General features: G+C 45.1%; 5 protein-coding genes and 1 long non-coding RNA gene across 19 annotated transcripts; 3 read left to right on the forward strand and 3 right to left on the reverse strand.

Annotated features, from left to right (window-relative positions):
• Positions 1-15,283: 15,283 nt before the first annotated feature.
• Positions 15,284-410,248, forward strand: Myo3b (myosin IIIB). Of its 2 annotated transcripts, XM_076569620.1 has the most exons (35): positions 15,284-15,576; positions 16,274-16,430; positions 62,866-63,049; positions 64,139-64,273; positions 73,227-73,331; positions 73,508-73,607; positions 76,552-76,628; positions 96,250-96,395; positions 159,581-159,646; positions 190,166-190,321; positions 205,502-205,598; positions 206,554-206,670; positions 207,296-207,400; positions 211,261-211,344; positions 212,226-212,428; positions 218,007-218,105; positions 218,436-218,550; positions 224,992-225,118; positions 226,561-226,771; positions 227,792-227,939; positions 229,142-229,295; positions 232,258-232,346; positions 234,187-234,316; positions 252,657-252,736; positions 259,026-259,103; positions 262,028-262,233; positions 281,574-281,685; positions 282,552-282,714; positions 284,046-284,126; positions 301,430-301,538; positions 320,149-320,233; positions 321,098-321,194; positions 406,938-407,047; positions 407,422-407,468; positions 408,235-410,248. In XM_076569620.1, exons 3-35 carry the CDS (start codon positions 62,900-62,902, stop codon positions 408,371-408,373), a joined length of 3,921 nt encoding a protein of 1,306 aa, XP_076425735.1. In that variant the 5' UTR covers positions 15,284-15,576; positions 16,274-16,430; positions 62,866-62,899; the 3' UTR covers positions 408,374-410,248. The 2 variants fall into 2 exon arrangements, with proteins under 2 accessions (XP_076425735.1, XP_006972464.1); XM_006972402.4 differs by lacking the exons at positions 15,284-15,576; positions 16,274-16,430 and adding an exon at positions 58,304-58,950.
• Positions 410,249-460,303: 50,055 nt separating this feature from the next.
• Positions 460,304-463,460, forward strand: Sp5 (Sp5 transcription factor). The gene is made up of 2 exons (XM_006972403.4): positions 460,304-461,013; positions 461,727-463,460. Exons 1-2 carry the CDS (start codon positions 460,963-460,965, stop codon positions 462,870-462,872), a joined length of 1,197 nt encoding a protein of 398 aa, XP_006972465.1. The 5' UTR covers positions 460,304-460,962; the 3' UTR covers positions 462,873-463,460.
• A 6,729-nt stretch (positions 463,461-470,189) lies between these two features.
• LOC143272881 (uncharacterized) lies at positions 470,190-494,564 on the reverse strand. The gene is made up of 2 exons (XR_013050504.1): positions 494,454-494,564; positions 470,190-470,314 (listed from the first exon to the last, which is right to left on the reverse strand). It is a non-coding gene; the product is annotated as an uncharacterized LOC143272881 (long non-coding RNA).
• On the forward strand, positions 491,666-521,499 carry Erich2 (glutamate rich 2). 13 transcript variants are annotated; one of them, XM_042275445.2, is made up of 12 exons: positions 491,666-495,463; positions 495,575-495,620; positions 500,651-500,686; positions 501,932-501,962; positions 502,497-502,545; positions 502,762-502,798; positions 505,745-505,840; positions 509,521-509,669; positions 511,856-512,037; positions 515,500-515,557; positions 520,265-520,336; positions 521,303-521,499. In XM_042275445.2, exons 1-12 carry the CDS (start codon positions 495,025-495,027, stop codon positions 521,425-521,427), a joined length of 1,320 nt encoding a protein of 439 aa, XP_042131379.2. In that variant the 5' UTR covers positions 491,666-495,024; the 3' UTR covers positions 521,428-521,499. The 13 variants fall into 13 exon arrangements, with proteins under 13 accessions (XP_042131379.2, XP_076425737.1, XP_076425736.1 ...); XM_076569629.1 differs by having other exon boundaries at positions 494,769-495,022; XM_076569622.1 differs by lacking the exon at positions 505,745-505,840.
• A 5,558-nt stretch (positions 521,500-527,057) lies between these two features.
• LOC143272883 (uncharacterized) lies at positions 527,058-529,982 on the reverse strand. The gene is made up of 2 exons (XM_076569634.1): positions 529,785-529,982; positions 527,058-528,969 (listed from the first exon to the last, which is right to left on the reverse strand). Exons 1-2 carry the CDS (start codon positions 529,955-529,957, stop codon positions 528,714-528,716), a joined length of 429 nt encoding a protein of 142 aa, XP_076425749.1. The 5' UTR covers positions 529,958-529,982; the 3' UTR covers positions 527,058-528,713.
• On the reverse strand, positions 527,058-532,083 carry LOC143272882 (uncharacterized). The gene is made up of 2 exons (XM_076569633.1): positions 529,981-532,083; positions 527,058-528,264 (listed from the first exon to the last, which is right to left on the reverse strand). The coding sequence occupies exon 1, from the start codon at positions 530,658-530,660 to the stop codon at positions 529,986-529,988; it is 675 nt and encodes a 224-aa protein (XP_076425748.1). The 5' UTR covers positions 530,661-532,083; the 3' UTR covers positions 527,058-528,264; positions 529,981-529,985.
• Positions 532,084-533,256: the final 1,173 nt, after the last annotated feature.

Genomic DNA, 533,256 nt, shown 5'->3' on the forward strand with positions numbered 1-533,256 from the left:
GCATAAGCTCCAGGTTTCAAACAGCCAACTCATGCAATGAGCACAGGACTCGGTCCCACTGCCTAGTTGCCTCCCAAACTGATCAAGCCAATCAACTGTCTTACCTATTCAGAGGGCCTGATCCAGCTGGGGGCCCCTCAGCCTTTGGTTCATAGTTCATGTGTTTTTATTCATTTGGCTATTTTTTTTTCAATAATTGAGTAAAACCGAAATTTATTATAAGCCACAGTCGTCCTAGGGACCTCCATGCTATATATATAGCCTCCATGGTTCTATGGGTTGTGGTCTGATTGTTCTTTATTTTATATCTAGAATTCACTTATGAGTGAGTACATACCATGACTGTCTTTCTGGGTTTGGGTTACCTCACTCAGGATGATTTTTTCATTTCATGCTTTCATTGTTTTTCTCTGCTGAGTAGTACTCCATTGTGTATATGTACCACATTTTTTCCATCATAGTAAAAATTGTCCAGACCTTGATTGGTGGATAAACAAAGGATCTATGAGTAGAATAATATTCAGTCATAGAGGAAGTACCAACCCATGTTATGATATGGGTGAACCTTGAAGATATGCTAATTGAAATAAATCAGACATATGAGTTATTTAAAAATCCATTTCTATGACATGTCTAGTATAGACAAGTCCATATGGAAACACGAGGTTAGTGGTTGCCAAGGAGCTGGGAAGGAAGAAATGAGAGTGACTGCCAGTGGTGACAATGCTTTCTTCAGGGGAGATGAAAATTTTCTAGACTTAGTGATGACGGTTGTGAAAGTCCTGTGAACCTCAGAAAAACCACTTAATTTTATACTTTTAAGATGAGGAATTTTGTGCTGTGTGAGTTACATCTAAAAAGCCATATATTCTTAAAGTACTCATATGTTTTACAGTTTTTCTATCATGCATTTTTGACAGATTCTGCCAGTGTTATGGTGAGAAAAATCTAAGTACTAGAAACAGGACCTGGGTTCAAGTCCAGCCTGCCACTTCACTGGCTGTGTGGTCTTGGGAACACTGGATAATGTCACAGAACTCCATTTCCTCATCTACATGATGAGATAGATGATGCGTTGCCTCAAGGCTGCTGTGAGAATGGGCTGAATGTGTGTAAGATGCTGTTAGGTCCAGAGAAGCTGGATCCTTTGTTTGAAATATTGAACACACACACACACACATACACACACACAGAGAGAACAAACACACGGTGTGTGTGTGTGTGTGTGTGTGTGTGTGTGTGTGTGTGAAAAAGATTGATGCGACAGCTGACATTCTCTACATTAAGGTGATAAAATATTATTATGAACAAATTTGCATAATGAAAAAATAGTAGTGGTTTGAACCTGGAAGACGGGCAATTCTTAAGTTCTTCAGTGCTGGAGTTAGTAGTTGTAATCTTAGCTCTGTGACTTCGGACTTCAGCGCATGTGTGGGGTACTCCATTCATGCAAAGTGAAAAATGCATTATACCTTGGAGACTTGGTTTCTGGAGAACAAAACAAAACAAAAACTCTTTTAGAAACAGAATAGAAAAAAATGTAAACCTTCCAAACCAGTGGGAAATGGAATAATAGATACAAAATATATAAGGGAGTTAAAAAGCAATATAGGTAGTAGAGAAAAATGAAAATATGTAAGAAGGTATGGATTTACAGTAATCCTGAGAGTGATTACATCAGTTGCACACAGTCTGAATCCTAATGAAAGGCCAAAGGTCGTCAGGTTAAATAGATAAAAGAGAAAGCTGGTGTGTGTTGGTTATCTATCTATCTATCTATCTATCTATCTATCTATCTATCTATCTATCTATCTATCTATCTATCTATGCCAAATTGATTCAAGCTAGAGTCTATTGAGAAGTGGAACCTCAATGAGAAAGTAAATGCCTGGTAGACTGGCCTGTAGGCAAGCCTGTGTGGCCTTATCTTTTTTTTTTTTTTTTAAGATTTATTTATTTATTATGTATGCCTGCAGGCCAGAAGAGGGCACCAGACCTCATTACAGATGGTCGTAAGCCACCATGTGGTTGCTGGGAATTGAACTCAGGCCCTCTGGAAGAGCAGTCAGTGCTCTTAACCTCTGAGCCATCTCTCCAACCCCAGTGAGTGTCCTTATCTTGATTGACGACTGATATGGAAGGGACCACCAGTTCACCGTGGGTCACGGTGCCATCCCTGGACAGATAGTCCTGGAGTGTATAAAAAAGTAAATTAAGCCGGGCGGTGGTGGCGCACACCTTCAATCCCAGCACTCGGGAGGCAGAGCCAGGCGGATCTCTGTGAGTTCGAGGCCAGCCTGGGCTACCAAGTGAGTCCCAGGAAAGGCGCAAAGCTACGCAGAGAAACCCTGTCTCAAAAAACCAAAAAAGAAGTAAATTCAGCCAGCCAAGAGTAAGCCAGTAAGCAGTGTTCCTCTCTGACAATGGCTGAATGACTCCTTCACAGGGGTCACACATCAGACATCCTGCACATCACATATTTACATTATGAGTCATAAGAGTAGCAAAATGACAGTTATGAAGTAGCAATGAAAATAATCTTATGGTTGGGGGTCACCACAACGTGAGGAACTGTACTAAAGGGTCACGGCTTTAGGAAGGTTGAGAATCACTGCTCTATGGTCTCTGCGTCAGTTTCTGCTTCTAGGTTTCTGCCTTAGTTTCCCTTAATGACAAATTGATCTGGATAAGTAAGACAACTAAACCCTTTCCCCCTCCTCCACAACCAAGCTAAGACATAGTATAAACAGTTTCCAAGAAACTCATCTGAAATAATGATGGCTATATCGTTGTGTGTGGTGTATGTATTTGTACATGTCTCTGTGTTCATACTGTGTGTTGCACATGAAGGCCAGAGATTGATGTGGACATCTTCTTTGATCTTCACCTTATTTTTAAGACATGGTCTTTCACTGAACATGGAGATCACTAGACTGGCCAGCAAACTCTCAGGCTCCTCCTTGTCTCTGCTTTCCTAGTGTCAGGGTTAGTGGTTGCATGTGGGGCATTTTAGATTCTGTGAAAATTTATGTACTGGAGATCTTCTGTAATACATTATGATGAAGTTGGATTTATACCCCAAATAATATGATCATGGTAGAATGTTAAAATCAAAATGTGATTTGTCATCTTAATATATAAGGAACAAAGATCTGAGACTCCAAGGCTATTCTGGAAAGCATGTCACAGTAGCATGAATGTTTCACAATTGGAGCATCCAACCATGTTAATGACAATCACACAGGTATAAAAGTTATAAGCAGATCTCTCAGTTACGTTTCTATTGCTGTGATGAGACACCATGACCAAGGCAACTTACAAAAGAAAGCATTTCATTTGCAGTTCATGGGTCCAGAGGATTTGAGTCTATGATAATTGACTCATAATGGCAGAGAGCATGGCATGTGCAGATTGGTAGTATTGGTACTGGAACAATAGCAGAGAACCTACATTTTGATCCATAAGCATGAGAGAGAGAGAGAGAGAGAGAGAGAGAGAGAGAGAGAGAGAGAGAGAGAGAGAGAGAGAACAAGCTGGGAGTGGTGTGGGATTTTAAAATCTCAAACCTGCCCCCAGGAACACACCTCCTCCAACAAGTTCAGGCCTCCTGATCCTTCCCAAACAGTTCCACTAACTGAGCACCAAGTATCAACTCCGTGAGCCTATGAGAGCATTCTCACTCATACCACCACAGCAGAAGAACTATTTCACAAGTTAAGTAAAAAGTGAAATGTGTACAGGGATATGTCATTGTGGTTAGCAATTACATTTACACAACTTTAAAACCATAGTCGCAAGAAATATTGTGTTGGACAATTCACATCTTTGGACTACCATGGGTCATCCCAGCATATGTAATGGCCACAGGGTCAAGATCTAGAAAAATCTTAACTTTGACAAGTACAGATGTTCCAAAAAGAAAAACGGACATTTTTTTTTCATTTGTGAGGAAGTGTCAACGTGTTTTTAGTGGTGCTGGGAACTGAATACAGAGCCTTTGGCAAGCTGGGCTAACATCCTACCAATGAGCTAACATCCCCAGACAGGTCCAACATTTTTATAGACATCCACAATGATATGGTACCTCTGTGTAGTCAACTTTGAAAAAAAGTGAATTAGAACTCTCTAAAAGTCTTTATATAATTTATGCCTCCAGTATCATAACGATTCAAAGATGAAAAACAACATCGAGAGTTATTTTTATTAAGATGCTAATTTAAGTAGGAATAAAATGGTACGAAGGAAGATACAAAAACAAATTATTTGACAGATGAAAGGTACATTATAGGGACAGGTGAACAGCAGCAGCACAGGTCTAGACCCTGAGAGCAGACTAAAACTTCCACAGCCGCCGGCTGTAATTTAAAGCCTTGCTTGGAGATGAACAGCTCCTGTCTTCTTTTAGGTCATGGCTCCCCTCCAAGAATACATCCATTTTCTTTGAGGCGCCGCTCATTTGAAAGCTCTTCTGATTTGACATGGGCTCTGTTGTTAGGGGTGTGTGTACCCCATCCCGTAATGCTTGCACGTAGGTTTGGTGCAAACAGTGCAGGTATCGGAACAGCACACTTTCTCATGAATGTCTTCTTGTCTGACAAGGGACAGACGTATTTGGAACCAGTCAGTAACTCCTCTCTCTGTTCCAGGCAAATGCTGCTTGGATTCATTAAGAGGTCCTAGGATTCTTCTGGAAGGAGTCCAGGAAATGCCAGTGGAGATTTCCAGCATTGGTGTGTCACATGTCACTTGCTCAGAACTGATATCTTTGCTCCTCTGATGTTGCCATTTGTGAAAACAGCAATAGCGGCTGGAGGGGTTTTGCTTCCAGGCATTAATTCCACATTTAGGATTTGAATCTTTCAAGATTGTGGCCTGGGGGATTTCAGGGCTTAGGGAACTTGTCCATTCAGGCTTTTAGCATTCATTCTTGCGTCTTGGGGTTGTGACCCTAGTGTTTTACAACGGTGCCATCTCCACCGAGGGAATGTACTCCGGAGACACTTTCTGCATGTTCTCCAAGGTGTTCCCTTGCTACTCATCATAAGAGGGAAATGTTTATAGATCAAGCAGTAACTGCACACTGAGAAGGCCCATGCAGCTGTCAAAAACCGTGAGGGGAACGTGCACAGGGCAAGGGGTAACCTCAAAACATGCAGGGTGAGAGGAGAAAATGGGTAAGATCTACAGTAGATACCATTTATGGACATTTAAAATTTGTGTCTAACAAAAACTACACAGTTTAGAAGACTAGGTTCATATCCGAGGGTAATCTTGAGGAAATTCTCTAAGTACCTATGTTGATGGACAGGGAGGACGGGGTGGGATGGAGAAGGAAACCAATGACAGACTCTGTGTGGATATGGTTTGGTTATCCTGTTCTCTGACCCTAAGGCCACCACTCTCCAAATGGAAGCCCCTGTCATGAGAATAATTGATGTCACTCACGGTGCCTTTGGTGGGTAAGGATAGGAAAAGGCAGGGCCAGATGACCCAGTCTCTGTGAAACAGGCTTTTCTAGAGGGCTGATGATTTTTCTAAGTTAGGTGAGGTGAGATAAACACATTACTCAGCTCATTCTGCTAGCAGAGAAGGCTAGGAGGATGCTTCCAGGCACACCTTCCAGTTGTGGAGACACAGTAGCGTGGAAAATGCACACGCAGGAGGCTACTAAAACCAACTGCCTCCTGCTGTCTCTCCAGTGTTTTGCCGGCAGTGGACACTAAAGCCCATTGAGTACAGGCGCATCTCTGGGCAAGCATCCTCCTGGGTGGAATATAATGACAAGTAATAATAATATCTGCCACCTCTTTTGACTCCAACACTGTGAGTCAATGAAGGGTTCAAAATTTCGCACTAACTTGTTTTTCCATCTCCACGGAGAATAGAACAGGAGTTGATGAGTCTTGCAATGAGAGAGTTGATTAAATTTAAGGAAGAGCCTTCCTAAACTGAAGGGCTATTAACCACTGAAATGGCTTCACATGGAAGCTGGGACTCTTGCTCCCTTGTGATCATTTGGGAGAGGCAGCAGCTGCTGTGGGCAGCATGCACTTGCTGAGAGCTGTCCCACACAGTGTAGAGCTAGGAGCTCTGAGGGTCCAGATCCTGGGGTGACTGCTATTTGGTGTACAGAAATGGAAGGAAATGTCTGGGAATCAAGTGTCTTTTGTCTCAGAGGACTCTTGCCTCCTCATCCGCTTGCCTTCTCTCAGGTAGATGCAGGGCGGGCAATTGGCCCCCAGCGCCGTTGACTCCCCTCCCCAGTCATGAGGATCAGGCTCTGCCTGACCCTGTCTCTAAGTGTGCCATTCAATTTGGGGGGCAGGCAGTGGTCCTCGTCACCACTGAGGTCACTCAATAAGATACTTCTGCCGAAATGGGCTAACACACCACACCGCATGTTCAGGCTCACAGACAGAGTTTGCCGAGCTCTTAGTTTGTGGCCATTCCAAACTGATTCTAAGAGTTTCTCCGGTAGATTCCCACAACATACCTTGTTCCCCTCCTATAGAAGATCTTGCTTTGATTTGGATTATTTGACTACAGAAGCCCAAAGGCCAGCATTTATTTAGAAATATTAAGAATCTGCAGCAAAATGAGATTGAGATTTTGTAGAAAGTTCAAGATTTCCCATTTAGGGAGAGAGTTCACAAAAGATCCCACTAGCCAAGCCACGCCAGTTAATCTGATTTTTCAGGCCAAAGGCAAAAAGCCATCCAAAATGTCCAGAGACTCTTTAAACTGACCACCCTGTGAGAAATGTCTATGAAGAACTCCTGCTGTGTCTGAAGTATTTTCTATTAACTGAATGTTCACACTGAGATCAACAGATGAACTTGTGAACAGAATGACTGGTTATAAATGTGTTGTTGTTTTTCAAATGGCAAGTCTTAGGTCTGTTACTTATGACCCTTGAAGGCAGATAGATGGAAAGGGGTTGATACTAACACCATGAGATATGAATTATGATCCAAACATAACAGATAAAGCCACAGGGGCCCAAAGAAGGGCAATAGCTTTTTCCCAACACACAGTGATTTGGTGGCAGAGCTGGGATTCACTGGGCTGAAGCAAATGTGGATCTTGGAAAGGAAACGGGATTGTACTGGGAGTGATGGAGGCAGGCTGGCTGTCAAGAGAACTGCAGGATGATGTTGTGTCCGGTGTCCCCTCAGGCTGGAATTCACTAACCAGCTGCTAAATCTGAACCCAGAGATTTGGATTTGGTGGGCCTGGTGTTTGGAATTGGATGCTTCATTTGTAAGGAGCTGCTCTTCTGGCATGGATTGAGAAGCACAGTATAGGGCCTTCGAGCCCTGACTGCCTGTGAGGTCTTATGGAGCAGGGCAAAGTTTCTGTCTCCTCACTTTATGTTCTAGACAAGTACCTGGAACAGGGAGACATCAGCAAACACTCCTCACAGAACTGCTATTTTGTTTGAATAGCATGTTCCCCCTGTGTTAACTGTTGTCCTTTCACGGCTGGTGATTGGTATTTTATCTAGGGCATCACATCTGGAGCCACAAGATAGCATCTGCCCCATAGAAATGTAGTTAATTTTGATTACTTAGTTAAGGTGTCCTACAGTGTCTCCATTGTCTAGTGAGTGCTCTGGGTGCTTTTTCCCCTTGAAAATAATAATAATAATAATAATAATAATAATAATAATAAAAATAACAGCGTGTGGTGATTCAGTTTAAAATGATCCCACAGAACCCCCCACAGCCTCATGATGGAGAGCAATCACCAGCTTTCTTTCTGAACCCCAAGGGAGCCATGTGACCTTCTGTACAGACTCCAAACTGTGCACAGCCATTTCAGAACCTAGCAGAAGGCAAGGAGTCTGACAGAACCGAGCTGTGCTGGGAACGAACCCGTCCAACCAGTCACTGAGAAGTTCTGCCCAGGTCACCAGGGTTTCCTCCAGCGCTTTTTTTTTTTTTTTTTTTTTTTTTTTTTTTTTTTTTTTTTTTTTTGGTTTTTTGAGACAGGGTTTCTCTGTGTAGCTTTGCACCTTTCCTGGAATTCACTTGGTAGCCCAGGCTGGCCTCGAACTCACAGAGATCCGCTTGCCTCTGCCTCCCGAGTGCTGGGATTAAAGGCATGTGCCACCACTGCCCGGCCTCCTCCAGTGCTTTGGTGAAACCAAAAAGCAAATAACAGAATCTTCATTAATTTATTCTGTTGTGCTTAAGCTAGGCTTAAGATATGTCCTTTGATTGACAGGTCCTGAATAAATGCCAGAAAACATTGAAAGGATTCTATACATTGTTGAGGAGGCGCCTGGAAGATAGTGACATAGACATGTTTCCATCTGTCTGTCTATCTGGCAGTCCATCCACCCTTTGGACAAGTGGCTACTTCTTGAGTAGCTGCCTCTGTGTCTAGAGACCCAGACACAGAGCCAGGGAGGAAGAGAGGAAGAAACGCTCCAGTAATAAAAGGAAATGTAGTTCTGTCCTGATGGTGAATAAGGAAAATGCTTAATATCCTGGTATATATATATATATATATAACAGTGGTATTTACAAATACAGAATCTACTGGGAAAAGGTAGTTTAATTTTGTTATAGGGAAAGGAAAACAAAGAAATATAAGTTGGTCATTTATTAGACATGAGCACAAGCTTGGGAAGTGAGGGCTGCTCAAGGTGGTGTTTCATAACGACAGTGGGATTTGTAGCTGACGTAGCACACAGACCATGCAGTGGCTGGATACTGTCCTCTGCCCTGAGCTTGCGGAATTAGGTCAGATGAGCCCGAGGGACCCAGTGAGAAAGACTAGAGAGCTGCTCACAGACCAGCCTGTCCAAGGACGGGGTCTGCAGACAGGAGTCCACCCTGTGCCCGCAGGAGCAAGTCCCTGCTACCAGGGGAAGCCAGGGTCTGGGCAGTTCGATGCCAGGGGCTGGGAAGGGACTGAAGCAGCAGGACTCTTTCTGACTCAGTGCTCAGGCTCCTGGGAACAGTTGGGATTTCTGCTGTTTAAGGAACTAAATTGCTGGAATCTCACTCACCCTTTGATAATGCTCCCCAAGACGGTACTGAATGTTGATCAGGGGAGTTTCTCCTGGTGTAGAGAAATGGGCGGCTGCGGGGAGAGGACACGGAGGAAGGAGCTCATCTTTTGAGCCCTTTCTTCAGGGGTGGGGAGCACAGAGTCTGACAGCTGGCACCCCGGAGTCTCATGGGCAATGAGCCCACTTCAAACCAAACCTGTGGAGCAGGGTTTTCTCTGGGGTGGGGAAAAGTTTCGTGTTCCATATTTTTTGTAAGGAAGAAAAACATTTAAAATTTTTTATCTATCTATCTATCTATCTATCTATCTATCTATCTATCTACCTACCTACCTATCTATCTATCTATCTATCTATCATCTATCTATCTATCTATCTATCTATCTATCTATCTATCTATCTATTTATCTATCTATCCATCCATCCATCCATCCATCCATCTATCATCTCTCTTCATCATCATCATCATCATCATCATCATCATCATCATCTATCTATCTAGTTTTGTGAGGGAATCTTTCTCCAAGGCCTTTCTGCCTTCTGTTACCGTCACCCAGGAATCTTTCTTTTTCTAAACTAGGTCAGCTGATCCAAGTGACTAGCAGCAGCGTATGCGTTCACGTGATGCTGGATGAAAGAGTGAAGCACAGGGTGGGGTGGGGGGAGTGGGGGGGGTGGGGAGAGCGCCTAACTGGTGTCGAATATGGCGAGAGTCACCAAGTCACAGAAACATGGAGAAAAACAAAGCAAGAACAGTAAAACATCCAAGAAGCCAGTGCGGATGCGACAGGATCCTCTCCCTCTCCCTCACAGCCGGCTCATCACCAGAACAGAACAGCTGCGGCTTACCGCATGTGAAACACACCACACCCAGAACTCATTCATATGGACTTCACATGAAACTAAGAAAGAGTCTAAACTCGCAGATACACAGGACAGCAAATAGATAGGTGGGGAGGAGAAAAAAAAGGATAGAAACTGTTGCGTTTTAAACCCGGGACAGATGGCTAAGGTGCCTATTTAACCTGTCAAAGCGGACCTGCAGCCTCCAGGTTCTCCCAGCATCCCTCAGTCCCTACCTGTTACAGGCTATGGCTGGAATACCCTGCCCTCTACCCCCGAACTCTCCAGCCCAGGGGCTGGGCTGCCCTTCCTCTAGAGGCTCTTTTCCTGTATAACCCAGACATTTTGGTTACCCGCCCCTTTTGTACCATTGGCCTCCTGCTGGCTGCTGCACCTGGGGTGCCCCCCACCCCCCTTCCCCCCATGGCACAGCTCAGTCTGGTCATGTCCACTCTGGACTCTTCCAGATGCCCCTGCCTCTACCTATGATCTCCTTTTTATCTACAATAACCCTTCTCCTCCACTCTACCTAGGAGCAGTCATGTCCTTTTCTTTCCTTTTTATTTCTTTTTTTCATTCAAAACAATAATTGCAATGGTCCCAAGGACTCCCAAACAACTTTCTGGCCTATTTAATATAGAGTTAAATGATCCCTGTGGACTTAAGTCTGCTCTAGATGGGACAAGTTGTATATATATTTTAACTCTGAATTCCTAGACTAGAAGTTATGGTCTGTTGTTGTTGTTGTTGTTGTTTTTTTTTTTTTTTTGGTTTTTCGAGACAGGGTTTCTCTGTGTAGCTTTGCGCCTTTCCTGGAACTCACTTGGTAGCCCAGGCTGGCCTCGAACTCACAGAGATCCACCTGCCTCTGCCTCCTGAGTGCTGGGATTAAAGGCGTGCGCCACCACCACCCAGCCACATGTTGTTGGTTGTTTTTGCTCTTTTGGGGGGCCTGCCACCCAGCTCCCAAATAAATCACACAAGGAGGCTTATTCTTACTTATAAATGCCCAGCCTTAGCTTGGCTTGCTTTTTGCCAACTTTCCTTAACTTAAATTATCCTGTCTACCTTTTGCCTCTGGGCTTTTCCTGTTCTCTTACTTCTGTAAATCTTACTCTTACTCTGTGGCTTACTGTGTAGCTGGGTGGCTGGACCCTGGAGTCCTCCTTCTTTTCTGGCCACTTCTTTTTACCTCTTCTCCCAGATTTCTCCTTCTATTAATTCTCTCTGTCTGCCAGCCCCACCTATCTCTTTCTCCTGCCTTACCACTCAGATCCTTATTAGACCATCAGGTGTTTTAGACAGGCACAGTAACACAGCTTCACAGAGTTAAACAAATGCAACATAAACAAAAGTAACACACCTTAAAATAATATTCCCCAACAAAAGTCATTTTACTTTGTTGTGGAACTTGGAATATATTTGTTCAGAAAACCTTTAGCCTCATAGAACTGCAACTAATTCTAAAGTTTCAAGATAAAGCTTGCAAGTACCCCGAGACTTACTTATCTAACGTGCATGACTCGGGGGACAGACTTCAGCTGGAGCACAGGTGTGTTTGGGTTTAAATCAGTCTATTCTTGTTACAAATTATGTTTCCTGTCTTGAGAGCTATAATCTGAGATTTCACACAGACCTTTGAAAATAGCATCAATGTGATTCATGTAGAAATTATCCAGAGCCACAAGGGCCAACTTGCCACCTGGAATCCATGCAGGTTACAAACAGGTGACTGAATGCATTTGGTCCTTTTCAAATGAGAAAGAAAACTCTAGAAATAGAATTTGAAGCATTTGAGCCAATCCCAAGGCTGCTAGACAGATTATGGTTTTGTTCTGATTGGTATGTTAGACTTTTTGTTAGTGTGACCACACACCTGCTGGAAGCAACTTAAGAAGAGAAGGATCTGTTGGGGTTCACAGTCTCAGAGGTTTCGGGCCACCACAGCACAGGGCTGTGGCAGAGTCAAGCAGTTTACTCACATCATGGCAGCCGGAGAGAGATGCCGCACTGCTCAGCTTCCTCCTTTCAGTCCACCCAGAACCCGTCCACCAGATGGCGCTGTCCACATTCAGGGCAGGTCTTTCCCCCAAGTTCACCTTTGAGAACACAAACAAAACGGAACTCTGCTTCTCTACCTAACCAAGTCGGTGGTCAAGATTAACAGTGATGATTGCGCCCTCCGTTTCCTGGACTTCCTCCGGTACAGTGAGCACTGGTTTGGGCTTAGGGTGGAACCCCATGGAGATGTCACAGAAGACAAGAGGGAAAGAACAGGCCACAAAGGAAATAGAGCGGCAGCCCCAGCATGGGGACCAAAAGAACACCAGGTCCTGGAAAACGAAACAGGCAAAATTACAAAGAAAGATGAGGCTGGGCGGCTCTGTGCCACTAAGGATCAAGACTGAGAATATAGTGATCATGACTTCTACGGCAAAACGGGATATGAGTAGGCCTCATAGTATATGCTAATAAAGCATGTTAACGAGATAATGTCAGCCACACTGCTGGCTCCAGCTCTCTCCGTACTTCCAGGACCTGCCTAGAAGGGCACCTAAAGGGCCAGCACCTGCTGGCTGTAGTTATCCTCAGAGCTCAGTCCAGGTCTCTGGTACCTGCCTTAAGTATATTGGATTAAAATAATAGTAATATTGGACTTGCCAGGCATAGCGGCTTATTCCTGTAATCCCAGCCCTTGGGAGGCTAAGCAGGAGGATTAGCCACAAATTCAAGGTCATCCTGGGCCACATAGTGCCAGCCTGGGTTGGAGAGCAAGCCCCTGTCCTTGGTTCACCCAGCCCTGAACAGAAGCTACCTTTTCCAGTGGACACCTCTATGATCACCTTGGAGTCCCCCCATTTGTCTTCCAGACAGCCTATGCTTTGTAAGGAATAGGAAACTCCCTCTGTTGGAATCACTGTATGAGTTCTGTTTCCAAAAAGACTCTTAACACACAAGCACGATTTCAAGAAAGAACTGAACCCGTGAAACCCAGAGTTGCCCTTAGTCGAGACACACAGGGCCACAGGGAACAGGCTTGGAATCTGGCTTTGGACATAAAAGATGAAGGATGGACATGAACTACTGGGGTGGGTTTGTGCTCACAGGCAAAACCTGGGCTGACAAGGCACGGGTAGGCCCCAGATACAGGGCCTTAGCCACCCCGGACTCACTGTCTGGAGACATTCTGGGCCTCCCCCCCCCCCCCTTAGTCCTGACGACAGCTCAGAGAAGGACTTCATAAATATGTTACGTGAAGGACGCATGGTCAACCTCAGGGTTTGATGAATTATTGTGCTTACAACAGTAAACGGCTTTGAACACAACCTTTGCCAGGAACTAAGCCGTAGGTCAGGGATGACAATGATGGAAACCTCCACACCCCCTAGCAGGTCAAGCAGGTCCAAGCGGTCCCTTGGAATGTTTGGGGGCTCTGAGGCCTGGTCCCCACCCAGAGTTGGTGTGGGGATGCAGAGCTACAGTTTCAGCACAGAGCATGGGCCCCCTCTCTCTGAGCCCCCCAGGAAGAAAGGACGGTTTTCCCACCTAGCATTCTTTCCCGTTCCCACCGGGGCCTCCTGCTTCCCAGCCGCTCCAAGTTCTGGTGACTTATTCATTATTCATCTCTCATCTTTGTTCTTAGGAGCGGGGCTCCCTGAGGCTAGTCCCGTCTCTGGGCTGCTTGGACAATGGCAGGTAAGGCCCTTCCTGCTTTGGTCAGGAACTGAGTGAAAACTAATGCCCCGACCCTGGTGTCCCAGGTGACCCCGGTGGGGTGACACCCGTCAAGGGCCTCTGGTGTCAGGTGTCTGTCACGATTCTGCTTTTGCTTGTCCCCTACAGCAGCCTTGGAGGTGAACAGTGAACACACCGAAGACAAAACAGGGTAAGGAAGGATTTCTCACGCTCCTTTTTCTACTTGGGATAACCAGGCTGAGGCCAGTGGGACATGCAGAGGGCACAGGAGGCTTTTTACTATGCTTTACTTGTTTTTGTCCTGAAGAATTTACACACACACACACACACACACACACACACACACACACCCCACACGTGCACATGCACTAGTCTGTGACCAAAATCATGTCAGCTGTGGTACAGAGTTGAAATTAGTGAGGTTCAGTAGATTTGGTTTAAATATGATTGAAAAATTTTTACTGTGTATCCCACCTTTTTTTGAGGTGTTCTTGTAAAAAAAAACACAGCTGAGAATTTTAGTGCAATTCCAAGTGAGTACTAAGCATGTAAAATTATTTGCCATCTAACTAGATCCCTGGGCAAGAGAGTTGGTTAAGTTCTTTCTCTTCCTCCCTCTTTCTGTCTCTGTCTCTGTCTCTGTCTCTGTCTCTGTCTCTGTCTCTCTCTGTCTCTCTCTGTCTCTCTCTGTCTCTGTCTCTCTCTCTCTCTCTCTCTCTCTCTCTCTCTGTGTGTGTGTGTGTGTGTGTGTGTGTGTGTGTGTGTGTGTGTGTGTGTTAGTGGGGAAGAGTGAGACGTTGGGGATCGAACCCAGGGCCTTGTGGTTGCTAGGCAGGTACTTTTCATGACACTAACATTCCCATCCCTTTTCTATTGGATCTTGTTGAGACAGGATCTTGCTATGAGGCTCAGGCTAGCAAGGAACCCACTACATAGCCCAGGCTAGTCTCAAATTTCTCATCCTTTGGCTTCTGTCTCATAAATGCTGGGACGATAGATGTGTCCCCTAGTGGCTCAGCCCCTCCATGTGCCTTCTGCTGCTGTGGGACTCGGGAATTTCAAAGTTTCTCTTCTCCAAGGCTGTTTGTGACCTTCCTGCCTGTAAGTAGTGTGCTGGGACCCTGGGTGCACAAATTCTTCTTTGGGGGCTCAGACGAGATAACGCAGAGTTTTTCTCTGTAGCCCAAAGTTTTGGCCTGCAATCAGTCCCACGACATATCTCACGTGGTGGGAAGGCGAGGAAAGGAAGGCGGTCTTATCTCTTTTCTGGGGACCCATCCCTCCTCCCCCACTTCCTCAATACCGAGGGACAACAAGCTTATGGAAGGTCACATGGGTTGCTAGGGTGGTGATGGTGAGATCACTAGGTTAGGACAGTGGAGGAGAAGAGAGGCCGGTGGGTCTCATTCTTATTATAATCGCTCCTCTAGCATGGCATTACGTCATTATGCTTGGCTACAGAGCTGGCCAAGTCTGCCTTTACTTGTCTGTCAATTCCCAGAAGAAATGAGGTGAGCAAGAGCAGTCTCCATGCCATGAAGTCAGGAAGGTTTTTAAAAGATAATGCTTTTTAGTCTTTGAAAGTTACGTACCGTTATACAATGTATGTTTACCACGTCCATCAACTGCTACCTCCCTCTCATATGTCCCCCATCTCTCTTCCAGCGCCACGGCCCCTTTCTTTGTTGTTATAAATAACTCCCTGGGTCCCATTAATGCTGCCCTTATGCACATGGCCGCGTGGCCATCAGAGTGACCGTGCCTCCCTCAGCAGCCACCAACTGCCATCAGCTCCTTTGATAGCCGTGGGGTCTCAGGTCTTCTTCCTCCAGCCATGCTGGAATTTCGACTGGCTTGATCTTGGGCCGGTAACCACTGCTGCTGTGAGTTGATGTGGATGATAACCATGTCTTGTGCAGACATCAGCATTTCCCAGCTCTCCTCCCCGTCTGCCGGCTCTTCCAATTCTTTTCCCGTCCTCTTGTGCCAAGTTCCCTGAGACTTGGAAGTGGTTGATATAGGTGAGCACTGAGAGTTATTTCTATTTAGTACTTTGACCGGTTATGAGTCTCTATGTTAACCACTACTCACTTAAAAAGGAAGCTTTCTGTCCAACGTTGAGAGCAGCCCAAATCCATGGGTATAAATGTGTGTATTTAGAACGCAGTCTGAGAGCATGGCCATTTAGCATAACAGTGGTAAGGTCTGCCCTCAGGACTGTGGTCTGCCTAGCTACAGGCTTTTGGCCAGGTTTATAATCCCGGGCGCAGAATCCCTTCTGTGGCTCAGGCCTCATGTTTAATCAGAAGGCGATTGGTTACCCCCATAACCTTCACACCACCCTTGCACCAGTGGGTATATCTTGTTAGCAGGCCAGTGTTGAGGCATGCAGGGACCAGCACTGGGTCAGACCATAAAAATTCAGTTAGAGGGGGAAGTAAAACCAGTAATGTGGAATAAGGGGGGGGGGGGCTTTACTTGGGGCTAAAGGTTTAAGTGGTGTCAGAGGAATTGTGGAGATGATGAGGTAGAGGTTGGGTTAATCAAATCTAAGGAAATATGAAAAGACACTTTATGGAAGAAATCCACTAGTTGGTAAAATAATTAAAATATGTAAACAACAGCCGAACTACCCATGAGTGGCCGAGAACCTGCTGGTTGCTTGGTCCTTGAGGCTGGGTGTCTCAACAGTTTACATCTGATTCTAAAATCCTGAAGGATGCTTGGAGAGCTGCTGATTCTTAGTGATAGAGGCCTGATGTCAGTGAAGGAATCATCATCATCATCATCAGCAGCAGCAGCAGCAGCAGCAATCCGGTAGATCAGCTCCTCAGCAGAAGGGAAGGCCAAGCAGGCAAGAGACAATCTTCCTTCTGTGAGTGTCCTTTAAAAAAACCATCTGGGCTGCTATGGGGAGCTGCCACCCACATTTGGGGCGGGTCTTCCCACGTCAGTTAAGGGGAACAGGACAGTCCCATAGTGAAGGTTCCCCATGCCAGCATTTCTAATTTGTGCTTAGATGACATTTAACCAATCATCCAACTGGGTATCACTGAAGACTTTGCTCTGCCCTTTTGACTGGAATGAAACACACTGATTGTCCACTGATGCAAAAGCCACCGTGGTTTTGTGGGGACAAGTCCTTGCCTGTGGGCATTTCTCTGACTTATTACTCACTAGTGCTTCCCAGCCAAAAACTCTTGCCCTGAACATTTGAACGCCCCCAGTCTATTTTCCCACAGCTCTGGTCATGGGCTTGGCCAGAATCTTTCGACAGATCGCGAATAGGCATCTTCTTTGTCTTTTTGCCAAATACACTTTTATGTAAAAAAGACAGATGCTATGAGAAGGTAATCCCAGACCGAGGAAAAGGGAATACACAGATACATCAACTGTGGCGCTAAAATTCCACAATAGACGTGATTCTGGTGTTCCTAACCCTTTATTTTGAAACCGGAAAACAATGATGCCTTTTCCAGTTCTCTCCCGCCTCCCCTGGCCCTCTCTTTCTTCCTTTTACTGTTAGTAGATCCGATGTCATGTTCAGTGGCCTTGTGCCAATGGGCAAGAGGTTACCGCAGGCTCAGGTGCATCTAGGACAGTGTACTGAAGAGCCATAGAACGGGGGTCCTTAAACAGGTGTCGACCGAGCGGCCATCAGTGGGGAAGGAGCCCTTGAGATGATGTAAGGACACCCCACCGACTTGTCCCCAACCATGTTACTCTCCTCTCTGTTTCTTCCATCTTCTTTTTCCCTCCAACAGTGAACTTTGCATCCTAGAATGTTAACTGTGTGGACATTCATTGAGAAGGTTCTGGAAGGATGTGTTCCTTGCTCTCCACACCACTCTGTTTTAACTGCAGTGAGGAGACTACACAGGAGTTTTTCCTCCTTCATCAATGTCAATACTTTTGAATTTTTTAAAGTGAATACATATTTCATACATATATGTATATATAATTCTTAAAAATGGAAACAAAAACGTGGTCTTAGTCATCTTACAGGGAAAGGTACAAGCTCGTGCAGTGTGGACTGAATTCCCTGGGGGATGGAGGCTTGTTCTCTGTGGTTTGTCAGGACAGTGGCACAGACAAGGAGGGATTTTCTATGTGCTTCTGGAGCGAGCAGTTAATCAGACAAGGTTCTGTGTGGAAGGGAAGGCAATTCTGAAGGAGACAATGTCCCATTTTCCAAATGACTTCCATTAAAATTCATTCCACTTGACATTAAATAAAACGTTATAACTAAAAGGATACGATTTAGACCGGACCTAATATATATGTCTCTTGTTTTAAGCTCTAAGAATCTTTTATTAGAAATAACGTTAAGAAGAAAGGTCCAGAAGTGGTTGTCTCCACACAAAAATAAATCTGATTTTTTTTTTTTAAAAGCAAACGTGTATTCTGTGGGAATACTAAATATTAACATCTGGTCTCGTGTTAAACGCGTCTGTAACAGCCAGTGTGGAGTGTACGGAAAGTTCCCTTCTCTCTGACACCCTGTTTCTTTCTAGGAGAAAGGCTAATGGATCTCTCTGGAGGTGGTGGCTGCCTGTGGAGAGTGGGGGTGGGGGCGGGGGGTGATGGGATGGGGATTGTGGGGGGGTGGGTAGGGTGACCTCCTTGTCTCCCCACTCCACACAATCTTGGTGTTCAGCCAGGCGAAGCAGAGGGGCCAGCGGTGAGGCAGCCAGTCACCGGCGAGTTAGCCAGCTAGTAAAACGCTGGGCTGCTTCTAGCAGGAAGAGTCAAGTCAGCTGTGGCTCCCCTGGATAAAGGAGTTTCCCGAAATTCTCTCCGTGGCTCGGCACTCTGCGACATTAGTGACGAGAATCCACATCCATACACTTTCCCCAAATCTCTTGTCTAGCTGTCAAGTCTATTATAGCCCGCTGATGTCCGTAGAGGATTTTTTGCTGAATGAATCTTCTCTTCTTCTTTTATTTTATTCTGGATAAGAAATCATCAGTAGTTAAGGGCTGCAGTAGTGACGGTTGCTTGAGGGGCCGAGGCATGGCTTTTGCTTACAGAGTAGTGACTTGACTCACTGGACAGCTTGAGAATAATCTCGGGAGGGAGTAACCTTTATTTTGGTCCAGTGAAAGGACTTTTTTTTTTTTTTTTTTTTTTTTTTTTTTTTTTAAGAGAAGCTCTTAAATGGATTTTTGAAAAATGTTAAAATAAATAGTTCAAAAGTCTGAAATTTCCAACTCGGGAACTCCTCAAACAGCTGATGCACCAGCTAGAACATGCCCTCAAGTGTGAGCAGTCTGCTGACTTCTCTACGTATGTACGCTGCTCCATCTATGATCCTGTTACCGTTCCTGGAACAGCACTGTTTGTGGATGGCTTGCCCCGTGGAGACAGTGGGTTAATAGTGATGGGTGACCCTGTGTGTCCCTGCTTCCGTCCCTGTGTGCCCATGGTGCTCACATCAGCCTCTTGGGCTCATTTGAGGAACTAGAGCCCCAGACAGCGAATTCAGAAATGGCTGACCTTTGGATGCTTTGGGGGCCACTGTTACCTCTCCAGCCTTCCTTCCTACTTGGTCCTTCCTTCATCTCATTCAATATAGATTTGATAAAACGGGTAAGGAGTAAGTGAGGTCTGTACTGCCCCCCGTGCAGAGATTGCATGCCGGTGTTGATGACGGCCATTTGTTTATTAGACGGTTGGCTGCATATTAGATTGTCTCTGCAGTCTGCTGGCCACCTTGATTGGATACTAGCAGGAACTTATTTCTTAATGTAATTTTATGCTTAATTTATAGATTTGATGCCTATGCTTTCTATCATTATTTCTGCTAGCTGTGAAAACTCTATTAATGCTTTAATTGTGATTTTTTTCTTTGTTTTTTCTAGCCTAAGGCTATCTGATGGGTAGACAGAGTTTTGTAGATTAAATAAGTAGATGTGGTTCAGTCACAGAGAAAAAGAAAATGAGAGAAAGAAAACTGTGTTTTGGGGGGTGGTTATAATCAGCTTCCTAATTTAAACAAAGATCCATGCACAGCATGGAGCTTTGGGCTCTAGACTGTACCATCGCTTTTGGAAATGATGGAGTCTTATCCCTCTAGCTTCCACTATGCTGACCTTGGACATCGGAGACTTTTCACCCTCATGTGAAAAAAGGAGTGAAATAGTTCAGAAACCCGAAGGCATGTAGACGCTGCTCTTGCCGCTTCTCAACCAGTTATAGGAACCCGGGCAAGTGATCGGCCTTCTCTGGGCGTCCGTTTCGATAGCCCTAGGAGCGTCAGTGATGCTATCTATTTTCCCCGCCTTTCCGAGATCTTCATAAGAAATGGCAAAAAGGCTGCAAAGCTGTTTGCTAAACTGTAGGGCAAAGAGAAGGAACAGGCCTTATGGTGGCACTCCCCTGTTCACATGCTGCGCACATGTTATATTGACCTTTATGTGTCTACATATGTTGAGACAGGATCTCACTATGTGGTCCTAGCTGGTCTGGAGCTCTCTACATAGCTCAGGCTATCACTGAACTTTCAGATATCAGTCTGCCTCTGTCTGCTGAGTGGTGAGATTAGAGGCATGTGCAACCATGTGCTGCCCTGACTATTGGGATTATATCGCCAGCAATCCACGGAGCCTGCTTAATGATCAAAGGAATTTATTTGGGGATTAACTCACAAGACAGAAAGGAATTTGTTGCAGGATCCTGGAAGGGTGAGGCACAGTCCAACCCTGTTCTCTGGCAAGCTCTGCTCTGGTTCGTCCCAGCATACAAAACCGCGAGGTAGTGAAGGGAGAGCCATGTACATGCATCCCAGGTCTTAAAAAAATTGCTTCATACAATATATTCTGATCATGCTTTCCTCTTGCTCTGATCCCTCCCAGATCCTCCCTACCTCCCCACCTACTCAATTCCTTGACTTTTTTCTTTAAAACAAAAACAAGTAAAAAACAAAAAACACACACAACTCCCACCTCAAACAAACAAACAAACAACAAACAAAACCACAGAAACCAAAATATACAAGCAAAAGACCAATAAGAAAAAAAATGCCCAAACAAAGCAAAATGAGATAAAATGTCTACAAAAATACCATTGTTTGTTCTGTGTTGCCCTTTGAATTCATGATACTTGGTCAAGATTTTCGATGGATATTAAACTTTTGAAGCAAAGCACACTGAAGGGTAGGGGTCAAAACTAAAGCTTTTGTTCTGGCTGAAACAGGGAAAAGCAATATGGGAACATGGAACACAATCTCCCTTAACACTTAGGGTCAGAATTGTGGCTATCAACACTCTGGACAGTGGGAGAACATGCCCGCCCTGGCCCCTGACCACCTGTAGGTGCATCTGAATGGACCCGACTAAGGTTCCCGTGACCACAGCCTGTAAAGCAGTTCTCCAGGGCAGTCTGCAGGATGCGGCATGTGTGTGGCTAAGGAAGAGTGGAGGGGTCACTGCTCTGGCTGCACACATGGCACATCTCTGCTCACCTACCTTCGCTGTTTCAGTGACTGTTCATGTTGAGATTGCAAGCCATCCTGGCATCTTTATAAAGAGAATAGTACCAAGGGCCCAGGATGGGGAGAGAGCCTTAGCCAGAGTGGGGGCAGAAGCTGGAGGTCATGGCTGCTACCCTACTTAATCTAGAAGAGAATGGGGAGAGGAATAGAGAGGTGGCCTGCTGTCTGCTTTGTGGGCCTGTAGTACTAGTTCAGCTCTGGTGCACTCAGCTGACTGGGACCCGAGTTACCATGTTAACCTTGCTCCGAGTGACTTCCAGTGGTATGGTGCGGTCAGCTACAAACGGTGAGCTGTACATCTCCCTCAGCTACACACGGTGAGCTGTACGTCTCCCTCAGTTACACACGGTGAGCTGTACGTCTCCCTCAGCTACAAACGGTGAGCTGTACATCTCCCTCAGCTACACACGGTGAGCTGTACATCTCCCTCGCAGGACTGCTTTCAATGTGTCACAGAGGTTGTGCTGCGTCGTGTTTCATTTTCACTGGGTTCCAGGAGATGTTTTCTTTCTTGATTTCTTCTTTGACCCATTCATCATTCAGCGATGAGTGAATCTCCACGGGTTTGTGTGTTTTACCAGAGATTTGTTTGCCGTAAATTTAGACTTTAAAGGCATTGTGTTCAGTTAGGACAAACGAAGTGATTTCAGTCTTCTGAATTGTTAAAGCTTTGTTTTGTGACCCAGGATGTGATCTGTTGTAGACAAGCTTTCATGTACTGCCAAGTAGAATGTACACTCTTTGGTGTTTGGGTAGAATATTCTGTTGATATTTACTAAGTCCATTTGATGTGTGATGTCATTTAATTCTGATGTTTCTCTGTTTATTTTTGGCCCTGTTTATTGAAAAAAGTGGGGTAGCAAAATCACCCATTCTTAATGGGCTGGTGTTAGTCTGTGTCTTTAAAACCAGTAGTAGTACATTTAGATATTTAAAAAGATTTATTCAGGGCACTGGAGAGGTGGCTCACTTGTTGAGAGCACTGGCTGCTCTTCTAGAAGACACAGGTTCAGTTCCCAGGACCTACATGGCAGCTCACAATTGTCTTTAACTCCATGTCCAGGGGATCTAACATCTTCACACAGGCAAAACACCAATATACATAAAATAAAAATAAATCACTTTAAATTTAAAAAAAAGATTAATTTATTTTTATTTTATGTGATTGGGTGTTTTGCCTGCATGTATTTTTGTGTACCACTTGCATGCAGTGCTTACAGAAACCAGAAGAGGGCATCAGATCCCCTGGAACCAGAGTCACAGAGGTAGCAGTCCATGTGCATGCTGGGAACCAAAGCCAGGTCCTCTGGAAGAGCAACCAGTGCTCTTAATCACTGAGACATCTTTCCAGCCCGTATTGATTCAGGAATATTGGTTCAGTGTATTCCCTAGGGCAGTTACTAAAAACTCTATATGAACAGCTACAACAAGAACACAAAGTAAAGAAATTTAAGAAAAATAATGAAAAACGTGAAAATCCAAAAGGAGGTAGGAAAAGAAAACTAACTCCAGGTAATATTAACAAAAAAATTTAGATCTTCCAATGGATTAAACAAAAAGTTCTAACCCAGAACAATAATAACGACAAAACAGAACAAAAGAAAACAAAACAAACCCTAGCTGGACCAACGGAAACTTACCAGTGATTATGAAGGGTTGAGTGGCTGGTGGCATGTACTGTCTCTGAGACACTCAGTTTTTGTCATGACATGAAGGTGGGAAAAGAGTGTTCCTTTCCTATGTCCCAGAGTAGATTATCACACAAGCTGGCTCAGGACAGCATGTGCTCACAGTCTTGGAGTTCTATATGTTAGGAACCTGGCATGGCTTAGCTATGTTTTCTACCTTTGGGTCTCACAGGTTGCATTTGGGACATTGTCTGGGATTGTGACCTAACCAAAAATTCAACAGAAAAAAAATGTAAATTTTCTGGCTGAATTCATTTCTTTGAGGCATTGGTTTCTTTACTTTTTAAATTATTTGAATTTCATACATCCAAACAATGTATTTTGGTCATATCCACTCCCCACTCCTCCTCTTAACTCCTCTGAGATCCACCTGCCATCCCTCCCAACCCCAACTCTGTGGTTTTTTGTTTTTTTTAATCACCCACTGAGTTAAATTTGTGCTGTCCATATATTTATGGGTGTGGTGCCATCCACTGGAGTGGTCGACCAGGGTCCACACCCTTAGAGAAACTGATTATGGTAGTTTGAATATAACTATAACCCCCATAACCTCATAGGAAGAGGCACTATTAGGAGGTGTGGCCTTGTTGGAGGAAGTGCGTCACTGTGGGGGTGGGCTTTGAGGTCTCTTTTGCTCAAGCTTCCCTCAGTGTGGCTGTCAGTTGACTTCCTGCTGCCTGCAACATGCAGAACTCTCAGCTACTCCAGCACCATGTCTGCCATGCTCCCTGTCATGATGATAATGGACTGAACCTCTGAAACAGTAAGCAAGCCACCCCAATTATATGTTTTCTTTATAAGGGATGCCATGGTCATGGTGTCTCTTCACAGCAATGAAACCCTAACTAAGATATTGTCCCTTCCCCAGAAGCCATCAACTGTTAGTGATTCCTCAGCTAGGAGTAAGCTCATATGCCCTCCCTCTCCAGAAGCATTGATTTCTTATGGACAGACATTTGTTATCCTAGATGAAACAGACCAGTTCCTCAAAAAACTGGGGATGACTAAAACTAATCCAAGGTTAATCAGAGAAACAGAATAGTCTTGTAACTGTCAAAGTAGGCACTGGAGAGGTGGCTCAGTGGTTAAGACCATTGGTTGCTCTTCCAGAGGAGCCGGGTTTGATTCCCAGCACCCACATGGTGGCTCACAACTGTCCTTCACTCCAGTTCTGGGGAATCCAATTCTTTCTTCTGGCCTCCTCAGGCACCAGGCATCCACCATGATTTATAGACATACACTCAGAGAAAACAGGAATGCACATGAAAATAATGATAACAAATGTCAAAAGGAATAGAAACCAAAATAAAAATTCTTCCAAAACTTTTATTTCATTAAACACATCGAATATTAGAGAAACCAATCCTATACAGGGTCTTTCAGAAAACAGAAATGAAACTCATTTTATGAGGCCAGCTTTACCTAGGAACCCAAACTGGACAAAGATATCATAAAAAAAAAAAAATCCTACAGACAATGTTCTCATGTCCATGAACACAGAATTCCCAGCAGAAGACCCAGCATGTCCCATCAGGCAGTCTTCTAGCTGGCAGCATGGGGAACTTGGGAATGTAGCAGGACTCGTTCAGTGTGTGAAGCTCAGCTGCTGTATTCTGCCTGGTGAACGGCCCAAAGAAGAGCACCTGGCCATCTGTCAATGCAGAAGAATTGCTTGGAAAAAACTCCACAATATCCATTCATAATTAAAACAAAACAGACAGAAAACTAGAAATAGAAGGGAAATTCCCTGACAAAGACATCGGCAGCAACCTTGGGTAACACCAGCAGACTCCTCATGTTGCAGGTCACTTTACACGGGACGGCTGCTTTTTTTGTTGCTGTGGCTGTTCTACCATGTCCCGGCGACAACGTTCCAAGGCACACTATTCCCCAAACTGCGCTTAATCATCCCTGACCCAGAGACCAGCAGTTGTTTCGAGGACAAGTGAGCTTGGGTTCTTGGGACACATGGCCCTGGCAGGGTCTATCTCCACGACATCGGGCGGAAGTGAGTCTGTGAAAGGCACATCACGCTGGTGGAGCACAGGTTTGCTGAACAAGGATCCAGGCTCTGATAAGGCTGTGCAGCCGGAAGCTGGCGGAGAACTGGAGCTTGGAAACCTCTTGGGAAAGAAAGCAGCAGGAACCTGAAATGAGATTTCTGACAGCCAGGAAGCTGGCAAGTGGATCCAGGCTGAGAACTACGACCATCAGCACTGGGCAACAAAGCACCAAGGAATGAGTGGCTAAGGAGGCCAGGAAGGCTTTCGTATTTATATTTTTAGTGAGGGGACTCAGAAATAAAGGCTTTGGTTTAATCAGCATTACAGCCTGCTGGAGCTATAAAGAAACGTTTCATGAAGATTATTCTCTCCTGCAGATGGCAGTAGTTGAAGCTGTGGACAGAGGTTTTGTTTTTTGAAATTACTCCTATCGACTTGACATCCTCCCCCCCCCCCCCCTCATTTCTTCCTAACGATCTGGAACTTCTGGTTTCCCGAAACTCATATCCAAATCAGTTCAAAAAGAGAAAACTCGAAAGTTCAGCAATGAGGCGAACAGGGAGTGTAGTGCTGGGATCGCCCATGTCCACGGCCCATTCAGTTACTGGTATATGGTGTCGATTTCCTTGTCTCCCCCAAATTGCTAGTAAAAGCATCATTGTGCCAGGTGGTGGTGGTGGTGGCGGCGGCGGCGGCGGCGGCGGCGGCGGCGGCGGCGGCGGCGGCGGCGGCGGCGGCGCACGCCTTTAATCCCAGCACTCGGGAGGCAGAGGCAGGTGGATCTCTGTGAGTTCGAGGCCAGCCTGGGCTACCAAGTGAGTTCCAGGAAAGGCGCAAAGCTACACAGAGAAACCCTGTCTCAAAAAAACAAACAAACAAACAAACAAGCAAACAAAAGCATCATTGTAATCCCTCAAAGGATGTGTGGTCTAAAGCTAAGCCTAATCGCGGTGCTGAGGTGGGGCTTCTCTCTCACGGTGTCCTAAGCAAAGTGGAGAGTTCAGTTAAGAAGAAGTAGTGCCGGGGAAGTCTGAAATATGCTAGCTCTTTCCGGAAAGATCACTCAGGTTCCCCAGAAACAGCAGAGGGCCCCCCAGTTCTGACTGGAGAGTTACAGCCTTCAACACAGCATTCTTTGGGAAGAACCGTTGTTTGGGTAGCAATCACCTGGGTTCAGATGCACACGTGACGCTGTGAGGTAGTAACTATGGTGGGCACTAGTCTCAAGAAGTCTGAGTTCAAGGTCAGTGCGTGACCTTGAGAAACTTAGTTCAGGTCCTCAGGTATAAAACAAGACAACAGTCACATCCACTTTTGAGAGGACTGAACGGATCACACCTGTTTGCATGTGTCCATCATCTGGAAGTGTACTTGGCTTTTAACAAGCGTCACGTAAGTGTTTGCTGTCCTTACCCACTGCCCAGGTTCTGGGGAAACTATTCTGCCTTTCAGTGTCCCCAGCTGTGAGGTTGGAAACATTGGGCTGTATTTCTCCAGATGTGGTCTGGAGAGCCCTAGTGTCAAAATGGTATCAGGGATACTTTAGACAAAAATCTCTTAGAGTGGAGTCTGGGTTAATTATTATTGTTGTTTTTGTTATTATATTTTTTGGTTATATTGCCCAGACTAGTCTTATCCTCCGTGGCTAAGGTGATCCCCCTTGTCTCAGCTCCTGAATGACTGGGACTACTAGTGTGCCACTCTACCTGGCTCAGAGCAGGGCCTGGAGAAGGGCTTTTAAAACGTTTTCAAAGTGCTTCTGATGTGTGTTTAACAAGAGCAGGACCCACGAGTGTGAGTGACAGCTGGGGAAGAGAGAAGTGGTGTGAGAGACCACATTACTCTCTGTGACTCTGGACTCCCTTCCTCTCTCTGAGCTGGCATGGGAGCCCTCATCCCTGGTTGAACTGTCTTCTTCACACAGGTCCCCAGGCTGCTCACGGAATTCCAGGACAAAAGTGTGGTCTCATGAAGACCTGCTGAATGGTTGTGACAGTCAACATAAAAAAGTCAGCAAGAACCACCCCATCTTGTGCTCTGGTTGACGTTATGTCTATCCCATGGTCACTCCTACCGTAGTGTAGCACAGGGATGTATCTGCACCTCCCTTTCAGCCTGGACTTCCCAACTTCAGGGTACACACATTATTATCTAAGCATTCCTCTCCTCCTTCCTCTGGTCCTTCCACTTGGCTCAATGATCTGCGTGAAGTGGTCCTTTAACACAAGTCGGTGGAAGGAATCCACAGAAGAACCTCTCCCAGCTGCCTCCCTGGATGTTTATAACGGAACCTAGACAGGAAATGAAATAATCAGAAACAAAGGCGGCGGCGGCGGCGGCGGCAGCGGGAAAACCTGTCTCCACCACAAAGGCCTTTGCAGTGTTAATATGGTGGAAGATACAAATCTTAATTAGTGTCTGGAAAAAGTGATGGTGTATCAAGGTTCTCCAAATGTCAGCTGGTGGGTGCTCAGTCCATTCATTCCTAGCTGCAAACCAAGACCCGGTGCTCCCGAAGCCAATACTGCTAATTAAAGGTGTAATGACAATCAGCCAGCTCACTGTTAATTGATTCTTAATACTCCAATTACTTGTTTTTATGCCAGTTGGATTCAATCAGAAGGGGTCAGAAAAGTCCTCCAAAGCTTACAATTTTAAAATGATTCACATATATTAACATGCACATGCGTCATTGCCCCAGTCCAAGCAGAAGCAGCTCATTCATACATACCTCACTTACTCATTAAAGCTTTTGAAAAGTGAAGTCAATGCATATAAATATTTCATCAATGAGAGAAAAATGATATTGTACCTTAGACCTTGGCTCCCTGATCGGTGTCTTTATCCTTTGATGGAAAACGACTCTGAAGTTTTGTAATTTCAGTTGGTCATATAACTCATTCTCCAGCATCTTATTTTTCCCTTTTTGTCTTTGACAAGATGTGTGTGTGTGTGTGTGTGTGTGTGTGTGTGCGCGTGCGTGCGTGCGTGCGTGCGTGCGTGTGTGTGTGTGTGTGTGTGTGTGTGTTTTCTATTTATCATCTCTACAGGCTGGCTTCTGCGTCAGTCACTGTCAGGCCTTACCAGCAAGGTCAATGGCCTTTTTATGGTTCCCAGCCTTCTTCGAGCCTTTAATTCTACTTATAGCTCTTTGAAAATTTGCTCTCTTGGCTGGGATCCCTGCTAGGCGATTTGCTAGGAGTGTTTTCTAGAAGCCGATTAACATAGCCTGCCCAACAGCAAGCCTAGAGGCCTCGTGGGCAGAAGGAGGTAACACCACTTCAACAGAAGTGATGGGTTCTGGTGGATTAGCCATCCCACACGAGCACCCAGACCAAAGGGAAGAGGAAATCCCAGTCCAGTTCTGAGCCCTGGCGGGCTGTAAAGGAGTGGGTCAGGAGCAGGTGCCTGGGAGGGTGGTGTGCACACACGGGGTGGAGGGTGGTGTGCACACACATGGGGTACAGGTGGTGTACACATGGGGTACTGGGTGGTGTGCACACTGACCGGGTACAGGATGGTGTGCACACACGGGGTGGAGGGTGGTGTGCACACACATGGGGTACAGGTGGTGTACACATGGGGTACAGGGTGGTGTGCACACACGGGGTACAGGGTGGTGTGCACACCGACCGGGTACAGGATGGTGTGCACACACATGGGTACAGGGTGGTATGCACACACATGGGGTACAGGATGGTGTGCACACACATGGGGTACCGGGTGGTGTGCACACATGGGGTACTGGGTGGTGTGCACACATGGGGTACAGGGTGGTGTGCACACATGGGGTACAGTGTGGTGTGCACACATGGGGTATAGGGTGGTGAGCACACATGGGGTACTGGGTGGTGTGCACACAGGGTGGAGGGTGGTGTGCACTCAGGGTGGAGGGTGGTGTGCACACACAGGGTACAGGGTGGTGTGCACACACGGGGTACAGGGTGGTGTGCACACGTAGGTGGCAGATGCCCTGTTTGGTTAAGTCCGTATCCAGGCAAGGAGAGGACCTTCAGGAGAGCAGCCAGCCTGGGAAACAACAGGACAAGGAGAAAGCAGTCTGAGTGGCTGGAGCAAAGGCCTCTGTGTGGGGCTGACAGCGTGAATTAGACCCCCATGGTCTCCCCCAACTACTGCTGGGCTCTACATTTGACTTGCATATTAGATTTTTAAGTGCTTCAAACTTAGGGGGGAAGAAGTATAAAGTTTAACTGCAACACAAGAAGAGCCTAACCAGAAATTCTGTCCCTGGGCTTTTACCTACAAAACAGGAAAGCGTTCCCTCCTACACACGACATAGCTTTGTACAAGACTCGGGGCAGCCATCATAGTTCCTAATGGGAAGCAACGGAGGGTGAGCAAGCTACAGCAGATCTGCTTATAAAATGTGCTGAGTGAGACACTCACACACATACACTTTCACACACGCATAGACTCACACACATAGACTCACACATATACTCCCACACACACAGTCACACACATTCTCTCTCCTCTTTACACACACACACACACACACACACACACACACACACACACACACACGCAACAGTGAGAATCAATACCAAAATATACTAAATGAAAGAAATCTATTTCTTTTCCACTGTTTTATCAGGTTGCCATTTAAACTGCTGAAGTCTTTCGAACGTTTAAAGGTGTTGTCCAACAAACGCACCGATCTACTGTTCAACTATATTTTCTTCATTTACTTTAACAGTAACCAATCTCGTGTCAATACAGTAACAATCATAATGTAGTTGGTTAGTTACAGGCTGCTGTACCTTTAAATGTGCAGGCAGAGCGGGCGGGGCACTCACGTGCCTTCGAAATCTACAGTGGACTGGGAGCCAGGTGTCTTATGCTCACCCTTTCTCTCATCTTTATAACCATGGGCTCCAATTTACAGACTAAAAACTCAGGGAGTTTGCGTCTTTGGATCAGCTTCCCGCAGCCAGCAAGTGGCCAAAGCCAAGACTCAAGTAGTGGTCTCCCTCACTCCCCAAATAAGTTTCTCCACAGCGCCTCCTGGATAAGGGTCAACACTACATGCCAACCGTAGATTTGAAATGTGTGGTGGAGAGAATGATGACTACCAAATGCCTCTATCCTTTCTGTAAATATACCACCAGACATGGCAAACAGCGATGCTGGTGTGGTTAGGTGAAGGACAAGAGCGCTACTCTGGAGGGTTGACTGTCATCTCACGGTGTGAGGAAGAGGAGGGAGCCACAGTTAAAGGCGCGCCAGAGAACCTGCTGGCTTTGAGGATGGAGGGCCATGAGCTGAGGAAGGCTGGAATGTAGCAGGAATCTTAAAAAGTTCTTATTAATAAGATCAAACCTCAGCCAGGTATTGGGGTGAACCGGAAGATCAGAGAACCAGAACAAGCCACAGCTACCTCACCTTGCCTGATCCTCAGCTGGTCTTGTTTTCCCAGACCGGAGGCCTCTGAGTTCTCATCCAGAATGGGTCTCAGCTGAACTGCTGCTAGAAACCTGAAAGCTTAACCAGCTAAATGCTTAACCAGCCAAATGCCTCTAGTTTCTGGCTCTTACGCCTTATATACCTTTCTGCTTTCTACCACCACTCCCTGGGATTAAAGGTGTGAGTCACCATGCTTGACTGTATCCTTGAACACATGGATTTCTGCCTCTGGAATGCTAGGATTAAAGGCGTGAGCTACCACTGCCTATCCTCTGTGTTTAATATTGTGGCTGTTCTGTCTCTGACCCCAGATAAGTTTATTATGGTCCATAATATTTTGAGGAACACAATACCACCTCACTGGAAAGGCAGACAGATTCTCACCTGAACCTCCAGGAGGAACATGGCCCACTCAGATCCACTGCCCTTCAGACCCATATGGGAGTGAGTTGGCATTGTTTTAAGGTGTGAAATTTGTTTTGATGTGCAGCAGCAATAGAAACCAATGGAAGAGATCATCATTAACCGATCTAAAGCAAACTTCATTTTCTTTTTTGATAGCTGTGTCTTAATTGGGAGTCCTTATGGCCAGTGCCAAGTTAAGATAATATTTGTAGATGGGAGGAATGTGAGGGAAGTACATGATGTGCTTGTGTGAAAACGTCACAATGCAACCCATTGTTAGAAGGAGTACATGGTAGTTAATGTGTATTTGTACCACAAGAACCTTTAGCAGGGTAGGAGAAATCAAACTCTACGCAGATTTTTCTAGAGAAATGGCACTAACAAGGTCGGTTATATTAAAATTCATAGACTAACCAAATAATTGGATAATTTATTGCTCTCTCTACCACAGTGGACATTATCTGATTTGTCATCTTAAGCCACAAAATTTATTACACATATTCATCATTCAATAGCCACCATTATTCATTTTCCCTTTATGGTTATTTTGATTCACAACGTGTCACATGACCACGCAGACACCATCATTTTAGTGAGCAAGCGTATATGCAGGTAGACAAAGAGACACAAATTCTGCAGGGCCCCCAAGATTGCCAGTATTGGTTTACTTACCATCTTTGAGTTAAGTTGATGCATAAATATTTAAAAGTTTATCAGGTATCTTATTACAAGAGACTATAAATAATTCAATACAGAGAATTACCCCTTTGGAGTTGGTATGCATGGTGCACAATATAAATTTAATATAAATGAGGAGTTTCAATCTTAGACTAAGTTGCTTTGATCATTAATCTTTTCTCCAAAAAAGGATTAGAACTTCTGCTGGGGAAAGAACACCCGGACATCTATTAGATCTTATAAAAGCTTGATTTATTTCTTTTCTATTAGAGTTAATTTTGAAAGTTAGGGGGAAATCTTGATACTAACATATGTAAAATCCTCTGGTGCAGTGTAAGGGTCCTGCAGGAATTCAAGTCTCAATTAAATTGCAAAGCTGCTCATTTATCATTAGACTTTTTTTTTGGTGGGGGCTTTTGAGACAGCGTTTCTTTGTGTAGCCCTGGCTGTCCTGGAACTCATTCTATAGACCAGACTGGCCTGGAACTCACAGAGATCTGTCTGCCTCTGCCTCCAAGTGCTGGGGTTAAAGGTGTGCTCCACCACTGTCCAGCTAGACTTTCTCATTGGAGACCTAACAGCTGGTCCTATAGGATGCTGAAGTGTTATTTGGGGTCTACGCTAACACAAAACTAAATTTACCCCTGACTTGGCCAAGAGTACTCTTCTTGTTCTAGAAGTTTATGCGACCTATTTGAACTTCTTTTTCCTAGTAAACAAGGAAGGATCATTATCTGAATTCTCCTGAAATGCTAAAGTGATATTTGATCCCAAATGAGTGAATCACAATTCTACGGAAACTTTCCCTCCCTTCAAATCATTTCTTAATACCTATTAGCCGCATCTTCATGCAGTCGGGCTATTGTGTATTGATGTAGCACCTGCCATCTTTAAGGGTGTTGCTACATTTGGTTTCGAGGGACTATAAGACACAAAGGATGTGCCTTGTCCAGTGCTTTCATGGGAATTAGGAAAGACTGCCCAATGTGGTGTGCAGCTACACCTGTATGATGGTTTGAAAGAGAGATCCTCTTCTCTAGGCAGATGAGGCCCAGGTGAACTGGGGCTCACACACATGCAGTGAGCAGAGCCTTTGGCTGAATTTCCTAGCTTCTGTTATTTAATTTTATTTTTTTGGCTGGGCGACTTTGGGCAGTACATAACCTTTTCAATTGTCGCTCGAAAACCGGTGTGAGACAGTATTCGGTTCTTAGGCATCCCTCCCAACGACACTGCTGAGTCTTTAAATGGAATCAGAGGAAGTAGAATGTTCACAGAATGCTCACATTTTTCACATCTCTTCTGAGGTAACCACCATATGGCTGTTTGCAAACTGTTTTGTCAAGTTTGTTTTTTAAATACCCGAAGTGCTTATGAGTCTTGCTAAAAGGAGCTTGCTAAAACCCATCCATTCACCCAGCAAACATGTTTTGGGAACTCTTGCCAGGCGCTGGGTTAGGAACAGTTGGTGCTTAGGCGCAATCCCCAGTCTGCACGGAGAAATATTCCGGCAAGGGGGTGGGCCTTGTAAAATGGAACGTTCCAGATCCCAGATCCTGATAAAGAGGTCTTGTTCTTTGCTAACACCAGGGCTTACTGAGCAGGAGGGGTGCAGGCAGTGATGTGGATGGTTGCCAAGGAAACCTCTCTGGGTTGAAAAGTAGCAGGTGTGGGCTGTGCAAACGTGCGTGTCCTCATGCTTAGCCTTTTCTGACTGGAAAGGACTGGGAGATGGAAGCCTCCCTGTGGTGGGACTGGAGGGGCAGTTAGAGAAGGCCAGAGGTGCTTAGGAGAATTAAGAAGCTAATTAGCCTATCCTCCCTAGATGACGGGTCTTTGAATGGGTGCTGATGGGAGCCCCTGGCGAGGTGTCTGAGGTGCTTAGCGCCCATGTGAGAAAGAGAAGGATAGCTGAGCCGGTGGCTGAAGACGGCTCATCCACGAGAAACAGTCTTCAGATATTTAAACGTTTTTATTTCTTTTGATCATCGTCTAGCCATTCCGTGTCTTTTTCCAAATGAGTTTCAGAACCCTTCCGCATGTTCAATTCACGTTTCTAGCAGTCGGGCTTTACTTGAAATCACTAGGTAGGGGAATGTGAACGTAAAGGGTTGCTGTCCTGCAAACTGTTCATAGGGGTTAGCTGACTGGACTTGGGTCAGAGCACACAGTGGAGGCACATGGACTTCCTTCCTTCCTCCCTCCCTCCCTCCCTCCCTCCCTCCCTCCCTCCCTCCCTCCCTCCCTCCCTTCCTTCCTCCTTCCTTCTTCTCTTCCTTCCTCTCTCCTTCCTTCCCTCCTATCCTCCCTTTCTCTTTTTTCTTTTATTTCCTCTTCCCCCTTCCTCCTTCCCTCTTTCTTTTTTTCTCTTCCATCACAGTGGTGGTCTGGACCCACACAGTGACACTCTCAGCTCTCACTCCAGGAGCTGTATAAGAACCGGAAGAGGTGGAATTTGCAAATGGATCATGAAATGTAGTGTGTTACCTGTCTTTCAAAAATAAACCAGCTCAAATTTTGAAAAATCAGAGAGTTAAGGGTCAACTGATGGGGCATCATTGCTGTGTGGATTCCTCTGGAAAGATGTTTTCAACCACACCTGCAATCCCAGCTACTTGGGAGATTGAGGCAGGAAGGTTGTGTGTTCAAGGCACCCCTAGACCATAGAGTGAGTTCAAGGACAGCCTGGGCAGTTTAGTGAAGCCTATTGCAAAGTAAAAAGTAAGACAGGCAAGAAGGGCAGGAAGGGTCGGCCTCTTTCCCTGGAGGGGCCATTTGTCCGGTCACTGAGAACTACAGAGGTCAGAACCAGGTAGACGCTCACCTCCATTATACAGCTAAACTGGCCCTACAGGAAGTCTTTTGGCTCCAGGAAGTTGTTTGCCCATATACTGTCTCCTCTCTGGGCCTTTCAATGGTGTTCCCCTCCACAGAGCACAGATCATGCTCCCTTCCTCCCCCATCCCTGGAGCACTGTTTCTCATGGTGTGGTCCAGCATCTCCTGATAGCTCCTTATAGATGCACAGTATGAGGGGATGTCATCCTCAGGGAATGTCAGGGCTATGTAGCCTAAAGTCTGTTTAACAATCCCTGCAGGGACCTCTCCTGCTGGCCAGGGCTGAGGAACACATCGGAATGGATCCTCAGACTTTGTCCTTTAGCTAGGAGGCTTTAAAACCCAAAGGTGCAGCTGGGTGGTGGTGGTGCATGCAATCACAGCACTCTGGAGGCAGAGGCAGGGGGATCTCTGTGAGTCTGAGGCCAGCCTGGTCTACAGAGCTAGTACTAGGATAGCCGAGGCTGTCTTGAAACCCTGTCTCAAAAAACAAGACAAAACAAAAAACCCTAAACAAACAAAAAACCTGAAGGTACTCAGTGTTATAACCCAGACTACACTTGAGTCACCAAGGGTGGGACCTGGGGATCAGGATGCTAAAATCTGCCCCAGAAGGCTTCAGTGTGTACCCCAATGGGATAACCACCAGGGGGGCTTTTGTCCCAGATGCTCACAATACCCTGTATGTCTTTGTGAAACACTTATGTCATGAGCCAGGTGATGTCGCTTCCTAGACACCACCGTGCGTTTGTTGACAGACTAAGTCACAATGTACTTCGATTAGAGGGTGTGTTAGAAGGATTCATTTAAAAACGCTAATTTTAAAAGTATTTTGACATGGTCTCATTCAAAGTATGATTAAGGAACTGGTATGACAATATCACATCGTTTTAAGTATTCAAGATGATGGGAGCTGTTCTTCCTTGTAGCAAGAGGTATAGAAGCTACCTTAGGGGGACATGAACCACAGCAAAGCCACAGCCTTCAGCTTGTCTCGCCCCCTCCAGCCATTCTTTCTCTAGGTCCTTTTGAGCACGGGGGTGGGGGGGTGGGGGGGTGGTGGTGTTTCATGTGCCTAGTATGTGCATACACACATGTGGGCATAATGTGTCTGATTCATACAGTTTTTAATCTCTCACTGGATACAGTGCCTGGATGGTTTCCATTCAGGACAGATTTAATACCCAGTGGTCCTCTTTTCACCACCAAGATTTATTTATTTGTTTGTTTTTTAAACGATTAGTTGGTGACTTTGGTTAAATTCTCATTTGACTTAGAAAGTCATTTGGAATTGAGGGATAACATCCATGAAATGAAAATGTGGGTATAAAAAAATAGAGCAGAAAATGGATGATTTGGTTCTGTCTGAAATGCATCTGTTTAGAGCAAAATGTAATAGGATGTTCTGGAGGGAAAATTACCCAGAGGAAGAAAGCCAAATGTTAACGCTTTTGTTTACCGTTACAGATTTTTTTAGCCACTAAGTAGCTGGTATCTCATAAGTGGATGTGGATGTTCGTTTAAAAATGTTCTTCCCTTTCCATTTGTGTGTGTGTGGGGGGGATGCTCTTGTGCATACATGTGGGCATATGTGATTGTGAATCAGTGTGATGAAAAAAGTCTATCTTGTCTACTAGGAGAACAATGACTCTCATGCACACTTTTTTTCAGGTCATTAATTATCTGTTTTGTGGAATAAAACCACACCCACTCATTCATGTATTTCATCATTGATTTATTTTAATTTAATGCGGTCCCATACCTAGCACAGGGTCTGGTTGGGTGTGGGGGGCATGTGACGGGCATGACAGGTCTCTGTTGGTAGGATGCTTTTGTTTTTAGCTCCATCAGAGTTAGTAGCCCAAGTAAATCTAAGATTAATAGACTCTATCTGGCTTGGTCTTAGAGAAGAGAAACTAGGGATATGGCTGCCAGGCTGCTGCTGCTCTCACACTGGGAATGTGACATAACTCAGTTCTCAACTTAGTGTGGAGCAGAACAGACTGCTAGCCTCTTTCAGGATTATGCCCCCGTCCAAAGGCCCCTCTGAGCTAAGCAGTATTGTCAAGATTAAGGTGAGGGGTGAGGAGAAAGGATGTACTGCCAGGCCCACACCCTCGGGGAGGGCAGGGACAAGTCCTGGTACAGTCAGTTTGGCCACTTCTTTGCAGGGGCACCTGGTGTTTTGCCCTCAGCCTGAGAAGGCTTTCCGTGACCCTCTGTGCCGTTTCACAGGCTGTAACTCCCCGCTGAAGTGGGGCCCTGTGCTCTTCTGTTCTGCCCTCCCCCCAATAACTGCTAGAACAATTATTCTCAAGGCAAATTTCCAGCATCCATCCACTGGTATCACTCTCCATCACTTCTGAGAGATCTCCCTACACGCCGTTGGAAAGTTCTGTCCTAACTGAGACTGTTGTACACTAATTCAGCACCATCCTTCAGAGCCCTTATGATCCTTCTTCTGGAACCAGACTGGTCTGTTTAACATCCTGCTCATATTCATTAGCTCATCCACCCATCAAGTAGGTGGGATGGCGAGTATGTTCATCCCACTGATGAGAGTCTGAGTCTGTGAGTGACGATTGTGTGTATGGTAGTCACGACAGAGATGGGGAACACATCTCTTTCTTTTGACACTTTTTATTTTATGTGTATGGGTGTTTTGACTGCATGTGTGTCTATAGTGTGTGTATGTGTGTGTGTGTGTGTGTGTGTGTGTGTGTGTGTGTGTGTGTGTGTGTGTGCCTAGTGTCCGTGCACTGAGTCCCCTGGAACTGAAGTTGCCTCGTGGGTGCTGGGACTCAAGCCTGGGTCTTCTAGTAGAGCAGCAAGTGTTCTTAACCACTGAGCCATCCCTCCAGCTCCGACATTCCCTGTAAGATCCCCAAGGCAGTTTATGGAAAGGCAAAAGCTCATTCCTGACCAACAGCAGCAAGATGTGTGCTCTCATAACCACGGCCTGGTTTCTGCATCCTCATGTGCTGTTGCTGGAACCCGACTTTCCCTCCTACTGTGGGAGCACTAACCTTTCCCTCACTTCCTCCAGAACCGCATCTAGATTCACCTGCTCCAGGAAGTTCTCTAATTGGAGTCTTGATCCTGGGCTGATCTGATGCTTCCTGTCAATCTGTGGGTTCAGCGGACACAGCATTGTTTGGCTTCTTCTGCTCCGCCGTCTTCAGCGACTGCCCACAGATCTTACGGGTCTTACGTGCTGTGCTGACCGAATGGGAAGATTCCTTGACTTTCTTTTCCTGGCTTCCCTTCTCTTTCCTTACCTCAGTCCTCAGCACACAACCCAGGGTGTGGCCCTGAAGGCTACAGCATGCTTCTCCAGCTTCAGAAACTAACCCCAGGAAACCATGGTGTCTGTCCTGTCCTCTAAAGGGTGAGCCTGGCTACTGTACCTGAAGCGACTAAGGCGAGCACTCAGAGAGATGATTTGTTTTGGTTGGGCAGGGTTTGGAAGGAAGGGCCTTTGCAGCCTGAAGTCAGGCCATAAAGAATCATAGTTATCAAAGGACATGGACAGGGAGTCCTCAAGAGTGGCTGTCATTGTGCCTGGTGTGCTGATAGGAGACACATATAGATCAAGTTCACTGGATACTAGTCAGGATCAAGTTAGTCTTGAATAAGAGTAGAGTGAAGTCAGCCAGGATTTGAGGGATTTGTCAGCCCCTCCCATAATAGTTATCCTAGGCTAACCCACTTGAAACCTGGATGGGAAGAAAGCGCTTTCCTCTGGGGCGGGAGAGATGGCCCAGCACTTCCTGCACTTCCGGAGGACTGGAGCTCTGGCAGGTGGCTCTCGTCAAGGGGTCTGATGCTCTCTTCTGGTCTCCATAAGCACCTGCACACGGATGGCGTAACATTTACACAGAACGCAAAGTGTCTTTAAGGAAAGCCTGTTGTGACGTGCGCCACACATTCCCATCAACGCAGCCCGCTGTGCTTTGTGAAAAGGTCTGCGGTTCTCGGAAGAAATGAAAGCCGCACAAAAGCTGGATTCAGGAAACAGGTCATCCGTGTGAGCCGCTGGTATTTTCCTTCCAGCTTTCTTCTGGGCTTGCTTGAGATTGCTTTTCTGCAAAGGGCAGATGTGGCCGCCCTGGCTGAAAGGCAATTGAGGGGGGTGACAGGCTTTGGCCTTGGGCCCCTGGCAGCCACCACTGATTTTGGGTCCTCAGAACTAGCTCTGCTCCTGTCTGGGCTGTTGGACTCCCATCAAATAGAGGAAACACCCTCTTTGAGTACTGATTCTCACACGGACATACACACACACCCTCACATGCACACACTGTAAGGTTCATGATCCCCACCTACATCACGGACACAGCACACACAGAGCACACGTGTGCACCACACACACACACACACACACACACACACACACACACACACAGGCAGCCCAGTTCACAGCCACTTGATTTGTCTCCTGCAGTCTATAATAGAGCAGGCCTGTGGGATTATAAACCACTTTATTTCTGCACACAATCTCTCAGCTTGAGGCCAAATTGAAGGGCATTAGTCATCAGTAATTTGCAGTTGCTTTTAAATGTATTTTGCTCAGAGAGGTTCAAGGCAGCCACAGCTCAGATTTCCCCAGGCTTTGGTAAGGAAGTGAAAAATCTGATCATTTAGTTAATCATTGTCATGGCTGTGGCTACGTATTGTTCCTTAGTGACTGCAGCATCGTGACTGGCCTGTGAATTAGGTAGCAATTGGAACAATATTAAGTAAATTCCATTATGCCACAAATCTTTCTTTCTCTCAATATTTGTTGATGTTTAATATCTAAAATTCATTGACCATCAGACAAGGAAACTCAGGTCAGTCACCCCAGGCCTCAGTGGCTCTAACCCTGGGTGTCTCCCTAGGAGGTTCAAGGTCAACAGCCCCAGGCTTGATCAACTCAGCAAGGATTGCCAGCCACAAACTTTGAGAGGCCAGTTCACAGCCAGCTCACCCTTCATAGGTGGGGGGAGGGTGGTCAAGGGGGAGAGACCTTAGAGAGTTGCCAGGCTCTAGATGCCTGCTGCTCCTGGCTGTCCTGGTCTCAGTGCTCCCTAGGGAAGGAAAGGTTCATTTCCCCGCTCTAGAGACAGTCTGCGTGGTCATTAGCCCTCCAGAAGCAGTGTGGACATGGAACCATGCGGTTGAGACTGTGGCCTCTTCTAGCCTCATTGCCTCCTTGTCAGAGGGAGTCAGGCATGCCATCCCCTGTCCCCTCCTCCCAAAAGTTTGGCCTTCTGTCCAACCAGAGGCCTAGGTTAGGAGTCAACTATTGAAAAGACAAGACAAGCCCACACTGTTGAGGTCCTGGGCGGCTCAGCCCTGCAGGAAGCTCTGCCGTTCGTTTAGGGACCTCTCCACCCTCTCCTGCCACGTAGGCGGCCTTCCTCCTCCTCACGTCTGTGCTAACCTTGTATTTCTGAGGAGGCATTGAGACAGGACTGCAGCGCCAGCCCACACCTGCAGTCTCACACCTCAGAATCCACACTAAATACAACGGTTCTGGAAGCTTCCTCTGAAGACGGGTTAAACGGGGCTGCCAGGAGGCCCTGACCAGAAGGGGGAGGAACAGAGATTGGGGCCAAAGGGATTGCAAGAGGGTGTATTGGCTGCAGGCTGTAGCACTCCGCCTGGTGAACCGGACACAAGAGAGGCTGAAGAAGGGTCAAGGGCACGAGGGGTTCAGAGGGAGAGAGCAGCAGATCGGAAGGGCCTGTGTGGGTGGTGGGAGATGGTTGGGCCCTGTTGTAAAAGCAGAAGTAATTTTATGGACTGTTCGCAAACACCCTGTTATAGCTGTGTGAAAATGAGATGGGGGGGAGGCAGGGGCAGGAAGAGAAGCTGACAGAGGGGCATCTGAGGTGATGAGGTCTAGAGTCAGCCAGGCTCGGCTTACCAAGCCATGCACCTTGCAAAGGGTTACATTCCTTTGCCTCAGGGTCATCTTTTTCTGATGCGACCTACGGTGGCCTAAGTGGCAGTGATGACAGGTGCCTGAATTTGGGATGTATCTTCATTCTTCTGATGGTTTCCTTCTGTCTGTCTTGATGTCTTCCTTCTAACTTTCCTTCTACCTCTTTCCTGGTTGTTTCTGTCTCTCGTGTCTTTATTTTTCCCTTACAGCTTATGTACCCCAGTAGACTCTTTCAAGCAATATAAAAATTAACAATGTGGCTACACAGTATTTTTCAAGTGAATGATTACAATGAATACAAGTAAAAAAAAGCATGTTTTTCATATCCCTTACGTGATCAAACATTTTACATATTACAGATGAAAAACAAGTTGTCCCAATAACCCACGTACATTCATACCCAAGCAACTTGTTATAGATTAACAGAGTGTAAGCAGGGAATTTTTCTCAGCCAGTTCTTTTACTGGCAGCCTGAATTTTGAGGCTATAAAAAAAGGATCAATTATTGTATTACTTCTCTCAAAAGGTAATCTTATAAGAAGTCTTAAAAGAATCACACATCCAAACTTCTATATATATGAAAAAATAATCAGTCAGCTAGCTCTACTTTAAATCTTCAGGTACACACCCACTCATCTACAGTTCTTTTTTTTTTTTTATATCAGGAAGCTGAGGGCAGAAATGGGTAAAAGGAATTAATAATCACCCTTGATCACCAACCCATCCTAGTAAGAAAGGTACATCAGCCAGCAATTGCCAGGCTACAATTGTTCTTGTTTCCTGACCTTAACGAGTCCCTCACTCAACTATGTGCCTTTCTAAACTTTAAATTGTTTCTCAAGTTCTGTTTTCTTAAATCTCAAAGCTATTAATAAAAATGTCTTAAGCCATTATTTAAAGCTTTGTTTTAGTTATGATGCACACTGAAACCTGTGAACACATCTCCCAACATTAAAAGAACTTAAGCTAGCTGGGCTTCTGGGACTCAGTTGTTTTCCTTGATCATTAACCTAAGCCACGGTCTATGTGGCTCCTCAAGAGAAACTAGCTGTGTGACATCTCCTTGTTCTTATTTTCTATCCTCTGCTGCCCTGGCTTTATCAGGGGTGGGGGCAACACTCTATCTTGCTTTTACCTATATTAGTTTTCTCACTAAGCTAACCTCTATCATAATCCCTTATTACATTTATTAAAGACCCTCAATCATCAAAATCTTATTTAAACTAAGACTATTATTGTATAAAATCATTGCTTTAGTTAAACAGTACAGCTTTAGAGGAAATCATCTTCATAAAAATCCACAGGTAAAAATGCCCAGTAGAACGGGATATTTCCATGAGATAATCACACCACATTAGAGGCAGTGGGGATCTCCCCACCTCCATTCACACCATGCCAGATACCAGAGAATTTATAATGAATAATAAGTCTCTGTGTGGTTATTTGGGAACTGACTGACAGCACAGAAAAGTCCACCTACAGTGCACCATCAACTTCACAGGTTTTTATTCCAGTATGGAACATCTATTCAGCACTAGTTGAATGGGTATTTATTTGCCTATAGGTCAGAAAAGCGTACTAAGGGATGGCCTCTATGTTCAGGAAACTCGCTGGTGAAGACCAATGTGTGGACAATTAAATGTCAGACCATGTAGTAAGTACTGGAAAAGAATATCTAACCAGTGGGGCCATCATGAGGTCATTGCCAGCGGGAAAAGGAGGGCAGAAGTGAAGGCATTTGAGCAGTACTCAAATTGGTCCTGGCCACCTGTGTGCAGACAAGCTGTGATAGCAGCTCCTTCTCTGACAGTATGATCATGTAGCGCTAGCTTGTGTTGGCCAGGAATTCCCTCCTGTGTTCATGGTTGCCAGGGATGTGTGTTCTTACTGTGTATATCTCTGGATGTTCGCTATATTTAATATATATTATTATAGATGTGATATATGATTATATATGGTAATATATAATGTATAGGCTCCCTCTGGCTTTTACAACTTTCCTCTTCCTAAAAACTCTGCAGGTTTGGAAGCATTCTTTCATTTGTGGCTTATGTATATCCAGCTCTACCATCTGGAAGAGGCTTCTGAATTGCATATTCAGAAACGGTATCTTCCTCCAGAGTACAGAACGTTGCTGGACAGGTTTCTATTTATATCCCCCTGGATATGCTTGACCAACCCTAGGAGGTCCAGGGCACAGGCTGCAAGTTGCTTTGGGTTGATGCTGGCACAGGTAAGGCTGCACTTCCATTAGGGACTAAATGAAGGTATTTTTGCAAGGGTTGAGGCCAGGCTACTACCTGGGATAGTAAGGAAAAAACCAGCTTGTGAGAATCTCACGTTGGTTTGTGTGTGTGTTGGGAGTGGGGGGTGCTTCCGAGAAGATTGCCCTAGGAGGTGTCCTGGGGTCTAGAGACCGAGCCTATGGGATCTAAGGGTCTAAGGTGGGAGGCCCTGAGAAGCCTGATTCGGAATTCCTAAAGAACTTGCCTGTCCCCTCTGTCTCAGGTGGGGTCTGTTCGGGTTCCTGCTTCTCTGTCCCTTCTCTTCTCAGGGAGGCCTTCTATTGAGTCCTGTGGTTTCTGATCCTCCCAGATCTCACCACACACCTGGGGCAGGAAAACACTAGATGAAGGAATTAAGATAGCACTTAGAGGGAACAGCAGAAAAATGTAGAGAGAAATCAGGCGAGAAAGGAGCTAAATAAGAGAGCAGAAAAGCTGTGTAGAGAGAGAACTGACTCAGAAGAATAAAGTGTATGGACTAAAGAGTTTCATGTATGTAGATTTATTTCATATCATCTAAGATTAGATTATCAGCTGGTTGTAGATTCTTCCATGGACACTGGGAGAGGACTATCCAGGGACGGACCCCAATAGTCTTTGTTACCTTTGGCTGTCCTTTCCTTCATATCTAAAAAAAACCCCAAAATCCAATACCCCCCAAAAAACCCTTCTTCTCCACCATACCTTGGAGTGGTCATCTCCTCACTTTATACACCTGGTGCCAAAACCTCTACTTTATCCAGTGGACATGGCTTTGGTAATGTTCCTTGGTTAGACTGGGACCTACTCATCTCCTTAGGAGCCTCAGATTGGGCCATACAGGTGAAGGGGTTTTAATAAACTCCTGTCCTTGCTCCTTTATCTGGGCCTCTCAAAGGTCTGGGAGCTAACCCCCCCCACACTAGGTGAAGAGAGTAGATGAGCCCATCCCGTTCCAGGTCCCACTGAGTACTTAACAGACTCAGATAAGTGGTGATTCTTCCGTGCACTGGTTTCCTGACTCATTTCCCCACTACTAACTCATTCTCTCTCTCTCTGTCTCTCTAACAAGGGAGACTTGTCCCTTCACTGTCTCAAAACCCCACCCCACTCTGGAAGAAGAGGCAGTGGGTGGATCTACTTTACAAGAGGACGTCCTCTTCTGTGTGGTAACTGCGGCTGCCTCTTGTGCTGTCGAGGTTTGTGTTGTTAGTGCACATTGGTCTGGTTCCAGGGAAAGGAGAGCCCGAGCTCTTATTTGTCAGCTTGCTCCAGGAGTCATGAAAGTATGCTAAACAAACAGACTCATTCCTCTTCTTCTCCTTCTCCTCCCCCTCCCACCTCTCTCTCTCCTTCCCCCTCCTGCCCCTCCTTCCTCTCCCCCTCCCCCTCCTCGGCCTTTTCCTCTTCCTCTTCTCCTCCTCCTCCGTAAGTTTCTTGTAGAGCATTTTATAACTGAATACAACTGGTAATTAATACCTACTCACTGAATGCATAAGTGATATTTTAGCTAACCTGTTGTTGAAAGATGGGGAGATGGAATATTATCTATGAGTAACTTAGTTTTATCTTTAAGGATTTATTTGTTTTTATTTTATGTATCTGAATGTTTCGCCTGCAAGTGTGCCTGTGTACCACATGCATGTCTGGTGTCCACTGAGGCCAAAAGAGGGCATCAGATCCCTTGGAGTTAGAGATGTTGAGCTATCATGTGGGTGCTGGGAACTGAGCCTGGGTCCTCTGCAAGAGCAGCAGGTGCTCTTAACTGCTGAGCCATCTCTCCAACCATCTCTCAAGTTTTGGTTTTTGATTAACCTGAGAGGTGACAGGAAGGATGCAGCAGCATGTGGAGGAATTGGTCACACATCAGAATGAGTCTGTTAAGCACTCACTACGATCTGGTAAGCATCAGGACTCTTTTGCTGCTTTTGATCCAGCATGGGAGAGTAGTGTCAGGTCTTTGAGAGGGTCTAGGTAAATGAGCGGGGCCTCCATCAGGGGCACCTTTTCCTCTGGGTTAGTTTTCTTCTTCTTCTTCTTCTTCTTCTTCTTCTTCTTCTTCTTCTTCTTCTTCTTCTTCTTCTTCTTCTTCTTCTTCTTCTAACACATCAGTTTTAAGGGCACTGTATGGAATTTGTTTCTTGGACTCCTTTACTGCTAAAATCAAGGCTTCCTTTGGACTATTTATCTTCCTCTGCACCCCTCCTTGGCTGCTGAGGGGCATCTACTAGTGAGGTGATATGTAGTTCTGCTCTTTTCTGTGACGTGTCTGGCTGTGGGTGGACCCACCTGCATGACAATGGGAAGTTACTTCTTAGGGACAAGAGGAAAGTGATGATATTGCTCTGTGGTGATGTCATTCACCACAGTATAGACATTTGTTCTTCTGCTTCCTTTGGGAAGAAAGGACAGGAGCCCACAGGCAGAAGAAGGTCACTCCATTCTTCTGACTATTGATTTTCCATGGGCCATTCAACCGTTAATGAGTTTTTCCTAACTACACTTCTGCATTTAGCTGGGACAGCAGCCGCATTGGGAGAGGGCTGTGTCCCAGTGATACTGGAGGAGGAAGGACACTTTTGATAATACGACTGTAGATGCCATGACACTCTTTCTTCTCACTCAATTCCTTGCTACAGAGTGAGGGTAAGAAAGGCTCTGTTGGTCTTCTAAGAGTAACTTAACTTTCTCCTTTGTAAGTAGAGCATTCATCTACACTTTAAACTTTGAGCTGTCCCACGGTGCTGGTAAGAAATACTGCAGGAGATGGGGGTTTTCAACATGTGTGAATACCAGAATCTGCACTCATATATACTAATTACACAGATTAATTTTTTATGACAAATGAAAAGCCTGTAGTATCCTCGGGAGGCAAGATAGAAATAGAAAGAGAAAAGACACCTGGGAAGGAAAGAGCCTTGTCCTCTTGAGACATCATTTACAGTCTGACTGCCTGAAAGTCCGGAATCTTTGAGACAACGAATAAAGCCAAGATCATCTATGGAACAGTATTCATTCTCTTAAGGATGGTTCAACAGGGATGTTAGAAATTGATAGCATACATGCTTGCTTAGGGCCAGAAGGTCTGGGCTGTGACTTCAAGTTCAAATGGGTTAGCAGTCTCCTCTCATTCCTGAATCTAAAAAACAGGCACTAATAAAACCCCTATGATTCATTTACAAAAGAAAGTTTGTCAAGAGAGGAGAAATGAGCAAATACTCCTCATGTGTGTCTAACTCTAAAAACTCTTTTTTTAAAAAAAAATTTATTTATTTTATTTTACAATACCATTCAGTTCTACATATCAGCCACGGGTTCCCCTATTCTCCCCCCTCCCACCCCCTCCCCTTATCCCCAGCTTACCCCCCATTCCCACCTCCTCCAGGGCAAATCCTCCCCCGAGGACTGTGATCAACCTGGTAGACTCAGTCCAGGCAGGTCCAGTCCCTTCCTCCCAGACTGAGCCAAGCGTCCCTGCATAAGCTCCAGGTTTCAAACAGCCAACTCATGCAATGAGCACAGGACTCGGTCCCACTGCCTAGTTGCCTCCCAAACTGATCAAGCCAATCAACTGTCTCACCTATTCAGAGGGCCTGATCCAGCTGGGGGCCCCTCAGCCTTTGGTTCATAGTTCATGTGTTTCTATTCATTTGGCTATTTTTTTTCAATAATTGAGTAAACCCAAAATTTATTATAAGCCACAGTCGTCCTAGGGACCTCCATGCTATATATATAGCCTCCATGGTTCTATGGGTTGTGGTCTGATTGTTCTTTATTTTATATCTAGAACCCACTTATGAGTGAGTACATACCATGACTGTCTTTCTGGGTTTGGGTTACCTCACTCAGGATGATTTTTTCTAGTTCCATCCATTTGCCTGCAAATTTCATGCTTTCATTGTTTTTCTCTTCTGAGTAGTATTCCATTGTGTATATGTACCATGTTTTCTTTATCCATTCTTCCGTTGATGGGCATCTAGGTTGTTTCCAGGTTCTGGCTATTAGCAATAGTGCTGCTATGAACATAGCTGAGCATGTATCTTTATGGTATGAATCAGCATTCCTTGGTATATGCCCAAGAGTGGGATGGTTGGGTCTTGAGGTAGTTCGATTCCTAATTTTCTGAGAAACCGCCATACTGATTTCCACAGTGGTTGTACAAGTTTACATTCCCACCAACAGTGGAGGAGTGTTCCCTTTGCTCCACATCCTCTCCAACATTGACTGTCATTGGTGTTTTTGATTGTAGCCATTCTGACAGGTGTAAGGTGGTATCTCAGAGTCGTTTTGATTTGCATTTCTCTGATGATTAAGGATGTTGAGCATTTCTTTAAATGTCTTTCAGCCATTTGTGATTCTTGTTTTGTGAATTCTCTGTTTAGCACTTTAGACCATTTTTTAATTGGACTGTTCAGTATTTTGATGTCTAGTTTCTTGAGTTCTTTATATACTGTGGAGATCAATCCTCTGTCAGATGTAGGGTTGGTGAAGATCTTTTCCCATTCTGTTGGCTGTCTTTTTGTCTTATTGACTGTGTCTTTTGCCCTGCAAAAGCTTCTCAGTTTCAAGAGGTCCCATTTATTAATTGTTGTGCTCAGGGTCTGTGCTGTTGGTGTTTTATTTAGGAAATGGTCTCCAGTGCCAATGCGTTCAAGAGTGCTTCCTACTTTCTTTTCTATTAAGTTTAGTGTAACTGGATTTATGTTCAGGTCTTTGATCCACTTGGACTTGAGTTTTGTGCATGGTGACAGATATGGATCTATTTGTAATCTTTTATATATTGACATCCAGTTAAGCCAGCACCATTTGTTGAAGATACTTTCTTTTTTCCATTGTATAGTTTTGGCTCCTTTGTCAAAAACCAGGTGTTCATATGTGCATGGATTAATGTCAGGGTCTTCAATTCGATTCCATTGGTCCATATGTCGGTTTTCATACCAGTACCAAGCTGTTTTTATTACTATAGCTCTATAGTAGAGTTTGAGGTCAGGGATGGTGATGCCTCCAAAGGTTGCTTTATCATATAGGATTCTTTTAGCTATCCTGGGTCTTTTTTTTTCTCCATATGAAGTTGAGTATTTTTCTTTCCAAGTCAGTGAAGAATTGTGTTGGGATTTTGATGGGGATTGCATTGAATCTGTAGATTGCTTTTGGTAAGATTGCCATTTTTACTATGTTAATCCTACCTATCCATGTTAGCATGGGAGATCCTTCCATTTTCTGATATCTTCTTCAATTTCTTTCTTTAGAGATTTAAAGTTCTTATCAAAAAAGTCCTTCACTTGTTTAGTTAGTGTTATCCCAAGGTATTTTATATTATTTGTGGCTATTGTAAAGGGTGATGTTTCTCTGACTTCTTTCTCAGCCCTTTTATCATTTGTGTATAGGAGGGCTACTGATTTTTTTGAGTTGATCTTGTATCCTGCCACTTTACTGAAGGAGTTTATCAGCTGTAGGAGTTCCCTGGTAGAGTTTTTGGGGTCACTTATGTATACTATCATATCATCTGCAAATAGTGAAAGTTTGACTTCTTCCTTGCCAATTTATATCCTTTTGATCTCCTTTTGTTGTCTTATTGCTCTAGCTAGAACTTCTAGTACTATATTGAATAAATATGGGGAGAGTGGACAGCCTTGTCTTGTTCCTGAATTTAGTGGTATCACTTTGAGTTTCTCTCCATTTAATTTGATGTTTGCTGTTGGCTTGCTATAAATTGCTTCTATTATGTTTAGAAATGTTCCTTGTATTCCTGATCTTTCTAAGACCTTTATCATGAAGGGGTGTTGGATTTTGTCAAAGGCTTTTTCAGCATCTAAGGAGATGATCATGTGGTTTTTTTTTTCTTTCAGTTTGTTTATATGGTGTATTACATTGACTGATTTTCATATGTTGAACCATCCTTGCATCCCTGGGATGAATCCTACTTGGTCGTGATGGATGATTGTTTTGATGTATTCTTGGATTCGGTTTGCCAATATTTTGTTGAGTATTTTTGCATCAATGTTCATGAGGGAGATTGGTCTGTAGTTCTCTTTCTTTGTTGCATCTTTGTGTGGTTTGGGTATCAGGGTAATTGTAGCCTCATAAAAAGAGTTTGGTAGTGTTCCTTCTGTTTCTATTGTGTGGAACACTTTGAAGAGTATTGGTATTAGTTCTTCTTTGAAAGTCTGGTAGAATTCTGCACTGAAAACATCTGGTCCTGGGCTTTTTTTGCTTGGGAGACTTTTTGATGACTGTTTCTATTTCTTTAGGGGTTATTGGTCTATTTAAATGGTTTGTCTGGTCTTGATTTAATTTTGGTATGTGGTATTTATCCAGAAAAATTGTACATTTCTTCCTGGTTTTCCATTTTTGTGGAGTACAGGTTTTTGAAGTATGATCTGATGATTCTCTGGATTTCCTCATTGTCTGTTGTTATGTCTCCCTTTTCATTTCTGATTTTGTGAATTTGGGTGCTCTCTCTTTGCCTTTTGGTTAATTTGGCTAGGGGTTTGTCTATCTTGTTGATTTTTTCAAAGAACCAACTCTTTGTTTCATTGATTTTTTGTATTGTTCTCTTGTTTTCTATTTCGTTGGTTTCAGCCCTCAATTTGATTATTTCCTGGCGTCTATTTCTCCTGGGTGAGTTTGTTTCTTTTTGTTCTAGAGCTTTCAGTTGTGCTGTTAATTCATTGGTATGGGATTGCTCCATCTTCTCTATGTGTGCATTTAGAGCTATGAATTTTCCTCTTAGCATTGCTTTCATAGTGTCCCATAAGTTTGGGTATATTGTACTTTCATTTTCATTGAATTCTATGAAATCTTTAATTTCTTTCTTTATTTCTTCCTTGACCCATTGATGTTTCAGGTGGGCATTATTCAGTTTCCATTAGTTTGTGGGTTTTCTATAATTTTTGTTGTTGTTGAGGTCTAACTTTAAGGCATGGTGGTCTGATAAGTTACAGGAGGTTATTCCAATTTTTTTGTATCTGTTGAGATTTGTTTTGTGGCCAAGCATGTGGTCAATTTTTGAGAAGGTTCCATGGGGTGCTGAGAAGAAGGTATATTCTTTTGTGTTAGGGTGGAATGTTCTGTAGATATCTATTAAGTCCATTTGAGTCATAACATCTGTTAGGTCCTTTATTTCTTTGTTAAGTTTCAGTCTGGTAGATCTGTCTTTTGGTGAGAGTGGTGTGTTGAAATCTCCCACTACTAATGTGTGGGGTTTGATGTGCGTTTTAAACTTTAGTAGTGTTTCTTTTATGAATGTGGGTACTTTTGTATTTGGAGCATAAATGTTTAGAATTGAGATTTCATCTTGGTGGATTTTTCCCGTGATAAATATGTAATGTCCATCCTGATCTCTTTTGATTGAGTTTAGTTTGAAGTCTATTTTATTAGATATTAGGATAGCTACACTAGCTTGTTTCTTAGGTCCATTTGCTTGGAAAGCCTTTTCCCAGCCCTTTACTCTGAGGTAGTGTCTGTCTTTGAAGTTAAGGTGTGTTTCTTGTATACAGCAGATGGATGGGTCCTGTTTTCTTATCCATTCTGTTAGCCTGTGTCTTTTTATAGGTGAGTTGAGACCATTGATATTGATGGATATTAATGACCAGTGATTGTTAATTCCTGTAATTTTTTGTGGTTGTGTTGTGTTGTCCTTCTTTGGTGTATATTGGTGTGGGATTATCTATTGCTTGATTTTTCATGGATGTGTTTAGCTTCTTTGGGTTGGATTTTCCCTTCTAGTGCTTTCTGTAGGGCTGGGTTTGTGGACAGGTATTGATTAAATCTGGTTTTATCCTGGAATATTTTGTTTACTCCACCTATGGTGATTGAGAGTTTTGCTGGGTATAATAGTCTGGGTTGACATCCATGGTTTCTTAGTGTCTGCATGAGATTTGTCCATGATCTTCTAGCTTTCATAGTCTCTATTGAGAAGTCTGGTGTTATTCTGATGGGTTTGCCTTTATATGTTACTTGGTCTTTTTCCTTTGTGGCTCTTAATATTTTTTCTTTGTTCTGTGTGTTTAGTGTTTTGATTATTATGTGGCGAGGGGATTTTTTTTTTTTTTTTGGATCCAGCCTATTTGGTGTTCTGTAAGCTTCTTGTATCTTCATAGGTATTTCTTTCTTTAGGTTAGGAAAGTTTTCTTCTATGATTTTGTTGAATATATTTTCTGTGCCTTTGAGTTGGTATTCTCCTTCTTCTATCCCTATTATTCTTAGGTTTGGTCTTTTCATGGTGTCCCAAATTTCCTGGATGTTTTGTGTTATGACTTTTTTGTCTTTAGTGTTTTCTTTGACTGATGAATCTATTTTCTCTATTGTGTCTTCAGTGTCAGAGATTCTCTGTTCCATCTCTTGCAATTGGTTGGTTATGCTTGTTTCTGTAGTTCTTGTTCATTTAGTCAGGCTTTCTATTTCCAGCATTCCCTCAGCATGTGTTTTCTTTATTGTCTCAAATTCATTTTTCCGATCTTGGAATGTTTCATCTGTTTAATTGCTTTTCCTTGGCTTTCTTTGATTTCTTCCCATTTTTTGTTCGTTTTTTCTTCCATTTCTTTAAGGGACTTTTTTTATTTCCTCTTTAATGGAGTTTTTCATTTCCTCTTTAAGGGAATTTTTTATTTCCTCTTTAAGGGAATGTTTTATTTTTTCTTTAAGGGCTTCTATCATCTTCTTCAAGTCGTTTTTAGGGTTGATTTCTTCTGTTTCTTCTGTCTTGTTATATTCAGGTCTTGCAGGTGTAGAATCACTAGGTTCTGATGTTGCCATATAGGTCTTTATGTTGTTGCCTGTATTTTTGCACTGGCGTCTACTCATCTCTTCCTCTGCTCGGTGCAGGTGGTGTCTGTGTCTGAGAGTGCCTTCCTTGTTCTAATTTTTAGTCTTGGTTCAGTAGGAGTTCTTGGTTAAATTGGTGCTATTGGGCTGTTTCTTCAGGGGCAGCTGATCTCAGTCGGTGAAGTGTATACTTATGATTCTGGTGATCTGGTTTGGTGGCTGGGCAGCGCCTTCTGTGATCCCAGGTCACGTTTTGTTCATTCGTCAACTCCTCAGCTGATCTTGTTTCTTCAGACTTCAAACTGTAGGGATCTGAATCCTCTCCCGGATGGATTTCAGCTGAGCGGGGTAGTCTCACCAACACCTCCAAGTTGTTGGGTTTTGCAGCATCAGCAGCTGGGCCCTGGGCTGTCCTCAGACGGAGTGTTCAGATTCGTTCTGGTTCCGTCCCACAAAGATAGCTTCTTCCCTGGGTGTTGGGGTTAGAGGCGTCCCTGCCTCTGCTTGTCGCTGCTGCCAGGCTCGTCTACCTCTGCAGGCTGCTGCTGGGCCTGTATGTCCCTGTTGGCCGCCGCCGCTGCCGGGCCTGTCTACCTCTGCGGGCCGCCGCTGGGCCTGTATCTCTAAAAACTCTTAATCTTCAAACATTGCTACAAATTCACATCCTCCAAGCATTGTCAGGTAGCGAGCTACGAAGTCACACACATAGGTAATCTGACTCTCTTGCGTAGCTCACTCCTGTGTCTTGGCTGTGCACTGGTCATCTCTAAAGCTCCCTCTTGGTCTTCGGATGCCTGCACTGCAAGCCGAGGTGGGTGCGACTTGTATCCCTTCTTACTCAACCCGTAAGCTTTGCTGCACTTGGACTCATCCTGAAATTCTCCCCGTGGTGTGATGGAGGATACAGTTTTGCTTCAGCAAGATCCTAGAGGAGCAAATCCTCAGGCTGTGGCCACAGTGCTGGGCTCTGTCTCCCCACTGCTGCTGAGAACTGTGTAACCCTCATGCACCCAGCTTTATCAATGATCCCTTGTGGTCAATATTGTTTTACATATGCCCACTTTTATTTTCCCTCTTATACTCTTTCTGATATTGTGCTATTCATTTCATGCACAGGTATTTCAGTGTGTACTCCTAATGGATAAGGACCATTTTTATGAACGAAAGCACAATGGCAGTGATCACAACTACTAGTTAATTAACAGTACTTCCCTAGACCATCCGGTTTTATAAGGTTTTTACCTTTTTGTGTCAACCCACACTGGATTTTACATTATTTGAATGTATTTCAAAGTTAAGCATGCTGGTACACACCTGTAATACCAGCACATGGCCAATGGAGGCAGGAGAGTCACAAGTTTGAGGCTAGCTTGGGTTAGACTGGGTAAACTCTGTTTCAGAAATGTTTGGGAGGGAGATAAAGACAGGATGTGTGTGTGTGATGGGGGGAGGGTAATCAGGATATATTATATTCATGTATGAAATTATCAAATAACAAAATTCATACCAATTACTTTAAGCCTTTTATTTTTTTAACTTTGCATTTACTCTTTAATTTTTTTTTAATTTGCAGTGTATTTGCTGAAAGCATTGGGATAGGGATTTCTCACAGCATGGAACTTGCTGATTGTACCTGCTGAGAGTTGCTTGGCAGGGTCCTGTTCTTTGTTGGTGCTGTACTTGGTCGTCTGGAGCTCGGCAGGCTCAGGGTGAACATTTCTGGCCATCTGCTTCTTAGGGAGTAGGGTGATCTCTGTCAGGAGGCTTTAAAACATATGGCTTGCTTATTGTGGTGCTCCCAATGTAAGGAACTGGAACAAATCTCTATGGTAGGATGTTTGCCAAACCATACCACGTTTCATTGCTGATTCTTCAAAAGCGCATCATCTGCTGCTCATTGAAACCATCACTTCTGGGGAGTCTTTAGATGCTCAGTCTTGATGAGATCAATTGTGGCTGTATGCTCCATTTACAGTCAGGAGCCAGTGTGCAGCTTGCTCACAGAGCCCTCTGGATATGAGTTCCTCTGGAAGGGTAAGGCTTCTTGTTGGGGGCAGTAGACTTCCCTCTTCCTGAGACTGGTGAGGCTCTTAGCCTGGAGAAGGTTGGGATATTTCTCCCCAGTGGCATGCTCAGATGTGGGCTAGTCACTGCTCTTGTGAGCTGAGCTATTCTCTCAAGATCTCTCCTTGTCACTCATCTCAGAGAGCAATGGTGTCAGTGTGCTTGTTCTTGTCAACAGAATTTTATTGGAAGGCTGCTGTCCTCATCAAAGGGTCTTTATCTAAAACAGATCGTACAATAGGACACACATCAAACCTTAACTAACAGGAAAATTGAAATAGTTTCTTATATTCTAGCTGATCACAGTAGAATAATACTAAAAATCAACAGCCAGAGAAATGGCAGGATAAACACAAAAACATAGAGATTAAACAATGTGCTATTGAATGATGAATGTATCATTTAAGATATTAAGGAGGAATTTAAAAAAAAATTCCTGGAACAGAATGAAAAAAGAAAACACAACATTCTAAAACCTTTGTGATACAGAGAAACCAGCGGGGAAAAGTACAGCTGCATCTCCCTACACTATAATATCAGAGGAATCTCAAGCTAACAACAATTTAATGGTGCACCTTCGGGACTTTGTAAACAAGCCAAAACCCGAATCAGCAGCCAGAAAGAATAAAGATCAAGGCAGAAATCAAAGAAATAGAAATAGACAATAGAATACGCTACAAAGAATCAATGAAATAAAGGAAGACTTGGTTCTTTGAGAAGGAAACTAAGATTGATAAACCCTTAGCCAAACTAAAGGAACGAAAGAGAAGACTCGTTAATAAAATCAGAGATGAAGGGGAGACACTGGAGCTGGGGAGACGGCTCTGGAGATAACAGCACTTACGGTGCACATATGAAGACCTATATTTGAACCCCCAGCATCATGTCAAAAGCCAGGCATGGCTGCATGTGTTTGCAACCCCAGCATTGAGGGACAGAGATGAGCAGACCCTCAGATTTCACTGGCCGGCCAACCTAGCTGAACCAGCCAGCTTCTGGCTCAGTGAGAGAGCCTGTCTGGAGGGAATAATGTGGGAAGTGCTGGAGTGAGACACCTATCTTCCCCCTCCCCCGGCCTTCACGTATGTGTGCACACTCTTGTACATGCCCTCACCACACACACACAAAGGTAGACGTTACAATGGGTAATGATAAAATTTAGAAAAGCCACCAGGACATACTTTTTTTTTTTTTTTTTTTTTAAAGATTTATTTATTTATTATTTATACAGCATGTATGACTGCAGGCCAGAAGAGGGAGCCAGATCTCATTACAGATAGTTGTGAGCCACCATGTAGTTGCTGGGAATTGAACTCAGGACCTCTGGAAGATCAGTCAGTGCTCTTAACCTCTGAGCCATCTCTCCAACCCTCCACCAGGACATACTTTAAAAACTTATACCCACTATAGTAGAAAATACTTTAAAAAATGAATTTGCATACAATCTACCAAAATTAAAATAAATAGTTTAAACAGATTCCTAACAACCAATGAGACTGAAACAGTAATTAAAAAAAAAAATCTACCGACTGAAAATATCCCAGGATAAGACAGGTTCACTGCTGAATGCCACCAGGACTTTAAAGGAGAACTAATCCCAAACTGTTTCACACATGTAAAAAAAAGGAGCAATGCTACAAATTATTTTTATGAAGCCAGTATTACTCTGATACCAAAACCAAACAAATGAGAAAAACAATCCGTCAATCTCCCTTATGAGCATAGATGCAAAAATTCTCAGTAAAATATTTGTACACAAAATTTAAGAATGTGTCTAAAATATAATAAACTGACCAAATTGGCTTCATTTCAGAAACTCAAGGATAGTTCAACATACACAAATCTATAAGTAATATGATATGTAATTGGACTCAAGGACAGAAATCACATGATCATCTCAACAAATTAAAAAAAGTTTTTAAAAACATTTACTTCACTGCTTTCTGTGTTGTAGGTGTTTTGCCTGCCTGTATGTCTGTGTACCGCTTGAGTGCCTGGTGCCTGCAGAGACCAGAAGAGGGCACCAGATCCCCTCGGACTAGAGTTAGTTGTGAGCTGCCAAGTGGGTGCTGGGAATTGAACCTGGGTCCTCTGGAAGAGCAGCCAGTGCTCTTAACGGCTGAGTCATCTCTTCAGCCTCCCCAAAAACGTTTTCGAGAAAATTCATGTTAAAATAATGATAAAAGCACTGAAGCTACAAGGACTTAAAAGGTATTTTAAAATATAAAGGCGATATATGACAGACCTATGGTCAATATGATACTAAATGAGGAAAACAGTATTTTCACTAAAATCAGGAAGGAGGCAAGGGTGTCCACTCCTTTTCAAATAATGTTTGACATCTTACCTAGAGCAATAACAGGAGAGAAGGAAATAAAAAGAAAATAAGTAGAAAAGAAGTCAAATTATCCCTATTTGCAGATCATGTCATCCTCTATATAAGCTCTCCAAACACTACTGGACACTATTGGATCTGATACACATGTTCAGCAAAGTTGCAGCATATAAAATAACATGAAACCAGTCACTTTCCTGTATACTCGTAACAGACACGCCGAGAACTGAATCAAGGATTCACACTTGCAATGGCCCCCAAAGCAAAACAAAACAAAGAACTACTGCGGAATAAACCCAACCAAGGAAGTGAAAGACTTCTGTAATGAAAACTTGAAAACACTGAAGAACAAGATTGAAGAGCACACTAGAAAGTGGAATGGCCTCCCATGCTCATAAACTGAAAAGACTCAATGAGAAAATGGCTGTATTACCAAAAGCAATCTATAGAGCGATGTCTTTATCAAAGTTCCAAGGCAACCCTTCACCAAAGTAGGAAAAAAAAATCTTAAAATTCATATGGAAACACAAAAGTGTCTGAATAGCCAAAGAAATTCTGAGCAAGAGTACTGCTGGAGATATCACCACACCGGATTTCAAGTTATGCTACAGAGCCAAATTACCAAAAACAGCATGGGACCAGCACAGAAGCAGACATTTAGATCAATGGACTAGAATAAAGGACTCAAATATAAATCCAGACAACTATAGCCACCTGATTTTTGAGAAAGATACTAAAAACACATGTTTGAGAAAAGACAGCTTCTTCAGTAAGTGGTGCTGGGAAAGCCTAGTATCCACATGGAGAGAAACAAAACTAGGTCCCTGTCTCTCACTCTGCACAAAAATTGACTCCAAATGGATCGATGACCTTGTAAGACCTGAAACTCTGAAATATTGGGGGGACAAGGGGGGACACTTCAGGATACAGGAAGAGAGAAAAGCTTTCTATATAGGGTTCCAGTTGCTCAGGAAGTAAGACCAACAGTCAACAAACGGGACCTCGTGAAATGGAAGAGCCTCCGCCCAGTGGAGGGAACAATGAATTGAATAAAGAGCCTACAGAATGGAAGAAAATCCTTTGCTGGCTGTACATTCGACAGAGCATTCATATCTAGACTATACCGGAACTAAGAAAACTAAAGTCCTCCAAAGAAGAAGGACAAATGGCCAATGAACATGAAAAAGAAATCATTCAACCTCACCAGTCATCAGACAAATGCAAAACTACGCTGAAATTCCATCTCCCCCAGCCGGGATGACAGCCATGAAGAAAACAAATAACATGGCAGGGCATGATGGCTCTGTGGTCCAGAGCACTGTCTGCTCCTGCAGAGGACCCCCGGTCAGTGCCCAGCCCCTGTGTCAGGTGACTCCCAACCATCTGTAACTCCAGTTCCAGGGCATCCGATGCTCTCTGCTCTCACATTCCCATGCCTACACCCACCCACACCCACCCACCCATTGAAAAAGAAAATGAATGTTTATAGGTCCACTGTGAAGCTCCATTGTTTCAGATTGGCTGTTATAGCTGTAGAGAGCTTCACAAAGATGTATAAACATTGGGCCTGGTTAATTTCACTTCTGTGTGTGTCAGTTATTTTTTTATTTGCTTTTAGCCTTTTTATTTTTATTTATCCTTGTGATAAAGTTGTAATAGATTTTTTTAAAAGGGAAACAATAAAGGATGGCAAGGATGTGGACAAAAGGGAATTCATATACTACCGGGAAGAGTGTAAACTCATCCAGCTTCTATGGAAATATGTATAAAATTAAAAAACAAAACTGAAACTAGATCTACCCTGGGAGCCAGCTACACCAGTCCTGGGTACTTACCCATGGACTCTAAGTCAACATGTCACAGAGATACTTACTCAGGCATGGTTTTTGCAGCATTGTTCAGTAGCTAAGTTATGAGACCAATCTTCATGTCCCAAAACAAAGGAATGAATAAAGAAAATGTGTATATACACAGTAAAAATTTTCACTTACAAAGAATAAAGGAATGTGGTTTGCATAAAGAAAATGGATGCAACTGGAGATAACCATACAAAGTGAAGCAACTAAAAAAAAGACCAATATCTTGATTTTTCTCATTTACTGCATGCTCTAGTTTGACTTCTGGCTGTGGTGAGAAAAACTGAGCAAAAACAGCTTGGAGAGGGAAAGGCTTTGTTTCATATTACAGGCTAATGATTCATCACCAAGAAGAGCCAAGACAGGAAATCAAGGCAGGAGCTCGAAGCAGAAACCACCGTGGAGAAATGCTGCTTATTGGCTTGCTCCAGGCTCCTATTCAGCTGTCTTTTGTATACAGTCCAGGCCCAGCTGCCTAGGGGCTGGATGCCCACAGTAGTGGGCCGGGCCCTGCTACACCAACTATAAATTAGCAATCCAAAAAATGTGATCACAGGCTAACCTGATGGAGACGATTCTCCAGTTGACCCAGTGTGTCCAGCTGATGACCAAGATTAACTGTCACGCTGGATTTTATGTGGATAAATAAAATGACGTGTGTACATAGGACATGAAAATGGAAGTATAATTGTCTGTGAGGAAAATGGGACTAAGCAGAGTGGAGAAGAGGGGATCTGCTCGAAGCACAATACATATTTGTATGAAAATGCCCTTCTCTTACATAGTGCTTGGTACAATACCACAATGAAAATCTTACAAAATAGTAAGCCATAATTGTGTGTGTGTGGGGGGGAGGGGGGTGTTGTCTCAAATGCCAGATATACAGTTCTGCCTTTCAGGAGTTTGTTTTATAGAGGGAAAAAAAGGAAGCTGGTGCAGTGTGTGTGTGTGTGTGGGGGGGGAGCATTATTTTGAATTTCCAAGGTTAGGGAAGTATTTTGTTAGTGAAGTCTTTTACTAAGTGATGTCTGTCTGTCTAGACAGGGGCTTAGGTAATGAGAAGTCTGTGTTTCTTAGACGTTAGGTTGATGATCTGTGGGCAGGTAGGAGAGTGTTCATTCTGAGTTACTCTCTTCATTACTCTTACTTTCTGAACAGAAATGCCTCTCTGAGGGAAGATCCTTTGCCTTGCTACTGACTTGGCTATTCCTGGTAGAGGAAGGGGTCAGATACCACAGGGATATGGGGGAGGATGAGAATTTTGTTCCCAGAATGTGGTATAGATGAGAATTTAACTGTGTACTGGTATTCTGGAAACTGGGTGGAGATTGTATCTGATCCTTAATCTACTGGTCTTGTACAGATGCGAGTCATAATGCATTCGTCACACCCCACTATGATCTCATTCCCCCTTAATTATCTGTGTAAAACCTCTGCCTCCCCATAGAGTCACGTCTTGGGGTACTGAGGGTTGAGATTTCAAAATATTAGAGAGGGTGCCACAGTTCAGCTGTGGTGGGGGTGAGGTGATGAGTTCAATAGGTGGTTTTCTGCCGATGCTCTGGTTATTAATGCCCATGTCCTTGGAAGGCTCCAGAAGCTGGTGTGACAACTGAGCTTGCTCTGAGATCATTCCCAAACTGCAGAACTTCCGGTGGTAAGACGGAGGCAGTCCCACAGGGTGGCTGGTCACCCCACAGGGCTCCAGAGGATGGCTCTCTGCATCTTCTCCCTCCTCTTCTGCCCGAGCTGCAGAGCTTCTTTTCGGTGTCCACCTCAGCATCCCCCACAGAGCTGATGGTCTCCACAGTCCTCTCCTGTTGGGAGGAAAGCCCACCCAAGACCACTACATGGACATTCTTGAAGCCAAAAAGAAACTCTTTATTGCTGTGTGAGGAATTTGCCTGAATCATGCAGCCCTGAGCCTTACAGCTCTTCATCTTTAAAGCACAAAAACCACATCCTGGTTGTCAACATTTCAGTTAGCAAGAGGCAGAGCTACAGAAGCCAACGGGTGAGCTTAGGACATTTAGGGACCTTCCTGGAACTATGGACTAGGTCGTTGATGGGTTAGGTCTTTGTTCCCATTTTGACAGGTGTTGGGGCCCTCGTGCTGGGTCTTAAGGTCAGAACGCTGCCTCTATCGTGGCATCGGCTGTGCTAAGTTCTGGGGACCTGTTACACTCTCTCTGCCACAGTCTCTGATGGCATCATCCAGACCTGGAATTCTACTCAGGTCTGAGATTAATAACCGGTCAGAGCAAAACTCACTTGGTTCGTGGCCCAAAGTGAAGTACAAAGTGGGAAGTGTTTTCTAAGCCCTGTTGGGTCTGAGGTGGATCCCGCTGCGCTCTGGCGACGCTTCCCCATGCTCCCTGCACCCTGTCATCCTCCACACCAAGCAGCCGTCCTGTGAATGAAGTGGGAACAGGACATGGGGCAGCTGCGGCCACTCTGTGGGGCAGGTGGAGAGACTGAGGCTTAAGAGCTATGGCTCTAGCAGAGTCTCCCACTGGCCGGGGGTGTGGCAGGATAGTTCTAGCAGTTTGTTCAGAGTGCTGACGAGTCCAGAGCTCAGCCCAGCACAGGCGTTTCTGCCAATGGGGGACAGAGGTCGTTGTCACAATGGTAAGGCCAGGTACTAGTTACTTGTCTTCTGCTGTGAAAAACACTTGACAAAGCCATGTAAGGAAGGGCTTATTTTGGTCAGAGTGGGTGGGTACAGTGCACCCTGGCATGGCAGCCACAGCAGCAGGAGAGTGAGGCAGCCGGTCACATTATACTTGCAGTCAGGCAACAGACAGAGCTGAGCGCTGGTGCTCAGCCCACGGTCTCCTTTGTATTCAGCGCAGGACCCGGTACATGGAATCAGTTATCTATGATCTTCACACTGATTGACAACTTATCAGGGTCCTGACTCACCTAGGAGACAAATCCCTGCTCATGTCTTTGAGAGGTCCTAGATTAGGTTAATTGGAGTGGGAAAAGAATGCTCTAAATGTGGAAGACAAATGGCTGATGGGCTGTGGTCTAGGCATCTCCTCAGGCTGTCTGGCCAAGCCCAGCTTGTCTCATTTCTTGCTCATGTGGAAGCCTAGCTGGAGAGTGCTGTCAGGGGCAGGGGGCTTGGGAGCTGTTGGAGTGGCTTGAATGTGGAACATCCCCCTACTTGGTCCCCAGCCCGTGGTGCTGTTTGGAGGAACATGTGGGGCTTTAGCAGATGGGCCTAGGTGGAGGGAGTGGATCACAGGCAGGGTCACAGCCCACTGTGTTCCTAGCCCCAGTCATCTGGTTCCTGTCTACTGCTTGCCTTGTGACCCAGTGCCTTATACTCGTGCCGACCGAGCTGGTCCTGTCCCTACCATCATACCTTCTCTGCCATAACGGACTGTGTCACCTCTCTTGTGTCACAGTGACAAGAACAGTAACACAAGAGTCTCAAAGCAAAGGACAGCGAGTCATATCACAGCAAAGTTACTCCTTTGATAGCTAATTCTCCTTCAGTTCTTCTGATGGTAGCAAAGAAATTCTGCTCCAGTCTTGAACTCCCATCTATCCCTGGATGATTGCCAGATCACGAAAGATCACTGTTATCCCGGAGCCCAGAGCAGCAGCAGTACCTGACTGGGCTTGAATAATTCTCTTTTGCTTCTACTATAATTGGTTCACTTTGATATGCGCTGAGTGGTACTGTTTCCTGCATTTGGGGAATGGCTACTAAGTATCTTTTAAAAATGTCCAAGAGGGAAATGCGAGTAATTTAGAGATATTTAGTAACTAGCAACACAAAAGGTGTGGAGGTACCCCAAATGAGGTGAACAGATAGTGAAGAAGAGTGACTTTTGAAGTGCTGGGCGGGAGGAGAGGTTGTGACTCCTCTGGACCTGGGTGGGACTTGCTCAACCGGCTGGACTTGTGGCTTGGGGGCAGGGGGTGGAGTGGGGGGCGTGGGGGGGGGCTCATAGCACCGGCTGCAGGCACACGGCAGAACAGGACTTGGATTTGGTGGTTTCGTGTGGGGTTTTGGTCATGGTTTTTGCTTTAGTTACTCTCCTCAGTGATATGACAAAATACCTGAAGGACAAAAGGAAGAGTTGGTTTTGTCTAAGGTTTAAGCTGGAATTCAATCCTTCATGATGGGTGAAGGGACTCTGTCTGTCCCGAGCATGGCAGGCATGGCTGTGGCAGGCCTTGCCCTTCTCCCCCATTCCCTCTGCCTGCTAAAAACTGTCAGATGACATTCCTAAAACTAGTCACCAAGGTCTATTCCCTTATTTGGTCACTTCCTCCTCCTGAGGCTGACTATCAAAGTCCAGCTATCAAAGTATTGAAGTCCAGCAATCAGAAGCCCCCTTTGGCTCACCTAATTAATGTGCCCAATTAAAATTAGGCACCTTATCCTAACACAGGGGTTTCCTCATTTACCTTTATAAACCACCATTTACCTATGGGCCACATCTGTCTCCTCTCAATCCAGAGACAGTTCTTTGTCCTGCACACACACACACACACACACACACACACACACACACACACACACCTACCTGAGGGTAGGGGACACTGGCCTGGAACTCACTATGTAGCTCAGGATTGAACTCAATATGGTGGTTCTTCTCCCTTTGCCTCCTGAGTTCTGGAATATAGGAATATATTCCATAATGTCACCTAGCTCAGCTTTAATATTTTTGAAATGTTCCTAGTTAGGCAGGGCAAAAGGAAAAAAATAATTCTTGTGCCAAGTCACAGGGCTTTCCTTTGGGAGAATTATCTAGAAAAGAGAAGTGCAAAGTGAAACGCTCACCACAAGGCTAAAGTCTGGGGGCGGGGATTTGGTGCCATGGCTCTTGCTGGTGGAACCTGGGTCACTTTTGTGGGGTCTAGAAGCAAACCTAGGTTAAGACACTCCTCCCAGCCCGAGGGCCCCTGATCCAGAGTGGACTTTCTCACAGCATCAGGTGTGGAGTTTGCCTTACTGAACTTGAACTCGGAACATCTGCGTCCTTGAACCAAGGCAGTGAGCCGCAGCTCCAGTCAGCAGCAGCTTGGTGGGATTTGCATGTGAGGTGATTGCTGTGTGGATGGGGCATGGGCTTGGCTCCTCTTTAAAGGACCCTACGACTGGTCAGTGGGTCCTGTGCACAGACCAGCATCTGGCATGTGCACCTTGGCCTTGCACACAGAGTGTGTGGACTCATTTCCAGCGACTGCCCGGGAACCCTGGTCAAGTTTTCTGTAAGTGGGGACACACATTTGGACTTGCTGTCTTTCAGCTGCTTTCCTCGACAGCAGCCACCTCTGGACACTAGCAGGTCAGATGCTCAAACATGGCGGCGCCTCCCTTCTAACCTCTTCTTTCTCTCACAGTGCCTAAATCGTCTTTTACACTGGTGTTTTTAGCACATGTCGGAGTCCTGCTACTTCTCCACTCCGGCGTCTACTACCATTTCCTATGGATACTTTGATTCTTTTCCTTCCTTGAAAACACAGGAGGAAACAAAAAAGAAGTAACAAGGCTACTGATTCAGACCCTTTGATCCTGTGATCCACTGCTCCTGATACAGTTTCTCCACAGGAAACACCTGTATGGATTATTTCGCTATAACCCCATGATGCTTGGACTGGAATCCCTCCCAGACCCCATGGACACCTGGGAGATCATAGAGACCATTGGCAAAGGTACTTATGGCAAGGTCTACAAGGTATCCAACAAGAGAGATGGGAGTCTGGCAGCTGTGAAGATCCTGGACCCCGTCAGTGTGAGTAATGGAGGGACTTGTAACTGCCATCTGGTCTTTTGGGCACATTGAGTTTGTGATTTCTTTTTCCGAGTTAGGGATAATTTTCATGAACGCTGTCAGGAAATCTCAAAATGAATCCTGGGTTGTTAGCGCCTATGAAAGATAAGACATGGTTTGGAATTAAATTTTTTCCTGGCCTTGCTGGGCGTGGTGGAGGATGCCTTTAATCCCAGCACATGAGGGGGTGAGAGAATAGGGGGCAGGGAGGGTGGGTTGAGGGTTGGGGGCGCACAGAGGCAGGCAGAGAGGCCAGCCTGGTCTACAAAGCAAGTTCCAGGTCAGCCAGGGCTACATAGAGATACTCTGTCTCAAAAAACAGAAAACAAGCTAACAAAACAAAACAAAAACAAAGCTTCCCTGGACTTTGGTTTCTTGCGTGTTTTTTTTTTTTTTTTTTTGCTGTTTTGGCTTTAGTGTCTTGGGCTGTTAAACATTGTTCTTTTGGGGGAAAATGCTATATTTCACTTCCTGTTCTTCCTGTAAGTCACAAAATGAACCTGCCTCATGATATTCAATCATCTGAGGTGACATTTTCTTTCAAAGCGCCGAGGTCACCACGCTCTGAGCTGGGCTGCACAGGGAAGTTGTATCTTGTGTGGGCCCCTTCAATCTTTGAAAATTCTTCATTTTTCAATAAAAAGCTATTTAGAATAATAAAATTCATGAAAAATATTATAAAGAAATTTTATTGTTTATAATAACCGAAAGGTTGGAATTGGGGTCAGTATAGCTCTTGGGTATTTTTAATATCTGACAATGGTGACGTTAATATATAGTAGTCTAGTATGGTGGTACACACTTGTAACTCCAGCCCTTGGGAGGTACAGGCCTTGGGGGGGCGGTTTGAATTGGAGGTCAACATGGGATGCACAGTGAGTTTGAAGTCATCTTGGGCTACATAGTGAGATCATGTTTCAAAAAGACTCAAACCCATAATCAACATGCTTTGTTACTTGATGACTTGAGTACAAAGTCCTTTCTGCATCTTTCCTTACATACCAGTCTAAACCAAGTACATTCCTTTTTTTTTTTTTTAAACCCCTTTAGGATATGGATGAGGAGATCGAGGCTGAATACAAAATTCTGCAGTTTCTTCCTAATCATCCCAATGTTGTGAAGTTTTATGGGATGTTTTACAAAGTGGATCATTGTGTGGGAGGACAGCTGTGGCTGGTCCTGGAGGTAAGAGGCTTCTGTTGCATAAGCCGAATGCTGGGGGCGAGTAGGTGCCTTGTTGACCAGCGTGTTTACAGGTGTGCATTGGAGGGGTAGGTCTCTCCTGTGCACCAGACACCGGAACAGATGTAAGACATTGTAGTACCCGAACGGATGTGAGACATCACAATATGAACAGCAAGGAGTGTGGGTGAGGTTTCTTCTTTTTCTGGTTTTAAAAACGCAATCCTCAGCGGGGCAGTGGTGGTGCACACCTTTAATCCCAGCACTTGGGAGATAGAGGCAGGTGAATCTCTGTGAGTTCGAGGCCAGCCTGCTCTACAAAGCGAGTTCCAGGAAAGGCTCCAAAGCTACACAGAGAAACCCTGTCTCAAAAACAAAACAAAACAAAACAAAACAAAAAACAAACAAAAAGCCCAGAAAACAAAAAACCGTAATCCTCTTTTCTTCTAACACAGAGTGAATCTAGGAATCCAGTTGGAAAACGCTATTGTGTTCTATAAAGTGGAAACATTTCACAGAAATTCGTGTTCTAACAGTATAGCCCCGTGGAAGGTTTGTTAGTGAGTCCTCATAAAAGATTAGCTGAGAGAGAAAGGAGGAAGTGAGGAAGGGCCACAGGGCAAGGAGACGTTAAACAGCAGTGAGATTGTGATCACAGCCTTAGCTAGTTCTCAGGGAAATGGAGAACCAGAAGCCTGTCCATAGTTGTCCTCAGCTGTATCTCTGCCCTCCGAGGAGAGTGAGTCCAGGAAGGCAGTCTCCTGCAGTGTGTGTATGTGGGGGGGGGGGGGCAATTCCTAGTGAAAGGTGCCAGGGAGGAGGGGACAGTAGACATTCCTAGGGACATCAGAGGGGACCCAAAGAGAACATAATGTATGCACAACTGTCCTTCTTCCCCCCTTTATTAATGGCAATGAATGTCACCTGGTGCAGAACACCGAGTGCCTACATCATACTCCCCACGAGACTGAAGAGAACAAGGAGAACAGGACAGGTCCCTTCCTTCATTCTCCCAGGGCCCACCCTGATTTGTTGTGGACCCTGCCCATCTGAACTAGCTCACACCTCCGTGCCTGTGGTCATCAGAATGATGATACAGGATAATGAGGTCACATGTGGACCCCTTAAAGAAGCCCAGGAGCCACTTTCCCTTCACCTCAGTCTTCTTGGACCCGGGAAAGCCTGAGAATGGGACAATGTGTACTGGTTGTCATGGCAACCGTGGATGGAGAATTCATTATTATACCCAAGCGTGATAATCTGCAGGAAGCTGGTCTCAATATTTCTGTCACATCAGCTGCCTTCCTCACAATCTAGCAGTGCAAGGGGTCTTGATGTTTATGAACCAGCTTGGAGACGTTAGTTGGTATATTAAATCATATGTACATTCTCCCATCATCTTTTGGGTTTCATTAACCACCTATCGTTCACCCCCACCCCGAGAAGATTAGGGTTTTTATCTTGCCACAAAGCTGCATAACACTGATGCTTTGTTCGGGAACGCCATTGTTTCCCGAGTCTCTGTATTCATCTTCAGCTCTGTAAGAGCTCTGTTGCTCGCTATAACTTCATCGTGGAAACACAGTGACCAAGAGGTCTCTCCTTTCACTCATCCCCTTTTCTGTACACCCCACCCCACTCCAAACATCTCTGTGTTCAGACAAAGAGAACTGAAACCTTCAGGACTTCTTCAAGGCTCATCAAGGGTCTGTTGTGCTACTGGGCAAGCAGGAGGCTGCTTATGAGTCACTGTTCTTCCTGATGAGGTGGGATGGGGGCCTCAGGTGCACCCAAGGCAGCCAGGGAAGCTGTGAATAATAAGGAGGAGCCAGGCTGTGACCTGAGCCATGTGCTAATGCTCCCAGGCCAAGTATCTTCTTGCTTTTTCCCATTGAGCAGGGGCAGGTAATGAGGCCACTCAGAGACACTGAGAGACTTATCCCTCAGCATGCAATATGCTTGCATTTATCATTTTGCTGATGGTTTTGCCCAAACTGGTGGCATTGGATGCTACCTTCTGTGTCCCAGCATGGGCTGTCTATAGCGGGCCGCTGGATAGCGGGATGTGCCCGGTGCCTCCACAAGTCTCAGAAACACATGGATGGCTAGATTTCGGACAGTGGCAGAAATCCCTGTTTTGTTTAGTTTCAGCCTCTTGGCATTCCACGGACGTCGAGAGGGCCGGAGAGGGGAATAGCATGACTATGACCATGACGAGTTACATGACAGGCTTGAACTATGTGTGTCAGTCAGATTTTCTTTACTATAACGAAAGCTCTGATAAAAATCAACCTAAAAAAGGAAAGGCCAGTTTTGGCTCCTGATTAGAGAAGTTTCTAGCCTATGGCTTTTGGGCCTGTGAAGAATTAGTCCATCATGATGGGCACAAACTGAAGAAGAAATGGTTTTCCTCATGGTGTCTTGGAAGCAAATCAGGAAGGAAAAAAGAGAGGCCAGCATCCTGACATCCCCATCAAAGGCAGAGCTCCAAAGACTTAACTTCCTCCCACTGAGCCTTACCCGCTAAAAGCACACTGCCTCCCAACAGCATCATGTGCTGGTGGGCAGCCTGTTAGCACACAGTCTTTGAGGACACTGACTGGGAAGGCAGTCCTCCTGCCCAGTCACAGAGCTGGATGATGGCAGGCCACAGTGTGCCCCTGTGAGCCTGCCCCACCTGTGACTTGTAAAGGTCTGCTTCAGGAGACTTACCATAGAATGATGATGTGTTTAGAATTGTCCTCCTCATCCATTACACTGAGATTAAGTTGGTATTACCTTTGCTCTTCGCCTGCTGGATGTGGTGAGAGGGTCAGGGAGCAGACATTTCATGGGCCAGTTTTAGAGGGTAGAAAAAGGTTATCAATAAGCTCCTCAAATCAGCACCACTCTGAAAAGAAAAGCAAATGAAAATGTCAGCTCTACAATTCATTTCCAGTTTGTTAGTTGAAAGCAAAGAAGATTCCCTTCTTGGTAGACACCTGCAGCATTAGAACGATGTGCAGAGGAAATGTCTGTGCATGGTGTGTTGGACAGTGTGCGTTTATTTTAAGTAAGCATTAAATTAAAAAAAAATCCATGCCTCATTTTCTCTAACCCAAATAAGATGTAATACAGAATTAGACCTTTGAGAGCACCCCAGTACTTGGAAATGGTATCTAATATGTACTAAGGCACACTGTCGTCTTCTCCTTTTAGAGCAAAACCTGGACAGGTAGAAATAATCATTTCAGCATGAATCAATTGCTCAACTTCTGAAAATAGTATAGAGTGCCAGAAAAAAGCTATTAAAAAAATCAAACCGGGATGTGGTGGCACACACCTTTAACCTCAGCACTCAGGAGGCAGAGGCAGGCGGATCTCTGTGAGTTCGAGGCCAGCCTGGGCTACAGAGTGAGTTCCAGGACAGGCTCCAAAGCTATACAGAGAAACCCTGTCTCAAAAAACCACCACCAACAACAACAAAACAAAAGAAAGCAAAAAACTTTGATTTTTAAATTAAGTAAAATAATTGTCTTTAATAATAACCTCTTCTCCTACATTACTAGAGATCAAAGTGTAAATTCAGAGTCTGCAGAGCTAACTCAAAAGAGAGGAAGAAGAAAGGGAGGGGGGAGGAGAGAAGGAAGGCTGAGGGAACATATACTCTATTGAGCTCTCGCTTTTCCTCAGGCCCTGGAAGTCCAGTCTAGTCCCAAATGTCACAGGAAGCATCAAACAGCAAGCTGCCTTCACCCACTGACACTGTGGCATGAATTAAGTCTATCATGTTGAGGATGGGGGTCTGGGCAGGATGCTGATGGAGGAGAAGGGTTAACAGGATGGCATTGGCCCTAAACGCTGACTGCAGTTGCTGCTCTGGAGAGTCTAGAGTGCAATGAGGGAACGCTTCGGTCAGATGAAGGGCAGCAAACCTCTGACAGGAGAAGGGAAGAGCTTTGGAAGGCAGAGCAGCATCTACAGGCTCTTGCTATCTGTGTTCAGAGTAAGCGAATTAAGAAACAGCTGGTGGGAGGGACCCTGCTCACCCACCACCACACTTAGACCCCCAGGAAAGACCGAGATGGGTGCTGGAAACCTCCAGTCCAAACACCTCTCAAGGAGTGAACAGCTCCCTGTTGGAAATGGAGCTCCTGAGTCCCAAGGGGTGTGGTTTTTCATTTGTGTAGTTGCAAGCTGGAGACTTGACCTAGTATTCAGGAAAATAAAGATGATCTGTCCCAACTGGAGTGGAAAACTGAACTGGACTGCCTACCGAGAGGCAGACAGAAAGGCAGACAGGATGCTTCCTACGGTACCTCCTCAAGTAATTTTGACTGTTTTTTTAGTCTTCGTAGAACCTCACACCCTTGAAAGACCTTGGCAGTCTACTGATCACAAGGCACTGAAAGAAATTCTCAACTGCCACCTCACTGAGTCAAATCCACACACTGGTAGAGGAGGTACTTGATGATTGGAGCTGAGGCTAGAACAGAAGTCTGGAGACTGTGCTGCCTGGACCACTCCTTAATAACACAGAGGAAAGCTGATGGCTTATTGAGCAAGGAACATTTTATTGCTTGACGTTATAACTGTCCTGATGAATGCACACACTGTGATTGAGTCAATATTCAGCGATGTTTCGAAAGTGAGACGTGGAATGTAAATTCTTTCTTCTATCTTTCTTAGTTTGGAGCAAAATGCTCATTAAATTCTAGGTGCATCCAGCTGCCTCATTTCCCCAATGCTGAGGGCATAGGGCGGGACTGTGGAGAGCAGACACACCTCTGTATTTGAATCTGATGGCTGACAGAGAGGGCGGGAAGGATGGGCGGGCTTACGTGCCAACCCTCAGGCCTGGGGCAGGAGGCTTGTGTGCCTTTCAACAACTCTAAGGAGATTATTTTATTTGATGCATTTGAATATAATTTCTCATTTTGCCTTTCTTTAAAAAGCCTCGGCCTGTTTTGCTCTAGACAATTATCAGTGTGTAAACTGCTCTCTCTCCTTTTATATCTAAGTCACCACAGTTTTTCCTTTTAAAACCTTGCTCAGGGACTTATCAACTTCACGGGGCAACTTCCTTGAATGTATCGTAAACAGTTTAATTACATTTCTGTGAATTCTGGAGAGTCAGACCACTCTTAACTCTGACATTTACTGAACAAAAGGCCCTGGCTGAGTAAGATCTCTTTTGTGTTTTGTTTTGTTTTTCTTAGTTCACAGCTGAATTTTGATCTAGCTGACAAACAGCTACTTTTAACCCCTTCCTAAGTCTGGAAGTGATGAAGAAAGGTTCCAAGTTTGCTCCCCAAGTAACACATGCTGAAGAGGCCCTTGTCACACAGTTGGTCATATGCAGAAAGAGACTGCCAGGAGTCTCCAGGGGGGAATTTCCAGCATCGCATTAGCTTGGGTCAACACTCAGCACTTAAATGCTCTCTCAGTAGGATTTCAGCATCCCCTTCACCAGGAGAAAGCTCATGTCCCCCGGAGATGGGAGTCCAGCTGGGGCATAGTCCAGATGGAGCCCTTTCATGCTTTGCATCCAGAGGACCAGAGAACCTCACCAGCACTTTCTTTCCTCTCCTTGAATCTGCAGACTGTGCCTCCACTTTCCACATCAAGGTACTCAGAAACTCCCTTTGATTCTGTTTCATAAGCACCTCATGACTTGACTTTGGGCCCTGCCTCCCTTCTCGATTGTTGTTTGTGTGTGTGGTGTATATGTGGGCATCAGTGCATGTGTGTGCACATAGGTTTGGAAGTTAGAAGTCAATATCTTTCTCAATTAGCTCTCCATCTTATTCTTTGAGACAGGATCTCTCGATGAACCCAGAGCTCACCAGTTCAGGAAGATTATCTGGCCAGAAAGCTCTAGGGAATCCACCTGCCTCTGATTTCCCCATATCTGCTGGGGTCACAGATATGCACTGCCTCCCTGGTTTTGCATATGGGTGATGGGAACCTGGACCTAAGCCCTCATGCTTGCTTGACCAGAACTTTACCAGCTGTGCTGGCTGGTTTTATGTCAACTTGACACAAGCTAGAGTCCAGAGAGAGGAGGGAGCCTTAACTGAGAAAAATACCTCTATGAGATTAGGCTGTAGGCAAGCCTGCAGGGCATTTTCTTAATCAGTGATTGGTGGCGGAGGGCCCAGCCTATTGTGGGTGATACCACCCCTGCCTGGGCTGGTGGTCCTGGGTTCTATAAGAAAGCAGGCTGAGCAAGCCAGGGGAAGCAAACCAGTAAGCAGCACCCCTCCATGGCCTCTGCATCAGCTACCGCCTCCGGGATCCTGCCTTGTTTGAGTTCCTGCCCTGACTTCCTTAGATGATGAACAGTGATGCGGAAGCATGAGCCAAATAAACCCTTTTGTTCCCAACTTGATTTGGTCATGGTGTTTTATCACAGCAATGGTAACGCTGACTAAGGCCCCTCCCCCACGGATGTTTCCTGCTGATAGCCCATGTTTGATGCTGATGTCCTCAGTTCATCTGCCAATCTGCTGCCAACATGATCTTTCCAGAATGTAAACCCGAACACTGAGACCTCCTGCCTAAAGCTTCTCTCTAGCCACACACGTTCCTTACGTATTGAACTAGAGACAGTAGAGAATGGCAATGCCCATTCTCTGTTTCCCTCCCACCTCCCTTTGTCCCGAGAGCAGAGTATTTAGACTTCAAATGCGCGAAGGCCACTTCTCTAATTTCATGCCCCGGTTCTTTGCACAGGATGTCCCCAGCTCCTCTGCCCCTAGATGCTCTTCCATGCCCTACCCCAACCCCGTGTGTCTTTCAGACTCACGTCTGACATGCTGTCTCCTATGGAAGGACTTCTCAGGCTATCCCCTCTCATCCTCCCTCAACAGAGTTCTCCCTCCTCCCTGGACACACCCTCCCTCCTTAGTGCATACCCAGTTACTTGTGTGCCCATTTCTGGGCAAAGAGCGCTTGGAGGCTGGGGACTGTGTCATCTCATGATGGAGCAGGAGGTGGTGAACAGTCTCCTGGCAGCCACTGGGAGCAGAAAGGTGAACACTGAATGTTCCTTGTCCTTTTAGGGTCCTGGACCACACAGCTAGAAACAAAAGAACAAGCAGCTAGTTTTTCCATCACTGTGACAAAATAACTCTGTAATGAACTTGTAAAGAGGACGTGCTGGCTCAGTTCAGAGGGTCCAGTCCATGGCTGGGAAGCCTGTGGTTTGGGGTGCTGATGGCAATGGAATTCTGGTAGAACAAACTGCTCCTTTAATGGCCAGGAAACATGTATGGGAGTATGCCCCAATGACCTAAGACCTCCCACAAGGCCTTTCACCCAAAAGGCCCATAGCATCTCCTAATAATGCCATCCTGGAGGCCAATGTTTTAATGGATAAGCTTTGGTGGTCATTCAACATCTGAACTATAGGAAGACAGACTCAGAATACAACATCTGGGATGTGAGAACCAATGAGGTTGAGTGGTCAATTCAACTTGATATTGACAGACTGTTGACCTCCACGTCACTTGATATAGTATCAAACCCAAGAGTCATCATAGTCTTCAAACATTTCATTGTTTTAGGGGCCCCTGCAAAGTAATTCCTGATAGTAATTTTGTCTTAATTTTAAGGGTTTCCTATTAGAATTTTAGTTATATACTTAGAAGCAACTGGAAGGCTAGAAGCATGGGTATTTCATTCCAGGCTATTTGATTGTTCCGATATAAGAATCTCACAACTGTATAGCAGGGATGGTACCATATCAAACAGAAGCATATGCTCAGCCTTTATTAAATGCTGCAGTTGTTCAGATCGAGAGCTGAATAGATCCTAACACGTCCTTGCCTCTTTTCATCTAGCTGCTGATCTGCCCTTCTCCGGCTTCATTATGTAAGAGAGCCAGTCCACTCAAGCAAGGGAGCACCCCCCACCCACTAGTTTACTTATTTCAGACAAAGCTCCAGGGAGCCCAAGTCTCTAAAGTGGGGTTTTTACATAAGCTCAAGATGGCTGCTGGCACTGGATGAGGGCTCTGGGTTTGCTCCCCAGAAAAGGGCAGGATGCATGTACATCACGCTGCCTGCTATTCCAGGGTGTTCACGTGCCCCGTTTCTAACGGTTACAGATGTGTTGATTTAACTCTACAGTTAGTACAGTTTCTCCCTGAAAACCTTTTCATTGCTGGGAGAGGAAGACTGTGTCTGCTCTCTGTACCCATACTTTGGTGATACACACTACATAATAAAGGACAGCGTGCAGGTGGAGTCTTAGGCTGCTTTAAATTATAGGCAGAGAGAGGAAGGGTGGGAGGGAGAGGGAGAGAGAGAGAGAGAGAGAGAGAGAGAGAGAGAGAGAGAGAGAGAGAGAGAGAGAGGGAGAGAGAGAGAGAGAGGTTTAAAGCCCCCTAAAATCTCAAGTTGAACCCGAGAAAGCCAAGCGTACCGCAGGCCTGACAAACACTGACACTTTTGGAAGAGTTACTGGTCAAGCCTTAGATGCCCGCAGTGCCAAGCAAGGCATTGAAATCATTGAGATTTGTCTCTTGTTTGGTATCAAGGGCATTCATCTTGCCTCTTCAATTTTTTTTTCATTTCCAAAATGCATGTTTAAAAAAGAAAAACAAAAAACAGACAATAGTCACATAAAGTGAAAAGTAGCCAGTAAGTTACCATGGTTACAGATATGCTTTCTCTTTCAAATTTCTAAGTAATAACTTGTGCTTTTATATTTGGCTTGGCAATTAGAAAGTCAGCCTTTGGTATCAGCATGTTCACTCATAAACCATTATTTTGAATAAAGACTACTTACATACAAAGAACCGGATTTGGTGTCTCATAGAAATTTGCAATCTAATTATTTTAGTCTGGAGTTTTGTGATCTGCAAATTTACCACATTGTCCACAGTCAGTAGACTTTTCTTCTAAATATATTTGTCCTTTCTTTTTGTTTGGGTTCTCTGGCTCCCTCTCTGTCCCCCCCACTCCTCTCTCAGCTATGTAACGGGGGCTCTGTCACCGAACTTGTCAAGGGCCTCCTGAGACGTGGCGAGCGCCTGGACGAAGCTGTGATCTCCTACATCCTGTATGGAGCCCTCTTGGTAAGAATGTCCGTGGTGTAGAGGGGACAGTTTGTGCCACATTAACAATGGGAACTCCATCTGGGGCTGGTGTGACCCATGTGGACTTTGATGAGACTGTTGGATTGATTTGCGGACGGCTCCAATTTCTCTCTTCCTCTCTCTCTGTCCTGCGGTGATGCTGGGACACCGGACAGGGCCTTCAGCATCTGCACCTCCATCGAATCATCCACCGAGATGTGAAGGGGAACAACATCCTCCTGACAGCCGAAGGAGGAGTCAAGCTCGTTGACTTTGGTAATGACTGTGGCATTTGTTTTTCTTGACGCAAGCAGCTTTAGCTGAAGGGGACAATTTATTGCAGTCTCTGAGGACTGGGGCCTTTCTGCTGCTCACAGGCTCAGGGACTTTCCAGGCAAATGGGCTGGAGAGTAGGGGGTTCTCCAGATGGATCGCCCTCAGAGATGCGCTTTCCTAATTATTTTCAGCTTTCGAAGCAGTTTTATTAAAAAAAGAAAATAAAAGTATTGCAAAAGAAAAACTTCACGGAGAATGGTATTTTGGTTTTGTTTGTTTTTTGTTTTCCGTGAAAGTTTCCCACCTCAGGGCAACTGTCTGTAATTTACATTTTTCATCTCTCTTTTGCATATGAAAAGAGAAAGCTGTTTGGTTTTTGAAATGACTTTCTCTAGCCTTAGGCATACTTATTTGCAGCGCACAGAAGGTAAACCGGTCCTCTGGGCCTGGGAGATGTGAAATTCTGACTATTGCCTCAACACGTGAGGCATGCTGACCTGAAAACATTAACAGGAAATGTAGACAGTATCATCTGAGGCCAGAGAATATTGACTCTTCTCCAACATTCTGTTTTGATAGTCCTAAACCAACAAGCCATTTAGTTTTCCTTTGTGTTTGGCATATGGAATGGTTTGCTCTTCTAAATAAGTTCAAGGTTAGCTACAAATAGTGAGAAACCATTTAGAACACTTCAAAACGTCACCAATATCACCATAGTAAAAATAAGATGGTGGTTTTTAATATTCATTGTTTTGCCGATAAGAAATAATTTGGTCTAACGATGTGTCTGCAAATGATTTGTGTGGAAGAAGTGATATAAGAATAAATGAAGTTGGAGCTGGAGAGATGGTCAGTTGTTTAGAGCATCTGCTGCTCTCGAAACCTATCTGGAGGCTCACAGCTGTCTGCCGTTCCAGTTCCAGAGGACATGGCACTGTCTTCCAGCCTAATCAGTCTCCTGCATGCGTGTGGTGCACATACATACAGACAGACAGATAGACAGAGAAAACACTGACACACATAAAATATAAATAAATTTTAAAAATGAAGTTGCTTTAGGTGTATTGGCCTGTGTTTTAAGAGGCAAACCAAGAAAAAGGGTAGAGGAGGTGGGTTGTCTGAGGCTGTGATCCTCTCAATAGGAGAAATGACCGGACTGTAGCCATGTGCTGTAGTACAATGTGTTTTCTACATGGCCCTGAGGGCATTTAATATTCCAGAAGAGGGATAACTTAGAAGGATGAGGATAGATTTTAAAACCAATTTATCCACATAGCAGCTTTGCAAGCTTTGAGAGAGAAAATGTTCTTAATCTTCCCAGTAAAAAGTTCCTGAACCTCCGGTTGCTCTAAAAGAAATTTCTAGAAATTAAAACCAGAAAGGTGTAATTGTTTGTTTACTGCATTGTTATGGAGGACTTAGCACAGTGGGGATTAGCTGGGGCACTGGGACATGTGTATAGTCCCAGCTACTGGGAAGGCTGAGGTGGGAGACTCACTTGAGTCTGGGAGTTTGAGGCCAGCCTGGACAACACAGTAGAGTCCTTGTCTCAAGTGTAGGGGCTGGGAGATGGCAGCCCTTCCAGGCTCTTTAATAAGGAAAATGCAAATGGCGAACGTGGAAACCAGCCTCATCATCCAGGGCCTGGGGTGTGTGTGTGTGTGTGTCCGTCCATTGAGAAGCAGCAGACAGTATTTAGACATGAGTTCGTATCTTCAGTTGCAGTAGTTCCAACATTTCTCATTTTCTTCAGGGCTGTGCTAGACTTCTGCTTAGTATAAAAAAATACATTTATAAAGTACACATGACACGATTATTCTCATATTTGGTATTAGGAGAACCTATAAATTAGGTGTGATTGTTACCCTTATCCTAGTTTGAAGATGGGAAAACTGAGGCTCAAAGATGAGGCAGTCACACCACCAGTGAAAGGCATAGTTGACTTGGGAGGTGGGTCTCGGGACTTCCAATCCAGTCTACATTTGCTTCCACTGTATTTGATGGTACAAAGAAGAGAGGTCATCAAAGGACATTGGAATAATATTAAAATTCAGGTCTTCCACAGTGAGCTTTAGATAACAATGCTGTCAATTTCTTTTTCCATTTGAGAAGCATTGCTTTCTTGCCAAGTTTCTAGTCTTGTAGGCTAGATAAGGCCTGGAATCTTTTTGTGTCTACACTGATGCTCTATTATAGATAATGCTTGCCAATCTTCCTCCTCCATAAAATGAAGCACTTATTGAAGAAATTGTCTGAAATAATTGGGAAACATAATAGGGAGATATTTTGGGTTGATCATAGTTGTTGATATTTTTCTTTATGTTCCAGATTTGCAGCTATATGGACAGGAACCTTATTCATTAGGAAACACAGGTTCTGATGCTTTAGATAGAATTTAGATTAAAACTCCATTCATGGGTTGGCAAAGCACATGGGACAAATATGCCCCACCTTCTATTTCTATGTAGCCCATGACCTAAGAATTATGTGTATATGCGTATCCAGTCATTGTAGTTTGAGACCAGATCTTGTTATATAGCTCATACTAGCCTCAAACTCACTATGTAGCCCAGTCTGGGCTTGAACTCTTGATACTCTTACTTCATTCAGCAGGATCCTAAGTCCAGAGATTGCAGACATGTGCTACCATACTTAGATTTTTATATTTTTAATGACTGCTAAAAACTCAAAAGAATAGATTATGACATGTGAAAACTGTACTCGATTCAGATTTCAGCATCCATAAATAAAGTTTTATTTAGGTATGGCCACACTTCCTCATTGCTGTGTTTTCTGTGGCTGCCTTAGCACACTATAGCAGCAGTTAATTATGACAGGGACCATGACACCTAAAATAGTTACTATCTAGACTTTTATGGAAAACAGCCAACCTCTATCTAGTATCTTCTGCTCACTGCTGAACTCTGATCCCCTTTTCCCGCAGGTGTCTCTGCTCAGCTTACAAGCACACGCCTACGGAGAAACACATCAGTTGGGACCCCATTCTGGATGGCCCCTGAGGTAAGCAGGAACTATCTAGTTCTTTGCGCTTGTTGAGTGCCTTGGTGTTGTGCCTTTTTTTTTTTTTTTTTTGGCAAGACTCATGCTCTCTACAATTTTCAGGAAGAAAATCCTTTATCCTTAGAAGACTCTAAAATCCTTGTGGGTGAGAGATACTGATAAGATGGTCTCAGAAGCAGGATTATGTCACAGCCAGCCCACAAGGAGCCTTCATGCCATTAGGAAAAGAGAGGCAGTTCCTACAAGGGTCTTGGCTTGGCACGTTCATCTAGCCTTCACCTACATTAGAAACAGCCACCTTTCCTAGATACATGCACTCCACAATCCGTGGCTTGGTGGAGAGTCTCCTTTTAGCTCCAAGCAGCCTACAGAGCTGCATGCACTGCTCCCTGGCTGTTTCTACCATGTACATGGCAACTTCTCTTGTGTACGTCGTTAGCTTTCTGCGACAGAGCAGGATTTGGTCCTAATTTATTTCTGGCCTCAGTACAGAGATGAGGCAGGCAGAAGTGGGGGAGCTTTCCAGCTGGGGAGAGCGTGTGTGAGTCACCCGGGCAGGCAGCGTGCTTGATAGGTCAGCATTCTCTCCCCAGCACTCCGACTTTCACCTGAAAGACCTCTCTGGGAGAAAGCAAATGGATTCCTTAAGTCAGAGGACAAAGGCGGTCACTGTCCCCCCTCCGCCTCCCAGATAGCTTTCTGTCTCCAATCTGTCTGCATGGTCAGTCTTCTGTATGATAGCCCATGTGGTCTCCTAAGACAGCAGGTAACTCACACCAATCTCTGCTCAGTTTTCTTCAGTGTGCTCTACCGTATATAGCCTTCCATTTTTTATTTGGGTAATGAACAGACCCACTTTAAACAAAAAGAAAAAGCTGGCAGATTACAGTATTTACTTATTGTACATGTTTTTTAAATAGGTTCAAACATATGAAGCTGGATGTAAACGTTTTATCTGTAAAAAAATATTTAAAAATCACAAAGCCACCAACGGTCAAATCAGCAGTTTAATGAAGCAGATGCCATTGTTTGAGGTGTGATTTGTGTTTTGCCATGGGATTGTGTCTCGGCACACAATTGTGGGTTCTTTGAATCTGGCATGTAATCTATTACCACATACCCTGTGTTGACCTAGTCTCCTTCCTCTCCCCCACCTTAGCTGTGTTTCAGTCCACGTGATCTCTCTTTGCAAACAGTATCTCCTCTGACTTTCAACTGTTGCTTTCTGTAAGCTGGGCACAGTTTCACAGTAAAGGAATGCGAGCACTAAAGCTGTATGGCAAATGATCTGAGATATTTGCATTTGTGGCAATACACTCACTGAAATAAAGATGAAGAAATACATTTTCATTTGTGAACCCCATGGGGAGGATGAGATCATAATTTCTTTGGATGGTATCATATTCTTACCTCTTTTTATCTGTCCAGGTTCATTTTCAATTCCTTTCCCCTAGCTCACTTCTTATTCTCCAACAGTAGTGAGCAACAGATTTCCCTCCCTCGTCCCTGGCCCACATTGAGGCTCTTACTGATGTCTAGGTCGGAGATTGTCACTGCAGCTGCTACACCCTCAGCCTGCCATTAGCCACTGTCGTCTCTGCACAGTGATGGGCAGGACTCCAGGACTCGGAGCTTTGGTGGGGATGCGGATGCTGACTAAAGTCTCCACCCCCTGCTGGTCCAGGGTAGGTGCTCAAAGGACGTTTGCTGGATAAATGAATGTGTTGGCGGTGGGGGTTAAGATAAATGGAGTGGAGTTCAGAGGAGGCTCCAAAGCTGTCGGAATTGGCGAATTCCTCTTTAGATTTCATTCCATCTGTCCTGAAAGGGAAGCCTAACCGAAGTCACTCAGCTCATTGGATGACCTAATGTGGAAGATGGCATTCCGGTTCTAATCTCAGCAAACTGGTTCTCAGAACCGCAGGATAAGATGGAAAGAGCCCTTCCCTGGCTTTGTGCATTTGTTAGATTGTAGCTGGAGTTTTCCTGCCTGGCCCACAGTCAGGACAAATCTTTGTCACCCGCCAGTCCCACAGCTGCTCAGACCCAACCAAGTAAACACAGAGACTTATATTGCTTACAAACTGTATGGCCGTGGCAAGCTTCTTGCTAACTGTTCTTATAGCTTAAATTAATCCATTTCCATAAATCTATACCTTGCCACGTGGCTGGTGGCTTACCGGCATCTTCACATGCTGCTGGTCATGGCGGCAGCTGCAGTGTCTCTCCGCCTCAGCCTTCCGCTTCCCAGAATTCTCCTCTCTCCTTGTCCCACCTACTTCCTGCCTGGCCACTGGCCAACCAGTGTTTTATTTATTGACCAATCAGAGCAATTTGACATACAGACCGTCCCACAGCATTAGATGGTGGTGGCTTCCCAGCTTCAGTTGGGTTGAGGAAAGCGTGTGGAGTCTTTCTGCAAGGGACAATGAGGAGGCCCATGGTGAGCTTCTGCTCCCCAGACTGCCTGGCCATGGCTCCCTTCTCAGCAGGGAAATCCAGTGTCTCCCCTATCTACTGCAGTGGATGAACTGAAAAGCGGGAATTCCCAGAAGTGGGACCTTGACAACATCATCAGGAGCAGGTTTCTGATGGCCCCATTCAGGGTTCTCTTAGGATGAGTGCTGGGTCCCAGCCTGCAGTTTTTAGCTCGTATCATCCTCACACTCCAGTCTTTGAAATGGAGTATCACTTTTTCCAGCCAAGCTTCACTGTGCTCGGTGGCCCTTCATGTATACCCACAGGAACAACCTCCCATTTGACAGATCAGGCAGTATTTATGCTTTCCACTGTGAACAGTGCTTTGGATCAAACGCAGTGTTTGAAAAATAGAATCAGAAATGGTTCAAATTAGCATTGTCTTCATGTGGAGCCTGAATATGATATCGCTTGTATATGCTTTCCCTTCAGTTTGTGTGAGGAAGTGGATTTAGATTAAATGCAACAGCACCTGTCCTAACAAGGCCAGTGGATAAGACTTGCAGATGGCCTATACTTTATTTTTTAAATGCAATGGAAAGATCCTTGATCTTATTTTATTTCTGAGAAACCAAACCATTATTCCCTTCCATTTCTACGACACCAGCTTGAGTAACTGTGATATTTAATTTAAATAGGCTACCCTACAAACCAGGTAGCTAACGGAATGTGACCATACCACCATCAAATGCTGACGAGCTGTCAAGACTCACAATTCACTCGGGCTGCTAAAAGCTGGTCAACATTCTCCATCCCTTCTTCACGGCCATCGGCGGGCACTACCCACATAGAAGAATGTTGGTGAAGCTGTATCGACCCAGCAATGTGTGTGTGTGGGGGGAATCTACAAGATGCTCACACTTGGAAACAATACTGCTGGGAAAATAAATTCCGAGCATAGGAAAAGGGACCGTCTGAACGTCAAGATCAGTACAAATCCTTATGAACTAAATACATAAGTAGCATACTGTAGCTACAGGGAAGATAATCCTAAGAGGTAAAAAAACAAAAACAAAAAAACAAAACAAAACAAAAAAACCTCAGCATGAAAGATATATTTTAGATTGCCATGAGAAAAATAATTTAGACAATAAAAACCTGTTTTCATATGAAGGGAACAGAGGCTGGTGAGTCTAGAGTTTGTGATTTGGCAGCACAATGATGTCACCAAAGTCCAAGATCCCCCCTTCTCCCCCCCCCAATACTGGGGCTTGAGCCCAGGATTTTATGGGGGCCAGACAAGTGTTCTATCACTGAGTTGTACTCCCAGTCCTGAGACCTGTAGCATGAATCTTAAAAGGTCTTATTAATAAAAACAAACTCAGAGCCAGGTATTGGGGTGAACGCTGAAAGATCAGAGAAGCAGAACAAGCCACAGCCATCTCGCCTCACCAATTCCTCAGCTGATCCTGTTTCCTTAGACTGGAAGTCTCTGAGTCCTTATCTAAATGGGTATCAGCTGAACTGCTGCTCAAAAGCCTAAAAGCTTAACCAAGTTCTAGTTCCTTGTCCTCACACCTTAAATACCTTTCTGCTTCCTGCCATTACTTCCTGGGATTAAAGGCGTGAGTCACCATGCCTGGATGTTTCCAATGTGGCTTTGAACTCACAGAGATCCAGACGGATCTCTGCCTCTGGAATGCTAGGATTAAAGGCGTGTGTGCCGCTATTTTCTGGCCTCTATATCTAATGGGTGTTCTGTTCTCTGACCCCAGATAAGTTTATTAGGTTGCACAATATTTTGGGGAACACAATATCACTACAGAGACCCCAGTTCTCAAAACCTCCCTGGCTAGGTTTGCTACAAGCTGTATGCCTTCGTTATCCAGGGGCTGCCTTGGTGATGGGTGTATAGGCATGTCCGTGATGGTCAGTGAGGCAGGGGTGGCTCTGGTGCTTCAGTAGCCACAGAGAAAGGACTGGGTGTGGTAAGACCCCATGGAAGCCTGCCCTGACTCCAGCTGTGAACATCTGTCACAGGTCTGCTGTAACACAGCAGCATGGAGTGGGTAACTCAACACAGCCCCACAGAGATGGATCTGCTCTTAGTCTGGAGGTTAGAAAGTGGGAATGAGATGTAGAAAGTCTTGTTCTCTCTGAAGCATGCCCCCCCTCCTCCGCCTTTATGTCTTCTGCTGGAGATTAGCTGGCAGTCCTCAGTGTTTCTTGGCTTGCAGTAGCATGGCAGTAGTCTCTACCTTCGTGGTACCATGGTATTCCTCCAGCATGTCTCTGCCTTCATGTGACTGTCTTCTCATGTGGGCCCTGGTCTCATGGGTGAGGGGACCACCTCATTCCAGCATGACTGCATCTTAACTAGTTGCACCCAAGTAGCCCTGCTTTCAGTTAAGTTCATCTTTGTGGTTCCTGGGAGTTAGAACTTCAACATTTTTCATTTGGAGGATACAGTCCATCCTCTAACAACTCCCCAGGTACTCAATGCTTTGTAGAACAGTGTTCAAGTTCCTAAGGCTCTTGGGTGACTGCTTGGGTGCCCCCAAGTGCTGAATGTCACAGGTGTTAGTTTAAAGTGACTGCGCGCGCGCGCGCGCACACACACACACACACACACACACACCCCACAGACACACATGCACACTCAGACACACACACAACACAGACACACATGCACACACAGACACACACACATACACAGACACAGATACACAGACACACACACAGAGACACACACACACACACACCCCACAGACACACATGCACACTCAGACACACACACAACACAGACACACATGCACACACAGACACACACACATACACAGACACAGATACACAGACACACACACACACACACACACACACACACACACACATGTAGATGTAACTAACCGTCTTATTAAATAAGAAACACAGAAACAATGTAAAAGAGAAAGCCGAAAGGTCAGAGCTCAGAGCTAAAATCTTACCCTTCTTCCTGCGGTGTCCCAGCTTCCTGAAAAGATTCCTGCTACACACACACACACACACACACACACACACACACACACACACCCCATGAATGCCTCTCTGGTGTCTGGCCTGTGATTTTAGCCTGTATCTAAGGCACCTTTGTGTGTGTGTGCTGTGCACTTGGGTATTGAACACAGACAATTGCTTCATTGTTTCTTTTCTCCTCTGCTGCCTCCTGATGATGATTTCTCTTAATCCGTTACATTTTCATGGTGTTTGCATGTTATTTTGTAGCTACTCGGGTTCACCTGTGAGGATGCCAGTTAGTGTGACTGCCTCAGTGAAAGAACGAGGAACCCAGTTCTCTGCCTGGCCAAGTGCCCATGGATTCAGGGTGGGTAGTGAGCAGGGGTGACTGGAATCTATCTTTTGCAATTCACTGCATTAAGAAATGTCCAGTATAACCCATGCTAGTTATCTGCAGTAGTGTTATGTACCCCATATTATACAGCCCATCTCCCACACACTGTAATGTCCTGTGGGTAGCAGAAGGGGATGGAACCTACTCTGTGTTAGCAAAGGTGAGGAGGTTGACCGTCTACCAGACCTGCTATCTCATATTGGGAAGAACTGAATGGAAGTAACAGGAAGAGTGGAAAGAGACAATAAACGGTTGTGTCTAATGCTAAAACCAATGCCTCAGATAAAGGCTAAAACCAGAAGACCAGAGGGGTGTGTGTGTGTGTGTGTGTGTGTGTGTGTGTGTGTGTGTGTGTGTGTGTGTGTTTGTGTGTGTGTGTGTGTGTGTGTGTGTGTGTGTGTGTGTGTGTGTTGTTACAAATGACAATAGTCCAGGAAAAGGAATCCACATTGTCATTAATATTTTCGTTGCGGTTATCCGTAGACCATGCTAAAGTAACACCTTATACTTGGCTGGTGTGTGCAGGTATGGCCATGCCAGCTATTAAAATATTAACGTATTTCCATTCCGAGTGGTAAGTAAGAGCTCTTGGGTTTTCCTCAGTCTTAGAGACCCGGTGTCTCTGCTCAGGCTATCCCTGATCTCTGAACCGGCTACAGGGACAAAGCCTTGGCAGGAGGGAGCCTTAGGCCAGCACCAGCAGCTCCTTCCTTCTCTAGCCTCTGCCACACGCCAGCAGAGTGTCCGGCTGTCCGAGTGTCCGAGTGTCCGGCTGAGTGTCTGAGTCTTGGGCATAGGGAGCTTGCTAAGCATGGACACAGCAGAAGGGAAACCTTCAGTCAGTCACCGAGACTGACTCACACCCCAGGACTCTGATAGGTGCTTTTTCATTATAGATGTTTAGTTCATTCTTGGTGGTGGATATTATTTTTCCCCCATTTTACCACTGAGAAAAGCGAAGCTTGGACAAGTGCAGGAGACTCCACGTCCCAGTCTGCTCACCTAAGAAGGGCTGAAGCAGTTTGGGTTTCCAGGCAGGGTGAGAATGTAAGTCCCACTTTATAGATGACCGACTAATGCATGGGAAGAATTCTCATACTTGCTTGGTTTTACGGGTGTTCATAGGAGATGCTGGGTGTGGAGATGCGTGCTTGGTGAGTGGAACAGTTCGCCCAACAAGACTCAAAAGTGTGGCAGAAGGATGCTCTGAAATCAGAGTTTAGGATACATCGTTTTAAAAGAGGCCACATGCAATGTACAGCCTGGCTTCATGGTGCGATTCTGCCCATCTTAAGAAGCATCCTGTGTCACGGGGACCCAGTATACTCAGCGTCCTTCTAAAGCAGCTATCGGCCGGTCTCTGTATTGGAAAACAGATTCATGGGTAAAATAAACATTTGCTTCTTTTCTGAAAAAAATAATTTCTCCTCCTTTATGCCTCCATCTGTGTGTTGTTGCAAACAAGAGCTAATCAGCAGAGGAGAAACAGATGTGCTGTGACGACGCTCTTTGCCCTGCCCAGGGTCCTTGACAGGGATGGTTGCCATAACAACCATCTTACACCAAGGCAGAAATAGCGCACGTTTTGCAACCACTCTTGACTTCATTAATTATGCCATTCCTAGCCAAATGATATGACAACGCTATTTCCTTTGGCCCTGCCAGGATTAGAAATGACAAATGAGATATTTTTGTGTTGAAAGGCTGAAGAAGCCATAAAACGTCACAGTTCTGGGAGAATTTCACCATTATTGCCATTTATATTCAATAAGCTCTTGCTAGTAGATTCGGTTCCCAAACAAGAGTCGGCATTTGCTTGCCATGTATGAGGCACTGTGTGCTACATATACATTAACTGATCTAGGATTCCGGGAACAAACCAAGAAAGGCAGGGCTCTTTCCACCCTAATGTTTCTCACTGGTGAGGTAAATAAGTCACAGGAAGTAACCATCTTTGTCCTTGGACAGTTGCTAGAATTTGAACTGAGATATTCAGTTCCAAAGTCTTCATCACCACCACACACATTTGTGTGTGTGTGTGTGTGTGTGTGTGTGGTGCACACATGTGGGTACCTGTGGAGGTCAGAGGTTGAAGTTGGGTGAGGGTCTTTCTCAGTTGTTTCTGCCTATTTTTTGAGACAAAGTCTCTCACTGAGCTCAGAGCACATCAGTTTGGGTAGACTGGCTGGCTAGTGAGATCCAAAGATCTGCCGGTCTCCGCTCTCCCAGTTTTAAGGTCACAGATGCATGTCACCTCAGCAGCTTTCTTATGTGGTGCTAGGATCTGAATTCAGTCCCCACGCTTTCCCAGCTATTACCTCACTCACTGAGCCACTGAGTCCCCAAAGTCCTCATCCTTCATACTGCAGAAACTGTTAATTATGAGCACTGGTGCGCCCAATAAAATGTGTATCTTGATGAATATTTTTATCAAGAAGTATCTTTCTTGGTGTCAACCTAAAATGAGCAATAGAGAAACCAACTTTCTAAATAAAGAGTTTATCCAGAAATTCAAGGCACAAAACATCATTTGTGAATGTGACAACCATCCACAGAGGTTTCAGTCCGGGGGGGGGGGGGGGGACTTAAAACGTTTTCATATCATTATTATTGTGTGTAGGGGTGCATGTGTCTTGGCACACATGTGGCAAGCAGAGGACAGCTTTGTGGAGTCAGTTCTCTCCTTCTGCCTTTTTGTGAGTTCTGGGGAATAAACAGAGAGACGTGCGCGCACACGTGCGTGCGTGCGTGCGTGTGCATGTGCACGCGTGTGTGCATGTGTGTGTGTGTGCGCGCGCATGTGTGTATGAGTGTGAGGTGTGTGTGTACTAACTCGGGCATGTGTGGAAAGAGAGCAATCTTCTCTGATTACTCTCCACCTTGACCTTGGCAAGAGGTCTCTCCCTGAGCCTGGGTGGCTGTTCCTCAAGGCTATGAGCCCTAGGGATCTGCTGGCCTCCAGCCCAGGCACTGGGATTACAGGCACTTCCCACTACACCTAACTTTTCTGGGAGTGCTGGGGATCGAACCTGGGGCCCTCATACTTGAGCAGCAAACACTCTAGTCAGTAATGCATCTCAGCCGAGAACTTACTGAATATTTTTGACCAGAAAAGTGGGAGAAGATGGAAAGGACAGTGAGGAGGGAGAAGAGGCTGCGTACAAAGACAAACTGAAAGAGCATAATGGAAGAGTGTGTGTGTGGGGTCTCTGCCGCAGGAGTGCCTTCAAAATGGTGTCACATGGGAGGGGACGGGAAGAAGACACCACCCGTGAGGACCTGACTCTTGCCAGGCACTGAATGTGCTGGCACTTGGTCTCGAACTTTCATCTTCAGACTTGTAAATTTCTGCTCTTTATAAATGAAGCAACAATAAGCCACATGTGGTGGTGCACACCTTTAATCCCAGCACTTGGGAGGCAGAGACAGGTGGATCCCTGAGTTCGAGGCCAGCCTGGTCTACAGAGTGAGTTCCAGGACAGCCAGGATGACACAGAAAAACCTTTTCTTGAAAAACCAAAATAAATAAAATCAGCAGCAACAACAAAATCCTTGTGCTCATATATGAGAAGAGACTGACACGGGTAGTCCCTGCCTCCACTGCCTCCTCCATTTCATAGAGAAATTGTAGGTTTTAGGGGGAAAAATTCCTCTCTGCTTTTACAGTACATGGCTTTTGTTATGTTCCTTGGATAATGGGGGTGGAGCCTCACCACAGTCTTGGTGAGGGGAAGTGATGTTGGTGGCCTGTCTGTTTTGGTCTATGTCACTTAGATCTCCTTTGAAATATTGGGAGGGTTATGGTGGGGTGCATGGCTCAGTAGTAGAGCACCCGCCAGGCAGGCACAAGGCCTTGATACCACACCCTTGTACACACACACACACACACACACACACACACACACACACACACGCACTCGGAGCCTGGGGATCCTTGAGGACCCCATTTGTCAGTACAATCACCATGAGAATGCAAGCTTGGAGAGCTTGGGGGTCCCTTAGAGACTTCCGTTTCTTCCCCAGTGGACTCATCCCTAAGATTGCCTTTGCTGTTTCCTGGTTTCCCAAGCATTTATTTCCTCTCCTCTTATTTGGGAAACAGAGCAGAAATCTCTGTCCTTCCCTACACTCTGAGAAGTGCCTCTGCCTCCTAAGGCCTGACATACGCATGAAGAGCTTGGGTGGGTGAAGGGCAAGTTGATGGCTGGGTCCAGACATAACTTCCCTGGGTTCCTGGGTGGAGACGTTGAGTCATGTGTCGATGTGGAGGTGTGGGGCGGCCCTGTAGGCGGTAGTGAGATGTCACCACTCTTCTTGGTGGGTCTAAGTATAGGACCCCATCTGCAAGCTTCAAGTCCAGATGTGCAGAGCCCATGTGTCTAAGGGTGGATGCCTCTGATCTCTCCACCCCACTAAGTAGAAAGTGTCAAAGCAGCAGCCTCCAGTTAGCATTTGGAATCATCCAGGCTGTCCTCCCCACCTCTGTGGGGAGGTGGGAAGGGTCAAGGCCTGCATTCTCTCTCCCTCCGGTGTCCTCAGAAGCAGAGGTATGTGCTGAGGGACATCAGAGACATACAACTCTCTTGAGCCCAGAGTCTCAACTCCCAGGTGGCTCCGTGTCCTGGGAGCCCGTGTCCCAAGGGTGGAAGGAAAATACGTCAGAGCTGAACTCTGCACTGCTTCCTTGCTGGGCTGTCACTGGGCCATCAGAAGTGAGCCACAGGAGAGGCAGTTGGCGGTAGGAGGGGCTCCCGCTGAGCCTTCCCGCGAGATGATACCGAAGCAGGCAGACAGGGCAACGACTGCACCATACTCTCCTCTGTCCCCGAGGACTTCCATATTTTCTTTCCAGTTTTAGAAAGTCAAGGAGAGTCACTCTCATAGGAACAGTGACCTTTCCAAGGGTGTCATGATGCCTATGGTGCCCGTAGCCTGGGTGAGGAGCCAAACCAGAGGCGGCAGCACTGGACAGGGGTACGCCCCAGCAGGAACATCCTGCTCCTTCCTCTGATTTGCTTTTCTTCTTAATTTCCAAATGCATCCTGGAAGAGGAAGGCATGCTTTTCCTCACCATCTTCCTGTTGTGTCCACTGTGACCTTGGGCAAGTTGCTTCACTGTTCTGAATCTGTTTCTTCCCCCAGGGTAATGATACTGACCTGGAGAACCCTCCACAGTTCGCTCTTTGTAGGAGGGGCTGTAACTGGCAGAGGAAAGGGAGGGCTACTTTCTCTTCTGCTCTACTCAAAGAAAATGCACTGTCAATGGTGGCGGCCCAGCATTCTCCATATTATAAGAATCCCCAGAATGTACCTGACTCGGGTGATACTGGGAGCCATGGAGTTTTGCACCCACCTTGGCTTTGAACCAATGGTGTGACTTTGAATAAGTCAGCTAACTGCCTACAGGAGACTCACTCCAGTTTCCTCTTCTGATGAATCCCAAGGTCTTCCTGTGTCTGTCTGCATGGAGGAGGCTGCTGGATCAGGGTGTCCAGGGAAAGCACTAGGCCTTCAGGATGACTGGGTCCCTGAGGTCCAGAGGACACAGATGCAATTTAGCATGCTGGTTCGCCTTTCACAGGGGAGCATGTGGGTGCCAACCCTGACTCTGGGAAGGGGATTTACCAGACCAGGAAGGAAGGGTGCATGCTCCCAGGGTCTCGGAGAATGTGGGTGCAAATGTCAGTTGTGTGATAGCCCCAAACCTAGAATGAGCCTCCACTCCACCAGCTGTGGTGGGAAGTTGACGTTATATATGGGGTGTGTATCTTAAATTTGAACCTGAGTTGATTTCTCTAAAGACTTTGGTTGAATATTACAAGTTTAAGGGAAAAAAAAAAGACTTGTTGAATAACACATTTAAATTAGATACTGTTCCGAAGTTCAAAGAACAATGTTGAGTTATTTCTAGCAATTTTTCTTGATGCATAAAATATAGATTCAGTCCGGTTCCTGAGCTTTGTGAAAGAATAACAGGGGTATCTATTCCTGTTCATCTGGTCCACAAAACGAAACTCAAACAACCCAACCGAAAACACTCCTAAAATCTCTAGTGCACGCTCCCTCTGAGTAATATTTCCTTCTAGGGAGGAGGGGCCTTCATTTATTTACTCACCACCTAAGCATGTAACCGTGGAAGATGTTTGTATCTCAAACCGGTGAACAATGTTTACCGGTGAACAATGTTTACCGCTGGAACACTTACCGCTGGGATTTCTGATTGCAGAGATGATTAAAAGGCTTTCTAATCAATAACCCTTGCCAATTGTGCTGCATGGATTGTGTAAGCAAAGTGAAGGATCCTATTCACCTTCCTGCCTCTCAGCCCATCGTATTTGCCAGTCTGTTGCCCGCACTTTGGGGCTCAAGGTCAGCCAGGGAGCAATCGCTTTAGGTCTATTTGCCTTGCCTCTTATTTAGCTGAATTTAGCTCTTGAGATAACAGCATTTTGCCTGTGTACTTGAATGAAAATTTAATCTCGACCTCTGGTTATAATTTTGGACTGCATGATTGATTCTAGCAAGGTGAGAAATCAGGATACAGAAAGCAAACCTAATTAAATCTTTAATGACGACATTCAGAAATATTAGTGGAGAAATACAATCTGAAGAAGACCGATTGGATTTTAACATTTGCAAGCTTTTAGGAGAGACAAACACCAGATAATACTGTCTACCTGAAGGCATTATTGAGGAGAGTTTAGGCCAGCAGCTCTTGATATTATTTGATAAGAGTTTAAGCTAAATATCTTACTGGAGAAATCTAGGTTCCTGGGCTCTGGAGCTCTTGTGCGGACAGTTTCTTGCCTTTGGACATCCAGTGTGGTCCAGGTGTTCTCTGCAGATAGAAAGACCTATGATAAACAGAGCTATTCCCTCAGGCTCTGAGAAGAAGGTCCCAGGTCTTTCTAGAAGAAACTCTCGCTCCTCTCTTGGGAGCCTCATCAGTGAGCCCCACTGTTTGTCTGGACTGAAACGGCAGCGGCAGCCATGGGGCCCTGCACAGGGCCTGGCGTCCCCAAGGAAGTGAGAGAGGAACTCTTTCAGCCCTGCACCCACCGTAGACTTGGGGGCAGACGGGAATCCGCGCATCCCTCTTTGATTACTCTCTTGGGAATCTGGTTTTGTAATCAAGACACCACCTTTGACCTGGTGGTTCCTCGATGAAGAACCCTGAGGTAGATATTCCAGAAGAAGGAAACACAGACCAACGCGTTCATCTTTGTGCTTGCAGGACAAAGGTCAAATGAAGGACTTGCTGTTTTTAGAATAAAAATAATTCATACTTCCTATAGTCATTTGACAAAATGCAAGAGATGTCAATGGAGTAAGTAAATAGGTCACTCAGCACCAATGGCCCTCTTAGGGGCTGGTAAGCTTTCAGTACCAATGAAAAGGTGGGATGATCAGCATTTTCCTCAACAATACTTTGGAGAATGCCCTTGAGAAATGGGCTGCCCAGTCTGTGCGGAAAGAAGAGCAGAGAGAGATTAAACATGTTGTCAGATGCCCTCACTGAGGGGTTTTAAAAACCAAGATGGAGATGTTGGCATTGCATTTTCCTCTCTGTCAGAGGCCAGAGTCTCTGTGACCCAAGAGCGCCGTTCCACCCCAAAGCTGGCCACAGAGGAAATCGTCAGCTGTCTTTTCTAGAACTCAGCTGACCACTCTGAGGACAAGGAGACAGTGAGGCCCAGTGGCGGTGGCATCAAGTCAGGGAACACCCCCCCCCCCCATGCCCTGGAAGTTCCTGAAGGCAGAGGGAGGGCACTCATTCATCACAGGGTGGGAGGAGGTCATTAGGAGGCCTTAAGGAGTCTGCAACCTGATCCCAGTTCCCACTAGGAAGACTCCGGAGCTGTCTCCACAGGCTGGACAGCTAGCCTGTGCTAACCTAAACCATTGCAAAGACCTCCTGCTCATTCCCAGTCTCCCCTTGAAAGAAAAGTTTGGGAGGCCAAAGTGGTTACAACTGTCATTTGGAAAACTCAAGGCCACCTCTGTGTAGGGTAGCGATTGGCGCTGGGCACTAAGGCTGCAGTGCATAGATAGCCCTGGGAATCCTGCTCATAACATAGCCCTGTTAGTGCTCTCCCTCATCCTAAAATAAGCAACAGTGCAATCCAAGTACCACTAGCGGAGCCCCAAGTTTGCATTTCGAGGTAAGAACCTGGACACGCTCCATTAGCCAGCAGCCAAACAATGGCTCTGTGGCTCAAGTTCATCTTCCTTAACGGAGGGCTTAGCACAGCGACTGGTCTCTTTTCATGGACCTTAATTCCTTCTACAAAATATCAGCAATAACATCCCTTCAAGGTTCCAGCCATCGAGTGAGTGCCTGACCCAGAATAACCCACACTGCTCTCTAGCTAATTTGCATGGGGATGTTGACCCCTCCTTTTCAAGTGCTATCCCGAGGTCACTTACTTAGAAATCATGAAGTCAAAGACTGTTAGAGCTGGAAGGGATGGTAGAAATGACTCTTCTCCCAATCCTATCACTTTATACATCAAGAGAGGTCCTGGATTATGAGTTCAGGACCAGTCAGGGCTGCATAGTGAGACATGCATGGAGAGAGAGAGAGAGAGAGAGAGAGAGAGAGAGAGAGAGAGAGAGAGAAAGGGAAAGGGAAAGGGAAAAAAGAAACAAGGGCTGGGCACTGGGGAGATGGCTCAGTGGTTAACAGCACTTGCCATTCTTGCAGAGGACCTGGGTTCAGTTCCCAGCACCAGAGTGGGCCGCTCACAACTGCCTGTGACTGCTGTCCCAGGGCATCTGGTGCTCTCTTCTGTCCTCCATGGCCACTGTACTCACATGCACAAGTCCACACACAGACATACACATGTAAATAAAAAAAAATAATAGCCATAATAAACCAAGGGCTAGGGACACAGCTCAGGGATGGAACACAGTTTGCCTGAGTCCTTGGCTCCATCCACATATGGAAGAAGAAAAACTAAGAAAGATCTTGAAGATGTAAGTGACTACTTACACCTGAGTAGGAGTAAACACAGACTCACTTTCAACTAGCAAAAGGATTTCTTCAATGTTGTGTATGAAACTGTCATTCTTCGGGCCACCCGGGGTCCATTGTGTCACTGTTCATTGACATGTCCCTCCTGGTCTCCACAGTAAATGAAAGTCCTTCAGTTTGCCCTTGGGCTCTTTCACGGGTCTGTTCTCTCCTTCCTCCACCTCTCTGTCATTTGTGTTCCTTACATGGACACCATGTCTCTACTAGAGGTGACAGAGAAACACACGCATTCATCACCGTGGGGCGGTGAGGTGATAATGGAGGTGTGCGAGAGGATGGGGTTTGTGGGACTCTGGACCTCTGTCAGCTTCATCTCCACCTGTCCGTCTCCACACTTCTAGTATGACTGCCAGACGTTGGTCAACTTAGTTTATGACCGTGCTTTGCCCGCCACAGCTGCTCTCTCTGCTTAGCAGAGCTTCCTAGCCAAGATTCAATTCTGGAAGTCCTTTTCCGGAAGTTCCTTTCTCCTGAGGCAAGGGGATCAAAGACAAGAGACAGTCACAGCGTGACTAACCCAGCTTTGCTCTGAGACAAAGGGAACGCTAGGAACTGTCCTGCATTTTCTCCTCTTCGTAGAGATGCTCTGGCTAGGTTTATAGGACATTAATTTACAAGATGTGCTGACCTTCAGGTGGGAGACATCCTTAGAACATTTTTTAAAAAAATCCATCAGGTCTCCAAAAGCCTAAATGAATAAATATTCTTTTATGAATTAAAAATCATTCTCACAGTTCTGCCCACAATTTACTCTTGTTGAGTAAACAGCTACAAAAGGAGCTAAGAACACCCCTTCACTTCTTTGTGAAGACTAAGCTGTACTGTTGGACTTCCCCTCTTTGGGGCCTAGCACTTTGTGTGGCTCATGGCTACAAAGTAATGGTTTGTGAATTGTTTTATCAGTGCAATTTTCTATAAATTTCCTTGGAAGAGTTTCTTTGGTTAAAAAGAGCTGAGTTCTAGGAGAGATGGCTCAGAGGTTAGAGCACCGGCTGCTCTTCCAGAGGTCCTGAGTTCAATTCCCAGCACCCACATGGTGGCTCACAACCATTTGTGATGAGATCTCACGCTCTCTCCTGTATACATAATAAATAAATAAATATTTAGCCGGGCGGTGGTGGCGCACGCCTTTAATCCCAGCACTTGGGAGGCAGAGCCAGGTGGATCTCTGTGAGTTCGAGGCCAGCCTGGGCTACCAAGTGAGTTCCAGGAAAGGCGCAAAGCTACACAGAGAAACCCTGTCTCGAAAAATCAAATCAAAAAAAAAAAAAAAAAAAAAAAAAAGAGCTGAGTTCTGATGAAGAATTTGGCCGAGAGGTGTTTTTTTTCTGTTTATGAAGACAGTGTCTGTCTGCAAAGACAGGTTGAAACCAGTTTTAAATATTTGATGACAGCTCTGGGGAAGTGTCAGCATGCCCCAGTCCCCTACTTGGATGTGGTTCTGGAATTGCATTTTGTGTTCGGATTGAGAGGGTTGGGAGTTGAGTGTCTTCCTGGAAGCTGCAGACGCCTAGTGCAAGACACTTCCCATCATATCCCTCAGCAGTCTCTCCCTAGTATCCTGAGATGTTAGAGCACACGTCCCTTACCAGACAAGTTAGTGCACACTGAGGACATTGATGATTGCCATGACTTGCCATTTAACTATTAGAGGTCCATTTTATGTTACAACTGGCCCAGATCCTGCTAGGGGGAGGGTAGAGCTTATTTTTCTTTCTCTCAAAAGACCCATCCCAGTGTCATGAATAGTCTGGCAAGCTGTCTGCTGGTTGATAGGTCTAAAATTATGTTTGTCCCACACTTCAAAAAGTCCTTCCAGAGAGGTGCTGAGGAGCCTTCTCTGGGGCCCCTCATAATGCTCCAGGCTCTCACTTGATTGGGGCGAGGAGAGTGGGTGTCTAGGGACATGGAAATGGCCTCTGGCTCCAGATTCAGAGCAATCCGAACTTTAGTTTGAACACATGATAGGATAGCCTGCAAGAAGACATTCTGTTCAGACAGAGGGCTGGCAGCCAGCCGCGTGGTACAGGTCCGTGGGAGAACGTTCTCCAGTTCAGAGACCAGTAGAGAGAGACAGAATGCATCAGAGAGTAAGAGCTGAGGCTGAGGAGGGGAAGCTCACAACATTTTCCCAGTGACCTGCTATGGAAGACAGTAGATTCCTTAGTTTTCTATCACTGCTATAGCAATATAAAGATCGCAGGGGTAGTGTTGTTTTGGCTATTTTGGCTCTTTGTTCTTTGGGGGGCCAGCCACCCAGCTTCCAAATAGATCACACATGGAGGCTTATTCTTACTTATAAATGTCCAGCCTTAGCTTGGCTTGTTTCTTGCCAGCTTTTCTTAACTTAAAATTATCCCATCTGCCTTTTGCCTCTGGGCTTTTTCTTTTTCTTACTTCTGTGTAATCTTACTTTCATTCTTACTCCATGGCTGGCTGTGTGGCTGAGTGGCTGGCCCCTAGCATCCCCCTCTCCTTGTTCTCTGGCTCTTTCTTCTCTCCCTCCCAGATTTCTCCTTCTATTTATTCTCTCTGCCTGCCAGCCCCACCTATCCTTTCTCCTGCCTTGCTATTGGCCAGCTCTTTATTAGACCAATCAGGTGTTTTAGACAGGCAAAGTAACACAGCTTCATGGAGTTAAACAAATGCAACATAAAAGAATGCAGCACATCTTTGCATCATTAAACAAATGTTCCATAGCACAAAAAAATGTAACATATCTTAAAATAATATTCTACAACACAGGGACTCAAAGTAACATATTTTTAAAAATATACACTTTGTATTATTCTATCTTTTGTTTGTTTTATTTTTATTTTATGTACATTGATGTTCTGCCTGCTTGTGTGTCTGTGTGAGATCCAGGGGAACTGGATGTTACAGACAGTTGTGAGCTGTCATGTGGGTGCTGGGAATTGAACCTGGGGCCTCTGGCAGAGCAGCCAGTGCTCTTAACTGCTGAGCCATCTCTCCAGCCCCACAACATACATTTTTTTTATTACACTGATTTACTTTGTGCTAAATAGCCAAGGCAGGGCAATCTACAGAGAACAAAAATCTATTCCCTCACAGTTCTAAGGTCTGAGAATATGAAGATGAAGGTGCCAAGGTTCCATGAGGGTCTCTGACTCTCTTCATATGGTGAAAGGTGAGAGAACCTTCCATTCTCATGGGCTTGTATTGCCATGAATCCATTCAAGAGGGTCAAGCTTCATAACTGAACATCTCCCCAAAGGTCACATTTCCTGACACTGTTGTACTGGGAATTACATTTCTAACATGTGCCTGGGGAGGCAGGCCACATACAGACCATAGTACTTTTCTTATGATTATCTAGGCCAGAAGTCCAGTAGGGAGTCTTGGGGGTCTTAGGGTTTAAAATCAATATCTCCTTTTGGAGACTTCCCTGACACCTGAGATTTGGAAGCTTCAGTTCTGAGACCTGAACCTCAGTAAATCCCTGTTCTCTGGTACATGCTCAGGTCAAATGCTTCAGTGTTATCCACAAGTCTTTTTTCTTATAAGTTCACTCACAATTCTAGTTGGTTCAACCTTCAGAATTACATTCAGAATCTGATTATTTCCCACCCCTCATGGCTGGATGCTACATTAGCACTATAACTGTGTGTCCTCTCCTGGATTCTGCCCTCAGCTCGCACTCAGGGGATCTACTAGAGCGTAGGCCAGACCTCTCCCTTGTCCTACTCCCAGGTAGTTGTTTCAATCAGAGTAAAAGCCAAGACAACACGATGGCCTGAGGGGAGCAAGCAGCCTGGCCAGCCTGTGCTTACCAATGTGGTCCTTGGCCGCCACACATCAGCTTCCTGCCTGCTCCGGGAGGCAGAATCAAGGTCAACGGAGAGTCCTGGGTCCCTCTTCACCATCTGCATGGTCCTTTCTCCTACTCTCGGGTGACAGTCACCAGTCTGTGTATGGGGCTCTTTCCTGTCAGACACAGAACACCGATAGAAAATGAATCCTCTGAGGGTTTGTGATCGCCAACTCGAGGGCAAGCCTGCAGTCATTTCTGATCGGCTGCTGTTAAACCAGGAAAACCAGGAAACGCAGGGCACCTGCAAACAGTTGCTGAGGTCTGAGGAGGGCACAGATGTTGTTAGAAAAAGGGAAACCACAGAGCAGAGTGGATCTTACTTTTAGTTAGTCATAGGGGCCTTCCAACACACCCCTGCTCAGTGGGTTACACTCCCGAGGACTCTGCAGTCTTTAGAGCAGCTGCTCTTAAGAATTTAGCAGCAGATAGGGAGGCACAGTTTGCATAACAAAACAAGTCTTTTTTTTTTTTTTAAGAGAAAAGCTGGCCATACAGAGACAGAGTGGCCCCTTTCCCATACACTCCCTCTATTGGTACCGAGAGGGTTCAATACAACCCTGAGAGGGTTTTTGAATGGAACTAACACATTTTTAAAAGTTAACAAATCCTTCTGCAATCCTGTCAGTCATGTCTGTCACATGAGCATGGGAGGAAGGGGCATGCAGAGGTATGCCTTGTGAATCTGAGAGCATGAGAGCAGCCTCAGCAACATAGCGAGACCCTGGTTCAAAAAGCAAGGAAAAAGAAAAAAGTTAGTAACTATATCAGATGATGAATCAGTTACGCACAAACAAGGTCTAGAATACAAACATTTTATTGCTACCATTCAGTATTAACACAGTCAATGGAACAGACAAGGGGGGCAGAATCCAAAGGTTTTTTTTTTTTTTTTTTACAGCATCTGGGGTGACAGCGGGATGATGCATTGTGTCTCGTTTTTGTCTGATAGGTCATTGCTTGTGAGCAGCAGTATGACTCGTCCTATGACGCTCGTTGTGACGTCTGGTCTTTGGGCATCACAGCCATTGAGCTGGGAGATGGAGACCCTCCCCTCTTTGAAATGCACCCTGTGAAGATGCTCTTTAAGATCCCAAGGTAGGACACCAGATGGCGCTCTTGACTCACCAGTGCTTCACGGAACCCGTCTTGGAGGGGAAGCTGGGTGGTATGCAATTTCTCTCCAAATTTGAGAGAGCCTGATTGTGAAATATGTTTCCTTTTCAAAAAGAAGAGAAAGAACAACAGGGTTAGAGGGGCACAAGCAGAGGATGTTTCTGCAAGATCACACCCCTGAGAAATGACGGGAGCGTGGAGCAATTGTCAGTTTTCCAGCACTAAATTCAACCCCCACCCCCACCCCACGGTCATTTTTGTGCTTTGCACAAGCGGAACACAGATGCGATTTAAGACTCCATAGTTGGTATAGACACTGGTATTTTCTTTTCAAGTATACTTCCTCTGATATTTGGGAAATTTGGGGCCCCTCAAAACACATATTATTGTATCCACTCAGCTCAGCAGTGACTTCTGTTTGAAAAGCATCATATTATCCATACACCTAACTTCACCCCTAACTTCTAACTCAGTGGGACAGTCCTCTCAGAGGAGTCTTTGGAGGTGATTTAGATGCAAGTATATTTTCTCCTCTCTATGTTCATTTGGGTCTGTACAAGGAGTATGGTTCTTCCACAGGAACTGAACTGATCTGTGTTAGGAAGGTCAAACAATGGAAAGCCCAGCCCAGCCTGGGTGCAGATTGATAGGTAATCTGTATTTTCCAAATGGCTCTTTCAAAGGAAGACTCTGGGCCATTGAACTGATGTAACAATACACGTGTTGACCTTTCCTTACCCACACAAAAAGCGCAGCTATCTGCAGCCTTTAGAAATTTCTGGAGATTGCAATTTGCATTACTGATTAGGTCTATTTATATGCAGATGGAGCTCTCCAGCGTTCATCATCATAATATTATCGCTTTATACCTAATCCAGATGTGAACAAACCAACAACTAACATTCCCAAAACAGATTCTCACTCAGGTCAGGCTGGTCTTCTTGCCATTCCCAAAACACAAAAACAAGCGATGATGACCGGTGGAGCCGATGAGGCTTCTGGCTTTTTAATTAATAGTCTGGTGAGCATCCAAGGGGATGTAAGGATGCAGGAGCCAATGGCAGTACAGGGAGCAGTAACATGTCAGGAAATGAGAAAGCGGGTCTGGAAGGATTTCTCTTTGCTGCTCGGTATGTTACAACGGCTTGCTCACTGTAGCAGCCTAGTTTCCCAAATAGCAGCGTGTTTAGTGAAGAGATCATCTACTTGGGTATATTTAGTCTTTTCTTTTTCTTTAAAGTATGCACTCATGTACATACCAAAAGTTCAAAAATCACCCAAGCTGATAAATTCAAGTCAGCTAAGAAGGTGTGTGTGTGTGTGTGTGTGTGTGTGTGTGTCAGTATGTACACAAGGGTCCATGCATTTGATTCAAGAGACCCTTCATCTCTGGTGACGGCTTCTAGCTAACTTCTGTGTCCACAGCCTCCGATCACCCCTCTCCTAGCACCTCAGTCCCCTCTTGTGTCTTGGGAGAAGCCTTCAGATCTGGAGTGGAATGACTAAATGCCCTCTCCCTACCTTGATGCAGAATGGCTACGGGAACAAGGGCAACTGGAAGAAGTTGGTCTCTACCCCGGTGTAGGCTGAGGCTGTTTCTCTCTCTCTCTGAGACTTCCTGCCCCTCTCCTTTCTTCTTCCTGTTCAGATGTTGGATCAGGTATTGTCAGATCTAGTTCTGCAGATCTCAACATCCACTATTGTCACAGCTCTAATGGGCTGGCTTGGCGTGCTTAGGCAGGGAGAAGAGAAAAGAACAAAATACAGCCTCTTTGCTTAAACTGGGTAGCTGTTTTTTTCCTAAACCCTGGGAGAACTCTATGGGTTTGTATTCACCATGTTATTTAAGAATTTTCCTGTTAGAATCGCAGAGTTCTCTTTGAAGGTTTATGGATTGACTGTGTGAAGGCTGTGTGAACGTGCACACTCATTCTGAGTGCTAAAATGTACCATTTCCTCAGAAGAGCTCTTAGATGGAGGAGGAAATTAAGCATTTACATTTTAAAAATTCTTAAATTGCATGCATTTATTTATTTATTTATTTATTTATTGGGAGGGTATGGGAGAGTGTGTATGTGTGAAGATCCTGGGGACTGAACTCAGATTGTCAACCTTGATAGCAAGCATCTCTAGCCACCTCACCCAGTTCCCATTTGCATATTTTAAAAATCCGGTTGAATTGTTGACTTTTTTTCATGAGGGTAGGTTCCCCCTTCCCTTCCCTTCCTCTCCCTTCCCTGCAAATAGCATTGATGACAAAAATTCTTGACTCTATTTGGCTTCAGTCCCCCCCACCCCCATTTGAATATATTTTTGGTGTACTGGAACTTTCTTCAATTGAACAATTATCCATTTCATGATACCCTGGGATCTAGAAAACGCATGGCTTCCTTCCTTGGATTTCCCTACTGGCCTCTTCCTTGCAATTACTTTATTCCTGGAAATAAACTGAGTAAAGGACCCAGTGGGGGAAGAAAAGCAAAGCTTGGCTGAGTCACAGAAGAAGTAACTTTCAGAAGTCATAAAGGACTTAGGAGGTAATGACCTTCTGGATACCGGTGCGAGCCTCAGATGTCAGTGATTACACAGATCCCGGCACAGTCAAAACCATGCAGCAGGACCTGCCTTCATGTGCTTGATCTGCTCCCATGCAGCCCCCACCTGTCTTCTCCTCTCTCTCGACCTTCACGTTACAAGATGACAAATAGCAATCGTGACCTGTCTTTGAAATACCGTGACTCACAGTTCTTCCCACGCTGCAAACACACAGAAATTATCTGCTGATTGGCACAGCATCCACTATTTGCTGAACCTGTCAGCATGTGTCATCTTGTCTAATGCCTTTGCTCCAAAAAATAGTCACCCCTGACTGCTGGTGCTGTCCGTGGCTATTTATTTTTCCCGGAGTTAGAAGAGAGGAAGAGAATGAAACCATTTCTCTGAGCATCTGTGAATTCCATTCTTACATGTCTCTTTCTTGAAGATGCCGTTAAATTTCCAAGACTTAGAAGGATCCCCCCTTCTCTCTCTCTCTCTCTCTCTCTCTCTCTCTCTCTCTCACACACACACACATACACACACACACACACAATATGAATATTTTACATATATAAAATATATATTTCACTTTAGAGGGGATCTGTTTTATAGTTATAATTTCATGAATCAGTAGGGTTAAGAGAAATGTACAACTATGTTGGTCTCTTGGTAACCATGTTTCTTTCTTTAGCTCAGAGTCTTCAGTTAATGATCCCCTTTGTCCACTACGGATGGGTCCAGAAAGGCAAAATAGAGACCTGTGTGGGTTACCACAACCAGCGTTGAGAAGCACATTGTGCATTTATTTACTCATGGCCCAATGAAGGACGGCTTTGCTCAGTGTCTCATGATTTCATGCTTCCACTTTATTCTCTGTAGAAAGAAGGAAAAAGAAAAGAAAACAACTCCCCCCCCCCCCTCACGAGTCCCACTAGAAACTGGCCTGATCATTCCGATCTCTGGAGCTGGTGATTGCGTTCCCCAAAGAGAGCTTTTCCTGAAATGCACAGTCTCTTAAAAGGGGAGAACTTGTGACAATCTTTGCTTCATGCTCCCATCACTAAAGCTAGGTGTTCCAGAACTGCCTGACCCCAATCGACTGAGGGTGCCGGGGCTGCCACACTAGGTTACCAGAAATTCGATGGGTTTGAAAAATCGAAACATTTTCTCATAGTCCTTGAGGCCACAAGGCCAAGGAGCACAGTCATCAGAGCCGTGCTCCCTCTGGAGCCTCCTGAGAAGGGTTTCTGGTGGCTTTTGGAGGACCTGGGGCCTCCCATCTTCTCCTTGATAGCCCTCTGCCCTGTGTCTTCTTCTCCATCTCTTCCAGGGACATGGGATCCCAATCCAATAAGAACACGTCTCCAGGGCAACAGCTATGCTGCCCTTGTCATAGCTGCAGAGACCCTGATTCCAAATGAGGTCATGGTCTCAAGTCACAATCCAACGCAGTACATTAACCAGCTTTCCCGGTCACTGAATTCCCTGGGAACCTAATTGAGAGGCAAAAATTCCAAACATTTAGCTAATGGGTGAGAAGAAACGAATATGAGTGACAAATGATGAGGAACTTGCAGCTGAGACTGTGCGGCAGGCCTAGCATTCTGTGTTTCACCACCTTGCATGTGAGCCCCACAGCGACCCCGGGAGGTGGGTGATGTCACCAGTCCTTTTCTGGGTCAGGTGACTGAAAGCCCACAGAGATTTTTGCAGTGGGTCCCTGGACTGCACATAGGGAGGCAAAATGATGTGAATATGAGGAGCCTGACTCTACAGCTCACATATTTGCTAGCATACTGAAATGTCAAACCCTCCTTGGTCTCACATCAGGCAGTGATGGCCCCAGAGTGCACAGAGACAGAGAGGGCACAGGTCTAGTGTTTAAGATGCTTAAGCGCAGCTTCCCGCCCCCATTCCAGATTTTAAGATGATGTTAGCAACCTAAAAGTCAGAAATGGCATCAGCACCAGTGATTGTGCCAGTCAAGGAACTGAGAACTAGACAGAGGTCATCATAGATGCACACAGGACATCTCTAAGGACTCATCAATTTCTGACCCCTCACCCAGAAATCCATCCCCTCTTCAAGCTCCTCTTCAAGCAACTGCCTTTTATTTCCTAATTCAGAGCACTTAAATACTTGAACTGAAAATCTGTAGAGCAGGTTATATAAGAGCAGAGAGAAGCTTCAGAATAGCATCTCTGTATCCAGAAGTTTCTGTCCATGGCGCACTCACAGCAAGCTGGTATATGCCAGGCCAGGGCTATTTCTGGAGTAGCCAGCATCGTTCCTCTGCCACCCTTCTTTGTTTTTCCGATTATTTCTTCAGTCAGAAAGCTTGCTCTGAGTGCTGGGGAAAATCAAAGCCTGTTTCTGGCATCCTGAGCTGGAATGCATTTTCTCATGAAAACAGTACTTTTAAGCATCTATTGGGGAAGAAGCCATACAATAACAGGCACTCTCTACTTTGGGTGTGTTATTAGATTTTTATGGCTAAATAAAGTTTGACAGCCAGGCTGAGGACTTAGTCTCTGCTAGAACATTATGCTTATGGGGAGCGGGGCGGGGATATTCTCTACCTTCTAAGCTGCTATTACAGAAAGGCTTTAGAGTTCAGCCCACTGGGAACCTCGCAATGTCTACATCCGCTGCCTTTCGGCATCTTTAACTTTATTCTTGCAAAATCAGTTAGATGAGGTGCAGAAATGAATGTGTCTGGGTTTGACTTTGAGGAGTGCCTGTTTCTTCTGCCCCTCACCCATTCACTGGTAAAAAGTAAAACATGCAGAGTCTGGGTAGAAAGAAAAAAAAGGAAGAGAGATTAGACATTGAGAATCCAGTGTCTGGATCCTCTTGGATTGCCCGAATACTGTGGGTGGTGGGGTTTAGTTTGAGCAGGTCACCCTTGGAATCAGTTGTGAGACTATCTGAAGGTTTTCCTCAGGGTCTTGGGGCCTATAATTGACTCCTGTCTCAAAAGAGAGTCCTGAGGCTGGCTTTTCATTTTGCTAAAGGACTTTATAAAGTCCTTTAGATTCTGACTTTCTAAACTCATAAATCAGATCATTCTGATATGGGACACAGTGGTCCTCTCCCACTGCACAGCTGTGAGAGGATGCAGAGGCAGTGGTCCTCACCCACTGCACAGCTGTGAGAGGATGCAGAGGCAGAGGTCTTCATCCACTGCACAGCTGTGAGAGGATGCAGAGGCAGAGATCTTCATCCACTGCACAGCTGTGAGAGGATGCAGAGGCAGTGGTCCTTACCCACTGCACAGCTGTGAGAGGATGCAGAGGCAGTGGTCCTAGCCACTGCACAGCTGTGAGAGGATGCAGAGGCAGTGGTCCTATCCACTGCACAGCTGTGCAGGATGCAGAGGCAGTGGGGATCCCTGGGTCACCAGTAATCGCCTTACTATTACAGAATCATCACAAGACATTTTCTCTTAAGGCTGTAAAATACAAGGGAAAGAAATTAAAACTAAACACTTATTCTCGAAATGTAATGAGTAGGGGTAGTGGGTGTTTAATGGCACAGTGAGGATGGGTTTGCCCCGGAGAGATTCGGTTTCTCTTCAGCAGCCAAAGTCACTTCATTATTGGCCCTTCAAGCAATGAACCTTCACAATCCCAACTTCACTCATGAAGCAAGAAGTACCGGGAGAATTACCATCATTTAGCATTTATAAACCACCTAATGGCATAAAGTTTTGATATACTCCAATAGAAAACAATTTTTTATGAGTCTTTCTTTTGGATGATATTTCACATTCCATTTTCAGTTAGCATCCTTCAGGATGCCTTGGGTGCATGCCCCTCCTCTGCCTCTGGAACATCCCTGGTACCCAGGATTTAACACTCCATTTCCTTGGGAACCCAGTGGCTGGAGGCCCTGGCAGGCATGCCCCGGAAGACTTCCACCCTATGAAACAGTTTCCAAATTCTATTCTAATTTGAACTGAGCATCTGGGACTATTAGTTCCTGTGGAGGTACAGCTTGCTGCTCCTCTGAGTTCTGGCAGGCAGGGAGAATGCTGTTTCGCAACATTTCTTTTGGGGATCAGGTGGCAGAGCCTGAGCATGTCTTCAGGGACTGCCAGTCCCCACCCAGGCTGAGCAAGAAGCTTACCCTGGGAAAAAGGAGAGGCCAGAGCCGCAGAGCATTGACGTACAGTGTTATCTGTGTTTTCTCCCTCATTAACGCTGCCTTCATTATGTTGGCACCGTTCACTTAGGCTAAATCGGACTTAGCTCCTAAATGATGGAGATGAGCAAAGAGGATCAGCAAGGAAACAGAGCTCAAAATAGTACTAAAGGGACCATGAACCCCGGCTTCTTTTCAACTCTAGAAAAAGCAGGGACTCATGGGAAGGAATAGTTGCAAATGTCTTCATGGATTGGCATAGTGGCAGGATGGGCAAGGCAGAGATGAAGAGTGATGAACTGGTCGCCTGGAGGATCTTCACAGCAGAAGCTGTCCATTTACAGAGAGTTCTAGAGTCAGATAAAGCCTATTAGGAAGGCACTACTGCTTGTATCAGTTTTCTAGGGCTGTGTAACAAACGCCCCCTAATTATTTGCTCGATACAACAATAATGTGTTTCCCAGGAATCTGTGGTTCTTTCAGGGGTTCTACAGATCACGGCTAGACTTCCTCATACATCTGGGATCTGCTGGGAGTTGGGCTGGAGCTGGCTACTCTAGGATGCCTGTGGGTATAATGACTTAGTTGTATTCTGTGTGGTTTCTCATCCTCTAGAAGGCTACTCGGGGTTGTTTTCACATTGGTGACAGGATTCTGAGCAAAGATTCAGGAAAGGGTAGAAAACTGGTACATTTTCCTAATTAAGTCACTGCTGTGTCCCACAGCCAGTCTGTCCCAGCAGCTCCACTGTCCTCCAGCTGCGTGATTTGATCAAGTTTCTTCACGTCTCATGGTCCAGCTTTCTCCCCTGTCAAATGAGGATAGAAATAGTACCAGCCTCATAGAGTCCTGAAGGGTGTAAGAGTGTGAAGTGCTCGGAATGATAAATGTTTGGTAAATGTTCTTTCAGTTGGTGCTGGGTGTTACTAAAGCAAAGACCTCAAGGGAATACTCACCCTGAAAGGAATTTTCTTTCATGGTAGCTGAGGAATTGAAAGCTCTCATTCATGGAGCGCAACCCATGAGATCAATCATTTTCAAGTTCAGCTAATTGATTGATGATTACATTAGGAATTAAGAGAGAACAAAGGCAGATCCTTAATAAATTTTTACTTCTTACATAGCACTTCAGTATCAAGGTCTTTGCTATTGATATCCACCATCACTATCCCTTTGGAGTTAACAGACACACTGCGGGAGACAGGCCAGCCCTTGTCTCTGTGCCCACACTTGGATGCCGTGGCAGGAGCTACCCATCAGGAAGCAGATGTGGTCTAGGACCCAACTCCCGCCATGTCTCCTCAGAAAGGAAATGCTGTCATCTTTAGAAGGGGCTTGCTTGTCAAGTGTACAGTGGCCTTATGTTTAATTGATGAGTTATACCTTCTGCCTTGGCTGACTTTCCTGACCCCTGGAAGGTTCAGCTTACCCCGGGATTCTAGAATTATTTTTTGCATCCTCAGTGAAGGGGACAGTATCAGAAGCCCCAGATCCAAGGTCAAGGACTCAAAATTGAGTCATTTTGTACCCATTTTTTTTCTCCAAGAGGGAGTTATTTCTCTCTCCCTTAGCCTAGAAGGTAAAAAAAACATTGGGAAGAGGAAGCAGAAACCCAAGCTGGGTAAGAGCGCTGTGAGGACAGCCTGGTTGTTCCTGACGAGTTCAGGTTTCTTGGCTGGGAAGAAGGACAGCTAGGCCCAGGAGAACACACAGACGAACCCGCTGCCCACTGTCGGGGGTCTTGGAGGAGCACAGGAGAGCAGGACCAGGGATAGAGGGGTGCTGAAAGAGAAGTGTGCCCCTGGTCTTCTCAACAAGGAAGAAGGCAGAGGCTTCAAACTACCATCTGGTAAGCGGACCTTCACACTCAGCTAGTGACTAAGATCCCCGCTCCCCCACCCCCATGAAGAGCTTGTGAATTCTAAAAAGGAAAACCGGTGCTCACTAAGACTAGTGTGGGTTAGCATGAGCAAGCCTCATCAGACTCATGTCCCCATCTGGTGTGACTGGAGGACTGGTATGAATGAGAAGCGTTCTTGATCTAATGCGTCTGTGTTTTGGCCCCAGGGAAAGTCTACTGTGATATCTTTGTGGCCAAATGGGAAAAACACGGGCTAAAGGCAGGTGGCAGTGGTGGCTTCTCACCCCCAGAAAGAGTGTACTGAGAACTACTGGTAATGATGTCAGCATACTGGACAGAGCATGACGAGGAGGCCTGGGGAGGACTTTATTGGTGGTCTTGCCCGCTGAACCATTTGCAAATGTCTCATCGGTTGGAGCACATCGATGGCCTGTCCGACGCTCTTAAAGGAGGTTGGTATGCCATTTGACAGATAGGAATTCTGAAGATCTTAGTTGTCTGTCCTCACGCTGGCTGTCCTAGCCAGCTGGAATGGTGTTTCATTCTGGGTCACCACGCTCCTTCCCACTGCCACATGGGAGACGAACTCCAGCAGAGCTCCAGCAGATTTCCCACTGGAATCCAGCTGCCTGGGGCTGGTTCTCTTCCTGCCTTACCGCCCATTCCATGGTCACCACTCCAAGGGGCCAAACCAGGCACCATTCACGGGCAAGAACGTTGTGCCCTGAGACAGAGGGGCCTGCACAAACAATTTTCTTCAGTGACCTTGATAGAACTTGCAAGTGCTCACTAGAGAAGAATGCCAGGAGCTACCAACTGCAGGATAGGACCGTTCACTGCAATGGCGAACCACCCAGAACAGGGTCCTCAGTCATGTGAGCTTTAAAAAAACACCACTGCCTGGGCATCACTCCCAGAAAATTAAATTTAATTGTTCTGGGGGTCAAGTGCAGCATCACATAAATATATAATTGATTTTACAAATGTATTTATAATCATATATTCTATTTTCATATTCCCCAGACAATTCTAAAGTATAGATCCTTACCTCCAACTACTATCAGACCACTGTTGGTATTTTAAAGCCAGGGTCCACCCTGCAAATACTTGTGCCTGCTTTTCCCATGCCCACCCTACACTGCCAACTGAGAAAAGAGAGGTGGGGAATGTTCAGTGGCATGAGTTGGCCCTGTGCAAGTAGAAAAAGAGTTCTGGTGAATGGTCAGTGGCGGCGGCTATGGACTTAGCTGGGGTACGTAAACCCGAACTAGATAGGTTGAAGTTCTAGCCTCCTGTACTTTAGAATGTGAACTTATTTGGAAATAAGCTCTTGATAGAAGTAATTAAGCTGGAATGAGGTGATTAGGCTGGGCTCTCACTCAATGGGACTCGTGTCCTTATGCAAAGGGGTTGATTTGGATGTGGTCACGGACACATGCAGAAGGAAGAAGGTCACTCTGAAGCCAAGGAACACAGGCCATCAGAAGCTGGAAGAAGCACAGGAAGGCGGTTTTCTCAAAGGCTTCAGGAGGCAAACGGCTTTGCGGATACTCGACTTTGGGCCTCTGGCCTCCTCCAGATCAGTGAGACATGTTTCTGTTTTTTCTAAGCCATTGTATTTTTTACTGCTTAGTTATGGCAGCTGTAGAGAGCAAAGCCCATAATTCTGAAAGAGTCTGTGACCTGAAAAGACTCAGAACCTCTGCTGTGGATGCTGAGGAGGAAGCTAGACATTGGGAGGGAGGAGTTGATTATTCTCATGCATTTTGACTCCTGGTACCAACCCCCAGGCTAGGAAAAGAATATCGGGGAGCTAGCTCTTTCCCTCCAGCTCGGCTTGGTGTTGAGCCTGCTTTGGTGGCCCATGTGATCTGGCAGAGTCCTCCACTTCCGGTCACTTCAGTGTCTTTGCTTTGCTGACAGAGCATGGGCCTGGGTCCTCTTGGCTCTACCTTTTGCTTCCTTCCTTCCAAAGTTTGGAAATTATCACTTCAGTGTTTATTGAAAAAGAAAAGAAAAATACCCTACTGGAACTAAATACATCTCTCAGCAAAGAAATAGTTCATTGGCTTGGTAATCCTATGTTCTCTAACTGGAAAGGAATTTTTTTTTTAAAAAAAATCAATGTTCCGGCAAAAAAAATTGCAAGTAAGGAAAGAATGACCCCAGGGGAATAAAGTTTGCCAAATGAGTTTGGCAAAATGCAAGCATTTCCTAATTAAAACTCTATAGTTCTCCAAGAGTATGTGTGTGAATGGTGACCTACTTACAAATGGACTGTAAACTGGTGCCAGGACTAATTTATTCAATCATTTGATAAGTATTTGTTGGGCATTTACTATGGTCATGATACTACTGTATCAGGCGCACAGTGAGCAACACGAAGTCCTTGCTCTCCTGGAGCTAAAATTCTAGAGGAGGAGAGAACCAATCAGCACCTACACAAGTCTATTATGACATGTGAAGTGTTGGTAAGTGTCCGTTGTGGCTCAGATACGAATGCCCCCCAAGGCTGGTGTGTTGAAGGCTAGATTCCACGGATGGAGGTACTCTGAGGAGAAGGGATTGCTCGCATCAGACCAAAGGGCTCTGACTTCACCAACGGGCTTGAAGTCGGGGCCTGGTTGGAGGAAGCAGGTGACTAGGGGCATGCCTTTGAGGGAGTTCTTTTCTTTGCTCTGCCACATGCTTCTGCTGTGAGGGTCTGCCTCACTACAGGTCTGCAAGCAATGGCGCTAGGAAGCCATGGACTGTGACACCTCTGGTCACGTGAGCCAAAAATAAATCTTTCCTTGGTTAAGTTGCTTTTCTTGGGGGTTTGTTGCAGTGATACAGAGACGTGGCAAGAGACTCTTCATGATGGGGCGGAGGGAAGAACAGCTTGAGGGGTAGAGAGGGCGAGATAGAGTTGAATCATGGCTGAAATTCGAAGGTGGAGCTGATGACTCTATTGCTTACCGTTGAGTCGCCGGACATCAGGGACGCCCAGTGAGGTGGTTGTGGGCAGAGAGGGGTGGTAGCAAGAGGCAGCAGGAGATGCAGCAGGTGCCATCTCAGCCAGGGAGGTGAAGATCCGTCAGCTGCATGGAAACGCTGAGTAGGCGGCTGACGCAGGAGTCTAGAGTTCGGTGGAGGCCTCTAGACTGGAGACCCAAATGCGGGAGAACATAGACGGCACTTAGTATCACAGCTGCAGGACTCCTGGAAACCAGGAACGGAGTTGGAGAAAGAGTGACCCCTGGGGTGAGGCAAGAACTAGAAGATATGCTATTCTCAAAGTCAAGGAAGCAAGGGGCAGGGAGAGCCCTGTGCCTCTGAACCAAGTAAGACGAAGACGATCTAGTCTGTGGATCTGATAAAGGTGGTTGTTGGAGAATGTCTCCTAGAGCCAATCAATGCCTCTGGTTCTAACATGCTCTTAAACCAGAGTTTCTGGCTCATTGGTTTTCTCCAGCTTGTGACAGCAAGACCAGTGCTCTACATGGTGATGCGTCCTGTTCATCCTTGTCTGTCAGGCAGGGGTGGGGTTTGGGGGTGGGCTGGATGTCCCTGGTACAGTGAGAGGAGGTCTTAGGTTCTGTTCTAATGTCATAAATAGCCATCTAGAGGGGACTGAAGACCTCTAGGATCATGACATGCCTCATCCACAAGTCATAGGTTGATGGAAAGCCACTAAAAGCTATGTTCAATCCTACGTCATTCCTCATAGGTATTTTTTGGTGAGAATGGGGTCTAACAGTGAACAGTGGAGGAAGAACTAGCTGGGATAAAGGATGTGTTACTGTGCAGGAGTCTCTTAAAGTTTTTAACCACGGGGATATATTTATATGTGGTTTGTGTTAAGAAAAAGAATTACACAAAAAAGTAAACAAGCACACGCATTTTGCTCAGCCTTGAGTCCATCTGTTCAGTAGATGCAAGTGAGTCAGAGCTAGTCTGGTGAATACTGGTAGTGATGAGACACAGGACAACAGAATTCAGAGTTTTTACTTGGAAATCTGCTCATCTGTCAAATCTGGAGCCCATAGTGAGCTTAAGTATGACACACAGTTCCAACTCCTGTCTGTGACGCCCTCCTGCATGGATGAGTCACATCAAAGGACACCCTTTGCTGCTTCCTCTAGCTACTGCAGAGTATTGGAAGAGAGATCTAGGATAGGAGTCAGAGAGAAGGAATTGTGGCCCCAGGAAATGGGAGCATTCACCACGAAGCTACACCTCCCAGGTAGCCATTGCATTAACCTAGACCTTTGGTAAGTACTGTAGTTACATTTCTCTTGCTGTGCTAGGTACCACGGCCAAGACATCTTATGGAAGAAAGAGTGTATTGGGGGTGGATTTCCAGTTTCAGAGGGTTAGAGTCCATGGTCATCACATTGGGGAGCATGGCAGCAGGCAGGCAGGCATGGTGCTGCAGCAGAACTGGAAATGATTAGGCTTTTGAAACCTCAAAGCCGACCCCCAGGGACACACCTCTTCCAACAAGGCCACACCTCCTCATCCTTTCCAAACAGTTCCCTCAACTGGGGACCAAGCATTCCAATCTGTGAGCCTAGAGGGGCCATTCTCATTCAAACCACCATAGAAAGTTCGGTTGCTTTGTTCTGCTCATTGGCCTTCCTTTAGCTTTGTAAAGGTGGGTTTGTAAATGTGAGGGGAGAGAAAGAAAAGAACTTACATGGAGTATTATCTCAGCTAATTCTTAGGCCCAGAAAAGCAATGCTATACCCATTTCCCAGACAGAGAGAGACCAAGGCCACAGAGAGTGACAAGTCAGCAGCGCCACAGTCCTGGCCAGGCACTGTTCTCTCTGGTTGTATTACTAACAGTTCAGAAGTGGGGATGGCTCCACCCACCTTCCTTCTGGTATTGCTTCTATGATTGTAAACAGGCTGAGGGAATGGCTGGGGCTCAGGCAACGCAAAGGTGGTAAATATGTTTGAGTGCTAAGGCCTCTAATTGGAAAGTGGCATAATCTTAAAATAAATGTTATTACTTTGTTTCTCAACAATGCACACATTTCCTTTCGACAAAATGGAATCATATAGGTAGGCCATAAATCTCTTGAATAGGGCCCTCGGGTGCCTACCGATATAGATAAATCACACTGAGAGGACGGTGAACCATGAAATGATTCTGTTAGCATGTCATCTGTCTAGAATATATTTTCAAATCTCCAGCAGAAGGGTCCAAACCATGGAGGGAGGCGGCCTAACAAAGTTAGCGCCTGTCCACAGACCCTTCTAACCTCCTCCATCTGCTGCCTGTGTCTAAGAGTGGCACCCTGCTGGGGACAGACCACATCAGAAGAGTCTAACAGGTGACAGAGAGAATGTTCTTAAGTATACTACCCTAAAACACAATACATCATTTCTACTTGTCTAGTCTTCCAAAGGAACTTAACAATTTCTAATAGTCATAATGAGAATTAAAATCACCAGTTTTTTTGCTCTGTACCCAGTGGGATTTATAAACTTTATTCAAATGGCTTTGTCTTCAAGTTGCTTTGAGTGGACTCTTAGAATGTGAGGTAGGTGGGGCCTTAGTGACTTAGCAGCCTGGGTGTCCAGCTTCAGTACAGAGCAACGTGAAAATAGCTTTCTGTGCCTGGAAACCATGCAGGTGCCAGCTGCCTGGACTGGTAGTTTTGTTTCCTACATTTATCTCTTGTCCCAGGTATGTATGACGTCACTGTTTCTAAGTGAAGGCAGAAGAAAAACTTCATTTGGGGCTTTCCCAATAGTTCACAGGCTGTTCCAATGGCTTCCAGAGGTTGGCCTCTGCACCAAGAGAGTCTGCACCACTTGAATCTAGGCTAGAAGTCAAATGTGTCAGCCTAGTCCAGCGGCACACTGCTGTAATCCCTGCCCTGGGAGGCAGAGGCGGGAGGATAAAGAATATTAGGCCAACCTGGGCTACCTAGTGAGCTCCAGACCAACCTGGGCTATGGTGTGAGACCCTGACTTAACCAACCAACAAAACCAGACAAACACAGCTCAAAGACCAACAACAAAAGAACTGAAAACCCTACTGATGTGCTGAACCAGAACTCTGGGAGTAGGACCCAGTGTTCTGGGCTCTAACAAGCCCTGTGGGCGTCTTCTTCCCTCGTGATTGAGACGACTGTGCAGTGCAGTCCACCATCAGCCCCAACTGCATCACCAGTGTCCCCCACAACCCTTTCCCTCAAGAGACAATCTCCCCCATCCATTCTCCGTCAGTCTCGGTCTCCTTAATGAAGCTCCAACTTTATCTCATCTCCAGTAGAACATTGGGATGTGCTAGGGAGCCCACGGTCCTCCCCCCCCCCCCCCCCCCCCCCCCCCCCCCCGCAGTCATCCGCAGAGCAGGCTGGCAGAGGGGATGCAGAGGACCACCGTACTGATGGACATAGATGGGAACCGGTAGGGGCAGGGGTAGGAAGCAGATGCCCCCTTCTCTTTCTTTTGTTATAAATGGGGGTAGGGTGGCGTATACAGGTTCCTTTTGAGATCCACTGTACTCGCCACCTGAGATGTGAGATCAGGAGGACCAGGACTGAAAACTGGCCTCCCTCTGAAGGCCTGGAGGCTGCTTGGAGCCGCGTCAAATGGGTCCCTCTAAAGCATGGCCCATCCTGCTCAAGAACCATGCAAGGGGTTGAGTTCAAAGCCTCAGCTGATAACTAAGAGTTACTGAGCCAGGAACAACCCTTCTGCGTGTTTCTTCTTAGGAACTAGAAGCAAAGATGGCAACTGAGAACTCTGGAACTCAGATCCCTGCTGTACTTTATCCTAGCAAGTGAAGTGTCTTAGTTAGGGTTTCTATTGCTGCGACAAAACACTGTTCAGAGGAAAGGATTTATGTGGCTTACACTTCCACACTGCTGTTCATCACCAAAGGAAGTCAGGCCAGGATCTCAAACAAGGCAAGATCCTGGAGGCAGGAGCTGATGCAGAGGATGTGGAGGGGAGCTGCTTACTGGCTTGCTCCACATGGCTTGCTCAGCCTGCTTTCTTATAGAACCCAGGACTGCTAGCTCAGGGATGGCCCCACACACAATGTGCTGGGCCCTCCTGCATCTATAACTAATTAAGAAAAATGCCCTACAGCCTTTCCTGTTGCCTGATCTTACAGAGACATTTTCTCAACTAAGGCTTCTTCTGTTCTAATGATTCTAGCTTGTATCAAGTTGACATAAAACCCAGGACCACTAGCCCAGGATGGCACCACCCACCATGGGCTGGGCCCTCCTCCATTGATTGCTAAATGAGAAAATGCCTTATGACTGCATCTCCACGGAGGCTCCCTCCCCTCTGATGACCCCAGCTTGTGTTAAGTTGACATAAAACTAGGCAGTACAGGAAGCATCCTCTTCCTCAAATCCCAGGGTGGCCCATGGTTGTCTGTAGGAGGAAACCCAGGTGTCTTTCTAGAGCCTCTAGGCCATCACACTCCACATCTGTTCTTTGATTCTGCCCAGATGTCCTTGAGTCTCCAGCCATGCCAAATAAGCCCCCTACACAAGACACATCCCTCTTGGTTCTTCCTGTATAAAATGTCTCCTCAGCCTGGGATATATAGCTCTTCTTGCTGTCAGCGACTACATCTCTCACATCCCCCCTGGACCCCTGCTACTGTCGCCTTGGTGACTATTCTTCAAAACCCGGTTCCTAGGCCACCTCCTCTGTGAAATCAATCCCTGAAACAGGATAAAACACTTAGGTGTACGCAATCCTTTCTGCAACAATTGTCTTGCCCATTGACCCCAATTTTCTAGGCCTGCTTTAAACGGGGGGGTGGGGGGGATAGGGATGGGAGTGGCAGCTGGGGAGAGCACAGATCTTGGTGCTAAGCCAATCCGAATGCTTCCTTTGGAGATTTTTGAACTGAAACTGTCAGCCAATGTGAGCTGAGAAGCCTGACTTGGGTGGTCATATGAGATGTCAATCAAGATGGCTAAGTAGAGAAAGGAGGAGAGAGACTGGATGATGAGGGAGGGAGGGTAGCTTGGCTTTAGCAATCGGTGAGACAGTAATGATCAGGGACACAACCCTGCTTCCCTGGCTGTCCCTTTCTCCCCGCAGCCTGGTTTACTTGAGGCCTCCTTGAATGTGATTTTGTCTTGTATCTCAGAGTTCATAAGTAAAATGCTTTAAAACCATTTTTTGGCAGTACCGGGAATTGAACCTGTGGTCTCATGTGTGCTAGGCAGGGGCTGTGCCATTGATCTTCATCCCCAGCTTGCTTTTTATTTTCTACTTTATTATTTCATGAAGTTGCCCAGGATGGTTTTGAACTTACTCCATAGCCCTGAGAGTCTCTGAATTTAAAATTTGCCTGCCTCAGCCTCCCCAACAGCTGGACTCACAGGCCTGGGCTACTAGACCCTGTTCAATAAAACTCCTTTGCTTAGGCTATTTGAAGCAGGTTTCTTTTCAACACAACTAGGAGAGTGTTGCCCAACACACCCCTTGGGGCTTTCTGAGGGAAGACACAGACACCTGGTATCCTCAGTTGGGTCAGTAGGCACTCAGGTGATTAGCGGACACAAAGGGTGGTGTCTCTAGAACAACCAGGATTACTCTGTAGAATCAAAACCTGAAAGGCAAACTTTGTGGCTTGGTGTACATGGGTAGTTCCTGTACTGGGGGTGTGGTGGGGGCTTGGTACCTGGGTAATCCCTGTACTGGGGGTGGGGTAGGTACTTGGTACCTGGGTAATCCCTGTACTGGGGGTAGGGTGGGAGCTTGGTACCTGGGTAATCCCTGTACTGGGGGAGGGGGTCGGAGCTGAAGCAACAGAGTTAAAGTTCGAGGCCAGCCTGGCTATGTAGTATGTTCAAAGCCAGTTTGGGTTATGTTGCAAGACCCTATCTAAAAACAAACAAAAAGCCAAATTATCTCCGAAAGGCGTGTGTGCCTGGGAGGTGACTGCAATGAGGCAGGGGAATGACTGAAGCGATGGGCATGTTCTAGGTCTTGATTCTGATGCAGTCACATGACTGTATGTGTTTGTCAAAATTCACAGAACTCTGTATCTAAAAAGGGTTTAAAAAGGTGATTTTTACTGTTTTAAATTATGACTCAATAAACTTACCTCAAAAAAGAAATCAATTAAAAAGAAAACAGAGTAAAATAGGATTTTTTCTTTATGGTATTGTCTTAGTCAGGTTTCTATTGCTGTAATAAATGCCATGACTAAATTCAGCTTGGGGAGGAAAGGGTTTATTTGGCTCACATATCCTGATCCTAGCCCTGTCCTTGAGGGAAGTCAGGGCAGGAACTCAAGCAGGGCAGGAACCTGGAGGCAGAATTGAAGCAGAGACCGTGGAGGAGTGCAGCTCACTGGCTTGCTCCTCATGGCTTGCTCCATTTGCTTTTTTATATACCCCAAGACCATCTGCCCAGGTGTGGAACCGCCCACTGTGGGCTGAGCCTCCCCACATCAATCATTAATCATGAAAATGCCCCACAGATTGTCCACAGGCCAATCTGATCAGGCATTTTCTCAGTTGAAGTGCCCTCCTCCTAGATGTCTCTGGCTTTTGCTCAAGTTGACAAAAAAACAAAACAAAGCAAAAAAAAAACAAAGCAAAACTAACCTGCCCCGGCCAGCAGGGTCTTCAACAGGGACCTGAAGGGAGGGCTGGCGAATGAGAGGGACAAGAGACTCAAAGAATGAGAGCAAGACAGGACGTCTGATCAAGCTCCAAAATTTTATTTTCCTCTTAAGGCATATATAGGCGGGGGCAAAGGGGGGTGCAAGCAGGGAGGGGACTTTAATCGTGGGTTGTTCAGCCAGCAGGGAATGTTGCTATGAGGATTATCTATTCTTGCCTAACTGCAGCGCGGTCACCTGATTTCTGAGAAGAGGTTCTGGTGCTATGGAGACTTAAACAAGGCCTAGATCTAGAAAAAAGAGGAGAGAAGCCCAAATATGGCGGCATGTGTGTCAAGGGTCACTTAGGCTTATGGCTCCGTCACTAACCAGCACAAACAAACATTCATTTCATAAAAGAATCTCAACACTTTCAAATACAAAGCTTTCGCTAGTATCCCCTTTCTATCCTTCTGACTGGTACAGTATGGACGCTGACCATAGGACGTGGTATGCTTTTTGCTATGATTGACATCGTTCAGAATGTTGCCAATTATTCTCTTCTTTCTAGTTCTGAGTAGATAAAAGATGGTGCTCAAAGAGAAATCTGAACCCTTAAGCTTCATTTTCTGCAGGGCCAGCACTGAACATTGTCGCCTAACCATGAGCTGTTTGACTTTAAACAGTATTGACTATGCTCTGCTAAGGGGGCATTTCCCAGACTTGAGTGCTGGTTTGCGGGATGTGGAAACAGCCGGAAACCAATAACAGGCAGCTTAGGAAGGCTGCTAGGATCAAACACCTTCGGGACACACAGGCTTGACTAATAGAAACAGGCCTCGCTGACTTCCTGAGGCCCGAGGACGTTGAGTGTCATCCACCATTTCCAGGTGCCGCTTCTTCCCACACCTTCACATCGGAACTTGGCTTAATGGAGCCATTTCTGCCACAATGACATATGGCATTTTAACTGTGTCCTAAACACCGTGTAGTTGGGTTCATTCTTTTAAAATTTATTTTAGAAAGACACAAAACTAGAGTCCTTTGAACACCTTTTTATGCCAATTAATACATACATTGGTGTCCTGGTTAGTTTTTCATCAACTTGACACAATGTAGAGTCATTTGGAAAGAGGGAACCCCAATTGAGAAAATGCTCCCCTCAGAGTGGCCTGTGGGCAAAGCCTGTCTGGCATTTTCTTGTTTAATTATTGATACGGGAGGGCACAGTCTTCTGTGGGCAGCGCCACTCCCGGGCTGGTGGTCCTGGGTGGTATAAGCAGGCAAGCCAGGAGGAGCAAGCCAGTCCACAGTGCTCCTCCTCGGCAGCTTCTTCCTCCGGGTTCCTGCCCTGACTTCCTTAGGTGAGGGACTGTGATGCGCCTGCGTCCACGGGAGTAAGCCCCCTCCTCTTCAAGTCCCTTTGGTCATGGTAATTGATCACCGCCATAGAAACCCCAAGCAAGACAATTAGCTACATTCCCACTCAACTTGCCACTGAGGGGCAGCAGCCCCAGTGCGTACCTACTTACCTTAAAGGCGAATCTCTGGAACGTACAGACGTGTTATCAGGGCGCAGGTGGCTTTCCTGCTCTTTTGGGTTGACCCCGAAGCGTGTTTCTTTACTAAGGAACTGTCTTTGCATTGCAGAGGATACATAGACAATGTTTTCATGTTCAATAATAGTGTTTCTGCTTTGGTAGCCCAGGGAAAAAATGGACCAGAAGTAAGGCCCCCGAGTGCCTCTGCATACAGTTACAGTGCGTGCAATCCCAGGGAGTGTGGATCTTGAAATGCTCGCCATCCGTCATGCTTTTCGTTTTCCCGGTGGAAGTAAGTGCCACTCAATCCGAGCCGCCGTCCTCTGCAGTGACCGACCGAGTGGCTTGCCTCTCTGCAGCTCTGTACTTTTCCATGCTGCCCGTGTATGTCTCAGAAGGGATCACTCCTAGCTCACTCGTGAGTTTTCTTCTACGAAATGATACTCATGCTGGACAAATTGAATCCTACAGAGTACCAGCGTGGATTTCCCACCAATCTGTACCGCCACCCAGAGGGCTTACAGCCACATCTGCAATGGGTTGTCTGGGAACCAACACGGGGTCAAGCCACACGGGAATTATTTCCGACATGGCCCGTGGAAGTGGCACATAAATTGGTCAGTTTAGAGAACTTTGGAGCAATGTGATTGATCTTGTTATTTATAGGCCACTTCTTCATCAAACCCAAACTGTATTAAGTCAGGTGTCATGGCGCCCTAGAGAGCTATTTGGCAAAAGCTGTATGTTTACTGACTACCCAAGAGCTTCCAATCTCCACTTCGGCAAGACAAAGAAACATCAAATATAATATGTCAAACCCTGGGGCTTAACAGTCCTGCCATCTTAATTATGCAGTTAGCTGTTAGAATTAGATTGTACGTTTGTGGTCAGGCACATCTGACCAATTATCAGAAGCACGAAAATGAATCATTAAATCATTATTAGAGCCTGGAATGACGGCCATCATAGAGGCAGGTGGGAACACTTCGGATTCAATCCTTCACTGTAAGACAGGAAGCCTGGCCAGTGTGACCAGTTACCTTGCTTGTAAACAGAATTCTTAGATCTCTGTTCCCACTGGGAGCTGTAATTTTCTACATAAATGTTACCAGCAGCCAAGGCATCAGGACTCCGTGGGGCTGGGGGGCTGTTTTCTCTTTGCAGTTTATTCCCAAGTTTTGATTGCTATTCTCACTTCTGGTTTCAGTATCGTCCATGCTAAAAGGTGAGATTATTCAATAGGACTCCTCCCCACGTGTGGGCTGTTGTGTGGATTAGATGGTGAACGCAACCCAAACCCGAAAGGTTATTATTCAGATCCAATTGGTCAGGCAGACGAATCAGCGGAGACACAGTGCACCAGCTCTGTTTTGCCTTAGTGGAAAAATGACAAGGTCAGTGCTGGGAGCCTTGTCATCAGATGGCTGCGGCATCAGGGCTTCGGGACACCTCCCCCATCCCCTCACCAAGTGAGCGTGAGAAAGGTGAAATGTGAGCTACCAGGCGGCTCCTCCAAGCCTGTTCTAGAGACGATGAAGACTATTAAATGAATCATCATGGCCCTGTCCTTAGAGTGGGTTCTGCTGGGAGACAGCTTCCCCAAGAAGCTGGGATGTCATGGTGCCTTTCACTGACCACAGAAGTCATGTGGCAGTCTCATAGGCAGTACGGAAAATCACTAGATTCAAACACATCAATTTCTGCTTTTTCTAGAATCTTGATTTTTGCATGCTGTAAAATGGCTGGCAGCGGCCAGTCTCCACAGAGACCACACTGGGTGCTCCTTTTGCAGAAGAAAGGAGGTCGGAGGGAAACCTACCCTTTATGAGAGGCTTTATACAAGCAGTCTATTTTAGAAAACCGTTTCTTTTAGGCTGACCGTTTACTGATAGTGGTTTGGGGGACTGGGAATTTCTTCCCTACACTGTACATCCAATCACAAAAGCAATATATAAACTGAAAAAATAAAATAAAGTGAAGTAAATATTGCCCCAATGTATTCTTCAGAAAATAAAAGCTGTGGGATCCCCCTGTCAACAGTTAGTTGTAGTTACGAGCTGCTTTCTACGCAGGATACACATGCAAACATTCTACAATTTGCTGCCTACCCCCAGCATTCTAGGTGAAATGTATCCTAGAAGGAAATTTTCTGATATGTCATGATACAAACTAACTTTTCCATATATTAGCTTTTCCAAATTATGTTTGTGTGTCTAGAATAGGTTAAGATAGAGGCATTTTCGATGCCCATTTATCTCTGTAATTATCCCAAGTCCCCGGGAGGCCATGGCTGGTTTATCAGCTAGATTTAGAAAGAATAACTGCAGTATTAAGCTTTTTTTTTTTTCCCTGCATAGTGGGCTTCCAGTACACAGAGCATTACAATTATTGGGAGACAATCTGTAGTCTTGGAGACAATATGGCAGTAGTGATGTCAGCAGCAATTATGTGTAATTTTTACCCGCAGTTTATCACCAAGGTAACCAGAGTAGGTTTCCCTGCTTGCAATTTTAAAGACTGTCATCGTCCTAAATGCAGCCAGGATGTAGGAGCGGATTATGCTCAGAATCCCTTCTTTCTATTCCATTTCCCTTACGCAACAGCCCTTTGGAATTCAGATAGCACGGATCTATTTTTGGCAACAGCGTTGGGTTTTTGAAGCTATTAAGAATGATTTCAAATACCCTCCATATGAAAAAGCGTTTGTCAGGGTGTTTAAACTGTACGATGCTCCTTCTTGGTAGAATATCTCCTTTTGCTTTGGACAGCAGCCATGGGGCAGAGCCCTAGTAAATGGAAGGGGGACAGGGGAAAAGCCATTTGGTCCTTCCTAAGTCACACTGCCTGGCTCACTCCTCAAATTAACTTCCCTAAGGCTATGAGGCAGTCTTGTTATTTCATTTTGTTTATTTGTTTGTTTTTGCAGCACTGGACCTTGAGCGTGGTAGGCAAGCTCTCTACCATTGAGTTACATCCCCACCCCTCACTGGCAATAATTTTATAGAAGATTTCTTATTACCTGTACATGTTCCTGGTGCCCATGGAGGACAGAGGAGGATATTGGGTCCTCTAGAATTGGAGTTACAAGCTTTTGTGAGGTACTGGGGATTGAATCTGGGTCTTCTGCAAGAGCAGCAAGTACTTTTTACCACCCAGCATCTTTCCAGCCCTTCTAGCAGTGATCATGTTGACTGAAAATTTCAGGACAGTATTCTGTGCAGAGACCAATGTCAGAGGGCTAGTGATGGCCAATGGTGGTCCTACATGAAGGAAGTATCACAAGCATGATGGTATGGTGTGTTTAGATTCTTGGGTTGCCCTGGTTCGGTTGTGCTGACAGGGCAGATGAAGAAGCCAGTAAGTGACTGCAGAGATGCTCAAAGATTCAGCACTGTGGGTCTGGGCGATGCTGTAGCAGTATCCCAGTCCCTCCGTTTTCCCAAGAACCCACTTTGACCCACAGCTGAGCTGTTTCTTGTGAACTCTTTGCCTGCATATGGTGCTTTTAGTCTCTAATGTGAGAAGAATCCCATGAAACAAAGACCACAGTGATGACTATACCTCAGTTCCTTGCTGGTCCTGAGTGGAAAAAGTTCTGTGCCGTCTATCTATCCTTTAAGTCCATGAGGGAAGAAATAATTGAACAATTGTCCTAACCTAGAAATAAACAACAGTCTTCTAGGAGTGAGTGGAGAGTGTGTCATGGTGACAGCTATGATGTATGCATGTCTACTGTGAGTATCTATACTGTGTGTGTGTGTGTTTAGTGGGAATATATACTGTGTGTATGTTTCTACTGGGAGGACATATACTTTGTGTATGTGTCCACTGGAAGTACAGAGAACTAAAGCCAGCCTGCCTCAAGCCCTTTCCTTATTTTTATTTTGAGACATGGTCATACTAAGTTGCCCAGGCCAGCCTTGAACTCACTGTGTAGTCCTGTGAGGCCTTAGAGTTGTGATCCTTCTGTCTTAACCTCCTGACACACCCAAGGACTCCCTGGAGAGTGCACTCTGAAGTATGGCTGCCGTACCATAACTTATCAGTTATCATCAACTGCATACCCAAGAGGTTTGGGGTGGGGGCTTTATTAATGTACAGGGACAGCTTCTGAACTCTGGACTTCACTTTTTGCTGTGTTGCAAACATCTCCTCTTAGTCTGTATCCTGTCTTCTAATGTGTTTATGCAAAAACACTTAAGTTTTATACAGTCAAGTTCCTCAAAGTTTTTGTCTTTGATTTTGCTTTTCCTATTGTAGAAGTCATTATCTACATCAAAGCTAACATTTTTTTTGCAAGCATTAAGGTTTTGATTTTCTTACTGAAGGTCTAGTTCATTTAGAATAATACATACATACATACATACATACATATGTATATATGATACATGGAAGAAGTCTAAGTCTTTTAAATATGCAAAGCCAATTGTAATATTTTTTGACTACTGAAAACTGGAACCCACTGATCTATAATGTCATATCTTCTATATGATTTGGGTCTTGTCTATATGTAAATCTATTTCTGGACCTTGTATTTAGTCTTATTGTCTTTACAGTCTCAGTGTGAATACTATATAATTTGAATTATTATGCTTAGATAATAATCCCTGGAAATAGAAAGCAAGTTCTTTTTAATCAGCCATATTATGGCGTGTGAACATTTGAGGACAGGAGAGCAGAGCTTCCAGAGTGGAGGGTAAGTGACACTGAGGACAGGCTGTGTCTCTCTGCCGCTCTCTTATTTAGTTGCCTCAGAAGGTCAGAGTTCTTGGTAGCTCTGCAGAGGAAGAGCCTTCTAGAACTGATGATCCTAAGCCCTGAGGCATGAACACATGCATGCTAATGGTTTTTCTACGCTGGCCATGGATCTTGCTGGGTAAGTCCTGGGACAAGTGGCCGTCACTGCCTACACTCTACCGCTATCTGGGTTGTTTCTCATTTGTGTCTACCTCAGGGCTTTCCAGACAGATCTAGGCAAAGTCAATACTCTTCCTCTTTCTTCTCCTCCTGTAGCATGAATCTTAAAGAGTCTTATTAATAAAATCAAACCTGAGGCCAGTTATTGGGTTGAATGCTGGAAGATCAGAGAAGCAGAACAATCCACAGCCACCTCACCTCACCAGTTCCTCAGCTGACCCTGTTTCCTCAGACTGGAAGCCTCTGTGTCCTCATCCAAATGGGTCTCAGCTGAACTGTGCTGCTCAAAAGCTTAAACACTAACCAGCCAAATGCTACTAGTTTCTGGTCCTCATGCCTTATATACCTTTCTGCTTTCTGCCATTACTCCCTGGGATTAAAGGCTCACTTTCTGGGATTAAAGGCATGACTCACCATGCTTGGCTATATCTTTGAACACACAGAGATCCAGGTAGATCTCTGCCTCTGGAATGCTAGGATTAAAGGCGTGTGCTACCACTGCCTAACCTCTATGTTTAATATTGTGGCTGTTCTGTCTCTGACCCCAGATAAGTTTATTATAGTGCACAATATTTCGGGAAACACAACACCACCACATCCTCCTATTACAAATTATGGCTGTTCTTGTCTATTTACTTTTTCACATGAAATTTAAGAACAGTGTGTAAAATTCTATCTTATTGTGAGTCTGTTTGGAATTGCATACAGGGTAACTAGGTAATTAAACTTCTTTATTATATGAGCCTTTTCACATATCAGAATGTCACAGCCTTCCTTTAGTTTTGCTCTATTTATATCCTTCAGTTTAGATTTTTGCCTTTTTTCATTAAAAATTTGCACGTTAGAAGACTATTAATTTGATAGATAATTTTTATTGCTGCTGTTGTAAATGGTGTTTCTGCTCATTAGTTCTAATGCTTATTAGTGCTGATGCTCATATCTTGTGTTATGCTGAAAAGGCCATGGTATCGGGCCTCTGCCTCAATTGTTATCTTATGAGAATGCTTTTCTGGTGTCTTGATGGCAATGCTGTTTGAGGTTATGAATCTCTGGGGGACTGGTCTCACAGGTTCATCTCTCTGTAACCTCTATGGTGCTCTTTGGTTTCACGAAGCCCCCACTTTCCAGTTGTCCAGTCTGCGCTTTGGGAGTTCATTTACTCTGCTTTGTCACACACTTGCTGTGACTGCCCCAGAGCAGTCTAGGTAGAGAGGTAGAGAGGAAAAGCAATGGGGGGTTGTCTCACCTTTCAGATGTAGCTCTTCTGAGCGGTCCCTTGAGAGTTCAGGTGCCGATGGCAGTCTGGAAGCCTGTTTCTTGCTTCTCCCTCTGAACTGCGGATTCCTTCTAGAACTTCCTCTGTTCACGAAAATATCCATTTCTGGGTTCAGGCTCTTTGACACCAGGATGAGGTTGTGTATGGAAAGAAATAAACACATCATTGTTTAGGTTCTACCTAGGATTTTATTCTTTTTTTTTTCCAATGCCAAATATTTTCGAAGTCCTCAAATAATTGTTCTATACAACCATCCAAAATTTGTAGCTATGTTGATGAGGGGAGATAAGGCAGAATGTATTGCCTTCATTTTGCCTAGAAATAGAGCCCACTGGCCTTTTCAAATAAACAGTTTTTGCTTCAATCAATCCTGTTATTTCTTTGTTTCTTCTTCATTAACTTTTATGCCTAATAAAATTTCCTACATGCCCCTTTCCTTAAGCAACTTGTGATTCTTCTAACCGTTGACTTCAACCTTAAGCTGAAGAGAGCCCAATCGTTCTCCTTTGCCCTATATATCCATAGAAATAACATATTATCAAATTTCTGCAAAAACTGATTTTGAAAATGTTCATTTTTATTGCAAGTCTGTTCTCTAATGTTCCTGGTTTCCAGTATCATACTCATCCTTGACTGATAGTGCTAACCTTGTTCTTCAAACAAGTGGTTTGCTGTATTTCCTTTTGAAAATTGAATTCTAGTTGTATTTTGTTGTGGTCACTCACTGTAGTTTATACTAATTCAGTTTCATATTGTGTATTGAGAAGTTGTGGCCTAGTCCATGTTCAGTTTTTGGATTTATGGGTGCTTGAGAGAGATATGGCTCCTTTAATTATGAATGACAAGATTCTGCACATCACTCGTGGCTCCACATTAACAACACTTGTAAGAGGGCTTCTGAGGTGGAAGGTCTTGGCCAGAGGGATTTCTTTCACATGGAATTTTGGCCCTAAAGCTCTTAACCCTGAGAAGCAGAGTGCTGGATCCTGTGTGGGTGAAGACTGTCAGTCTATAGTTTAGTCAAAGACATGGTAATGATAAAAAGATGTTGTTTCAAGAGGAACAGATTGTCAAAGCCTGTCCATGTAGAAGCTGGAGATGCGATCCAATTTTTTTTGATGCTACTCATCTATCTGCGCTGGCCGTTAGGGGTACAGACCCACCCAGCGATCTAACTTAAGAGTGTTCGGATGGACTCTCCGGGAGGAATTGCTTAGATGTCTCCACATGAAAGCAGTCTGTGGGAATTCTTTTTATCTAGGGATTGGAAACCACAAAATGACATGCTGTGACCTTAAAGGGTGGCTGCTGACCTGATCAAAAATGCCACACGACATACCCTGTGACAGAGAGGTCTGAGAGTCTTGTGGGCCACGAATTCATCTCCACCATATATTCAGCATGATCACTAATAGAAAGTAGCCTTGGAGGATGGTCACAAGAAGACGCACAGCTTCATTTTCATCAGACTGCCATTTAATACCCTCTGTGGCTGAGGCATTTCAATAGGTGTGGGACCAAAAAACTTCACCTTAGAAAAAGATCTTTTCCTACTTCTCCTGCCATATTTTATAGACATGAGACACAGAGTTTTTACACACACACACACACACACACACACACACACACACACACACACACACACACGCACCAGGTTGCTGCCACAGACGATGAGAATGTGTGGGAGTTCTCCCTATACCTTTTTAAAATGAATTGAGCTAAATTATAGCTTCCCGTTTGTAAAACAGTGGTAGTCTAAAGCTGTAGAGTGCAAAATTCAGACATTGCCATAGTAACTCTGTTTTTCCCAGGAAGTAATTGAAAAAGGCACTTTTACAAAAATAGAATATTGATGTTCATATCTATAAAGGAATTAATTTACTGACTTATAGAGGGGAAAGAAGAAAGATGGGCTGCTGGCTGCATTTTAATGTGGTTGCGATTATCCCCAGGGTGGCAAGCAGTCTGCACTAAGTCTTTTATTTTTGCAGCAAGGAGCACTTTTCTTTTCTGCTTGGTTTATGTATAGAAATCGTTTCCAGAAATATCGAGAGTAATAAGGAATTAGCAAGCACATTTAAGTAAAACACTGAAAAGCTCCAATTTGTTTCTTGCCATTATCAATTTGATGAATGTTAAAATTGCTTGCAGGCGAGTTAATCGCCATTCTTGATGGGCACAGCGGCATGAGTAGCTGAGAAGGGCCTTCGCTCTTAGGGGACACTGGCCTGTCACAGGTGCCATTGTGAAACTGAAGAACAAGTGGAGAGGGGAAGATCTTTGGGACAGGCAATAGTGTTAACTGTGCCCTTCCGGTACTCTTCAGAGGGTGTTACAGTTTCAGTGAAGGCTTATGTGTGTGTATATTTATATACCTACTTATATGTATATCATCTTACACTTCAGGGATGTTTTGCTGGAAATGTTCTTCAAGGTAACTAGAATTTTTCCCATTTAATTCATTAATTAGCAAATTAATTAAGAATTAATTAATTAAGCATTAGATCCCAGCTGGCCGAAGGACGATCCTAACAATGCGTCTCCGATGGAGAACTATTAGGACTCGTGGCAGGACCAGGGAGGAGAGCTTGAGGGTGGCTTAGTCTGATGCTCTCCAGAGCACATCTCTGGGAGGAAGTGAAAATAATGGGGTTCTTCCCTCAGGGCTATTTCCATCTTAACAAGACAGATAAATTCTCCAGCAAGTGTAGAGCTAGAATCGGAAGCATAGAGAACCTGGCACAGGGGCTGTGGATAGGTGCTGAGGAGGGCACACCTTGGGCCCCCCTGATGTGTGCCTGGGATAATGTTCTCAGGCTTGGACCCACTCTACTGTTATTCATTGATGTCTGTGTTGTCCTACCTGGATGTGAGTTCACAGGGGAAGGGAAGGATGGTACCATGACTATATCTGGAGCCAGAGGTTTGGGGGAGTTCTGAGAGAGGGAGAGAGTGGTAAGTACATGCCTGTTGAGGAAGCAACAGATCTTTGGTGGAAGACCCACACTCTGCCATTGATGGGGATGCTCACTCCCACTGCGGTCTCTTTGACTGGGGCCTTTGAAAGAACCTGCCAGTAAACGTCTTTTTCCAGCAGAAAGAAAGGACAAGGAAGAATCAGTATTTAGTGGATACTTGCCATGTGCTTGTTGCAGTCCAGGTACTTTATAGGATACTATGTAGTCAGTGTCTTCAAACACCCCGAGGAGGGTGGGATCAATATTCTCAGTTGTCAGAGAAGAAAACTGAGGCCAAAGAGTAACTTAGTTTGTTTTTTCTTTTGTGTGTATGATGTACATGTATGTGCACAAGTGTGGGGTGCTCTTGCCTACCAGGGTGCGTGAGGGCACATGTGGAGGTGAGATGTTGATTTTGGATGTCTTTCTGAATCACTTCTCCATCTTATACAGTGTTTCCCACTGAATCTAGAACTTGCCATTTTGGCTAGACTGGCTGACCAGCAAGTTTTCTAGATGTTCTTGGCATCCTTCCTGCCTCTCCCAGGCTGTGGTTACAGGTGTGTGTGGACAGGTGTGTGTAGCCATGTCTGGCTTTTACGTGGTGCTGGGGTTCCTAAGTCAGGTCCTCATGCTTGTATAAACTCTGCTCATGAGAGAAATCTCTCTATCCCCTTGCTTCTATTTCTTGAGACAAATCCTAAGCTGGCCTTGAACCCCCAGTGATCATGGCTTATCCTGCTTAGTTTGGGTTATAAGGTGAGCCACCATGCCTGGTTTAGAAATTAACTTGACTAAGATTTTAGAACTAGAACATGAGAGAGCCAAAGTTGGAAATCAAGCAGTCTAGCTTCCATTTTCCTCTGTTTCCCCAGATGAGCATGGGCATCAAGGGGGCAAGTTCGGTCCTAGATCGCATGGACATTTATGTAGACTCTTTGATGGGGTCAAAAGCCTTAAGCAGCTTTTGCTGATCATCAGATGTTCATGCTTATGATGCTGGTGGGTACAGCTTCTCCTCGAGGGAAGTGACTTGAATTGCCCCAGTGCTGTGTGGTATTTGATACTCTATGTTGTTGTCTAGGGTTTTGAAGAAGATGGTCATGTCTTGTTTTATCTGAGGTACTCAGCATGGATATGATAGTGAGTAGAGCTGGCTCATATTCTGGTTCCTTACTGTGGGCAAAGGGTAGATTGCTTTTCCACAATACTTGACAAGACACTCTCCCTATGAGCTGCTCTGGCCAGGAGATGTAAGTAGAAACAGCATGTGACTTTCCTGGGTAGACACCATGGTCTCTCCTCTGCTTTGAAATCTTCATGTAAACCTCTCTTACCTCCGATGATGCCAGAGAAGGTTTACTTTTAGCCTTCCATTTACAGAAGGGCTTTTTTTCCAGATCCTTATCCTTTTCTGTTTTATTATTCCCACAGCAGTCTTTCTGAGGAGTGATGTGTACCACTGGTCTCTTTGAGGGCATTTGGTGGCTAGAGCAAGGTGTTAAAACAAAAGACTTACTTATAAAGATGTAAGAAAACATACTTCCCTTTCAGTTCTTATTTGGGCTTTTGAGGAGGGGGCTATCCCAGGAAACAGAGACCACACGCAACTGAGAATTCCTGTTAGTCACTTTCTTCTAGACGCCTCCAATGTGTCAATGCCTTCACCTACTGCTGGCGAAGCAGACATCAGGACATCTGTCTGCCCTTGGAAGCCTCCATATTACACCTTAAGTGACTCACTCAGTAAGACTTATAGTTGCAGCTTTTACATTTGCCTCCTCCCATCTCAAAAGTAGCTAAGCACGAAGATGAAACTGATTTCCAAGTACCAGATCTCATGGATGTTAAAAGCAAATCTCAGGAAGAGGTGCTAGATTACAGAGACGGTTTGCCTAGTTGGCTGTTGAAGTATGGGGGTGCCTGTCCGTAGCACATCTGATTTCACAGGCTACATCTGTACCTGCTGCCTGTGGAAAAGGCAGCCCAGCTTGGGAGAGATCCTTTAGCAGGAAAGAATACCAAACTCTAGCTGGCTGGCAATGAAACAATTTCCTTGAATGTTAAGCCAATCTTCTTGTCAGTGTGTGGCCATCACTCGGTGGAACTGGAAAAGTCATAGGCCCCTTAGTTATCTGTACCAATGACTCAGGCAAGTTATATTTTGGTGGTTGAAATGGGAAGACTGAGATCAGTAAGTGAATCCTAGCACCATATTCAGAGGTCAAAATTGGGAGTGTTGATATTTCATGGTGTTTTTTTATTTTCTTTTTACAACAAATGATTTATCTGAAATTAGGAAGACAGTTCTAGCCATAAATTACAAATTATTAATTAATTGCTGTGATGTTAGCCATTTCTGGGAACCAAAGAAGGTGGGAATGTGCTCTAAAGAAATTTCTCTGAATTCCAAGTCTCCTGCTCCACTCAATTTATGTTTCAAATGGCTGGAAGTGGGAAGAGGCAGACTCCTTTAAGGGAGAATGCCTTAGTCAGAATGCCAGCATCCATCAGTTGAAGCAAACAACAGGCCCTTTAATGACTAATCTTCAATAGTAAATGTGCAATAGCAAATGATAGTTATCATGAGTAATAGTTTCCTGAGTGTATGGTGTGCAGTCACTTGGAGAGGGGGAGTGGGGACACACTGGCCCAAAAACAAGGGCCTTTTTGTTCACAGGGTCCATGCAAGATGAGCAAGCCCCTAAGACACAGGCATCCCAGAGCTGCCGCAGAGCAAAGCGGAGGCAGGAGGCTGGAATTTCCCTCTCAGGCACTGGTTAGGTAATTAGAGCCAGCAGCGGGAGGCAAATGAGAGCCTTCCTGGGAGGTTCTAGATAGATTGGGGTTTGTGGGGTTTGGAGACTTTTCCAAAGCCCTCAAGCAAGACTCGAGTGCTGGGGCAGGCACCAGCCAGTCTCTCCAAGCTGGATGTGCCCCTTGGTAGCTTTCAAAGTCCTCCAAAGCCAAAAGACTGCCATAGGGAATGGGATCCACGTGACCTCTGATTTAAAAAAATAAATGGGCACAGTGCTTAAGGACAACGGAAGGAGAAGTTCCATGATGAAGACTCGTATCTTGCATGTACTCATGTATTTCTTCAAATCTTGCATGCAGAGCACTTGCTTTTAGAGTCACATCTAAATCTATACAATATTTACTCAGTATGATTACCAAAAGTTTGAAAACAGAAACAGTTCACAGTGTCTCCTGCATGGCTGGAATGCCTTAGCTGAGGCTGGCACTGTGCAAGCTAGATTGCATAGATTAAACATTGATGACAGCGACAGTGGCCTTAACGGCAACCCAGAGTTCTGAAGGGTCTGAGTAAGACGTACCTTACCCGAGTAAGCACGCCTTAGCTTGCTGCCCCCTGGCTCCTGGAAGGGCTATACCATATGCTTGTGAGTAAGACGACTTCATGAACTGTGAAGTTCATTCTCGTTTGTTCTATGATGCCTTGTGAACCGCTGCCCCAGAGTGCCCTGGGAGTTCGCACGCATGAGCTGATCCTTCAGACCTTGAGCATCTACCAGAAGAAAGCCGAAACATGGAGGTTGTGCTCATGAGGCGAGGGTGCAGGTGGCTTTGATGTTATGATGCAGCTGCAAAGAGAAGATGGTGCTCACTCATCACTAATCCTCTTATCCCGTTTCATGCTTTGATTGGGTTTCCTATTCTGGGACAACTGTGATAGATCCTTGGTGGGAAGAGATGGCTCAACCCAGAATACTGTTAATTTCTCTGTTAGATGAAGCCTCTAATTACAGTTTGGTCAATGTTTCCCTTCTTCAATTCTTGCGTATATATGAATTTGTGTGATCGTGTACATTTATGTCTTTCTTATGCACATGCTAATATATATTAAGGTATATAGAAAGTCGTTTATAAATGTAACTCATTTGCCCCTTGCCGAATTGGTGCTTTTATTACAGTGCTTATCGCTCTGCCTCTAAGGTGGGTAGGAACCGTGACTTCTCATTGCTGAATTGTGTTTTTGTTTTGCTTGTTTTCTTTTCTTTTCTTCTTTTTTTTAGATTTACTTATTTTTTATGGATATGAGTTTTTGCCTATGTGAATGTCTGTGCATCACATCAGTGTTCCTGGAGGCCAGAAGAGGGCTTTAGATCCCCTAGAACGGGGCCTATAGATAGTTGTGGGCTACCATGTAGCTGCTGTAAATGGAACTCAGGCCTAGCAGTCAGTGCTCTTAGCCACTAAGTTGTCTCAACAGCTCCTTGCCTAGTAACTTAAATATCCACCATGCACACTGAAATCTCAGGTAGACATGAGTCTGATCCTGCACTTTTTATTACATTGTCTCCATATTGCATTTTCTTACCTGGGAGTGTGAAATCTCATTTCAAACAGGCAGACATAAGAACAAACTTTCTCTGCTGGTTTTCCCCTAGTCATTGCCTGAGAACTGTTGGTTTTAGGATACGCAGTGACAATCACAGTGTGGCTCTTTAGGAGTGCAATTGAAAATGATCTACTCCTGGTACAATACTCATGCCTCTAGTTTCCTATCCTATTCCTAAACAGTACCAAGTCTTGGATAATAAGGAGGAAATGATGCAGAATTTTCTCTATCTGCTATTAATGACTTCTCAGGAGTCCTTTCCCTGTGTCTGTCACTGAACTGGCCCTAATCTGAAGTGCTTATAAATTTGGTTCCATATGCCAATTGCTGCGTGACAACTTCAGTCAGAACCAGGCTGAATTAGAACAATAAGGATTTTACATTTCATCGATTTACATTCATGATTTGGGGGTTGGGAATTTAGGCACAGCTCAGCTGGATAATTCTGTTATCTTACCTGATATGACCTGGGGTCACTCTGTGCCACCGGCTGTAACTGGCTGCTTCACCACATGTTTGGTGCCCTGGTTCAAATGGCTAGAACTGTAAACTCACTGGACCTCTCTATATAAACATGGTCTCTCTAGCAGGAGAACTGGATTAAACAAACCCAAGGATAGACATTTCAAGAGACAGGAAGTAGAGGCTGCCATTCTCTACATACTATGGCAAGATCCTATTGGCCAAAACAGTGGCAGACTCAGCCAGATTCCAGGGGTGAGTGGAGACCCAGCTCTCAGTTGGAAGAGTGTCAAATCATTTGCACGAGGCAGTGTGTAGTAACTATTTTGGTATGCTCCATAGCAGACAGAGCTTAGTTAGAGCAATGGCGCTCACTGTTCTGTGGACTCCATAAACATGTATACACCACTTCTGAGAGTGTGTACAGGTATGGATGTGGGGAGATTTGCATTCAGACAGCCCAGCTCTTGAAAGTGATTGGTTACCAGGCAGTAGCTGTTGAGTGGCTATTATTTTGACTTGTGGTTTTCAAAATGTCTTTGTGGAGTGTAGTTCAGATGACTGAGCCTAAAGTCGGGGTGTTAATTTCCCCATGAGACAAGATGACTTCTGTCATTCTAGCCCTGAGTTAGCCTGTCTGCCATTCCATGTGTGGGTACAAACTGACAACGTGGACAGACGGCCATTGGGGGGAGAAACAGATGCAAGTCCGTTTGTGTGAGAGGGGCTTGAGATCTTCTGTTAGTGCATGGTTGGTACTGAATGCTTGCACATGGACATTATGTATGTTCGAATATGCTTATAGAAAACTGTTTTTTTATTAACATTATTTTCAAATACCTTGTGTGTTTCCTTGCAAACTCAAATGAAGGAAATACTTCTTTTACCTTTTTTTTTCATGTTTACCCCAAATACAATCTTTCTTCCATTTCAAAATTCATCAGGCCTCTTATTTTAGTTTGATCATACTATGCTCTGTTTTCTTTTTGACCATTAGCTTAAAATGTCTTACGTACTTTCACCATAGTCTTGGTTCCCTGGAGTGAGCAGTATTTTGAATTAAGAAAATCGAGATGCTCTATTCAGTGAGACAAAGGTGTTTCCAGAGTTGCTTTTCTCACAGTTACAGTGTGACAGAGAATCTGCAGTTCATGGGTCATATATGTGACCCTGTTAAATTGGGGAATTGCATTTCAGCCCGGGTTCTCCCACCCTGCCAAAGGCAAATCCTTCCTGTCATCCGTGCATGGAAGGAATGATTGATTTCAGCTGAGAGGAGAAAATCATTCTTTTCTGCACGCCCCATGTCTAGCCTGCTCTAACTCACAGGAAAGACACAATCCCTATATATTAAGTGCATAACCAGGCCAATGGTCTGAAAGCACTGACCTCCTATCCTGGTCTTATTTGCTCTATTGATCTCCATTGTCTCAGATCACACTGCTATAATAACCTACTGAGCAAATGTAAACACCCAGCACTAGCAACCTTGCAAGCAGAGGTTGTAATTGCTGTAGCAGTGCCCTTTGGAAGCCTTTTTCACGTGCATACACACACACACACACACACACACACACACACACACACACACACCCTGGAGCACAAATTGAACCATGGCTCCTGTGATTATTTCTGTAGCTATGTTGCTGAGAGTGTGACAGTTGCCCTCTTTCCCTTCTCTGCACAAAGGCACCCCTCCCCCACCCCTGGCTCCCTACACTTGGAAGCTTAGATTGCAGCATTTCCCACCGAGGACTGTATTTATTCATGTATGAACATGCTGGACTTTGTAGAAGGGCGGTGTTACCCCTTCCTTGACCCTAGGTGGTATCTTCAACTGTGACTACATTTGGAGAGTAGGTGAGTCAACATGCTTTGAAGTCTGAGGGCTGGTTTCATGCTCATGAAGATTTAACTTCTCATTCTTCTCCCAGGACTGCTTTTATTTCTTCATCTGATAGAAATAACATCTTTATTTTATACTGTAGTAAAGGTTCCTTCTCATCTTCTGTCTGTTATTTTTCTATCGCTGTGACAAAATACCATGATCAAGGCAGCTTATAAAAGAAAACATTGAATTGGGGTTGCAGTTTCAGAGGGCTAGAGTCCGTGATGGTGGAGCAAAGTTATGGTGGCAGGAACAGCTGAGAAATCACATCTTGATCCACAAGCAGAAGGCAGAGAGGGAATGTCATGGGTCAAGACTGCCCGCCCCCAGTGACACACCTCCAACAAGGTCACACCTCCTAATCCTTCCCAAACCGTTCCACCAACTGGACACCAGGCATTCAAACATATGAGCCTATGGGGACCATTCTCATTCAGACCACCACACTTTCCTAAGGCTTTCCTGGTTGGACTCTCCCACTTTCCAGGTTGGACTCTCCACAACCCAAAGCCAAGCAGCCCTCTAGAAGGGGGCACACAGTCGATGTAGTGAGGGTGGGTTCCTCTGACAAGAACACTATGTGCTTTATGTGAAGAACTAGTCCTTCACGAGGCTGGTTATTACCCATATGCTGGCATGCAGATGCCATCTCACCATCTGTCTTAGTGTTCTATTGCTGTGAAGAGACGCCATGACCACAGCAACTCTTATAAAGGAAAACATTTAATTGGGGCTGGTTTCAGAGGGTTAATCCATTACCACCATGGCAGGAAGCACAGCAACAGGTATGGTGCTGGAAGAATAGTTAAGAGCTATATCCTGATCTGGAGAGAGAGAGAGAGAGAGAGAGAGACAGACAGACAGACAGACAGACAGACACTGTGCTTAGCATGGGCTTTTGAAACCTCAAAGCCCATGCCCAGTGACACACTTCCTCCAACAAGGCCATACCTCCTAATCCTTTCAAATATTGCCACTCTCTGGTGCCTAAGCATTCAAATATACAAGACTATGGGGCCATTTGTATTCAAACCACCGCGGCACGCATCCTCATAACAGTACCTGATCCATTGTATTAACTCTCCGCTTGACCATTCCCCATTATGGAATGAATATATTTTCTAAAGACATCTTTTTTTCTTTTAATTCGCAGCTATCATGCATTTTGATATGCTTTTTAGAAAACATAAAAGAAGCCCCTTTAAAATGAGTAAATCTGTGGCGTTCAGTACATTCAGTGGGGTGCAGCCATTGTTTCCATCTAGTTCCAAAACATTTTTTTCTAGTCACCTTAAAAGGCACCTTCTGCCAGTTGAGAAGTTGCTCCCATTTCTCACCACTCCCCACACCTCCCACTCCAGTCTGCACTCTGTCCCCATGAATGCATCCACTCTGGAGATTTCCATTTACTTCCTATAAGTGGAAGTATGTGATACATGGCTGTTTGTTCCTGGCCTCCTTCACTTACCACGTTTTTGAGGTACAGCCATATCGTAACGGTAGGTTAATCATTTTATGACTGAAAAATATTTCCCATATTTATGAACTGTAAAATCCATTCATCCATTGATAGATATTCAGAATGTTTCCATCTGTTCTCACTATTTTTCTGCTGCTGTGATAAAATGCCATGACCTAAAACAACTTGTTTGGGCTTATGATTCTAGAGGGATCGAGTCCATCATGGCAGAGAAGACATGATATCAGGTAGAGAAAGCATGGTAACAGGAGCAGCAAGCTGGCTAATTATGTTTTCATCTGCATTCAGGAAGGAGAGAGGTAGAGATAGACAGACAGACAGACAACAGGAAGTGGGTAAAGCTATACAACCTCAAAGCCCTCCCATAGTGACATACTTCCTCCAGCAAGGTTCTACCTCCTCACAATTCTGTAACCTCCCCAAACGGTGCCATCGATGGGAACCAAGTGTTCAAATCCATGAGCCCACGAGGGACATTTCCTACCCAATCCGCCACCCCATCTTTTGACTGTTGTGACTAGTGCCGATGAGAACACGTGAGTATATGTATTCATTAGGAACAGTTTTCAGTCTTTTGATCGTAAACCTAGGAGGAGTGAAACCACTGGAGAATTCTGGGTAGCTTTTGAGGAATCACCAAACCAGATTTCACTACGCTGTACCCCCTCACACCCCCGCCAGCACTGTACAAAAGTTTCAGTTCCTCTACAGTAGTTGCTGTTTTCCATTTTCAAGAGAAATTTCCACCATGCTACGGCTGGAAGTGGCCCCCTCACTGTGGTTTTGATGTGCACTTCTTTAATAACTAATGGTGTTGAATTTTCTCTTAGACAGTCTCATTATAGAGCACTGTGGACTTGTCATGTATGTCAAGCTGGCCTCTAATTGCAGGTCCATGCACCTCTGCTTCCCCGGTCCTTACATCATAGTCAGGAACCATCATGTCCAGCCTCCTTTGTTCATTTTAAACGCTTGCTTTCTGTTGAACTATAAGATATTCAGGACACTAACCCTTTATCAGAGATATGATTTATGAATAGTTTAATGATTTATCCCATGCTGTGGGTTGTCTTGTTATTTTCTCCATAGCATCCTTCTGGATTAAAAAAAAAAAACAAAAACCTTCACTTTTGGTGATGTCTAGTTATTTTTTCTTATATCGTTTGTAGTTTTGGTTCATTCAGTTTTATCCTTATGCCCTGTTTGTCTAAGAGTTTTCTGGGGTTTGGCTCTTATACTTAAGATGCTGATCAGTTTTGAATTAATTTTATATATGGTGCAGGAAATGAGTGTCTCTTTATCCTTGGTGTGCATGTGCACTGGGTTTTCCCAGCACCACTTGAGGAGACTGTTCTTTCTCAATTGAATTGTCTTGGTGCTCTTGTTGGAAACCAGTCAGACCTAGATAAACGGGATTGTTTCTCGACTCGGTTCCCTTCACTGATCTATATGTCTGTCCCTGTGGCAGCTCCATAGCCACTTTCAGTGCTATTGTTTTTTCTGTTTTAGAATCAGGACGTGCGAGTCTTTGTCCTTATTTTCCAGTACTGCTTCGGCAGTTGGAAGGTTTTTCTTTGTAACCAACACTGTCTTATTCCTTTGCACACATTCTTCTCTGTGTCTCAACCAAGTGTCCTAAGATACATATTTCTTTGTTTTATCCTAGTCATAAAGGTTTAAAGCGACGGCAGTGTTCAGGTTTGCTGTGTTTCCCACGAATCCCTTAAGCTTCTCTGATACAACCTCATGCTCTGCCTTTTAAATGCCCCCCCCCTACTCATGTCTTAAATGCTTGATCCTGAGCTGTGGTGCCTTGGGAGGTGGTGTGCCGCTGGAGGATGTATGTCATAGGAGGCAGTGTGCCCTCTGCTTCTTCTCTACCACGAAGTGAAGAGCCTGTTCTTTATGCTCTTGCTACCATCTTCTGCCACGCGCATGAACTCAAGCGACTGTGGGTGGAATTCTTTGACGTCATGGGCCGAAATAAACCTTCCTTCCTTGAACGTGTGTCTGGTGAGTGTGTCTCACACAGCAGTAAGACTTCTAACACAGGTACCACGGAACGGCGGTAGGAAGATAACTTGTGACGGACGTCCTTCTTGGTCTTGCCCAGCTGGGACCCCCTAGATGGTTCATTGGTGAGCACTCAGAGTACAGAGGTGGAACTCCAGGTATTTAGTACAGGCCCCGGCTTTCAGTCAGGTCTTACTCTGTATGTTTAGCATTTACTGAGCAAACAAATCCCTGGCCAAATGTGAGTAAACACTGTCTTAAGCCTAGGAAAAGATCCCAACCCTGTTGATGAAGGAGGTATTGCTGCTTAGTGATTAATAAGAAAGTATTTAAATTGTGATCTAAGCTATACACTTGCTCTAAATCGACAGGCAAGTGCCACTTCAGCAAACCTTGATTGGAACTGTTTGGGGAAGTAGAAATGTTAATTTCACAGTGAGCTAAGATAAGAGGGACTTACCTGACTGTTTACTTGGCACCTAGACAGAAGCCATGTTAGCCCATTTCCTGAGAGACGTGAGGTCTGTTTACACGATTGTCCCCTGTTTGCTAGGGAGACCACACCTATCTGCAGTTTGGGGAGTATTCTGACCTGTGATTGCTTGAGTTCTGGTTGCACTCACACATCTTGAGTGATTTGTGTAGCGTGAGGATTTTCCTCCTACATACCTGCAAATGTGTGTTTCAGCACACAAACAGGTATCTATCTGTATTAGATAAGAGTAATAAACATGTGACTATTTCCCCTCCTCTATGGCTAGTAATTGGTATTCGTGCTTTCCAAATTTGTAGAGGCTTTTGGTGATAGGAAGCAAGATATTCCAGAATATTTTATAAATTAAAAGTGAATCTCTTATTGAACTTCAGCACCTTTGTTCCTATTTTGCTTTCTTCTTCTTGCTTTGATGAGTCATTTCAAACAGGAATGAGCGGATAAGACATCACAGCACACTGTATTTAGTTTAGAATTGCCTGGCTTCCTCTAAAATAAAGGTCTGGACTCCCTGTACACGTAAATGGCTGACACGGGATGTCTTGATCCTGTGTATGACAAGAGTGCTCGCGCAGTGCTCAGTAAGTACACAAGAGGACAGCCGTCATCAGTCAGGAAGGGGGTGGGAGGATCTCAAGATCCTCTCCCCTAAAAGCATTGAGAAAAGTGCTAGTTTTAGCCTGGAAACACGATTGCCTATGAGAGAGGCAGAGACTGCATCTGAGTCCTTTGACTGGAAGCTGCAGCTGCAGCTGTTCTCAGGGCAGCCTCTCTCCACGTATGAGCTGTCTGCTGTGGAAGCCACTGACCACGTCTTCGCACCCCGAATGTCCGTAAAAAGAAGCTCCTACACAGAGCTGCCTGGACCCCAGATTCCGTTTTAATGTCAGTAGCTCTGGTCTTTTAAAAATATTCCTTGGGGATGACACTGAAGCCATTTTGATGATTTCCCCCCCCAGGACCTCTTTTCTTTCCTCTCTCCATGCCCACCCCTTGGCTACCCTCTCATCCTGGCAGCTGCAGGCAGATTTTTTTCCCCCAGCTGTCTATCAAGTCTTCAAAAGACAGCCAGAATGTAATTGTGATCCATTTTCCACACTTCAATAGCTGTGGATAACACACACACACACACACACACACACACACACACACACACACACACGGCTCAAAATTGCAAGGAGAGGGAGCCAGAACTGCCTCGTGACTCACACAGAGCCCACATGGGTAATTACTGCCATTCATTATTGGCCCAGGAAAGAGAACAAGGGTCTGGTTGGGGTTTAGGCAACTGGAAACCTACTGAGTAAGGGGAGGGGGATGTGCTCCCTTCCCCCAGTTCCAGAAAAATAGCAGGCTACTGGCCACTCTCCTCCCAGTGTTTATCTTTGGCTGTCCTTATTTAGTGTGCAGCTTCGAATCCTGCAGGGTGACCACATTCTGCCAAGCACCTCTCCCCAGAAGTCCTCCGTAACCTTGAGCGGCGCCTGACCTTCCTATTTGCCCGGATGGGGGTTAAAGAGACTCAGTTTCATTAACTCCTGAGTGCATTCAACCAGCAGCTGTCAGGAAGTCCCAGCTGAGCCAACATCTGTGGGAAATGTTCAAGTTGCATTCCTCTTGGGATGTGTGTGCCTTCCCCTCTTCACCCAGACCCCTGTCCTGGACCCCCTCTGCAGCCAAGCCAGGGGCCGTCTTTCCGGCTGGACTCTAGGCATTCTCTCTGCATTCCCTTCCGTGGGCTGTTCTATCACAGCCCATTAGATCTCTAACTTATTGGAGACAGCGGAACCGTGGGTAGGAAGGAGAATGCCTACAAAACCACACCCCCCCCCCCCCCCCCCCCCCCCGTCTGCTCCCGGCACAGAGTTTCCTCTCCTGCTACAGGCAACTCAACTAGGTATTAGGGAGCTCGTGAGCATCCAAGCAAGGAACTATGCATTTGAAGCTCACCGTCTAGAGATGGCTAGGAGGTGGGACAGGCCCTAACAGGGAACTGAGATTTGGGAGAGTTCTCACAGATGGGGACTTGCCGCATTAGCTTTTTGGAAGCGATGTGAACAAACACCTATTCACTCCAGGTCGGATCCAAGAACGGATTCCCAAATGTCACTTGTGAACCAATAAGTTTATTGGGTTTACTTACAGGAGCATGGTTGACTGCCCAAATAGTTAAAGCTGAAACATCCTACCTCAGTCAAGGGTGGTGGGTCCCCAAAACTTCATAGGTATAATACCCCCTTAAGCTAATATTTCTCCTCCCATAATCCCTGGTGCCTCCTAATGCCAGTGGGATGGAAATACATACAGCAGAAGGGAAGCTGGGGGTGGGGGGTGGGGGTGGGGGCATGGCGTGGCTGGAATCTCAGGCGATAGTCAGATGATTCCCCCCATCTTCTTTCTGAGGAACTACCAACAGGTCCTGTCTGTGACTGTCTCCTGTGGGTCGTTAAACTGCTCTGACTAAGATGGTAATGGCCACATTAAGCCCGAGGACAGAACTCCACCACAGGCGTCCTAGAATGAGTTGACAAGAAAGGCATCCGCTGCTGATGCCTGGGCCGACACCCTGGAATCAGATGCCAATAAAAGACACGTTAATGCTGTTGACATTGTGTGACTCAGCATCACCCAACTTTGTCCCCATTGTGTGCTTCATGGCGGCGTCCCATCCACACAGACTCACTTGATATGGCCAGCCATTCTCTGCAGGGCCTCATCAGTGTTAGGATTAAGGCCCTGACTCCTACTTTGGGGACTGTCAACTTTTACCTTGGCTCACTTGCATCTGACAGTTCTTGCTGTCTTATTCTGTTACTGTTTTTTTTCTCCCAAAATAGCATGCAATTCGCCTTTTCTCTTGCTTCTGAAGACTGAAGCCTCCGGAATAAGAAGCAGTATTTAACCTGTAATTCCTAGGAACCCGCTTATTTTGCAGACTGATTCCTCACTCATTCTTTACACAATGTCAGGAAAAACCTGGAGATGTAATGAAGGGAAAGAGTCTCTTGATTTAGTTTTCAACAATGGGAACAGTTGTTCTTACCACCCCTTACAAAACACTTCCTTCATGGCTGACCTTGTGTTTAATGTTTCACCTGAGTCGTGTTTTAACGCTCATTGGATTTCTATAGTGAAGGCACCATTACTATTTAACGAAGCCAAGGCTTAGAGGAGGGGTCAGAAGCATGCAGTGGATCTGGGAACTGACTTCAGAGCTGACACACCCAGGCTCTCCCAGTCATGGCCTCTGTGACTGAACCCTGCTCCAGACACAAAGGTGGAAGTGTACATTCTTTATCTCTCAGGAGCTAAGTAGATCAATGCAAGTGTGACCTCTCAATGACAGGTGCCTGGGCTCATTCAGACTGATTCCAAAGCTGACTCAGGTTCTGATGGACAGGGTTGCTGTTGATTGTCAGTGTAGTCATAGGGGAAATGATTTGGTAAGGGTCCTAGCTTCGCTTCTGTTCCTGGGATGATAAAGTTCCCGACAAAGAGCAACGCAGGGAGAAGGGGGTTTGTTTGGCTTACGGTTCCAGGTCACAGGCAGGGAACTCAAGCAGCAATCACATCACACCCACAGTCAAGAGCAGAGAAAAATGAAGGTACCCCGGCTGCCCGCTTGCTCAAGATCCAGCTAGCCTGTTCTACTCATATATGATCCGTATGGTCCAGGGCCTAAACCAGAGAATGGTGCCTCCCACAATGGCCCTGTGCTCCCACATCAATTAACAATCAAGATAATCTCTCCCAGACATGCTCATAAACCAATATGATCTAAACAAATTCTTTACAGTTCTTCCCCTGCAATTTTAGGTTGAGTCAAATTGACAATCAAAACTAGCCAGGCAGTGATGGTTCTCACCTTTAATCCCAGATAGGTGGATCTCTGTGAGTTCAAGGCCAGCCTGGTCTACAGAGCAAGGATAGTCAGGGTTACACAGAGAAACCCTGTCTTGAAAAACCAACCCCCCGCCCACAAAAAAAAACCCTAACCAGCACACCATTCCACATTCATTATTCCTTCAATGTCATGATCTTCAGAACTTCAGCTAGATATGCAGATGCCAATACTCAAGCGTATAATCACATGCATACGCATAATGTATTGACCGAAGTGCCAAATATTTTTATTATTTTAAGCATGACAATCTATTGAACTCTGTCCAAGGTACTTGGAAAATCAACTGGAATTCTTCAAGTGATCTCTGAATGGATCATTTATTCTTCCAAAGAGTTTGTTCTCAAAAAATAGTCTTCCCGGTTGGGGATTTAGCTCAGTGGTAGAGCGCTTGCCTAGCAAGCACAAAGCCCTGGGTTCAATCCTCAGCTCTAAAAAAAAAAAAAAAAAAAAAAAAAAAAAAATAGTCTTCCCTACTTATATCTTCTGAATATTCAAAGAACATTCCTTTTTAAAATCTGAGGTTGTCATCTTGTCTACCCACCCACTCCTGGGAAGGGAATCTTAATAAGATTGTATTTGTGTTTTTAATGACCTATCAAGGATGTTGGCCACCCAAGTTGGCAGCTTCTTGCAATTTCTAATACTCTTAATAGTCATCAGAAACTCTCCCACGTGCACCCCCACACCTCTCCCATTGTCTTGCCTTGTTCCATTTGATCGTCATAACACTGGTGTGATCTTGTTCATGGTCTTTGCCCCAAAGCCAGGAAATCACAGCATTTATAATGGATTCTAATTATGGTCACATTCTTATTGCCTTAAGTGCCTCCATCTTGAACAGCCCTCTGAGTCCTGAAGTTTGTAATGTAGTCGAAGAGCTGTGAGAATGCCATATGTTTGAGAGAACTAGTGGATTCCTTCTTGACTCTGAAGATGGAACTCCTTGTCCAAATCAAGATTTGAGACTTGAAATAGCTGGCCTTGGAGACATGGCTTGACTTTGCTTTGTAGAGAGATGGGGCCATTTGAGGGTAATTATATAGAAACATGAGCCTTGAGTGGCATTTATATAGATAGCATTTTTGCTTATTGAGTCTAACTGCTGTACTCAACTTTGTATAAAGCATGGAAGTAATAGGATCAAATTAAGAAAAGCTACTTAGATGGAAGAGCAGGGAAGTTTCCTAATGAAGAGATCTGATAGACCATGGAATAGCCTTCCCAGGAAGGCTGGTCTCATTGAGAAGTGGTTATTTACCAAGGAATCAAATAGTCCCCTGTTGGATGCATCTTGGGCCATTTCCATTTCAGTTTATGACTTGGATTTCATTGGAAAAGTATCTCACATCTGTTGTTGGCTACCTTAAGTTGTGCCTCTCAAATGTGAGTTGTGTCAGATCACTTAGTGAGCTTGTTAAAATGCAGATTCTCTGTCCCTGTCCTTAGATTTAGCCCTAGTCTGGGAATGTTTATGTTCTCCACACCTCCTGGATGGTTTGGATGTAGATGTGCTGTAAACTGTGCTTTGAAAACCCTGACTCAGAACTGTGTCAGGAAGGGTCCACATTTTATGGTGAGTATGTCCATGCATTTTTATTTGTTCCTTATCCTTGTCCCAATAGTCTACCAGCCATCCTCACCAGAGACCCGCTCTCTTTATAGACAGGACACAATATTTAGTGAGAGGCTAGAGACTCCTAAGAGAAAATGGTTCCTCCAAGAAGCAACATCTTTATTCAATTGGCCTTCTCTGTGCTTCTTGGGAAATGGAGTGGTATATGGTAATGCTACTCAAAATTCTATGGTACATTAACAGTTATTGGATAAAAGGTGATCAGACATGCGTGGGGAACCCTGTAAGAAACAAAAGGAAGCAGATTTCTCTGCTCTTGACCATGATAAAAGTCTTCACCACTTCTTAAATTGTTTGGCCATTGAATTTCTCATGGGATGACTAATCATGGAATTTTCCGAAAAACTCAGTGAAGTAAAAGTAAAGAAAACTAGTTTGCAAGCAAAGCTCCTTACTTGATAACTAAGTGGCACTGGGTGTGACGTTTATGTCCTTTAGCCTTGCTCCCTCATCTCTGAAATGGAAGTCATCATTATCACCTTGTCTATTATGGTGATATTTTATTTGTACTGAAATGTAATTTTAATTTTATGTTAATAAAGTTGCCCTGGGGTCAGAGCTATTAGAGCCATAGCAAGAGCGTGGTGGTTAGAAGAGCTAGGTAGATTTCTGTGTGTTCAGGGATACAGCCAGTATTGGAGACATATGCCTTTAAGACCTGGAGGGCGGTACTTACAGGCAGTGATGAGGCAGTCATGTGGTTGGGTTTACAACCAATGAGAAGGCAGAACAGAAAGACTATTTAAACACAGACAAACAGGAAGTAGCTCTCTCGGGAAAGCTAGGAGCACTGCAGGAGGTAAGATTTTATCTCTGAGCTCTGACCTCTCGGCTTTCTCTTTTACATTGGCTCTGTGTTTCTTATTTTAATAAGACGATTGGTTACATCTACAGTCTATTAATAGATCACCTGGTCATTTTGAGGATAGAACCAAACACATTTGTGATCATGCTTTGTAAAGGAAAAAGTGTAGTTTATTGTCACTGGGAAACTTTTGAGTTGCATTCATTTTGGAGACTGGACAGTTTATCTTCATCTTTGCTCAGACTTTCTGTAGATTGATTAAATGGGACTGAAAACTCCTCTCTGCTGGGTTCACCAGGGTTTGTTTTAATCTTAACAGTTAACTAGCAATTATCAGAGCACTGCTTGCTGGAACCCTCTACTGATACATACTGATTTGACTATATATTCTAGTCCTAGACACTTTGACATTGGTTAATACATGAAGAGATGGCTCACAGTGATGGGGATGTTATAGGCATTAGCTCATAGGAAGAGAACCAGGACTGGGAAATTGAAATTGAAATCAGAGATGCTGGGGGGTTGGTTATTGGTCTTGACCTATAGAATGAGTGTTTTCAGACAAAATTATATCATTGCAAGGTGCTTGAACAAGTCTGAGTTTGAATAGGTTAGGGCCATGGATAAGAGGTCCAGACTAGTGGGCTTCAAGGCAGAGCAGCGCTGCTTAAATGCAGAGGAAATGCTTATTGTTCAATAGGCAGAGTGTGGCAGTTGAATTGTTGCTGTGGGTTGGGGCTTAATGACAACTTGTGCCTGTAGGTGTTGAGACTCAGGCTCCATGTCTTCTGGAGAAGAGCTGCATTAGCCAACTTCCTGTCACTTTAACAAGTACTTAACACAAACCACATTATAAGAAGAAAAGGTCCACTTTGGCTTGGAGTTTTGGTCTTCAGTTCATGTCTGATTGGCCCCGCAGCTTTGGATCAATGGTGTCACATGGTAGTGGGAACACATGGTAGATCAAATTCCTTATTTCTTGGTCAGAAGCTGAGAGAGAGACAGAGACAGAGAGAGAGAGAGAGAGAGAGAGAGAGAGAGAGAGAGAGAGAGAGAGAGAGAGAGGAGAGAGAGAGAGAGAGAACAGGAGAGGCTGGGGTCTTAGGTCTCACTGTCCCCTGTTAAGGGTATATCACCAGTCATTGGAAGACCTCCTTAGACTCCCACCTCCTAAAGTTTCCACCACCTCCCCACACAGGCTGGGGACTAAGCCTCTAACATATGAGTCATTGTGGTGGTATTTTTGATTAAATTACAGCAGGAGGATAAAAATATCATGTGTCAAGGCTCTTATCTAATGATCCTACTGCTGTAGCAGAGCATCATTTAGAGAAACAATCGATAGACACAAATATACTGAAGAAGCAAACATATTGAAACTTGAGAGAAATGCTGAAAGGGTCAACTATGTGTGGGGTTCATTTCTCATCCCTGGGTTCAAGTTTGTAATACAAAACTCACTTTAGAGTATACTTGCTTACAATCACCAGTGTCCTCTATCAACAGTTATAATATAGCCAAGTGCTACTAAAGCCTTACGTTACAGCAAACTTTATATTGAATAGTTATATATATATATATATATATATATATATATATATATATATTATTGGTATGTATTATATGAAGAATAATGGGTTAAAACAACCCAAAATTGGTGAAAACAGTAATCTATACAAACAAAAGCTCAATAAAAGTAAAAGGGTCTTAGTCAGTGTTCTATTGGTGTGAAAAGACACACTGACTGTGGCAACTCTTATAAAGAAAAACACTAAATTGGAAAACACTAATTGGCTTACAGTTTCAAAGGTTTAGTCCATTATCATCTAATATAGATGAAATGCATGGTGGCATGCAGGCAGACATGGTGCTGGAGAGGCAGCTACCAGAGCTACCAGAGAGTTCTACATCCAGATAGGCAGGCAGCAGGAAGAGAGAGACATTGGACCTGACTTGAGCATTTTGAAATCACAAAGCCCACCTCCAATGACATGCTTCCTCCAACAGGGCCACACCTCCTAATAGTGCCACTCCTTGGTGTCCAAGCATTCAAATCTATGATCCTATGAGGGGATATTCTTATTCAAACCACCATATTAATACAAAACTAGAGGATATCTTGACATTGACAAGAGAAAACATCTGGTCATGTACAGGGGAACACTAATATAATTAATGGGTGAGTTTTCATATGAAAAATCAACCAAAAAAAAAAAAAAAAAAAAAAAAAAAAAAAAAAAAAAAAAAAAAGCCGGGCGTTGGTGGCGCACGCCTTTAATCCCAGCACTCGGGAGGCAGAGGCAGGCGGATCTTTGTGAGTTCGAGGCCAGCCTGGGCTACCAAGTGAGTTCCAGGAAAGGCGCAAAGCTACACAGAGAAACCCTGTCTCGAAAAACCAAAAAAAAAAAAAAAAAAAAAAAAAAAAAAAAAAAAAGAAAAATCAGAGTCAGAAGGCAGTATGATGATGTCATCAAAGTGTTGAAAATATTTGACCACCAAGAATTTTATACCTAGCAAAACTATCCTTTAAACAATGAGTAAGAGAAAGATAATCTCAGTCTCAAATAAGCAAGGCTTGAAAAATTTTGTTACTTGACCTGCCTTGCGAGAAATGTTGAAGATTATCTTTCAGGCCAAAGGGAAATGATGACAAATGGCCACTGAAATTCACAATGAGGGCCAAGGACACAGAAAATAGAAGACATGTGGGCTAGAATAAAAGATCCCTTAAATATTTTCTTTTTTTTATTAATTTCTTTAAAATACTACACTTTATAAAGCAAAATTGTGCTGGGTATACACACACACAAACACACACACACACACACACACACACACACTCTACCCCTCCCCCACATATACACGCATCATATGCACCCCACACACCACATGCAACACATACAAACACACACTATAAAACTACAGAAGGTGTAAAACTACATTCAGATTTCAAACATATTGCTAATATAGGCAATACTCTCTGACTACAATGCAATAAAACTAAAAACAAATAACAGAAAAGCAAGGTCTCACCACTTGGGTACAAAATATTTGCACTGGCTTTAACAGTTCAAGCTGAAAAGAAAGTCTTGATGGAAATCAAATAGATAGTAAAAGGTAATTATTAAAATGCTGCATAACAAAAAATAGTTAAAGCCGAGATCAGAGGCAAATTCATAGCCTCAAAACTTTTATTAATGTTGAAGAAAGACAGTTAATTAACCCAAGCAATTAGATTTTCAAAAGGGGAAGACATAAGAAGATAGACATGAAGACTAATGAAGCAGAATATTATAAAAACAGAAGAGCCAAGGTACAGATCATGAGTTTTTATAGATAAAAATTAAAAATAGATGAATTACCAACCACTTTAAGAAAAACAAAAGTAAGTTTAAATTTCCAAGTGAAAAAAGAGGACAAACCACAAATGTGGATGGGGAAATTTAAAGAATTATATAGGAATACTTAGCTACATACATCACAAATGAACATGAACACCAGAATGAACTGAGTACTTCTTGCAGAGCAATATAATTTAGCAAAAGGAAGGCCACCAGATGGACAAGAACGAAGCATAGTCCACATGTCCCTCAACCAGGATTCAGTGAAAGGCAGGCTCCCCTCAGGGCTGCTCAGGTCTCTAAGTGGGCACTCTATGTACTCAGTGTCTTTCTGAGGACCTGAGGCTCTGTTGTGCATTTTTATTAATAAACAGGATGTCTTCCTCTGTTTGCTGAATACGGTTGTGAAATTTGCTCTCTGACCTCCTGTGTTCCTGGTAGGAGAGTAACAGGACTATGATAGTTTAGCACTGACCCTCCATGCTACCTTACCCCTGCCACAGGAGAACACAACAGATTGATTTTTAAAAAGGAATCTGTGAAATAATACAAATTCATCTGTATGTCTCCGGCATCCCTCTCCAATATGTCTGTCCCGTGAAAGGGTTGCTAGGCAACCAGGTAGAAAAATGGCTGAAGCCTTTGTAAAGGGAAGACATATTTATAGTGTCAGAAAAATAAATGTGCCTTTCCTCACTTGGACCTCCTTTACAAAGTACAAGGACTTGTGGCATAATCTATTTAGCTGGGATGATTGCAACTGACCTCGAGGCCTGTGAGAACAATAGGCCATAATCTGGCTCAGGGAGGTTACAACACCAGCCACTGGGTGTGTGCCTGGTGTCTTTTGCCTCTGAAAAGGAAGTGCATAGTGTGTTCTGCTAGATTGGTGTCTCTCTCTGAGTCTACATAGTGCTAGAGTGCCACATTCCTTAGAAAGCCGTCTTCAGAGCCCACTGTTAATGCCCACTCTCCCTAAAGAATGCTGTTTGATCTCCTCTGGTGTTTGCCACAGCCAGCTGATTTTCAATGGAGCCTTTCTGCACTTTGGTGGGCTTTGGCATGTGTGTTGTCTCTGGTGACCTGAGCTCAGATAGCTGCAAGGCAGTGCACAGCCTTCCTACCTGGTGTGTGTGCCAGGGTCCGCTCACCGTGACAGGTGTTAGCATTCAGCTGCTAATTTTCCCCATTAGAGACAATGTGGCCGGATCTGATGGTACAATCTGTTCATCTGAGGTTTGCCCTGGTTTTTCCTGTCTACGATGTATTGCTAACTTTATGGCAATAAGAAAGAAAGACTAGACATGCAATCTGCCATCTGAATGGTTTTGCTTTGCTGGGGAGGAAAAGCCAGAGCAGTCAGCTTCTTTCTGTCTATTACAAATGTATTAACAGTGAGTTGTAATTAGATGTGCGGCTTTGCCTTAGAGAACAAATTGTGCTTGGTGATCCTTGACGCTGGTCTGATTGTGGTAAAATGACCATTTGGTTTCACCAGCTGTGACTTTGGAGGGATCAGAATGACAGAAAAAAATATACAACAACAACAACAACAGATGAGCACATGTTCAGCTCATACTCCCCATTTCTGATCATCCTGCATCCCAAAACATTCTTTGGGTTTACAGGCTGATGTCTTGGTGATCTGAACACTACTAAGCTTAAGTAACTGGGATGACAGGTCACCCGACTTCCTGTGTCCTGTCCACCATACCGATTAATATGACACGAACTGCTGGTGGTGTCTTGTTGGAGGGACTCAGCTGGCCCTGGGCTGTAAGTGTTCCGTTCAGTTGAGTCACCCGTGTTTGAAACTGGCCACACTGTCAACCAGCTTCTGGACTTTGTAAAGCCTCCATTTCCTTATCTGTAAAACTGAGGACCTATTTCTTTGCCCTGTGGGGTTTGTGTGAAGACTAGATTCTCGGCACAATGCTTATGCATAGTAAGCTCTCAAGGAATGTTAGTTAATATTGCCGTTGTTCAGAATCCAGAAATAGTATTAAAACTGCAGGGATAAAAATAGACAGTTTTCAGGGAAACCTTGGGGTTGGCTAAGAGGACACGGAGCCACTGTCCATCCTCATCAGCTTCTTCCCAACAACAAACAACATTCACAGTGGCAGTGACAGGAAACGAGGCCCCAGGGGGAAAGGGTGCCCCTTCTGTGGCCAGAATCCTGGTGCTAGGATTCTGACACACTTTGATTTTCATTGATTCCGTTCCCTTCCTGTGATGGAAGAAATCTTAGAGGCCAAGGGACAGGAGAGAGACAGAGAGAGAGAGAGGGAGACAGAGACACAGAAACACACACACACACACACACACACACACACACACACGCACACGCACACGCACACGCACACGCACATGCACACATGCACGCAGAGAAAGACAGAAAATATCTGTGGTTCTCTCTGCTGGTCCCCAAGCTTTTTTATTCCTCACTGACATCCACCTTTAGGACAGTTTGACCACTAAAGGTTTCTGATAGGACGCCTCCCAGAAAGACCTCATTCTGATAAGGAGCTTCCAGGACAGACAACAAAAAGCCTTAATGCCCCATGACAAGACAGGTTTTTAAGGTTTTTTACAAGGGAGAAGATTGGTCTCCATGATCTCTTCATTACATCTTACACATGAAATGTCAGGAGTTAGAGGAGGCCGATTCACTCTGCAGCTTGAAGCTGCCTAAAACATTACCCGGAAGTTGAAATTCCTTAAATCCGGTGCCAGTGCCATAGCACCCCTGCGTCTGTCTGATCTCCTCCACTTGTTCCTGAAGCAGCAATCAAGCTGTTCTGCCAGCTCTGTCAGCTCAGGGCTCCACTCTGTGAGCATTGCTGGGCTGTGGGGCAGATGCACAGCTTCGTCAGTAGAGGGCATTGGAAGGCCACCGCATGAGAAAAGGCCACTGGGCTCATCGTCCCCTTGACACCCTTTGCCTCCCTGTGACATTTGAACACCATGTGGCACTCACCTCCAATAAGGCCGCTGCCTGGGGGGGTCTCAAGACACTCCATCAGGCAGCAGCCTCTCCTGCTTGCCAGCCGACATGTGTGTGCTCGAAAGAGAACTTTCCATTACCAAGGGCCGCTGTCACATCCTTCCCAGTGGGGTCTGAATCTCAGCTGCGGTGTGGATGGGTGCTCTGAGCAATTGCTAGAGGCAGCAGCTGCTCCTGGCACTTATTCATTTTGAATTCTTTAGAGTTCTTGATAGTCTTGTGTGTTTGATCCTGTTCCACCAATATCTCTCTGTTCAAACCGCTGGTGTGGTTTCTGACTTTTGAGTGGACCCAAGCCAATGGATTCAAGGGCTCTCAGAGTGGTTTCTGCTCATGGTAAGTTTGGGGAGTAGTAGACAGGCAGAGAATCCTGCTGCATGTTAAGTTTCAGAGTCCAGCGTTCTGCATCAAGGGGGTGCCTGTAGCGGTCCAGATCAGCTCCATAGCTGTTGATCTTTGCCTTGCGATCTGAGAAAACCCCTCTAAGTAAAGTTGCATCCTCCAAGATCAATTGTGTTCTAACAAATAATGCTTGCTTGGAGATCAGAGTGTAGAGCTGGCCACTAGAGGCCAGGCAGTGGTGGCACACACCTTTAATACCAGCACTTGGGAGGAGGAAACAGGAAGTGATGTGGCTGGGTGGAGAGAGGAAGTGATGAGGCGGGGTGGAGAGAAGAGCCCGGTCCTTTCAGGCTGAGGATTTGGTAGAGGTAAGAAGTCTCTCTAGTGGCCAGCTCCTTTGAGGATCTTCAGCATTTACCCCCATATCTGGCTCCAGGTTTTCATTATTAAGATCAATTAGGGTTGTCACACAATCAGTACCATCAGCAACAACAGTAAGGAGTGAGACACGACTGGCTGGCTGCTTCATCTCGTTCCACAGCTGTTTCTCAGCCCAGGCAAGGGCTCAGTGATTTTCACATGAAGCAACTTAAATGTCTTCTGACGACGACGAGAGGAAGGCCCCCACGCTCCAGGAAATCACAGCGCACTGAAGCCCTGGCCTTCATCCTCTGCTGTATCACAGGGCCTTCGGCTTACTTCATAGAAAGCTAATTTTTCATAAGATGCTAATCTAACTGGGGAGTGATACTTAGTGATGCTTATCTCCAGAACGCTTAGATGTGACAGAACAATTCACCGTCACAGTGTATAATCACAAGGAACCCATATAAACAATCAAGGATTTCATCATGAGGAAATACCTAGAGAGCATGATTTGAACCACACTTCTTCAAAGTCATGAATGTGTGTGTGCGTGTGTGAGCATGTCTGTGTGGGTGTATGCATGTGTGTGATCATGTGCATGGAGGTCACAGGTTGGTGGTCGGTGTCTTCCTCAATCACTTTCCACCTTATTTTTTGAGGCACTTCTCTCATGTTAATTGCAGTTAAGGTGGACTGGCTGGTCGGTGAGTCCTAGTGGTCTGCCAGTCTCCAGCCCCTGGAGCACTGAGGGTGTAGACAAGGGCTACTAAGGGTCTAGACATGGGCTATTGAGGGTCTAGACACAGGCTACTGAAGGTGTAGACATGTGCTACTGAGGGTGTAGACACGGGCTACTGAGGGTGTAGACATGAGCTACTGAGGGTGTAGACATGCGCTACTGAGGGTGTAGACATGGGCTACTGAGGGTGTAGACACGGGCTACTGAGGGTGTAGACAAGGGCTACTGAGGGTCTAGACATGGGCTACTGAGGGTGTAGACATGGGCTACTGAGGGTGTAGACACGGGCTACTGAGGGTGTAGACGTGGGGTACTGAGGGTGTAGACATGGGGTACTGAGGGTGTAGACATGGGCTACTGAGGGTGTAGACATGGGCTACTGAGGGTGTAGACGTGGGGTACTGAGGGTGTAGACATGGGCTACTGAGGGTGTAGACATGGGGTACTGAGGGTCTAGACATGGGCTACTGAGGGTGTAGACATGTGCTACTGAGGGTGTAGACATGGGGTACTGAGGGTCTAGACATGGGCTACTGAGGGTGTAGACATGGGCTACTGAGGGTCTAGACATGGGCTACTGAGGGTCTAGACATGGGCTACTGAGAGTGTAGACATGGGCTACTGAGGGTGTAGACATGGGCTACTGAGGGTGTAGACACGGGCTACTGAGGGTATAGACACGGGCTACTGAGGGTATAGACACGGGCTACTGAGGGTGTAGACACGGGCTACTGAGGGTGTAGACACGGGCTACTGAGGGTGTAGACATGGGCTACTGTGCCTGGCGTTCACATAGGTATGGGAATCCGAATTCAGATCCTCATTCTTGAGTGGCAGGCACTTTATTGAGACTAAGCCTTGTCCTCAGCCCCAAAGTCATCCATTCTTAAAGAATTGTGGATTTTTACGATGTGTGAGGAGGGCTGGCGCGAGGGCTCTGTGGTGCTCTTACCTCATCGCCAAGCCTCGTGACCCAGGTTTGATCCCTGGACCCTACACAGTGGAGGAGAAACACTGACTCCTGCAGGCCATCTTCCGACCTCCACACAAGTGTCACGGCACACACACACACACACACACACACACACACACACACACACACACACATCACATCACATATACACATCAACACATGTACACAAACATACACATGGGCTGGAGAGATGGCTCAGGGGTTAAGAGCACTGGCTGTTCTTCCAGAGGACCTGGGTTCAATTCCCAGCACCCACATGGCAGCTCACAACTGTCTAACTCCAGTTCCAGGGGATCTGACACCTTCACACCAATGCACATAAAATAAAGTTAAATAAATAAAAAAAATACACACAAACACACATCATACACATAAACACATGCATCACACACATACACACACACACAAACACACATCACATGCCTACACATACACATGCACAAAAACACATCACACACATACATAAACACACACAAAACACATAAACACACACATATCATATACATACACAAACACACATACACTCTTTAATTTTAATATTTCAATTAAACAAAAACCATGTGTGGAAAAGAGCAGGTTTTTGGTTCTCAGTCTGTGTGAAGCAGACCACGTAGGAGAGAGGTCATTGGCCAGCCCTGGGGCAAGGTCTAGTTCTCTGTCACATTGGACAGTAACAGTTGGATATGATGGTGTTGCTGAGTTCTTGTTGAAGGAGGACATTAAGGAACAGATGCCAGCAAATGGCCACATTGGCTCAGACAGCAAACCACACGTCAACCTGTCCCTCTGTCATGTCTATGGATGCAGCATTTACTTTTAAAAGCATCAACTTTGCCTGCAGAGTGCACGCGTGGCCGAACTGCTCCTGTGTCCTGTGTACGTGCATGCTGTGTAGGCAGAGTACAGTGGTGGTAGAGGATGAGAAATGGGGTTCGTGTGTTTTAGGGAGAATGTCACTTGTGGCTTTTGTGAATTGAAATGTTGGGGTCGTGGTCAAGGATTAATGAAGTTTGATGACCCTCTTAACCCACATCCTCACCCTCACACCCTGTCTTTAGCATAGACCTGGGGTAACATTGGCTGCTATAAGCTTGAGATTCTGAGATGACTTGAAGCTGACTCACACAGAGCTCAAAGCTCGAGGAAATGAAGTCTGTGTCACTTCCTGACTATGAGTGGCTGTGAAGGGCTCATTGCAAGCCATTCGCATTGATGGAGTAACTTGACATTTTAATGACGCTAGCCTAACACTGCAGATGACATTGCTTAAGGAATAGGGTGAAATGTATTATTAAGAACTAGAAACTGGGTGTGGTGTCTCATGCCAGTTTCAATTCCAGCAGGAGGTGGAAGCAGGAAGATCAAAATCCCAAGGACATCCTTGGCTACCCAGGAGCTTGAGGTCAGCCTGGGCTACATGAGAACCTGTAAAGATAATAACAATTACTAGACTCAAGGCAGCACAGAGACACATGCCTGAAGTCCCAGCATTTAGAAGATGACTATGAGTTCCAGGCCAGCATAGGCAAGAGAGCAAGACCTCGTCTCAACTCCTGTCCTCTCCCCGGCAGAAGAGAGAAAAGTGAAAGAACAAACAAGCTTGAAACTTTAGCATGCTCTCTTGTTTTTTCTCTTTATCGCTTTCCTCAGTTTCAAAAGCTGTTAACCGTAAAACTTGTACTTCCTATGGCAGTGGTGGCCTATAGGTGATGTGACTCTGGTGCCGCTGGTCTCTGCAAACATCCTCCTCCCCTGCTTTCCTCTACATAAGAGGAGTGATGATTAAGAGTCTAGTGGCTGCAGGGTGTAGCCCAGGCATCTTTCCATCCTGGAGCGATCGCTCACTCTTGATGAGGCTGTAGTTTACTGTGAGACAAAGTGTTTGCATCATCTAGTCTTGATTTTGAAAAATGCCTTCAACCATTTCTTTGAAATTTGGACCTTATTCTCCTCTGGCATAATTACAGCACATGGAAGTTCTCAACAGATCTTGGCCTGTGCCATGTGGGTTGGGGTGTTGAGATCGTTGGGCCGGTTCTTGCAAGGGGCAAGAGCCCAGTAGTAGGGTTCAAAGCCTGACGCTGGTGGACTTGAGCAAGTCGAGATTACCATTCCCAGCGTATTCTCTGGTGTTCCAGGGGTCTGTGGTTCCTCCACTTCCTGAGTCATCTCCAGGAGACCAGGCAGTGAGGGCCAGCTCAGGAGACCAGGCAGTGAAGGCCAGCTCAGGAGATCAGGCAGTGAGGGCCAGCTCAGGAGGCCAGGCAGTGAGGGCCAGCTCAGGAGACCAGGCAGTGAGGGCCAGCTCTCTTGGCATTTAAGTTTCTTTGTAGGATGGAAGGGTTTCCCAGTGAGAAATGTTGACCACCAAAAACAATTTATTTTAAAAATGAATATATTAGTGTGTGTGTGTGTGTGTGTGTGTGTGTGTGTGTGTGTGCACGTTTGCATGACAGCACATGTGTGGAGATCAGAGGACAACTTTATGGCATTGGTTCTCTCTTTCTACCTTTGTGTGGGTTCCAAGGATCAAACCCAGGTCATCAGGCTGGTACAGCAAGCGCCTTTACCAACTAAGCCATCTGCCAGCCCAAAGAAACCTTTACAAGTTAGAAATCACAGGTGACATGGCACTGTAAACTACTCAACTGTCTCTCTCACAGACAGAAAACTAGAATCAATCTACATGTTCACAACAGATGAATGGCTAAATAAAACACGATATGCCCACACTGTAGACCATCATTTAGGTACGGTGTTGACATGAGATGATGTCAATTTGTATTCCAGGATGGAAAAAAAAATAAGAGCCAGGACACTTACATGTAGCATATAGTCTCATTTCTACTGCCCCAAACTACAAATATGAAGATTAATATACCATAAAATGTATATTGTACTTACAGCGCAAACATAAGTACATATATATTAGGAACAAGTGTAATAAATGCATATAAAAAGTCCGAAGGAGGAACACTCACAATACAGTTGTAGGGTGGAGACTAGATTAAGCACTGGAATGGGGGAATCTTGTTTTTCACTCTATTATTCCTGTCTTGGGGGACTTTTTTTTTTTAATATAGTGAAATGGAATCATGTAATACAAATAAATAGAAACATTTAAAAATAACTGTTTTAGTGTGTAAGATGCAATTTCGGGCAATAAGCCATGTTGCCTAGGATTGGAGTGTGATACTGAGCGGCCAGATACAGGCGCATGCCTAACTACTGAGCTCCATTAATGGGTTCTACTAATTGCAATCAGAATGGCATCTCCAAGGCTGTAGTTAATACTTTCCCAACAGTTTGATTGCCTGCGAATGTCTTGCTTTATTGCTTTTATGAGTAAATAAGAAGAGTCCCTTCTGAACACACTCTGAGGTATTTAAAACTGATGTTAACCACAACTAGGGGCCATACTTTTTATCTTCCTCCCTACGCCCCCTTCCTTCCCTAACACCCTCCTCCTCTGCAACTGTTGTATGCCCCCTCTGTTCAGTACCTGTCTCAAAATTCACAGACCCCAGAGACCCAGCTTGGCCTCGTGGAGAGACCTCTCTTCACACCCTTGCTGAATGTGCTCCCTGTGTTTGATAATTTTATTTTGTTCCTTCATGAGGGTTGCTTGCTAATTGATTTTTGGCATTTTTTGCATACGTGTTCACCTAATTTGTCTCCCAAAGTAATAGACTTTTCATGAATAGAAAACTGTAGAGTATGTAAACGTTGAAGAAAGAAATGTCTTAACTTAAAACTGGACTCTTCCACTTTTCCTGGATACTTTTGAGGGAGAAAAAGGGTTATGTTTTGTCGGTTTTTATTTTATTTCCATGTGGTATTTGCTTGTTTTTGTTTTTGTTTGTTTTGGATATTTTTTTGGAGAAAGAGAGAACTAATATGTGTTGGGTAGATTGGGAGGTTGGGAAGTCCTAGGAGGAATTGGGCAGGGAAAACATGATCAAAGTATAATGTATAAATATTTTTCAATAAAAAATAACTAATAAAATACAACCCAATTAAAAAGTGAAGCGTGGAAGTGAACAGACAGGGTCTCACTGTAGCTAAGGTTGGTCTCAAACTCAACATCCTAAGCGCTAGGATTATAGGAACGCACCACCATCCCAGCTGAAAAGTTTTTGGAAGCTATATTTTCCTCACTTCTGATATTATAAGATTAGGGAGCTGGTGAGGTGACCTGTAAAGTGAAGCATTCAGCTGGAGCTTTGGGGACCAAGAATTCAGTATGACTCATATTAGCCTTCATCTTCTGTCTTCAGGCCACCACAGGAATGTATATAATGTGCTGACATCAGCTATATCTACAGTGAAACTTACGTCATTGTTGGTTTATAACTGTTGGATACTGTGATAGTGTATACTGATTGCCAGTTGACTGGGTATAAAGTCACGTTGGAGGCAAATCTCTAGGCATGTCTTTGAGGGATTATCTTGGTCAAGTTAATTGAACTAGGAAGACACTCCCACGCCTCTGCCACCACCACCACATGAGGGCAGCATCATTCCCTAGGCTGGTGTCCTGGATAGAAGGGAGAAAGCAAGCTTCCTGACTGGGGACAGCTGCTTCTCACTCCTGCCACCGTGATTTCCCCGTCACAATAGACGGTCCCTGGAGCTGTGAGCCCCAATAAGCCCTCCCCTCCTGAAGTCGCTTTTGTCAGGTGGTTTGGGGCAGCAATAAGACAAGTAGCAAACACAGATGTGTTCAAGTATGTGGGGATATGTGGACTTCAGAAGTGGAGACTGCGGATCATATCGTCAAGCTCAGCACAAGTTGGCATTCTTTCATTCACTATCACCCTGCTTACTGTGAATAATGTATTTGGAATCTGCTTTCATCCAAGAGGGCTATTCATGCTTTTCTATGTACTGTGCCACTTTGGGGGCCAAGTTGTATTTATTCCTGGAACTATTACTTACTTACAATATATATGTATTTGGGGTCCAAGTTGCATTTATTACTTACAACATATATGTATTTATTCATGTAGTAACTTATTCATCAAAAATTTACAGATGTAAATGTAATGTTGATGTAACCAACAATCTTATTAAATAAGAAATACAGAAACAATGTAAAAGAGAAAGCCGAGAGGTCAGAGCTCAGAGCTAAAATCTCACCCTTCCACCTGCGGTGTCCCAGCTTCCCGAAAGAGAACTATATCCTGTCTGTTCGTCTATTTATAGTATTTTGTTCTGCCTTCTCATTGGTTGTAAACCCAAACACGTGACTGCCTCGTCACTGTCTGAATGTACAGCCCCCTAGGTCTTAAAGGCATATGTCTCCAATGCTGGCTGTATCCCTGAACACACAGAGATCTATGGGATTAAAGGCGTGTGCCACCACCGCCACACTCTTGCTATGGCTCTAATAGCTCTGACCCCCGGGCAACTTTATTTATTAACATACAATCAAAATCACATTTCAGTACAATTAGATTACCACCACAGAATAATGGGTCTGAAGAGACAGCTTAGTGGTTAAGAATATGGGCTGCTCTTCCAGAGGGCCTGGGTCCTATTCCCAGTACCCACACTGGTTGTAACTCTCGTCTTGAGGGATCTGGTACCCTCTTCTAGCCTCTGAGGCAGCAGCATACATGTGGTACATAGACATATAGGCAGGCAACACATCCATAAACATAAAAACAAATGTTTTAACTATAGAATATTGTATTAAGCATGATAGCTAGGCATGAAGAATGAACAAGAGCCCACCAGGTGACCAGTTGGGTCAATCCACCATGTACAATGGTCCTGAGGCAGTAAAGGAAAGAACTTGTTGGGAGGCACAGGTTCTGAGTGGAGGACATGGTTTGAAATGGTATTGGTAGGAAAGATAACCTATATATATATATATATTTTTTTTTTTTGGTTTTTCGAGACAGGGTTTCTCTTGTGTAGCTTTGCGCCTTTCCTGGAACTCACTTGGTAGCCCAGGCTGGCCTCGAACTCACAGAGATTCGCCTGCCTCTGCCTCCCGAGTGCTGGGATTAAAGGCGTGCGCCACCACCACCCAGCTGGAAAGATAACCTATGTATTATGTAAAGGGGTTGAGATTTGGTCATGCTGGCAGTGAGGATCTGCAAGGAAATTTGAGCAAGGTCATACAAGGTCAAATGTGTATGTTATGAGGCAATTTTAGCCACTGGATACCAGTTGGACTGCAGAGGATGAAATGGAGGACACAGGTTTCTGGGGAAGTATGGGCTGAGATGATGTATGGCTGGTTTGGAATGGGAAAGAGGGACTCCAAAGTAGAGTAGAGAGGATGTGATGCTTGATTGATGTATTAGGTCTCTGCTATTGTCATAGCAAATTACCCTGAACTTCGTGACTTAAAACAATCCAAATTTATTATCTCACAGTTCTGTAGCCTGGAAGTCCGATGTGACTCCACTGTGCTAAGACCAAGCATTCAGCAGGGCTGCGTTCTTTTCCAAGGCTTGGGGGAGAATTTGCTTTCTCATCACTCAGGTTACAAGCATAATTCAGTCCCAAGTGTGTATAGAACTGAGGGTCTCTGGTTTTTCTGAGTAACAATTGATGCTCAGCCCCATGTCACAAGGGTCTGCCTGCATTCCTGGCGTCACAGCCCACCCACTCCATTTTCAAAGGAAGCAGGAATGAGCTGTGTTTCTTTCACACTGACTCTCTACCTCTTGCTTCGTGTGTGTATGTGTTTATGTGTGAAGATGTCTCTGTGTGTGTGCATGAGTGCATACATGAGTGTGCATATAGAGGTCAGAGGTCAACCTCACATAGCTTTAGTGCTGTCTGTGACCATGGGGCTATCTTTACAGGAGTTCAGTTTTAGGTTCAGACCTCAGGCATTGAGGCAGGTAAACTCCAAACTGTCATTTTCCATCAGATTTATCTTCTTACATTACATTGAAATGCCTATACATTTTATCCAAAGGAGAGCTGGTTATTCTGCATCATGGACTGCTAGACCCCAAATTCCTACACCAGCAGGCCCCAGCACATAGGATGTACAAGCAGAGAAGAAAGAGGGTAGCATGTCTGTTCTCTCTGAGTAGACTCTTTGGAAACACCATAGAACAATTTGACTTGTACATCATCAGTCAGAATTCAGTCATGCAGCCACATCCAGGATCAAGATGCCCAGGAAATTGTAGCCTTTGATATGGTAGCAATGTCAGAATAAAAACTGTGATATAAGAAATGGGAAGAGAATAGATCCTGAGAGATGCATTGCAATCACATTATCTGAAATTTTTTTTTTCTAATCTCTAGCTGTTCTTACGGCTTTCCATTCCTCTGTCCCTTGAAGCTGAGCAGTATTCTGCCTTAGAAAACAGTCAGTACTCAAGCAAAATGTACAGTCATGACTTGAGTGTGTGGAAGTGTTCTTTTATTTACTGAACTCAATTTACCCACCAGCCCCTGTTCCCACTAATGGCAAGGAGTACAGTCAGTTCACTTCGGCTTTGTGCATGTGACTGTGACTGTGTGTCCAAGGAGGGGTGCGTGTGCCCACGCACACTCATGTAGACATCAAAGAAAGATGTCTGGTGTTTTCCTCTATTGTCTTCCCCTTTGTATTTTGAGACAAGGTCTTTCACTGAACCTGAAGTTCACCGTTTCAGCTAAGCTCACTGCTCAGTGAGCTCCCAGGATGTGCCTGACTCCACCCTGTCCCTTCCAATGCCGGGATTATAGGCATGTGTAGGCATGCCTGGCTTTTCTGGGGTGCTGGGGATTCAAATGCAGACCCCCTTGCTTGCATAGCAAGCATCCTTACCCACTGAGTCACCCCTGAGCCCCACTTTTGTTGTGTAGACGAATCTCTTTTCGGAACTAGTAGATAAATTCAAGGCTCTGCCTTTTCTCCTTTGCTGATTTCTCACTGGGGGTGGTCTAGTGAGCCGCTTACCTAGGAACTTTCCTGTTATGCCCTGTTCTCATGGACCTCCGGTGATCAGGCATGGAACATGTCTGCCTCCCTTTGGGAAGCTCGTAGAAGCTGGGGCACTGTTTGGAGGCTTTCAATTTCTCCTCTGCCTATTGCAGAGGTTGGCACATAGGAAACAGTTAAAATGTGACTGATGCAATCATGAGTATGCTTTAGATGTGTCATATAATTAATTCAAATGGCACCATAATGATCTGAAAACCCTGCATAATTAAAAGTCGATTTCTCTAGGCCCCCTGGCATCATGCTTATAGCTTTCTTACAGCACCCATAATCCTCTGCTCTCAGATACAATGGTTTGTGTGTTTGTCTGGCTGCTCATTAGCGGGTCTGTTCTTGAAGAATGCCCCTGCTCTTTGTGCCTCACACTAGTGCTGAGGTCAGGACAAAGTCCCCTTCAATCTGGGAAAATGAGTGACCACAGGAGGAGGGGCTGGCTCTGTGGGTTTCCACAAGTGAATGCTCCCCACCTGGGAAAGAGCAATCCCCCCCCCTCCGCTGCTTAGAAGGGCATCAACAAACACTAACTGATATTTTGCCCTTTACCAAACCTCAGTTTATTTTAATGCAAAGCCTTGCTTTTGTTTTTCAGAAATCCTCCACCCACTTTGCTGCACCCAGAAGCATGGTGTGAGGAATTTAACCACTTCATTTCACAGTGAGTATTTCTTCCTCTGGGAACTACCTATGTATGCAGCAAGGTCTTGATCTATGGTTTCTGAAACCCAAGCTATGGAACGTGCTTGGTCCTAGCTGGGCCCACTAGCGTGTTATAACCCAGGGGTTGTCCCAGTAAATGGCCTCAGGAGCTCCCACAGAATCTGAAGACTAAGGGATCCCAGCTGATTCAGCTGTTATCGGTCCTCATTATCACATGACCTGCAAACCAGCTCTGTAGACGATGCACATCTGTAGCTGATGTCTACGCTGGGGGCAGAGAGACACGGAAAACTGCCGGGTTTGCAGGTATGGCAGCTAGATCACTGGGCTTTGTTCTAGGATTTTCAATGCAGGACTCAAGCATCAGTTTCCAAGATGATGGGGGGCAAAGTAGGATCTTTGGCCTAAGGCATCAAGATGAAGTGTCCTAGCCATCACACAAGGTCTGGAGAACAAGAGCAAAACCCTACGGCATGGCATGAGGCCCCTGATGGCCCCACCAGGCCAGATTTACTGAGACTAAGACAGTAGAACCAACATAGAGACCAAAGGGTGACTCAGAGCTGAGATCTTAGGTTTGGGGCCTAGTCCTAGGAGAGGGCCACACTGGTACCAAATACATCTAAGATGCTCATTCAGCTTGAGGAGGCCCCAAATCCCCAAGTGAAGACTCAGTAATAGAGTAAGAACCAATCATTAGAAGCCACTACCAGGTAGAACTGGGAATAGATGCCCCAACACCTGGTATTCCAAACAAGAGCTTCAGAGACTGTGGGAGGAGAAAGTAGATGACCCAAAGTGCTGATAAATAGGGAAGGAAAAGACACATTTTTTTTCTCATTTATGCCTATGTGTGGTCTTATCTTCCACAAAGAGTCATGGTAACAAACCAAACAGGATCACCCTCCTTAATATCTGTCTAGCTCGACAATCTTCATCCACAGTCATTAAACCCAAAGAGCACTGAAAATAGAAGTTATTTTGTAGTTGAGTCATCCAGCAGCAAAACTTGACCTTATGTGAACTGATGTGGGGGCAATGTGTGCCCTGAACTGATGAGGGGCTATTTATAGTCATTATCTTTCTTAATGTGAATATTCATGTGTTTCAATGCAGATATATTCCTATTTGATGGTAGTGTCCTGCCCCAGATCCTTCTGCCTTGTTACATAATGTGCAGCCAATGCGCCAGTCTAGCTGTCTGAAATTTGATCAAATTTAGAATTCTAAACATGTTTGACCCCAAAGGAGTTGGTATGAGAGCTTGAGTTTGTATTTCATTTCCATTTCAAATGCAACAGAGCTCAGGGTCCCGAAAATTGTTTGTTTACCTAATCCCTCCTGGACCCGTGCCATGCCCCTCGGGATAGAAAACTCAGAGAACACTACCAAGAGACATGGCGTCGGAAGGTGACTGTGAGGTTTAGGGCCAAGGGAAAACTCAGAGAGCAGCATTGGAGGGTGAGGTACAGGGCCAAGGCTAGAGGGCATATCCTTGCTCCTCCGCCCAACTTCGTCATTTTTGCCCTAACTGCAGAATGCATGGGGACTGCCACAAGTCAGAACGACTGGCTACCGGCACTTGCTAGGCGGGCAGCACTCACATGGGAGCCAAGAAAGGACCACTTTCTGAAATCTGGGAACCACAGGAGGAGGTGGAGGAAACGGAAGAGCCAAAGACACTCCAGTGGCTTGTGACCACATTTCAGAGCACCCCACACACAGAGAGAAATCTCTCTGGATCCAAAGAATTTCCCTTTCATTCCATTGCTGTGCCGATAACCTTGACCAACCTTCTCTGAAGCTGGCCTAGAAAACTCCATTACATATTCACAGATACACCTTCCCACTCCACCATGCCGCAAAGCTGTGATTTGACTCACAAGTTCTACTTAAGTGTGTTTATCTCAAGAGCATGGTTGTAGTCTTAAACAGCACAGTACTCTTCCTGTGGATTTAAGGATAAGGTACATAGTTGATGGTAAGTGAAAACTTTTAGAGTCATGCTTGCTATAGAATATCTCCTCCTCCTCCTCCTCCTCCTCCTCCTTACCCGTTTCCTTCTGACAAATCCCATGGGAGGCCAATTCCAATCTGATTACGTTTTCTAACTTTGATATTTTCAGGAGTACTCATCCCAAGCTACTTTAGACCTTGAAAGCTCTGGAACACTGGAAAGGTGGGGATAGGTGGGGCAGGGGAGCAAACACAGAAGACAGTATTTTTGAGAATACATGTATTAAGAGCAAAGAAAAAAGTACATCTTAATGAGAGCACAGGAAAATCCTGACAGGTTCTAATGAGGCAGGAAGACGAATGGAAATCGGGTGATTACATGCTTTATTGTTGATTTGAGATATGGAAATGCTTCATCACCTCCCGCCCGCGCCGCGGGGGGGCCCCCCCGCCATATACACACAACACACACACACACCTTCCTCTCTCCACTTCTCTCCATCTTTAGTTATTGAGGATTAAACCGAAGACTTCAGGTATACTAGAAAAGTTCTCTACCCGTGAGCTATCAGTCATCAAGTTACTCAAGCTGGCTGGAACTCACTCTGAAACCTAGGCAGATCTTGAATTTGTAATCCTCCTGTCTCCGTTTCCCATGTAGCTGGCATTATAGGCCTGTGTCACCAGGCCCAGCAATCCTCTCTTTCTTTAATGTATTGTCTTATTTTCTTATTAGCAAAAATATTCCATGTGGTCCCAAGGTTTTTCTTGATCACACACCTCCAATCCTATTTTCTCCATAGCACTTAGAATCTTTAACCATGGATTCTCCTTCTACATTCCTTTTTAGTATGGACACTGATCATAACATTTCACATCTTAGGATAGTGTGATGGTTATCTTTGACTGCCAACTTTACACAACCTGGAGTCATCTGGGAAGGTGGTCTCAATGATGGGTTGTCTACATTTGATTGGCCTGTGGGGGATTGTCTTAACTAAGTTAATTGATGTGGAAAGACCTAGCCTACTGTATGCAGTACCATTCCCTAGGCAGGGGGTCCTGAACTGTGTAAACGCGGAAATCAAAGTGAGCACAAATAAGCAAGCAAGTGATCGTGCATGTATCCATTTTCTCTCTGCTCTTAGTTGTGGATAGGATGGGACTGCATGATTTAAGCTCCTGCTGGCATGAACTTCCCACAATGATGGACTGTCTCCTGGAATTGCTAGCTAAAATAAATCCCTTCTCCCCTATATTGCTTAGCAACAGAAATAAAAGAGATAGAAACCATATTTCCAAATACTGCCCCCCCATAGGGTTTCACCTGTCTCAGGCTGTCCTCAGACTTGATATATAGCTAGTGTTGGCCTTGAATTTCTTATCCTTCTGCTTCTACCTACTGAGTACTGAGATTACAGCCATGAACTACCATGCCTGGTTTATGTAAGTGTAGGACATACTGGGCAAGTACATTTAAAAACTGTGCTACATCCCTAGTTCCACCCTTTGAATTTGTAGATAAGAATGACTGCTCTAGTCTGCCATTACTCAGCTACCAAATATACTATGACCAAATGTGATTTCATTAGACCTGTTCAAATCTGCAGTTAACTGTAAACAACGACACACTTTGCATTTGAAATGTCTATTTAGAGAGCTTTGGTTTGCTTTTATACTTATTGTCTCATACTGGGAAAAATTAATGAGGAATTAACACCTTCCAACTATAAGCTTTTCATCTTTGCAGGTACTAGTTGGGAAAGAAAATATCTGAGAGTTTTAGTGAAATTGTTTTAAAGGGGAATCATTCAGATTATTGATTCAGTTCCCTTTATAGAACAAGCCACAGGGTACTGTATGAAAGTAAACTGCCTATTCTCTAAAAATAAACAAGGCTAGAAATATCTTCTTTAAAGAGTTTTATTTTTTTTTTTATTATGTGTGTGTGCGCGCTTTGTGCACATGAGTACAGATGCCCTTGGAGACCAGAAGAGAGCATCAGATCCCCTGGAGCTGGAGTTACAGGCAGTTGTGACCTGCCAGATGTGGGTTCTGGTAGCTAAACTTTGGTCCTTTGCAAGAGCTGTGTGCATTCTCATCCTCTGAGCCCTCTCTTTCATCTGACTGGAAATACCTTCTTGTTTTTGTTTTGTTTTGTTGTTGCTGTTTTTTTTTTTTTTTGAGATAGGGTTTCTCTGTGTAGTTTTGTGCCTTTCCTGGACCTCACTCTGTAGACCAGGCTGGCCTTGAACTCAGGTCTGCCTGCCTCTGCCTCCTGAGTGATAGGATTAAAGGTGTGTGCCTCCACTGCCTGACTTCACTTTCTTTTCTCTCTCTCTCTCTCTCTCTCTCTCTCTCTCTCTCTCTCTCTCTCTCTCTCTCTCTCTCTCTCTCATTTATTTGTGTATTTTATGTATGTGGATGTTTTGTCTTCACATCAGAAGAGGGAATCAGATTCGATAGGACTGCAGACAGTTATAGATGGCTGTGAGCCACTATACATGCTCTTGGAATTGAATTCAGGATCTCTGGAGGAGCAGCCATTGCTCCTAACCACTGAGCCATAGCTTTAACACCTTTTGGTACCCTATTGCTGTGTGACCTCTGAACCAAAGTGGATTCATCATTGAAGGTCTTAATATAAATAATAGGTTTTCTCTATTGTGATAATAGGCTTCTCCATGGATTCTGTAAGCCAGATCAAGCCAAATTTAAAAAGTAAAAGAACAGGTTTGTTTGAGCAAAGCAACTCCTGGGTGAGTCCTTCAGTCCCAGAGATAGGAGAAGTCAGGTGGCCGAACTAAAGCAGGGAGCTTATATAGCCTGTAGGCGAGGGGTGATGATGTGTCCGTGACAAGCTGGGTTTCTGCCCAAGTATGGTCAAAAGCTGACCACTTCAGGCGGGGTCTTGGGCTGCTGGCAGCTTCAGGGAGGAGCTGCTGCAGCCGCCAAGAATGTGGAACTGAGCTTTTTGGTGCCTTTTCTTTGTTGGAGATTCTCTGAGAGGGTGGGGTTTGGAGAGAGAGGAATGGGGCTTTTCAGATCAAGCAGGAGTGAGCTGGAGGTTCCAGCCGAACAATAAAATACCTGCCTGAAGCAACTTAAAGGAGGAAGGTTTGTTTGGGTTCATGGTTTGGAGAGGGGTGTGTGTCTGGTCCATCGTGGAGGCAAACACCTGGTAGGGGGCGCCGTATGTGATGGGAGCTCACCGCAGTTTCTCACTACATGGTTCTCACTGTGAGGCTGCTCAGGCAGAGGTGGGACTGGCTAACACCCTTGAGGTCCACACACCTGTGACCCAGTTCCTTCAGGCAGGCCCCACCTTCAAAAGGCTCCACAGCCTCCTCACAAAGTGCCATTGGCTGCAGACAGAGAATTCAAAACGCAGGAGTCTGTGGGACACACTTAATATATAAACCATAAGAGCTGCTGGTACCGCTCACTAGAAGACCCGGATGACACACCACTGATTGCCGAGGTATCTGGCTGCTGCCTGTAGCAGCGTAGAGGGCAGGGCTGCTGAGATATGGGTTAGTGCTTTTTAGGTTTGTTTCCAGCCACCTTATTTGGAGACAGCAGAGAGAGAAAAAAAAGCACATTTTTTTAAAGGCCTAAAATCCTATTAGCAAACCTGTCTTGCAGTTAAAAAGAGAAAAAAGGAAGCCCCCATCACCCTGGTTGGTTCTGAACCTTGGTTGTTGGTGATAATTGACTCATTCATATGAGTTAGTTACACATTTGTCAAAGCATGCCTCCTGACAGCTTAGTTATAATAAATTAAACACGGTACTCACATAAATTCTGCACTGCTCTTTATCCATATGCTGGGACCCTGCCTGAATTTTTTTTTTTTTATTTTGTCACTGCAGTAATATGCGACTGGCTTTGCAGCGATTTCATTATCAGCCTTTTCCCTTATAGCTAAAGCTATTTGCATAACAAGTCTATCAGGTTCAAGTACCTGCCAGCCTTCTCCTGTGTTAAGAGGCTCCCTGCAGAAATAGCCTTTTGATAAGATAACAATAATTTTCATTTGCTAACTCTACCTTGGCCCCCGGGGATGCCTCCTTCCCCCCCTAAGTTCAACCTAATTTAAGGCCTTTGGTCTAAGAAGTAAAAAGCACCTTTCTGACCGAAAGGTCTTAGTGAGCTATGCTCTTCCGATTTGTCTCTCAAACTCGTGAGGTTTTTATTGGGAGTTAGTTTCAGGACGTCAGTGGCTCTGGGCTGATTAGTGAGACAATAGAGATGGATTTGCTTTTGTTCAGGGCAAATCCACCAAGAGCATCCTGACTGCTCAGCCCAGTAAGGATGCTGTGTGATCACCCCCATGAAATGCTGTTTTGGGGTGGCTGCTCTGGCAGCGTAGGGAAGAAAAGTATTGTCTCTTTCTCACTCCCTCCAAGATGCAAGGTGGACACTCACCTGACAGATGTCTTTAATGCAAACGTCATGTGACTTTCAGAAAGCATGTGACTTTCAGAAATGAAGTTCTAAAGACACAGGGAGCCTGGGTGTCCCTTGGTTTCACCAAGAACGCAAAAGCAGGGTTGAGCAAAAGGGGAATGGACCTATTGGTGACAGACTGGGGGACTCGGGGAAGGGTCTCCTTAGCCTCTCCTTATAACCTTCGTCTTGGGTTTTTTAATAGGGAAACTCAGAAGGGTCCTCCTCAATTCGTAAACAGTTCCTGTTTGGGGGAGTGTTTCTGGTCCTCCAGTCAGTGGCTAACATGCAAGAATGTCTCCCTCCTTGACTGAGCACCATGCCTGAGCCCTCCCAGCCAGTCACAGAATATTGAGGTATTTTTCCAGTAGCTTTCAGAAGACACTCAGATAGATAGAAGCAGCTGCTCCGAATATTATTAGAATGTTATTACTGACCTGGGGAAAGGGTGTTTAAACATATTTAACCTTTTAAGACTGTGGCCCAGATTTACAGCTCCTGCTTCCTCTGCAGGTCCCCCTGTTGACTGGCTGTTTCCTCTGCTTGAACTGAATTTCTCTCAAGCCAGCAGTTCTCAGCTCTGTCTTTCTCCACTCCGCATTTCAAACTGCTTAATTCTACCCGGCTTTACAACATCAGCGAACTACGCACAACAATACATACCCTAACCTGGTGACTTATTACAGTCCGCAGAATTCTCAGGCTTTTGCGTCTCCTTAGCATCCCAGGAACCATACAAACGGTTAGTCCCTCCAGAAGCGGAGTGAGTCCACCATCACCTTTATTTACGTCACTTCTCACGTTGGTAACTTTAATTAAAAGGAGCAGCAGTGTCTCCTGTGACACACTCTCCATTTTGGATTCACTGAGCCACTGATTAGCAATTGTGGCTTCTTGACTTAATTAGCATCACTTGAGCTACAGGGAATTAGTAGATTAGTAAAAACTCATAGAAAAGGTCGGAATACTCTAAATTAAAACCTGATAAACTCTCCTTTGCCCTCTTCATGGGTGTTGATCTGTAGACTTATAATTGAAAACTGACTCCTGGTTTTGAAAAATTGGGATTTTTTTTCCCCTCCTTCATGAGAAGAATAAAGTTATGATTTCAAGGTTATACTTCCAAGAGTTGTCTAATTTAGATTACATGATGGGTCTTGTAACTTTCTGGAATTTTTGCATCATTAATGCTGTGACTGTGGGCTGGAGAGATGGCTCAGCGGTTAAGAGCACTGCTTGTTCTTCCAAAGGTCCTGAGTTCAATTCCCAGCAACCACATGGTGGCTCACAACCATTTATAATGAGAGCTGATGCCCTCTTCTGGCCTGCAGGCAAAATATGCAGACAGAATACTGTATACATAATAAATAAATCTTTTAAAAAAATGCTGTGACTATATCCTATGGCCACATTTTACTGCAAAGGAAGATAAGAAATAGTCCCTGGGTTGAGTTGCAGTGGGTCCAGATCATGACCACTATCCCTAAATGAAGGGATGAGCATATGAAGAGACAGCCATTGGTATCAAGTCGCTGGGTAGGGAGGGTGCATGATTCCAGAGAGCCAGCAGCCAGCAAGTGGTAAGGCTCAGTATTCTTACTAACAGCCGCTAGGGGTCTGGAGGGAGAATGGGTGGAATCCACAAGGCGGTGTCATAACAGAAGGGGGCGTCTGGAGCTGAGGAAAGCTTCTTGTCATAACTCCACCCAGGCTGGTCTGGAAGAGATGGAAAACGGGTCACTGGTAGGGATAATGGAGTGGCTGTGTGGCTAGCTCAATAGTCGTTAACACACAGAACTTTCACCCCTCAAGACTGCACAATGCTGTTCCTATGTCCCCAACACTCTTCCCTCTACCCCTCACCTGGAGCCCGCCTGCTCAGATAGCACCGTCTCCGAGACAGGAGTCACCGACATCCCCCTAGTGCCTGTCACTGTCTGATCATACTGGATGGTAGGGTTCAAAGCCAGTGTCCTGCCCCTCTGGAACAGCACCACCCAGAAAATGCTCAACAGAGCCCTGGGATGAACACATGAGCAGTTAAGAGAACCGAGAACTGAGAGCCAGACCCCGGCCTTGCCCTGCAGACAAGCGTGGGACATGTCCCTGTTATGTGAACGTTAGGTTTGACAGGACCTGGACTTGAAGCCCAGCTCCACAGAGTGAAGCAGGGAAGAGCAGCTGAATTTTCAGTGTCACAGATGGCAAAGAGGGGGAAAGACAAATTGTAAGTTTGTTTTTGCTGGAGGCACAGGCCTCTGGGAAATGGAATTCATTATAAGTCCCCGTATTCTACAAGAAAGGAAACTGGAGGGCTGGGAGGTGGTTCAGTAGGTCAAAGTGCCTGCTGCCCAAGCCTGCCAACCAGAGTTCAAGCCTAGAATCCATGTAAAAAGCTGGATGTGGTGGTGTGCACTTGTGATCTCAACACTTCTGCCAGGAGATGGAGATGGAGAGACAGGAATTCCTTGGAAGATCTCTGGACAGGCAGCCTAAAGTACACACCACAGAGGCAGAAACAAGAGACCCTGCCTCAAAGCAGAGTGGAAGACTCTCAAAAATTGTTCCGTGATCTCCGTTTATCCTCTGGACTCCACATACACAGGCATGTATATGACTGACTGCATTCATACACGTGGACAGAATGAGGAAGGAAGGGAGGATGTTCCTCCTGGGGCTTTCAAGAGCTGTGACATTCTCCTGTGTCTACATAGCATCCAGCTACCTCCTTTCTCCTCTGTTCCCTGGCTGCTCCTGTTCCCAAGGCTCCTTCCACAGTGGGGCTTCCACAGACGGTGGGGGAAGCAGGTCAGAAGAAAAGCTGGCTCTGGGTCACTTAGAAATGTAATTAGAAAAGGAAATGCAGGCCCATGTGACCAATCATTTTTCCAGCCTGCTGGTGACTTTTAGATGGGATAAAAATAGCAGACATAGCCCTTTGGCTGGAAGAAAGGGCTGCATGTGTGTGTGTGCATGTGCGTGCGTGTGTGTGTGTGTGTGTGTGTGTGTGTGTGTGTGTGTGTGTGTGCGTGCGTGCGTGCGTGTGTGTGTGTGTGTGTGTGTGTGTTGTGGATTTATAATTTACAAGAGTAGCATTAAATACAATCAGTTGCCAGGCCTCCTATTCCATTTTATGTGTTTTCTATCACCTTCTTGGTATTTTAACTCAGAATTTCCTAACATTATCAAATGCATGATACTTAGCTGCCATACTGGGTTAATGAGTGAGGAAAAATCATAGTTGGAATTTTTTGTTATTGTTGTGATTGAGACAGGTCTTGTTATATAGCACAGGTAACATGGAAATCAAATTCCTTCTGCCTCAGCTGTAGCTGTAGTTTTCTCCAGTCCTGCCTGGCCCACCGTCAGGACAAATCTCTCTCACCCACCGGTCCTGCAGCCGCTCAGACTCAACCGAGTAAACACACAGAGACTTATATTACTTATAAACTGTATGGCCATGGCAGGCTTCCTGTTATCTAGTTCTTCTATCTTAAATTAATCCATTTCTATAAATCTATACCTTGCCACATGGCTCATGGCTTACCAGTATCTTTCATGTTGGTACTCATGGCAGTGGCTGGCAGCATCTCCTGGCTCAGCCTTCCTGTTTCCAGAATTCTCTTCTCTGCTTGTCCCGCCTATACTTCCTGCATGGCTACTGGCCAATCAGCATTTTATTTATACAGAGCGATATCCACAGCACTCAGCCTCCTAAATTCTAGGATTACAATGTGTGCCATTATGACCAGCATGATTTGATTTTTGGATTGAAAGGGTATTTATTGAATTCAAAAATAATTTTATTTAAAAATAGATATTTTGATGAAATAATAGGAATTCTGCCTTTAAGAAAGTATGGAAGCTTACATCACCAGGCAGGAACAGTGCTCTGAATACTGGCTTTCACCTCTCAGGCTGTGGTTTGAATGGTATCCCTCAAAATCCACATGATTTAACCCTCAGTATCTCAAATGTGACTTTATATGGAAATAGGCCTTTGTAGATGAAATTACTTAAGATGAATGCATACTGAGGCAGGATGGGTCCTAACTCATTATAATAGGTGTCTATATAAAATAGAGAGATTTAGGTGTTGCATTAGTCAGGGTACTCTAGAATAACAGAACTTACATATCTTGGCCAGTGGTTTTTTTTTAAGATTTATTTATTTATTATGTATACAGTGTTCTGCCTGCATGTATGCCTGCATGCCAAAAGAAGGCACCAGATCTCATTACAGATGGCTGTGAGCTACCATGTGGTTGCTGGGAATTGAACCCAGGATCTCTGGAAGAGCAGCCATCTCTTCCAACCCCTGAGCCATCTCTCCAACCCTTGGACAGTGTTCTATTGCTGTGAAGAGACACTAAGACCATGGCAACTCTTCTAAAAGAAAGTATTTGATTGAGGCTGGCTTACAGTTTCAGAGATTTGGTCCATTTTATCATCATGGCGGGGAGCATGGTGGCTTTCAGGCAAACCTGGTGCTGGAGCAGTTGAGAGTTCTACATCAGATCTGCAGGCAGCAGGAAAAGAGAGAGACTGTGCTTGGCATGGGTTTCTGAAAACCCACCCCAGTGACAGATTTCGTACAACATGAAAGGATGAAATGGTGCTGGTGGGTCAGCGGAAGAGTCACGGCCACGGCAGAACCCAGTATTAGTTTTCAGAGCTTTAATGGAGGGAAGGGGGGGTGGGGGAGCCAGGCCTGGGAGGGGAGGGAAGGGGGGCAGAGAAGACAGCAAAGAGGACACAGACAGAGAGGGTGGGGGTCTGTGTGTGGCTTTTTAAGGCGGAGATTGCATGACCACGTGACAGTATGCAGTACGCCCCTTGATGATGTAAGACGTTAGACCCGGAAGAGTGAGAGCAGGATCCTAACACAACAAGACCACACCTCTTAATCCTTTCAAATAGTGACACTCCCTGGTGAGCAAGCGTTCAAATCTGTGATCCCATGTAGGCCATGCTTATCCAAACCATCACAGAAGCAGACTCAGAGAGAGCATGTGCAGCCTGGGCTCAGGCCGTCTCTCACTAATAGGCTATCAGAAGCGAGGATAGAGGCCCGTGAGACAAGGAATGTCTGCTGTTGAAGTCACCCAGCTTGGGATACTTCCTATAGCAGCGCCAGGAAATGAATACACCCCGTGACTAGTGATAGGACTGTAGGTGGTTTGATATTCCAAGAAAGGATAGCAGTGTTTCCCTACCTGCCTCGAGGAGTCAAAGTCAAGGCTTAGCCTTGTGCCACATAGAATCTTTGCCTTTCTTTTTCATTTCTTCCCTTCCTTCCTTTCACTTTCTTTTCTTTTTTTGTTTAAGTATATATACATTATTAAGGTTCATGGTAAATCCTCTGTCTCAAGCACACTGCACAATAGTGAAAATGGAGAATTTCTATAATTGTTAATGATTTGTGGACCTTGACGGAGGCCTGGGCATGAAGATGTCTTGGTCACAAAAACCTCAAGAGGAACACACGATCATAGGGAGATATGGCAAACTGACGTCACCTTATACCCACTGCTGACCAAGAGGTCACCATCAAGCTGCGTTGAGAAGGATCCCATAAATCACTCTGGTCCCTAGGGATGCAGGCATGGACTAGTGTCATTTAGTGATAGCTGTTACAGGCTTATTGTTGTTCAATCTTTGCAGTCATAAAGTTTACTTTTTTTTTTTTTTTGAGACAGAGTTTCTCTGTGTAGCTCTGGCTGTCTGGAACTCTCTTTGTAGACCAAGCTGGGCTCAAATTCATAGGGATTCACCTGTCTCTGCCTCCTGAGTGCTGGGATTAAAGGCATGCACCACCACTGCCTGGCTACATTTCTTTTTAATTATGACTAAATTTTCTGCTATTTGAAAATCCTTTGTGGCATATATATATATACTTAATTTAGCCAAAGAAAACCAATTTGCTTATGTTTAGTAAATCCTAAAAGATGTGTGCGAACTAAAACAAATTGTTAGACAAACTTGAAGAGGTACAAATAATCATTTTTTTCAATAAGCTTTTCCCTGCATGGTGCCAAAGATTGGACCCAGGGTCTCACACATACAACTGTTCTAATCACCGAGCAACACCCCAGACCTTACACTAAGCTACACTTACAGGTACCATGTGTCTGGCAAGGTGGAACACACTTTGCCTGTGTGATTTCACCGGATCCTAACTGCTGCTAAACAGGTGGTTGACCACTCACATGGGAAGCTGAGCTTCTTGAGAGATGCGATTCAAATCCAGGTTTCTGTGGTGTTCCAATATCTTCTCTGGGGATTAAGATGCTAGTGTGTGTTTGTGTGTCTAACATTAACCCTTTAAAAACTATTCTGTGTGTGCCTGTGTACATGCTCATGCTGTACATGTGTGGAGGCGCCGGGTGGATGTCAGCTGGTTTCTTCTTTTGCTCCACATCATGTACAAGCCAGTGCACATCCTTGACAACTGAACCATAGTCATCACCTCGCCCAGCTCAGTCAAGTGTGGAGCTCTTCTATCAATGGATGCTAAATGATGGAGTGCCAGTTTATCATTGACCACGTGAAAAGAGATGCCTTATCATTGAGTTTTAAGGCAAACTACCTGAAAATGGTTTTCTTTCTCACAACAACAAAACAAAGACCAACCAACCAAACAACAAAATCAAACCTCTCTTTTCTGGAAAAACTCCTTCCTGAGAGAAAAGAGGCTGATAAAATGGGGCTGGAGAAATTGGGGGCGCTGGTCCAAATCAGGAAGGATGGCACCATTATAATGAAGCAGCGCATGAGGGGGACACTCATCATGGCTGAGGGGTGGTCTGTGTCCAGCCTCTGAGTAACTCACTGCTGACACTTTACATGCAGAAGTGAGTAACTTTACTTTACATGGGTGAAGGCCTGGGATCATACTATGCCTGTGACTTGCTATTGTTTTGGTTTTAATAGTCACCCGGAGGAGAGTTTTGCAAGCTAAGTGAAAAATAAACACAAATATGAAACTCTGACTTTGCCCTGTATGTATAATGAGTTCTGTGCACAAGGTGAATTTAGAGTAGCCTGTAAAAATGACTTGAAGAAGTTCTCCCTAATGACAATTACCTCCTAAGATTTGGCGGTGTATACAGACAGGCTTAGGCTGAAATGTTAAGTGTACTTGTTGACTCTGTTGTTGGCTGTAGAATCAAAACTCTGTATTAAACCGGTAATTAGGAAAAGAAAGAAAATGTAGAGGATCGTTGGTCTGTCCAGTTGCTTGTGTTGAGTGGATGCACTGTGGAGCTTCTATGTTTTAAGTTCTAAATTTCTGCCATTCTTGAGAGTTGTAAAACTCAAACACCATTCTTAAGGAAATTTATTGTGCTGGGCAATGGTGACACATGTCTTTAATTCCAGCACTCAGGAGGCAGAGGCAGGTGGATCTCTGTGAGTTCGAGGCCAGCCTGGTCTACAGAGTGGATTCAAGATAACCAGAGCTATACAGAAAAACCCTTTCTTGAAAAACAAAACAAAACAACAACAAAAAAAAAAGAAAAGAAAAGGAAAGAAAGAAAAGAAAAGAAAATAGAAACTTATCACAAGAGCTGCTAATTAAGGGCATTACTTATAGAACTGCATTTCTGGCTGCACCATCTTAAGATGCATGTGTGTGTCCATGCATGCAAGTGTTTGCATGTGTGTGCTTGTGTGTGCAAGTGTTTGAGTGTGTGTGCATATGTGCGCACACATGTGAGTTTGTGTATCTGTGTGTGTGTGTGTATCCATGTGTGTGTGTGTGTGTGTGTGTGTATCTGTGTGTGTGTGTGTGTGTGTGTGTGTGTGTGTGTGTGTGTGTGTATACTGTATGTATAAGCACTATGTTAGCCAGTTTTGCTTATATTCCTCCCCTTCTCTTTGGAGCATGAGCGGTGCTTTCCAGAATTTAGAAATTAAGGGAAGAGACCTGGACACAGAGAAGTAATTTTCATGTATAATCCAGGAGGGTGTTACAAGCTTCCTTTAAGCCATTTGACTTAGGTACCAAAGTAACTGTAATTTAATGCAGAGAATGTAGCAAATTATAATGAACAGCTTTCTAACTGCATCCTATGTTCATATGCTAAAATCTGGATACCGGAATTTCAGCAATTGCTGAAATGGATGAAAGTCTCCTTAATATAATGCTTATAAAGCAGAAAGACCCCTTGAACCTCTGCAGTGGCACCATGCTAGTAAATAAGCCTCGTTGTAACTGTCCAGCAGTAGAATGCATGGCACCAGGAGTGAACTCTAAGGCAAACTGTGGGCTTTCGGTGATGATGATGTGTCCACTCAGGTTTATCAACTGTAATAAAGTACAGTTCCTGTCAGGGATGGTGTCAATGGGGCTCTAAGTAGATGGTAGAGAGCAAGAGGGACCCTGTGCCTTCCTTTCAAACTTGTTGGGAACCCGAAAGTGATCTAATAATGAAGCCTTTAGTAAGATAAAAAGGCCTTTACCAGAGTAAGCCTTTAGTAAGATTAATAAAGGTAGCAGAAAAAAAGCCCTGTGCATGTTTCTTCTCTAACTGAAACCATATGGGAATTTATTGGGAAAACGGGAGTTGGTGGCATTCTGTTATTACAATATTTATCATACAGTTATGGAAGGGAGTAATTTATGATCCTTGCTTGCAAAGCCAGATCGATACAGAGATAAATGTCCTTGCCACAATAGAATTTATATCATCCACGTGATAACTGACCACTGTGTCATCTGTCCAATCATTCATTTCATTATCTGATGGGACTAATGGAAGGCTGATATGGATGTGATTTATTAGTGCACACCAGTGGGAAGCCATCGGTCCAGCTTACCTGTTACCTGTCCTTGGCAGCACAGAGCACGGTTGTCTACCTCCAGCTGCAGGCAGCCGCAGAAAAAGTCACCCACCTTGTCCCACACTGGGCATCTCTTGTTGAATTAGAAGCGATCTTCCGTTTCTTACACTTGTGGAGTCTATTCCATTTCTGCCCCCTGAGCACAGCAGTCTGCCTAGAGCAGAAAGGCTCAGGTAGCTGCTCTAAAGAGAGCCTTGTCACTAATTTCAGGTATGTTTTGTGACATTATCATTCCATATCGCCTGTTTATGCTTGGCATCACGACACACGGCTTAAAACTCAGAGCATACTCCAGGACAGGTAAAGGGAATAGACAGGATCTATGGGGACCAAAAGTTGGGCACATGGGAAAGAAGACCAGAGAGCTCACTGAACAACCCATGCAGGGTTTGTTCCCCAACAGGGGGGATGGGGAAAAAAAGAACCGATTCCAGCAGCCCCTTCAGTTTGGTTCTCTCAGCCCCCTGGGAACACTCACTGCCTGCAGTATCTGTGATTCGCCTTGTGAGGGTTAATCAGTGGGCCTATTATTCAGCAAATTAAAGGCTTGGCTGCCAGAGAGTTCCTTTCAGAAAGGATTAGGGTCTCTGATGAGGCTTTGAAGTAATGGATGGAGCTGTTCTGCTAATGGAGGAGGGCTAAGGACTCCCCGGACTCCCCTGGCAGCCAGTGTGGTGTCTTTATTCAGTCCCTTGCCTAAAAAAAGAAAAAAATATTTTCTCTTGCAAAAATGTGATGCTCACACAAGGCGCTGGATTGACATCCCAGCGGGTGGGGGTCGGGGGGCACTTCTTTCTGTTGTAAGAGTACACACAGAAGTGCTTCCTGGCTGCTGTGGGTGGCAGCGTCCAGAGGAAGAACCATTTCTCCAAAGAGCAGCAACAGGAACCAGTGGGGTCTTAGAGTTTATTGTCCTTTTAAAAGGTTTTGGCTCGGAAGTTGAGCTGAAGGGCTAGCAGGTGACAGGCACGGTGGTGGTGGTCTGTGTTCTCAGGACCACTGAGCAAGGCAGCCAATCGCTTTGCAAAGTGTCGATTTGCATAAAACATTGACAACTACCTATTATCTGACGAGACCGCCGGCCCTCCCCCCGCCCCAGGCTGTTATGGAAACCAGGCTGGTTTATTTCCCCCAGTTTCACGTCTGCGCCATCCATAAGAGCCATGGAGTTGGCAAGTGGCCAGAGAAGTGTTTAGTCCACGTTCGTCTTCACCAAAAGAGCAAGCATTCAAAGAGAAGCACGGAGTGTGGGTGTCGGTGTTACCAGGATCATCGAAGCTGTGGGCCATTATTGCTCTTTACCAAGCTCCCTGCCCCCGTTAGGCGTTAAATTCTGAGATGCTGGCGGGAGCCTCTGGTGGCCGGAGCCTCTGCTGGCTGCGTTTGTCATACTGTTCTCTGACCACTTTTCAGTGGTGTCGTGCTCTGGTCACCCCACCCTCCCCCGCCCCCACAGCCCCAGCTCTCTCCTTTGGGACTTAGTCGTTCCGTTCCTTTCTTTGAGTTGCTGTCTACCCATGGGCCAAACTCTGGAATCTTCCTTTGGCCCTTTGCAGCGATCAGGATAAGTCTTGGCATCCGCCTTTCCTTGACTCCATTGATGATGTCCACGGAGCATTGCACTGTACAGATTGGGAACATGGGGGCCCAAGCCTGGAATGGCTCACCGACTCTCTAGTAGAGTTAGGCCCAGATTAAGATGGGGAGCTCTGTATTGGCCACCCAGGAGAATGTTTTTACTGGATGGTTTCAGGCATGCCCCAGGATTGGAGAGTGCTGTAAGAAACAGCTTTATGAGCTGTGTGGCCGTGCTCAGTGCACAGCTGTTGTATCCACTACCCTGCAGGCTCATTACACATTCCTGTGGCAAGCTGAAAGAGATTTTCTTCAGTCTCACCACCAATGTCCATGTCTTTCTGAAGTCACGGGAGGAGCTGGGCTGTTCGCAAATCACAGATTACAAGATACATGGAAGAGACATTTCCCCTTTTACATTGTCTACTAGGAAGCTTCGAGTCAAATTTGTGTCCACCCTCAATAAAGTCATTTATTTGGTATTTTTGTTCCTATTTTCCTTACAGAATTTCTCCATTGCTTTATCAATTTTTCCCTTGGCTTACATTATTTTTATGTTGCCTTATTGCACGTATCTTAGTATGTTTAAGCATATATTTTGTCCTTACATTATTTCTGGAACAAGATAAAGTTTTAAAAATCAACTGTGTGCCCAGCTAGGGAGAAGGCGAGGTGAAGGGACTGCTTTGAAACACAGTCTGGGGGTTTCCCCAAAGATAACTCAAAAGTTACCATCATCCGATTTAGCAATTCCACCCCTACGTACGTTCCCAGGAGAAGAAGACCTGTAACCACACACAAACCACATAAGTAAATACTTCTAATAAGCTGCAGATGGTAGCACATGATTGTACTCCCGCTACTAGGGAGGTAGAGGTAGGAGGATCACAAATGAAGGCTAGCCTAGGCTATACAGTGAATTAGATGCCAGCCTAGGCTTCATAGTGGGATCTCTATCTCAAAAGCCAACCAAGCAACCAACCAAATAGACAACAACAAATATTCCTTACACCATTAGTTTATAATTGTTTAAAAGTGAAAATTACCCAAAGCTTATCAATTGATAAATGAAGAAAATGTGATGCATTCACACAATGGAAGATGATTTTTAATAAAAGGAATGAAATATTAATGTATGCTGAAGAATCCTGAAACTATGATAAGTGGAAGAAGCCAGTCCCACATGTTATATAAATGCTCAGATCTGGCAAATTCATGGAGATGGAAAATAAATTAGTTATTGCCTGGGATGGAGGCATTTGAGGGAAACAGGAAGAGACTGAGAATGGATGCAGAGTTTCTTTGTGAGGTGATGAAGTCAAACATTGATTATAGTAATGACTGCCCAACTATGAAAATACTAAAGATCTTTGGGTGGCACATTTTAATGGCTAAACTGTATGGTTGGTGGGTTATACCTCATTAAAGTTGCTATGAAGTCATTTTTAGTGTGTCCTGGCATGGAGGCAGAAGCAAGGGGATCACTAGAGTTCAAGGCCAGCCTGGTCTACATAGGAATTCCAGGTTAGGTGGGATTGCACAGTAAGAACTTCTCAAACAAATAAATAAGAAAGAAAATTATAGACAATGACTAGCAGTTGTTCATTTTATAGAGTAGTTTTTGCTGTTTTTTTTTTCACTTAAAGTTTTTTTTTTTTTCCAAGACAGGGTATCTCTGTGTAGCTTTGTGCCGTTCCTGGAACTCACTCTGTAGCCCAGGCTGGCCTTGAACTCACAGAGATCCATGTGCCTCTGCCTCCCGAGTGCTAGGATTAAAGGTGTGTGCCACCACCACCTGACTTTTTCACTTAATTTTTATTTAGTGCTTAGTGTGCATTTGACAGTACTGGCTTTTAACAGGATCTGCTGCTGGGTTTGGGATTATGAGTCTTTGTAGCTAAGTTGGGTGGCAAGTTCCCTGTACGTTATTTGGTCTGGTGTCCTTGACCTACTAGTCAAGCTTTGAGATGGCTCAGAAGCAGGTGCCTTGCCTCAGATATAAGGCTGGCCATCCTGTGGTCGAGGCTGGCCATCCTGTGGTTGAGGCTGGCCATCCTGTGGTCGAGGCTGGTCATCCTGTGGTCGCTGTTTCGTCTTTCAGTCTCCTCCACCCTTGCCACCTTGAATTCTGTGAATGAGAGTAAACAAGGAGGTCAAGAGACCCAGAGAACTGTAAGGAGAGAGAATGATCTAGAAGGAAGGTGGCAGTGGTCCAGAGCAGCATCAGCTGTGGCTGGGACAGATCCCTTGGGAAGAGTGAGCTGAAATGAGACTAGGGAACTGGTAATGGCCAGGCCTTGGTGGTCCTTTGGGAGGGGTTTTAGTGGATGGTGAAGGTAGAAGATAGATTTTTATGTTCACAGAGATCTAGCTGCTGGTCCTGCTGTCAAATCGAAGTTTGCTTAAAAGTCCACTAGTGGCTGCTTCTACATTGTCAACCGGTCCTCACGCTCCATAGCAACAACCATCATCTTTCTCCTCCTGCATCCTCCATTCAAACTATGTCCTTCCTAAAGAGAGTCCTGTTCTCACCAACTGATTCTCTACCATGTTGTCAGTCTGTTTCCTAAAGCAAAGACATCCCTGGGCCTCCACAGGGGACTCCTGAGCCCTCCATCTGACTGTCTCTCCCTTGCACTTCCTCCCAGTGTCCACTCTGTCCTTTAAGAACGTCACCTGTCATGTGAAACACTTGTCCTTACAGCTAGAGCTGTTTACTTCTTCGGGGTTATGACAGGTCCTAGACTTGAACTACCATTGCTAATCCATCTATTCTGCCACTTGTTTCCACATCCCACGAAAGCAAACGTCTGACCCTAGACACCTCTGTCCTCAGCACTTGGTGTAATGCCTTTCATGGTAAATGTGCATGCATGTTTATGAAGGAACCATGATGTTGGTCTCACCTAGCCCTTTGGCTACTCATGTGTGTGAGTTGGTATTACCACAGATACATAAGTTTCTGAGTGTTCCTAGGCAAGTGCTTGCCATTGGGGTGGAGCTGGTTGTTCAGTTGTCTTAGGGACTGCCTAAGTGTTATCTATTCCTTGCCCTCGGAGGTAAAATGCATACAAATGAGAATTATGGATTGAAGTCAGAGCAGGGTGGCCAGCAGGATCAAGAGAAAGAAAACAATTCAGATATCCCCGGGCACGGAAGCCTGTGCTAAGAAGCCGACCATGACTGTTTGTCAAAATGGAAATTGATTTTTAAATCAAAGAAATGACCCAGACATTCAAAAACAAGAGTACCCAAAAGCTTGACCTTAAAAACACCAAGGGTTTTTCTTTTGCTGAGTTGTCAGACCCCAAAAGTCCCCTCTCCCCCAAATGCCACAAATTCTGCTTAAGGATATTTCCTATCAAACAGAAAATTTGTCCTCAATAGTAGGAATCACATGGAAAGCCATGGATTAATTACCCATCTGACTGAACTCCTCAAGTTAGATTTGTAGAATATTGGACCCAGTTTAGTTAGGTGGGTAATTAAGGAGACAGCAGACCTTAACAACAAAGAAAAGCTAGTGTTATGGTCCAATGGTCAACTCTGAAACTCAGGTGCTGCAAATGTGGTCATGTGGAGATGTAGGGCCTCTCGGGGGGTTCAGGTCATGAGGGCTCCTCTCCCATGAGTGAATCACCTTCTGCTTTGTGAGCATGACACAGCCTTCCTTTGGGGAAGCCATGTTGGGAGCAGAGAACATTTGTCTCTGACGTGAACCTTCCTGTGTCTAGATCTTGGATTTAACAGTCTTTAGGACTGTGAGAAATAAATTTCTTTTCATCTCCATCTGCTTTCTTTAAATATTGTCACAGCAGTGCAAGGTGCAGTACAGACTAAGACATATCTGTGGCACTCCTGCTGGTCGGGTGTGCCATAACTGCCTTCCTCCCCAATCGCTTGGTACAGTGGCTGACCACAGAACTAGCATTTATGGAGTGTTTATCATATAGAGAGCAATGTGTAACCATTGCCTTGCTTATGCTCCACAACAATCCTGTGTCCAATAAATAAATAAAAACAGGAACTCAGTGAACCTAAGTAAAACTTATACATCACTGCATAGCTCTGCGAGTGCTAGATTTGTCCTCGGTACCTGACTTAATGCATGTCATTGCCCCAGTGTTTTTAAAAATATGCCATGCTCGGGAGAAGAATGGGTTTTGTCATTGAATGAATCATTTAAATGTATCAACAGACTATTTAGAAAGTGCTGTGTCGATGTGGGCAAATGTTCCCAGAAGGCTTTGACTAGAAAGGCTGATTGATTAGTTCATCAGTGACTGTGGAGAGGTGGGAATGTTGCCAGTCTAGGACCCAGTTACAAATTATCTTGTCTGGCTATCCTGAAGTTCACTCTGTAGACCAGACTGGCCTTGCACTCAGAGATCCGCCTGCCTCTGCCTCCTGAGTCCTGGGCCACCACCGCCCAGCTGTTTTGGGTTCTTTAACAGCCACCATCTCCTTCTGAGTGTGACCTAACATCCTTGTGGCCAGCAGTGAAACCTTTTGAGATGCATTAACTTAATAGACCACTAGGTGCCCTCAACCCCAAGGCTAATGCCACTGGATAGCATCTGAGGCCTAAGGAAGATGGCCTCTACCACCACTTCGTTGAGACTTACCTACATGGTACTTCCCAAAATATATTTGAACAGCACCTTGATTTATGATTTTTCTGTGTTTTGTTATTATAAAGCTTGATGAAACTATTACCACATTGGAACACGGTATTTAGAAAAATGTGAATCTGTGTTCTGGACCATGGTCACTCCCATTTGGCTCCAGGACAAACCATAGTTTTCTTTCCTTTGAGGTGAGGGCTGTGTCTCTTAAACACAGATTTGGCAGCTCCTGGATTATCTTGTTCGACTCACGTGACTTCTGGGGTCAGCTCCCACCTCTCCAGTGCTCCCAGTCTCCCTGGGCTGCTTTAAGCAAATCTCACTTTAATTTTCACCTTAAGTGAAGACCTCCAAAGATAGCCATGGTTGACATCTGATTTTCTGGTCAAGTCTGAAGGATCTCTAGCCAATCCCTGCCACTGCAAAGACCCAAGAGGCAACCTTAGCTGTGCTGAACAGTGGTGATGACAGCTGCTATACTGCCCCCTGAGAGAGAAGTCCCAGGATCCAGTGCTCCACTGCCCGGTGGCTTGGGATTTTTGATGCCTTGTCACATGAGATGGCTCAGACAGTAAGAGCTTGCTGTGTAAGCAAGAGGGCTTAAATTCCTACTCTCGGCAGCTACATAAATTTGGGACACAGTGGTGCACTCCCATAATCCCAGTGCTGGGGAAATGGAGACAAGAGGACCTCTAGGCCTTGTTGAACAGAGGAGTTCCAGGTTAAGTGAGATAACTAGTCCCCCCCAAAATAAGTTTACAACAACTGAGTAAGACACTCGACACTGACTTCTGGCCCCCACATGCATGCACAGGCACGTACCTTTGCACATGCACATGCACATCATAGACACACACACATATCTGCAGACACACGAGAAGAAAATCGTCAGTTTCATTGCAAAGTGCTTTACGTCAGAACCCAACTGAGACGGTAAGAAGCATGGTAGTAGTGAAGGACCACCAGCTACTGCCCTCAAAATGCCCTTAGTCCTAGGGCACCAAAATTGAGACATTTGGGTTAGGGAGATAGACCAGTGGGTAAAGATACTTGCTGGGCGAGCCTGGAAGTCTGAGTTTAATCCTTGGAACCCAAATAAATATTTCAAGAGAGAAGCAAGTCCACAAAGCTGTCTCTGAATTCCATGCATGTGCTGTGGCACATGCTTCAAGGCATGCATTGCATGCATGCACATACACACAATAATAACAATACATTAAATTTATAAACATTTCTGCGATTTTCCTTGGCTGCCGCTATATCCAGCAGAGGGCACGCTTGCAATATATCCATTACAGAAGGTGGCACTACCATCAGCAGAATAAAGCTGCCACCTCCCTCAGCTAACTTTTCTGTGGCCTTTTCTTGGACACACTTCTGCTTCCCCTTCATCATGCCCTCTCCTGCCGCTTGGCTGGCCTGATGTTAGTGACCATTCATTTAACATTTCTGGGTTGTTCCTCAGAAACCTGCCCCCCCCCAGCCCCCCACAGCAATTCTGCCTATTCTCTCCTGTCGGGGAGGGAGCAGCCTATCCTTACACAAGCAGTGCTTGGGAATCTAAAATTTTTGTTAGCACGTCTCCTGAACTAAGAACACAGCCAACTCTTAGTCTGGGTTTTTCTAATTATTTAAATTTCCAAGGGATCAGAAAGAGGAAGATGAAGGGGTCTCTGTATTGGCGGGCTTCACTCCAGCCACATCTGGGGGTGGTATGTGTCGACGTGCCACAGCTCTGCCTTTGGAAGGTCTCTACTCCTGTGAATGGATTGTCTCCAACCCAGTGTGTATTCTTTCTCTGGAGGTAGATCCTGCCCTGTGTACTGCAGATGCGATGGTTTTGCTTCAGACTGCCCTGCGTGTTTTCTCTCCTTACTTCTTTGCCTTGTTTGGGTCATCTGTAGAGGAGGAGAGTAGCTCTTCATACCCCAGGCTGGGGGTTGAGGCAATACAGTGTTCTGTCTTTTCTCTTCCATGACCGCACCTTGGTCTCTTGGTGCTAACAGCTTTGCCTGCCAGTCAGACTCACTTGTTTCTCTTTCTACCTCTTTGCCTCCCAGGGCCTCAGGAAAGTTGGCAACTGCCCAAAGTCCTCTGCTTTCTTAGTCAGTGTTCTATTGCGGTGAAGAGACACATGACCAAGGCAACTCTTATAAGAGAAAGCATCTAGGGGTTGGGGATTTAGCTCAGTGGTAGAGTACTTGCCTAGCAAGCAAAAGACCCTGGGTTCGGTCCTCAGCTCTGAAAAAAAAAAAAAAGAGAGAGAGAGAAAGCATCTAACTGGGGACTTGCTTACAGTTTCAGGGAATTAGTTCATTATCACCATGGTGGGAAGCATGGCGGCATGCAGGCAGACATGGTGCTGGAGAAGGAGCTGAGAGTTCTACATCTGGATCCTCGGGCAGCAGTAAGAAAGAGAAATCTTTTGAAATCTCAAAGCCCACCCCCAGTAAGACACTTCCTCCAACAAGACCACACCTCCTAATCCTTCTCAAGTAGTGCCACTTTCCAATGACTAAGCATTCAGATATATAAGCCTGTGAGGCCATTTCTATTCAAACCACCACATCTGGCCTTCTGGCCTCCTGATGGCGCAGACTCTGTTCTCATTACAGATTTGCTTCAGAGGGAGATTGCTCCCTCTCCTCCCTGATGGGGAGTACTCTGAAGTACCCCTCCTGCCTTCTCAGAGCTTTCACACTTAGCACATATAAGCCATCCCAGTCAGACTGTTTTCTGTACAGCTGCCTGGCTGAGTTTGCAGCCGTGCATCTCATTTACAAGACTCACCTCCCCCTGCCCCCAAGCATGAAGTTAGCATGTAATTCCAGGTCTCAACAGTAAGACCCCAACACATCATTGAAAGCCTGTGCATAAGTTTTGGGAAATGAAATGTGGCTAAATACTTCAGCACACAGAAAGGAGGTTGTTCGTTAAAATCATATAAGCAATGTCACCCTCCCCCCCATCCCCCACCCCCTGCCTCTTGGAGACATTAGTCACTTTGGGAAAATGCCTATGTTTGTCAGTCTTGTTTTTCGGAATGGAAATTTTCTTCCCAGGCAGAGCACCACGGGCGGGCGCTGCAGCTCAGCCTATAATTACCATATCCTCGGGAGGATTTTTCTCCTCCTGCCAGTCAGGCTTCTGTGTGACGATGATAGGAACCTCTCGGCAGCAAAGTGAGTCACAGGCCAGGGAAGTGTTTGCTCGGATCAACAGTATTTGGGTGTCCTGTACCAAGGGGGACACTTAATCTAAGCGGCAAGCCTTAAGAAGGCAGCGGACAGTAGGAAAGACGAAATATAGACAAAGAAACGAGAGGGGATGGATGAAAATCGTGGGTTTTGATGTAGCGCGGCCCCACTGTGTGGGAGCAGATTGCTCTCCTCCTGTTTGGTTTTTGTTTTTTTTTTCTTTCAAGCTCATTTAGTATTTTTAGTATTTGCTTTTTCAGCGGCTCTATATCAAGTGGGTTTATTTATGGGTAAATCTTGATTCTTGGTAAATAGCTCCCCTGCACAGGCATCTGGGGTTTCAGTCATGAAATGTCAGGTTTCAGGGACGATGCAGCTGCATCTCCAGGGCATCACCCACACCCCACCCCACACCCCAGCCCCCCAGCCCCCCACACTCCCAGTCCCCCACATTCTCACACCTCGGCTCCCCAACCCCCAGCCCCCCACAATCCCACACCCCAGTCCCCCATACCCCCAGTCACCCACACTCCCATACCCCAGCCCCCCAAGCCCCCAACTTCCACACCCCTCTCCCCCCACACCCTCAGGCCCCCACACCTCCCACACTCTCAAGCCCCCACCCCCTGGCTTCCTGGTGTCAGATCCCAGCATTGCTTCTTGCTTTTTTGTCTGTTTTGGCTTACTGCAAATAGCAGCAACAACCTGTGTTTAATGTGGGAACACAAATGAATTCAGGGAATTAATCTTAAGCCAAGAAAATATGATGGAAAGTACTAGAATTTCAAATCAGGTACTGAATGGATTTCCTTCAAGGCTGAAGCTTGCTCTATTTTTCTTCTCATGGGTTTTTCTATCATAATCAAACTGTCTACTGTGGCCTTGTAAATTCAGGGTCTCTTATTGTTCAGGATATAAATATGATTTTATCACATTTTACTTTGGGTCCCTCATCACAGAAAAACCACATCTAAATCTAACTTTTAAAAAAGAAAAAATAAAATAAAGAGATTAAAAGAACACATCAGTGAAAGATTTTACCTAGGATTTAGTTTCCTTAAAGCCAGTCTGTGTTCAATTTTATTTTTCCTTAAGTGAAAGACTCTGAGAAGAACTGACCAGGGCCAACCACACCCCCAGTTTGATGGATTTCCTCCTGTGGAAATAATAGCTTATGGACACCCCAGGTACAGTGGCAGTTAGGGACTCACGGGTCCTGCCTTGGTCTTCGAAGGGGAGAACTCATCCCTGTCCCTCATTCTAAAACTACAGCACTAATCAGGGCTTACAACAGAACTTCCAAGGTGGAATCTGTGGAATATGGTCCACTAACAGCAAGAAAATGAAAAAGAGAAAAAGAAAACATGTCTATGGAGCTGGAGAGATGGCTCAGTGGATAAGAGCACTGGCTACTCTTCCAGAGGATCCTGGTTCGATTCCCAGCACCCACATGGCAGCTCACAATTATCTATAACTCCAGCTCCAGGGCTTCTGACACCCTCACACAGATGTACATGTAGGCAAAACACCAATGAACATAAAATAAAAACAAATTTAAAAAATGTCTATGGCCAAGTAAGCTTGGAAATATTAACTCAAAATTATTTTCAAAAAAACCCCCAATGCTTATTAAAAAAAACAAACAAACCAAAAAACCTTTAATGTACTCAAACATTTTTAATTAAAAACAAAAACAAAAACAAAAACAAAACCCCTCAAACTTACTTGGTTTAGAGGATCACCAGTGTTCTCCAAACATTGTTTACCAGAAAACTTTCTTTTCTTCTTGCTGTGAAAAGTACATGGAGGCTGTCCGGGTTCCTACCCCTATGAGAGTCAGTTTCATCTTCATCTATTAACTCTCTGCTTGGAAATGATGAGCTGAAAACCCTGAGCAAGCAGAGTAGGACATCACTCTTCAAAGTCTTAAGCAATAATGAATATTCCTTAGATTTGGTAAAAGGACAAAAGACAATAACTGCCCTTAGGCATTCAAACGTGGTAGCTTGAACAGTGAAGGTGGGTGATCTGATGGTTTCCTAGTTACTGATTACACTCCTTAACTGGTGCTGCGTGCTACACTGATTGATGTTTCCGCATTTAGGAATGCCTCCTGCCTCTCCCCCATCAATCTAATTCCTTTTAGTTCCCCCTAACCTGGCTCAGGTCTTGCCAGCTCCAGGAAGTCTTCCATGAATGGAGGTCTCTCACAATACACCCGCTCCCCGTGACTGTATTGTTGGGCACACTGTAGCTTGTTGAACATTACAGAGTAGAAAGAGCCCTCCTTTGGGAGTTGGCCCAGGGCCTCATCACTAACAAGATAACCTTAGGTTCTTCACATTCTAAAATGAGATGAGAGTAGAAAAATCTCGGCCAGGTGTCATGGTACATGCCTGTAGTCCTTGTAGTCTGGAAGCCGAGGCAGGAGGATTGAGAGCTTTGAGGTCAGCTTGGGTTACATAAAGGACTCTTGTTTAAAAACAAGCAAGCAAACCCAAAGAAAAGAAGATTGAGGCTTGAGGAGGTGGTTCATTTGGTAAAGTTCCTGCCTCAAAAGACACAAGGACCCAAGTTTGAATCCCCAGCACCCACATAAGCGTGGACACATAGCAAACACCCAGTGCTGGAGCGGCAGTAGGGTGAGAAAGATGAATACCTAGCTTTCACTGGCCAGCCTGTCTACTCAGTCAGTGAGCTCCGGGTTCACTGAGAGACCTGTCTCAAAAAATAAGATGGAGAACAATTGTGGAAGGCAATAAGGTTGACCTCTGGCTGCCATACACATGTGCACACACACCCATGTGCACACATGAACACACACACATGAATATGTACATATGCCCGCCCCCCACATAGAAAATCTTGATCCTTATGGCTTGGAAACCCTGTATTTCTGTTTTTGGTTGCTTTGTTCTTTTGGGACAGGATCGCATGGAGTCCAGGCTGACCTGGAAGTCACTAACATTCTGAAAATGACCTTGAACTGCTCATCTTCTTTCCTGCTCCTCCCAAGTGCTGAGATGACAAGCACACACTGCCTTGCCCAGGGTTTTTCTGTTGTTTGTTTTTTTCCTAAGTACAAAAGCAAACACCAGATTTTACCGTTTCCTGTGGTTCTCTGGTCCTCCCATCTTTCCAATTAAATTTATTGTAGGTGCTTTGAGGATAAACATCATAACTGTTCATGCATTAGTTTATTTCATCTAATTCTGGTGCGGCGTAATAAATGTTTGCTGAGTAAATGGAATGAGATGACGCCCTGTTATCTAGTAGACAGGGCCTTGGCCTCTGTCTGTCAATATAGTAATAATTCCCTTTCAGACTTGGGCTTTGCCCCCGTGCGAACAAGGTATGCAGGGCTGTTTGTGAATTGAGGCAATGCTCTCAAGGTCTTCTTGTCCTTCCCCTAAAAAGGCTCCCTGTGCAGCTGCATGTGTCTCCGTGCTGTTTAGCATTCCTCCCAGGCACACTCAGCTTCTCTCTGTGGATGCCGTGGCGTGGTGTTCCACCCACTCCAGTCTTACTGAGAAGACTAACTCATCGTCTTCCGGGGCGTCGTGCCCACCATCTCTTAGATGGCCTTGCTGCCGTCTCCCTCACCCGAGTCCCCCTCTCTTCGCCAGCCCTGCCCTTCTCGAACCCACTCTGGAATCTAAAGCGAGACCTTCTCCAGGACAGCAAGCAGATGCTCTTGCCTCTTGCTGGAAGCCCTGCTTCCACGGGTAGATGCGAACATTGTGGGGCAGGACAGATGTCCTACTGTTAACTGGAAGGGACAGACTCTCCAAGGCTGCCCCCAAACTCTGTCTGCAGGCCTCTCCTGATGGCCTCACTGAGCCTCTGTCCCAGGGAGGCAGGTGGAGGTGCATTCTGCCCACTGCCCATTTCATGTGCCATGAGCTATTTTATGTTGTCCCTTAGTCCGTGTTTGGCTTTGCCTACAAGTGTCTGTGTGTGAAGCATTGGTAATAGTTACCTGGGAAGGAAGGCTTCCCTATTTTACCTTTTCTTCCTCATAAGAAATATTTGTGTGTGTGTGTGTGTGTGTGTGTGTGTGTGTGTGTGTGTGTGTGTGTGTGTGTGTGTGTGTATGTATGTATGTGAGGTGCCTGATGAGGCCAGAAGAGGGTGTTAGATCTCTGGGAGCTGGAGTTATAGACAGTGGTGAACCACTTGACATGGGTGCTGGAGTCAGAACTTGGGTCCTCTCTCCAAGAGCAGTAACTGTTGAGCCATTGGGTAGATCCGGGATACCCTCCTACCCCATTCTGAGGATCCAGGTCTGTCTTCATGAGCCCTCAGGAGACACATGGCTGTTCTATTTTAGGGGGTTTTACATTCCACACTTAATCCAGGAGGGAAGACCATCGCCTGGATTGCCAACCAGACAGCCCTCTTGAGTTCCTTCTTTTCTCTTCAGTGACTCAGAAGTGTTTTCCTTTGACGGTCACAGACCCATGAATATACATGGAATTCAGTGGCGACTGCTCATGAGAAGACAAGAGCCGTCTTTTGTGAAATGTGCACTGGTTTTGTATTGTCGCTAGGAAAAACAATAGGCTATACAAACCACCCTGGACCGATAAAAGGTCAAATGATTGATTTCTCCCTCTGGCAAGGTGGAGGTGGTATTTATAGTCTCGTGGGCATCCTTCTGGAGATGTTCTGCGTGCGGTTGGCTTTCCTAACTGCCAGCTCTGGCTCTCACAGCCCCCGAGCCATTCTGAAATGGACTGACCGAGGGAAGTCACCAAGTCCTTCGGGACTAGAAGGTGAGGGATGGATGGGAAAGTGTTTTGAAGTGAAAATTGCCAAGCTTAAAGCTCGTGTAAATCTGACAACCGGGGATTGCTATGGAGGATTCTGCTTCAATGCTCTGTCAAAGATGCTCCGAGGGTCCTGAACTCCTTACTGCTTGTGAGGACTTTGGGCTGCTGCTGGCATGCCTCTGTGGGGAAAAGCAGAGCTGTTGGTGACACTGAGTGGGCAGAAGGGCCTGTTGTATGTATCCCTAGTCTCCAGAGTTAGCTCGAGATGGAAAGATGTTGAAACTTCCTCCTCTGACTTAAGGCAGCTACTCAGAACAGAAGGACGAAGGTAATTGGAGGGGTGTTCATCAGATTCCATTTCACTAGCGATTTCTGTGTGTCAAAACCATCATAGCCCAGAGCACACAGCAACAGGTATTGTCACTGTTTTCTTTAGATAGGTCATTGAGTCCAAAAGATAAAGCCGTTCCTCAGGCGTGGTTCTAACCAGTCTGCTGCAGAGGTGTTTAAATGGAACCTGGTATTTACCATTTTGAATGGACTTTTTGTTCCCACTTTGCCTAATTCCATCAAAATTCTTCAGAACTATGTGCTAGTCACTTCTTGTTCTGGGGCTTCTCTGTTCTCTGAAAACATTAGGAGTCAACGGCTGGGCTTTTCTCATCCTTGCAGGTTCCCCCGCCCCCAAGCTCCGCACACCTCCAAGTAAGAACATCTCTATGAGATTAGTTGAAGTGATAGATCTTAATCCTATATGCTCCTAAGATAAACTTCCTTCTCTTGAAAATGCTTTTCTGTAATGAAAAATAAGATGGAAATTTTTCTAAGCAGTCTGTTTTTCCAATGTTTTAAATACTTCATGATAAATAGAAGGTAAAATTGATTGAGCTTTTATTATTTACATATGACAATCTAAAGTAGATTGCTGATGTTTTAACTAATTCAATTAATAGAATTTTTCCACTTTCTGGTATATATTTCAAAGGAAAGAGCTGTATGGGGTTAATGATCAAGTGTATCATCAAGCTTCCTCTCTCCTACATTCCCAGGGAATGTCAAATGCTACACATTTGTATTATTTGTTGATTTTTGCAAACAGGTGTCTTATTAAAGATTTTGAAAAGCGGCCTTCAGTGACCCATCTCCTGGACCACCCATTCATTAAAGGAGCTCAAGGCAAGGTTTTGTTTCTGCAAAAACAGCTGGCCAAGGTGCTCCAAGACCAGAAGCATCTGAATCCTGTTGCTAAAACCAGGTACAGTTCTGGTGCCAGTCTGGCGTCCTCCTCTGGGGATTTAGGAGGAGGTGTGGCTGCACTTTGATTCACCCCACATCTTAATTGGTAACAAGCACATCCTTGCAGTTTTTCAGAGTTTCATTTGTGTATCTTGAAGCATGTTCTGTGGATGAGTAGGCAGGATTCAAAAACTACCGATCTGGATTCCCGTGACTAATTTCTCAAATGGCTGAAATCTCGTTGTCCTCATGTTCAGTTAGCACTCATTAAAAATGTAGTTACATTTAATGCAAATGTAACTGCAAACCAGCCGTGGCTGAAATTATGTGAGAAGTCTTGACCTGGATATTGGAGAGCAGGGAACAAACAGACTCTACGAACAGGCTGTGGAAAGAGCATGTTAAATGTCAGAGACTTTTCCTTGGATGGGCTCTGAGCCCATTTTCTCTTTAGTTTAAAAAAATCTGTAGAGTTATTCTAGTTTGCTTTTTCATATATTTTGTCTGTGCTATCTAAAGCAACCAGCGCTCCTTCTACATGGTTCTATCCATGCCCCCTGGCCCCCACTCTTAAAGGGCAGATTTTTTTTTAATGTTTATTTTTAGGGAACTCTATTCTGTGTGTATCTCTAAGAAACAGATCTTTGATTTCTGTCCAGAGGGTGGCAGAATTTCTCTTTAAGAAAAAAAAAAATTTAATTGCAAGCAAACCTCCTCTGCCCAGCAATTACTTGTTTTTTTTTTTTTTTATATATATCTGGTCAGAATGGAGATAAGCACCAGTCCAGTATTATTAAAAGAACATTCAAAGTAGTGGATGTAAAGACAATAAAACAGCGCAAATCAGTTCTGGAGGTATCCCTGCATTCTGCAGAAACCTGTTTACAAACCAAAGCCAAAGCCAGGCTTGCCAGAGATGGAATTTCAAGGTGACTGTGTTGTGCTGATTTTCTCTGTTGTCACAAGTTTGGGCTTAGGATAATGCAAAGCAAACATTTTCTTATGGGTTCCCCCCTCCCATGGCCATTTCTGTGTCTGTGGCTAGGGACAGGGCAGAGAGATGCAGGCATTTTTGTGACTTGGTTCCTTTTGAGGCAGTAGGAACTTGTGCTTAAGGCCAGAGGAACCAAAGGCCGCCTTTCCTTTAGTTTCTGTACATGAGCCTCCTCCAAAATGAAGACAAAATACAAACACCCGTGAACCAAGCCCAAGGAAAGCCAGCCTTTCAGTGTTGAGGTCAGACCCAGCTTCTTATCCAATGGCTTCTAAGACGGCTCCCAGACTTACCAAGCACAGTACTACTGCCTGATCTTGCCTGTCCAGTTCTACATTCTCATTTTAAACACTTTCACCCCATCAGAAAATAGTGATTCCGTGCATGCTCAGGCCCTTGCTCTAATTCCTCTTTCTCTTTGCCAACTCTTTTGATGTCAGAAGCCTGGTAGGTGGCAAAGGCTTTTCAGTCTTTATAATCTCCAGTTTCATTCCTCCAGAGTTTGTGTTCCTTTGAACAGCCGTTTAAAAAGATACAGCTTCACAAATGCGTATCAGAACATTGCACAGCCCCTTCGTTGGGAGGTAGGGAAGTGAATTCCAAAGGGAACACCAAGTAATTGACACTCACTCTGCCATGACCCTTAGCCACTGGCTAAGGTGTTGACTGTATGGATGTTTTCTGAACCCACCAGGAAAAGCTCTCCGCTGTCATTTACCACTGGCGAGCCAAACTCTCTAAAGCTGTGGGTTTTCAGTAAAGGTGGAGGGAAAAAAGGCTAACAGAGGTGAGAGCAGGGGTGACTGAGAAAATAGCCCCTTATTTCTCTGCAGTGATGTTCACACAGCAGGCAGGACAAGCTGGTGACTAAAACCGCCAGCTCTGCCAGATTTGGGCAGGAGCCCGGCGGCTGGCTGGAAACGTTCTTCAACTTTTTCTTCTTCTGAAGTTCCTTCTATAGGGCGGGGCTTATTTTGATGGTGGATTGAATCGACACATAAAAGGTTAAGATGGTTCTAGCTACAGTGTTAAATGTCAATAAATGTTAGTTGTAGAAAAAAGAAATCTGTGCATAGTCTGTTTGGGGTCCCCCACTTCTTCATAACACTGCAGTCCTAGTCGAGATTTTTATTGCTCGGATAAAACACTACTACCCAAGGCAACTTGGGGAGGAAAGGGTTTATTTTACTTATTCCTCATTATCCCTGTTCGTCATCAGAGGCACTAAAGACAGGAACTCAAACAGGGCAGGAACCTGGAGGCTGGAGCTGATGCAGAGGCCATGGAGGAGTGCTGCTTACTGGATTGCTCCTCATGGCTTGCTCAGCCTGCTTCCTCATAGCACCCAAAACCACCACCTCAGGGGTGGCACCACTCACACCAGGCTGGGCCCTCCCACACCGGTTACTAACTGAGAAAATGCCTTCCATGCTTGCCTACAGTCCAATCCTATGGAAGCCTCTTCTCAGCCGAGGTTCCCTCTTCTCAGATGAGTCTAGCTTGTGTCCAGTTGACATGAACCTAGCCAGTACAACTACCTTTCCCTTGCCCTTCATCTGTGAAAATCCATCTCTTTAACTTGTCAGAGAAGATCACGAAAGTAAATAGTAAGACAGCACTGAAGGTTAAAAATACTGATTTCTATCTCTTACTCAGAATCAAATTTACTCATTTATTCTTTGTAGAGACATTTACGTGTGTAGGTGTCAGGCCCTAAGCTGAGCAGAGGAACTACAAAGGCAGAGCAGATCTGGTTCCTGATAAAGTGCTAACAGCCTTTGTGCCACACAGACAAGAATCAGATAAAACAGTGGTTCTCAATCTGTGGGCCGTGACCCCCTTTGGCAAACTTCAATCTCCAAAAACATTTACATTACGATTCATAACAGTAGCAAAATTATGGTTATAAAGAAGCAGCGAAAATAATTTTATGGGGGGAGGTCACCACGGCATGAGGAACTGAACTAGAAGATTGCAGCATTAGGAAGGCTGATCACCACTGAGATAAGAGCCGAAGTATCAGGAGAAAGAAACCCCGCAGTCCCCCACCCCATCCCTGGGAAAGAGCATCTAGGCCAGTCTGGGCTTGGGATGCCTGGAGAGAGGAAATTAGAGAGAAAAATCAAGGAGCTTCTCCAGGAAGTGGCTGAGCTAGGATGTAAACGTGGCCGAGCGAAGGTTTCACACGTCCCTGACAGCCACATGCCCATCACTGCAGAAAAATGAGTGGGTGCTTATCATCTCGGCTCCATCGTTCTGGTTTCCTCTGCCTTGTTTGGAAATCATAACTGGTAGGATGATGGACCTTGAACAGGATCCTGAAGGTCAAAGAGAAGCTGGACAGGAAGGAAGATATCGCGAGAGGGGGCAAAGAGTGGAGGGTGGCAAGGGCTCCTGGGCGGGAGGATGGGGAATCCTGTGGTTCTCCTGCAGCCTTGGAGCTTTGTGTGGGCCTGCGAGGGAGGGAGAAAGTAAGGGGAGATCAGGTCCATAGATCCAAGGACCTCAGACTTGTGCCTTAGCTAGGGGAGCCACTGAAGAGCTCCAGGCAGGTATGTGTTCTAGATTGTTCTGATAGTAGACAACAGAATGGAGTAGGGACAAGACCGGAGACACATATTGACCAGTCTCAATAGCATAGTACCACTTCTGCATAGGTACCGCTACAGGACGATGGAGACTGGGTCCAAAGCTAAATCTAGATATGGATCTGGGTGCATATGTAGAGATCCCATCCAGCTCTGGCTTTCCATAAAGCTGCTGCATGCAGAAGAGCTGCTGCCTGGATCCACAAGAGCTAAGATGGGCCTTGTAACTCACGCCTTTCTCCATGCATGGTTCACTTTCTGCTGCATTGTGACCAACCCCCCATGATGCCTAGCTTTGCTCCCATGCTCTTGAGTGCCCATCCTATCTGCTCATCATAACTGGGATGACCACTTATGCACGTGTTGTTGCCCAGCACCACCTTCCACCTCTCACTGTGAGGCGGAGGGATTACGTATCCTTCTGCTCCCTTCTGCCTTCCTAGCCTTTGTTCTCCCCCAGTCTCCCCAATGTAACAGTCACATCCCCTTCTTACACCTTCTCAGCACCTGTTTTCTCTTTACCTCTTACCCAGTTACCAGTCAATGATTGTCCCATCTTCCATCAATCACTTTGTTAATTCTTCTATTCTTACCTCGAGGCTTCTCAACTACCCAACACTTTAAAAAACCTTCACTCTGGGGCTGGTGAGATAGTTCAGAGGTTAAGAGCACCGGCTGCTCTTCCAGAGGTTCAATTCCCAGCAACCACATGGTGGCTCATAACCATTTATAATGGGATCTGATGCCCTCTTCTGTCATGTAGGCATACATGGAAACAGAGCACTCTAAAATACATGAATAAAATCTTAAAAAAATAAAAAACTCTTTCTATTGCACTGAAGTTGTCCATAAGCAAGAACAGTGGTAACAAATACAAATGGTGGAAGATGCTAAGGTCATGGTATTGTCAGGACTTAGTGATGGGTTGGTTGGCTAGGGAAAGAGAGAAGGGTGTCATAACCTATCCAGATTGAGCTGCCTCCCAGCCCTGGTTCACAATGGAATCAAATAGAAATGACAGGACACTAAGAGACATATAGCAGTCAAAGAACCACTTCCTTTCCCTGTCCTATCAAGTACAGTGCCAAGCACATACAGGCATTGTTCACAGCTTCCGGGTGCCTTAAGTTGCATCTTCCATGGTCCAAACAGTCCAAGGCCCACTGTCAGGGTGTGTTGCTTGGTTTTGAGACCTGATCCAAAGAATAAGTCTCAAAGCCCAAGGATCACTGCCCATCACCTGTAGAAGCCAGAAAGTTTTTTCTAATTTCGTCCCTTCTCCAGGGAAGAGGAGAACATGTAGTTGGAGGACCACCACAGAGGATGGTGTTTTCTTAAAAGATGGGAAAGGCTTGTAAAGGATTATGTATAGAGGAGACACTCAAGATAGAAGAGAGGGTTATAGAGGAGTAAGAGAAATGAACCAAGGTCTAAGGGAAGGTTGTCTTGCCTTAGAGAGAATGAACCTCAATGTTAGAAAGACACATAAAGTGAGATGAAAATACTCTGAAAAGCTGAAGGGGCAAAGGAGGTAATAGGAGGAAACTCATGCTGAATGGCCTTTAGCTTTCCAAAAACTCTGCAAGATGATATCAGGGTTGGCAGTGGCATTGGGCTCTGAGGAGATGCTAAGCCTTTGTAAGCTTCACTATGAGCAATGTGACAAGGTCATTCAAATACAGCCATGAGTTTTCAGAAGCACAAAAGACCTGGGTGCAGGGTGACTGAATGCTAGTCCAGTGCTGTCAAGCTTGTCCGTGGTTCAGAGAGGCACGAAGAACCACCAGGACAACATGGCACTAAAGGCGGCCAGCAAATGGGCCGACTCCACCAATGCCTTCCCCATCTAGAGTCTACAGTTACTCTTGACCATGAGGTGTAGGGCAGGGAAAGCAGATTTGGAGGTCTGCTCCAGGCTGGAACCAGGCTTCAGTGCGTGTGAACAAGGGGAAGGCCTGAAGGTCCTGTAGGAGAGTGAAGACCGTGGCTTAGCAGCTCAGAGGCTGAGTCTAGCCAGTCGTGGGCACGAAGAGGAAGAGCTGGTTCAGCGGATTGTGGCGAACAAATGGGATGGAGGGATTGAGCTCCTGGGCGCTTTGGAGAGGAACACAGAAACGTGACAGAACTGTGCTCATGGAAAACTTCAGTTTGAGAGAAATACACAATTTTTAAAATGCTGGCACATTGAGGACCCCCCAGGCAAGATGAAGTGTACGACGAAGTGATAACAGAAGCAGAAAGCAAAAGGAGTCAGGTGCCAAGGAGGAGGATGTAGGAGGTGTGTGTGAATGCTCCACAGAGGAGACTGGTTAGGGAGAACACGGTTGGGAAGGCAGAGGGGTGCAGAAGGATCTGCAGTCCCTGGCATGGTGCTCAGGGGGTGTTAAGTTGGGCTTAGGGCTGCCACAGCTTACGCTCACCTGCAGCAGCCTCGTTCTCTCCCAGTTGACTCTGTCATTCCTACTGCTACATGGAAATGGCAGACACTCTACTGAGAGGCTGCCTGGGAACCTAGACTCCTCCCTTCCCCATCCCAGAGACCGCAAGCAATCAGGGACCAGCGATAACACATTCCGCATGATGGACGCTCATTAATTAAAGGACCAAACCTTTGCCCCTCCCCTACTGCCCAGGACTCAACCTGACTGTGAGCGGGTACTATGGGGTACACTTCAGTTACATGATATGGGACCTTCTTCTCTGAAATCTATAAGAAGGGACCCCAACTTTGCCTTTCGGGTGCCTGATTTCTTCTCAGAGCCCCTATCATGTGTCTACAGGAGGTGTTATCAGCTCTCCTAATACATCTCTTACTCAAAAGGACAGTCTGCCTCAGTATCCCTCTTGAATACCATCAATCCCAAGGACTCTTAGCAGCTAGAAGGTAGTGCTATGTCAAGATTTCATAGTGAAGTGATCATCTTGGTTATAATGGGCAGATAAGACCAGCATTCAAGCGCACAGGAGCACAGGAGGCATCATGGAGCTTGGTTACAATGCTGTAGAAGGTATACCATGTGTGGAGGAGGGCTTGAGAGGTGGAGCCCATCTTCGCTCTCGTGGTATAAACAGGAGTTCTTCTAACTATAGCAGCATTATGGAAAGCCAGAGCTTGAGGCAACCCTGATTCACGATCTATAAACCCAGATCTCTATCCACATCTAGCTTTAGGATTTTACCTATACAGTCCTATGGGGGTATGAAGGCAGGAGCAATACTGTATCATTGAGATTTGATCAGTGTCAATCCATGATGCTGATGATCATGTATAATACATAGCACTTCAAGGGAATTTAAATTTTCCCCATAACTTACAGTTTTGCCATGGCATATATCTGATTTATGTACAACAGGTAAGAATCCAAGATGTCCACTCTCTTAAAGGAGGTAAGACTTTCTCAGCATCTATAGACAACAGTCAAGGCTCTTGTGTCTCTTAATTTGTCAGAGATGGTTTTAAACAATTGTATTTTTGGATGACACTAGTCCCTATTTCCTTGACCTTCAAAATGTCTTCTTTCCCAAACCCATTTTGCAAATCCATGAATTTATTAGTCATCCATTATGTGACCTCTTTGTTAAAGACCAGAGTGGTAGACTTGAAAACGTAAGTGGTAGACTTGAAAACCCTTCACAAGAGTCAGTAGGAGAGAAAAAAAATCACTGTCTGGAATGTGAGGGAGGCAGGGTAGGCCCTGGGTGACTGCACTGTGACCATGAACTCAGCTGTGAGCCTCAGAAAAATGACAAGTTCTGGTGTGTCCTGCCCTTGCAGGTGGCTAGGGGCTTGCTGGGATGACAGCTGTTAAGCCATCAAATGCCAAAGGTCTGCTCTAAGTACCATTTGCTGGGAGAATGTAGTAACAGTTATTTTTTCCCTGTTATGCTTAATGGCTTTTGGGTTCTGCTCTTGTAATTTGCCTGAGGCTCGTGAGAACAACGGCTCCGGTTGTTCTCATTTCTTTTCAACCTGCCATGGTGACCTTTAAAAACAGGCTTCTCACCTCCTACCTCCCAGCCAGCCTTGCTTTCCCCTTCTTCTACCTGCAAACATGTATGTGCACACACACACATAGATGCACACTGCATATCCCATATGTCCATGGGCTCCTGGCGCTCATGTAAATGAAAACCTCCTGAATGACCACATACAGTGCTAAGATGTTCCCCACATAGAAGCTAAATATTTTTCTATCTCCCCGACAGAGAGGAAAGAAATCTGTACCTTGACATAATTAGTATCACTCCCCGCCTCTGGCCCCGCTGTGAGAATGAACTAGAGTTAATTTTCTGCTTTTGACACTTACTCTTGCTGCTGTCTGGAGCAGGTAGGAACAGTATCAAACACTGTTTAATAGGAGTGATAATCCAATGCCAGTTCATTAGAATTATCGTCAAAACTGCATAGGTGACGAACGGGCAGTACCTATAACGGTTTCTGCTCAGTTTTCTATTTTTAAGTCTCTATGTTTGCTTGGGAGCTATAACCTTAAGTTGTTGGGTCAACATCTTGATCCTGGAGCCGTGGGCTCTGAACTCAGTTGGTACCTAGTCTGTATTTGACTTACAATGGAAGCGATAGAGTAGAGTCACATGGGTGAGCTGCGGTGGTTTGTTCCTACTAATTGTGTGATTGTGTAGTTACAGTCAGATAAGATGGTCCCTTCTCTTTGGCCCTGAATCAGAGGGTCTACTGAAATGGAAGTGATTTGGATGTACGACTCGATGGCTCAGACTGGTGGTGTAACTCTCTCCTCAGTCTTGAGTGATGCTTTCCTTACTGTTTGGAACCACTGACTGAGGTGATAAGGGAGTGATCTCTGGGCTCTGTCCATGACTATAGAGGCCTTGGACCACGGTCTTTGAGCCTGGGGCCTGTTCCTCATCTCCTCTCTTCTTTATCCCTGGTCCTGCTTGCCCTCTATCCCTAACTGATATCATCACCTCCTTTAAACATGGAACCCAACAGACATGTTAGTCTTTCTTTCATCCTTCCATTTCTACCTCAGGAGGAAAGGAAGGACTGTGGTCTGTAAATGGAGGAACAGGGCCAGAAATGATCTTCGTGACAGGGTTGCCAGAGGGCAGATGTCTAAAGCAGTGGTTCTCAACCTTCCTAATGTTTCAACCCTTTAATACAGTTCCTCATGTGGTGACCCCCAACCATAAAATTATTTTCATTGCTACTTCATATCTGCAATTTTGCTACTATTATGAATCGGAATGTAAATATCTGATACTCGACCCTTGTGAAAGGGCTGGTAGACGCCCTGAGGGGGTCATGACCCACAGGTTGAGAACTCCTGGTCCTAATGACTATAGTGCTCAGTGGTGAATGGCGTGTGAGTAGGTCTCAGGTGAGAGAGTCTGTTCCCTTCCCATTCTTGGGTCATGATTTAAAGTGCTTCCTTCTATCCCTTACATCTACCTCCCCTGCGTGGTGCTCCTGAACCCATTTGTACCCTCCAAGTGGAGTCTCTGTTGAAGACAGGAAGCTAAGGGATTAAGGATGAGCTCTGGGGGAAAATCACACACAGGAACAGCTTCTCAAAGAGATGGGGCCGTTAAAGAGCATCGCCCCAAAATTGCTTCACTATGACGCAGGCACAGAGTGTAAACCGTAGTCTTAGCCACGTGTCTTTTTTCCCAAACCCAAAAGCCCTCCTACATGTGACCTGGGCTAAAGACAGCCCATTAGAGCCCGCCATCTGCTCCATGCATGCCCACAGTTGTTTAGGGATCTCAGCCCCTGTCTCTGGCTCCGTTTACTCCTCAGGTCCTGGATTTAATGGTTCAGACTTACCCACATTTCTACTTAAGGTACAAATTTCATCCCTGATTCCTGAATCCTGAAGTCAGCCCAACTCTGCATCCTACTGCCTCTGCCATAGCCAGCCCAAACTCAGACCACACAGCGTTCCCTCTTAGCTTCAAACCCCAGACTCCATAGACCTCAGAAAATACAAAAAAAAGGTAGCATAGACTTTGATGGAATTCCAGAATGTCTCCTGAGCCCTTCAAACCACACTTTACTCCAGAACACTCCTCTTAGAAGACACTTCACTTATAGCTATCGCTGTGCGCACAGCTTACTCAGCACAGCAGGACACATGGTCCATGAACTTAAGTACTCATCTGGAACATGCACTGTTTCTCGATGTTTATGTGTATACCAAGTGTGTTAAAAGTAGTGGACAGCATGCTTTGTATGATAAAAAAAACAAATCTATACATTACTATATACCTTTATTTAATAAAATGTCTTTTGTTATTACCCAGTCATTTATATGTATCTATTTATCTATGCTTTGGGATACTCAAGTGGTTGGGGATCCTATAAGCATCACGGCTGGCAGGGATGCAGGGAAACAATCTTCATGAGGTGAAGTATGAAACTGGAGTCCCTTTAGCAGGCGCTGGGTCAAAACTTCCAGCGTCTGACCTCACGGTTTATTTCTCTTACACAATTAAGCACAGCAAAACTTTGGGGGGAGGGGAGGAGTCTGCACATGACAGTTATCACAGCAAAGCTTTAGGCATAACTACATAGGAACTCCCTAGAAAGCAGCAAAGCACCCGTGACCTTTACGACGAGAATTGGTTCTATTGACTAATAATAGGCAGTGCTCAGGGGAAGGGCCTAAGGAGGAAGGATTTTCATAAGCATAAGGATGGAGTCTGTTGGTCGATGATGCAAAGTACATGGGACCTTCTTCATAAGGATGGGTTCTATTTACTTAAAGACTAAGCTCAGGATAAGGGCCTAAACAGTACTCGGGTTATTGGGGGATTCCAGAAGGCTGGCTTCATGGAACAGCAAAGGATGACCAGGTTGACCGACAACATTCACTCCAGCTTTCTGGGTGACCAGGTGTCGGTCATTTTCTTCCTAGGGAGAAAATAGGCCTGTGTGTTTAACAAGCCTGGTTCCTCCAGTGCTTTCTCTAAGCTGTGCCTCCTACAAAACACAAGCATTTTGTTTGTTTGTTATGTTGTTCATTGTTTTTTCTTCAAGACAGGGTTTCTCTGTGTAGCCCTGGTTGTCCTGGGACTCACTCTGTAGATCAGACTGTCCTTGAATTCACAGAGATCCCCCTGCCTCTGCCTCCCGAGTGCTGGGATTGAAGACGTGCACCACCATCTCCAGACTGAACCCAAGTATTTTTAAGTTGAAGATCTGTAATTTTTTTTTGTTAAATGAGGAATTATTTGGCAAAAATTGTTAGCAGATGCTGTTCTTAAGTTATGGCGCTAGGTGGAGCATGGGAGTCTTAGAAAATCTGAGTTTGTAGTTACTGGTGAGAACACACCATTAAAGAAAACAGAAAAATAAAATTAATCCAGATTTTATTTTGTTGATTTTAACTAAAAGTAGAGAATCATAACACTTTTTATAGGTTTATCTAAAGACTAAGATTTTTTAAAAAAGAAATAAGCATTGGGATCGGTGTTTTTAACTCTCCACACCTCTCAGGAGGAAAACAAAGCAGGCATCCTTTTCAGAGGAACATTAGCTGGAGATGGCAAATAGAGCTACTGGAGTGTGTTGTGTGTGTGTGTGTGTGTGTGTGTGTGTATGCATATGTGTGTGCATGTGTGTATGTATATATATGTATATATACATGTGACTATGCATGTGTGTACATGTGTATATGTGGGTGTGCATGTGTGTATGTGTGTGTGCATGTATATGTATGAGTGTGCATATGTGTATGCATGTATGTATGCATGTGCTTATGTGTGTGTGCATGTGTGTGTGTGTGCATATGTATATGTGAGTGTGCATGTGTAGGTGGGTGTGTCTTGTTGAACAAGTGAACTGGTCTGATAGAGTCGGAATATCTTGCATCAGCACCAACTTCTAGATTGCCAACTACAATCTTGAACAAATCTAACTCTGAGGATTAAATTGCCCATCAGCAGGAGAGGAGGTCACACAGTGCTAATAATAGTAATTAAAATATCTTTTTCAAGTTGTTTGTCTAAATCCTCGTGGGGAGATTTTGATGAGATTCAAGCTTATCGGCATGATTCTTGGAGGTTAGGTGTATGAGACAGACAGACAGATACACTATCGTAGCTGTAGACAATCTGCTGGTGGGCTTGGAAAAGTACCAGTTTGGATCCTGGTGGTGTCTACCTGTGTCTGTGCACACTGAGAACCAACTTTATGCTAGAATCTATTTATCTGTGAGATTGTAGCTGAGGTTTACAAGCGCCTTCATCTTTGGCTGCCTGCAGAACCATCATCTAGCATGAAGGACATCCCTCGTGCAGTCCAGGCTATCCGTGGTGGAGGAAAATACCCCTAGGAAGCACATTGGTTGACTGGGATCTCAAATTCTGATTTCTTTACCCATCTGCCTGTGAGCATTCACTTCCCAGAATTCTTAGACAGCTGCTCAAGCATTGCACCCTGAGTAGTTAGTTGCCTTTAACTGGAGACACAGGTGGAGGATGTTTACTCCATCTTCATCAGCTCTGTGGACAATGTCTGTATACCACTCACATGCCTCATGCCCTTGGAGGCCAAAGAAGGCATCAGATCCCCTGGGACTGGAGTTACAGACAGTTGTGAGCTGCCATGTAGGTGCTAGGAATGGAACCAGGGCCCTCTGCAAAGGCAGCCAGTGATCTTAACCACTGAGCTGTCTCTCAAGACTCTTGCTAACTTCCTTGTCAAATAGTTTATTTAACGCAATTATCAGTTGTAAGTAAGGATAGAGGTAAACTGGCTGAAGTTAATATAATGAGAATTCAGTTATTTTATCAAAAAGTTGAGTTTTTTTTTCTTTATGTTGAACTTTAAGGGGGAAAAACTTAGGCTTATATAGCAGGGATTTGGGGCAGAAGTGTGCACCCTCCTGTATTTTATTTAATAAAGTGGGAATCAAGAATGCAGATAGCAACAGTGAAAATCAGCATTCTCTCCCCTGTTCCCTTTTTGTGAGACAAGGTCTCTTTGTAACCCAGACTGGCTGGGAGCTCCTCAGGTAGCCCAGAATAGTCTTGAACTCCCGATCCTCATGTTTTAGCCTCCTAACTGCTGGGTTTATGCCTGTTCATCGCCACACCTGACTCGAAGAATATACTTTCAGCCAGTTTGATTTCTTTATCTTAAAAAAAAAAATCTCATCTTATTTATTTTTGAGACAGGATCTCTCTCTGTCACCCTGGCTGGCCTGGAACTCACTACGTAGATTCTGCTTGCCTCCAACAGAGGTTTGCCTGCCTCTGCCTGCTGAGTGCTAGGATTAAAAGCATGCACCACACGTTTTATTATTTCAAATCATGTGTAGGCATGAGTCTGTGCTCATGATGGCTGCTGCCTGCAGAGGCCGGAAGGGTCAGAGCTCCTGGAGCTGGAGTTGGCAGGACTGTTTGAGCTGCCTGTTGTGGGCATGCGTGCTGGGGCTCAAACTCAGGTTTCCTGGGAAAGCAGCACCCACTCAATCACTGAGTCCACTGGACGGCTCCCAGTGTGACTTCTCATTGATATCGAGTACATGTAAAGACACAAAGGAAAGGTTCTGGTCAACCACTGAAGAATGCTTAGGTTACTGATGTGGTTAGATTAAATAAAATGAAGCCTCGGTTTTATTTTAGATTTTTGCAACCAAACTGACTCCAGTACTGCAGATGACTAATATACTTCACGTGAACTTTTTAATCTGAAACCACCAATGATGGGCACTGGGAAAGGAGGACACGGGGTAGCCGATTCAAAGGTGTCTTACTGCCTACTTCCTATGTGTGTGTAGCAAGGGGGAAATTACACATGGAGAGTCCATGATTTTTGTGCAGTACTGTATAGCAAACAGGAGGGAAAACCAGCTGTGGGACCCAGGGACACAGAACTGCATCAGAGGGTGACACCTATAACTGTGATGATATTGGGTATGTGCCACCACCCAGGGAAGCAGCGATGCCACCCTACTGGTGAACTTACAGGATGTAGGAGGGCATTTTACATGTGTGATTTAACGGTATTCTGAGTATTGAAAGGAGTTGATTCCAAATTTCGATAAGGGCCTAAGAATAGTACTTGATGCATTTTAAAATCTCATTTGAATTTTTATACCCAAGATTGTATGTGCTTTCACAGCCAGCTGTGGGACAGATAGACTAGTCACGAGCGATTCCATTTATAGGTGAAGAGGACTGAGTTGCTGCTGTTAAGGGATTTTCTGAGTGTCTCAGTCATGATTCACAACTCTGAGACAGGGACCAGAGCTATAGGCCCATGTTCCCTGTCCCCTTTGACACTCATGAGTATCATAGTTTCACAAAGGGAATTATGGGAGTGCCTACTTAAATTAATTGTATTACCTAAAGACTTACATTTGGGGCTGGGATGTGACTCAGTTGGTAGAATGCTTATGTGATGTATTCAAAGTCCTGGGTTTGATTGCCAGCACCAGGCAGACTGGGTGGGGTGATGCACACCTGTAGTTCCAGCACTCGGGAGGTGGAGGCAGGAGGATCAGGAATGCAAAGTCCTCCTCTATTAACACAGTGAGTTCTAAGAGGTCAGCCCGGGATCCATGAGATCTTGTTAGCAAACAAATAAGCAAAAACCAAAGCAAACTGTACTTTGGAATACCAAGGGAGATTTTTCTTTATTGTAGCTCAAGCTTTTGAAATATCTGGTGAGCACTGTCCCACAATAGGAAAGTATAGTTCAGGTCTGACAGATGGCTCAGCAGGTGAGAGCATTTGCTGCAGAAGCCTGGTGACGTGTGTTCAATCCCTCAGACCTAGGTAGAAGAAGAAAACCGACTCCTGAAGATTGCCTTCTGGCTTCCACGAGGGCTTGTGGACACACACATGTGAATACACAAGTGCACATGTACGTAAATACATGTTAACAAAACAAAACAGATGCTAACTAAAACTCCCAGAGTATCAATTTTTATAATTAAACATGCATACCCCACCTGTTGCCCATAGATGCATGGATGCATTTGACCAACATTTAGGAACAGGCTGGGAGAAAGTCTCCAGATAACAGTCACCTCATGAGAGGAGTCCTTCTGGGGAAAAGTCACAAGGGAATTTTGAAACAAGGTAAAATGCAAAATACAATTAACTCTTTGGTACTTACAACATTATTCTTTGAAAAGTTCTGTAGTTGAAAAATATATATCAAAAAGTTTGGGTGCTTGGCAGTCAGGGCAAGGGGATATTAAGAGAAGGAAGTTACCACAGCTGTCACTTAGAGGAAAATCTATGCTTCAGCCAGATGTAGAATGGTCTAGTTTCAGGATTTCTGTTCCTTTTATGTGAAGCATCACACTCAGACAGACCTTGTGCCACACTGAGCAGGGAAAAAAAATGTAGATGATACCTCCTGCAAGCGCTGGAATTTAGGAAACAAAAAGAATGTTTGGTGGGTCCACTTGGTAAAGCGTTTCACTGTGTGGAATGGAGACTTCCCGGGATGGCGCCACAGGCGGAGTGTGGCGTCTGGACAGGCTTCACTCGACGGGCTTTGCTGTCACTGGTGCTGAGGTTGCTGGAACTGTCACGTACTGAGTTCCCGGGTGAGCTGCCCTCGTCACCTGCTTCTTCTGCAGCGTGCACCATCTGGAGGTTGTTACTCTCTTCTCATTTCCAGGCATGAAAGGATGCATACCAGAAGGCCCTATCGAGTGGAGGATGCTGACAAGTACTGCCTTGAGGATGACTTGGTCAATCTCGAGGTCCTGGATGAGGTACTGAAGGCTTGGTACACAACTCTCATGGGTAGCTTGTGTGTCACACAGGTGACTTGTCCCTTCTCTGGACATTTTTCTGTCATTCAAAAATTTAATTGTTTGGTTAGCTACAGAGGGAAGCTCAAAGAACATTCCATTCTGTGACTGTGATTCTCTGTGTGCTCATTTATAGTTTTGGAATGATGAAGAAAAACATTTCTAGTAAAGCCTGCTATACCACAGGCCTGACCAATGATGCCCACCAACTTAAATTTATTTTCTATTTAATTAAAAAATATTGCCCTCCACCCTGAAGACAGTTGTTTGTTCTTCACAAGGAGACGTTTCCTTCACAGCAGTGGAGGTATTATAGTTCGCATTTGAAATCTGAAAACTATGACCGTTCCTCACTCAGGACACTTACATTTGGGTGGGCTGCTAGTTAAGTTGAACTTCTGCAGAGTCTACTGCTGAGGACCCTCAGCGCCAACACCTCAGTCACTGACGGGTAACACCACAGTTCAACTCCATATTCCCACAATCAGGTCTTTAAGTGTAACTTTTGAGAAATGAAATTACTAGGGCTGGCAAGACAGCTCAACTGTTAATAGCATGAGCAATTGCTGCTCACCCAGGGACCCTGAGTTCGGTTCTCAGAACCTGGGGGATCTGTCGCATATGGTTAAATCTAATTATAAACAGAACCTCCTGATTGGACAAAGTCTGCCCCCAGCCCAGTAACAACTGAAATCTTCGTTGGCTATCTCGATGCCTGTCAGCAATTCTTAATTCTTTCAGCACATTCTTATTATTGCATCTTTTCAAGGCCTCTGTCATCATTTTAGAGACTTAAAGTCATTAAGAATGTTAAGATTTGAATGGGTTGCTTTAATCTTTTTAAACTAAAATGTGTACTCTTAGCATCTCTGCCTCGACCGATTGTGTTTCTCAAAGCTGCTTCTCCTCTTCCTAGGAAACACTTATCTATTGGCTGCAGAAGCGGTATGAAGACGCGCTGATCTACACCTATGTTGGAGATATACTAATTGCCTTAAACCCCTTCCAGAATCTAAGCATATACTCTCCACAGGTGAGGACTGCTTTAAAAGTATTTTGTTCCTTCATGGGTGATTAAAAATCACAAGGCTGGGTGGGGCTGGGGATGTAGCTCAGTGGAACTGCTTACTTAACATGTACGTGTACATGACCCTGGGTTCAAACCTCGGCAATGGAAAAAGAAAATCAAACATACAAATAAAATGAAGTAGTATTAAAACCAGTAACCCATCTCCCACCATGGGACTGATATCCCAAACTGTAGACAATAGCTTAACACAAATGGGATTTTATCTTTGGGAGAAACTTCTTAAACAAGCAACAATAAAAGTTAACAAATACTGATTGCTTGCTACATGCCAAGCACTGAGTTGGGTCACTTCTTATCACCCTATGACACGGGGAAAGCTGTAAATACTATGTCCCTTCAGTAGAGGAAGAGCCAGAGTAAGGCCGTTAGTGCCCCTTACCCGAGCTTGGGCAGCCAGTAATGGAGAACAGGAGTCAGAACATCGGCCTGCAGATCCCTGAGCCTCCCAGAAGCAGCGAGTGCCCTCAAGCGAAAAGCCTTGTTTTTCTGGGTGATAGATGGTGAAAGCATTAGATGGTCCAGTGGAGCACTTGAAGGGTCCTGTAAATGAGTTGCATCTTTCCTCCAGTTTTCCAGGCTTTATCATGGGGTGAGACGTGCCTCGAATCCTCCCCACATATTTGCATCCGCTGATAACGCTTACCAGTGTTTGGTTACTTTCAGCAAAGACCAGGTAAGGACTAGCTTTCCTCTTCTGCCAGCTCACAAGGTAGAACATGGCTCATCTGCCATTTTTGTTTGGACCTGTAGCTGCTGAGGCTAGCCTGAGGAAATGGGGAATGAAATTGCAGTATGGGGGAACTGGAAGCCTGAGAAGGAGAACACCCTTTTGAGATTCACTACACACCGGGAGCACTCATTTTCTCTCATGAAACACAATAAAGACATTTCTAATATGGACATAATGAGAACATAGAGCAGCCACAACCTGATTACATGCAATGGCTGTAATAAAAATGGGGTGTGTGATGGCATAAATGAAATCCCCTCCTATTAATATTTCAGAATCCTCATGACTAGGCCCCATGTATGTGAAATACTGCACTCCCTACACCTGGCCCTGATCATCTAGCTGATGGGAAATTTGATGGGCTAGGGTTAAGACTGACAAACTTTAAGTTCAATGTTAGTTAAACACAAATGTAACTCATAAATTTTAATTGCCTAGACTTCCAATTCACTGCACGGCTTATCCTACCTCTTATCCCTCCTCCGTTTTGCTAGATTTATTTTCCTTTATTTCTGCATTCTGTAAACAAACAGAGGTAACCTAATTTGGCAAGAGATTTTTATGAGAGCTTACTATGTACATATTTCCAGAGACCCAGGAAGTCTAAACTTTTGGGTCTGTTGAGGGTAGACAAAATTATAACTGTAGCTAGAGTTTTCCTGCCTTGCCCACAGTCAGGACAAATCTTTGTCACCCACCAGTCCCACAGCCGCTCAGACCCAACCAAGTAAACACAGAGACTTATATTGCATACAAACTGTATGGCCGTGGCAGGCTTCTTGCTAACTGTTCTTATAGCTTAAATTAATCCATTTCTATAAATCTATACCTTGCCACATGGCTGGTGGCTTACCGGCGTCTTCACATGCTGCTGGTCATGGTGGCGGCTCGCAGTGTCTCTCTGCCTCAGCCTTCTGCTTCCCAGAATTCTCCTCTCTCCTTGTCCCACCTACTTCCTGCCTGGCCACTGGCCAATCAGTATTTTATTTATTGACCAATCAGAGCAATTTGACATACAGACCATCCCACAGCATATAACAGTGTGTATTAGTGGCTTTTCTGTTGCTGTGATAAAACACCATGGCCAAGGCAACTTCCAGGAGGAAGGGTTTAGTTAGCTTCCGGCTCCAGAGGTATAAGAGTCTGTCCTGGTGGAAAAGTGGGGCAGCGAGCAGGCGTGGCTGCTGGAGTAGCCACTGAGAGTGCTCATCTGGAACTGCAAACACAAAGCAAAGAGAGACAAGGAGAAGCAGGTGAAACGTTTTTACTCCCAAAGCCCCCCAGTGACACACCCCTCCAGCAAGGCCACACCTCCTAAACCTCCCCAAACAGCACCACCAACTAGGGACCCAGTGTTCAAATGACCGATACTATGAGGGACATTTCTCACTCAAACCACTGCACAGTAAAATTCACAGAACAGAGGCTTACTGGTGTTAGAGATGAACATCTTTGCATTACTATGAAGATTTGCAAACCGTCCGCAGATTTCCCGGAGAGGAAAGAAGTCGACAGAGAGAACGTGACTTTCAGGCTACAAAGCTTGCCTGCTGTAGGTTTTTTTTTTTCCCTCCCTACCCCCATTTTGTTTCTGACACCAAATTGTGTCTTTTCCAATACTAAACAGTTTTTCCAGGGTGTCCTACAATTCAGTGTAATCCTGACACACTCTGGAGACAGACCCTACAGGTTATAGGTTATCTGTGGAGGCCCACAGAAGTTTCCTAGTGAGATCTGAGCTTGCTTTACCCAGCAGGGCTGCAGAGGGAAATGATTGGACCACGGGCGTGGTTACCAGGTGTTTGGAAGGGTCTGCACTTGGCTGTGCAGCATGCTTTGATCTAGCAAGGGGCAGATCTTTTGCTCTGCCCCTTGCATTGTTATAAAAAGCCCCTTTGAGCCAGGAGGGGCCGGTGGATTTTGATCCAGGTCCTCCCGAAGCTATCCTGTGTCTCTGTCTGTCTCCTCTCTGCTGTCTTTCTATCTATAAGTTTCTTATTTTTCTCTCCTCCTCATAGGAACCCTTTAAAAAGTAGAAGCAGGCATTCCATAGTTAACTTCAATAAAAATGCCCACATATCAGATGCCAGTCACAAAAGGAGTACCCAGGATCCCCACACTCCTGCCAAGCCAAGTTCATGGGTTCCAACAATCCTCTTTCAGGCTGACTAATTCACCAGAACAACTCAAAGAACTAAGGAGAAGACTAAATTTGTCTGTACTGGCATATTAGGGTACAACCCAGGGCAGCTGTATGGGAGACATACGTGGAACAGATGGAGGGAGAAAGTGGGAGCACACAGGATCCTGCCTTTCACCTGAGCACTGTATCCCAGGACCTTCAATTCTTCAGCTTCTAAACTCATTGAATCTCATTTGTTTAAGAGTTTTCATAACTCAGAGGCTCAGTGATTAAGAGCACTGGCTGCTCTTTCAGAGGACCCAATTTCAAATTCCAGCACCCACATGGCAGCTCACAACTGTCTGTAACTGCAGTTCAAGGGGATCTGATGCTCTCACACAGACACACATGCAGGCAAAACACCAATGCACATATGATAAAAAAAATAAACAAACCATTTAAAAGATTTTATAACTCAGGGAATAAAACTGGGATGAATATAGTCAAGGTACATGATGGACTTGAAAAAAATTATCTTTGTGAAATCCAACACTGTGCAAGGAATATATGCTAATAGAATATTTTGAATAATTAAATAAATTAGTTATTTTCAGTAAAGGTTTTTATTGAACTCAATTTGCAACCTCTTTGCCTTCCTGGAAGATGGGAGGGGGTCTGAAAGTTCCCATTTCTAACCATCTATCTGTTCTTTCTCATTGCCCATCCCCATCTGAGGCCGTCTGGCTCCACTTGGAACCACCTGATGCACAGGCACAGATGTGGGTAGAGGCATTCCTCCTGAGCAGAAGACACTCCTATCACTCCATCAGTCGGGAAACGCCAAAAGCTGTTTTCTGGGAACCAAGGACAAAGGCCGAATACGTGGTTTTTATTCTACCTTCTCACTGATTTCCTGTGTGCACAAAGAGCTCCAGGAAGTGTAAAAAGAACATGGTCAACAATACAATAAAAACAGGCAAAGGATAGAGATAAGGCCAAAAAAGAAAATATGGTTGACCTTAAGCACATGGCAGGCCTTTGACCTCCCTCATAATAAAAGAGGCACAGATTCAAAGTGTATTGAAAACCTGCTTTTAATCTATCAGATTGGCACAAATCAAGGCACTGTGTGGTGAGGATGCAGGAGAGCGGACTGCTTTCCATGTGCCACCACGTCAACTCCACATGCTCTGTTCATGTCTCCCACGTATGGCCCTGGATTCTGTACCCTTTCTAACATGCCAGTGAACACAAGTTGTTACTCTAGTGAATTAGCCCGCTGCTGTGGTCCCTGGCCAAGCAACACAGTAATAGCTATTTCACAAAGACCTTTACTTTTTGATGGAATGTTGCCCACTTAGCATTTATTCAGCAGATGAATCTGAATGTAGATACAATGACCTGCATGTAGGATTATTCATTGCAATATAGTTTATAACAAGAATAGACAAGGATCAATTAACAATGGCACCACCAGACGATGTTACATCTGTCCTTTGCAATGGCAAGCAGCTGTCCCAGCTCTTCATAGACTGGAAAGAGTCCCCGGATAGAATGATTGTTGAGTGAGAAATGGAGGAATGTAGCGGAGGGCGTTATGTGGAAAAGCCACCACCAAATGCACAGGTTGTTTCTGTGGGTAATTTGTTGGGTTCCTCCCTGACTCTCTTTTCTATGTCAGTGCATAGTCATCAGTGGAGAAAGCGGGTCAGGGAAGACGGAGAGCGCCCATCTCATCGTTCAGCATCTGACTTTCTTGGGAAAGGTATGGGCCAACCGGAGTCTGTGTCTGGCTTGAAATCCCTGCAGAACCAACTGTGCATTTCATAGCAGATAAGATTTTCTATTTTCTTTTCTTTTTTTTAAATCGGGGGTTACATAAGAACATTTCATCTTTGTTGTGTTGCCTCCTGATAGCTAAGCTCTTAAGATGCCAGCATGCTGTCCTTACTTCACGTAGTGAGAAAAACAATACCAACACAGATTTACTAGATTGTGGGCAAATTAATTTATCTTGTGTGTTTTCAATGTAATGGAAACATTGAGCCATTAAGTGGGGGAAGTGACTAGAAACTGAGTCAGATCCGCTGTGGTGCTTAGGAAAACGGCAAATGGAATCCACTGAGCAGCAGTTAAGGAAAAGGAAAGTTGCAGCCTGGACACAGACGTGGAGGGAAGGATTGCAGGATGAGTCCGGGCATTGCCTAGTCTTAGCATTTGTGCATCACATGCCTAAGAGCGGTTTGAGGAGTCCTCCTTTATTAGAAGTGAGGTTTATTGAAGAGCGCGGTGGAAAAGTTAGAGAATGTCTGGTTTTGGAAACCTTTGTAAACTGTTAAGCGGTACACATCCATCGAAGATTTTCTATGCAGTGCAGTCAGACTTTAAAACTGCCGCCAAATCTGGTGTTGTGACTCACGGCACTTGGTGACTCCTTCATTGACACTAACTTTCCTAAAGTGGAGAGAGAGAGAGAGAGTGTGTGTGTGTGTGTGTGTGTGCCTTAGAAAAGGAGCACGGGCCGTGTGTGTGTGTGTGTGTGTGTGTGTGTGTGTGTGTGTGTGTGTGTGTGTGGTGCCTGGAGACATGATCGGAATGCCTGCTTCTGCAGGCTTCTCCCAACTGCCTGCCGTCTGTTCCTCCCAGGCCAACAATCAGACCTTACGTCAGAAAATTCTCCAAGTGAACTCCTTGGTGGAGGCCTTCGGGAACGCCTGCACTGCCATCAATGATAACTCCAGCCGGTTTGGGAAGTATCTGGAAATGATGTTCACCCCCACCGGAGCTGTGATGGGAGCAAGAATCTCCGAGTATCTCCTTGAGAAGTCCAGAGTCATCAAGCAGGCAGCGTGGGTGCACTTTATAGTTGATCACTCTTTTTGCTCTGCCAAATGGAGGATGGGGAACTCTAAAGGTTCCGTCTCCTCTTGTTCTTTAGTCTCCCTTGATTTTTTAAAGCAAAAGATCAGTGGTGGTTAATCTGTTTGTTTTCCAGGGTTTAGTTTTGCCTTATGTTCATGAGTGTTTTACTTACATGTATGTCTGTGCGCTGTGTGAATGCCTGTCACCCTAAGAGACCAGAGGATGAAGTCAGAGCCTCGAAGCAGAAGTTACAGATGGCTGTAAGCTGCTGTGTGCGGTCTGGGAACCGAACTCAAAGCCTCTGCAAGGGCAGCAAGTGCTCTTAACAGCTGAGCCATCTCTCCAGCCCTCGGTGGTAGTTGTTTTTGTTTGCTTTGTTTTTGTTTTTAATGCCAAAAGGCATTAAGGGGAGATTGGAAAGGACTTGGGGGACGCTTTATGAATGGTATATCTGTTTCTCTTGAGTTGGTTGTGTAAGGTAGAATTTAACAATGATTAATTTGCACACACCTTAAAAATCCACTTTATCAGCCGGGTGGTGGTGGTACATGCCTTTAATCTCAGGACTCAGGAGGCAGAGGCAGGTGGATCTCCGAATTCAAGACCAGCCTGGTCTACAGAGCAAGTTTCAGGACAGCCAGGGCTACACAGAGAAACCTTCTCTGGGAAACAAACAAACAAAACCCAAAAAATCCACTTTATCCCTAAATGTGAAATTGTGTATATATATTTTTAAAAAGGCACTGAGAATATTCCACAAATTTTTCTTTCAACTGGGAAAGAATGCAGTTACACTATGCCTTAATTACTTTTCTGTTGCTGTGATAGAATGATAAAAGGCTTGGGAGAGGGAGGGTTGGCTTACAGTCCCAGTGGGGACACAGTCCATCACGGCTAGGAAAGACGGTAGCCAGGAGCACGAAGCTGGCCGATCACATTCCATCGACACACAGGAAGCCGAGAGTGAGGACAGGAAGTCTGGTCAGGTGCTCAAACCTCAGAGCCTGCCCCAGTGATGTGCTTCCTCTAGCAAGGCTCCACTGCCTGAAGGTTCCATAACCTTGTCAGCCAGTGTCACCAACTGGGGACCCAGTGCTCAAATACACAGGCCTATTAGGGACATTAGTCAAGCTACAACACTGTTTTGAGAAAGGCATTATAATAATCGGTAACAGTCTTCAACAGCATGGTGCTCTGGGCTTGAATGCTGGTTTTGACGCTCTGACATTGGGCCGGTCACTGAACGGTCCAGAGCCTCGTTTGTGAAATGGAAATGCTACCGGTAATGGCCTTGTGGGTTTGTTGGGAAGACTGAGAAGTCCATCTGTATAAAATTACTCAAAAGCATGTGCGATGTGGTGCATGTTAACAGGGTTAGCCACTCTTCTTCTTGGTTTTGATTACTGCAGGATACCAGTGTTTTTCAGGAGTAGGGGGCTCCATGCACACAAGTAAGTGCGAGGAAGGTAAAATGGCCAAAAAGGAGAACACATAACCTGATTTAGGAAAAGGAATTTGTTGTTTTATCTCTGACACAGTGGCTGCACCTTAATCTACTGCTGTTTCAGCCAGCAACTGCAACTCCACGGTTAGTGGCCTGCTTCTCTGGAAGTGGCCCGGCCACTCAGGCTGCAGCCTGGTGGGAATTCTGTACTCTCAGGCACAGGCCCTGTTGCTGCCGCTAAAGGGAGCTTTAACTAAATCTCTATTGTTCTATTTATGAATAAGACTTGAGATTCAAAGGCTGGGGTGAAAACCTGCTAGCTCAGAGAGGCTGAGTAGCAACTAGCTAACCTTCTCTCCTTGCTGGCATCTCCCCCAAAACTCCTCTTTCTGCTGTGCCAAGACAAAAAAACAAAAAACAAAAAACAAAAAACAAAAAAACCCTGCACCACTCAAAACCCCTCCCTATCACTTCTTGTGTGTCTCTCCATCTCTTCTAGATGCCCTGTGATGCTCTGTGATTACTTTCTGTCAGCTAGTTGCTAACTCAGTCTCCTGACCCAAAGTTAATTTTATTTAATTAAAACAAATGCTAACTTGGGGTTTACAATGTGATCAAATATCCCCCAACAGGAGTTGTGTGGGTTCATGAGGAAAGAGGGGTTCCATTTGTGCTAAGACACCACGACCGAAAGTAACTTGGGGAGAAAAGGATTTCTTGTGTTTATACTTTGACATCACAGTGCGACATCCAAGGAAGTCGGGATGGGAACGCAAACAGGACAGACCCCTGGAGGCAGGGGCTGATGCAGAGGCCATGGAGGAGGAGTATTGCTGGCTAGTTTGTACCCATGGTTTGCTCAGCCTGCTTTCTTACACCAAATGCCCCACAAAACAATCTGACAGGAGCATTCTTTCCATTGAGGTTCTCTTTTCCTAAGCGACTCTGTCTTGTGTCAAGTTGATGTGAAGCTAGCCAGCACACCTGGGATTCGGAAGGAAAGATGCGTTCCCCGGGTTTAAGACATTTGATCTGAGATCTGTGGATCACTTCGGAGTCAGACAACTCCTAAAATGGAGACAGGAGTGGGGAGAAAGGGGTGGGGAGGAGACAGAGAATGGATCATGCAGGGCTTTGGAGCCAGGCTGAGGATTTTGAACCTTTTCTAGAAAGACTAGGAAACTGGAGAACTCTCTCGGGCAGGGGTGTGGCTGCTTTGAAATGCTAACTCTAGCATCCGTGGGCCGATGGAGATGAGAGGGGGCTGTCGCCAAATGTGTGTGTGAGAACATACGCTGGATAAAGGTGGTAGAGTGGAGAGCAAGAAAGACTGAGTAGTTGGACACTGGGCCAACGGAAACCACAGGCCGGGGACTAGCTGAAGAAGCTGAACGTTTGTGGGTGTGGCTGGTGGGGTATGGTGTGCCAGGCTTGATCTCCAGCACAAAACAAACACACACAACTGTTAAACAGAAGCACCAAACACCTTCCTCTATCAGACAGTTTCCTGTTTCCTCACACAGTAGAAGCTGGTATGAACAATGAAAAGATGGAGCTACAGGTGTGTGAAGCTGCCCTGTGTGAGTCTCTCTCTCCCCCGTCACCCCATATTAGTATGGTTTTAAAGTGGAGAGCTGTCTCTGACCGAGTGATGGTGCTGTGACCTGTGCTCCATGCTCTTCCTATGGCATGTTGCTCGGTGGCATAAACATTGTCTCATCTTGTTGTCTTCATGTGTCACACAGGCCTAATAACACCAACCTCCCAAGGTTGTTAAGAGATTTGAATGAGATGAAGAGATGTTAAGGCCTTTCAGGTCCCGCCTCCCTAACTGTGGTGACTCTGCCCTTGTGGGCGCACTCCAGTATCCTATTTCCTGGTCCCCCATCTCTGGATGAGGTCATCTGAAGGTCTCACTGTTGCTAGAGTTTTCCGCCTTGCCCACAGTCAGGACAAATCTTTGTCACCCGCCAGTCCCACAGCCGCTCAGACCCAACCAAGTAAACACAGAGACTTATATTGCTTACAAACTGTATGGCCGTGGCAGGCTTCTTGCTAACTGTGCTTATAGCTTAAATTAGTCCATTTCCATAAATCTATACCTTGCCACGTGGCTGGTGGCCCACCGGCATCTTCACATGCTGCTGGTCATGGCGGCATCTGGCAGTCAGTCCTTCTGCCTTCCTGTCCTTTTATTTCTCCTCTCTGTTAGTCCCGCCTATCCTTCCTGCCTAGCCACAGCCGATCAGGTTTTATTTATTGATCAATCAGAACAACTTGACATACAGACCATCCCCCAGCACAGCCAAGTGCAGACCATCTCAGACACCTGCACTCAGGCCCATGGTCCTAATCATCCTCTATGCGGACCTGCTGGGTAACGCCACAAAGAACTCAAGAAGGGCTCCCACAGGACATACAGAACATCCCACAGCATCTCACAAATGGACATTGAATAAAGAGCCTTTCAGAGGCTGGCCAAGCATAAGACAGTTCTCTGCGCCCTTGTGTGCAGACTTCTGTCTGTTTCCTTTCTGTCGACAACTCCTTGAAACACCTGCTCAGGCTTCGGGGCTTCCCTATAGGGTTAGTTCTCCTGACTTGGCACAAGTGTTTTCCATTCCAAGCATTATTCTTTATCATCGCCCCATGATTGTTGATTTTAAAGCCCTGACCTCAAGCCCCCCCTCTTGTTTCATCTAACTCTATCTAGAAGGAATGCTCCAAAAGAGTATGAATCCTCTTCGTCCTGTTTCTCCGGCATCCAGAGTAGTTCCTGCCATAACTGGCATTCAGGACATTTATACGTTGAAATAATAATCTTTTCAAATCATCTCTGTACATTCAGTGTCATACTGCATACCTTAAACACACACAATTTATTTTAAACAATGAAGGGAGCTTGGCGTGGTGTCATGGACCTTGCGATCCCAGCCTTGGGGACGTGGAGGCAGGAGGATCACAACAAGGGACACCTTGCTCAGCCTTGATGTAGCGGGGAGGGGCTTGGTCCTGCCTCAACTTGATATGCCAGGCTTTACCGACTCTCCGTGGGAGGCCTTACCCTCTCTGAGGAGTGGATGGGGAGGGTGGAGTTTGAGGAGGGGAGAGAGGAGGAACTGTGGCTTGTATGTAAAATGAAAAAAAAAATTAAAAAAGAAAAGACCCGATCATGCTTTTGAGGTCATGACGCCTCCCCTTGCTGTGCAGTGTCTGGGCATGTACATACGTCTTGCTTCCTTCTGTATCATCTGCGGACGCTATGAAAACCCTGGGCAGCCTGTCCAGGGCAGCTCCGAAGATGTGGGCAAGGAATGGAAAGATGGGAGTTAAAAGCAACTGCTGCTCTTGCAGACAATCTAGGGTCGGTTCTGAGCACCCATGGAGTACCTAGCAATTTCGTGTAACTCCATTTCCAGAAGATACAACACCCTCTTCTGGCCCGAATGAGTACTGCATGCACGTGATGCACATGATAATGTGAAGGTGAAACACCCCTTCCCATTAAAAATAAAAATAAAAAACCCAAAACTTTTAAAACAGACAAAAGAAAAGACGTGGATGCAGGAGGCACTGGGGACTGAGGAATGGCATTTTTAGGGGTGTCTGAAAGCATTACACCTTGGGAGAGTGCAATCCTCGGCTCTGAAACTAATGCTTTCTTGACTGCTGTGGGATTTCCAAGCATTTTCTGTTTGGGGCTCCAGCAGAGCGGGGTGTGGGGGGGGTTGGCTGGTCACTGTGGGCTGGGCTTCCCACTCCCTGAAGTTACAGGGGCTGGTGACACAGGTGCACAGGACCAGGAGCTGCATGGAGAGAGTGTTGCAGGCAGCCTGAGCCGCTGCCTGAATTAGTTCTAGAATTTACCGTGAGTTTATAATGAAGGTACATGTGTTTGGTAAAGCGCCGCTGTCCTTATGACTGTAGGAATATTACCGCTATTGATGTTTTGTAATTAGGATGATACATATTTAATTGCCTGCATATGTAAATTTGTTGCAAAATAATATTTTGTACAAAAGAGGAAATAGAATCAATTATTTAGGTCAGGGAAGCCTGGAATATGGAGGAAGCCTGGAATATGGTATAAATGAAACCTCTTCCTCATTTTTTTTTTCCAGGGGAGAGAAAAATTTTCACATATTTTACTATATTTATGCTGGTCTTTATCACCAAAAGAAACTCTCTGAGTTCAGACTTCCTGAGGAAAAGCCCCCTAGGTAAGTGTTACTGCAAGACCCCTTGCTGCTGGCGGTGAGGAGGCTGCTGGTTAATTTTGAGTGTTCAGTTAAGCCGTTGACAAATCTAGAAGTAAATGGAGCTGTTTCCTTAACTGGAAACTCATTCTGTTAAGTTAAATATGCAAGAGGAGAGGAGGGGGGCAAGCACTACGTCTCAGCACTCACCTTGTTTAAAAGCTCCCAGCCACAGGATTAGCCTGCGAAGGACACACCCTTGCAAAGAAGCCCAGGTCTCGCCTGGCCTTGTTCAGTGCTGCTTGCTAAGTGAACGAACTCTGACTGTGTTGGTTCATGTCCCACTTTGTTCAGATACATAGCGGCTGAGACTGGAAGAGTCATGCAGGACATCACTTCCAAGGAGTCTTACCGGAGACAGTTTGAAGCAATTCAGCACTGCTTCAGGATTATTGGATTCACTAACAAGGTACATGCTGGCCAAGAGAGAGACAAACTCAATGTGAAATGTCTGCAGATGGGTGTTCTAACTTGCTGGACACACATCAACTGCATGTCACTTGTGAGATAACATGTGATCTACTCAACACGTGGTCTAAGGATCCAAAACTTTGTCATTCCCTGAAAGCTTGTTTGGAGTGCAGACTCTCTGGTCCATCCAAGAATGACCAAATCAGAATCTGAATTGAAACAAGATGCCCAAATGAACATACATGATGAGAGGCATGCCTGTAAGGACCAAACACCTATCAATTATTACCATTGCTATAAATTCAACCTGGTTGTAGCAACAGATGCCAAAAGAATACTGCCCTGAAAAGAGGGGTTCGGGGATGTATAGGTTATGCCTAAACCCTAGGACATGCTTTTGCAAGTAGCTCTTTGTGCCTATAACAGACGAATTAAAACTCTCCTAATGTCTCTGCGGTCACTTTCTCCTCCACACTTGCCCGTTGTTAACTGTGGCTGCAGGTGTGATGCCACTTCCGTCATTCTACATATAGACTTCCTCTATTAAATATACGCTGGGGTCGACACACAGTATTTATAGCTCTAGGACCAAATATTGCTCCATGATACATTCTTTCATAGTTTCTGGGCTTCGTGCCATTGATTTCGTAAGAACATACAGGCTCTTTCGCTTTGCTGGCACAGGGGGTGAATGATTAGGAGGAAGGCTGGAGTGTTAAATCTTAGATTACAAAACACTCTGTTTACCTTGGGACAGCTACTCCGGGTAAAGCATTGCTTCTGTAATCCAAAGAGTTTGACCTGTTCTTTCCTCCCCAGGATAGCTGATCTTAGTCCTAATAATACGTTTCTTTCTTCTTCTTTTTTTTTCTACGTAGCTGTTCATTTTGTTGTTGTTGGCCTCTCACATACCATAAATGGACAGGGAAATATTCCATATGTGAGGATAAAAATAGAAACACATTTCTCTCTGCTCCTTTGAGGATAGTTTAACAGGTCCCTGCCTTGGTAAGGGATTTTTGTGGTGGCTCACGTACAGAGCTCGTGGTTATCAATTACATATCATCTGAAGAGTTGATGGCAGAGGTAGAAACTTGTTTGAAGTACAAGCCCATGCCTGAGGTCATGCCAAAGGGTGGGGCACATGTCCTCCAAAGGGGACAGGATCCATGAAGGGAGCCTGTAAGGGAGATGACAGTTTGCTTTCGATGAATAAAAGATGGTGATAGAAGGCTGTGCTGTGATTGGCCTTGGCTCCAGAAGAGAACACACGTGATGTTATTCTGATAGAAATAGGCTTCTGTCTTACTTAGGGCTTCTGTTGCTATAATAAAACACCATGACCAAAAGCAACTAGGGGGAAGGCTTTATTTCATTTGAAAGCTTGTCTGGGAAACTCAGGGCAGGGGTTTGAAGGCAGGAACTGATGCAGAGGCCATGCAAGAGTGATACCTACCGGCTTGTTCCTCATGGCTTGCTCAGCCTGCTTTCTTACAGCACCAACCCGGGGTTAACACTGCCCACAGTGAACTGGGTCCCTCTACATTAGTCATTGATCCAGAAAACACACCATTGGCTTGGCCACAGCCAACCTCGTGGCTGCATTTTCTCAGTTGAGGTTCCCTCTTCTGAAATGACTCCAGCCTGTGTGGGGTTGATGTCAAAGCTAGCCAGCATGGCCGCTGCTAATAAAACAGATGTTGATGGTTTAAGGGTAAATTTAACAGAAGCAGTTAAGCATTTCAGTATACGCCGTTGAGGCAGGCCATTCCTGAGCACAGGGTGGTGGGTACAATAAAAGGAAAGAATGGCAGTGTAAATGAATATAAAGAAGAAAAAAATGAGAGGGTGAAACTTCTTAATTTGTGTGTGGTCAATGAGTAATAGGAGTATAATGGCCTGTTACTGTGTATTCTCACCTCAGTGTGCAGCAGGAGTGTGGTAGTATGTCACGATGGATGTGTCCCTGGGTGGATCTCCCCAGATTATACAGTGTGCATCAGGAGTGTGGTAGTATGTCACGATGGATATGTCCCTGGGTGGATCTCCCCAGATTATACAGTGTGTATCAGGAGTGTGGTAGTACGTCACCATGGATGTGTCCCTGGGTGGATCTCCCCAGTACAGGACAGGAGTATGATGGTATGTCACTGTGTATACCTTCCCTGTTGATAACAGGAAGGCGACAATATGTTGTATGTTTCTCTCTGGTGCATAACAGGGAAGTGACAGTGAGTCACTGTGTGTCTCTTCCCTGTGTCCCACACTAGTTCATTTGGGAATAAACCAACCTAATTTGGTCAGTAGCTTCGGAAATGCAAGGCAGATGATGGATTTTATCTCTCTGACCCTGTATCTCTGCAGACAACCTGCTCTGCTGGATTATCTGACTTCAGGCCGTGTTTATAAAGTCACGGTACCAGGCCTAAACTCAGGAAGACTAAGTCGTATAGAATCAGGCAGCAGAATGCCAAGTAACTGATGGGACAGAATTTCTCTAATGATTTTCTGCCAGTCATTCTCAACGGAGCTTAAATGAACTGACCAATTCAATTAAAATTGTATTTCCTGTCCTTTCTTAGAAGGTCCCTCATTCCCTGTGGGAACTCTTCAAGTTTGTTTTTTGTTTGTTTGCTCTGTACCCGCCGCCCCCCCCCCAAAAAAAAAAAAACTCATGACAAAATTAGGCAGGCAAACCTTAGTGCGGACTTGGGAGGATGGATTTTAATTCCAGGCACCATCCGAAAGCATTCTAAAGAACACCTGCCCCTAGCAGTTCCATGAAGAAACTTCCAGGGCGGAAGGAGCCCTCCAGTAATGATGGCGGCTCTGTGCAAAGGACAAAGGGATTTGACCTTACACCCAGCTGAGATGTCTTGAGCCAAACCCACTGTTTCTGTTTAATATTAAATAATGCTGGCCCTGCTGGTACCAGCAGTATCCTAACATACTATGTAAGTTGAGCTGCAGTGTTTAAAAGTGCGTGAACACCTGGATGCTGAATATGATGGTAGAGAGTGGGCGTGTACTGCAGGTCCTTGGACACAGAGGCCACAACGAAACCTAAGTTCAGGGCAAAATTTCTTCTCCTTCTTCAAATTATATCACCAATCAAAATGATACTTCTAAAGAGAGATTCCAAAGAGATATGTTAAAATAGACGTTGAAAAGCTTAAGGGTGGGGTACACTGACCTTTAAGTCACTAAATATCATAAGCCATGCCAAGAAGGTAAGTAATATGTTACAGTCTTCAGCAGCCCCTGATACAGTGTTTAGGGCAGAACTGACAAAAGTGAGAGATTTTGAGAAAAGAAAGAGGTCAAGTAAATTTTGGGGGGGGGGTGCGGGGGGAAGACAGACAGTGGCCTGGGGTGCCTGGGAGCCAGAGTGGTTTCAGCCAATTGACAGCCAGCCCTTCTTAACTTTGGACTCGGCCTCAACACCGGCTAGGCAACACTTGCCTGGGAAGTGTCTGAGAAGAGGGCTTTGCTGGAAAAGCGCGCTCCTCCTCCTCCTGTTGCTCGTCAGAGGGAGGCTGACCTGCTCAGAAGCAGTCTGTTGAGATGACCCGGTTGGAGGAACTTGTTAAACCTTGATAAAACTGAGTGAGGTTTTGTCATTGTGTCATAAAGAAAGTTAGAGACTAGAAATAAATAAAAATAGGGCCATAAGACTCCACAGGAAAGGCCGAGGTTCCAGAAGAGTCTCCATAGCTACAAACCAGCAAGAGAAAACAGATTAAGGATAGTGAAAAAGATTTCCCCTTTGATCAAGCAGTTTTGGGGAAGGTGGAGCCATTCCATGACGGGCGCAGCATTGGGAGCTCTGGCATGGCTGGTTTAGTGTTTGAACTGAACTCTGTGATAGGGGGAGGTTCCTAGGTCTGAAAGGGGGGTGTGGTTAGCCCCCAGGCCAGGCTTATGGAGTAGAGTGGGAGAAAATCCCAGAGATGCCACACAGGGAGCACCCTCAGAGGGAGAGCCCCATCCCTGCTCTGTCATTGGTCCAAGGAAGGACCCGGAAGGAAAGCAGCTCTAGCGGTCCACGTGCTTTGAATCTAAATGTTCTCCCTGGAGGTCTGAGGTAGATTTCCACTCTTGTTGACCCCCGGGCATAGCACCGAAGAAAATGTGGCCAGGGAAGCAACCTGGTAAGTTGTTCATCTCAAGAGCATGGTCTCGGGTGGCCATTTTCTTTGGCGCTCATAATCACCGTGCTGAAGTGCTTGAGGCCTGTTGGGGGGAGATGCCTTGGCTTCTATGGTAGGGACTGTGTGCGTTCGTTAGAACTATACTTTCCCTTAGAGTGAGGAGAGATTTAGATAAAACCTGGAGGAGGCTGGATACAGACATGGGAGATGCAGAACTCATCGCTATGGTCTTGGCTTTAAACTCTCAGATCTGCCTCCGTCGGGAGTCGCTTGATGCATGCAGCAGGACTCATCCTGTATTGATCACAGTAATGAGGGGCTGTCATGTTAAATCCAGGCAAGTTCTGAAAAAAACCCATTTGGTAGGTGTTCTCCTTAGCTACTTTTAAGTGGTGTGATTAAATAAGGATTCTTCAAGTCTAAAACATGATGTCGTGCCCTTGATTTAGAAGCTGGAAGAACAATGCTTATCCAGAGCCGAAGCCTGGCTCAGAAGCCTCATTCATCTTTGTAACATTATCAGGCATCCAGCAGATGTCAGTGTTTCAGCCTGCATTCAGATTTTAGGCTTTCCTGAGTAATGTCTGCAGGGAGGCTCAGTTTGGGGGGCAGTATTTATCAAGGGTCTAGTGACAGTTCCTATTACTTAGCTGCTGTATATGGTATTAAATCAAACAACCCATTTGAATATGTTTTATGAAAGTAGTTTTGTTTAATAGCATAAAATGCAGACATTTCTCGACTAGATGTTCCCTTGTTTCATGTATAGAAAATGAAAAATTTAAATAATAAAGCATGCATTATTTTTAATTCATTAATGCTACTTACATGCTCAACTTTGAACATGAAAACAGGACTCAGATGATCTGAATGGATTTTACTCAAATTTATATCACCAAAAAGTGAGGTTTTTCCTAATAGTCTATCAATTAATCTCTTATACCAGCTCAGTAACTACAAGTCTACTCAGTCTGTTTATGTAGAGTTAGTATTAGATCCTCCAAGTTCAGGGCTCAGTCCCACAAGACCCCCCACTTCAGACACCAGTTGAAAGCCCCAGGCTTTTTACACTTCTGAACTGGTTACAAAGTTACCATGACCTTATTCCGTAGCCTGATTAGTTGGTATAACTAATTCTAGTTATTATTATTATTGTTGTTGTTATTATTATTATTATTATTGGTGGTAGTAGTAACTAATAACTAGTTCACAGAATTCAGGAAAACATTTTGCTTAAGGTTGCAGACTTATTATAAATGTTACAACCCAGGGATAGCCAAATGAAAAGTGAATGGACAGTGAACAGTAAGGGCTCATGCCGCCTGGGCACACTGCCCTGCCAGCATCTCCATGGATTCACTAATTTGGAAACTCCCTGATCCTGTTTAGGGTTTTTGTGGAGTTTATACCACACCATACCACACACACACACACACACACACACACACACCTGATTAACTCACTTTGGAGCCCTGGCCCTCTCCAGGGTTTGATGGGATCAGAACGGGACTAAGTTCTAAGCCTTGTTTCTCTTGAGCAACCAGCTCCTCCGATTACAAGCCTTCTCTAGAAGCCCACCCAGATCCTCTTACTAACAGAAATCAGGTAGGGTTGGAAGACTCTTGTTGCCACAACAAAGATCTAATCACCCAGACAATTTTAGAAACTCTTCTGCTAGGACCTAGAGACAAAGGCAAAATATACTTTCTTCTTCATACATAGTAATATCATGGTTTATTTCTAGTGAGTCTTCCAAATTATGTGCTCACATCATGCATTGCAATCCATAGCTCTGAGGTATCCTAGTAAGCCGTCAATGGATATACACTCCTAGATATTTTATAAAATGCTGTACCCCAAGGAGGTGAGGGAACCTCTACTCTTCTTGTTCTGAAGAAAGGCCCATCTCTGAATTTGGGAGCTGGGACTGATTAGCGTAAACAGCTAAAGCTCTTGGTCATCTCTTGGTCACCACAGCAGGTGGCAGAGCAGCTCCATTCCATGTGGCCCTTCGATGGTCTAGGGACATGGCTGAGGCCAGGTTGTGGGGAGTTCCAGCCAGCAATAGTGAGAAAGGCCTGGGACCCGAGGAAGCACATTTTACTTTATTGTTAATGCTTGGTGACATTGATACCTCGAACTTCAGGAAGCTTGGGGAAATTTCATGTGTTCAGAAAGAGGAAGAGCAGAGTTTGATAGACAACCATAGTACTTTCAACTCAAGGGTGAGTGATTTGTTACTTTAATTGGCAATGGCCTCCAAGCATGGTTCTCAATGTCCTTTCCAGGAAGTGCATTCCGTGTACAGAATTCTGGCTGGGATTTTGAATATCGGGAACATCGAGTTTGCGGCTATTTCCTCCCAGCACCAAACTGATAAAAGTGAGGTGCCCAACGCCGAAGCTTTGGAAAATGGTAATTGATGCTCATATGTGCTTTCTTGTCAAAGTTCATGTCTTTCACTTCCACAGTTTTCCAAGAACCTGTAAATATGATGCAGCTGTAACATCCTCCTGTGAGCTCTAGATGGTTCCATTAGCCAATATTTCCCAGAAGGACATTCTGGGGTACAGCAGCATTCACCCTCTATGTTACAGATGGTTGTTCTGCAGAAAAGCCGTCTGTGGCAAGAAAGCTTACCCAGTGGTTCTCCACCTTCGCTGCTTTTCAAAATCATTTTCAGTTTTTTTTTTTTTTAAAGAAATATAAAGGTTGGGCCCCTGTATAGATGCATGGACTGAGCATCTGTAGGAGAGAAAGCAGCACCTACTTGTCTAGAAAGTTCTCCTAGCAATCATGATGAAAGAAAGGGTGGGGATTCTTTTTTTTTGGGGGGGGAGGGGGGTCGAGACAGGGTTTCTCTGCATAGCTTTGCGCCTTTCCTGGAACTCACTTTGGAGACCAGGCTGGCCTCAAACTCACAGAGATCCGCCTGCCTCTGCCTCCGGAATGTTGGGATTAAAGGTGTGTGCCACCACCGCCCCGCCGAGGATTCTTCATGTATACCAAACAACAGCTGGACATGCGGCTGCAACCTCAGAGCTAGTGCAGAGGCAGGGGGATGCAGAATCTGAAGCCAGCCCAGGCGACATAGTGAGACCCTGTCCCCAAAACAATTGATTAAAAAACCCTTTTGGGGAGCCTTCGTAGGACCGAACTAGGCCCTCTGCGTGTGTGTGTGACAGTTGTGTAGCTTGGTCCGTTTGTCAGGCTCCCAGCAGTGGGATCAGGACCTGTCTCTGGTGCTTGAACTATGCTGGTTTGCCTCGCCCAGCCATGATGCAGGGGAGGAGCTTGGTCCTCCCTCAACTTGGTGTGCCATGCTTTGTTGACAGCCAGGGAGGCCTGCCCCTTACTGAAAGGAGCTGGAGAAGTGGATGGGGGTGGTATATAAGAGGTGGGGGAGGGGAAGAGGAGAGGAGGGAGGGGAAACTGTGGTTGGTATGTAAAATAAATAAAAACATTTTAATTAATAAAAACAAAACACAACCCTTTTTGTGTTAAGCTACAGAACTCTGTTTCGGATCATCACTACCCAATGTGTTTATGACTATCTATTCTTCCAATTTATTTGATAAAAGACCTCTCTCTCCTTAAACCTCCCCCACACACACACACAACACACACACACACACACACACATCTTTTCTTACTAAATACTGTGGGGAACTTTCAGAACAGTTTGGGAGCTGTGCTGTCCAGTCCAGACACTTTTTGGAGTTAGGGGCCTTGCTTGTCTGAACTGTGATGTACTTGGAACGGAGCCTGGCACACAGTAGATGCTGTGGGTGCTGACTGGCATGGGCTGTGTGAAGGGGTGTCCTCATGTCTAGCTAGGATCATACTCTTTGTTCCAGCTGCCCGTGTACTCTGCATCAGCCCAGAAGAGCTCCAGGAGGCCCTCACATCCCACTGTGTGGTCACCCGAGGCGAGACCATTGTCCGAGCCAACACCGTGGACAGGGCTGCAGACGTCAGGGACGCCATGTCTAAGGCCCTATATGGGAGGTTGTTCAGCTGGATCGTAAATCGCATCAACACACTCCTGCAGCCAGATAAAAACATATGGTAAGTTCCTTGGGGAGCAGAGGCCTGGAGCGATCCATCATCCACTGGTCTCTTTTAGAGTTTGCAAGAGGGGACTTTAGATCTCCGTAGGTTTTCTTTAGCCAAAGGACTCTAGCTTTCACCCTTAAAAGCATCAGTGGGAACCAGGAAAGTTGAAGCATTTACTCCTGAGAGGAGAATGACCGATTGAGCCACTGGGGGGCGGAGGGAGGCTTGGCGGGGAGCTAGGTAAACCAGGTTCGTGTCCAACGTCTACAGCTTCATCAGCTGAGTGCTCCGCCACTTTTCATCTCTATAAAAATGAAGTTAATGCATCCTCCTTGAGAGTTTCGAGAAATACATGAGACATGCTGTGAAAAGCTTTAAAGCACAGACTCATCCTCTTGTTGTTGTTATTAGGGCTCCTTTCTCCTCCCTGGACCTTGGAGTTTTTCTGTGCTGCAGAGGAAGCAACACTGTTCAATTCTGAAGTCTCCTGCCCAGCAGGCTTTGGGGTGGGTAGATGGGAGACTATGTAGGAGAAGCCATGACCCCTTTGTGTGATCTGCATAGGAGCTTCTGCGTAATTATTGTTCTGTTCTCTCTTTTTTAAAACGTGTGTGTGTGTGTGTGTGTGTGTGTGTGTGTGTTGGATACAGCATCCTGTTCTGTATCCCGGGGATGACTTTGAACTCCCAACAACCCTGTATTAGCCTTCTGAATGCCAAGGTTACAGATTTGTGCCATCATGCCTGGCTCTGAGTAGGATTTTAAAGGACTCTACTTATAGCACTCTATTATTTTTTTCATTCTTTTTTTTTAAAGTAATTTTATTGAAAGTTTCAAGCTGTTGTCCTTGAAAAGGCAGGAGGCATCTTTGCCCAAGTGGGTGGATACACATGTCACATGAACTTATAGGCTCATTGTCTTGAGATAGATGTAACTAGATGCAACTTCTGACACATTTTCTCTCTCTCTCTCTCTCTCTCTCTCTCTCTCTCTCTCTCTCTCTCTCTCTCTCTCTCTCTCTCTCTCTCGCAGTGGTGCAGAGGACAGGATGAATGTGGGCATCTTGGACATTTTTGGCTTTGAGGATTTCCAGAGGAATTCCTTTGAACAGCTTTGCATCAATATCGCCAACGAACAGATCCAGTACTACTTCAATCAGCATGTGTTTGCTCTTGAGCAGGTAGCGGTTGAGGCGGAAGGCGGGGTGGGGGTGGGGGGCTGCCGGGCTGCCCACAGTTTGAAGCAAAACCTGGTTGGTCAGGCTGCCAAGTAAAAGACTATAGAAAAACTAGCGGTAAGACAGCCCTGTCAAAATAAACAGTCTAAATTTAATCCGGGGAACAAGAAAAAGGTCCTGATTTCCGTGGAAAGGTACATTCTCTCACTTGAGTGGAGCTGGTGACGCGGCAATTATTTAACTCTCGCTTCCAAATTCTTCCATGTCTATTGTCGAATATGTTTCCAGTCTCTCCTGGTTGGGCTAAAATGACCTATAATGGTGTCCTAAAGGCACAGGGTGACCCTGAGCCTAAGATGGGGTTCTTAGAACCCACACTCACCATCATCATCTCTCATTGCCTCTGCATCAGGTACCCCAGTAGTGGAGGGGTGTCTCCAGGGAGGAGAGAGGAATGTTCTTGAATCTCTAGATGTGCAGCCTGTTCCTCACATAGTTCAATGGTCAGTTCGGCAGTGTGAGAAGCAGGCCGCTCTAAGATGCCAGGGTCTCCCCCTGCAGCTTTAGCCTCAGCGGTATTTGGCCTCACCTGACCCAGGCTGAAACCCAAGACTCCCTTCCATGTGAAAGCAACATGAAACAGAACGCTGTGAACAAGCCCATGGGTGCCACAGACGGCTTCAGTGTGTGGGCAGGGGAGGGGACAAAGACTATACTGTGCGCTAATGACAGAAAGACAGAAAACACACAGGCTCTGGATTGTCTGCAGAACCTTCGTCCCTGTTCACCTTACACAAACCTTGACTTTAGGAACAGCCTGAGCCCTGCCATTATCTCGCTGGGAAACATGGGGTTGCCTGGTTTTCCAGTCCTAAATGCTTATTTCAAGCAAGAAAGAAATCCATAAGCACTAAGATGATGTTCTTAGATTTCACTTTACCACTTTCCTGCCTGAGTTTCTAAATAATGAGCTTCTAACCCAGTGGCTGGGAGGGAGCTCTTGCTGTCCTATAATAGGTCACATTTAAGCCACGCTTGTGTGCACAGCCTTGAGGCTATAATATGTAATTCTGTTGCTATATGCCCCAAACATACCCAGTTACTCACACGTCTCAATATGGCTAGACCCAGAAAGTACAGGCTCAATGTCCTGGTGGTACTGAGGCCAGTTTCAGGCCAGAGAGTCACGGTCTGTTCCCCTCCAGATGGAGTACCAGAATGAAGGCGTTGATGCTGTCCTTGTGCAGTATGAAGACAATCGCCCACTCCTGGACATGTTCCTCCAGAAACCCTTGGGCCTTCTCGCACTTTTGGATGAGGAAAGTCGGTTTCCCCAAGCCACAGACCAGACCTTGGTTGGTAGGTACCTTTTAGGAGAAAGGTACACAGGTGGAACTTGGCACAAGGCATTACGTAGATATGTTTTAAGTTTTACAAAGGGGTTTACCCATCTTACTTTGGACACATGGCGGGTTGTAAAAATATAGATCTTGGGGGCGCTGGAGAGATGGCTTGGAGGTTAAGAGGACTTGCTGTCCATACCGAGAACATGGGTTCAGTTCCCATCACTTGTGTTGGGCAGCTTACAGCCACCTTTAACTCCACTCACAGAGGTTCCAACACCATCTTCTGGCTTCCTTTGACATCTACACACATATAGTGTACAAACAAGCAGGAGAAATATTCACATGAAAACACAAATAAATTTAAATAAAAAGTTTAAAGATTGTTTTTAAACGAATTTCAGTGTCCTGGTAGAATGTGTGGCTTAAGTCTATCACCACTCCCATGCCCTCCCCATCCTCCTGTAACTGCCAGCACGCATATTATTTCCTTAGGCTTTGTCTATCATCTTCTGCCTTCCTCTCCCTGAGATCTCATACTCAGTACTTTCCGCCCTCCCTCTTACACTCTATCTGAGCCCAAAGGCTGAGAAGTGATCCTTCACATCCTCTTTGCAAACGCATGTCATGTCTTCACCAGGGCTCCTCTCTACCTCTAGTCCCAGGTAGCACAGAAGCCCTGTGTTCCCAGACTCACACTGACCTCTCTTCTGTAGACATTCCTGCTGGTCTAGTCTCCAATGCCGCCTTTTCTTAGCTTACTAGTATCTTCCGGATAGAGATATGCACCTCCTCCTGGCATCTATCTGTCTCTCTGCCTGTCATCCATGTCTGTCTGTCTATCTATCTATCTATCTATCTATCTATCTATCATATATCTATATCTATCTACCTATCATCTGTCTATCACCTATCATATATCTATCATATATCTATATCTACCTATTATCTATCTATATCCATTTATCATCTATCTATATCTATCATCTATCATATCTATATATATACACCTACCTATCATCTATCTATCTATCTATCTATCATATATCTATCTACCTATCATCTATCTATATCTATCATCTATCTGTCTATCTATCATATCTATATATATCTACCTATCATCTATCTATCTATCTATCTATCTATCTATCTATCTATCTGTCATATGTCTATATCATCTCTCTATATCCATCTATCATCTATCTATCTATCTATCTATCTATCTATCTATCTTATATCTATATCTATCTACCTATCTATCATCTATCTATATCTATCTGTCTACCTATCATATCTATATATATCTACCTATTATCTATCTATATCATCTATCATCTTATATCTATATCTATCTACCTATCATCTATCATCTATCTATCTATCTATCTATCTATCTATCTATCTATCTATCTATCTATCTATCTATCTATCTTGTGTATAGGAGGCTGTCAAAGGACAACTTGTAGGAGTTGGTCTTCTCTGTCTACCTTGTGCTTGAACTTGGGTCATCAGGCTTGGTAGCAAGTACCTTTACTGGCTGAACCATCTTGCATCTTGCCAGTCCATATTATCCAAGTTCTCTATCCCCCCCACATCCTGCCACACCCCCATCCTTCATGATATTTTTGTAGAGGCTTCAGATTAAATGAGCTTTGTTCTTTACCTATGTTGTGATGTTAGAAGCCCCTCAGGCCGCAGTTCCTTAACCACCTTTAGTACCTAGCACAGCTCCTCACACTGAGCTCTCAGTCCTGTCCACAATACTATAAAAGATGTTTGTGGAGGAGAGTAGAAAGTTTCAAACTCCTTCCTCAAATGGAGACTGATGTATGGGAGACTTGCTCAGAGTGTTGAAGTCGTCGGCACCGATGGCTTATTAATTCTCTTAACTGTACATTGCCCAAACGAAGTTAACCTAGGTTATCTGCCCTCTAGCCTATCGGTATGGTTCCAAAGCTCCTTGGCAGGGTCTGAGATTGTCTTGGGTGTCCATACTTAGAATTCCTTAGGGATAGGAAGGGAATGTGGCATCTTAACAGCTAAGGGAAGGCGAGATGGGACATGCTCGCCTGAGTGGGGCTGTTGGGACTGGTCTGCAAGCCCTTATTCTGTGTCTCTGGCTGGCGGAGCAGATTTGTTTGAAAGAGCACACAATTTGCGCGGCGACTCTCCAACATTTAAATCCATATGTCAAATTTTAAAATATTTTATTTAGGATTCATACATGCATGTGATGTGTTTGGATCAAATCTGTCCCCTATTCTCTTCCCAGCCATTCTTCCCTCCTTCCCCTCCACCACTAATTTCCCTTTTCAACTTCGTGTGTTCAAGCAACCCCCGCCCTCTCTGATGCCCCTGAGTCCACGTAGGTCTATATAGGCGTGACCGTGGGGCCATCTCTTGCAGCATGGGTGACCTCTCAGGGCCTGCATCCCCAAAGAACCTGGCTCTTCCTCCCTCTAGCAGCCACCAATTGCCAATAGCCCCTCATCTAGAAGTGGAACTTCATGGCCCCTCCCCCACACTGAGATTTGGGGTGGATTTAGTCTTGGGCAGGCCTGCGAGCTGTGACGTGGACATAGTCACAGACTGGATGTTGGAGCTGCTGTGAGTTCACGTGTGTGACTCTACTGTCGTGTACAGCAAATACTGTCTTCACTACAGCCGTCTGCTCCCTCTGGCTCTTCCCACCCCTTCTGTGATAACCCCTGAGCCGTGTGTGTGTGTGTGTGTGTGTGTGTGTGTGTGTGTGTGTGTGTGTGTGTGTGTGTGAGAGAGAGAGAGAGAGAGAGAGAGAGAGAGAGAGAGAGAGAGAGAGAGAGAGAGAGATCCCATTTAGAGATGTACACTCCAGGGTTGGGGATTCAGCTCAGTGGTAGAACGCTTGCCTAGCAAGTGCAAGGCCCTGGGTTCAATCCTCAGCTCAAAAAAAAAAAAAAAAATAGAGTTGTACACTCTAGTCTCTTCTCTGCACACAGATAAATTTGAAGATAACCTACGGTGCAAGTTCTTCTGGAGGCCCAAAGGCGTGGAGCTCTGCTTTGGCATTCAACACTATGCTGGACCGGTGAGTGGAGGCAGGAGTTATGGGACCCAAGAATGACAAGAGGCATGGGTTGGTTCTGCTCTTTTGGGGGGCCCGCCATCCAGATCCCAAATAAATCACAGAGTTAAACAAATGCAGCATAAACAAAAGTAACACACCTTAAAATAATATTCCCCAACACTTGTGTCCCCTGTAAGTGTGCTCACCAGACTGCTTGCAGACTTCACTCTCCTTTTGATTCTAATGCCAATTCCCAAGTGTCCTCAGTGGTAGGTACCATTTGTAGATATGGGGTGGCCCATGGAGTACCTCCTGCTTCCTGCCTGAAGGCGGGCCCAGAACTGACAGCTCTCTAGACAGGAACCATACGGCAGCCTTTGCAGGGTTTCATGGTAGATGTTCACATTCTGACATCATTTGGAGTGTAGGTGACAAAGGACGGTTGACAACACAGTGGGCTTTTTCTAGCACGTTCAACGTGTCTTTGGGCCGCTAGGTGTGTCCAGTGAAAGGGCACGATCTCACTCACCCAGGTGTGGCTTTACCACGTGAGCTGGAACTCCCAGTTCTCACGTATCATGCTCCCGTCTCAGTTCAAGTCCCTGAAGCTGATTGCTGACTGATTTAGGAAAGTGTCCAGTCCCATAGCCCACTGCTGTGTTCCCTCAGACAAACAAATTGAATTGTGACCAGTGCTTATGAGGTTATGGAGGCCCTAGATCCAAAAAATGGATGGGGTTCCTTGAAAGGTATTTGGGATTATTCTATTGATGTGTGATGTGTCCAAATTATCTTCCGTATTTATATCCTCAATTGAAAGTTAAGTTACCTTCCTCACCCCCTAGGTCTCACTGGCTTGCCTCCTTCCTGTCTGCTCTTTCCATCTTTTCCTCCTCTATACATTTTTCTACCTGTACTTCTCTCTCTCTTTTCTCCTTTTAGGATCCTTTTCTCTCTGCTTTGTGAATTCTTTGCTGAATTTATTATCTTTAGTTAGGGTTACTATTGCTATGAAGAGATACCATGACCATGGCAACTTTTAAAAGAAATCATTTAAATTGGGGGCTTTTTTTTTTTTTTTTACAGTTTTAGAGGGTGTGTCCATGATCATTATAGCAGGAAGCATAGTGGCAGAGAGAGAGACAGAGACACAGAGACAGAGACACAGAGAGACAGAGGCAGACACTGGGCCTGGCATGGGCTTTTGAAACCTCAGAGCCCACCCCCCAGGGATATATCTACACCAACAAGGTCACACCTGCTAATCTTTCCTAAACAGTCCACCAAACTGGGAACCAAACTTGAAAGCATATGAGCCTATGTGGGACATCTTCACTTAAACTACCACACCGCTCCAGGGATTTGGAGAATATCCCTTAAAAGACCTCTAAGTTGGAGTCCCTTGTTGCTGAGAACCAAGAACCACTTAGACTCTTAGAGTGATCACTCGGCCTCCATGAGTACTTTGAGAGATACTGAGGGCGGGGTGGTCATGAGCTAAAAGCCCGCCTGTATGATGGCCACCCAACACTTACCTCATTCAGCCACTAGCTAAGCTCTTGCTTGTCTATCAGTAGGATGAGGATGGGTGTTTCACATCTGATGATTGCTTTGTATATTTTAACAGTCTTTTTGATGTGCTGTATCTTCAGTAGGACCCTCTTCTTCAAAGATAACTGGACAAGAAACTGAGATAAACTGACCTGTCAAAAGCACAACTTCTCCCTTTCCTCTGGTGCTCCATAGTCCAAGGGCCAAGTATAACAGGATGTTTATATCCAGTGCTGGGCAATGACTACCCAGACGACCTGCCATAGTCCGTTGCCTTAGTTAACGTGCACACTCTGCTGTCTGTTTCCAGGTATTATATGATGCTTCTGGGGTTCTTGAGAAAAACAGAGACACTCTCCCTGCTGACGTGATTGTGGTCCTGAGGACGTCTGAGAACAAACTTCTCCAGCAACTGTTCTCAATCCCCTTGACCAAAACAGGTACCTGAGAACCCCCAACAGCCTCAGCCCAGACTCCTACGCGAGCCAATGTGGTGTCTTCCAGTCAGTGCCTAAATAATGTCTGCACCACCAACATCACATTTCCCCCTTTTTAAAGATTTACTTTATTTTGTTTTATTCTGTGGTGTCTGAGTGTTTTGCCTGTCTGTATGCGTATGCACCCCATGCATGCCTGGTACCCACAGAGGTTGTAAGAGGGTATCTGAGCCTCTAGAACCGGAGTCATGGATGGTTGTGAGCTGCCATGTGGGTGCTGGGAACCGAACCTGGGTCCTCTGCAAGAGCAACAAGTGCTCTTAACCACTGAGCCATCTCTCCAGCCCCACACTGAACTTCTTTAACCAGGGTCAGGGTTCAACCTGAGTTCAAGAAAAGAGCATGACTATTTCTTTTGTAAATTAACTCCTGAGAAGAATTGTACACACACACACACACACACACACACACACACACACACACACACACACACATTTTCCACATCATCTCTTAAACTTCCTGTTTTCTCTGCCTCCTCTTAACTCCTCTCTTTATAAAACTGTACATTATCATTAATTCATGCTAAGCATCCAAGGTAGGCTTGGTTTACCTAGAATTACTGAGACAGATCTCTCTACTCATGTAAGATTCCAAGTAAAGGGTTGTGATGCGCCAAAGGTCTTCTGATCATGAGCCCCTCGGAGGTTACCTGGTCCAGTTCCCCCCCAGATGTCAACCCCCTCATTTTCCTAAGCAACCTGGAACACCCAGGGCTTCACTTGCCGACAGTCAGTTTAGGCTGTTGTTCTGTGGGTCCTCATGCCAGGAAGCAGGGTGCTAGGGCCCCAAATGGGAGTTCCCAGCTCTTCTGTCTTGCCAATGGCGTCTCGCTGGGCCAGGCTCCTTTGATTTACCTGGGATCCAGCTGTCTGTCTGGCTGCCATCTCAGACCTCCTCTCACAGTTCGACTCTCAAGGGCTTTGTATTTTTGAGACTGTCTAGACAGGGGCGTGCGTGTTCTTTTACGGAAGAGTGGGAGGGCTTTTTTAATCAGTCCTTCCCTCTTTCCTCCTAACATCACTGGCACCCGTGTCTCTCACCTGGGATCTTTGCAAAGTAGAATGAATTATCACCAAGGTCTGATTTATAGCTGAAGGTATAGTGTGCAGAGTAATGAAAATCCTATCTAAGGGAGAGCAAACAGCTGCTCTACAACCTGTTCTTCATCTTAACTTGATGACCTAGCTTAATGCCCATCAAACATGCTTCTGTGGTACCCAGAAAGTCTCTGCCAGCTTCCTCCAGAGACGCCTCTTGGCTACAGCCGGGTTGATTCACATGGACCCCCGGGATCCTGAGGGCAAGTGTGGGCAGAGCTGCCTGGTGTTTCCTCCACTGGAGACTCCTCTGTAGCTGGTGTCTGGGCAGATGATGCCATTAGTAACAGGGTGACCAGTCTCTGAAATGAGATCTATCCGGAGGAGTCTTCAGCTGGCAAATGCACCCTCCCAAAAACATGAATAATGACTTGTCCAATCTGTTCGGAACTTTGGAAATTTACTCTTTGAACCTGTGGCTGAGGAAAAACAAGTACATCGTTCTAAGCACTAGGTGGCTCTCTGTAGAAGGAAGGGCTCTGCAGGGAGCCTTCTGCTCTGAGTCACCCAAAGGAAAGAGGAACCCCAACAGAACCTTTCCCATCTCTTTTGAACCCCAACAGAACCTTTCCCATCTCTTTTGAACCCCAACAGATCCTTTCCCATCTCTTTGACTTCTGAATTGTCTTTCAGAGACCTTATAACTCAGTGGTGCTCAACCTTCCTGATGCTGCGACCCTTTAATACAGTTCCTCATGTTGTGGTGACCCCCAACCATAAAACTATTTTTGTTGCTATTTCATAAACTGTAATTTTGCTACTGTTATGAATCGCAATGCAAATATCTGATATGTGATGTCCAAAAGAGTTGGAACAGGCTTTTTCTTTTGGACTACCAACCAGCTCCCAAATCATGTCATGGAGACATTATTAGTTATGAGTGCTCGGCTTTCGTTTATGCTTGTTTCTGGCTAGCTTTTTTTCTTTAACTTAAATTAACCCATTTCTCTTCATCTACGTTTTGCCTCGGGGCTTTTTACCTTTTTTCTGTATGTCCATTTCTGTGTCTGCTGGCTGGCGGCTGCCTGGCTGGCCCGGGGCGTCCCCCTCTCTTTCTCCCTCATTCCCTCCTGTCTAGATTCCTCATGCTATTTATTCCTTCTGCCTGCCAGTCCTGCCTATCCTTTTCCTGCCTAACCATTGGCCATTCAGCTTTTTATTAGACCAATCATAATTAAACACATGCAGCATAAACAAATGTAACACACCTTTACACAGTGAAAGTAATAGTCCATGGTACAAACAAATGTAACACTTCTTTGCCTAGTTAAAGTAACATTCCACAACAGTCATGACCCACAGGCTGAGAACTGCTATTATAGATATAATAACTTTTCTGAATTTTGCCTGCAAACGGAATTTTCCCCACATCACCTGGGAATAACAAAAGCAGGAAAAAATACTAGAAACAAATGTGATGTCCTGGCAAGCTTCTCTATATTTTTGAGTTTGTACTATGCTGCTACCTTCTTTTTAAAATCATAAGGTCACTTTTCTTCATATTTTGAATATTAATTACGAAGTTACACATAAACATCAAAACTAACAGCAAGGGTCTATTTGTTTACTTTCTGGGTTTATTCCTGCAAAAATGCGTTCAGTTAACAGACATGAACAATCTGCTAACAAGGTGCCTATCGAGACAGCAGGAGGCTGCCGCAGAAGTATTATTAGAGAAACGAGAACTTTCGTGTGCCTTTGCTTTCTATTTGAAATTGGGCCCTAATTTATTACCTTATCATGATAACTGCACTCAGACCTCCATTCAAAAGTGATGATGTGTCCTGCACTGAATGACTAATGTAGATGAGACGGCTCAGAGGTTAAGAGTACTTGCTGCTCTGGCAGAGGACCCAAGTTCCATTCCCAGCCCCATATGGTGCCTCAGAACTGTCCATAACTCCAATCTCAAGAGCTCTGATGTTAATGAAGCTTGTAAAATCTGAAACATTCATCCCTATCTACCATTAGTTTGTCTGTCTGTCTATCATTATAGCACAGCTTTTGCAGGGAACCCTCCTTTTTTCACTGAAATTGTTTTCACTGGATTTGAAAGCGTTTGTTTCAGGTACATGGTTGTCTCTTTGGAGGGGGAAGTGGCTATGCATTGCTGCTTGAGACACATAAGGCCCCGGTTATACCGGCAAAATAATATAAGTGCTCAAAACCCCATTGTTCAGGTCATTTTAATTTACCCTGCTTCAAACTTACATAAATGGCTCAGAGGTTAAGAGTACTTGCGGCTCTTGCAGAGAGTTCCAGTCTCAGCCCCCATAGGGTGGCTCAGAACTGTCTATAACTCCAGCTCTCCTGGGGGAGATCTGATGCCCTCTTCTGACCTCCACAGGCACCAGGCACACACACACAGTGTATGTACATGTGTACAGGCAGAGCACTCATCCATATAAAGTAAATAAATATTTTATATATAACGACAGACATACTCATGGCTCCCTAAATGGTAGTGGCCATGCCCCGACGCCCTGGCTCCCCATCTCAATGGTGGGCACCTGGACACTTACTTCACAGGAGTCATTACACTGTGAGTTTATGCTTTGCACACTCCTCCATGTGCATTCTATTTCACAGTAATATGGGCTTTTGCCAAAAGCTAAGAAAAGCCCCTTAAAATTCAAAGGAAAACTTTAATTTCATTATCAAAGAATTCCTTCCAGCTAAGTTCAGGTTTCCTAAGAGACAGACCAATGCTGTCCTTGGCTTCCAAAGTCAGGCATCAGAGGGCCCCAGGCTGGCTTCCTTGCCCTTTCAAGGGAACCCCTTCCCTGGGTTGCCAAGCAGGTAACACTTCCTTCCTTAGTAGATAGAGAAAAGATGCTTTGGCTTAATTTCTTATCAAGGTTGAAAAGATAAACACCTGGCTCATTGTATAACTTTGTAGCTTCCCATGACTATAACAAATACCAGAGATAATCAATTCATAAAGAGAAAAGATGGATTGATTTTTTTTTCTTGCAGTATTAGAGGTTTTGGTGTATGATCAGCTGGGTCTGCTGGTTTGGGATGGGGGAACAAATCATGGCAGCTATACCTGGTGGAACAAAACTGACTTTGTTGTGAGAGAGAGAGAAAAGGTCAAGTTCCCGTCAACCCTTTAGGGACACCCCTGTAGGGATCAGAAGGCCTCTCACTAGTCCTGCCTTTTAGAGGCTGCATCACCTGCCGATAGTTCCCAAGACTGGAGACCATGCTTAGCACATGCACCTTGGGGAGACATTCCACATCCAAGCTTCCACAGTAAACACGGGTGAAATCCGAGAGAGCAACCACGTAGCATTTTCCCACTGCCTACTTCAACTTTCCTGTTCACATAGACTACTAAAGAGATGACTGAACATGCAGAGTGAAATTGTGAGGCCTGGGGTGGCCAGGAGACAGGGTCACTTCTGTGTTCCCAGCATCAGCCTCATCTGGTGGGAAGGATGCCAATGCTGAAGGATGCTCTCATCCCAAGGTTCGCAGTCAGCATTGGGTAAACAGAGGCCGTCGTAGTCAGCATGGATTCTCTCCCTTTCAGCGTGCTGACATGACCACGCTTTGGTCTGCAGATGGGCCATTTCAGACACGGTATTGTCTCCTCCATAACACCTTCCTATTGATGAAGTTCTGAGGTGATTTGATGGCTAAAAGTCTGATATGGCAGCAGAAAGGCATTCCCACCTTCTCAAGCTGAGTGATCCAGATAGAGGACCATTAAAAGGAAAGATATTCAAACACAGTATCCAAGCATGCTTTCCTGTTTGGAAAACGTCCTTTTGTCTGTTAGTAAAAGGCTTGGGGGAGGGAGCAGAAGAGGTTTAAAAAGAACTTGAAAGACTTATCTCTACATTTGAATCATAAACTCTGACTTCTGATAGTAGTTTGGAAGGAGTTTTAAAGGAGTTAAGAACTTGGGAGAAACTGGAAGGGAAAAAAAAAAGTTAAATGAGAGGGAACATTCTCTAACTTCAAAGACTGGGCTAGCTTCAACGCCCAGAACTGAGTCCTGCCTCCATCACCTGCTGCCTGAGGTCACACACATCTCTCCTTGGAACTGGAGTTGTAGTAAAAACCAACATTCTCAGTCTCTTGGTTGCCCTTTGTATTTGGGGGTGGTGGTGATGATCAGTGGCTCCCTATCTTACACATCTTTAAGCAGGTTCATACCTTCACTGCTCAGTTCTTCAAGTCAGAGGATTCCTGCTTCTGTAACTCCTCAGTTCGCGGCCTGAGGCCCTGAAGAGGGCACCAGTGGGTCACCCTCTCTCACGGTTCCCCGTCTGCTCTGACAGTTCAGCAGACAGGTCTAGAAGAGGACCTGAAGGAACTGACGGAGTCTCGGGGTTACACACGGCACAGTGCTTGGTTCTTCCTGAAGGGAGGCCCAGATGGCTTGTCCCCTGATGAGGAGGGGCTGCAGAGTGAGCTCCTTTGCACACAGAGGAGACACTCTTCTTCCCGGGTAAGAGTGAAGTGTGCCTCAAGTCAACATATGATCATGAAATCAGCAAAAATGTAAAGGTCTGGTTCTACACACGAGTGCTTTCTAGAAGGAATAGAAGAAAGCTCCAGCCAGAGTAGTCAAAGACAAGTAGTATTGTAGTACTAAATTTTAAAATAATGTGTAAAGCATAACAAAAATTCTGAACAATTCTGACCAGGTGTGTAGGTCAGAAGTGGGACAACATAAGCTATTATTAATCTATTAATTAATCTATCCAAGTGAAAATAGAGAGGAATGGTGTGGGCCACATAGGGAGGAGAAGGTTGTGGGTTAAGAGGAAATGATGTCTTTGACTAAAGGAAGGCTTCTTGGAAGAGGTCTTTGTTGTTGTTGTTTTGTTTTGTTTTCCAATAGGAAAATAGAGAAAACTGGGCAGTCTGAGAACGACGAAGCATCCTTCCTTAAGCCAGAGACTGTAGACCTCAAGAGAGAGGGGGGTGAAGAGGATGACTGAGTAAACAAGACACCGAGTATAGGATTTCCAAAGAGAGGGATGGTTGAGGAGGAAGCAAGATGGGAAAAGGGATTGCAGACCGTTCAGCAAGGCTCAGCAATGCTAGTCTGAACCTGCTGGAGGCAGTCACCGTGGTCCCCGGGCAGAACGGCTTCATGATGAGAGGGGGTGGGGAAGGAAAGCTGGTGGGAGGCATCGTGTCATTCATATTGTCTCACACAGGCTCTGTCAGCACAACCCACGGCAGCATCCCACTAACTAAGAGGCAGGGCTAGCTAGCTGACCGGCCTCACATTCTCCTGGGACGTCTGGCTAGGACGCCTTAGGGATGGTTCATATAAGAGGTGGGTGATCACAGACAGACATGGGTCTTCTCATAGGTGGGGACTTGTGGCCAAATGACATAAATCTGAGCTGTCTTTGTCACTGATGAGTCTGTGCATGTTCCTGACACTATACTGTGGAGAAGCTGGAGGGGGCACCTGCCCCAAAGCTATCTGTCTAATGATCAGACTCACCAGAATGAGGTCCTTGTGGAAGACAGGGATCAAGTAAGGCAGAGGCCGCTAGTCCTACAACTATCAGGAGATCCTTCCAGGACCAGCCTGGGGTAGGTGACATCCTCCTCAGGACAAGGGGACTGACAGAGTCAGTCACTTTGGAATAACAGAAATAGTACATGTTGTCGCAGGGGCCCCATCAGATCCCAACGGACAATCGGAGTTATGTGGTTAAGCGCTTTGGTCCTACCTAGCCTTGCTGATCTGCCTTGTGTGCGCATGGGGTGTGCCTCCCCGCGAAGACTGGGCTGCGAGAGACTTGAGACGGCGCTTTCTGTCCCATGTATATGCAGTACTCCTGTGTTACTTGTTCGATCCCCCTCTCTAGACTGACTTCTGCTCCCCACCCCCACCCTGCCCGCCACAGCCACACCTTCCTGCCTCTCCTGCCTCCCGGGGTTTATTCTTTAAAACTCAGTCACAGCCCTTCCTGGGGGACTTCCGGGTTGGGTGCCGCGTTGGACTCCTCTGGAAATGTGAGTTGCTGGAGACAAGAGAAGGATGGCGCCTCCTCCCAGCTGCTGGAGAGGAGTCACGGAGCCATTTGTGGACCGCATTTCCTGGTCGTCCCAACAGTGCTTGAAGCACATCAGAAATGAGAACGGTCTGTGATTTACCGTGCTGGCTGCCAGCATGCCAGAGCCTGCGATTTCTTTTAATAAGCTGTGAACTGCAGAAGGAACTCCGCACAGAACTCTATATCCCCAGTCTAGAGACGAGTGTGAGGCCCTCTAGCACTCACAGGGAGGGCAGATGTGACTACAGTCACTGGCATCTGAAAGTGATTTTTGGAGCCTCCTAGGGAGGAGAACAGCATGGGGATCTTCCACGGAGGTCCCCCGGAAGCACAGAGCAATAGCGCAGAGTGTCCCAGACCCACCACCTAGGGCTCCTTGTGGCGGGATGGACATGAGCTCACACCCCAGATCACTGCTCGGGTCTGGGGCTTCAGAGGCCTGTGAGTTCCCTAGGGGCTCCAGCCTCCATGTGCTGGAAAAGGAAGCAGAGTCCACAGCAGCAGGAGAAACCCCATACTCTCCTGGCCCTTTCTCCACTAGTTAATGGCTTTCAATCCTTGTCCCTCGGGATCTGGTCTTCATTAGACTCCACAAAGCCAAGTGTGTGGTGTGGTAGGGTGAGGAAAGTCACCCTTGACGTTCTCCGCGCTCCCCCACCTCCGTGCCTCTCCGCCTTGGTTTCTCTTCTCCAAGTTAAATACAGCAGTTTCAATGTTTCTTTCTTCTTTACGTTCTCTGTGCGGTTTCTCCCACCCTATCAGCTAGGTTTGGAAGGCAGCAACCTAGCTGGGGACCCCCGGAGTCAGTATCCACGTGTCTGAGGGGGCTTTGCCCCAAGAAAGGCTTCCAGATAGAAGGGACTCCCACCAATTTCTAGCCCAAGTGCCAACTTGAGTCCCAGTGGTTTTGAAATGTCTGTTGGCTTTCCCTAGAGCAGAGTGAGATATGTTAAAAAATAAATAAAAAGAAAAAGAAATAGGTAAAATTAATTTCAATAGTGTATCTAAGTCATAGGTCAAAAATATTATTTAACACATAATCAGCATAAATTGAGATCTTTTGCCTGTGGTACTGTCTTCAAACTCTCGTGCGTGCTGACACTTAGGGTATATCTCAGTTCGGACCAGCCACGTTTTACATGCCCAGTGGCTGCTGTGTGACTGGTATGGCTGTGGGGAATCATTGTCCTGTGGCAGAAGCACCTCATACTTGCTCTCAGAGAGAAATGCAGACACATCATGATCACAGTGGTTCTCCAAAAGAAAACGCCAGGTGATGGGATGGAACGATGCTGTTGATTCTTTTTTTTTACATTTATTTATTATTTTTTTTATTGTGCATGTGTGTATGTCAGAGTACACCATGCGTGTTCAGGTGCCTCTGGAGGCCAGAAAGAAGCCAGCAAGGAGCTGCCCATTGTGGGCGCTGGGAACTAAGCTCTAAAAGACCAGCAAGTGCTGTAAGCCACTGACTCACCATTTCAGACCCTGTTTCATTTGTTTATAATATATGTATGTTTAAACATACAAACTTCCAACCACTCCCCAATGTGAGAGAGAAATTACCGTTCAGGTTTTAGAGTTCAAAGTCTTAACAGTTCTGTGGCTCTTGTCATACAGAGACATGTCTAATCTGACAGTCCTGTGGCTCTTGTCATACAGACATGTCTAATATTTTCAGTATGAAACAGTGCTTTTCAAAGCATCATGAAATGAAGGAATGACGAGATGGGAAGGAATTTGAGATGAATAGAAGGGTGTGTGTGTGCATTTATGTCCTGTGTGTGTACTGGTATGGATGCATGAGTGTCCATGCCAGAGGTCAACATTGAGTATTTTTCACAATGTCAATCTCCTTTCCTCATTATTTGCTTGTTTGTTTTCAAGACACAGTTTCTCTGTGTAGCCCTGACTGTCCTGGAACTCCCTCTGTAGACCAGGTTGGCCTCAAACTCATAGAACTCACTCTGCTCCTGAGTGCTGGGATTAAAGGTGTGCACTATCACACCTGGCTTCCACCTTATTTTTTGAGACAGTGCATCTCACTGAATCTGAGGCTTGCTACCAATCCATCTAGAGTGGCTATTTAGGGAACTGGAAAGATCCTTCTGTCTCACCAGCTCTCCAGGGTTGGAAAAACAGGCGCAGGCTGGCTCACTGGCTTTTTATGTGGGTGCCCTTTAGTGACTGATCCGTCTCCCCAGCTCCAAGGGAGAGATTTTCATGATCAAAAAATGAGGAGAATATTGAGTATGAAAGTCCAAAAGCCTCTTCACTGCAGAAACATCTCGATGAATCTTCTGTAGATCCACAGCCCTGGCAGCTGTAAGATATCTTGGTGTGAAAAGGGTAGAAACTTCATCATACCCCCACCCCCGGGGCACTGCAGACCCCAAGCCTGTCTGCTCTTGTCTTCCTCATCCAAGACTCTCTTCCTTCTGGGAGTAGAAATCCATCTTCCAAAGTTCCTCTGGCACTCCAAGTTCTCGAGGGCTCCCTGATGCTGCTCCGTTCTCGGAGAGAAGAATAAAACCAAAAGTAAACATCAATAAGGACTGTGATGCTGGACGGTGGTGTCTGTTGTGAGTCAGCTTCGACACCATCCCGCTTCCATGTGATTATTTCCTGCATCACTCTGAACTCTGGGAGGAAAGCACCTTTCATGTTTAAGTGACAGTTCAATTTAGGGCCATTTTGTCTTATTTCCTTAATGGTTCTGGCAAGTATAGCAGCTTTGATTTCTTTGTTGTTTGTTTTTATTTGTTGTTGTTGGGTTTTTTGTTTGTTTGTTTTGTTTTGTTTTTTTGAGACAAGGTTTCTCTGTGTAGCCTTGGCTGTCCTGGAACTCATTTTGTAGACCAGGCTGGCCTGGAACTCACAGAGATGCACCTGGCTCTGCTTTCCCGAGCGCTAGGATTAAAGGCGTGCGCCACCACCACCCCGCTGCAGCTTTGATTTTCTAAATGGTCAGAAATATAAGAAAAAATTCTGTCTTTCTCTGCCAGTATTCTCATTCATAGAAAAAGAAAAGTGTTCTTGTTTAAGCCCTGTCTCAAAAAACAAAAACAAAACAAAACAGAAAATGAAAGAATCTTCTCTTAAAAAAAAAAGAATCTTCTATTTTATTTTGCTATTTATTTCATATTTCAATAGCTCACATCAGAAAAAAGGTCAGCCCTTACAGTTTATTCATTTATTCTACTATAAAATCTGTTTATAGTATGGCATTCAGGTCACTCTCCCCCCACCTTTATAAAAGCTAACCTTGGGCTCCTTAAAGAAAGTAAACTAGAGGGCCAGGCGGTAGTGGTGCACACCTTTAATCCCAGCACTCAGCAGGCAGAGCCAGGCAGATCTCTGTGAGTTCAAGGCCAGCCTGGTCTACAGAGCAAGACCCAGGACAGGCACCAAAACTACACAGAGAAACTCTGTCTCGAACCCCGCCCCCATAAACTAGAAACCAAGTCACTATAATTTGAATCTCTCTACTTAGATAGGGATCAAAACTTCACACTTCACCCCACCCCTCAGGAATTCAGGTCAAGTTAATAGAAACTATTCTTTCTCTTCAGAACCCAAGACCGTCTTCTAACAGTCTGGCCCATATGCTGGATACGTATAAAGTTAATCAGTTTGCTTTGGTGCCAGTGTGTGCAGAGTGAAGCTGTAAACTCCAGCTGTTCCAAGTAACAATTACGAACTTTACTGGCTTGCACATGTGAGGCGTCAGTAAATGAAATTCAATGTTGCCTAACTGAACTTGAGGGTAGGACGTGCTGAAGGAGGGGCCGCTGAGATTTTATTAAGCTCCAATATTAGGAGAGTGGGTTCCATTCCTTGCACTCCACAGGGGTAGGTTCAAAAGACAAAGAAACCAGATGAACTGTCTTCCGGTTGATGAGGTTTGGCCCAACTATCACAACTGGTTTCTGGGTAATCATTGGGATATATTTGGCTGATGTGATTTAGTCTGTAAGCACCCCTACCTGCAATTCAGATCCTCTAGGGCAGGGCTTTCTAATGCTGCGACTCTTTACTACAGTTCCTCATGTTATGGTGACCCCCTCCAACCATAGAATTATTTCATTACTACTTCATAACTGTAACTTTGCTACTGTTATGAATCATAATGTAAATACCTGATATGCAGGATGTCTTAGGGTTTCTATTGCTGTGAAGAGACACCATGACCACAGCAACTCTTATAAAGGAAAACATTTAGTTGGGGTGGCTCGCTTAGAGTTTCAGAGGTTCAGTCCATTATCGTCATGGTGGGACATGGAGGCATGCAGGCAGACATGGTGCTGGAGTCGTAGCTGAGAGTCCTACATCTTGCAAGCAACAGGAAGTGGTCTGTCTCACTGGGTGTAGCTTGAATATATATATATATAAAGTGCCACTCATTTGGGGGCCGTTTTCTTTCAAACCACCACACAGGGTATCTATATGGGACCTCTGTGGGGGTTGTGACCCACAAATTGAGAACCACTGATCTAGAAGGAATGGGGTACAATCAGTTCCATCAGCCATCCAGTGGTTTGCCTATAATATCAAAATGCCTTAAGCAACCACAGTTGAATTCAGACAGGTGAGGAGCTACCTGGTAGTTGCTGCTCAGAGCTCTGACCTTGAGCAAAAACTTCAGGCCCCTTTGCCTCAGTTTCCCTCCTTTGTGGGCTGATGAGGTCGCTTGTGGTGGTGTTGTACTAAGTAACTAAGTTTAGACACTTTGTGTAGTGTCTACCACATTGTAAATACTCAAAAAAATATTAATAGTTATGTGGGGAAAAACAATCCAGTTTCCACAGTTATTTCCTTATTCTCCAGAAATTTTAAAAAGAGCAATAGTTGATATGACACAGTACTATAAATCCTCTCTCTGTGTTGATAGTTCATGATTTCTAGCTTTTGAAAATCATGCCTTCAGAAGATAAACAGGGAAAGAATAAAGTAAGCTCTCAAACCTTACATCCTCAATTTATTTACTTCCTATTCCCTAATTAATTGTCCATCCCAACATTAATGAGGCTCTAGGCAATGGAAAAAATGGGTATTCCATAAAATTTAACTTAACTGGAATCCTTAATTGATAGCATTTCAATAAATCTCAAAATGTAGGATGGCAAGATAGTCAACGAACTGATGACTTAGCCACAAGATTTATCATCAACTAGAACTTGACCACCCAGAATCCCTGAGGTCTCAAGTGTCTTCCACCAGCCTCCCTGTGCTACCATACCTGCACCCTCCACTGCAACCTCAACTCTGTTAACTATAAACTGAACAGGCTCAAGAGACCTCAGTCCAGCTCGCTAGATGAGGAAATCCAGGTACTAAAGCATGTAAGTGACCCAAGCCTTCTTAACAAGTGGCAGGTCTCAGACACACCACAAGCAGTTAGACCCTGGTTCTCACCCCGCAGACCCCACCCGAGACAGGGGTTCTCTGTGTCACAGCCTTGGCCATCCTGGAACTGCTTTATAGACCAGGCTGGCCTTGAACTCACAGAGATCCACCTGCCTCTGGATCTCAGGTTTTAACCACTGTCCCTATGCAAAGCAAGCATCATATAGCACAAGCAAAGAATTGAAATATGAAAAGAGCATGGCAGGGCCAGAGACCAGTAAGGAGCTCAAGACACACGGAGGGAAGTGATGATCTGTGGGCTCTGAGGACTTTGAGCGCCATATCAATAAAAGTCAGTGCCGCACAATTCATTCACAGTGCATTCATACATCCTTATTGTCTGCTGCAAGACAAGCATATAGAGCTAAGTTCTCTCTGGGTGTAGAGGGAAACAGATTGAACTTTAGTGCTTGCCCCAGGAGCTTAGACGCAAAGTCAAAGGTTCCATGTTAATTAGCTGCCTGGGTAGTTTTCAGTGTGGCATCATTTGTTAAATGATTTTTTTTTTTAATTTTTAAATTGACACTTGGCCTGAATGTCTCTGTGAGGTGTCAGGACCACTGGAACTTGAATTACAGACAGTTGTGAGCTGCCGTGTAGGTGCTGGGAATTGAACCGGGGTCCTCTGGAAGAGCAGCCAGTGTTCCCAGCTGCCGAGCCACCTCTCCAGCCCTCAGTGTGACATCATTAAGGAACATCTTTTTGGCTTTGGTGGTAGGACATAAAGAAATATTTAAACTAGAAATAGTTTTCATTCATATTTATTACTATTCATAGTGTTACACTAACTGCAAAGTGGTTCGTAGTTAATTGTTTATCTTCTCCAGACAATGCGAAGCCTGCATAAAGAACCTGTGATTTGGAAGTTTGCCCAGAGTCAGGAGCAGATACACTTGGTGTCTAGGAAGTGAGGGTAAAAGCATGGGATACATTGTTCTGATGCGTCGTGATGTCTTCAGCGAACTAATTTTTCTTTAATGTCTGCCATGAGGGGGCAGTTTATAAGTCTTTTTAATTTTTAAAAAGATTTATTCATTTTTATTTTATGTCATTGGTGTTTTACCTATGTCTGTGTCTGTGTGAGTGTGCCAGATCCCCTGGAACTGAAGTTACAGGTGGATGTGAGCACCATGTGTGTGCTGGGAATTGAACCCTGGTCCTCTGGAAGAGCAGCCAGTGCTCTTACCTGCTAAGGCATCTCTCCAGCCCCAGTTTACAAGTCTTATACCAGGTAGTGAAAAAATTATTTTCAAATTAATGAAGAGGAACAGAAAGAAATACTTGGTGGTTGTTTTCAAAGCGCTCGTGATAACTAAAAGGAGTGGAGTCGTTTCTGCATTCTTAGATAGTAATATTAATATTAAAAGAAGGTAGCAATCTACCTTGAACTGAAAGGACTCAGACATGAGTGCGCTGACTCTCTTTAGCCCCTGGGGTTAGCATTAATTACAGTGCTTGTCAGGTAGGGAACCTCTGCTGGCTTTTGTTCTCTGTAGCTGCTGCTGCTGTTGCCTCCTCCTCTTCCTCCTCCTCCTTTTCTTCCTCCTCCATCTTAAGTCAGTAATTAATTGCATCCCAAGTTTATGGACTCGAGAATAACTTGAACATTATTAAATGGCAGGTCTCCTGTTTCCGTCTGGACCATCAGTGAAACTGATGATCTGGCTTTTTTCAAGCACACAGTCTAGAATTGTTAATTACGCAAACATCTCTTTAAAATAGGAGACAGTTAAAACTCAGTGCAGGGGCTGAAGAGATGGCTCAGCGGTTACGAGCCCTTGTTGAGGACCTGGGTTTGATTTCTAGCACCCAAATGACATCCATTACTCCAGTTTTAGGGGACCCAAAGTCTACTTCTGACCTCTAAGGACACCACCAGGCGTGCATATGGTGTACAAACATTCATGAAAACAAAATATTCATACATATGAAATAAAAAATAAATCTAAAGAAAGCAATTAAATTTAAAGCAGTACAGAACCAGGAAAGCTGTTTTTTTAAGGTTCTGAATCTCACATGCACCATAAAGATGAAGTTGTATAGTCAGAAAACAGCAAGCTTGTTATCTGGGTATTTCTTTTTTTCCAATTCATCCATTCATTACTGATAGTGTGTGTGTGTGGTGTGTGCCTGCCTGTGTTCACTGTGGTGTGTGTGTGTGTGTGTGTGTGTGTGTGTTTCAGCTTTTATGAACCAGTACTCTCCTTCTGCCTTGGTGAGTCAGGCTCCCTTGTTTTTCTGTCATGCTACAAACTGCAAGCGATCTAGGAGACTTCCATTAACTCGCCTGTCTCTAGCTCCCGTCCTGCCTCAGGATACTGTTCTCTACATTTCTTTCAGTTGGACAGGTGTGGGGCAGGCTCATTTCTTATTTCTTCCTGATTCCTTTACTCCACCAAATGATGAGCCCTTCTCTCTAAATAAATCATCGGTTCTCCTTTCACAAGAAATTTAGCAACGTCTAAATGGGCAGGGAACTTGTCCACCCATTCTGCCGGTTTATTAATATCAACATCTAAAGTCATAGATGAACACCAGGGGAGAAAGAAAAACTAAAAAACAACCAGGAACGAAATCTAATACCACACATTCTGCTCTCCTTGGGCTCCTGCTGTCCAAATTTTGTGGCAACTTTAAATTCCCTCAACATATCAAACCTACAACTAATCCTTGCTGCAGACTTAGCCGGTTATAGAAAGATAACGATAAGTACTTTTTAACATATAAACTACTGCAGTATGTTTTTCCACAACCAACCTTGTGTTTAACTAGCCACCGTGTTAGAAACTTCAGGGAATGGATTTGAGTCCCTGCAACCATCAAAGCAGCACAGGTCCGCCCCGAGCCAGCTTCCCCACACCTTGTCAGCACAACCCATGGATCTAGCCAGTAAGGAAGACTAGAGCTTTGGAGGAAGGAAGCCAGAGACAGAATTAGTTGAGAAATCAAGTTTGAATCTGGTAGGTCTTTCCAAGTGAGGCCCTCCATTGGGATTGGGTAAGAATCAGCCAACAGCAGCCATGTGGGCGGAACCAGCAAGGGGAGGGCTTGAAGCGGGGGTTTATATAACTCTCTCTCATCAACATTGCTGATACTTCCAGCGAAAGAACTGATAGAGCCCTCAAGAAGTCTGCCCCTACAGTGAGCATCCACCATTCACTCAGGCAGGAGGCTCCCTCAGATGAAGCTGGCACCAGAGTCAGGACCAGTGCAGCTTTTGAATGGTAGACCAGAAGGTGTGCTTTTCACAGTCAGTATGAGCCGGCTGTGGGCTGCCAGTGAGGTGCAATAAGCCCAGACTGCCCAGAGGGGCAGCAGAGGGCACTCCAATCTGTGGAATTACTGAAAACGACCACCCTGCATTGCAGGGGTGAGGGTGGGGTGGGGAGGGGTGTGTGTGCAGGGAGGGGCAATTATTAAGAGGTAACTAAAGGTGAAAATGACCACCCTTTGAAATGCCACCTCTGTTTTCAGGCCACCGTCTCTTTCCCTTTAAGCTGGAAGCAAGAAAATGAGGTAGGGGCCCTTGAGACCAGTTGTAGGTTCCTGCATAGGATTTCAATTCCATTACTGCCTCTACTCAAGGCTCTCTCCCCACCCAGGACACACATTGGTAATCACAGTTTCCCAAAAGCACAGGAAGAGACTGTGGGCCAGGAAGGATGCTCGGCCATGAAGAAACTGTCCTGGGTGAAATATCATGAATGCTTAACATCTGAAAGGCGTGTGAACACTGTATTTACATATAAATGGAGATGGAAGGTTCTTATAGGTTATGTTCCTTGAAGGTGTGTGTGGCAGTGCACATGGCTGGGATCTATTGTTTATTTGCACTGTAAATCCTTTGAAACGTGTTAAAATGCTTCCCACTCATTATAAAGCTCCTGCCACCCCCTGGATTACGACTTTGATGTCACCAATCCCGCTTCAAAGGGTTCTTTGCAGGCTATTAATCACAGTTTAGCCTCTGAAGATATCAGCAGAGAAAACATTTTGACATCTCTGTGCTAGACTTGCTAAAACTTTGAAATCTTGAGCGTCTTGCATATGCACACATGGCAGCCTTTCCTTTCATTGACAAGTTTTCATTCTGTTCCACAATCAAATGACTCTGTAAGTAAAAATGCAGACAAATGTTTTCACACTGGGGGTGGTGGAGGGCGGAGGGTAAATAGGGGAGGGAGGAGAGAGCCTGAGAGATTCCTCAGCCCTCAAAGGTAAGTCACAGGAATGAGCGTGGGCAGAGGCTAGCTGGCCCATGTCTGTTGGATGAGCATGGGCAGGGGCTAGCTGGCCCATGTCTGTTGGATGAGCGTGGGCAGGGGCTAGCTGGCCCATATCTGTTGGATGAGCGTGGGCAGGGGCTAGCTGGCCCATGTCTGTTGGCACTTGCTTTTCACTGACTGATGCTTACAGAGGGCAATGGAAAGATCTCTTACCTTCCACACTTTGCTTTAAGACCTACAGGAATTGTTCATAGTGAACCATAGTGAGCCCAATGGTCACTTGTCCAAGTGCTTGGGAGCAGAAGCCTGTCAAGGTGTTGGATTTTCAAATTTGCAGATTTGCATTTGAGAGTGTTCACATCTGCATAATGGGCTGCCTCGGGGATGGGAACCTAGTCTAAACACAGGATTTAGGTTCCACATATATGCATATATGTACCTGAAGGCAATTTATACCATATGCGTATGTGTGTATATTATTAGTGTATAGACACATATAAATAAGCAATACAGGTTGTATGTATGCATACATTGTACACCTTGGAGCTGTACTATCAGTCCCTATTTTATACAATATACACAATAATTTAGTTTTCTTATTTTTTTTGTTTTTTTTTTGTTTGTTTGTTTGTTTTGTTTTTTGAGACAAGGTTTCTCTGCATAGCCCTGGCTGCCGTGGAACTTGCTCTGTAGACCAGGCTAAACTTGAACTCACAGAGATCCTCCTGTCTCTGCCTCATGAATGCTGGGATTAAAGGTACACACTACTACACCTGACCATAATTTTTTATGTATGTGGTTGATGTAGTTCAGCACCAGGGCCTGAAGAGCCAACACTTAGCATGTACAAGACCCTGGACTCAATCTCTAATGGTCAACACAATAATAATAGTCTAGTTCTATGCATGGAACAAAATTCAAGGTGGAGTGGGTAGTTCCACTCAGGGCATCCTGTCAGTGCTCAAAAGTGTTGCTCTTGGAGCATCTGGAGATTGGGTTTTCATATTTAGGGATGCTCAGCTTGTGCCATTAGATCACATTCATTGTCAAGACCAAAAGCGGTGAAACTTTCCTGTGGACATTTTATAGTCTTTAATCTTATATTTAAGCCCTCAATATTCAAGTACTCATTTTTTTTGTTTTATGGTGCACGCACGTGTGTGTGTGTGTGTGTGTGTGTGTGTGTGTGATGTATGTATGTATGTATGTATGTATGTGAGTGAAGGCACAGGAATGCCATGGCACACTTTCAGAGGTCAGAGAACAACTTGTAGGAGTCAGTTCTCTCCTTCCACCAATGTGGGACCCAGAGACCACACTCAGGTTGTCTCTGGGTAAACACCTTTACCCACTGAACTATCTTGCCAGCTCAAAAGTTTTCAATTTTTTTTTTAATTCTTAAGATACCAATCAGAAAACTCAGAAAAATACAAGGATACAAAAGGAGAAATTATTCATAACTCAATTCCTTAACTTTTCCTTCATTTTAAGTGTTTTGTTTTGTTTTGTCTTTTTTGCTCAGGTAATTTGGCCCAGACAAGAGCTAGGATCACAGCGTCTTCACGGTCTTTGCCTCCACATTTCAGTGCTGGGAGAGCCAAGGTGAGCGGCAGATTTGTACCACTGAGGGGGTTAAGTGGATGTTGTCTTGGAGCTAATGTGGAGTGAGCAATATCGCTTCTCTCCATCTGCCGCTGACCACACAGTCTAGAAAAGAGACTGGCAGTATTTAGGAGCCACGTGGATTTTTGAAAATTTAGAAAATTTGAATTGTGAGACCATTACAATCCTGAGAGTCAGAAAAAAAAATACCTAACATGGAGAAAAATGACATATAAATGAAACCTTCCTAGGAAGAGATAAACCATCGCCACCCTGCAGAAGGTAAGTGAGACCAGATAGAATCAGAGAGGAGAAAAAGAACCCAACCCACTCCTCCCCTCTAAAAGTGAGTTCTATTTATGATCCCATGTTAGGAGGGCTCATAAATATCCAACCATAAAATGGTATCTAGCTCTTCTGCCCTTCCAGCTGATGTTTAGACAGGACCTCAATGTCTATTGTGTGTGTAGACAGTTCTCCCACTCGTCTGTGGATTGGCTATCTGTGGCGTTAGCCACCAGTGGTCAATCATGATTCAAAAATACGAAGTGGAAAATTCTCCCTTGGGAGAGAAGTAAGAGTTTAAGTACTCCTAAGAACTTCCTGATCTGACAAGATAACATTGTTTGTATTAAATGTAGTTGATTCTTGTTATTTGTAAAATTTATGATCGGTAAATTCTCTGCAATCAGCAGCGCTGAACCATTGCCCCTAGAGGGTAATACAAGGTTAGGTTCCAGCAAGACTCTGGTCAGAGCCAACCAATAAATACCTAACCCTCAATTTCTGTGTTTTTGTTTGAAGACACCTAGTTATACATACATGCACACACATACCTTCCTTATAGCTAATTCTGCTCAGTGTTCTTTATAAAAACCATATTTCACTTGCAGCCCCTGTGGTATTAAACTCACAGACAGTGTCACAGTAATTCTTGCCCGAGGGAAGCTCGCTAGTATTCATCTTCTGCATGAGGCTCATCACTCTCTATGTACTTAGAAATGCAATACAGTACTTCAGCATCACAGGTGGGGCCCCCAAACTGAAAATTCACCGACAAAGCACATAGAAATGCAAAACCAGAGTCATATAAACAGACCCATATAAATAGAGCAGACTCTTGTCTGTGGTAGGAAAGCTGAACTGGAAGGACTGGCTGGGACCCTTTGATTCTAACTTTCCATTGCTGTCATTCTGTGAATGATCAGGAAGGCATTGGTGACGGACATTGGGGCTACACATACATTTTTGCAGGTAGGCAAATCAAAAGATATAGAATCTATACATTATGATGGTGGTCTCTAGTGTGGGCTTTTTTTTTTTTTTGTAATTATTGGCTTCCACAAAATTCTAAATGAGATCATAACACAAAAAAGATTCCCTTTTGTGCCAAGTTCCTTTCTTTTTTACACCTGATTTCTGAATTTGGAACCCTGCTAGGACCTATGCCCCTGCCCTCCACACCTGGAACCAGCATGGTGCAGTCTCCCTCCCTGTTCCATGTAGTACTGTCCAGGCCTGCCCACCTGAGAAGTGTGCGGTGTACATTTAAAACATACACGTGATGAGAACACAGGACTAGAGGTTTACTTTCTTCTTTGGATGAGCTGAAAGTTCTGATTAAAGCATTCAAAAATATGAAGACAACAGTGATACACACACACACACACACACACACACACACACACACACACACACACGGGCAAGCATGGGGGTATACATCTATAATCCCAGTGCTGGAGCCACAGATTCAGGGCCAGGCTGCATTCAAGACCATGCTATGTTAGTGAGACAACCTCAAAAAGCAAAGCAAAACAAAGCAGCTAACATTTGGGTACTGCCTTATCTAAGAGAACATGATGGAAGTAGCTTTCCATGAAGCTGGACTTTGTAGGGGAAAAAGATTACTATCTGTTCATCACCCATCGCAAAGTTCCTGGTTTAGAGCCTCATTTTAAAAGACACACTTGGGTGACGAGCAAGGAAGACTCGAAGGCACAAGGAAACTGTCCGATCAGCCAGGCAGAGATACTCAGAGGACAAAACTTAGCAAGACTTGTCAGTTCCGATCCTTCCTTCCCATCTAAGGTAAGACACCTGCAGGCCTTGAGGGGAGTAGGGAGGTGAGAGAGGGAGCTGCCGAGGCTTTATGGACTGCTTCAGAGCAGAGGCCTTTCTGCTTCTGCTGTTTACACAGACTCGGGGTGGGGGTGGGGGTGGGGGTGGGGGGTTCATCTTGTACCTGGGCTGCACCAGCCCTCGTGGGGCTGCTGGCAGGGGCGGCCACAGAGCCTTCTGAGAGGGGCGGTGCTGTGGGGCTCTTCCTAAGAGCTGGGCATATCTGTCGCTTGGTAGCAGTAAAAATTCTTGACAAAGGGCCTTTTCAAGAGGATGAGTAGAGGCACTTCTGAAGTTTTAGGATGCAGAGGGTGGGCACTTACCCAGACCAGGAGAAAATTTATCAGCTTTTCCTTGGGTTTATGGGATTGTTTAGAGTCCATATGTTTATGGTAGAGTAAATTCAGTTGACTGGTGAGGCAGATCTGTGTGATTATGCCATACTTTCAGACTTCTGTTTTGTAGATTATATCAAAGCACATAGATGGCAGTGTATAGTAAGGCTTAGAAACCAGAACAGGTTTCAGACCTAGACATTGTATACACTGGCTGCAAGACTGTGGGACACTTACCTAAAAATCGATGGGTCTTAACTTTTCATATGCAGACTGGCATAATAACTGTTCTTGCATCTGAGTATCATTTGGAGAATTCCGTGACAGTGTGGGCAGAGGGATTCCATGGACAATACACTCAGTCAGTATTTGCTTTGAGTTTTGACAGCCTTCTAAGATTCTCTTATGGAATGAGTCTGTATATGAAAGCCTGTGGCGGACTGGAGTCTGAGACCCAAGGTGTTAAGTTATTCATGAGAACCCAGAAGGTTAATTAGCGCCGTGTTCAAGGAACCAGGCAGGACAGTCACACCAGCAGAAAGTGAGCTTGCTCAGCTCCTGCTGACTTAGATTGCTGAAGTTCTTGGAATGGAAATGACCCCAACAGTGAGCTGTTTCCTCTGTGAAATACAGCACTGAGCATGCCGGTGATGAATTGCAGACCGGTGCTAGCATTCCCAGGATGTGGGTACGAAGAACAGGCTCCCACTCTGCAGTTATGCGGAAATACAGATGCTAAGTGGTCACACAGGGGTTCTACTCACTTGGGAGCCCCCTCTGCCCACAGCAGCCTTAAAGCTTCTGAGTATGAACTGGTGCTTTATTCTGTATTTTTCCATTTTATTGTAGTTGACTGATTTTAGTGAGCTTCAAAACAGTAAGTATTATTCCTTTGAAACAGTGTCACACTAGCTGGTAGGTAGACAGACTCCACTAGTGAGGTGGGAAGATGGGATTGCTTATGCCCATGAGTTCAAGCTGTTACCAGAATGCCTAGGCATGAAGCTTAGTGCTAGGTCCAAAAAAGTCACTCATGCTAAGAGAAAAGACATTTTAATTAGGTAGATAGATAAATATCTAGATAGATTATAGAGTCACAGATGATAGGTAGGTAGATAGGTGGTAGATAGATATATGATAGATAATAAGTAAATGATGATAGGTAGGTAGATAGCCAAATAAATAATAAATAGGTAGATGACAGATTAATAGTAAATGATGATAGGTAGATAGATGATCAATAGATAATAGGTAGACAGATGATAGATAATAGGTAGGTAGATAGATAAACTGTGCCTTTCCTATAGTAGTAGAAAAGATATATTTTATAGAAAAGATAAAAGTCAGGAAACACACATATGCAGATGAAGCTGTGTGTCCCAGTTACTTGAACTGGGAGATGAGTCTCTCTTCTGGTAACTCTGTGGGCTCTTGAGATAGGTCATTTTCAGTCCTAGCCCAGTACTTTCTGCAGGGATCCTAATTCCTAGGCGTGGTTACAGGAACAGTCTGGACAACACAGTGATAACTCCATCTCAAACGAATTGATAGAAATTGTGTCTCAGTTATCGGTCAATTCCCCAAATGCCGAGGGATCGCTAGTGTTCTGGGGCAGAGGGACCAGCCAATCTATCAGCACCTGCTAATAGAGAAACAGAGGAACTGCCGGGCTGCCCTGAGCATTGGGGGGCAGCTCAGTAGCTAAGCTGAATAAAAGCGTGTGTGAGAGGGGGGTATTGGAGGAAAAGTGAGAAGAAAGCAAGAGGTGTTTCTTTAATGAGAATTTTTAAGTCAACGGAAATGGTGGCAAAATTCCCGGAAGTTGTGTAGATGAGGTGAGGTGAGAGGGAAGATAAAAAGAAAAGGTTGAAGAAAATTCCCAAAATTTACTATCAAGCTGAAGGCTGACCCTAGCTAGGGTCCTCTCTTCGGACCTGATTAGAGTTCCCCAGCTCTTACCAGGCCTGAGAATGAGAATGATGGGAAATCTGCAATGGACACCCTTCAGGTCTCTTTCTTTCTGCAGGTGGGGTGGGGGTAGTGGAGTTCTTTTCCCTTACTTCTCACCTGTATGAGAGCAGCCTTCCTTCAAAACACACTTTTCCTTTCCTCTTTTCTTCCTGAAAAAAAAAAAAAATTCCCCTGGGCAGGCAGGAAGGTCACCGAGCAGCCTGTGTGTGAACCGCTAACACCAAGTGCAGCCCAGGAGAGGGAGAGCTGGAAAGCCTGATGCTTCCACACTCAGCTCACATCCTGCCGGCTGCACAGGAGGTTCCTTCAGACCTTTCACTGTCTTAAGACTATGTCTCCCCAGGTAGCACAGGCTAGCCTCAAACTCTCCATCCTCCTGCATCAGGATCCCGAGTGTTCTGTTTATGAATGCATCCCTATGCCCAGCTACTTCAAGTTTTTGATGTCTTAGAGCCACACTTTCTCCCCTTCTTAAATAAACCTGCATTCTTTAATTCAGCTGATGTGTTTCCTCCCGCTCCTTTAGGATATATCCCTCCAGTTGGGCACCATTATCCCCTTGCCCCCTGTGAATTTTTCAATTCCTGTGAATAAGACTACAGATGTCCTCACCCCATGGGGAGGATGGGCCTGGACAGCAGTCCACTGTGCAGAAACCACATACTGATAACAGTGCCCTCCTGTTTCAAAGTCCTCGCTTCACACCCTTGTCGCTTGTTTTGATCAGATGGGAAGCTCCATCAGACTGAAACGCCAGCCAGGGTCCTCCCCAGCCAAAGCAGGTTTTGTTCTTGGCCTATGATGAGGAAACACGGGCTGCTTGCAATCTATTGCTATAATCATTTCCATCTGCTGTTCCTTCCAGTCAGCCCAGGTAGTTACAGAGATGATTGACAGCAGGTTATACCACTGGAAACTTCCTGATTGATTTGGTGCCCCACCTCCTGCTTGCAGGGAGCATGTGGGAACTGTGGTGGTTAGGAGCATGCTGAGCATCAAGATCTAACGGTTTGGATGTAACTGATGCTGGCCTAATTCTCTGTGGTACAACTGGGCCTGGGGTCTGCTAGGGGTTGAACATGGAATGTCTTTCACAGGCTCCTAAGTTTGGTCCCCAGCTGTGGGCATTTTGGGAGGTGATGGAACCTTCAGGAAGGGATTCTAGCAGAAGGAATGGGTTGCTAGGGGATAGGCCTTGAATGTGAAAGACTAGCCTGGTTGCAGCCTGCTTCCTGATCCTGGAGATGAGAGCAGGCCCCTCATACTTCCACTGTCAAGTGACTCCCTACCACCATGCCTCCCCCACTGCGAGGGACTCTGTCCCCTCAAGCCAGAAGTCAAAATAAATCTTTCCACGAAAAAGTTGCTTCTTTTGAGTATTGTATCACAGCAACCAAACATAACTATACAGGGTCCATAGCCTTACATTGCACAGCCTCACAGGCCTTGGCCCAGTTTCCTTAAATGTTACACCATCTCTCTTTCTCCCCCGCCCCCTCCTCTGTTTTTAAAAATGTCTTCCAGAGGGCTGGAGAGATGGCTCAGAGGTTAAGAGCACTGACTACTCTTCCAGAGGTCCTGAGTTCAATTCCCAGCAACCACGTGGCAGCTCACAACCATCTATAATGAGTTCTGGTGCCCTCTTCTGGCATGTAGATAGAACACTGTATACATAATAAACAAACAAACAAATAAATAAATAAATGATTTTTAAAAAATGTCTTCCAGAACTCTCCTCACAGTGTACACAGTTGTGTCCTGACTAGTTCACTCCCTGAGTTTGCTGGCTAAACAGCCCCTCAGGTTTTGGAAACTGAATGGACTGTCTGTATCTTCAAATCATTTCCCTTTTCTTCTGCCCCCAGGTAGACACCCTGGAGATGATTCGTCACCCAGAAGAAACCACCAACATGAAGAGACAAACCATGGCTTCTTATTTCCGGGTATGAAGGCTGCTTCCTCTCTGCTCTGCCTGCTTCCAGGAAGGACTAGCCCAGTCTTCCCATGTGTCTTATTCAGTGTTCTATTGCTGTGAAGAGACACTGTGACCATGACAACTCCTATAAAGGAAAACATGTAATTGGGTGGCTTACAATTTCAGAGGTTTAGTCCATTATCATCAAGGTGGGAAGCATGGTGGCATGCAGGCAGACATGGTGCTGGAGAAGTAGCTGGGAGTTCTACATCTGGATTGGCCGGCAGCAGGAAGACACTGGGCCTGGCTTGAGCATTTGAAACACAAATCCCATTCCCAGTGACGTACTTCCCCCAACAAGGCCACACCTCCTAATCCCTGTCAAGTAGTGCCACTGCCTAATGACCAAGCATCCAAATCTATGGGCCTATGGGGCCGTTCCTATTTGAACCACCATACCATGTGAGGTCCAGACACGACAGTCCATGAAACCAAAGCACAAGTGCTGGTTAAGAGAGGTGTGGGCAGTCTGGTCTATGTAAACGAGTTCCAGGCCAGCCAGACTGCCACAGTGAGACCCTCCTTCAAAAAATAGGGAGAGAAAGTTATGAGAAAGGCAGAGGCTGCAGAGAGAGAACATCGTACACACAGCCCATTTTGTTGACTGTTCTGTGAGTCCTCAGGCTGCTTCTTGGCTTTAAAGCTACAGGAAATACTTTTCCGACAAACAACAATAGTTAATAAAATTTAGAAGGTGCTTTATCAAGTTTGGACATGGAGAAAAGCATTAGCTTTGTTTTTATAAATTTGGTCTATTGCAAGATGCTTTTGCCTGAGCCCTGTTGTTCCCGTTTGTTGTTGTTGTTGTTGTTGTTTGGTTTTTTTAGACAGGGTTTCTCTGTGTAGTTTTGGTGCCTGTCCTGGATCTTGCTCTGTAGACCAGGCTGCTGTCAAACTCCCAGAGATGCTCCTGGCTCTGCCTCCCAAGTGCTGGGATTAAAGGTGTGAGCCACCACCGCCTGGCCCAGCCAATGTGTAGCCCAGGCTGGCCTCGAACTCGTGATCCTCCTGCCTCTGCCTCTTTCAGCAAATTCTGCTGGTGTGCACCACCACAACTGGCTGTTGTTTCCATTTTTGCCTCCCCAGTTTCTGACATTCAATCTAGGGAAATGGCCCCTTTGTATAAGAACAATACCTTTAGAGTATACTGTTAAGTGCCCACTTTATATTGAAGATAAGATACCTGGACCCTTCCACCACTTTATACAAACCATCATGAAACAGCCATGGAGACCCCTTAGAGATCACGTACACTGGGGGAAATGGTCCAGTAGCCTCATGGCAGAGATACTGTTGCCATGGAAAAGTAGGAACCGGTCTCGTGGACAGAGGAATGAGATGGTAAGACAGTGAGGTGTTCTATGGGATGGTTGGGATAGTGGAGCTGGGTCATGAGCAGGACAAGGCAAGCTGAAGAACAGGACTTGGGAATCCGCACTGTAGATGGAGGAAGATTCCTTGGGGAAGCTATCAGGGTTCACCAAAGCTGGTGGTGTTTCAGGGGCCGAGGAGAACTGGGCTGTGGTGTGAGCTGCGGCGGCCTCAGGCCCTGCAGACCAGGACCCCATGAATGCTGCAGCTCCTGGGACAGCACCTCCAGCAAACAGCACCTCAGCCAGCAGCTTTCAGCGTCTGCTTAACTCCTCTGCTGGGATATGTGTGATTGTCCTTTCGTCCTTTTCTTCTGCACCTGTCCTGTTTGTCGGCCATGTTCTTGTCCTCCTAGTAACCCGTGTGTGTGTGTGTGTGTGTGTGTGTGTGTGTGTGTGTGTGTGTTGTATGTGCATGTGTGTGTTGTATATGCACATGTATGTGTGTGTGTTGTATATGCATGTGTGTGTTGTATATGCACATGTATGTGTGTGTGTTGTATATGCATGTGTGTGTTGTATATGTACATGTATGTGTGTGTGTTGTATATGCATGTGTGTGTTGTATATGCACGTGTGTGTGTGTATCTATGTGTGTGTGTGTGTATCTATGTGTGTGTGTGTGTATCTATGTGTGTGTGTGTGTGTGTGTGTGTGTGTGTATCTATGTGTGTGTGTGTGTGTGTATCTATGTGTGTGTGTGTGTGTGTGTGTGTGTGTGTGTTTCCCCGTGAGATTTGGAAGCTCTTTGACTGTGATGTCATCCTCATGGTTCTCAGTGTCCCTATCAGAGGACAAGTCTCTAGCTTACGGATTTCAGAAATAGGACCACACCAAACAGTTTTGTATCTTCAAAATAGCGGTCCCCAAATGCCAAAGCAAAAAAACGACATACCTTGGTCAGCTGGGGAAGACCACTTCTGTCAGTAAATGGGATGATTTGGGGTTGTAATTCCTCTGAGAGCTCCAACAATAGACAGCCCTCAGTGACACACCCCTGTCCCACAAGCAGACGTCTGGTTGTTCATGTTCTCTCTTTTTCTCTGCAAGGTATGTAATAGTTGATCTTCATCATAATCCTTTCCTCTAATAATCTTTCCCTCCTCCTCCTCCTTCTCCTCCTCCTCTTTTTTCTTTCTCTCCCTCCCCATCCTCCTCCTCCCTCATCCTTATAACCAATGTTATCAGTAGGATTTGCAGTTGTTCTCAGGTGGGATATTTTAGAGTATTGTGTATCATTATTTTGGATAGTTGAGGGCATTCCAGGCTAACCTAGAACATGTTCTTAAAGGGGTTTCCGTCGTATAGAGATACTGCTTTGGCACCAGATGTATATGGGGCGATTTCAACCTTCAGACATCTGTAGGGAGAGTTCACGATGCAATCTCCTGTGGTTCATATCATGCTCTTTCCTAACCATCCGTGAATGCTTCACAAGTCTCCCACTGTTCTGAAGGCCACAGCAGGCCCTGGTGAGTGGAGCTTCATTTCTCATGTCCTGTTCGTTTTTTCTCCCTGCTAGTATTCTCTGATGGATCTGCTCTCCAAAATGGTGGTCGGACAGCCCCACTTCGTGCGTTGCATCAAGCCCAACGATGAGCGCAAGGCCCTGTGGTTCTCGCGAGACAGAGTTCTGGCCCAGCTTCGCTCCACAGGGATCCTGGAGACAGTCAGCATCCGCAGGCAGGGCTACTCCCACCGCATCCTCTTTGAAGACTTCGTAAAAAGGTCAGACAGTGTCGTGGGTACACATCCTGTGTCTTAGCTTCACCCTGTCTGTCTCTGTCCCCCTGGCAGACTGGTCCTTCTCCCAAAACCCTCCAGAACTTCCCTCTGAACGTGTAATTGTTATTAATACCGGCTCTCATTTTCTTGTTTAAATGTCAGGCTTTTGTTGTGCTCCAACTCTACTGCAGAAAACCCCAGAATAGTCAGGCTAACTTCTGATCACGTTTTAAAAAAATGTTCATAAATATTTTATATTAAATTCTTAGGTCTCAAATCCTCTGTAGTAACAGAAGAACCCTTCAGAGTAGGGCTGATATGCTGGAGGACTTGACTGTGCCCCAGCACCTTCTCCATTCCCAGGGTCTGGTGCATCATACTATGACAATGGTAATCAGTTCTCTGCCAGCACCTAAGATGCTGTAAGAGCATTTGAGGCACTGTCCTTAAATGTATGGTCTCGTTTATCTACAAAACAATCCAGTCAGGTAGCCTTATTCTTTTTTCTTTTCTTTTCTTTTTTTTGTTTTTGTTTTTCAAGACAGGGTTTCTCTGTGTAGTGCTAGCCTTATTCTTTTCTCTGCTTTCAGGGTGAGGAACTTAGGACACACAAATAATGTGACTTTCCCCAAATCCCATTTATTGTAAGTGGGATCCAAAGACCCCAGATTATAAACAGAAGAGCCAGGATGTGAATACCAGCAGGCAGGCTTCACCCTCCACTTCTTAATCTCCCCAATTGGATGCCTTTGGTCTGTGTTTATTATGAAACAGGATTCACAAGGTGGGGAGGTGGCTTCCAAACCCCAAAGCTGCCTTATCTAAGGAAGCGAGCTTGCTCTCCTGTCCACAGCTGGTTCAAGTGCACCTTGGGTGCCACATGGTCACAGGCAGGACTTCCCCTGGAGAAATAACAGCAACATTGCAGAAACAAAACCTGCCTTTGAGAAAGAAGCACGCCTATCGGAGGATGCCCAGAGTGTAGCAAGAAACGCTTATAAAATCCGCCTCATCGGGATTGTCCTTTACTCCCATTCTGATATGTGTGTGTGTGTGTGTGTGTGTATGTGTGTGTGTGTGTGTGTGTATTCTGATATATATGTATATACACACACACATATGGGAGTAAAATATATATATATTAAAAATGACTTTGAATATATACATGGTAGGTTGATTCATCAAATCTTCCAAACTCTGCTAAGTTCCATGGAAAAGTAAAAGGGGAAAAAATTCTCGCAATAAGATCTTCTAAATTTAAAATAAGAATGAAAAAAATTTTAAATGTGTCTTTAAGCCTTTTTTTTTTTCAATCTTACGTTTGGAGCTGTACAAGGGGGAAGCAAAGATAATTTTAGCTTATGAATGTAACTATTTTTAGCCACTGAGATGTTGAATACATAAAAACATTTAAGAAAACGGGTCAAATGCTAAGCAGACTGGCGTCTCTTTGTTCATCATCGGAAAATCATTAGGCGGATACAAGCGAGAGTCTCAAAATGTCGGTGAATTTGAGGGTATCAAAGATTTCCGAGCCAGCGAGCTAATTGGTGTTTTGAACCTTTTGAACACCTGAACAAGGCAATGGATGAGCTTGCAGTTCCCCTTGATGTGACTGGGCGGATGAGTGCTTCTTATCTTCCCGCTCAGGAGGGCTGTTTTGTCAACTCTGAGCAGGAAATGGGCAGACCAAACAATCCAAGGCAGGGAACGAAGGCAGGAGGCTTGTCCAACAGAGGTAAATAAAAGGTAGATGCTTCCTCAAGTTTGCTCTCTAGTTCCTCCTGTTTTCTGATACTCACGTCTGGAAGCTGAGAGGTCCCGTTTCTCCTGATTACGTTATGTCCCCCTGAAATGGGGACCTTCATCCCCGTTCCTGCATCACTCAAGTCTGTACATTCAGCAAAGCCTAAGAGCTTCCGTGCTGGGTCCTTTTTGAGTTTTCCGGCAAAGTGCCTTGGAAGAGCCTCGTCTTCTCCCATCAAGGGCCTTGAGGAAAGGGGAGCCTTCCACACCCAGCTCATCAGTGGAGCCAAGAGAGTTGGACATCTTCATCCGTTCTCGGGTAGACTCCAAGGGCCATGGGGCGGTGCTGCACAGGTAACGAGGCTCCCAGAAGCCAGGCTGTTGAAGGCATCACAGAACACCGAGGTGCAGCTTCACTGTTCCCTGGTCAGAGGCTCCAAAGCAGGTTTCCTAGGAAGGTCTGCCCTGGGTGGACACATTAGCCTGCATGTGTTGAGTGTATGCTGGCAAATGTCTGAAGAAAGGCTAATAATGGTTTGTTTATTCTAGAAAGCAGTGCAATTTAGTAAAGAGACCAGAGCTCTGGTCTCCTTTGGACATATTTGGTAAGTAACCCAACACAATAAAAGATGTTTCACCTGCCTGGCAAGAAGGCCTGCTGTGCCAGATCCCACATGGGCTTGTTTCCAGTCACATCCTCTGAGCAGGAGGCCTGTATCCACCAGGACCCAGTCCCCGATGGCTGGTGATTCAATACACAAGGAAGCTCTTGGTTACTTTTCTCCCACGGGACTGGGATTAAATTCCCAGTACCTAAACAGTGGCTCCCAACCATCCGATCGGCATGAGCACAGGCATGCCTGGGATGTACAAACATACGTGCAAGCAAACCACCCATGGATGAAATAAAGTAACAATACTAATAGCTTTTAAAAGAATTGGCCTTATCAACTGACACATTAGCAATTTGCCAAGGAAACCAGTTTTCACCGTCCTCATCAACGCTTGCTGTTGTTGGTCTTTTCCGGTTAGCCATTCCAGTGAGTGTGAAGTAGTTCCCCTTGTAGTTCAACTTGCATGTCTGCAGTGCTAGGGGTACAAGGCATCTCTTCGTGTGCTTATTGCTCATTTGTGTAGCTTTTGTGAAGAAATGTTTATTCAAGCCTTTTGCTCGTGTTCTACTATGGATTTGTATGTATTCTGGACACTAGTCCCTTAGACACATAGAAATGTGATGGCCTATTGTTTTCTTCCATTCTCTGTGTGGTCTTTTAAATTTCTTGCTACAAGCCACAAAAATATGTGAAGTAGGATTTCAGCTGATTATGACAATACCTGGAAGAAGCCAAGGGCCTTCCAGAGGTCAAGCTGAGGCTCAAGGAGTCTTGGTGATACTGGCTTTTGATTATTAGCCATTTCCTACTATGAGTTTCTTGTGCTATTGTAGCTTTCCTGTCATTTATTGGGCACCATTTCCCCTCTACTAATGGAATATTTAGATAACCTTCTGTGCTGACAGGTATGCACAGCCAGAACCCCAGTTCAAGCCTCCTAGTAATTATCATAATTGGCAGCATCCAGCCAGGACCATCCCCGATGGACAAAAGCATCTTATTAGAGATACCTCTGTACTTTCTAAGAACAGACTTAAGCATCCAGACTATCTTTGAGAAGGCCTGGTGGATGTGCTAATTAAGCTTAACTTTCTCCCTTTCCGAAGTCTTATCTCTAGTTTTAGATCTACCTTTAACTATTAACTCAGAACTAAAGGGTTTCTCCTTACAGGTACATCAAGCTGATTCAGGCTGCCTGGCCATCAGTTACACTCCCCTGCCCTGCCAGAAAGCAGTAGCCAAGATAGCATGGACAGATAAGGGGCCAAGGAAATATAAGAGAGTTTTATTTTCACTGGTCGCTGATAGACTCCTGACACTTTAACTAACAACTTCTAAGAACACGGTTGAGCACATAAAACCCCCTTGCTCAGATATTAACTGATTTTAGCCCTCAGTTGATTCCGTTCCCCATTAGTCACTTCCCTTTTGGGTTGCAAATGATGGCTGGCAATTACGGATCTTTTGTGTGGATCTTATTGCTCCTCCTTTTGACTCTGAGGTAATTTAAGCCAGGTGATGTTGCTTTAACCAGAGCATTGTTATTGCATGGGTATATAACTGTAAACTTCAGACACTTGGGAGGACTAGACAGAGAAGAAAAAAGAGAATGGAAGAACTAGATGGGGAAGAACTGGAGAGGAACGAACTGAGATGGGGAAGAACTAGATTAAAGGTCTATAAGAGAGTACTAGAGGAACGAGATGGAAGATGAGGAAGAGCCAGATGGGGAAGAACAAGATAAGGAAGAAGGAGATGGGAGAGGAGCTGATATGGGAAAGAACTAGATGGATGAGAACCTAGATGAGGCAGAACTAAGAGGAGAGAATTAAGATAGAACTTAGAGGGCACCGCAGATAAATATAGAGAGAAATCAGGCAAGAAAGGAGCTAGGCACAAGAGCTGAACTGAAGCTGTGTAGACAGAATTTTATCCCAGAAGAATAAAGTAGACAGACAAAAGAGCTTGGTGTGCTTAGATTCATTTCCCGAAAATATTCTTGCCATTCATAGACTCTCCTCTGGGCCCCTTCTTTTGCCTCCTGCTCCTCTTTCTTTTTCTTCCTTTTTTTTTTTTTTTTTTTTTTTTTTTTTTTTTTTTTTTGTTGTTGTTGTTGTTGTTGTTGTTTTCAAGACAGGGTTTCTCTGTGTAGCTTTGCGCCTTTCCTGGAACTCACTTGGTAGCCCAGGCTGGCCTCGAACTCACAGAGATCCGCCTGTCTCTGCCTCCAGAGTGCTGGGATTAAAGGCGTGCGCCACCACCGCCCGGCTCCCTCTCTTTCCTTTTGAGACAGGACCTCACTATGTAGCCCTGGTTGGCCTGGAACTTGCTATGTATATCAGGCTGGCTTTGAACTCACAGAAATCCACCTGCCTCTGTCCAAGTGCTGGGATTAAAGGCATCTGCCACCAAACCCAGCGTCATTTCAATTTCTTGGTAGGTTCCTTTGAAGCATAGCATTTTTGATTTGGATGAAACTCTGGGTTTTCTTCTGTTGTTTGTGCTCTTGGTGCCCTAATTAAACAACCATGTGATCCAAGGCTACAGAGATCTACTGCTGTTTCTTTTTCCTAAAAATCCTATCAACTGAACTCTCCTATTTTACACCTACAATCCACCTTGCAATGTTTTCTGTGTATGTGTTAGGTGGGAGTCTCACTTCATTCTTTTGGGTGTGGCCATCAGCTGATCCCACACCATTGCCAGACAATGCTTCCCCACCCCCACCCCCGAATTGTCTTGTCATCTTTGTTGAGCACCCCTGGACCGTACCCGTCAGGGTTACTTTGGGCTCCTGACTTCTGTTTCATTGTATTAGCCTTTTTGAACTCCAGTCTTCTCCCCTTCTACTCCAGCATCCTGAATGGACTTTTTGCCTGTTTCACCCTCTGGGATACCAGCATGGTGCTTATCTAAAATTCCGTGGGAAGCATGTTGCTTCCTCCACTAACAGGACCATCAAGACCCCCCACTGGGGAAGCTTCAGCCCCACTGCTTGGTGAAGGGGAGTCTTCCTCCTCTCTTCCTCTGCTTTTTCAGTCACTTCTTTCATCCTTCACCTCTCAGATCAACCTCCAATCCAAACTGAACTAGTTGGGACGTCTCAAAATGCTGTAGAGTGTTCCATTCTCTGGTACTTTTGTTCACTTTGCTGAGCCCTCGGTCACTTGGGCAAGCTGATTCTTTGGGACTTGAGGTGGCCTTGTCTTCTCTGGTGCTCAGTGTAACTTCCCAGGGCTGGGCTAGAAGTCCCCCAGGTACACCTTATTGATCATGCTTGCTACAGGGATTACCCACCACTCACTTCCACCCTCACTGCCTGGGAGGCACAGCCAGCACTCTGTCTGTATTAACCAACCTAGTACAGCTCAAGTTAGGTGTTTTAGAAAGATCTGTGGAGTTGAATAAAAAGCTCACCTCTTCTCGTCTATTATACCATTTCTGACCATCCCTCTGGCCCCTGCTCTTTAGAAGTAGTTGAAAGATGCATGGGCCTGGCTCTCTTGAGCTGTAACTCATGTTTGCCATGTACATCAAAGATTGGCAGAGCACATGCCTTCAGGTTGTCATAGCCCCTTATCAATAAGAGCTCAAAAAATATTAAATAAATTGGTTTTCATTTAACCAAGTCTGACAATAATAGTTATTAGAGGTCATATAGGAAGATAATAAGTGAATTTGCTTCTTTTCTCTCTGTGACAAAGAAAGATTTTTATGGGAATTCAAATAGAGCAAATTCCATAAGACACAGGAGACTGCTGTGGCTCCTGATCTAGGCTCTTCTCTCTGGTCTCCCCACACCCACCCAGCTCCCCTCCAGATGAAAGGAGCCACTTGGAGCCTCCTTACATAGCATGGATGTATCTAATGGAGAGAGCTATGCTTAGAGGAAGCCTGCTTGCTTATGTGGATTAGTCATGAATCTCTCAATAATAAGTGAACGAGTTGAAGCCAAAATTAAAAGAGAATAACATATTGGCTTATAAAACCCAGCACTGTGCCTGGATGCAGGACATCAAACAGGCGTGCCAAGCCACTGCCTCTCCCTTTGATCTGTTCTGTTTCCGAGGATTAATTCTTACACAATCGACTGAGTGTAGCAATTTGGATCACATGCACATCCTTGGGCCAGGCTCTAAGACAAGGAAGGGCTTTGGGTCAAGGGACGCCATCAGCTCAACCCCACTTGAACCGTGGTGGAAAGGGCTCCATTAAAGGAAAGAGAGGGGACCAGTGGGCTGAAACACTGAGTGTGTGTGTGTGTGTGTGTGTGTGTGTGTGTGTGTGTGTGTGTGTACAGTGTACAATGTATCCTAGAATCACCCTAACCAAGGTTACCTGCAACTATCTACCTATATAGACCCCTTAAAATTTTTTCCAAGAAGACGGGCAGTGGTTGGTGCACGTCTTTAATCCCTGCACTCAGAACATTGCCAGGCCTATGAGTTCGAGGCTAGCCTGGTCTACAGATCAAGATCCAGGACAGGCACCAAAACTACATGAGAAACTCTGTCTTGAAAAAAAATTCCAAGAACAAAAATTTTGTTGACAACACCTAGATGTTAACCTGGAAAAAGAACTAAACAAACAAACAAACAAAAAACCTGTTTTAATTTAAATATTTTGTTGTTGGCTTGGTTTTTAGACAATTTCACATACTATGAAGAAGATTATCAAAGAGAGTTTCCAATCTCACTTCCCTCCATCAATTATAGCTCAGTTTGAATTAACCTCTGGTAGTTGACATAGATCTTTGTCATGTCGGTACATTTGGTGATGTACCTGATGCATGGGGAGCTAGGGGGTTGCCACTTTCCTTTGTAAGGGTTCCCTAGTAACTATGTGCACTCTGGACATAGTCTACCTTGTTCTTCCTGCAAAATTGTAGTCGCTATTTATGATTTTCCTGACAAAAACTTCTTTTTGTCTCTGAGGCCTGGATTTTCTTTCTTCCTACACAAATATTCATTGAGCTCTTGACCAGCTGCCTCTGAGTTCTGATTTCTCCCACCATATTCTCCCTCTTAGGAACAATAAAAGAAGTTCCTCATTCCTTGTGACAGTGGGCGTTGTGTCCTTGAGGGGATCCAAGTTGACTCAAATTTGACCTCTGAGCAGAAGTACAACTCTATAGCCCATCCCTGATTCTCACCCTGGGCATAGCAGCCTAACTATGGCATCTGATGGCTAACTACCCAAATGAATGCATATTTCTTGATGTTCATTCAATAAAGAAGGTGACATTTGCCTCCAGTAAGAGTCCAGTTAGCTGGTCTTCTAGATCAGCTCCCAGGGTTCTGGAGTCCAGTGCAGGAAGAGAGCAGGTAGTCACCACATTCTGGATGTGCAAGTATTCAGTTAGTTTCCACATTTGAATGATTAAATGCAAAATCTTCTACTCTAGAAAAATCATCCTCAAGAGCTGGAGGGAAATCTGGAGCTATGGCTAGTTTTTCATTAACATTCTTATGTTTTTAATTTAATTTAATATGTATGGATATTATGTCAGCTTATGTGTTTGTGCACGACATATATGCCTGGTACCCATGGAGTCCAGAAGAGGACATCAGATCCCCAGGAACTGGAGTTTGAGATTGTTTGGGCCACCGTGTGGGTGCTGGGGATTGAATTCAGGTCCTTTAGAAGAGCAGCCAGTGCTCTGGACCACTGACCCATCTCTCCAGCCCCTTCTTCATTAACCTTAAAGATTCCCTCACATTTAGATCTTCCTCCTCTTGCCACACTTCTTGAGTATCTCAGTCAGGTTCTGTGTCCTTGCAGAGAGGGTGGAGAGCTCTGCTGAATTTGTTGCCATTTCCAACCTGCTTTCTTTTTTCTTTCCTTTTTTTTTTTTTTTTTTTTTTTCGAGACAGGGTTTCTCTGTGTAGTTTTGGATCTTTCTTAGTTGCATTTATTTATTTATTTTGCGGGAGGTGAGCATGTGCCCATGCCATTGTGCTTATGTGGAGTCAAAGGACAACTTGCAGGAGTTAATTCTCTCTCCACCATGTGTGGCATCAGGTACTGGTACCTGTTGGGCCACCTTGTCAGCCCCTGCCTTCTCCATTGGAGGAGGTTTGGTAGACTCTACTCTCTAGATGACCTGAGCTCTCACTAATGTGAACAACGCACTGTGTTTTTTCCTTTTCAATCATCCCATCAAGTAGTTTAATATTTCTCCTTTCCTTTCGTATACTTTGTGTTACTGTGGTTTTCTTCCTTCATTTAAACTTATAAAGTGTCAGCAGCAGTATCTAAAACATTAACACACACGCAGTATGTGCCAAGAGTTGTCATGTGATGGTTAGTCACACGGCACAGTAGATGGGCCTTTAAGAATGTCTATGAAGGATTTTTCTTAATTATATTAATGAACATGGGAATTAAGTATATACAATGTGATTAAAATGAAATTAAGAGTGATAAACATGTTAAATTGCCTAATGTCATAGCAAATGTACAAGTGTGAAGAAGCACAATAATATGTGTGGATTAGTGGACCATTTAGTACATTATATATTCATCAAAGGTCTGAGCTCCTCAGGGAAAGTAGACATGGCTCCCACAATCCTGCTGTTACTCTGAGTATCCCACCCCACCTCCCCCGGAGCTTTCTTTGTACCTAAGTTTGAAATTCTAATCCATCTGCCTCCTGATCCTCTGTCAATCAAATTAGTCTGTTACTTTCTAATTCAGCCACATCCAAGTTCTCAGGACAGAGGCAGAATATAGCCAGATTCTTGGTCCCACTTCCCAAGTGCTGGTATTATATGCATGTGCCACCATGCACAGCCAAAGTTTAGATTTCTGTTACAAATTAATGAGTGCATGGTCAGCCGTTATTTCTGATTCTCAGTGCCACTGTGGTTTTCTTCCTTCATTCAAACATAAAGTGTCTATATAAAGTTAAAAGCAGAATCTAAAACATTAACACACACCTAGTATGTACCAAGAGTTGTCATGTGATGGTTAGTCACACGGCACAGTAGAAGGGACTTTAAGAATGTCTGTGAAGGATTTTTCTTAATTACATTAATGAACATGGGAAGACCTGCCCACTGTGGGAAACACCATTTCCCTGAGTAAGGGTATCCAGGACCCAGTAAAAATGGAGACGGTGAACCATGCACCAGTAAACACACATTCATCTCCAGGTCTTAGCTGTGACTGGCTCTCTCATCCTTCTGTCACTCTGACCTCAGGGCTGTGACAGACTGTAACCTGGAACATATGAGCTGAACCCTTTTCCCCTTCAGTTGCTTTTGGGACATTTTATAGCAGCCACAGGAAAAGGAACTGAGACCTGCAATGAGTAATAGAACATCAGAGAAATATATAATCCCAGGCCTTCGGCACAACTTCCTATCCCAAGGCCCACATTTAGAAGCATTTCTAAGGATGTAATAGATATAATCATTTTTCTTGTTTGGTAGCAGATGGTGGCCAGCTGTTCATTTCCTTTACTGAAGGCTAAACACAAAGAGAGAAAAAAAAATAAAATGGCTTATGGTAAATATAAGAACTTCATAAATGAAATCTGGAATTCTAGACACACAAAGGGAAGTGGGCAATTGGGGGTAATTATCAAATTATCCAAGCCAAGATTGCTGTGCTACCTCTATTATCTACATGAAAGAAAATTATTTATGTGGATTGGATTATCAGGTAATTGTCCAATGTTTTGGGGTCTCTGATGAGACAGTCTGGTTGGTCATGGATGAAGACAGAGAACCCACAAGTGACTATTAGAAACAGGCAAAGGGATGCAGCTCTTTGCCACATGATTAGGACACTGCTCCTTGGGGGTAAATGATATTGAGGCAATTTGTAGATTTATAACCCTTTGACCAGGACTTAGGTCTGTCACAGAACTGAACAATAACCATCTTTACCTAATGCTTCAAATTACTTTTAATCACAAAAACATGTGACTCATTTCCTCTAACATTATTAGTATTTTATATATGAGACTGAATTTCTTTTCCCATATTCCTAATTCCATTCCCCAGCATCTGCTCAACCAATGCTTCTTTCTCCTATTCTGCTTTTGGTAGTTTTATACTTTCACAACATGTGCACACACACACACACACACACACACACACACACACACACACACACGAGATGGGGGGTTGGGAAGATGGGAAAGCCTATTTTGAGCTGAACTCAAATGGCGCTTTTGCACCCTCTGACAGCTGGCCTTTGTATTTACTGTTACGCACTAGCTGTAGAGCCGGATCGTTCCGTGGCTTTCACACATTCCTTCCCACTAACCAATGGACTCTATGGTTCTTATTTAGCCATTTCTCTGCTGTGGATATTGAAATTATTTCTGATTGTTAGCCAGCAATATTCAACTAAATACTGAACACGTGAGTATTTCTTCAGGGTAGACTCTGGGCAATTGACTTTTTCAGAAGGAAAAATGATGATTTCCCCTAGAAACCCCTATAAGTCGTTTGGGTTAAATGAAGAGACAAGATGGTGGGATTTGTGGGATCCCTTCTCTTCCTTCAGAGACACTTTCACTGGGGAAGTCACTGTGTTTGGGAATTCTCTTTCTTTGGATGTTTCTCCAACTTTCTCACCAAGCACAGTATCCTGGAGAGCTCTTTGAAAATAAAGGTTCCTAGGCCCTGCCCCCAGAGTTTCTGATTTGGTAGGAGTGTGTCTTCAAGAGAAGAGGAGGGCACATTTACATTTTAACAAGTTTCTGGGCGCTGCTGCTGCTGCTGCTGCTGCTGCTGGCCAGGGGCCACACTGAGAGGCACCCTGCTAGGTGGCTCTTAAGAAAGACCTGTGAAAGAGAACTCAACTCTGGCCAACTTACTAAGAGCTCCAAACATACTTGCTAGGGAAATATTAGGAACCTGTACACTGATCCAAATATTTCAACAACAGTCCTGGGTTTTTGACAGTAACTGTATTAGGTCAACGGCAAACATGATTTTTTAAAAATACACCAACAATTCTTTAGGGCAAGGGAGAAGTCAGCATAGCATCTTTGTTAGAAGGTCTCCCAAAGGGTCATCTGATCCAACTGTCTCCACAAAGCACCTAGAAATTCCTGGGCAATCCAGAAATTCCTTTGTCAGTTAGCTTCCTGTGGACAGTTCCAGGGTCCAAGCATTTACCTCCTGACCCCCAAGGCACCCCACCCCATGACCACCACCACAACATGTGAACTCTGGGTAAAATCTGCCCCCAGAGACTTCTCAGCACTTGCCTCAGTTCTGTCCTCTGGCATCACTGAGTAAGTGGTGTTTACTGGAGGTAGTCAGGTGTCATGTTCCCATAAGTCAGAGATTTCAGGGTTGAGTTCAACCACCAGAGACATTCACTAAACTGTAGACACTGGAGGCTAACCCTAGAGATTTAGATTGTGTTAAAAGCATCCCGGTGTAGCTTGGAAACCCACATCTTTTTTTTTTTTTTTTAAACCTCCAGATGATTCTGGTCTAGGTGGTCTGCACACGACCCTTTAAGAGACCTTGCTTTTTATTTCTAAGCCCAGTACCTCCAGCTCCTTCAGCATCTACTTACTATCATGACATGATTTGAGTTACTTCACTATCCTGATTTCCTGATTGCTTAATGCTGCCTGTCAACAAATCCCCAAATATACCCAGACCTCCCCGACCTTGCTGTATTATTCTCCATAGCACGTAACTCTACCCAAATTGATATCCTTCCCATTTTTGTTTAATGTTTATCTTTCCCACTATTATATAAGCATCATGAGGAAAGGGGAGTGGTCTTCATTGCTCATTCATTCACCAGACACCTCCACCAGTGTCTGGCCTGTCAGTGGGTCCTACATGTATTCGTTATCTTTTTCTTTGCTGTAACAAAATGCCCAAGGCAGGCAGCTTATAAAGAAAAGAGGTTTATTTAGATCATGTTTTTTGGAAGTTCAAGTGTATGGCATCACTAAGAGATCAGCTGTGGAAAGAGTTGTACCTTAGAGCCATGATAACAGCTGGAACAGCCCACATCTTGTAACAGGAATCCAGAGGCATAGGCTCAGGCTTTTGTGATGATCCATTCAGGAGGCCTCCAATGACCTAAAAATTTCCCAATGGTCCCCAGCTCTTAAAACTTTAGCTACCTCCAAAACCTACCACTTGAAGACTGACCCTCAACCACAAGAGCCTATGGAATCCCTGAACTACAGCATGGACAAAATCTTATTTATGAATAAGCAATGGAGATGGGAAAACCAACATAATATAAAAAACATGGAGACAATATGGGTAAACAAATTCTAAAATGACCTAGGTGAACTCCCGCAAGCTGAACTTTGACCTCCACAGATGCACCTTGGCATATGTGTACCCACAAACACACACACACATAATAATAATAATAATAATAATAATAATAATAATAATAGCAATATAAAGGCATTGTTTTAAAGAAAATACAAATTAAGAACACAATTTGGTAATCAGCTCTCACATCCATGTGCTCTGCAACCACTGAGTCGACCAACTTGTCTTGACAATATTATTTGAAAGTTCACATCTGTACTGAGTATGCACAGATTTTTTTCCTCGAAACTCTGGGAATCTGGGCATCCTGAAACCACTCTCCATGGACTGTATCATTTCTATATGTGTTGGCAGTCATTGATGAGTCCTTGGACTGTCATGAGTGGAGAGAGAGAAACCCAAGGGATGATATAAATTGGTGTGATCTCTTCAGAAAACATTTTGACTATTGGTGGAGTCTATCATGGACATATTCTATGAACTGATATTTTTACTTTTGAAAAGCATTAGTAGGAAAGGTGTCATATGTAGTTTGGGTCCCAGTAAGCTTGTTAGGACTGCCCAGTGTTATCAGCCAAGGGGCAAGGACTGCCTGACTTCAGACGCGACTGTGTGTGCCTCTTGGGTCCAGTCCCTCTAGCCTGGGTATTTGCGTTCTGTCTTTCTCTTGTGAGAGGATGACACACAGAAGAAGACAAAAATCCTGAGTGGCACACAGAAGTAAAGATGAATGTGTTCAAAGTGTCCATTTTCTACACATGGTAAGAGGGAACCAGGCAGATGTTATCATTGGTTCATAGGAAAGGGCAGAAGAGCACGGCTTCTGAGAAGTAAAGGAGCGTTGCCGTGAATAGCAAGCGGGGACAATACTGGTTTTCCATAGTGGGGAAGAAATCAATTAAGACACCACCAGGCTCCGCCGCTGCCGCCGCCGCCCGCCGACTGTACGCATCTATCAGGAGTTGCCATTCAGCAGTGCTGAGGACGGAATTGTGTACACTAAGCAGACCCTCCACCACTGAGCCACGGCCCCTGCCCCATGCAGCTGTTTAGAAGGAGCTGCAGAGCAGCTCAGAGAGGATAAACAAGGCTAGAATCTGATAACCCACACGGGTTTGGAAACAATTGACTTTCATAGCCCAGGCCAAACAGGACACGGTTAGATGGGAGCCTCGCAGCTGCTGCTCAGCCCTAGGAAATCAACACTGTTGGCAAAGGCCTCGTAATCCAGCTCCCCATAGACACACATAGACAGGTTCTAGAGGCAAAAAATGCTGGGGCATCACAGGCGCCAGTTAGAGTCAGGCCATGCTGTGAGGGACGTGGGCTCCAGAGACACAATGTGAGGGGAGCAGAGGCTGTGTTTGCATTGAGAAGATGGCCTCAGACCTTCCTCTTACTGTTCCCAACTGTGGGCCATGCTTCTTTCTGCCTTCCTCCTCGATTCAAAGGTAGACAGACAGACAGATGATAGGTGTGTGTATATGTGGCATATAAAAAGGATACACACACACACACACACACACACACACACACACACACACACACACACACACACCTCAGCTCCCTTAGAGGGGCCAGCTAGGCCTTTGAAGCAGGAGTCACAGGGTTTTGTCAGGGCAGGGAAGCTTTGCTTGTGAGCATGCAGAGAAACAGTTGGACTGCTTATCCTAATTTCTCACTCACGGTTCAGAAACCTCTCATCTATGGGGAGCAGGAATTCACCCAAGGAAGAAGTGCCATTTGCTAGTGAGGAAAGGTATCACCTGACATGTCCTCTTGTTTCGAGGGTTTGGGCAGGCCTGGTTTCTACCTGTCACAGCGTCATAAGAAGTAGAGAAAAGGGGCTGGAGAGATGGCTCAGAGGTTAAGAGCACTGACTACTCTTCCAAAGGACCTGGGTTTGATTCCCAGGACCCACATGGCAGCTCCTGGGCTCATCAGGTATTCTATAGACACAGAGGGAGTGTGTGTGTGTGTGTGTGTGTGTGTGTGTGTGTGTGTGTGTGTGTGTAGCCAGGAGAGAGATAGAGATAAAGAGACAGACAGAGTCAAACAGAGAGAAAGAGAGAAGCCATGAGTGTGTGTGTGTGTGTGTGTGTGTGTGTGTGTGTGTGTGTGTGTGTAGCCAGGAGAGAGATAGAGATAAATAAAGAGACAGACAGAGTCAAACAGAGAGAAAGAGAGAAGCCATGAGTGTGTGTGTGTGTGTGTGTGTGTGTGTGTGTGTGTGTGTGTGTGTAGCCAGGAGAGAGATAGAGATAAATAAAGAGACAGACAGAGTCAAACAGAGAGAAAGAGAGAAGCCATGAGTGTGTGTGTGTGTGTGTGTGTAGAGAAGTTTAAAATGTTCCCTTGAGCTTGCTTTCTCATATGGTTAGTTTTATTCTGACATTTTGCTACATGGTTTTTATTAGTCACATCTGATCTTTGTGGCTTCCATCACTGTCTCCTCCTCCTCCTCCTTCAAGATTTATTGAACATTTTGTACCGTTTCATTGTATCTTCTTTGTGGATCTGTTCCTTGTAGCTCTTTGCTTGGCTATTTTAGGGCTTGCTTTGTGATTTATGCCACACATCCTTCTTTTTCTTAGCCCACCTTAAATCAACGTTGTGCCTTTCCACATGGAGCATAAAACTCTTGTGATAATCCACTCCGGTTCCTGCTCTCCTGCCCTTATGCTATACTTGCCCTGTATTTCACGTCTCCATGTATTAGAAACCTGATAGACTACTATCATTTTTGCTCAGTCAAGAGTAGGGTAGAGACATTTAAGTCAGAAGAAAGTGTTTTGGATAGTTAGCATTAGCTAGTTCTTATACTATGTCCTTCAGTCCTTTTGGTAGAATGATACTCCTCTCATCTGGAATTGTTTTCCTTCTTCAGTGATGGACTTACTTCCTTTATCACTTCTTTTGGAGACATCATCTAGGGATAAATTCTTCCAGCTTTTATGTGTCTTAAACAGTCTTAGCTTGCCTTTGTTTTTGTGTGGTATCTTCCTGAATGTTGAATTTATTTTCTTTCGGGGCTTTCAAGATTTTGCTCCACTGCTCTCTCACTCACATTGTTCCTGTTAAGAACTTGCCGGGCGGTGGCAGCACATGCCTTTAATTCCAGCATTGGAGAGGCAGAGGCAAGCAGATCTCAGTGAGTTCAAGGCCAGCCTGGTCTACAGAGTGAGTTCCAGGACAGCCAGGGCTACACAGAGAAACCCTGGCTCAGAAAGAGGGAGGGGGGAAGAACTCTGCTGTTAAATTTGTTTGTATTCCTCTCTGTGTAGCTTGTCTTTTTTCTGTAAGATTTTCTCCTTATCATTGCTTTTGAGTAGTTTCGTTGAATGCCCTTTGATTAGCTGCCTTCAGTTTGTGTGTGGAGTCCACTGAACTTCTTCAAATGTTGGTTTATAGTTTTTATTAAATTTCAGAAAGCTCTAATCACACTTTCTTTGTACTTTTTTTCTCTGTGGCCCCTTTTTACCCTCTTTAGGAACTCCAGTTAGATATATTTAAGCCTCTTGAGAATGACCCACAATTCACTAAACTTTTTGCTTTTAAAATTAAGTTTTCTCTGCTTTGATTTTTAAAAAAGTTATTTCTATTTGTGTGTGTGTGTGTTTGTGCATGTGTGCAAATGTGCACACACATTCCATGTTTATGGAAGCTAAAAGAGGATCTTGAGTCTCCTGAGTTGGAGTCACAGGCACTTTGTGAGCGCCCCCTCCTGGATGCTGGGAGCCAAACTCGGGTCCTCTGCAAGAGCAGTGAGCACTCGTGCCTGCTGCAGCATGTCTGCAGCACCCAGTTTTCTTTTGCATCCTGTCTGCTCTCGTGTTCACACATATTCAAGCTCCCTCATCTTGTTCTCTTAGAACTCACCTGTGGCCAAGTCCACTTTGTGCAGCTTTCACCTCAGACACTGGAGTTTTCACTTCTTAAAGTTCTTTTTGGTGTTTAAAAAAAAAAAAATCTTTGGGCTGGAGAGATGACTCAGTGGTTAGGAGCATTAACTGCTCTTCCAGAGGACCTGGGTTCAGTTCCCAGCACCTACATGGTGGTTCACAACTTTCTGTAACTTCAGTTCCGGGGACGGGATACCCATAGCAAAAACACCAATGCACATAAATAAAATTTAAGAAAATAAATAAATAAAATATCTTTTATATCTCCATAACTTTTTGAACATTTGAAATAGCATCAAAATAACTATTTTAATATCCTTCTTTGTTAAGAAAAAAAGGCTAGGTGATGTAACACGCCTTTAATCCCAGCACTTCAGGAGCCAGAGGCAGGTGGATTTCTTTGAGTTAGTCCACAGAATGAGCTCCAGGACAGCCAAGGCTACACAGAGAAACCCTGTGTTGAAAAACCAAAAGCAACCAACCAAACAACTAACGAATCAACCAAAAAAAATCCTTCTTTGTTTTAAAATTTTCTTTTTTTAAAAAAGATTTATTTATTTATTATATATACAGAAGAGGGCGCCAGATCTCATTACAGATGGTTGTGAGCCACCATGTGGGTGCTGGGAATTGAACTCAGGACCTCTGGAAGAGCACTCAGTGCTCTTAACCACTGAGCCATCTCTCCAGCCCTTAAAATTTTCTTAATGTATTTATTTTACTATTTTATGTGTGTGAGGGTTTTGCCTGCATACATGTCTGTTATCATGTGCATGCCTGGTGCCTGCAGAGGTCAGAAGAAGGCTTCGGATGCCCTGGAACTGGAGTTACAGAAGGCTGTGAGCCACCATGTGGGTGCTGGGAACTGAACACTAGTCCTCTAAAAGAGCAACAAGTGCTATTCTGACCCAGCTGACCCAGCTCTCCAGCCTCCCTCCGTCTCCACTAATTTTAATACCCATGTCACTTCTTGATTCTTTTCTGTTAGTTGATTTTTTTTTTTCCTTTCTTATCACAGGTCATAGTTTCCTGCATGCCTAGTAATCTGATGCCAAATACTATCAATTTTATGTTTATTTTTAAAATTTTTTTTTTTATTTTTTTGGACACAGCTAAACAATTTGGGAACAACTTTGCCCTTGTGGGTCTTGTTCTTTAGATTTCGGGGGTACCATTATTTATGATTAGTATTTTTTCATTGACAAAACAAGACCCTCTGAGCATTCTATTCATTGTCCTGTGAATTAGATGATCAATAAGCCTGGTTGGCAGGATCAGATGCTGTTAGCAGCCCTGTGTGAGAGGCAGGTACAGTCATAGTTCCTCCCTGGGTCTTGAGTGGTTTCCTTCTATGTTAGTGCTGATCCAAACTCTGTTGAATATTCCAGAATTCCCTCTTGGGCCCTCTACAGTACTCTGTCCTATAGCTTCTAGCCACCCTAGTTCTTCCCACATAAGTGGTCGTGTCTGAAGTCTGATTGGGAAACTCAGCTCTGCCCGTATTGTATGTAGATGGACTCAGTCACTTCTCTATAGGAAGTAAAATATCCCTGGTAGTGGGCAGGAACACTCAGAAGGTTCTGGAACTCCCGATGCATCTTCTCCTTTGCCTACTCATAGGTACTATGTAGTCAGCCAGGTCTCCTTCCCTTCATTCCTTCCTGGTGGTCCCCAGGCTTTTCTACCCCTCTACTTGATCTTTAGATCTTTCCAGCCTGCTCCCTTTTGGTAGAGTGGAGAGGTTCTCATGGGCCTGTCGGTCTTTGCTCTTGGTCCATCCTTGAAGAGCCATGGCTATTCATTCAGAGCACTTTCTTTTTCTTTTTCTTTTTTTTTTAATTTTTGTTTGTTTGTTTTTGCACTTGCTTTGTCATGGACAAAGCAAGACCCTCTGAGCATTCTATTCATTGTCCTATGAATATAGGATGTGTGACGTGTGACACATGTATGTCTATGGGTGCCAGAAGAGACCACCTGGAGGAAGAGTTACAGGCAGTTGTGAGTTATGGGGCTTCTGTAAGAGTAGCACACACTCTTAACTGCTGAGCCATCTCTCCAGCCACAAGAGCACTTTCTAAGATAGAATAAGCAAGAGTGACTGTGTCTTAGGACTTCACTTCCTTATGACAGAAGGCTCCCGTGCCGTAGACAACTGACATCAAATAAATATGTGTGCCTTTTCCTTGTTACTGTCTTTTGTTATAGGGGTCACAGCCATGATCCTGGTCATGAGCGAGGAGAGAAGACTTTGCCTCTTCTATAGTGGTACTCTTTGACGCTACCCTGAAACCTTTTCTTCTCAAAGTTTACACAGTCACTAAAATGAAGTTATTTGAGAAAACCAACATGCTAGTGTTGGCTACATCAAGAAGACATGCCTCCTCCAGACAGAAACTCAAGGATCACCTGTCAGCGACACTATGCCTCAGATGGGACTTTTCAAAACCCAGTCAAAATACCTGCAATGACTTTAAATTATTCTAAGAGTAACCTTAACATTTACAATTATGATGTTCACTAGAGCAGCTATCTGAATCCCAGATATTTTAATTTTGCATGCAAAAGACAAGAAGCAGACATTGACCATGAGTTAGAAAAAACAACATTAAAAGAAAAAATATGAACGCAGGGAAAAGCAAAGACGTGAGCTGTAAATTGTGTATCTTTCACTACTTACTGGACTGTTGTTGGCGGTCAGGAAAAATTTACTAGTTAGGAAGAAAATGAGCCTTGTCCGTGGGTCCTAAACAATTCTACTATTAAACTACCCGATGACTGAAGAGGCTTTGCTGTGTGCTTTTGTTTTGTAGGTACTATTACTTGGCATTCCGAGCACATCAAACACCTCCCGCTAACAAAGAGAGCTGTGTTGCTATCTTGGAAAAATCCAGATTAGATCGCTGGGTCCTGGGAAAAACAAAGGTAGCGCTCTCTCCTTATTGTTCAGACTGTCACCTGTGATGCTCTCCTGTCACGGAGAACTAGCTAACATGGCTTGTGTACCTGGCACCCCACAGCAGGCAAGACTCCAACTTAAAAAACGGTCTTTGTTGGTCTTAACCAACAAAGCCAGAGCAGGATGGTGGTATGCTGTTCTGTAATTTGAGAGCTTTTAGCATTTCAAGAGAGAGAGAGAGAGAGATCTTTGAATGCACTTTAAAATGTCCCCTTCTCCATACTTCATGATGGAGCACACATGTTACCGTATAAATCACAGTCGCGGCAGCGATGAGCTCTCTGTAGAGTTTTGCTCCTTTTGGTGTTCGATCTGTGCTGTTTATTGCATACTCTGATTTTACTTTCATCGTGTGTAGCTTTTCATTTGGGGAAACATCATGTCCCTGTGGGAGCCCAGGTTGTAACGGTTCAATTCTGCAAGGCCTGTTCCAGCCTGCCTGTGGATTTCCTCAATGGAAATTAGATCACGGAGGGTCAGCCGGATCTCCTGGCCTCCTGACCATCTCCCCGGGTTGGGACTGTTGCTCAGCACCTCCGTCAGAGGCTATGATGAGCAATGAGGGAAGAGCTGGCCTGAGAAAATAGAACTCCTGGCTGTTGGGAGGCAGTCCCAACTAATACCTGGGACTGCCTAAACTCCGAAACCTCATTTTAGAAGGGGAACTGTATTCGCCAGCTCTCCTCCAGAAATCACCAATGTATGCATAAGTTAAATCACTATGAACTTTTACTTAGATAACGGCTTTAATATTTGCATGAGGAATAGGCTGCAATGGAGAGATTTTCTGTCGGGAAGCCCAATGTAACACTAAAACAATGATTCCTTGTAGGTTTTCCTCAAATATTACCACGTGGAGCAATTAAATTTGCTCCTGCGAGAGGTCATAGGCCGAGTGGTCATGCTGCAGGCATATGCCAAGGGCTGGCTCGGAGCCAGGAGATACAAGCGAGCCAGAGAGAAGAGGGAGAAGGCTGCCATAAGCATCCAGTCAGGTATGCGGCCTAGTTCTGTCTGGCCAGTACTGCCGCTCGGTATTTCCTTGAGGGCTGGGGGCCACTCACCTTGGGCTCTCGCCTTTCCCCTTCTCCCTTCTTCCCCTTGTCTTCCTTTACTTCAGCAAACAGTTTTCAAGTACCTACATGAGGCAAGCCTCATACCAGGCTCTCGGGATGTAGCCAAGGGTACCCCTTTATGGTCTGACCCCAAAGAGAGACAAACCTACAAGCCGTTAGAACACCCTGGGGTGAGCCGTGAGACACAGGCGGTGTGAGCTGAACAGTGATGTCCAACTCCATCCCTCCACACGGGCCCGTCCCCTGAAATGACAGATAACACACACTTAGGGTGCACCCAGATTGTACCATCACAATGACTAACATCATCCTCGTAGGGGTTTGTATCACAGCTGGGACTTATAAACAGAGGAAATGAGCCTCTAGGCTTTATCCAAGCTGGCTGATGCCTCTGTCCATGTGCATATGTCATGGGTGCTAGGAATAATACCTGACTTTCAAGCTCCTGATGAGTGGTTAAAAGCACGAGACCTTGAATTCATAAGGTCGATTTCTCGGTACTCTCATAACAAGAAACCATAGCATGCTTTAGCGTGCCTTAGACCTCATGAGCTTGTCCAGAGGCTTGGGGATGCTCAGGCCGATGTGGAGACAGAAGAAGGCTGCTCATCTCGGCTGGAGACTTTGTGCATCACCTCTGTCTGAAGGATGTCTGTCTCCCGCACTCCGATCTCTCTCTCCTCTGCTCTCTCCCTTGCCTTCCCTTTCCATGGAAGATGTTGCCTCTTCCTCAACAAACACTAGCTGTGTGCCTCCCTCTGCCCCCTTTGTCTTCCTCTCCAATTATACCTTTCTCCTGACCATAAAAACGATTAAAAGGACTGGGTTAGTTCAGTGCCTCCCACCACCACCCTCTCCCCCCAAGCCCTAAGCCCCAGCTTAAACCTGGGCGCTCAAGGCAGGGTTTCCTCCATGCTTGGGAAGACAGGAAGCCACCTCACCTGGGGCCAGGGGCTCCCACTATTACTAAACAGAACTCAAACTGTTCTGGAAATATCTCTGTGTAACTAAAAACAGTGCCTCAGAAGTATTTTAAAACTTGACCAAGGGTTCAGAAAGGCCCCTCCTCTGCTGTAGTTCATCTGCTGGTTTTGCTCAGGGAGAAGGCAGGGGTGGGGGGTGGAGAGGTGGAGGGGGGGCGGAGGGGAATGGGGATGAGAGGAACAGATTGGAGGTGGAACAGCTTATATCAATTCTCTGGCACGTTTTTAAATTAATGTCATTCCCGGCACATGGTTTTATATTTTTAGCCTGGAGAGGATATGACGCTCGGAAGAGACTGAAGCGAATCAGCCGCAGAAGGAGTGAGTCTGCGGCTCAGAGTCAAGCAGGTAATTAAAACACCATTGCTGCAGTGTCCACTCGGAATGTTCTGTGGTTCCATTCTAATGAGTTCAGAGAAGCTGCCGCTAATGACAGAGGAGCCCTGGGGTGAGTCAGAAGTCCTGGTGTGTGTATGTCCCAGGCAGCTCTCTCGGCTGGGGTCCTGAGGCACTGTGCACCTTTACCAGGGGCCGTGCTTACTAAGAAGACTCTCAGGAGGCGTTCTTATGTTCCTGCTGCAATAGAAGAGGAAACCGAGGCCCAGAGAAGGGGCGGAACTCATCCCTTACTATACAGCTTGCTAACAGTAGGGCTGGTCTTCGGAAGCGAGGCAGTTTGGACTGAGCACATTTGATACGATGTTGCTCCTGGACGAGTCTCTTTCCCTTCTTGGAATCATAAGTCTGTCATCAGTGAAATGGGAACAGCTGGCTTTAAAGGTGTGTGATGGCCGGGTGTGATAGCACACGCCCTTACTCCCAGCACTAGGGAGGCAGAGGCAGGCAGATCTCTATGAGTTCTAGGCCAGCCTGGTCTACAGAGGGGGTTCCAGGACAGCCAGGGCTACACAGAGAAACCCTGTCTCAAAAAACTGGGAGGTGGGGTGGAGGGTATATGGTGATTTGTAAGGCCTGTCTGACTCTTAGTATCACAGAGGAGGGGGAACTCAGGGATATCCCCAAAAATCCACGTCTGTGTGGCTAGCGCAATCTTCTGAGCCCCAGTGATCGCAAGAGCACAGGGTGGATCTTGGGGTCTGCTCGCCCTTAGCAGCCTGACAGCTGTGAGCTTTGGTTGCTGGTACTTGAGTCACTCCCTGGTTCAGGGGTCACCAGGCTCTTCCGTAAATGCCATGTCCTGTGTGGCTGCCAAGCCAGGGTCCCTCCCTAGTGTGAAGCTGCAAATCTCAAACTGAGATTCTGGAAGACTCAGGATCTTGACCATGCCAAGAGTTCCAGGGGTGCAAGAACCCGGAGACAGAATGAGCTCGTGGAGGGCAATGCAGTTAACAGGGAAAGAGGGGGTTCTGAGGCAAACCCTTCAGTCAGACAGCAGGCCCAGGCCAGAGCCAAACTCCAAGGCATCCCTCTCAGAATTCTTAGGCCACGGAGGAGGCCAGGCATCTTCACTAAGAGCTCAGATATTTTGGAAGTAGGAGTGCCCTTTCAATGCAAGCATGTTGCACTTAGCACCATCTTCTAGTCGTTTCTAACCTCTACCACTTCAAAGCCCTATGAAAAGTGAACAAATTCTTGGTGCAGCTTAAGAAACACAAAGTCAAAGTGCATCTTGTGTTCACTGCTTATTGCCAGCTCTCTCCTCTCTTCTCTCTCTCTCTCTCTCTCTCTCTCTCTCTCTCTCTCTCTCTCTCTCTCTCTCTCTCTCTCCCTCCCCCCTCTCCTCAAGAGGATACCAGCTGATTCCAGATTTTGCAATATGCTCAACATATGTTTTAAAACAAAATCTTTAAGCCTGTGTGTTGCTGATCCATTGAGTCCATTCTATAAAAATCATGACATGTCTGAAAATCACATTTGAGGGCCAGGTGAACACTGCTTCAAAGCACAAGCAGGCTGGCTTCATGCCCTCTGTCTTAAGACAGTGACGGGCGGCTGTGCTTCATCCTTGAAGGGCACGTGGGTGGGTACCACGGAAGGTTAATTTTGCATGTTTTCCTAAAGCACCTCCCTTTTCTTCTTTTGCTTTGCAAGCATTCACTGTCCACAGCTCCCTGGCCACTTACTAGGCAGCATCAAAGTGTGTATTAGCCAATTCTGCAGGGGCATGAGGTGGGCATGAGGGTCACAACTATGCCCTCAGTGCCCCGTGTGGCAGGAAGCAGGTAGAGTCTCCCTACCTTCAGCCAACAAAATGGACAGGAACTGATGCACCCCTAGGGTTAGGGCTGGGGCTAGGGTTGTGATTTTTCCCAAGGCATAACTGTCTCCCCACAAGCTCCCCTTCCTGCTGTAGAAAACGTTCCAAATTATAACTGTCCACATAAAACAAAAAGACGACATAAAGAGGCAGGGTGACCAGCTCAATGCAGCCATTTCTAAGGTTAATTTCTGACCGATTATTTTTTTCCAACCAATTACTTTCTTTGAAATTTCGATTCCGTGGAATGCATTTGTTTGTGTTTCTAGCCCTTACCCACAGCCGCCTTTTATTTACTGACGTTGCTGAAATACGTTATATATATATTTTAAAGAGCAGCCCTTGAAATTTAGGAAGCATTTGGCCTACATGTTGCTGCAGAGCAGCACAGAGTGAAATTTGTTTTCCTTTCATCTCCTTCCCAATAAAAGCAGCCCAGCGCAGCTTATCCCTTCCTCAGAACTTCCTCTCAGAATTCCCGATCTATTACAGCACATTCGGATACCAGCAACAAGCTGCCTTTTCATGCTGTCAACCTTTTTCATCTGAAATGTAAATTAATTCTAGCTGGTATGCCTCGACAGAGATCAAAGTCCGCATTAACCTTGCTGCTTTCTGCTCCTGAGGACCGGGCGGCCACTGATAGGAGCCTCTGGCCCCCTGATCCTGCCCTCCTCCAGGAAGCCCTCAACGCGGAGCCACCCTATCAAAGGCTCCGTGTTCTTTCGGAAAGGACCTCAGAGGAACTTTAAACCAGACCCCGAATGATCCTCCCAGCTAATTCTTGAGCCATGAGCCTGCTGCGTTTAATTGTGGGCTCTTCCCTGGGCTCCCAGGGGCTGAGTTAAGTGGCTAGGGCCCTGGGTGGGATGCAGAGACGGTAGGGACTCCACACTGAAAGCACCTCTCCCTCCCAGTTGGTCTTTGAGGTAGGCACATTTGCATTTTCAAAATAAACAGATGCCTTTCAAATACATGAGCTGGTGGTCTGGAGACCTCTCCTGGCCCAAAGGGTGCAGCAGCCAGCGATCAAATGTTGGAGAGAAAACAGACGGAGAAAACACCCTCGGTACGAGAGAGGACACGTTTCCTGTGTGGCATCCCCGAGCAGGCAGTGAGAGCGTCCAGGCGCTGAGCGGGCAGAGCCAAGCAATCTGTGCTGGTTTCCTTTGGGGACTTGGAATGTCAGTCACCTTGGCTTGTTTTGTTGTTTTTATCATTGATTCATTCTGGGAGGGGGAGGGGGGACGCTCTCTGTCAGAAAACTAGGAGACAAGACAGCACATACTAATATTCAGATAGATGAGACATTCCAAGTAAAAAATTAAGTTGTATTTATTCCACTACAAATCTATTGCTTTTTGATTAGCTGTTGCATTTCAGAGAGAGAACCTAGCTGCATTCATTTCTGAAGAAAACCAAACACACACACACACACACACACACACACACACACACACACACACACACACACACACACACTGTATTCCTCAATGACTAGTATCAGAAGAAACAACCCATGGGGAATTTCTCAAGCATCTACAATGACAGTCTCATTCTTGGATTTTTTTTTTAATTGCTCTGCTATTTCAGGATCTGTTTTTAGAACACAAAGTGCTAGGCTTCCCTGTCTTGGGGTGGGGGTGGGGGGGCGAGGTGGGGTGGGGGGAATGCTCTCTTGTCGGTGACAGTGAATCTTCAGGAGAACAGAATCTTGAAATGTTTTCCAGTAAGAGCTAGCTTATCCCACACCACACCACACCTACACACCCCGAAACCACACACCCCACCCCACACACACCCCGTGAGAGCGCGGGGACCCAGCCTGGCGGTTCACAGCACACTTTCATGGAGTTGCCTCTTGCTGTGGAAACTATCCTTTCCACCATCCTGTGTCGCAGCACACCCCGCCCCCTTGGCCCTGCCAAGGACAGATATCAACAGATGATGGCAGCAGTGTCAGCAGCTATGGTCCCTGCTCCGATGCCCTCTGAGGGGAGAGCTTTCCACTGAGGGGACCCTTGGATACTAAGCCTGCTGCCTGGGAGGCCCGCAGAAAGGAGCGGCTTCAGTCACCCTCCAGAAGAAAGCAAGCGTTGCGTTCAGATCGCTTGACCCTACCCTGTAACAGAAAGAACCACGTTTTCAGTGTTTAAAATTAATCAGACCTTTAAAATGCCTTTTGTTTCGTTTTGTTCTAAGACAGGGCCTCTTTATATAGCCCTGGCTGTCCTGGAACTCTCTCTGTAGACCAGGCTGGCCCCAAACTCACAGAGATCCACCTGCTGCTGCCTCCAGAGTGCTGGGATTAAAGGTGTGCGCCACCATACCCGGCTAAACTGCCTCTTTTTAAACTTTAAATGGCTTGGTGGTGGTGCACAGCTATCGGGAGGCTGAGCCTTGACTGTACGGTTAAACCCTGCCTCAAAACAAGCATTTAAACCAGGCGGTGGTGGCGCACGCCTTTAATCCCAGCACTCAGGAAGCAGACACAGATGGATCTCTGTGAGTTCAAGGCCAGCCTGGTCTACAGAGTGAATTCCAGGACAGCCAAAGCTACATAGAGAAATCTTGCATCAGGCAAAGTAAGTAAGTAAATAAATAAATAAGCAAACAAACAAATGAATAAATATTAAAAGTGAGTGGGCAGAGAGATGACTCGGTAGTTAAGAACACTGGCTGCTCTTCCAGAGGACCCGGGTTCAATTCCTAGCACCTTCAGGGCAACTGATGACCATCTGTAACTTCAGTTCCAGGGGATCCATCGCCCTCTTCTGGCCTCCTTGAGCACTGCATGCATGTGGTATACTGATAGACACTGAAGCAAGCGTTGATGCACATAAAATAAAAATAAATAAAATCTCAAGGAAAAATAGAAAGGGCTTAGGATGGATCTCAGTGGCAGCACACTTCCCTTCCTCTCCCACTGAAAAATCTGTTTCCTTTGGCTTCCATGATGGGGCTGGCAACAAGCAGATAATTGCAGTACTTTCTTTGTATAACAGTTCCACAGATATTGCTAGGGGCAGGAAGCTTTTTTTAAAATTAGGATATTTCTATTATTCATTCATTTATTTTCTTCTGCTTGTTAAAAACTTACTTTTTGCAGGGGCTGCCGTGATTCACGGGGCCTTCAAAACCTCCAGCTCTACCACATGGGTCTAGACCGTGCTCCCCTCAGGGGATGCTAGCGTCAGTACCCGTTAGAAGGGAGCTTTAGAAAATCTAAAGCAAAAAGTCATTCTCATGCAGTGTGCACCTGTGTCCTTAGGTAAACCTGGAACAATGAACATACACAGTTCAAGCTGAAAAATCACTGTCAGAACCAGGGCGGGGACTCACGGTTCTTCCAGCTGCAAAAGACTGACTACGTGGTAGTTTTCCTTCCGGCAAAGCTGTGCGTGAGTAGGTTGTGGCTCACACACCGGTCGGCTGAGGGAGCACAAGTGAATGCACCATTAAGGGAGATAGCCAGCAAGGCCTCTGTGGCCCTTCTGTGTCCCTATTTATTGTGCGGCTCTCTTTCACTGTCGTGACTTCTATTCTGTTTCACACAAATGCCTAATTCCTCAAAGCAAGAGCTCCAGTCAGAGAGAGCACAGGTGTAGCTCTTGGCCAGAGGGCAGGAAGCAGCTGCCTCCCTTCCGGCATCTTCTCACCTACCTTCTCACAATACAGAGAAACATCTGGAGGAAAAATTACTAGGTGCACCTGGGCACGAGATGAGCCGTAACCTGCAGACTGTACCATCTCCCATTTTCTAGGCTTTGTCTCACAGGACACAGGAGGAGGAGGAGGAGGAGAGGAAGGATGGGGAGAGGCCTGGACTTCTCTGTCTGCCTCCATGCTACCTGGGTTCTCTGACTCTTGGCATATAAAGACCTGGGGTTGACTTCCGACAGCTTCACATATTGCAGTGGTGTTGTGGGATATCTGATCGCCCTGTGAAACCCTGAGACTGTCTTGATAAAATCAACCTTGGATCAGGAGGTGGAGCTTAGCAACTAGTTGACAGGAATTAGCCATAGAGAGTATGAAGAAGCCAGGAAGGCAAATAGAGAGACTCACAAGAAGAAGTAAGGAAGGACTTGATGATATTTGGGGTCTTTTTGGTTTGGGATGGCTGGGTCTCTGGCTGAAAAGGAAGGCCAGCTGGTTGCTTCTCTGCTTCTCTGATCTAGCAGGTTTTCACCCCAATATCTGACTCCTGAGTCTTTATTGGTAAATAGAACGATACAGTTAAAAACTACATTTGGTGGCAGCAGCAGAGCTGGTACCATTGGGACTGGAAATGCTGCCAGGCTGTGGCCTGAGCCATAGGGCACTGACTGTGGGACCACAGGGCTAAGGCAGCAGTTAAAACATCAGTAGATTCAGGCGCGCCGCTAAGCCTGTGGAAAAACAAGAGAGGGAAATACTTGGGTGGCAAGCCTCATGATTTCCTTTGGGGAAGTGCCGCTGTCTGTGAGCCAGGAGCCACAGATCCTCCAAAAGCATGGACGTAAGTGGCTTGCGTAGGTGAGAAGGCCCAGCCTGGGGTTCAAGGTGCTTCTGAGAAAGGTGCTCTGTTCAAGTTCTCTTGAATGTAATGTAATGGCATCTTGTAGTAGCTTGGGTCACCATACAGAAAACTAGTCTTTGTATGGAATAGATCTATTTTCCATCTTCATGTGAAACAAACCAGATTTCAGGGAACCTATTGCTTACCCCGTGTCTGGAAAGAAAGTTGTAAAGTCATTGTGGGCTAGAGGGTGATGTTGTCGACAAGACACGACATTACGCTGCCTCCAAGACTCAAGGTTAACACTCCAGAGGCAGCCTGTGGCCAGTGCCTGTTCAGGGGGAGCCTGTTCTCATCACTGTGGACCTCAGAGAGAACAGGAGTGCTGGACTGCAGAGAAGGCCCATCTCTACCACACGGACAGTGTCTGAGCCAACATTCTTATGTCCAATGGACGCTGGAGTTGTCTTCATGCTCTCTTCACGTGTTTTTCCCATGGAGAATCGTAAAGCATGTTAATGCGTTCTTTAACTTCCATTAGTTTGTTAGGCCACACCCACAGAGTGCTAAAGAACATGGAGAGAAGTTAACTGTGCATTGGCAAGAGTCAGCAGACTTGGCTTTAGTTTTGGATTTTGATCAATAGATCCTTGTGGATGCAGAGACAGATTTTGCGTCCCCTTGAACAGGTGTGGCTTCGAGCCCAGAGGTCGGATGAGGGATCTTCTCTCCTGTGTTTTCTGAGTTGAAGCGTGGGTTTGCAGCACCTTTCACTCAGTCAGGCCTTGGCAGTAGAGCTTTTCCTGCCTTTGGTTTTCATCTTGGCCGTTGCCCATGGAGGTGCGCACCAGTCAGAACTTTGGAGAGGGTCAAAATCCTATCGTATGTAAATGGAATTCAGAGTAGAAACAATGGCTATCTGTAGCTAGAGTTTTCCTGCTTTGCCCACAGTCAGGACAAATCTTTGTCACCCGCCAGTCCCACAGCCGCTCAGACCCAACCAAGTAAACACAGAGACTTATATTGCTTACAAACTGTATGGCCGTGGCAGGCTTCTTGTTAACTGTTCTTTTATCTTAAATTAACCATTTCCATAAATCTATACCTTGCCACGTGGCTGGTGGCTTACCGGCGTCTTCACATGCTGCTGGTCATGGCGGCGGCTGCAGTGTCTCTCTGCCTCAGCCTTCTGCTTCCCACAATTCTCCTCTCTCTTTCTCCCACCTACTTCCTGCCTGGCCACTGGCCAATCAGTGTTTTATTTATTGACCAATCAGAGCAAATTGACATACAGACTGTCCCACAGCACTTCCCCTTTCTTTTTTTTAAAAGGAAGGTTTTAACTTTTACACATCTCCAAAGTCAGCTTGGTATATTTGGGAATTTGGGCGTAGCTTCTCTTACTACTTCCTGCTGGAGGGGGGCGCTGTATCTTATGGGCACACAAAGAAAATTTTAGGATCATGGAGTAGTCCGTGAGACTGTATCGTCTGAGCCAGTTGCCTTGAAACAATTCTGGATGTTGGATCATCTGGGCCATGGTGTCATCGGAGACCTTTCAGGTGGTCTTGGCTGGTCAAACCTGATGTATCTTAATCTGGAACAAATCCATAGCCTCTGGCTTTCTGTGGAAACAAAAGCAGAGCCTCCTTTCCAAAGCAACATATCCTTACATCCAAATTTTGAAGTTAAGGTACCTTTAAAATACACATTTTGGCATAACTCAACAGCTTTTGCAATCAAATGTTTTTCTTCAGTTACAAATATCAAAGAGAACATAATCCAGATTCTCTGTGTGGTAGCCATCTTTATGTGGCTTATGTTTTATATTACCTTGAGCCTATTGCTTTAAACTGCAGCCTTCTAAGCCTGAAATGGTGCTGTGGCTGCTGGCTCTGCCCCCTTCAGCTTCCCAACATGGCGGTGGTACATTTTCCGCCAGCTCTGGGAGCCATCGTGGGTCTGCGCTTTTATCCAAGCAGCGTGTAGCCCAGAAAACCTCTTTTTGTTTTGTACTAGCAAAGACTGAATCCACCACACAGCTTAATGTGCCACTTGCAGAGGCCTCATTCCCGCCATACTGCAGATCGAGCTCGCATGCTAGGAACCCGCCAGTAGCTCAAACCAGCAGGCTGCCGCTCATTTGAGAGAGACAATTAGGAAGCTGTTTTTAGCTCCATTTTAGAATCTTTTCTCAGGTTTTAGGTAGAAACTCTTGCCAACACGTTGGGAGCCATTTGTAGCTAGAGTTTTCCTGCTTTGCCCACAGTCAGGACAAATCTTTGTCACCCGCCAGTCCCACAGCCGCTCAGACCCAACCAAGTAAACACAGAGACTTATATTGCTTACAAACTGTATGGCCGTGGCAGGCTTCTTGTTAACTGTTCTTTTATCTTAAATTAACCATTTCCATAAATCTATACCTTGCCACGTGGCTGGTGGCTTACCGGCGTCTTCACATGCTGCTGGTCATGGCGGCGGCTGCAGTGTCTCTCTGCCTCAGCCTTCTGCTTCCCACAATTCTCCTCTCTCTTTCTCCCACCTACTTCCTGCCTGGCCACTGGCCAATCAGTGTTTTATTTATTGACCAATCAGAGCAAATTGACATACAGACTGTCCCACAGCAGCTATCCCATCATTTTTCATATGGTTTGGAGGTTATTTGTATGTGTAGTGTATCTGTGTACATGTATATGTGTACTCTGTGTTGGTGCACTCTCCTCTGTGTGTGTTTATGTGTATGTGTGTGTGTTTATGTGTATGTGTGTGTGTGTTTATGTGTGTGTGTGTGTGTGTGTGTGTGTGTGTGTGTGTGTATGAGTATGGACCAGATGTTGGTATCTGGCATTTTTTTTTTTATTGTTCCCATCCTTGTTATTGGTGCTGTTGTTGTTGTTATTATTATTACTATTTGTTTGTTTTGTTTTTGAGACAGAGTTGCTCTGTGTAGCCCTGGCTGTCCTGGAACTCACTCTGTAGACCAGGCGGACCTGGAACTCAGAGATCTGCCTGCCTCTGCCTCCCGAGTGATGGAATTAAGGATGTGCACCACCACCACCTAGCTCTCCATCTTATTTTTGAGGCAAGTTCTCTCACAAACCTGGAGCTTGCTATTTTCCCTAGACTGGCTAGGCAGTAAGTTTCAGGGATCTGCCTGTCTCAGCCATCCCTCAGCTTCCCCTTCTCCAAGCTCTAGGGTTATAGACATTCTGTCATGTCTGGAGAATTTTCTCCCTGGAGAAAATAATTTGGCCTCAGGGTCTTGGTTTCGTCAGATACGAAGTGGGTCTTAACAAGGCCTGAGTCTCGGGACTGCTGTAAAGATGATGGTATGTACAAGCTTCCCTGCCCGTGTCCCCACCTCCCGATCCCCGCCACCTGAGGAAAGGTAGCAAGTGTTCGTCACCTGAACCCACTCTCCCTCCGCCGCCCTATAACTTCCTGAGGGGAGGAAAGTCTGTGAGACTCTCTTCAGAAAGCCTTGCTTTCTTTCAGGTAAAAACAGAACCTGTCAAATCACAAATACAGTTACAATAACATCTTTATGAAGGAGAGTGGTTTTGATCCTAGCTTGTGTCTGGGTTATCCAACAAGAGAAAAAGTAGCGTGCAGCCGTCCTGTGACCGCTTCACGTGGTTTTGTTTCCGTCTTTGCTTTCCAGCCTCGTGGTACTGAGAGCCGCTGAGGTTCCTGCCACCGTTTTCCCTCCTCACTGGCTTGAGGTCCTTCTCACAAGCTGCTCTGGAAGCTAGCAAATCTTTCTCTCTGGCTTTCTGCAAAGCCAGGAATTCTAGAGGCCGAGAGTTAAAATACCACCCTGATTGGTTGAGGCTGGTGTGGGAAGCAAGTTGCCTTTCAGATGTCTGGAGTGTTGGAAGACCTTTGCGTGCCTATCACACTTAACCCACAGTGATGGCTGATTGGCAGCATAACAGCTGAGTGACAGCCATTTGGCCGGGAGTTCAAACCCCAGCTTGACGAGCCATAGCCGGATCCTTGTTTGATTTGCCGTGGCCGGCGAGGCTTATGAATCTCGCCAAGAACAGAAGCAGAGGCAAGGGTGACAGCTGGTAGCCATTCTCGTCAATAAAGTTGTGATGGTTGAGACGTACAAGCGACCAGAGCTAATTTCACAGACCCGGAGCCAAGTGCTTAGTGTCAAAACCAGCTATGGTCAATGATGCAAGCAGTCCCTTGTCAGCCGCCGTCTCCCCCTCCCCCTCCCGGCCTGCTGAAGGTAGGCCCTGCTTTCCAAGACTAGGTCTAGCCTGAGGAAAAGGAGCTTCCTCCACCTTTAATCTGGACAACCTCTTGATAGTTTTATTATGATACAGTTTAATACAGTAAAATTAAGTTTGATGAGACTGGGCTGACACACAAACAGTACATCCCCTCCACATTTCCAGAGAGCTCCTTCTGGATCCTTTTTTAATCCTCCTGCTCACCCACCGATGGGTCTTCTGTCTCTACAGCTTTGCTCTTTCCAGAATGTTCTATACAGTGAGTCATGCCACGCGAGACTTTAGAATGCACCATCTTTCCCTTGGAAGAAGGCTTTTGAAGTTCATCTGTGTTGTATCCATCAGGGGTCAGGAGTTCCTCCTTTTCCAGTACCAAATGGAACCCCTGGGTCTACCTGGGTCATACTTTTTTCGGCTGAAGGACATTTAGGTTGTTTCCGGTTCTTGGTAACCATGAGTAAAACAGCTACAAGCATCCCACACTTTATCTTTTTAAGAAGTTATAGAAAGTACACAATTTGACTTTGTAGAAACCAGAAGTATTTGAGCCAGAAAGATCCTAGCTGGAGGGTGTATCTCAGGGGTCCATTGCTGGCCTAGCATAGGTGAGGACCCCCACTTAGGTTCCCCGCCCCAGGATTGAAGAAAAGACAACTTCCATGAGATGGGAGCTGTTTGATTAGCAGAGAAATGTATTGGGTTCCTGGCCTCCTGTACTTTCACACAGCAATGTATACCGTCTGTATAAAACTGTCTGCCTGGCCTGCCTTCCCTTGATTCTCACTGTGGGAGCCTGCGAGGAACCCTACTCCAGCCTCTCCTCCATGTTTGCTGGGAAACTTCCTGTCATCAGGGCTTCCTGGTCTGCTGTTCTTCCCCCATCCTCTCAACACGCCATGAGTGCCAAACATTCTGAGAAGAGTCACAAAAACAACAGGAAGAGACCTGTGGGGAGGTATGGGATACAGCTCAGTGGTGGAGCCTGCGCTTAGCATGTGCAAGGCTCTGGGTTCGATTGTTAGCGGCACAAATGTGGATTGTTGTTGTTTTTTCCCCTAACTAATGGATACCAACCGACACCTCTGTCATGAGTTTATTTAAGAGGGTCACTGATCTGGCCAGTGAGCGCGGCCACATGAAGGCCACACTTTGGGAAGCCACCAACCCTCTTTTAAGAAGCAGACAGGGATTACAAGAAATAAATCCAGCTGCTAGTCACTCGAGGATGAGAGAATAAGGAGAATGGAGTGACTGTCCTGCCAGGGGAAGGGGCCTTCTTCAGATGACCATGTTCGAATTTCTAAAACCAGACAAAGCTTTTCACCGAACTTCCAGTGCTGGTAAAGCGGTTACCAGGTAGGACTTTTCTCCGAGCCTAAAAGTTTAACTGGGGTAATGGTCGTCACCAAGTGCCGAAGAGTCAAAGTGGAGAACACTTTTCTATGTCTGGCCTGACTATGCTTACTTACTGTGCTGGAGCTGAGGGCTGGGGGTTTTAATGTGGAACGGAGCAGGCATAGTGAGTCTGTGAGGCCCTCTTCTTGACGGTAGGGATTAAACTTTCCTGTGTTTGCTGCCTTCCGTGGCATTGGCCTGTGGGACCTCCCGCAAGGTCGCTGCTGACCAGCTGTCACCAGCTGTCACTCCAGGAAGGAAGCACTCTGGCTCTCTGTGCAATCTGCCGGTTCACCTGCAGGAGGGACGGCTTGGCCTTTGTGCCTTGGAAGGATGTGCCTTCTCTGATAGATGCTGTGACAACTTTTGCCCAGGCCTTAGGAGAGCAGGAGAGTTTACCTAGCTAGATCACCCACCAAGAAGCCTACTAGTGAAGGGGATTGTCCTCTGGGTGGGTCACCAAACACCAAGCTAGACTCTGCCCTCAGTTTCTGACTTGTGACCATCGCACCCCAGGAACCTGAAAGAACATGGGCAGGTCTGGGGGTGTGCTTCAATCTGTAAGGGAGAGAGATGGGTGAGATTATGTATTTTTCTTAAGTGTTTAAATTAGGAGCGAATTAAAGAATTCAGACGTTGGGCAAAATGACTTGAGTTCCAACCCCGGCTCTGCTACATGATGTTGACAAGTCATTTTTAAAATTACGTGTATTTCCTTATACGTGCCACAGCTCATGTACAGGTCAGAGGACAATTTGTGTGAATCGTGTGGATCCCGGGGATGGAACTCAGGTTGTCAGACTTGGGGACAGGTGCCTTACGCATTGAGCCCTCTCTCTGGCTCCTAGACAAATAATTTAATGTCCGTTTACCTCAAATTCTTCATCTGTAACATGGGGATAATATTGGTTTCTATCACTTGGGGTAACTACAGGTTAAATGAGTTACTTTTTATAAAGGTATTAGAATAGGGTCTGGGACATAACAATCCAATAGTCTGTTTGTTAAGTAACAATGTCCTTTTTATACCCTGTCTCTTTTTCCTCATCTCTAGCCTCATCACCTGTCCCCACCAAGACATGTGGGTGTATACACCTGATCTCTTTCTTCTGGTCATTTCAATCCTTGCCACCTGTCACCAACCTCTCTTTTAGAAGCCGACAGGAAACGAGTTACACTCCTAGCCTGGGTATTAGTTTCCTGTGGCAGCCAGAGCAGATGATCACAAACCTGGTGGCCTAGAGTGACAAAAAAAAAAAAAAAAAAAATGGATTCTGTCACAGCTCTGGTGGTTAGAAGTTCAAAACCAAGGTGTCACAAGGTGGCTTTTACTGGAAACTATGAGGGGAACCCCCCCCCCCCCCGTGTGTGTGTGTGTGTGTGTGTGTGTGTGTGTGTGTGTGTGTGTGTTTCATACACTTGCTGGCACTCCGTGGTCCGTGCCTCTCCTTTAGTGCCTTTGAACATGTGTTACTGCTTTGTCTTTAAGAGGAACGCACTCTGGTCACTGCAACGGTCACCACTCAGTAGCTCCCTCTGCTTAGCCCCTCACACGTCTGGGTCTCCTGGCCCCGAAGCCCTCTGAGGGTGCAGCTCTGCCCTAGCTTCCTGGCTGTGATAAAACATCGGGACAAAAAGCAACCCGAGAGAGAAAAGGTTATGTTAGGCCCCACTTCCAGGTTTCAGTCCATCGCCTCGGGGAAGTCGCATCGGCAGGAGCTTGAGACAGCTGGTCACATCACATCCATCGCCCCAGGCAGAGACAGAAAGAATGCGTGCATGGGCTCAGTGAGCCCTTAGAACCGAGGAGTGGGCCTGCCCACTCTCAGGCTGGGCCTTCTCACGCCACTGAAGGCCATCAAGACAGTCTCGGCAGACACGCTCCCAGAACAAACTGATCTAGACAGTGCCCCCAGAGACAGTCTTCCTAAGAGACTCTGAGTTATAACAAGTTGACAAGGCTGGCCAACACAAACGCCCAGCTCTAATCCCAAATGCCTTCCCATTTTATTTCAAGATGCTCTAGTCGACATTCAGATTTCCCAGGAAACATGCAGAGCTCACAGGGCACTGTCTGATTTAGGACTGCCTTATTTCACTAAGCCAGAACCAGTCAGTGACCCGTGCCTGGAGACGCATCTGCCACCCTCAGGGCACTGTCCCAAGTTCAGTGTTTGCTGGACATTTCTGTTGCTCACATTCATAATTTTATTTCCCATTACATCGCTGGTCTAATTATTTTACCTGACCTGTTCACCTAAAACAGGTGACTCTCTCTCTGTCTCTCTGTTTCTCTGTCTCTCTGTCTCTGTCTGTCTCTGTCTCTGTCTCTCTCTCTCCTCATTTCTGTTTCTGTTTCTCCCATCTCCTTGTTTGAGGATCCGTGTGCCAGAGAGCTTCCAGGTGATTCCAACTTGCATCAGAATGCCCTTAAATACTTACCAACTTGGGGTCCTCTTTGAACTCAAGAAATTGATCATCTTGACTTCCTCATCTCCTTAGATGGACCGATCTCTCTCCCTGTTCCTCAGGCCACACTGGGGATGGAGGTGCAGACTTCATCTAAGCTTTACTAGGAATATTTTCTAAGTTTTCTGTTTGGTTTTTATACTTCAAATAACTCTTCGAATCAATATTTTGATGACTGAAGTGTAAATGAATAAGAAACATGGAATGAGTTTCCCCTTCAATTACATGAAGAGAAATTCTGCGAGTTTCTATGGCAAAGCAAGAGAGTAACCAGGCCTGTGCTGAGCTCCTGGGGAAGCCACGGCTGCTGTCCTGGTCCTGGTCGTGGGCAAGCCACGGCTGCTGTTCCTGGTCCTGGTCGTGGGCAAGCCATGGCTGCTGTTCCTGGTCCTGGTCGTGGGCCTTGCTGTCTTCATGACCTTTCTTTGTGATTTTTGCCTTTGGGGGTTGCTATTAAACTTATTGTTCCTTTTTTAAAATTAAGGTTTCAAAATAGATACAGATGTTAGTCAGCCACCCCAGCTCTCCACACAGGCAATGTTGTTTGGCTAGCTCTTGGTGCTCCTGAATTGGGTCCCAAAACAAGGTCAAAGTTCATTGTTGAGATTTTTTTCCTTCCCTCCCTCCCTGTCTCTCCCTTCTTTTCTTTCCTATTATGTTGTTGTTGTTGTTGTTGTCGGTGGTGGTGGTGGTGGTGGTGTGTGTGTGTGTCTGTGTTGTGAGACAAGATCTCATGTACTCCAAGCTAACTAAGAATTCAGCTATGTAGCTGGAAAAAAAAAAAAACAACTTCAAACTTCTGACCCACCTGTTTGTCCCTCCTGAGCACTGGGGTCACAGGTACGGGCCTCCAGCCCGCTCTTGCTGGACGCTGAAGCTCAAACCTGGAGCTTCATGCTTGCCGGGCAATCACTCCGACCACTGGGCTGCGTCCTCAGCCCGGTTGAAGCAATTCTCCTTCAGAATGAAGGATAGAAATTTTTCTGTGCCCAGGCACAAGCTCTCCTTTTTTCTTTTCATGTTAATTGTTTGCTTTTGTGACATTTATCCCAGCATGACAAGCGAGTTTGAGCCAAACAGTCTTGAAGAAGGGGAGATGTGTCTGGTACCCCAACTGGAGGAATTTATCAATCAAGAGATTGCAGGCGGCAAGGGAAGAACCCCGTTAATGGAATTCTACAAGGCTTCGAGCTGTAGTTCTTCATTCATTTCTGCATTCTTTCTTTTTTTTCTTTCTTTCTTCTTTTTTCCCATTTCATTTGCACTGGTTATGATGCTTCATGTGTCATAATAAAAATGGAATAATGTTCCATTAAATTTTCTCTCTTTATCCTTTTGGCATTTGTATAATAGCAATAATAACAACAACAGATGGTTTTCTCCACAACAAATAACTCAAAGAATTACATTTGTTCTGCCCAGAGACATTTATTCTGAAGGAAGCAAGCTAGCAATCTAAACTGAGTGCAGTTTCCCCCCAACAGACGTGAGGAAAGTAATTGAAAATATATTTCTTTCTTTCTTCTGTACTCTGTTTCTGTCATGCTGTGTCTTATCATCATAATAGTCTTCTTTCTTTTTGTGTGTGCTTTTTTTTTTTTTTTGAGACAGGGTTTCTCTATGTAGCTCTGGCTGTCCTGGAACTCATTACATAGACCAGGCTGACCTTGAACTCGCCGAGATCCACCTGCTTCTGCCTCCTGAGTGCTGGGATTAAAGGTGTACACCATCACACCTGGTATCATAACAATTTGCAACTTAGGTGTGTACCTTAACATGATGCAATGGCCACATTTATAGGCTATCTTTGTTGGCTGTGTTTTGGTTTGGTTTGGTTTGGTTGTTTCTGGACTGTCTAAATGAGGATAGTAAGTAGGTGTGGACTCTCTCTACTTCCCTCGTTGACTGACAGTTACCAATAGGAACTGTGGTTTTCCAACCCTGGCTATGTATTAAAACTATCTGGGAATCTCTTCATAACTGATGCCAGTCCCAACCCAGGTTCAGCTGTAGACTCTCTTGAGGGTGGGATCAGGTCTGTTTAAAATCCCCGTGTGGTTCCAGTGCAGCTCCAGCATTAAGAGTTATTGACCTGGAAGAGTTGCTTCACCCCTCAACAAGGTTCGGGGTCAAATGGAGAGCGTGATCCAAGCAGCTCTGCAGGCCCACGTAGTCCTCAAAATGTCACGGTGGTGCTGTGCCGCTGGTTGGGGACATACCCTGAGAACGTGAAGCGCTGTGTTGAGAAACCTGAAGCTGAAGTGGGCTTCTGAGGAAAAGACACCCATGAATAATTAGTCTCGGCTGCCGCTGTCACAGGATAGAGAGAACAACTGTATTTGTTGTTTGCTCTGTTAAGAAACTCATCAGGTAACTGGCTTCCAGAACAATGTGGAAATGGGCCACCTCTGGAATGATTGAGTCTTTACGGCTAATTCTACCCATATTCTGACAGCCAGAACCAGGAGTCGCTCAGCTACGTCCAGCACAATGCTCTTCTAGCTCTCACATGGTGCTTCTGTTGGAATCTACCTCTTGCGGGGCCTGGAATCTCTACCCACCATATAGATCTAATAGAGAGTAGTAGCTTGTTTTCCTACTAGCTATTTTATCCCGTCTGTGAGCTCGTACTTGACACTGGGCAAGACCTAGAATCCCAGAACATGCCTGTTTTAGTGGCATGCCCAAAAGTCTGCAGATGTTCAGGGGTGGGGCTCAGGACTGGAAGAACGGAGCTGTAAAACACAGGCAAGCAACAGAACTCAGCCCTGCCTGCTTCCGACCCTGCCCATTGACCTCTGAGCACTCTGTGGTTGTTGACTTTCAGTTCTCCAGACCTCTCCTGATAAGAAAAGCTGTCCAGATTCCGAAGCAGAATCCAACATTGGCCATGAAGAAACCTCAAGTAACTTTTCTGCTAAAGCTGACACAGATCGGTAAGTTAACTTTCTTTCTCATAGTATCTCATGGAGCCCAGACTGACTTGGAATTCAGTATATAGGCAAGGACAACCTTGAACTTCTGATCCTCCTGACTTTATCTCCCAAGTGCGAGAATTATAAGTATGCACCATGTCTGGTTTATTCAGTACTGGGGTAAAATCCAGAACTTCATGCGTATTAGGCAAGCACTCTACCAACTGAGCTACATCCTCAGTCCACAGAGGTGAGTCTTACCCATATGAGTTCTCTTGTAGACCCAGGTTCTTCATGAACCACATAGTGTTCCTGCCACTATGATAATATGGTAAATTGGGAAGAATGGAGCCAAAATGTGTTTCTTTCAGAATCCCCAAAGTTATAAGTCATCATTCTATAGAACAAAGTCTTCATTTCATAAGGACAACCTGAACGTAAATCTAGATTTTTAAAAAAGATTCTTTAGTTATATTTATGTGTATTGATGTTTCACCTGCATGTATTTGTGTACCATATGCATGCAGTGCCCCTGGAGGCCAGAAGAGGGCATTAGCCCCAGGACTAGAATCACAGACAGTTGTCAGTTGCCATGTGGGTGCTGGGAACTGAACCCAGGTCCTCTGGAAGAGCAGCAAGTGCTTTTGACTGCTGAGTCATCTCTCCAGCCTCTAGTCTGTTTGAGTTCTCGTCATGGTAAAGACTATAATTGGTCTCTTTGGGTTAAAATAGTGGTTTTCAACTGGAGGCAACACAGTACCAACATCACTGGGCAGTTGGCAGTAACAAAAGACATTTTTGGTTGTCACAGTGTAGAGGGACTGTCATGATAGCTACTAGACCCTGGGAGGAGGAGCCAGCACTATTTGGCTACGTAGCCTACAGAAAGCAGCACAGCCTCCCAGAGCATTCATTGTCCAACATAAAATGCCAATAGCATTAAAGGTGAAAAACCCTAGACACAGGCAAAAGAAAAAAAAAGTAACTTCCTGCTGCCCGCACATTTGTCAGAGGTAACTGGGGGAGACTGCAGCAGAGCCTGCCCAGTGCTGTGGTGTGCTGTTTCAGCGGACACCTGCACTAACCACATCTGAAGAGACCGAGATTCTTAGCCCTAGAGACCTCAGAACCTTCCCATCCCGCTCCTTGGGGCAAGCTTCTGACATTCTTTTCCCCCGGAGAGGTTCCCAGGCTGCATTACGTAGGTTATCAGGACGAGGATACAGTTGCAGGCAGGAAGGCACAATGAAAAAGGAAAGAACTAACTAGAATGAAGTTTGTGCTAAAAAACAAAAACAAAAACAAAGCTGGTAAAACAGACTGAAGTGTTCAGCCCACAGAAAAGGCTGACACACAGTTCCCTTCAATGAGGAAAGGAGGACAGAGAGAACCAGGAGGAGTTTGTAGGAGGAGTCAGAGGATGACAGCCGGGATGTGTGGAGCCATCTCTGCAGACCCACAATGCTCAGCGCCGGGTGGGTCTCTTCCCATATGTATTTCACATAGCTGATACACTAGTCATTATCGTTCTGTTATAGATGGGGAAACTGAGCCTGGTGACAGCTAAGGTAGCTGGCCATCAAATGCTGACTCAGATGTCAGAGCTGCGGATGTGCGCGTGTGCTGGCTTCGTACACGTCAGATCTGGGTTCGATCCCTGGCTCTACAAAAATTAAACAGAAGAGATTAATGAATGAAAAGAAAGGAAAAAATTAAAGTTCTGGGTTGGCTTTATCGTATTTCTTACAGGCTGTCTGTCCTCCATCAGGGGGTGTGGGTCACACAGTGTCGTGCAGAACTGAGTTGGGGCAAGTCTGAGTTCTGAGTCCAGAACCTCTGTCTCCAGTAGCAACAGCAGCTAATACTTGTTTACATCCTTCTGGCTAACTGTTTTACAGACAGGAAACGGCTGAAGCAAAGAAGAGCACATATTCTAGCATTTCTAACATTTAGAGGTTATAAATTATTGACAGTGTCCCTTACAACAGAGTCAGAATTTGAACGGAGGCCGTCTACACCAGCATCCACACTCTCCACTGGTAAATTCTGCTGCTTCCCTAGGCTCCAGATGCCAAATGACTACTACAGGGCTTTTTTTTGTTCTGTGTTGTGTCTTTGCTTGTCATGGCTTTAATCTTAAATCACAACCAGCTAAGGAATATATCATGATTGACGTAAAACTGTCACCCTTAGGTTGGTAGAGAACATTCCAGCACCAAGTTCCTAGTCTAGGGCCTCATGGTGAAGATGCTCCCACCTCTGTGTAACGAAGTAGTCAGTTCAGCAGGAGAGAAGCCAGACTTGGCCTGAGAGTGGGAGGCAGTCGGTCAGCTCCATTTTCTGTGTGACCCGGTGGCAGTGTACAGTGAAGGACAGAATGAGAAGACTAGTAATTCTGGGTTGTAGGCCTTGCTGAGATGATGGTAACCCTCCATGGTGAGTCTGGGAAGCACCCCTTGATTTAATCTGGCCTGCTTGTAGCAAAGCTTTTTGTGTTCCGTTTCCCACTGCAGGCAGCCTGCTATATAAGAGGGACCCATAGGAAGGAGGTGAGGGCACGGATGTGGAGGGCACGGATGTGGAGGGCACGGATGTGGAGGGCACAGATGTGGAGGGCACAGATGTGGAGGGCACAGATGTGGAGGGCACGGATGTGGAGGGCACGGATGTGGAGGGCACAGATATGGAGGGCACGGATGTGGAGGGCACAGATGTGGAGGGCACAGATGGGGAGGGCACAGATGGGGAGGCTGCAGAGGAGTTCTGCCTGGCAGCTGTAACACACCCCAGAGAAGCTGCCTCGCTGTGGACACTTCAGAGTGACTGGAACCTTCGTGATTCAGGCATCTCGAGGAGAGCTGGCACCTCACGAGACGGGGAGACGGGCGCATGCCTCTTCTATGTGTCACCCTTGTAGCTCCGGGGCTGGAGCCAATTGGCCTGACCTCGGGACTGACAAGCCAGAGCAGCAGCCTCCCAGTCAGCAGGGCCAACCGTGGGCCAGATTTTCATGTGGCCTGTGTAGTACAGAATGCCACATGGCTTGACAACCACTCTGTGTAGTGAGTCCGTTGTGGGACGACGTGGCAGCCCTCAGAGGACTAAAGACAATAAATCCCCCGGCAGATTTCCCAGCCACATTCTGGCCCCATGCACTGGATGGTGATGGATCAAGAGGGGAAACAGTGGCTTGGAGAGAAGGGGGTAAGCAGTGGTGGTCTTCTTAGGAGGTGTCTATGACACGGTAGACACTGTCTACGTGCTACCTTATCTGAGTAGCAGCCATGGGTTCAAATCTTACCTCAGTCACTTCCTCTGACCTTCAGAATCTTGGAGTGCAGAAGGAGAGGCAGCTGGGAAAGCTTGAGAAACATCTCTGTGAAGGAGCAAGCCGGGCGCTAGGCACAACAAGGAAGGCTGTTGAGTCATTGGTCGTGGTGACAGAAATGGGGGCAGCCGTCGTCGTCGTCGTCGTCGTCGTCGTAACAGTAGCACTTAAAGCTGATGTGGGAAGGGGCTAGGCCTCTCTGGAGCAGCACTAGGATTATAGTCCAAGACAAACATTGAGATTTCCAAAGCTTCGGCGCCTTTGACAGATGCTAACTCTCTACTCTAACCTGGATGCCAAGCTTCATTTGTGTTTCTTGTTCTGATCTCAGGGGTAAATCCCAGGTTGACTTCAGGCCCTGGACTCCCCCTTGCCCATGGGGCCAGGATGCGGCTAGTATGCATGCCCACATGTAACCTTCAGAGCTTCGCTGATTGTGAGAGTCTTCTTAGGCTCCCAAGATGTTTAAGCTATTAATTGGTTACATTTATTTCCCAAACCTTTGAAGCTAGGAATCTTATCACCAGCTGAAAGGGCTTCAAGGAAAAATCTGTTTTGCGTTATATTTTTCCTCGTAGATTTGCTTATGGCTGTACATAAATATTTATCTGAACTATTTCAACAAACCCTAAATCATCAGCGATCCTTCTGCAAAGGACCCTTTTAGAAGATTTGTGTATGTCGAGAATGTCAGCAATCTCTTTATAGTGCCAGATTCCGAGGACCAGGGCCCTTTGCAAATATTTGGAACTGTTGGGAGGTTTTCAACATGTCTTTTGCTTTGCGATTTCTGTGCATCTCTTCCCGCTAACCCTTCCGGATAGGATGGCCCTGCCTGGCCTTCCTGTTGGTGTTAAAGTCTCAATCTGTGGCACCTCCCACAGGACCTAGAGCAGACACGAGCAGAAGGGTATCCCAGGCAGGAGAAGGAGCAGGCTGTGGTCTAGCCTCAGGGTGGGCAGGGACTACTCTGGGGACAGTGAAGGGTCCAGGGGGAAGAACACTAAGAATGAGTCGGGGTGGAGTGAACTCTTAGGGGCAAAGACAGATCGGGGACTGGGTTTGGGAGGCCTCACAAACTGAACAGCTAGACAACAAAGTGGGTCCCCTCTGCTGACCAACAGCTACGAACCAAGCCTTTGACTAGCCTTTCCCGGTTTTGATTAGTTTCTTTTTTTTTTTAAGATTTATTTGATTTATTTTTAAGATTTATTTATTACATATACAGTCTGCATATCTTCCTGAATGACAGAAGAGGGCACCAGATCTCATCACAGATGGTTGTGAGCCACCATGTGGTTGCTGGGAATTGAACTCAGGACCTCTGGGAGAGCAGTCAGTGCTCTTAACCGCTGAGCCATCTCTCCAGCTCCTGTTCTCTCTTTGTATAAAAATAATTTTCAGTATGAAAAGACCCCCACTTTTCTAAAGAAATCTCTCTCTCCAGTTCCTCTCTCTCTCTTTCTCTCCCTTTTTCTCCCCCTCCCTCCCCTCTCTCCCTCCCTTTCTTCCTCTCTCCTCATATAATTACCACCCGGCATCTCTAAAGTCTAGTTCCTACTCTAAAAGACAATTTCAAATAATGATGAAGTGTGGTTGATCCTGGCTGCTCCTCCCCTCTCCCTCCTCCTCTGTGTTCCATGAGTGAGGGCAGGCAAGTCCGGCGGTTCAGGGCTTCGCTCTTTTGTCTGCCTTGAGACCCTCACCATATGCAGCCTGGGGATAAGCTCTGCCAAAAACATGCCGGTTCCATTTTGAAGAATTTATGAAAAGATACTCAAGTATGCGGTGTTACAAGAAATATATTTTCCCTTCATATAAAAATGAATTTTGTGTGTATGTATCCCACCACAAATATTTAAAGATGCCAGGATCATCATCTTCCAGGTTGAAAAACATGAATTTTGTACATTTCCTAATTTTATTTCATTTTCTCCATTTAGTTAGAAGGGGGGAAAAAAAAAACTATTAGTGTTTAGTCCCAAATTCATTTTGTGACTCGCAGCAGCTGGCTCTTATCTGTGAGAACAGAGATCTACCAAGATATTTTTTCTCTGTACTGTCCCAAGCAAGTGTTGGCCATGAAATGTTAAGGGCAGTGATGTCGCGGCCTCTCTGCACACATCCTAGTCACTGTTGGGACTTGTCTGCTTGATCAGGAGATCCAAGAGCGGCCTGCGTTTGTTCTTTGCCTCTGAATGGTTGCGGTGGGGCAGAGTGTGATGGAGAAGTTCGGAGAAGCAGAGATTGTGTGAGTGTGTGATCGGGAAGTTAGATAATAAACAGCCCCCCACAGGACAGTTCTAGTAGCCAAGATCAACAACAGTCTGGGTGTGGGTAGGAGTAGCCTTCCTGCCCGCCCCTCCCCAGAGAGCCTTTTGTGTCTACGGGCACAGCCAGCCTCCTGGCTGGCTCCCAGGTCTCAGAGTGGGGCTATCATTTCTGTTTGCTTTGCAAATATCTTAATGGGAAGTGGTTCAACACCACCTATGGGTTAATCTGAGGGCTTCTGCCTGGCAGCTGTTGACTCTGCCAACCACATGGCTGCTCTCCGGTGGCAGGAGCCGAGCTGGCGCTCTCTACCCAGTGCCAGGTTGAGGTGTCTTCTTTGCCTATCGGATTTACAGACTGGCAGGAAGCACCTTGTTGCCTTTTATTTTTAGTTTGTTCCTCCTGGGAGGGCCAACTGTGCTTTCGCTCCAAGGCAGGGTAGTTGGGGGAATTATTTCCACCATTGTGAAGCACCCTCTTTCCCCTAAGCTCATGCTTGCAGAATCTGCGGTTTATAATAAGTGTGGTGACGATGGAGGTGGTATGGTGGGAAGATCTAGCGGGCCAGCACACAGGAGGACTCCGGGAGTCCCCAGAGAGCCCCCCGGGAGCTGCAGTCTGGTCTTCAGCTGGGCTCTGAAGAACTGGTGAGGTACAGAATCCCACTCTGCGGTTCTGTCAGTTCAGAGAAAGCCCAGATGTGGCTTTTGTGCATCTAGAGGAGCCGAGCACGCTTCCCAGAGGGACATGACCAAGCCATGCCTCTCTGCATCTGTGGCTTCTGACAGCGACACAGACCGTGTCCCTCTCCACGCTTCTCTCACAGGGTTCTGGGCAGGGTGAGCTGGCTCCCATGAAGCAGGGTAGGGAAGTCCATGGAGTGACCCAGACTTGGAGACCGCTTCCAAGGGCTGTGTTTGTAAATGCACAGACAGGTCAGATTGCTCAGTGGGAGAGCGGCCCACTGGACAGTACACTCCTGCTTGCAAAGTCGGGTTCTTTTCCGGGGGTTTCACACACGCTTGAGAGGTTGCTGCAAACAATGAAGTCCCAGAGGCCACCCCCACACACACAACCTTCCGATGATAAAACCTTGCTGAACCCACTTGTTTTCTCAGGGCCTCAGTTTCCCCATACTTAAGTGGAAGAGCAGTTGGCACAACCGCTCCTTCACCATGTCATGAAAGACAGAAGAGATTGCACACACCAGTGTGTAGTGCCTCATCTGGTGCGTGACCGCACCCAGACCTAGGGACAGCAGGAGCAGTTAGTGTTACGTTGGCAGCGTAATTCTTCCTTTATGAAAGTCTTGGTAATATACTTCAGCACTCGCTACTCTAAGCCCTGTAATATTAAGCCAGGGCTAAATTCCGGACAGTGTGAATACCAAAGTAAAAAATGATGACAAAAGAATATAACCCACTGAGTGAAAAGAATTCAGGAGTCCACATTAACAGAAGAAAAAGAAGGGAGAGAGGATGTAAGGAAGTTCACCATTGCAATTAAAATGTGAAATAATAAATGTGGATTTGATGATCAGAAAAACTGACATTTCCAAGTACCGGAACCATCACCGCTCTAGGTGGGAATCATGAATGGGAGCTAAAAACAGTAAGGAGAAAGACAAGCGATAACAACCGCTTTCACGATGTCAGAGTAAATCCCCAGCCCCCGTAAGAACGCTGTAAAAAAGGAACCTTGCAGAAGTCACTTTGACCAAATGACAGCACCACAGTGATGGAGCCACCACCGCATGGGCTTCCTGAGAAGAGCATCTTGTCTGTGGATTTCCTGCCAAACAAGCATGACCTGGATTTAATACCAAGGAAGCAGCAGACAGACCCCGACAGCGGAGTCTGCTGGAAGATAACTGGCCAGAAGACTACAGAAGGAACCAGAGGGGACCGAGGCCTCTCCCAGATGGAAGGAGACGTATCTGAATGGGATGCCAGGCTTTCCTCTGCTACAGAAGTTATTTATCACTGGGATATTTTGTAAAAATCAGAACACTGTGGAGTGGGTCATAGAATCTCCCTAAGAGTGTTCATTCTCTGATTTCAGTCACCACACTCGGGTAAGAGAACACTCTTCCTTTTGAGAAACAGACACCGGAGTAGTTAAGAGATAAAGGAGTGTGGGATTTCTGCAGAGGCTCAGAAAAGGTCTGTGTGCTTGTGTGTACCTGTGCTGCTGTCTGCCGGACTGGGAAAAACAAGGACAGAGTGAGCAGGTGCGCTGTAAGAGTCTACTCGTCCTGCATCTCTTGTAGAAGTTTGAAACTTAGTCAAAACCAAAAGGTACAATTAAAACCCAGGTCAGTTCCCTTTTGTCTCTCACTCACCAGTCTCATTCTCTTCAGATTCATAATCCTCTCCGTCACTCTTGCCCAGCTTTAGTGCAGTACCCAAGTTCCTCCAGTGTCTGGTGCCACTGTTTGTTTACTTATTTAAAGACAGCGTCTTTCCTTACAGCCCTGGAACTCACTATGTAGACCAGGCTAGCGTCAAACTCACAGAGACCTGCTCGCCTCTGCCTCCAGAATGCTGGGGTGAAAGACTCCACGCCACCATACTGCATGCTAACTCAGTTTTTAAAGTGCTAAGTCTATAACTCAACATAGGTCAACCTATATGCTACGTCAAGACCCACCCCCCAAAGTGGGTGAGGAGACGTGGCTGGAGCCCCAACTACTCAAGAGATGGAGGCAGGAATGTTTCCTGTACCTGGGAGTTCGAGACCCGACTGGACAACATAGTGAAATCCTCTGGAAGACAAGCCTACTCAGAGGAAACGCAGGGGTGACGGAAGAGAATCTGTTCTAAGGTCACTGCCTCTCTGCTGCCATTTCCGTGTTTAGGGATTTCTCTCTCAGAAGTAAGCAGTACATCTTTACGAGGAAATGTAAAACTTCATTAGGTTTGTGTTTTGTTTCTAACTTCTGGCCCTGCCTATCTCTTGATTTAATTCTTTTAAAAATCAATAGACTTATTTCTTTCTTTCTTTTTTCCTAAAAACACAGATGTGATCGTTTTCTCCCAGCTCAGCAAGGGTTTTTATTTTATCTTATTGATGAAGAAATGGAGGTGTTGATTTCACTTGGCAATGGAAGCCCAGGCTGCCCACCTACATTTGACATTTGTGAAAGCAACAGTACTCCTCTTCCTGTCAGCACGCTACAAGAAGTACTTGAAAATACTCAAAGAATTAATCATTACTTATCCAAACTTCACATTCGACTAGATATCTGTCCTGTATTTTATCTGGTAACTGCAGCCCAGGTAGTCTGGAGCTATTATGAACCGTGTGTCCAGCATGAAGAGAGGTCCTGAAGTATACCCCGAAGTCTTTACCAAGTGCTCATACACTCCACTGGCTCTGCTGGCCATAAAACGGCATTTTTCACCCTTTAGGAATCTTGGAAAATACGTACTCCTGCATATTTACTAAGTGACTCAGATGTCTCTTTCTGTAGCCACTTCATCTGCCCAAAGTCTCTCCTCCAATACTTTCTGTTCCTCCACTTTACTTTCTTCTTGGGCATGTACTTCTTTTTAACGTTCTGAAGTTTTTGTTTCCATCACTGCCTGCCTCTCTTGGGAACTGGGTTCCAAACAGAGGAGTCTCAGGCTCCTTGATCACTGCTTTATCCTCAATGCCTAGAACTGTGGAAGACTAAATGATAGGTGTTTGTGGGGTAGACAGACTGATGGACAGACAGATGGATGGATGGATGGATGGATGGATGGATGGATGGATGGATGGATGGATGGATGGTGTCTAGAAAGCTATGGAAGGGCTTGTACTGCACAGTTCATATGTATTTCTCAGATAAATCTAGAGAAGGCTTGCTACCAAGTCGGAGCCTAAGCATGGCGTGGTGTGATTTCTTAATACTGGCCCATAGATACAGGGTAGGTTTAAAGGCCAGTCAGGGCTCAAAGATATAGCGGAGCTTCTTTTGATCTGTTCTCAAATATTTTCCAGAACTTAACGCTGATTGTACCAGGTGCCAGTCATTAGGATCCCCGGTGTAACGGTGCAACTGACTGCCATGTCCTGCAACAAAACGGTGCCGGGGACCGAGTGCAGGCTGTGCAGCAGCCAGACCTGGTTTGCATCTACTTCTGACCTACACTGCTTACTCAGATAGATGGCCCAGCTTCCTCTCCCCAGTCTGTGAAATGGGGATGTTCAGGGACCTAAATCATTAGCTGTAGTTTAGGATGAATGAGACGATCCCACCGAGTCCTCTGTACTCCCCAGGCAATGAGGAGACCACAGCTGTTGCTGCCCTAATCTCTGATGACTCCACCCCTACCCTTCCCCGGTCAGGCCACCCTGCCAGACTGTGGCCCTCAGACAGACAGTGTGGCATACTTTCAGGTCGCAGGGTCCCTCGTCACTGCTCATTCCACTCCTTTTCCCAGCCAGAGGCTGCGGTGCTGATAAAAAGCCCAAGACTGTCACTTGTCCACTAAGGTACCTTTTCCACCAGGAGGAGGAAAAGCCTTCTGCTCCCACCTCAGGCTTTAGAGTGACAGCCGCCTGCGGTGGAGAAATAAATGCAGGAGAGGGGAGGAAGGAAAAGAGTGAGAACGCAGAGCTAGTGAATTAACACGGTGGGCTCACTGCATGAGAAAGGCGCTCGCGTGAACAAATACGCTCGTCTGGAAAAGCCTAGGAGGATTCGGGAAATGAGCGTGAGTCCACAAACCTAACTGGCACTGACGTAAAGCGGTGGAATATGAAACATTTATTAGCTCTTGGAGTCCTTCGGATGGATTAATCCTTGAGCCAGGTTCTAAAACAGAAAAGCAAGTCTATCTCAGAGCAATGGCGTATCCACATATTTAAGCACAGTTTGCATACCCAACCTCCTTTGGCAACAACAGTGACCGGCGAGGGAAATGAGATGTGTGTTTCAGTGTTTTTATTAAAAGTGCTGAGTTATCCAAAACAAACGAGAAAAAATAAAAACAAAAGCCAAGCTGTTAGGTGCAGTCCTCCTGGGTCCCTGGTTTCCAAACACACCCTGTTCCTTCCTCTTCTGTTATGTCTTTGCAGCCCCATGATGTCCTATGTTAAAGCTCGTGATGATGTTTTCCTGTTTATAAATGTAAGGGAGAAAAATATCAAAGCACCAGTTTCTGACAGGAGCATGTGAAGACTGAAATGACTGATAATGTCCAGTGTTGAGATACAGAAAAAAAGTACCTTCCATTTGTGGCTAGATGTTAAGTTTTGTTTCTTTTTAGGGGAGAAACTGATATTGTAGTTTAAACCCTTAGAGTAGGAAAAGGATTTTCTTACCCTTAGGCCCAGCAACTTCACACCAAATATTTATCCCTGGGGAAACAAGCAAATTAGAACTGAGAACCTCATCCACTGAGTATTTAATGATTCCTCATTCAAAATGTGAGAAACAGACATAACTTATATACTTAAAAATACATGATTATTCAACTCACTTCTGCCAATCACTCAACGCAACACTGTATAGCCATAAATATGATGGTGTAAGAGAGAAGTGGATATAATTTTAATATTTAAAACATGATTATTCAACTCACTTATGCCAATCACTCAATGGAACATTGTACAACCATAAATATGATGGTATGCATATATCTTTGCATATGTGGAAAAGGAAGGCTAAAATGCTGATATGTCATGGCCAAAAATAGCCATGGGCCACTAGTTTTTAAAATATATATTAAATGCATAGAAAGTATCTGAAAAGATGTATATCTGGGTACTAATTTTAGCTAGGTGTGAAGATTATCCCTCCCTGTATTTTCTTCTCTTTTGGTACCTATATAAGAGACAGTACAAGGGAACATATATCACTTTTCATCACAGAAAATTATCTTTAATTAGAAAAAAAGGGGAGAATAGGAAATATTTTGCTGCCGGACCTTTAAGCCATTTTGGTCAGAAAAGAAGATGTTGATATATTTTCATAGATTAGTGATTATGGTGATTCAGATGCCTGGGTTCATAACTGTCCCTCAGCTAAGCAATAACAGCAGAGCTGATGAACTCTCCAGTAGGAAGAGCTGATAGCTCAGGAGGCAAGGGAGTCTGGTGTCGGTGACTTTGCTCATCGCTCTGACGATCACCTGATGAGAGGCACTTAAGGGAGGAAGGGTCTGTTCTGTCTCTCAGTTTGAAGATGGAGTCCATCCCATCAGAGACAGGATGGCAACAAGGACAGGATGCTGTTGCTTACAAGTTGGCAGATCAGGGAGCAGAGAGAAAGGATGCTAGCATTCAGCAGGTTTTCTCTTTTTTTCCCCTTTGTTTATTCGGTCTGGGGCCCATGGGATGGTGCCACCACATTCAGGGCAGGTCTCCCCTCAGCGAATGATCTTTGGAAAAGTACCCCCAGCACACACACACCCATTAATGAGGTACCTCATAAATGCCCTAGGTTAATATCATGAAATCGGCCATGGAGGCTAACCGCATCATGGTGTCTGCTGTCTTCTGTGTTTGGTCAGACCCCCGGCAGGCTTCCTCAGCAGGTGAGGTGCAGGCCTTGAGCTCATCTGAATGTGAGGCCAGGCAAATCATCTACAGAGCCATGCTTTCATGGTTCTTGTGTTCAGTATAGCTTGGAAATGCAGCAGGGGACTTCCAGCTCTACCAAGAGTATAAAAGGCAGAGGAGGGCTTGGAGGTGGGGACAGAATGGCTTCTCAGGATGGCTTATTCAGAGGTGACAGCCAGGTGTGCAGGAGAGGTGGCAGCATTCCCAGGCAGGAAATGTGACCACAGCCCAAGAGAAGTCACTGGGGCTTGACAGGTGTGTACTGGTGGTGGGAGTGGTAATGATGAGTTGGAAAAGTAAAACATTCTATATATTTTAACATTTTAACTTTTGTAATGAAAGACTCATTAATGTATGCCTTTATATGCTTGTGAACTTAATGCAATAGTTTGTGCTTTTAAAAAACCGTTTTGATACCTTCTGCTCTGCGTGTTCAAAGCTAATGAGCACACGAGGTGAAAATTGGCAACACCACCCACACGGCACAAGTCAGGGAAGAGTCGGGGCTGTGCTGGGGATGCTGGAGTGCCTTCCTTATGATACCCCCACCCTTGGGGAGTTCTTTATCCTTTATTAGAGCTAAATAATGGAGCTGGAGAGATGCCTAAATGGGTAAGAGAGCTTGCTATGCAGGCATGAAGACCCGAGTTCAGATGTCAGCACCCACATAAAAGCCAGGCATGGCTGTGCATGCCTGGAACTCCAGCCCTGTTGGGGCCAGAGACATGAGGGCCCCTGGGGCTTGTTGTTAGCCTAGCCACGAGTTCAATGAGAGATCCTGTCTCAAAGGCATAAAGAAGGGAGAGGAAGATAGAGCAGAACAACTGATGTCTTCCCTGACCTCTGTGCATGCTCTGTTTGGCAGTGTGAACTTGGGAGAGCGGGGTCTAAACAGGAGGTGGACTAAAGTCTCATGCAATAGTCAACTTTATTTAGGGCATCAGACAACTTATACTCTGAGGGTGAGTCACCTGAGTAGAGTGTTGAATCACAAGGATGAGCCACAGGGAGCAAGAACATGTTTCTCCACAGAGGCGTATGTGAATAACGACAGCTGAAGTCTCGCTCCTCTCCGCTACACTTGGGAGAAGCACGTGAACACATTCCAAGGACAATTCTGTGTTTTGAAGAGACTGAGGTCACAAGACTCTTGTCTTATTTTTTTCAAGTTTTCTCACAAGCACTCAATTCTCACAGGACTCTGTTCTTGTACTGTGCCCCCCCACACACACACAGAGGTACATATAACTGCACATATGCCACACATATGTATAACATAGACACATACACACACACACACACACACACACACACACACACACACACACCCTAAGAAGCCTTGAGAGGCTCCATCTACTACCTGGCTCTAGTTCACATGAAAATTACCCGTCTCAAGTCAGCACAGGGTTTTCAACAAAGGACAGTGTCCCCTGATGCCACCCCTCACATATCTTCATTTACCCTGTGGCTTGAATGTGTTGGAACCCCTTCCAATCCCGTCGTTCTCATGGTAATACGGTCCCTAAAGAAAGCTGGGTGGTGAGTGGATCTGAAACCTGCCTCCCTCAAGGGTCACAGAGGCCTGCTCTGTTCACACAACCTGCTAGGAGCACCTTGTCTGCTGGGTTGTCTGCTTGACAGCTGCTCCTGGGGGGCAGGAAATTGATGTCCTACTAAGAGTTCCTTTGGTCCCATGTCATCAAAGGGACAGGGGCAGCTGGCTAGTTGTGTTGAGGAACCTTCCTCCCAGAGCTGCCACGTGAGGGACAAGCTTGGCAGAAATACTCCCATGTTCAGAGTCACCAGGGATGATGTGGCTGCAACCTGCTCTGCTTTGAAATTAGCATATGCTTTCAAGTGCGCAGCGCTAATACAGGTCTCGGTTTGTTTAGGTGCCAATGAGTGGTAATCGATACAAGGTAAGTCGTAACTTTCAAAATGTAATCAAAATTAATAAAAAGAGCGTGAAGAAAGCAGTTTAAATGAGGCCCAGGAAAGAGAGTCTCAGCAGGCACCTGGTATGTCTCAACTCTTACCTAAGAAAAGACAGTAAGAGGGTGACCTGATACCAGAAAAAACCAGCTGTCAGACAAGCCCGATGACGATGAGCCTTGTCCTCCATGACCCATCTCTCTAACTCTCCTGCGCTTTAGTCTCCAGAACATATTGACCAGCTAGTGAAGGAACAAATCTGGTCCAGTTTGCTGCCCCTTGCAAAAATCACACCCCGGCATCCTGCCTTTCAAATACGACTCCATAAGTTTGGTTAGTGTAACTCTGCTACCCCGGCTCTATTATTCCTCACTGAACTGACAAATTGAATTTCAGAGCCTGTGAAGCTCAGGCCCAGACCCGAGCCCACAGTAACTTCCCACTGGGCTAGCAGTACAGCGTGACAGAGCCAGCTGGCCTCATGATCTTCACTGCAGAAGAAGGCTGCCAGGCTCTCTGAGGAGAGCATGTGGAGAGGCAGCCTCTACACTGTCCCTCATCATCACGTGAAAGAATTAGACGCCAGCCTCTTTGGGCTTTTTTTTTTTTTTCAAGGCAGATTCCTAGAAGAAGGGTTCTGAATGGTGCCTGGGGTTTTCCATCCACCTCAGATCACACAGTTAAATGCGCCAGCTTCATCGAGCCTGGGGGCATCTGCAGGAGATATTAGCGATGTTTCTGAGAGGACCAGGTGCCCTGGACACGGGTGGTGAAGGTGGAGCTTCATAGCCCTTTAATGACAGACTCATTGATTTGCGAGGCTTAGCAGAAATTGAAGACTTATTAAACACACACACACACACACACACACACACACACACACAATTTATTTTTGGGTGCAGATTCAAAAAGCAGTGTCTCAGGGCTGGGGAGATGGCTGTGGATAAAGGGCTTCCTGTGCAAATGTGAAAATGGATTTCAAAAGCCAGAACTCATGTAAAACCCAGGCAGGCAGGCAGGCAGGCAGGCAGGGAGAGACAGGGGACCCACGGAGCAAACTGACCGGCTAGACTCACCAAATTAGCCTGCTCCAGGTTCAGTAGGAGATCCTGCCGCAGTAAATTAAGTGAGGAATGTCCGAGAAAGACACCCATTGTGAACCACTGGCCTCCACCCACATATGCACACATGTGCCTGTACACATGCGATTATGCATACACATGTGCACAAATACTACACATGTAGACATGCAAAAGCAACAAGCCAGTATCAGCCTGTAAAAATGAAGACTCTCTGCTTAGTTACCTAATAGTCAAACTTTCTCGGCTTTCCTGAGAAACTGCACCTGATTGTCCAGGCTAGGATCCGATCTAATGTGTTTTATCACAGCAACAGAGAAGTAAGACACATGTTCACACACATACATATATGCATATATGCTCACACAAAAAAGAAAGAAACAAAGGGGCTAATGAAACCCCTGTGAAGGAATCAAAGCAGTGGAACTTCTAAAGAAAATTAGCTTGTTCACTCATTTGTATTTTTTGGTTAGTAATTGTCTGCTTACATACTTGTTCATGTATGTGTGCATATGTACACATGTGTAGAAGCCAGAGATCAATGTCTTTAGCCTCTTTTCCATCTTTTAAAAAATGTATTTATTCAATGTGTGTTTCTTTACATGCATGGATGGATATGCACCACATCACGCCTGGTGTCCTCGGAGGCCAGAAAAGGATGTCAAACCCCTTGAAACTAGAGTTAAAGATGTTTGTGAAGCACCATGTGGGTGCTGGGAACTGAAACCAGGTCCTCTAGCAGAAGAGGAAGTGCTCTAAACGGCTGAGCCGTGTCTCCATGTGTCTCCAATCCACCGTATTTTTTGAGGCAGGCCTCCTACTGAACCTGGGGCTCACTCCCAGCTCCCCTGCCCAGCAAGCTCCCTGGATCCAGCAGTCTCTGTCTCCCCAGCACTGAGATTACAGGTGCCCACACGCATCCACACCGGGATCAACTCAGGACCTGATGCTCTCGCAACAAATACTTTACCAACCAAACTGTATCCCCACCCTGACTTGTCCCATTTTTTAGAAAAAGCAAGGTGGTGACTGGGAGTGGATGGCTCAGGGGAAAAAGCACTTGCCATGTAAGCATGAGGACTGGAGTTTGGATTCCCAGAACCCACACGAAAGCTCATGTATGGTGGACGAGCTTGTAATTCCAGCACTCGGGAGGCAGAGGCGGGATCCCTAGGCAGGTTGGCTAACTAGACCAGTCAAAACTGGCAAGCTCTGGGTTCGGTGAGAGACCCTGCCTCAGTATCTAAAGTGGAGGGCCATAGAGGAAGACATTTGACCTACATCCACACAGACACACAAGCGCATATGTAGGCCCACACATGCAAGCAGGCAATCGTGCATTCACACACACACACACACACACACACACACACACTGCAGACTGAAGAAAAGAAATGCACGTTGGACTTTTTCTTAAAAGAATTTCCCTCATCAGTACAGTACACAATACACGGGAGTCGGGCCCAGTGATAATATCTAGGGAAGGATACGTTTCTTCCCTCTCTCAGAATTTTATTGTGCATAGCGTCTCTGGGAAGAAATCTGCTTAACTTGGTTATATACTTTCCAGTTTATCTGTCTGGGGACAGTATTTCCTCCCTGCTCCTCCTTTTTCAAGTCAAGTAACAGTAAAGCATTGCACTAAGGGCCTTGGAGTCTTCCAAAGGCTTACGGGGGGGGGGGGGGGGGGGAGTCCTTTGATTGGCGAGCCCCAGGGAGCGTCAGGAGGCATCTGTACTGGCCTTTGGCTTCTAAAAGGCCCCCAAGCTAGAGGCGTGCTCAAGAGGCTCTGATTTCTGCCCTGGGAATAGTAGAAAGTGGAGGCGTGGCAGTAGCCCGACCTCCACACTCTTCTCTAGATTTTCCCCAAAGCTCACTAGCACTTCGAAGGAACATAGAAGGCACGTGACCTTAAGTGTCCCACAGCCAACAGGATTTACTGGACTAGACAAGAGTGAGTGAGCCTCTTGAACCAGTGCCAAATTGCATTGAGGGAAGACTGGGCCAGAGGGAGAGCCGAGAATTTGGAGCCAGAAAAACTTGGGTCAACAATGTCTAGGAAATGGCCGAGATACCTGAGGAAATCCTTACCTTTCTTAACCTTATTTCTTCAATATTGTAGGCACAATGAGAGTGCTTGGCTCAGATGGTTGTGAAGATCTTGTTAGATATTTAAGAACATTTTAAAAACCAGATATGCAATATAAATAATTAGCTAATTTAAATTTACTGTTAAAGATATTTTTACCCAACTTATACTAACATTTACTAACTGTACTGTGTCCCAGGCACTGAGATAGGTACTGATAAAGAATGTAGAAAGCAGTCACTCTGATCCCTTCCCTTCCATGTGGGACGCATGTGATGCTAAAAAAATAACAGTCCCTTCTGCCCAGGTCTTGAGGTGTTTTTGATGAGTATACTATTTATAGCCATCTCTGAGATGTATTCACAAATGGTCCACCCATGTTGGAATAAATTAATCAGTTTAAATAACAAATAAGATTTAAAATGTAGCACTGGAGGTAACCTTAAGACCAGCTTATCTCAGTTCCCTTACTTTATAGCTGAGGAAAGGTAGAACCCAGAATACATGAAACTCACCCAGAATCACATATTTGTAAGTGTGTGTGTGTGTGTGTGTGTGTGTGTGTGTGTGTGTGTGTGTGTGTGTGTTGGGATACCAGGGATACTCAGGCAAGGTCAGAACATAGACTTCCCCTCCCAGGTCAGTGCTTTTTTCTCTTGCAGACTTCTATGTGAGGCAGGGTCTATGTATCCCTGCCTCTGCCTCCTGAATTCAGGGATCATAGGCATGTGCCACGAGCCTAACTGAAAGATGCTAACTTAACTTTGCTTTGTGCTTTTGACTAGGCTCAATTTTTGTGCCAAACTTTTTCCCTGTGAAGATTGAAGAGTTCACTAGATGTTAGTAAGTTCCTGGTCTGGTAACTTCAGACACCGTAATCCTGCCTCTGCTTCAGAGGTCCAGGGTGTACTATGACTGTTGGAGGACCATCCCTGTAGCTAGGAGACTCTTCCATCACCCTCCACCCACCATCCCCAAGCTTATCTGACTGTGGAACACATTTGTACCTCTTGAGCATGGAGTGTGGTAAATGCACTGAGCAGAAAGTACAGCCTTATATCAACTTGGCAAACCTGACATTGGAAACCTGGCATTGCTCACCAACCCACACAACTTTAAAGGGACAGTTTCTAGGTCTTAGGACTTTAGGTGTATGTGGATCTGTTGGAATACACAGAGACAATACCAGTAAGATGCATTTCTTTACATGGACTGTGTCCTTTTGACCAAGGGCTGGCACAGGATGCAACAGAAGCGGAAGGAATAAGTTTGCATACCTGTTTTTGGTGTTTTGTGGGGGTTTTTTCCCAGTAGTATTCCTATTAATTTTTTAATTGTAATTTTCAAACCTTTTAAAAATTATCATTTTTGTTGTCCTTTTAGGCATCCACAAGCCCAGAGTTCCCCAACAGGCTGTGATGTTGCCTCGGGACATGCACCTAAGGCAGCTGGACATGATGATGCTGAGGTAACCTTCCCTTCAGTCTGGTCCAAGTCCGTGGGCATGGAGCCTGTCTGTGACTGCCGGGCGCAGCCATCCCAACATGAAACTTGCAGTGATATTTTGAAGTCTTTGAGACAAAAGCCTAGCTAAAGAACCTTGGTTCAGTGGAGAGACAGGGCGGTAAAGTGAAGAGAAAATCAAAAGCCTGGAAATCCGCTGCTGAGAATAAACGTTCGCTGCTCCCCGAGGTGATTTGCTGAGTGCTCCGCTCTGCAGATGGTGGAGTCTCTCTCTGAGAGAGGACCTGAGGTTCTCTGGTACACTTTGATACCCTGCTTGAATTCAGCATGTGAAATGGAGGCGTCTCTCTGTGACTTGGAGCCCACAGCAGGCTTTGAAGTCTGATCCAATTTTTGCTGCCTCCTATTTGATGTTGAAAGGGTGAAATGAAGAAAATGTACAGTTTTTGCCAGTAACTCTGCTGAGCATATGTAAGATTAAAAAAACAAAATCCTTTGGATGATGTGCTTAGAAATGGCAGGCAGATTAGTACCTTCCTATAGGTTTTCTTGTTTCTCTCTTAAGGATAAAAATTAAGTAAAGAGGAGAATTAGCACGTGGCTGGGTTTCTGTCCCGGACTGTAAGTAATTGAAGAGGGTATTAGGTGCATAGGATGAAATTAATGAATGAAGTGAAAGGTACTGCAGCGTGGCTCCTAATTGCCCCAGGAGAGGACTGTCACTCAGTTCTATACAAGACGCAGGGAACATACAAATGTCATCAATACAGTCAGGGGCGAGGGTCCCTTAGAGTAATGAAAAGCATGTCCTTAAGGCGACTTCATCAGAAGATAGAAATGACACTTCTCTCACTCAATCTTTTGGTAGCACTCAGTTGCTGGGACCCATGTGTCATCTTCTTGGACATGTCACACTGCTCCAGCTCACCAGAGGCTGAGCCCCTGTGAAGGCCCTCCCAAACCTGGTAAGGAAGACATTTGGAATGCATACAGTTCGACCATTCGTGTGCTGGCATATGTTCCAGTGAGTTGTTTGTGAAGGGCTTTCTAGAAGTCAGGACCCAATTAGTGAGATGATGTAGTGTTAACAGGAAGCCCTAAAAGCTGGGAACAATATTTATATTAAAAAGTAGCTTACATCGGGTGGTAGTACATGCCTTTAATCCCAGCACTCAGGAGGCAGAAGCAGACAGATCTCTGTTGAGTTTGAGGCCAGCCTGGTCTACAAAGAGAGTCCCAGCACAGAGAAACCCTGTCTCAACAAACAAACAAACAAAAAGTAGCAGTTTAAGATGGCCATGGTAGTACAATCCCACTTAGGAGGCAGAGGCAAGAGGGTCAGGGTCCCTGACCAGCCTTGGATACACAGCAAGTTTGAGGCCAGCCTGGGCTACATCACGACTCTCTGCTTCAAACAGCCAAAATACATACATTCATACATTGATGAGTGGTAGCAGTTTATCTCCTACTCATGTGCTTAAATGAATATCAAGAGCCATACTTGCCTTATAAAATCCTGAAATTATGAAACTATTCCTAAGCTTCTTTTGTTAAAACAAAAATAAAGAAATATCTAGATTGTAGCAGAGTCATTCATTCAAGGGCAGAATCTCTGGCTTAGCGATGAATATGGACTTATAAAATACTTCTGCATTCTGGGTAGCAAGGCCATTTACCTAGCAAAAGACATACACCTCATCACTTGTCTTTGGTGCCAATGAATTCTGGTCCCTTTTCAAAATTTGTTGCTATAAAATATGGTGGAAGTCAGTTTCAGGCTCGTGGGCAGCTGCAATCAGTGCTTCTGGAAGATAAAGTATAGAACATGATTGTAGAAAATATTTATGAACAGCTCTATCCCTAGTTCAAGGAAAGAAATCTTGGGGCTGGAAAGACAGCTCAGCAGTTAAGGACACTGATTGCTCTTCTAGAGGACCTCGGTGTGATTTTTGCTCACAACCATCTATAACTCCAGTTCCAAAGAATCTTGTGACATTTTCTGACCTTTGTGGGCACTAGGCACACACAGGGTACATGTATATACATGACACCAAACATTCACTTAAACGCCATTCACTTAAGATAAAACAACAGTAATTTTTAAAAAGGGAGAAGGCTGCCGGGCGGTGGTGGCGCACGCCTTTAATCCCAGCACTCGTGAGGCAGATCCAGGCGGATCTCTGTGAGTTCGAGGCCAGCCTGGGCTACCAAGTGAGTTCCAGGAAAGGCACAAAGCTACACAGAGAAACCCTGTCTCGAAAAACCAAAAAAAAAAAAAGGGAGAAGGCTCTCCACTTCAAATATGGTTGTCAGATTCAGTGTCAACCTGATCTGTTTTGCTGAAGATGTAGTTATTTCTCAGCTCTCTCCAAAATTCTTCTTTACCCGTTTTTTAGTCAGTGAAAATGCAGTGGACTGTGAAGGGGAAATACAGTTGAAATGTCCCAGCCCATGAGGAATTCGTACTCTCAGCAACCAGACAGGATGTGTGCACTACTGTAGAGCCTTCCTCGTGGCTAATGCAATAGATGATGACAAATCTCCAGACACAGTGTTTCCTCACAGCCAGGCAGTGTTCAGGAATGTGGCCATGTTCTCCTTTACAACCCAGGCAGTCCCTGGGCTGTAGACATAGCTTAGCCAGTTAAATGCTGGGCTCACAAGCATGAGGACCTGTTTGCTCTCCAGAACCCACCTAAAAACTCCAGGCTCAGAGGGAGGCAGAGACATGAGGATCCCCAGATTTGCCACACCTATGGTCTAGACCAATTGGTGAGCTCCAGGTTGATGAAAGAGGATGAAGGATGTCCAGTCTCACGGGAGGTAGACAGCATTCTTGAGACAGGACTATGTTCTCTGGGTTACACAGGCATGTGCACCCCCTCCATGCATAAAAAGCAAATAGAATACATGTAATTCCCTAGAAATAAAAGTAAGTGTGGTTGAGTAGCTAGAAGCACAGGTTTAAAGTCAGGCCTCTCTGGATTCACATATCTGCTCTCTGTGAAATGTTAACCAGGTTATGTAATATATCGGTTACTTTTCTCGTCATTTTGACAAAATGAGTTACACATTTTGATAAAAAGCTAGGTATGGTGGTGCATGCTTTTAATTTTGTACTTGGGAGAGAGAGGCAGACAGATCTGTGTGGGTTCGAGGCCAACCTGGTCTACATAGAAAGTTCCAGGCCCCAGCCCATGAACTGGTAATGGCCTACACTCAGGGTGACCTTGCCTCTTCAGTTAAACCTTTCTGGAAATACCCTCTGACGCAGTCTAAAAGGTGCGTTTTCGTAACTGAGAGAGGCAGCAGTTACATGCAGGAGGGCTGCATGGGGACCCATGAGCCAGGGCTAGTGAAGGGCACTACCCAGAGCTTGGCGCACAGTGAGGGGTGCTCAGGGGCTGTGGTGACTTACCGTTTCTACAGACGTACTCAGTATGGGTGGCTGGTGGAGAAATCCAGTTCTTAATGTAAGGCACTGAGTTATGATGGGATCACTCAGGAATAAATGCGTACTAACCAAAGGTGTAAAAGACACTTGTTGAATTACAGTTATTTTTCTAGTCATTAGAAATACACTCCCCGAAGTCAGACTTACTAAGGAGTTGTAAATTTGACGTTTAGAAATGGCTCTTAGGTACTTTTCCACAGCTGTCCCTTCCTTCCAACAGAATCAGCTGCATCTTGGGTCAATGGCCATCACTATTACTTCCCCTTATACTCATAAAAATGGCTTCCACCCTAAGTGGTTTCCCTGGCTCTTTTCCCTCCTTGAACTCCTCTAATGCATGGAAGTCTAAGGAGCATTTCTAGAGCGTAACTCTGCTCACACCATTCCCTTCCTCCACCATCCAGTCACTGAAGGCTTCCTGTGCTCTTGTGCTGGCCTTGCTTTCGGGCTCTGATTCTCACTGATGCCTCTTTCTGTGGTTCAGACTCCCTGAGCTCTCCTCTCCTCTGTGGACACGCCTACCATATTCTCTCTCAGGACTTTGTGCTGTCCCCTCTACTCTGTCAGAATCATCTGTGCTCTTCACGGTCCGTGATAACCCCCATTCTGTGCCCTTTGACTTGGTACACGATATTTCTCTCCTCCTGCCTCGTGTTCCAGCTGTTTCCAGGCTTGAGGTCCATTTTAAACTCTCTGGGGTCACAGTTTATGGATCCTGAAGGTCACCTGGACTTCACATTTACCTAGGCTTTGTCACGGAGCCACATCCTCAGCCTCCTGGATGAGGTTTCTGAACTGATTTCAGGGGCATCTAAAGTCATGATGAAATGTAATGAAAAGAAGGAGGAGAGGAAATTCTCCTGGAGTAAGCATGCCATAGAAAAGACTTAGATGCTAAAACATGTTGGAACAGCATTGAAGTCTCCTGCAACTTAGATATAATGTCATGCTGACTAATGCTCCTTACCAACTTGACTAGATTTAGAAGCACTATGAAAACACACCTCTTGCAGTGTGTCAGAGGGGATTTCCAGAAAGGTTTAACTGAAGAGGCAAGGTCACCCTGAGTGTGGGCATCACCAGTTCGGCAGACTGGGGCTAAATAAGAAAGACAAAGCGAGCTGAGCATCAGCATTCCTATTGCCCTGCTTCCTGACTGTGAACACAACGTGAGCAGGCAACTCACAGTCCAGCCACCATGTCCTCCCCACCAGAGAGAGCTATGTCCTCAGACTGGGCTGAAATAAACCCTTCCTTCTTCAAGATGCTGGCACCAGGTGTTGGGCCCAGCAAGAAGAAAATCAACTAATAAAAACACACTCCTAAACAAACCACTATGATAGAAGTGGTTTCCTTTTGTTGCTGGTTTTTGTTTTGCTTTGAGACTGGGTCTCACTACCTAGCCCAGGCTGGCCTCCAACTCATAGATATCCACCCACCTCTGCCTCCTAAGTGCGGGGGTTACGCATCATCATGCCTTGGTAATTCTCTGTCTTTGATGGCCCATTATTTTAACCTGGTTTCATGGGAGCAAAAAGAAAATACTGTGATCTTTACCATTTGTAAGGAAGCAGCAGCGCCCAGCAGCCTTCCGTTCTGACTTGAGGGACTGACGCCACTGTTCCAGAAAGACTCTGGAGGGCCAGAGGCAGGAAATAAACCCTAAGAGCAGCCATCAAACCAGTCTGCAAAAATGGGACTTGGACAGGGCCCTTAGCTAAAGAGCCCTAGAACTTGTCTCCAGCCAGCCCACATGTGCCTATGCATTGCGCAAATAGATGAGTGTGTTCAGAAAGAGGCAGGCACCCATCACTTTGTTATTAATCCAATCAGCTAAATACTTAATAGGACTGTATATAAACTCTAACCCTAACCATATATATATAAAACTATGTAAAGATGTGCCGGGCGGTGGTGGCGCACGCCTTTAATCCCAGCACTCGGGAGGCAGAGCCAGGCGGATCTCTGTGAGTTCGAGGCCAGCCTGGACTACCAAGTGAGTTCCAGGAAAAGGCGCAAAGCTACACAGAGAAACCCTGTCTCGAAAAACCAAAAAAAAAAAAAAAAAAAAAAAAAAAAAAAAAAAAAAAAAAAAAAACTATGTAAAGATGTATATCTCAGACATTTGTTCTTATCTTAATTTATTCATATATTTATTTTTTTAAATCATCATTAACACTTTCTACATGCCAGAATCTGTCTTGGGTCACCAATTTTCAAATTGTTTTGAAAGACTTGACGTTTGTTTGTTTTCAATAGACTGCTTTTCTGATTTGCTGTCTGGTAGTTTTGTGACATGTAATAAAAAGAAATCCTAGAAAAACCATCGCCCACTAAAAGTAACTGGAAAAGCAATTGCACCCTTGGCTATTTCACTGATATCAAACTGATCTCAACTTTGTCTAAATTCTTCCTTCCAATTAGTCTGAATTCCTTTGCTCATCTAGTCAGGCACAGGGACACCCGTCAACCTGAAGACAAAGTGTCAGTGAGTGACAGTCACATTCTGACCACCCAGGACCTCCTGGGCTAGCAGAGGTTTGTTCGCCTTTGTTTTGTAGATATAATTCCAACAGCGTGCTCCAAACACCAGCTGCCATCACCTCCCTTAACCCTTGCTGAGACCTGGTCCAAAACTGGGCTCTTGAAAAGAATTTTGCAGTGTCCCTGTCCAGAAGCAAGGGTTTCTTATGGGCCTGCACGTGAGAGGAATTTGAGGGATGAAAAAGGGACAGTGTCTGTGTATGTGGCCAGGCCTCCCTCCCTACCCAGGGTACCCAGTGAGATCTGACTGTGGTAGAGGCTGGAGGGAAAGTGACCAGCTGAGCAAGCTACCACTGCAGAGGCCACAGGCTCCTTGTCTTAGTCACTGTTGGGTCACTGTGGAGAGACACCATGACCAAGTCAACTCTTATTTAAAAACAAAAACAAAAACAACCAAGAAAAACTATTTTATTGGGGGGTTTGCTTACAGTTTCAGAGGGTTAGTCCATTATCATCATCATGGCAACATGGTACTAGAGCAGTAGCTGAGAGCTACATCCTGATCTGTAGACAGAGGGAGGGAGGGAGAAAGAGAGAGACAGAGACAGAGAGACAGAGACAGAGAGACAGAGAGAGACAGAGAGACAGAGAGAGAGAGAGACTGGGCCTGGCAAAGACTTGAAAATCTCCAAGTGCACCCCGGTGACACATTGCCTCCTCCAACAAGGCCACACCTCCTAACCCTTGTAATCCTTTCAAACAGTTCCATGCTCTAGTGATTAAACACTCAAATATATGAGCCTATGGGGTCATTCTTATTCAAACAAAGCCTTCCACAATGTGGTCTTGTCCCTGCCCTGTAGAAAAGCTCATTACAAAGCCTGGGACATTATTTCTGCCTAGATTGTTCCTGCCCAGCCTTGGCGGTGCTCCCTGGTGAGAGTTAGCTTGGGATGTTCTTTCTGTTGCTGCCAGGATGGCATCAGGGGCACAGCTGCCAAGGGAGGTGAGCCCGTGCTGTGCCCGCAGCTCCCGGGACTGATGCCCACAGCAGGACTGAGAAATGAGCCCAGAGAGACTTTGATTTTAGCTGATGTGATGTCTTAAGGAAATGCACACAGACTGCCCCGTTAATCTCAGCCACCTACTTTATTACATTTTAAACTCAACTTTAAAATCAAATATGCCATTGTTTCATGGTAGAAATGGAGTTATGGTTTTTCATCTTCTGCTTGATTTCTGAAATTGGGTATGATACAGTTTTCTACTATTGGTGTGTGTGTGTGTGTGTGTGTGTGTGTGTGTGTGTGTGACAAAGACTTGCTTTGTAGCCTTGGCAAGTGTCTTAGTTACTTTTCTATTGCTGTGACAACATTATAACCAGGGCAATTTATATAAGAAAGCATTTAATTTGGGGGTCATGGATCCCAAGGCTTAGAATCCATGACCATCATGGTGGGGGGCATGGCAGGCAGGCAGGCATGGTGCTGGAGCAGTAGCTGAGAGCTCACATCTGCTCCACAAGCAACGGGCAGAGAGAGCTAACTGAGACCTCAAAGCCCAGCCCCAGTGACACACCTCCTCCAACAAGGCTATGCCTCCTAATCCTTCCTCAACTATTCCACTAACTTCAGGAACAAACATTCAAACATATGAGCCAGGGGGCCATTCTCATTCAAGATACCACAGCTGGTCTGAAACTCTCTGTGTAGACCAAACTGGCCTCAAACTCAGAGATCTGCTTGCCTCTGCCTCCCCAGTGCTGGGACTACATGTGTGTGCTACCTCACCCAACTGTTGTTTCTTAATAGACTTTGAGTCATTTTTGTTTGTTTCAGGAACACTGAGCAGAAAAGTATGTAATTTCCATATACCCCTCCCTGCTGTATTCCTGTTTTTGACATGTTCCAGGCTTCCTTACAGCTCAGTGGAACGGCATTGCTTACAATGCAGGAGCCCTGGTTTAATCTCTATCACCATAAAAAATGATTTTTGCCTCCGTGTGATTCGTTTGAGAGCCAGTGTTGACACACTGTTAACTGGTGTCTGTGTTTCACATCAAGGTTCCCTCTGTGTATTATATATTCTGTGGGGTTTGACAAACGGATAAGGGCAGCTATCCATCATATGCTCTAGAACAGTCCCACTGGCCTATAATTCTCACCTCCACCTATTCTTCCCTCCCTCCCTCCCGGTGCTCAAGCCCCTGGCAACCACTGATTTCTCTCTTCACTTTTTATTTACTGGTGCTCTGTTTTCCAGACTGCCGTACAATGGGAATGCAGGCAGTGCCTAGCCTTTTTAGGTTGGTTTCTTTCACTATCAGTGTTCACCTGAGACTGTGATAAGTTTTATCATGGCCCTAGCCTGCTTGTTTTGATTGCTGGGTACTATTCTGTTGAATGGGTGTACCACAGCCTGTTTATCTGTTTACCAATTGGCAGACATCTTAGTTATTTCAGGTTTGGACAGTTACTAATAAAGCTACTACAGACATTTGGGCAAGCTTTGCATGAAAGTAGGTTTTTGACTCATTTTGGCCAAAACTGGATTAGGTGGCACAAGCATCTTTGCTTTGTTAGAAACTGTCAATTGTCTTCCAGAGTGACTATTACTATGCTGGGTTTCCACAATCAATGCGTGAGCGTCCCCATGGTCTGAATTCTTTGCCAGTATTTGATGTCGTCAATACCTTGGATTTGAGCCATTTATTAAACATATAGTGGCGTCGGTTATCATTTTAATTTGCAATTTCCTGATGACCTAAGGACTGGAACATCTTTTCATGTGGTTATTTACCATCCATGTACCTTCTTCAGGATAGCGTCTGCTCAGCTCTGCCAACTTTAAGTTTGTGTTGTTTGCTTTCTTATTGAGTTTTTAAAGTTTTTTACATGTTTGTATGCTGGTCTTGTGTCAGTTTCCATGTATTTTCTCCCAATCTGCAGCTTGTCTTTTGATTCTCTTAGCACCATCTTTTCTGGAATAATAACATACTTTTAATGACTGTAATCAGATGCCCCTCCTGCAAGGCTTCAATGGGTTCTCGACCACCCTAAGGAGGGAATATAGGGACAGGAGATACAAAGGAAAGACACCAAGTCTAGATTCTGATCAAGGTGCAACTTTATTTCTCTTCCACAAAGGTTTATATAGTTCCGCAGGGTGGGGGGAGCAAGAAGCTGTCATCTGCATAAGGTGGGGCAAGCTAACAGGATGTTTGTATAGGATGTTTACAGGGTGAGAGGGTCAAGGGCTCTGACTCAATGTCCTGTTGCTAGGCAACCTGACTGTAAGATGATCTAGTTCCCCGTCTTATTGGGGGGTCTGTATTTTTCCACTAACTAGAGATTCTGTCCTTGTCCCTGACAATCAGAGAGAAAAGCATTCCTAACTACCTGTGATTCCCACCTGGGCTTGGAGATTGAGAACAGATGGCAATATGGAAGCTGAAGTCTGGGAGACATGATGAGTGTAATATCCAAAGAAGATGTAGCCAGCCTCAAGTACTGTGGGGCGGGGGCAAGACAAATGTAATCCCAAATCAAATAAGGGGTGGGAGACACTTGATCACATGACTGTGTGTAGAAGTGCAAAACAAAAAACAAAAACAAAAACAAAAAAAACCCCACATTTCTCCTAATTTTCACTTTTGTTTGTCCCCCTTCGTGTGCTGGCTCACTTTCTGTTGCCATGATAAACACCATGACCAAAAACCAACTTGAGAAAGCAAGGCTTTATTCAGCTTACAGGTCACAGACCATCATGGAGAAGCCAAGGAAGGAAGTGGAGTAGAGATCATGGAGAACACTGCTGATTGGCTTGTGTCCCTGTTAATCTCACAGGTGTGAGGAGAAATACCACCTGCCTAAATCATCGTGGCCAAGCAGTTAGCTAAAGCAAGCTTTTGTGTGTGTGTACACAGGCTGTCTCTCCCTTAAGGCAGGGCTCAAGAGATCAGCACTGGACATGGGTAAGATAAGGGTTTTTATAGTTCAGGAGTAGGGGGGTTTCTGAATGAGGGCTTTGGCAGGCAAATGGGTGGAGTTACAGAAGCAGAAGATAACAAGTTGGTCATAACAACCTCCTTAAACAAAGACATGTTGCAAGGTAGTCATAACGAGGTGGTCATAAAAATACTTTTTGAAACAAAGGCATGGTTGTTATTTCCTGGAGCAGGAGTGCAGAACCATTGTAGTTAAGGTTACAGGTGGGGCAAAGCCCACTCCTTGAGAAACAGATCTAATCATAAACAGGAAGGAATCTAGTTTGTCTTTACTTGGCTTTCAATCCCAAGATGGACTCCAGCTGGTTTATTATCCCGTGGCTTGCTCAGCCGGCTTTCTTATACAGCCCCAGCCCACCTGCCTAGGAAGGCACCGCCCACAGTGGGGCTGACCCTCCCATGCCAGTTAGCTATTAAGAAACTGCCTCACAGGGGCTGGAGAGATAGCTTAGAGGTAAAAGCGTTTGCCCACAAGCCTGATAACCTGAGTTGGATCCCCAGGACCCACATAAAGGTGGAAGAAGAGAAAAGACTCCACAGAGTTGTCCTCTGACTTCCACACTCACACAGTGGCACCTGCACCCAATAATAATAAATATGATTCTTTATTCTTTTTTCTTAAATTCCTCTCTCATACAATACATCCCAACTGCAGTTTCCCCTCCCCCCACTCCTCCCAGCTTCCCCCCCACCCATATCCTCTCTCCTCCGGATCCACTCCTCCTCCATTTCCCTTCAAAAAAGAGCAGGCCTCCCAGGGATAGCAACCGAACATGGCAGAACAAGTTACAATAAGACTAGATACAAACACTCATGTCAGGGCTGGGCAGGGTAGCCCAGTAGGAGGAAAATGGTCCCCCACCTCCCCACAACCCCCTAACACCTGTGATTGGCGGTTACCTGGAAGTGTAAGATAAAACAAACCTCTATGAGTTGCTTTTGGTCATGGTGTTTTATCACAGCAACAGAAACCCTAACTTAAGACAGGGACGGTTATGTTTGTAACCCATGGTGATGCGTCAGTTCCCCAAGTTCTCTACCAAGTACTTGTGGGAACTACCCATATTGAAGATTATAGCGGCCTTTGAGAAACTTACTTTCTGTTCGACTTACTTTACAAATCAGGAAACTGCCCTAGTCACTGGACTGAGAGGCAGATTCTCAGAAGACATGAAGGGGGTGAAGCCCCTCGGGCCGCTTCTGGCCCACACTCTCTTAAGGGTTCCAGAAGCCTCCTAAGGTTGTCTAGCAATATGGTCAACTGTCCATTATGAAGTCCACTGTAACCAAGTTATTGTATTATTCCTTCACCGGCCAGGATTTAGTATTTCGAGGATTCTGGCCTAATTTGGCTTGAAGGCACAAAAACAAAAGAAAGAAAGAGACATGAAGTAGTGTGGGAGAAGAGATACTGTTGCAGGGTTCAGGTGTTGAATCTGGACCGCTGCTGGGTTGAACTAGCACAACTGTTTGTTTAAACAAGAATAGATCTATTTCTAATTGAGCTGTGAGTCTATGGATGTGGCTAGAGCGACGGCTGGGAAGGAACTCACAATAAATAACGGCTAGTAAAAACAAATTCCTAATTTTCCTCCCAACCATCATCAGCGGAGGAGCCGACGCATCTGGGTTCAGGTTACAGTGGAGTTTAACTGAGCACCGGCCCCAGCTTCCCCCACAAACCCCTCAGTTGTACGCCCCCTGTTTATGGCGCCTCACTGATGTTTAAACCTTTTCTTATGAAGGAGAAAACCTCTGTGTATGTGTGATGCCCTGGTGGATTAAGAGGATTCCAACTCAGGGCTCAAGATTCTAGATCTGAACTCCCTGTGAGGACAGATCCCGGACCCCTGCATCACCCCAGTCCCATTCAGTTACTCCCAGGGGCCACCTCTTGCTCTAGCGGGAGCCACTTTTGAAAGGTCTGTGTCTCCTTCCTCCACTGCAGTGGTCAAGTCTTCTGCTCATGCTGAAACTGCTCTTGGTTCCCTCAGCTCCACGGTCCAGAGGCTTGTCACTCAGATCCTGTGCTGCACTGAAGCAGTTAGCTGGCATTTTCCACGTCAAGCAGCTTGTGTAACCGAGGGCGTCTGAGGGTCATTAATCCACCTGAACAGTGAGCAGAGGAGTCAGAGTCCCACTGACTCAGCCCCGGTTTTCTTTCATCACCATCTAGAAAGGTCTGAGGGTGCTTAGCAGTGGGCAGCCAGCACAGCCCGCCTACAGCCGCTGACCTAATAACAAGAAGACTTGGTATTCCCAAAGCCTCATCTTCTTAAGGCGAGAATTAATGATATCTCTTTTCATTAAGTCCATGCCAGGCGTCTTTGCTAAGCAGTCTATTTAAAGGACAAATTCAAACGGGTCTGAGAACCAAATGCAGAGGAGCTCAGAGCTCTTCATTTCAAAGGAGACATTTGTGTGCGGGGACACAATGGCTGGGCGCTCCCCGGGGGCGCGCTCCCGCTGTAAGTATCAGACTTTGCATTCGTGCAGACATCAGATAAGAGCAGAGAGCCCTGGGTTTGTTTCTGCTCTTAATGGAGTCATCCTCCAAAGGAAAGTTTCCACACTGACTCATTCCCCCGGGCCTGAATGTTTGAGGTACTTGTTCTGGACAGACTATCCAAGGACCGGATCCTTTTACACAGTGTATCCATTCTGTTTGTTCCTCAATGATGTATCTGCGCATGCCCCGAACAGTTCAGCTCAGACAGGCATACTCGGCCTTCTGATCTTCAACTTGGATTGCCCTTTGGCCAGGACACGCCTCATCTCACGTAGGCAGCTCATTCTTCACCCCAGATTTGCATCCTTTCATTCAGGCTGTGAAGGAAGTCTCCGCCTTATCGGGCAGTTTTTACTTAGGCTGCGAAAAGGCACTGGAAATTGGGCATCACATTCTTGCATCTGTGTAGAAGAGGATTAAGACCGATAGCGTCTCAAACTCACGCATGTGTGCCTAGGGGTAGCCATGTAAACAAGTGCTGGCCTACAGGGGGCGCCAGTGCTTACTACAGAGAGGTTTTGCTTATCCGGACAGTTCTGAGCGTTTGACCCCAGTGTCTGTCTGCTCTGCTGTACTCTGAAGAGTGGTCGTCTGGATGATTTTACAAGATCTCTGCGGGCTGTTTTCTATCATGTCTTAGTCGGTGTTCTGTTTCTGTGAAGAGACACCATGACCACGACAAACTCTTTAAAAGGAAAACATTTAATTGGGGCTGGCTTAGAGGTTCAGAGCTATAGTCCATTATCATATCAGGAAGCATGGTAGCACACAGGCAGACATGGTGCTGGAGATGTAGCTGAGAGTTCCACATCTGGATCCGCAGGCAGCAGGAAGAGAGAGTGACACTGGGCCTGGCTTGAGCATCTGAAACCTCAAAGCCTGCTTCTAGTGACACACCTCCTCCAACAAGGCCACACCTCCTCCAACAAGGCCACACCTCCTCCAACAAAGCCACACCTCCTCCAACAAGGCCACACCTCCTCCAACAAAGCCACACCCACTCAAACAAGGCCACACCTACTCCAACAAGACCACACCTCCTCCAACAAGGCCACACCTACTCAAACAAGGCCACACCTACTCCAACAAGGCCACACCTCCTCCAACAAGGCCACACCTACTCAAACAAGGCCACACCTACTCAAACAAGGCCACACCTACTCAAACAAGGCCACACCTACTCAAACAAGGCCACACCTACTCAAACAAGGCCACACCTACTCAAACAAGGCCATGCCTCCCAGTAGTGCCACTCTCTATGAGCCCTCTCTGAGGGCCATTTTCTTTCAAACCACCACTTGTCACCTCTAGGAAGCCAAAGAAATCCGTGCACTTCCCACCTCCAAACAAACAGGCAAATGTGCCCTTGCGGGTCAAAGGCATCTTCCCATCAGACTCTTGGGTTAAGAGTTCCTATACCAATGAGAACTAACCAATTCTGAAGATTGTCAATTTCTAACTTGATAGACAGATTAAATAACTGAATGAGAAAAGTAACTACTTTTTGTCTTGTGTCATAGTTCACACGTACACACACACACACACACACACACACACACACACACACACACACATATGCATGCATGCATTGGATCTCCTGAAACTGGAGTTACAGATGGTTGGAAGCCACTGTATAGGTGATAGGAATTGAACCCAGATCCTCTAGAGGAACAGTCAGTGCTCTTAACTGCCAAACTGTCTCTCAAACTCTCTTTGTCACAATTCTTGGAATATTTGTAAATTGCTCTTGCCTTTGATCCCAATAAATAACCAAATGACCTTCAAAAGTTCTTTAAAAACATTTTGGACTACATCTAAAATCTTGAGACTAGAAGACACCTGCATAATCCCAAATGGAGTAGACCTACAGCTCCTCAGAAATGCCAAGATAGGCATCCTCATTATAAAAGAAAATGTCAAAAACTAAGGAAACTTTATTGTATTTATTTATGTGTTATCAAATTTTAATTTTAAAATTAACATATAATTATATCATTTCTCTCTTTCCTTTCCTCCCTCCAATTCTTTCCATATATTCCCCCTTGTTGCCCCCTCTCAAAAGCATGGTCTCTTTATACATACATACATACATACATACACACACATATATGCAAATAGACATACATACATATGTACATGCATGCATATATACATACATACATACATACATTAAAACCTGCTCAGTCGTCTAGTGTTACTTGTATGTTTATGGTTTCAGGGCTGACCACTTGGCATTGGCAGACCAATTACAGGGCTTATCCCTGGAGAAAACTTTCTCTTGTTCTCAGCATTCCTTGGTTGCCTGTAGTACTTGTATTATGGGTGAGGTCCCCTGAGACTTCCCTTCCATGTGAGCATCTCTATGGGTGGTATACACATTCAGGTCTTGTTTGGGTGACCACACCCCTGTCATTTCTAGGAGACCCAATCTCACAGTAGATGTCCTGATCCTCTGGCTCTTAGCATCTTTCTGCCCCCTTTTCCAAGATGTCTCTTGGGTCTTAGGCACAGGAGTTGTGTATGGGTGTGTCAGTCTGTGTAGCCCTGACTGGCCTTAAACTCACTGTTGTTACCTTGGGATTCTTCTGCAAAAGATGGAAATATTGGGTTTCTTCATCGCTTTTGCTCCTTTTAATGAAAACAACTGCTTGACAGTTATTCACTTTTCCATGCTTAATAGAGGAGGAGAATTCCTAGTGAAATTCTAGACTCAAAGTTGGGACGTAAAAATTGAGATAAGATCATTTCCATTTTACTTTGAGCTCCTTACAAAATGGGATTAATGCTTTCTGAGCCACTTTGATATACCAATTTATACACAATATAAATAAGTTGTCCTTGGAAGCTGGTTTTCTCCAGTTATCATTAGTGTTGATCTGAACTTAGATGTTAACTTTTTTTTTTAACTTCTTAGGCCACTAATTTCGTGAGTCACAGAGGGCTCAGAGATGTCATATCTATGTTTTGAAGTCTGAAGTTTTCTTTCACTAAGATATAACTAGGTAGAACTGAAAGAAGAGTGGAGACAGAATGCAATAAACCCCAAATCCCAGTAATGATAAAACCTTGAAGGTCTGAGGATGTTTGCCTTGTTCTCCGCCATGAGCTAACGTATGGAGAAAACTGAACCGTCTAGACCCTGCTAGACCAAACCATGTCCGAGTTCCCTGGAGTTGCAGGAGTCAGTATGCTGAGAGCCGGAATGCTGAGAGCCGGAAGTGAAATGCTGAGAGCCGGAAGTGAAGCTCTCAGCCTCCTGCCTCCTGTCATGACTGACTTCCTATACTTAAGGAAGTTGTAGTTTGTTTTTTTCCTAAACGCCGGTCATGACCCCATTTTAACATGACATTGCTCCCGTACCCAGTTTCAGCTGTGGCTTCTGGAACCTCAAAGTCACACTTTCAATCACTCAGCACCTGTGAAGATTTTCTGCCTTGCTGTGGCACTCTCCTCGATTCACGAGGGAAACCGTGGGACACCCAGAGACACAGCCCTGTGTCCCTTCCCCAAACTCTCCTGGGGGTTTTAACCACCGTGTTTCCTCACGGACACCAGCGGAGATTAAACTCTACAAACTGCAAAACATATCGTGTACTCTGTGTATATACTGAGTGTGCATTGTACACACACACATTAAAGAGCAGATCAAGGAGCTGGGGAGAGGGCTCAGTCGGGAAAGTGCTTTGTCTCTCAAGCCCTAGGACCTGAGTTCAGAATCCCGGCACCCAAGTGGAAGCCAGGCACAGTGGCCTGCCCGTGCTGACAAGTGGGTCTTCAGAGCTGGATGGCCAGCCATTCTTGCTAATCAATCAATGAGTTCCAGGCTCAGAGAACCTGCCCATAATGATAATGATAATAATGTGGGGAATGATCACAGATCAGCATCTGAACCCCGAGGACATGATAAAAAGACACCAAGAATTAGGAAGGAAGGAAGGAAGGGAGGGAGGGAGGGAGGGAGGGAGGGAGGGAGGGAGGGAGGAAGGAAGGAAGGAAGGAAGGAAGGAAGGAAGGAAGGAAGGAAGGAAGGAAGGAAGGAAGGAAGGAAAGAGGAAGGCAGCCAGACAGGCTGCACTTTTGAAAAGGCCCCAACACAACTTCACATCCTAATAGAAAGCTCACCCTTTCCTGACCCTACAGTGATGAAAAATACTTTGGAGGATATTTTGTAAAATAGGAATTATTTCCTGCTTCAAGAAACATTCTAGATTACAGTGACTTTAACAAATGTGTGTTTTCCTGGTGTCATGGGCAGCCCAGAGGAGGCACTTTCTCAAACTGGCTCAGAAGATCAAGAATAAGCAAGGCCAGCGTTCTCTGTTTTCTTTGTTTTCACGGCCTCTCAAGAACATTCAAAAAATTGCCTGCTGCTGGCCTTTCATCTGTCATGGCCATGTTCTTTCACTAAAAGGATCTCCCCAGAAGCACACCCATGCCTTCGGCCTACATTTCTTTGCTTCCTTCATTTGCAGAAGAAGCTGGGAAACATATTTGAGTTGATACATTTGCTCCCTCCTGTGATTGAAGGCTTCTGTAGGGAAGCCAGCAGGGGAGATAACGAGCAACAACTGCTGATGTTTGCCCAAAGTGGAACTTGAACACAGGGCCCAGAGCACGGCTTCATGGCAGCTTCCAAATTGAAGGGCTTTCAAGTCACATGAATCAGGCCTTCCCTCTTAAATCATCGGCTTTTACTGTACGTCCTTCTATGTGGAATACCAAGACCTTCAAGCAAGAGAAGGACAGCAGAGAGGAGGGACTTGGAAGATTCCAAGGCAAATGTTTAAGTATGCCTCATGGAAACAATTTGTGGCATAAAATGGCATTATTTCAAGTCTAGAGAGAGTGAAAAGATGTATCCTGTTGGTGTGTGGGTAGAAGCACAAAGAACACAATGTTTTTGTCCAAAAGTGATTTGTAATGCACATTGAAAGCCTTTTAAAATTTTGATATCCTGCCTGCATGGTGGTGCACACCTTTGATCCCATCACTCGGGAGGCAGAGCCAGGCAGATCTCTGTGAGTTCGAGGCCAGCCTGGTCTACAGAGAGAGATCCAGGACAGGCACCAAAACTACACTGAGAAACCCTGTCTCAAAAAACAAAACAAACAAACAAAAAAATTATATCCTTTATCCCAATAATTTACTCAGCATCTATTGTTTTTAAAAGTCTAGAGAAATTGGCAAGACATTGCCGACATTTGGTACAGATACATTATAGAAAAAGATTTTATTTTTTATTTTATTATTTTGTGTACATGGATGTTTTGATTGCATGTTTGTCTGTGCACCACACACATGCCTGGTACCCTCAGAGGCGTACTGGATCCCCTGGAAATGGAGTTACAGATGGTTTTGAACCTCCTTGTGGATGCTTGAAACTGAGCCCAGATCCTCTAGAAAAGTAGCCAGTGCCCTTAATGGCCAGCTGAGCACCTCTCCACCCTCAATGTTTAACCATTAAAGCTTACATTCACCAAACATTTCAGACAACATGGGAGAGCTGTTTTATATTCATAACAACTTAAGTTTCTCCTGCTGATTGGTTTAATCAATTTCTCCTCCTCTAAGGTCTTTCCCTTCCTATATATTCAGATAAAAGTGGCCAGGCTTCTGTCCCATTCAATAATAGGATTTGCATTGTGCTCTTCTATTGCTTATTAGCACCTCAAATTGCAGGAAGAAAGAATTCAAACCCTCCCTCCCCATCTTTAGAAAGAATGCTAAAGGGCAATTCATTAAAGGACAAGAAACAAGTGACCCGTGTCTACAGGCAGAAGCATTTGCCTCAAAATTTAATGAGAAAGGAAAATTTTATTGTTATCTATTAAATAGGTTGGCGACATCAACCTTATTTGGAGAAAGGGTGTCGGTGAATCAGCTGACCCGGGCAAACGCTGCCCTGTGAACTTAGCCGCCATACCTAAATGCATTATGCTAAGCAGAAGATCTGTGTGACTGGTTATGGGTATAAAAAGCACTCAATGGTGTTGATTCTGGGTCAGCTGGAGAATGATCCTAGATCAACCAAAGTAGAAATGCTCGGCACACGTGGTACCCAGTACTCAGTAAGCACTCCGTGTTCACTGAATGAGCACTTACTCAGGTGGATAGTGTTAAGTCTGGACAGTGTCCCCCAAAGGCCCATCATAAAGGCTTGGATCCCAGGGGGACCTTATTAGGAGGCAGTAAACACTTTGGAAGAACCTTTAAGGTTTTTAAGTCACTGTGGGTGTGCCTCCAAGGAAGATTCAAGGCCTCTAGAATGTTTTCTCTCTCTTCCTTCCTCCCTCCAGCCCTCCCTCTCTTCTTCTCTTCCTCCTAGCTCACGAAGTTCACAGTTTTCTCTGCCATGTACTCCTGGCCATTGCCATATGGTAGAAGCCCAAACCAGAAGCCCAAACCAATGAGGCTGTCCAATCTTGAATTGGAACCTTCAAACTATGAGATAAAGAAATCTATTCTCATTATAAGTTAATAGCCTTGGGTACTTTATTATAGTAACACAAAGCTGACTAATTAACAGACAATCTGTAGGGTAGAAATTAGTTTCATTTCAAACAATGTCTTAGATCTTTCCTTTAGTTAAATGTTGTAAATATTTCTGGTCAACAGTTGTCTCTCAAGGAGTGGAACTTGTAAGACAGGACACAGCCATCTGCTTGAACAGCAGGAGACTCTATGGGATGGTATTTCTGTCTGATTGTCTGTTTTGAACAGTCGCATTTGTTACGAAAATGAGTAAGGTCTCCATGTAAAAGTGGAGAGATTGGCAATGGCCCTTGGAAAAGTTTGCACAGTCAAGGTACCTGGGTGAGGTTGCTCTGTGGTTTGTTTTGCTGTCTGCGATACTCTGGATGAAAGAGAAATTAAGTGGGTTATCTGATTGATCAGCATAATCATGTTAGATTTGCATCGTCCAGAGGCATGGTCTCAGCCTCCCAGAAGGAGAGTATGGTTTCCTTCTTCTTTCTCCTCCTCTGCTCAAACCCTTTTCCCACAACACCATCCCAGAAATCCCCAGACCTATGTTTCGAAGGTGTCTGGCTCCAGGAACCAGCAAACACGTCCAGCATCCATCTCCGTACAGCAGGTTAAAGAACATCAAGTTCACTTTGATTTTAATGATGAAAACACGTTAGAAAGCACAGAAGTTCTGCTATTATTTTCTTAGCAATTCCCAACTGATTATATTCAAATCACTTCTCACAGGAAAACATCTGAAGCAGGAGATTAGGGACTTAGCGCGTGATATTACAAAGGGAAAGATGAAACATTACAATTCAGTTAGGAGGGCTCTCTGGGTTTTTCTGGATCTGTTTGCCTGATGTTATGCTTTGGGTGGTCTGAAGTGTCCATCACCTGCTTGCATGTTTGAACACTTGGTCCTCAGCTGGTGGCACTGCTGGGGGGAGTTGTGGGACCTGGTTGCAGAGGTGATATACTGTGGCCAGGTCTTTGAGGTCTGCCTGGCCTGTTTCCTGATGTATGCGGACACAAGTTCCCACCACCATGCCTTCCCTACCAGGGTATACTGAAACTCCCCTGAACTGTGAGCCAAAAGCAATCTCTCTTGAGTCGGCTTGGTCAGGGGTTTTGTCGCAGTCACAAGAGAAGGAACTAATACATTTGGCGACTAAATGTTGGTCTGGCAGAGAGAGCTGTGAGTGGCCAGTAGGGAAATTCCAATTCCTTCAAGAGCATCTTCACCAATCAACTTACTACAGACATTCACACTAAACATAAAGATAGTGAAATCTATAGAGCTCTGAGATCACACTGATGAAAGGAAGAGGTATGCACAAAAGAGTGAAGGGGTCCGGCACTTTGAAGAAGATAAGGTGTTTCTGATGAGCATCCTGCTGTCCTCCTGGTGACACTTGGAAGGCAGTGTGGTTAGTGGAGTGTGTGAGTGCCTCACCACGTCATACGATTGAGTTCAGGTTTACATGGTAACCCCCCGTGAGGAAAGGCAGTATTCCATGCTTGAGCCAGGGAATTAGGACTTTCGTGTGGGTGCTGCCAATCCAACCCTTCACACTGCTGTGTTTTAAAATGAGACGTCCAGTAAAGTGATGATAGATTTTTTTTTTTTTAATAAGCAATGTGTAGTTGAGATGATTGAGCTGTAGCCACTGCAGCCATGGTCGTGAGGAGCACGCCTTCTGTCTTCCCAGTCTGCTCCCTAAGAGCAGAATCAAATCGAACAGTAGAGGAGAAAGGGAAGCAATTATAAACTGGATGCCGCCATAACAGAGCAGAGGATGAAAACTGCCGTTCACGGGAATCATAACCAGATGGGTGTGGATCAAATGAGCATCAGCAAAATCTCTGTGAGTTTGTGATTCCCAAGTGATTGTATGGATTTCTTCCCATGACCACAGATTTTTAAGCAACGCTAGAAAAGATGCTGTGTGATCCAAAACAAAGCATGGTGCTCCTTTTCATATTTAAAAAATTTATTTATTTGGTTATTATTATTTATTATTGGTATTCTGCCTGCCTGTATGTCTGTGTGAGATATCAGATCCCCTGGAACAGGAGTTATAGACAGTTGTGAGTTGCCATGTGGATGCTGGGACTCGAACCCGGTCTTCTGAAAGAATAGCAAGTACTCCCAACCACTAAGCCATCTCTCCAGCCCCTCCCTTTCATATTAAAAAACACTGCATGGTAATGTTTTGTGTGCATGTGTGTGTGTGTGTGTTCATACAAGAGTATGTATACATGTTTCTGTATGTGTATATGTGCAAGTCTAGTGTTATTCCTCAGCCATCTACCTTGTTTTCCTTAGACAGGGTCTCTCACTGAGGCATGGGCCTCTCTAATTGGGGTAGGTGGGTTGGCCAATGAGCCATAGGGATCTGCATGTTTCCACTGTATAAGCACACACCACCACCCTAGCTTCTGATGTGGGTGTTGGGGATCTACATGTCCTCATGCCTGAGTGGGGTGAAAGAGAATGGTCCATGTCCTCATGTCTACATAGGGGTGAAGGGGAACGGCCCATGTCCTCATGTCTACATGGGGGTGAAGGGGAATAGTCTGTGACCTCATGTCTACATGGGGGTGAGGGGAATGGATGGTCCATGTCCTCATGTCTACATAGAGGTGAAGGGATATGGTCCATGTCCTCATGCCTGCATGGGGGTGAGGGGAATGGCCCATGTCCTCATGTCTACATGGGAGTGAAGAGATATGGTCCATGTCCTCATGTCTACATAGAGGTGAAGGGAAATGGTCCATGTCCTCATGTCTACATGGGGGTGAGGGGAATGGCCCATGTCCTCATGTCTACATGGGGTGAAGGGAATGGTCAGCTAAGCAGCTCTTCCTGAAACAGTGTTGACACCTCCAGCAGCAGTGACAGCTGCATGTCACCATAAAACCCCACATATTTTACAGCTTCCTACCCTGGAAATAGCCACAAGTGTTTGTGACGTTGTATCTTAAGTAGTCTTAGCACAGACCCAATTTCTGAAAAGTCCAATAAAATTTAGGATGGAATAAACATATTTTTTGACTTTTAAGTAAAATTTTGCCTTCTGTATAGTGACTTTACATGTAAGCAACAGTATTAGAACCACCCAAGATGCTCTACAATAGAGCATCAATGGGATGTATTCAGGCAACAGTCAGTGGTGAAGTGTGGTTGAGTTATGGTTGTGCTGAGAGATGCCAAAGCTCGGAGTGCGCAGGGCGGGGCCCCTAGAGCCGCCTCTGTTTAAGGTCTCTGTGTTTCAAGCCCATATCCTCATGGTCTCTGTGGGCCATCACATGACAAAGCCCATGCAACCTGGCTGTGTCCGTTAACTTTCTCACCACTGTGACAAGAAACCAGAGAAAATAACGTAAGGGCGGAGAGGTTCCGTCCCATCGTGGCAGGGACAGTGTGGTGGAGGCGCTCACAGGGCATCTGGGAAGCAGAGAAAGGCTAGAGGTCCTCACTGGCTTCCTCCTTTCCCTCTTTATTTCAACCTGGCCCCCAGGCTATGGGCTGGTGCTGAATCCACATTGGGGGTGGGGGGTCCCCCGTTAGTCCATCCTCACCAGAAGCGTCCTCACGGACACACCGAAAGGTGTGCTTTACTTGTGCCCCGGGGCTTTTCTGATCAAATCAGGTTGACCATCATGTCCACTTGTGCAGACATATTTTTCAAGGTCCCTGAATTCTTTAAGAAGTGGTGTGTGAAATCGTGAGTGTATGATAGAGGCAGGAAGAGCGCCCGGTGTGTTGCTGGTGATGGGCCGGGTGTGAAAGCAAGCCAGTGGAGGGGCCAGGGACTTCCCTTCCGGGCACTGCTGCCTCGGTCTCTGGACCACACTGACAGCAATGATAAATAACTCCGAAACGTTCAGGAGCCAGGGCGTATGGAATGACTGACTTTGCTTGTGCTTAAAATATAATTTCCACTCAGATGGCATTGGTTCAGCTGTTGCCTGACTTCGTTTGGCTCTTGTGTTGCTTAAATAAGAGGCAAAACCCATAGCTGTCTGACGCCCCAGCTACAAGGGTGGCACTCCATAGCTTGCTGCAACGCACTCTGCAGAGATGGAGGTTCTCGTGCCTCGAACATCTTCACTTTTCAGGCGGACGACACTGACTTCATACAGGTGGTGCCCTTGAAATGTCAAGGTTAAAGTGTAAAAGAGGCTTTGAACCTTGTACGGGCCATTGGCTTAGGTGTTTATGTGATTAGAACTGAGTGCAATGACTGTGGGGGAATCTGACTACAACTGTAGGGCCTTCGGTCAACTAGGCTGTTTTGTGAATGGCTAGACAGTCTTTTGCAAAGGTGTACAGGGATAAAGCCTGCAAAAACTGAAAACAGTGGCATATGTATCCTAGTTGAGGATGCCTCCCTCCTCCTCCTCCTCCTTCTTTGTTTTAAGGCAAGGTCTTATTGTGTATCCTAGGATGGCCTGGAACTTGCAATCCTCCTGCCTCAGCCTACCAAGTGCTGAAATTGCCTCGGGTCAGGGGAGGAAATTCACAGGGTCACTTGAGAATCCTAAGTGTTGGGATCACGGACAGCGATACATGTCCAGATAGTAAATTGGTATTTTGTACCTAAGGCTGCTTTCAAGCCTTCAGCCCACTGTTTGCCCGTCTAACCCTGTTAGAGGAAGGATAGGAATAGCATCTGGAAATATTAGAAATTTATAGCATTATGAACATAATCATTTTGTGCCCACACTTCCTTTATTTGGGATCCAAATACTTCCCCAGGGAGCACTAGCTAAGTGGAATGTTCTATTGCCTTTTCCCGGGACACTGGGGATAAAGTCAGTTCTTGGTGCTAATTTTGTTAAGTCATGTGTTGTTCACACAACTGTCACAGTTTGGGTTATGAGGATGTAATATGATGCCAGGTGATTAAAGCAGCCTCAGAAGGGGTCGCTCAGGAGTACATGTGCCTGCCCATCCATTATATGCAAGCATGGAAGAGTCATCGCCTTTCCGGGAGAGAAATGGATGGAGAGAGGGGAAAGGAGGGAACGAAAGGGGGGAGGGAGCCTGTGAAGCCAAACTGCTCTTTCTCAAGCTTCACACCCTCCAAAGCAAAGCAGGAGTCATGGACGTGCAAGGCTCTGTTGGTTTCTAAATCCGAGAATCTGACACATGAGCGGCTCTGTCTGCTGGACCTACCTTAGCCTTCACAAGGTAGGCAACACGGATCATTTGAACACAGAGTGTAACTTCTACCTAAACTCAATGTAACAAATCTGGAGGAAGATTAAAGAGACCATGATACTAGTGTGGTATTCGGGGAAGACCCAGGATGAAAGTACTAAACTTCCAGAACTATGGTTTCAAATGTCGGGAAAACAGATTAAGATCTTGCACAAAAATTCCTGGCTGCAGAAAGTTTTCCAGTTTAGAGAGAACAATCTACAGTTGCTGTAACAGAGGCAGGGAGCCTTATGTTACAAGACAAAAAAAAAAGATCAGTGTTTTATATTGGATCTTTGTGAACAGAATAACAAAGTGCTCCATTTCACAGACGAGGAAGCAACTAGGAAGCATCATTCCCGGAAAACTGGGAGTCACTTTGGTCCTTGGATCAGGAGGCCTAAGGTTAAGGATGCCTCCCCTGGAGCACCTTCTCAAATGCAGAACCCAGCACAGACCCAAAGAAAGGTTAAGGGGACATATAATGAAACTAGAGTTCATGGGGAATGCCTTGCAGGGAGACAGAGATCCCATTGTCCTGAGTCTTTGTCTGTAGAAGTCTTTATTTTAATGAGCTGCGTATAAATCATCTTCTGCCCCTGATGAGCTGCCCTTTTAACTGTGCTCCATGTCCTTGGGCCGAGCAAGAAGGAGCTCTGTCTCTGTTGGTTTAACTCTGCAGTCATTTAACAACCATGTGGTCCCAAACTCAGGATGTTGTTGTTTTGGTCGGCTTAAAGGCGGCCACACTTGAATCTACTGATAGTTTAACTACTGTCTGCACCCTGTGGCCCCTGCAGTCAGCACCCAGCTCAGAGTGAAGCCTGGCAGTATTTCCAGTCCCAATGGTACTGGCTCAGCCATGGCCACCAAATATAGGTTTTAACTAAATCTCTATTGTTCTATGTACCAATAAAGACTCGAGAGTCAGATGTGGGGGTGAAAACCTGCTAGATCAGAGATTCCAAGAAGCAACCAGCTGACCTTCCTTTTTAGCCTGAAGCCCAGCAAGAATGTGTCTCTCCCCTTGATCCAAACCAAAATGACCACGAATCTCTACATCCCTCCCTTCCTGGGTGTCTCTCTATATGTATTCCTGACTCCCCTGTCTTCTCTATGGCTGCTTCTTGCCAACTAGTCACTGACTCCACCCCCTGATCCAAGGTTAATTTTATTAACACAGTCTTGGGAGTTTCACAGTGTAATCAAATATCCTGTCGCAGGATGTGTGTTTGAGATAAGAGATTACTAACCACAGATTTGTCCTCCAGCTCTCATTAGCTTTAGGCCAGGCAGGCCTGGCTAACCTTATTTACTGTAACCAGTTCAGCCTTTAGCTTTGTGGTCACTTTAGGCCCCAGGCTGCCCTTTTGGATCAGATTTAACTAAGCAGTAGCAAGAGTTTTCAGTTTGCTTGCTGGAAAGTTAGTCCATGAGACTTTTAAGCTTGTGGTTTGAGAATCCACCTCCTCTTCCAATTCCCCAACTCTTTGCTTTCCCTGACAATATGAGAGCAAAGACTCAGCCCAGGCTTTTCCTGGTCCTTGCCGTCTCCAATGGCAATCCATCACTCTACTGTGTGTTGTAAGATGCCCAGCTTTGCCTTTGGGTGAGGCTTCCCAGTCATTACTGCAGGGCCAGCAGGGCTGGTTGTATTTAGCAAAAGACTGTTCTGATTATTTGCTTATGAAGAACAGACTTCTGGGTATAATTCTGATCTAAGTTGGGGATTCTTAGGTTATGCTTTCCCTTAGTGTTTTGTAGATTCTCCAGACAGTTCTCAGTTGTACAGATAGCAAAGTAAATAGTTTCCCTGCATATTAATATGACCCCAGCAGTGCCATTTATAAACAAAAGGCAGGATGCCAAAGTTCCTCTAGTCTTATTCTTGAGCCTCTTGCTACCATTGCTGTCTGTGTGGCATGGGAACAAAGGTAGATGTCACAGTTTAGTAAGCGATCCCAATGTCCATGCGTCAAAGGCTGGGTCCCTAGAGTGACGAATCTTCATAAAGTGGGGCCTAGTGGGGAGCTGTAGGGCCCCCGCCTCTTCCCCTTTCCTTTTTGCCTTGTGACCATGAGCTAGGTCATTTGCTTCACCGCTTGTTCTGTGCCTTGCCGTTGACCGTGCCTGCCAAGGGCTCAAAGCACTGGGCCTGTCTGATCATGAACTAGAACCTTCAGAACTGTGAGCCCAAACAAACCTTTCTTCTTTGCACATTGATTATCTTGGGTAATTTGTTACAAAGACAGAAAGCCAACTAACAAAGTAGAATTCAATTCAGTGAATGAATAAGTCTATTCCCTTACACTGAAAAAAAAAAAAACACCTCATAAATAGCATCTTTCTTGATGATTGAGGCTTACTTCCTAAAAGCATGATCTTAAAATCACTGTTTCTTGGGCTACATAACATTTATATAGATTCAATTCATCTCTCATCTAGACAAGTCATTTCCAAAGGAATATTGGTGGGTGTTTATAAGCAAAAGCAGCTAGAGATTTTTTCCTATTCCTTCAATATACAGTGATTACTTACTATGATCCATACCACTGATTATAAACATAACATGGTTCTGTATCTTCCCTTAGGTGTGATAATTGTTATCTCCTTCTATTTAGTATGAAATGAAGTGAGTGCTAAATACATGGGCAGACATTTGACTGGACTTGAAAGTCAGAAAAAGTCATCTTCTGGAAAATGAACTTGTGATGATTCTTACGGACTAGCAGGGCTGTGAGTCTGTGATATGGAAGCCAGGATGAACTGTTGAGGATCAGTAGGAAAAGAGCTGGAGAGATGAGGAAGTGTGTGCTGAGGAAAGATGCAGGCTCCATCTCTGCTCTGAACGCTATGGAGAACCATGGAAGAATATTGAGCAGAGGAATGACATGCTTGTTTAGAAAACTGTCTCTGGCAACCATGTGGAGGGCGGAGAGCATGGAAGCAAAACCAGAGACAGAGCCATCAGAGAAGCAGGCGCTGTGGTCCAGGCAACAGCTGATGAGAGCCGAGATAAAAACAGTGAGATGGATGGGATGATTCCTGCTGGGAGGATAAAAGTGGCATGCCCCGGGCTTGGGGAAGGATGTACGACGACGGGCACTGGTAGAGGGAGGAATCTGGGATGAGATACCCTTGTTTCTGACTTGTGTTCTTCCTGAACAGATTGCCGAGAACTGATCCTTTCCACAATGCTTTAGGCAATGAGTTTCAATGACAGCTGCAAGGTTATGATAAATCGATGCTGGCGAAACAGCGTCAGCTAGTCTTTCAACGTGCAATGGGAACATCAATGGTTGGGTTTGTAGAGGGGCAGAGGAGGAGGTTTAGGATTGCCATGGCCTCCCACACCCAGCACAGGCCCCTTTCTCAGGGTGATGTGTGCATCCTTCTGATAGGACAGGATTCTCGGACAGCATGGTTTAAGCTCCATTGCACTCTTCAAATAATTTCAACAAATAACTGCAAGTATATTTCACTTAATTTGAGAAACAAACCTACACGTACCTGGTTTTTCTCCTAGGCACTCCCAAGCTTCTTGCCACATCCCTAATTTTGTCCTGTAAACGCTGATCTCCCATGCTGTGGTTGTGGTTGACCTTTGCAGTAGGTCTCTACATTTTTCTGATCAGGCATAGGGCTCATTTTAAGAGCTACATCGAAAGTCTCCAAGGCAGAGCCACTCTCTCTAGGATAATTTTTTTACTCTAGAAACTGGACTGCTTCTCAAGGGTATCATATGTATGTGTACCATGTTGTACCAGCAAAATTTAAGTGAATTTAGCATCCAATTGCATGATCTAATAACCAGTAGGATGGAGGGTACATGTGTAAGAAGATTGTGGGGTGGCTGCCTATGCAGTGAGTTAAAAATTATATCTCCTCATGACAACTGCATCTGTACTTATGAACGTAAGCCTTCTGATGGGTTAAAGAGGACTATCGACCCCAATATAAATCTGTGTACTCTTTACTCCCCAACTAAATTGAACAGCTTGCAAAAGCTGAGCATGCTTACAAGCAAGAACGCCACGCAGCATTTAATGGCATGCAGACACCACTTTAATACAAAGTTTTCCTGAAAATATTTTGTACTGTTATCTCTGAGGGAGGAAATCTGACAGACTATCTTAAAAGATGAAAAGGTGCCGGGCGGTGGTGGCGCACACCTTTAATCCCAGCACTCGGGAGGCAGAGCCAGGCGGATCTCTGTGAGTTCGAGGCCAGCCTGGGCTACCAAGTGAGTTCCAGGAAAGGTGCAAAGCTACACAGAGAAACCCTGTCTCAAAAAAAAAAAAAAAAAAAGAAAAGGTAATGCTGTCATACACTTCACAATACATTTCTTTAATAAAAAGACTGGTAGCCAGGCAGTGGTGGTACATGCCTTTAATCCCAGCACTAGCAAGGCAGAGACAGATGGAACTCAGTGTATTTTGAGCCTGGTCAACAGAGTGAGTGCCAGGACAGCCAGGACTATAGAGAGAAACCCTATCTCAAAAAACAAAAGAAAGGAAAATGAAAAGAAAAGAAAAAGAAGTCTTTTTTGTAAAAAAGGAGGTTATATAAATGGTCCTGCTTGAGATTAATTTGCATCAATCAATCATGGTTGTCCCTTCCCTTCTCTGTTCACTAGGTTCATAACTAGCTATAGTCCCAGGATTTTAAACTTACTTAAAGTTAACATGTAAGGTCTGTCTTCCTATCGTTTATTCTAATCCTCCAGCCTACCCCGTCATTTTCGCAGTGAGAGACACTGAGAACCAAGAAAGGGAAATGACTGGTAAGAACTCTAACAAAAGACACCTCTCCCCGGCACCCCCTGCTTCCCACACGGAAGCACCTGCTGGTGTTGACGAAGCAGAAAGCTTTGTCAAGTCCTTAGTAAGTGAGGGAAGCCGCAAAGCTTCTGCCTGGCCCTTGTTGTGTACTGGTGTGCACAGTGGGGAGGTTTTAGGAACCCTCGTCGGGTTGAAGAACTATTTCACGCTCACCAGGCTCATTTTCAGTTGGGCAATATTTGATTTATTGAACTTGACCGGTGAAATATACATTTGTAGGACTTCCACACATTTTAATTAATGTTTTTTTTCAGGACAGATACTTTCCTTTCGCCCAGGGCAATAACAGACAGGGATACAAACACGGCATTAGAGAGGGCATCTGCTGATTTACATATTTTAAAAGTATTAAGATCAAAGGTAATGAGAATTTAATCCATATGGCATGCAGGAGATAAATAAGAATATTAATACTGAATCAAACACTAATTAAAAGAAACACATGGATCTAGTTTTAAGAATGCAGCACAGGGGTGGAATGCTCTTTGTAAAGTCAGGACCTCCTCTTCTGAAGGACAGTTCCGTGAGCTGGGTTTTCTCACCCCCATGGGGTGAGAACTGGCTGATTCATATACATCCTTTCACAGACTCGGGATGATGATGAGCCCTGTAAATGTGCTCTAAAAGTTGAAAGACTCTCTCTCTCTCTCTCTCTCTCTCTCTATATATATATATATATATATATATATATATATATATATATCCTCAAAGCTAACTCTTTTTGTTCCTAGTTTCTCAACCCTTCTCCTATAGTGGAGGAACCATGCTTGTAAAGAGTCATGAAGGTAAACTAACCTGGACCTAATTACTCTTAGTCTCAGTCTCCTCCTCGCTGTTTACCCCATCTCTTCCCCACCCCTTTTCTCCTTCCTCTCCCACCCGCTAAGTGATAATTTCTCTAGGTACCAGTCAGCCTGTGAGTCCTACCACTCACCCCAGACAACAAGGATGCTAACTGTTGGGACATACTTAGGGTGCCTTTCTAAGCCATCTCACCTCTAGGAATCTAATCTCCAGAAGCAATCAAAGACATAGTCAAATATTTATGTGTAAAGGTATTTATGGCATTTCTAAGTGAAAACAAATCAGTAGGCCATGAGTCTAACGAGAATGTTTAAATCACAGTTTATCTAGGGGGTGCAGCTCAGTGAAACACTTGTCGCACACACGCGCGAGGCCCTAGGTTCAATCCAAGGCACCGTGGAACAAACAAGTAATAGGCCATCCTGAACTGTGTCATGTCAGTGTACTATTCGAAGCATGGTGACAAGGAGGTTGAGTTGCCATCAACTGTTTGTGCTGAGAAAAAGTAAATTACAAAGTATGTAATGTGGCCTTCCATGGATGTGTGTACACTCACGTTTATGTTATCTCTATCAGGGGTCAGCAAACGTTTTCAGTAAGAGACCAGATAGCAAATATAATGACAGCTCTATAACCTATGAAATGGTAGTATATGGTAGTATATGGTAGTATATGGTAGTATATGGTAGTATATGGTATATAGCCTTGCGGTCACTCATGTCTCCGTGTGGTCAACCGACTCTGCCGCTTGGGGGTGAAGTACACGTGGGCAGCGTGTAGACAAATGAACACATCTGTGTTCTAATAAAAGTTTAATTTTGTATAATTTTATGGGCTATACAATATTCTTTGGGGATTTAAAAATATAAAGTTATTCTTAACTCACAGGCTTAATAAATACAGAATAGTCCAGATAGGGACTGATATTGTACTTTGCCAAACACTGTTTTCTATTATGAACAAAAATGCCCTGAAATACCTGTTATGTGACAGCCACGGGAACAAGAAGAGCTTACTTTCTCCCTTAACATACTGTTTCAGTTCACTTTCTTTCTCTGTGACTAAACATCGGGACCGAAAGCAACTTGGGGAGGAAAGGATTTATTTCATCCCACAGCTACTGGGTGTCACTTCATCACTGAGGGGAATTCAGGACAGGAACAACTCAAGGTAGGAACCTAGAGGCAGGAACTGAAACAGAGGCCGTGGAAGAATGCTGCTTACTGGCTTACTCCTCCTGACTTGCTGTTTACCTTCTTATATACCCCAGGACACCTGCCCAGGGATGGTACTGCCCACAGTGGGCGGGGCCCCTCCACATCAATCATTAACCAAAAAAATGCCCTACAAGCTTGCATTGCCTACAGGCCAAAGTGATGGGACATTTTCTCAATTGAGGGTCTCTCTTAGATGATTCTCCAAATTGCTTTTATTTTGTACATTCCCAAATGAAGCTGGAGTATCAGACCCTTCTCTCGTAATTACTGGGTTCACCTTCCAAGAAGGGTATACCACAGGGGAGAGAAAATTTTATGTTTTCCTTGCCAGTTGCCAGGTTTATGCTTGAAGCACCTATAACAAAACAACAACAACAAAAACAAACAAAAAAACTGTTGCTACCAAAAAAAAAAGCAGAAAAAAAATTCATCTCCTGTTTAAGTTTTATGTGACATAAACCTTCAAAGGCAGAGAGCAAAGGGACCAGAAGACTTGTGTCTATTTTACACTAAGTCTGATCTAGAGGAGCAGGGTTGGACAATGTGGGTGTGCTGTCATGACAGTATACTGGGGGGGGGGGCTTTACTTATCTAAGATTTGTTGCTGGAGGGCTTCTCTCCAGGTTCCACCAAGCCCCGCAGTCCCACAATCCACATATAAAATAATCACTCAGACGCTTATATTATTTATAAACTGTATGGCCGTGGCAGGCTTCTTGCTAACTGTTCTTATGTCTTAAATTAACCCATTTCTATAAATCTATACCTTGCCACGTTGCTGGTGGCTTACCAGCATCTTTACATGCTGCTTGTCTTGGAGGTGGCTGCAGTGTGTCTCCCTCCTTCTTCCTGTTTCCCCAATTCTCCTCTCTCTTTGTCCTGCCTATACTTCCTGCCTGGTCATTGGCCATCAGTGTTTTATTTATATAGAACAATATCCACAGCACTTCCCCTTTTCTTCTTTTTTTAAAAAGGAAGGTTTTAACTTTAACATAGTAAAATTACATATAACAAAACAATTATCAAGCAAGAATTACAGTTACAATATTAAAGAAGATGTCCTATCTATCTTATATTTGTGAGTTTAAGGTTTTATATCGAACTTATCTTTTATCATAACTGAGGAAATTACAACTATCTAGTCTTTAACCACATCAAAGACCTGAGAAGGAATATAATGGTACCTGAGAAATGGTAGATGGATGCAAGCAACTTTTGGGAATCTTGCAAGAGTAGACCAAGACAGCTGGCAGCCTGGACAGTCACCTAATGTTTCTCAGCATTGTTGGTGCATTTAAATTGGCTACAGGCCTAGAGTATCTGACAGACCATTTTCAGATGCAGGAATTCTGAAAGACCATCTTACTCTGTCTTGGCAGAGTACAGTGGTCACTTTCCTTGTGTCCCGCTTGTCCAGAAAGGACAGCATTGCATTTGTACTGTCAGCCGTCAAGGCAAGGGCAGTTCTTTGCCCAGTAGGCCATTTTGTACCAAGAAGACAAACTTCCAAATGGAAATGTCTTAGAAGCCCAACATTCTCTCGGGATCAATTGGTGCAGCTAGGAGCAATTGTGTCTCACGTCAAGAGAATTCTAAGTTATTTAAATGCCATATTCTCTAGGTCTATGAAGTGTTTGAAGATTACCTATCTCTCTGAAATATATCTATGTATATCTAGAAGACTTAACTAACATGGCTACAAATATGATTATCATAGATGACTAATTATTAATCTATTTTTAATTATCCATTACAATTTTAAATGAGTTAAACATAATACCTCAAACAAGAATAGAAATATATATATATACAGTATAACAAAATTAACTTCAAGTTTGTATCAATAAACTAAAATTTATACCAATGTAAAACATTTTAAACATAAACCAAAATCTATACAATGTAAAACATTTTAAACAAGTTGTTCTTTAAAAGTAGGTTCATTAATCTACCCTTTTATCTTATCATCTCTTTATCCTCCTATATATCTATATCATATCCCCTTTTGTTTTTTAGGAAGAGATCACATTTATAATCAACTGTTTTAAATAAAAATATTGGTTTTTTTCTGTTCCACACCAGAGGGCTCTTTTGATTTGGGACAGAAGAATCTCTTAACCATTTTTTTTAAAGCAATATGTCTGGGTTTAGTGGAGGAGTGAGCCAGTTTCACCTCTAAAGCCAGCTTGGTATATTTGGGAATTTGGGCGTAGTATCTCTTACTACTTCCTGCTGGAGGGGGGTGCTGTATCTTATGGGAACGCAAAGAAAATTTTAAGTCTATGGGGTAGTTCATGAGGCTGTATTGTGTGAACCAGTTGCCTTGAAACCGCTCTGGATGTTAGATCATCTGGGCCATGGTGTCATCAGAGACCTTTCAGGGGGTCTTGGCTGGTGAAACCTGATGTATCTTAATCTGGAACAAATCCATAGCCTCTGGCTTTCTGTGGAAACAAAAGCAGAACCTCTTTTCCAAAGCAATATATCCTTAAATCCAAATTTTGAAGTCAAGGTACCTTTAAAATATACATATTGGCTTAATTAAACATCTTTTTTGATTAAATGTTTTTTTGTAGTTAAAAATCCCAAAGACAACACAATCTAGATTGTCTGTGTAATATTTATCTTTACGTGGCTTTTTTATATTAATTTATCTTTTTTTTGTCTCTTGTAAGCCTACATATTGTGAATCGATTGCTTTAAACTGCAGTATTCTAAGATTGAAACGGCACTGTGGCTGGTGGCTCCGCCCATTTCAGCTTACCAACATGGCATTTTCTGCCAGTTTTGTGAGTCATCAAGTCTCAGAAATAGTGGGTCTAAGCTTTTATCAAAGCAGCGTGTAGCCCAGAAACCTTTTTTTTTTTTATACTAGTAAAGACTAAATCTACCACACAGCATAATGTGCCGCTGGCAGACGCCTCATTCCTGCCATACTGATGGTCAAATGCACACGCCAGGAACCCGTCGGTGTTCAAACCTGCGGTTTGCAGCGTCTAGCTGCCCGCATGAGACATGAAGCAGGAACCTGGTTTTGGCTCTGTTTAGAATTGGTTATTAAATATTTTCAGGTTTAAGGTGAAAACTCTAGCTGTTGGGAGCCATTTGTTGCTGGAGGGCTTCTCTCCAGGCTCCACCTAGCCCCACAGTCCCACAATCCCCATATAAAATAATCACTCAGACGCTTATATTATTTATAAACTGTATGGCCGTGGCAGGCTTCTTGCTAACTGTTCTTATATCTTAAATTAACCCATTTCTATAAATCTATACCTTGCCACGTTGCTGGTGGCTTACCGGCGTCTTTACATGCTGCTTGTCCTGGAGGTGGCTGTAGTGTGTCTCCCTCCTTCTTCCTGTTTCCCCAATTCTCCTCTCTCCTTGTCCCGCCTATACTTCCTGTCTGGTCACTGGCCATCAGTGTTTTATTTATATAGAGTGATATCCACAGCAAAGATTCTTCTCTGTCTCTGGGTCTTTGATGTCCTCTCTGGTATAAGCATCTGCTTCACGGAAAGGTCCAAGGATTCTTTCACACTCCACTTCAGGGGAGAACCGCAGGAAGAGGACAGAGAGACCTTCCTACTTCGGCTGATTTCAAATACCTGAGTGCCATATTTTGGGAGAGCCTGTCCTGAACTCCATCATTGTCCCAGAAGTACTTAATTTATGTGTCTAGCCCTATGTCTTTGTATAAGACTTCAGGGTTCTTTATAATTGCACACGAGTTCAGTAACAAGACGCCTTCATTAGGCATCTCCTGCCAGCAAGTAATTGCACACCTAACCGAAACTAAGTGGAGGAATAAGGAAGATTTATTGTCTCCGTTAATTGTAATGTCCCGAGTACATGAGGCATGACTTCATTACTCCTGGCTGTGTCCTTTACAACTCCCTCAGTTCTGCCACCCTGCAGGCTTTACCGTCACCTTCAGTTTGGTTCCCCTTGGCTAGATGCCTGGAGTTGTTTACTCCGGCCTGACACCTATTACTCTATTACTCTAGGCTTTATACCCGAGCAAAATGCTGCTCCAACAGAGACGGAGCTTCAGGACTAGATCAACCTACTCTCGGCCAAGCCCTCTAGCCAGGAGAATGAATGCCTTGGACTAACAGCTTGATGCCTGTGTTGTAGGAACCAATCACTGTTAGGAAGAAAATGGAGTCACTCTGGTTTAGACCCATCCAGGTCCGTCCCTGGATCTGGGTGTGGTGCCAATCTCTCCAAATGCATGTTAGCTAAGCATGGTGGAAAGGGTGGGCTCCATAGAGGGAAGACTGCAGTGAGAATTTCATCAGCCACGGCCCAGCTGGAGACAGAAACCATGGCAGTTATTTTTAAACAAAGGATTGAACAGTTCTTTCATTGTTAATGGTAGAGAATCGAGAAGTAAAAGTGGAGACACAGTAATGCCCCCATGCTACTGACTCTAGAAAACATCTGCCGCTCCTAAAGTCTGAGGACCAAAGAGAAGATGAGATGGTTTAATGTGACTGGGAGAAGAGGCCACAGAGTTGGAACCCAGACCTCTTAGTATCGCTGCCCAGCTGGGACTGGGGTCTGAGGGATCGATGGAGCTGGTTCTAGTAGCATGAAGACACCAAAACCTGCAACCAATTCAGACAGCTTCCGTCAGTGATGACTGCAAAGATGAAGACTGGTTGCTATGGTGACTCTGCAAGGAAAGGGAAGTACCAGAAAGCAGTGAGCCCTTCCTTCCCATCCTGCCTCTCAGTCTCCTGCCAGCTTCCCCTGTTGGCAGCCCATTGGCATCCTATGGCAAGGGAGTAACCGGATTTACGGGGCTCCATCCCGCCATCTGGAGGGCGGTTTGAGAGGAACGGAAACAGCGTTAGGACAAGAAGTCAAGAGAAATGCTCATATGTGTATAGACATGCTTGTACATCAAAGAGCAAGGAGAAACGTGCAGTTTTGTGATTCTTGAGACTATAAGTGATATGTTCGAAAAGCCATCGTTGGCGCTTCTGGTGTGTTTAATCCTTACCCCATCACCTCTCAGCAAGCTCCTCAGCAGGGCAAGTTTCCTTGCATGGCAAAGTGACCCACCCAAATCTTGTTCTTGAAGGGTCTAACTCTGTGTCCTCCTCTTTGTTATAGTTTCCATTTGTCTTTACTTGGGTTTTCAGTTCTGATGCGAAAGTCGAGGCCTGACTTGTGCTAGGCAAGCACTCCGTCATGGAGCTGCCCCGCCCCACATGCTCTTCTTTACCCCAGCTGTGAAGTCCAGTTCCTAGCTAATGGGGACCAAGACACCCAGCAACCTCTTCCTCTGCCCCTTGGCTCAGCAGGATAAAGAACCCACACAGGCTGGGCAGTGGTGGCGCACTCCTTTAATCCCAGAACTTGGAGGCAGAGGCAGGCAGATCTCTGTGAGTTTGAGGCCAGCCTGGCTCCAGCGAGTTCCAGGATAGCCAAGGTTCCACAGAGAAACTCTGTCTCAAAAAACCAAAACCCAAACCAAACAAACAAACAAAAGAACCCACAGGGCCGACTGGCAAGCTCATCTTCAAACTCAGAAGGACTATTGCTGCACCTTGAATGAAGTGTTGCTTTATTGGTACCAAGACTTCAGTCGGACAGAACTCAAAACTGTGGGCTACAGATAGTGACAACGTGAAATGAAATCGTTTTAACTCTTTGGAAAGCAATAAAACATCCACAACAGATCTATTATCTCTGATTTATCACTTCCCCCAAAATATAATTTTGCCTTTGACTGTATGCAATCTGGAGCCGGCTCCCACTGGAATGCTCGGTGAACCTCATACCAACTGTTACCTGCACCACAGCTGTGCTGGTTGATGCACAAGCTAATGGGTAATGCGTCATGGGCAGTTGGCTAATACTTTTTCCATTTTTCTATTACATTTGTGTGTGTGGGGGGGGTGTATGTGTGTGTGTGTGTGTGTGTGTGTGTGTGTGTGTGTGTGTGTGTGTGTGTGATTGAATGCATGTCACAGGACATATTTGGAGGTCAGATGACAGTTTGCAGGAATCAGTTCTCTCCTTCCATCATGTGGGTCTTGGGGATTGAACTCAGGTGGTCAGACTTGGAGGCACTGCCTGACTCTCTGAGCCATCTTGCCGGCTCCCACTGGCTAACATTACAAAGTAACCATTCATTCCTGTTTTCATTTGCCTTTGTTACCTCCCCCGTGAAAACAAGTTTTCTTTGGTCTCTGAATTATGAATGAGCACTAGACATCTGTGCCTTGGCAACTCCATTGGTTGGTAGCAGGTTGAAGATTTTATTTATTTTTTTATTTTTTTTTATTTTTTTTGGTTTTTCGAGACAGGGTTTCTCTTGTGTAGCTTTGCGCCTTTCCTGGAACTCACTTGGTAGCCCAGGCTGGCCTCGAACTCACAGAGATCCGCCTGCCTCTGCCTCCCGAGTGCTGGGATTAAAGGCGTGCGCCACCACCGCCCGGCCAGGTTGAAGATTTTAATATGAGTTAATCATAAGATGGCAGCCCCCTCTCCCCTTGAGAACACAGTAGTGCTTAACATAGATGTGCCCTTTGAAATGGAATCTCACGTTTCAGAACGCTTGTTTCCCCATAAGTGACATTAAATCAGGAAGCATTTCATTAGCCACCCAGAGCTCCTGCAATCCGAACCGAAGTGTCTGCTGCTGCCTGGAAGCGTTCTCCTGACATTAAACACTGCTGAGACCTCCAGCGTGTCCACGTCTGAAATGTGAGCAGGAAAGAGTCCGCTCACACTGCACAGTGTCCTAGAACTGAGGGGATGTGAAAATATGTGTTGGGGGTGTGTGGGGGTGCACGTGTGTGCATGCACATGCACAAGCGCTCTTTTTAATGTTGTAGAAGTCCATTTAATAGTCTGTTAAAAGTTGTATGAACAAGCACGCTTGTTTGGATTCTGCTGGCCCCATGTTAGCCTCCTGGCTCACTGGGGAGATGTAGGAGGCGCCCAAGGCACAGGCAAGCTGTCGACATGAACAGCCTGCTGCTCCTGGTACAGTAATGTCTGGGGACTTAAAGCAGAGACACAAGGGTGACCTGGCAGATTCACTTTGATTATACCCGCTTTCTGAAGTGCAGTCTCGAGGATTGGCCTTGACTTTAAAATAGAACAGCTGCTCTGTGTAGGAAGCTTCTTGCTCTCCTGTGTTTCTGTGAAGTTTTGTTTTAAGTAAATACTCCAAGTAATTACCAGTCAGTGGGTGTTAGAAGCTAGCATGCATCCCTGCTGAAGTGTTTCAAAGGCACCTTAAGATAAACACGGTGCACCTCTGAATTACTGAGTCAATTTGCATGGGGCGTGATTTAGGCTTTGCTACAAATGCATAGACTGTCCTGGGCTGTTGGTGCAGTCACTGTCTTAGTCACACTTTGCACTCATTCTCTGAATTAAGTGCTGAAACACTGTCACTTCCCTGGACACACACCTGTGGTGGTATTATGTTCCCCAAAATATTGTGCACGCTAATAAATTTATCTGGGGTCAGAGAACAGGACAGCCACAATACTTTAATCCTAGCATTCCAGAGGCAGAAATCCCTCTGGATCTCTGTGAGTTCAAGGCCACATTGGAAACAGCCAGGCATGGTGACTCGAGCCTTTAATCCCAGAAAGGGAGCCTTTAATCCCAGGGAGTGATGGCAGAAAGCAGAAAGATATATAAAGCGTGAGGACCAGAAACTAGAAGCATTTGGCCTGGTTGAGCTTTTAGGCTTTTGAGCAGCAGTTCAGCTGAGCTTCATTCCGGATGAGAATGCAGAGGCTTCCAGTCTGAGGAAACAGGATCAGCTGAGGAACTGGAAAGGTGAGGTAGCTGTGGCTTGTTCTGCTTCTCTGATCTTCCAGCATTCACCCCAATACCTGGCACTGGGTTTGATCTTATTAATAAGAACTTTTAAGATCCATGCTACACACACCCCCATCCCTAACTCAGAAGCTATCCCCAATTGATAGTCACTTGCAAACAAAAATGAGTTTTCTCGAAGGGAATCACAGTGGGGATACAAACCACTCTTGAGGGTGGGCCCCGTGCCCAGCAGTCGATGGCCAACATGACTAACTCGGCGGCATCTTTGGAAGTTCTTTGTCTCATCATGTCAAGTCAGGACACTTTTTCCTGCCTTACATTCATCCTTTGTGTGTGCATTATGGCTTCCAGTTTGGGGTATTTATAGGGTTCCTGCATGTGCAAACCCATGTGTCTCTGCACCTAGACTCATTTCTTGGGGTTTTTATTTGGCTCTTTTTCTTTTTTGTCATATTCTGAGTCTCTTATTGTACTTACTTGATTTTATTATTATTCCTTAGATGCTCGTTAGCTTCCTAAAGAAAGACAGAAATGGTATGGATCTGGATGGGAGGGGAGGTGGGAAGGAACTGGGAGAAGGGGAAGGGAAACCATAATCAGGATATAGTCTACGGAAAAGACAAATAATAAAATAAAACATTCCCACTTCTTACTTGAGAAAGGCTTTAATGCACAGATGTGCCCCAGAAATTGTGTCACCCAGCCCCCCAGCCTGTGGTAGTATTCCCTGGGGTCCACAAAGCTCTCCTAAGCTTGGGTCTTTAATAGTAGTAGTTCCAAAGTATTGAGCATTTTCTTAGAAAAATGACTCAGTTGCCAAAATTCTTTAGAATTCCAAGAGCAGTAAGTTCTTGTTTTAAAAAATTCATATTCCAGATAGTCTACAGATCGTGAACAAAGTGAAAGTTATGGACAGGACTGGATTGCTCAGCGTATTTGTTGGGTACCTTGTTATAGAGCAACTGTTCACACAAACGTATTTAAAATCCAGTGGTTGGTTGTGTGGTTTGTAGAGCGGAGAAACTATGACCAGCAAGAGCAAGGCAATCGAGTCCACCCGTGGGAAGGCATGCAATCTGAAGATCATGTGATTTCCTTGACAAGATGGGGCTGCCAGTTACCAACCCAAAAGTGGGCACTGTGGTTTTAGTTTATTTATTCATCCACTGGTCTGCTTTTCGAGGCAGGATCTCTTGTCTCTCAGGCTGGTCTCGAACTCACTATGTAGCTGAGGATGTCTTGAAACACTTCTTGAGTGCTGAGATTACAGGTGTGGGCCACCACTCCCAATTCATGTGATGCCGGGTATTGAATCTAGAGCTTCCTAAATGCCACCAATTGAGTTATATCCCCAGCCCTGGTATTTTTAAAAACATACTTTAAAATACTTCATGTACCTAGAGGAAAAGAAAAAGAACACAAGGTGCCTGTGAACTAGACCCTAATATCTTACCCCTTGTGCTGCAGTTCTGCTCAAGGAAAATACTCTTGCGACCCCACACGCCGCTGACCTAATTCTGTTCTCCACCCCTTATCCCCATAACAACCACTATCCTGCTCTCACCACATTCCTGTCTTGTTTTGTGTTTCTCTGAATGCGTAGGCAGAAGACAGTTGAACCCAAAGCTAAGGCCTCCTGGGCTCTCCCTGAGGCTCAGAATTGTTAGGGCCAGAGGCTGGATTGCATTGCCACCCATGCCAAGAGCAACCCGACTTCTTCCAGAGCTTCCCAGCTCCAGTGGAGAGTCTGGCTCTGGTAGATGTGCCCATGTAAGAAGGATCCATCTACTCCTTTGCCAGGACCAAAGTCCAGGGTACCAAGAGAGACCCAGTGGATACTCTGCTGTGCATAAGGGCGGGAGTTGTGACGCTTAAAGCATCTTTTCCCCAAGTACCACTTTTTTCCTTAAATTTCTTGATCAATCATGCTGTTGGACCCCAAAGTTTAGGGTCTCAAGTGGGCGCCCCAAGAACCCAGACTCCAGTCCAGTGGATGCAATAGCATGGGGATTTATTCAGCTTCTGTACAGAAGGGCTCCTCTGCTCCCAAGAGCAAGAGTCGCATCTTACTGCAGCCCCATAAGGGCTTATAAAGGAAAAACCCATAAAACCCACAAGATTACAATTCCCATACAATTTCGTTTCATAAGATCATGGTCTGATCACAGAGTGATCACAGAGGGATCACAGTTACGTCAACAGGTACATTCTTCCTTAAACCTCAAGGAGGGTATCAGGCCAGAAGCGGAGTTTACACAAAGGTCACAGTGGTCCTTCCTGGAACACCTGCAACTATCCCAGTCACAGTTGAGCACATCTCTTAACAGAAATCTTTTTACATTGTTATATGGTTGCAGGGGAGATTGAACAATGGCTAAGTCAGGTTGCCCTTGGAACTAGATTTTTAGTTTCTCATTTCCTGGTGCTTGAAGTTTCTCTTTTCCTGAGGCTTGGGGGTGTAAGCCTGAAGGGCTAGGGTCTTTCAATGCTAGAGAAAAGATAAAATCACTTTGTTACTTTGTATAAAAAAATACATCAAGATGGGCAGTGGTGGTGCACACCTTTAATCCCAGCTCTAAAGAGGCAGAGCCAGGCAGATCTCTGTAAATTCAAGGCCAGTCTGGTCTACAGAGTGAGATCCAAGACAGGTACCAAAACTACACAGAGAGACCCTGTCTCAAAAAAAAAAAAAAAATCAAATTTCAAAAGGCATCTTACAAATATAAGGGAAATAGTAATTGGTAATAATATTACATTGTTTTCCTTTCATTTTGGGGTTCTTGTTTTGCTTTGTTTCTTTGAGTCAGGATCTCATGTTACCCAAGAATGCCTTGAAGTCCTGACCTCACATCCCTAATTACACATCCCAAGCACTGGAATTATAATCATCTGCCACCACACCTCGCTTACATTATTTTATTGTTTCCTATGTTTGCCAATGTGATGGCTAGTTTTATGTCAGCTTGACACAATCTGGACTCATTTGGAAACAGGGAGCCTCAATTGAGAAAATGCCCCACCAGAGTGGCCTGTAGTACATTGTCTTGATTGAAGATTGGTGTGGGAGGGTCCAGTCTGTTGTGGGCTGTGTCATCCCTGGGCAGGTTACACTCCCAGGTTACACTCCATCACTGAGGGAAGCTGGGGCAGGAACCTCAAGCAGGAACCTAAAGGCAGGAGTTGATGCAGAGGATATGGAGGAGCTGTTTATAGGCTTTGTCTCATTTCTTGCTCAGTTTGCTTCCAAGGACCAAGGACCTCAGGATCACCTTCCCAGGGATGGAACCACCCATGATGGGCTGGGTCTTCTAACATCACTCACTAATTAAGACTTGGTTACAGGAAAATCTCTCAATTGAGAGGCCCTCTTCCCAATGGCTCTAGCTTACATCAAGTTGATATAAAACTAGGTAGGACAGTCATCCTACTGGAAAACTAAAAAAAGATTAAACTTTCTTTTTTTAAGATTTATTTATTTATTATGTATACAGAAGTGGGTGCCAGATCTCATTACAGATGGTTGTGAGCCACCATGTGGAAGCTGGGAATTGAACTCAGGACCTCTGGAAGAGCAGTCAGTGCTCTTAACCTCTGAGCCATCTCTCCAGCCCAAGAAGATTAAACTTTAAGGTCTACAGAAGACCTTTAGTGTTCTGGATCACCTCAATAGATGCAGAAAGAACTTCTGACAAAGTATCATATTCTTTAGTATTACTAATCAAGGAATAGGAGATCCTATATTTTATTCCATAAAATTAATTTGTTAAAATTTCTTAAAAATATATTTAATAGTGAAACTTTAGAGGTATTCTCATCATAGTCAGGAATGAATAATGACACCTTTATTCAATATTATATTCACGTCTAGGTAATATGATAAGGCAAGAAAAAGAGTAAACTGGAGATGAATAAATATGTGTTTATTTGTAACAGTATTATAGACTACATAGGAAATATGTAGATAACTAACAAAATATTGAAACTAAGAGTTCAGAAAGATAATGCTCAAAAGGAATATATGAAATATGCAGATGTATTCCCATATGCCAGAAATACCAATTTAAATATAAAAACATACTTAAACACCAGTAGAAAATGCAAGCACAGCAGACAGCCCTAGAGATGCCTCCTGATAACCCTCTTCTCACCTGTCTTGGCATCTAGCCACTCCTGTACTTTATAGGACTTGGACCTAGGTAACCAACGGGATGTCACAGCAACAACAGTATGTGATAGCCATGGTTGGGTGTTTAAGGTCTTAAGGCTTCAATGTCCTTCTTGAATCTTGTGGGTAGAAGCAAGCCACCATTAAGAACACCACAGCTCTAAGGAGAAGCCCATGTTGTGAAGAACTGAGGTGTTTGTTTGTTTGTTTGTTTGTTTGTTTGTTTTTGCCAACAGCTAGTAAGGAACTGAGATTCCTCCATAGTCATTTTGGAAACAGATCTCCCTGTTCCAGTCAGTCTGATGGCTGTAGCTGAATGACTTTTCCGGGCTCATGAAAGATCCTGAATCCCTGGCTATGAGAGATAAGCAAAGAAGGGGTGTGTCTTAATAACAGGTTAGGGATTTGGGATCTTACACTAAAGGCATTTCTCTATGACACCTTAATAGGGCTTATTAATGGAAAAATTATTACAAGATATCCTTTAAAGATGGCTTTATTCAGGGCCATCATGATAGGCATGAGGATCCCTCATAACAAGATCTTGCAGTGGGAGAGAGAGTGGGTTCAACTCTGAATACAGCATGAACAAGTGGGAATGTACAGACAAGGAGCCGGCTACGGTTCAGTGGATGGAAAATTCTGGAATTACATCAGCAGTAAGAGTGACCCGGAATTATATCAGCAGTAAGATCACTGACTTACAGGGTTTTTGCTGGACTCTTGTCAAGATGAGCAGACATCACTTGGGGGATGAAGAAGGTGGAGGTACCCAGAATCAAGGATGGTCAACTATGGAAGGGGAGGAGGTTCTGGTTAAACTGAATTACCAAGGTTCTCTTGGTTGTTTTGGATAATTTTTTTAAAAAGGAGTTCATAGCTGAATCTAGGAGAAGAATCATATGCCTGACTCAAGTTTGGCCACACAAAGAATCATTGCTCACGGTAGAAAGTAATGTTTGTTAAATGATTCCTTGTTTGTTTCCTTGGGAAATGGAAAACTCCAAACACTGCTTCTCCAGTAGCTGTGGCCAGCGCTGGCTCTGAGCTGGACATGGGGGAGGGGCCCCTCTGCTGTGGTGAACTTTCATCTTGCTTTGTGATTGGTCATAGCTCCTGTGCAAATTTGAGTTGAGTCAATGCTAACAATGTCAACTAAGCAATTTAGCCTCTGATTTATTATAAAAGCTAATATTTGTAGTAATCACAACATGTATAATAAAAAAAATAGTGCCTTGGATGATGGTAGTTATATTAGTGAACCATCTTTTCAGCAGACCTCTTCTATGACAATTTTAATAAACCCATAAAATATAGCCTATGGAAAGGAACCAGGAGGCGAGTATTATTCTTAGGTTAAAAACAGTCCCCAACATTGAGGATCATCTTAATCTAGTATAAGATTATTGCCCTAGGATAGCCAGGCTTGGAAGATAACATATTGACTGATAAAGTACTTTATAACTATTTCTCAGGAAGAAAAAAAATCTTTACAAGGGCAAAGATTCTTTGATGCCACATTGTTTTGTGAAGAAGTAGTTCTAGCTAGCAAGCACTGCAATCAGATTCAAGTTCCTAATGGCTGGAGAGGCACTCTAGAAATTTCCCAGTAAGTGAAAGTTTGGGTGTCACCCAGAGAAGTAGCTTGGAAAAGGTTCAAGAGTAGAGAGATGGACTTAACCTAGATGACCTCACTGCCATCTTCTCCAATTCTAGGCTTACTGCTGGTGTGGCTCCGTCTGACCTCACATCATTAGTGAAGGGTGTCTCACCAAGATGGCCGCTCCATGGGGCAGTCATGCCCAGAGAGTGCTGCTCTCTGTAAACCCACAGAGATCCATTTCCCACTTTGTCTTATGCCCTTCCTCTATTTCTTTCTCTCTCAACATTTTTATTTAAGGATAAAAAAAAATTCCCAAGAGGAGTGATTCCCAAGGAGCTTCATGGTTTTCCCTTAAAACAGTGAAAAAACGTGATGGCGACAGACAAATATTTAAACTTTTTTGTTAAGAAAAGCAATTATTGGGTTGGGAGGATGATTCAGTGGGTAAAAGTAATTGTTGCACACGGGTGAGGACCTGAGTTCAAATTCCTTTAACCCACATACAAAATGAGTGTGGTCATCCATACCTTTAACCCAGCATGGGGGGCAGGGGTAGGGAGAGGGGATGGGAGGAGGGAGGAGGTAGAGACAGGAATGTTGTTGGGCCTTGTTGTCCATTAGCTTAGCACCAGGTTCAGTAGGAGACCCTGTCTCAAAGAAATAAGGTGGAAAGTTACACTTGATGTCCTCCTCTGGCCTCTGCATGTGCAGATACACACACACACACACACACACACACACACACACACACACACACACACACCCCACAGAGATGGGGAGGGAGAGAACACGATTGTGTTGTGGCTTTGGTCTCAGAAGGCTAAAAGGGAGAAACAATAGGAGTTCCCCCTTCCCTGACCCACAGCATCCCCTCCTGAACACCCTAGGAGATGGAGGTGGCTGGGGTGGGGTGAGGGGTGGGAAGGCAAAAATATCCCTTCCAGCAATTGTTCACTCCAAAGGATCTAAAGAAGCAGCCTGGCACAAACATGCCCTCCCCTCCCCCCCATCCCCCCCCCCCTGCTTACCATAGTTATCCATCAGGACCCCCAGATGGCCCTGACGGCTGCCCTGCCCCTGATCTGCTTCCACAAGCAGGGAGTCCTGGTCCCATATCTCAGGTAATTTAACTGGACTCTAGTAATTGTGTGTGCGACCATCACTGGTCTGTACTAGATGGATCCATTGAGAGCATGGAGCAAGTCTGGGTCTGTCTCTGGTCCCCATCAGTGTTGACCAGCAGGAAATGCTCCGGGGATTTCCTTGGCCTCCCTTGCCTGCTATTCCGTAGCTGGGGCTGAGTGCCCCCTCACTGAGCCTTCTGGCTCTGACCTCTGGGAGCATTGCCATCACTTCCAAGTTTGCCTCCACCCTGCTCCTGACCACATGCAGAGTCTCCAGGAGAACCGGGTGTGACAGAGCAAAGTCCAAGCAGAGTTTCTAGAAAGGGCATTTTGCCTGCGGCCACCGTTCTCTGTACATATATGGACCCTGGTCTGTGCTCTCCGGACTTCGTTTTAGAATTGTATTCCCCTGTGAATAGGATTGTCTGCACAGAGTAAATAACAGCAAGCTTTCTTGAGCACTGTACTCTATGCTTACAACAGAGTTAAGTATTCTATTTGCTATCACATTTGATCGGGCAAATATCTTCTTAAGGAGGTGACATCATCCTTCACTGATGAAACATCCGCAGAGAAGTTGAATACCTGACCTGAGCACTAGGACATGCAATAGAGGCTGATCTCCAACTTGAGTCTCATAGGAAGGGGGGAAAATGTTTTCTAGGTTCATCTATAGCAGTACTTTTAATAAAAGTTAAAGCCCAGAAAGCAAACTCTTTGTGGCAAAATGTCATGACAAGATTATATATACACAGACACAGACACACACACCCTTGACCTTGTTTTGCTTTTTTTTTTCCTTCCATCCATAGTTATGTTTACATGATGCCAAACTAATGAATCAAAACAAAAGTATGCTCACACATAGGCTTAGATTATCTTCTCTACATGCTGCCAGGCATCAGGATGATTAAATAAATTTGAATAATTTTTTGATTTTAGACATTTCATTAAGGACCATGTTTCTTCCATGAGGCTCTGGTTTTTTTATTTTTATTTTTTTTATTTTTATGATATATCTCATTGCTCCTTTCCCAATCCTTGGAAATATGTAAAGCTGAACTGAATATGGTATGAGTATCTATACTTAAGCTAGAAATAAAGGTCCCTCCGTTTTTTTTTCTTCTCTTTTAAAAAGGAAAACAGAATCTGGGCACCCATCACCGTTTTCATCAAGTATTTATTTACCAATTAGTCAGCACTGTGAACTGGTTGGTTTCACGATCTCTCGAATGATTTATGCATAACTTATTAATTGAGCATGTGGAGATGAAGGGCAGTTATAAATTAATATGGAAAGCATATCTCTTGTCATTCCTATAAGGGAATAAATCCTCCTCAACCATCTGTGCTGGGTGTTCCCAGCTAAGTGTTTCTTGGATGTCAGGTAAAGTCCCGTGAGTCCCAGAGAATACACCCAGGGATCTCATGTTGGTCTGGACCTTTCACACTTGTGAACACAATTACCACGACCTTTTATTGATCTGCAACTTGATTCTGAATAGTTCCAGGATTTCAAAGGGAGAATGCACTAAGCGTAAATGACAACTTAGAATTTCCAACATTGCCACCAGTGGAACCAGCTGCTGCCGATCTATTTTTAGACGGTCTGCCTTTGATTAGACTCTGAGGAGGAATGCAGAAGTAAATCTTCAGTGGACACTAGGTAGTTATACCCTAGAAACCTGGGCCACTTACAGAAGTCAGCTTATCCGACCATGTCCACACGGCTGGTCCCAGCTCCCAAGAGTCCCAGTCTGGGCTTCTGACTGTTCTTCCTGTCACAGGGCACTTCAAGTTGGTTGCACACTTCCCAAGAGGCCTGTCTCACCTCCAGAAGTGCTGATGTAATCATTCTGAGGTGTGGCCCTGCCTTTGGGATTCTTCTGTGGTTTCCTAGCCGACTCTCATATTCAGCCTCTTCTCAGGACACACACAAAGAGGAACCCTGATAACTAAATCTTAACATAAATTGCAGTGTGGCCTTAGGCCACAGATGTTTCTACCAACCTGAAGAATGCATCCCTGTGGATGACATGTTATTCCTGGAGCCTCTCTGTGTGTCTTGAGCTAACAAAAACTGCAGGAGTCACTTGACTGTGTCTTTCTTATATGAGAGACCCCCAAACTTCTTCTGCTCCCACTCTGGCGGGTCTTGGAAAGCTCAGGCTGGAGCAGTGTGGGGAAGCACTCTGCTGGGTTCTGCAGCCTGTCTCAGTCCCCTACACTGCCACTCCTGTTGGGCACACCTTTTCTCTGATTTTCTAGGTGACACAGTCATGCAGAGCCTGGCATTCTCTAGGCTGCCCCCTTGTGACATTTGTGAGAGGAGCATCCAGCATCGGGTATACATACCATTTATGGAAATGTATAGGCACTGTGGTAGGAATGAGTGTCCTCAGATCTCCCCACTCCCATTCATATGTTGGAAACTTAACCCACTAACTCGTATATTAATGATATTTGAAGTAAATTCCCTTTGATGGGGGTGATCAGGATTATAGAAAGTCATGAGGGTGGCAGGCTTGTGATGGTACCAATGGCCTTCAAAAAGAGAAAGAAGGGTTGAGCGTGTGGTTTAGGTAGAATGGCTGCTATGTGCTCGGAGCTATAGGTTCAGTCCTGAGCACCACATAAACTGGGTGTGGTGGCATGTGCTTGCAATCTCAACACTGAGCAGGTGGAGGCAGGAGGATCAGAAGCTCAAGGTCATCCTTGGCTATCTAGCAAGCTGGGAATCAACTTCAGATTCATGAGACTTAGCCTAAGGAAAAAACAAGAGAAAATGAGACCTGAGCTAGCACACTGCTAGGCTCTGCCCCTCACTGTGTGATAGCCTCCACCAGGTCATAATGTAGCCAGAAGACCCTCGCCAGAGGCTAAGCAGATGCCAATGCCATGGAATGCCCAGCCTCCAGGCTAGAAGCCACATAAATTTCTATTCACTTTAAGTTGTAGTAATATATATTCATTAGTATATATATTACTATATGTGGTATAACATATACTACATATATCTGCAGTAACATATACATACATACACACACACACATACACACACATAAATTCTAGTATAATTCAACAGCACATCTCCATATGTTTGGCTCTGTTTGTTTGTTTTTTTAGACAGAGTCTCCTTGAGTCCAGGCTGGTTTCCAGCTCACTGGAATGACCTTGAACTCCTGATCTTCCTGCCCCTATATGACTTTGTGACTTTGTCTGGGCTGCCTTTACATCCAACTGGAAGATCACAGACCCAACCCTTTTGCAGTTCCTCTGTGCCATATTCAACAGAGACCTGAGGTAGAGAGCAGTAATCCCCACAGCAGCCTGAGCCTTACGAGGTGACTCATGTGTTTTTACTTCAAGATAGCATTTTAATGCTTACATTTTTCTGATTATCTTTTTGTGTGCACCTGCTCACCACATGGGCTCTTAATTTAGAAAATATTCAGCAATTACACGTGGAGTTGATGCTTTACATAAAAGCCAAAATGATGCCTCTCATATATGTTTCTAAAAATTGTTTGATATCTTTTATTTTTTTGGCAACAGTGCTACATGACCCAAGACATTGCTCAATATTTTTTATTTTGTGTGAGATGGAAAGTTCATGCCAAAGTAATTCTGCCCCTTGGATGAATGTCTCATGAAGGTTCCCTTACCAAGCACTAGGTCTTCGGTAGTGTGCTCATGAACTTTAATTATCAATTGTTCTAAACAAATCTAAATTGGATTAAGCTAAATCTGAGATTTTATGAAATTATTTTTTATGTCAAAATCAGATGTCACAGCAGCTTCACGGAAGAGAATTCTGGGAACTGCTACTTTGAGGGGAGGTTATCTAAATATTTAAGTGTGTGAAAACAAACGCAGATGAATGCTTTAGAGGTGTGTTTGGGTAGGTTTTCTTTGTCTAACAAATGAGTATGTTGGCTTTGTTTTTTTGTTTTGTTTTGTTTTGTTTGTTTGTTTGTTCTTTTCAAGACAGGGTTTCTCTGTGTAGCTTTGCACCTGTCCTGGAATTCGCTCTGTAGGCCAGGCTGGCCTCGAACTCACAGAGCTCCACCTGCCTCTGCCTCCCGAGTGCTGGGATTAAAGGCGTGCACCACCACCGCCTGGCGAGTGTGTTGGCTTTGTATTGTACCATGTCAGGCCGATACCAACAAAGAGAAAAATTTCCCTCTTTTGCTAAAACGTCATTTTGTGATCTGTAGATGTGACTCTATGATCTGTAGCTGTGACTCAGTCAACTGTAATGGGTAACTTCTCACACCTGCCTTTGCAACTGTGATGGCCTGGCATTTCAAGAGTATTTTCTTGAATTCACACTAATACAATACTAAGAACAGAAAACCACAGAGGATTTACCTCTGAAGTAGCTTGGTCAAAATATGTCTCAAACTGGGTGTTTTTGTTTTCAGTACTCTTTATTACAACCACTCACCCAAATATAGTAAATTCAAATGGAAAAGGGATAATATATTCTCATATATATGTATGTGTATATATACACATATATATATGTGTATATATTCCTTTACTTACTTTATCTTTTGTGTATATTTAACAGAAGTTAGAAATACAAGTGCTTGTATGCACATATATACCAGTGTGTAGGGGCGGGTGTGTATGTACACTAATGTGTATCTGGTGTATGGGCTGATAAAAGAAAAATGCCTGGATGCCTCATTTGCTCTCCATAATTAACAGTGATCATTAGCAAACAGAACCCTTGAGAACATTATTATTTTCCCCTCTCTAGTTGCAAACATTTTTTTTACAGTAGCCTCAGGCATAGATAGTTTTTTTTTCTTTCCTTAGGAAATTTTATTGACATAATTATGAAATGAGGTTTTTGATTGGTTAACTGAATACCAACAGACTTCTGCAGACTTAAGAGCTTGCACAGTATCAATATGTGCCTGCAACTTCAGACCTTCCCAAAGGTGCATTCCCGGGAGGCCTCTAACTCGTGGGTCTCTGTGTTAATGGTACAGTGGGCTCGTATTTCTCATGACCGTGTTAAATGAGTTCAAACTACTTTCTCTGAGATCAAAATCAAAAACATCAAAGTGATGTTGAGTTGTAAACCACACCTTTCCACATTTCAATGGACAAAAGAGATTTTCTTCCAAAATCAAGTTAGCGGCACACAACAAAGGCTGACCAGTACACTCTTTAATTCACAAGTTTAGTATGGGAAGGAGAGTGAGGCCATTGCAGACACACATCCCACACAGGCACACACTTTTGGCAAATTCTCCCATGTACTCTCATCCCTGGAATCACACAAGTTTAGAATTTAAAGTGGTCTGGGACCAACTTTGTTTCACAGAGCAGAAACCGAAGCCCTGACCCTACAGTTGGCCTAAGGCCACCATGCTGGCTGGTGACCTTTCTTACTGTCCCTTACCCAGCCTTTTGCTAAAAGAATAATGCATCTGTAGAGTTGGCAATAATATCTCAGTGTTAGGGGCTGACCTCACTAAGTCCCATTGAACCTGACCAGAGCTCTAGACCAGCTGCAAACTCTTGCCTTCCCAGCAGCGGCCCCTTCCATCCACTGTTACTCTGTGGCCACTTCTCAACTCAAGCGAGTACATCCTGTTTAGGAAACACTCCCTCCATGCCTGCCTTCACCGTGCCTTGTAAAGGGTTTGTCCCGAATCACTTAGCTGGTGCTGGGGTTCACTCAGCTCCGTCTGAATTGAAAGCTTTCACCATGCCCACACAGTCTACATGTGGCAAACTCACTTGTACACGTGTCCTGAGGATAATGGGATCTTTTGAGGATGTTTCAGATTAGGCAGAGTAAGGATGGGGTGAGATTGATGGTGTAGGGCCATTTTGACAGTCATAATGAGACTGCATGCCCTTTCAAGACTTAGGATTCAAGTGATAGGCCACAGACCCCTGTCTTGGATGAAGAAGGATGGGAACAGAGGCTTGCAGAATTTGGAGAAAAGAAGAAACATTAGGAAGTCTCTCCAAAGCTCTCAATAAACTCACAAGAAAGTGAGGTTCAGAGAAACTAAGAGATGCCATCATTTATAGGTTAGGGTGAAGGTCTTCATCCATTTTGGGTGTTATAATAAAATGTATTAGACTTGGTAATTTATCTTTAAAAAGAGAGAGAGATGCATTGCTTAAAGTTCTGGAGGCTTGGAATTGGAGATCAAGATGTCAGCAGATCTGGGATCTGGTGGAGACCCATTCCTTGTAGATAGTGGTTTGTGTTACGTGTTCTCATGTGGCAGAGGGGACAAAAGGGGGGCAGTCCTCAACCCTTTTTATAAGGACCCTAATCCTGTTTTTAAGACCCAATCACCTCCTAAGGGCCCTACTTCTTAATAACGTCACTTAAGCCTTTAGGTATTAACATGAGAATTTTATAGAAACAATTATTCCAACCATATCGGTAAAAGATAAGACTGGAAGGGAAGGCAGCCTTTACTGAGTACCAACTGTGCATCAGGATCTTTTAAAATGTCTTTTCCTTTTATCTGTCATTCTTACTGACTACAGGCTCATGAGGACAGGGGTCACGTCCATTCTGTGTAATGGTGTATCCTTGCTGTCCATCACACAGCTATGGGAGGTGGCCAGTAAGTGTTTCTGACTATTTGAATACATTAATAAACCAGCTTCCAATAAATTCCTATCTCTGTGAGACAACTGGGGTGCTGTAACTCAAAATTACTTACCCAGAATCCCAAGGTTTCCATGAATCACCTGAATCTAAAGCCATAACCCCACATGCACCTTAGCATGGAACAGACACCTCACCACACAGCCAAGCAGACTGGAATCCACGTGCACTGACTCTTGCCTCCTTGCAAGAGCTGGAGAGTAGAAGGAGAGATGCTGTACCTGACGTGTGATTCTCACTGAGGAGACTATGATCACTTACAATATGCTGTGACATACCACGGATTAAAAGAGCTCTGCACATCCCATCATATGGACTCTGCGCAATTGAACGGCCTCTGCTGTCTGTTCCCAGCTGTCTCTAACCTGCACTCTAGTGGTCATTGGTCAGGAGTAGGATTTTCCTGCACTATGAAGCATCTGACCATTTTTCATGGAGAATCAATACTATATCCGGTAGCTCACTGATGTCCTACAATCTGATGATCATAATGATACTGTCACCAACACCACTGGTTGCCAGGCCAACAATCCCTCCCTTCTTGTCACCTCCCTTCCTTTGAGACATTGTCTTTTAAGGTACATACTTATGAGATTCTGATAGAGTGTCCAGACAAATTACACAGAACTCGAGCTGCAGCTTTGAGGGTGTGCACCCTGGCCAGCCAGCATCATTTATCCCCCTGGTCACACTGACTGGCCCAGTGTAGAGCAGGAGTCCTGCCTGGCCTATCTGAGACTTTGTATGTGGCTGCCTCTTGCCCATAACTCACAACTTCCTGTTCTACTACATCTGTAGTCACTTGCTTATTCAGGGAAAGAGGTAGTGGGAAGTAGACAAGAATATGGTCATTGTACATGGAATGAGTGAACTGAGAGATGGACAGTGATGGAGGAGGGTGTACAGGGATAACAGAAGAGGTAAAAATCCAGGCTATATAATTGAAGTCACTGGAGTAACTGAAGTCAGGTCTTCTGGACAATTCTGACAAGTATGCCAATGTTCCCCGTACTGGGGGAAAATACTGACATGTCCCTGTCATTGGCAGCTAACAAATGTCTGACATGTTTCCTAACAGCAAATAGGGATTTTACTTTTAGACCATAGATTTGGGGGAAAGAAGCAAGAAGATGACTATCATCATGCTCAGAGAAATCATTGCTCTGAGAACGGTAGATCCTAAGAATCCATCAGTGGTGGTCGATTGAGGAAACTATACCACAACGTAGTCCAGCGGTCCCAAATCCAGCTGTGCTTCAGTCCCATTCTTACACACACACACACACACACACACACACACACACACACACACACCTTGGCTGCTGAACCAGACACATGTACCTTTGTTTTTCTGTCTGCCCTGCCAAAATATCCTGACACGACATACAAGGTGATTGTAAGTCCTCATTGGCTCCACTTGAGAGGCAGTGTGTGGAGGGGTAAGAACGGGCCCGTGTCCCAGATTGTACGGCACCCACATGGGAAGTAACCCAGAAAGGACAGTAGCCATGAGATCTCAGGCAAGTCACCCCTATAACTGAAGAGTCTGTCTCTGCGCGACCTGAACAAGAGCCACCATTTTGTAGTCATGGTGGGGAGGAGAGACCTCTGCTGACCACACAGAACAGTCCTTTGACAGGGTGAAACTGTTCAAAAGACATAGCGACTCTAACAGCTGCCTTACCTAGAGATGGCCGGATAGACGAGGGGTCTTATGACCATGGGAACATGGATTGCTGGGCATAGCTTCAGAGAGGTGGGCTAAGTCACAAGACAGAAACCATAGTGGTTTTGTGTCTCTGCCACATCTTAATTTCGTCCCTCTTTATTTTGTTGGCTATTACTCTGTAAGTACTTTTGAGGTACTCCCAGACCCCAAGAGTAGGCCATCTGGATTTTCCAGGCTTCTCTGGACATTCCTATCCCAATCAATCCTTGACCCTTGCTCAGCTGCTCCAGTTGATAAATGAGGACTCAGCGGTGGTTGCTGTTTGAAGCCCCGTCTTCCACAGGCTTTGTAACTATAGCACCTTTTTATTATTCTCTTTCCATGGGTGCTAGCTGTATTTCAAAATGTCTGTCTTCTCCCAAGGGTAGAATTTGTTTAAGAAAGTCAACCTCCCCACTTCATTCACTATCGGAATGATTGACAGGAGGGCCAAGCTCAACAGCACGTCGCTGTTGACTACACTACACTGAGTGAGTTCAGCTCAGCCTGTTTGGCTCTGTGCTTGTTGGAAGACCACAGGCATTCTCAGAAGGCTCATCAGAGCTGCTCTAAGGGCATTCCTACCTCAGATCTCCCAAACCTCTCACTTCAGGTCCCAGATTTGGGAGAGCTATGGTCTACACACCCCTATCAGCTTCCTCCATGGGAGTTCTTCTGTGGACATTTGCCCATCCCAGCCTTCCTCACCCAAGCTGCCTTTCCCCCACCTTCATCTGGCCCCAAAGAATACCACAAATCACACAGCAAGGAGCACACCATTGGCCATGTGGCACCGAGTTTTAATTGCTCCGCGTGCCTAAGCTTTGCCACAGCTTCCTACTTGAACCAGATTTGGCCAGGCAATTCCCAGTTCTAACTGTTCTTCATTTTCCATGGAGTTGGTAGGAGTGCAGTTTGATTGCTCTGATTCCACGTTACCACTACACTACATACCTTACTGTTCTCCTAGGAGAAGACCCTGTAATCGGGAGGGGAATGACTCCTTTCTAGAACACTGCTTTCCCAGGAAATCAGCCTGGGGAAGTCTTATTCTTGCCTCAGGCTGTGAAATAAGTATGGATTCCTTCAGGAAAGGATCGCTTTGGTAGCTGGATCCAGCTAACAATGAGCTAGATGTCTTCACCTCCTTTCAACCTGTGTGGGATTGGTTTACTGTCCACATCTCTTTTTTTTTCCCCCCCTCAGAGCTGAGGATTGAACCCAGGGCCTTGTGCTTGCTAGGCAAGAGCTCTACCACTGAGCTAAAACCCCAATCCCACTGTCCACACCTCTACATTTCTCTGCTTAGCTCCATCTTAAAGAGGGTGGCACCAAAAGTTAGGGTAGTTCCTCTGCTGTGCTCTTAGCAACCCCATTTTCCTTGGGGGGTCTCCTGGCTATCTTCTGGTACATAGGGGCTATCCATTTCTCTTCTACTACATAGCTACCATGGAGCAAACCTTTAAAAGAGGCTCTGGGGTAGAGAGATAGATGGTTCAGTAGGAAAAAGTGCTTGCTGCACAAGATGAGGACCCAAATTTGGGGCCTCAGGACCCATGTCAAAAGCCAAACATAACAATGTGTGGCTCTAAGTCTAATGTTGGGGAGGCAGAGACCGGAGGATTCCTAGAGCTGACCCTGTGAACTCATATTCAGTGAAAGATGCTGTCTCAAAAAATAAGGAAGAGAGAAGTTGAAGAAGACACCCAATGTCAACATCTGGCTTCCACATGCACTTACACACACATGTGTAAACACACACACACACACACACACACACACACACACACACACACGATAAAAAAGTAAATTAGTTAAGTAACTAATGAGAGAGGCTCTGTCACGCCCATGCTCCATCTAGCCTTCATGAGGGAAATTATGGAAGGGTGGAGAACAGCTCCAGAGACCTGCTTTGATTACCTGTCCCCTCAAGGTGCCTTGGATCCTGCCTGTTGGACAAGCTGAGTTCTCTCCTCTCCCATAAATTCTGTGAGTGATTTCTGACTTCCTCCCAATACATCTCTTGTTGTGAACAATGGTCTCGATTGGTTTCTGGTGGCTGCAGCCTAGAACCCTGATGGATTCTGGTAGGAACTTCGAGGTCAACGGATCTCCTGGACGAATGATAGACTGGCGTCTGTGACTGGAGTTCTGCTATCTGCATTTCTGGCCAGGCTCTTCAACTGTGTGTTGTTCTGCTTGAGAACAGAAAAGTTTTCTGTTCTCAGGCAGTGAGTTGGAATAAGATGGCTGGGGGAAAGATGGGGACAGTGGTGGATTAGGGAACAAACAATTCTAAATGGGTCTGGTTGTGAAAGCTGCTGCTTTACTTAGCATCTAAGTATACCATAATCACAGCACTCGGGGACAGCTGAGATGATTGATTTTGCAGAAAATATTTGCTGTTTAATTACAGGATCATATGGGTCTTTTGGCAACCAACAGATGCCAAAACAGACTTTAGGCACCATCTTGAGAAACTTGTGATTTGCTCAGTGTGTTTTTAATTTAAATCATATGGTTTTGCATTTGACTGCAGTGTCCAAAATGAAGACATTAACAGTGAGTCACTCTTCTGGAGAAAGTGCAGCGCACTCGGGCCAGGTCTCTGGGTCTGTGTTCTCAAATGGTTCTGTTTAGAGACGTAAACACAAAGCAGCTCTCCCTGTCGTGGCCTGGTGTTCCTGGGAGGCATGTGACATCAAAGGACCTCACAAAAAAATTCCCCTGATATGTCCAGCACTTGGCATCATGGCCTGCCTCCATCTGAGTAAACAGCGGGGCCTGGTCACTGGAACACAGGATTCAGAGAGTTGAAAAGATCGTTTATTTTGTGACAGCTCCTCCTTTTAAGTCTCCTGGCTTTCTACTCAGCCCGATGTGCCATGGCCATCAGAGAACACTAACATCCTACCTGGGAATTCAGAGCTGAAGGCTTCCAAATAAGAGCCACAGTTGAGCTGGATGGTGGTGGCACATGTTTTTAATCCCAGAACTTGGGAGGCAGACGCAGGTGGATCTCTTAAGTTCAAACAGCCAGGGCTACACAGAGAAACCCTATCTCAAGAAACAAACAAACAAACAAAAACAAAATAAAAGAGCCACACTTGAGGCTGCAGACCACAAACCCAAGTCCCCCAAAGCTACCTGTGTCCACTTGCTGACAAAGGATGCCCCGTGAACAGAGGGCAATGGTAAGAATGTGGGCCCTGGAGTTAAGTGTTCCAAATCTGAACGACCACCACGTCCTAGTTATGTGAGGTCCTTCTGTGGGAATGACGGTACAGTCTTCCAGCATTGCTGTGGGAAATGAACGGAATTCCTTCTGTCCAGAGCTAAGATCCCGGCACTGGGAGGCTAGACTCTGATCATTGGTTTTTGTTGTAAATGCTAGCAAAGGCAGGGCCTGTTTTACCTCCATCTCTTTGCCTCACAGCTTGCCATGCCTCTAGTTAAATTTCACTCACATTTACTAAAGTGTTGTCACACCCCAGGTAAGAAGACCTCAGAGTTACATGTGTTTACGCCATGGAGTGCTACATGCCCTGAACACTAGCTTTTGATTTCTGCATTCACTGTCTCCAGGGTTTCCATCTGCCTTCATTCCTTTCCACTCTCTGAGACGTGCCCTCTCAACCATTTGTCAAGCCCTAGCCACCGGTCACATCCTAACCCTGCTGTGCTCTCAGCATCCAGGAGAAATGAACAGACCAGCTGGGGCGTGTGATGTTAGGACGAGGAGCCCGTTCAGCCACGCTGCAGGTAGCTGCGTCCCAGGACACGTGGTCCAGAGAGAGGCTCGTCATAAAACTTTCCTGTCTCAAAGACTCGTACCCTCCTCATCTGCCAGCCCTAGTGGGCTGCTGTTCAGTGTATCCTTACAAAGGTCTTTACACTTCCTCGCTTGCTTTTCCGTTTTGTTCAAGTTCCTTTCTCTTGCTGGCTTGCTTCTCTTTGCTGCCCAGTGGGCACGACGGTCTCTTTCGTCTTAATGCAGTCAGCTCAGTATTTAAAGCAGCTGTCCATGCTCTCTTCTCTTTTTCAAAGTCTAAAGTCTCTTCTGAGACTCAAGACAATCTCTTCATTGTAACCCCTTGTAAAGATAAAAAGAAAATTATATACTTACACTATATAATGCATAAAATATACATTACCATTCCAAACCAGAGGGATTGAGGCACAGCGGGAAAACACAACCAAAAAAAAAGACCAAAGTTCATCAGGGCAAGCTGGAAATCCTGCCACTCCATGTCTTACATTCGATGGCTCCGCCCTTCCAACTTTGCTGCCTGGAACATGTTTCTCTCTCCTGGGCTGGTTCTAACCCCTAATGGGCAGCTTTTCATGGCGGATATCCAATAGCTCTGGGCTCTTCTACACGTTGGGGGTCTCTAATGTAATCTAGGACCCACTCTCACAGGTTAACACAAAGGCCTCCATGCAGGGACTCCCCTGGCATGTGTCTGGCTTCGGAAGCTCCCCTTAACCGTGGAGGAAGATTCTACAATCCCTTTACGTGTGTATCTTTCTTATGGTCTCTTCTTAAGGAGACCTTTCCCACCCTCTGATGTGTGTGTGTGTGTGTGTGTGTGTGTGTGTGTGTAAATATATATATTTACCCATCTCTTCTATTTTTTAAATCACTTTTAAACTTCTTTTGCTTCAAATTAAGTATTTTTTGGAATGTTTGCCCTAAAATGATATAGAACTTACCCGGCACAATATTCATAAGTCATCCATCATGGCTGGCTGTCCTCCTTCTTGGTATCTTGGAGCAAGTGGTGGTTCCCAGGAGGCATCAATGAAAGAAAATGCAAAAGTGTCTCCAGTATGTAAGCAATAGGAGCTCTGAAGACCGCCGCTTCCTTGTCTGTACACAGGTTAAGAATGTATTGTATGGCCGGGCGGTGGTGGCGCACGCCTTTAATGCCAGCACTCGGGAGGCAGAGGCAGGCGGATCTTTGTGAGTTCGAGGCCAGCCTGGGCTACCAAGTGAGTTCCAGGAAAGGCGCAAAGCTACACAGAGAAACCCTGTCTCGAAAAAACCAAAAAAAAAAAAAAAAAAAAAAAAAAAAAAAGAATGTATTGTATGGCTTGTCCTATGATAGGATTTTGAACTCAGAGTGAATCACTACTAGTTGATGGGATTTGTCTGGTCTTCCTTCTCAGGTACTAAGGCAGGAAGAAAGGTCAGTTTCCTTCCTGGACTCTCTTCACTTCCTGTTTCTGCTGTTCTCACTCTGGCTAGGGCCACCTGTCTTGGCCTCAAGCTGGACCTGCTATGCCCTGAATCGTCCTCTAATATCATCTTCTAATTTGCTGTGGATGCGCTGCCAGAGGCTGAGTGCCTGCTTCCCATCAGAAGTGGTAGTGACTCCCTGGGGCATGTAGGATGAAAGACAAAAATCTGTACAAATCACTGCCAACCTCTGCAATCAAATTTGCCCTGTGTCTCCACACTAACAAATCACTGCCAACCTCTGCAATCAAATTTGCCGTGTCTCCACACTAACGTCTCTTCCTGCCCCCCTCCCCCAACCACACCTACTGATGAGCACTGACACTCAAGGAAGGCTTGTGGCACTTTACCTGTTCCCCAGAATGCAATATACAGGTCTAGGATAGTCCCCCCCCCATTTTGAAATTGAAAGTATTGTTTTTCTCTATAAAGTATAAAAGAAAGCATCTTTAATTAAGAAACTATTTTTTTAAAACCTAATAGCATGTTATCCAAGAATAAATTTTAATCTTGCTATATAGTCATTTGTTAGCCCATGTAATTTTTTTCTAAAATAATATTTTTTCTACATACCTTTAAACATTCATGATGCTTTTCTCCTCTCATTATTACTATGGAAGAGACTAATCGGAACATCCACCATCTTTCCTTACCACAGATTATGAGAACAGTTAGCCCCAATCCAAACTTCTTTGATATTTGGATTGACAATTGTTTAGTTAACAGTGAATGAAAGTTTTGTGTGTTGTATGTAACCATTTAAGAACCTTTTAGTTTATGGTTTTAAAATCCTAACAAAACCTACCTGTTCGTTGATAGAAAAGTTGTTAAATAATGTCATGTGCATAAGATGAAATAACATAAAATCATGAAAGAGAATGGGCTGTATCTATATTTATCCTCTGGGAGGGGCTCCATGGTATATCAGAATGTTTGAAGAAAAAGAACGGAGATCATAAACAGCTTCACATTGGAAGGGTCTGTTTGTTTCGTTTTGTTATCCAATAGAAATACACACCTATAAAATAGTTCACACAAGACAGATATTTTTACTGCAGCCAGGACTAAGAACCTAGAAAGGACTTGTCCCCAGAATAACCCTTTGTACTATTTAAATTTTTTTGCCCTAACTAAAATATATGAAATTTTCAATTAAAAGTATGAAACATCTGTGGCTAAAATTTGAATGGAAATCTACTGTTATTTAACATAAGCTAAGAAGAGACTGCACTGTGCCAGAAGATAGAGAAACCAATTATATCAGCATTTAGCAGTGGCACAGCCCAAGGAACCCCTCCTACCTGGAGCATTCTTCAAGGAGAGCATCTCATGCAGAACTTAAGAAACACGGAGGTAAAGCAAGGACTGGTACACTGACTTAATCAGAGACGCCCAGAGAGGCCCCTCCAGAGACAGGAAAGCTGGGCAGAAGATGGTCTTTCAGAACAAGGCCACATAAGCAGGAACCCAGTCTCCATTCTCACCTGGTAGGCTCTAGGTACCTCGGGGACTTTTTACAGTCTGTCTTTAATAAGCCCGGCTCCTTCCTCACCCTTCTTCTATTCCCTTCTTAGTCACATTGTAAGGCTCTTTTTGTTTGTTTGTTCATTTGTTTTTAAGACAGGGTTTCCCTATGTAGGCCTTGGCTGTCCCGGATCTCACTCTGTAGACCAGGCTGGCCTTGAACTCACAGAGATCCGCCTGCCTCTGCCTCCCGAGTGCTGGCATTAAAGGCGTGCGCCACCACTGCCCAGCTTAAGGCACTTCTTGACTGCACCTGCTGTCTGGATTTGCCATACAGGATCTCCTTAGACCTCATTCCCCTGAAGCACATTGTTAGGAAACTGAAGACCTTGTAAGATCTGGAGAGACTTCTGCTCTGATTCCACCTGCCACTGGCATGTGATTTTCTTACCTGTGTTCTTTCCTTGTTCCCCAATCCCCTGGCTACTCCCTGTTTCCTAGCCAGCTCTCCCAATGTGAGCACCCTGCACATATCAGGGAACCTCTTCTTTCTCTGCACATTTACTCCCCAAACCTGGAATTCTGTTGATAAGCTGTTGACTTCCCAGTGCAAGTGTTCCGCCTACTGTGTTCCCCTGGATTCCAGACCTGCACAGAGCTTCCCAACTGACAGTTCAGCAAGATGTTACACAACAGGCACATGCTATCTGGGCCTGAACTCTTGACCTCACTGTTCTAGAGTTTGGGACCCCTGAGAAAAGACATAGACTCAATCCAATTATAATTAAAAAGACTTATTGATTAGCTGCTAGCAAGATAATCTCTTAGTCAAATTTGAGATTGCCATTCAGGAGGGGCATGGGAAAGGACTTTTAAAGGGGGACCCCATACAAAGACCTTTAATATCTATGTAAGCAAGCAAAAACTGTTTTGTTCTGTCAAGTTAAGTAGTTAAGACAACTCAAAAAAAAAAAAAAAACCTTTGGTATCTGTGTAAGCAAGTCATAGAAGCAATAAAAACAATTAGTCATATCATAACAAGTAGATAGTCGAGGCTGTACATTTTGGGGGGTTTGGGGGTCACTGAGTCAGGGTTACCAAGAACTTATCTTCCAGGGACTGAAGTCAGAGACAAATGGCTGGTGGGTACCAAGATGGATGCCTAGCATACAATGGAGCGTCTTTAGCCATCCACTCACCATCCTATAAGACTCACTCCCTATCTAAATCTTCTCTATTTCACAAAATGGTATTCACAGCCACCCAAGAATATAAGGCAGAAGTCTGGGAGCCATTTAAAAAAAAAAAAAAAAAAAAAAAAAAAAAACATTAGTTTTAGATGTGTTACATTTGTTTGATTAAATAAAATTAACCTGCGAGCAGGAGGCTGAGTCAGCAAGTAGCCGACAGGAAGTAGTAAAGAGGAACCACGTGTGGCTAGGGTTCTTAAGTGGGGACTAAGCAGAAAGATGGTTGTGTTTTTGGATGAGCCAGCAAAAGGAGAAGGTTAGCTACTTGCTATTCAGTCTCTCTGAGCAAGCAGAATTCCACCTCAACCTTTGAATTGTGAGTCCTATAGAGGGATAGAGATCTAGGTAAAGTTTCCCTTAGTAGCTTTGAAAGAGTCTGTGCCTGAGGGAACAGAATCCCCTCAGGCTGCAGCCCTTGTGGCTGATCTGTAGCAGTGGAGCGGCAGTCTCTGATTAGGACAGCCGTTGCTCAAGGGGCAGCCACTGTAAATAAAAAACAGTTAGCAGCAATTGGCACCTCACATTGGGTGCCAAAATGTTGTTGGTTGTTTTTTCTACTCTTTTGGGGGGGTCTGTCACCCAGCTCCCACACAAATACACAGGGTTTTTTTTCTTACTTATGAATGCCCAGTCTTAGCTTGGCTAATTTCTAGCCAGCTTTTCTTAACGTATCCCATCTACCTTTTGCCTCTGGGCTTTTTCCTTTTCTTACTTCTGTGTATCTTACTTTCACTCTTACTCTGTGGCTGGCTGTGTAGCTGGGTGGCTGGCCCCTCTCCTCTTTTTGTTGCTCTTTCTTCTCTCCCTCCCAGATTTCTCCTTCTATTTATTCTCTCTGCTTGCCAGCCCCACCTATCCTTTCTCCTGCCTTGCTATGAGCCATTCAGCTCTTTATTAGACTGTCAGGTGTTTTAGACAAGCCCAGTAACACAGCTTCACAGAGTTAAACAAATGCAACATAAAAGAATGTAACACATCTTTGCATCATTGAACAAATATTCTAGAGCATAAACAAATGTAACGCATCTTAAAATAATCTTCTACAACATATGTGTATATGGGTTTGGGAGACAAACATATGCCATAGCATACATTTGGAGTCAGAGGACACCTTGTGGCAGTCCCATCTCTTCCCACTGTTCCACTGAAGCACTCAGCTGATCATGAGGTCTGCTCAGGGGTCAAACTCGGGTCATCAGCCTTGGCAGCAAACACCCTTACCCACTAAGCTGTCTTGCTGGCCCTTGGAAGTCATTCTTGACCGTTTCCTCTGAGTCCACCAAGCTCTGTTTCTGACCTCCTGTGTGTATCTCTTTCTCTGCTTCTCCTATCCTCACTCTTATTTTTGTTTCTAACTCAGGGTGTCACTCTGTTGTCTAGATCAGCCTGGAACTTCAGATTAGCTTCACACTCATGGTGATCCTCCTGCCTCGGTCTTGAGTTCTGGATTCATGAGCTAGCATTCATGTCATCACTCCTGTTCTTATTCCCCTGCATGGTGGGAACTATGATCAGAGAAAACTGCTTCATGACAGGTTTCTTTCCATTCCTTCTCAATGACTTTCCATTAACTTAAAAGAACATCCAAACTCTCTCTAACCATGGTTCTCGATCTTTGGGGGATCAAATGACCTTTCACAGGGGTCACATATCAGATACTCTGCATATCAGATATTTATATTATCATAATTTATAACAACAGCAAAATTATAGTTGTGTAGTAGTAATGAAATAATTTTATGGTTGGGGTCACCACAACATGAGGAACTGTATTAAAGGGTCGCAGCATGAGAAAGGTTGAGAACCACCTGCTCTGAGGCCTTTTTCTCAAAACCTCCCTCTTACTACAGTTCAGCTATACTGACCGGGGCTGATTGCCTCAAGGACATAGATGTGGCCTTGGCATATGCTGTTCCTTCAGCCCGGAATGTTCCCTGTGCCCACTTTCCTCAGTCTTCATAGGCTGGATCTCATGGTTCCTTGAGTTTCAGTTTGTCATCTCACAGAGAGACCATCTGTTTCCCACTCCTCTGTAATTCTGATGTACACTGACCTCTTGGTTTCCTCTCTGTACGCTCATCATGACTTGTAATAAGTGCAATGTTTACAATTGAATTTTATCATGGAGGAAAGGAATTCTTCAGGATGGTGTAGGAGGCTATGTGTGTCCTGCTCACCAATACCTCTTTAGAAACTGACACACGGGAAGCACTCAGCTGATAATGAGGACTGCTCAGGGGTTAAGAATGTGTGTTTTCACAACCAACTTTCTAGCTCTGCCATGATCTTCTCTATAAAAATGAAAGTGATACAATTGCTATTCTCTTAGTAAGCAATCATAGCTTAGAAGGTGTCTTAGGGTTTTCTATTGCTGTGAAGAGACACCATGATTATGGCAACTCTTATAAAGGAAAACATTTCATTGGGGTGGCTCACTTGCAGTTTCAGAGGTTCAGTCCATTATCATCATGACGCAGAGCATGGCGGTGTGTTGTGCAGGCAGATGTGGTGCTGGAGCTGAGAGTGCTCCATCTTGCAGGCAACAGGAAGTCAACTGATTGTCACACTGAGGAAAGCTTGAGCAAAAGAGACCTTGATGCCTGCCCCCACAGTGACACACTTCCTCCAGCAAGGCCATATCTCCTAATAGTGCCATTCCCTTTGGGGGGCCTTTTTCTTTCAAACCACCACAGAAAGGGAAGCGTTCATGAGTAGAAATTTGTATTTATATTCCTATTTTCTCAGTTATACTTAAGTACATGAGATTTGCTGTTAGTTTGTTACTATCAAATGATGCTATTTGTAGAGCACAGACTAATAGTCAAGGTGTATCTGGTTAGTTTTGGATTTTATGTCAACTGGGACAGATTAGGTTATGACAGAAACAAATAGTCCCTACAGCTCAGTGCATACAGCCATAGTGTCTCCCCGCCCACCTATGGCTCTTCCCTCACCTTCTCTCAGGACCCAGGCTGACAGAGTAGCTTCCACCTATATCCTCACTGGGATATAAAAACTTGGGAAAGACATTCTAGTGTCTACCTAGTAGCACACACACACACACACACACACACACACACACACACACACACACACATGCATTACGAATTCCTGGGCAATATTCATTAACAACCAAATATCTTCCATGTATCAGTTTCTAGGCAGAGATTAATGAGCAAGACCACATGTCACTGGACAAAGGAATGTCTGCTCCTGGGTTCAGCCCACTGGGGATTGTGATTTAGGGTTGATATAGATATTTCACGTAAAAGGAATATAGTTTACCAAGTCACTAGTGACTGTTTTCACCTGATGGCACAGCATGCATTTCAGGTAGGTGGCCTAGGAATAAGTAGGAGAAGGCTTGCCCCTCTTAGTCTATTCGTAAATGCAGCATTTGATTGTAACTGTACCCACATTATGCTCTTTGTGTGTTCTGAATGTTGTAAATAACAGTGTAAGGTTGGGGAGTTGTTTTGTTTTGGTTTGGTTTGGTTTTATTCACTACAAGCTCTAGGTAAGTGAATAAACCTTACAGCTGCCAGGAATTCTAAAGCGACAGAACTCTCTCTGCTTTGCTTGCTGCTATGGATCGGTTTGTGAAAGGCAAATATCTTCACAGGACACTGCCTGTCGATGCTCTATGGCAAAACTCTGTACTTTCAAAGCTTCCTATGAACAAGAATCCAAGGATGTCACAAGGTTGCCTAAAACGTGGGGCAGGTACATTTCAGAAGGTTCTCTAACTCACTGAATTAATTCTCTCAATTCATTGCCTGCATCCTTAGGGTACTTTCTCTTCCACAAGATACGGGTATCTGTAGTATGCAAATGAGTCAGACCTCTCACTATAGCTGTGAGTTACATAGGAACAAATGACCAGTTAATAGACATGAAAATAATGACACTTTGGCTTCTCAGTGGAGCTGTATAAGATGGAGAGAGCCAAAGGTCACCAGAAGCTTCCATCAACAGTAAGCAGGGTTTCCCACGCACTCTCCTTTTCTTCAAGAGTCCGTGGGATCTCTTACTACTTCTAGCATTGACTTGTCCTCCTGTCTAAATGTCCTTTATGTGGAAATTGTCCAAACTCCTTTATGTTGGAAAGCCATAACCCAAGTAGGAAAAAAAAGGTGTTGAATTTTTCTCTTGGCCTCAGTGTGTACACAAGCTGTCTCATTCAGGCTCCAAATGTGTGTGTGCATGTGTGTCTGTGTGTGTCTATATGTGTCTGTGTGTCTGTGTGTATCTGCATGCCTGTGAATCTGTGTGTCTGTGTCTGTGTCTACATTCCCAGCATTCCTTGCCTTTCATGAAATTAGCCATTGATCTAAAAGTCAGAAATGCAAATCCAGAGAAAACTGGAAGCATGCCAGGGCCCACAATACAAACTTAATTACCTAAGGAAAACTACAAGAAAGACTTTTGTTTTCCATCGGAATCTCCTCCCCGGGCTGTTAGCTGTGTCGTACACAGGCCCAATCGATATATTAGCGCTTGAGAACCAAAGTCCCTTGGAATAAATTAATCTGTCAGGGAAAGCAATAAACAAAGAACAAATTAACATGTTTTAAGACATTGCTTAAATTTTCATAAATATAGACCTTGAGATGGAATGATGAGTTCCCAGGGGCCAGAGCTAATATGTGGTTGTAATTAAGAACTGCTCTTTCATGTTCCTTCTGATGTAGGTGGGAAATCAGCCACGTGCTTGCTGAGTTCTGGCTTGTGCCTCCTCACAAATGCCACTGTTTACTTCATTCGTCAGAAGTGGATGCCTCACAAGCTACACTGGCACACTTAGCTTGTTTCACCTCTAGCTGATATTAAATTATTGAAATGCACGTGCGCGCGCGCGCGCGCGCGCACACACACACACACACACATTCACACTCACACACACGGTATGAGCAGAGACTCCTTCAGGAACCTGCATGCATCGGCTTACTAGAGGTTTAAATGGACACAGTGGCAGGCACAATACACCATCTAAGACAGGCCATCTCAGAGGCTTAGGCACAGCTGACCGAGTCCCTGGTGTGTCCCCCACTGTACAGATGTGGAGTGACTTAGCTGATGATTGGTGAGGGCATTACCTATGTAAGTTACTCCTTTATAGACTCATTTAAACACAAGAACCAGAAGCCTCCTTCAAGGTAGCTCAGGCCGGGACACAATCTGTAGGCATTCCACCGGTACCTTTAAGCCGCTCTTTCTGAGCGGCTCCACACTGCTTACTCAGCATCTGGCATTCTCAGCGCTGGCAGAGTGGCACTGCCAACCCTGAGCCCAGATCACAAAGAGGCACTCGGGATGCCTAAGGACAGGGGCTGTCCTCACAGGGTCTGTATCCCCCAACTCCTAGTGGACTCTAGTTCACTTGGGTTCTGTGTCCATTCTTCAGATAACCACTAAAGACAGAAAAGGGGCCCTGCTGGGCTGGGCTGGGCCTGGGCTTCAGATCCAGCTTGATTTGAGGGGGCAGAGAGAAGGGATTACCCACTTCTTTCTAAATGCTTGGACTGTGTCCCTACTCCAACAGATAAGCAGAGATGTTAGGCTAGACACGATGACCAATATCTACCCAAGAACTTCCGTTTCCAGCCTATTTGTCAGGCTTAATTCCTGAATGTAGCTAATTCACAGAAAAGGTCAAAACATGATCTCTGCTTATATAAAACCTCTGAGGCTCTGTGGACAAAACTGGTGCAGTAGAGAACTAAACCATTTCCTATCAAAGTCTAGACCTGACGACACAATGCTATCAGTAGCAGCTATGGTAAAGCGGGGTGGGGGTGGGGTGAGCTCCATCAGTACCAGTGCTAGCCTCGCATGTGTGAGGCCCTGGGTCCCATCCCCAGTGCGTGCTAGCTATCCTTGCGCTCTGGTAGCAGAAGCAGGTAAATCTGGACGTTGAGGTCATCCTTGGCTACATAGAAAGTTCCAAGCCGGCCTATAATATGTGAGCCTTTGCCTCTGATAAAAATAAAGATGGAAAAGATGGAACAATGCTAACTGTGGGGGTGCTCTCAAATGACTAGAACAACAGCTACCCAGCTACATCCTAATTTGTGGGGGTATTCAGGACAAATGGCTTATGACTCGCTGTTATTAAAGCATACTCAGGAAAAAATAAGCAGTACATGGGGCTTCTTATCATTTGAGAACTTTTAAATGCTAATTTTGCAGAGTGGTTTCATAACTCTACACTCTGGGGGGACGGTGGATAAAGTCTGGACCTCACGTTCTGATGTCAGATGCTTTTCTAGTCAATGAGTAACTTACATTAGAAAGGTTGCGTATATATTTCTTGGTATATGGAGATAAAGATGGAAATGTACTCTTCAAAGCTGTTATTATCACAGTGAAGAGACGAGGTCTCTGACCCAAGTAGTCTCCAACTCCCAGAGGTGAGCAGGTGGCAGGTAGAAGGGACCAAGAATCAAATATACCAGCCTATGGGGGCCATTCCCATCCAAACTACCACATAAGTAAATCAGCATAGACTGGAGGGAGACATTTTCTTTACAACCCAGTCAGAAATGGCTCCACCCTCTGCAGTGGGGGAAGACACAGTTCTATCCTCCCAGGGTGTTCACTGTAGAGATGGTAGTCCAGGACAAAGTTATCACAAATGTGTAGGATGACAAGGAGAACGGCTCCCCAGTAAGGCAGCCCATAGGTCTGTTTTACATCGAAACCTAGGCCCTGAAAACACAGTTTATGGGTGGGGGCATGCTTAGCATGCTTAACACTCTCCCTTGAACCCCCAGCTCTATAGAAAGTAAATGTTGTGTACCAAAATACATGTACATGTCTTTAAAATGAACAAAACATTCAAGCTGCCCAAAAAAGAATATAATAAAAACTACATTTTTCTCACAAGCCTTACTGCAAGACCTGCTAACAGTTTCATATAGTATGAGATGCAAACAACATACATATATGGTCATACATTTATACAAATTACACTAATACCCCTTCCTTGGGCAGTGCGTGTGCATGTGCGTGCGCGTGCGTGAGTGCGTGCGTGCGTGCGTGCGTGCGTGTGCGTGTGTGTGTGTGTGTGTGTGTGTGTTTTCTTTACCCAAGATCTCAAAATTTGCTGAAAGTTTCAGAAAGGCAGTCTTAGAAGAAAAGTGTTTTTCCCACCCCAAAACAAACACAACCCTGGGTCTTTTTCCTTATGTTGGCTGTTTTGGTATCCGAATAAAAATTAGGCTGAAGAATAACACTAAACCCACAAAAGAATGAACTGGTGTGCACAAAATCTTTTCATGAATTCAACTATAGTATCAACAGTTCTCACAATGAGATCAGGGGGTTGTCTAAATTAGCATCCTATTACATCTTAAAGACAACATTACAGGGCATCCCTATGTTTCTGGGATCAAACCATTTGTGATCAAAAGAAAATTGTATTTTAAAGTATTTTCCCTCTTACATATTTATAGATAAAGGGGTAAGATGAGAGATCCACAAGTCTAAGATTAGAAACAATAAATAAATAAAACAGTTTAATCAACAACATAAAGCAAGCCAGTGACACAGAAATGTAATACCTATGACTGCCTTCTCCTGGGTGGACTGCCTGCCACCCATGGCTTAGTTTACAATGTATACTGTGTACAGTGTAAACTTTAAATGATGACCAGAGAGGGTCCCAAGTAAAACTGTTATCTTTTTAGCCCCAACTGTATTGTGACATATGAGACATGGTTAAATGTGTTATCTTATATGAGTCATGCCCAATGTCAGGCCTCACACATCCAATTGCCTCATTAGTTAACCAACCTCTCTCTCTCTCTCTCTCTCTCTCTCTCTCTCTCTCTCTCTCTCTCTCTCTCTCCTTCTCTCTCTCTCTCTGTCTCTTCCTCCCACTCCCTGAATTGAGTTTCCTGTCTACTAACTTGATCCTGGGCTCGTCCCAAACCAGGCTCCTATAACCGACCAAGGAAAAGAGTTGACCTAGGAACGTAGCTGGCCAGGCCTCCTCTCAAAAACAGAACACTTTGAAAATAATACAACAGGTTCAATGAAGGACTTGTGTTGAAGAAAGTGTGGCTCTTAGTGTTTGCATCTTTGGGGTGTGTGTGTGTGTGTCTGTGTGGCACACTTTGGAGCGTGAGTCCAGCTTTTGCAGCCTCTATCCTTCCAGATGGTCCCTGAGCCAAGCTTGTCACAGACCCTTAGTCTCCTGCTGCCTTTTAATGCTGGTCCTTGACTGCCAGTGACCCCTGGCTGGACCGGCTCCTCGGCATTTAACCCCTCTCTGCTGGGTCCCTGTCTTGTGCAGGAGGAGAGGCTGGGGAGAGCTGGGAGTGAGAAAGTGCCAAGTGAGCCAGGGCCTTCCGCCCTTTCAGAGCTGGTGGCCCGCTTCCCAGCCTCATCACGGATGGCCAAGATCACTCCATCAGAGAGTTGCTGATGATACGATTTTCTCTATATTGCCAAATAAATGCTACCTACTTTCTGTTATTAATATTTTAGTTGACTATGCCCAGACAATCAAGCCCCTGAATGTTTCCTGCAGGGGTCCAGGGCTAAGGACCACTGAATGTAATCCCTGGGAAGAGGTGCACTTGGCAACTTAAAATTAAATCACACTAGGATTTTCAATCTTAGTGTTAGTTTAGTGGCCAAGACAGCTCATGTTTGTCAGCACACAGAGTCAGAGCAAAGAAACTTAAGACAATGATTAATTTCCCTGCCAAGGCCTAAATCACTTGTGTGACACATGGATACCAGTTTTCAGAGAAGTTGATAACACCAGTGAGAATTTCCTTCGGTTAAGCTTGCCTTGCCTTTTGTGACATGGTAAAGAAAGTTGATGATTCATTTGGTGAGAATCTCAGAGTCCAGAGACAGAAAGGGGTGGGGGAGCCAGCCTTTTGGCATTCTTTCTATATTGGATTTGTGTTAGCCTGGCATCAGATGGTAAGAAAACAAGGTAAAGAAACTTAGTGGTTCATGCCATCCTGGAGAAATGGAATCTGGTTTTTGTTTTAGAGAGACTCTTTTCTTGTTTATTATTATTACCTGACTTACTTATGTGGTACATGCATGCCAGTCAGCACTTGTGGACGCCAGAGAGGAAACTGCTGGCATCGGTTCTCTTCTGCCACTGGGTCCCAGAAATTGAACTCAGGTCACTGGGTTACGTGGAAAGTGCCTTTACCCTTGGAGCCATTTGTCAATCCAAACTCTTAAATAATTCTCCTCCTCCTCCTCCTCCTCCTTCTTCTTCTTTTAGACAGGGTTTCTCTGTGTAACCCTGGCTGTCCTAGAACTCAATCTGTAGACCAGGCTGGCCTTGAACTCAGAGATCCACCTGCCTCTGCCTCCCAAGTGCTGGGATTAAAGGCGTGCACCACCATGCTCCATTTAAATTCATTTATTATTATTATTTTATGTATATGGGTGTTTTGTCTGTGCACCGTGTGTCTGGTGCCTGAAGAGACCAGAAAAAGGCACAAGATCCCTGGAGAGTGGAGTTGATGGTTGTGAGCTACCATGGGGGTGCTAGGAACTGAACCCCAGTCTAGGGCTAGTGCTCTTAACCACTAAGCCCTCTCTCTCTCCAGTCTGGAGAAGTCTATATTCTTGATTGGAACAGAGAGCTGAAAGATTCATGTCCCATTCTTTGTATGACTCTTTAGATCTTTACAGGAAAGTTAGACCGATTGTATTTTATAATACGCTAAGGAAAACCCACCCAATATTCTGCACAAAATAGAAAAAGAATCCTAACATTAATATTTTCTTGGCTTTTTCTTTGGATATTAAGGTTAAAATAACAGCAATGATGAGTTTCTCACCACTAAGATTTCTTTGTTTTTTTTTCTTTCGAATTATTAATGTAACAGGAAGCCACGCCCTGTGATTTTGGTCCATTGTTCACATTCATTCCTCTTCTGATCAGTAACCTGCTATGGGATGTCTTTCTGTATGCTGTGAATATGTGTTGCTCTGATTGGTTGATAAATAAAGCTGCACTGGCCTATGGCAAGGCAGCTTAGAGACAGGTAGAAATCCAAGCAAATAGACAGGAAGAGAAAGGAGAGGCAAGAAGAGATGACAACCTGCCACCCAAGGAACAACATGCCAGCAGACTGTAAGCCACGGAACACATGGCAAAATATAGATGAATAGAAATGGGTTAATTTAAGATATAAGAGCTAGCTAGCGAGAAGCCTGAGCCATTGGGCCATACAGTTTGTAAATAACATAAGCCTCTGTGTGTTTGCTTGTCCATGTGGCTGCAGGGTGGACAAGACACAGGAAAACTTCCAGCTACAGTAACCCTTATATGACTTGCCAGTCATTGGTATGCATAACCTCCCAACCCCCTTCACTCACCCTGGTGACGTATAAAATAGTTTAGAATTGATAGACTGGGTGGGTGTTTGCACACTGTGCCATGTTAACCTGTACATTAGCCACAGCTGGGCAAAGGCTGAATAGGTGAGATTAGATGAGTCTTTAGTCCATCTGTAACCAAATGACAGGCAAGGGCCTCTGAGGGCCCACCTCCTTGTGCAGCCTTGCTCTGTGAACAAATGACCTGTGTTAAGATGAAATCCTGGTGCATTTGTTGGGGAACTTTTCCGTCTGAAGCCTGGGTGTATTTTGATTGGTCTTCTTCAAAGTGCAGCATTCTAAGACTCCAAAGTCTTTGTGTCTGCTTCACAAACAAGGCCCCAAGAGGCGAAGTGGCTACCACTCTGCAGTTCCAACAGCTCCGAGTTGGAAGGACATTAAAGAGGCTTTTGGGGAGTGGCTCTCTCTCCCCTTTCCCTGCCTTCACGTGGGCTCCAAGCGGCAAGTCTACGTCAGATACACCCCTCACTGCTCACACCTGGGAAGGAGTGTGGCTTCCATGGAGAACTCGGGATGTCCAGGAGAGAAGGTACACCTCTGATGTGCCACTGTCCCCCTTAAAACTCTATGCAACATTTTCACCTTCTCCTTGTTCTGTTTTTGTTCTGTAGCAGTGGGGATCGCACCTAGGGCCTCAGGAAAGCTAGGCAAATGCTCTACCACTCTACCACGCATATACAATAACAGAGACAAATGCTCTGCCACTCATATACACACCCAACACTTTTGCTACCTGTCTGATTAGTTTTGAGACAAACTCTAAGTTACCCAGGCTGGGTTTGAACTCATTCTGTAGCCCAGACAGGCTTTCAACTTGGGATCCTCCTCCTGCCTTAGCATACAGAGTAGCTGAGACTACAGGCCTGCTTCATCAGGCCTGGCAAGGAAGATTTTTATTTTATTTTATTTCATTGTTTGTTTTGAAAAGGGAGGGGTTAATATAGATTGAAGCATGGGAGAGAGAGAGAAAGGAAAGAGGAGGGAGGGAGAGAGGGAGAGAAAGGAAAGGGGAATTAAGAAAAAGGATATATTACATGTCCTAGAGTGAGTACAGGCTTCTCAAGAGAGCCATGGGCCCCTATATCCTTATGCAGGGAGAACAGGACAGAGAGGGGTGAGGACTTCACTCAGAGCCCTACCACGGCAAGGGCCAGAACTTGCCCTCTGTACATACAGTTCTGCCCTCTCTATCTGGCAGCCATGATTTCTTGAGGCTTTGCACACCAACAGAAGAAACCAGAGCCCAGGAGGGGTACAGAGCTGTAGACAAGGGCCCCAGGATCTCCCACCACGGGAGGCCCCAAAGACCCCTTTATAACTGGTCTAGTCAAACCAGCACCATGGTGTCCCCATGCTTAAGCACTTACAATGCGGCTTCTTTAGAGAAATTCATTCACTCTTTTATCCAGGACACTGACTCCCTGCTCCCAGAAATGACACCTCCCAGACTCCGGCCTGGTGCTGCCGGTTTTAGTGTTGATGGTTTAAAAAGCTGAGTTACAGCCGGGTGGTGGTGGCGCCTCTGAACCATTTAATAGCTAAAACCAGAAAGGTATGGATGAATTGCGGCAGACAGTCAGTATTATACAAGAACATCAATGGTAAAGTGTAACCAATCCAATCTTGTTGCTATCTAGACACCTCCGACTGGCCCCGCCCCCTGCTGGTCCCGCCCTATGCTGGTCCCGCCCTCTAGCAGCCCTGCCCTCTAGCGGCCATGCAGGTTTTTCTCTGCATTCTCTTTTTGCTTTAAGGAGAGCTCCTGGGGTCAAAATGGCTTTGGGACTTTGTTACTTATTTGTTGCCTCAAACCTCAGAAGAGCACCATCATAGGTCCGGAAACCAAAAATACTATGTCTATGGTCAACAAACTGTTCCCTTGTGATAAGCTAAGTGATTTTGCCAGTGCCCTGGCAGATCAAGGGTATGCTTTGGGCTCCAGCCGTTTAAGGCAGCTTCCTGTTCAGGCAAGGGCCTGACAGTGCCCAGAACCCTATGGGGACACTTCTCTTTTCCAGAATCCCTTTTGCTCAATTAAAACTTCTCTGAGCTTATGCCAGCTTTCCCAAATGGCAGCTAGCTAATCTGCAAAACCTGACCTGCAGTAAGAGCGAAGGGTCAAATCTCTGGCTTTCCCAGCCCGGGCTGCAAATGAAAACCACCTGGGAGAAGAGTCATTCTTAACCAATCACAATGCCGGAACCCCTACCTCTGACCAATTGAATTAGGAGCTCCTAAGAGGGGGCGGAACACTTGTATTATTCCAAAGCCCTTCTATGATCTGATGTGCAGCTAAGGTATAGTTAACACCACAGTTCCACCAGAATCAGAGAACAGTTGTGCTGTGCGGCACCTGTGAGCTCTGTGCTTGTGTGTCCTCCTTCTAGATCTTTCCTCCTCATGTCAATGCTGCAAAGACCGGTCTTGTCGTCAAGACCAAACCATGGTGTGTGCTAGGGCTCTGTACCCAGAGATTCACAGTTGGGTTTTTCCAACTCCAAGGCTTGTCCCATCCCTCCCCATACCACCCAAAAAAAGCACACATGTACATCATGTTCATGTTTCTCAGATGTGGGCCAGGGGTCACTGGTGGTCTCCAGGGTGATTTTATGTGATGTGTGGATGTGACAAGAAATGACCCTGGACTTACAACAGTTACTCATTTCTTTAATGCTCCATGTAAAATCTTCAGATTACTTTAAGAAAAACAGCTCGGCTTTGCTTTTAATAAAAAGAGAAACAACAGAAGAATTGGTAATGTTTGGGAGTAGAATGTCTTTAATTATACAAAATTATTTGTCAGTGTTATTTTGGGACTCCACGAACACTGGTAACCCTGAGAGGGGGACATGAATATATAAGGACAATGTCAAAGTCAAACCCAAATCCAGTACAACTACCGAGGTAATCCAAAGAGAAGCAGAAACAGGGAAAGAAGAAAGACGTTGTTCTTGCCTTGCGAGACACCGCTGATTCGCCTTCCAGCCCACCCCAGCCCTTTAAGGAGATGCCGATCCTAGCAAGCCCCAAGGTGAGCTACAAAACACGCCCCATGAATTGAATTGCCGCGTGAAAACCCTGCAAAATGTCAAAGTAATAGGGACTGAAGTTGGGAGTGCATGTGTGGGGCTGGACATGGGATGTGGGACAATCATCAGAGGAATCAAACTGGACGGGCTGGATTTGTTATTGAGGCAACTAAGCAGAGATTCTGAACTCCGTGGGGTAGCTCAAAGGGTGATAACGTGGCTAGAGCAGCTCGGACAGTCTGGCTGGCCGGCTGAAACACAGTCCAGGAGGTGAGGGATGTTAAGGTTGAAGCCCAGAGCTGCTTTGCTGTCACAGAGGAAAGTGACCAAGGGCTCAGTGGGACTGGAATGTTACACTAGCTGTATCCCAGTAAGTCTGCTCATCCATGCTGGGTGGGCTAGAGGACACTGCTCTTACCATGACTGTGAGATATTTTTACCATGGGTCCCCAGCATCTGTTGGGAACATTGTGGCCTCTCCCCATATTTCAGGAATTCCTAAGGGGACCACTGCCATGCTGGGGCCCATAACTGCGATGGGGATAATTGGATGGGCATCAGGGTTAATCACAATATAACATGGGTGCGGTGACGATAAGGACAGTGGACTCCAAGAGTAGTTAAGAATGGCTTGACTCTAGAGGGTGTGGGGTGCTGCCTAGCTGACACATGTGTCCTGGGAAGGGAAATAGACAGTCTACATTGTTATTTGATTGTGTGTGCGAAAACTTTTTTTTAATTTATTTATTTTTATTTTATTTGCATTGGTGCCTTGCCTGCACATATGTCTATGTGAGGGTGTCAGATTTTGGAGTTAGAGACAGTTGTTAACTGCCATCTAGGTGCTGGGAATTGAACCCAGGTCCTCTGGAAGAGCAGCCAGTACTCTTAACCGCTGAGCCAAACCTCCAGCCCATGAGAGAAAGCTTTGATGTCTAATGAACAGAAGCCTGACTTGAATTAGCAAAACAGGGTTGTAGTGTCTCAACTACTTGCCTAACTTGAACCAATCTATAGATCCAGAAGGGTTGTGACATCACTGTCTCCAATTCCTTTCCCACTTGTTTTAGTGTTGGTTTTTGTTGGTTGGTTGGTTTGGGGTTTTTTCAGTTTTTTGGTTTGGTTTGGTCTTTTGTTTGTTTGTTTAGTTTTTGGTTTTTTGTTTTGTTTTTGTTTTTATTTTGTCTTGTTTTCTCATCACAGGGTTTCTCTGTGTAGCCCTGGAACACATCTGTAGACCAGGCTGGCCTTGAACTCACAGAAATCCACCTGCCTCTGCCTCTCAAGTGCCAGGATTAAAGATGTGCAGCACTTTTATGTGTAGGAGCATTTTGCCTGCTTGTGTGTGTGTGTGTGTGTGTGTGTGTGTGTGTGTGTGTTCACTGCATGCAAGCTGGTGCCCATGGAGGTCAGAACAGGACTTTTGGTCCCCTGGAACTGGAGTTATAAAGTCTGTGAACCACCATGTGGGTGCTGGGATTGGAACTCAGGTCCTCTGGAAGAAAGACAAGCACTCTTAACCTGCTGAGCCATCAGTCTGGGCCCGGGTTTACTGTATTTTTCTTTATTAAATCTGGCAGCTTTTATTCATGCATAATGTAAGCCTCTGCCATTCTCTCCTGGGACCCCAGAGATGAGGAAGGAAATGTCCTCCTGGCCTCCCTTTGACTTGCTGACTTACAAAGATGTCAGCTACAAGAGCTCGGTCCAACACCGTTCTCTATAACTGCATCTTTCCCTTTGGTCCCCACAACTGCTGCCTCTGCTCATCACAGTTCCTTCAGAGCGAGGAGCGAGGACAGCGTGGGGGCATGCATCCAGTATTTCTCAGTCTGGGGAACAGGATGGGTTCCTGGTCTCTGAGGAACAGGCAGGCCAAGAAACAGAAGTCCTGGGACACAAGGAGAGGATCCCTGGGGAGTCACTGGTCTTAGCCCTAGCAGGCATGGTGGTTTTCTGAGCAGAGTGCTGATCTTATTGCCATTTTATGGATGAGGTATTCCCAACATCACTTGCCAAGGAAAACATCCTCCTGAAGCAAACAGAGCATTCACTGTTCTAGATTTACAGATGGCAAAGTCCATATGGGATTACGAGATATACCCCTGGGGTGTTTAAATAGCACCAGAGTTATACAATTCGTGTACAAAGCCCTGCCAACTCCGTGCAGAAGGGGGGATGGTATGTCCCTCTCTGACTGATGTTCTCGGGGCATTTGGAGGTGACAGTAACTCAGCTGTTTAGCTGGACAATCTCTCTCCAACGAGGCCGATCACTCACTCCATCGTTCTCTGTCAATCTTTCTAGGAAGTGGCGTCCAAAGACATGGCCTTTCCTTTCTGGCTCTTCTCTGCTTCTCCTACCACCTGACTTTTGTGTACTAAATCTTGTTTTAACTAAAAATATCTTGATCTTTTTCCTTACTTCATCTTATTTGGGGAAGGACAAATGATCCTAAAGATAGAAGCGTGGCATAAAGAAATTGAGAGATCACAGCAGGTTAAAAAGGCAACATTTTTGCCACTGTGAACTCAGGGTTTCCAGTCTCACTGAGGCTAGTTCCTCCAAACTCTACCAGCTGTTCAATTTAAAAACACCAATGCCAGAACCAAGGCTTGGACATCAATATGAAAACATGAAACCTCTTTAGCTGCCTTTCATGTGTAGCCAGGGCTGAGGAAGGTGGTCCCTGGCCATCGAGCCTTTCCCACCCAGTGAGAACCACACGGTGGAAAATTGGTAACAATACTCAGACCCTCACCAGGGCTATCTATGAAATAATCTTCCCAGAGGGTAGGAAATCCTTGATGTACCCTGAGGGGTGAACTGTTTCAGGGATGCTCAGAGCCTTAACGGGGAGGAGGAAGGGAGAGAGCTACCTTGGAGTTCAGATTTTCAAGTTGAGTCATGAAGTTACTTATAACTCTTTGGGTTGGGCCCCTTGCTTTTCTATTGGAGGGATTCAAGGTTGGGTGAGCATAGGTCCCCTCTCCTGGTGTCCTAGCTAGATTTCCACTCCTGTGATAAAATAAGCCTGACAAAAGGCAACTTTGAGGAGAGGTCATGAGTTTATTTTAGGTCATGATTCCAAGTTATAGTCCATCATAGGAAGGAAGGGACAGACGTAGCTCGTCACATTCACAGTCAAGAGCAGAGAATGGATCCATGCCTAGTGTGCTCAGCTCACCTTCCACACTCTTACCCAATCCAGGGTGCGAGCCGTGAAGGGGTGCAGCCCACAGGCAATGAATGCGAGACAGTCACTCGCTTAGAGCTGTGCCCACAAGAGAATCCGTTCTAGACAACTCTTCATGGAGACGCTATTCATCAGTGATTCTAGGCTGTGCCAGGTTGACAATTTATCTCCCCGGCACACCTGGTCTGTAAGATTGGAGACAGGACTCTTGACTTAAAGTCTTGAGATTGTACTGGGCATGGTAGAGCAGGCCTTTAATCTTAGCACCTGGAAGGCAAAGGCAGGTAGATTTCTAAGAGTTCGAGGCCAGCCTGATCTACACAGTGAATATCAGGGAAGCCAGGGCTACATAGTGAGACCCTGACTCAAACAACAATAACAACAACAAACAAACAAAACAAACTCCCTAAGTCTAGCTCATGGTTTCTGTTACGGGGTGTGAGTATGTGGTAGTGTGTGATAGTGTGTATAATAGCCTCTGTGCGTGTATGTGTGTCTGTGTGTGTATGTATGTGTATTTTTTTAAACTGGGACTTTCTCAAAAGTTTTCACCTGACCAAGTCTAAATTCAGAAAAGACTACAGATCTTAGTGGACTTCTGTAACAACACACACACATACACACACACACACACACACACACACACACACACACACACACACACAAAGAGACAGAGAGAGGAAGAGAGAGAGAGAGATTTTTTTTTCCTCCTGGGTTATACATGTAATTCAGATCTTGCTTTCTAAGATGAAAGGAAAGATACAAATTTTCCCAGTTGCCATGTTATGTCACAAATAATTTCCTTCAAAATCACAAAATTGCTGCAAAGAAAACAACCCTGAGTTAAATTAGTGCCCATGGAAGATGCTAGAGTTGTAAAGTGTCTATGTGGAATATTAAACTGGTTAGTTAGATGGCAAAATTTTCCCTGAAAACCGTTTCATAGCTCAGGGGCTGGAATGTGCTAGTGCATACCCATGCATGCTTACACACACACACACACACACACATACACATACACACACACACACACACACACTGAATAAATGAATTAGTGATAGTAATGTACCACTCTTATTTAGATTTCTTCCCTTTACATGGTCTGTTGCTGTGGGATGTTCTGTATGTCCTGTGGGAGCCCGTTCTTGGGTTCCTCGTGGCTTTACCCAGCAGGTCCGCATAGAGGATGATTAGGACCATGGGCCTGAGTGCAGGTGTCTGAGATGGTCTGCACTTGGCTGTGCTGGGGAATGGTCTGTATGTCAAGTTGCTCTGATTGGTCAATAAATAAAATCTGATTGGCCGTGGCTAGGCAGGAAGTATAGGCGGGATTAACAGAGAGGAGAAATAAAAGAACAGGAAGGCAGAAGGAGTCACTGCCTGGAGCCACCGCCAGGACAAGGAAGATGTAAAGTACCGGTAAGCCACGAGCCATGTGGCAAGGTATAGATTTGTAGAAATGGATTAATTTAAGCTATAAGAACAGTTAGCAAGAAGCCTGCCACGGCCATACAGTTTATAAGCAATATAAGTCACTGTGTTTACTTGGTTGGGTCTGAGAGGCTGTGGGACTGGCGGGTGACAAAGATTTGTCCTGACTGTGGGCAAGGCAGGAAAACTCTAGCTACAGTCTGTTCTCTGGTTCTATCTATCAGCTTGTTGTTGAGGGTTCTAATAATAATAATCTCTAGAATGGGTGACTTTAGGAATTTGGAATCTACCAAGAAGTGTGATAAAATCAGCTTTTCAAGGCAAGTTTATTGCTATTTTTAAAATTTTTATTCAGGGACTGGAGAGATGGTTCAGTGGTTAAGAGCACTGGCTGCTCTTCCAGAGGACCTGGATTCAGTTCTTAGTACCCACATGGCACTCACAATCATTTGTAACTCTGATTCAGGGCTTCTGACTCCCTCCTCTGGTCTGTGTGGGTACTGCATACACATAGCACACAGAAATACATGCAAATGAAATACTCATACACATAAAAATAGCAGAAACAAACATTTTATAAAAAGTCTATTCAATATATTTTGGGGAACCTACATTTATTTTTTAACTAAAAATATTTCAGTCATTGCTGGGCGGTGGTGGCGCACGCCTTTAATCCCAGCACTCGGGAGGCAGAGGCAGGCGGATCTCTGTGAGTTCGCGGCCAGCCTGGCCTACCAAGTGAGTTTCAGGAAAGGGGCAAAGCTACACAAAGAAACCCTGTCTTGAAAAAGAAAAAAATTCATTCATTCATCTTATTTGTATTATAGTTTTCCCTTCCACTTTAACGATAGAATTATAACTATTTTTCTGTATCATTAGCCTATTCTGGAAATCATGTATCTCTTTAAGAGTTACATTGTTTTACAATATTAAATAAGCACTATGGTTAAAAAAGTTAGAGGTGCTAAGTCCATCTGTTTGACTCTTTGGCCTTCTGCTTTCATTAACAGCAATTGGTGGGACAAGTTTCTCGTTCGCTCTCCAGTGGTAATGCAGACTTCATTATTTCTAGTGCTGCATGGTTTTCACTTTACAGATGAACTAAGGGTACTATGTAGAAGTTCCTGTATGGGGCATAGAAGTGATTTCCAGTGTTTTCTATAATCAATGCTGGGATTGAAAACACACTACCCTCGGTTGCACAGCACATGGATTTTTGTTTGTTTGTTTGCTTTTGTTTTTCAAGGCAGGGTTTCTCTGTGCAGCTCTGACTGTCCTGGAACTCACTCTGTAGACCAGGCTGGCCTTGAACTTGGAGAGCTGCCTGCCTCTGGGATTAAAAGAGTGCACTACTAACCACTACCTGGCTCACCATCTGTTAAGGCTTCTCTGGAGTTTAAGGCACCAATAAACTCCATAGGTCCTGCCTGGGCCTAACCTGTGTGGAACAGATGCTCACTATGAAAGGGATGGTACAGGCGTGCCTCTTCTTAACATTGCCATGTTGTAGAGGAGTGTTTCTCAAACTGTCACTCATTTACTAAAATTTTCAACGTGGGCAAGATCACTTGTGCTGTTTTTAAAATATTTTTTACGTCAATGAATTTTTAAAAAAATTTTCTTTTAGTTTCGGGCTGGGCACATGCCTCAGTTACCAGAGTGCTTGCCAAGCATACAGGAAGCCCTAGGTGTGGTGTTACAACTGCCACAAGCCGGTCATGATGTCAAGTGCATGCATCCTAACAAAGACATGTGTATGTCCTTATCCTCCAAAAAAAAAAAGTGGGAAAAAAGCCACAAACAAAGACATGTGTATGTCCTTATCCTCTACAAAAAGTGAAAAAAAAAAAAAAAAAACCAAACCTATGACAGAGTTAAAACTAGTTAAGCAGTTAGTTTAATATTCTCTTTCATAACCCATGCTCATTACCTCCATTCCATCCTTCCTAATATTTACCCTTTCTTGCTCTCTTTCCCACATGTTATACTGTGCCCACATATAGATTTGTTTACACATACACATATGTTATTGCCTATGTTCTGCAAGTGAGGGAGAACACGATACTAGCTTTCTAACAGTATTCATTAAACAATTATTTTCTTGTTTACTTAACCTGGATTTTCCCCCGGTGACAAAGCACTAAAAGGTGGCTGTACTCTTTGTAGAACACGGTGACACAGAGACATTAATCTTAGGAAAAACTATAATCCCATGCTAAACTAGATGGCCAGACTATGACAGATTCTAGTGGAGTATAAAAACCATATGCTTAAACACCAATGTTCTTTACATTTGTGGGAGAAATGTTAAAGCTAGTGAAATTCTAGCCATTGACTTAATTCCATCGAAGAAGCTGAGGAACAGCCACCCACACAACTGAGTTCATTAAAAGCATAAGTCGAGTACCACGTCTTATCCAAAGCTCCGCCAGGTGAGAGGGGCAAGCGCAAGCCTCTGATCAAGGGTAAACATTGTACAAAGTCCTGCTGAAATGGGCTGAACTCCAGCTGAACCCAGGGCTATTTCAGATGAGCCTTTTGAGTTTCCTCGGGTAGAATTCCTGGAACATTTGAAAGTCTGAGGGAGAGCAGATGGCAGCCTTGTACTGCCGTGTTCACACCAGCCACCTGAACCCTTGAGACACCTGCTCGTTCATCTTAGAAATCAGGAAGGGAGGAACACACAAAGGCCGCACCACCTTGCAGACTGCCATGTTGCCGAGTACGGACTTTGAAAGGAAACGGGAAATGGATGTATTGGAACCATCCTTCAGTTCTGGCGAAAGCAGTGCAGTGGACCTGAGCGCCATACATTGTTCCCAGACACTGGAATGCCAGTGAAGACTGTTGGGCCTTCAACACGCAATATCATTCTGTAGGCTAGTTAATATGCTTTTCTGGAGCTTCTACTCTGCTTGAAACTGGGTTTTGTTGTTGTTGTTGTTGTTGTTTTGGTAATCTTAGCACTTGGGAAGCAGAGGCAAGCTGATCTCTCTGAGTTCAAGTGCAGCCTGGTCTACAGAGTGAGTTCCAAGGCCTGCCATGGCTGCATAGTAAGACCCTGTCTCAAGAATCAAAACTGAAAAAAAAAAAAAGGTGACTAGCAGAAATAAAAAAGATTTTTTAAATTACCATACATATACAAAATACAGAAATAAGTTTAAAATGTAAAAATTTTTTATGATGTCTTTGTATGTATATAGATATGTGTTCATGAATGTGGATGCCACCAAGGCCAGAAGTATGAAATCCCGTAGACTGGAGTTACAGGTGGTTGTGGACCCTCTGGAAAAGCAATGTGTGCTCCTAACCATTGAGCCCCCACCCCCACCCCCCGCCTTTTGTAAGGGCCAGTAAGATGGCTCACCAGGTAAAGATTTAGTTAGAGTTTCTGTGGCTGAGATAAACACCAGGACCAAAAGCAACCTGGGGAGGAAAGGGATTATTTCAGTTAATAATTCTACATCTGCACTCCATCGTTAAAGGAAGTCCCGGCAGGCAGGAACTTAAGCAGGACAGGAACTTGCAACCAGGAACTGATGCAGAAGCCAGGGAGAAGGAATGTTTACTGGCTTGCTTCTCATGGCTTGCTCAGCCTTCTTTCCTTTTTTGTTTTTGTTTTTAATATTTATTTATTTATGTAGGTATTTGTTTATTTTGGGTTTTGGTTCTTCGAGACAGTTTCTCTGTATAGTCCTGGCTGTCCTGGAACTCGCTTTGTACACCAGGCTGGCCTCAAACTCAGGAATCGGCCTGCCTCTGCCTCCCCCACCCCCACCCCTATCCCACCCCCACCCCAGTTCTGGGACTAAAGGAGTGTGCCACCATACCCAGCAAGCCTCCTTCCTTCTAGCACCTAGGACCACCAGCCCAAGAGGGGCTCCGCCCACAGTGGGCGTGGCCTCCCACAGCCATCACTAATCAAGAAAATGCACTGCAGGCCTGCTTACAGTTAAATCGTTTTCTCAAATGGCTCCCGCTTGTGTCAAGTTGACATAAAACGACCGGCACAGGCACCTACCCCCAAGTCTGACAACCCCAGACTGACCCCCAGAACCTACATGTGGAAAAGAGAAGGGTTCTCTGACCCCACATGCATGCCAAACCACAAACATAGGCATGCATATAAACAAACACATAAATAAATGTAAAAAAAAATAATGAACCTAAAGAGATATTTACCAAAAGAATCCACAGAAAAGAGCTGGAGATACGGTTCAGTGGTTAAGAGCACTTACTCTTCCAGAGGACCTGGGTTCAGTTCCTAGCACCCACCTGGCAGTTCACAACTATCTGTAACTCCTGTTCCAGGAGAGCTAATGCCCTCTTCCGACCTCAGTGGGCACATGGCACACACATGATGCACAGACATAAGACAAAACACCCATATGCATGAAATAAAATAGTAATTAAAAAAATTTTTTTTGGTCTTTCAAGACATAGTTTCTCTGTATAACAGCTCTTGGCTGTCCTGGAACTCGCTTTGTAGACCAGGCTGGCCTCAAACACACAAAAATTTGCCTGCCTCTGCCTCCCAAGTGCTAGGATTAAAGGCATGTACCGCCACTGCCCGGCGATAATTAAAATTTTTAAATAAAAAATATTCCATGATGTAGCAATTCTTCTACAGGGTAGATACCCAGAGGAAATGAAGTCAGTGTGTCAAAGAGGTAATCTGTACTCCCACGTTCATTAAAACACTATTTTCAACTACCAAGAATTGAAAATAACCTGGGGGGCGTGAGGAGGGAGAAGAGGGGATCTATGGTTGGTGTGTAGAATGAATAGAAAATTTGATAAAATAAATAAAAAGGAAGGGAAAAAAGAAATAATAAAGAGACCATTTGGGAAAAAAAAAAAAAGAAAGAAAGAAAAGAACCCAAGTGTCCATCAGTTGGTGACTAAAGAGAATACGACTCATAGACATAATCGAATACGACTCAGCTTTAACAAGAGCGAAGCTCGGTAGTTTGGAACAGCATGGACAGAACTAGATTTGGTTGTGTGAACTAAAATAAGACGAGGACCACACCTGTCGTTCGTTTGTGGGATAAAGAGGAGTTTATCTCCCGGAAGTAGAATGCTGCCTGCCCAAGGCCGGAAGACAGAATGGGGGGAGAGGTGGTCGGTGGATACAGTTGAAACAGGAGTACGAAAGTGTGCGGGTGCACGGTGGGCCGGCTGTGTGCCCCCGCAATTTACCGGGCATTTCGGAGTCAGAAGAAAGGAGTGTGAACGTTTTCCCTCACAAGGAAATGTCAGATGTTTGAGAAGGGAGGTATGCTGGACCCGATTTAAGTATTACCCGGCCTGTGCATAGAACCCTCGTGTGGCAACCCTAGAATGTGCATATGTTAACGTTTTTTGTGTATCAATCGGCTCTTGGATTTTAGAACAAAGCGTACAAAATGTAAAAAAAAATTTTTCTCTATAATTTCCACCCAAAGTGAAAATCTCTATTGAGGTTAAAATATGATTTTAAACACAAATCTCCAATTCTTTTTTTTTTTTAAGATTTATTTTTATTTTGTGTGTATGGTGTTTTGCCTACATGTGTGTGTTGGTGTGCCATATGCATGTGTTGCCATTGGAGGCCAGAAGAGGGCGTCAGATCCTCTGGAACTAGAGTTACAGACGGTTGTGAGTCATCGTGTAGGTGCTGGGAATTGAACCTGGGTCTTCTGCAAGAGCAGCCAGTGCTCTTAACCACTGAGCCATCTCCCCTGCCACCACCCCAACTCCCTTTTGTGAACAATTAGCTTCTCATAAACATTCTGTCCATGAAATGCCTTCTCTGCAATCCTGCAGTGTTCAAGGACAATATCCTCTGGCAGATGTGTGTATGCGTGTGCATGTGTGCGTGTGTACATGAGTGCACGGGCTCAGAGTCAAAGCATCCAATTGCCCTGGAGCTGGAGTCACAGGTGGTTGTGGGCCCTCTGACATAGAGGCTGGGAACTGAACCCGGTTCCTCTGAAGAGTAGCACACACTCTTTCCTGGAAGGGAAGTAAACATGGTGTCATCCCCCATGTGGCTTCTAATCCCAGACTCACTCTAGGTCCGGGGTTTGAAATCAAGGCGGACCAGAAGAGTCTGCCCCATGCAGCCGTCCCTCTCCTCCTCCCGTGTGTCACCTCCAGAGGCCGCATGAATCAATGGCATGATTCAAAGCACTCCACTAAGTACTAGCTCAAGCCGTGTCCCCCTAAAACGCTGAAAGGTTCGCTCTCCCCGGGAGTATGTGTGTTCCAGATGTCTTTGAACTCTCACTAGAGGATGGGGTGCGAGCCATGCCAGACTGCTTTGTTGTCCTTAATGGACTTATCCTGCTCCAGGGACTTTCCTGAGCAGAGAGGCTGACCACCAACCAGCTTCTACCTCTGCAGTGTGGACAAACCGATTTGCTTTCTGTCAACTCTGGCCTGATGATTCAAGTTGGAAATATGCAGCGAAGTTACAGATGCCAGCACCCTGCCTTATGATTAATGATTGTGTGTGTGTGTGTGTGTGTGTGTGTGTGTGTGTGATGACATTTCTCCTAGAAGTAGCAAAGCTTCATTAAAACCGGCCAGGGCTTCAGTCAAGTACATTTACAGTTACAGTGATTTCCTAGTTCTTCCTCCCTACACCCAGCAAGGCTTGCACTCAAGTTTCCTTGTTTGCAGGTTCAGAAGATGGCCTCTCACAGAAGCAGCAGCGAGCACCTCGAAGACGGTGTCAGCAGCCCAAAATGTTGAGTAGCCCCGAGGACACCATGTACTATAACCAGTTAAATGTGAGTTCAAAGTGGCCGTAAAGCCGTTTTACCGGCTTTGTTTCCAGTTAATAATTCTGTTATTAATACCTGTTCCAGCCCCTCCAGCCCCACCCCCACTCTCCTCTGCTCTCCTCCTGAACATGTGCTTAGGCTCTTTATCTGTTGCTTTCATGTCAGGATGTCTGCCTTCACGGTGAATAATTGATGTGGTTTATCAAAGACGAGCAAGATGCATGCTTCATCAGGCTCACTTGAGCCCTTTGATCAAAAAAATTATGCTGTGACTTCTGATATTATCAGCATCTGCTTGCATTCAACACAAAATCACTTTGAATTAAAAATTAACGACTTGGTGCTTCGCTTTGACTGTGTGTTCTTGGCCCTATCCACAGGGAACTCTAGAATATCAAGGGAGCCAGAGGAAGCCAAGAAAACTTGGGTAAATATCTGTCTTCTTAGTTTTCAGCAACTGTAAACAGAAGGGGTCCTTTGTGATACCATAGAAAAGGCGCAACTTTCCAGAGAGCCTTCTGAAAATACTCCACCCATATGCTGCCACTGTTATTCACACTAGCAATTCTTTTTCATGGTAGCAAGTACACAAAACTTGAATCCATTCTGCCCCGAAAGGTTGAAATTGTCACCTAAGACGAATGTTATTTCTCCTGATCATTCCGGGGCATTGGAATCATAATTAAAGACTGGCTGTGAGTTGTACAAAACCCTCCTTCCTTAAGTAAGTAAGAGCACTTTCCCAAGTGCAGACAGGCACTCCCGCCATATTTAATACTCCCTCAGACTTAACACTTGCAAGGAATGATGAGAAAGAAGTACCTGGCACATTTCTTTGTCAGCTCACAGTGGTGACCAGAAAGGGAGGCGATAATTGACATGGTTCTGAACTGAGGGGGGTCAGGGGCGAAACTGTCTGGAGAGGACACCAGGAGACAGACCACTTAACCACATAAAAAATCAAGTTACAATGTGACCACAAGTTTTAGGTACTTACCATGGCCCAGAAAGGTGAAAAGCTTTATTATCAAACTCAAGATACTACCCCAAATGTGGGGACATTCAGAGCTGATCAGGGTGTAGCCCCTGTTCCAGTTCCCCACCACCACCACACACACAACTTTAGGTACACCAGAGGTGATCGTGGTGTCTGTTTGATTTTCCTGTTGAAAATCCTCTTTTCTCTGTTGCAGACAAATCAAAGTGCTGGATGGGGAAGACCAATATTACAAAAGTCTGTCCCCTGGGGCCTGTGTCCCTGAGGAAAGCGACTCAGCCCCCCGTTTCTGTTTTCCCTCATCCCCCAGAGGAGACTCGGTTGCTCAACACTGAGCTGTGCTTTCCGGCCCCAAATGTGTCCCAGGCAGGAGCAAGGGTTACCACTGATCATCTAATAAGAAAGCGGTGTCATGGGGTCAGCTTCTTTGGACATGGCCTGTGCTTGAACCTTACTGAACAACTCACGGATCCCTGAAGATTCTCTTGCTCCCAAGCCCTTCTTCACCTGCCCTGCAGCCTCTGGTCTCTTCATCCTGTGAGAACACCCCTGCTTCGTCAATGCAGTCCTTTAGGCTCCCGACAGCTAGAAAAGCGTGGACAGTCCCATTGCAGGCCAGTTGTGAAATCTGATAACTTGTCTATTTTTCTTACCAAGTGGAATCCTGCAATCTCTTTCCTGCTCTTCTTGAACCCCGCCCACTTTGGTGAGGTTTCTATATCTGCTTCCTCCAGAATCAGGGCTTCACTGCTGAGTGCACTGTTTCCAGGAAGAGTGGTCCAAGATTTCTGTTTAGATGCAAAAGTTAAAATCTTTCAGATTCTTCCTACAGGACAAAGGAATGCCTCTGTGGCACGTTGTTGTGTTGAGAGAGTGTCTGCCTGTTTCTTCTAGCTTACCTAGAGAAGCCCATCACTCCAGCAATGAAAAGCAGAACGTGGAGAGTGAGAATTTGGACCTGAGCAAGTTCGGGCCACCTGATTTCATAGCTGTATTCCCTGGTCAGCTGTCTGCACAGGCTGTGACAGATGGCAGAGGACAAAGCTCATCTTGTCCATCTCTGTGTTTCTCAGACCTAGCTCAGGGCCTAGGACAGTGAACACCCAGTGCATAAGAATGAACTTATTTCCGGCGGCATGACTAGCCAGGGAGTTACTTACACGTGATAGATGAGTTACCACTTCTCTTATATATAAGCGAGCTCTGATGCTTTGCTCAAGGGTGAGCTCTTCGTATTGTAATCATAATGGCATTATATGATGTCATACTCGATATAGTTCAGTACAAGCTGCTTTCTTGAGCACAAACTCTGTGTAAAACAATATGGAAAGCTGCTTATGTGTGCTGTAAAAACAAAACCCCATCTAAGACTCCTTCTCTAGAGCAGATGCTCTTAATATTTTCTTTTTCTAAAATACTTAGTTGATTTGAGAAAAAAAAAGTACTTTAGGAATATTAGAAAATGTTATTATCAGAGGTTTTTTTCTTTAATGGAGGGCATTATAAATATTTTCCGAAGAGGAACAGTTAAGTGAAGTTGCTGTGTTAACTTTCCGTGAGGAGACACAGACAGGAGGATGGGTGAAGGGCTGCTTACAGAGGCATGGGCAACTTATAGACAACGATGCCACCAAAGAATACCCCTCCATAGCAACAACTGACCCCTCAGGGAGAGGCAGAGCCCTGTACACAGCCTTGCACGCCTTTCACACTTCCACAAGGAAATGTTAGTAAGTGCTGTCTTGCCCTGAATCCACAATGGCAATGGCTGCATCGTGCCCAGAAGAGAGTTCCACAACAGAGACATGTGAAGAGCTCAGAAATTATAATGGTGTAAGAAATAGCTACAGACAGTTTTAGTAGCTTCATTGTGCTTTTTTAAAAAAAGCTACATCTCGGGGTTTTTCCCAGATCTTCATTTAAGAGGTAATGTTTATATGGTGTGAGAATAGAGCAGACAAAACAAAACTAATTTAGTTGCTTAAGAAATAATGCTTAGGGTAATTCTGTGATAGAGTACTTGGCTAGCATGTGCAGGGTTTATTCCCCGAGAACAAGAAAAATGAAGAGATGAGAGAGGAGAGAGGGAGAGAAAGCCTAGAATACACAGATTTTCTTTGAGTGCCTTCGGAAATTTCTCTTTTATCACCGATTAATCTACTTTGATGTAACTGTTTTCCAAACTGTTGAATAAAAATGTTCATAACGTCCTGTATGTCCACACACGATGTGATTGTCATAACGTCCTGTATGTCCACACACGATGTGATTGTCATAACGTCCTGTATGTCCACACACAATGTGATTGTCATAACGTCCCGTATGTCCACACACAATGTGATTGTCATAACGTCCCGTATGTCCACACACAATGTGATTGTCATAACGTCCCGTATGTCCACACACAATGTGATTGTCATAACGTCCCGTATGTCCACACACAATGTGATTGTCATAACGTCCTGTATGTCCACACACGATGTGATTGTCATAACGTCCCGTCTGTCCACACACGATGTGATTGTCATAACGTCCCGTATGTCCACACACGATGTGATTGTCATAACGTCCCGTATGTCCACACACGATGTGATTGTCATAACGTCCTGTATGTCCACACACGATGTGATTGTCATAACGTCCCGTATGTCCACACACGATGTGATTGTCATAACGTCCCGTATGTCCACACACGATGTGATTGTCATAACGTCCCGTATGTCCACACACGATGTGATTGTCATAACGTCCCGTATGTCCACACACAATGTGATTGTCATAACGTCCCGTATGTCCACACACGATGTGATTGTCATAACGTCCCGTATGTCCACACACGATGTGATTGTCATAACATCCCGTATGTCCACACACGATGTGATTGTCATAACATCCCGTATGTCCACACACGATGTGATTGTCATAACATCCCGTATGTCCACACACGATGTGATTGTCATAACATCCCGTATGTCCACACACGATGTGATTGTCATAACATCCCGTATGTCCACACACGATGTGATTGTCATAACGTCCTGTATGTCCACACACGATGTGATTGTCATAACGTCCCGTATGTCCACACACGATGTGATTGTCATAACGTCCCGTATGTCCACACACGATGTGATTGTCATAACGTCCTGTATGTCCACACACGATGTGATTGTCATAACGTCCCGTATGTCCACACACGATGTGATTGTCATAACATCCTGTATGTCCACACACGATGTGATTGTCATAACGTCCCGTATGTCCACACACGATGTGATTGTCATAACGTCCTGTATGTCCACACACGATGTGATTGTCATAACGTCCTGTATGTCCACACACGATGTGATTGTCATAACGTCCTGTATGTCCACACACGATGTGATTGTCATAACGTCCTGTATGTCCACACACGATGTGATTGTCATAACGTCCTGTCTGTCCACACACGATGTGATTGTCATAACGTCCTGTATGTCCACACACGATGTGATTGTCATAACGTCCTGTCTGTCCACACACGATGTGATTGTCATAACGTCCTGTATGTCCACACACGATGTGATTGTCATAACGTCCTGTATGTCCACACACGATGTGATTGTCATAACGTCCTGTATGTCCACACACGATGTGATTGTAAGCCCTGCCTTGTTTCTTTCTCACTAAAATGTGTCTACAAATAAAGATTTAAGAAACGAATCATTAAGTTCTAAGTCAGAGGCTCTGTACTAATTGGCGATACAGCTGCAACTCCAAGCTTTGGTTTTGAAGCTGTGGTCGAAGCATGGATAAGGTAGACTATAGACTTTTCTCTTGGGTTGTTCATAATGCCATGGACTTGAGTGTGATTCTTCCACCAAATAGATGATAATATGTTATAACCTGGAACTTCATGTTCATCAAAATAATAACCACATAGTTTAAAAAAAAAAGCATAATCAATAATCCAGAAAAGCTGTACCAGAGATCTCATACCTCCCCATAAGAGGCAACCATTTAAATACTATTTCTGATTCTAGCCAGGGATGCTGTCTCATGCCTATAATCTCAGCACCTTGAGAGGCTGAGACGTGAGGATGTCAGGTCAAGGCCAGCTTGGGCTACTACCCAGACTGTCTCAAGATAACAATTATTTCTAGTACTTCTAATGATTTCTGCCATCCTCTAAGCACAGTCACATGTCGCAGAAAGGCATGATGGTCAACAATAGGCTGCACATCCCACAGCAAAACATAAGCTGCACCATACAGCCTAGGTGTGCAGTAGGCTAGACCATCTAGGTTTGTTGTTCATTTGGCTTCTTCAAGACAAAGTTCCTGACTGTCCTGGAACTCACTTGTAGACCAGGCTGGCCTCAAACTCAGAGATCCACCTGCCTCTGCCTCCTGAGTGCTGGGATTAAAGGCATGCACCACCATTGTCTGGTAATACCATCTAGGTTTGTATAAATCCTGTCTATAATGCTCCCACAACAAAATCAGTCTTTATTCATCATACAGATAACATTTATTTTCCCCCTTATGACTTAGTTCTCCCCCTCTTCTCCTTCCTCTGCCTTCTCCAGTATTTACCATTTTATTGACCTTGACCTTGACCTTGGCTACCTTTCAGACCTTACTATGTATAACTAAGCATTTCTCTTTTGAACTATCCACTTTCCGTGGCATCCATGTGACTATCTCTAATGTGAAGGAAGGCAGCAGGCTGCAAGTCGGTGTCAAGAGAAACAGAAATGACTCTGGGCGTAGAACCTTTTGTGAAACCTGACTGCAGACCCTCAGCTCGGTCCCTACGCTGCAGCTTCTTTCTCTTCAGATCTACTTACATCCACTTTTCTAGCGTGTGTGTGTGTGTGTGTGTGTGTGTGTGTGTGTGTGTGCAAAAATAGGAGACTCAATAAAGTATTACAGTGCAACCACCATGTAAGCATTCCTGCAGTCTAGAATAGCATGTTGTCTGAACACTAGGATGGACGTTCCCTCCTCTCCCTAGGCCCTGCACTTCCCCAAAGAAACACACTCACAACTTTCTTGACTGTGATTAGAGCTTTATACTTACAGTGTCCCAAGCACTGTAGTTAGGCTTTGCCTCCTATGATTAAGTTTTGGGGACTTTGGTAGCTTTGTTTGTTTTCTGAGACTGTTTCTCTCTAAGCATCCCAGACTGGCCCCAAATATATGATCATCCTCAGCCAAAGTCTTCTGAGCTTCGTTGTTATTATTGAGACAGTCTGAGCTAAGAATATGGGTGTGTGCCACCACCCTGGACAGCATTGGGGAGCTACATATAAATGGAATCCCATGGTAAGAATCCTTCAGATCTCACTTCCTTCATCTAATTGCTCCATGGATGCTGCACACCTATATGTCATGGGATAGAAACAGAGTTTATGCGTCATCATGGGTGTGTAGTAGTCTAGTGTACGACAATTGACAACGGTATTCTTTTCCTGGGGAAATGTAGATGGTTTCCTATTTGGGGCTAGTTTGGAAATCGCTACTGTGAGCCTTGCTGCATCTATCTATCAATGTCTACTTTCATGCCTTCCTGTCGGCCATGATCCTAGTAGAACTAGTAGAACTGAAATACAGTAAGGCATGTGTATCTTCACCTGGACACACACTGCCGAAGTGTTCTCTTGAGCAGCTGGACCGATCTGTGATCCCACTAGTGATTCTAGAGTGGTCCCAATTTTCTGCTTCGTGCCAACTCTCACTGTCATCAGACGCTTTTGTCAAGGTATTCTGATAAGTCTCTATTAGAATCTCACTGTGATTATAGCTTTATTATATATTATATATCCTTTATTAATAGTGACCTGGAACAATTTCATATGTTTTATGGCCATTTTAGGTAAATTCCTTTGTGATTTTATTGGATTTATTTAATTGAATTAACATCTTTTAATTTAAAGGAACATACACATGTACAGTTGGTTATGCGTTGCAAATGCTTTCTCTTCTGGATGGCTTGCCCTTTCAGTCTCTTCAGATGCCCTTGATGGGGAAAAAAAAATGTGTAATGTTAGCAGTCCAGTTTCTCAATCTTTTCCATCTTGGTTAGCAACATTGCAAAGACACCTGCCTTCAGAACCTCCCAAAAGTGCCGCTCTTGGCCTCTCTCACTCAGGTTCTCCACTCCACCAGAATGCTTATGCACTTGACATGGACAGTGGCTCTCTTGGCCCTATTTGATGAGAAGGACTTTCCCCGGTGCTCAAAAACGTCAACATTTACATAAACCATAAGTCTGTCTCTCGATTCCAAACTCCACCCATCATTCTAATGTTCATCTTCACCTTAGATAACATACCTTCCTTTATGACACACTCTAGTATACAGAAGAGCAAATTCCCTGGTTTTTTTTTCCCCCAAAGGTTACTTCATGAGCGCAGGCCTTTTGCATTTTGTACAATCAAGTAGTCAATTCTGGGGAGAAAAACAAATGAGAAGTCTTTGGAACTGTCTAGAAACTTCAAAATGTAGGGAATTGACATCTTTACTATAGGGATCTTTTTGGTTTTGTTTTGTTGTTGTTGTTGTTGTTTTCCTGTTGTTTATTTCTGGTTTTAGTGTTTTGAGACAAGGTATCTCTACATAACCCAGGCTGTCCAGGAACTCACTCTGTAGACCAGGTTGGCCTTTCACTCAGAGATCCACCTGCCTCTGCCTCCTGAGTACTGGGATTAAAGGTGTGTGCCACTATGCCTGGCCCACTACAGGGATTTTTTTCAATCCTCAAATGTAGTTGTAACCTTTTGTATTATCTAAATAGTTCTTCTCTCAGTAATGATTTAAAATCTTATATGAAAAATCTTTTAGCAATTTCATTAGTTTCATTTCTGTTTGCCACGTGTAGTTTGCTGTTATTTAAAATGTTATTTTAAATTTATAGTCTGTGTGTGTGTTACCTTCATGTATTTGTACTAGATGCATGTATGAGGTCCACTGAGGCCAGAGGCAGTACCGCATTCCCTAGAACTGGAGTTCCAGATGGTTGTGAACTACTGTACGGGGGCTAGGACTCAGCAAGGTCCTATACAAAGGCCAGAAGTGCTCTTGACCACTGAGTCGTTTCTCAAGCCCTCTAAAATGTTTTGGGCTAAAAAAAAAAAAAAAAAGTTTTCTATTTGTTGCTAGTTTTTAAGGAAATATGACTGACTTTTTTTTTTTGAGGTCCCAACAACTTTGCTAAATGTACCCACCAACTTCAATAGCGTCTGTAGATACTGCTGGGTTTTCTACATACACAACCGTATCACCTATAATTAGCCATCTTCATTCTACTCTGATTGTCTTGATTCACCACCTGGACCATTTGGCTGTTGATTCGAAGCCTGCCTCCAAATAACCACACATTTCTCACAATTCTCCTGGGTGTCTGAGTGTTGCCATTGATTTTAGCTAGCAAGTCACGTGTGTGCCTGCAATTAGCTGCAGATCAGCTAAGCAGCTTGGCCGATCTGGGCTGAGTTCTTCTCACACTTGAATACGGCAGAGATAGCTGGGTCAACTACACTGTTCTCTGACTTGTTGTTTTCTCCATAGACTGTGGCAGGAATGTTAGAGATCCAGAGAAGGAAGGGAAGGCAAGGAGAGAGGGAGAAGGGGGGGGGGGCAGTGTCAGAGCTGGTACACTGTCAATTCCACCATGTTCCTGTAAACAAAGCAAATCACAGTCCAGCCCAGATTAAAGTGATGAGTGATTAAATTCATCTCTTACTGGGTGGCAGTGGCACACACCTTTAATCCCAGCACTCAGGAGGCAGAGCCAGGCAGATCTCTGAGTCCAACGCCAGCCTGGTCTACAGAGTGAGATCCAGGACAGGCACCAAAACTACACAGAAAAACCCTGTCTCAAATAACAAATGGACAAAAAAAAAAAATTCATCTCTTAATTAGAGGAAATGCAAAGTCAATAGTATTGGGCAGGTGGGCAGGGCAGAGATACCGGCAGAGGCAGTGAATCTAAGCCCCCTTTTGGAATCAAACTGTGATATTGAATGAGTGAGATTTCCAATATAGCACTGATTAGGAAGGTTCATAGATGATACTCTTATCTCTGTCCTAATCGCAAAGAGAAATCTTCAGCATTTGTCCATTAATTATGCTATTTGTTGTTCGTTTCCAATCTTAAGTTTTGTTTCTTATAAGTCATTGAGTTTTATCAAGTACCTATCCATTGCATATTTGAATAAACCTGTGATTTTTCTCATTTATTTTGTTAGTATAGTTACACTCATTTTCTTTCTTTTAAAAAAAAAAATCAGTAGCAGAAATTGAGCCCAGAACCTCCTGTGTTCTAGGCAAATGCTCTATTACTGACCTATCCAAGTCACATTACTTTTCTCAAGTTAAACCATCTTGTACTTTTACATTAAAGAACTTTCTTATATCATAGTATCATTTTACATTATGTTGGAGTTACTTTTTAAAATAATATCTATGCTCACGATGAAACTAACATACAAATTTCTTTATTCTTATAATATCCCAATTTGTCTTTCTTTGGACAGGGACCTTTCTAAAGGTCCCATGACCTCACAAACAGGGCGAACAACTGGAGCCTATGGGAAGCATTTCTCCTTCAAACTGAGGCAGTTCCCTGGATCAGTGTGATGTGACCTTTATCTCTTCCTGCTGGGGTTGGGTTGAAGATGTCAGAATAGTGGCTCTTGTGTGTTTCCTGGTTTTATATATTTGGAATACCTTTCCCAATCCTTTCACACTAAGGTGGTGTGTGTCTGTGGTGATGTGTGTCTGTGGTGGTGTGGCATGTTTCTTAGGGCAGCATAAAAGCAAGCAGGGTTCTGTTTTCTGATCTAAATTGGTAGTATATGTGCATTTTGATTGAGAAGGTCAATCTGTTGAGATCCAGAGTTATTTTTAAAAGGTATATAATAATTTTGTTGATTTTGTCCTGTTTGGTGTTTTTTTAGTCTTCTGATCTTTTTGATTGTTGTTTTTCTGTAGATGTGTTTATAATTCTCTTCCATTTGAGGTACCACCTCCAGTATCTGCTACAGATGGCTTAGTAACATAAATTGTTTTAGACAGCTTTTACTGTGGAAATTTTCTCTCCTTGCAGTATCACAGATAGTTTTGCTGGGTATAATAGTCTGGGTTAGCATCTGTGGTCTTCAGGACTTGAAGTACATTGCTCTAAGCTCTTCTGGCTTTTACAGTTTCCATTGAGAAATTAGCTATTATTCTGGTGGGCCTGCACTGAGCCTTCCCTCTTTCAGTTTTCAATATCCTTTTCTTGCTTTGGATATTTAATATTTTATCTGTTATATGGTGTGGAGTATTTTTTCTCTGGTCCTGTCTATTTAATGTTCCATTTACATCTTGTACCTGGATGGGCATTTCTTTCCCTAAACAGGGAGGTGTTTTTTTTTCCTTTGACTTTATTGAAAATGCTATCCATACCTTTGGTTATGGTTATGGTTATGCCATGGATGGTTCTTCTCTTTTGTGCTCATAATTCATGATCTGGGCCTTTTCCTGGTGTTCCACAGATCTTAGTATGTTCCACTCATATATATTTTTTAATTTATCATTGACTTTAACTGAATGACCCAATTCCTCTACTTTATCCTCACACCCTGATATTCAGTCCTCCATGTGATCCACTGTATTGATGAGGCTTTCCACTGAGGTTTTATTTGGCTTATTGAATTTTTCATTGCCAACATCTTTTCAGTTTGTTCTTCAATTTTTTTATTTCTTTGTTGAATTCTATTTTCATATTCTGATTTGATTTTCTTACTGTGTTCAGCTGTTTGTGTTTTCTTGGAATTCATCCAGGAGATTGTTTATTTCCGCTGTGAATTCCTTCACATGTTTATTTGTGTCCTTTTTGGAATCTTTGAACATATTTATAATCGTTCTTTCGAATTCTTTGCTTAGAATGTCATCGAAGTTACTGTCATTGGAAGCCATCACTATGGGGTTGCTAATTTTCGGAGGAGACATTTCACCTTGGCCTTTTCCATTCCTAGAACGTTTACACTGGGATTTGCCGTCTGGGCTTAAACTATTGAGAATTTCTGGCACTCCCGAGCTACGCTTGTTTGACACTTTACGTTTCTTCTGCTTCACGGGTGTTGGCTAGACTCTGTTGCTAAAGGTTCAGTTATGAAGAGACTTGGTGTTGATTCATGGATGGTATTGCTGAAGGTGATCATGACTCTGTGGAGGGAAGGGGCGCAGCATGACCTCTGACCTTGCAAACCAGAACCAGTACAGTGGGGGAGTGGGGGGTGCCAGGAGAAGTGGTTTCATGTGTTCTCTGCTAATTAGAGCCCTCGTTTGTAAGGTGTGGTGGAGGTTCCATAAGCTGGACACATAAGGAACGTTGTCTGTATATGCCAGGGGTGGGGAGCTCACATCGTGTCACTTCCCTGGTCAGAGAGAGCATGCCCAGTGACAGAGGTGTGTGGTGAGGGTTGTCCTATGGGTTCACCAGCTGAGGTGCCCTGAGGAGAGCTGTAGTTCTGCTAGAAGTTCCAGAGAGCTCTGCTTGCCTGGCTGGCTGAGTGGACAGAGTGATGAAGTGTGTCCTGGAGGCAAGAAGCCAGGGACCTCGGGTCTGTGTCTAGCTCTGGTGCTCAGGGGTTGGTGGGAGTATGTGCAAGAGGTGAGAATGAGGACCTCTCACCTTTCCCCGCCAGTGCTAACTGGGGGCAGGAGGACTATGCCCCGGAAGCAGAAGGTGTGGGGACGCTTTGCCTGTTCATAACTTTTAGGGATGCTGTTGTCCAGCTCTTCCAAGAGTTTACAGCACTGAAAAGGAGACCAGCACAGCTACCAACAGTAGGAAATGGAAAACAATGTCAGAAGGGGGCACAGGAGGAAGCATGTCATGGAGGAAGTGACATCTAACCCAATCTTGAAGGGTCAACAGAGAAGAAATGGGCAACTGCCGTCCCATCGTGTGGGTCACAGGGCTGCCATGGAGCCTTTAGTGTGGGTTAGAGAAAGTGCTCCCTCCATGGTATGCACATCCCAGACACCCCTATGCAACCAGAACAGCCCCAAATGTCCAGGCAGAACCCAAGCAAGTGAGACGGAGGAAAATTCAGCCTTGATGTGGATGGGCAGAAACATAGAATAAATAATTAAAAGGTAAAAGCGACGAAGCAATATGGAGGACCCCACAGGCTGCGTTAAGGAGTTTGGACCTAACTAGGAAATAAGAAATCATTAGGGATTTTGTTCAGGAGAAATAAACAGAACTGAACACGAACAGAGCTGGCATTTGGGAAGAACTTATTGACAGTGATATACAGGGGAGAAGAAGAGAGACAAGATCCCCTGGGGGATTCACCAGGTGGGATACCAAAACTTCAGGAGAAGAACGCAAAGAATAGTAGAAGGTGAGTGGAAGGGAGTGAGAAGCCCTCTCATCCTAGGAAACCGGGGGTAGGGGCCGGGGAAGGATGGATTGAAAATGGCCTCATACTGGGGGCTGGAGAGATAGCTCAGCAGCTAAAAGCACTGACTGCTCTTCCAGAGGACCTGGGTTCAATTCCCAGCACCCACATCTGCTCACACCTGTCTGTGACTCCAGTTCCAGGGGTTCCGACACCTTCACACAGACTTACACGCAGGTACACCAATGCACATAAAATAAACCATTTAAAAAAGGGCCTCATGCAGAAATGAGTTGGGATCTTCTTCTGCAGCATATTAACTGGGTGCCTGGGTTGATCATTTCAGGTTCCTCTGGCAACAGACTTTTGCCCCCAAAAATTTGGGGATAAAAGGAAGAAAAAAAAATCCAAGATAGTTTCATGACTGCCCAAATTTTTAGGATAGAAACAATCAGAGACTAAAAGGAAACTTCAGGATTGAGATTTAGACTTGAAATGGGAGGGATGACACTTTTCTATGTTCATGAAAGAAATCATTCCAAAGTGAAAAGTCAGTCTGGTACCCAGGCGTCAGGTGCTTATTAATCATTAGTCTTTGAATGATGGTTTGCTCAGGGCAATGTATGTTAATGTTGATATGTGGGGTTTTATAAGGTGTTTATTGCCCTGGTGACAGCTGATATGACCTCCAACAGAAAGAGGCTGTCATATCATCTATATCATTTTGTAGACATTTCAAAGTTCAGAGGCTGTCACTAAAGTAAGTGTTTAGGGATTCCAGTTTTTAATGCACAGAGTACAATTGATTTTACCCAAGTCAGATTTGTGGGAAATGAAGATTTTTTTTTTTTAAAGAGATGCTGAATATATTTTCTCCTGTGTTCTTTCATGTTTGTATAATGACTTGCTCACAGCACCAAGTCCAATCACAATCATTGGAACAAGGCCCTGGATTCATTGGAGACATCTCAATAATGCCAACACCTGATTATTGATCAAGCTAATTGGTTGGTAACTGGATAGATAACCACTTCACACTGTGCTGATGTTTGAAAACCTGTTTGGCTATTTTTTACATTAGAGGTTTACATGAGAATGTCTCCAGATATCTGAACACTTGGTCCCCAATTGGTAATGTTGTTTGGAGAAATAAGGCTTTTCTAGAAGCCAGATTTTTAAGAGTTTAAAGACTTGTGCCACTTCTGATTCACTCTCTCTGCCTCAGCTTCCTTCCCTGATGATTCCTTCTCTAAATTGCTTCTGGTCATGGTGTTTTCTCCCAGCAATAGAAAAGTAACTAATACTTTACTGAAGGGCCCAGCTAACTCCAGTTTTAATGCACTTATCAAAAGTATAGCCAGGTTTATAAATTTCATATAATCTGTTCGAATCAGAGACAAGCTGTGACTAAAGAGTGACTAAGAAGAACCCCTTGGGTTAGCTGCTGGGCAAGTGAACCTCTGGAATTTACTATGCGCCACACCAGCCCCTTGGGCAATAGGTGCAAAGAATGTCACTATTTTTCACACATGCTTCAGTTGATATTTTAGTTCACTCAGACTTGAAGATCTGTGAATTCACCCCTGAGGATTTGCAGCAGGTGGTCTTTATGCAAGGGCATCCTTGGAGTCTGGGGTTTTTTCTCACCTACCTCCAATGCTCTGACCCCTGAGCTCTGGGTGAGCCAAGGGCCAGGGGATTCTGGGTACCAAGAGGCACTTGGAGAAACACCGGCAAAATAGTCACCAGTCTGGCCTCTTATGAGCTGGGTTTAGAGTCCAAGAACTTCTCATCTGTCACCTCTCTCTGAAGAAGGGAGATTCCGCCCAGGACCCCCCTCCTCCGACACATGCGCACACGCACACACCACCCCCACTCCGTCTTCTGCAGGTGAGAGGGACAGCTGTGTCTCTGTGCCCTGGTCTCTTTCTTGTATTTTTATGGCTTTCACACCTACACTGAGGTGAAAAAACATGCTAATGTCCAGCTATAAATGAGACAGAGAAGATGTGAACACTAAGACTAAAGGAGTGTTATTAGGGACAGTTTGATCCTGGAGTGAAACCATCCGGAGAAATCAGTCAGTGTCTGTACCATCCTTATGGGAAGTGGTTTTTCCCAAGACAATAGGTTTGTATTTGTTAGCAGAAGCGGTCAGCTTGCCTGGCATGACTTATTTGAACAAGAAGACAGAAAAGGGAACGGATACACAAAATAATATAAGGGGAGCAAACATGTAAGACAGAGCACCCATACACATAAATCTTTAAAAATAAATAAAATAGAGTCGCTTTAACTTGTTAACAAATTACTATGATCTTCCTCTGCAAACAAGAACGTGGGAACAGGTATCATAACATCATGGAATACGTCTGAGTTTGTCTCCTCTCTCTTCCGGCTCCTCTCAGAGCCCATCCGAAGACTGAAGCTATCATGGTGACTGATAAGCTAAGGTATTCCTAGGGTTAAAAGGCTGGGGACAAGGTCTTCTCTATAATAAGAAGAGGTCTCTCTGACCAGCACATTGTGAGCACCAGGTGACCCAGCTACGCCATGGAAAGTCGTGTGTGCGGTCCATGTCTTTGGGGGAAGCTAGCCCTCCAGCAGCAGAACATTCTGTGAGATAGGTCCATGTCTCTAAAATGCTATAGAACTGCCATGAGTAGACCCTGGTAACTGACACTGTTCTTTGGTGATTTGTTACTATGATGAAGGCACACAGGAGCTACTGAATGGTGGGGACTTCAAAACTACCAGAATGAGAAGTACACCTGTCGTCACAGGTAGTGACGCCCTGTCTTTCCCGTCCTCACTGTCTGGGTTTTCCAGATACTACCCAAATGCTCCCTAAGTCCCAGGAGGCTAGAGGATCCAGGCTGACGCTGACAGCCTTGTGGTTAGTGTTTGTAGACGACGGAGAAAAAGTCTTTAATAGGACAATCTTTGTTAAATCAGAATTCTCTAATTAGACAGTATTACAGGTTCTCAATGTTTAACAAAAAATCCCTCTTAATTGTCAGAATCTTATGCTGTGTTGAGGAGTAGCTTAGTGCCACAGTGCTTGTCTGGGTTTAATCCTCAACACTGAAAAATAATACATACACACCAGCACACATGCATACATACATACACACATACACACCAGCACACATGCATACATACATACATACATACATACATACATACACACCAGCACACATGCATACATACATACATACATACATACACACCAGCACACATGCATACATACATACACACATACACACCAGCACACATGCATACATACATACATACATACATACATACATACACACCAGCACACATGCATACATACATACATACATACACACATATACACAGGGATAGATATATGTATGTATAATGAATATAAAGAGTAATTAACTTTCTTAGCTTTTCCAAATTAAAGGTTTGAAGTGCTGCCCTTAGCCTCTGAGTCTACATGCAACATTTTCATGTAGGAGAAGGGAGGTGTTAATTTGTTTATAATGTAATTGTGTAGTAACCATGATGTTTTCTTTTGTGACTTCATTTTTCAAGAGTATCCACTTTACATCAGATGATAATATATTAAATGCAGTATTCTTTTCTTTTTAAAATCATACCATCGGGGCTTTACATAACGTCAGAGAAACTGTCCCCAGAGTGGGTCCCTGCTCCCCGAGTGTCCCTCTCAAATATCGCTCCATTACCATCAGTGCACAGAACAACTTAAACCAGTCAAATGTGCTCACATGTTTTCACTCAGGCTTCTTGGCCAGCAAAAATCTGGGAGACATTTTTAAATGGGTGTCTGCCTCTAATTCCTAACAGCGAATCGCTTCCTTTGGGAACTTGCCATGATACTATACAAAAGGAGGAAAACCGTGGTGAAAATCACCAGGAATGGGAACAAGCGAGGTTGAAATGAAAGCTAGCTTGCCAACCACCTGCCAGATGAGAAAACCTTGACCATTCACCAGACTGATGATGATTTGCAGGGCCCAGTATTTTTTTTTTTTTAACAGAGACACAAGTTATACATAGAAGATAAATTGCCTGAGTGTCTGATTCACAAAATCTCCAGCACCATCTAATGCTATTTTTAAAAATGGATGAATACATACATCTCTATTTCTGCTTTCTCGTCTGAGCTAGAGAAAGCTACTACAACATTATGATCCAGGCCTCATTACCTTGTTAATTAGCTAGCATTTGTAAAGGGCTTTGAAGATGAAAAGCATCCTATAAATGCTAAGAATTATTAAATAATATGAGAGGAAAATCATGAAATAGATACATTGTTAACATTAATTTGTATTTTATCTTTGCTTATCACCGGTTCCCTCGCAGCTGACATTTGGGGCTGAACTATAGATAAACGCAAGGGGAGGGCCTTGTCTCTTTCAGCTGTGACTCAGGATTGCAACCAGCTCCAAAGGCATACTTTCCCCCAAACGAGTTTTCACATGGAAACAAGTTATCCAGAGAGAGCCCCAGCTAAACTGCTGCAGTGTTAACTAGTTAAACAAGTCGCCTCCTGCCAATAGTTAAAAGAAGAGATGTGTTAACTCAGCAGTGAATAAGCACCTCTGAAGACCAGTATGGTGTGGTTCTAGCCAGTAATCCCACCAGTTGGGAGGCAGAGACAAGAGCATCTTCTTCCAGTTCAAGGCCAGCCTGGAATACATTCTGGGTTCTAGGCCAGCCGGAGCTGCATGGTGAAACCCTGCCTCAAGAAACAAAATAATAAATAAAACAAAATTCCTGCTCTGCTCAAGACAGTGAAAAAGACACCACCAGCCAGAGCATTCTGGATGTGAAACATATGAATCTCCTTTGCCCCTGCTCCCGAATCCTCTGTCCCGTCGCTGCGTCTCTCTGGACAGTACATTGTGGAGTGTTGACTGGTCTCTACATTTTCCTGTCATCAGAACAAGTTAAACCTCATCTTCTGAAGCTGCAGACTGACTCCCTGTCATCTCTTCCTCTCTCCCGGGGCGAAGTGGGCAGGAGGCAAACCAGCGTTCAGAAGCCTTTGGCAGCCTGCCAGGGGCTGACACTCTGGAAAAAAAAGGCTAGAGTAAAAAATTCTTAAAATATGTGCATCGTGAAGCCTTTCAATAAAGCAGGAAATAACGGATGAAGAACATTCAAAGTATTCGCCAAGTGTCTAATTGCCTGAAAGAGAGTTAACCTCTACAGATCACAGCAGCATCGTTATTGTGAAGGCAGCTTCGGTGATACTAAAGTTAATCCGGAATCCTGTTACAGGAAACTCATCCTTATTAAAGTAACATTAAGTACTCCCTTTTTATTGATCTTCCCCTTCAGCTTAATGATAGAAACTTACTGATGTTTTAATAATAACCTCACAAGCTTTATCTCATTTTACTGTGCCTCGCTACTAAAAGAGGCAGTGGGCCCTAACTTAGCATAAACATTTTGCAGATGTCTTTAAAGGCCGGGGGAGGTGGGAAGGGGGGGGGGGGGAAGGAGACTCAATTGAGCTGCATGTTAACAAAGATGGCTGAAAAACTAAAAGATAAAAGGGAGGCTCCTGTGTGAACATCAAAGAATTGTTAATGACAAGAAATACCATTAGGGTTAGCATCGCTTTTGTTTCAACCCCTTCACACCTGCAGTGTGCCGTGAGCTCAGCCTTTGTTCCGAAGTCGGAATTACCTCCATTAGCATTTATAGGACAGAAAAAAAAATATGGCTGCACAAACAACAGAAAGCGACTTCTGGCTCTCCCCTTTGGCTTGAAAAGTCAGAAATTAGTTAGAGATCTGCAGATTTCCCTCCGGTCTCGGGGTGTAAGCATGGTGAAGGTGTAAGGTAATAGGTTGCAAATGAGTCTACTGGAAACGTGAGAATCGCTTTGTAACTCAAAAGGAGAGAAGTAACAGGAGCTGCTGGGAGAAGCGGCCCAGACGTGAGCAATGGCAAAATCAGAGCGTGAAATTCAGATTAGCCCTCCCCGGGCTGGGAGAGGAAGGGGGCATCCAAAGACTTGGCATGGCAAAAGGTGTAACCTGTTTTATTTGGCCCCTGAAAAATTTTAACAGATGGTGGGACCAGCTGTCTTCTTCAGCCATTTAATAAACTCCTCGGTGGTAACAGTTTGAAAAGTGAGGGATTTTTTGTTTTAGGCCAGAGGAGAAAATAAAGAAATCTGTCCCGAATTGTCTTTGCCAAGCAGTAAAGCCTGGAAACGCAAAAAAGTTTAAGGAGGCAAAACCGTAGCCGTCCAGATCATCGTCTTGTTGTGTGTTAAGGGAACGGCGACAAAACCAAGTTCTCCTAGCTGCAGAAAAAATGAATTTTGTCTCATTCTTTTTATCCGAGATGTCCATCTGTCTTTCAGAAAGAGATGCCTGCTCATTTGATATCCGTTGACAAGTGTACAGCACTTTGGGGCACTTTGTAGAAGTCAACAGTCACAGAAGGTAAACATTTTGTTCTGACCAATGAAAGGGTGAATTCCTTCCCGATCGCATTAACAGTCTAAAATGACTTAGACTCTTCCAGTTCAAGTCAGAAGAGGTTTGGCTTGGGGGCCTTAAATATTTTCTAAAATTGACATCTTTTCCTCCCACAAAAAAAAAAAAAAAAAAAAAAAAAAAAATGGCAATTTTTAACAGCAAGAGTTACAAAGATTCTCCCCAATGGCTCCAAACTCAACTCCCCGCCCCCCCCCCCACTTTTATTTTAAAAAACAAACCTTTGTTTTATCTGGGCAACTTGGAAAATTACATAGATAAGCTTGGCAATTAAATGTGGAACAAGGGCACTTCCACTGTCAAGCATGACAGAAGCACTCGCAAGTTCATCCGGTAAAGCGTCCCAAAAAGCCTGCCTTGTTCATGTAAACTTTTTGTTTTACAGTCTGTGGTCTCAAACAGCTAGTTACACAAGACCCCCACTAAAGAATGATCCTCACGGGGGCTGGAGAGATGGCTCAGAGGTGAAGAGCACTGATTGCTCTTCCAGAGGTCCTGAGTTCAATTCCCAGCAACCACATGGTGGCTCACAACTGTCTATAATGAGATCTGGTGTCCACTTCTGTATACATAATAAATAAATAAATCTTAAAAAAGAAAAAGAATGATCCTCACAGGCTAAAAGTGTCTTGCTAAAAGTGTCTAGTAAGACCGGATATGGCAGTGCTCATCTTCCACACAAGCACTTGGGAGATCTCTACGAGTTGGAGGCCAGTGTGGTGTACACAGCAAGTTCCAGGCTAGCCAAGGCTATATACAGTGAGACTCTTTCTCAAAATCAAAACCAAATGAACAACACCAAAAAGCCTAGTGAGTGAAAAGAAAGAAAAAAAGAAAGGAAGGAAAGAAAGAAAGAAAGAAAGGAAGGAAGGAAGGAAGGAAGGAAGGAAGAAAGAAAGAAAGAAAGAAAGAAAGAAAGAAAGAAAGAAAGAAAGAAAGAAAGAAAGAAAGAAAGAAAGAAAGAAAGAAAGAAAGAAAAAGAGAAAAGAGGCCATGACTGCTCCTGCATATGGAGAAGGTTTATTGTAGATAAAAGGGAGAGTATAGCCAGAGGCAGGGACATCCCGGAGAGTCCAGGGTGAACATGACGCTGAGCTGGACCATGTAAGGAGAGGGGGAGCGGAGTGGTAGAGCCAGGAGCCAAGAGGCAAAGAGGCCAGAAGGGAAAATGGCTGGGTTAAATAGGAATCAGAGAAGATGGGAGAAGAGAAAGCCCAGCCCAGGTCCTGGGCTGGAGAAGTTTAGGGTAGGGGATGGGGTGTGTCAGCCAGGAGGACCCTGTAACAGGTAGGGACTGAGGGATGCTGGGAGAACTTGGCAGCCAGGTCTGCTTTGATTTGTTAATAAGCATCTCAGCCATTTGTCTCCAGCTTGAGACCTAACACCTAGTACCTAGTAAACATTCTGCCCAGCTTCTTGCTTGCCTGCATTCCTTCTGAACCATTTACTAATGTTGGGGTCTTAAGTTGCAAAGTTGGGGGGTGGAGACAATGAAAGATATGATGATTAATATCCATTGTCTTACACAATACAAAGTACTATACTAAGTTTGGGGATGGATAGCTTCAAATAGGAAAATTAAAGAAATGGAGCTTCATAAGATGCATCAAACCTATCAGCAAACAAGATTTATCCAGACTCTATCTCCAAAATATCCAAACCTTTATGTCTAGGTGAGCCACTTGCAGGTACCAAATCAAATTTAAAAAAAAAAAAAAAAAAAAAAACCTAATTCTGGCCAATCTTCCAGAATATATAAATGTACTTTATCCTAAAAATAAGAGGGAAAAATGAAATGATTCATATAAAACCCAAGTGAAAACACACACACACACACACACACACACATCTATACATGTGTATATATGTATGTACAGTATATATACATATATATTCCTGACACACTCTCATAAATAAATGTCATATTTAATATAATTTCTTTTTACAAAAAAAAAACTAAGAGAGAACTGTAACTTTCCTAGAAAAAATAAATGCTAAAGTAAGTAAAGAAATAAATAATAAAATAAGTACATATATATGTATATATACACTCTGCCACTGCCCCAATATCATTAGGTAAACAGGTGATCTAGGATAAGTAAACAACATGGTTTAAGACTAGCTCCCACCTTTAGTCCTTCAATGTCTTCAGGTTAACTTACTTAGGCTTTCTGGCAGTGAGGTGCAGCCACAGCCTTAGACTCCTACACGTTTTTGCCCTGTGTGTGGCCACTTCACCTTCAGAGCTGCCACATGGACCCCCAGCAGTGACTACGACCCAAGCAGTGACCAGCAGAGTAGCCCATAGAGAAGGACAAAAAGTAGCTACCTCTAGAATTCATCTAGTGACACGCAAGTGCCAGCTCTAACAAGAGACCAAGTCCAAATTCTATCCGGATGCTTCCTCATAAATAAATGTCATATATAACTTCATTTCTTCTTACAAAAAAAAAAAAATCTTTGAGAGAATTGCAACCTTCCTAGCAAAAATAAAAGCAATATTTTACTCTAGAACAAAGAATTACACATCAATGAAGCCCATTAAAAATGATAAATTAGCCAAGCTGTGGTGGCACACACCTTTGTTGTTGTTGTTGTTGTTGTTTTGTTTTGTTTTGTTTTGTTTTTCAAGACAGGGTTTCTCTGTGTAGCTTTGCGCCTTTCCTGGAACTCTATTTGTAGACCAGGCTGGCCTTGAACTCACAGAGATCCATCTGCCTCTGCCTCTCGAGTGCTGGGATTAAAGGCGTGCGCCGCCGCCGCCGCCGCCGCCGCCGCCGCCGCCGCCGCCGCCGCCGCCGCCGCCGCCGCCGCCGCCGCCGCCACCACCACCCGGTACACACCTTTAATCTCAGCACTCTGGAGGCAGAGACAGGCAGATCTCTGTGAGTTCAAGGCCAGCCTGGTCTACCAAGCAAGTTCCAGGACAGACAGGGCTATACACAGAAACCCTGTCTCAAAACAAAACAAAACAAAAAAAGGTGATAAATTAATGTAAACCTAAAGAACTTAATTCTTTAGGATTGTCAGAAAATATTAATTTCTCAATTCTTCAGATATCCAAGAAACTGAAATAAAAGGAAGAATGCAAGAACTCTTTAGGTTAGGTACTTCCTGAGAAGATCAATTCTTTTCTTAAACTATGATCAGTAAACAGTTAAATTCTTAGCATTCAAATAAATGTTTTAGCAGATTAGCTAACAACTGGTTGTACGTAAGAAAATCCACCTCCGGTTTCATTGCAGTAATGAACATAACTACAAGCACTCAAACGGGACTGCATATTTCACAAGCCAACCTAGTTCAGGTCATCTCAAAGATATCACTGAACATGCGCTGTGTGCCAGACAAAGAATATCAAGGGTAACAAGACAGTTGCTAAAGAGGAAAATGGAAGGAAAAGAGAGAGAGAGAGAGAGAGAAAGAGAGAGAGAGAGAGAGAGAAAGAGAGAGAGAGAGTTGTTTATGTTGAATGTTAAAATATAAGGTTACCAAAAAAAGAAAAAAGAAACAGAACAAGAAAGTTAAAATAGAAACACAACATTTTGTGATGACACAGATGAAATTTCAAATTGGTCGAGTGATTCAATGAAGGACACTGGAAAAGTTTACTAAATTTCAGGGGTGGGCACGAAGTCCTCCAGAGCAGCCATGTTTAACCTGCTGTGCAGTCTTGGATGCAAGATGTAGACTGTTACCGTTCATTTTTAGTAGGAGGTACCTTTGGAGTTCTGCAGAGTGACAGGTGAGGAGGAGGAGCTAGGCCCCTCCCTTCCTTGACTGGTGATGGGCACCTGCTTGTCACGGAATGCTGAGTGCTGGAAAATTACTGGTGATCTGCGACATGAATGAACTTAGGATCAGAAAAAGAGGGTGAGTCTCAAGCCCCAAATTATTCACTAGATAAGGCTTTGTGCCCTAAATCAATGAGATGGGGGGTTTGGGGAGGAGATGGTTGCAGCCTGGAGGTGGGGGAACTTTACAAACTATGATGGTTTTGTGCCAAATCAGCATGCCAGGCATTCACGACTTTTCTCTATTCCAGCATCCCTTTCTGCAGAATTTGGTATTGAAAACTGCTTCTTTTTCACTATTCTGTTGAATTTGTTTTTGTTTCCAACATCATGGTTGGTAATAAAACCACAAAATCCGTGATGCAGAGGCAAAGCTGTAACACAGTAGCCAGGGATCAGTATTTGCACCTATGGCCTATCCCCAGAGAGCATTGCACAAAGAAAGATAAACCTGCACACAGAGGGAGAGAATGGCAGAGGATGCCCAAGCTTAGGAACTTACCCCGTCTTAACGGGAAACAAACTTGCCTGCTCTATGCCCCAAATTGAGGTCTTATCATCATTATATTGCACAACCCACCAAGCGTCCCTCTGCTCCTAAGGGAACAAGGCTTTCTCTGCTCTCCACATCTGCAAGGTCCTTGAAAAGATGGTTGAGGACAATGGCAGGCAGAGTCTCTCTCTGCTCAGAAGAACCACAGCAATGTGAAGAAAGGTGGAAAATGAATTGTAGTCATACTGTTTTGTCAGGACCACCAGGCCACAAATAATGGAAACTTACTATTAATTATGAAAGCTCAGCCTATAGCTTAGGCTTGTTCCTAACTAGCTCTTATAACTTAAATTAACCGATCCTATCACATGATGTTACCGCTCTTCCATCTTGCACCTCCTTATTTTCTCTTGTGTCTCCTGAGTACCTAGATTCCCGTTCTTCTTCCTTCCTCTCCCTGGAAATCCCACCTATACTTCCTGCCTAGCTATTGGCTTTTTATTACACCAATCACAGCAATACATCTTACAATACACAGTGTACAGATATCCCACAACATTCCCCCCTTTTTGTCTAAATTAAAAAGGAAAGGTTTTAACTCTAACATAGTAAAACTATAAATGATAAGAACAATTATCAGGTAAGAATTATATTCACAATGTCCAGTCCATTTGTATTTGGCAAATTCAAAGAAAGTATGTATTATCTATCCTATCTTAATGAGTTCAAAGTTTCATACCTAAAGCATTTTCTATCATAACTTGTATTAGCATCCAAAAAATATCCTTTTAGACCTTAAAACTTAGATAAACAACTTAAGCTTTTCTATTTTTCTACCTATAAAATTCACAAATCTTTTATAAGTTTCTTTTCTAAATCTGGTAACAAGGAAAACTGTAACTGTAACTATCTGGTCTTCAATGGCCATCACAGACCCTAGAAGGATATATATTACTTGAGTAAACAGGAAGTGCAGAACAAACAAGTTCCAAAACCACAGACAAAACAGAGACAGCTGGCTGCCTGGACATTCACCCAAGCTTCCTCTGTAACATTGGAGCATCCATCTTTAGGCTACAGGCCCAGAATATCTGACAGACTTTTTTGTGAAGCAGGAAATTTTTGAAGGACTGTCCTACCTTGTCTTGGCGAAGTTCAATAATCACATTCTTTTGTGTCCTGCTTGTCCAATATCGACAGCATACCAGCATACTGTCAGCAGTAGAGGTAAGGGCAATTTCTTGCCCACTGGCTAACTTTGCCACAAAGAAAGCAAACTCTAAATGGAGGTTTCTTTGATGCCCATATTCTGTTGGTCTCTGAAGTGTTTCAAGACCATCTGTCTATCCAAAATATATCTCTTTGACCTTAAAAACATACCTAATAGGACTACAAGTTTGATTGTTAGATGACTAACTACTAACCTGTATTTCTTAATTATCCTAAATAGTTTGTAATAATAACTTTCAAAGACTAGAAATTTATATTACATTGTTAAATGAGCTGCATAATTACAATACCTTATACTAGAGTAGAAACATATATACAGTATAATAAAAATAACCTTAAATTTGTATCAATATACAAAAGTCCATACCAATGTAAAATATTTAAGAATAGTAGTTGCTTTTTTTAGTTTAAAGTTAGATTAAAAAATCTACCCTTTTATCCTATCACTCCTGTGGGGGTCTGTTGCGACCATCTCTACAGTGGTCCACAGAGGTTTCCTAGTAGAGATCTGAGCTTGCTTTACCCATCAGGGCTGCATTAGGGGATGGCTTGACCACATGTGTGGTTACCAGGTGTTTAGAAGGGTCTGCACTTGGCTGTGCTAGGGGGAGGTCTTTTGACTTGCCTCTTGGCATTCCTATAAAATGCTCTTTTTAAGAGACAGAAGGGGGCCGGGCGGTGGTGGCGCACGCCTTTAATCCCAGCACTCGGGAGGCAGAGCCAGGAGGATCTCTGTGAGTTCGAGGCCAGCCTGGGCTACCAAGTGAGTTCCAGGAAAGGCGCAAAGCTACACAGAGAAACCCTGTCTCGAAAAACCAAAAAAAAAAAAAAAAAAGAGACAGAAGGGGCCAATGGATATTGATCCAGGTCCTCCTAAAGTTATCCTATGTTTACGTCTTCTCCACAACACTATCTTTCTACCTAAATATTTCTTATCCCTCTCTCCTCAAGGATACCCTGGGAAACAGTGGGAGCCAGCCTCCCACATATTCCTATATGCACCTTTTTCTTTTCAGAATTAAATCCCTGAATCTAACCTCCTTTGCTTAGTTTTTTCCCTGACCATGACTAGTAACAACTTGTAATCAACCCCCCTAAATAATGACAAACATCCGTAACCTACCAAATGACCAAAAAACACCTACCCTGCCTCTTGGGAATGTGGTGTCATGTTCTCTAGGCTGCTTCTGATTGTCTGGAGGCAATGGCATTTTTAGGGGACCCTGAGAAAATTGGGATATTGGTAAGTCCTGGGAGAGCTAGCTGTATTATTTTTTGTTTAGTCTCTATGTGATGGGAGAGTGTATGGCTTATCTGAAGTCCTGACTAAAGTAGTCTATGAGGTTGAACCATTCCAGCAAGCAGCTTTGAAGTTGTTCTGGATGCAGAATTTTGAGGAAATTGCAACAGAGGCATTCTCAGAGGCGGGATCACCTGGGCTGCTTGTTTTCAATGGTATTTGGTCCTTTTTTTCCTGAAAACACACAAACTTTTAAAGGTAACATATATATCTGCATTAACACAAATTTGGAATGTGCAGTGTGTACAAGTCAGTTAAAGATATTTTTTTTGTTTGATGTTTGAGCAGGTAAAAGGCATCTGTCAACTTTATAAGTCTGCTTGAACTGTATAACCAAACTGTAAATCTCTATCCATCCATATGAAAGGGTGGCATGTAACAATAAGTCATGAGGACTCTGTAGCCAACAAGATTTATCATGTCTCATCCAGTCTCAGAACTGTTCCCATGTTGAGGGGTCAGAACATATACCACCTGTCCTGTAGTCTTTCTTGGTTTCTTTTTTCATGTCTGTAGTCAAGATTTTCAGGTGGTCTCCCCCAAACAAATCTGACCTTCATTAATTTTCAAGAGAAACACAAGAAGTTATGCCTGGGGGAGGAGCATAGCCTCTCCCCCAACACAACACATTTTCTGAACTCCATTTTAAAGTTAAGACATCCCTGAAGTATCTAGGCCGGTTTAATTCAGGACAATCCCATGTCTCTCAGTAGTTGCCATTCACTCATCAGCATTCAAAAAAATTCAAAGTCAACAAAGCACCATACAGGATCCAGACACCCTGTGTATTTCCCATCTTTACCTAGCTTTCATTGTATTGCTTTATCCTTTCTTTAAAAACTTCAACTTTATTATTTTTAAACTATTTAATTTTTCTATAACTGTCTATTCCCATTTTTTCTTTCTTTCTTTCTTTTTTTCTTTAGCACTTAAGCACATTTTTAAGCATTCAGTACCTACTTAGAGGTTTGTTTGTTTGTTTGCTTGACCTGGCTTTACTGAGCACCCACGGCATTCCCTGACCCTGTGAGCCAGAGCTTAGACTGCTAGGCAGCAACCAGGCCCTCTGCAGCTCGGCTTTGAAGACTAGCTACGGGCCCCTCGGTTCCCCGAGAGCTTAGATTCCTGACATCCTGTAAGGGTGGGAGACGAGTTTACTGCCCCAGCTCTGAGAAGTCCCCACTAGGGGCAGCCCACTGTTGTGAGTGCTTGCTGAGAGGTCCACGCAGTGCCTCTGGTGGTGGCCCCTGGCATGGCTCCTCCATCCGTGTGTTCATGCCCCATGTTGGACACCACATGTAGTCATACTTTTTTGTCGGGACTGCCCACAAATAATGACGTGGAAACTTATTATTAACTATGAAAGCTTGGCCTATAGCTTAGGCTTGTTCCTAACTAGCTCTTATAACTTAAATTAACCCATTTATATTAATCTACATTCTATCACACGGCATCACCTCTCTTCTTACACCCCCTGTTTCCTCTCCATGTGTCCTGGTGTCTCCTACACACCTAGATTGCTCCTCCTCTTCCTTTCTCTCCCCAGAAATCCTGCCTATACCTCCTGCCTAGCTATTGGCTGTTCAGCTTTTTATTACACCAATCACAGCAATACTCTTCACACAGTGTACAGATATCCCACAACAATGAATAATCTCCTTACAGGTGTTAATTAGCACTTCCCCCCACCACCCCAAGACAGGGTTTCCCTATGTTAACAGCTATGGCTGTCCTGGAACTCACTCTGTAGACCAGGCTGGCCTGCAACTCAGAGATCTGCCTGCCTCTGCCTCCCAAGTGCTGGGATTAAAGACATGTGCCACCACCACCCAGCCTAGCACTTTATCTTTAAAAAGTCCTAAATAGATGAATGAGAGATCTGTGTGAAAAGAGAAAAGTGGTTATAAAAAGTAGGAGAAAAGTAGGTAAATGTAGCTAGAGTTTTTCTGGTCCTGCCTGGACCACAGTCAGGACAAATCTCTCTAACCCGCCAGTCCCGCAGCAGCTCAGATCCAACCAAGTAAACACACAGAGACTTATATTGCTTACAGACTCTATGGCCGTGGCAGGCTTCTTGCTAACTGTTCTTATATCTTATATTAATCCATTTCTATAAATCTATGCCTTGCCACGTGGCTCGTGGCTTACTGGCATCTTCACATGCTGCTTGTCATGGCAGCGGCTGGCAGTGTCTCCCTCATTCAGCCTTCCACCTCCCAGAATTCTCCTCTCCTTGTCCTGCCTACTTCCTGCCTGGCCACTGGCCAATCAGTGTTTTATTTATACAGAACAATATCCACAGCAGGTAAATGTTTCCCTATTTTTTAGGTGAAAAGACCTTTCCAGACAGAATGTCAAAGGCACTGCTGGGCAGTGGTGGTGCATGCCTTTAATTCCAGTACCTAAAATCTAGGTGTGTGTGCAGGAGACACCAGGAGGCAGAGGCAGGTGGATCTCTCTGAGTTCAAGGCCAGCCTGGTTTACAGAGCAAGTTCCAAGATAGTCAGGGCTGTTACACAGAGAAACCCTGTCTTGAAAAAAAGTCAAAGACACTTTAAACGAAGAAGAAAAAATAAGCCAGGTATGATGGCACATACCTGTGACCGTAGAAAGATCAGGTACTCAAGGTCAGCCTGGGCTACATGGTGAACAAGTCTGAGGTCAGCCTGGGCTACATGGTGAGACCTTGTCACAAAAAGAAAAAGGAAGAAAAAATCCTCTTTATTCCTTTCCCAGCTAGCCCACAGATAGGAATCCTCTCTGGGAGGGTGGGCGGAGCCACGGACAACAAGTCATTCTTTCCAGTGTTGTGTATAATAGCAACAATAAAAACAAGGACTGATTCAGATATTCAAACACAAGGCATAATGGCCCAGACATGCAGTGGAATAATATATAGACTTTCAAATGGTCCAAAGGGTTAGAAAAAAAAAAATGGTGCTAAAATACTTCTTACAGTATAGTTCCCTTCCTCCATACTGGGGAGCAAACCCCAGCTTTTGCTAGTAATAGATATTTACTGAGCTGTATCCCCAGTCCCTATAATATGCTCTTTAAAACAATATAGGTATGGGTACTACTTTCAATTTCTAAACAAGCCTGTGGAGTGTATTAAAAGCTGGTAATGCTTGTCTTTTTGTACCATGTAGCGGTCAGTGTTACAAAAGAAATGTTTAAAAAAACAGACAAAGCAGCAGGCTACCTTCCTCTCATCCAATGTATAGCGTTTCTATGGGAACCAACCTAGTTATAATCAATTCTTCCCCAAATGCTTTTCTGTGTAATCTTTGTAACAGCATCGAATCCTGTTCTAACCTCTCTGGTTTCTGTATGAGGTTCCAGGAGTGAACTCACCACCAGTGATTCAGAGAAGAGGCCCATAAACTGCACGGTTAGGTAATGAATACCTTTAATCCCAGCACTTGGGAGGCAGAGGCAGGCGGATCTCTGTGAGTTCGAGGCCAGCCTGGTCTCCAAAGCGAGTTCCAGGAAAGGCGCAAAGCTACACAGAGAAACCCTGTCTCGAAAAACCAAAAAAAAAAAAAAAAAAAGAGCGAAGGATAGAGGCATGGGTGTTCCAGCCTATAATTTTGGAAGTGTGGGCAAAGTGGGCAGCAATAGGTAGAAAAATGTTTACGCTCGTGGGGTGAGCTGATGGTCAATCAGGCTGAAGTTAATTCTGTAAATATTTTCATTTGAATTTTCAATAAATACAAGACAGAAAAACTATGTGAAACCCAAACGTGGATTTTTGTAAGAAAGATTAGACCAGGGCGTGCCTGGTTGTTCACTTTTGGTATGGTCCCACTTACCAGGAGTACAGCCCTGGTCAGCACTGGGAGCCAGTGACCTCTGCCATCAGTCCAGTAGGTGGCCCTGGAGAACTGATAGGCAGTCTTAAGTCAAGAGCTTGCCCTGTGTCCCCTGTGTGAAACTGGAGACATTCTAGCAAGGCAGGGCAGGGGGGCAGAGCAGAGAGGGATGTATTGTCCGCAAGACAATCCCAGGAGATTCCAGGGCTCAGATGACTGTTGGGGGGGTGGGGGGGTGAAGCCAATGAAGGAGAGGCACTGATAGCTGTCCTCAGGGCACTGGCTGAGCAGGCCTGGGTTACCTCAGCAAGCTGCACTGAGCCACAGTGAGAGTTACCAGTCTCCCTGGCAAGATCCAAAAGTCAGCACTGAGCAGCAGGCTTCCTCCCCCCACCCCCTACCCCCACCCCCACCAGAGCGTCTGCAGGAAGAGAGTGGAGTGAAATGCCTGAGGTCCCAACGCCTCCCTCCTGCCCTCCATCAAGGATTGGGGGCTGAGGGGGGGGGGGGTTGTACTTTCCCACAAGGCAAATACTTCATTCTTCAGAATTCTGCCCAATACTTCACTCCTGTCACCAAAATCCTCTGCCCTCAAAACACCGTCTCTGAGAAGACAGGATGGTACTAGAGAATACTATGCTTGGGAATGGAGATGGCTCAGAGGTTAAGAGGGCCTGGTTAGGGGGCTGGAGTGATAGCCCAGTGTCAAGAGCACTGGCTGCTTGCTCTTCCAGAGGACCTGGGTTCAATTCCCAGCACCCATATGACAGCTCACACCTGCCTGTAACTCCTGTTCCTGAGGATCCGGACACCTTCACACAGACATACATGCAGGTAAAACACCAATGTACATAAAATACAAATAAATAAATTATATATAAAAAAGAGAACATGGTTGAGCTAGAGATAATGGCTCAGTGCTTAAGAGGGCATATTGCTCTTGTAGAGGCCCTGAGTTCAGTTCCAACCATAAATACTTTATTCATGTATACACACACACACAACACAAGTAAATATAATTAAAAATAAATAAAATACTGACCCTCCTACATAATATCTTCAGTCACTTAAGAAAAAAAAATGTTTCTAACATGACCCAGAATGGCCTTGAACCTGAAATGCAGAGTAGAGAAGGATGGCCTTGAACTTAGAATTCTACTATCTTTGCCTCATGAATGCTGGACGTAGAACTACGTGTCACCAGAGTGTGTTTGTTCTTGCGGGAACGGAAGCCAGTGTTTCCTGTGTGGTACCCAGGGTTTCCTGCGTGGTACCCAGGGTTTCCTGTGTGGTACCCAGGGTTTCCTGCGTGGTACCCAGGGTTTCCTGTGTGGTACCCAGGGTTTCCTGTGTGGTACCCAGGGTTTCCGGCGTGCTAGACAAGCACCCTACCAACTGAGCCACACTCCCAGTCCCTCACTGCCATATTTACAAATAATTTCTTAGAGTAGTTTAAGAGACTTCCGAAGACACAATCATTTCATAAGCACTTATATTTCTATCTCAGAGGAGGTTTTTTAAATGTTCTTAATTTTGCTTATACTACTTGAATTCTGAAAGATTTCAATAGTAGCAATTGATAAATTCAAAACTTTTACCAGTAGAAAACAAGAATAAAATATTACAAAACCCCTTTCCATTCTAGCATTTTCTTTCCATTGACTAAAATAAAATCCTCTAAAGGAAAGGCCATGCCCACAGCACTGACTTTTTCCGTTTCAATTTTATGTCGCTTCTGACAGCAGAATTCGGGAACTAACACTTTGCAATAACTACATTGTTCGTTTGAAAATAAAGGAGTTGCGGGTGACTCTTTGAGACAGCTGTGGCCAGATGGACCTGGAATGTAGAGGTGACAGTGACCATGAAAACTGGAGGGTTGACTGCGATGGGGAACAGACTTCAGATTCTCTGCAAAGCGGAGCATGTGTGAGAACCGCGAAGGTTTGAACTCTGGCTGCCCAGGCCTGGTCACTGTGCCTCAGCCTGGTCCTGCCCCTGCCACGGAGCCTCAGTGCAGCCCTGGCCCTGCCACGGAGCCTCAGCACAGCCCTGCCGGTGCCCCCCCACCCCACCCCGCGCCAAGTGGAAGAGCGATCTCATCTCCTCTTGACATAATCCTCGCCTGACTGCGGAGTCCTCACTGAGGGTGCCAACTGTGAGGATGGCTCTGGGTTTAAACACCTGCCCATCAGGAACTAGACTTATACCCCCAACTTCCTTTCATGCAGCCACAAGGCAGACATCAGATGGTGGTGACTTCTGGTCCCTCCTGAGAGGCCTGGTTATGTGGCATCCCACAGCTCTCGGCTACAGCTTTGCCTTTTCTGCATATTTACCCAAGCATGGGATTTTAAAATAGCAGGCAGACTCTTCAGGAAGCTTTACTTGAAGCATTTATGCAGCGGGGCTGTACTTTCCTCTCTGAACCTCACAGACCCCTCCCGTATTTATTTGTGTGTCTGTGCATTTAAATACTGGGCATGGTTCTAATCCCCTTGTTTATGAACGGTTTTAATCCTCATTATCCCAGGAGTAAATACGGCTATTCCCAGCATTTTATAGATGAGAAAATGAAGCACAGACAGCTAAGGTATGAACAGTCACAGCGTAGTAAGTGGAGGTCCTGAGACTCATTATGGTCCCAGAATCTGGGCCTGAAGTCCTGAACAAGCCCATGGCTTTGAACACTTGGTCCCCAGCTGGTGGTAATGCTTTGAATAGTTGTGGAACCTTCAGGAGGTATCATGTGGCTGGAGAATGTCGGTCCCAGGTTAGGTAGCACAGGCACCCCCATTCCAGCTTGTCTCTCTCTGTGTAGTGAGCACCATGTACCAAGCAGCTACTACAAGCTCCCGCTGCTAGAGACTCCAGCCATCTTACCTGCCCTGGTGTGATGGACTTTATCTCCTGCACCGTGAGCCAATATGAACCTCTCCTGTTAGTTGTTTGTGTCAGGGGTCCTGTTCCAGCAACAGGACAGCAACCAACACAGGTCCAGTTTCTCACATCTTCTCGGAAACAAACCCCAGGGCTGGTAGGCTATCCGCATCACTTGCAGCTAGTTAGTACTTGAAGCACCTTTTTCTAACTCTAAGTCCTGACTAGTTCTTCTCTTACGCTGCCTTGGTCTGCTTCTCCCTGCCTGCTGCGTTTTCTTCCCTCCCAGGGCTCACCCCAGTGAAACTGATAGACTTGAAACAGCCATTAGTGTCTGACCCTGGGTTCTGCCGACGGCAGAGGGACTCGATCTAGGTTACCTTGGGTACAGCAGACCTACACCTTCCCAGGGAACTAACTGGGCGGTAAACCCTTTGCTACCACACAGGGGCAGGATCCTGACTCCCTCATTTGTTTATTTGTTCAATAAACATTTAATGAGGACCTGTTGACAAGCACCATGTGAGGTACCAGAGACACGTGGTAAGCAAGACCCCACAGTCCCTGCCTCTGAGAAGCCCACAGTCCACACAGACGTGGGATAAGAAGCAAATCCAATGGCCAGAAAGTAGACTAGGCAAGACAAGCTAGAGAGCTTCACAGCACTCTGAAGGGCAAATCCTAGGGGAAGGCACTTAGGAAGTAGTGCCACCCAGCCTGAGACCTTAGCCTGTACCAAGCAAGGGTCTACAACAGGACAACACACACACACACACACACACACACACACACACACACACACACACACAGCTTCTCTGTGTAGCCCTGGTTGCCCTGGAACTTGCTCTGAGGACCAGGCTGACCTTGAACTCACAGAGATCCACCTGCCTCTGACTCCTGCGTGCTGGGATTAAAGGTGTGCTCCACCATTATAATGGTCATTGAGGAGCCAGGAGTTGACATGACTGAAGGACAGACTTTGAATTTGCAGAGTAATAACCAGCCCGACTTTACGGAGCTGTAGGGCTGTTTTAAAATGACATTTGTGTGTGTGTGTGTGTGTGTGTGTGTGTGTGTGTGTGTGTGTGTGTGTGTGTGTGTGTAAATCAGTGGACAACTTGTAGGAGTTGGTTTTCTGCTTCCACCGTGTGAATCCCGGAGAGCAAACTCGGGTCTCAGACTTGGCAGCAAGCGTCCTTACCTGCTGAGCCATCTCCCCAGCCCAGAACCTGCACTTCCAAGTGGACACCTGCACATTTTCACAGCGTGCTCTCAGAAATGTTACAGGGCTGTGTTGAAGGTTTAGTCATCAAGTGTTGAAGCCAGGATTTCAACCCCAAGCTCATACTCAGAACCTAGTCACACAGACCATTGCATGAGTATTCGGGATAGTTCATAGCTACCTTTTTTCAGTTTCTCTCTAGTCCAGTGTTTCCTCTTTATTTTTTAAAGACTTGTTTATTTTATTTTATGCATATAAGTGTTCTGTTCCATGTATGTCTCTACACCACATGCATGCCTGGTGCCTCAGGAGAACTGGAATTATGGATGGTGGTAAGCCACCTTGTAGGTACTGGATCCTCTGCGGGAGCAAGACGGGGACTCAACCACTGAGCCATCCCTCCAACCCATAGACCAAAGATTCTCGTGGGGATTCTAGAAGACACTGAAAGAAAATGAAGTGAAGACCCCATGTACTTACACACTCTTACATGTTTGCAGCAGAATTATTTGTAATCGCCCCAAACTTTTACAACCAATATGTCCTTTGATGGGTAAATAAATGAATGACCTGTGATGGGTCCACACAGTGGAATACTATACAACAATAAAAAGAAACAGCTGATGCACACCAACAGCTTGCTGTTGAGAGTCATTAAATGAAGGGAGAAGTGTCAAGAGTCACGTTCTCTGAAACTCTATAGAAGAGTAGAGAGAAAGGTCAGGACACCAGACACAGTCCTACTCCTGGGCAGAGGTGTCCTAAGGCGGAAGGGATCAGGCAGGGCAACACGAAAAAGTCTTGACTTGCTTGCTGGCTCGGACACCTTGCGACTGCTGCCTCTAGGATTCTGAGCCCTTCGCCCACGGGTGTGCTCCAGGCCTCGTGATTGCTGTCTTAGCAAAGCGCCGGTTCCCAGGCCCAATTTCAGGACTTGTCTCTTTCATCCTTTACTACACAGCCTCTTTACAAAGAGGGACCAGGTCCCAGCTGACCAATGCAGATTCACCCTGTGACAAACTATCCTGGCACCAGTGTCCTCCAAAAGGGTGCCAAGCGTGTTAACGCCCAGTGTGGATTAATGTTTCAAGTGGGTTATTAATTACTGTGGATTAAAAGCAGGTCGATAGTCAGCAGTTTATGCATGACAGCTGGCTCAGGTTTTATCTGGGTCTCCAAAACCCCAAAAGGAAGGAAATGCGTGCTGTGTGACTGAGGGTTCCCCCACATCCCTGGGAAACTGGTGAGATGGGAGCCACGTGTGTGTCGCGTTAACACAGGGGCCACCCACGGAGTTTCTGGGGAGCTGGGAGCAAGTCCTGGAATGCATTTTCTGGTAGCTGAAGCTGGATAAGTGGCGGACTTCCTGGCTGCCTGTTTCTTTCTTTCTGTCTTTTTTTTTTTTTTTTTTTTAAATAGCCTCTTGGCTGGCCCTACCCAGAGATGTTCTAGCAGCTGGGGACCTGCCTTGGGGCGGATTTGAGGTCGGGGAGTCCTGATGAGTGGCTTTGTTCTCTTAAATACTATTGTCATCTGGCTCACCTAGTACTGTGAATAATTTGCTAATTTTGGCCATAAAAACAAGTTCTTAGACAATCTCCAGTAATGTGTCTTTTTATGTCGATCAGGGGAGCATTTTCCTGCCTCCTCTTTGTTTGATATGGAAATGAGCCTGATAGCTTTACAGCCGGGCAGGAATTGGAGCAGGGGAGAGAAAGAAAATTGTGTCCACCACAAAGGTGGCTTCTGCTCCCTCCGCAAAGCTTTGAAGAATTAGTTCTCAGAAAACAAAGTCTCTCTGAATAAATGAGCATCAATTAGAGTTCCCCCGGGTGTGCAGGACTGCTTTCTGGGGGTCTAGAAAACATCCATGTCTATGCATATATAATTATGGAATGTGTTGCTGATAACCCTATTGATAAACCACCGGAGACAACCCTTCCTTATGTCGGGAAGTAGCTGGTTTGGAAGAGTGGCCAGTCTTTGGATTCACCAGCCTGTGGTTCTGACCACGGCATTCCTACCACCAAGTTCCTGGGCCCACACCACCTGCAGGCCTAGGAGCCCGGAGGCTCCTTCTTTCTCCCCGTAATGAATTCCTCCCCCAGCACCCCACTTCTGCTGCTGACTTCCTGCCCCCAAACAAGGGATATTGATTGTACTTGACTGCGCTAGAGTGGCATCTCTGTCACTTCAGGCTGGCGTCTCCCAGCTGAGACTTTGCTGCCTACAGCCCCCAGAGCCTTTGTGGTCAGTGGATAGGAGAGAGGACAGTAGAGGAGACTCGTTCACTAGAACTTCACTCATGGGAGGAGGAAGGCTTTGAAAAACAAATGATTTAACCCATAGGACAGAGGGGTTGCGTTTCTTGCTTACTAGCACTTTCCTGAGCCTGGCTTTCCACGAGGAGGCTCCACGAGGCTCCTCCCCTTATAGCAGTACACCAGGTCCCCTCACAGTGTGCTGGGCACCCCAGGCTTTCCGCTGGCTCTTTACCCTACGTTCCAAGTGCTTGCGGTACTGTTCAGGGCAATTGCTCATTCTAGCCAGGTGCTCTCTCAACCTAGTGGCCATTTTTGTTTTCAAAGCCCTGCCCTGCGGCCCTCACCGTCTCCCTCCACACACAGAGTGTGTGTGCCCCCAAGAGCCGCGCTACCCTCTGAGGTAGCTTGACAAGGCACTTTTACCTCCCCTGGCCCTCAACTTCCGTATTTAAAAATAGATTGGATTTCAAGGCCTATTACACCCTTTGAATTTATGATGCTAGATCTGCCCTCGAGAGGGGGGTTTCTTTTCCTTTTTTCCCTCTCCTCTCTCTCGTTTGAGGATCATTACTCCAGCCTTTAAAAGGAAGGCGGCTAGGACTCAGGCTACCGACAGGGGTGAAGCCCGAGGACATCGTAGTGAGCGCAACAAGGCAGGCTCAAAAAGACAAGTACATAGGATTCCTCTCCTGTGGTGGATCTGGAGTGTTAAATCCGCACAGCCAGGGAGTGGAGTGGTGGGTGGCAAGGGCTGGGGACAGAGAGGAAGGGGGAGATGCCTCACACGGAGAGAACTTCCCGTTTCACAGCGGCGAAAGTGATTTGGAGGTTGGTTGAGCAGAAACTAAGATGGTTAAGATGGTAAATTTAGTTGTACATTTTTACGAAAACTGACTGGTCTTTTTAAAAAGAGTGGGTGGAAAATAAAAATCTTCCCCAAAGTAACATATGACAGAAGAGTGTCTCTAGTGTGGCATTAGAATCCTGAAACAAAACATAAACAGAGGCAGAAGAGGCTTTCCTTATCTCACAGATGAAGAACAGCAGGCCCAGAGAGGCGAAGAGTTTCCCAGAGCCCCTCAACCTGACTGCTGCGCTTGTGCCGGAGGATGGATTTCCTGCCATTTTACAACCCAAAACTGGGAACATGGGCTGAGGTGGCATGGGCTGGGGTTCAATCCTCAGCTCCCACTGCAAAAAATAATAAATAAATAAATGAAATAAAGAGACTCCATAGTTACCCTGTTTTTAAAAAACAGCATTAACCCCGCCCCCCCCGCCCCCCCCCCCCATGTTATATGGAGAGCAGAGCAATGAACCAGTCTTGTCAGGTATCAGCCGGTTAAGAGGAGATCAAAACACCGGTGTTTATAGGGTTCTTCCTGCTGTATTCTCAAGTCTCGGAGTCTGAAGGGTGATGAAGTCACTGTGACAAATGGCGTAGGAAGCCTGGCTTGGCTCTGGGACGGGAGTACCGAGCATTACCTACTCGGCGAAGGCTCGGAAGTGACGAAGTCGACCGAGGATAATGCCTTCGCCCTCCAGGGGCACGTGGGCAAGCATGGAGGTGACAGCTGCCCCGAGTCTCATCGAGACACCCCCGATGGAGCTTCGCTTTGTCGCAGCCCCAAACACATTTGTCTAAAGTGTTTCGTAATAATGCCGAGCTCTGTGGGCACTGAAATGCCAAGCGGAACGAAGGCTTTCCGCGTCTTCAAAACCTCACCCCACCCCCACCCCCCGAAGGGAGTAACAGATGCTGCCACGGTGCCTAAAATAAGCGTCTTCCAAACTGGTTTGAAAAGTTCCATAATGAGACTCAATTCTTCACACACTAATAAAAAAATGTGTTTTTAGGGGCTGAAGAGATGGCTTGGTAGGGAAGAGCACTTGTTACTCTTGTAGAGGACCCCCGTTCTGGTCCCAGCACCCACAGGGTGTCTTATAGTCATCTTAACTCCAGGTCTGATGCCCTCTTCTGACCCCTGCTGGCACACATGTGGTGCACATTTATTACGTGCAGGCAGAACACTCATACAAATAAAGAAGTCTTTTAAAAGTAAACAACATTTTTAAAATAAAACACAGTATTTTCAAGAGTGAAGAGAAAGTACAACAATAAACACAATTAGCATGAGCACAGTGTGTCAGATGTAAATAGCGTCAGAGGTTATTATAAGAGGCTCTGTTCATTCATGTACCAAATAAGAGTGGTTTACGGGACTGGTGGTGGAGGCTGAGTTCGAGGCCAGCCTGGTCTACAGAGTGAGTGCCAGGACAGCCTGGTCTACAGAGTGAGCGCCAGGACAGCCAGGGCTACACAAACACTCTGTCTAACAAACAGAGTACTTTACTGTTTAAAGAGAAATTTAGAGGGCTAACTTTAAAAATTATTCTCTCTCTCTCTCTCTCTCTCTCTCTCTCTCTCTCTCTCTCTCTCTCTCTCTCTCTCTCTCTGACACACACACAATTGGTAATAACCTTTTAAACCTCAATACACTAACTGGCTGTTCTCATGTCCTCCTTGGACAGTGTAAATGACTACCACCCCCTCCCCTGGCCCTAGCTTGAGGACTTTCAGAGTTGGCAGATAAAGACAGCACAGGAATTAGGCAACACTTGCCATCCTTCTAGAAAAAGCATTTACCCAGATAAAAATGCATCCACACTTTGCAATAATCCCCTAAAATAACTGCTACAGTGAAAAGAAAAGGCTATTCCAAGGTACAGTTCTCAACACACACACACACACACACACACACACACACACACACACACACACACACACCATTCATCAGCTGAGAAACAGCTGTCCTGAGAGGACATGCACTGTTGAATGTTTTAGTAGGGGAAAAAGGAAGTCCTAAGTAATCAATTAATTCTGTCTTAATATGGAGAGATATGTCATTGTTTCTTGGAGGCACCTACCATGTACCAAGCACTACACTAAATGTTGGGGAAGGCAAGGTGTATCTGTTCTTTTATGGCATTGGATTGTGTGATCTTCAGCACGTTATTCCGATCAATTACAATTTTAAGATGTCACGGGAGGTGAGGTTAACTGGAAAAGAGAACACTAAAGACAGTACCATTCAGGGGGCAGTGGCTACTGAGCCCTGAAAAACGGCTAGTGAAATTCAGAAACTCAGATTCAACGCAAACAATTAAAACAGCCGTGTGTTGATGGGAAATGGCTAGTGGGCTCGTGGCTGTCTCATTGGTTAACAGTGTGAGGGGGTGTGAAATTTAAACCAGTGTCTGTGAACACTTGTAGGGACAGGCAGTGCCGACATGGCCAAGCAAAAATCTAATATTTTGAAATGAAAAGTGAGTAGTGAGTACTTGTGGAAGCCACGGGTAGATGCAGGGTGTTTTCCTCAATTGTATCCACCTCATTCATCCATTCATTTGTTTGTGTGTGTATATATGTTCGTGTGTGTGCACCAGTGTACATGTATGTGGAGGCCAGAGTCCAGTATCAGATGTCTTTCTCAATTGCTTTCCCCTTCATTTTTATTTTTATGTTTTTAGTTGTATGTACATTGGTGTTTTGCCTTGGGTGTGTCGGGTCCCCTGGAACTGGAGTTACAGACAGTTGTGAGCTGCCATATGGGTGCTGGGAATTGAACCCGGGTCCTCTGGAAGAGCAGCCAGTGCTCTTAACTGCTGAGCCATCTCTCCAGCCCACGCCCCTTCATTTTAAAAGACAAGGTCTATCACTGAACCCAGAGATGGTTGATTGTCTAGACTAGATGTCAAGCAAATCCCAGGGATTCTCCTCTGTAGACAGCAGTTTCTGTGTCCAGCCAGCAACTCCCAAATACCCGGCAGCTGCTTCCCAAATAATTGACTCTGGGGCTTAATATTACTCATAAATACTTGGCCGGTAGCTCAGGCTTTTTATTAACCAGCTCTTATACTTAGATTAACCCAGAATTCTTATCTATGTTTAGCCATGTGGCTTGGTACCTTTTCTCAGTATGACATTCTCATCTTGCTTCCTCTGTGTCTAGCTGGCGACTCCTGACTCCATCCTTCCTCTTCCCAGCATCCTTAGTTTGGCCACCTTGCCTGTCTGGCTACTGGCCAGTCAGCATCTTATTAAACCAATTCAAGTGACAAATCTTTACAGTGTACAATAGAATTATTCCACAGCATCCTCCATCCATTTCCCCAGGCAGGTGCTTGCCAACATGTCCAGATTTTTACATGGGCACCAGGGATCTGAACTCTAGTTCTCATGCTTGTACAGTGAGAACTTTACCTGCTAAGCTATCTCTCCATCCCTGCATATAAGGTTTTGAGCCAAGCAAAAACACAAACTACTTGGCATTTTGTAGAGTTCATAATCAGAATGTTGACCATGGCTTTGAATGTTGTCTTAATCCCCGTTACTGGTAATGAAACACCCCGCACTTAGTAGAGTATGCTAAGTACCCCTGTTTTGTTGTTTGTGGGCTGTCCGGGTTAAAGCTGACCATCTGAGAATGGCCCATCTCATCCCCGGCTCCTCAGCTACAGTGACTCAGAGGAACACTGGTGTCACTTGAAGACTTTTTTTTCTCACATGGCTACTGGGATAGAGCAGCTCAAAGGCTGAGTTCTGGTGCAAACCAGAGCACAGGCAGGTAACCTCATATGTGACACGGGCTTCTCTCAGTGGATTACAAGAGGGGACAGGGCAAGGGGCAGCATCAGGACGGTGAGCAATCCAGGGGGTTGGGGGGGGGAGCAGGTGGAAGTCGGTTAGCCTGCAGACCCAGCTTCCAGTCATTTCTGCTGCCTTCTGTCAGTTATAGATGAGTCACTAAGGACAGGCAGGTTATGGAATGAGTGATATTGTGGTAGTTGATGAAAAAATGCGGACTGCCATGAAACCATGAAAGGGAGGAGACAATGGAGGCGTCAACCTAGGAAATGGAAAAAGAAAAAAGAAGCAATTTCATGGAAGTAAGGCAGCAGTGATGGAAATGGGGAATGAGAGAGAAAGCCCAACAAAGGAAGACCAAGGCTAAAGTTGAAGATTATGTGTGAGTTGTTAGAGAGGGAGATGGTTAAGGAAATATGCATGGCAGAAATTCAGTAAACTCTGAGACAAGGACTAGAGGGGCTGAACCATAATTTGTTTTTGTAATGAAGAAAGAGCAGATAGTACTTGGGCAGTTCCTTGAGAAGTGACTGTCTCCAACTAGAGACCAGGACTATTGGCACAGGAGGCAAATATAACAGATATCTGGGTTGGTTTATTTAGTAGCTACTCCAATCTGTTTATGGATTGTTTTTCTTTTCTAAAGAACTAAAAACTATATTTCCTGGACTCTCTTGCAGCTATAGTTCCTCGTGCCAAAATTAGATTGCCTTAGTCAGTTGCAGCATGCCTAATCCGGAAGGCAGAAGTAGGAACCATGTGTTTGTCTTTCCCGCTAGTAACCGCAGTGGTGGTACCTTTGTTCTTTCTATGACAGCTTTAACAGAGGTCTACATCCCTCCCAGTCCTGTATGTACAGCTATTGAGAGACGAGATCCGAGCACAGTAGAGGTGACATGATTCTGAAGTTGGGCAGCTGTGGCAGTGGCTTTCCAGAAGCAGCTCTGTGACGCTACAGCTCCTGATACTGGTCTGGCAGCAGTTCCTTGGGGTGACTTTGGCAGCAACTGCTGAGCTCTCAGTTGAAACTCTGCATCTTCAGGCTTCCAGTCATATTTGCAAGGTATTTAATACCTGCTAGTAAGGCTCTTTCTGTTTAAACTAGTGGGGTAGATGCTGTTCAGTGCAACTGGTCCCTAATGGCAGGGTAGGGCCAAAGACAGAAAAGGATTCTCGTGTAGGTCTGGGCACCTCTTATAGCGGCCACCCAGAAGAACCTTAGGAGATCTGTAGAGGAGCAAGATTCCAGGGGGCAGTCATGAGCAGGCTAGGGGAAAGAGATCAAGTGACCAGGGAATGGATGCTGGTGCCCTAGAAGCGAGGAGCTAAGTAGAAGTGCTTCTCCAAAGAAGGTGCAAGAGTAGAGTAAACAGAGTAGATCCAGTCCAATACTAGCATGATATTGGAACCCAAATTGAAAGGACATTGCTTCCTCAAGACCAAAAGGCCCACGGGCAAGACTCTTGCCAGTCTATAGGAAGGATAAATCAATATTAATTTATATCTTTCAAAAATTGAGATAGGTCTCACTATGTAGCCCAGAGTAACCTTGAGCCTTGTATTCATGATTCTCCTGCCTCAGCCCCCTGAATGCTGGAATCACAGGCACAAACCTGACTGAGGTGACCTTTGAAATGGAAACAGAGACAGAGACCTGATTATATATTAGTCTGTTCCCAGCTGGACTCTTATAATATCGGACCAATAACTACTTATATCCTTAAAACTGGTGTCTTGAAGCTTGCAAGGTCAGTACTGTGGCTAATGCTATGTGTAAAACCCTGTTGACTTGAGGCAAGAGAGAGAGAGAGAGAGACAGAGAGAGAGAGAGAGACAGACAGAGAGACAGAGAGACAGAGAGACAGAGAGACAGAGAATATAGAAATTAAAGAAAAGGTCCTGGTTCCAAACTAGAATCCTTGAGGCAGTGACATATTCCAACAAGTCCCCCATGGCATTTTCACCATGAAGTGAAGAATAACTGCAGTGTGTCCAGTATGGGGTCCTAGAGTTCACTTTGAAGATGCTACCACAGAGCTACATAACACGTGATCATTTTTCTTATACTAAAGCTTTGCATGCATGCCTTCATCCAGGTAGCACTCTACTGAAATGAGCAAAAAGTTGCCCCAGCCCCAGAGTAACATGATCCAAATCCAATACCAAGAACAAGAGGGTACGGGACTTGGACGGATTCCTTCAGCCCTCCATGTTACAGCTTCCCCATCTACACATCAGCCTTGACCAAAGGATTTGGTGAGGTCCCAGATGACCTGGAGCTCCTGCAATGTCACGTCAGTCCTCTAGCAGTGAAAGGGTCTGTGTGCACAGACAGGGCACAAGTGTGGCTGCCCAGCAGATGATACCACAAGCCACAGGAAACCATGACCCACTATCATAGCTTTCTCTTTCCGGTGTTAGCCAGACCCGCCCCTCCATCCAGCAGCCCTGGTCTCAGAGGACTGCAGACGGAGGACCCTGACTTGGCCTGTGCAGCCCGTGACACCAAGGACATTTTCTCATTAAATCTTCATTAGACTCTCACCCAAAGTTATTTTCCTACACATTAATGCATGTTTTTATTTTATTACTACATCCAGATCAGATATCAAGAACTTTTTATGTGCAAAATCCTTGCTTAACTTCAAAGAAAGACTTGACACTTTCATCTCTTTTCGGGGGGCAAATGCCCCTACAACTGAGGAAGAGGACACTGAGCATCTTTTTTTTTTTTTTTTTTTTGGCAAGGCGTTCATTTGTGTCCCCATCACTGTTAGAAAAAAAATACAGTACAGTCCTCCCAATGTTCTCTGCAACCCAGGAAGCAATGTCACGTCTTACTCATTAGAGATAAATTGCCAGGATCCTTTCAGCCTTTAGGTTTTTTTGTTTTATGATTCTAGGATTCAACGCCACCTTCCTCCAACCTCCCTTCCCCTCAACACCAGATTATGAACTCCCTGAGGGAAAAATCATGTGACCATTACCCCTGGTTCCTACCCACATCTGGCACTGTGCCCACTGGGACACACCTGCACAGCAGCCAGTGAAGGCTGGCTTCCTGGTGCCTAGAAACTACGGTGGAATTCAAGCCATGGAGTGTATTTGCGCTTCCTCGGGTGCCCACCATGAACACAGTCTCCAGCTCCTTGGGCTGGCATTATCCCTGTGCACACCATCACATCCAGCTTTTTCCCTTGGACTCTGAGGTTTGCAGTCAGGTCCCGTGCTTCTCAGGCAATCGCTTTGTGGGTTAAGCCATCCTCCCAGCCCCTAATGTTTCCTTTTGATCACATCCTAAGACACAAGCATGAAACCCTGGCTGTCCCCTGCCATCTGTCTACTCCTGGCATGCAGAAACTCTGCACATCCTCCTGGAGTTTGTGTTTCTCACAATCGTTGACACACACATCCCCTCCTCATCTGCCCAGCCCCGGTTCTTGGCATGCCCAGGGGGCTTATTCTTTCTCTCGTCTATACTCTGTTCCTCTTGCCTCAACACCTCTTTCCTGAGGCTGCCTCGATGGTCCTTCTTCTTTTGTTCTTCTTCTATTTGTGTTTTTCCTATAACTTCTGTTCTACCTGTGTGACCTCCACTCACTTCTGTGAACTTGATTATTCTTCCATTATGAAAGTTCACAAATCCTTCTATGCAGAGCATGCACACACACACACACACACACACACACACACACACACGCATGCACACACACACACACACGCACGTGCGTGCACACACACACACACACATACATGCATGCACACACACACGCATGCACACGCACGCATGCACACACACACGCACAGCACTTGCTCCCTCCTTACCAGCTTTTTTAGACTCCAGAACCCAAGCTGCATTTGGTACTTAACTTCAAACTTTTTCTTTTCCTTATTCTTCTTCCACCTTCATCAGCAACTGGGATGTTCTTATTGCTGATAGGCTCAAACTTTAGTGCCCTTTTGAGTTTTTAAAATAACTTTACTGCAGAGTTGGTATAATATGCCTCACATATGTAAGGACCTGAGTTCAGATCCCCCAGCACCCGTATAGACTCAAGCTAGGCACAGCAGTGTACTGATAGTCCCAGCTCTAGGAGGCAGAGACAGAGCACATCCCAGAGGCACCCTGGCCAACCAGTCTAGCCAAGTCAATGAGTTCTGGGTTCAATGAGAGACCCTGTCCATTAACATAAAGTGGAGAGTGATTTTTAAAGAGAAAAATCAATCTTTGACCTCTACACACATGTGTGCACACACATGAATACACACCACACCTCTCCCCCTGGGGGGAAAAAAACTTTATTAAGATACAAGTATATGCTACACAGCTTTTCCTGGGGCGATATAAATATAATTCTATTCATCCTAGATAGAGAAGGCAATAACAGACCAAAGAAAAGTTTCTGTCTAAGTGCAGGTTCTTTTTTTTTTTTTTTTTTTTTTTTTGGTTTTTCGAGACAGGGTTTCTCTGTGTAGCTTTGCGCCTCTCCTGGAACTCCCTTTGGAGACCAGGCTGGCCTCGAGCTCACAGAGATCCGCCTGCCTCTGCCTCTGCCTCCCGAGTGCTGGGATTAAAGGCGTGCACCACCACCGCCCGGCTAAGTGCAGGTTCTTGAAGCAATAAATTTAATGGAGCTGCTTATGGGAGCCTGGGTGAACCGCTACATCACTGGGAGGTCCCCTGGGTTGCTTACTTATGGACAGTTATACTACCTGAAACATGGACATGGAAAGTGGGGTAGAGTCCTCTGGGAAACTTGGGGGTAGATTCACTACCTGAATCACCCCCCTTCCTTAGTTGTCTCGTCTAACCTTGGGGTCAGAGGAAAGAAAGCCTGTGAGCCCACCCCCTCTTCCCTCCACAAGAGCATGTTGGTAAGCCAGTCCTCAAGAGAGTCCCCTGTGGCTGACTACAATTGCTCTGATTCAAGGTGGCAATGGTCATATCCAACCCAGAGGGAACTGACTGATGTACACCATCAAGGATCTTCCAGCTCATCCATTCACACCACACCAGTTAGCCTGGTAACCATGACAAATGCCCGAGAAAATCATCTTCAAGAAAAGAAAGTTTATTTGGGTTCACAGCTCGGTTCGTGGTAAGTTGGGTGTATTGATTCTGGGGCCAGTGGCATGGCAGAACTATCTTATCATGGGAACACGTGGTGGAACTCTTAAAGATGCTCACATCACAGCATAGGAAACCTGGAAGTGATGGTGGGGACAAGATAGACCTTCAACAGCATGTTCCTTGGAACCTACTCCTCCATCTAGTCATCAGCTTCCAGAGTGTCCACCATCCCCTATTAAATTATAACACCCCCACTGGATTAATTCATCAATAAGGTCAAAGCCCTCATGATTCAGTCACTTCCTAAAAGCTCCATCTCTGAATCCTGCTGTGGACAGTGGGACTAAGCCTTCAATGGGAGCTTTTAGAAGACAGTTAAGATTCAAGCCACAGTATGTTCCATTCAGTGTCTCTCAGTATATCCGCAGACTTGTGTGATAATCCATACAATTAACTTGAGAACATTTCCCTCTCCATCACAAAGGCTATATTGATAATTCCCTAATCCTCCCATGCCCAGTTCCTAGTGACCATTAATGAACTGTTTCTCTATAGATTTTTCTATTCTAAGCATTTTATATAAATAAGAACACACAGTATGTGACCATTGATGGGTTTCTTCACTCAGCATAACATTTTCAAGGTTCCCCTATGCTGTGACATGCATCAGTATTTTGTTCCTCTTTATGGATACTCCATTGCACAAATAGATCCCATCTTGTCATTCGCCAGATGATGGATTTAAGTTGTTTCCATTTGGGGCATTCTGAATGGTGCTTCTGTGAACATCCACATAGACGTTCTCAGGCAAACATGTTCTCATTGCTACATATATAGGAGTATAATTATAATTCCGTGCTTGCTTTTGGAGGAACTGTCAAATTACCTTCCACAGGGGCTGGACCATTTTCCATTCCCCCGAGTACTGAATGAGGGTTCCAGTTGCTGCACATCTTACACAATATTCTCTATTATCTTGCTTGCAGTCTAGCCACCTTCGTGAGTGTGAAGAGGTTTCTAATTGTGCGTTCCAGGGATGACTAGTGATTACTAATGATGCCCTAGTAGAGGTCACCAGGTTCGTACAGCAGATGCCCTCACCAGATGAGCAATCTCACCAGCCCTATTTTTAAGTTTCAAGCATTCTTCATACACTATGAATTCAAATTTCTTATTAGATACAGAATTTGCAAATAATTCTCTCCTGTTGTGTGGGTTGTCTCTTCCACTTTCTTCAGGGATTTTTTTTTAAAGAATTCATTTTTATTTCTGTGTATGAGTGACTTACCTGCATGTATGTGTGTACACCACATATATGTAGTACCTTCAGGGAATAGACGATTATGTCAGATTCCCCAGAACCTGGATTTACAGATGGTTTCAAACCACCACATGGGTGCTGGGAACTGAACTCAGGTCCTCTGCAAAAGCAGCAAGTGCCCTTAGCATCTGGTGAGCATCTCTCCAGCCGTCTTCCACTTACTTAATGTTGTCCTTTGAAACACAGAGGTTTTATATTTTGATGAAATTCAATTTCTTTTGTCGCTTGCCCTTTTGATACAATATCCATCTAAGACATCCCTGCCTAACCTAGGGCAGGAAAATGTGCCTCTCTGCTTTTATGTAAGAATTTCAGAATTTCGCTTTTGCACTTAAGACTAGGATCAGTTTGCAGATGTTTTTGTATATGTCATAAAGAAAGATGACTTTTTTTAGCTTATACATAACCACTTATTCAATTTTTAAATGGATAACTATATGTATATAGGATTACAGTATGATCTTTTAACATATACACAGTATATGTTCATTAAATATATAGATAATTTGCATATGAATTGTCACAAACATTATTTATTTGTATTATAAATGCCCAACATATTCTCTTCCAACTATTTTGAGATGCATAATAAATTATTGTTGATGTAGTCACCCCACTGTACCACAGAACACCAGGACCTACTCCTTCTATCTAACTAATTTCATGCCCACTAACCTGCCTCTATTCCCCCTCTCCAGCCCTTCCTAGACTCTAGCAACCACCATTATATCTGTATATGTCTGAGATCAACTTATATAACTTCTACACATGAGAACATGAAGTATTTGCCTAAGTTATTTCATTTAACATAATGTTCCCAAATTCGTCCCTGCTACTCTAAATGACTGAATCTCGTTCTCTTTCATGCTGTGTGCATTACACAGTTTCTTTATTCATTGACTCCAATGTCATTCTTTTACATTTGAATATCCAATTGTCCTAGCACCATTGCTTCAAAACAGGAGTCTTTTATTTCTCTCTGTTTTTATTTTTTCTATTCTAACCTATTCCCAAATTTTGGGGTTTGGGGTTTCCTTTAAAATGCAGAGTCATACTTTCACCAGTTTCCCCATCAAACCTTCCTCATCTCATCCCTAACTAACTGTCAAACCATGCAATACCAATAACTAACTGTTTCTGAACCGATCCTTCCAGGCTCTCTACCAAGCCAGGCCTCCTGGAGGGGGAACTTTCAGACAAGATGCTGCATCACTGCATTGGAGCCCAGAAGAAATTTTCCATAGTCTCCTGACTTCTCTAATCTGTCCTGCCTTGTCTACATCCCAGCTTCTTAAACTGAGTTGCAACTCCATATGGGGGGGGGGTCACATAACTGAATGTGGGGGTTACAAACAAAACTGGCAACAGTAGAAAGGTTTGGAAGTGCAGCGATCCAAAACTAATTCAAAATCAAATGTGTGATGGATCTGAGGGGTTTCTGGCAGACTGAGGACACGTGCTTGCAACTGCAGCCTTGGTTCAGAACACACAACACACACACTTTGAGTTGAGCATGTTGTCACACCACACAATACCAATGAACGATGCTTGAAACATAGGTCAAGTCTGAGACTATTGTATGTGATGAACTACAGTGATTTTACTGCACAAAGTTCCCTAGTCTCACGGACACATAATGGTATAATCAGGAAAAACAGAGACCTTCTTAATATTGTCATTCCTTGGTGTTTGTGCCAGATTTGTATACCTAATTATATTGTGTTAAAAGTTTGACTTTTAAATTGTTGAATTGACAGCTTGAGTTTCATTATATATATGTATGTATATGTATATATACGTATACATATACATACATACGTGTGTGTGTGTGTGTGAATTTTGCCTTAGGGTTAACGATGGCATTTCCAACAACTTCTGAAAAGCCCTAACACATTTCTTCCATTTTGTGCTATATATTTATTTGAAGTAGAAATCTCAGGGTTGACATTGATAGTGTCAAAACATCACTCAACTCTGAAAAATATCCAGGATGCTTTCTGCCCTGCAGTATCAAATGGACAACAAAGATCTAATTCCCTGTGTAAAAATAAGAACCAAGCCAAGCATGATGGTGCACAATTTTAATCCCAGCACTTGGGAGACAGAGGTAGGGGGATCTCTGTGAGTCTGAGGCCAGCCTGGCCTACAGTATGAGTTCTAGGCCAGCCAGAGCTACACAGTAAAACCCTGTTTGCAAAACAAACTCAGAGACCCACAAACCATGGCACATCTATCTCATTAGAACACAAGTTCAACTTCATCTTTAATAAGTGGCAAAATAATGAAAATTAGCTTAAAATAACTTTATGATTTATTATTAGTGTTTTGTTTGTATGCCTGTTTTATAGACATATATACCTGGGACCACGTGGCAATTTCTTGGGAGGAAGGGGTTTGTGAGTAGAAGAAGTTTAAGATTCCCTGGTCCCCCTCGAGCAAATCAAAAACTTCCCTTATGCTCTCCTCTGGGCTCCTTCTGCATTGTGTGTTCTGTGGCATGAGGCCATCACTCACTACACAGATGATGTTTGTCACACAATGTCAGCCCACCTCCCAACAACACTGATCAGTTATTAAACATCTCTGGAACTCACAGCACTTTGAATGAATAGGTCACGCAAATGCTAACAGAATTCGGTGACATTAAAAACAAAACAAAACAAAACAAAAACCCCGAAACCTCTCTCCTAGTTTTCTGCCTATTTCATACTGACTCCATTTGGAAGCTTCAAGTGGAAGTTAACGTCTTCAGCTGTGGAAGGGAAAACCTCAGGGGAAAGGCTGGTCCCCAAACCAGACTCCCAGTATGACAGCCACTTGCGACTGACCCCACCACACTAAGAACGAAGAGCCATTCTTTCTGTCCAGGCTTTAGGGCATCTGTGGTTTGCTTTGCACCTTAAACCTTAGACTGCTCCAAATCCTGAAGGTTAATCAGGAGACTGCATCCCCTCCACACCATAACCACTTTCCCCCCTAATGTTTCAACTGAAGACGCAAAGTTTGATCTCTTCCGTGTTGAGATCTGAGAACAATAGCAGCTTTCTGAGGCAGCATGACTTCAAAAGGCCGCTGAGGGATGGCTCAGAAAATGCTTGGTTGTAATGGCTGACTCGGGCCGTGCGCAGGCATCCTCCCGAGGCTTGGCGCCCATTAGCCCAGGAAAATCCATCCCTTCTCCTTCCCAGATCCTTTACTAACCAGGCAGATTCAGGCAACTGGAAGGTTGAGCCTTGAAGAGACAAGGCCAGACCCAGATGGGAAAACTTGAGGGCTATAAAAACCAATGAGATAAGAATGTGTTAAGATGACCCAAATAGTGTATGGATTTTTCTTTCTAATTTGAAAGAGAGAAAGGGAAAAAAAATTAAAAACGAATTTGGGTGGGTAGGGAGGTGGGGGATAAGGGAAGAACTGCGGGCGGAGGAAAAACATAATCAATATTTATTATATGATTTTTTTTTTTTTCAAAAAAAGAAAAGGAAAAAATTACAGAGGGGTGACTGTCAGATGCATTTAGGCTGTAGGTAGCTGGAAGTAAGAGCTCTCAGAAAGTATCAGGTCAAAACAGCCACACCTCAGAGTTAATAAGACAAAAGCAGAGCAGGCCCGCCCCTCTGCGCGGGTGCGGGTGTGGGTTCATCTCCCCACCTTTGCACCCGGATGACTCCTGCAGCCCGCCCGCCCGCCTGCGAAGAAACGGGGCTGCAAACTTCCCAGTCTCGGCCCCCTGCTGCTCGGGGAGCAGTTGGGATTACCGCTCAGCCCCGCCAGCCGCCCGCCTGGGGAGACTAGTGTTCAAGCTCCCCGCCCCCCGCCGCAGTGAAAGTTTGCTCCCACTTCGCCGCTCCCCCACCTCCACCCCGAGGCGTGAGGAACGCATAGGAGTTCCCGGGTCCGCGCAGCACAAACACACTCCTCAACAAAGGAAAGCCCATTAAACCTTCCCTCCTGTGAACTCGCCCCCGCGGATACCTCTTTGAACTGACCCCCGCCCCGCAGCCCCGGAGCCGTTAGGGGCGCGCTGGCCCTCCCGGGCTCTCTGCCTCCCTCCCGGCGGCGGCGCACTTTTGCAGCGCGCCTGGTCTTTGAAGTCTCTTTACATGACGGTACCGCAGCCACGCGCTCTAGCCCCGCGCGGGGGCTTTGTGTAACGGAACTGACATTTGGCCTTGATACCTGGATCTCTTGGTGATCGCAACAAATTTCTAAAATAAATATTGTGCTTTGATCTCCCTGCACTGCATTTTTAATGGACGCTCCGAACATTACTTCATTAGGAAGATTTTTTTTTTTAAATTCCCTTTCTTTCTTTCGTTCTGGAGCTCCACGCAAAGGGAGGGAAGATAAAGCGCAGTTCTTCCACGTCTCTCTCCAAACTCTTGGTTGGCCCTGGGAGGGCTGAAACTGTTTTCAACAAACTCGGGAGTGGGGCGACTATGGCGCTCCAGAGTGTACTGTGTGCACCTAGCACAGTTCTGCAGATTTTGTACTTACTCTTTTAAGCCCACAAGCACTGTACAGAGGCAGCACATTTTACAGATGGGCAAACAGAGGCGTACTTACCAGGGATCTCAGGGACAAGGCTGGAAAACCTGGCTTCAAAGTTCTAGCGCTTAACAGCCCTGCGAGCAGCCGGTGGTGGGAGTTGAATAGCCTAAAAAGTTAGCGGGAAAAGTTATCTCTTATAAGTACTGGGGTGTAAATGGACTCATCTTGCCTTTTTAGTAAAATAGCTAACACATTTGGCCAAAGAAGATTGCTTTTCTTCCTTCCAGGAAAGACAGGTTGGAAAAGGCTCAGAAAGGGAGAGGAACCAGACAGACAGCCTTCCAAGTTGCCCTGGCCGAGCTCCCTGGCTTCAGATGCGCACTTGAGAAAGGTCTCCTTTTGGTCCCAGGTTTCTCCAGAGCTGGATCCTTGCAACTGGACATGGGAAGGAGCAGGTCGACCAGGTACCAGGGCAAACCAGAGTCATCTCCCCTTTCTGCTTGCACAGCACCCTAAACTAGTGTTCAGGAGGAGTAAGGCCGCGTGGGTTGAGCCGTGAGGTGACTGTTCACTGGTCCACGAGTGACACCTCGTTGGGGAGAAGGAGGGGATGCTAGTATGGGGGCATGTGAGGCCTGTTAGTCATTTCCATTTCGAAGGCGCATCCAGAGCGTGGGAGAATATGGGCCTTCTTAATGGCATAGTGTCAGGACTCTTGAGGGACTTGTGAAGGGCACCGATACTCAGTGCAGGGTCTGAAACGGTAGGAGTTCCGCTAACCTCTGGCGCTAATTTGGGAGTTAGGCCACCGGATCCTGGAACATCAGTCCTGATCGCATGGTGGTCCCTGGACGATGCATAAACACCCAACGCAAGCTCAGCTGGTTCGGGGCTTCCCGGGAGGCCGGTGGCCTGGAAGACTGAAGATCCCGGAGGCTGGAGAAGAATCAGGCTAAGTCAGCCTCAGGCGAACCACTTCTCTGCGCCCGTCACCTAAACTGCCACTGCCGGGTCTCTGACGGGGCTCCAGACCCCCCAAAGCGGTGAAGGCCCCGTGTCGCCCTGCCAGTCTCTAGTCCATCCCTTTCGGCTCCCGAAACTAGTAGGGGAGGGTCCTGGACAGAAGGCAGGCAGGAGGCTGACTGATCCTGCCAGACGGGTAGACTACTCCAACGAAGTTTTGAGGGGGACAGCCCCTGGAGAGGTCTTCGGTGCCCGAGACAAAGCGCTCCTGTGGATGAACTTTCCAAAGATGACCGGAACAAGAGTTTGCTTTGACTTTTCTTCCCCCTCCAGGGACCTCCTCTCAGTGATCTGTGGGTTCTTAAACCACGGAGATGGGGTGAGGTGGGATGGGGAAAAGGGGGACTTCGGAGAAGCTCCCAAGCCGATGGAGCCTAACAAGTGGGAGGCTTGCCGGGTCCTGCTCAACACGCAGAACTGCTTGTCGGGAAAGTATAGTCCAACCTCACCCCCCTCCGCCGACACCCCCGGAGCCCACCGCCCCAAGTGTATGTTCCGGGTTGTTCTGGTGTCCTGCCAAGCTCGGTTGTGGGAGGAAGCAGTAAGCGCGGTGCGGGTTTTTTTTTTTTTTTTTTCCTAGATTCCCTCTGCAAAAGTTGTAGCCCCAGGAAAACTTCCAGGTCACCAGTGGGAGCCCCAAGAGGACTCTGCGGCTTGTCAAGCGGGAGGGCTTGGAGTGTGTGCGCCACCCACTGCCGCCCTGGGAGGCCGCCCAGCCCTGCCCAGGGTCACAGAGCTGCCTGCGCCTCCGCGGGCGGCCAGGGGGTGGGACACGCGGCCGGCAGGGTTTGGTCAGTCCCACGCCCCGCCCCAGGAGCTCACTCTGGACGGCGACGTGAGGGTGCGGAGTAAGTACCGGGAAGTTACCCTCAGCCCAGTCTCAAAGTACCGCTCCTGAAAGCTGAAGGCAGATTTTTTTTTTTTTCTAGAGATAACAAAGACACTTTGTCACTTTGCGCGCTGCCGTGGTGCAAATCTTTAATTGCAAGTGGGGGTGGGGGATCGAGTGTCCCGAGCAACCCAAGCGCGAGTCTCCAGGCGGCAAGGCCCCCTTTGATCAGGAAAATCCAATTATTTGTGTATATACATTTCCCACATAGTGATTACTTCATTAATTGTCCCGCCTTTATCTCCTCCCTTCCCATCCCCCCTAATAATCAGTTCTTTTATCCAGACCAACAAACACACCATAGGAGCTTTGTGGATTCAAAGGATTTGCTTTCGCTTCTGAAAGAGCCGCTATTCTTTGATGATTGGGTAGCGGCAAACTTCAAAGCCATAAATCTTTCCTCTGACTGGCTGGCGGCCCAGCAAAGCCCTTATCAAATTCTTGGAGGTGATCCTGAAGCGCTCAGACCGCGCGCGGGGCGAGCGAGCGGGGCGCGGGCGGGGAGGACTCGGAGGCACGCTGGGCGGCCGCTCGTCCTCGCCTTCGGGTGTCCATGCCTCGGCGGCCGCGTCCCGCTCCACATCGAGCGGCCTCCAAGAAGTAGCCATGGCCGCTGTGGCTGTCCTCCGGAACGACTCTCTGCAGGCCTTCCTCCAGGTCAGGGCCGGGCCGGGAGAGGGCGGGAGCAGGTGGGAATCTGGAGTCGGGATCTGTGCGGGTACTTTGAGCACCTTGAATCTCAAAAGGACCTCCCGCTTAAGGGTGCCACTGGAGGCAGACCTAGATGCATCCATGCCAACTTGACAACTAACCTGGTGTGTGTGTGTGTGTGTGTGTGTGTGTGTGTGTGTGTGTGTGTGTGTGGCCTTTGGGGAGGGATGCACGGATTGGGGAGGTATGTGGATGTCAGAGTGGCAGAAAACGGGGCCTGGGTTCACCTTGCTGGACTCTTTTGCTGACTTTAGCCCAGGATAGGCCAAAGAGGAACGCGGTGGCTGCAAGGAAAAGCGCTTATAAAATGCTAGCGCTGACGACCCCACAGCTCGACCGTGGGTGTTCCCAGGCTCTTCCTGACCCGCTGGTCCCTCTGCCTCTTCCTTTGCACCTACCTTCAAAGCTGATTGGCGTCTCTATGAGCCAAGTAGTTTAGCAAAAAGCGACCGCGCACCGGGGGGTTCAGGTAGCGGGAGCGCTGAAAGTTTCCCGGGACCGCTGGGTGCGCGCGTGGGGTGCGGTGAGGTCTGGGGGAGGGACGGCCCGGCGGAGGAGGGGCAGGGGTATAATAGTGGGGGTGGCGAGCCTGCCCAGAATCGGCGTTTGGAACGCTAACCTTTTGTCTCTTCCGCCCTCCCTCGCCGCCGCCCATGCAGGACCGCACCCCCAGCGCCTCCCCGGACCTAGGCAAGCACTCGCCGCTGGCGCTGCTGGCCGCCACCTGTAGCCGGATCGGCCAGCCCGGCGCGGCGGCGGCACCCGACTTCCTGCAGGTGCCCTACGACCCAGCGCTGGGCTCACCCTCCAGGCTTTTCCACCCGTGGACCGCCGACATGCCCGCGCACTCGCCAGGCGCCCTGCCTCCCCCACATCCCAGCCTGGGGCTGACGCCACAGAAAACACACCTGCAGCCGTCCTTCGGGGCTGCGCACGAGCTCCCACTCACGCCCCCCGCCGATCCCTCGTACCCTTACGAGTTCTCGCCGGTCAAGATGCTGCCCTCGAGCATGGCGGCTCTGCCTGCCAGCTGCGCGCCCGCCTACGTGCCCTACGCCGCACAGGCCGCGCTGCCCCCGGGCTACTCCAACCTGCTGCCCCCGCCGCCACCTCCACCTCCACCGCCCACCTGCCGTCAGCTGTCCCCCGCCCCAGCCCCGGACGACCTCCCCTGGTGGAGCATCCCGCAATCGGGCGCGGGGCCCGGAGGCTCCGGGGTTCCTGGGACTAGCCTCTCCAGCGCCTGTGCCGGGGCCCCCCACGCTCCCCGCTTTCCCGCCTCGGCTGCGGCTGCTGCAGCGGCCGCCGCTGCCCTGCAACGGGGCCTGGTGTTGGGCCCGTCGGACTTTGCGCAGTACCAGAGCCAGATCGCCGCGCTACTGCAGACCAAGGCCCCCCTGGCGGCCACGGCCAGGAGGTGCCGCCGCTGCCGCTGCCCCAACTGCCAGGCGGCTGGCGGCGCCCCCGAGGCGGAGCCGGGCAAAAAGAAGCAACACGTGTGCCACGTGCCAGGCTGCGGCAAGGTGTACGGCAAGACGTCGCACCTGAAGGCGCACCTGCGCTGGCACACGGGCGAGCGGCCCTTCGTGTGCAACTGGCTCTTCTGCGGCAAGAGCTTCACGCGCTCGGACGAGCTGCAGCGGCACCTGCGGACTCACACGGGCGAGAAGCGCTTCGCCTGCCCCGAGTGCGGCAAACGCTTCATGCGCAGCGACCACCTCGCTAAGCACGTGAAGACGCACCAAAATAAGAAGCTCAAAGTCGCCGAGGCCGGGGTGAAGCGGGAGAACCCGCGGGACCTATGAGCGCACCCGGGCACTTCGCAGGCCACCCTCCCCGCCCAGGACATCCTTCCCAGCACCTTTGCGAGCAGGCCCGGGGCAGACCATCGAGGCTGCTGGCAGAGAGGAAACTTTAAAAACCAACTTTTTATTGTCCTCCTCCCGTACCGAAGCCCTGCTGCCCGGCCCTAGAGCAGAGGGCAGGGCAGGGCAGGGCTGGGCTGGGAACTGGATCATGATCGAGAACCCTAAGTTATCCCAGGACGGTTCCAAAGTCCGAGCCATCGCCTGCCTGGAAGACCTACTACAGTCGGGGATTCTAACCCCGGGCTGGCTTTGCTTTGTAGGAATCGCTGCTGATGAAAAATGGAAGGGCCCTGGGAGATTCAAAACAGGGCTTGAGTTTTCGCTAGGCCCGATTCGGGCTTTGTACAGGTTATTTAATAATAGCTTTGTTAAAGAGTAATTATAATTATAACATTAATAAATGTTTCTGTTGTTCTCAGCTCCACGCAGAGCTACAGCATGGTATGTTTCTGTAAAGCGATCAGCAGTTGCAGCGTGAAAATAAATACGTTCATTCCAGGGTCTCCCCAGGAAGACCCCCGCAGAGCTGGTCTCCTCTGATCTTTTCTTCTTCCCGGAGTCCTCACTGAGAGGTCAGGTTTCACCCCGGATCTGGTGGTTCCTGTGTGCTGTTTGTGTCTGCAGTGTCTTTGGTTTCTAAAGTTTTGGGAAAGTGTGTACTGGAGGCATGGGCAGGCTCAGGGCAGTCAATTTTCAGGTCAAGAGCCCGGGGCAAGATTTGCCCGTCCCAGATGAGGGATCTGTGCAACTCTAGGACTTGATGTGCTTTTTAAGTTTGATACCTACTCTACATAAAACGAGGTGAATTCCCTGCTGTTTTATTTACAGTTGTTAGTACTTTGGGGACTGTGGAAGGAGCTAAGCATTCTCAGGGCCTTCTCCCAGGTGAGATTGTTTTTAGTTAAATGGAGAAATTGACAGTTCTTATGTGGATGAGGCAGGGCCAGAATAACACCAAAAAGGTAATTGTCACTTTTGCTGCGTGCCAGCCTGGCCACACACAACTTGTTAATTCACACAGACCAGCTAGACATCCATCGAGGTAGGTCAGGAAGTATAATTCTTCTTGTGGCATGGACTTCCTTTTTAATCATCTGGCCGGACAGATTTCCTCTGGGAAGAGCCAGGAATGCTCGCTCATAGCCCAGTAACGTAGGAATAAGGAAGGCTTTTTTCAGATCCAGGTTTCTTGCCTTTCTCTAACTTTTTAAAGTTGAAGTCTTTTTTTTTTTAAGTGTCTCAACTCATTTGTATCCTAATATTTGGGGTTTCAAACCCAAAACTTAACAAACAGTTAAACTCTTTTATTTAGAATCAGCAAAACCCAAAACAAGATTTAAATTTCGTTATTGTTTTAAGTTATGTCAATGTCAAGCTGCAGTGAATGATCTTTTCATGATAAGATATGTGTATATGTATTTATAATATATTTCACAGCCTACAAATTTACCATGAATTTTTGCTTGAAGTCAAACTAAAGGCAAATTTTCAAAAGCTATGATGGGCTGTTCTTGAACATTATGTAAATAAAACATAAATATCAACATAATTGAGATGAGAATAACTTATAATAGTAAGAAATTGTTTTATTTATGTGTAATGTGAGACAAGACAGCAAATTATGTTAGATTCCTTGGCAAAGCATGCCTCAGAGGTACTTGCCCTCTTTCGAGACTTTGAACTGTTTAATAAACTTGAAGGCCAGACAGCCATCCTGGTCCTTCAGAAGAGTGAGCTAAATGTCTAAGGGTGTGGCCAGTTTGCAGGTAACAGTAACACAGCTGATAGACAGTAGGGTCAGTACACACCTAAATGTGCATTCTTCCTCCCAATCTATTGTAATTAATCAGGCATATCCTGATTTAGACCTAGTACATGTTCTATGGGGAAGTAGAAAAGTTACGTGAAGTTTTCAGTTACCCACTCGAGCCATGGCCTGGGATGTACTTCAGACTCAAGAAAAGTTGCTTGGCAGCTGATGCGGACTTTGAACTCAGGAAATTTGAGGTGGTTGTGTCATATGTGTGTAAGAGGAGTAGCTTTGATTTAAAAGGAGGAGGAGGAGGAGGTGGCAATGTTGGAACACACCTGTGATTACTGACAGGTACAGTCCTTTTAGCATTCAAAGAGATGAGAGGAAAATAAACCTTTATCATGGGGGGAAAAAAGCAGACAAAATGTATGAGATTGAAAATTAAACATGAGAGATAGTGAAGGTAGTATTCTTTGAACTTTGTAATTAAGGAGAAAAGTAGGTCAAATATGTGGAATTTGCCAAAATAATATATATGTAACTTTAAAAACCAAACTAAGTCTTGTGATGACAAGATTAACTTTCTTAGGATTGTGGTTGATCGAGCCTGCCAAATTCAAAAGCAGCCTTTAGCTGCTTTTGGATACACGATAATTGTCTCACTGCAGCTCCATCAATAACTTCAGAAAAAGAATTAACACCATTATTGAAGGAGGAGTCAGGAAGCCACAGTGGTAATAATATCCAAGTATAGGAAGGCATTCCATGGGTATACTGAAAAAATAAGTTAATACAATGTAGAAATGCATTCCTGTTTCCAAGCTGTGGGAATTTGAGTTATTGCATGCTTTGTTTTATAAGTCTGCAACCAGAGTACCATTTTAAAGACATTAAAACGTATTTTGGAACACCAGTATGCAAAAACAATATGCATGACTTAGGCACAAATTAAATATATTACTTATAGCAGAAAATTTAATGGAATTAAAATTAAAAATTTAGAAGCAAATTATTACTAAACATAAGCTACGTATTATTTTGAATTGGAGTTTGCCAACTTCCAAAAGCGAGTTTTATCTGCCAACTTTTATCAAGGTTTTTATTTAAGACTTCAGTACATACACAATTATTTAAAAATTGAAATAGGTATGTTAATGATGTCTCAAATAACATTAGACAATTTTTTTAAGAAGCTGGTTTGGGCAGAATGGAAATAGAGTATATATTAAATTCCAAATTGGTGACATTTTAAAGTGTACACTCAATGAATAAATGAATCATTTGGGTCAAGAACTTAGAAAAAGAGAAATTGAATAATATATAAATTATCTAATTCGGAATTTTGTGTTTCTGAATTTAACAATATGGTTTTCTGCTTTTCTCAAGAGAAAAGACATTTCCATGGCTGATCACTTGTTTTTAATGGGTCTGGTAAGTTTGCCAAAGAAAACACAAGTGTTACTAACCTAGTTCCAGTAGTTTCTAGATTTACTAGAATTAAACTTTTACCATATTTTTAAAAATGATTTGCCTTAATTCAGTCAAATAAGACATGCCACTACAAAAGTAATCTTGCTGAGGGTGCTTCCAGGAAATCCTGTTTTGATGACACCGTGAAAGGCAGGTGTTGACCCCAGCGTGTGCTCTGCTCCGTTCTAATACTGTAGGCTTTGAAGCAATCAGTTTAAAACGCTGTCTTCAGCTTTGTTATTTGGGTCTGCTAGGGGAATGTTCTAGAAGCTGTTACAGAAGTAGCTACGAATTCCTACTCTTTTCAAGTGTGGCTAACGCTTGTTTATGCGGGACTGTAGAATTGCAAAACATTTTTACTTAATTTAGCTTATTGCGTTACACGACAGAGTCAATTAGCAGGGTTTTTTGGGAGTGAATGAGCTATGTTGAAGAATCAGATTTAAATTTTGATGTCTAGTAAACAACTACAGTTCACTACTGTCCCCAATTAACTGTCACTACTTTCTTCTTGTTTGTATGGTAGAGGGAGGACTTTTAAAAGAATATGAAACCTGGGACACCTATAAAATGCTGGTGGCACACTCCTTGAATCCAGTAAGGAGAACGAAGCAGAAGGATTGCCCAGAGTTCAAGGCCAGTACGGGTTACACAGTGAGTTTGAGGCCAGTCTGAACTACCAAGCAAGACCATACCATGTTGCAACACTCTGTCCAAAACCAGAGAAATGTGTTCTAACACAGTTTGATAATGTAGGGAGAAAAGTAAGGAAAATATCTAGGTAGACACATGTTTATGATAAGCTATATTTAGATTAATATTGCCAAAATGGCATGCACTGTAATCATAATCTGACCCATATAGCAATCTATATAGGCATTTTAATTTTTTCTCTGATATTAGTAAGAGTCTACATTTTTGCATAAATATCTCTATCAATTGTTTTTAAAGAATGTGATGATACTAGATACAGCAGTAGTTCAATTTAATTTATGGACACTATGCAATAACCTGCATAATATCCCTGACTGTTATGAGTAAGTGATGAATTCAGCAAAGATGTAACCCAATAACTTCAGACCATCACTACTTTCTTGACCATTTCACTGTTTTTTTTTTTACTGCTACAATTTCTTATGTGAAGATGTGCGTGTATATAACATAATACAATTTCAGCTGACATTTCAATTCTCTTTCTGAACTATACATAGCTTTTCTCCCTCATCCTTAGCAAATCTCAAACAATTCTCAATGGGAAGATTGCTATCTAATCCATAGTTTGGTCCACGCACGTGGACTTCAGTAGTTTTTATTTAACATATAATAACTAAAGTGTGAGCTAGTTTTTTATATAATACAAAAGCCAAAACAGGGAAATCATATCTAGTTCTTAGTTTGATATAGCATGGAAAATCTACAGCTTTCACCTTCCAGAAAGTCTATTCAGCCCTATGAAGATGGAGACTGTAAACATGAAATGTAAGTTTGATTTATAATAAAAATATTTACTAGTCACACTTCTGACATCAGGAAATACACTAAAATAGTGTAGCATCCAATGAGGTGTCTTATGCCTTCTGAGTTCTTTAAATGTAAAGTTAAACCGTTCAGGCATGCAGTCACTAGTCACGTCTTAGTCGGTACTATCTAAAACTCGATGGAAAACATCTAGTCTTTAGCTCTATTTCATCCGATTCTCCAGGCAAACACTAGGCCCACATCCTCATTTATGCTTATGATTGGGAAATGTGTCCTCATTTTGAACATATTTGGAGACAGCATCCTAAAAATCTACAGCAAGCTTATTCATGTGGATTTTATTCTTATGTTCTGTGTATTACTTTTTTTAATTCTATGTCTTGAAGAAGGCAAATGTCTTTTTTTCCATGTCCATCTCTGTGATGAAAACTTTATGTAATGTGTCTCTTCCTTAAAAGTACAATCACACTAGGCTGTGGTGATGCACACCTTTAATCCTAGCACTCAGGAGGCAGAGGCAGGTGATCTATGTGAGTTCGAGGCCAGCCTGGTCTACAGAATGAGTTACAATACAGCCAGAGTTTCACAGGGAAACCTTGTCTTAAAAAAGGGGGAGTTCCAGAGAGATGGCCCAGCAGTCATTGACTGCTCTTCCAGAAGACCTGGATTCAATTCCTAGTACCCACATGGCAGCTCACAACTATCTGTAACTCCAAGATCTGACACCCTCATACAAGCACACACACAGGCAAAATACCAATGCACATAAAATAAAAATAAAGTGCACCCATTATTTGACTTAGTTCCCTATAGTACAGAACCCAGCTGGGTTCTAAACTATACATTAAATTGTATTTTGTTTGTATTTTCAGTACTGGAAATTGAACCCAGTACTCATTCAACTAAGGAAGTGTTCCACCACTGATCTGCCTTCCCCAGTCCAGGGCTTGAACCTTCAACCCTCTGCCTGAGTTGCTGGTTTTACAGTCACATGCCACCATGCCTAGCTAAGTCTGTTCATTGTATTCTTATAGATATTTTTAATCCCTTGGAATCAGTTTTGCAGATAGGAGACAAACAGATAGGTCTACTTCGAGTCATATTTTATTTATATAGTGTTTGCCGATGTGTTCAAATTTATGATGTCAATGAGAATATTCACATAGCAATAGGAAGGGAAAACTTTAAATATGATAGAGGATTTAGGATTGAGATAATCCCAGTCTGGAGTGATTTTTAACTGGTTAGAAATTATACAAAAAAAGTAGGAGCTAGAGCTAAGCTGGTAGAGCTTGCCTTGCACGTACTGGGTTCCAGGTCCAACCTCTAACACCACAAATAGGTGGGAGCTACGGCGCAAATCCCAGCATTCAGAAAACAGGCTAGAGGATTAGGATTTCAAGGTCATTCTCAGCTACATAGTGAGCTTGCCAGAGGCCAGCCTGGACTACACAAGAATCTGTCTTAAAAAAAAAAATAGATTACCCAAATCTGTATATACTGCCTTTTATTTGACTAAGTTTTCAATGGAGATGTTAACTGAGACCATTAGCATCCAGCCCTTTATATTTATTATTGGGATTGGATTTAGAGACTTGATGGAGTCCACGCCATCTCTCAACACTACTTCACACAGCTGACAAGAAAGCCATTGTGGAAACAGTCTGTGCCGAGTCTGGGCTTGAGGTACAAAATCACTGGTCTGTTTCCCATGGAGAGAGTACCTCTTCAGTCACAACTCAAAGATTTACCAAGAGCAAGCCTGTGTGTGTCCCCAATGCCCTTCTTAACTAGAACCTGGGGGCTGTCACGGCCCCCTTGCCTCTCTCTGAGGCAGATCTAGAAGTGGGGGAAAGGGAAACAGATCATTGGAATCAAACAGATAAAACATCCATATCTGTCTCCGACGTTAAAATTTTATGTAATGTGTCTCTTCCTTAAAAGTACAGCTGGTTCTTGATTTGGTTCCCTATAATATAGACCCCAACAGGCTTCTAAACTATACAGGGGGATATGGAAGGGCTCGAAATGGGGTCCTGGGTCAAAGAGCTGGGATGAAATAGCAGCACCTTCTTCTCAGCATAGATCCCTGGGGAGGAAAGTTTTTCCCTTACCCCCAAATTTCTGGATTTGTTTTCCAAACGAACGGTGAGTGTGAATCAGTGGTGGAGCTATCCTGAGGCCATTCAGACTTGGAGGATCTCCTGGTATCTCCCGAGGTTGGGATACTTCAAAACTAAAACCTGTGAATGAAAATACTCAAATACATCTCACGGCTATTAACAGTGTAATGTGAAGAGACTGGCAAACAACAACAGAAAGGTTTGTTTCATAGCCAAAGGCATCAAAAGGAGACAAAAACGCTTTCGGATAATCAGTGCACCTCACAGAACTGATGGCAGAATTTAGTGCCATCTGTTACAATGTTACATACCTCCTCAAGGCCTGGTGCTGTTGGTGGAGATTTTGCAGGGAGAGCAGAGAAAGGAAAAGTTTAGGCATCTCTTAGTTACTTTTCTATTGAGGTGAAGAGACACTCGGACCAAGGCAACTTACAGAAGAAAGAATTTATTTGGGGCTTACAGTTTGCGAGGGTTAGAATCCATGACCGGAAGCATAGCAGCAGGCAGGCAGGCAGGCAGGCACTGCAGCAGCAGCTGAGAGCTCACATCTTGATCTGCAAGTAGGAGGCAGAAAATATCTTTTGAAACCTCAAAGCCCATACCCAGTGGCCTCTTCCAACCAGGCCACACCTCCTCATCCTTTTCAAACAGTTCCCTCAACTGAGGACCAAGTATTCAAATGTATGAGCCTATGGGGACCATTCTTATTCAAACCACAGCAGCAAGGGATGGAAAACTTTTGAACAGGATCTGTCAATGCTATGGCAGTAGGACTTTTTTTTTTTTTTTTTTTTTTTTTTTTTTTTTTGCAAAACAAGAAAGCTTTATTGCATACTAACAGCCAAAGAGATCTGGGACCATAAAGTCAAATCCACCTCTGAGAGCAATTGGTAGCTGAGTAATTCATAAGAACAGGGAAGGTGAAGTTGCTTGTTGGTTGGGTGACCTGTCTTTAGACAGAACACTGTTTTATGGGGGTGGTAGGAGCTAAGTTCTGCGTGGGAGTTTTTGAAGTTGGTATATCATTGGTCACATGGTTTTTTTTTTTTCTGATCCTCTCCAATCTCTCTCTCTTCTCTCTCTCTCTCTCTCTCTCTCTCTCTCTCTCTCTCTCTCTCTCTCTCTCTCTCTCTCTTTGGTTTTTTGAGATAGGGTTTCTCTGTGTAGACCCGGTTGTCCTGGAACTCACTCTGTAGACCAGGCTGGCCTCTACCTCACAGAGATCCGGCTGCCTCTGCCTCCTGAGTACTGGAATTAAAGTAATGTGCCACCACCATCCAGCATCATCTCCATTCTTGAAAAGCCAGCTTCCAACTATAAGAATCATTAGCAGATGCTCTGAAGGGTTTTTTTGGAAAGAACTATTAAAGACTTTGTTATTTGAGGGCTTCTTTCTCCTGGCTATAATTTGAACCCAGGGCCTTGCCCATGCCAGGCAAGCTTCCCACCACTTTGCTACATTCCTCCAATGACGTCACTATGTGTGTAGCTAGGCTCAAGATGAGCCTGGCTTTACCTCCCAAGTACTGGAATTGCTGTACTCATCACAGCCATCTATGCGGGAAGTGTATGCCTGTGTTCAAGCCTTAACCAGTTTCAATGCCCTTCTTGTCATCGTTGAGTCCTACATCATGAAGAAGTGGTGACTGGCTATGTTCTGCTGGTTCAGGTAGTTATGAGTCCGTTTTGGGTTAAGGGGATGGGTCCCTCAGATAGGGTAACAACCATTTGTCTGGTCAATCCAAACAGATAGGTATTGCCTAGACTAAAAATTATTGCAGAGGCAGAGCACAGAAAGGTTAACCCAGCCTGGTAGCAATCAACTGAAGATAATTAAAAATAGGAAGAGGAACCAATCCAAGAGGCCAGGGGTGGGCCTATTAGTGACTCTTCTCACTTTAAAATCTTAGCAACTTCTAGGGGCTGGAGAGATTGCTCAGGGGCTTTTCCAGAGGACCATGGTTTGATTTCCAGCACTCACGTGGCATCTCAAAATTGCCTGTAACTCCAGTTCCAGGGGATTTGCCTTCTTCTGACTTCTATGGGCACCAGGCACTCACATGGTGCATGCAAAACACACATACATAAAATGAAACTTTTTAAAAATCTTGACAACTTCTAACCCCACATGTTGAGATATAATATTTTTGTATTAAGAAATGTTTTATTCATTTTATGTACCAATCACAGATCTCCCCTCTCTTCCCTCCTCCAGCTCCTCCCTCCCCCAGCCTTCCTCCCTCAACGTACCCCACATTCCCTCTTCTGAAAAGGTAAGGCCTCCCATGGGGAGTCAGTACCTCCCATGGTACATTCTGTTGAGGCAGGTCTAAACCCCTCCCCCTGCATCAAGGCTGTGCAAGGTGTCCCACCATAGGTAGTGGGCTCCAGAAAGCTACTTCATGCATCAGGGATGGATCCTGATCACACTGCCAGGAGGCCCCTTAGGCGGACCAAGCTGTACAACTGTTTTGATTATGCAGAGGGCCTAGTCCAGTCCCATGGAGGCTCCACAGCTGTTGGTCTAACGTTCACGATTCCCACTAGTTTGGTTTGGCTGTCTTTGTAGGTTTCCCCATCATGATCTTGACCTCCTTGCTCATAGAATCCCTCTTCTCTCTCTTCAGTTGGACTCTTGGAGCTCAGCCTGGTGCTTGGCTGTGGATCTCTGCATCTGCTTCCATCAGTTACTGGATGGAGGCTCTATGATGACAGTTAGGGTATTCACCAATCTGATTACTGCAGTAAGCCAGTTCAGGCACCCTCTCCACTATTGCTAGTAATCTAAGCTGGGGTCATCCTTGTGGATTCTTGGGAACTTCCCTAACACCAGGTTTCTCCTATCCTCATGATGTCTCCCTCTATCACGATATCTCTTTCATTGCTGTTGATATATATTGTGCAACCAATTGTCTTCCACAGACTTCCCCTTGTGAGGCAAGTAAAACGTCTAGGATAATTCTATTATCCTGGGATACCTGGGCCTGAAGTTCCATCGTGGTCCTGCAGGCCTCTTCATTTGGGACATTGTGCTAACTCCATATTGGAACTCATTTCTGTCATTTGTTTGGGTTCTAGCAGGAGGTGATAGTTAAAAACCCTCCAGCAAAGATGACTATAGAAATGTGATCTTCCTTGTTCTTATTTTTCCTGGAAAGTAACTGAAGATAAATGAATAATTGACAAGAATATTTAAGGAGACACAGAATATTTAAGGAGAACACCTACCTGGTATGCACAAGACTTAAGTCTAATCCCCAGTACTGTTCAAAAAGAAATGAAGAGAGGAGGTGAGAAGGATATATAGAGAGGGAGGGTGGAAGAGAGAGAGAGGAAGGGAGGGAGGGAGAGAGAGAGAGACAATAAAATGCATTTGAGACAAATGACATGGAGAAAACGACAAGAGAAAAATTCCTCTGACTGTACTCTACTGTGCAGGATACTCATTCCTGCAATCCAGCACTCAGGAGGTTGAATCAGGAGATAGCCAGCCTAGACCAGAGAGTTCCAGGCCAGCCTGGGCTACAGAGTGGGGTCTTTCCTCCCCAAAATATTTAGAAGTGAGGTAACTTTCTGGTTTCCACAGCTATGCAATATGTGAGCACCACTGGTTGGCCAGGGTGTGTAGTACAGCTGGTGTAATATGTTCTTGTACAGGTTCCTCCTGGCTCGGCCGGGAGGTCATTAGAAGTAGCCTGCGGATCAAGAACTACGTGGTAGCTACCGGCATTGGCTCAGTGGGAAGAAGCATTTACTGTGCTCTGCTGATGACCTAAATTGGATCTGTAGAGCCAGCCTATGATGGAAGAGGAGAACTAACTCCTGAAAGTGACCCTCTGACCTCCCTACACATGCTCCAAACATACATATACACCTGTGCATGTGGACACACACACACACACACACACACACACACACACACACACACACACCTAATAATGAACAAAAAAAAAATTAAGTACATGGGCAAGAGGAAGCTTTGAAAAACAAAACAAGGATTATATCAGATACCTAGTAATAATACTTGGCCATAATAACTAATAATGACTGGCAGCATCAAAAGTTGAACAGTTATTTGTCTGTGTACTTGCAGGCTTACTTTCTGTGAAAATACCTGTGAAGATGTGGAGTGTGGAAGAGTCTTTTGTGGTAGTTGTCTTATTAAGCAATCGTGTACAAGATCACTTCATAATTTCCCAGCTTTATGTCCTTTTTGCCCAAGTTAACACAAGTGGCCCTTAATTCTGACAGTGTTCACGTTTCTTTAGCCATTTTTCTTGTTGTCTGAAAACATGGCTGGTTTGACTGTTCCCCGTTGCCTGGGTGGAGCTGACTGATAAATCTTTGCGCCCTGAAGGCCTCTCCACTGAAGCCCAGGTTTAATAGGTAAAGCGTTCCTGGGTGATTCCTGGGCCCATCAGAGAGGAGACAGGGACGAAAGACCGGAAGAATCAAGAATCATGTGTCTGTTTTCTGGAATGCAGCTTAAATACCCTGTGGGAGAGGTCTTGAGCCTCTTTTGGGGAGTAGCTGTGTTTGGCGGGCTTTGAAGGGGCAGGTTTGGGGAAAGAGATGGGGGAGGGGAGTTGATGTAGATCTTCCACCAGAACATTCCAGACTCTTTGGGTGTAGGAATGCCAGGGTGCCAGGGGTTGAGGTGGAACTCCCACCCAAACACTGACCTGGTGGTGAGTCTGATCCAGTTCCACAATGGAGGGAAGGTCATTGATCCCTAGGAGTCATTGCTTGTGGTTTGAGTGAGAAATGGCTCCCAGAGGCTCAGGCATTGAACTGGGGGGTCCCAGTTGGTGGTGCTGTTTAGAGAGATTATCTGGAGGTGTGCCTCGCTGGAAGAAGTATGTCCCTAGGGCAGGCCTTGGGGGTTTAAAGCCTCACCCCACTGCTGGTTCACTCTCTGCTTCATGCTGCTGTCGACCTGCCCCCCACTTAGGGCCCTGTTTCATCTCTGTCATGATGGACTCTTAGCCCTCTAGAGCTGAAAGCCATCATAACCTGTGATTTCCTTAAATTGCCTTTAGTCACAGTGTTTAATCACAGCAAGAGAGAAAAGTAACCAATACAGCACCATAGCCCTCTCAGCCACATTTGGACAACCCCGGCTTTAGAAGAATGATCTCAAGTTAAACTCACCTGGGGGCTATTGTTTGGTTGGTTGGCTGGTTGTTTTTTGTTTTGTTTTGGGGGGGTTGTTTTGTTGGTTTGGTGTTTGTTTGGTTGGTTGGTTGGTTTGGTTTGGTTTTTTTCTGTGTTTGGTTTCTCTGTGTAGCCCTGGCTCTCCTGGAACTTGCTCTGTAGACCAGGCTGGCCTTGAACTCAGAGATCTGCCTCTGTCTTCACAGTGTTGGGATTAAAGGTGTTTTTATGTTTTCTGTAGAGGAACGCTGTCATCTTGAAGCACTGAGCCACCACCTCTTATTATTTGTTCTTAGGAAATGTACACATTTTTGACAGGCAACAGGTGTGAAGTTTTAGATGGAAGATATAAAACAAAATTAATAAAAGTGCAACAAATCCACTTTGTGTAATTCTCAAACCAAGAAACATGATTTCCCAAAGTCCTACCTTTTCCAAAGACAGTAAACTGATTTACTTATTAGCCGAGTTTTTAAATTATTTTCTTACTAAGTGACAGAAGCCGGGGTGCATGGCCATAGCACTCACATGGCGACCAGGGGACAGCTTGTACGAGCATTCTTCTCTTTCAGCATGTGGTTCCAGAGATGGCAGTCAGGTTGTCAGGGCTGACAGCAGGTGCCTTTACCTGCTGAGCAGTCTTGCTGTCCAAACTGGGTTTAGTTTTGTCAGAAAATGCCCATAAGTTTGCTCACCAATGCATTGGAAACAAAGCAAAACTGATAACTCAGACACAGGGACCATGCTCAAACTGAGATGGAAGTTCAGCCTAGCCACCAGCGAAAGAAATTACTTTCTTTCTTGTTTGTTTGATCATTTGGTTGGTTTTGGGTTTAGTTTTGTTTTGCTCTTGTTTGGGTTTGGTTTTGGTTTTTCGAGACAGGGTTTCTCTGTGTAACCCTGGCTGTCCTGAAACTAACGAGCTCTGTAGCCCAGGCTGGCCTCAAACTCACAGAGATCTGCCTGTCTCTGCCTCCCAAATGCTGGAATTAAAGGTCACGGTCATGGGGAGAGATGGCTCAGAGATTAAGAGCGCTTGTTGCTCTTCCAGAAGACCCTGGTTTGTTTTCCAGCCCCGACATGGTGGCTAACAACCTCTAAGTCCAGTTCCAGGAGATTCAGTAGGTGCTGGGAATTAAAGTTGGATCCTGGGAAAGGTAGTGTGTGCTCTTATCTGCTGACTGGCTCTCCAGACAATTTTACTACCTAAAGAAACAAAGCAAACTGTAACGTCTGTGCCATCTCCCCAGATAGATGACTTCACACTGTCAGAAAAAGACAGTGGGTAGAAGGCAGGCCCCCTGCATCCTGCAGCTTCAATCCCACAGCCTCAAGCCCGACCCTCCCCCTCGCTTGCATCACAGGAACTGGAGAAGGTGTCCATCCACTCATAGCATTGGTCCTGGGGCTACTATCACAGCATCACAGCATCACCCATACCTGTCCCCTGGGAGCTGGGAATGTGGCTAATGATCCCACTACCATCTCTACTTCCCTGGAGACAAATAAAGGAGGCTTCCTTCTTAGCCCAGAAGTGGTAGGTAACTACTGAAGCAAAGTGCTGGCATCCCCTGTGTGGTGCCCTGGGAACTGCAAAAGGTCCGGTGAGTGTCATACCTCTCCAAGAACGAGGCTACCAGCAGCTCTAGCCCCAGCACCACCAGCAATCCCGTGGCAGAATTAGGGACAGGCTCCTTCCCAAGCCATGGTCTTTAGACTGCATCTGCTAGCCCTGGGGAACCAAAGGACGGTCTCATATGTGCTTTTCAACTCCAGCACTGTAGCGATCTATGCCACAATCCACATCTCAGTGAGAGCCACCCTCCTGTGACCTAGGAATAGTCCCATCCACGCCCAGCAACACCAGAACCACACGTACCAAACACATGCCCAGAGCTAAAACATCCAAGGGAGGGATGACAGATAGTCTCGTCACCAAATAGCTCTGGTAAAACTGAACTAAATGTGAAGGAAAGTGACACTGCTTTGTTTGCCTCCCCGCCACACAAATCCTATTCAAAATAAATCAAAGACATAAATATGAAACTTTAAACTATGAAATTACTACAAGATCGGGGGCCGGAGAGATGGCTCAGAGGTCAAGAGCACTGGCTGTTCTTCCAGAGGTCCTGAGTTCAATTCCCAGCTTCCACATGGTGGCTCACAACCATCTGTAATGGGATCCGATGCCCTCTTCTGGTGTGCAGATGTACATGTAGACAGAGCCCTCATATACATAAACTACATAAATAAATCTTTAAAATAAAAGAGAAATTACTACAAGACAACATGGGGAAGCGCTTTAAGGTGCTGGTGTCGGACAATGAGTTTTTAAACCAGTACCCCCAAAGGCACGGACTTTTTACAAAAGTAAAAACAGACAAATGGGATTATATCAAACTAAGATGTATATGCACAGCAAAATACTAACAGCATTAAGAGGTAAGCTACAGTGGGCTGGAGAGGTGGCTGAGTGTGGTTAACAGCACGGGATGCCCTTCCAGAGGACACTGGGTTGGTTCCTAGAACACACACCACAGGGTGGCTTACAGACATCTCTAACTGTAGTCCTAGGGGATTCTCATCTGGCCTCCCTGGGCACTAGGTACATAAGTCCACAGACATCCATGCAAGTAAAACATACATATAAAGTCTTTTTTATAAAGAGATTTTTAAAAGAGATTAAGCTACAGACTGAGAGAAAATATTTGCAAACTCGTCATTTGACAGAGGATTAATGTCCATCCTGTATGAAGAACTCAAAAAGCTGAGCACCCAAGAAACAAATACAAAAAAAATGGACTAAAGAAGTAGACACTTCTCACAAGAAGACGCCAATGACTAACAGGCACATGGGGGGGGTGTCAATGTCACTAAGTGGTGAATAATGCAAACCCAAACCATAATGGGATATCATCTCCAATCCCCAACCCCCACCCCTACCCCCGTCAGGATGGCTATTATCAAAAGAGAACAGGCAACAAATACTGGTAAAGATGTGGAGAAATGAGGACTCACTGTTGGTGGGAATGTGAATTAGTATAGGGACTATGGAAAACAGTATGGATATTCCTTTATAAAGATTTATTTATTTTTATTTCATTTGCATTGGTGTTCTGCCTGCATGTATGTCTGTGTGAGGGTGCTGAATCCCCTGGAACTGGAGTTACAGGCAGTAACCATGCTGCCATGTGGGTACTGGGAATTGAACCTGGGTCCTTTGGAAGAGTAGTCAGTGCTCTTAACCACTGAGCCATCTCTCCAGCACCCAGTATGGATATTTCTAAAAGAAAGAATGGAAGAGTGAGAGTGAAAGAGAGGGGGGGGAGGGAGGAAGGAAGCCCAACCCATGAGCAGGTCTATCACTATGAACCTATCCTGCAGCATCTCTCAGAGAAGCTAAAACACAGGATCAACCTAGATGCCCAGCAATGAACTATGGGGTAGAGAAAAGATGATGTGAACACACAATGGACTGTTAGTCAGCCATCAACAAAATGAAATCCTGTCTTTTGCAGCAGCATGGACAGAAATGGAGGTCATTGTGCTAAGTAAAATAAGCCAGGCATAGACAAGTGAGTATCACATGCTCTCATTGGTTCGTAGAAACTAGTCTACGATCTACGAAGAAAGAAATGGTACTCCCTAGAGCCTGGGAAAGCAAGGAGTAAGGAGCTGGAAAGAAATTCTTTAAGGCTGTGGGTCTCAACCTTGCTAATGCTGTAACTCTTTAATACAGTTCCTCATGTTGTGGTGCCCCCCAACCATAAAATTATATTTGTTGCTACTTCATAACTGTAATTTCGCTACTGTTATGAATCACAATGTAAATATCTGTGCTTTCTGATGGTCTTAGGTGACCCCTGTGAAAGGGTCATCCGACCCCAGAGGAGTCTTGACCCACAGATTGAGAACGACTGTTTTAAGGTGTGCCAGCACAGAGAAGAGGAATTGGTTCAGTTTTTGTTGTTGTTTTGTTTTTGCTTTTTTCATAGCATGCAGCATAAGTATTGATTTAAAGAATTTATGGTATATTACAAAATGACAAAATTTCAGTACATAAAAATGATTAATGTTTAAGGAAATGCTCATTGCCCTGATTGGATTATTACCCACTGTATCAGATTACCATAATGTAACCCATAAAGAGGAACAGAAATCTGTCTCAATAAAACATAAATGGGTATAATTAGATCTGAAAGTTCTGACCCTCGTTTAAGGAAACTATCCTTTCCCAAACCGTGGAAGTTAGGCAAGTCAGTGTGTTCAATTACAATATGTAAGGAGTATGCTTAATTTAATTCCATATTTGTAGCCTTTAATTTTTAGACTTAGAAAACTAGACTTAAAACATATAAACATAGCTAAATTCAATTTATCAAATAAGGACATAATGTCTGCAATTTAGCAAAGAGTGAGATAATGTCTGCAGTAGGGGGTGTAAGATTCAGTGAAGGCTCAAAGGTGAACGAAATCCTTCAGAGAACTCCATGTCTCCAAATGAGAGAAAACGCGTGCACAGATGGACAGAATCCAAGAGGAAGGCCTGCTGAAAGCAGCCACCAGATACAAACAGAATTCTCCAACTGAAACAAAAGGAGAAATGGCCTCAGGCAATAACCATAAGCTGTTTGAGTTGACAAATGGGTATTCTGCTTGGAAGAACCATCCACAGACTCCACCTTCAGGATTCAGAATATAATTCAACTATTACCCAGAGGTGGCGGCAGTTCAAGACAGACTGGTTCCCAAGAAGCAACAAGACCGTCAGCAGGAATGCAAGTCCAGGGACTGGGGGCATAGCTCGGTTGGTAGGGTACGTGCCCAGCCTGTACAAGGCTCTGGGATCTAGTCCCTCCCCAGGGCCACATAAAGCCAGGCACCATGGAACAGGCCTGTAATCCTAGCACCTGGGGGGTGGGGGGAGGAGATTCAGAAGTTCAAAGTCATCCTCAGCTCCATAGTGAGTTTGAGGATAGCCTGGGCTACATGAGAGCTTGTCTCAAAGAAGAGAAGGCCAGTGACAGGCAGATCCATAGGTCCAATCCTCAAGACCTCCTAAATTAGAAATCCAGAAGCCTAATGGTCTGTGTCTTAGTAAATCTCCCAAGTGTGATAATGCACTTCAGCTTTGCAAATCACTTATTCCAACTAGTGTAAGATGGAAAGTCCATGAAAAGTAACCAGAAGCTAGCCTAGCACATTGCTCACAAGCTACTTTGGGAATGGAAAACAGAGAACCTCCTTGGCTGAAATGTCCCCTTGACGAAGACAATGGAATTGGCTGCTGATGAGAAGAGAGCAACAATAGTCTAAATCAAAGAATGATTTCTACGAGCACAATGTGCAGTTACATAGACAGTCCTTTTGTAGTCTTTAATGCCAACCAAGATTACATTTTTGAATTCTAAACCACGTATTTCATTTCTTGTAATTTCTTCTTTCCCTTCACTTTACATATAAAAAGTCACGTACTTGACATGTTAGTGGCACTTTCTTCATAGAGTGGAATAATGGCTTTGTAGCAACATCTGTTTTCTTTCAAGGAATTCTCAGCCAATTCGTCTAACTCAGCGTCACTGGATAATTAATAGCTAAGACTCACAGGGCACACGTTCCACTAAGAGTGGAAACTGCAGGCATGTCCCACGCTGCAGAACTGTGGTAGAACTTGACAAGAAAGAACCAAAGGGAGCCTCTAGTTTGCTCAGTCGCTTTGAAAATCCACCCAAGGGAGCTCAGAAGCCAGGGCATCTCCGGAGCACAAACAAAAACTTCGGATCTTGTAGATACTTGACGCAGACCCAGAATTCTGCGTCAGACCCAACCCAGACGCTTCGCTTCATCTGGTGTCATCCAGGCCCACATTAGTCTCCCTTTTCAATGAAATCTTTCTTGCCCATGAGCTATCTCAGGCCTGTTTTCTAGATCAATGCACAGGTGAGCAAAACTGCTTTGAGAAAAAGCTTATTTCTGAAATTGGAAACAACAAAAACCTCAGGGAATTACTAGGGTTAGGTTTTTGTTTGTTTGTTTGTTTTGTTTTGTTTTGTTTTCCAGTGAACAGGTCCCTCTCTCTGCCCATAGGCTAAACTACTCAATCACCAATGGCTAGAGGTTCTTAAGAAGAACCCCAGTAAATGACAAAAGGTGTTAGGCTGCCTGGGCCATAACACATACACACACACCTCCAAAAGGTCCCCAGAATCCTGAGAGATCAACAGAATGGTCTGTGACTAGATAAACCATAACCATCAATTCTGGTTGATAAATTTAACATGTCAGGGTTAGAGATCTTGGGAACATTAGTCAGACCCTCTTTTTAAACAGAGCAGAAACCAGCATGCTGGACCAGGGAAGCAGTCACACAATCCGGGATGCCCTGAGAGCAAGCATCTTAATGGAAACCCAGCAGCCAAGAAAAGGAGGCGAGGTCCACGGAGATGAGGAAGGACTCGAGAAGTCACATCAGAGGTTTGGTCTGACACTACCAAGGGACTGGGAACGGTGACTCTCAACTTCTTACGGGAAGGAAAATGGTCAGCTCTACTTATTTAAATACAGAATCTTGAGTTATGTCCTTACAGCGGCTCACTGAGTTCAGGGGTGAGGCCAGGGCTAGCTTCATGATAACTGTGTCCCCAGTGACGACCACAGGCAGTTGGAAGATACAGTTACAGACGGGGGATGTCTGCCAGGTGAGGAAACCTCCGGACATTCTGCTAATGGCAGGTGCTCAGGGAATCAACTATGGAATTGTCTTCTCTTAAAGCCCACAGCCGGAGGCTGGAGAGATGGCTCAGCGGTTAATAGTGTTGGCTGCTCTTGCAGAGGACCTGGATCCCATCCCTACCACCTAGACAGTGGCTCACGACTGCCTGTAACTCCAGTTCCATGGGATCTGACACCTTCTTCTGACCTCTGTGGGCACCAGACCTGCATGTGGTGTGCATACACACACACACACACACACACACACACACACACACACACACACACACGAGGCAAAAACACACTCACATGAAATCAAAAAATAAAAGTCCACAGCTGTGGTGCTGAGACTCAAAGGTAAAACATTCCGAGCTTGTTGAAGAGGGGCAAAGGCCAGCAGCTTTCTCTCATCGGCACACCAGTGCCAAGTGCTGTGGAGTCCTGCTCCTCTCTCTGTCAGGATTGTAAGAATACAGACACCAAATGGCCACTTTTGTGGCTAAGTGCTCAACCCAAATCCAATACATTCTCAACAGAAGTCAGAAAAGTTGATTAAATATGTGTGCTGGGGGCTGGAGAGATGGCTCAGAGGTTAAGAGCACCGACTGCTCTTCCAAAGGTCCTGAGTTCAATTCCCAGCAACCGCATGGTGGCTCACAACCATCTGTAATGAGATCTGGCGCCCTCTTCTGTATACATAATAAATAAATAAATCTTTAATAAATAAATAAATAAATAAATAAATAAATAAATATGTGTGCTGTAGACATAAATCTTTCTGACTAGTCAAATCAAGAGGTTATTAGGATTTATGAGTAAAGTGATGCCAGAGTTCACCAAACTGAAACTCTTCATTGTGCAGATGAAGCAGCCAGTGTTAATCAGGGAAGCAGAGGTACTGTCAGCCATGGGTCAGGAAGCCGGTGTTCCCAAAGGTAGCTCTGCCTCTGCGCTCCCATTGGTCACATAGCCTGTGGTGCTTACAAACAGGTTGCCTTCTGTCCCTGTCTAGAGCAGTTTTCTGCTATAATTTATATAGGAGATTAAATAGCAAACCAAATGTTTCCAAGGGTTTTCAAACAGTGTATATAGGGTCTTGAAGGAATATGCAACATGAGCATTTAAAATTACCATTAGAACCCTCAACTCTATTTGAAAGTTATTTGCTTTCTTCAATGAACATGTATGGGTGGTCTGGGAAGGTGGATCAGTGGTTAAGAGCACTTGTGCAAGTCTGAGGACACGGGATCAAATGTTCAGAAACCACGTAAAAAGGTGTGGCTGCCCATGCCTGTAACCCAAGCTGTGGGTAGGCTAAACCAACCTTTAGTACATTACAGATTCAGGATAACTGAGGTCCAGCGGTAGTCTCAGCTCACAAAGCTCTCCTAAGTAAGTCTACAATCAAGATGTATAAACTGGCAATGTGACCGCTCTGTGGTGTGGTTAGGGGGAAGGTGTTTATTGTAGATATGAGAGAGAGAATAGCCAGAGGCATCTGGAAGAGTCCAGAGCAGGGAGAGAAAGCAGTAGACTGACCAGGACCAGCAGACTGGACCTGGCCACGAGGGAAGCAGGCACCAAGCAGAGAGGTAGAGAAATGGACACAGAGGGAGAGCGTGAGAAGAAGACACAGTGTGGCAGGAGAGAGAATAGCAGAATAGCAGGGTTATAAGGAGAATGAGTAGCTGGAGGGGAGGAAGCCCAGGAATTGGAGAAGTTTAGGATAGGGGAGGAGGTGAGAAGAGCTAGGTATTTGTGACACTGAAGGATCCTAGATACCAACATGCACTTTGGTATGCTACAGGCACCACACATAGCCAATTATTCCTTCTGCCAGTGGTAAGGGAAATGGCTCCTTTTGGTAGAGGGGAACCAGCTTCACAAGTTCCTGAGGAACGCTGACTTTTGTTTAATCACCAGAAGTGGGGGAAATCGAGTTTCCTATGGACTTGACCTTGGAGAGATGGCCCAGTGGTTTCAAGTATCTGCTACTCTCACAGAAGACCCTGGTTCTGTTCCCAACACTCACACAGTAACTTAAAACTGCCTGTAATTCCAGCTCCAGAGGATCCGACCTGCCCAGTTGTCCCCTAGTCCATCTTTCTGCTGCTTAGTAATTATAATTTCCAAGTTCAGAGGAGCACACGGCTCTGTCTACAGATCTCAAATCCCAGCCTCCTTTGCAGTTAGGTGTGGCCATACAGTCAAGTTCTCTCCAACAAGTGATGGACGCCAATTCTGGGTTATACCTTGAAAAGAAAATTAAAGGATTGGGAGTAAGGTCCCGTGTAGAGCGCTTGACTAGTAGTACATGCAAGGCCCTGGGCTTAATCCTGAGCACAGAAAAAGAAAGAAACCATGTCATATGGCTTGCCTTTCCTTCCTGCTTTCTGAGACTGGAATGTCTAAGTCAAGCAGGAGGGCAACATCCCAGAAGCTGGCACAGCTGTGCAACAGAAAGAACAAGATTCACAGACCATCGTGTGGTGCAGGCACCCACTGTTCCTAGGCTGCCAATTGACTCGACTTTCCTTTTTTCCAGTGCTGGATCAAACCCAGGCCCTCCTGCGTGCCTGTGTGAAGGAAAGCAAGAGCTCTCACTTCAAAGGACTAAATGAGGTGGTTTATTCTGGAGCCAAAGGAGTGATCATAGCCTAAGAACACAGGCTGGGGTTTCCCCAAACACCGTGCTCCAATGATGTAGCAATTTTGTGAACTTTTTATTGAAACAGAACAAAGAAGCTGGACAGTGGCTCAGGCTTTTAATGCCAACACTTGGGAGCCAGAGGCAGGCAGATCTCTGAGTTCGAGGCCAGCCTGATCTACTGTGAGAGTTCCAGGACAGCTAGGGCTACACAGAGAAACCTTGTCTCAAAAAAAAAAAAAAAACAAACAAACAACAACAACAAATCATTATATAACACTCTTTTCCAATACATTGACGGGTACATCAGGTAAGCAATTGCAGTAGGGTGGGGGGTTGGGGGGCACTCTGATACAGGTCTTAGATGCTGACAGCCTTTTATGATTGATAGAAACTAGGGTCTGTCCATGCATTCCCAAGGATTTACCTAGTGGTTATAAAAGACATTAGGTCATGTACAGAGGACAGCAACAGATGACTCTTAAGGGGGGGAGGGGCAGGGACATAAAGATGCTGGAAGATACTTTGACTCTGGATTTGCAACATTCCAATCTATTCATATCACGGAAGGTCTGCTCTGTCCATTAGCCTCATTAGACACAGCTTCTTTCCATTCACAGTAGGCAAGCTCTCTACAACATTCCCAGCCTTAGCTAGACTTTTAAAAATGAGGGCTAGACCATCTTGTTAAGCCATTGTTATGTGGTATCTGTTACAGTAACTAACCAAACACCCTAACTGGTGGATCCCACAGCATTTCCAGGGCAGCTATTAGCAAGGCTCCTGCTGGGTCTCCTGGGGCAGCTGTAAATTACACCCTTTCAGCAAGCTGGTTTGATAGCACATCTTATCTCCTTTTAACTTCTCGGCTTAAGGCTTACTGCGTCCTCAATCTTCATCTCCCTCCCCGCAGGCATGCCCTTCTAGGATATGGTTGTGTAAAATGCAGCGTTCCTTCAAGCTTTGCTCATGCCCATGTCCTCCAGAAACTTCAATTCTTCACTCATAGCACATATTAGGGCTCTCCTCATGAGTCAGTCACTATGTTAGGCACTAGGAAAACAGTGACGGAGAGACAGCCACAAGCTTAACCCTGGCAGAAGACAGAAAGGCAGGAATGACTAAACAAAGAAACAAGATACTTTCAGGGAACTGAAAATACAAACAGACAGCCTGGAATTCGTCTTTTTGTGTCCAGTAAGATCACACAGGCAAACTGAGTGTCTTTCATATTCCTGAGTATCTCAGGGTCTCACTGGCAGCCAGCTACAAAAATGGCCTCCAAAACACCCTGTCTCATACATAACTGCCTCAAATGAGGGAGATATGTCATTTCCACTCATAAGCCTTTGGTGAAAACCCAGCCTATGGATACTCCTGAAAGCACAGAACATGGGAAGTACAGAGATGGCTGTTTGTTAAGACAGACCGTGGTGGCCAGCATGATTATCATAAATTCAAATAAACACAGGTGCAGTAAAACAACTACTCTGTCTTCAACCCTCATGAAGAACTCTGCGAACACTTAGCACATCCACACAGAAAACACTTTGGATTTTGTTTACTCCCCATAGTGTGTGGAGGCCTAGCCTGGAAGCTAGATATGCCAGTATGGTTTGTACTAAGGTTTGGTTTCAATGTGCCCCCCACACGTCAGGTCAGAAACTTAGTCCCTAAAGCTACAAGGTGAGAGACAGGACTCTGGAGAAGTCGCCCGGCAATCTGGATTTGGTGCTGCGTGCTCTAACCCCAGCCACTTGCAAAGCTGAGACAAGAGAATTGTGAGTTGAAGCTAACTAGAGCTACACAGTGGGTTTTAAGCTAGCCAGTCTGAATTAATAGAACCCCGTCTGAGAGAGAGAGAGAGAGAGAGAGAGAGAGAGAGAGAGAGAGAGGTTATTAGATAATGAGAAATCTTGTCTAACAAGGATTAATGTCATAATGGAAACAAGCTTGTTCTTGTCAAAGGTTTGTTATGAAAGTAAATTGGGCCTGATTGCCCCCCTCTTCCCCTCTCTCTCTCTCTCTCTCTCTCTCTCTCTCTCTCTCTCTCTCTCTCTCTCTCTCTCTCTCACCCTCGCTCTCTCTTGTGCTCTAGCTCTCCTGTGTTCTTGCCCTACTGCCTTCTCCTATGGGATGGTGCAGCAAGAATTCTCCTTGACAGATGCCAGCTCCCTGATCTTCGATGTTCCAACCACCAGAACTGTAAGACAGAAATATCAGTTGATTATATATTGCCAGGCTGTGGTCTTCTGATACAGGCCCACAAAACAAAGCCGGATGGGTTCCAACCTCACATGGTTCCGGTCAGAGGTGTGTGTGTGTGTGTGTGTGTGTGTGTGTGTGTGTGTGTGTGTGTGTGTTTCTCATTTTGCTTTCTGCCTCTACTATACCTCACTGTGTGACTTCAGGCACCTCACCTCTTGGAGACTCAGTTTTCTTATTTTCAAAATGGGTATAATAATAGTTCCCAAATTATAGGGAGGGTTGTTGCAGGAATTAAATTAGAGAATATAAATTAAACCAAATTTAGAAAGGTAACATATAGTAAGTGCTCAGTAAGAATTGGGTACTGGTAATAACCAACTATTTTATAAAATAATTACTTCCTTTTAAAAATAACATAATATTTATATAGTAGTATTTAATGGTATAATATTTAACCCATTCAACAATATTGCTCTGATTTCCATTTTTAAAACATAGATGAAGTTCCGTTTTAACTGCTGTGTCCGTTATTGGAATTTGTGTCATATTTAGCCTAGAGATTTGCAGACAAGTGGTCCATGTATGCTATTATGGACAGAATGTCTGTGTCGCATGTTGAAGTCCTGACCCTCACTATGGGAGTAGCAAGTGGAGCACTTGGGGACATGGTTAGATTGGAGCATGGTGTCCTCAGAAATGGGATTAGTCCCCCAGAAGAGAGTCAGCAGCCAGGGCTCTTCAGAGGCACAGAACTGATAGCAAGACTGTACCAAACAGGGATTTGTTAGATTGGCTTACACGAGCTCAGCCAGGCAATAACCACAGCTGTCGGCACAACGGATTGACTGAGGGCCTGGTAACTTCTCAGTCCACAAGGCTGATGCCTCAGTAGGCCCAATCTAGTTCAAAGACCTGGCAGATTCCTGAAGAGCCACTGGTCTTCAGTCCTCTTGGAAGGCTAAAGAAGCGGCATTCTGGTCTCAGTGAAGGACTGTAGTGGGCAGAGACCACAGTAGCAGCAGAGTATGTGGACTCCCCAGTGAAAGCCACGAGGCAAAAGAAAAGTGTTTTGCTTGGACCGCCTTCATCGGGGCTGCCACCCAAAAGCTGCTGCTCACTCACCCTCCAGAACTGTGGGGACATTTCTGTCTATAGTGGTTCGGAGCGACTAGGATACATGCAAAATTTTCAGTGTGAACTTTTTTAAGAGAATAAACTAATGATTAACTGAATCCTAAAGAATCAACAATCCCAAAGTGGTTGAGAACTACGGTTGAAACAAACCAGCCCTTGGCCTTAGGTAATTTTACATGTGTGTTTCCATCAATGTGTTAAATCATTTCCCTGCCTTAAATATGAAGACTTAAAAAGGAAAAAATACAGTCAAAAATCAGAAACAGAGCCCAAACCATAGTCCTAGCTTTAAAACGAATGGTTTGTATGAATACTTTGAGCTGGACAAGCTTCCGGTCAACTTCTTTGTATTCAGTCCAACGACCTCCCCTGGCTTTAAAGGCTGCGTTCCTGTAACCTTCCTTCATTGTTATCTTTTTCTCTGCAGAGTACAGTCGATTCCTCCCTTTCTAGTCATTTAAGCCACCTGGGAAGACTCCTTTAAATGTGATCCTGATGCTCCACTTTATTGTTGCTATCTACATAGTCTAAATTTGTGAAGGGAAGATGCCCTCAGAAGAGCAAAGAGCTTGGCATTCGGTTACCACAGATAAGACATTTACAGGGAGAACTGTACTCGTTTGCATTCTCGGAGATTTCATGTCTGAGCTCCACTGAGGCAAAAAGACTACGTAGGGAAATGACATCGTTTTCTGGGGTCAGTTTATTCTCTGCCTGGAGTGAGTTTTCAGAGTTGCTGGATGCAATTCCTTGGAACCCCTGGCAACTGATGACAGATATCTCTGGCGCCTCTTTGCTGTTCAATTAATCATTAGTTTACTCTCTTAAAAAAGTTCACACTGAAACTGATTTCTTTGGAAACCCATCAGCCCGCTGGATGATCCTTTTCACTTCCGTTAGCACCCTGTTCCCAGTAACGTTCATAGCCACGCCTTTAATCCCAGTACTTGGGAGGCAGAGGCAGGCTGATCTGTGTGTGTGTGAGAATAGCCTGGTCTACATTGGGAGTTCCAAGACAGCCAAAGCTATATAGAGACCTTTTCTCCAAAAGCAAAAATAAACAAGCAAACAAGACACTATTGAATAACTTCTGTTATGCAGCTGGGTCCTAGAAGGCTGTCTGGAGACCAAAAATCCCAGCACAGGCAGAACGATGTTGCCTTTTCACATTCAGCCACTGGCTGGCATGCAGTATTTTGATACACAATGCTGAGAAGGGAAAATGGAAATAGACAGCAGCAAGGGGAAGGCCATAGAGAAGTAAAAAGTTATAGCCAGCAGAGAACATTAATTTGAAGCTAGAAACCATTTTTTAATAGGAGATAGAGAATATTTAACTTTGTTTTTTGTAGTCCCGGAGTATTTAACATTTTCTAAAATGAGGGTTGACTTACTGAAATACATATCTCGTGATATTAATAAAGCGGGTACTGATTATACTCACTAATAATGTTGTCTAGCCTGGAAGATATCATACTTGTTTGGTAACATAAAAACAAGCAGTCCACGAAATCCCAAGTATATTAAAGAATCAGTGTCTCAGCTGGACAGTGGTGGTGCACGCCTTTAATCCCAGCACTCAGGAAGCAGAGGCAGACAGTCTCTGAGTTGGAGACCAGCCTTGTCTACAGAGTGAGTTCCAGGACAGCCAAGGCTACACAGAGAAACCCTGTCTCCAAAACAACAACAAACAAACAAAAAAGAATCAATCTGGAGAGACGGACGGCTCAGTGGTTAAGAACACCAACTGTTCTTCCAGAGGACCTGGGTTTGATTCCCAGCATCCACATGATGTAACCTCTCATAACTCCAGTTCCAGGGACCCAGCACTTTCTTCCTACCTCCGTGGGCACAGGTACACACACAGCGCACAGATACTCTATCAGGAGTTATGATAACCCTTCCCCAAGAGTGTGAGTCAGGAGCTAAAGTCTGTGTGAAAGGCAAAACCTTCGTGCACAAAGTAGAACAGATGTAAAATTTTTAATAAGCGTCATTCACTTACACTGACTTGCTCCCCAGGGATTTGTTTCATTCTAGCTGCTGACATAGCTTTAAGGCGGAGTCCTGAGGCGGGTAATATCCTGCTGTTGAAGTCCATCTGAAAAGCCATTTTTCTCACTATACTCCTTTTCATGCCCATCAATACCATCACCCATATTTCTCACTAATCTTCTGTGTCTTCTCCTGGACCCTCCACGGAGAGTGCTGAGTTCCTGACACAAACTGTCACCTCTCCCTTTGTCATCCCATTCTTCCGTGTATGAGGACTGCAAACACCCGGTGTGATCAACACATCCTATCTCTGGTGTCACTTTAAGGGAAGTGTACTTAGAGAGAAAGGGCCAGGAAGTGTGAATGGTCATGCTGTCTTGATGGATCCCGAAAAGGAAGTGTGTTTTGGCCAGCTCATGAAGTGTTTAACCCACTTGTGTGATTGCTTCAAATACTGCCACAGTGTCAGGTGAGGGGGGCGAGAATTAGGAATCCACACAAACATGGAGGATCGGCAGCCCGTGACAACAATCGATTTCCTTTGGAGGGGAACATTAGGGCCCGGGGTGAGTGTAGCCCAGCAGCTGAACATGAGCAGTGCAAGGCGGGACAGTACAACGGGTGGTCAGAACAGAGATGACGTCACCGCTAGAGTCTCCGGTAATCCAAGACTTCAGCTCCTGACTCACACTCTTGGGGAAGGGGTTGTCATAACTCCTGATGAGTTCCTCACCTATGCAGAAAGGTAAGGGGGCTGAAGGGCCGAGGCAGGGAGTGGGGAAGACATGTGACTCGTAAGAAATGAGATGGTGGGGACCAGCAAAGGAACCATGACTGCATGGATGGACTAGAAGTCTGACGGACTGAAAAGCTGTGACACGTGAGTCCCCTCAGGGAGTGAGTTGAGAAAGTGCTGCTGAGACGACAGAGGGCAGCTGCTGTTGTTTGTGACTATCTCTAGGGCACCACTGAAGAGAAATAAGTAGCCAGAAAGACTGCTCAGTGGGTAAAGGTGCTTGCTGCCAAGCTGGATGACCCGAGTTCAATCCCTGGGAACGGAATGATGGAAGTGAATGACCTCCACATTCACACCACAGCACGCCCGCTCCAACACATGTAGACATACACACATTTACACCTTAGCGTGTTCGCTATAGACATATACAGAGTAAATAAAGACGTAATTTTTTTTTTAAAAGAACTATTAAGTAGCACAAAGAACGGTCTTCCCTAGAAGGGCAAAGGATGCAGACATGTCACATGTGAGGAACAACCACTGCCTGGGGCTGAGGAAAGCCCCCACCGAGGAACAAATGTACATAAGCGTTTTCCACTGAGCTGTAATGTGGCCAGGAGGCATCATTAACATTAAAGAAAATCCCTAGTCTGTGAAAGGTGTGGTCATGGGTTAGGTGTCTTCCTAGAATGCTAGGAGCTTTCTGCAGGATGACAGAGCTCCCCTGAGTGTCTGCGGGGGAAATAGTCTACACTGTTTGCTACACGGCAATGTCTGCGTCAAGACACAGAGTTGGAAGTGGTGGCACATTTCAAGGTTCTGACAAAGTGAGGAGTCCTGGCGGTATGTCCACAAAAATGGAAGGGTAACCTACACTGTCCTCTGAAAAAGGAGAAAGTGTCAGTATGTCCACAAAAATGGAAGGGTAACCTACACTGTCCTCTGAAAAAGGAGAAAGTGGCGCGCATACATGACATCAGCAGTGTGTTAGCACTGGAATTACTCACTGAGAGGAGTCAAGAATGATGGAATTCTGTTTGGTCCCACGGAGAACGCTTAAGACACCCAGCTTCCACTGGCAGCCAGGCTCTTTCTAGTCTCTTTAAACAAGATTATTTAAGCAAATCAACTTTAAAATCATTACTGTTTCACATATACACAAGTGCTTAAATTTATCCACTCATCAGGAACTAGAAGACAATTATGATTTGTATGTCCATGATAAGAATCTTTTGGCTCCAGGCTCCCTCTACTGACTCCAAAATAATAAATAAACATTTTTTTTTTATTTTTATTATTTTTTTTTTTTTTTTTGGTTTTTCGAGATAGGGTTTCTCTGTGTAGCTTTGCGCCTTTCCTGGAACTCACTTGGTAGTCCAGGATGGCCTCGAACTCACAGAGATCCGCCTGCCTCTGCCTCCCAAGTGCTGGGAATAAATAAACATTTTATGGGCACCCTCCTGACTAGATTCAATCATATATGAAAGCAAAGGCAAACAATCCTGTGCAGTAACAAAGGATATCCTTAATAAGAGAAGCAGGAAGTTTAACATTTGGAGAAAGGTGAAGAATAGAAACTAATTTGCGAAGTACTTGTATAGATAGCACTCCATGCAGTTGCCACCAACTCTTACCCACAAATGACAAAGGCATGTGGTTTGACCCAGTATTTTAAATTTTAATTGTCAAAGAGAGCAAGGTGTCGTGAATACACGTGTATACACAAGTGTGTTGTCAGCAGTGGCTGCTGTCTTCAGTTAAAAATTCTCTAGACGCAACCATCAATTTACATAGTTCCTGGCTAAAACCAACCGCAGTTAGTCAAGTGCCCCACAGGAATGTGTATATAATGGCTTTTGTTTAGAAGAAATACGCCTGTAGGTTAGTGTGAAGATACGAAAGTGCTTCCCACGAGAGGGTAAATGAAAGAAAGGCACAACAGCTCTGTGTTTACAAGAGAGGAGCTGGAAATGAAACACCACCCTTAACAGTTGAACTGTGAGAAGAGGAAGTGGGGTCATTTGCATAGACTTCAAACAATCTCACCCCATTGAGCAAACCAGCAAACGCTGGAAAGAATTAGAGGTAAAAGCGCAAGTCAATACACTTCAAACACCATCGCTGCTTCCCAGCAACTGGGAAGAGAGCGTCTTCTGGGGAAAGTCACACTTTGCACAAAATAAATATTAAGTCTGTTGTTGGTACTTTTCCAAAAAGTTAATATTTTACAGTTCAGAATTTTAGTTTAAGTCTGCCTTTGAAGCGCCAAGAATGTCTTTTGAAGTTATGTTTTCACAGACCTAGGAATTTGGTCTGAGAATGAAAGATGTCATCAAAGATTTATTTACAAAGATGGTCATCAAAACCTTCCTTCTTAGTTTCTCTTCAGCGCTCACATCTCATGCCCGGCATAGAGCCTCTACACAGCTCCTAACAAAGAGTTTCAGAGACAATGGATTAGCAGGAGAAAAGTTAGAATTTTCCAAAGTAGGGACTGTCTGAAGAAATTATAAATAAGTTGTAATATATGTCATATATATATATGCCATTTAAATATTTTGAAGACTAAAGACACTGGGAAAACATTCAAGGAAAAATATTAAATAAAAAAGAATACCAACAACGTAGATCATCAAATACAAATGTTAGTAAGTAAATATCTATCTGCCCAAAAGAGGGCTAGAAGCAAAAAGTAGAATTAGTGGCTGAGCTTACTACTGGGCAGTAGAATTCTGGGTAGTTTAAATATTTTTAGTTGTGTGTTTCAGTATGTTGTAAATTGTCCGTCATGAGAGTGCATTGCTAACCCAGGCTTTTGTTTGGGAGGGAACTTGTTTGCTTGCTTGTTTGTTTGTTGTGTGTTTTGTCTTCAGTACTCAGCATCAAGCCCAGGGCTGCAATGTGCTAGGCAAGTACTTCACAACTAACCTACATCCATTATCCCTATATTTGTTTCATGATCAGAAAACATTAAATGTCATTAAACACTTTTTTTTTGTATCATGCTCTGCTAACGTTAAGATCTATAACAAAAACGTATCCACTAAAAATCGTGGGGCTGGGGCGGGGCACGTAGCTCAGTAGTGTACGAAGTCCTGAGTCCAATCCCCAGGACCACTAAAAACAAAACACCATGGAGTTTAATAGTAGCTGCTGTGGAGTGACTTGGTATTTGTATGAGCATTTGGCTTTCTCTTTCTCTTCTTTAGAACAGCCCCTCACTAGAGAGATACTTCAGATAAACGTGTTCAGCGTTGAAAAGCACAGGCCAGAGCTACACTTTGCTTTATACTTGAGCATTATGTCAAAAACAACTTCTGCACAAAGGTTATAGAGATGGGCGAATTATTTCTGATGCCATGCAAATAAAGATGAAACGTAACGCCTCTTCATCAAAGAAAAGTAAGATAACCATCGTGGGGTTGGATAGGCATTGGGCCAGACACTACAGGAATGATCTTTTTCCTTACAGTTAATGCATAATACAGGAGAAGCAATACTACTACTTAAGAGTGACTGGTCAGATGTTGTGTGTTCTTTCCATGGTCTGAGCTATAGACACACCCTGAAGACCCTGCCCTGTATAAACTTGCTCGAACTCGTCTTTTGGGGTACAGGTGGTAGAGAGAGACAGTGTAATCAAGTAGGCTTGATTTCTTGCACGTACAAAGCCATCATTATCTATTTATCAAAACCAAGAAATTTAATAGAACTAACGTTCTTAAACGTGACCGAGAAATACGCTTTCCCTATGCGTTTGCTGAGAAAGATCTTGTGTAAAACTTAGACATCTGGTATGGAGAGTGTCCTCAGCCCCGCAACAGCGGAAGTCGTGACTTGCTAGGTCCTCATTAAACAAGGCACGTATTATTAATTATTTCATTGAGTTCCTTAAACTTCCATTCTAGCTTTTTTTTTTTTTTCCTTCCCCTTGATGCTTTCTTATCATCCATGACTCAAAAAGAGATTCAGAGAGTGGCCGGATGGACGAATCAGAGAATTTAAAAATAACTGAAACTCCGTACACTCTTGGTTCTGAATGCTTTGGCTGGTTCTTATTTTTATAATAATTTCACAATTAAAGCATCTTCTATACAACAAAACTTACATATTTTCACCATCAGGTGAAGTGCATGTCCCCAGGGGGCCCTTAAGATAGTGATCATATCTCTTCCATGTGAAATTCGAATCCAGATTTGATTCCAACAAATGGGTCTCTCTTCAAAACTCGTTGCCTAGCAACAAGTTCTCCGTGTCCAAGGAGAGAGGTTACCCATTTCCCCCCCTAGAAGATAAGCTTGAGAGACAATTGAGATTTTCTAACAGAGTCCTCCCACCCTCTTTTGTGACCGAAGCAGTGAAGCATAAGACCTCCAACTGGCTGAGGTGCCTCAGAAGCAGCCCGGGCGCGAAAGGGAACCCAGACTTGGCCCGGGCTGGTGGGAAAGGCGAGTCTGGTTCTAAACACCTGAACCGGATCCCTAGGAGAATTGATGTCGAGTCCCCCAGGAAACCCATAATCTTCTCTGGGCGATCTCAGGTGCAGGGGATTTTTTGTTCATCTACATCCAGAGGCACCCATCCCTCCCAACTCAAGGCATCTTTTCTTCCACAAGTTGTAACCCCCAAATGAGGCCACCTCGCCCCTTTCCCTCCGCCACCTAGAGTCAGGATCAGGTATGGACACCGACCTTCCAGTCCCCCTGTCTCCGGCCTTTCTCAAAGTAACCAGGGTACGTGCTCAAGTCTGCCCCAGGATATGCGCCCCCAACTTGCCCCGCAGCGTAAGCCCCAGGCCCCCGGGGCGCTGGGCCACCCGAGCCGCCCGTGCCGCCCTCTGCGCGGTTCCAACAGCTGGCCCCGCCCCCGCCCCGCCCCCGCCCCGCTCCCTGCGCCCCGCCCCGGGCGCGCCGCGCTCGGCCCCGCTCGCCCCTCCGCTGCGTACGACCGCCCCGTCGCTGGGCGGCTCCCGCGGCTCCCGGGGCTCCAGCAGCAGCCCCTCCTGTCTCCATGGCGACACGGCGTCCCAGGCTCGCAGCTCAGAACCCAGCGCGAGTGGCGAGCGGGGCTGGACCTCCTGGTCCGCCCTTCGCGGGATCTCCATGTCAGGGCCAGCGGGTAAGCAGCGCCGTGGTGACTGCGAGTAACTTCCCGGTGCCCCCGCTAGTGGCGGGACCCAGCCCGCACCTTGGACGGCGCCTAACCCTGAAAACTTCTCTACCACTCCAGGTTGGGGCTCTGGAGCCCCACGGCTGCCGAGGCACCGCCCGAGAAGGTAGGAGACTTGGCTAAGAGGAGGGGAGGTCTGCGTGGGTGTGCGTATCTCACCCTGCAGCCAAAGTGAAAACTGTCACCTTCATCCCAGGGCCTCCAGCTCCGCCCCAGTTCTCCCAGTTGCCCGCGATTCTTTTAATTAGTTTTGCAAACAACTTAATGGTTTATAGGGACGAGCATCCTCTGGCTTGTTCTCTACTTAGAACTTGTTTGGCCATAGCAATGTGAACTTTGGACCTTCTTGATCGCCCAAGAGAAGGGTTTGCACCACAGAGCGCTTCTAAATCCAATCTGGATGACTTGGAATGTCCAAAAAAAAATCAAGATTTTGACTTTTGACTCCTTGAACTACTCTGCACCTCACCCCAATAGCATTTAAACAGTGTCTAGCACAGTGACACCGGTAGCGTAGATGAAGCTGTTTGTTCTTACCCCAAGGAAAAAAAATTTAAGAAGATCTGAAAAAGATACTTAAAATATTTTATTTAATTCTCCTAAAAACCGAAGTTAATGATTCCTGAGTACACATACACACACACACACACACACACACACACACACACACACACACACACACAGGTTTTTATTTTTGTTTTACTAATCTCCAGGAAACAACCTCAGCAGAAATGATCTTTAACGGTTGAGTTTCCAGAGCTAAATCCCAACACTTTCCTAGGGATTCCCACTGCACCCACTCCGGAATTTCAGTCTCTCATGCCTGCCCTGCACTGAAGCTGCATACCTTAGCTGTGCTCCTTGCTTCCATGTAGCCTGGGGTTTCGTAGAGGGGGTTTCATTTCCCAGTTTCAGGACTGCCCTTCAAGGCCAAGCAATACGTAGTGAAAGTGATAGGAGTTATTGAGGTGATTTCCTTCTAGGGGCCGTTAGGTTCTGTTGTTATGTGTGTTTATTTGTACAGGAGCCATGGGGGGGGGCAAGTGATCACTTTTTATCCTCATCTTCTGCTTCAGTGAGCTGAATTACAGAGAGGTTAAGGAATTGACTCAAAATTACAAGATCTGTTGAGATTTGAACATAGGCTGCCTCCAGGAAGCTGCTGTCCCGCCAAGGAGGAAATGCCGAGTTTATAAGTACTTCTGGGTATAAGTGATGGATGATCATCTTACATTCGTTTGACACTGTACAGTAGAGTGTGCCTGCGTTGTGTTAATCTTCCCCCACTAACGGCCTCTTCTCTTCATTCTCTGCCAAGCAGAGCACAAGGTTGTTTATAAAAACATAAAATAAAAGAGGAAGATAGTTGCATACATACAACAAAGGGAAAATGTTATGTCTTCCATTATTACAAGAGAAACCAAAAAATAAGAATATCTGGGAATTTGAATCTTCAGTGTTAGCAACTCGTTTGATAAATTTCTGTTTGGACTTTGCAGTCCACATGCGACCTGAGTGGCCCCAGTGGCCGCTGTCTAGTGACCTGTGCCTAGAGGTGTGTGTATGGGAGATATCTTCCATCTGTTTGGGGTACCAAGTCTTTAGCTTCTCTTGTATCAGGTGGATGATGGAATCCAGCACAATTCTGTTGATAGACGTAGGCAGTGACTCACCATGGTCTCTGGGCTGTTGGCCACACCTTCTCTGAACTCATATCTGGTCTTCTTGCCTCTGTTCTTTCACATTTACCCTCCACCAAATCTCCGGGGTCAATTTAATCTTCAGGTCTTCTTTAGAGCCTTGAATTTGGTTTACATTGCCCGATACTTACAGCCCTAACTCCTTAGCATGTGGCAGTTAATGGCTTTTATTCATTGTCCCCAAATACAGTTCTAGCTTCAGCAGACATTCTCTGACACTGAACTGGACAGTTCATCTATTGTTACCTGGATGTGGCCCCAACTTTGCTAAATGTCACCTTTACAGTGGCATCCTATGGTGAAAAATCCAATCTTACGATGTTACAAGCTTGTGGTTGGGATTCTTTCAATTTATTCCATGTTCGTGTGTGGACTTAATGCTTCTCACCCAGCATGCCCAGAGGCTATGCTAATTCTGCTATCAAAGCTCTTACTACAGTGCCAGATTTGAAAGCAAAAAGTAGGAGCCGTAGTCAAGGTTTCTTTTTGTTTCAAACAACAACAAAACCCCCACAACTCAGACTTATTTTAGGACAATGAGAAGGCTGGACGGTGGTGGCGCACGCCTTTAATCCCAGCACTCAGGAAGCAGAGCCAAGCAGATGTCTGTGAGTTTGAGGCCAGCCTGGTCTACAGAGTGAGATCCAGGACAGGCACCAAAGCTACACAGAAAAACCCTGTCTCAAAAAACAGAAACCAAAACAAAACAAAATGAGAAATTAACTGGTAATTTCCCCATGGTAGGGACAGAGATTGAGTGGAAAGAGGGACTCAGACATCATTGAAGGTGTATGTGTGTGCCTCTTACACATGTTCATTCTGTCTCCCCCTCTCCTCTCCCTTTCTCCTCCTCTCTCCTTTATGTTCCCTCTCTTCTCCCTCTCCTCTGTCCTCTCCTCTCTTACTCCTCACTTCTCACCCAGGAGTTCTAGACTCACATTTTCCCGACTTTATGACCGTCCTAGTTGGAAAACCTCAGGGAAATTTTGTGTTGAGCTAAGCTTGGATCACAGGCACACCACTTAGGCCTGTCACTGTTGGCTTATGAATTATCATGGTAGGTGTCATAGTTAGGGTCACTATTGCTGTGATGAAAAAAAAAAAAAACACGACCAAAGCAACTTGAGGGGGGGGGTTTATTTGGCTTACACTTCCACATCCTAGTCCGTTGTGGAGGTAAGTCAGGGCAGGAACTCCCAACAGAACAGGAACCTGGAGGCAGGAGCTGATACAGAGGCCATGGAGGGGTGCTGTTTGCTGGCTTGCTCAGTCTGCTTTCTTATAGCACCCAGGTCCACCAACCCAGGGGTGGCACCAACCACAATGGACTGGGCCCTCCCCCATCCATCATCAATTAAGAAAATGCCCTACAGGCTTGCCCGCAGCCTGATCTTACAGAAGCATTTTCTCAATTGAGGCTCCCTCCTCTTAGATGGCTTTAGCTTGTGTCAAGTTGACAGGAAACTACCCAGCATAGTGGGTGTGCTTGGAACAGTACCTCTACCTTTGTCATCAAGCAGCTAGATCTGGGGACAGACACTGTGTAGTAGTGCATTGTGTATGGATTCTTGTAGAAAATACAGTTATGAAAGGAATGCAAAATACAGAGACTTAAGTCCCGCGTCTGGATTGCGGCACTGGGGGGTGCTTTCGGGACCACTCAGTTAATGGTCTTCCTCCTCCTCAATCTTTCCACTTCTGCCTCCACCACATGCAGACTCTCCTTGGCTATCGCCTCGTGTCCATGTGTTAAAAAGAGTTTGATTGGATCCTGGTAGTCACTCTGACCTCAGTTTGGACAGTATAGAAAGTTACATAGTAGCCCCTCAGGAGCCTCGGCTACAGCGCTCTTAAGCCTGGACCGGAAGGGACATGCTGTGTCTGCCTTGAGATGCTGAGCATCTTCAAAGCAGAAAATCCATCCCGGTGTCTCCGCAGCTTAGCACAGGCTAGCGTGCTGTGTAGCAGGTGCTCACTCACGGAAGGTTTGCTTTTCTGTGTTTGGTGCTGAGGGTGAGACTCAACAGCTCACACATGCAAACTACACAGTACGCTCTTCCCCAGCCCAGATTTCTGTCTTAAATAGATGTTGAATAGTACATGGGAATTACAGGCTGTTATAATTATTCCCGTTGCCAAAGAGACTGTTGACAGACATGAATAGAGTCAACCCACAGTCCAAAACCCAGAGGTTCCTTGGGGCTTCACTTTAGTTTCACCCATGTTAAACATTACAGCTTTCTCCATGGGCCAGCGATCTTCGTTGACATGTATCAGTACTTTAGGGCTGAGGTGGCTTTGTAAGGTAGTTGTCTTCAAAGCTAGTCTGTTTGTCTTGGTCACAGTTTCTTTTTCTTTTTTTTTTTTTTTTTTTTTCGAGACAGGGTTTCTCTGTGTAGCTTTGCGCCTTTTTCCTGGAACTCACTTGGTAGTCCAGGCTGGCCTCGAACTCACAGAGATCCACCTGGCTCTGCCTCCCAAGTGCTGGGATTAAAGGCGTGCGCCACCACCGCCCGGCCTTCAGTCACAGTTTCTTTTTTGCTCCCCCGAACAATCGTAGCCCAAAGGACATATGCCCAGCTTTTCTTTGGGAATAAACATGAAGGTTTTGTAACTGTCTTTACTGTGTACCAGGCTCTGTGCTAAGCCCCTCATATAGTTAACCTGGACTTTATCTTTATGATGATCCAGAGAAGTCAGCCCCATAACAATCCCCATTTTCAGGTGGAGAGCTGAATCTTAAGGGAATTAAGTCACTCTCCAAACTCCCCTGAGTAGTGGGAGCCTGGCTCCTGAGTGTCACTGACTCCTAAGGAATAACTGTTAGGATTAGAGAGGGCAAGTGGGCACATCCTGGGGATCGGTACAGCTGAACTGAGAGGAGTCTGGGCCTCCATCTGTCTGAGCTCCGTCTGTCCTGATTTTCCTTTCACCACTGAAATGGGAAGAGGACGGCATGTCTGATTGTGCGTCCAAGTAAGGCTTGCAGCCTGTGCAGCTCTGAAGCTGGAGCTGCGGAGGGAGGCTCTGACCGGAAAGGTCGTGCTCCGCCTGTCTTACCGGTGTGTCCACAGGACGATAGCAATCTGGAGAGCCTATTTAGTGCATCACTGTGTGGTCTCCTCCTAGAGAAGAGAATCAGAGGAAACTCTTTCGTTTATCATATTTGGTTTCTCACAACTGGCTTCCCTCCAAAGACGTTGTGCTTTCTGGCACACTGGAGCCCTCTATCAGCTCTGCAACAGAGAATGGAGTTAACAACGTATTTAATGCCTGGCTTGGTCACGGGTCCCAGAATGCAGAGCGGGGTGGGGGGGTGGGGGGGTGGGGGGGTGGAAGGGTAAACATTTCTGCTTTGCTCAGGAATGAGAGTCTGAGAGGAACGATGGAAAAGCCGGCAATCCCAACTAATGACCCTGTGCTTTGTTGTCCACAGTCTTGGGCCTGATTTTTGTATTCCAGAAATCCCCAGGTATGGAATAATAACCATTTTAGAAGTTTGGATTGAGGGCTAGGTATGGTGTCACATATCTGTAATCCCAGCATTTGGGAGGCAGGTGGATCTCTGTGAGTTCAAAACCAGCTTGGTCTATGGAGTGAGAAACCAACAAAAAGTCTGCCTTGGGATGTGGAGCCAAGTGGGGGAACAAGTGGATTGCTAACATATGCTGTCATTAAGTGTGACCTTTTCCATAAGTTAAAAAAATACAATTAAATGAAATTTATCCAGGTATTTAAAGGGCTCCATTGTGGGGAAAATCAATCCTATAACTAGGTAACCTAGAAGGCAACAAAAATACTCAGAGAAAACATTCAACTTCTAAGAATTAGTAAATGCATGTGAAGATTTCTGAGATACAAATTAAAATATATCATTGGATACAATGAAAGATTAATTATACTTTTATATATTTAAATGATACATGTTGATATATTTGAATAATACTTAATATTTTAAAAACTTAAATATTAATAATTAGTAAAATGCCATATCCTGAATACGGAGGCCTTCCACCCGCCTCTGACTGACATCTATTCTAAAGATATCCTTCATGGCACCCGCAGACTGGACAGTGGCAGTGCTTGACTTATTCATCATGTTTTAGTTTGTTGAAGTTGGAGAGAAGAGTCAATGTGAGCTGAAATGAAGTTATGATTTCCAGGGTCCTCAGCTCAGTGGAAAGGGTGTCCTAGCCTGCTGTTGACTGTATTTTTAGTCTAGACCTAGAATCCAAGATAATGAACCAAAAAGGTAACAGAACTAGGGGATCGTTCAACACATCACCACTGCAGCTCTGTTTACATGAACTCCAAGGGGAGATAAGAAAGTTTGTTTCTCTAGACCAGTGGTTCTCAACCTTCCTAATGCTTTGACCCTTTAATACAGTCCCTCATATTGTGGTGACCCCTAACGATAAACTTACTTTTGTTGCTACTTCATAACTGTAATTTTGCTACTGTTATGAATTGTAATGTAAATATCTGTGTTTTCTGATGGCCTTAGGAGATCACTGTGAAAGGGTCATTCGATCTCCACAGGAGTTTCAACCCATAGGTTGAGAACTGCTGCCCTAGACTTTATAACTTTGTTTCTTAGTCCAGATGGATCCATGTTTAACAGCCTACTCACAGTTCTGTGTTTTATTTCACTTGTCTTATCATTTATATAAGTATTTAGAAATTTACAAAGTAAATGTCTGGTTTCTTTGTTTTGCAGGAACTACCTAGACAAGAAAGATGCTGTAAAGGTAAAGGATGCAGGGCTGGGATGTAGCTCAGTTGGTATAGTGCTTGCTTTGCACGCAAACAGGAAACCCCACTTTCAGCCCCGCAGCCTCCATAAACTGGGCATGGTGGCACAAGCCTGTCATCCTTGCCCTTGGCATTTCTGGTTGTGTAGCTACCCTCTGAATGGCTGAGCCATTTCCCCACCCCAGTCCTAACACTTGGGAAGTGAAAGCAAATGATCAGAAGTTCAGGGTCATCCATGGTTACGTAGTAAGTAAGCTCAAGGCCAGTCATCGATGCATAAATATGCCTTGTCTCAAAAAAAATAAATAAAATGTATAATGCTGGAGGTTTTGTTCTTGTTGTTTTTTGTTTTTGTTTTTAGAATGTTTTGGGTCAGCTTTATCATCAGTTTATAAAGTTTAAAAATGATTGGCTTTAGTATGTATTACACAATAGAAATATTTACATAAAGGCTCTTAATATTTTTCCCCAAATACTTCAAACTAAAATAATAATGATAATTCTAGCTTTTCTTCCTGCTTCTATTTTAGGCACCAAAAGGCAGACAAAATGGCACATTGCTAGTGTTTGATCCAAAGGGTAAATGATTTATTTCTTAGACCGTGTTTGACCATGACCTTGTTCTGAATATTAGTTAAGAAGAATATTGGAATGGTTGGATATGATTGTATGGGTCAACGGTAATTCCTGTGTTGTCTGTCTTTCAACAAAAAACCTTAACTGCTTCTCAATTAAAATGTTGTGTTAGGGATAGCACTGTTGAAAAAAATACTAAATATTTTTTTTCTCTTTCAGAAAAAGTGATGATTGACCCAAGCAAACCAATGTCACAGTAAGAAAATGTCCTTGGCCTTCCCTTTTAAGTAATTAGAAGTAGATAATGCAAACCATTGGTCACCTAATTAAACTTGCAAAGGTGGACGTGCATGGATGAACTTCAGTTGTTACTTGAGTAGAGAGAGATTTAAAATGAAAACTGAACTGTGAAAAAAGGGAAATGCAGGTGATACTCACTTCCGCCTAATGCTTTAATGGAGTGTTTTCTGTCCACTCTGTCTTTTGTTTGTTTAATTTCCACTCTTCTTTCCTGTCCCTTTGATGCAGCTTCCTTCTTTAGAACATCTCTGTAAGTGAATACTCACTTTAAAGTTAGTGTTCTCAGCTCATTTAGCATTCATTGTTATCCTGCATAAAGAAAAAAAATCACCTTGAATAGTTCAGAAACTGGCGTTTGAACATCACTGCGTAGACCAATCGAATGGCTGACTGTGAGGTGCTAGCTCCATTCACAGCATCCAGTGCTTGATTAAAGTCCTTCATGGCACAATCATTTCCTACCTTCTGGAGGAAAAAATTTATTCTATGAAAAATTACACTTGGAATATTGACCTTAAAACAAATTCCTGGGGCTGGAGAGATGACTCCGCAGTTAAGAACCTCTTCTAGAGGGCCCAGGTTTGATACCCAGCCCCCACATGGTGCCTTTTGGGGCACTGCACACATATGATAAACAGACTCTTGGAGATAAAGCACCCCCACACATAACATACAATGAAGAAAAGAGGGGTGACGGTGCCAGGCCTGACCCACCTCAGTTCGGTTCCCAAGAAACAACTCCCAGGAATTCACGTGTCTCAGCGCTTCTCAACCTTCCTAGTGCTGCCACCCTGTAATACAGCTCCTCATGTCGTGGGGACCCCCAGCCGTAAAGTTACTTTCGTTGCTACTTTATAACTAATTTTGCTGCTGTTGTGAATCATAATGTAATTTCTGATATGCAGATGGTCTTAGTAGACCTCTGTGATAGGGTTTGACCCCCTAGGGGTCTCAACCCACAGGTTGAGGACCGCTGATATATAGATATATAGATATATAAATATATAGATATATAGATATATTGTCTATCGTGCCTGAGGTCCTGGTTCATTTTGAATACTATTGGCTGAGAAAAATTCTACTCTATGCAACATATATTTTAATTTCCATACTGCAATAGCTAAAATATTCATCTTCAACTTTGTTGCAAACTTTATACATCATATAAATATAATACTTGAAAAAAATTGAGCTGGACATGGTGTTACATGGCTTTAATCCCAGCACTCGGGAAGCAGAGGAAGATGGATCTCTGAGTTCGAAGCCAGCCTGGTCTACAGAACAAGTTCTAGGACAGCCAAAGGCTATACAGAGAAATTCTTGTCTCAAAAACAAAAACAAAAGCAAAAAACCAATCAAATAAAAACCCCAAACTTGTATCTATGTAGGGAGTGACATGAGTCACATATATGAAGGGCAGGAGACTGTATTCAACTAGTAGTTGAGTCTCTCCTCTTGTCACTTAGGTCCTGGGGCTTAAACTCAGTTCAGCAGGCTTGGCAGCAAGTGACTTTCCCAGCATGCCACCCCACCACCCTGTGTATTTTGTTTCAAAGGGAAAGGATTATGTAACAGAGCAATGTCAGAGGACTTACATTTGTTTTAAATTAAAGTTACAGTCCACCAGGGGAAAAAATCTATATAAATTATTTCCACTTACACATACACAATTCTGTATACCCTGTTATCACACAGTTGGAAGCATACTGGAAAGCACGAGGTAGGACATTCAGTAGTCATGGGGGGTAACACGTCATTCGTTGGTGGCAAGAAGAGCTCGGCCACATTGGACAAAGTACATGACCAAATCAACTTGAGTCAAAAAGGGGTCCTTCTGCATCACAGTTAGCACACACTGCATCACGGCTGAAGGAGGCATGACGGCAGGAGTGTGAGGTGGCTAGTCACACTTGATGCAGTCAGGGGGCGGTGCTGTGTTGGCTAGCTTCCCCTTTTTATGAAGGCCTGAGATCCAGCCCATGTAACGGTGCTGCTCATATCCGATAGCTCTTTTTACCTCAGGTAACTCAGTCTACAAACTCCCTCAAAGGTGAGCCCAGAGGACTGTCTCCTAGGTGACCTAGATCCTGTCAAATTGACAATCAGGAGATTGGGTGCCTTAGGGCTGATGTGGCTGTAGACGGCAGGTAGCACTAACCATCGCAGCCAGTGTTCTTAGACAGTACTGAGCAGGGGTGAGACTCAGCAGAGGTGCTCCACATCCGACCCGACGGAGACTCCGCCCAGGAGGTCATTGCAGCCTAGACCCAGACAGAAAAGCAGAGGGACAAAGTCTCTCAGTCACCATTGCATTTGACTATAAAACTGCCTTTCGCAAGGACAGCGTGGTCAGGTTCCCCGGTGCTCATTCAGGGACGAGAGCCAAGCTGGTAAATTCAGCCAGTGAGTCTCACAGATGTGTGGTGTGACCACCCCAGGCCCCTTACCAAAGGGGTGAGGGTAAAGAGGGTTAGGGTCTGAAGACAAGTGAAATGGAAGACTGCCGGGATCATAGCTCAGAGAGTTAATGCATGCGAAGTCAGTGAATTCCTCAATGGCGCTTCCCATCCATTTTCATCCCCTTGTTGGCTCCATCCACTGACTGCGGGCAGGTGGGATTTGGTTAAGTAGAGACCCCACCTGTGCTAGGTTAGAGACAACTCTCTCTCTCTCTTTCCCTTCTGAGTCTTCACCCCCCCACCCCCTACACACACCCCCCACCCCCCACACACCCCTCCCCCCGTCCCAGTACAGGGAAAGTGGCTGCAGCAAATCCACACTTCTTTGACCAAAGTTGGGAAACTGTATCCATGGGCTTCTGTTACATAGTAGTGGTCTGCTATACAACCTTTTATAAAGTGGATGCTAAGCTGTTTTTTGACCTTTCTGCTTCACTTTTAAGGAAGTGCTGCTTTGGACCAAGACCAAGATTGACAAGCAAGCTCTCTAGTTCCCCAGCACAGATCTCCCTGGGTGTGGCTAATACATTCTCAACAAAGTAAGATTTAAACAGTTTTTAGTTTTGACCCATGGTTGATGACTATAACTATTTAAGACAAAATTTAAATTGTAAGTTTTCTGAAAATACTATAACAATTGGGGGACATCTCCTAAATATGGAGAACAGTCCTTATAAATTAAGGAAAATGCTAAAACTTAGGATATCAACCCTTCATCATAACTACATTCTGCTGGGTTGTCTGACTTCGTAGCTTTCAAAACTACTCTAATATCTTCCATATACAAAGGATGTTAGTATGTACAGTCAAGTTTGAAATCTTTCCTCCTCTGTCGCTGTTTTGTAGACAATGAAGCTGTCAACTGTTTTCTTAAGTGGTTAGAGTCCTTATTACCATGAGCATCATTTTTCTTCTCAAAAGGAAGTCAGTGGGGTGTTTTCTGGGGGTAGGGTTGTTTGTCTGTTTGGTTGGTTTTGGGTTTTTTTTTTTTTTAGACAGGTTCTCACTAGGTAGCTCAGGTTATCCTGGAACTCACTATATACACCAGGCTGTCCTCTAAATCACAGAGACCCGCCTGCCTCTGGGGTTAAAAGCCTGGGCCACCACACCTGACTAAAGCCAGTAGGTTTTAGTTGGAAAAGATTGCGTTTCTGGCCTCTGATTCTTTGACCGTCTACACCGTCAACTCTACAGGAAGTGAGAAGGAAAGGGCTTCGTGCTTTGCTGTTAAAATCGTGGCTGGGTCAGTTCTCAGGGAGGCTTTGGTCATGGGTGGTGTGGGCATGGTTGCTGCTTGCAGCAGTAGCATTCCATGCAGCCACAGGGCAGTGAACTTGTGTGTTTAGGATTCATCAGCGCACGTTCAGCTCCTCAAATCCTCACAACTCTGCAGGCTAACTCCCCTCCTCGGGGATATAAGTTAGTGGGTCTGACAGCATCCTACCGCACAGAATCTTAGATGTCTACGGCCTCACATTGATTTCAGTTAAGGCCAGCTTCAGCAATGTCTTTTCTTGGTGGTACATAAAAACAATGTCTTACAGTAACAGCATCAGCATCTAAGAGTCACCAAAATACTATCATTTAGTGGAGAAAAGGACATGAAAGCCCTTTTCCTAGAGCTGATATGGCCGTATGTCAGTTCTAGTGATCAGTTTTATGGCATCCTCGCAACAACCCTGCCATCCCAAGAAAGTGGGGGCGGGGGGAGGGCTTTAGTGAGTTCTCACTATCAAGTTTCTCAGTGGATGCTCTGACACAATTAGAAGACTAAAGGATCAGATGCAGAACACATGTAAATGTCTTCCCTTGCCTTCTTCATGTCCAGAGAAGGATGTTTGTTGGTTTGTTTTCATGTTTATCTCTTTTTGAAGACATTTTGAGGTTAGTGTACAAAGTGTGAGGTTTTGTCATGATGTCTCCACACAAGGCATCATTTGTTCTCAGTTATTTCCCTCCCCATGACCACCACTCACCCCCTGTGGCTTGTTGTCCTTCTCCCCGCCCCCCACCATCAACCTCCATTTCTACTTTTCTTTTCCATGTATTTCATTATCTCATTTCCTACTACTTCTGTGATTGCTTTCTTCCCCTTCTAGCTTCATAATCTCTGAACATGTGAATAAACACACACACACACACACACACACACACACACACACACACATTCATGTAATTTTAAACTTGGATTCTGCATCAGAGAGAAAATGTGTAGTATCTGTCTTTCTGGTTCTAGCTTATTTCCCTTAACACAGTGATTTCCAGTGCATCCATTTTCCTGCAAATGTTGTGATTTTATTTATTTATTTATTTATTTATTTATTTATTTATTTATTTATTTATTTTGAGGCAGGGTTTCTCTGTGTAGCCCTGGCTGTCCTAGAACTCGCTCTGTAGACCAGGTTAGCCTCAAACTCACAGAGATCCATGCACCTCTGCCTCCCAAATGCTGGGGTTAAAGGCATCCATGCCACCATACCTGGCTTGATGATGCGTAACATTTCATTGTGTATATGCACTATGTATTTTCTTTACGTATTCATCCTGTCTTAGGTTTATATTGCTGTGATGAAACACCATTGACAAAGGCAACTGAGGAAAGAAAGCATTTAGTTGGGGGTTTGCTTACAGTTTCAGAGGGTGAGCCCATGCCCTTTATGGGGGTGGTATAGCAGCAGGCAGGCCAGAATGGCGCTGGAGCTGGAGCTGAGGCTCATAGCTGATCCACGAGTTGCAGGCAAAGAGAGAGCAAGGCTGGGCTTAGCATGGGCTTTAGAAACCTCAAAGTCCATCTTTAGTGGCCACACCTCCCCCAACAGGGCCCCACCTCCTAATCCTTCTCAAACAATTCCACTAACTGGGAACCAAACATTCAAACATATGAGTCTATGGGGGCCATTTTTATTCAACCACCACACATCCATTGATGAATATTGGTTCCACTCCCTGGCTATGGTGAATAGTACAGTAACAAACATGGATATTGAGTATCTCTGGGGTATGATGGTTTAGAATCATCTGGGTAAACAGCCAAGAACAGGATAGCTTAGTCCTAGGTTCCATTCTTGCCTCTCCTAAAGAATGATAACAAGCCGGTCAACCCAGTTGTAAAATCATAACCCCAGGGCTAGCAAGAGGGAGCAGAAGGTAAAAAGGAGCTTAGCACACAGCCTGACTTCATGAGTTTGATCCCCGGGGTGCTCCTGGTGGAAGGAGAGAACCAGCTCCTACAAGTTGTCCTCTGACCTCCACACACATCCCATGATATATGTCCACACACATATCACATGCAGAGACAGGGATGTAAAAGAGAGAGAGGAAGGAAGGAAGAAGGAAGGAAGGAAGGGAGGAAGGGAGGGAGGGAGGGAGGGAGGAAGAAAGAAAGAAAGGAAGGAAGGAAGGAAGGAAGGAAGGAAGGAAGGAAGGAAAGAGAGAGAGAAAGAAAGAAAGAAAAAGAAAGAAAGAAAGAGAAAGAAGAAAGAGAAAAAGAGAAAGAGAGAAAGAGAAAACAGTACCCAAGATAACTGGCTGTTCAGACCAGTCTTTGAAAGGGGCAAAGTCACCATGATTTAAGAGGGAAAAAATAAAACTTTATCTTTTGGTGTCTTTCCATGCAGAATTTTTTGAAGTTTGAGAAAGAGACACACTGGAAGATTCTTAATCCCTTTGAAAAGGGAGTTGGGTTGTTTTTTCCCAAGCATAGGTGTGCTTCTCTATGAAGGGGTCTATATCCAGAATGCCTTGTGTCCATGTGCTGTTATTGACATGACATTTAAGATGGAAAACACTAAAAGAGGCTGCTTTGTGACTGTGGGGTTAATAGTAGCCCTGGAACCTCACTTAGAGGATAGCAAGAGCAGGCGTCTATTTACATTATTTCAAAAAAGCCATCCAAGGCCAATTTTCCTAAATGGTTTTACATCACCACATCATGGTGAACCAAAAGCATTTTCATAGGTGATTCTCTTACATGCTCTGTGTTGGAAGTCTGAGAGGATTCTATGAATTGTTGCGTAATAATAAAAAACACGAAGCAGAAATAGTTTTTCATGAGCAATGAAAACTATACTTTTCCAAAGAGCCAACATGCTATTTAAGTCCATGTTTGGTATATTATATTATGATTTTCTTTGAAATATAGTAGGCACATGTGTTTTATGAACATTTGAACATTGAACTATGACTGACGAGATGTTTCACTGTCTGCTTTAATGGTTAGAAAAGAAGCCTCTTCTAAGAAGATTGAAGATAAAGTCTCTCTAAAAAGTACTGAAAACAAACCACCTTCAAGGAGTGTTGAAAATAAGGATGTCTTAACAAATCGGCAGTCTGACCTGTGGTCATCTTCCTACCTAAAAGAAAGTGCAGGTAACAAATGGCATGTCTTGCTGGGCTGAATAATTGTGGTTTCTCTTTTAGCCCAACTATCCATGGCCTTTTGGACATGAGTTGGCAACATTGTAGTACTAAGGTGGGTCAAAGGAAGCAATAATGAGTGGTTCAAACTCATATACTGGGATACGTGGTATACAGCCAGATAGGCACCTGTGATATATGTTATATAAGATGATCGTTACAGGGCATTTAATCCTAGAATGGGTTAAAACACTATGACAGCTTACCAAGCCAGAGTGCCAAGTACCGGTTTAAAATCTGGATACAGTTGTCAAAGCAGACACTGACCTCTTCTCTTAGGAAGTTCATGTTTTAGAGGGAGATCATCAGCCAGTTCTTAAAAAGTAGGTGTTCATCAGTTGAAGAATAGATACAGAAGGTGTGGCTTACTTACAGAAATAGTTTGGACTCAAAAATTAAACGAAATCATGTCATGTACAATGTGGATGGAACTGGACATCTCAATATAAATGAAACAAGCCAGGCAGAGAAAGACAGTGACCAAAAACCCTCTCATCGGTGGGACCAGTAGTTTAGACTGGAGAGGGCGTGACCACACGCTGGGAAGAGAAGGGACAAAGGAGCTGAGGAAAACCAGTCAGTACAGCTGGAGATAGGAGTCTAAAGTGCTGTTAAACAGTGGGGTGACTAGAAACGAGGAAATGTTCTATTTCAAAGTCTGAGACCTGTAGAGTTCGTTTCGCCAGAAGGAGGCGACACATTTGGTGCATCAGAACATTACAGGATACTCATGAATATGGATCTTTTTTGTTTGTTTGTTTGTTTGTTTTAAGGCAAAGTTTCTCTGTGTAACAGCCCTGGCTGTCCTGGAACTTGCTCTGTTTTCAGGCTGTCCTTGAACTCACAGAGATCCGCCTGCCTCTGCCTCCCGAGTGCTGGGGTTAAAGACGTGCACCACCACCCTCAGCTGAATGCAATTTTTATCAATCACTTGAAAAAAATAAACATTTTAAACAGCAATATGACACACCAACACGAAAGATAAGTTGAGGCTCTAAGAGGGGCCACAGTGAAATTAACGGACCCAGGAAAGAATGCTGTGGACCCAGAGATTAGGAAACCTCTTCACAGTGCTGAGAGTCTGTGAAGCGAGTGAGCCCACTCCTGTGATGTCGCCCTTTATGACCTCCCTCTGATGACATCAGTATGGTGAGGTGGCGCACAGGCCAGGTGTGCTTTGGAGGGGCAGGAGGCTGCCGTTCCGTGGAGACTATGGATAACACAGAAGCAGGTAGATGGGGACCCTCAGAAGAGCTGGTGGCGCGTTTCGGGCTGACGCATTTGACTTAGAGCTGGTTTTCTTTTCTTTTTTTCTGGTCTATGTGTTCCTGAAAGTCGCCTTTTTCTTTTCTATACAAGTGTTTGTACATCGTTTACAGTACCTCATGGCCATGATCTCATCAAAGAAGAGACGCCACAAACACAGAATCTTTCGAGAAGGGGCTGGGTCTAACTGGCTCAGTCTGAAACTATGAAATACTATACAAAGCCAAAGGCACACCCCATAGTGCTTCCCATGGGGGGGGCACACTAGAAGAAACAAAGTATTCTTTTGAATTGCCCTCATAGTACATTTTAATGTATGTTAGGAAAGAATAATAGAACGTAGTTAAGAGTATCAATTCTAACCAAACTGACTCCCAGACCAAGTGGGGTTGCTACATGACCTTGAATAGGGGTTGTTTCACCTTTTTTCCCTGTTTGTTCATTAGTAAATATGAATAGACACACTACCCAGCTGGAGGGATGGCTTGGAGGGTAAGTGCACTGGCTGCTCTTCCAAAGGACCCAGGTTCAATTCCCAGCACCCACATGGCGGCTCACCACTCTCTATAACTGCAGTTCTAGGGGATCCAACACCCTCATACAGATACAAATGCAGATGAAACACCAGTGAACACAAAAGAAAATAAAGAACCATCTCAAAGAATTAAAAGGAAAGAAAAGAGAAACACTACCCATCTCACTGGGAAGTTGACGGCGATAAATGAACTAATGTGTGTACAGACGGGAGCAGTGATGTTGGGTTTTGTGTGCTGGTTGTTTTAATATATCAGTTTCACAGATGCTAATAGGATCTGGTCCAGTTCAGCATCTAAGCTTTCCACTGTTTCTTAGTTATGTGTGCTCTGTTTAAGGTGAAGCGGGCAAGGAATCGGTCCTTGCAAAGCAGGAGAAAGTTAGTGACTATTGCCTTCAGGACGTTGAGGAGAAGTTGTCAGATTCAACAGATGGCGATGGTGAAGAGGACACCAACGACGAAGATGAGGAAGGCCCCTCTAAAAAGGAGACTCGTGCCCCGCTAGAGTTAATGGCAGAAGTAAGTTTATGCATCTGTGTTATCACTAAAGAATCATACAAATACCAAAGTAATTAAACAGGATACTCTGTTATTAGGTAGAGTAAATGAACTAGTATATATTCATTATTTTTAAATTAGCCTATTTCTTTGAGGCATCATCTCTCCCTAAACCTGGAGCTTGCATTTTTTGCCTCAGTTGGAAGCCAGCAAACCCCAAAGATCCTCCTTTCTCCATCTCACCCCACCTACATCCAGAGCTAGGGTCACAGGCATGGATAGAACTCATGGCTTGTTTCACAAGTGCTTGGATCAGAACACTGGTCCTTATGCCCGTGAAACAAGTACTCGTAACCACTGAGCCTTCCGGCCAGCCCCCAGAGCTTAATTATAAATACTTCGATGACTATTAAAAGTGTATGGTGATTCAAGGAAGAAAACTAAAAATAACATCAGAAGCTGGAAAAATTACACACAATACAAGCTGAGGAAGCTAGTTAAAATTCAAATTAAAAGAAGTAAGTTACTATATCAAGCACTGGATATTTGAAAAATGCACAGACAAACCAATGCATATCATAATTTAAATGAAAGCAGAAAATCCTGGGCCTGGGAGCCGCATCCCTGTGATCCCAGGGATGGTAGGATCTAAGGAAGGTGGGAACAAGGAAAAATAAGAATTCAGTTCTCTTCTGCTACCAGAGTGTGATACCAGCCTGGGCTACTTGAGATCTCATCTCAAGAAAAAAAAGTTAAAAAAAATAAAGTATAGTTACAAACGGGAATGAAAATTAAAAACGTTGGGGTTGGAGAGATGGCTCAGCAGTTACGAGCACCTGTTGCTTTTGTCGAAGACCCGAGTTCGGTTCCTACCTGTGTACACCCACCTGGCAGCTCACCACTGCCTGTAACTTCTAGGGGTTCTGATACTTAATTCTGGCTTCTGCGGACACCAAATGCACACATGGTGCACATGCATACATGCAGACACTCACACATACACATGAAATAAAAGCAAAATTAAATTAATTTTTAAAATGAGAATTCTGTTGCATGAGTAGACATGGCGTTTGTTAATATGTGAGGAAATGAGAACATGGATTAGTGATCCACAGAAAAGTTTCTCAGAGTTTGTTTACATTAAGAGAAACATTTCATCACACTTTTATTTATTAGTGGGGGTGGGCATGTGTGTTTCACAGTTCACATGTGGAGTCAGTTCTTGCTTTTCACCGTGTGGGTCCTGGGGATCAAACTTAGACCATCAGACTTGGCCACAAGCACCTTGACCAACTGAGCCGTATCACCAGCCCAGGAAAACAATGTTCAAAAGCCTTAGGGTAGACATTGGGGAAAATGCTAAAGAACTGCTTCTTACATTGGTAAATAGTTTTTTTTCCCAAGTCTGGAAGTGAGTGAGAAGTGTCTCCTCGTTTCTCAGGGGGCCAGGCTCTTGTAGACCAGATACCTGCACTCGTATACGGTTCAAAAGCTTCCTCACACAAACAAATAATAGGGTGTTTATTTTATTGGAAGCAATATAAAGAGCTAACAATACAATATTGTTCTAGTAAAAGTATACTCTAAGTAAAACTTCAAATAGACTGATCAGCGATGGCATGTCAGCTCAGTGGCAGAGCATGTTCTCAGTATGTACATGACCTGGGATGTCAGCTCCATAGTAGAACATGTATGTGCTCAGTATGTACAAGGCCCAGCATGTCAGCTCGATGGTAGAGCATGTGCTTTAGTATGCACAAGACCCTGGATCGACCCCCTGCTCCTAGTTCCCAGCAGATAAAGACTATCTAGTGCCATAGGGGGAAAGTGATCACAGATTGTGGGGTTTAAGTTTCTGGATAATCTCAATCCATATGCACATAAATGCCCATTTGTTTTTAAAATATCTGAAAGGAGTTGTTGGCTGATTGGTTAAAAGCATCTACTGCTCTTGTAGACAGTCTGGGTTTAGTATCCAGCATGCACATGGCTGTTCACATCCATCTGTAATTCCAGTTCTAGAGTGATGCCCTCTTCTGTGCTCCAAGCGCATACATGTGGTACACATATATACATGCAGGCAAAATGTTTGTGCACATAAAATATTTAAAATGTGTGTGTGTGTGTGTGTGTGTGTGTGTGTAAATGTTAAAAGTAATTACATCTCTATATATTAGAAGTGGAAGTATTTTCAATTAGGGACAGAATGTATTTATTTAGCTTATAAAATTTTTACTTGGCAAGTATGTACTGTTTTTTAACCAGCAAAAGCGATAAAATAGTACAATCAAAATGATGATACCTCCACAGTGCTGGTAGATACTGAGTTACGTGGCGTTAGTCCACAGTGCTGGTAAATACTGAGCTACGTAGTTAGTCCACAGTGCTGGTAGATACTGAGTTACGTAGTTAGTCCACAGTGCTGGTAGATACTCAGTTATGTAGCGTTAGTCCACAGTGCTGGTGAATACTGAGTTACATAGTTAGTCCACAGTGCTGGTAGATACTGAGGTGTGTAGCGTTAGTCCACAGTGCTTTTCAGATTTATTTATTGTTTGTGTGTGCTTTCATGTGTTCCTGTGAACCACACACATGCGAATGTCCTCAGGTCAGAAGAAGACGTTGGATCCCCAGGAACTGGAGTTACAGATGGTTATGAACCACGATAGGGGTGGTAAAAACAGAACCTGGGTCTTCTTGAGATCAACAGGTGCTCTTAACTGCCTAGCCATCTCTCCAGCCCTGACAGTCTGTTTTAAACTAGTGATATGTCATCATAGAAAACTGACCCTGAACCAAAGAAATATGTGAACAATGAGACCAATGTGATACCAGTTGAATCAGCCTCCTCGTTCTCAGGTTGCTAAGTAACACACAGACCTTGTGGCTAGGCAGAAGGGCTGGACTCTCTCGTCAAGCTCCATCACACATCTTCAGATTACAGACTTGGGTAGAGAGATGGCTCAGTGGTTAAGAGCATTTCCTCCTCTTCCGGAGGACCAGGAGTTTGGTTCCCAGCACCCACACTAGGTAGCCTACAACTGCCTATAACTTCAGCTCTAGGGGATCCAGCGCCCTCTTCTGACCTCTGCAGGCACCTGCACACAGTGACGGCATATATTCACACAGACATATACACACGAATAAAAATAACAATATTTAAATATAAAAATACAGAAGTGTGGTTAGTTGACTGACTACAGACTAACTCATGGAGAAGTGTGTAAACATTAAAAACAGAATAACTACTGGGTGGTGGCAGTGACGCACGCCTTTAACCCCAGCAGCACTCGGGAGGCAGAGGCAGCAAGAACTCTGTGAGTTTGAGGACAGCCAGGACTACACAGAGAAATCCTGTCTTGAACCCTGCCCCCTCCCCAAAATCAGAATAACTAAGCATTAGTCAGTATTTTTAGGAAGTTTTTTATAATTGACATTGAAATTCTGTCTTGAAACCACTCATATGAAGAATTTGTTTTCCAGTTCCTGAGAGCAGAAATGGGCCGAGACTACCAGCTGGCAAAGAAGTTATGTCAGATGAGTGAGTACAAAACACTTGCCTTCTCCAGCTGTCCCTTTGTTTCTAGAAACAGATGCCATGATACGAAGATGGCTTGACTATCCCAGTCAAGTGAATGCTCTGCTAATGTCTCATGGATCCCTTGGGAAAAATGAGTTCAGTTATCTATGGACTCGCTGGGACTCCTAGGGTACGACTTTGTGTACTAAATCAAAGTGGATTAGTAGACTGCTCACTGTCCTGGGAAACAGAATCATCACGACATAGGAGACAGTCAGTCACTTTATGCTGCTGATTTCAGAAGAGTCAGGTGGTATGGAAGTCAACACGAACTGAACATGGGTTTATTCCACAAACGTTCAACCCTGCTTGGGGGCCAGGTGCTGGGTGAGAGCCTGGAAAATCAGCAGGCCGCTGACAGCGATCCCACAGTCAGGTCAGAAAGTAAACTAATAAGTAAATGGTGTGTCATGAATGGTAGGCATGGAGAAACCAGAGTAGGGAAGAGGAAGGGAAGGTACCAGGTGGTCAGATGTTTCCGTAGGATGGCCTGGAAGGCTTCCCTCAGAGCTTGAGGACAGAACTGAACTGTAGGAAGCCAGCCTGTGAGCATCGAGAGGAATGAGGTACAGAGCAGGATGAAGTACAGCTGTGTGGAGAATGGAGAGGCCTGAAGGCAGCCGCCAGAGACCTGGGTGGCTCAGACTGGGCAAAGGCAGCTGCTAGCATCTGAGGTTAGAGACATGGCATGGGCACAGGGCTGGGTGGACGACACAGACCTTTCCCCAGCGGAAGGACCTTGGTTTGCCCTGTGGTAGGTGAAGAACTCTGGAAGCTTTGAGTCAGGAGATATCTGGTCTACCTTATCTTTCTATCTGGTGTTCGGTGGTTAGACTTACTCAAAATAGTTGGCGTTTTCTTTGTATTTAAGCAATGGGCACTTTGCTGAGTTTCTTAGATCTGTACTTGATAGTTTCATCAAGTTCAAAATGTTCTTGGTCATTACCTTTTCACACCACTTCTGTCCAGATTCTTCACTCCCCTTTTCCTGCAGTTACATGCAAAAAAACAAAACAAAACAAACTTGTTTGGTGGTACCTGACATCCATCTTATACTCAGCTCAGCTCTGAATTTAACATTTTAATTCTGTGCTTTATTTTAGGCATTTTCTATTGACCTTTCTTTAAATTTTCTTATCCTCCTTCCCTCTGTCCAGTCTGCCATTAAAACTATCCAAGGAGTAAGTAAAGGCACACTCCTTCAATCCCAGCACTCGGGAGACAGAGGCAGGTGGCTCTCAGTGAGTTCGAGGCCAGCCTGGTCTACAAAGTGAGTTCCAGGACAGCCAGGGCTGTTACACAGAGAAATCCTATCTTGAAAATACAACAACAACTACAACAAAAATATCCAGGGAGTGAATTTCAGCGATTCTATTTTCCAATTTTAGAGTGTTTCTTTAATGATTTGGAAAGATTCCAGCTCTTTACTAGTATTGAATATATTTCCAACCACTCTGCCCACCACCTCCCCTCCCCTCCCCTCCCCTCCCCTCTTCCCCTCCTCTCCTCTTCTCTTCTCTTCAAGACAGAGTCTCTGTATGTAGCCCTGGCTGTACTATATATAACTCACTGTATAGATCAGGCTAGCTATGTAGATAAGGCTGGCCCCACCTTTTCTTCTAATATAGCAGTCATGGTTATTTTAAAAAAGAAAATGGCAACTCTGTTCCTCACTAATAACAAGACCCAAGATGGTGACTGTGATGGAATTCATAGCCCAGGGATGGGAGGGTCCCCACCCTGACCCAGCACTTCATTACTGGTTAAAACGGGTCTCGTGACCCTTTTAGCACTACATAGTTTACATCAGAGGTAGTGTGCCTTGTCAATCCTTGCAAGCACTTTTGACCTTTTGAGTCTTTCAAGTAAAATGTTTGGTGTCCCACACAGAATTTCCAATCCGAAGGAATCTTCAGAGAGTAGAATGTCCAGTAAGTCCAGTTTTAAGAGGCATGAGAGTCAAACCCAGGCCATGCCCAGGCTAACATGTTCTCTACACCCAAGCATGCCTCGCCCCAGCCCTCTAATTTTGTAAGGGAACTGAGGCAGGAGGAGGTAGGCAGCTGCCGTGGCCCTCCTCACAGTGACAGTGGCAGAGGAGGGTGGGACCCAGCCTCTTCCTCCAGTATCATCCTCCTCCCCAGCACACAGTATAGATGTGAGTGATTCTACGTCTCTCACTCCCAACTCTGGGGATTTCTTATGGAGCCCAATGGGGGGGAAATATTATTATTTTTTCTTTCTGTACCCATCAGTCATTTCATCAAGCCTGGCCGAGGCTTACAGAGTCTCAGCACCAGTATCACACCTACCAGGTAGTTCTGACCCACAGCCCGGCAGTGCATGGCACAGATGTTCGACACTCAGTGAGGTGCTGGTGACCTGCCGTGAACTGTGAACATCCACTTTAGGTCCAGATCTAAACTGATCTGTCTTCATGGGATTATATCCTCAGAAATTTCTTCTTCCCGGTCCTCTCCCTTTTCCTTCCCTCCCTCCTGCAGTTACACATTGAACACGTGTCCTAGCCCAACATTACGCTGGAAAGAGACCAGGGATCCGGGCCCTGTTTGCTAAGCAATTTGTTGTCCCATCTCGGCTCACCCGCTTACACTGCTCACATTTCTGCCTCCTAGCCTGTAGTACTTGTGTCTAGGTGTTAAAGGTTCCTGTCCCTGCTTCCTGTCCCTCTGTCTGTATTCATTTACTCTGACGTTTTCTGGTTTAATTCCCCCACACTGAGAAACAGAGACACAGAGCCCTCTCCTTCACCACCCCAGACCCTCAAACCAAAGAAAGCCCCGGCTGGATGTTGGAATCCATCCACTAATCCTGGAGCCATTCTTTTAAAATAATAATACTAACGACAATACCAACTAAGACATATTTGTTCTACCATGCTCCAAGCACTGAGCCACTGTTACGAAGTAGCCAGTATGGTAGGCAGGAGGAGGAGCCGGAAGTGCAGGATTGAGTACTGGAACAGGACCCAGAAGCGTTCCTGTAGGGGCTTTTTCTTTCCCAAGGGCTCAGATTGGATTCTGTCTCCCTTACAGAGGTCCATCTTAGTAAACAACCTCTAACACAGAGTGCTAGGAATTTCCCTCAACTCGTCACAGAACCTCTTAGTCACTCACGGAGTGAGGATAGCCAGAACACTAGACTAGGTGTTGCTGGCCAAGCTTTAAAACTCCCCTTCCTTCACTCTCTGGAAACTGGTGGCTGGAGCAGCCAGGCTGAACCACAGGACTAGCTAATCTCGTGTCTGATCCCGCGAGATAATCCCAATTCCAACAGGAAATTTTCTCAACTGTTCTGAGGATTGTTAACCTGGTCCACTAAAATGAGTCCATTGTCAAAGACATTATGGAAAACCACAATCTAGATATGTGAATGATTCAGTGAATCCTGTGGTTACCCCTCCATGTAAACTTTACCTCGTCAGCTGTATTTGACTTAGTTTGTCAAGGGGATGTGTAAAGAAGCACACCAGAGAAACTGCTCTACAAAGTGGCTTTGACTCACAGAAATAATTTAGACTTATGATAAGCATATTTCAGTCTAACTTAAAATATAGAAAGAAGTACTTTTACAAGAAAATAATGGTTCCGAAGACACCCAAAGTCCTTGAAAGGAACCTTGAGCAGGCACATAGTCCAACTCAGACTGATGGTAAATGTCAGTCACATTTAGTGGAGTCAGAAATAGTCACCGGCGTGGTGAATCGAGGCAAGGGCCAAGGGCTCACGTCCTCTGAGCCAATGGAGCCTTGAACCATGCACAGTTAGCTCTCGCACACAGGCAATGAATAGCACGCTTGGTATTTCAGTGCCCCCTGGGGGTCACCAAGATACTGCAAGAGAGTGAACTAGTGTGTGTGGGGGACAAATACAGAGCATTCCTCAAGGCAGGTGGAAAAAAGACGAGGGTGGTCTGCAGGGTTTTGAAAGATAGGGGGACTCCAAAATGAAACTCTGGCCTCCAGGATATTGGTAGCCTATCATAAGCCCCCGGAAAGCAGGCCAAAGGAAGTAACACAGTTACAGCGAGGATCAGCGAAAGAGAAGATTACAAGAAATAAAAAGGGCCCTGAAGAGGGGAGATGGTTGAAGCAGGCGGTGGCTGGGCTAGAGACTGGGGGGAAAGTTGTCAGAACAGAGAGAAAGTATGGTTTCCCTACTTGAAACCCTGGCGCTTCTGTCATGGAAGAGTTGGTACAAGGAAGAAAAGTACCCTTTTGGGATAGATGGGACCTTTATGTAGACACCATCATGCAGACGCGGGGTGGGTGAGATTGGAAGGGGATAGCAGACCTCTAGGGGCACCATCTTCTCATCACCCAAGTCTCCGAATTTGGAGACTGTTGTCCTTTGGAGAATTTGATCCTCAGAGTCCGTCCATCGCTGGCCTTGAAAAAAGCTGTACTGAGGAGATTGTGTTCTTTCGCTAGGAGGTAGGAAATCCAGGGAGCGTCATTTCTCTTATAAAACACCGCATATAAGTGGAGAGTTTTCTTCATACTCAGATATACCTGGGATGGAATTATGGAAATTCTTGTTTTATTTGCTTTCGCCTGCTCTGATTGACAGCTTCTGTCTGTCTCACTCTAAGGGGCTGTTTGCTCAAACACTGGATATTAATAACACATGTTCTGTTATCTATTTTCAGTCCTAATCTATGAACCAGAAAATCCTGTGGCCAAGGAATTTTTCTCACTTATTGAAGAAATATTGCTAAAGGGTAATTTTAAAATTTGAAATTTGTTTTTTTCTCATAGAACTGTAAACAGTGTTTTTTTTTTTATTATTATGATAGATTGTGAAAATACTTCTTCAGGAAATGTTAAGGAATGTCTGAATCAGTGGTTCTCAACCTTCCTGATGCTGCGGCCCTTTAAAACAGTTAATCATGTTGTGGTGACCTCCAACCATAAAACTATTTCCGTTGCTACTTCATAACTGTAATTTTGTTACTGTTATGAATTGTAATGTAAATATCTGATATGCAGGATATCTGATATGCAACTCCTGTGAAAGGGTGGTCCAACCCGCCAAGGGGTCGAGAACCACAGGTTGAGAACCACTGGTCTAAATGGCTCTTTTGGATGGTGTAGTAAAATCAGCTTGTCTTCTGTGAGTGAGAAAGATGACTGCCCCATTCTCTTCATGGGGTGGAACTGTCCAAACAAAGCCAGCTCCCTTGAACATGGAAAAAGCAGAACATGTAACCATGCCCATATGTTACAGTGTTACGTGTGTCTCGCAATTTCCAGTGATGCCAGGACTCTCTAAATTACCCTAAGTCAAGTTCCTTTATTCTATTTCAGAATTTCTTTAATTTTTTACAAAGTTTGGTTGGTTGGTTTTTGAGACAGAGTCTCAAGGACAGCCCTGAAATCATGATCCCCCTGCCTCCGCTTCTTGAGTTCTGGGATTACACATGTACCATCACGCCTGGCCTTTGAAGGATTTCTTTGCCAATCGTAAACGTTATTTTTACAGGCCTGCGTGTTCACTTTGAACCCACAAACATCCACCTGGTAGTCAACGTTGACTTCCTTGTTCTATTTTGATCCTACACCAAGTTAAGCTCAATGTCTATAGTGTCCTCCAAATACATGTCTCGTGGTACAGGGAGCTGAGATGTGAGTTTTCAGAGAGTGGGACCGTCGGAAGCGCACTTAGCATCTCTTTCCTTCCGTGGCAGAGAAAGCTCAGAAGCGCGAGGAGGACGACGAGGACAGTGAGGAGGACACCAGTAGCGAGAGCGACGCCGAGAGCAGTGAGGATGGGAGTGAGGACAGCTCCGACGAGTGTGAAGACGGGTCCTGAAGGTCGCTGCCGTGGAGAGTTATTTTCAAGAGTGTATGCCATGCAAATGCAAATATAAAGAAGAGAGCCGCTGCTTAGTGTGACTGTGGTTTCTTCGATGCGGAGTTCAAGGGATCCCTGTTCTTAGTGTGGGCTCCTTGCTCATGTTTAGGCTTAGGCCAAGGCAAGTCACTTAGAGAGGGAAGTCGGGAGGCCATACAGTGTGCCAGGGGCACAGTGAATGCTCTGCATGCTTTATTTACTCTTAAAACCCTAAGTAGTGTGTTACTGTTCCCATTTCACAGAGGGGGAAAGGAAGGCATGGTGAGGGTAGTTTCTCGAGTGTGGGTCACCTATTTATAGGGTCTGGATCTGCCTCTGTGACATCATGACTCAACAGCTGTGTTTTCAGTGACTGCCACAGGAAGCCTTAAAAAAAAATCATCTCTTTGTGTAGCGTGTATCAGTATCTGGAGAGCTCATCCTCTCCTCCCTGGAAGAGAAACAGGACTTTGGTACTTCTCATGGTTGTGTCCCTAGCCACTGGTAAGTAGCTGGAAAATAACAGTGTGTCTGTATACAAATACAATCTCCAATGAATAAATGAAAGATAAATGTTTGTATTTTTATGCAACACTGGAAAGGCTTTTTACTTACATATCGATCACTGTTATTTTTCTTATTCTGTATTTTTGAAGACTTATTTGTGTGTGTGTGTGTGTGTGTGTGTGTGTGTGTGTGTGTGTGTAACAAAAAGAGGCCATGATTTTGAGAGGGATCAAGGAAGGTATGGACCCCATAATCTCATAGGGAGTGGCATTATTAGGAGGTGTGGCTTTGTTGGATGGATAGGGCCTTGTTGGAGGAAGTGTGTCACTGTGGGGGTGGGTTTTGAGGTTTCCTATGCTCAGGATGCTGCTCAGTGTCTCAGTTGACTTCCTGTTGCCTGCAAGATGTAGGGCTCCCAGCTACTCCTCCAGCACCATGTCTGCCTGCATGCTGCCATGCTACCCATCATGATGATAATGGACTGAACCTCTGAAACATAAGCGAGCCACCCCAATTAGATGCTTTCCTTTTTAAGAATTTCCATGGGTCATGGTGTCTCTTCACAGCAATAGAAACCCCAAGTAAGACAGCAGGGTACAGGGGAGGGATTGCAGGGAGGAATGGGAAGGGGAAGAGTGAATTAGTAATTATTTTTATTTTAAAATTGTTCTAAATTAAAAATATATTTTAAATTTATTATTTTTAAATGCAGGCTGGACAGAGGGCTTAGCAATTAAGAGGAATGGATGCTCTTCCAGAGGAATCAGTGTAGCTAGAGTTTTCCTGCCTTGCCCACAGTCAGGACAAATCTTTGTCACCCGCCAGTCCCACAGCCGCTCAGACCCAACCAAGTAAACACAGAGACTTATATTGCTTACAAACTGTATGGCTGTGGCAGGCTTCTTGCTAACTGTTCTTATAGCTTAAATTAATCCATTTCCATAAATCTATACCCTGCCACGAGGCTCGTGGCTTACCGGCATCTTCACATGCTGCTTGTCAGGGTGGCGGCTGGCAGTGTCTCCTTCTGCCTTCCTGTTCTTTTATTTCTCCTCTATGTTAGTCCCGCCTATACTTCCTGCCTAGCCACTGGCCAGTGTTTTATTTATTGACCAATCAGAGCAACTTGACATACAGACCATTCCCCAGCACAGCCAAGTGCAGACCATCTCAGACTCCTGCACTCAGGCTTGTGGTCCTAATCATCCTCTATGTGGACCTGCTGGGTAAAGCCACGAGGAACCCAAGAATGGGCTCCCACAGGACATACAGAACATCCCACAGCAAACCAGGCTTAGTGCCTAGCACCCACATTGTAGCTTACAATTAACTATAACTTCAGTTTCCTGGGATCTGTGCTGACTAATTTTATGTCAACTTGACACAAGCTACAGTCATCTAAAGGAATGAAACCTCAATTGGAAAATTGTCTCCACAAGATTGGGCTGTAGGCAGGTCTGTAGGGCGTTTTCTTCATTAGTGATGTGGGAAAGCCCAGCCCATTGTGGGTGGAGACACCCCTGGGCTTGTGGCCCTGGGTACTATAGCTGAGCAAACCATCACAAGCCAATTATCTGCACTCCTCAGGTGGCCTCTGCATCAGCTCTTCCTCCAGCTGACTTTCTTAGATTATGAACTGTGATATGGACATGTAAGAAAATAAACCCGCCCGGTGGTGGTGGTGGCACACACCAGTAGGATTTGCTGAAGGAGGCAGAGACAGGAGGATCACGAGTTGGAGGCCAGCCAGGGCTACACATAAAAAAAAAAAAAAAAAAAAAAAAAAAAAAAAAAAAAAAAAAAAAAAAAAAAAAACAACCAACTTTGCTCTCCGAGTTGCTTTTGGTCATGGTGTTTCATCATAATAGTAACCCTAAGATGGTATCTGACTTCTGCAAGCACCAGGCATCCACATGGTGCAGATATATATGCAGGCAAAATGCTCATAAATCTTTAAAAATTTAAAAATGAAAGCCCACTGAGTATTAGCTGGCATTGTGGTACACACCCATAACCCCAGTACTCAGGAGGTAAAGGCAGGAGGATGAGGAGTTTTAGGATAGCCTCAACTACATGAGACCTTATCAAAAAAATAAACAAATGCTTAGAAATAAACATAGCCAAGGAAGTGAAAGACCTCTGCAATGAAAACCGAATAAATACACACAGGCACATTTTCATACCCACACACACCACACACACACACAACATGCACCACATCAATATAAAAGTCAACTGTGTGCAAACGTGCATGCATGTGTTGGTTTTTTGAAGCAAGGTCTTGGTGTAGCCCAGGCCAGTCTTGAACTTACATTAGTCCTCCTCCCTTTGCTTCCTGAGTATTGGACCTACAGGCATGAGCCACCACACCCAGTTCAAGTATATATTTTATATTATTATTATTATTATTATTATTATTATTATTATTATTGGTTTTTCAGGACAGGGTTTCTCTGTGTATCTTTGCTCCTTTCCTGGAACTCACTCTGTAGCCCAGGTTGGCCTTGAACTCACTGAGATCCGCTTGGCTCTGCCTCCTGAGTGCTGGGATTAAAGGCGTGTGCCACCACCGCCCTGCTCAAGTACTTTAATTGTTAACTTTCATGAACTCTTTACCGTAACCCTTTTAACTACATTGTGTCAAAGTTTTGGGCCTCCGGTCCCTCAGTGCATCTTTGTAATCAAAATTATTCAAAGCCAGCCTGGTCTGCAAAGCCAGTTTAAGGATAGACAAGGTTGTTACACAGGGGAACCCTGATTCAAAAAGCCAAACACCAAAACCAAAACCAGCAAAAAATTAAAATGTCTTGGCAAGAAACAGATCACTTGGAAATTACCATTAACTTGGCATCTACTCCACAGTGTGCTCAAAGGAGAGTCCTGCCCATCATACATCAGAGGGACCAAAATCAATTTCTTCCTACTGGTGTCGGGTGAATTTAGCCAAAGGTGGGCCAGAATAAACCCACTGACTTAATTTCCCCAAAGTGTTTGTCTTAACTCAAAACCTGCCAGTTGAAAGAAAAGAGGAAACAGTAAAATCAAATATTACAGCTGGTGGGGTTGGGAGGCCACGCCTTTGATCCCAGCACTGGGGAGGCAGAGGCAGGCAGATCTCTGAGTTCAAGGCCAGCCTGGTCTACAGGGGGAGTTCCAGGACAGCCAGGGCTACACAGAGAAACTCTGCCTCAAAAAAATAAAAATAAATAAGTCACTAGGTGAAATGAAGAGAACACGGAGATTTGTCTCAAACTAAAACTTGCTAGTCTTGCTCCCTAGCACCTGCTAAGGCAAGGCTTGTATATTGTTTCAATTCACTATGCCACGTACATCCTTCAAGAAGGCTTCTGTCAGGCGAAGGAGGACGGCTCTTCACTCTCCCTCCCTCTGCTTTCTCATCTGGATCTAGAGGAACAAAAAACCTAAGCTGGCCCAACAGAGACCAGCCCTACTCACTCGGCAGTTGCCGGGTGCTTTCCCTTCCTGTTCAAAACCCCAGATGTCCACCAGGAGATGTTTGGAATGTGTCTGTTCAGTTGTACAAAATAAAACCAAAACTTGAGTGGTTCCAGTGATGAGGGAACATCCTGTGCTGCGACACAGTGGTAAGAGAATGAAAACTTGGTTTCACAGAACTTGTGTGTGTTTGTGTGTATGTGGTGGGGGGCGGGGGATGCATGAGTGTGTGTAGGCCAGAGGTTGACACTAGGTGCCTTCCGATAGTGCTTTCCGCCTTGTTCTTTGAGAGCTCACTGAACCCAGTGGTCTCCAGTTGGTTAGACTGACCAGTGAGGTCCAGATGAGCGAGCGGTAGGGTCACGGTGCACACTGCCATAGCCGGCTTTTTGGGTGGAGTTTAGGGATCTGAACTCAGGGCCTTGTGATCTCATGGCAGGCATGTTACCAGCTCAGCTGTCTCTCCAGCCCCAGAGCTTACCTTAGTTGGGAGGATGAATATTAAATAAGGTAAGTAAACCATTTGGAAGTGATAAAAGCATTGGGGAAAGTGTGGCCTAGAGAGTCACTCTGTTAAAGGATGAAGGAAGGCCTCCTGAGAAAAGAACGTTAGAGCAAAGACTAGTGTAGATGGACGAACGTCATGCACACCCAGGGGAGGAATCCTCAGACAGGTGATAGTTACAAAGCCCCTGAGATGGGAGGATGCCTAAAATATTCAGGAAAACAGCGGAAAAGAGCAGTGTGGCTGGGCAGAGTGATAATGAAACAGCATTGGAAAGTTAAACGTCCAGAACACTGGGGGTCCGAGGAGTCATGTAACAGGGCCCCAGACCTTAGCATGAGTGACTCCATGACTGACATACTGTTCAGGCCTAGGAACCCAGCACGTAGAGAACACCGCCTGCCAAAAATGAGAACAAAGACCTGATCCATCGAAGTCCACAGTTCTGGGAAAGTCTCTAAATGTATGCACTAACCTTGTTTTTTAACTTCTGTAGTTCGGCTTCTGGCTAACTGAGGTGTGTCAACTCAGGATGTGGTTTTTTGATGAAGAGCTCACCCTGAGAAAGGCCTGGGACTATACTCTGGTCCCAAACATCCAGTGTAGTCATGGGCTCATAAAGACCATCCATTGGCTTGAACTGGTCTTTGGTGGATACCTCATAACCGGAACACTGCGGAGACCTGGGCTTCACTGAGACTGGGGCCCTAGAGTGCTCTGGCTGTGACAGCAGCAGTAGAGACCTGTGCATTGACCGCAGGCATGGACTCCAGAGAGCTTTGTGTAGAGGAAATCCACCGTGGAACCCAATGTTTCACACCCACACCATTGGAAGGGATTGGGGGTAGTGGGAGCAGAAGCCGAGATGCGGATGAAGTTTTTGAAAGTAGATTCAACAATTTACCAAGATTGAAAGGGCAGAGCCCGGGATAAATCCAAGATATTTGCTTAAGCCAGCTGGAAGGGTTGAGATGTCTCAGCTAGTCACTGACTGAGGTGGAAAAGGTCATAATAGGAACACGTTTGGGGGAAGACTTGAGAGTTGAATTTGGGACACTTTAGAGTGCATACTGAAAGACCCCCGGCTGAGATCTTTCTCCGGGAGAGACCCCAAACCCAAGGAACACACCGAAACCACAGATCAGATGCAAAAGCAAGAGGGTTTATTTAGACCAGGTACCTGGGGCGAAGTCTCTTGGAGGACTTGCGCACCTTCTTAGGGCAAGGGGGACTTTTTATGGGATCCCAGGGGCAGAGGCGCGGTTACAGAAGCGAGAAGCATAGTTACAGGGTCCCTATTGGTTGTTTCAAAGAAGGCCAGGGTGAACTTGGGGTCGCATGTGTGTGGCTGATTTGGCCTTGTCCAGGCCAGCTGCTTATTCTTCAAGGCCAGGGGCCCGCCATAAAATATCAACTGTCTTACTCCCAAGGCTGCTGACCACAGTTATCTTTTTTAAGGCTGGCCATAGCTATCTCTGTCAAGGCCGGGTAGCTGGCTATGGCTGTGAACTCCTGTTTTTCTGATTCCTGCAGAATGGCGTTTCTTAGGCTAAGTTATGGGGGGGGGCATTTCATTGGCCCAAAGCCCCATGTCCTCATAATGGAGCGGGGGTCTTTCATTCCCCCATTTTCTTTTGTACCAAATGAAATCTTTCATTTTAGGATGGAGAATAAGGGGTTAACTCTATCTCTGACTGTCTGAGCCTCTGATATTGCTGGGTTAGGATCAAAGCCTGGGCAACAGAAACCTTATCCTTGATGAATTGCACCAATCTGTTGAGGATGTATGACCCAAACAATAAAATGAGCAGGAGGACGATTAGGGGGCCCATAATGGTGGAGACAAGGGTCGTAAACCATGGTGACCTTTGGAACTATCTTTTAAATCTTTTCTGTTGAGCATGGCTACTTGGAGCTGTCTGAATTGGCCGGTCTCTATAAGGGCTGCAGTCTTGTATCTACCCCAGCAGCTATTCCGCCCATGGTAATTTTTTTCAGTAACAGGGCCAGCGTCAGGGAAACAGGCTCTCTGGTGATGCCCCTCCCAATGTCAGGAGGACTATTAGGGGGATCAAGGGGACCCCCGGGTGAGTTTTATCTTTAGTGGGTTTGGAGAGCGTTGAACTAGATGTCTCGGTGCCCTCAGCTTCGTCGGGTTCCTTGGCAGCCTTTACATGCGACGTGTGGACCCAAGCCGCTGTCCCGTCAACCTCGGCTCTAGGTTCCTAGATTGATGGCGTCGGACCCAGACAGAGTCCCCAATCTTGAATGGGTGAGGCACCACCGGGCGGTTCAGTTGTTCCCGGCAGGCAGGGGTTTTCACACCGTCTTTTGCATCAGTTGGAGGGCTAGTGGCAAAAGAGGAGATATCAGAGTAAAGGAAATTTACAATTGGTGGGGGAGCCCCATACATGATCTCGAACGGGGTTAGGCCATGAGGCCCAGGAGTGTTCCGGGCTCGGTAAAGGGCTAGGGGGAGTAGGAGCACCCAATCTCTAGTGCCAGTTGCAAGCGTTAATTTGGTTAAAGTCTCCTTAATGGTTTTATTTGTACGTTTTACCTGTCCTGAGCTCTGGGGGCTGAATGCACAATGAAGTTTCCAATCGATCCCCAGTAGCCTGGCCACCTCCTGACTTACCTGGGAGACGAAGGCGGGCCCATTGTCTGACCCCAATATCTGGGGTATTTCATACCTGGGAAAGATGTCATCTAGGAGTTTTTTTGGTTACCACGTTAGCTGTCCATCTATGATGTAAGCTTGTCGCTCGGGGCTCCATTTCGCCCCCATTTTCTTTTGTTAGTTCCTGGTCCTCCGGGCTTCCGCCATCCGGAGGGCCTGGGTCAGCGCGATCAGCTCTGCCTTTTGGGCCGATGTTCCAGGTGGCAGTGGTGAGGTCCAAACTATCTCCGATTCGGTGGTGACGGCTGCTCCGGCCCTCCGTTCTTCTTCTTGGAGGAAGCTGCTCCCATCCGTGTACCAGGCAGCAGGGTTGCGGGGTTGAGGGAGACAGCTGGTCTGCACACCACTCGATCTGGGGGCTGCTGGACCAGAGCTTCCACCGCATGGGAGGATAACACAGTTAATGGCTGTCCCAAAGTCAGTTTCCCTGCATCCTTGAGCAAAACAGCAATAGCGGCTTCCCCACGCAGACAGGGGGGCGGGCCATCCTGCAGCTACCGGGCTTTTATGGCCCCAATCTCTGTACCAGCATTCCTTTTGCAAAGCCTGAGTTCTCGTCCACGAACAGTTCAAAGGGCTAGGACTTGTAGGGGGGTCCCTTTGGGTCCTGTCCAGATGCCAGCTGAACCTTTTTCTCGGTGGTCCTTTGATACCTCCTGTTACCTGTGGCCCCCTGGACCAAAGCTGTGCGGTCACTGAGAGAGCTTCCGGTATGGGTCAGGACTGAATGTTGAGCCCCGGTGTCCACTAGGAAGGTCACTGGCTGCCCCCCCATCTTGAGAGTTAGCCTGGGCTGGGGGGGGGGCGCTCCTGGCCCTGACCTTCTCAATCTTCCAGATTGAGGACCCTTGACTTAGGTCTCCGAGACCCTTGAGGCTTTTTTTTGATCAGTCACGAGCCTAATGTCCTCCCTGTTTACAGTAAGCACTTTGTCTTTGTCAAGCAGTGTCCTTTTTTTTGATCTCTCGTCCTAACTTTCTAACTCCCTCTCTGACCTGTCCCTGAGACATTACAGTGGCCAGGACTTTTTTGTTTGTTTTTCCTCTCCCTCCATGTCTCTCTAAGTCTTTTTTTTAAAAACGCGCTGCCGGCGTCTCTTTCTGGTAACCTGAGCCCAATAGGTAGGGGGTTAGAGCCCCTGGAGACCCGCTAAGAGCAACTGGCCATAGAGATGTAGGCGTTCTCTACCTTCGCTGCTTTGTCCCGCCTTCCTTTGTCCCGCCTTCCTCGTAGGCGACCAGCAATTGGGGAGGAAGCAGGAACTCATCCTCCGCTGTTTGGGGGCCGCTGCAGGAGCCGCCGGTCCCTCCGGCGCTGTCGGGGGGGTTGTAACACTCGGGGCGGGGTGACTCGGCGTCCATGGGTGACGCCGCCCCCTAGTCACCTTTTTCATATTGGGCCGGAGCCGGTCGTGGCACATCGCTGCGGGTCGCCGGCCAGGGGGCGGTCCCTCGCCGACCCCATCCCCGGCCCCGCCTGCGTGCCCCTGCTACATCCCATGTCCGCCTGCGCCGCCGCTGCCGACTGCGCCGCTCGGCCGCCCTCCACGCTATCCACCGCCCCTCCGAGCGAGCGGCTGTGGGGCGTTGCCGGGACCGAGGCCGCCTGCGCCGCCGCAGGCTCCCCGCCACCCGGGTCCGGCTGGTCGCCGGCCCCGCCCCTGGCCCCGCCTGTGCCGCCGCGGGCCTCCGCCGCCCGGGTCCGGCCAGCCGCGCCGGGGGCCGCCGCGCTCCATGGCGGCTGGTCGCCGGCCCCGCCCCTGGTCTGCACCAGCTCTAAGTCGGCTGTTAGGCGCCACGCGGAAAACCACGGCCCGGCGGGGCGGACTCCTCCGCCCGCACGGGAGACATGGACAGCCGGGGAGAGCGGGGAGTGAGGGGAGCCCCCCCCAGCGCCGCCCCGGACCCCCGCGACCGCACCGCGGCCGCGCGGACGGGAGGAGGCGCGGGGAGCTCCGGCACCCGCCGCCGCCACCGCCATCACCGCTGACGGCCTGCGGGGACTGGGCAGGGGGCGTCCCGGCGCCCTAGCTTCCCGGCGGCCCCGCCTGCGCGTCGGCGCCATAACCTGCTGCCACCTGCGCACCCGCCTGCGCGTTCTCTTCTCCCGCACCCGCTTGCAAGCCTGCCCGCGCGCCCGCCTGCGCCGGAGCAGCGGCCTGCGGGGAGAGGAAAAGACTTGCTGGTGTGGGGTTAGGGAGGAACAGGGAGTGGGAGGGATCCGCCGATCTGGCTTCCTCGGCCCCGGGATTCGGCGAGCGCTGCTGCCGCCGGGGGGGCAGAGGGGAAGAGAAACGGCTTAACCCATGGGGGAGGTTCTGTTGTCAGGAGTCTCTACATGGCAATGTATGGGACCTGGTCCGGGTGGCCATGGGGACTGGAAGCAAAAACTTTTTTTTTTTTTTTTCTTTATTACGACTCCTTCGTTGTTGGCTCGTGTCTTTACGTCTGACCAGTGTTTAAGCATGAGGCTCAAGGGGGTGGTGACAGTCTGTCCTATGGCTGTTTCTAGGAGGAGAACGGTTAAACAGAAAACAAAAAACGACAGACCAATATAAATAAGACTAACACTCGCTGCGCGGCTTCGGTTCCAAACCGAAAGCAAAACCAGAAAAACCGTGCCCCCAGAGGGGTCTTTAAACCGTGCCCCCGGAGGGGTCTTCAGATGAACCGTGGAACGTCTTCCAGGTTCCCAGATTCCCCTAGGACGTCTCCCAGGGTTCAGTGGCGAAGTCCAGACCCGTCGGTCCCCCCTTTCAGATCCACTGACACAGACAGATTATCAGACGCAGGCGCGGAGACAAACAAACAACATTTAACACTCAGACAAACAGACAACCCTCAGACTGGACAGGGATGACATAAATCAAGGCCGGCCGGCTTACCTCCTGATGGTGGGTCGGTGGTCCCAGGGAGGGGTCTCAATCCCCGTACGGGCCACCAAATGAAAGACCCCCGGCTGAGATCTTTCTCCGGGAGAGACCCCAAACCCAAGGAACACACCGAAACCACAGATCAGATGCAAAAGCAAGAGGGTTTATTTAGACCAGGTACCTGGGGCGAAGTCTCTTGGAGGACTTGCGCACCTTCTTAGGGCAAGGGGGACTTTTTATGGGATCCCAGGGGCAGAGGCGCGGTTACAGAAGCGAGAAGCATAGTTACAGGGTCCCTATTGGTTGTTTCAAAGAAGGCCAGGGTGAACTTGGGGTCGCATGTGTGTGGCTGATTTGGCCTTGTCCAGGCCAGCTGCTTATTCTTCAAGGCCAGGGGCCCGCCATAAAATATCAACTGTCTTACTCCCAAGGCTGCTGACCACAGTTATCTTTTTTAAGGCTGGCCATAGCTATCTCTGTCAAGGCCGGGTAGCTGGCTATGGCTGTGAACTCCTGTTTTTCTGATTCCTGCAGAATGGCGTTTCTTAGGCTAAGTTATGGGGGGGGGGCATTTCATTGGCCCAAAGCCCCATGTCCTCATAATGGAGCGGGGGTCTTTCAATACTATTAACAATCTAAATGAAGAACTCCATAAACTTTATGAACCTGTAATGTTGGATGAGTTATGAATACTCATAAATAAAAATGACATTTAAAGTCACATGACTAGATGTGATCACGGAGAGAAGGAAGATAGAAAAAGATTCAAACCGCAAACCCCATAGAAACCCATCATGGGGCTCCCTTCCCCTCCCAGGTGAGTCCGAATCCCCCATCAGAACATTGTCTTCTCCAGAAATTAGACCTCTGTGAGTCAGACGACCTTTACGTCACTAAGAGGAGGAGCCCAGGCCCATCCCTGAATGATCAGCCGCTCTGCTGAACAGAGAGCAACAAAATGAACGGCTGAGGGGCATAGCTAGCGAATTCAATGGGCAGGCAGGAGGAGGGGTGGCGGGGACTGATGTGGGTCCGCCCGCTGTTGGACCAAGATGGAGGAGCCCGAAGAGCCTGATGGAATGAATGCTACCAACAGGCACTATTGAACTGACTGAAGGGGTGTGCCGACTTCAGCCGAGCCAAGCCCACCCAGCTGGTGCTAGCCTCCATTTTACTGATGAGACCATTTACAGCAATTAAATGACAGCCGAGACGTGAAATCGAGATTCAAAGTCAGAGGCGATGAGATGACTCAGGAGGTAAAGATGCTCGCCACCAAGGCTGAAGACCTGAGTTCAAGCCACAGGACCCACAGCGATGAAGGAGAGAACCAACCATCAAAAGTTGGTGCCGCGCCTGCACGGCAATTGGGCCCGAAACCTGGCGGGGGAAGTCGGGATGAACACAGCACACACCAGTCACGTTGCAAGTATCAGGACTCTCTTTATTCTTCCCCATCTTATACACCCTTTCAGGAGGAAACAAACAAAATTGTTTACCAAGCACCCAGGGTCAAGGAACGGTCAGCATGCCCCAGGAAGCCACAGCTGCCAAACCACGAGATATCCCAAACAGCAAAACATCCGCGGAACAGCCTGACCTCAGCGCACTCAGAACAGGGGAGGTGGGGGCAGTCTTAGAGGGGTCAGAGCCATCCTGATCCCAACAAGTTGGCCTCTTGGCCAGGGGTGGTGGCGCACACCTTTAGTCCCAGCACTCAGGAGGCAGAGGCAGACGGATCTCTGTGAAAGGCTAGCCTGGTCTACATAGAGAGTCTGAGGACAGCCA

This window comes from Peromyscus maniculatus, chromosome 4 (assembly GCF_049852395.1).
Source record: "Peromyscus maniculatus bairdii isolate BWxNUB_F1_BW_parent chromosome 4, HU_Pman_BW_mat_3.1, whole genome shotgun sequence".
Taxonomy (NCBI): domain Eukaryota; kingdom Metazoa; phylum Chordata; class Mammalia; order Rodentia; family Cricetidae; genus Peromyscus; species Peromyscus maniculatus.

What these genes read in the sequence shown, in the direction of transcription:
- Myo3b (XM_076569620.1), top strand. Translation starts at nt 62,900, where the DNA reads ATGATGCTTGGACTGGAATCCCTCCCAGACCCCATGGACACCTGGGAG. An exon ending in CAGCCAGATAAAAACATATG is followed by an intron (nt 226,772 to 227,791) that starts GTAAGTTCCTTG and finishes TCTCTCTCGCAG; the next exon opens with TGGTGCAGAGGACAGGATGA. An exon ending in TGTACTATAACCAGTTAAAT is followed by an intron (nt 407,048 to 407,421) that starts GTGAGTTCAAAG and finishes CCCTATCCACAG; the next exon opens with GGAACTCTAGAATATCAAGG.
- LOC143272883 (XM_076569634.1), bottom strand. Translation starts at nt 529,957, where the DNA reads ATGGACGCCGAGTCACCCCGCCCCGAGTGTTACAACCCCCCCGACAGC. An exon ending in GGCGGGACAAAGCAGCGAAG is followed by an intron (nt 528,970 to 529,784) that starts GTAGAGAACGCC and finishes ATGCGGTGGAAG; the next exon opens with CTCTGGTCCAGCAGCCCCCA.
- Erich2 (XM_042275445.2), top strand. Translation starts at nt 495,025, where the DNA reads ATGGACACCGACCTTCCAGTCCCCCTGTCTCCGGCCTTTCTCAAAGTA. An exon ending in ACAAGAAAGATGCTGTAAAG is followed by an intron (nt 501,963 to 502,496) that starts GTAAAGGATGCA and finishes CTTCTATTTTAG; the next exon opens with GCACCAAAAGGCAGACAAAA. An exon ending in CGCTAGAGTTAATGGCAGAA is followed by an intron (nt 512,038 to 515,499) that starts GTAAGTTTATGC and finishes TTTGTTTTCCAG; the next exon opens with TTCCTGAGAGCAGAAATGGG.
- LOC143272882 (XM_076569633.1), bottom strand. Translation starts at nt 530,660, where the DNA reads ATGGCGCCGACGCGCAGGCGGGGCCGCCGGGAAGCTAGGGCGCCGGGA.
- Sp5 (XM_006972403.4), top strand. Translation starts at nt 460,963, where the DNA reads ATGGCCGCTGTGGCTGTCCTCCGGAACGACTCTCTGCAGGCCTTCCTC. An exon ending in CTCTGCAGGCCTTCCTCCAG is followed by an intron (nt 461,014 to 461,726) that starts GTCAGGGCCGGG and finishes CCGCCCATGCAG; the next exon opens with GACCGCACCCCCAGCGCCTC.